Genomic DNA, 555,527 nt, shown 5'->3' with positions numbered 1-555,527 from the left:
CTCACTGGTGAAGGGACATTGTGATTTCCGAGGAATGTGATAGAAGTTAGCATTTGAAAATGTGGCCGAGAGTTATAGAAATAAAGTGTTGCATATTGACATTTTTCTGTTTTCCAATTGTTGCGAAAAAACATGAATATGATCAGTGTCTTCACAGAAATAATGATCATCATTAATAATAACATATAATAATAACATTATTAAAAGTAATTTCTGCAAATTATTTCAGAAGTGTGTATGAAACTGGGAGGCCCTCACATTAGGTGGATTACATCTTGTGCAGACGATGTCATCTGAAGGAGGTTACCGACTGTAAGGTTGTGGTAGGGGAGAGTGTGGCTAGACAGCATAGGATGCTGGTGTGTAAAATGACTCTGGTGATGGGGAGGAAGATTAGGAAGACAAAGGCAGAGAAGAGAACCATGTGGCGGAAGCTGAGACAGGACGAGTGTTGTGCGGCTTTTCGGGAAGAGGTGAGACAGGCTCTCGGTGGACAGGAGGAGCTTCCAGAAGACTGGACCGCTGCAGCCAAGGTGATCGGAGAGGCAGGCAGGAGAGTCGTTGGTCTATCTTCTGGCAGGAAAGGAGAGAAGGAGACTTGGTGGTGGAACCTCACAGTACAGGAAATCATACAAGGAAAACGGTTAGCTAAGAAGAAGTGGGACACTGAGAGGACCGAGGAGAGGCGAAAGGAATACATTGAGATGCGACACAGGGCAAAGGTAGAGGTGGCAAAGGCCAAACAAGAGGCATATGAGGACGTGTATGGCAGGTTGGACACTAAAGAAGGAGAAAAGGAACTATACAGGCTGGCCACACAGAGGGATAGAAATGGGAAGGATGTGCAGCAGCTTAGGGTGATTAAGGATAGAGATGGAAATATGTTGACTGGTGCCAGCAGTGTTCTAGCTAGATGGAAAGAATACTTCGAGGAGTTGATGAATGAGGAAAATGAGAGAGAAGGGAGAGTCGAAGAGGCAAGTGTGGTGGACCAAGAAGTGGCAATGATTAGTAAGGGGGAAGTTAGAAAGGCATTAAAGAGGATGAAAAATGGAAAGGCAGTTGGTCCTGATGACATTCCCGTGGAGGTATGGAAGCATCGAGGAGAGGTGGCTGTGAGGTTTTTGACCAGCTTGTTCAACAGAATTCTTGTGCGTGAAAAGATGCCTGAGGAATGGAGGAAAAGTGTGCTGGTACCCATTTTTAAGAACAAGGGTGATGTGCAGAGCTGTGGGAACTGTAGAGGAATAAAGTGGATGAGCCACACAACGACGTTATGGCAAAGAGTAGTGGAGGCTAGACTCAGGACAGAAGTGAGTATTTGCGAGCAACAGTATGGTTTCATGCCGAGAAAGAGGACCACAGATGCATTATTTGCCTTGAGGATGTTGATGGAAAAGTACAGAGAAGGAGCTACATTGTGTCTTTGTAGATCTAGAGAAAGTACCCAGAGAGGAACTGTGGTACTGCATGCGGAAGTCTGGAGTGGCAGAGAAGTATGTTCGAATAATACAGGACATGTACGAGGGCAGCAGAACAGCAGAGAGGTGTGCTGTAGGTGTGACGGACGAATTTAAGGTGGAGGTGGGACTGCATCAGGGATCAGCCCTGAGCCCCTTCCTGTTTGCAGTGGTGATGGATAGGCTGACAGATGAGGTTAGACTGGAATCCCCGTGGACCATGATGTTCGCAGATGACATTGTGACAGAATATATGTGCATGAATGAGAGGGGTGGTGGGGGGAGAGTGAGGCTACAGGGAGAAGAGATAGCAAGGGTGGAGGACTTGAAATACTTGGGGTCAACCGTCCAGAGCAATGGGGAGTGTGGTCAGGAGGTGAAGAAACGGGTCCAAGCAGGTTGGAACGGGTGGAGGAAGGTGTCGGGTGTGTTATGTGACAGAAGAGTCTCTGCTAGGATGAAGGGCAACGTTTAGAAGACAGTAGTGGTGAGGCCGGCCACGATGGACGCATTAGAGACAACAGGAAGCAGAGCTGGAGGTGGCAGAAATGAAGATGTTGAGGTTCGCTCTCGGAGTGACCGGGTTGGATCAAATTAGAAATGAGCTCATCAGAGGGACGGCCGAGGTTCGATGTTTTGGAGACAAAGTTAGAGAGAGCGGACTTGGATGGTTCGGACACGTCCAGAGGAGAAATAGTGAGTATATTGGTCGGAGGATGATGAGGATGGAGCTGCCTGGCAAGAGAGCGAGAGGAAGACCAAAGAGAAGGTTGATGGATGTCGTGAGGGAAGACATGAGGGCCGTCGGTGTTGGAGAGGAGGATGCAGGAGATGGGCTGACGTGGGAAAGGATGACGCGCTGTGGCGACAAGCCCAAAGGAAAAGAAAGAAGATTTCACAATATGTTGAGGAGTACATTTACATTTACATTTATTTTACATTTAGTTACATTTGCTGTCTTCTAACTGGCACTTTGACGGCATCGATAATGCCAATATGGCCCTTGGTGAAAATGAGATTGACACCCCTGCTCTTACGTGAACATAAAAAAGTGTCAATGTCATTTGAAAAAAAATGACATTGGTTTTGTCATAGACGTTTCCAGAAAAGGCCCTTCTGACAGCTACTTCTGTTTGAGGCAGTTTTGGAACCGCTTTGTCCAAATTTGGCTAAGACCACCCCCTTTCCTCTGATTGGTTGCCTCCGTTTGTTATGTTGACAGCGCTGGCTCAGGAGCAGAGAGGTAGGCGGCGATCTTCGCTAGTGACGTACTGTAGATAAGCTCGAGAAATTCCAATGAGCTGATTTCAGGCCTCTCGGCACAAAACGTCTGGAACTCCGAAATGCGAGGACCATGTTTACTGAGGCACCATCGAGACAATATTACATCCCAAATACTAGAAAAAGTTGGTTTGGTAAAATATGGCGCCTTTAATCAGTACCCAAGAGCTAGCTTTCAGTTTCAAAAAGGTAGCTTACCCCTGTTATAGTGTATTTTTCCTTAACCATGTACTGACAAAAAAAAAAAAAAAGGCCAATATAACTTAATTTGGGGGCTGGAACGGATTATTTGCATTTCCATTCATTTCAATGGAAAACATGACCTCGGTTTACAAATGTTTCGGGTTACAAATGGGGGTACGGAACAGTTTAGTTCATAACTCGAGGTCCCAATGTACACACTATGGACACACATGCATACGCGCACATACACACAGATTCTGGTGAGCGTTGACAGAATTTGCTGTATGTGTTTGACTTTTTAGGATGTTGAAAATGGAGATGACCTCAGGAAGAAAACTCAGAGTTTGTACGTATACACACGCACGCACGCACGCACACACGCACGCACACACGCAAGTAAGTTGTGTTCTTCTTGTTGCCGTTGTAGCGCTTCAGACTTGCGCAATCGTCTTCCGTTCCTGTGCCGTCGCAAGCGTTCGGTCCAAAGTGACAGTTTGGAGAGAGCCCTGAGGAACGCCAGGTTTGTTCTTCAATGACACTTTGAGTACGCAAACTTCCAGGAATTTCAGATGCTTCCAGAAGCCCTGCACGGGTTTCGGCTCTCTGGCCTCTCGTCCTGCTTCTTAGTAGTTCAGGTGTGCGTTGAGGAAGTTGCTGGTGCTTCTTGGTGTGGTTTGAGAAGCTTCTAGTTTGAGGAGGTCCTTTGTGGTTCGTGGATGGTTGGGAGAAGCTTTTGGTAATTGAGATGTGGTTTGAGAAGGCTCTTGGTGGTTCTTATCTTCTGAAATGTGTCTTCTTCCAGGCCGTCTGCAAGGGAGGTGCTGATGTGGGCCGAGAGTCTTGAGGCTCTCTTGGCCAATCAGTGTAAGTCTTCATTTACGGTCATCAATTCAAAGGAAGATGTTCCATCTTTCTTCTCATTGGTCAGACGGTCTTGCGGTATTCCGCCACTTCCTGAGGTCGGAGTACAGCGAGGAGAATCTGGACTTCTGGTTGGCTGTGGAGAAATTCAAGGAGACACGCCCCCTCAGCAAGATGGCAGACAGAGCTGCCAAAATCTACGAGGAGTTCATCTCGTGCAGCGCGTCCAGACAGGTAGCTGACATTTGAGGATGCCTCCTGCTCACATGTCCCTGACGCTGTGACGCCGATCTCCAGGTCAACGTGAACTCCAGTGTCCGGGAGTCGACCAATCGTAGTCTGCGTCTGGGTTTTGACCCCGCCTCCTTCCAGCTGGCGCAGGATCAGATCTTCAGCCTGATGGAGGCCAACAGCTACCCGCGATTCCTCAGGTCCCACCTCTACGCCCAGCTCGCCAATCAGAATGTTGGCCCTGCCTATCAGAGCCTAGCAGTTTCCGCCGCATCTGCCGGGCAGAACCGGACGAGAGACATTCTGATCATGTGAGGAACTGACCGGTGTTGTCGCAATCTTGTTGTTGTATGTTGTTGGCTCCACTTGATCGTATTTTATGATTTTATATCCATGAACCTCTGACACAAAGAAATTCTGATTGGGTGACAAATTCCTTGTTTTTTTAACATCCTCGGTCAATAAAAAGGATTCTAATTCTAACTGGTCAAAAATCTTCTGACTCCTCAAAAAGGTTCTTATTAATCAAATGTCTTCTGACCAATCAAAGATCCTCTGACTGATCCAAGAGGTTCTGATTGGTGGAATAGGTTCTGAATGATTTGAGATTTTCTGAGGACAGCGTCACATGGTGAGCTGCTGCAGGTGGTGCGCTTTGTGTGTGAGAAGACCACAGAGCATACCAACTAAGACAAATAAAAGATACAGACCAAGAACAATGTTGTCTTTATTTGAGGGTTGATGTTTCATTCTTACAAGACGACTTTCATCCGTAGATGTAATGCAAAATAGATGACCTGCACGTCGATATGTAGATGTACTGCATACAGTATACCATAGACGTGTAGCCCTAGAAGTTGATGGGCATCTTCATCCAGCCATGATGTGTTTGACAAAGTCGGTGTAGTTGACATGCCCGTTGGCGTCCTCCTGTCCGGCCATGAGCCGGTCCACCTCGTCCTCTGTCATCTTCTCCCCCAGGGTGGACAGGACGTGGCGCAGCTCGGCCCCCATGACGGTGCCGTTGCCCTCCTTGTCGAACACCCTGAGCCCCTCCACAAAGTCCTCGAAGTGTCCGTGGCCCTTGGTGCGAGCCACGTGCTGCAGCATGGGCAGGAAGGCATCAAAGTCCAGCAGTTTGGCGTGCATCTCCTCGGCTTTGGGCCGCCCCAGCAGCTTCAGGACGTCGTCGTTGGTCGGGTTGTGGCCCAGCGCTCGCATCACGTCGCCGCACTGCGCGTACGTGATCTTCATCTCGCCTGCCGGCGTCTCGTCAAACAGCGTGAAGGCGTCGCGGAACTCGTCCATCTGCTCTGCGCTGAACTCCACCACCACGCTCTTCAGGTCCACCTCGCACGCTTTCGCTTCGGCTTCTGGAGCTTTGGGTGGCAGCGCGGCACTCTCGTCTTTCTTGGCCTCCGCTGGCTTCTTGGCCTCCGCCGGCTTCTTGGCTTCCACTTTCTTGGGGGCCATGTTGCCGATTGGCGGGCGAGGGACGGGGACGCTCTTATAGGCGGCGCCAGGCGAACTGGGATGTCCAAACACGGACAACGACGGGAATAGAAACACTCCACCGAGATAACGTGTAACTCTGATCACCTTCAGCCTGATAAACGCACACACATCAACCTTTAAATAAACATGAACACAATCACATTCTATACTTGACTGTTTTTCTCAATCACTTCACTGGTGGTGATGTGTGCTCGTGTGTTCATGTCTGTGTGTGTGACTTTCATAACGTTCATCATGCTTAAATATCAGGTCACATGTTTGTTATGACACTTACCATGTTAGCAAAGAGCCAACCTAATAAACACTACACTAGTTGTCACTCACATGCGCGCACACACTTCATCCGTCAAATCGACATTATTAAGACATATTTTACACTTTTTTTTTCTTTTTTCACTTCAGTAGAAGTACAGAAACTGCGCGCACCTGCGTGTACAGCCTAGGTGTGTGTTTTCACCATTTTTATAACTCTTTTAATCACAAATCAGTGTCAACCCGCATCTACGTTTGTTACAACGCTTACGTTAGCAAATAACCCAATTTAATAAACGCACATTAGTTGTCACATGCACACACAGACACACGTACCTACAACGTAACACTGACACACAGATTCTACACCTCGTTGTTTTTCTAAATCACTTGAGTAGTAGAATGGAAACTGTGTGTGTGCGTGTGTCTGTGTGTGTGTGCGCGTGTCAGTCCAGAGGAGATCATGTGAGTGGATGAGTCATTGCACTCCACTTCCACTCCATTCCACTATCACACCTTGGATACACGAACTCGGAGCCACTCCAAAATAAACCACTCATCTACTCCCTCCACCTCAGTCTGCTTTTGGGTCCAGTCCAATTACATACGATCACGTATCGTGACAGAATACTCTGGCCAACATGGACCCAGCAACACCGGAAGCGTTGAGGGAAGCGCTCGCCCACCAGGGCGCTCACATAGGCAGACAAGACAAAGCTCTCCGCGAGATCCTGGACTCATTAAATACCCTCACACAACAAGTATCTCTCCTGTCCTCCCAGATGCCCTCCGGCAACCCCCACCTCAGCAACCCTCCCGTGAGTATTCCTCCCGAGCCCGCAGCCTCCGACCAACCCCTCCTCCCGTACAAAGAGCCTCACGTTCCTCCTCCCGAACCTTACTCTGGGGACCTAGGTCCATGTGGTCAATTTCTATTAAACTATTTACTTGCATTCTATCTGCAACTGCTGAGTTATCCCACGGACAAATCCAAAATTGCTTTCATCCTTAACCTCCTGGGTGGGAGAGCTGTCAAATGGGCTGCCGCGTTTTGGCATAACTCCTCTCCGGTACTTGCATCATTCGACTCATTTTCTGCCAAGCTTAAGAAATTCTTTGACCACCCCGTTAAGGGTAGGGAAGCCAGTCGGCACCTCCTAGCCCTCACTCAGGGTTCGAGTTCCGTGGCTTCATACGCAATAGATTTCAGTATACTAGCGGGTGAATGTGGTTGGGATGACGTCGCGTTAAAGGCATTTTTTTCAACAAACCCACCTCACTTGAGGATTTAATTTCCCTAGCTATCAAACTGGACAATCGTCTTTGAGAAAAAGCTAGGGTGCGTGGGATTAGAACGCGCAGTATAGCACCATCTGCTGACACAGCGCCTCCAGCCACTCTGCTGCACACTGAACCCCCTGGAACCTCCTCTTCACCCCCCCACTGGACTGGAGAAGCCCATGCAACTAGGCAAGACCCGTTTAGACCCCCTGGAACGTCAGCACTGCTTCAATCAACGGTTATGTATTTATTGTGGACAGCCAGCTCACGTCATAGCCACTTGCTCAATAAAACCAAAAGACCAGGTTCACCACGGCCCAAGAGCGCCGTGGTGAGCCAAACCAACAACTCTCCGAGCTCTCCCTCCCGTATGACCGTTCCTCCATGTGTCTTTGGTCCCGATCGCCATATCACTGGGACAGCCCTCATCGACTCCGTCACAGATGACAACTTTATTCATGAGGGGTTGGCGTGTCAGCTCCAGCTTTCCCTGAAACCCCTCCCGTTCCCTGTAAAGGTTACGGCCCTGGATGGGTGACTCATTTCCCCTGTCACCTACCAAACTGCACCGTTCACCCTGCTCATTTCAGGAACTCGTGACACCCTCCAGATGTTTGCTATTCCCTCCCCGGAGACTCCACTTGTCCTTGGTATCCCCTGGCTCAAGAAACACAACCCCGTCAATTGGACTCACCTGTCTATCACTGGTTCGAGTCCTTTCTGCCACTCTCACTGTCTTCTCTCAGCCGTCCCGACCTGCAGCAAACCTCAGCTACCAGTAACTCCTATCGATCTCTCCCGGGTCCCTGAAGAATATCATGACCTCTCCCCGGTGTTCAATAAAGATCTTGCCATCGCTCTTCCCCCCCACTGCCCCTATGATTGCGCCATTGACCTCCTGCCTGGTGCCCCTCTCCCCTCCAGCCGCCTATTAAACCTTTCCCGTCCAGAAAAGGAAGCTATTGAGAATTATATCCGCGACTCCCTTGCCTCTGGACTCATCCGGCCCTCTTCTTACCCCCTGGGGGCTGGATTGTTTTTTGTCAAAAAGAAAGATACCACTCTCCGCCCTTGCATTGACTTCCGTGGTCTCAACGACATTATAGTTAAGAATAAAGCCCCGCTGCCCCTCATTGACCCCTCATTTGAACCCCTCTGCGACACTCAAATATTCACCAAGTTGCACCTGTGTGACGCTTATCATCTCATCCGCATTAGAGAGGGGAGCGAATGGAAAACTCCCTTCAATACCCCCCTCGGACACTTTGAATACCTGGGGCCTCAGTCTTTCAAACCTTCATCAACGACATCCTCCGTGATATGCTTAACCAGTTCATCTTTGTCTATTTACACGACATCCTCATCTTCTCCCGCTCCCCGAAGAACATCGCCAACATGTCCGCCGAGTCCTTCAGCGCCTTTTGGGAACCGCCTCTTTGTGAAACCTGAAAAATTAGAACTCCACCTCTCCTCTGTACACTTCCTTGGATACATCATTGCCAAAGGACAACTACAACCGGCCCCGGCTAAAATCCAAGCAGTCGTTAACTGGCCCATTCCCTCCACCAGCAAAGAACGTTTCCTGGGCTTTGCCAATTTCTACCACAGATTCATCGGGGATGACAGTAAAGTGGCCGTTCCCCTCACCAGTCTCAACTCCACCAGATTTCCTTTTCAGTGTACCCCGGCAGCATTTCGAGCTTTTGAACGCCTGAAGGAGCTTTTCACCAGTGCCCCCATCCTGAGACACCCCGACTCCTCCCTCCAGTTCATTGTGGAGGTTGCCACTGGAGCTGGGGCCGTCCTCTCCCAGCAGGACCCCGAATCCCAAAAATGACATCCCTGTGCCTTCTTTTCCCGTCGCCTTTCCCCATCCGAACGGAATTACGACGTTGGAAATCATGAGCTGCTTGGCATCATCTGGGCCGCGGAAGAATGGAGGCATTAGCTGGAGGGGACCGTTTCTCTGTTTATTATAGGGACCGACCACAAGAATCTCGGCTATCTCCGTTCTGCCATGTGGCTTAACCCCCGGTAAGCTCGTTGGGCCCTATTCCTCAGTTGATACAACTTTAGCCTCTCCTTCCGCCATGGTTCTCGTAACGACAAGCCGGACGCAGTTTATCGCATTTATTCACCCCCCTCCAAATCGGTGGAAGCGGACCCCATCCTTCCCTCCTCCTGCTTTGTTGGGGCTTCCGCGTGGAAGATCGAACAAGTTGTTAAGAAGGCTCAGAGAACCCAACCCGATCCCAAGACCGGACCACCAGACTCTCTCTTCATGCCCAATTCTGCCCGCTCAGAAGTACTTCAGTGGGCCCATAACTCCAAACTAACCCGTCATCCCGGAATCACCCGAACCATTCAATTCATTCAGCAACACTTCTGGTGGCCCAGTCTGGCTAAAGACACCTGAGAGTTCGACCTAGCCTCCTCCGTCTGTGACCGGGGTAAGGCTTCGCATCAGCCCCCAGCCGGTCTGCTGCGCCCCTTACCCATTCCGAGCCGCCCTGGGTCCCACATTTCCCTGGACTTGGTTACCAGCCTACCCGACTCTGAAGGTAACACCGTCATCCTTACCATCATAGATAATTTCTCCAAGTGTGTCCATTATGTACCCCTTCCCAAGTTGCCCTCTGCTTTTGAGACCACTAACCTTCTAGTCCTTCACGTATTCAGATTTCACGGCATCCCTATTGACATTGTCTCAGACCGAGGTCCTCAGTTCTCCTCCCAGGTTTGGAAGGAGTTCTGCAAGACGGTGGGCGCAGCAGCCAGTCTGGCTTCTGGGTACCATCCCCAATCCAACGGCCAGACGGAGCGGGCGAATCAAAACCTGCAGTCTGCTCTTCGCTGCATTGCTGCACGCAATCCCGCCGCCTGGATGCCCAATTCTGCCCGCTCAGTGTGTATATATATATATATATATATATATATATATATATATATATATATATGTATATATAATTTATTTTAAAAAACACTTAAAGAGGAAGAAAGTTGTGGAATTGGGTTGTAACAGCAATTATGGCGGCTGTGTTGACCGAAGACATTGGACCTATAACGCATGCGCCTTCTGCAACCCGGAAGCAGTCGACAGTCGACAGACCCGGAAATAGAAAGTAGTCTATCTAAAACGAAACGCGTCTCAGAGCCCTCCTCGTGTCCACGCGCGCACAACAAACATGAAAAGTCTTTTTAAAAACATTTTCAACGTTTATGTAACTTAGATGAGGAGTGTTCGCGTCTGCTGCACCAAGAGCCAAATCGACATTGTCGTCATTTCTTTCGAAGGTAGACTTCTGCATTTATGTTTGTTTGTGATATATGTTCAATTTTCGTCTTGCGTTTGTACCAAAACATAAATATTCAAGTCAGAGTTTTAAGAAAAATAATGAGTGAGTGCATCAAACCTGAGCAATCAATTAATTATCAGATGTGCTCAGCGGTTCATTTTGCTCTTTAAGTGTGGCCTCGGTCTTTTTCGTTGTGGAGTGTGTGTGCAATGATACAATGCAGGTATGTTACTAAATGTAGATAACCGGCCGCCGTGTTCTTTCCATTTCGCTGTGCCTTCCCACCAGTGGACTGCGGTCAAGCCAGCCGCCCCTCATTTTGTTCATACTCGGCATTACGGTAATAAGTCGCCAACTCGCGGCGAAAGCCGCCTTCAAAATAAAAGCCTCCCCGATAATAGGGACGTCAATGCTGGCAGTAGCTTTGGCAGCCTGATGCCCTCATCTGGCTCCTGAATCCTTATCCAATTATTCCAAACTAGGGCTCAACCGTGTTTCAAATCTCTATCCAATGAATGTTTTTGTAACATATTGTACCTCCATCCATCCATTTTCCACACCGCTTATCCTGGTTAGGGGCGCTGAAGCCTATCCCGGCTGACTTTGGGCGAAAGGCGGACTACACCCTGAACTGGTCGCCAGTCAGTCGCAGGGCGCATATCGACATGGACAACCATTCGCACTCACATTCACACCGCCACTGAGTGGGAACTGGACCCACGCTGCCCGCACCGAAGTCAGGCAAGTGGACCACTACACCATCAGTGACACATACTGTCCCTATGAACGTTAGTAGGATTGCCACACAGTTTACAGTTCTCTCTTAGAATCCTTCGTCCATAATCTGTATGTTCAGCCCATAAAGCAACACAACACTACCGTTTATTTATGAAAGCGTTAAAAACCCGATAACGTGTGGTTAGCTATTGACTTCCATCGGCTTTCTGCCAACCGAGACGCCACGTGACCATTTGGTGACCGCACGGGAAACGCTTCCAGCCAGTGTGTCACAGTGGCATTTCCATGCATATGTGCAGCCCTTTTACACAACCAAGCAGAATCCTCTTTATTTGCCAAGTATGTCCAAAAACACACAAGGAATGTGTCTCCGGTAGGTGGAGCCGCTCTAGTACGACATCAGAACACTTTGGAGACATCAAGACATTGACCAAAAAAACCAGTCACTGAGCAATAAAGGGTTGCTAGTTATCTGCTAATGCTGGTACAATTGTGCAAAAAGATGCAGAGTCCTCGAGCACTTGGAGCAGTTCGAAAGACTAATATTGCAATAGTCCGGTGCGATGACCTTTGTGCGAAGGGCGCCGAGACTTCAAGGAGTTTAAAGTGACGAGTAGTGCGATAGTCTGGGCCAATGTTGATTGTGCAAATGTTGCAGATGCTACTCTGGCACGAGTGGCCAGTATATGCAAATAGTGCAGCATGGCCAGACAACTACAGCGAGTGCACGAGAAATGTATGATCGGCCCACAGAAATGTGACAACGCTGAGTTCACTTCATTGCCCACAAAGGAAGACGACGACAACAGAATTCTCGCCCTTGTTTTGCAGATCAACTACTGCAGCGTTGGCCTTATCTGGCCCGCCTCATTTCCACTCAAAATGAGATGCTCACAAGTTCCCGCCCCCGTTGGCATCCCGACACCAAACAAGAAGAAGAAGAAGAAGAAGAAGAAGAAAATTGCTCAAGATAACAGCCTTCCTCCCGTTGATGTGCTTGCTCACAAACAGAAGAAAAGAAAACCACAAGAAAACATCTTCCTTCCTGCTGATGTGCACACAAAGAGGAAGAAGAGAGCACCAGAAGAAGAAAACATGGCTCTTGCTGATGTACACACCACCAAGGAAGAACAGAAGAAGAAAAGCGCAGACGACAACAACATACTTCTTTTGGCTGAGGGCCACACAAACAAGGAGAAGAAGAAGAAGAAGAAGAAGAAGAAGAAGAAAAAAATAATAGAAGACGACGACAGTGTCCTTCCTGCTGACAAGCACACTCACAAGAGGAAAAGAGAAGAAAAAGACAACAACGGCCTTCCTGCAGATGTGCCCGCCAAGAAACGCAAGAAGAAAAGAAAACAAGAAGCAGAAGATGACCGATTTCTTCCCGCTGAAGACGACGACGACGGCGACGACGACGTGGTTCCTGCTGACGTGCCCGCTAGCAAACAGCAGAAGGAGGAAACAGAAAAAGAAATGGAACAAACCGTCCTTCTTCCTGCCAATGGCTGCACCAACAAGAAGAAGAAAATAAAAGAAGCCAGCAGTGTCTTTTCTGCTGACGAGCACACTCGGAACAAGACGAAAAGAGAAGAAAAAGACAACAGCGGCCTTCCTGCGGGTGTGACCGCTAAGAAACGCAAGAAGAAAAGAAAACAAGAAGCAGAAGATGACCGATTTCTTCCTGCTGATGTGCAGAAGAAAAAGAAAGAAGCTCAAGAAAACATCATTCTTCCTGCTGACGTGCACCCTCACAAACGGAAGAAAAGAGCAGAAGAAGAAAACTGCTCCCCTGCCGATCTGCACGCAAAGAAGAAGAAAAAGAAAAAAACGCCAGAGGAAGAAGGCGGCGGCGGCGGCGGCCTTCCTCCTGGCGTGCACACGAAGAAGACTGTGATGTCGGAGGTGGAGGAGGTCTCCATGGCAACCGTGGAGACGGAAACAAAGACGCCGGTGAGTGCGGCGGTCGCCTACGCGGCGCAGGCGGTTCCCGTGGAGACGAGCGAGGCGGAGGAAGAGAGCGTCATTGCGACTGCCGATGACATCGCTGTCCCCATGGAAACCAGCACGACCAAACAAGATGACCAGTGAGTCCTCGCCTGTTAGTGAATGACCGAGTTAGCCATTTGTTGATTTCGGGAAGGAGGAACGATTGCGAACGCACTCGCTGTATCCGCAATCGTTCCCGACTTCCTAATCACGGCGAAGGGATTGTTCCTGGACATTTTGGGAAATATCTCGGTAGTCATAGCAGCCATTGTAATAATGTGCTAACGCTATTCTCCGCTAACATTTTTCCATGCTAACGGTGTTCCGTGTATGTTTAAGGTTGGACCCTGTTTTGGTGGCGCAGTTGGAAGAGTTTATTGGCAGCGTGAAGTATCGACCCTCGGGTGACATCAAGTTTCTTCTGCGTCACGACCTGCATCGCTTCCGGCTCTTCAAGGAGCAAGGTAGCGCTCCCACTTGAAAATAGGACCACCTATTATTGTTAGGGCGGTCCCCGTCACGGTTTTTTGATTTGTCTTTTTTGCACCCGAGTCCGAGTCACTTCATCACAAGTGTCTGCCGTTAGCGAGTCCCGATCCGATACCTCGGCGATGCATTAAGAAAAACGAGTTCAAATCCAGCGTCGCCGGTGTGTGGAGTTTGCATGTTCTCCTCGTGCCGGTTACTCCTGTCTCCTCCCACATCGGAAAAACGCGTGAGGTTAATTGACGACTCTAAATCCCCTGTAGGTGTGAAGGGTTGTTTGTTTGTTTGTGTGCCCTGCGATTGGCTGGCGACCGGTCTAGTGCGCACCCCGCCTGTCGCCCGAAGACAGCCGGGATAGCGAACATGCCAACTCCGCACAGGCGAGGCCGGATTTGAACCCGGGTCCTCAGAACTGTGAGACAGGTGTGCTCACCGGTCAAAGTCACAGATGGCAAAGTGTTCAACACGAGGACGGCGAACCCAAGTGGACAAAAATAATAAGCGCACTTCGCATGCATATTGTGTATTGGCTTTAAACTAGATATTAATCAAGAAATACACTTGGCAGATGTTTTCTACCGCGGCGGTTTCTGGAACCGAATCCCCGTGACAAGCCGCATTTACTGACATGAATACACGGTGAAATAGTTTGGATTGTTTGAAGTGAAGGCGACATGGCAGCATTGCGGTTCTTCTTCTTATTGTTATTATTATTGGTATTCTTTGATCGCTGGTGATTCTGCTTTACACGTTCAGGATCAGCGAGTTTAAAAAACCGATAACCGATCTGATCGCAAGATGGAGGAATTGATTTACAATAAATAATGTATGGTTGTTCCTCGATTGATGCCAGCAGTGAGGCATAGTGACAGACAGAACGCATGAATGGTCTTCTATTAGATAGCAGGAAGTACATACCGTCATTCATGGATCCACTTTTTGTGACATTTTTGTTTTGTTGCTGTGCCGTGAGATTTTTCAATTGTTCCTTGGATCCGTGAAGGTTGGAAATCACTGCTCTCGTCAGATTGTGAACACCAACACGTTTTGTTCTTATAATACAGTCGGCTCGCTCCACTCTTGTTGTCGTCACCACGGTAACGAGTGTATCCGGTCCCATTTAGGGTTGACAAGATAAAGCCCAATGATCGTAAAAAACGGGAGGCGGTGGTATCGGAGTACAAGATTTTGGAGTCTTGTAGTCTGATCAAGCCCTTCCGGGTCTCACTGTCATTGCCCACGTGAGCATTGAAGTCCCCCTCCGAGGACTCCAAAAAGGCTGGTGCATAGGCACAAACGGCAGTCAGTCAGGACCCGAAGGCGGGCACCAAATCAAACCGTACTGTCGACAATACAAACAGGGTGTTCGGACTCTTAAGCTCCGCCTCTTCCCGCGGGTGCAGGCCTGTCCATCCGTTGGGGGCGCTTCACTCCGGAGGAGAATCGGCGAATCCGAGACAACATGACCCACTTCCTGGCTGTGACGGGCGTGAGCTCCAGCGACCAGATTCTCTTCCCTTGGCGCTACGAGCACCTAGAGAAGAACATTAAGAAGCTCAAAAGAGACCATGGCTTTCTGGAGGCCATCGGTGGGACTGCAACACACACACACACACACACACACACACTGAATGTATGCGGAGGATGTGCACACCTCGTGTTTGATGTGGCGTTTGTGTTGGAGCAGCCGAGGGAATCCCGAGGCCGTGCAAGCAGGTTCTGACCAGAGCTTTAAAGATCGACTACAGCAACCACAAGGGACAGTGAGCAAAACTCTTCGCCCTTCTAATCATTTTTTCAGAAGCCATCATCCGATTTTCAAAATTCCTGCTACATCGAATGAAGTGCACTCCGCTTTTTGACAGACTTTCATTTTGGGGAAATGTTGTCGCGTTGCTAATTGTAGTGATTCGGGAGTCGGGAATGATGAATCGTTCACTCATTCCCGACTCCCTCATCACTACAAAGGAATTTTCAGCGGACATTTTCGGGAGCTATCTCGGACAGACCTCGGCCATTGACGTCCATGGGGCGCATCCGGCCCTTTTGGCGTCCCCTTACGTCTTATGTCCCTCAAAACAAATGTCAACATTGCAATTGAAAGTATTTATAAGTGTGTTGTTTTTATTTTGAAAGGCCGCACGTGTCCGCACGTGCTCGCTGCAGGCGGCGACGAGCGATGCGCCCAAAAAAAGGAAAGTTGATACCAAATGCCACATTTTCAACAAGACTTAATTATTTACTGAAGTCCGAGGTAAAGCCGTGTGCGTAGTTTGCGGCACACGTAGCTGTGTTCCAGGACTATACTCTTCATCGCTAAACACAAGGAAAGATACAAGAATTGGACGGAGGAAGAGCAGGCAAACCCTAACCCTTTTTTGAATTCCTTATTTTATGGGAACCCCAAATTATGTCAAAATAAACAAATACTTGAAGTTCTTTAAATTGCGGGCCCTGAATCTTTTTGGGAAAGGGTCCGGAATGATGCCGCTTTCTTCTCGAGTTCGCCGTCGCCATACAGAGCTCCTATCGAGCGAAGTGACCATGTACCAAGTGTGATGTCGGTTGTGTGCGGTCAGTGTGCGTTGTTGTACTTGACCCACGCCTCCTCCGTGTGCTATCGGAGGTTCTCCACGGAGGAGCTCCGTCAGCTGGTCAAGTTGCAGAAGGTCCACGGCAACGATTGGCGACGTATTTCTGCGATGATGGGCCGCAGCATCTACGCTGTACAGAAACGCTTTGCCAACATTGGTTAGATTTTGGTTACTTTTGGTTGACTTTTTGTCACGTTGAATTCGACATCTAACATTTGCGGTCCCGTTTGCGGTCAGCATCCGGCCGAGGCAGATGGACATCGGAGGAGGAGGACCGGCTGAAGGAAGCCGTCAAGACTTACCTGGAGGTCGTGGTCCGACGAAGCTCGGCCGGTTCCGAGGACGACGGCCTTTTGAGACTGCGGCAACTCTGTGCTGATTTGCCGTGGACGGAGATCAGCCAGCACGTGCGGACCCGACACTGGTGTCAGTGTCGACTCAAGTGGTCAGTGTGACGCCTTCCGCCATATTTCCTTCTAATACAAGCTTGGATTCCCATTGGGCCATATTCTCCTGTGGGCGCGTGAGTCAGCATTTTCAAGATCCGCCGATTCTCCCGTAACGACTTCTGACACAGCCGCCACATGTACCCGGCTAGTTTGCGCGTAAAGGCTTGAGAAGCGTGCCTCATTGAAGTGTGCAGGTGGGTAGAATTTCCGGAATGCGGAGTTTTCCTGAGACGTGAATGGCATTGAAATCCATTTGGGAAATATGTCACACTTAAATGGGGAAATGATGCCCTGTGCGGATATGCGGAAGTCGGCGTCCATTTAGTCGCGGGCGCCGCTCGTCGAACAGGCTACTTCAAAGGAGTATGCGTTTTTGTATTCTCTCTATTAAAGAAAAACGGTACTGTACTCTATGTGTAATGTAATCTGCTTTTGGATTCCGCTGTCGATGTGTGATGTGCCAGGGACACGTTACGGCGGTCGGGCAGTCGGAGAGCCTATATGCGCCAGGTGTCCGTCAGCGTGCCGAGCCGCCGGATGCTCAGAGCACGGGATGGAATCAAAACGTGCAACGTGCAACGTGCTCCGAGGCCAGATATGCGATATGGCCACACGTCCGGGGTGACTCCACCCAAAGTGTGCACGTGGTCAGAAGATGCGCAAATGAGAGAATGAGGTGGACAGCAGAATGGGCGCAGACAGAAAAGTCTAGAGCTGTGCGTCATTCCTGACTGAAGCATACAGGAGAATGTGGCACCATTGTGCATAGCAGCAAATGATTTTCTTGTCTACAAATCTTTCAACAAATAAACATTTTAGTTTCAACTTAGCATTTCTTGTAAGAATAAAAGAAGATGAAGCATTAATTAAAAAAACATTTCTTGTAAGAATAAAAAAAGATGAAGCATTAATTAAAAAAGGCATTAACAGCCTTGAAGTAGCTTGACTCAGAAGTGACAGAAGTGAGTATTTGTGAGCAACAGTATGGTTTCATGCCGACAGAGAGTACCACAGATGCTTGAGGGTGTTGATGGAGAAGTACAGAGAAGGTCAGAAGGAGCTACACTGTGTCTTTGTAGATCTAGACAAAGCCTTTCACAGAGTACCCAGACAGGAACTGTGGTACTGCATGCGGAAGTCTGGAGTGGCAGAGAAGTATGTTTGACTAGTATAGGACAAGTATGAGGGCAGCAGAACAGTGCTGTGGGTGTGACGGAGTTTATGGGAATGCATCAGGGATCCGCCCTGAGTCCCTTCCCGTTTGCATTGGTGATGGATAGGTTGACAGATGAGGTTAACACTCCCTGTGGACCGTGATGTTTGCAGATGACATTGTGATCTGCTGTGAAAGCAGGGAGCAGGTGGAGGAAGAATTAGAAAGGTGGAGGCATGCACTGGAAAGGAGAGAAATGAAGATTAGCCCAAGTAAAACAGAATATATGGAGTGAGCAGGTTTGAGAGGATTAGAAATGAGCTCATCAGAGGGACAGCCAAGGTTAGAGAGAGCAGACTTGGATGGTTTGGACACGTCTCGACCAAAGAGAAGGTTGATAGATGTCGTGATGAGGGAAGACATGAGGGCAGTTGGTGTTGGAGAGGAGGATGCAGGAGATGGAAAAGGAGGACACGCTGTGGCGACCCCTGACGGGACAAGCCCAAAGATTAACGCCCGTGCGTTTCCCGCCGATGCTTGAGAAAATTCCTCAAGCATTTTTTTTTACTGGAAATAACGTAGTGCTCGTTGCAGCCCAAATTAGAATACACAAGAAGTGACTCCCGTCTGCTCAATAACAATTGCGAAAGGCGGAGTTGTGAAGCCGGTTGCATGCTTTCCTACCAGACGGTTAAGTTGCATGTTGTGTTTCAGGTTCAGCATCCTAAAGCATCGGCTGTCTCAGAAAAACCATAGGAAAAAACCCGAAAGACTGAAGACTAAAATCCACCTGATTGAAACGTAAGCTCAACCAATCAATGTGTTGATTCCTCACTGAGTGAAGGCAGGTGCTGTGTGTGCGTTTCGCTTGTACGAAATCAGTGTGTGGCCGAGAGAATGCGTGTTGATGAACCAGCGAAGGTCGCATGCTACGAACGTATGAAACGTGTCAACCGCTGTCGTGTGGATATTCCGGGTTGGACGCAACGAACGTGTGAAATGTGTTTAACGCTGTCGTGTGGATATTCTACATTGGACGCAATGAACGTGTGACCGCTGTCGTTTGGATTCCGGGTTGGACGCTACAAACGTGTGAACGTGTTCGTGTGGATTCCAGGTTGCACGCTTTGGACGTGGAGGATGCGAGGGACATCGATTGGGAGAAGGTCGCTGCTTTCGTGGGGTGAGTCGAAAGTTGTCGCCCGAGCAGCCTCCGAACGTTCTGATGCGGCCGTGTCGTTCTTTCAGCGGCGTGACTCCAGTTTGCGTCCAGAAGCTTTTCCGAAACCTTAAAGTCTCCAACGTTCCCGACTGGTCTCGCCGTTCCTACGGAGGTCAGTATCGTAGCGACCTGTGGCGTGGAGTCTTTTCCCGGCGCCGCTTGTGACCCCGATCCTCTCGCCGCCCCGCAGAGATCATCGACTTCCTGCAGGAGCACGTTACGCCGTGCCTCGTCGAGACGCTGCGGCGCTGCAACCGAGAGGAGGCGGAGTGGGAAGCGCCCCTGAACGACGCGTACGCTCTGTTCAAAATCTTCGCATCGGGAGAAGACGGCGAATTTGTGGAGGTGGACAACACTCAGCCGAGCAGACGGCGTTCGGAACGCTTGCTTGAACGCGCACCTTTGAGCGCTAACCCTCGTAGGAAGTCTCCTCAACTACAGACGATCAGCCTAACAGCCCATCAGACGCCCCGACTACAGCCTAACAGCCAATCAGAGGCCCTAACTGCAGACGATCAGCCTAACAGCCAGTCAACGACAGACGCGAGCGCTCCGTAAAGCAAACGCCAAAGTTTGAATGCGCACCTCTAAGCCCCGCCCCTTCCTCAGAAACTCGTTGTTTTTTTGTCTTCGTTCCATAAAAAGGGTTCTTAAGGCTTGACGTTGTGACAGCTTCCTTCATTGCCCTCCTAAAAACAAGAAGTACATCTGACGGTCGTTCGTACGCGGTGTTGGTAAGATTCTAATTCCACGTAAGAAGATTTAGGTAATTGAATTACAAAATGAAGTCATTGTAATCGTAATCCATTACCTTATTGGGAGAAAGTTTGTCATTGAATGCGTTGCTTTTGGAAATTTCAATGATTACAATGTGGTGATACGATCCAACGTAGCATAGCATATAACAGGTCTGGCTGGAACTGCGTTTTCACCGAGAGGAGCCAACCTTTGAACAACAAAATAATTCATGTGTTTAGAGATATAACTATATAATAATTCACGTCCACACAGGTCGCCGCGTCTGAACCGGAAATGAATTAATTTAAAACTATATGATGATGATAATAATAAAAACTTGTAATATAAGAGAACATATTAGTACCACTGTCAGGTTCAAACCACCTCGAACATTTAAGAAACAATAAACAAGGAAGGAAGACAAGAGATTTTGTTTTGTTTTACCCGCGAGGAGAAAACGGAATTGGCAAAGGTGAACTCATCCATAGACGGATATTTTCGACGATGTCATGTGGGTTGCGATGTCTTTGACACATTTTTCAAACTGGAAATTCAGACACACTTTGACATTTTGTTCTGGAACGGAATTTTTAAAGTTCAGAAGCTCCGGCGATCTCTGGTCATGTGCCGTTCTGCCGCTCTGCGATTGGCTTTCTTTGGTCACGTGCCACTCAATCGGCTTCTTAATACGGTGTTACGGCAGTCAGCTGCAAGTTTGCAACGACGACGAGACGGTCGTGGGTTTGTCGAGACAAAAGATAAGGGCTTAGGGCATAGTGCGGTGCGAAGCCGAGGCTACATTTACAGGTACGTAAGCCCACGTAAGTTACAGGCTTATATTTCTGATGCAAGAACAATGTGGCATGCGGCATGACGTCAGTTTCCATGAAACGTGAATGACCCTGAAGCGCCAACTTGTGGACATCCATCAATTTTCTCAAGTGCTTTTCAAATTCAGCAGGGTCGCGGGCGCGTCGGCGCCTATCCCAGCTGACTTCGAGTGAGAGGCGGGGTACATCCCGAACTGGTCGCCATAGACAGTAGACAACCGTTCCCACTCCCACTCACATTCACAGCAGGTTTAAACTCACAATGTATCAACTTTTGAACCCATAAAAAGAACATTGACTTTTGAACAGTTTCATCTTTATAATTTTGGACTTGCTCATTGAAGAAAATTCTTTTTTTCCTTTGGGCTTGGCCCATTAGGGGGCGGCCACAGCGCCTCATCCTTTTCCACGTCAGCCTACCCCCTGCATCCTCCTCTCCAACACCAACTGCCCTCATGTCTTCCCTCTCGACATCCATCAACCCTTTCTTTGGTCTTCCTCTTGCCTGGCAGCACCATCCTCCTCATCACCCTTCTACCAATATACCCACTATCTCACCTTTGCACGTGTCCAATCATCCAAGTCTGCTCTCTCAAACTTTGTCTCCAAAACATCGAACCTCGGCTGTCCCTCCGATGAGCTCATTTCTAATCCACTCCAAGAGAGAACCTCAACATCTTCTTGTCTCTTCAGTGCCACTGTCTCTGATCCGCACATCATGGCCGGCCTCACCACAGTCTTCTAAACTTCTAAACATTCACATAACACACGTGACACTTTCCTTCACCCGTTTCTTCACTTCCTTACCACACGCACCATTGCTCTGGACTGTTTAGCCCAGGTATGACAATTCCTCCACCCTCTCTATCTCTTCTCCATGTAGCCTCAGTCTTCCCCCTCCACCCCTCTCGTTCATGCATTTATATTCTGTTGGGCAAATCTTCATTCCTCTCCTTTCCAGCGCATGCCTCCACCTTTCTCACTGTTCCTCCAGCTGCTCCCTGCTTTAACTGCCAATCACAATGTCATCTGCGAACATCATGGTCCACGGGGATTCCAGTCTAACTTCATCTGGCACCCTATCCATTCCATCGTTCATCCTCTTTTGTGCCTTTCCAACTTCCCCCTTACTAATCATTGCCACTTCCTGGTCCACCACACTTGCCTCTTCTACTCTTCCTTCTCTCTCATTTTCCTCATTCATCAACTCCTCAAAGTATTCTTTCCATCTCTGTCCTTAATCACCCTAACCCGCTGCACATCCTTCCGATCATTGAAAATTACTGCCATTGTTACATGTACAAGAATGGGGCATAGCTCATCCAAATGCAACACACGTATTTTGTTTTACACTTAAGAAACAGCATCAACGATACACTTTGGAACACACTGTATCATACATAACATCCATTTACAGTAGTGTATGCCTTTATTGTGACGTTCGAACCCCAAACCGGAAGTGACGTACATCCGCGAGTTAGCATTTAGCGCCAATCCATATTGTTCCTCAAACTTGGACTTCACATCAATATAGCCGTATTAACACATTACCATTAGTGTCACGATGCATTCTATGAACTTAGCACATCTTAACAACCACCACGCGTCTTGAAGTTCCCATATGCTATGAGCTATGTTGCTAACAGTTGCAGCTGGTGTAGCTAACGCGGCGAACGCAGCTCCCGCCGATAGCTATCTGTACTTCCCATACCATTTCTGAAGACATCTCAAATTATTGCCTGATACAATTCTGTAGTTTATCAACATGTATTCATACACCTTATACACGCGTCAGCACGACTGTTGCATCTCGTCTCATTCACCGTACTGTGACCACTCCTCTACGGTGGCTCCGGTAGCTATTTCTGCCAGCCCCGTGACACAGTCCCAGTGTACCCCCTGCTGACCATAGACTGAACAGGTAAATACCTGAATCTGCGGTACTTTCCACCATGCTGAATACTGGCAAACGATCATCTGTCATATTCAAAAATTAATTGGGGGATGACTATTTTATAACATGCCACACTCTGCCCTTCAAAATTGAATGTCTCCTGACATTACAGTTAAACAAGTTCAACACCCTTCCATAGACCAAGGTCTCCAGAATGTCTTTATTGCCTGAGTTTTGGTCACCCTACAGTCTCTTGCCAGTAAGGATGGCTGTCCTAGTCTATCGTAGCTTAGTATTACCGGTAACGGTCTCTTCCAATGTGACTGTCTCCTCTCTTGGTGCAATTGCTCTGTCTCCGCCTCACACCAGTCACTATCCAGATCTCCGTCAGGCATACTCTCAAATTTTGGCCTCTGTTGGAGCATACCATTGTTGGTCAGGTCACCTGGCACCACCAACATTGTCCTGGAATGGCACATCTGCTGCTTCTTGTAGTGGCACATCCATGGCATCCTGCTGGTCCCCTGGACTCCTTTCTTGCTCAGGGCTTTGGCGGGGCTGGAATGGTTCTGTCAGAGGATTGAGCGCATATGATGTCTTCTGCGTCCCACTGGTTGGTGCCACCATTGTCATCCTTGTCCTCATCATCATCTCTGTCAGACTCAGGTCGTTGCTGGACTTGCCTCTTCTGTACTTTCCTTCCGTTTTTGTGATCTCCGGCTTCTCTCAGCTGTGACGTGCCCTCCTTGTCCAGTCTTTCTGAGGGGAGAAAGTCAAAAGGCAGCAAGAGGTTCCTGTGAATCATTCTGTTGTTCCGTTTTCTGGACTGACTTGGTAGACTGGGCTGTTGTCACCTTTCCTTTCCTTCACCGTATATACCTGCCCTTCCCAGTAGGACCGAATTTTTACAGGGCCACCTCTAAGAGTCAGATTGCGGACAAGGACTCTGTCGCCAGGCTCAAGGTCTCTGTCATGCACTCTCCTGTCATAGTGCGCCTTGCCACGGGCTGCCGTCTTGGCAGCAATCTGGTAGGCCTTTTGCATCCTCCCTTTCCACTGGTCCACATAATCTGCATAAGCACAATGAGTCTCATCTCTTCTGAGGTCAAACAGCAGATCATGTGGCAGTCAAGGAGGCCTCCCGAAGACCAGAAAGTAAGGGGCATAGCTTGTTGCCTCGTTCCTTGTGCAATTGTACACATGGACCACTGCTTCCAGTCTTCTTTCTCCTTGTCCTCAGGGGTATGCAACATGGACACTAGTGTGCGGTTGAATATTTCCCTTATGGATGTTGTGTGGGAGCCTTGAATGGCAGAGAGGTTCTTCAGTTGGTTCTCAATCTCTTTACCCATGTCGTGGTGTCATGGAGTTTTTAAAATGTATTTATTTCTTCTTCGCCTCCTGGCTGGCTCGCCAAAATACGTTCCATGTACAAGAATGGCGCAGAGCTCATCCAAGTGCAACACATTTATTTTTGTTTTTTACCGGGGGGAAGGAGAATTCTGTTAACAGAAAACAAAAACACAATGCGTCAGCACGACTGTTGCATCTCGTCTCATTCACCGTACTGTGACTGCTCCGGTGCCTATTTTTAATACACAACACCTGGCTATCTTAACAGTGTCTTATGTCTTCACTTAAGAAACAGTATCAACTATACACTTTGTAACACATTGTATCATACATAGCATCCATTTACAGTAATACAGTTCGTTTCCTTAACTATTATCATTGTCACACGAGTGTATACCTTTATCGTGACGTTCGAACCCAAAACCGGAAGTGACGTACAATCGCGAGTTAGCATTTAGGGTCAATACATATTGTTCTTTAAACTTGGACTTCACATCAATATAGCCGTATTAACCGGCAAAAAACACATTACTTCTAACAGCTAACAGCATGCTAAGTTGACAGTTGTGGAGCCCAGATTGGAACGAGCTCGAGCTGCGTCCTGGTCAGCTGCCATCTGTTTGCGTCAGCCACACTGTTTTCATTTCGGTTAGATTGTTTGCTTAGCTTTTATTTCATGAGTCAAATAGTTGATGACGTCATCCCGAACGAGGACTGGCAAAGTCCACACTTGTCCCGTCAGTTTTGTTCACCGGCGCCCCCGGAAGCCAACACGGGCCAGAACCCATTGAGCGGGAAGTTGACTCCTCGCGAGCGTCCGCCGCATCAAGCGCATTCGGTGACGGCGATGGCGTCCGACTTCTATTTGTTGGCGGCGGCGGTGACGGCGCCGCCGCTGGTCCTGAGGATGTTTGGTAGGAACAGGAGGCCCGACGCCCTCTCGATGGTTTCTATAGGAACCAGGAAACGCTCCAGAGGGATCTTCTCGTCCACGGGCTCGTTGGGAAGAACGTACGAACGTAGCTCCACGCCGCCCTGCGTGCCGTCACGCTCCAAGACCAACACCTGTGCCCGCAAAAAACAACAGCGGCGCGCCGATGACGGCAACACCATAGACATCAAAATTAAACAGCTGCAGGCCCAAGATTAATTTGCGTCATCTTTGAATTGCTACAAAAGGACAGTTTAAGGAACTATCTAGGTCCACTGACTAAAAATCTTTTTGTAGTGATTCAGGATTTGGGAATGATCGCAATCATTCACTCATTCCTCACATTAAGATTTTCTGTCTACCCCGAGGACACGAGCTGACCTTGAAGAAGTGCGTCGGCACGGCGATGTGGTTCGGACCCAGGACTTGATAGTGGACGTAAAGCTTGCCATCTGCTTCCTGCCTGCAAAACACGTTAGAGCGCCACCTTGAGTTTGGTTTACCAACCTGTCATTATCTTGTCTTAGTTACACTATCGGGGCTTTTCCACCAAGCAGCCCAGGAACTTTGAGTTCCTGGTCGCAAAAGGTTCCTGTAGCCCATGTGGTTTGTGTTTCTATCGCACTAATTTGTTCAGGGTGGCTTAAGCAAATAAGAAGAATCACCTTTTATTGTCATGAACATGCATGCACACGAAATTTGTTCTCTGCATTTAACCCATCACAGTGACCACATACACATGTTAGTGGAACACACTGGAGCAGTCCGTAAGTGCAACTTGAAACTCTACTATGCAAAGCAAAAACCATTTATCAACAACACCCAGAAACGGCGCCGGCTTCTCTGGCCAGACCTCATCTAAGATGGACCGACGCAAAGTGGAAAAGTGTTCCGTGGTCCGACGAGTCCGCATTTCAAATTGTTTTTGGAAATTGTGGACGTCGTGTCCTCCGGGCCAAAGAGGAAAAGAACCATCCGGACTGTCACGGACACAAAGTTCAAAAGCCAGCATCTGTGATGGTATGGGGCTGTGTTAGTGCCAATGGCATGGGTAACTTACACATCTGTGAAGGCACCATTAATGCTGAAAGGTACATACAGGTTTTGGAGAAACATATGCTGCCATCCAAGCGACATCTTTTTCACGGACGCCCCTGCTTATTTCAGCAAGACAATGCCGAACCACATTCTGCACGTGTTACAACAGCGTGGCTTTGTAGTAAAAGAGTGTGGGTACTAGACTGGCCTCCCTGCAGTCCAGACCTGTCTCCCATTGAAAATGTGCACCGCATTATGAAGCGTCAAATACGACAACGGAGACCCCGGACTGTGGAACAGCTGAAGCTGTACATCGAGCAAGAATGGGAAAGAATTCCACCTACAAAGCTTCAACATTTAGTGTCCTCAGTTCCCAAACGTCGATTGAATGTTGTTCAAAGAAAAGGTGATGCAACACCGTGCGAAACATGACCTTGTCCCAGCTTGTTTGGGACGTGTTGCAGCCATAGAATTCTAAGTTTATGATTATTTGCTAAAAACAATCTAGTGGATCAGTTTGAACATGAAATATCTCGTCTTTGTAGTGTCTTCAATTCAATATAGGTTGAACACGATTTGCAAATCATTGTATTCCGTTTTGATTTCTGTTTAACACGACGTCCCAACTTCATTGGAATTGGGCTTGTACATTTGAACACACCAAATCACTGAAAATCATCTCCCTTCTCAACCGGCACTAGAATCCTTTTTTTTATAACCGTTCTTTCTTTCCTTTAGCTTTGTTAACCGTTTTCTCTGTGTTTTAGCCCGTCGCGCCTTCACCATTACCCAAGAAAACAACTTCCTGTTCCGTCATCAAAATAAAAACACATCCGGCCATACGACCTTCAAAATAAAAGCACCTAAACACTTGGGAAAACAAGTCATTACTTTGTTCCATAAACTCCCACCAAATTATTTATAGTTATTTTGTACACAACTTGATATTGTTCTGTAAATCGACCGTCAGTTGTCGTACTCGAGCGGCTCCGACGACCGGAGACAAATTCCTTGTGTGTTTTTGGACATACTTGGCAAATAAAGATGATTCTGATATAAAAGAACTAATTTTCAGAAGTAAACTTTCAAAGTACAACAAGAAACCTTTGGTTTTATCTTAAGCAGCCTCTAGAAGCAGAAGTTATGAGGGGATTTGGAGTGAGAGGCGCCAAACCGTTTGGATCGTTAAGATCGGCGTGACGCGCTGTAGCCTTTCATACGTGTCATTCCTATGACCAGCGTAAATTAACAGCAAATAATTACTTTGTTGCTTACAGGAACTCCGAATGCTTCAGCATATCAAAAGATTTTGGACACTCAAACAGTTCAAGGATTACCCCTTCCAACATGTCTGTGCACCAGTGCACAAAGCAAGGTCTATAAAGAATTTGGTGTGGATGAACTTGACTGGCCTGCACAGTCCTGACCTCACCCTGATCAGAATCAGAATCATCTTTATTTGCCAAGTATGTCAAAAACACACAAGGAATTTGTCTCCGGTGGTCACAGCCGCTCTAGTACAACAACAGACAGCCATTTGACAGAAAATACTTTTGAGACAGAAAAACACAGTACGGAGAGTCACTGAGCAATGAAAGGTTACCGGTATTGCCGATTCCAATTTTTTTTTTTGGGACAATTGTGCAAATGATGCAGAGTCCTCTAGCAATTGATACAACACCTTTGGGTTGATTTCGAGTGGACTCAGTGTCACGACTTCTCAACCAACATCAGTTTGTGACCTCACAAATACGCTTTTGGAAAAATGGTCATAAATTCCCATAAACTCACTGCTAAACCTTGTTGAAAGTCTCCCCACGAGTGTTGAAGTTGTTACACTTGCAAAGGGAAAATGGACATCATATGAAGCTATGTGGCTATCAGGTGAGCCAATACTTGTGGCGCTCTAGCGTATGTGAAGATGGAGTCATCATTTCGCTAGCCGTCCTTATCTTATTTCATTTCAATGTGTTGTGGCTTTGCGTTCACCTGGGCAGGTAGAGCGGGCCGGTGCACACGTAGACATTGGCGTAAAGTTTGGTGAGCGAGCGACACAACTTCTCCAGATTGTTCCACGCGTTCTGGTTCATGTGAGGGTTCTGCGTGCGCACACACACACATTAACCTTTGTGTGTGGGGACACCTTGTGGTTGAAGTGTATCTTTCGTGTGGTCACCTGAGGGGCTACGTTGGTCAGGTAGAAGGTGTCGTCCATGGCTTTCTGGCTCCACTTGTGATTGGCCGCCGCCGCCATGTGACCTCTGTCGAGGCCGCTCCCCCTGTAGTCGCCGTTGGTGGCGCGGTGGAAAACGTGCACGCTGCAGGGACGCACACACGCTGACACTCGTGTGCATGTTGCACGCACGCACACGCTGACACCTGCGCACTCTCGCACGCGTCTGACCTGTCGTCCTCCTTGAAGTCGCAGCGCTTCCTGTCGGCGTTCCCGCCGAGCGTGTCGCCGCCGAGCCTCTCGATGACCCACGCGGGCGTCCTGGTTCGGGGGTCGTACGAGCTCACGTAGGATTCTCTCGTGCGAACGTTGGACAGCGACGGGAAGCCGTATTTCATCACAGCGCCCCCGGAAGGCCGGCTCAACTACAACAATTACGAAACTTTTTTTCCCCAATCGTAATAAAGAGGCTTTTTGTCCGCCGAATGAGTACGTTTTCAATGGGTCGACGTGGAAGAGGGTCACGCCCTGCTGGCCTGTGAAATTCACGTTTGTGGACCCCCGTGATGACTAACTGATCCCTGTAGATGGCGCCGTTGCATCGTTTCGAACAGGGGTGTCAAACTCAAATTCACGGTGGGCCAAACTCAACATTTTATGAAAAATCACTGCAATGTGCATGTTTCCCTTCTCTCCAGAAATGTAGCATTAAAGTTTATCATATGACAACAAACTTCTATTTTGCTTGAACACTGAATCTGGAATAAACCAACTTTAATATTATAAACACGAGAAATCTAATTTGCGATAAAAGACATCAGTGGTATTTGTATTGAAATGGATAACATGAATTCTTCTGCGTCTCCATCTTCTATTTATCGATCTCCAACTATCTTGACCGATGGGCCGACACACGAGCAAAGCATTCTGGGATTTGCACGATGAGTGGCGCATGCGCTATATACTGGCGGGCCAGCGTTATACACATTTGATATGGTCTTGCGGGCCAAATATAACGACAGCGTGGGCCTGAGTTTGACACACGTGGTTTCGAAGATTTCGTTTCGATTAGGCGGTGAATCTCAGCTTGTCACTTCGATTATGAGGGAGGGAAAAGAAAGGCAAGACGTGGCAAGCCGGGCTTGCGCGGTCCCTCGTGCTCCAACATTGTACGCGTGTTCGCTAGAAACGGGGTGTGAGGCCGTAGGTCGTAGAAAGTTTCTTGTGACGGTGAGAAAAGATAATGGAGAGAATGGTGGGGGGGGGAAAAGACACGGACGTTCAACTGGAGCCATGCGGTGCGTGAGCATCACGATGCGTTTGTTTGTTGTATATCTACAATTAAGTAATGATTGACCATCAAAAGCGCTTTGCCTTGTTTTTGTTGTTTTATAGTTTGAGGCGTCACAAATGCAAAAAAAAATATGCGCGTCAGTCACTGTTCTGCTTGACAGATTTCTGTCACACAAAGCTCCTTTTCTCCGCTTTTTTGTTGTTTTGCGAAACTCACTCATGTTCTACTGTTGATTACTAGAGAGCGGAAAAAGCTAGATCATTTTGATCCCCCCTATTCTTGACTTTGATAGGTTTGGTGTTTCTACTGTCACAGAACACCATCTTGTTGTTGGTCTTGTAAGATCAGTCAAATTGCTCAAAACGTTCACCTCATCTTATTGTTCTGAGCGTCCCGAAAAACACTGGCTATCCCAGATGCTCTACTTACACGTGTCGGCAGGAGGCTTTTAAGAAGGTAGAAGGTAAAAGGTAAAAGAAAGAAAGAAAGTCCTGGGTTAGCCCAATAAATCCATGTAAGCTGTTTGAAGGTGACACGTAAATCTTCATGCGAGCAACTCTTGAGCCTATTTTGCACAATTCACCATTTCATTTGATTTGACTTGAACTGGATGGTTGCCAAAACCTCCAAGTGACGTCACCACGGGCACGCACCGTCAGTTCGTACGCGGCGTGGACGTTCGGAACCGGCACCGCCGGAAGCCGGCCGAGAAGACCGACTGCCGGCTGCTCCTCCTGGCCGCCCGAAGCCTCCCACAGGCGGCTCGCCGAGGCGCCGAGGGCAGCTCCGAACGACAAGGTCGCCAACGTCGTCCGCCACTTGCCGGTCATGGTCGCGTTCAGATGACGTCACTCACGGCTTGGCGGAAGTGGAGCGTCTACCGGTGATGGCGCAATGGCTTGAAACAAGGTGATTTGATGGCTTTGGGCACTTTGTATTATTGATAATATTGATGGTGACGTCACACTACTGTTCAAATGTTTTGTTTGATTCTTTCATCAATAATGACAGCATCAAAACTAAGCAAGTCTTTGTTATAAATTTCATAATTATTCTCGAGTAATTTTATGTGCACAAATCCAAAGTTAATCATTGAAACTTTTTACCTTTTTTTTTTATTTATTTTTTTGAGAATGCGGAAGCGTATTGCATTCACTTATATTAAAAAAAAAACCTGTTTTTTTGAGGGCTTTGTTTTTTTTGGAATAATTTATTTTCTATTTTCCTGAGTATTTCTTTCAGTTTTTCTGACGATTTCTTTTTTCACCTGTTTTTCTGACTATTTTTTTCTGTTTTTCGGACAAATTTTTTTCGACCTGTTTTTCTGACTATTTTTTTCTGAGTTATCGGGACACATCGAACTCACGCGAGAACCTGCGAACTGAAAGTGACTCTTTGCGGACTCCGTAGTAAGCAACATGACCGGCTTATTTAGTTTGATCAAGTTTTATTTTGATATTGGTTTAAGACACTGGGAGATACTCTGTCTTTGAGTCACATAGATGGTATTGTTATTAGTTTGTCGACATTACGCAGGCACCTGCGGACTTTGCGTTTGTTCAGGAGGAAAGCCCATTCGGATCTGCTCGATACAGCAATGTTTGTCCAGAATCAGTTGGACAGATATGGTATGCTCCATGGATCCAAGATGATGCATTTAAAATGCATTCAGGCTGGCTACGCAGTGACTCAAGAGACGATCAGGAGACTGATGAAAATACTGGACCCGCACGGTGTGCAACTGAGGCGCCGGAATCGGCTTCGCCCGGCGTATGTACCGCAATCCCGGCCCAGCAGTAATCCGCCATTAGTGAGTTCTCGCGTGAGTTCGATGTGTCCCGATAACTCGGAAAAAAAATTGTCAGAAAAACTGAAAAAAAAAAGTCAGAAAAGCAGGTGGAAATTTTTTTGTCAGAAAAACAGAAAAAAATATTCAAAAAAAACAAAGCCCTCAAAAAAAATACTCAGAAAAACACGATTTTTTTTATTTTTTTTTTTTTATCCAAGTGAATGCAATACGCTTCCTTACCTCCGACCAACAGTGGAGTTTTTAAGCTTCCGCTGTGGTTTCTTAGCATTAGAATTGATGTTTATTGCGAATCAGAATCGATCAGTCAAACAGAACAAAGTTTCTAGAGGGGAGAGAAAGAAACGAAGACAAAAGACAAAGCACTCATTGTCAACAGGATGAGAAACAAGACCCCGAGATACTTGGAACTCCTCCACTCGGGGCAGGATCTCATCCCCGACCGACCTTTTCCGACTGAGGACCAATGAGTGGCTCATTTAAGAATCGGGGATCAAAGGGAATGAGTGAATGATTGTCAACGTCATTCATCATTCCAGAGTCCCGAATCACGACATACTGGACATACAACGTGGACAGGAATCATCTTGAATTGCTGGCCTGTCAGTCACAGACGTGACAACACGAGATTTGATGTTTGCTTGGTTTTATCGATACTTTCCTACATTTGGTGATACATGTTGATCGTACGTTTGTAAGTTCAAACAGTGACGTGAAATTGAAACCAGTGCAACTGCTGTTAATCAGTTACAGCTGCTATAAAACGCGACAAAATGTGTAACTTGTTTGTTAGGAAGGAAAATGTGTGTGTCGTGTACATAGTTTAAAAAAAGAAAACAATTAAATGTTAAGAAATAAACAGTTCGTGCGTCATGATTCATGAGTTGTGCAGCTCCTCGTATGTGCACCTCGGCCACCAGGGGGCAGTATAATATAGACAGGGATATACAGGAAGAGGACGGTCACAACTGCTCAATAAGCTGCAGTAGTTTTTGCCATTTTTTGCAGAGGATAAATAATATATGCCTATGAGTATCATTATCTGTGATTATGTGTCAACACAATGTGTTCTTTAACGTTATAACACCAGAGATGCTGTTTGTTAGCCCGTCTACGGTGTTGACCATTGTGTTAGCATTAAGCTGAGGCAAATTTATGCGGTTGTTGAAATACACAAGTTATAATTCTCTGAGTTTTGTTTAGTTTGACTGTAAACTTCAACTGTGAATGACAATAAACAGCTTAAAGTCAACAGTCCCATAAAAAGTCAACAACAGTCAACAAAAAAGTCCACAGCTAATAGAAAATGTCAACAACAGTCAGGCCGCCCGCAGGCTCGGTTACGCCGCGTCACGGAATTATGACATCACCGAGCGTCGCCCTGAAATCATAAGGCGGCGGCGGCGGCGATCAGGCTGAGGGTCAGCGGGAGGCGGAGCCGTGAGGTCACCGGTGGCGAGGCGGCGCTTGTGTTGTCGTCAAGGCAACCGCTGTTCTTCAGACACACGCGTTGCTCGCAGTACACACCTGAATGCACACACACCACAGCAATATGTCACAAAGCGCATCACCTGACGTGACATCATCACGCCGCGCTTACCCGCAAAGTTGTCGGCACACTCGCAGCGCAGGAAGTCCACACACGTGCCGCCATTCTGACACGACTGAGCCTCATCGCACACGTTGGCTGATTGGCAGTTACGACTTGTTAGTTAGTCATCCATCCGTCAATCGACCATCAGATCCCTCCCCCTGGTTCCACGTACCTGTGCAGCCGACCACACCTCCTCTCCGGGTGTATCCCGGCAGACATTGTTCACAGCGCCTCCCGGTGGCGCCCTGCCTGCACGGACACGCCCCCAAGGCGGCGCAGTGCCTGGACCGGCTGCCGACGGCGTCGCACTCGCACTCTGACACGCGCGCACACACCACACGACAAAACAACAACAGCGCAACACCGTCGTGAGCCACTCGGAATCCTGTTTTGGGTTTTTGTTCGCTGTGTTTCTTTCTTGTCTTCCTGTAGGGGGCGCGGCGAGCAGGGAGGAGTGCAGCAACGGCACGCACCTGGACGCTAGTGGCAATCCGTCCCAGTCAGGCCGAGTACGCACATGAGGATTTTTCAAATCTTAAAAGATTGTTGAAACAGCTGCCGACCCCCCCACATGAAGAAAAAAAAAATCAGTCACTTAACAGTTTTAGTCATACCGTGTGCTCCGAAAATCTCCACACACGACACCGCCGCCGATCTCGAAATCTCACGTGAGCTCACAAAACCGAAGAAGTAGAAACATTTCCAGATATGCGCCGAGATTTGCCGAGTGTTTCCGGACGTTGCCGGAGCTGGGAGTCTGGGAAAATAATCGGCATTTTACCCTCATTGGGCAGCCGTGGCCCAATGGTTAAGATCATCGCCTGCCACCGCGGGGGACCTAGGTTCAAGACCCCGACTGGACCATCCTCCAACATCCCCCGGGCTCACGGTTGTGGTGTCCTTGTGCAAGACACCGATACCCCGAAATGCCCCCCGGGCGCTTCAGCCGCCCCCTGCTCCGGTGTGTTCCACTAACATGTGTATGTGTTCACTGTGATGGGTAAAATGCAGAGAACAAATTACGTGTGCATGCATGCATGTTCATGACAATCAAAGGTGATTCTTCTTCCATCCATCCATCCATCCATCCGGGGGCAGTAGCTTTAGCAGGGACGCCCAGACTTCCCTCTCCCCAGCCACTTCATCTATCTCTTCCGGGGGGATCCCGAGGCGTTCCCGGGCCAGCCGAAGGATGTAGTCTCTCCGGCGTGTCCTGGGTCGTCCCCGTGGCCCGGAACACCTCACCAGGGAGGCGTCCGGGAGGCATCCGAATCAGATGCCCCAGCCACCTCATCTGGCTCCTCTCGATGTCAAGGAGCAGCGGCTCTACTCTGAGATCCTCCCGGATGACCGAGCTTCTCACCCTCTCTCTAAGGGAGAGCCCGGACACCCTGCGGAGGAAACTCCTTTCGGCCGCTTGTATCCTGGATCTCGTTCTTTCAGTCACGACCCAAAGCTCTTGACCATAGGTGAGGGTAGGAACGTAGATAGACCGGTAAATCGAGAGCTTCGCCTTTCGGCTTAGCTCCTTCTTTTCCACAACGGATCGATACAAAGTCCGCATCACTGCGGACGCCGCAACGATCCGCCTGTCGATCTCCCATTCCGTTCTTCCCTCACTCGTGAACAAGACCCCAAGATACTTGAACTCCTCCACTTGGGGCAAGTTCTCATCCCTTACCCGGAGAGGGCATGCCACCGTTTTCCGACTGAGGACCACGGTCTCAGATTTGGAGGTGCTGATTCTCATCCCAGCCGCTTCACACTCGGCTGCGAACTGCTCCAGTGAGAGTTGGAGGTCACGGCTTGATGAAGCCAGCAGAACCACATCATCTGAAAAAAGCAGAGATGCAATACTGAGGCCACCAAACCGGACCCCCTCTACGCCTCGGCTGTGCCTAGAAATTCTGTCCATAAAAGTTATGAACATAATCGGTGACAAAGGGCAGCCTTGGCGGAGTCTAACCCTCACCGGAAACGAGTCCGACTTACTGCCGGATATGCTGACCAAACTCTGACTCCGATCATACAGGGAACGAACAGCTCGTATCAGGGGGTTCGGTACCCCATACTCCCGAAGCACTCCCCACAGAACCCCCCGAGGGACACGGTCAAATGCCTTCTCCAAGTCCACAAAACACATGTAGACTGGTTGGGCAAACTCCCATGCACCCTCGAGGACCCTGCCAAGGGTGTAGAGCTGGTTCACTGTTCCACGGCCAGGACGAAAACCAGACTGCTCCTCCTGAATCTGAGATTCAACTTCCCGACGGACCCTCCTCTCCAGCACCCCTGAATAGACCTTACCAGGGAGGCTGAGGAGTGTGATCCCCCTGTAGTTGGAACACACCCTCCGGTCCCCTTTCTTAAAAAGGGGGACCACCACCCCAGTCTGCCAATCCAGAGGCACTGTCCCCGATGTCCACGCGATGTTGCAGAGGGGAGGACAGTCCTACAACATCCAGAGCCTTGAGGAACTCCGGGCGAATCTCATCCTTGCCACCGAGGAGCTTTTTAACCACCTCGGTGACCTCAACCCCAGAGATAGGAGAGCCCGCCTCAGAGAACCCAGACTCTGCTCCCTCATGGGAAGGCGTGTCGGTGGAATTGAGGAGGTCTTCGAAGTATTCTCCCCACCGGCTCACAACGTCCCGAGTCGAGGTCAGCAGAGCCCCATCCCCACTATACACAGTGTTGATGGTGCACTGCTTTCCCCCTCCTGAGACGCAGGATGGTGGACCAGAATTTCCTCGAAGCCGTCCGGAAGTCTTTCTCCGTGGCCTCACCAAACTCCTCCCATACCCGAGTTTTTGCTTCAGTGACCACCAAAGCTGCATTCCGCTTGGCCAGCCGGTACCCATCGGCTGCCTCAGGAGTCCCACCGGCCAAAAAGGCCCGATAGGACTCCTCCTTCAGCTTGACGGCATCCCTCACTGTTGGTGTCCACCAAAATGGACACCAACTTTGAAAATGTTTGAAAAGTTTATCCAAACTTAGCTCCTGCAGTGGGGATTTGTACCCCGGCCTGCCGATTTCAAGAGCTTCTTCATGGCTCATTAACATCCGATTTGCATGCGTCCTGGCACATGTAAATGAGCTCACGCGGGCTCACGCCGCCAGTCCATAACTTCCGATATGCGTTACGTCGGACCCCGTATGGCGCCTTCTTGTGGCATCTTGGTATCAAACAACTGTGTTCATGTGAGTTGCCGAGTTTCATGTCGTGCTTGTGTGGCATCATAGGCAATTATAAACCTTTGGGGGGAGCAATTCTTCTGGATTTCCACTATTCAGTCGCACTTTTTGTTCAGATTGCCTTTTTAAAAAAAAATCGGATCAGTTTTCTTGTTTGTTGGTTACTTTACCAACAACAAAGACTGTTGGTATTTCACAATGTAAGCAAGCGTGTGTGTGCGTGTGTGTGTGTGTGTGTGTGTGTGTGCGTGACTGACCCACACAAACATCCTGGTGATCTAGCGGCAGCTGGTCGTTCCTATAGTAACCGAGACGACAGTGTTGGCAGCGGTGCCCCCTGGTGTTGTGTTTGCAGCTCACGCACGTCACCACGTTGAGGAAGTCCATGAAGCTGCAGCGGTTCGAGTGGCCGTTGCACTCGCACTCTGACACACACACACGCACACACACACACACACACACAAATGTTGCTGAGACATCTGGTAAGAATTTGCTAACATACGTGTGGTGTACAATCATGCTAACACAGCTCATGAATGTTGGTCAAGCGTGACAACTATGCCAATCACTACATGATCACTAAACTCATGATCATGACCAGGGAGGTTTTGGGGAAATGTGGGAGGAGTCAGAGCCACTGGGGAGGGGACAAATGGTGAAAGGGGAGGGGCTGGAGTTGCCGGGGCGGGGTTACCCTGGAAGGTGACGTAGGCGATTTTGGAAAGTTTGCTGCTCGTCGCGCTGCCGGGTATCAAAATCTTCTGAGTCGCTTCACAGGCAAAAAAAAAAAAAGAAAAGAAAGAAAAGACGTGTAACTGTGGCAACGCATCAGGAATACTCTCGTCGCTAACGCTAAAGCTAATACTGGCGCCATGCTCCTTGGTTACCTTTTTTCTCATAGCCTTTTTCCTCTTTCTGGTCTCTCTTCGCTTTCTCTTCACTATCTTTTTCGTCTTCCTTCTCTTTTACTTTCTTCTCCTCTAACTCTTTCTTTCCCTTCTCTTCTTTCTTCTTTTTCTCCTCTCCTTCCTTCAAACCTTCTTTGTCTTCCGACTCCACAGCTGTCAATCAAACACATTGTTCAGCTACTTCTTTCACATTTAAACAAATTCACTAACAAGCATCTGTCTATCTATCTATCTCTCTCTCTATCTATCTATCTATCTATCTATCTATCTATCTCTCTATCTCTCTATCCATCCGTCCATCCATCCATCCGTCCATCACCTTTTTCGCTGGTTTTCTCCTCTTTTCTCCATTTGTTTGACTCTTGCTCTCCTTGCTGAGTTGCCAAAGAAGAATCCTCTCTTGGTTCGTCAAATCTTTCAGGAGAATCAGGTCTTGATTTCTGCTCAGGAATTTTAGGGCTAGAGTCCGAAGACTGTGATTCAGGTTCCTGACGGCTTTCAGCTCTTGTTTGGCCTGTTTTGGAATCCAAACGACGCTCAACTGAATCTGATCCAGAATCCGGATTGGGACTTTCTATTTCAAGAGGTGTCGATGGTGCAGTTGAATCCCGATCGAATGAATTCAAACCAGAATCTGGATTAGAGTCTTCTGTTCCAGGACGTGTTCCAGGGCCATTGGAATCCTGATCTACTGTCTCAAATCCCCAATCTGGACTTGAATCTTCTGTTTTAGGAGGTGTTCCGGGTCTAGTGGAATCCGGGTCAACTGAATCTGATCCAGAATACTGATTTGAACGTTCTGTTTCAGGTGGTGTTTCAGGGCCAGTGAAATCTGAATCAACAGAATCTAATCCAGCATCTAGACTGGAGTCTTCTGTTCCTAGTCCAGTGGAATCCCGATCTTCTGAAAAAGGGAAGGTGAAGTCTACTGGGGCCAAGTCTGCAGTAGGCTCTGACCAATCTGCTGCAATTGGCTGTTTGTCCTGTACAATTTCTCCAACTTGCGAAGGAGGTATGTTCAGAGCAGCATCAGGAGCTGGGGAGCGCACCTCGGGAGGAAGTACTTCAGAAGAAGGTTCAACCAACGAAGGAGTTACATCAGAAGAGGGCCTGTCAGGAGGAGCTCTATCAGAAGAAGTTGCATCAGGAGGTGAATTTGGCGGAAATCTTTTCAGCTGTGTTCTATCACTTGGCGTTCCATCCACAGGAGCTGCTTCAGGGAAAGTTGTGTCTGGAGGAGATCTGTCAGACGGTACAATTTGATCCAAACTGTCTCGTTCAGGGGGCGTTGCATCTTCACGAGGAGGTTGCTTGCCAAGCGGACTATCAGGTGGAGCTACATCGGCAGGTGGAACATTTATCTTGGTGGACTTGGTTTCTGGAGGGACATCAAGAGAGGCACCATCAGGGGTCGGTATCTCAAGTACGGTTTTGTCGAGAGGAGGTACATTAGTGGAGAGTAGATCAGAAGGTCTGTCAGGAAGAAGTCCATTGGGAGTGGGAGTTACATTATCGGGAGAAGTATCAGGAAGAAGTCCTTCAGAAGCTTCAATGGGGAGCAGGTCATCAGTAGGAGATCCTTCGGGAGGAGGTCCATTAGAAGTTCCCGGTGTCAATTCAGGATCTCCAGCAGTAGAAGTCTGAGGAGTTGGAGTATCTCTGGAAGGGACCGTGCCATCGGATGGAATTACTTCTGACATCCAGAAACTTGAGCTTGAAGGTGAGAAGCTGCTGGTGGACGTCCACAAGGGGACAAAGTCGGTCTTGTCAGGGGGCAGAGTCACTGGGTCAGAAATAGACACCTGAGAGTCAGCGTTGATGTTTGAGGTCACCCTAGTGCCACTTGGTACCATTGGACCGCTAATGTCTAAACGCAGACGGACACCTGAGGTGCCAACAGCAGGAACCGCCGGAGGAACGCTAGCACCGCCTGCTGATGCTGAGTCACCGCTTCCCCACTTTAGACCTACGGAGTCCGGAATAGTAGAAGACCTCATATTTTTGTACTCTGTCAAAACTGTGACAGAGTTAGGTGTAAAACTGTCTGTCGCAGAACTGTAAATCATAAAACTGTCAGTCATAAAGCTGTCAGTTCCTGAGCTGTAAGAGCTAGCCATTTGAACAGCAGAACCACCTGCAGTCCAAGTAGAACTAGAAGACAAGTCAATAGTCGTTGAAATAGAGAAAGTATCAGTTGTTTCCATTGACGTAATAGTTTCAAAAGTGGAAGTAGTCCACGAACCACTAAGGTCAGCAGACGTACCAAAATTCCTAGTAGTAAAACTAGAAGTAGAAGAGTCCATAGGAGAGGTAGAGAAAGTATCAGACGTGTCCAAAGAAGCGATCGTTGCAATTGTTGAAGCAGTCCAAGTACCACTAACGTCAGTTTTAGTATCAAAAGTCAAAGTCATAAGACTAGAAGAAGTAGAAGTGTCAATAGTGGAAGTCGAATAAGTGTCAGTGATTCCACGTGTTGAAGCAGAACTTCTGTCAGAGTCATCAGCCACTGTCAGAGAAGAACATTTACGGCTTTTTAGTCCTTTTCACTTTTCTACAACAACGCACTAACACACATACACACACACACTCGCATGCTAACACAATTGAACATAAATCCAATAACACCAAATTAAGCACAGTCAAAGGCAATGAAAGTAGACCGAGTAAAGTTGTCAAATCAAGATCAGACTCATCCCCAAATTAAACTCCTTGTGAATCTCCTACATGACCTGGAATCTCCTTTAGAGCCTCACACACGATCTGAAACCTCTTTGAGATCCTCACATACTGTCTGAGCTGAAACGATCTTTTCAACCCCATACATGACCTGAAACCTTCTTTAGATCCTCACATATTATCTGGAGCCACCTTCAGAACCCTAGGCTGACCTGGAATTTCTTTCAAAACCTGAAAGAAAAGGATCCTGAAATCGCTTTCAGAACCTCAAATATGAGCTCAGGGATTTGGTATATGTATGTGTGTGTGTGTGTGTGTGTGTGTGTGTGTGTGAGATAGAGATTGACATTTTAATGCACTAAAAAAGATTCAACAAATGGACGCACACACTCACACACACACAAACCACTTGTCGCTGTTTTACGAAGACGACAGATTAACGTTTCGCCATAATGCTTCTGCCTATCTTTCTGGATGGATGGATAGATAGATACTTACTGGTTGTTGTTTCTGCTGCTTCACCTAAAAAACAAAATACAAAAACAAAACAAATACTATGGAAGACTGGAAGAATACAACAAACACTGTAGATATCAAAACATTAGTAATCAAAAGATCTGATTGTGTGTGTGTGTGTGTGTGCCATACAAGCGTTGGCGGTGCCTCTGGATAGAGGCAGGAAGCTTCCGGGCATCCAGTTGCGGGACTCAAACCCGGCGTTGCAACGTTGGCAGTCTTGTCCGCTTGTGTTGTGTTCACAGTCACACATCAGCGTGGCATCACGTAGCGCACAACGAGATGCGTGCAGGTTACATTTACACCTGTAACACACACGCAACAATTGTAGGAACATATTGTGAAAATGGAGTTTGGATTTTTGTGTAAAATAGTTGTGCGCAGTGGTGGTTTTTCGTGTGTAGTTAACCAAGTGAACCTTCAGTTAGCGACGAAAATGCGCAATTTTGTGATGTCACAATTTGGTTGAATTGCATAATCCCATCCCCACACGGAGTTTCTCCACCCATGATTGGGCAGCCAGGCCTCCATTTTCAAGCAACGTTGAGGCAAAGTTGTCGATATGGGAGCAGCTACACTCATTGACAAAGTGGAATTGGGTGACGAAGTGCTGCCTCCGCCAGGGAAAATCCATAGTGGGACTCGAAGAGTCTCCTCAAAAAGTGTCTCAACCTTTTGATCGTCGCTTTTTTCAAAAACAACTGCTCGAGGTGTCATAAAAGTGGTTAAATATAATTCTATAATATATTTGCATGAGACGGAAACCAACCCCCCCCCCCCCCCCCCCCCAAAAAACAAACAAGTGATTTCAAGCAAGTGACAATGTGGTTTTGGATGTACCTGGCAGGTACGTCGATGTTGGAGATGGCATAGAAGTATTTGAGCAGGTTATCTCTCTGGACATAAGTCCCGCCGAGAGCCGGTCGCAGGAGTCTAAGGCGAAGGTTGGTGAAGGTGAAGAAGTCTCGCAGAGCTTTGCTGCTCTGCAGCCGCGTGTACAACGCGTCCGTGTTCAGGAGTTTGGGGCCCGCAAACACTCGTAAGCGAGCTCCCACCTCAAATACCACCGTCTTCTCCTCCTAGGGGTTAGCATTAGCATGTTAGCATCACTGCTGCAAACTCAAAGACCACCTAGAGGTTAGCATTAGCATGCTAGCGTGTTAGCCTGTTAGTGTCTCTGCTCTCAACTCAAACACTCCTGTGTTTCCTCTTCCTAATGGTTCGTGTTACCATGTTTGCATCTCTTCTCCAACCTCAAATGCCACCTTCTTCTTCGTCTGAACTTTGGCATTAGTGCATTAGCATTTCTGCTCCACCCCGGACCAGAATACTGTTGATTTGATCATCCAATGAGGGCTTTTGTCATCCGTATGTTGCTTAACAATGCTACACAAACTAAGCCACGAGATTATTCTTGAAAGGTTGCTGTCCAAACGTCACCTTGGCGCCCACCCATCTGGAGTACTGCTCTGTGCAGATGACCCTGGTCACGTTGCTGGGCGCCAAGTCAGACACTCGCTTGGGCGGCATGCCAAACGTCTCCATGCAGTCGTCGGCATAGAACTGGTACGGCTGCCACGTCAGCCCTGACGCAGGAAGTACGACAAACAGCGTGACCGGGGGACTACGCCGACCGTGTGACAAGGGACGTACGCCGTCTCACCTTTGTCCGTGGACTTCTCGAACACCATGCTGGTGGGGCGTCCGTATTCAAAGCTGACCACCAGGTCGTCCACCACCTCCAGACTTTTGTTCCAGGACAGCGTGATGTTGGCCAGTAGCGGCTCGGGATACTTGGACCACGGGACCGTCTGCCAGTACGTGATGAGCCCGCCCCTTTCCCGGTCCCCCATCAGCTGAGGCGGGTGAGACAAATCCGGACTGGACGCGTCGCACTCATCGCTGCACAAGTACGGGTTCTCCTAATCAAGGCAACACGGTGACGCAGACGTGCGGACAGGAAAATATCAAGACGTGACGACACGAGCACAGGAAGATGGAAGGACATGAAGGACATTCCATCATAAAGACATTAACTCGTTGACTGCCGTGGATGTTTCTATTCATTAACTGGAATCCGACTGTTTACTGCCCCCGACAAACATATACACTACGTCAACTACGTTTTCAATGGAAGGCTTGGAAGAGGGTCTCGCCTAGCATGTCTGTGAAATTCAGGTTTGTATACCATGCTAATGACTAGCAAATCCCTGTAGATGGCGATGTTGTATCGCTTTGAGATCGGCACAGCTTTTGAGTAGAAAATGAAAGACAAGATTAGGCAGTGAATTTCATCTTTTCCCATTGATTGTGAGCGAGAGAGAGAAATGCCAATTCATTGGAAATTGGACAAGTTTAGGCACCTGACACTCCAGCAACGTATGTATATATACATATACCTGCATATATGCTATAAACGGAGTATGTGTTGTGGTAGGTACTACAAAGCGTGTGTTGCCATGGTAACGCGGTTGATGTAATGAATGGCCAACGGCATGTAAACAAGGCGCTGACAATTAACGCGAGCCATGCGCTGAGTCTGCGTTGACGCCATGTTTCTTACTTGTTAATAAATGATTATTTTGCCATCAAAATCCCTTTCTAGGATTTGGTTTTGTTGGTTTATAGTTTCAGGCAGAGGTGGGACCAAGTCATTGCTTTGCAAGTCACAAGTAAGTCTCAGGTTTTTGCCCTCAAGTCCCGAGTCAAGTCCCAAGTCGAGACTAGCAAGTCCTGAGTCAATTCTCAATTCGACACAAGCAAGTCCCGAGTCAAGTCCCAAGTCGAGACCAGCAAGTCCCGAGTCAAGTCCCAAGTCGAGACTAGCAAGTCCTGAGTCAATTCTCAATTCGACACAAGCAAGTCCCGAGTCAAGTCCCAATTCGACACAAGCAAGTCCCGACTCAAGTCCCAAGTCGAGACCAGCAAGTCCCGAGTCAAGTCCCAAGTCGAGACCAGCAAGTCCCGAGTCAAGTCCCAAGTCGAGACCAGCAAGTCCCGAGTCAAGTCTCAAGTCGAGACATGCAAGTCCCGAGTCAAGTCGCAGTTCCTACACAATGAGTTTTGAGTCTTTTTGAGTCTTTTTACCAACAAAATAAAAATATATTTTCATATATATAATTTATATTTATTGAATATGTATATTATATAGTGCATTTATATATTTATAATATTTAGAAATCCATATTTATTTATCAAAACAAATTTGACAAACAAGTGCATTGAACCTTCATAAGAAAACTAGGAGGCTGATGAACATTTTTGCACCTTTAAAACCAATCGTCACACCGATTGATTGGACGTTTTCAGTGATTCTATGAAAATGCTATGCTATGACATACTTTTTCTCATTTTATTTCTGAAGTGACATTAAAGTAACCCTAACCCTGAAACTGCCCCTCCTTGAGCCGTCACCTTATCGTGGTGGAGGGGTTTGTGTGTCCCAATGATCCTAGGAGATAAGTTGTCTGGGGCTTTTTGCCCCTGGCAGGGTCACCCATTACAAACAGGTCCTAGGTGAGGGACCAGACAAAGCACGGCTCAAAGACACTTTATGATGACGACAAACGATGGACTCAGTTTTCCCTTGCCCGGACGCGGGTCACCGGGGCCCCCCTCTGGAGGCAGGCCTGGAGGTGGAGAGCCCCTGGTGGCCGGGCCTGCACCCAAGGGGCCCGGCTGGGCACAGCCCGAAAGGGTAACGTGGGTCTCCCTTCCAATGGGCTCACCACCTGTGGGAGGGGCCATATGGGTCGGGTGCAGTGCCACCTGGGCGGTGGCCGTAGGCAGGGACCTTGGCGATCCGATCCCCGGCTACAGAAACTGGCTCTAGAGACATGGAATGTCACCTCTCTGGCAGGGAAGGAGCCTGAGCTGGTGTGTGCGGTCGAGAGGTTCCGACTAGATATAGTCGGACTCTCCTCCACACACAGCTTGGGCTCTGGTATCAGTCCTCTTGAGAGAGGTTGGACTCTCTTCCACTCTGGAGTTGCCCACGGTGAGAGGCGTATACTTATTGCCCCCCAGCTCGACGCCTGTACGTTGGGGTTCACCCCGGTGGACGAGAGAGTCGCCTCCCTCTGCCTTCGGGTCAGGGGACGGGTCCTGACTGTGCCTATGCACCAAACAGCAGTTCAGAGTACCCACCCTTTTTGGAGGGGGTGCTGGAGAGCGCTCCCGCTGGGGACTCCATTGTTCTGCTGGGGGACTTCAATGCTCACGTGGGCATTGACAGTGAGACCTGGAAGGGTGTGATTGGGAGGAACGGCCCCCACAATCAGAACCCGAGCGGTGTTCTGTTATTGGAGCTCTGTGCTCATCACGGCTTGTCCATAACGAACACCATGTTCAAGCATGAGGGTGTCCACACGTGCACTGGCACCAGGACACCCTCGGTCGCAGTTCGATGATCGACTTTGTGGTCGTGTCATTGGACTTGCGGCCGCATGTCTTTGACACTCGGGTGAAGAGAGGGGCGGAGCTGTCAACTGATCACCACCTGGTGGTGAGTTGGCTCCGACGGTGGGGGAAGATGCCGGTCCGACGTGGCAGGCCCAAACGTATCGTGAGGGTCTGCTGGGAACGTCTGGCAGAATCCCCTGTCAGAAGGAGTTTCAACTCCCACCTCCGACAGAACTTGGTTCATGTTCCAGGGGAGGCGGGGGGACATCGAGTCCGAGTGGACCATGTTCCGCGCCTCCATTGCCCAGGCGGCCGACCGGAGTTGTAGCCGTAAGGTGGTCGGTGCCTGTCATAGCGGCAATCCCCGCACCCCCCCCGGAAGAGCTGGATGAAGTGGCTGGGGAGAGGGAAGTCTGGGCGTCCCCGCTAAAGCTACTGCTGCCGCGACCCGACCTCGGATAAGCGCTAGAAAATGGATGGATGAATGGACATTAAACTGACCAGTCACAAATGACAATTTGCATCCAGTAGTGCTGCAATTAGTAATCGAATATTCTACTGACAATTCTATCGGAATAATTAAGTATGAGGATAAAATATATTTTTGTTCGGTTAAAGGGCAATTATGAATATGAGACATTTTACTTAATAATGAACGACCAATTGGTTTCCTCTTTTCGATAATCAACAGTATTTTTCTTAAATTCAGATTGTGCCTAGAGCAGGAAACTGCATTTTCAATTTCAAACACAAATATAAATAGATTTCAGTTTAAACTTGGCATTTCTTGTGAGTATCAAAAACATACGGTATTAATTTAAAAAAAGAGGAACACAATTTTGTCATCTTGTTATAAAGGCATAATTGTATCCAACTGTGGTACATCAGTCAGAACACTAGGGGGCATTACATAAAAATAGTATGTCAAAAAGAGCCGAAGAAAAGGACACGAAGAAGAATGTAGTTTCATCTCGAATAGATGCTAGCTGTGTGCTGATCGATTGGTAAATAAAGTGAATCAAAAACGAAATACGATACGAGACCGATTCTTGAGAACACTACACTGACTAAAGGAATGTATACCTTATTTAGCTGTTACATTTATTGTAGATTTATGTTCTACTGTTTTTTTTTTTTTTTTTATGAAACTAACTACACATTAGCAATAATGGCGTAGGACACGTTGACCTCATAAATGATCATTAAAACCGTAAGCATTATGGTGTCACTTATCATATTTTCCTGTAGTAAAACAGCAAGAGAAAGCTAAAAAGTGTTGCTTTGTCAACGTAGCGAGTCTTTTCACGTCAATCAGTTCAAGTCCAAGTGAAGTCACAAGTCATTGCTGTTCAAGTCCAAGTCGAGTTGCAAGTCTTTCAGCATATTGTCAAGTCGAGTCTAAAGTCATCAAATTCTAGACTCGAGTCCGACTCGAGTCCAAGTCATGTGACTCGAGTCCATACCTCTGGTTAGAGGTGTCACAAAAGAACAAAATATGAGATCAAAGTCACAGTTCTGCTTTGTTGAAGGTGAAATGTTAAAGCCAATCCATGTTCTACCGCTGATTTCTAAAGAACGGAAAAAACGAGAAACAAGTCTTTTTTTCTGTTGAAAGAAGAATGTCGATGCCTTCTTTTGGTAGGTTTGGTGCTTATTTTGTCGCAGAGCACAATATTCAGTGAAACTGGGACCCCTGCTTTGAAAAGGGCTGGCAGTCAGAAGAGAGGAGGACACAAAGATGTGACAACATGAAGACGCACCGAGGACACTGACCAGAGTGCAGAATCGTTCCGGGGGGTTCCCGCAGGTGACCCCCGGTGGATCAACTCGTATCTGCATGGCTTCTTTCATGTTAGCGGGCGGCGGCTGGCAGGCGGAATCCTCCCATACGGGCCCCGCTTCCCAGCCCGGATCCACCTTGGAGCGACAGGCGTCAAATTGACATCGACAGAACGTCACCAATAGGAGCAGGAGTGGGAGGGGCTTGAGGCGGTCCATGGGCGGGTCCTCGGGGGGGGACGCGGAGTCCTCGTGAGGCAGCGAGGTCCTCAGGGATGTGAGGCATCGCTTGCCCGCACGGCCTTCATTTCTTGGTGTGTCGGAAACTGCAAGTATGGTTAGCTGCTCGTTACCTGCTGCTTACCGTGGCAGCTGAGTGATTGTCACGGTGACGATGCCGCGTGCGTCAGTCGGGCTGGAACGTCTGTCAGTCCACACACACCCTAATTAACAATGTAGACGAGGACAACATTGTCTGAGGACATGACCGGAAAGTGCCCCAATATTACACAATGTAACGTCATGTGACAACAACAATACTGTGTTACACTATGTTATACAATTCAACAGGACGTAACAAAGTAACATGATGCACCACAGTGCAACATAATGTCACAACAACAAAACGTTACACTATGTTACACAATGTAACAAAGCGTAACAAAACGTAATGTCATTCATCGCAATGCAACACGATGTGACAACGACAAAATGTTCCACTATGTTACACAATCTAACAAAATGTAACGCGATGCATCGCAATGTAACATGATGTGACACTAACGAAATGCTACACCGTGTTTCACAACTGAACAAGATGTAACAAAACGGAACGTGATGCATTGCAATGTAACATGATGTGATAACAACAAAATGTGAAGCCGTAACACGTTGGCAGGCTTGTCTGCTTGTGTTGTGTTCACATGCTCTATGTCGTATGTAAAGTCGTGCATTTACACTTTTCCCCAAGTAGTATACATGAACATATACTTCTATGTAGTATTGTACATGTGGACTTTTACTTTAATAATGTACTAAACTACATGTACACTTGTACAACCCCAATTCCAATGAAGTTGGGACGTGCCCATGAACAAGACGTTGCTTGGATGGCAGCATATGTTTCTCCAAAACCTGTATGTACCTTTCAGCATTAATGGTGCCTTCACAGACGTGTAAGTTACCCACGCCATTGGCACTAACACAGCCCCTTACCATCACAGATGCTGGCTTTTGATCTTTGCGTCCATAACAGTCCGGATGGTTCTTTTCCTCTTTGGCCCGGAGGACACGACGTCCACAATTTCCCAAAACAATTTGAAATGCGGACTCGTCGGACCACGGAACACTTTTCCGCTTTGCATCGGTCCATCTTCGATGAGCTCGGGCCCAGAGAAGCCGGCGGCGTTTCTGGGTGTTGTTGATGAACGGCTTTTGCTTTGCACGGTAGAGTTTCAAGTTGCACTTCCGGACTGAGCAATTCAGGGAAGCAATCATGGCACCCGCCTGTTCCCAATGAGCCTGTTCCCCTGCGCGATGTTCCGAACACGTGTTTGATGAGCATTCCTCAACTTTGTTGCCACGTGTCCCAGCTTTTTTTGGAACGTGTTGCGAGTTCATGATTTATTTGCTCAAAACAATCAAGTTGATCAGTTTGAACATGAAATATCTTGTCTTTGTAGTGTATTCAATTCAATATGATTTGCAAATCATTGTATTGTGTTTTTATTGATGTTTTCATTGGAATTGCGGTTGGAGTTAAAGGCTAGCTGGGGTCGCACATTTGCACTCACTAAGGAGAACAATCAAGCTCGTGGTCAACAATTTAGTCTTTGATGTAGTTGTTCGTCTAGCCTGTAAGAGGAAATGGCCTCAAGGTGGCGCTACACTCATCCACTCACAACAACGTCTCACCTTTTTTCAATTGCTCTTCAGAGTCGATCAAGCTCGAAGTCAGAGAGGCGTCTTCCTTCTTTTTGCGGTTTCTCTCTTTCTCTTTTGATTCTCTCTTTCTTCCTTTGGCTTCTTTTTCTTCTTTCTTACAGCTCTCTTTTTCTTTCAGTCCTCCGCCTCCTCTTCTTCCTCTCCTAATCTCCTTCTGTCTCATCCTCTTTACGCTTCTTCTTCTTCTGACGCCTCACTCCCCGGCCCCGCCTCCTTTGACTTCATCATCACATATCATCATTATAATCATCATCATAATCACCATCATCATCATTACCATTAAGCAGATGACTGTCACTTTATTAGGAACACATGACTTCATTCGTTTCTTGGTTTTATGTTCAAATGGTCTGTCTCACGCGCGCGCGCGCACGCGCACACACGGGTGTTAAATCTCTTTATGTTAATCTTCCTTCTTAGCCCTCCTTCTTTAAGTTTTCCAGCCACTTTTTGACTTGGCCAACCGCAGATAGCGAAGACAACAAGAAAGTCATCCAATGACAATATCAGGAATTGTTATTGTAGTACACTTTATTCATGTCAAATAATAGTGAATTATCATTTAGATTACTGTTTAAGAATGAAACACTCAAAAATAAATAAAATACATCAAATAAAACAATAAAATGGACAGATTTGAGGAACAATTCTTGATACTGTAAATTTTTCGGTGGATCTGAGACCCGCACTTTGCACAGCCCCCGATTGAGCTTTGACGTCACTTCGATTGTCACATTTCTGAGGTGACGTGACGCCACGCAGCATTCTCAGTTTGGTTTATTGTACATATCCTTTTTCAAAGTTAAGATCATCGCCCGTCAGCGTGGGCGGACCTAGGTTCAAGACCCCGACCGGACCGTCCGACAACATCCCCCGGACTCACGGCGGTGGTGTCACCGATACCCCGGGCGCTTCAGCTGCCCCCTGCTCCGGTGTGTTCCACGAACAAGTGTGTGTGTGTTCACAGTGACGGGTAAAATGCACAGAACAAATTTCAATTTCAATGACAATAAAGGTGATTCTTAGACTCATCGTTACACAGAACACTGACTTTTGAACAGGTACATCTTTATAATTTTATATATATATATATATACACACACACACACATACAATCATCTTTTTTAGGGTTTTAGGGAACATTCAAGTATCTGGGTTGTCATCTAAAGCGATATTGTCTGAATTGTGCACATTTGTCATTACGTCAACATGGTATCATGTTTTTCTTCATGCTGTACACACAATGTAGCAAACACTTTTTATTATGCATTTACATTTCAGCATGCTGTGTTATCAGTTTATTATTTGCGTAAAGAACAATTATGTGGTTCATTTTTTTACAGGAAACGTCCAAGGGTCCTGCTGGTGCATTCATTCAAAATGAAGAAAGGTTTTCCAAATGTAAACAAATGTGAACAGTTCCACGACTTCCATCCATTATCTGAGCCGCTTCTCCTCACGCTGGAGCCAATCCCAGCGATCATCGGGCAGGAGGCGGGGTCCACCCTGAACCGGTTGCCAGCCAATCGCAGGGCTCATACGAACAAACAACCATTCGCACTCACACTCACACCTACGGGAAGTTTTCCTTCAATTAACCTCGCACGCATGTTTTTGGGATGTGGGAGGAGAAAAGGAGAACATGCGTGGCTAAACACAGGCGGGGCCGGGAATCGAACCCGGGTCCTCAGAACTGTGAGGCTGACGCTCTAACCAGTCGGCCACCGTGCCGCCAGTTCTGACTGACTTTCAGAAAGTCATCTTCCCAACGCTGTGCATTGTATGCTGTGTTGTGCAGTACGTTGGCTGGTGGTAGTTTTCCTGTCGGATAAATACGTCAACCCGGTGACGTCATCTGCAAGCGACAGCGGCTTAAGACGACAAGATGGCGGACGTGGTGAGCGTCGGCGTCAACCTGGACGCCTTTTCTCACGCCATTAGCGGCATCCAGGCGCTGCGTTCCAGCGTCAGTCGCGTCTTCGAGTGCCTGAAGGACGGCATGAAGAACCGAGAGACGCTCGAAGGCCGCGAGAAGCAGTTTATCGCCACATTCCAGGACAACCTGCAGGCGGTCAACAGAGACCTCAAGTCAGTCCAGCCGCCGCCGAACTCGCGTCACATTTCTGCGACTTTCATGAGCAACCGCGTCCAACGTTTTGCTTCAATCAACTTTTTTGTCTCAATGTGGAAGAGGAAACATTTCTTCCATGCAAACACAAAAGGGCTCGTCCGGTAACATGGAATTCCCAGGCGACGGGTCGTCTTGAGTCTAAAATACTCATTTGATTGAACGATACAGGTTTGGGTGTCAAATTTCCAAGATGAATTACTTTCGATGAGGTCAGCGTTGCCAGATAGATCCGAGCAAACCTCAACTTATGTCAGTGGCCAATCCTTGCATGCCCCCTAGAGGCCATTGGTGTTTTCACTTTTGTCTAAAATGCTCGAGAATAATTGGAGCTGGGACGGACGGCTCCAGCACGCCCTTGTGAGGACACAAAACGGATGGATGCAGTATACGGTACACGTATATACAATAAATGAACAAGTCGTGGAAATAGACACATTGCTCCATCTTGTGATCGGGTCGGTTATCGTTTTTTTTTTTTTTAAACTTGCCGATCGGCCCCAAAAATCCCGATCGTGTAAAGCCTATATTTAGAAACAAAACAGATAGCTGCTTAGAGTCCTATAATGTTTCTCCTGTTTTCAAAAGGAAAACACACCATCATAATGATTGATGATGGTCATTATTTGAATCAATTCTTTCCAAAAGTAAATTCAACAAATTGCATAGAAAAAGACAAATTGAGCCAAATGAACAAACGCAGCGTCTGCGTTCGGCGTCGTTCGCGCTTTCCCGACTCCCCGATCGCTACGAACGGATTCTTGCTGGAACTGTGCAGGTCCACGATATCAAAATGTCCTTTTGTTTTTTTTGGGGTGCGTGTCAGCGAGTTGGAGCGCCTGAGCGGTCTGGTGGGTCGCCCGTCCGAGTCGCATCCTCTGCACAACAGCGGCCTCCTCAGTCTGGATCCTGTTCAGGACAAAACGCCGCTCTACTCGCAGCTGCTGCAGGCCTACAAGTGGTCCAACAAGGTGGGCCCGCCCGAGCCGACGCGCTAACCGACGCCGGTGCGAACTCGAACGTCTCGTATTTGCGTGTCGGCAGCTGCAGTACCACGCCGGCCTGGCCTCCAGTTTGCTGAACCAGCAGTCGCTCAAGCGCTCGGCCAATCAGATGGGCGCCTCGGCCAAGCGACGCCCCAAAGTCCAGCCCAGCACCCTCGTCCTCCCCCCGCAGTCAGTCGCCCGTCTCACACTAACCTCTGCACGCGACCTCAATTGGACTTCAACGGAGTCCAATTTGACGAAATGATACTAAATTGTCGTCAATTGTCCGAGATTGTCAAATGCCATCTTTCCAGCATGTGCGTGCGTGTTTTAGGTACGTAGATGATGTGATTTCTCGTATCGGAAGGATGTTTCCCGACATGAGCATCGAACTTTTTCGACCGAACGGAACGTCTGCGGTCCTGCTGGTAGGCGCGCGCACGCACGCACGCACGCTTCCCGTTTATTGCCCGGCTGACGTGCGCTTTCCTGCCAGGTGACGCTGGGCAAAGTGCTGAAGGCCATCGTGGTGATGCGTTCGCTGTTCATCGACAGAACTTTGGTGCGAGGCTTTAACGAGAACGTTTATGACGACGACGGGAAGGTGAGAGCGCCTGCCGCGTTGGCCCGTTTCCACGGTCCTTCGTGACTGTTACCATGGTAACTCTGCGTGTCCCCCCCCCCCCCCCAGCTGGACATCTGGACCAAGTCGCAGCATCAGGTCTTCCAGAAGGTGAGTCTGGAACCGGCGGCGGCCTGCCGGTTTCCTGAGCGCGGCAGCTCATTGGTTGTGCGGTCGCTAGGTAACGGACCACGCCACCACCGCCCTGCTGCACTACCAACTGCCGCAGATGCCCGACGTGGTCGTGCGCTCCTTCATGGTCGGAAAACACCCAACTGCGGCACGCGCCGGCTCACGGTTGCTGACGTGCGTGTGTGTTCATCGGAGTGTGTTTGTGTGTGGTTTTGGGTTTGCGTTCGGGTGTGTCTTTGCGTGCGTGTGCAGACTTGGCTGAGGAGCTACATCAAACTGTTCCAGTCTCCGTGCCAGCGATGCGGCCGCTTCCTGCAGGACGGACTTCCTCCAACCTGGAGGGACTTTAGGACCTTGGAGGCCTTCCACGACACCTGCCGCATGTGACCCCTGACCCGAACCCCGCGCGCACTCGGTGGTGCTGTTATTGCAACATTTTGTTAGAGCGGCGCGGGCGCTTCGCCATCTTCGGGTGGTCTGCAATCTTCCTCCTCCTCGTCCTCACGATGGCAAAGGTTAAACGTTCCCTGATGGATTTGAACCAGCGCTAATGAGGAAAATGTCGTCGTCGTCGTCATCCTCACGGTGACCTTCCTGACTTATTGATGAAGATCAATTAGCGAGCGTCGTGCTGCTTCGGGCGCCGCGCCTGGTCGCGAACCTCCGGGCCTTGACTCCAGACCGGATCAGACCGCAGAAGAAAAGAAAAAGCTCAAATTTCAGAAAAAAAACAAAGAAACGAGGATGAAAAGATGAACTTTGCATGACAAAGTTGTCGCTGTAAATAAAGTTTTGTTCAACGAAACTTGTCATGGAATACATGTGGCTTTTTAAAAAAGGTTCTTGTTTTTGTCTCTACCTGTCGGTCGCTGAACGCACTGCAAGCGTCGCTGTCAGTAGATCCACACTCGCCATTTAAATTGAGAAACGGATCGCACAAATACAAATCGATACGTCGATATAGTCAATGAATCGTTGCAGCCTTAATATATATGCACAAACGCACACCAGTGCGGTATCTTTTTTTTTTTTTTTTGATTGCAGCCGATGATCGATCGCTGGCGACTTGAGCTCCTTCCTGATTGGTTGCGCGGGTCTGCAGCGCAATGAGGTGGCCACTGCGCATGCTCGTCCGCACGCGCGCACGCACCCCCTCGCCGATAACAAAGGCCGGGCGCGTGACCGCGCGCGCTGCTCCTTCGGCTCACGGCACTGCGCACGCGCGCGTACGGACAGACGCAAGGCGGGCGAAGGGCCGTGAACGCGCTCGGCAGCGGCGGTGCGAAGAAGAGGAGGAGGCGACATGAACGTCAACTGGGGCTCCGAACTGTGGGTACGTACCCCGGAACGGACCTGCACGCCGCCGTCGATGTCGAAGGAACACGGTCACGTGACGGAGGTCGGCCGCAGGCCCGTTGGCCCCGTGCACTCGCATTCTCGAGTTATGGACGCGTGAACGTATGACGTCACTCATTCACGCCTGCAAACACAAAAACAGGTTGACATACTCGTCCAGCTCTACATAATAGTCAAGGTCTATGACTTGTCCAAGTCTATGCACTGGTCCAGGTCTAGGTCTACGTAATAGTCCAAGACTACATAGTAGCCCAGGTCTGCATACTAGTCCAAGTCTCAGATCAGGTCTAGTCTTAGGTTCAGGTGTAGAAGCTTAGTCTTTGAAGCCTAAGCGTCACCGTAACGAAATACCTCGTCTCAGATGCAGGTCCGTCCGTGTCTGGTCTTTGGTCCAGCCGAAGTCTTTGAGTGCTCGTCTAGTGCGCGAGAGTTCTAGGTCTAGACTCGGGTCCGTGTCTTGTCTCAAGTCCGTGTCAGGGCTCGGCTCCAGGTCCAGCGTCAGGTGCGGGCCCTGTATCGGGTACGGTTCCAGTCTGAGGCCGCCTCTGGTCCATGTCTTGTTTCAGTTTAACGAATGAAGTTTATTAGTCCAAATGTAGTCGTCCACATAGTCAGGGGTGCCCACGAGTGGGGTTTGGTTTGTTTTGGGTTTTTTTGCGGCCTCGAGTTTGGCTGCGTGGCAGCAGCTGGCCAAGGAGGGGAGCGCCGCAGACTTCCCGCTAATTGCGACGACGACGTTCAGCTGAACTTCGAGTCGGTCGCCACGCCGGTCCGCCAAAATATGTCTTTACGTGAAAGCGCACCGTTGTGCAAAAAAGGGAAAAATGCCACCAGCTGACGGGCGCCTTTCAGAAGCGTACCCAAATTGTTACGACTTTGTGCACCTGCATTGATGTGGAAGTTGTTTTTTTTTACACACCTGACTTGCGGACCTTGAAGGTACCCGCATTCTCCTCGCCACACTTCTGGCCCAGCCACCGTACGTAAGCGGCAGATTTGTGGCGGGACTCGTCTAAGTCCGAGGTCGGCTGCAAATCACAGAGCGTGGAGTTTTCCGGAGACCTGCGATTGCCACAGAAATCCATTTGGAAAATAGAAATGAACTTTGTGCGTCGTCGCCAGTGAGACGTGCGCACTGCTCATCGAGCACGCTACTTGGAAAGAGCATGTTTTCAATCCGATAACAGAATACTCTGCTCATGACTTAATGCGTGTTTGAGGTCCATCGTGAAAATGCAGGCGAGCCAGCCGTTGTTTATCGGCGGTGCCGTGAGACCAGCTTGCGCCGCAGACTGCGGGCGAGTCACTTTAACGTACTGTATTTCACGGCCGGCATAGATCCACGAAAAAAAAAACTCAAAAAGATTGAACATCGAGCTCATCATAGCGACCGTGACTCGTTTTATGATCGGGACCGCTCCAAAAGAACTCCCAAGTCCTAGCGGCATGTTTCAAGTGGAAGAGTTCCTAACAGGTGAAAAAATGTGTCTTCAACTAATAGGAATGAATATTTCCTAATGTGGTCGGAATACGTTACAGCTGTGGGGCCGTCAGCGAGCGCAGGCGAGCGTATATCCGGCGGCGGCGGCGGCGGGCAGCTCTGACCTTGAACTTTGGGCGTGAGACTTACCAAAGCCTCTTGAGCGCGCAGCGGGAAAAACGCATACGTCCGCGGGAGAATGCGCGCATGTTGCTCGGCCAGCCGCGTTTGACGGGGAACGCTCGCGTTTCAGGGTTGCTCCGCCCACATTGGGGGGGGGGGGGGGGGGTCGCTCCACACACAGCGCGTCGCTGGCACGCCGCACGAGGGAGCGTCAATGCCACGTTTGACTTGACCGAAGAATGCGCGCACGCCGGAGAATACGGCCCGAAACGAAGAAGAGTTCCGGTAGTCGCCAGAGTTGAAGTTTGTTCACGTTCACACTAAACTAGTGGCGCCATCTTGAGGTGTCGTTGAGTAAGATGGCCGCCTTTGTCTTGCTTGGTTTTTTTTTGTGTGATTTTTGTTGGTGTTTGTTTTGTTTGTCTATTGTTTTGTTTCCTTTTTTTTCCACAAGTGTACTTCAAATCCGTTTGTTCTTTTATTTGATACATGTTTATAAATATCTATTTGGAAATGAGTCAATGAATAATAATGAAGGAAAAGCACTGAGCGGGCGTGTTTGTCGCAGGATCAGTTTGACAACCTGGAGAAACACACGAGCTGGGGCATCGACTTCCTGGAGAAATACACCAAATTTGTCAAAGAGCGAGCGGACATCGAACTCAACTACGCGAAACAGATCAGGTGACGACGCGCCACCGGCACGGGACCGCCCCGCCGCCAGTTGTCACGTCACGGAACACGCTGGCCAATCGAGACACGCGTGATAGCGCTCTTAACGTGTGTGCAGAAACCTGTCGAAGAAGTACCTTCCCAAGAGGAGCAGAGAAGATGACAACAGGTGAGCGACTCATCCGTCGACTGCTCATCCTCTTCAACCACGCCACTCGGCATTTTTTCTAGCCGGAATTGTTTTGTTGGATAATTATGTTTAAAATGATTACAAGTACTCTGGTTTCCTCCCATATTCCAAAAACATGCAAGGGAGATTCATTGAAGACTCCAAATTGCCCGTAGGTGTGTGTGTGTGAATGGTTGTTTGTTTTTGACACTACGTATACGGTATGTGCCCTGCGATTGGCCGGCGACCAGTTCAGCGCGCGCCCTGCCTCGGTGCCAGCACGCCCGAAAGCGACCGGTCAGGAGGAGAAGCGGAACAGAGAACGGACGGACGGATGGACGGATGATTTAAGTTGGATGAAATAACTCGTCCTGTTTACGAGCTCTTGAAAAGTTTCCTTTTTAGCCACTGGGTATTTGTAAACGCTGAAACAAACAAAAGTTTCTCTTTTTTTTGTTTTTTTTTCAGAATCCAAAGCGTATTTGACTTAATAAAAGGAACTATAGATTTTAACAGTGGAGCTGCTTTCAAAATAGACATAATTCTAACCACTACTAAATTCATTAGTTGGAATCGTTTTTTCCATCCATGCATCCATTTTCTACCGCTTATCCGAGGTGAGGTCGCGGGGGCCGTAGCTTTAGCAGGGACGCCCAGACTTCCCTCTCCCCAGCCACTTCGTCCAGCTCGGTCGAAAGGCGTAGTCTCTCCGGCGTGTCCCGGGTCGTCCCCGGGGCCTCCTCGCGGCGGGACGTGCCCGGAACACCTCGCCGGGGAGGCTTCCGGGAGGCGTCCGAATCAGATGCCCCGGCCGCCTCATCTGGCTCCTCTCGATGCGGAGGAGCAGCGGCTCTACTCTGAGATCCTCCCGGATGACCGAGCTTCTCACCCGTTCTCTACGGGAGAGCCCGGACACCCCGCGGAGGAAACTCATTTCGGCCGCTTGCATCCGGGATCTCGTTCTTTCGGTCACGACCCGCAGCTCGTGAAACACAGGTGGGGGTAGGAACGTAGATCGACCGGTAAATTGAAAGCTTCGCCTTTCGGCTTAGCTCCTTCTTTACCACAACGGACCGATACAAAGTCCGCATCACTGCAGACGCCGCACCGATCCGCCTGTCGATCTCCCGTTCCGTTCTTCCCTCACTTGTGAACAAGACCCCGAGATACTTGAACTCCTCCACTTGGGCAGGATCTCATCCCCAACCTGGAGAGGGCACGCCACCCTTTTCCGACTAAGGACCACGGTCTCAGATTTGGAGGTGCTGATTCTCATCCCAGGCGCTTCACACTCGGCTGCGAACCGCTCCCGTGAGAGTTGGAGATCACGGCTCGATGAAGCCAACAGAACCACATCATCTGCAAAAAGCAGAGATGCAATACTGAGGCCACCAAACCGGACCCCCTCTGCGCCTCGGCTGCACCTTGAAATTCTGTCCGTAAAAGTTATGAACAGAATCGGTGACAAAGGGCAGCCTTGACGAAATCCAACCCTCACCGGAAACGAGTCCGACTTACTGCCGGATATGAGGACCAAACTCTGACTGCGGTCGTACAAGGACCGAAGAGCCCGTATCAGGGTTCGGTACCCCATACTCCCGAAGTATCCACCACAGGACTCCCCGAGGGACACGGTCGAACAACTTCACCAAGTTCACAAAACACATGTAGACTGGTTGGGCAAACTCCCATGCACCCTCGAGGACCCTGCCGAGGGTGTAGAGCTGGTCCACTGTTCCACGGCCAGGACGAAAACCACACTGCTCCTCCTGAATCTGAGATTCGACTTCCCGACGGACCCTCCTCTCCAGCACCCCTGAATAGACCTTACCAGGGAGGCTGAGGAGTGGGATCCCCCTGTAGTTGGAACACACCCTTCTTAAAAAGGGGCACCACCACCCCAGTCTGCCAATCCAGAGGCACTGTCCCCGATGTCCACGCAATGTTGCAGAGGCGTGTCAACCAGGACAGCCCCACAACATCCAGAGCCTTGAGGAACTCCGGGCGAATCTCATCCACCCCCGGGGCCTTGCCACCGAGGAGCTTTTTAACCACCTCGGTGACCTCAACCCCAGAGATAGGAGAGCCCGCCCCAGTTACCCCAGACTCTGCTTCCTCATGGGAAGGCGTGTCGGTGGAATTGAGGAGGTCTTCGAAGTATTCTCCCCACCGGCTCACAGGGATGGGATGCTTGACAGCATCCCTCACCGTTGGTGTCCACCAACGGGTTCGGGGATTGCCGCCACGACAGGCACCGACTACCTTACGGCCACAGCTCCGGTCGGCCGCCTTGGCAATGGAGGAGCGGAACATGGTCCACTCGGACTTGATGTCCCCCGCCACCCCCAGGACGTGGGTGAAGTTGTGCCGGAGGTGGGATTTGAAACTCCTTCTGACAGGGGATTCTGCCAGACGTTCCCAGCAGACCCTCACAATACGTTTGGGCCTGCCACGTCGGACCGGCATCTTCCCCCACCATCGGAGCCAAATCACCACCAGGTGGTGATGAGTTGACAGCTCCGCCCCTCTCTTCAAGACTTGCGGCCGCAAGTCCGATGACACGACCACAAAGTCGATCATCGAACTGCGACCTAGGGTGTCCTGGTGCCAAGTGCACGTGTGGACACCCTTATGCTTGAACATGGTCTTTGTTATGGACAATACGTGATGAGCACAGAAGTCCAATAACAGAACACCGCTCGGGTTCTGATCGGGGGGGGGGGGTGGGCGTTCCTCCCAATCACGCCCTTCCAGGTCTCACTGTCATTGTCCACGTGAGCATTGAAGTCCCTCAGCAGAACGATGGAGTCCCTAGCGAGAGCGCTCTCCAGCACCCCCTCTAAGGACTCCAGAAAGGGTGGGTACTCTGATCTGCTGTTTGGTGCATAAGCACAAACAACAGTCAGGACCCGTCCCCCCCTCCCGAAGGCGGAGGGAGGCGACTCTCTCGTCCACCGGGGTGAACCCCAACGTACAGGCGCCGAGCCGGGGGGCACTAAGTATACCCACACCTGCTCGGCGCCTCTCACCGTGGGCAAACTCCAGAGTGGAAGAGAGTCCAACCCCTCTCAAGAGGACTGGTACCAGAGCCCAAGCCATGTGTGGAGGAGAGTCCGACTATATCTAGTCGGAACTTCTCGACCTCACACACCAGCTCAGGCTTCTTCCCTGCCAGAGAGGTGACATTCCACGTACCTAGGGCCAACTTCTGTAGCCGGGGATCGAATCGCCAAGGCCGTGCTTTCGGCCACCGCCCAGCTCACACTGCACCCGACCCATGTGGCCCCTCCCACAGGTGGTGAACCCATCGGAAGGGGGACCCACGTTACCCTTTCAGGCTGTGCCCACCAGGCGCTCGCTTTCGAGCCCCACCTCCAGGCCTGGCTCCAGAGGGGACCCCGGTGACCCGTGTCCGGGCAAGGGAAACCTCGATCCACTTATATTTTTCATCATAGGAGTCTTTGAGCCGTGCTTTGTCTGGTCCCTCACCTAGGACCTGTTTGCCATGTGTGACCCCAGACAACTTAGCTCCTAGGATCATTGGGACACACAAACCCCTCCACCACGAGAAGGTGACGGCTTCCGGGAGGAGTTTTTTTGAACGCATTAACTTTATGAGCCCCATCAAATCCTGCATGGCATTAAAGTGGGATGCTGTGTATATGAAGTGGCTATGTGAGAGACATAATTGTTCAGGAATCATTGTGGTTGTACTGTTCATAAAATGAGTTGTTACTAAATTACTATTTCTTCACAGGCACCTCACAAACTTTAGACCGAGGAATTTAAGATGGAGGTGGGAGTGCATCAGGCATCACCCCTGAGCCCCTTCCTGTTTGCAGTGGTGATGGATAGGCTGACAGATGAAGTTAGACTGGAATCCCCGTGGACCGGGATGTTCGCAGATGACATTGTGATCTGCAGGTGGAGTAGCAGTTCGAAAGGTGGAGGCATGCACTAGAAAGGAGAATAATGAAGATTAGCCCAAGTAAGACAAAATATACAGTATGTGCATAAATGAGAAGGGTGGAGGGGGAAGAGACAGCGAGGGTGGTGGACTTGAAATACTTCCAGAGCAATGGGGAGTGTGCTAAGGAAGCGAAGAAACGGGTCCAAGCAGGTTGGAACGCGCGGAGGAAGGGGTCAGGTGTGTTATGTGACAGAAGAGTCTCTGCTCGGATGAAGGGCAAAGTTTAGAAGACGGTGGTGAGGCCGGCCATGATGGTCGGATTGGAGACAACAGGAAGCAGAGCTGGAGGTGGCAGAAATGAAGATGTTGAGGTTCTCTCGAGGAGTGAGCAGGCTGAAGAGGATTAGAAATGAGCTCTTCGGAGGGACGGCCGAGGTTAGATGTTTTGGAGACAAAGTTTGAGAGAGCAGACTTAGATGGTTCGGACACGTCCAGAGGAGAGAGAGTGAGTATATTGGTAGAAGGATGATGAGGAGGATGGAGCTGCCAGGCAAGAGAGCGAGAGGAAGAGCAAAGAGAAGGTTGATGGATGTCGTGAGGGAAGACATGAGGGCAGTCGGTGTTCGAGAGGAGGATGCAGGAGGGAGGCTGACATGGGAAAGGATGACGCGCTGTGGCGACAAGCCCAAAGGAAAAGAAGAAGAAGAAGAAGAAGTTGCTAATACGTAGAGAGCTAAATAAATGAACAAACCTGCTCTTCGGAACGCAAACGTGAGCCTGAGACAGCGTCCAGTAGTTGGCATTGTCTCCGATTGTCCTCTTGTTCAGCCAAGTTTGCCCTCCTTGTACTCTGTTGTTTTGTTCGGGGCTAGCGAGATTAGCTAAGCTAACCGGCTTGAAAGACTTCGGAGTGTGTGGCGATTAACAAAGTCACGCACCTCACTGAGAATTTCTCGCTAGCCTCCTTCTCATCGGCCATCCACCAGACAGACGAACGTCTTAAACTTCAAAATAGTGCTTAAAAAAAACCAACAACATACAAAAACATATTCTGTGGTGTCTCGTCCAACCACTAGGGGCACTATGGATAGGAGTGACTAGATGTGGGGTGTAGAAAAGGAAACGAAGAAGAAAGTAGCATTGACACTGCTCACTGAAAAATCAAGCAAAGTAAAAGGAATTATCCAAGGATTTTTCTTGGAAATACAACGCGTACACGCCTGCACATAAATCCAGTCCATCATTTCCTTGTATCCGTATCATCGGTTACCTTTTAAAAGGATTTCAATCGATATATTTACATCCAGAAGGCGAACTTGCCAGGCACTCAAGTTGAATCGGAGAAATATAAATCAATACATCGATATAATGGATGAGTATATATACATACACACACACACACACACACACACATTGAGTCTTTGAAAAATAAATGATGTCTTGTACGGTTAGGTTAAAAGTATGTTCACAGCATGACTATAAATTTCACTGGAGAACCCAATTTTGGTTGCGTTAGCTCTGACAGCTGTTTTTGAGTGCGCGTCCAAAACTGATCTCAGTTTTTCTCTGTCACGTCACGTTTTTGAACAAAGGAAATATCGTCACGTATGGGGAGTGGCTGGATCCGGGAGCAGGCGGAGGCAGATGTAAAATGAGGAACAGTTTCTTGAGGAAAGGGAATGGCGGTGGTCCTAGGTGGGTGGCAGGCTTGGCGCCAGGAATGACGTAGATCAGGAACACGGGGGTCAAAAAAGGGAACGATGAATCGAGTGACTTGTGTGAGGTAAATGGACCGTGGTACCGCTGGAAGGAACTGCGATACTTTGGCGAGGGTTTCCTGGAACAGGCAGGCTTGTATACCGGTGGTGATGAGGCTGATTGGAGACAGGTGCTGAAGACAGAGCGCGAGAGAGAGGACGCAAATAATGGAACTGCAGGGCAGTATATGACAAATATATCCATCCATTTTCTTCACCGCTTCTCCGGTCCGGAGCCCATCCCAGCCGTCATCGGGCAGGAGGCGGGGTACACCCTCAACTGGTTGCCAGCCAATCGCAGGGCACACATACAAACAGACAACCATTGGCACTCACATTAACACCTACGGGCAATTTAGAGTCGTCAATGAACCTAGCACGCATGTTTTTGGCATGTGGGAGGAAAAGCGGAGTGCCCGGAGAAAAGCCACGCAGGCACGGGGAGAACATGCAAACTCCACACAGGCGGGGCCGGGGATCGAACCCCGCTCCTCAGAACTGTGAGGCAGATGCTCTAAATGACAAATATATACCCATGTAAATAAAACACTAAGATGGAATAGTTACAAGCTTTGAAAAGTTAAAAAAACAGCACCAAACGAAATCAAACTTACAACGGTATGGCCATGGTTACAAGGTCCTCTTAATTGCTACTATGCTAGCTTTCTGTTTGCAGATCTTGATGGCAGCGACCTATCGGGAGCTGCACACGCTTCTCAATTGCGACTGCGCAAACAAGTCGCCACGCAGCTGTCGATGAGTCCGGTCGTAACCGGCCGGCAAGTCTCACTACAGCTCATCAGTGGAATCGTGCTTATGTGGAGGGCAAATGATGATGATTGCAATTTTGGAATCATCATGCCAATTTTAGTTTGAATCGGGAGAAAAATCGAACTCAACACAATGTTGTTTTCAAATCGTTATTATGGTCGTTGTTATTGTATTATCATTATTTCAATGATTTGTATTCATCAGAAATATATATTTGTTTTTCTATTTTTGCCGGCATCGTGTTTCAATGAATGAAAGTTCATATTTTGTGCGAACATGAACTGAAGTTCGTTTCATCATTTTTTCTGCGCGATGAACGGAATTGAGAAGGGCCTTATTCCGCTCATTTTCTTTCAAGAGTGCCAGGTTTTGTTCGGGGCTTTCGGGACAAAACACACGATGTGCGAGACGATAAACGCTTCATTTGGTGACCGATTCCGTCGCAGCTGCATGAGAACGCGAGGTGCATTCAGGGACACTCCGTAAATGGGAGTGACTATTCTTGCGGGGCGTGTCTTTTGTAATACAGTACAGAATTGTACTTGGAAAATGATGATTTGTATCAGTATGCTTTCGTTAAAACACTGTACAATCACACTGTGATAATATGGAATTGAGTTCTTTTTGTCATATAAGAATTGATCAATCATTTTGTTCATAGAGCCAGCCAGAGCTGCGAGAAATTCAGTTGTCCTTTCACCCTCATTCCTGCCATACTTTGTCGCGTGTTTCTCTTTGCACATTGAGGACAAAAGTTCTGTTTTTGTTTTAATTCCTCATGAGAACATTTTTCTTCAATAAAATAAAAGGTATTGGCCCCTTTCTTTTTGAGGGGCTGGAACGGACGAATGGCTTGTCAATTCACTTCGAGGGCACACGTGAGGTTAATTGCGTTCGAAACTTGAAAACCGAGTTCGAACCGATTCAAGTGCTGCGGTGGTGCCTTCAGGTACACGTGGTGCGTGGCCTTCGGCACCACGCTTCAGCAGCTCGGCGAGTTGGCGGCGCAAAGAGAGGAAGTGGCCGAGAACCTCAACTCGCACGTCGCCGCCGACCTCGGCAGGTTCACGCACGAGCTCAAGGCCGAGAGGAAGGCGGTCAGATTACACACACGCGCAGGCGCACACTCGCACGCGCGCAAGAATCACAAGCTTGTGCTTTTTTTCAGCATTTCCAAGATGGCCGCCGTGCCCAGCAGCACATTGAAAATTCCTGGAAACAACTTGAGTCTGTGAGTTGAGTTGACTCCGCCCACATCCGGGGACACACCCACACGCGCACCTTTCACATCAAAAACATGAAGGTCACATGTTTCCAATCACCATTTACCTCCCATAGAGCACGAGTATGTTTTTAATTGGATTCATATCATGTTATCAATTCTCAACATCTCATTTTGAATAATGCCCACATCACGTTTCGACATTGTTTTGAACAATGTCAACATTACATGTTTTTAATGTCATCAATGGCGTTTTTCAAAATGCCAACATTGCGTTTCAACATCACGTGTTAACATTGTCAATGTGTGTTTTTAATGTCAACACTACGTTTGAAATCATTTCGACATCTTTGTATCACTCTCACGTTAAAAAAGAAATCAAACGTCATATGGGTTTACCATCACATTTTCAATAACTCCATCCATTTTCTACCGCTTATCCGGGGGCAGGAGCTTCAGCAGGGACGCCCAGACGTCCCTCTCCCCAGCCACTTCATCCAGCTCTTCCGGGGGGTTGCCGAGGCGTTCCCGGGCCGGCCGAAGCATGCGGTCTTTCCGGCGTGTCCCGGGTCGTCCCCGGGTCTCCTCCCGGCGGGACGTGCCCGGAACACCTCACCGGGGAGGCGTCCGGGAGGCATCCGAATCAGATGCCCCGGTCACCTCATCTGGCTCCTCTCGATGCGGAGGAGCAGCGGCTCTACTCCGAGATCCTCCCGGATGACCGAGCTTCTCGCCCGTTCTCTAAGGGAGAGCCCGGACACCCTGCGGAGGAAACTCATCTCGGCCGCTCGTATCCGGGATCTCGTTCTTTTGGGTCACGACCCGCAGCTCGTGACCATAGGTGAGGGTAGGGACGTAGATCGACCGGTAAATCGAGAGCTTGGCCTTTCGGCTCTGCTCCTTCTCCGCCACGACGGATCGATACGAAGTCCGCATCACTGCGGACGCCGCGCCGATCTGCCTGTCGATCTCCCGTTCCGTTCTCCCCTCGCTCGTGAACGAGACCCCGAGATACTTGAACTCCTCCACTCGGGGCGGGATCTCAGTTACTTTTCAATAACTGTAAACATTTGAACATGGTCACGTTTTTTAATCATGTCAGCGTTCCATGTTTTGCATGTCTCAATTTGCGTGGCGATCTTTTGAGCGCCGAATTGTGTGCGCTTGCAGACAAAGCGACGTTTCGAGCGCGACAGCAAGGAGGCGGAACGAGCGCAGCACTTGTGCAACAGGATGGACAACGTAGACAACAACATGGACGCTGAGAAGGTCGCCCAAAACCGGCTTGAGCCATCACCAGCATCGGTTACCATTGGTTAACATTCTTTAGCGTTAGGTCATATAGCGTTACATGCAAACATCAACAGGCAGTTGTGCAACTCGAGCCCCCCGCCCAGCTTGCTTTGTCTCCTAACAAAATGATATCAGATATCAGAAAGAGCCATCCTCCCACTGGAGCCGAATTTCAATGAAATGAAGATGAACAGAATAGATTACACACAAAGTGCAAATAAATGTTTGTGCCAACACTTACCCTTCGCTATCATTGGTTAGCGTACTTTCAAAGTGTTTACTAGCTTTACCGTGTTCTCTGTTGACGACATTCAAGTCATGTGAACTTTGTTCTGTGTGTCTGTGTTTGCACACCTCAGCGCTGCTCCTTTAAGGTAAGATGTTCATCGTTTCAATTCTGACTCTTATTTTTGTAGTGTCAGTCTTCGCTGAACTGAATTGTAGCGTAGTGTACGCAGCGTCGCTTTGTTTTTCTTTCAGGCTCGTCAGGCGGAGCAACAAAAACAACAGACGGCCCAAGAGTCCAAGAAGGAATATTTGACCGTTTTAAACCAGTTTAACCGGGACCAGCACCAGCACTACCACACCATGGTGCCCGTTATATACCAGGTAAAAGCACCACTTTTTCATCCAGACCCGCACCGCGCCACGTCAACCGGTTGAAACCACTCAAGGTCCGTGAGGGAATGACTGCCGTGTGTGCGCGTGTGTCAGCGCATCCAGGAAATGGAGGAGCGTCGTATCGAGCGCGTGAGTTCGGCCATGCGCTTGTCGGCCGAGGCGGAGAAGAAATCGCTTCCCGTCGTCGGCCGATGCTTGGACGCTATGATGGATGCCGCGGAGAGCATCCAGGCCCGGATGGTGAGAGCACCAATTCGTTTGCGCAAATCAGTGATTTCAGAACTCTCGATGTCGACGAGGTTCTCACAATTTTTGGGGGTTTCAGGACACGCGCTCGGTAGTGCGCGTGTACAAGTCCGGCTTCGAGCCGCCAGGCGATGTGGACCCGGAGGACTTTGGTGCCTCCATGAGGCGGAGCATTTCAGAGTCCAGCTACCTGGACGAGCGCGTGGAGGAGCGGCGGCACAGCAGGAAGCTGTGGCCTTTCCTCCGTAAAAACAAAGTATGCGCGCGCGACCTCTGATCTCGGCGCACGTGACCTTGCGATGCGGCTCGGTGACCTCTGACCTCTCCGCCCGCTCAGCTGCTGAATCTCCTGTCGTCGCCTCGCCAGCCGCCGCCGCCGCCGCCCGCCTCGCCCTCTCCGGGGGGCACGGCTCCCGGCCCCCCGTCCCCGCCCTCGACCACCAGGGAACCGATCGCGCAGCGGCTTAACGACCTCATGACGTCCGGCTCCCGAACCAGGAAGCAGTGCCTGCGCAGCCTCAAGAGAGGAGTACCCATTCCAAAATTACGCATTCATCATACTTAGATACATACTCGTACATGTGCATCTCATTTGCGTGTCATTTCAATGACTTTAGAAAAAAAGATTTTTCGGCGGGGGTGTATATTTTTGTGAAAAGCCATATTTGTTCGAGATTTGTCATATTTCACTGCGATTGAGCGGTTCAGGGTGTACCCCGCCGCCTCTTGCCCAGAGTCAGCTGGGATCGTCTCCAGCTCGCCCGCAACCCTACTGAGGATAAGCGCTACGGAAAACGGATGGAGGTTTATTTCAGAGAATTCCGAATTGTTTCCAAGAAAAAGTTTTCTTGTTTTAAATTTGCACTTCTATGAGAAAATACGGATCTTCCAGTGAAGTTTAAAAGGAAAAAGTCTTTTGGGGGGGTTGCTTTGAAAAGGTCAAGGTCAATTGTTTTCTAGAAGTCATTATTTTGGGGGGAGAAAAGTTGCATTTTTCCAACAAGGAAAAATGCATTTTTAGTTACTTTTTCAGGAAAAATCCTATTTTTGAGAAAGTTCGTAATTTTAAAAAGTCTTGTTTATCGAGAAAAAAAGAAAAGCTTTTTTTCTGGGGAAACAGAACAGAACTTAGAAAAAGCCCCACTTTTCCATTAACGTGGTATTTTTCGAAAATCATTTTCATTTTGAAAGGAACATTTTTTTCCCCAATGACATTTTTGCTCCATCTAACAGAAAGAATGAGACTCGGGTTTACTCATTTACATACCATTGACTGTACATCCCATTTGCATACAAATGTATAAATAGTGCATTTAGATACAGTATGTAACATGTCGAATATATCTACACATACATGAACTTTGATGTTTTGATGCCATTCGTGAGCTTCAAATGTCTTTCTTTCAATGCTTCTGTCTGACGGATAGCTGTCACTCAAACTGGTGAGTAGGACAGGTGCGGGAGGTGCCGGGCTTCGATGTCATCGACGTGTGCCGTCGTTGCCGTGCTTACAGGGCTCCGCCCCTCCGGACTGCAGCCATCTTCCTGCCGAGCAACGGCGGGAAAAACTGCAAAACAGAATTCACCACATCGGACAAGAGATCCTGCAAGAGCGAGAGCAAAGGTGACGCATGTTCGCTTAGCATTAGCATTAGCCACGATGGCCAACAAGAATGAGAGATGATGGTAATCCCCGCGCTGCTTGTTAGCTTAGCATTAGCCAGAAGATCAAAAAAGAGCCCAAGCACAAAGGACGTCTGTGCTGCTTGTTAGCTAAGCATTAGCCAGGAGTTGAAAAAAGTGAGAATAGATGTGGCCCAAGTCTCTTGGCCACTTGTTAGCACTAGCTTAGCATGAACCAGGAGATCCAACGAGAGTGGAAGCAAAGGTGATGCAAGTCCCTGTTTTAGGACCAACTCTTAGAACCTTCCGTCCCAAGTACATCCACCTCTCTGTGTGGCTTGTTAGCTTAGCATGAGTAGAAGTGAGCAGATCTGATGAGAGCGCGAACACAGGTGATGTCATCGTGTCATCAATTCCTGTGCAGCGCGCGGCATGTTGTGCTAATGCTTGTTAGCTTAGCATTAGCCTGTTGTGTTTCCAGAGAGGCTCTGGTGAAGATGAAGGCGGTGTACCATCAGAACCCGACCTTGGGAGACGGCGCCACCCTGGAGCCGCGATTGGACGAAGTCAGACGGAGCCTGCATAGACTGGAGGAGGAGCTTAGGAACAACCAGGTGGACGCACTAACGTCACTGCTGCCCGTGTTGCGTATGTACGTGTGCGTGTACACGTAGGTTGTGTGTACATGCTTCCGCTTGTGTGTTTGTGTATACCTGTGTGTGCGTGTGTTGTCTGTGTATGTGTGTTGTGGAGAGTGACGGGGGGGGGGGGGTCGTTCACAGCCGATTGGTCCTAGTGAGAGGAGGGGCCAGCTGCCGAAGCTGATGCGTGACGTCGTTAAGCTCCGCCTTGACCTTGGCGATCTCCAGGCGCTGCTCGTTGATGATCTTGATGAGATCGCCGCGGCAGCGGTCCAGTTTCTGGAGCCTCTTTTGGGTCTCGGCATCTTTCTGCTCAAGCTGGCGCCGCAGACTCTGGATGGTCTTCTCAAAGTGGTCTGACTGCAGCTTGTTGGACTCTAGGAACTTTGCGATCTTTTCCTCGATGGCGTCCACGCAGACATCCTGATCCCCCGTGATGTACTTCCTCTTGAGGCTGGTGATGGCCTTGGTGAAGGTCTTGGGTCTGTTGATGAGCGAGATGGAGGTCTCCAGGTCCTCTCGGAACCTGCGTATGTACGTGTCCTTAGTGAGCAGCACGCACTCCAGACTCTTGACGCTGGCCTGGTGGGCCTTGACGCGACCCTCATGGAACTTGATCTTCTCGGCCAGGTCGTTGGCCTGCATCTTGGCCAGGGCCAGGTCCTTCTTAGTGACCTTGTGGGCAGCCTGCTCCCCGGTGTACTCGGCCCTCAGAGCCTCCATGTCGGTGTCCATGTGTCTGAGAGATTCCCTCAGGGTGGCGGCTCCGCGCTCCTCGCGCTGAAGTTGCGCGTTGATGATCTCTTTGTGCGTCTGCAGTTCACTGATGTCGGCGTTCTTGGCCTTGAGTTCTTTGCTCTTTTGCTCGTCAGACTTCTTGAGCGCTTCCTTCTTCTCCATCAGGTCGTCGGTGGTGTTGGTGAGAGCGGTCACCTTGTTGGAGAGTGCGTTCTTCTGCATCTGGATCAGTCTCATCTCCACGCCGTGGTCGTACTGCAGTTTGTCGCGAATGCTCTTCTGGGCCTCCAGCTCCTCTTGCCGCTCGCTCAGCGCCGCCTGCAGTTTGCGTTTGTCCTCGGCCTGCTCCTCGGCCTGTTTGCTCATTTTGTCCATTTGAGCTTGAAGACCGGCTGCCTGCTTGGCGAAGGCCTCGTCCTTCTCGCGCATCTTCACCTTCCAGTCGTCTTCCACCTTCTGCAGTTGCTCGCTGTGCCTCTGGGCCTGGGCTTCCAGCTTCTTCTCCCAGGTGACAAGCGCCGCCTCCAGCTCGCTGATCTTCTCCTGGAGCTGAGCCTGGACGACTTTCAGGTCTTTGGCCTCCGATTCCGTCAGGCACTTCCTCTGCTCCAAGGAGAAGATCTGGGCTTTGTGGACCCTCACCTGGGTCATCAGCTCCTCCTCATCCTTGCTGGCCGCGTCCAGTTTCTCCTGCAGAGCCCGGTTCTGAGACTCAAGAGCCTCCACCCTAACGTCATGGCTCAGTCGGTCGCTCTGCCATAGCTTTTTGAACTCGTCCTGCTTCTGGACCAGCCTCCTGATCTTCCAGTTCACCTCCTTTCTTGAGTCTGAGCTTTGGTTCGGGTTAGACATGACTGCGTTGTGCTGAAGATCTGTCGAGTCTGGGTTCACCGGTCGTCAAACTTTGTGAGAATTGGCTGAGTCAGCGGTCAAACGTTTTGCAGGTTTGCTGAGTTGGCGAAGTCGAAAACCGATATCGTTTTGTAGAGTCGCCATTCACCAATGGGCAAATGTTGTGAAGATTTGCCGCGCTGTCAAATGTTGCTGAGTCGGCGAAATTTTGTGGAGATTTGCTGAGTGGGTGTTCAGCAGTAGATAAGATTTGCTGAGTCGGCGCTCGCCACCGCTCAAACCTTCTGACAATCCCCCCGAGAGTTGCCGAGATTTGTCGGTCGTCGGCCTCGCTCCGCATCTTTGATGATGCGGCGGTCTGTGATGACGTCACTGATCTGATGACTGTGATGATGTCATCACGCGGCGAAGCACAAAAGCTCGCGCGTCTGTGATGTCGCTCGAGCGATGACGTCAATGCTTCTTCTCACGTGTGCGCGTGTTTCAGGTGTGGCTGGCGGAGGCCGAGCAGGGCAGTAAGTCATCGACACCGGGAACTTTGAAGCAGATCGATGCCGCGAGTCCGGACAGCAGAGAAAGGTTAGCGGCACGTTTGCCAAGCACCTCGCCCTCCTCATTCTTTTCTTCATGTCTCCTTCTCATTCTTCTTCTTTCCGTTGTGGGGGGAAAAAAAAAAAAAAAAGGACTTTTTGTTCTGCTCGAGAATACCTGAAACAAATCGAATGGAGGCCAAGTGAACCATTTTGGTTGTCTTGGATGCAGAGGTGGGCAGTCACTAGGCTCGACACGATCAGGATTTTTGGGGCCGATCGCCGAAGTTTAAATCCGCCGATCGCCGATCCGATCACAAGATGGAGCAATGTGTCTATTGAAACGACTTGTCCATTTACTTGATATACATCTTCTATATCTTGCATACACACAGTGGCTACGGAAAGTATTCATTTGACACTCTTTGTTATATTTGCTCAAATCATTTAAGTTCATTTTTTTTCGCACAGCACCCCATATTGAAAGATACAACCGGAATTGTTGAACGTTTTGCACATTTATTAAAAAAGGAAAACTGAAAGATCCCACAGCCAGAAGTATTCAGACCCTTTGCTGAGTATTTAGTCGAAGCCCCCTTTTGAGCCGATACGGACGGCCACGCGTCTTTCTGGGAAGGTTTCCCACCTGGATTTGGGGATCCTCTGCCATTCCTCCTTGCTTGCAGTTCCCTCTCCAGTTCTGTCAGGTTGGATGGTGAACGTTGGTGGGCACCAGTTTTCAGGTCTCTCCAGAGATGCTCGATTGGGTTTAAGTCAGGGCTCTGGATGGACCATTCAAGAACAGTCACGGAGTTGTTCTGAAGCCCCTCCTTCGTCATTTTAGCTGTGTGCTTCGGGTCACTGTCTTGTTGGAAGGTGAACCTTCGGCCCAGTCGGAGGTTCTGAGCACTCTGGAGAAGGTCTTCGTCCAGGATAGCCCCGTACTTGGCCGCATCCGTCTTTTCACTCGATTGCAACCGGTGGTCCTGTCCGTGCAGCTGCAAAACCCCCCCACAGCGTGATGCTGCCGCTGTTGGGACTCTATTGGACACTGCTTTTCTCCACACATACCGCTTAGAATTAAGGCCAACAAGTTCTATCTCGGTCTCATCAGACCAGAGAATCTTCTTTCTCACCATCTTGGAGTCCTTCAGGTGTTTTTGTTTTCTTTGTTTTTAGCAAACTCCATGCGGGCTTTCACAGTTCTTGCACCGAGAAGAGGCTTCCCGACTGGTGGAGGGCTGCAGCGATGCTTGACTTTCTCGAACTTTCTCCCATCTCCCGACCGCATCGCTGGATCGTTGCGTTCTTCTTGACCTCTCTCACCAAGACTCTTCTCCCCCGATTTCACAGCTGGACTCCAGCGAACGCGTAGAACCGTCTCAAGGATGATCAGAAGAAATGGACAGCGCCCGATGTGAGTGTCACAGCAAAGGCTCTGAATACTTCTGGCTGTGGGATCTTTCACTTTTGTCAACAATTCAGTTTCATTAATGAGGGGGAAAATGAACTTCAATGATTTTAGCAAATGGCGGATTTACTGCATATCACGGATTATTCGCTGTATCGCGGGATATCTCGTGATTATTTTCCCCCACGGACTGTTACTTCTGACTCACGTCGCGCTCAGCGCGAGCCAGCAGGAAAGAGCGCGTCAAAGAGGATCGTAGCGACAATGAATCGAAAGGTGCTTTGGATAGAGGGGCGACGGAAAAGGCCGCTGGTGTTCTTCCGGTCGCTTGATTGAACAAACGCCAACAAAATCCAAGAAACACAAGCGCGTTCTTGCCGACATGCTAAAGCCGGCCGACCGTATGTCCCGGTTGGCTGAGTTCCGCGTCACACGTCCGCCGTGGCAGTTGCCGGAGTGCAGGATGAGCGCTATGCAAACATCTTTGAATCTCAAACAGGAAATCTTCCCTTACATTCTCCACCTATCTTCTCCGGCTTCTTTTTCTTGGACTTCTTCTCTTCATTCGTCCTCTCTTTCTTCTTTTCCACCTCTCCTGCTCCTGCTTCTCTTTCTTATTCTTCTACTTCTTCTTCTCCCCTGCATATCTCCTTCTCCGTGCTTGTTCTCCTCCTCCTCCTCCTCATCGTTGTGACATTTTGCCTGTCGTCGATCGTCGTTCCTCGTCGCAGTCCCGACGGCAGCTACACGGAAGATCGGAGCGCCGAAGTTCGCTTCTCCAAGTCTCGGAGCTCCGACTTCGACGACGACTTCGATGACGACGAGCCGCCGGCCAGCATCGGAACTTGCAAGTCGCTCTACCCGTTCCAAGGTACCGCCTTCGCTTTGATGAAGTCGAAGACTTGAGTCAAGTCAAGTTTATTTGTGTAGCCCTTCATCCCCCCCAATCGGGCAAGGAAGAAGTCAAAACCCCATTTAGGGAAAAAGAAAGCTTGAGGAAGGAGTGCAGAGGGACGAAGGTGAAGATGATGAAGGTGATGTTGCAGGTCAGAACGAGGGCACGCTGTCCATGTGCGAAGGAGAACTTCTGAGCGTGGTGGAGGAGGACAAAGGCGACGGCTGGACGAGAGTACGAAGGAACGCAGAAGAAGAAGGATACGTGCCCACCTCCTACATCAAGGTCTTCATGGAGGCCAAAGGTCAACACCGACGACGACGACAACAACTTCATAACATCTTTGGCATGTTGATCATGTGCGTGCGTGCGTGCGTGTGTGCAGGCTTTGTGCAGACAAGCCGTCTGGTGTGAAGCGGTCGTGCGCGCGAACGGGAAGCGAGGCCGTCGAAGGCGGCAGACGGCGACGGCCGCTCATCTCGCGCCTTTGTGCTGGGTTGCCGTGACAACTGTCGCCATGCCAACGTGGTTGCCACGGTGACCGCGCAAAGCCGACCATCTGACTTATCCGGAGGCCCGCGCCGCCCGAACGTTGGGCTCTCGCCAAGACCGCAGCCGTCGCCGGGCGCGCGCGCACACGCACACATTTGCTGGTGTAGGGTCAGTAAAGAAAGGAAAACCAACCAATCGTGGCGTCTGCGTTATTTGCTCTTTTGCCACACGAGGCGCTGCTTCTGTGCAAAAACTTACATTGAACTTTGATTTGGAAACAGCATGTAGGATGATGGAACGTGGAAGTCTTCAAAAGAAAAAGCAACATTTTGAGGTTATTATATCAGTAACAGTTGAGCCATGTGACTTATGTTTCAATATTATCCCCCGCGTGTCGTCGTGTTAGATGTCAACGTCTTTGATTTTTACGCTCTCATCAGCAGCTTCCTGTATGTTCCCCGTTTCAAAGTAAAACAAGTCTGGACTTTCATGCGTCCTTTTATTGCGAAGCCCGGGCTCTCGGAGGTCACGTGACACCGACAGCTAACCCTACACTCGAGTAAAGTGGGAAATCCAATTTAGCCCCGTCATGTGCTGTGTCTTGGTTCCTCTCGCTGCCCTTCGGTGTTGCCTCGGAGATGTGGGCGGGGCCACCGATTTGCCCGTGGGTGTATTTAAGGGTGGCTCATGGCGGAGGAAGGTACGACTTTTGTTGCTGTTTTGCTTGTCTGCAATTCTTGAGTCTCCTCGCTTTGTTCCTGTCGTGTCTGTGATTTTCTGTTTCTGTTTGGTAAAAGACGTGAGTGGTGGGCAAGTTTGGTCAAAGTATTTTCAATTTTCCAGACGTGAGCGGTGGGCAAGTGAAGCCTCGCGAAGCACTGAGGCTTTCCTCGCAATTGTGCCCAAAAAGATTCCAAGCTTTCAAGGCGTCAGTAATGGTGACATCTGCTGGACGACCGAAGCCATAGCACCCTCTGAAGAGCACACGACGGAAGCACTGGCGCCGTTTCTCAGAAAAGTGTTTTGTTCGTTCATACCGAATCATGATTATGTCGTCATGACAATAAAATGTGCAAATGCTCTCGCGATACTCCGACACACATTCCAGATTAACCCAAGAATCAGTGCAAATTATATTAAATGTTGGCGGCACGGTGGACGACTGGTTAGAGCGTCCGGCTCCCAGTTGTGAGGACCGGGGTTCGATCCCCCGGCCCCGCCTGTGTGGAGTTCGCATGTTCTCCCCGCGCCTGCGTGGCTTTTCTCCGGGCACATCCCAAAAACATGCATGCTAGGTTCATTGACAACTCTAGATTGCCCGTAGGCGTGACTGTGAGTGCGAATGGTCGTTTGTTTGTATGTGCCCTGCGATTGGCTGGCGACCGGTTGAGGGTGGACCCCGCCTCCTGCCCGATGATCGCTGGGATAGGCTCCGGCACGCCCGCGACCCGCGTGAGGCGAAGCGGCTCACGAAGTGGATGGATGGATATGAAATCTTGGTTAAGGGTTGATTTCAAACTTTGAGCTTTATTTAAAAAGTGTACTAAAAGTCCCTAACAGGATTCGAGATCCTTCCTACTTTGCAAATGATGATGGTGTGTGAATTCAGAAACATTGTTTTGTGTGCGTGTGTGGCGTTTTGAAGGAAAACCTTTCCAGATAATACACTTTGGGACCACCGCCTCCCTCTCCTGAGAAGGGCACAGCGGCGGCTGATAACCGTACGAGTGGCAGAGCAAACGAGGGTGAGGCAGGTGAGAAGACCGCGAGGGGGGTGCCGATGGCAAACACGGCGAAGAGCAGCCTGGCCGTTGGTCTGTGGGTGAAAACCAGACGAACGACAAACAACCGTTCGCACTCACGGTCACGCCTACGGGCGATCGAGAGTCTCCAATTCACGCATGTTTTGGGGATGTGGGAGGAAAGCGGAGCGCCCGGGGAAAAGCCACGCAGGCACGGCGGGGAGAACATGCAAATTGAACCCGGGTCCTCAGAACTGTGAGGCGGAGGCTCTGACCGGCCGTCCGCGGTGCCGCCCCCATGCCAAGTCATTGCTGTTCAAGTCCAAGTCGAGTTGAGTCTTTGAACATGTTGTCAAGTCTAAAGTCCTGTGACTCTGAAAACCAGCGCAACAGTTTCCAACTCCAACTTCTGCGTGGCGGTCCGTTCACTGGCCTTTGGCCGTTCTTGACCGAATACTGCCAAATGGACGCCGCGGAGGCTGAGCGGCTGAGCGGCCGCGTCCGGCTTTCCCGAGCCGTGGGACACCGGTGGGTCAGCGTGATCGCGCTACTCACGGGATTATGGAAGCCGTCTTCTCGCGTTGAGAATCGCCGGTCGCGTCTTGACCTCTCGCACAAATGGCGCTATTACTGGAAAATACTGGATGGGTGACACGGAAAATAGCGAACCTTCATCTGCCGCTCCGTCTGCGTTGCGTGAGCCCAATATTCCTCATGCCGCTGGTTATTCCGCTCAAACCGGGAAATGTGCACAATTGCTGTACCGGCCAGCTCTCACTCGTCTTTGACCGGCAACCTCTGAGCGAGGTGCACAAGGTTGTGATTATGCACCAGCTTAATGACAAAGCGGCGGCACGGGCAATCCGGCTGCACCTACGTCTTTATCCCCCTTTCTCACAGAGATGACTAAAGTTCCGGAACATCCTATTCAAAGCCAGGAAGCAGGTAGCCGTCTAACGTGTTACTTTTCGCATCCCGGCTGCAGAGAGCGGATTTGATGACGTTGCGTTACAGAGTATTTTTGGTCGGGGACTCGATGAACTGGCAGCGTGTGACGGGGCACTCGATCTGGAAGAACTAAGTGGACTTCCCATCCGATTGGACAACCGTCTGCGGGAGCAGCAGCAAGTACTGTCATGTGCTGTGTTTGGTAATGCCGCCCTCTCTCTGCCCTTCAGTCTCGGGGGTGCGGGCGGAGCCACTTAGGCGCACCCGCCAGCGTTTTGCTCCTGGGTGTATTTAAGGGCGGCTCGTTCTGGAGGAATTACTTTGGCTTATCCGCAATTCTCGAGTCTCCCAGCTTTGTTCCTGTCGTATCCTGTCTCGCCGTTTCCAGTGGCACTTAAGGTTTTTTGTAAGCGCTACTGTGATTTTGTGTTTGTGTGATTTTTCCGGCAGTCCCCGTTGTCCGTTGCAGTTGGAGTTTGTCCTGTTTTGTGGCAGCGCCAAAGCAGACTGTGATGGGTGAACACGGGATCCGGTCGACGACCGCTATGTAGAATTGCCTCAACAGCTTTTGGTGGCGCTTCCTCAGAAGCCGCAGGAATGGCATCCTCTGCCGGGCCTTTTCGAGGATGGACTTGATGTTGATCTCCCACTTGCGGTCCCGAGAGACTGTAATTCCCAGCAACTTGAAGGTCTCGGTGGTTGACGTGGGGCAGTTGTGGCGAAGGTCATGTATTGGTCATATTGACCTTCCTTCAGCTGTGGCTCCGTCCACCTCTTTGTTAGTTTTTTTTTTTTTTGCTGCTATTCTTGGTTTCTGTACTCTCATGTCAGCACTTTTGCCTTTGTTATGGCCTTTGGTCCTTCTTGACAATCCCCCTCGGATCGTACCAGTTCCGACCTAAAAGCGTTCCGGGCGACAACGAAGACTGGCTGAGCGTGACAAACTAAGCCATATGCGCCGAATATGATTTGTGATTTGCTTTGTGAAAATAAAGTCCCATCTTAAGCATTTCACCGAATAACTTAATAAGCAGAAGGGCCTATCCTCATGTCGTCAGTGCGCGTTAAGGAATAACAACATCGAGCTGCTGTCGGCCACAACTCTCCACTCCGTCCTAAATCGACTCCCAAGCTACTCACTGCCCCGCACACTCATCATTACAGATCACAGATATGACAGTATTTGTTTCTCCGACTGTCCAACTTGGACCTCCGAGTTTGGGCGGCGTTCCGGTGAACTTTTCCCGATCGGAGGTCGGATGACTCCGACTTCCCACTTTTCTGGAGTGCGGCGTAACATGACTCAATTGCTCCAGCTAACAATGCTAATGCCAATGTTTTACGGCACAACGCATTGTGATTGGATGAGAACGGTTTCCATGGTAAGCTGCAACTTTAACAGGATGTGAATGCATCACTTCCGTCCTGTCTGTGTGCGTGTGCGTGTGCGTGTGCCACCACAATTATCCTCCATCCGCTTGAACGTGTGCATCCTTCTGGAAGTGTCACACAGCGGTTGCCATGGAGACAGTCTCCTCCTTCCTGTGCGCGTGTTCGTGCGAAGCGTTTCCTCGCGTGCACGTTTGAGGAGACGCGTCACTGCTGCAGGCGACACTAACACACACAGACACACACACACACACAGCACCGTGAAGAGTGACTCCTCCCCGCCTGCCACACAAGCATGACATCATCGCACGCACGCACGCACGCGCACACACGCACCGTGTGTAGGATGTGTTGATCGTGGGCTGGTCGCGGTGAAGAAGAGGAGAATAAATCAAGGACAAGAAGGATGGAGTCGGAAGAGAATGTGCTCCAGTCGTTTCTTCTCATCCTTCTGCTCGCCGCCTCCTGCACGATGGTACGCTCCATCCTGCCCTTGGCTCTCACTTTTCGAGCGGAGCCTTACTCCTTCACTTGGCTGCGTTCGACTTGACTATTCTTTTATTCTGGCTGGTGTGTGTGTAAAAGTAGATTTTGTACACATTTGTGCCTCGCGATACGAGTACCGCTCGCTACTTGTGAGTTTTTCCAGATATGAGTGCCACTTGACCAATTTGTTTTGTCTTGAGATAAGCAAAATGTGAGATTCAGGTACACTTGAGACATCCACCGCTAGATGGCAGAAGCACACTTAACATCTGGCCACCATCAGTTCACATTGGTTTCATTGCACAGGAAGGACAATAGATTAGGTACACTCGTGGTTCAGGTTGCGTGCTGAGCAGATGGAAAAATTGTCTTTTCATACAGTTGAGTGCAATTTGACTGAAATGTTTAAAAAAAAAAAAAAAAGGTTTTTTTTTGTCTTTTGGGGAGCTGAAACACATTGAATTTCAAGATAGGAGCATGGTCACGGAAAGAATGAAACTCATATCACAAGGTACCACGGTACTGCTTGTCTACATAGATACGAGTAGATGGATTGCACACGGCTCTTTTGAGCTGTGTGCCTACAGCAATGCTAAGCTAGGAGGTGCAACGTTGTCAGCAATGCTAAGCTTTCACTTTTTCATTTTCATGAATTGCTTTATTGTGACGGGGAACGCCATATAAAAAAACGTAAATATGCCGGAGTTTTCTTCGCACTAGTTATTTTCTCACGCGGGTCGCGGGCATGCCGGAGCCTATCCCAGCTATCTTCGGGGCGAGAGGCGGGGTACACCCTGAACCGGTGGCCAGCCAATCGCCACTAACATGGCCGCCACGTCGCTTAGCCGGGCCGCTGCAGCGCGCTGGCGTAACGCGTCTTCATGTCCGTGGGAGTCTGTCCCCGCTGACTTTTGGGCCAGACGTGGGCAAAATTGATAAACAATTGAACATAGACGGCAACAACAACAACAAGCAGGAAGGCCGGAGCCCGCATTTCAAGCAAAATTCATCAAAAGACTTTGAAGCTCACATACACACAGAACAACATTTTTCAGCTCACATCCTTGGCATGGTCACACACACACAAACGTTACAACCAAGACCAGAGCTGCCAAATTTGACGGAACGTCCGTATTTTGTTACGAAATCACTGAACGTTGACTCGTTACGGCCTTAGCACTGATCGTTCCGGCCATCCGATAAAAAAATCCAGCGTCTGACGTTACCGGTACGTCCACGTTGAACAGCTGCTTGGTGCGCGCTATTTTATTACGCCCCCGGCTGCCAAAAAGTTCTTTTTACGTGCGGTGCCAAGGCATTGTAAGTCACTGACAATCGGCAAATAAGCTGCACTTCTTACACGCCTCTTCCAAAAGGGTCACGAAGGGAGGACGAAGACGACGTCAAAGCCGTGCTCGTTGCTAAGCTAGCGTTACAAGCAGTCGGAAAACAACATCCAAATAAGTGACGTGGTGATACTTAAAATATTAAAATATTTGTAACGTAAGATAACCTTTATTAGTCCCACAATGGGGAAATTTGCATCGTTTCAGTAGCAATTGTGGATATATGAAATACGTCAAAGAAAGACGTCCAAGACACACAAACGTGTTCATCTGACATCGCTAGTGCACTTAACGTTGTGTATGTCGAAGAGCGTGAACCTTCTTTCTCTCGCACACACACACACACACACACACACACAGGTGGGTCCGGCGGCCCCGCAGAGGCAGGCGGGTCAGGCTCAGGAGCGCGGCGGCTGGCAGGTATTCAGCTCGGCCCAGTACTCAGGGGGCGGCTGCGTGTGTACGGTGGTGACCCCCCACGACGCCGTCTGCTCCCGAGACGCTCGCAGCAAGCAAGTGCGACGCCTGCTGGACAAGGTGGGAAATACGCACACGCGCACACGCGCACACGCGCACGGGTTAGCCCGGTTAGCATGCTGCTAACGTGGCAGGTGCAGAACATGAGCCGCTCCATCGAGGATTTGGACCAGCGCACCCGGCAGGACATCGGCATGGTGGAGAAGATGGAGGCGGAGCTAAGAGGTCTGGAGAGGAAGTTCAAAGCGGTGGAGGCGGGGCATGAGAGCAACAGGGCCAGGCACTACCAGGTAAGCACACCTGCATGTCACTCAAACACACACACTCTCCCTTACGCTACGTAACTCAAGATTATTGGACGTTACACCGTAACGGTACGCTACGTTATGTTACTCACTGTTATGCTAGGTTCTAATATGTAACTCATATTATGTTAGCTAACGGTTACAATGGGTTACGTTAGGTTACATAACGTTATGTCAACTTGACATTACGTTACGTAACTGAATGCTGTTAACCAATGTTATATTACGTTACACTACATTGTGTAACACTATTATGTTTCCTAACTGAATACAGTATTATGTTAGGTTAAACTTCATTACGAAGAGGCAGTCCTGGGGGGGACAGCGCTGCCCCCTGGTCATATCGCCCGTATCAGACAACATTAAGTTAACATTACATAACTTAATGTTATGTTAGGTTACATTATATTACGTTATACTAGTATAAGTTTAGTTACGTTACGCTGCGCTACATTGCATAACTCGCTGGTACGTTACTTTACACTCCGTTACAGAAGTGAATGTTGTGTTAGTGTGCCGGTTCAGGGTTAAGTACGTTACGTTCCACCACCTTACATAACTCTATTTTTATGCTAAGTTCGACTGCATTATGTTATATTCGGCTACATGACGTTCGACTCCGTGTGCACTGCATAAGTCGCTGCTACGTTACACTACGTTATGTCACTGAATGTTGTGTTAGTGTCACTCTACGTGACATTGTTTGGCTTTACTGAAAACAATCGGTGTGCTGGTTCAGGCCGTGAAGGCCAAGATGGAGGAGCTGCGTCCGCTCATCCCGCTGTTGGAGGCGTACAAGGCCGACGCCCTTCTGGTCCGGCGCTTCAGGGAGGAGGCGGCCAACGTGACGGCGACGCTGGCCGAGCTGCACGACCGCATGGCCCTGGTGGACTATCAGGACCTGCACGCGCGCGTGGCCGGCCTGGAGGAGCGGCTGCACGCCTGCATGCAGCGGCTTGGTGAGCTAGCGGCTAGGTCGGCTAGCGTAGCTGAGGCCCGGTCGCCTCTGACCCAATTCCTGTTGCGGTTTGCCTTTCAGCTTGCGGGAAGCTAACGAGAATCGCCGAGCCCGTCATCGTCAAGACCTCCGGGTCCAGGTTTGGGTCCTGGATGACGGACCCGCTCGCACCCGCCGGAGACAACAGAGTAAGTCAGGGAAACGGGCCGCTAGCACATCACTAACACATGTAGCTTATTAACACACGGTATGTTAGCGGACATACTAGTTTAATGTGATAGCAGATGATATGCACATGTGTTTGCACATGATGTGTTAGCATGTATTAGCAAATGGTTTTGTGTGACAGCACACTATGTTAGCACATCATATGTTAACGTGTTAGCACTTGGTATGTTAGCATGTTAGCACTTGTTATTTTGGCATGTGTTAGCAAATGGCAGTTACATGTGATAGCACACTATGTTAGGATATTGTAGGTTACCATGTTAGCAAATCAGTATGTCACATCACATTATACTTATTGCCACGTTAGCATGTTGACAGATGGGAGTTTAGCAAGTTAGTATTTCAACACGATAGTAGTTTAATGTGATTGCACCCGGTATGTTAGCATATTAGCACATAGTAGCTTCATGTGATAACACATGGACATGTGAGCATATTAGCACATTTCATGTGATAACACATTTTCGCATTTAGCACACATTTTAGCATGTTAGCACATGACTACAGTATGGTGGCATGTTAGTACAGGGTTGCCTAGCGTAACGCGATGAAACACGGCTCGGTTAGCGGGTTAGCACTCAGTCCGCTGTGTGTGTGCGTGTGTATGTGTTTTTCAGGTGTGGTACATGGACGGCTACCATAACAACCGCTTCGTGCGCGAGTACGAGTCGCTGTCGGACTTCATGACGTCGGACAACTTCACGTCGCACCGCCTGCCTCACCCGTGGTCCGGGACAGGTCAGGTGGTTCTGAACGGCTCGCTATACTTCAACAAGTTCCAGAGTCACACGCTGATCAAGTTCGACCTGAAGTCTTCGCTCATCAGCCGCTCGCGCCAGCTCGACTTCGCCGGCTACAACAACATGTACCACTACTCGTGGGGGGGGCACTCCGACATCGACCTGATGGTAGACGAGGGCGGGCTGTGGGCCGTCTACGCTACCAACCAGAACGCCGGCAACATCGTGCTGAGTCGGCTGGACCCCGACAGTCTTCAGGTGCTGCGCAGCTGGACCACCAACCATCCCAAGCGCAGCGCCGGCGAGGCCTTCATGGTCTGCGGGACGCTATACGTCACCAACGGTTACTCGGGTGCCACCAAGGTTTACTACGCCTTCGCCACCAATTCGTCCACATACGAGTACATCGACGTGCCCCTCGCCAACACCTACGGGCACATCTCCATGCTGGACTACAACCCGCGCGACAGGGCGCTCTACGCTTGGAACAACGGGCGACAGCTCCTCTACAACGTCACGCTCTACCACGTCATACAGTAATCACGTTGCGCGTCGTGATGCCGTGACATTACATCATCGCAATGTCATGACATCACCAACGAACATCATTACATTGCCCATTGTGACATCATAACATGACATCACCAATGATATAATAGTTTGGATTTTTTTCATACTGTGAGTTTTAGTTCTTATTTTATATGAATGATTTAATTTTAACCAGTTTTAGAGCGTATTTGCTAGTTTTCTGGAGTTTTTATTCATTGAGATTTTCCAATTAAATTCGTTGTTTTGTTGGTTTTCATTGCTTTAATAACCTTGGCTTGTAATGCCATCACGCGATTATGACATCAAGTCATGACGTGACACAAACCGTCACGTCATGACATGTTATGACCCGTCATGACGTGTGACAGTGAGTTGATGTGAGTGACAATGTTGACAGGTGTCGTTCATCCTTTTGTAATCTTTGGAAACAATAAACACGTGAGGTCACATGACATGGTCACGTCACGTTAGAATGCCAGCTCGCAGCAATACAAATGTTTTCTATTCTCTTTGCGCATAGATACATTTACACACGTACACATTGTGGATCTACTGCAACACGCAGGAATTTCATAATAAATAATAATAATAATGTATGGAGGACTCTTTCTATTCCTCTTGTCAATCACAGATGTGTCAAAATGTCAAATAAAGAGCAATAACCGACTTGTGTGCGTGTGTATGTTTGCTTTCATACAAAGACAACATGAGAAACAGGCCGATGACGTCATTATATTAAATGGCGCTTGGTTCTACGTGATATTGAGTATATCAAAATGTAACAAGTGAATAAATGCGTTTGCTGATTGCGATTATTGATTGGTTGTGATTATTGGTTGTGTTGGAAGCGCAGAGGAGCTGCTGTTTTCAACGCAACGACCAGACGAGCTAGCTCTGCGCAGCGTGGAGCCTCCCTGTGGTTACGTTGCTCCTCTTGGGTACGCCCCCACGTGCCTACGGTCAGGCATAACCAATCGTCACGGAAACGTCGCTCGCTCGCTCGCTCTCTCGCACGCTAGCTGCTGGACGCCTGACGGAGGAGACGCGGACGGACCGGACCGGACCCAACCGAACCGAACCGAACCCAGTCGGCCGGCGGCTTGTTTGCCGCTCTTGGTCAGAATGAGCCGCTCGTCGCGTTTGACTTGAATTGACGCCACCGCTGAGAGCACACTGTGAGCATTAGCTTGAGCTTGAGTTTGAGCTTTAGCTTGAGCTTTAGCTTTAGCTTTAGCTTTAGCTTTAGCTTTAGCTTTAGCTTTATCATTAGCATGGACAGCCAGCGTCAGCCTCAAGCGAGCTAGTGAGGCTAATGCTGGTTGTAAAGTGGGTTCCTGTTAGATTCGTTATGAATGATCAATGTATTCATGGTCAATACATCCTCCAGTAAGCAGAAGTGGCCAAAGTACTTTGGTAAAACCTAAAGTAGTGATTCAACTACGTTACTTGAGTCCAAGTAAAATAGTGCAGACTTTGAAATTACTGGAGTACAAAAGGAAAATGTGAAATAATATTTTTGTTGGTGTTGATTTTGTACAATAACTGTTTGGAAAGACTTGGCACACAAAAAAACATTTCTGTACACAAAATATTTTTCCTCTTTTATTAAATGTAGTAGTAGCTAATTGGCTTGACTTTGATGTCATTGAAGCGTCTTGTTTCCAAAGTTACGGTAATGTCCAAAAACGACTTTCAAAAAAATAATAATTTAGCTAATAACAACAACTGGAAAATACACCTGAACTCTATACAATAAAGTGAGAAGCTGAAAGTACATATATCTCTTTTCAAATGTCGAGAATAAAAGTAAAAAGTCATCAGAAAAAGATGCTCGTGTAAAGTAGCTGAAAACTCAACTTGAGTACAAGACCAAAGTGAAGCATTTGTACTTTCTTTCTTCCCGCTGTTGTCAGGAATGTATTGATGGTGAATACATGCTCCAGTAAAACAGCATCATAATAGGAATAAATAATAATCTGTTTTTTTTTTTTTTAAATAAGGAAAATAACACTATAACAGTCATTCTCAAACGACTAAAACCTAACATATATTAACACTGTGCCTGAATACAGAACATTTGTACTAAAAAGTACCACTAGACTGAGCCGGAGTAACGCTAGTGGTACGAGTACCACACTTTCAGAATGACTGCTCTATGATATTGTACTACTCCTTTTGGTGTGCCTGACTTGGCCACCGGGGGCAGTGTAATAAAGCCATACAAACACAAACAAAGATTCTCAGTGGGCTCATCTCATTCGTATATTTGCGACTTCCTCCCTTGACTGTTTCCACCGTAGCTCCTCCCATCCGAAATTTGCTCGAGGAGTTGATGGAGGAGCGAGGCAGGTGGAGGTCGGAATGTTTGGGGGAAACGCAACGATCGTTCCTCGATGTCATTTCATGGAGACGTCTACTAAAGATAACGCCACGTCATTGGATCGTGTCACAAAATACACCGTCTGTGTGGCTGAATTATTAACATCACTACAAATGTCCACTCTTTGTTTCAATTGGGATTCAATTTAAGTAAAATGTAATCAACTGTTAACAACGTTGCAGAAGCAAAGACGATCGTGATTGGCCTATCCTTAGCCCACGCCCTAATTGAGGTGCTTCTTAACTCATTCCCTGCCAATGCCGTCCAAAGACGTCATTTAGAATCCATCTATTCCCTGCCAATGCCGACTAAAGACGTCAATGGCGTTTTTGAACGGGGATGGGCGGGGGAGGGTCTTGTGCAGTTGATGTGTGATCGTCGAGCCTCTGGATAACTGCAATGAGGAATGGCGCTCTGTAGAGGGCGACAATACCTTGAGGTGAAAGTCCCTCCCTCGGAGGAAGAAGAAGGACGGGGCGGGCCGGCGGGGTGCAAGACACTATGAGAAGAGACAAATATCATGGCGGGAAAGAGAGAGGACAAAATCTAAAATAAGAAAAAAGCTTTCAGTACTAGAAACGTATTGCGCCAAGGCAAGAAAAATATTCCCGCGACCGACAGGAATGACGCCTTAGGTCACGCGGGGGAATCAAGGATGACGCTCCGAGCCGACGGCTTTGTTGCAAAACTACCGGCCAAAACGCCGGCCCGTACGTGCGGCGAGACGCTCCGGGCCGCTCGCCGAATGATCGTCCGTCGACGAGGATTTGAATGAACGGGATCCGGGGATCCGTCGTCGTCGGATGAGCGAACTCCCTCCGGATAGCCCGGAAGCGGCCGAGCCTCCGACGAAGGTAACTCGCTCGCGGCTAGCGTTCGCTACATTTAGCTTCGATCCTTGTTACATCAAAACATAATTAGTCCCACTAGTTGACGTTACAATGTAACATCTGTTGCCAGTACTGATTTGAAGTTTCCATTTCCAGCTCGCCCATCTTGCAGGAATTCAAGACTCGCGAGTCGAACGTCTTTTAGAATTGCGACGAAGAAAAGTAGGTGGTGGTTTTTTTGGTTTTTGTTTTTCACCCTTGCAAAACACGTCATCAATACAAAAAATCTTCTCTCGTAATGCTATGTATTTTTTCAAACTTACAGGTTCTGCATCCAGCAGACGTTCGACTCCCATTCCAGTACGCAGTGCAGACAAAAATGCTAATTGAAAGCTTTTTTCACGCCAGCAATTTCAACAATGTATTTTTAGAGTCATAGTTTTATTTCTAAACGGCACAGGTTGTGCTTCGAGCAGAAGTAGGAACTGCTTTCGAGGAGAATGACGACCACGCGAGATCCCGTTCACCGCCACAGAAGAATAAAATCCAGATGCGGATCAAACTTAATAAAAGGTAATAAATGCCTGGACTGTTGTGCAAACGGGAGACGAGGAGAATTTGGAATGTGGGTGCGCCATTTGTTCATGCATTTTGTCGCATGTAAATTCTGGACATAGTTATACTTGTAAATAAAAACAAAATAAAATAATTCTGTCAAAAGTACTTGTCAGTGTTGTTTTCTGTTCAGATGTTTGAGATTTTCCCATTGGTGTCAAAGTCATTGTTCCGCTTGATCGACATGTCTGCTTTCACCAAAAGGCTGTTTTCTCATCTTTCACGTGGTGGTTTTGGTGTTTCCATCGTCATTGTACACGATATTGTGTGGGGCTTGAAAAATCAGTGAAATTGGTCGGAAATGCATGGCAGTCGAGGGGTCAGCTGCTCAAGAAACGGCTGGCAGTGAATGAGTTAATATGGCGGCGTGAGAACAATTTCTGGCTGGTTTTCAGTGGTTTGAGGAGTGAGCAACATCGACGAGAGATGAGCCCCGCGACTCAATGAGGTGCAAGTTTCTTTATTTTTTTGCAGAGGATCATGAATATTTGGCCGTAATTATTCTTGATTTCAACTGTCTTCCGTGTTGCTCCACTGTTTGTGTTCAATAACCAGTCTGGCATTTTCCATGATGCGTTCGCATTCCGAATGCAAGAATTGTTCTCAATTGAATCGAGCTCAAGGATCTCAAGGTCGTGCTTGCAAGTCAAAGCAAAAAAACGAACGACGTCACTCGCATCTCGACTCTCAAGGCAACATGGAGGTCAATGAGTGCAGTGGAAAATGGTGTTTTTCAATTTGTCAAGCAGTTGGTGGACCGTTGAGGATGGCGCTGCAGCTCCCCCTGGTGGTGACGGCACGCGTGGATCTACTGCTGGTCCTGGTGGCGCTGCTTGCCTTCTGGACCAGGATGCGCCACCTCGCGCACCCCAACGCTGTCGTGTAACCGGCACACATTTTGAGCCACGCGCAACATACAAACGTGCGTACGGGTCTTACAACGGGATTGTGTGTGCGCACACAGGTTTGACGAGGTCTACTACGGACAGTTTGTGTCTCTCTACATGAAGAGGCTTTTCTTCATCGATGACAGCGGACCTCCACTTGGTCACATGATCCTGGCCTTGGGGGGTGGGTTACCATGACAACCACACTACTCACTCGTCTGTGCGTGTGTCACTGATGTGTGTGTGTGTACTTTGCAGCCTACTTGGGAGGATTTGATGGAAACTTCACGTGGAACCGAATAGGAGCAGGTAAGACATCACGCAAGCGTGCGTGTGTTGCATCTTTAATGACGTGCGTGTGTTTTTCGCGACAGAGTATCCGTGCGGCGTGAGCGTATGGAGTCTGCGTGCTGTCCCGGCTGCGTGCGGCGCGTTGTGTGTTCCTCTTGGGTATTGCGTGACTCTAGAGCTGGGTTTTGGTCACGTGTCGGCGTTGGGCGCGGCGCTGCTGCTGTTGCTCGGTAACCACACGTGTCACACTTGTACGCGCGCACACGTACTAAATTGTGCTGCTGCTGTTTGCAGACAATTCTCTGATCGTCCAATCGCGGCTGATGTTGCTGGAATGCGTCCTGATTTTCTTCATCCTGTCATCCTTCCTGGCATACCTTCGTTTCCACCGTGCCGCCGGCAGGTGAGCCCAGACTCTCGCCGCCGCCGCTGACCTGTGACCACGCAGGGAGGGCATGTCGTGACCTCTGACCTGTGACCTCACAGCTGGCCCATCAGATACAGTTGGCTCCTCCTCTCCGGAACGTCCTGCGCTGCCACCATCGGGTCAGGAACACGCACGCACGCACGCACGCAGGCAAACGCAGAAAGACACACACTCACACAAACAAAGTGACGCATGTGTGTGTGTGTGTTCAGGGTGAAGTACATGGGCGTGTTCTCCTACCTGCTGCTTTTGGTGGTGGCCTTTGTGCACTGCTGGAAGTTGATTGGCAACACGCAAGTGAGCGGCGTGAGTGCACACGCAATGCAGGATGCAACACTCGGGGATGCACTCACGGTCTGCGCATAACACACTATGACACGTCTGACCTTTCACCTTGCCTCTGTGTGTGTTTTAGGTGAGTGTGTTTGTTGAGTGTGTGTGTCGCGGCGTGTGTCTGCTGGTGCTTCCAGTGCTGCTCTATGTCCTTTGCTTCTACGTGCACCTCACTCTTCTACACCGCAGTGGACCACACGACCAGCTGATGACCCCCGCCTTCCAAGCCAGCCTCGAGGTACGCGCAGACACACGCACACACACATACCCCTGTGCACACATGTACATAGAAACACACACACACACGTACATCAATACGCACGCTCACACACAGACACACGCAGTACGCACATACGGTACAGATGCACGCACGCTCACAGATACAAGCACAAACACAGACATATACCGTCATTTCTCATGTATAATGCACACCCATGTATAAAACGGACCCCCAAAGTTGACCTCAAAATTCTGGAAAACCCTTCCACCTATGTATAATGCATTTTTACAATGCATGATTTTGCTTCTACCCATATGATCCAAATGAAGTATTATCTGTATTTTGTTAGTTGTTTTCAAGGAATTATTCTGAAGTGAAGCACTTTATTTGAACACGTAATCATTGAATTTACTTGCTCTTATTTTGAAATTCACAGCCCTACTTTTAGTGAGTAAATTAGAAAACACATAGTTGTGCTCATAATTAGTAATTTGTACAATTCATGAAAGGAATCAGGAAGGACCAGGCGAAACACATTGAATTTTATTTGAAAGGGATTCAAATTAAACGGTCAAGCATTTCAGAAAAGTATTATCATTCAACAAAACATAACCAGAAAGAAATTAATGATGGTTGTTGTTCAGTCATCAGTCATATTTAAAAAAAAAAAAAAAAAAAAAATACAACAAGAATATTTCACAAATTCTGCCAGGGTATGTAACTTTATGAGCACAACTGTACATATATGCAGTTGGAATGAAAGTGTAGGCTACACCTTTTTTTATAACCACTAGGTGGCGGTGGCATTTTGGAATGAACGTGTACAGCTTTTTCATAACCACTAGATGGCGGCATATATTTATAAAATGTGAATGTTTTTTCCATTTGCTTCTTTAGCTATGTATAATGCGCACTATTGACTTTTGACCATTTTCTTTATACACGAGAAATTACGCTAGTCAAAAACACTCACACAACTGCTGCTCATCGTTTGATGACTTGATTGCATTGTTCAGGGCGGTCTGTCCCGGATCACGGAAGGTCAACCTCTGGAGGTTGCGTATGGCAGTCAGGTGACTTTGAGAAGCTCCACCTCACAACCAATCCCATGCTGGCTGCATTCTCACAAAGCCAACTATCCAATCAGGTGCTACCACCAGCTCACAGGGACCAGCAGCCAATCAGGTAGTAGCTCACTAACTGCGTATGCATGCACGTGTGTGTGTGTGTGTGAGCAGGTATGATAGTGGTCGCGGCAGCTCTCACCAGCAGCAGGTAACGTGTTACGCCTTCAAGGACGTCAACAATTGGTGGATCGTTAAAAGCGCTGCCAGGTAGGTGACCTCCGAGCGGGCGGCGGGTGAGGTCAACGTGTGCGTCACGTGCGCCTCACATGCGCATGCGCGTCAGGGCCGACCTGGCGGTGGGCCGTCCTCCTCGCGCGGTACGTCACGGCGACGTGGTCCAGCTGCTCCACGGAATGACGTCGCGGTTGCTCAACAGGTGATCGGTCTTGATGCGACGATGCGTTCGGGGACGCCTGCGATCGTGGGACTTAATCGGGTGTTTTGGTTTGTTTCGGCAGCCACGACGTCGCGGCCCCCGTGAGCCCCCACGCTCAGGAAGTGTCGTGCTACATCGATTTCAACGTGTCCATGCCCACGCAGAACCTTTGGAAAGTGGTGGGTCGCCTCGCAGGAAGTTCTCCAGATGAAACATTTTGCCTTGAAATTCTGCTGGCACAAAAATTCCGATTACGATTTGAATGGATTCCCAACCCTTTGCACTAAAACATGCCAAAATCCAGCTGTCAGGAAGTTCGGCAGGATAAGAGGCAATTTGCACACTGGATGTGGTCTACCTAAATGAGAGAGAGTATAAATAAGTCTTATAGGTGCCATATTTTGCCAAACCCAACTTTTTAGTGTTTTGGATGTTATATTGTCTCTATGGGGCCTCAGTAAACGTGAAATATGAATTAGAATGGTCCACACATTCCTGAGTCCCAGACGTTTTTTGCCGAGAGGCCCGAAAGCAGCTCATTGGGACTTCTCGACGAAGATCTGCGCCCTCCTCTTCGCTCCCGAGCTAGCGCTGTCAACATGACAAACGCGTGTGCTCTCACAAGTGGGTCTTCTACAATCAGAGGAAAGGGGGCGGTCTTAGCCAAATATGGCCAAAGTGGATACAAAACAGAAGTAGCTGTCAGAGGGGTAGGACAAAACCAAGGTGTTTTTGGAAATGAAATGTTTTAGAGAGTCACTCCGTGGAGGTCGAAACAGACAAAATACGGGACCTTTAATTGGCAATGTAACCCTTTCTGCAGGGGTACTTTCCATGGGTGGGCACTCCAGAGTTCTGGAGAGAATGCTCCAACAGGGACAAGGTTTCTCAGACGTTGTACACCTGGAAAAATACTTTGCTCTGCAAAAACCACCATAATCCAGCCATCCGTCCATTTTCTTCCGTTTATCCAAGGTCGGGTCGAGGGGGCAGCAGCTTGAGCTGGGAAGCCCAGACATCCCTTTTCCCAGCCACGTCGTCCGGCTCTTCTGGAGGAATCGGGAGCTGTTCCCAGGCCAGCCTAGAGACAAAGTCTCTCCAGCGTGTCCTGGGTCATCCCTGGGGCCTCCTTCCGGTGGGACGTGCCCGGAGGACCTCACTAGTGAGGCGTCCAGGAAGCATCCTAACCAGATGCCCGAGCCACCTCATCTGGCTCCTCTTGATGTGAAAGAGCACAGACTAGACTAGGAGCCCCTCCCGCATGACCGAGCTGCTCCAGCCCAGGCACCCTGCGGAGAAAACTCAGTTCGGCCGCTTGTAGCCGTGACCTTGTTCTTTCGGTCACGACCCACAACTTGTGACCCTAAGTAAGTGGAGGACCGTGGATCGATTGGTAAATTGAGAGCTTTCCCTTTCGGCACAGCTCCTTCTTTACCACGACACAACCGGTACAGAGTCCGCATCACTGCAGACGCTGCACTGATCCGCCTGTCGATATCCCGCTCCATTCTTCCCTCACTCGTGGGCAAGACACAGAGATACTTGAATTCCTCCACATAGGGGAGGATCTCCTCCTCAAGCCGGAGAGGGCACGCCACCACTCTTTTCCCACTGAAGACCATGGAGGTGCTGATTTTCATCCCAGCCGCATCACACTCTGCTGCGAACCGCTCCAGCGAGAGTTGAAGATCACGGTTTGATGAAGCCATTAGAACTACATCATCTGCAAAAAGCAGAGACATAATATTGATGTCACCAAACCGGAACTCCCTCAACACCTCTGCTCCGCCTAGAAGTTTTATCCATAAAGGTTATGAACTGAATCGGTCACAAAGAGCAGCCTTGGTGGAGTCTCCCTTATCAGGGGGTCTGGTACCCCATACTACCAGAGCACCCTCCACAGGACTTCCCGAGGGACACGGTCAAACGCCTTCCCCAAGTCCACAAAACACGTAGACTGGTTCTTAAAAAGGGGGACCACCACCCGAGTCTGCCAATCCACAGGCACTGTCCCCGATGTCCATGCGATGTTGCAGAGACGTGTCAACCAGCCACATCACAACATCCAGAGCCTTCAGGAACTCCGGGCGAATCTCATCCACGCCCGGGGCCTTGCCACCGAGGAGCTTTTTAACCACCTCGGAGACCTCACACCCAGCGATAGGAGAGCCCGCCTCAGAGGCGTGTCGGAAGAATTGAGTAGGTTTTCGAAGTCTCCGGCCCACCGACTCACAACTACCCGAGCCGAGGTCAGGAGCGCCCCATCTCCAGTATACACAGTGTTCATGGTGCATTGCTTCTCCCACCTGAGACGCCGGATGGTGGACCAGGATTTCCCCCAAGCCATCCGGATGCCGTTCTCTATGGCCTCACCGAACGAAGGAACTCCCACGCCAGAGTTTTTGCCTCAGCGACCACCAAGGCTGCATTCCGCTTGGCTAGCCAGTACCCTCCAGCACCCAATCCAAGGTCTCCAAGAAGGGTGGGTACTGTGAAGTCCTCTTTGGTGCATAAACACAAACAACACTGAGGACCCGCCACCTCACCTGAAGGCGCAAGGAGTCTAACCTCTCGTCCACTGGGGTGAATCCCAACGTACAGGCACAGAGACGGGAGGCAATCGGTATTCCCACACCTGCTCGGTGCCTCTCAACGTGGGCAACTCCAGAGTGGGAGAGAGTCCATCCCCTCTCAAGAGGACTGGTACCAGAGCCTAAGCTGTGTGTGGAGCGGGAACCGACTATATCTAGTCAGAACTTCTCAACCTTGCTCACCAGCTCAGGCTCTTTACCTGCCGGAGAGGTTTCATATAGATAGAGCTAGCTTCTGTAGTTCACTACACACCTGTCCCCCTTGGCCACTCCCACAGGTGGGGGGCCCACGGGTAGGGGGACCCACGTTTACCGTTCGGGCCCCATGGGTGCAGGCCCGGCCGCCAGGCTTTTCCAGTTGAGCCCCCCACTGCCAGATCTGGCTCCAGAGGGTGGCCCCAGTGACCTGCGTCCGGGCAAGGGAAAACTTGCCTCCATTTATAGTGTTCATCATAAGGGGTTCTTTGAGCCATGCTTTGTCTGGTCCCTCAACTAGGACATGTTTATGATGGGTGACCCAACCAGGGGCTTATGTACAACTTAGCTCCAAGGATCACTGGAACACACAAATCCTTCCACCATGATAAGGTGACTGCTCCAGGAGGGGTTCCACCATAATGACCAACATTACAATAGGTATATTTTAGGGGTGTAGCGATTCTTTTTAGCAATTCAATTCCATTCGTATCACGATTCATGGTTGCCGATTTCATTCAAGGATAATATCGGCGCCCTTCGAACGATACGATCCGAAATGGTTCCGTGACGGGAAATCAATTCAGTAACTTTTCAGACAAAAATTCATCCAGTGTAACTGCGAAATAAATACTGCATACTGGATGAAGGAATCGTGACACCACGAGAAGAATGAATACTTGCGCGAGCCTCCGTAACATGATGCAAAGTTTGAACATTAGCACTGTGCTTGAATATAGGAAAATAAAAGCCAACTAATTATTCAATTAAAATGTATATGACATAAAAGTTGAAAATCCTAAATAAATGTTGAAAAACAAACAGGTCCTAAAGGTTCAATTCAAATGTATGAAACTTAAAGGTTCAATCCATCTAAACTACTGTACTGAGACAGTGATTCTTGTGCATGCCACTAGAGGGCACTCGTGTCCCACTTGTAGTATGAACGATGACGACGCTGCGCGTGTTTCAGGACATCGTGAACCGCGAGGACGATTCCGAGGTGTGGAAGACGATCGTGTCGGAGGTTCGCTTGGTTCATGTCAACACATCGGCCGTCCTCAAGGTGGGAACAGGAAGCCGCCGCGAGCACGCCGGTTCCTCCTCAGTCACGCAAACGTGTCGGTGTGTGTGCGTGTGTTAGCTCAGCGGCTTGTCTCTTCCTGATTGGGCGGCGGGTCAGATGGAGGTGGTGGCCGAGAAGGTGAAAGGTCACGGCAGCGGCGCGACGTGGACGGTGGAGGAGCACCGATACGGAACCAGTACGACCGCTCGACTCTCGCACCGGCACCTCTCTCGCGGCTCAATTTGGAGACGTGGCGGCGGTAGTTCACCACATAAAAATGAAAACTACATTTGAAAAAACATTTTCCTTAACAAAATCAAATTTGAATGATAGGGTTTTGTCCAAAAAAAAGGATAACTAACTTCAAGTACATTTCAGGTTTACAAAACTATCCATCCATTTTCTTTACTGCTTCTCCTCACTCGGGTCGCTGGCGTGCCGGAGCCTATTCCAGCCATCTTCGGGCGGAAGGCGGGGTACACCCTGAACCGGTCGCCGGCCAATCGGAGGGCACATAGAAACAAACTCACATTCGCACCTACGGGCAATTTAGAGTCCTCGATCAGCAAATCATCAACTTCAAAACGCATGTTTTGGGGATGTAGGAGGACACCAGAGCGCTCGGAGAAAACCCAGCCAGGCGTGGGGAGAACATGCAAACTCCACACAGGCGGGGCCGGGATTTGAACGCCGGTCCCCAGAACTGGGGGGCGGATGTGCTACAAAACTAACCAACTTGAATTATTGCGAAAATGTGGGCAAATGTCTTGCGTGAGCTTTTGGGGTTACATTTCAACATTCGGCCGGCTATTTTTTAGGGGGCTGGTTTTACAGCCGCTCGTACGGCCGTCCGGAAGGAGAACGGTCCAATGGCGGTTTGGGAATTGGAGCTGACTTACTGTGTGTCCCCTGGAAGTGATGTCATCAGGCAGTGCCTGCTGCCAGCGGGCTCCTCTTCTTCTTTTGTCACTCAATAATTCAGCCCGCAATGCAACGCCCGCTAACAAATGCGCCCTAGTTACAAAGTGCAAAAAACAAAACCTTACCTGCTGAATTGCTTTGATTTACTGTGAAAACTTGAAGACGGTGAAGATTTTAACAATCTCATCAAGTTCATTCATACTAGTTCCTTTGGCCGATTTTTTTCACTTATTTTAGGGACAAAATGTCTTTTTTTAAGGATGCACCAAAGAGGCCCAAAAATATCTTCTAATAATACCAGCACAGAGAAGAGTGTTTTTAAAAAGCATGCCAAATTGAAATGAATACAAAAAACACCATGTCTGTAAAATATCGCACAGTTTTGCGTCAAAAGGCCGTTGCTGCTGTCCCAGGCGCTTATGTTGCCCAATTATCTGAATGCGTGAAGCTGCAACAGCCATAATACACAAACATACAGTGTGTGTGCAGGTGAGGAGCAGAAGGACAGGGAGGCGGAGCTTCAGTCCCCCACATACATGGACGTGAGCCGCAAGATTTCGTTGTGGTCCAAGTTTCTGGAGGTTCAGGTGCGTCGACGGCATCGCCCGTCACTTCGCGGTCGTCCGAGCCGATGACGACGTGCTGCGCTGATGTCATCACCAGTGGCGGATGTTGACGGTGAAGCAGGAAGACTCCGAGCACAAATACAGCTCCGCCCCTTCGGAGTGGATCACCATGGAAACCAACATCGCCTACTGGCTCCACCCCTCCACCAATGTGAGACACTGATGTACACACACACACACACAGAAATGTATGATCCCGTGTGTGTGTGTGTGTGTGTGTGTGTGTACGTGCGTGCGTGTACTTGCGGCCGCATGTGTGTCAGGCTCAGATCCATCTGATTGGTAACCCGGTATCATGGGGCGTGGCCAACCTCAGCCTACTGGCCTATCACATCATGGCAGCCATCTACCTGCTGAGGAGGAGGCGGGGCATCAAAGACTTGCCTGACGGTACGCACACGCACTAACAAAACAACTCGTGCATCTCATCTAAATGTGTGTGTGTGTGTGTGTGCGTGTGTAGTGGCGTGGGAGCGTTTTGTGTCAGTGGGCGTGATGTGTGTGGGCGGCTGGTTGTTGAATTTCGTTCCGTTCGTGTTGATGGACAAGCGTCTGTTCCTGTACCACTACCTGCCCGCTCTCGTCTTCCTGCACCTGCTCAGCGCCGCCCTGCTGGAGCACGTGCACACGCACGTGCTCAGGTACGCATGCGCGCGCGCATACACACGATGTTGGCACACAAACATAGATTAGCATTAGCAATATCCGTGCAATAGAATAATCTCAAAGTCAACATGCAGAAGAAGAAGAGGTCAATTGCGTGCGTGTGTGTGTGTTTTCAGCAAGGACACGCACCGTCGCGTGCTGCTGGCGTGCGCGTTTGTCACGTGGGTGTGCGTCTTCCTGTCCTATCGCGCCTTCAGCCCTTTGACTTTTGGCAGCCCGGAGTTGTCGGCCAATCAGCTGCGAGCGCTCAAGTGGAGGAGCTCCTGGGACATCCTATACCGCCGCCGCTAGGCTCCTCCCCCTCCGTGACATCACGCCTTGTGAGTGGACAGCACTTGGGATCATTTTAAGCCACAATAAAAGCTCAAAGTCCATTTTGAACGACTTGTTGTTTGAGTCTTCCGTCGATCGGTCTTCAACCGTTTGTGGGACCCGAGGCCTCGTGTACAAAAACGTGGCGTCGGTTCTTTTTCACGGCGAAGTTCAGATGTATCGAGAGTGAAATGAGCGTGGAAACGTGCGGCTCCTCACGCCAACGGCGCGGCTGGCGTACGCACGTTTCTTCGAGGTGATGCCGGGAAAATCTGCACATCAGAGACACGAACAATTAGCACTGACGAACAATTCATACCCGCCGACATTTGAGTTCAACAATGTAAAAGAGGCGAGGACTCAGAATTTGTTAGCTAGTGTATTTAACGAATCGCTGATATTTGTGAGGACGCCTATGAATTCATGAATTGATGGCGCCGGCCGCTTGCCCTCACAATCGCTTCTTGTGACATGTACTGGAAAAAACAAAGTCCTTTGAATTGACTTCATGTGAACATGGACATCGGTTGCACATGTCAGCCCCGTGAGATCAAGGTTCATGCGTAAATGTTCCATGTGTGGGATTTGTCAGAAATCTTTGAATTCATATAGAAGCATATCAAAGAGCATATCAAAAACTTTGACTCCTTTTTGATGACTCCATTTATTATTTTAATACACAGGAGAGAACACGCACACTGACAAAAAAAAATCACGTTTTATTTTTAGGAGAAGAGGGGTAAATTATGTCAATTTAAACGCATTTTAGTCATGTGCAACCCATGCACGTGTTCAATGAAGTCAATTGAAAGGACTTTTTTGTTTTTGTTTTTTTTTTCAGTGCATGTGCTGGAGTCACGAAGCGATGGTGAGGGCAGTAGGCGGCATCAATGACCGCCTCGATCGATTAATAGGTGTCCTCGCGAATATCAGCGGTTCATTAAATACGCCGGTTAACAAAAGAATTCGGAGTCGCATTGTTGAAATCAAATGTTGCCGGGCATGAATTGTTCATCAGTGCGAATTATTCCTGCGTCTCTGATGTGCAGATTTCCCAGCATCACCTCGAAGTGTCGCCAAAGAAAACGTGCGTACGCCAGCCACGCAGTTGGCGTGAGGCACCGCACACTTCCACGCTCACGTCACTCTTGATGCAGCTGAACTTTGCCGTGAAAAAGAACGGACGCACCTTTTTGTGCGTACGCACCTTTTGTACATGAGACCCCTGGTGTCTATCCCGGCCCGCTTCGGGCACGGTGACGCTCGACTGGTCGCCAACCAATCGTAGGGCAAATATAAACAACCATTCACACTCACATTCACACCTACGGGCAATTTAGAGTCTTCAAGTAACCTAGCATGCATGTTTTTTTTTTTTGGGATGTGGGAAGAAACCGGAGTGCGCGGAGAAAAGCCACGCAGGCACGGGGAGAACATGCAAACTCCACACAGGCGGGGCCGGGGATCGAACCCGGGTCCTCAGAACTGTGAGGCAGACGCTCTAACCAGTTGCACACCGTGCCGCCGGGAGAAGAGAAAATATTAAAGAAAATATTTTTTTAACATCAGACAGGTAAAATTGTGGTGAGTTAGTTGTAAGTGACTATTAGGATGACTATGAAAAAAAAATTGCGGTAAAAAATATTTGTTGCTTTTGGTCCTCTATGCCATCGTGCTATTTTTTTCTTTGTAATAACTTTTTTAATGTTGTACAATCCTCAAACTGAAACATTTACTTAAAAGCACCCTACTAAAAAATACAATTAAAAAATAAGTCATTTGTTCGCGCGGTCGGAAGATGAAAAACAAACCCGTCAGCGAACGGCGGCCAGGCCGGATGTGACGAATACGGAAGTTATTCGCTGCCTGACTGGCAGATATCACAGTTGTTTTTGTCCGTATAACTTTTTTGTTGTCTTCTTTGACATGTATGACATTGTTGGACATTGTTAAACTTTCTCGGAGCACGCAGATCGTGACGCTCTGCCGTGCCGTCATGTTATGGCATCGTTTGTGCTGTTTTGACGCAAAGCCTGCTGGGTAATATGCTAAGGCGCTAACCACAACGTGCGTTGGTCGAACGAACTCGAAATGATGACAAAGTGCACCTGAAGGTACGTCAGACTTCCCGCCAACCGACCAAGCGCGCACTAATACTTTTTACTCCTCACCGAGCAAATGGAAAGATAATGGCGTGGGAAATGAAGTGGACTTGTCGTGGTTTATGATGCCCACTTAGTTTTTCCACATATGAATCCTGATTTCGGGACCACGTCGCTCTGAGTCCGCGCGTGCGTGTTCGTACTTGTCACTTGTCGCTTGTCGCTTGTCGCTGGTCGCTGTGCTCCAGCGCACGTCCATCCGCACGCCCCGCATTGGCAAGCTGCTGGCTGTTCACGTTGCGATATCGTCATCGGGAAACACCAAGACGAAGGAGGTTATCGGCTGAATTGTCACCTGAAACATTTCAGTCCAAGACTGATGAGGATGGAGAGAGAGAGAGAGAGAGCCAAGACAGAACTCCAGACCAAATGAACCTGTCCTAGATCTTTTAAAGACTACTTTGATGTCACTTTATTATTTCATTTAAAAGCAATTGCGTCCTCTTTTTCTCCAACCGTTTGAATCCAATATGTGCCCGAAATATAATCTCTTGATTTGGAAAGGATTTGGCTCCAAAAAGTTCTTGTGTTGTGAGCCAAATTCACGTCACTAGCGTCGATATCGATCAGTAATGAATTAAATGCGTTTGAATGAATTGAGTCTCGTCTAATGTCGATCGCAAAAGACACCGTTCAGCATCCGAGTCACAACGGCGTGATCGACCACCCTTCTTTGTCTTTTTTGGTGGTTAATGCTGCCAACGTACTTCCTGTGTTTGTGGACTGTAATGACGCTACAAATCGAGCGCTGACTTTGAACTTTTCCCCAGTTTTATATCGTTTGAAAGTCTGTCCAAAAACGTTAAAAAGCAGTTCCTCAGCCTTTGTAAAGGAACACGGACACCCCTCGCTCCTAACTGACTGGCCTTAAATGTCACTGCGCAACCGCTCGCAATGCCGCTCTCTCTCTTTTTTCCTCGCTCAACCGCTGGCGCACACACGAGCCACAAAGGACCCAAACTGAGCTGGCTGAACATCGCCTGCCTGAAGCAGACAAATGCTTGAGTCTTTTGTACAACTAGGCCTGTCATGATCATTACTACCGTATTTTCAAGACCAGAAGGCGCACTTAAAAGTCTGACATTTTCTCCAAAATGGACGGGGCGCCTTATAATGCAAGGGGGAAGGGGGCGCGGGACAGAGGACGCTGAAGGGACGCCCCCAGTAGCTATAGAGCGTGTTATGGAACTGTGCCATCTATCCATCCGGCCAAGGACTACCGTGGCGGATTACAAGGAAAAGCTGGCCATCTTCCGCTCCGACGGCAGTAAAAAGATTGCCGACAAACGCATCCGGCCCGACCACGTCACCGACACGGACGAGGCCGCGGTAGCGATACGCACAACGGGGCGCGAGAAGTCGGCTTTCGCTGTTGTGCTTGGTTGCCGTGGTCATGGACAGAAACTGCCACCTATGGTGATTTTTAAGAGGAAGACGCTGCCTAAAGAAAAGTTTCCAGCCGAAGCCATCGTCAAGGCCAATGGAAAGGTCTGGATGGACGAGGAGAAAATCAGAGTGGCTGAGGGAAGTGTACGCAAAGGGACCCGGATGTTTTTTTCCCACGCGTCACCGTCCCTGTTGATCAGTGACTCCATGCGCGGACTGCAACTAAGACTGGGAGGCGACGCCGGGCGAGTTCCGCCACCATTTGTGAATGGCGTCCGCTTTGACCGTCGTCCGAGGTTGCCGAACGGCCCCCCGGCAACGAGACCGACTCTCAATGACGAGAGGGAACCCGGCGTGTTTGTCGGAGAACTTGCCCGGCTGTTCGTTTCGGATACAGAAGATGACGACTTTGATGGATTTGCGGAAGAGGATTGATGAGCACATTGTTAAATACGTCAATAAAGTACCACCGAACTCAGTTTTGCTCCCGCTGCCTTTTTAAAAACGTTGTTTTAGCGTGCACGCATGCTACCGTATGTTTTAAGCTAGCGTATGTTTGACCATCCCTGCGCCCAATAATACGGTGCGCCTTATGTATGCGTTCAATACAGAAATCGACCCCGTAACAGAGACTGCGCCTTTTGATACGGTGCGCCTTACGGTCGTGAAAATACGGTACATCGACTTCTCGTTCGATAAATAGACGGACACGATCAATTGTCATTGTTGCGGTGGGCCGACAGAGTCGGACGGCTGTGGCGTCAGCCGCTCGCGGACTTCGGGCAAAATATTTAAGTCCTTCCGGGGCCCACCGTCGCCATGGCGTCAGGGTTAGATCTTTGTCGACGCCATCTGCCGGTCAATGCGACGGCGTGCTCCCGAAGTCAAATAAAACGGTTCAAGTTTCAGCGAACAAAAAGCACCTCCCGGGTGTGCCTTTGGACTTTTTTTGTTTTTGTTTTTTTAACGTGTGACTTTGTTTGAGGCTCACGTAGCACGCGGCGCCGCCGAGCGAAGCGTCGGCCGGGCAAAATCAAGCGCGACAAGGAGAACTTTTCCGATCGTGTAAACATTACGCTAAGGAAAACTACCGCGACACGTTGCCGCTTGTATTTCGGAGCTTGCGGATGATCAAAGGCCGACTCGGAGCCAGTCGGTCACAAGAGCGGCGCCGCGCTATGAAGTTACGTAACACGGAACTCCTTTCAACTCCGCATCTTTGCGATTTTCCCGGTGTACGTACTGTCCCAAGTCGGAGCGCAGTCTTATGCGGGACGGGCACGTGCGATTGCTACTGCTGTAAACTCGAGTTCATTTAAAACCAAAAAAAAAACAATCACTCTTGTGCGGTCGCTGGCTTCCCCCAAATGATCAGTTTTAGTTTACGTGCCTCACAATTATATTTGTTAGTCTTGCACTGCCAAAGTGCAAAACCCCCTTTTAGGGTGCGAGTTCAGAATGTCGAGCGTCCAAGAGCACGGCGCCGACAAGCTCGGTCGGCTGTCCCTAATCGAGTGGCCGGCCTCACAGATTAAAAAAAAAAAAACGGCTTGCTGCTTGAAATCAACACGAAACGAAGACCAAAGGTGAGCGAAGCCGTCAAGCTGAAGGAGGAGTCCTACCGGGCCGTTTTGGCCCGTGGGACTCCCGAGGCAGCCGGTGGGTACCGGCTGGCCAAGCGGAATGCGGCTTTGGCGGTCGCTGAAGCAAAAACTCGGGTATGGGAGGAGTTCGGTGAGGCCACGGAGAAAGACTTCCGGACGGCTTCGAGGAAATTCTGGTCCACCATCCGGCGTCTCGGGAGGGGGAAGCGGTGCACCGTCAACACTGTGTATAGTGGGGATGGGGCGCCGCTGAGCTGGACTCGGGACGTTGCGAGCCGGTGGGGAGAGAATACTTCGAAGACCTCCTCGATTCCACCGACACGCCTTCCCATGAGGAAGCGGAGTCTGGGTTCTCTGAGGCGGCCTTCCTATCTCTGGGGTTGAGGTCACCGAGGTGGTTCAAAAGCTCCTCGGCGGCAAGGCCCCGGCCGGGGGTGGATGAGATTCGCTCGGAGTTCCTGAAGGCTCTGGACGTTGTGGGGCTGTCCGGTTGACACGCCTCTGCAACATCGCGTGGACATCGGGGACAGTGCCTCTGGATTGGCAGACTGGGATGGTGGAGGGGGGCTGGAGGGTGTGTTCCAACTACAGGGGGATCCCACTCCTCAGCCTCCCTGGTAGGGTGCTGGAGAGGAGGGTCCGTCGGGAAGTCGAATCTCACATTCAGGAGGAGCGGTGTGCTTTTCTTCCTGGCCGTGGAAAGGCGGACCAGCTCTTCACCCTCGGCAGGGTCCTCGAGGGTGCGCGGGAGTTCGCCCAATCGGTCTACATGTGTTTTGTGTCCTGTGGGGGGTGCTTCGGGATTATGGGGTACCGAACCCCCTGATACGGGCTGTTCGGTCCCTATACGACCAGTGTCAGAGTTTGGTCCGCATTGCCGAAGATTGGAAGATTGTGTTGATGTAGTTTGCTTTGCTTAAAGGCGTTGGTAAAATGTCAACAATGCCCCCCCCCCCCAAAACAGAAAAAAATGGATGTGAATCTGAACGGCGAGCATGCAGGGGTCCGCTCTCTTGTGCTTTTGTGTAGTACGTACGTTTTGTGTGCCCTTAGTCTATTTTTTTGTGTGCGCAGCGGTCATGTCGTTGTGCGAGCAGAGGGACAGGATCCAGCAGCAGGTGGAACTTCTGCAACGCCGTTTGTGTGCCAGCAACAGCGAACTGCAGCAACTCAGCAGCGACTCAGGTCGCCTTTGTACTTTCAACGACACTTCCGTCCGCTTTGTCTTTTTCCGCCAAAGCGAGACGAACGGGAAGCGCACGCTTGTGACGCGGACTTCTTGTCTCTCCATTAGATGACGAGTCCGGCGAAGACACGGACCTGGAGGCGGCGCCGGTAATACGCACGCGCACACATGGGGCCCCGTGATTTTTGCGCACGGTTTTCATGTCGGTTACTGACCAATCTTGGCCCGAGACCAAGACCGCTCGCCCCCCACCCCCCCAGACTGGACTGTCCGATCCTGAACTTTGAACGATGACAAACTCGACAAGAAGGACAAGTGGGCCGGACCAGAATACTCGTGCCTCAATGAGCTTTACATTTTCTTTAAATATTCACATTTATTGATTACAGTCTCGCTGCAATCGGAAATTTCGGAACCAAAACGATGGCAATTCCACCAATATTAAGAATCCTTTTTTTCAACTTCCGGTTCGCAGTGGATCTCAATGCTGTCTGCACCTTTATAAAACAATAATTTCAAATTGACCTCAACTCCTGACGAGCTCAATCGGAATCACCATCTTCTTTATTTGCCGAGTACGTCCCAAAAAAAGCACACAAGGAATTTGTCTCGGGTAGTCGGAGCCGCTCGAGGACGACAACGGACGGAGAACGCTTTGGAGACACAATACTTGACTTGACTTTCCACTCGGTAGCCGAGAGACTTGGCTCGACTTTGACTTGAACTACACGACTTGACAAGTCATCTCGCTTAGAGTTGTAAATCTGCATTTTAATTGAGATAGTTTGCCCCTTTCTGTGGGGGCGATTCACGCCAACCTGGCAACCCGGTCCGCGTTGTTGCGCACTTGCCAATGTGACGTGACCACCTGCGTCGACAACGATGGAAGGGGCGCAAAAGATACGTAGTGTATATGGCTGAAATAAAAATGTCATTCATTTGGGAGAAAAGAATAAGCCGGAAGCGACGCCTGCGTTACTTCTGCTTGAATTGTTAAAATCAAACAAATTGTATCTATTAAAGGGGAAACCAAAATTTCGGAAAAATGACGAGAAACCTTTTAATCAGTCTCATAATCTGAAGGTTGTTCCACGTTATGAAATTATTATTCCGAGTGGAATTTTATAGTCTATTTAATGACATCTACAAGGGATCTAGAGGGAAACGCACAAAGGCTCGAAACTAAAGAAAGACAATAACACTAGTAATGGTATAAAGAAGGAAAATCGAAATAAAACATCGTGTGTTGGACTAAAGTTGGAAAGTGCGTCAAGTAGGGACGGGAGAGAACGAGAGAGGACAAAATTGAGATTTTGTCTGAAGCTCGTCATTTCCCCGAAATACTACTGCTAATGTTGTAGTCTCCTCACGAGCGTAGGCTCAAGACGGTGGGTGGTAGTCTCTCTCCGGGGGTGGCGACAGATTTGGTTGCAGGAGAAAAATATGGCGAAAAAGAAAGCAAAATAAAAGAGGCGGGAGAAGAACAATGGTTGGTCGTCACGCCTTCTCGGGAGAACAGCGTGCCTTTTTTGGGGCGACTTCAGAGCGTACTCGGGGCCGTCGGAGCAGCTGCTCTGACCGCCTAGCGACGGCGCACATCGAGGCTGGGAAGCCGAGGCTGGCGGTTACCGAGCCGTGCGCCCGCGCAAAAGAAAAGCCCGCACAGGGGTGCGTTTTGGCGGCGGATTGAGGATTGGCGCCGAGGTCGGCCCACGAATAAATGGATGCGACCTCAGCTGTCATTCCAAACTCGATAGAACAACGGTCGCACCTAACGTGTCCGGTGGCGCATGTGCGTGACACGCGCACACGCAGTCCGTTGCAGGTCTGCTGGCTAGCAGGCAAAAGATCGAGACAGAGATCCAGAACCTGGAGAACATTCTGGGACCGCACAGCCCCGTCAGTGTGTCAGGTAGCACCTTCCGCTTCCGCTTCCTGTCATGTGACCGCGCGTCCGCTCACTCTAACCGTGTGTGCTTGCAAGATGGTGACGACGACGACGACGACGACGACGGCGGCAACAGCAGCGGTGAAAGTGAGGTCAGTGGAGCGTCGAATATCTTCGAACATGTGACTTCTCTATAACATGCTGAGCGGCTTCGTGCCGGTGTGTTTGAACGTCAGCTGGGTCTGTCCACCACCGTGGACTCGTGTCTTCAGATGAACCTGGTGTACCAGCAGATCCTTCAAGAAAAGCTCAAGCAGCTGGAGACTCTTCTGGCGCACAACCAGCGACAACAGGCACGCACACGCACACAAATGCACATGCACACGGCAGCCATGATGCAAGACGGCGTGCGTGTGTGCGTGTGTGCGTGCGTAGAAGGAGGCAGTGGCTCAGCTGTCCGGGCCAATCAGAGAAGCTTCCAAAGAAGAGCCCGCCTCCTCGTCGGCGTACCCGAAGCACGGCGCCTTGTTCCTGGGCCACTTCTTGAAGCCGTACTTCAAGAGCAAAGTCACAGGCCTGGTAATAATAATAATAATAATAATACGTTTTATTAGTAAGCAGCTTTCGTGACTCTCAAGGACACCAAAAACGGAATTATACAGAGAGAATAAAACAATTACAAAGAAAACAGGGCAGCGGAGTTACAGTGAGTAAGCCATCTTGAACGGGGTTAGGGTTTTTAGTTTGTTTTGAAAGGAAGTGATAGAAAGTGAGTTGCGGAGGTCTGGTGGCAAAGAGTTCCAGAGATGGGGAGCAGTTCTGCCCCACGTGGTGCTGAGACGGGCAGGTGGGACACTCGAGCGGATGGAGGGCGAGGAGGATCCGAGGATGCGGACTGGAGTGCCGGTGTGGGCGAGGTTGTGGATGGCCTTGAAGATGTAGAGGGGGAGCTTGAACTGGATTCTAAATTTGAGCGGGAGCCAGTGAAGTTGCTGGAGGATGGGGCTAATGTGGCGAAAAGAGGGGGGGTCTCCATAGGATCAGTTGTAGCCGATGGAGGGAGTTGTCGTCGTTCAGACGGACGGGTGGGACAAGTCTGCCGACCAGGATGGAGGTAGCGTGCGGGGTGAGGGAGGGGCAGAGTCGGTCGACGTTGCGTAGGTGGAAGCGAGTTGTCTTCTTGATGTGAGAATGGAAAGACGGGTGTGCCGGCGAGGACGACGCCCAGACTCTCAGCCCGAGGGCAAGGGGGGGGCGAGGGAGCGGTCGACGGGGATGGATGGACTTCGCTTTGGATCGTGCAGATTTCGCGCCAACAAGTAAAGCGTCCCGTGACCTTTGACCTGTCCACCGATCGCAACGCCGCTCTGTCCGCCCGCAGGGTCCTCCGGCCAATCAGGATGCGAAGGAGAAGATGATGAAGATGAAGGGTTGCCTGGACAACAGCAAGATGAAAGTCAAGCGATGTGAGGAAGCCGATTGTACCGTCACCGTGACGACCGTCAACGCGCACTTTTTGACTCCTCGACATTGTCGTCCTCGCGTGTGTGTGTGTGTGCGTGTGCGCGCCTTCAGGGGAGAGCTGGCAGAAAACCTTGCTGATCAACTCCGTTTCCAAAGACGGTCTGAGGAGACTCCTCCAACCCAAGCTGTCCAGGTTGGAGTCGTTTTCTTGTCTTCGAGGTTTTCCTTCTTCTCTTCCTTTCTTCTTCTTCACCATCACCATCATCATCATCTTCAGGTTGGACTACTTGACTCAGAAGTTGTCTTCATCGGACAAGTCCGAAGACGAGAAGCGGCAGCTCAAAGCTCACGTTGAAAATCTGGAGAAAGACATTGAATCCATCAAGTATGACGTCACACTTTGTTTTCGGTCATGAATCCGTTCCATAAAGTCCGACTAAAACCGAATCGTACAAAAACCAAAGCCATATTTCACACGGTAATGTCAATCCAATTAATCCCTTCCAGACACCCAAAAATATGGAAAAAAATACATTTTTATAAAGAATAACTGCAGCTTTGCAGTGTAAAATACATACGATATACAATTTCAAACTTTTTGTCATGAGGGTCCAACAGGCGGCAAGTGCAAGGCAACGACAACTCTCTCGGTCTGCTCGGCAACAGTCCGACAAGGCGGGGCATCGTCGGCGCAACGCATCCAAAAGTCAAAAGTCAGACCTTCAACTGCACTATTTGCACATTTGTCGTTGACCGATACTGGCCACTCGCGCCAGAGTAGCATCTGCTCCATTTGCACACTGATTGAGGAGTATCTGCAACATTTGCACAATCGACATTGGCCCAGACTATCGTGCCACTCGCTTGAAGTCTCGACGCCCTTTGCACAATGCTCATTGCGCCGGACTATGGCAATATTAGTCTTTCGAACTGCTCTAAGTGCTAGAGGACAATTGTCAAAAAAAAAAAAAAAAATGTACCAGCATTACCAGATAACTAGCAACCCTTTATCGCTCAGTGACTGTTTTTTTGTCTCCAAAGTGTTCTCTGTCAATTGACAAATTCCTTGTGTGTTTTTTGGACATACTTGGTAAATAAAGATTCTGATTCGGATTCTGATTCAAAATGAAAGCATTGTGGAATACGCCTTGCCGTCGGTTGAAGCCTTTTTGCACAATTTGATGCTCGCTCAACGAGATGAAAAAGTCAGATTGTAGTCACAAGGCCGTGGCAACGGTGCGCCGATTCCGGGAAATGAATGGCTGACAAGCGGCTGGGACAAAGGAGTTTTTGGGTGAAAAACCAAATCCTAATCAAAACTGAGGCACGCGAAAAGCGAAGTTCTGTATCTGCTAATATTTTTCACGTTGGTAGCATCCTGTCCGTATGTGCTCGTGTGGCTAGCTGCTGACGCTGGTGCATTGTGATTGGCCAGATTGAAGAAGGAGGAGGAGCTTGTCGGGGACCAGAACGAGTACCACGACTGGCACAAGATCGCCAACATTGACGTACGTGAACGCTTGTCGAAGATTGTCTACGAGGGCTAAGATCACCTTCTGGGCCTATTAGCGTGTGGCTAACAGCGTCTGTGTCAGTTTGAAGGCTTGCGCCAGGCGGACGACCTTCGCCTCTTCTGGCAGAACTTTCTGCATCCCTCCATCAACAAGAACCGCTGGAGCGCTGAAGAGGTTCAGAAGCTTAAGGAGGTCAGCGCCAGAAACCAAGAGAGCAACTGGGACCTCATCGCTAAGGAGTTACAGGTGAGCGGGGTGGATCATGGCGGGGAGATGACGGCGAGGTTGTGCATTGACGCGCTTCCGCTGTTCCGTCAGACGGGCCGCACCGCTTTCATGTGCCTGCAGACGTTCCAGAGGTTCATCTCGTCCTCTCTCAAGCGCGGGGCCTGGACCCCCGCCGAGGACCAAAAGCTCACGCAGATGGTTGAGAAGATGCGGATCGGGAACTTCATACCGTACACGCAGAGTAAGAACACCGGCGGCGTCACACAGCACGGACACGGACCACGACTCTTCCTCTTCTTCCTCTTCCTCTTCCTCAGTCTGCTACTTCATGGAGGGTCGAGACACGCCGCAGCTCATCTACCGATGGAGTTCAGTTCTAGACCCCCAGCTGAAGAAAGGAACCTGGTCCACAGAGGAGGACCAGGTCTGTGGCACGGGGACATCGTCAGGGTCTGAAGTCTCTGTCCGGTCTACTCCTCTAAATCTTGTGTCCACCCGCTCGCTCGCTCGCTCTCTTCACAGCTGCTGCTGAGAGCGGTCGCACGTCACGGGGAGAAGAGGTGGTGGAAGATCCGCTCGGAGGTCCCCGGCCGCACCGACGGAGCCTGCAGGGACCGGTGAGGAGGACCAGGTTCGGATAAACGAGACTGACCTGACTGACGTCGCGTTTGTCGTCTGTCCCGCAGATACTTGGACTGCCTGAAGGAAGGAACCAGGAGAGGAGCCTTTGACTTGGATGAGCAGCAACTCCTCCTCCGGCTGCTGGACAAACATGGCGCCGGTCCGTGTCCATCGCGCCCACCTTGATTAGCATGTTAGCCGCTGCCGCTAACACTTCATTTGTCTTCATTAGCAAGTTAGCCAGTAATGCTTTATTAGCAAGTTAGGTGGTGCCGCTAACACTTCAAGTATGTTTCGGAGTGTGTTAGTTAGTTAGTTAGTAAGTAACAGCTAATGCACAATGTGTTATTAGCATGCTATCCATAGCAGCTAAATCTTTGAGTTTATGAGCATGCTATCAGAGACAGTATATTAAACGTACAGTATATTGAGGACTGACAAATAAATGCTACCATACCATGTTAGCCAGTGCGGGTAACGTGTCATATTAATAAAAAGGCGGGACATTTTGTGTGCACTGATGAGTGTTGGTCGCCAGGTCGCTGGGCGAAGATCGCGGCAGAAATTCCACACCGCAACGATGCTCAATGTCTCAGAGAATGGAAAAAAATGATGAGACGCGCAAAAGAGCCTTTGAAGGTACACGACGGACGTGAGAGCGTTCAGTGTTTGCACAACACACAAGCATTCATCTTCATTGGCGTGTGTGTGTGTGTTGTGTGTTTTCTCTAACAGACAAGACGACGAATACCAAAGACCTCCCAGGAAACCAAGACCATGAAGAATGAGAAAACCAAGTTGAGGGCAAGCATTAGGAGCCGTCTGCAGAGAATCAAAGAGCAGGAGGACAGCAGCCAGGAAGACGAGGATGAGGTCAAGTACATGGACACTGGGGGCGAAGACGAGGAAACGGAAGAGAGTTCAATGGACAGCAAGTGTGAGGAAGACGAGGCGGATGATGCAGAGGAGGACAACGATTACTACCTGGTCCCACCCATGCACCAGTGGATTCCGCAGGAGGAAAGTCCAGAGTCCAGTTTCCACCGTGCAACGCTGGTGACGCTGGAGCCGGCATCCGCCGACCCCCCGTCGGGCCCGGCGGCCGTCCGCTCCACGGTGGTGGCCGAGTTCGGCCGCTCGGTGGTGGTGGGCCCGCCGCCCCGGCGGCTGAGCTGGGAGGAGCGCCACGCGGGCGGCGCCATGCTGATGATGTCCCAGGAGCAGCTGCACTCGCACCTGTCTCACCAGGCCAACAAGTACAACAAGCTCCGCCCCCGCCGCCACCCCCCCAAGAAGGGCCACGTGACGGTCACAGAGATGGACTACATGCTGCAAGCCGCCGTGTTACCTTGGGTGGGGAATGTGCTCGTGCCCAGCCCAGCCACCCCCACGCTGGCCGACGCCCTCGGGGACAAGACGACGCTGAGCTCCACCCCTGTCTTCAGGCTCCTCCTCCGCGCCATGACGGTGGATGTCTCTGGCTGCAAAGACGTCATCGTCAGGCGGGGCTGCGACAAGCTGACCCCACCCCCGTGGAGACCCCTCCTACCGCGCCCGCCACCGCCAAAGCCCGAATTGACACCCGCCTTACCACCCCCACGCCACAAGAACCCCAAGACGGTGGCGGCCATGTTGTACACCAACCGGGCCCGCCCCCCGGGGGTGATGCAACGAGCTCCCCCCGCTGGCTTCCTCCCACACGGCCCTCCTTCAATCTGCCTCGTGGCCACGCCCCCTTTGTTGCCCAAGGCACCTCTACCTCTGCGTCCTTTTCAAGTCCAACCACAGGTCAGCTTTTTCTCTCTCCAGTATTGATTGGTTGACCTAATTTGATTGACATGATGATTGACACGCTTTCCGTCCCCGCAGACGTGGTGCCGCCTCCCGTTTATCCTCCCCTGCGCTCCTCCCAGGCCCCCTCCACCCTCCGTCTGGCTGCTAACCACGCCCCCTCTTTCTGGAGGCCTCTCTGGCCCCGCCCACCCGTCCTTGCCCACGTCCCCTCTTTCTGTGCACCTCGTGTCCCCACCCCTCCTCGCTGGCCCTGTACGCCCATCCTTGACCACAACCGCTCTAGCTCCGCCCCCTCTCGACTGCTCTTCTGCGGCGCCCGCCTCGGCCCCGTCCGGCTCCGTCACTCGTGACCACGACTACAGCGGTCCTGCCCCCAAGCCGCCGCCCGCGAGGAGGAAGCGGGGGTGCGAGGAAGATTCTGGGGGCAGAACTCACACCAATGTGGGGAAGCGAATCAGGAAGTCGAGTCAGAAGGCCCAGGTAAAATGTTTCTCTTATGCCCTGCCCACTTTCTCACTTTCCATCGGTTCACATGTCAGGACGCGCGCGCACACACGCACGCATGTGCACATATACAAAGGTTCATCCAATGCTGGAGCGACAGATTCTGTTGCATCGAACGTTTTGGCTCTGGGGCCACATGGACTTTTAAAATTTGACAGAAGCAGATGCTTGCATATAAAAAAAAAAAAAAAAGAAAAGTCCTTGTAGTGTTAATACTTCGATTTACTTTGAATGTTTTGTTGATCGCCTTCTTTTGCCAGCGCATGAAAGTCTGGTGTTAGTTTCGTTGTGGCAATTCTCCGAACACATCTGAGGTGTTCCTCACTCCGCTGGGATCTGGAGGATGTTTTGTTGGTGTTCATCACACATGCGGAACCAAACACCGCCGGCATCCTCTGTGTCGTCTTCTGGAATTTTGGAAATTTGTCTGCGCTTAATGACGCATAAAACTCCTCCAGTTTGAGAGTTCCACTTCTCTTTTAAGACAGTATCACATTGGAGATCAATCAGTTCCATCTGCGGCTTCAGTTTCAGGGTCTCGTGTGACTGAATCTTGGATGGCAGATTGTCAGGTAAAGGTGTTCGCTGAGCCGCCGAGCCTGCGGCCATCTGTCCCTGCGTCGATTGGCTGTTCGCATAATCGGAAAAGTGACTGCTGATGTTATATTCCTCTAAAACCGCAATGGGTTCTTAACAAATTCGACATACAGCCTTTGACCGGACTTCGGCGAAAAAGTATTCAGTAGTCCATTCTATATTAAACACTCGGAACTCACTGTCGACTTGTCTTTTCTTTGGCCCGCTCGTGGTTGAAGAAGGGTTCAGAGCAGTAGCGGAGTAAAAACACATCAGCCAAAGTCGAGCCAATGTATCACTGTGCCTACGGCGCTACCTGCTGGAACCGCTGGGCGTTATTCATGAATGAATGATGAAATAATTCGGCTTCTGCCTTCGCCACAGCTTGCACGATGCCCGCCTTCGCTGTGGATGGCGAGATGGCACGGTCGGTCAGAGCATTTCCTTTCTTTCGGCGTTTCGTTTTTCAGCCTATCACTAATTAAAATTGTAGTTGCATTTGGAAAAAGAGCCGCCAAGTCTCTGAGTCTCTGTTTTCATATAACTTCCTCCATTGGTTCAAGACCCCGACCGGACCATCCTCCGACATCACAGTTGACACCGATACCCCGGCCTTGCTGACGGAGAGGCTTCGTACTGACAAGGAGAAGCTGACGCACTCTGCTCGCCCTTTCGCTAGCCAGCCGTAGTAGTACGAAGCTACCGCACGAAACGAATCACGACGACCTTTAACACGCGCGCACGCACCCACGGACACGTGCACCCACAAAGCCCGCAACAACCAAATGAACCTTTTTGTTGCAGGCTTTGACCCGTGAGAGGAGGAGACAGGGTTGTCGTAAATCCCAGCCCAAAAAGGGTGGCGCCGCACAAGTGACTTCCCCCCCCCGGGCGCACGTGCCGTCTTCATTGGCCGCTTCCGGTGGGCTCGTTCAACTGCTGCAAGCTCTGCCTCCGGTGCCCCGCGGGCTCAGGCCCCTCCCCCCCGCAGGCGGGGCGGGCCTGAACATTGACCCCTCCCTGGTGTTCTCGGGGTCGCCTGTGACGGTCGCAGATTGGCTGGTCGGCCGTGGAGGCGTGGCCGTGCCGGAATCGGGCGTGTCCCTGCCGTACCTGCCGCCGTGCAGCAGCAGCCTGAACGCGCTCGCTGCCGTCCTTGCTGACAAAACGAAGAACGCTAGTGCCGCCAGGCAACTTGTACAGCGCGCCACACAGGCCACGCCCTCTTGCCTGCCTGAAGACAGCGCTGACGAAACAAGTAAAGGCGCGCGCGCGCACACACACACACACACGCGCATGCATTGAGTCTCGGAACAATAAATGCTCTTGTACGCTTGTGTCTTTTGTACGCGTGTGATTGTTGTTGTTGTTGTTGTTGTTGCCGTAGTGTGTTTGTTGCGAAGTTTGGTGAGGGAGCGTTTGGGATCCAATCCGGCGTTCCGGCTGCTGAAGGCTCGCTTCCTGTCAGTGTTCGCCCTCCCCGCCCTCCTCGCCACCCTGAGGCCCGTCGCCACGTTGACGTCGTCACGCGCACCTGAAGTCGAGAAGAAAGTGAAGAACGCCAAACAAAGGACACAAAAGCACAACGGATGGGTGAGTCGAGCGAAACGTTTTCACGTGCGCGCGAGCGGTGCCCGTCGCGTGGCGGTGTCAGAGATTGTAACGTGCGTATAATTGGAACCCGTGTCACACAGAGAACGTTTTCATGCGATGGCTCGGGATCTCCAGCCAATCACTTCTCAGGAATCAGCGCCACTGGCCCTGCCCTCCCTGCCCAGCCCCGCCCCAGTGAGGCTGTCAGCAACCAATGAGAAGCTTTGATTTGTTTTTATTTGACTGTTCCTTGTTCATGTCGTATACCTGAACGCATCGCAACGGTGAGTTCAGGAACCTTCGTCTGAGATGTTTTGCAATAAAGTTTTTTTTTTTTTTTTTTAAATAAAGTTCAACATCAGCTGAAAGGTTTTTAAAAGCTTGTTTTTTGTTTGTCGTGTGATGCGTGGGTGGAGTTTGGTAGGCGGCGGCGGCGGCGGTGTGCCGCAAACCAACACAAACCTAACATTTGCGCTATTTGCGGACACACCGGGAATCCCAAAGAGGTTTTCGCCAGCAGCCCGCGCCGCCATCGTTTGGGAAGTTTCATCATTGGAAGGAAGATGAAGAAGAAAGCGGAACAGGCGTCCCGGCATTTGTTGAGGATTCCTGGAATGGTCCCGGAATGCCCGCTTGCCTTCAGAATTTGTATATTTTTTCCCAGGTGGTGTGCAGACTTGACAGAGGAGCAGCTGCCGTGTGGTCACGTGGCGGGCTAAAACAAAGACAATGCGCTACCAAAACATGGGGGGGAAAAAGGGTTCTTTTTGCTGCTTTGGATTGTTCCTCGTGCTTTATTTCTTAAAAAACAACACTGTCCAAATAAGAGAGAGTCAAAAATACACTTCCGGTGGGAATGTTCGTGTGAAGGAACGAAGCGGAAGTGCTGGCGTTATTGCGGTCGGGAAGCAGCACGAGCGGCTCAGCTGTTTTCAACGAGGAATAAAAACAAACTTTGGAGTGTTTTTCCTGATTCGTTTTTTTTTTCCTTTTCCTTTGAAGGACATTTTGCGCCCGACGGACCAATTTGTACGCGGCGGCGGACGGTCATGTCTCTGCCGATTCTGGTTGCGCTCCTGGTTCTGTGTCCGAACCCGCGTCCGTGCCGGCCTCTGGACGACCAGGCGGCGGACTGCGGGCCGTGCCGAGCCGACTCGTGCCCGGCGCCGCTCGGCTGCCGGGCCGGCGCGGTGCCGGACCGCTGCGGCTGCTGCTCGGAGTGCGCCAACCTGGAGGGGCAAGCCTGCGACCCGGGACGCAAAAACGTCCTCTTCGGACTCTGCGGGGACGGCCTGCGGTGCCAGGCGGACCCGCGACCCGCCGGACGGCGTGTGGGCGACCAAGACGAGGAAGACGAGGAAGATGAGGAAGAGGAGCAGGTGTGCGTTTGCGAGGAGCGCGAGGCGGTGTGCGGGAGTGACGGGGTGACGTATGCAAACGTGTGCCACTTCAAAGAGGCCGCCTTCTCGGACCCCGAGCTGCACGCCAGGGGGCGGGGCCCCTGCAAGACTGGTACGGGGCTGAGCGCGCACACACACACACACACAACGTTTCAGTACAACATACAATTCTACTTCCATCCAAAAAAAACCCGACCATATACTTGAGTAGATTTCATTTGTATGATATCAAACCTTCCCTCACGGTTTAGTTTCACTTCTGGTGCTGAACATCTTCAACCCTAAGGTGGCTTTGATTTCTGATGCGCCAGAATTGACTGGACGTTTACAGAAGGAGATTTCGCCATTTTTGCTTTGAGGAGCTTCTTCTGTTTTGTCCCAGTGCGCACGCGTTCAGTTGGTTATACGCTTGAAAATGGATTTTAGCTAACGTAAATAACGACCGCTTTCGAGGCTTGGTAAGTTATATTATTTGACGACGTGGCAGTGGTGGTGCCCGAATGTTTTTTGGATGTATTTTTAAAGCTCGCTTATACAGGGGACAAACGAGTTTGGCGGCAGAGGGAAGCCGCCCGAGCACAAACTGACATGTTTAGGTTGCGGGCACGGCTGCGCATGGAAAGCGCTTCGTTTGGAGCAGCGTCCGCCGGCCACCAGGGGGCGAGCGTACGGTTAAGGCTTCGTCAAGGGCGGGCACCGCGCTGCACGGCCGCCACCGAAATAGAAGCTTCAAATGCCCTTGATGCCCAACGTGGTCATATCTGAAGCATCGGTTTGGAAGGTGGTCCTCTCAGCACATTGGCCGAGAGGCGCCGTGTCGCGCTAAGACGCGGTTAACGATCGTTGTGGCGGCGGCCTCCACTTCCGCTTTTCACCGCAGTCAAAGAAAAATACAAAAATAAATAACCGGCAGAAGTGAATGGCGAGGGAAACGACAACTGTGCACGACGGGGGCGTACCGGTCCGCCCTCAACAATTCCCGATATTCCCGAGCGGGATTTTCCAATGAAAATCTTCTTGACTTTGATGAATGAAACGTATTTGCCTCCATTAAAAATCAATCATATTGATTCAGTTACCCCTCGATAAAGTCGAGTTTATTTGGATGATTAGCTATCATTTATTCTTACTCAAAGATGAATTTTGCATTGGAAACTGTGAAAAGTAGTGCCATAAGAATAAAAGGTTTTTCCCTTGGTTGGATGAGAAGGATTTTAGGTGGATGACCTAGTGCGGTCTCGGGCGGCGTGGGTGATGCCAACGGGGGAGAGTCTGTTTTGCTCATTTTTAATAGCGCCGGTTCAGTACTGCGGAGAGGCCGAAAACCAGACGGGTCCGTGTCTGAAACAGGTTTTCTGATACTAGGGGTGACGGTTGCAGTTTGAGTGGATGATGGCGGAGACGAGGGGGCGCAGTGAGGACGGGCCAGCTTTGCCCGAGATTGGGGGGAGGGGATCGAGCTGGCCGCTGGAGGGCTTGGATTTCTGGAGAAGATCGGAAATTCCTTAAGGAGCGACGGGCGGGGCATTCGGGTTTGCAGCTGCACAAAGCTGTTGGTGGATTTTCAGGGAAATGAGTTGCAGGTGTGAGAAGGCAGAGAGTCAGCGGGTCGAGGGGCGGCAATTGTGTCGCTGATTTGGTTTGGTGTAATGGGCGGGGCTACGGGCATTTGGTCAGCTTTTCTCGGAGAGACGATGGAGTTGTCCACCTTATGATTTCAACAGTTCCAGTTATCAAAGTGGGCCCTAAAAGCCAAGTGAACGGGAGCGGCAGCCATCTTGTTTTCCTGTGCGAGGTGTTCGCCTTCCCGATGGCGGCGGTGGAATGGCGCAAGGACGACGACGACGACGTCGTCCTGCCCGGAGACGACCCACACATCTCCGTGCAGGTGACGCCAACACACGACACACACGACGCGCTCGACACACACTGGAAACTTTGGCTCCGCCTCCCCTTCAGAGCCGTGGCGGGCCTCTGCGGTTCGAGCTGTCCAGTTGGCTGCAGATTGAAGGGGCGGAGCCTGGAGACTCGGGAACCTATCGCTGCGTGGCCCGCAACAGCTTAGGCTCCGCCTCCGCCGCGGCCGCGCTGGGTGTCCTGCGCGCTGGTGAGCGGTCGCCGAACATTCTCTCTTCCGATTGGACGCCCGAGTTGCCGCTCGTTTCAAATTGGTCGCATGACCTAACGCCATCTTCTGATTGGTCGTAGCATTAACCACTCTCGTCCGATCGGCTCGCTTTCTTCTGATCGGTCGCATGAAGAAATGCTTTCTTCTGATTGGTCACCTAGAGAAGTGTTTTCCGAACGGTCACTTTTTTGATTCGTTCTCCCTTGATTGGTCGCGTGTTTGTCCCTCAGAGGAGCTGTCGTCCTACTTGGCCAATCATGCGAGCGACGACCAACGCCGCCTCTATTGACGACGATGATGTCACTTCCTTCCGGCCCGCCGCCATTTTTGGGTGAAACATTACGATAGTTGACATTATGTCGAGTTTAAAAAGTCGCCGTCAATCTTAATAATTTTTGGGGAACAAGGGTGCGATTGGTCGTCTTCTGCGGCCAATCCCAGCGACTCAAAACCAAATAAAACAATTCAGTCAAACAAAGTGCGTTCTGGTGTCTGGTAACACAACAAGAAGAAGCTCAGCTTGTGTCCATTGTTGCGTATTGTGTCGTTGTCTATTGAGTTGTTGTTGCCTACGATGGTGTCGCTGTTGTGTTTTGTGTTGCGTACGGTGTTGTTGTGTATTGTGTCTTCGGGTGTGTGTGTGTGCTAAAAGCGTAAGACGGGAAGTCGCCGCGATGACGTGTGTGCACGAGAGAAGTGACAGCGAGGACACGAGAACAGGAAGTTGAAGCCACAAGCGTCAGCGTCAAAAGACACTGAAGACGCACAAGAGGCGGAAGACGACGAGAACGGCGACGACAAGGAGCACGATTGCGCCGCACGCATGGACGAGGACGTGAAGAAAGAAGGACATGTTTTCCTTCAGCACCACAGGTTTGGAAAGGTAACATATGCTAACTCACAGCTAATGCTAACCAAAACAAAAGAAAAAGCAACATTTGTTTCAACGACGCCATCTTTCTCGATGACGGTTTCCGGCGAAACGTCGGCGCTGCGGTTAGGGTGTCTCCTTCACAGTTGTGAGGTTGCAAGTTCCGTTCCCAACTGTGGACTTCCCGAGCGGAGCTTTCATCCCATGTTAGCACGCTGGCCTCATTGAAGAGCAACAATTCCCGATTGCATCTGAGTGAGAATGCCCGTTTGGCGACGGGCGACCGGCGACCCGTTGGGCCAATGCCGAGGCTCGGCTCCAGAAGCTTTTTCGAGGTTGACGGTGTAACACGTTCCGTTTCCACATTCCACATTCCTTTTTTTGTCTCCTCCCCCCCCCGTCATCAGTCGGTCTCAAGGTTGAAAGTGAAAGTGGGTTTTTATTGGCAGATCGAATCCAAACAGAGACTGCTACTCTTATCGGTGATTGAATTTCGGCGAGGCTCAGGCCTAGCTAGTCTAGATCCGATCTGAGATTTCTTGTGGGATTTCTACAGGGTTCTCTCTGGGTTCCATCTTCAGAAAGCCCGGCCGGGTCTTCCTTTCTTTCCCGCGCTGATGACGGTCGGGTGGGCGAATGTGCCGCCTATGATGAAGGATGCCTTCTCCTCACAACCGCTTCTAGCACAGCTCGTGTTGGTATTGCGGTTGCCCTCGTAACTGCCGCCGCTGTCGACTCGGGCCCCTTGGCACCTTTTGTGAAGGCAACAGTCTCCAACTTGACTTTTAAGCCGGACAGTGCTTTGAAAGCGGGTCGGCAAATCGGTGCGCTCGCTCGGTTCACCTTCTTTTGTCAACCGAAATAAGCATTTAGGATAACCCGTTTCCAAAGGTGCATTTCACCAGATGTTGGGAAGAACCCGAGCAATCCATACATACAAAGAAAGTAGAAGAAATAAACTGTGGCAAGACGCAGGGAAAAAGGATTGAACTTGCCAACTGGTATTTCTTTCGTACTTTGTACAAAAGGCTTTGTTTGTTTCCAATGGCAGCTTCAAAACGCCTCCTGTATGGAGAAACTAGTCGCACGCATTGCTCTGATGTGATTTTGGCCCCTTCCTGCGCACAAGCAGTCTTCCAATCTTGAAGGTTTCGTGCACTTCTTTTATGGACCTTGAGTTTCAGTTCTTTCCACAGATTTTGGATTGTGTTCAAGTCAGGTGATTGGCTGGACCATTCGAGCAGCTTTATTTATTTTTTCTCCGGCAGTATGTTTTGGATCATTATCCTGCCGTTTCATTTCCATCCCCCTCGTAGATGGCAGCAGATGTTTGTCAAGAATGTCTCAGTACATTTGCCCAGTCATCCGTCCTTCAATAATGCGAAGTTTACCAGTACCACGTGCTGAAAAGCAGCCCCACGCCATCACGTTCCCACCGCCGAACTTGACTGCTGGTATGGAGTTTTACCTGCTAACTCCACAGGTGCGCCTCGGCTCTCGGACAACTCTTCTGATTATTCTTTGCCCTCCTCTGTCGCAAATGTACGGCGGTACGATTGGCTTTCCGCTTGCGTATTACGGCCCCAACCGTGCTCGCTGGAACGTTCAGAAGCTTCGATATGCGCCGCTAACCAATGGCATCGTTAGCTCGCGATGGTCTTGACGCAGCTCTCTGCTCTTCCCCATCTTGGCAATGAGACCTTTTCGTAGGCCCGAACCGGCTGATATTGGGCTGGATTGCTGTTGGATTATTGATCGATTTGAGGTGTTGTCTTGGCTTTCCGTGCCTTTCTTCATGTGTTCAATACTTTTTCCCTGTGTCATTTCACATTATTACACACAATTTAATTTCTGGGTTTATTTGTTGTACTTTCTTTGTATGTATGGATTACTTGGGTCGTTCCCAACATCTGGTGAAACGTTCAGGTCAGGTCGTGGACTGTACCGTTTTGAACTGTGCCGCTGCCAGTCTTGGCCAGGACACCTTTCCAAAAGATTTTCTCCATCTTCACGAAACAATCATCTTTGCTGCTTCGATCAAGTTCAAATAACACGAACGAATATGTGCTCCGACGTTGACTGTCAACCGCTGTCATTGCGTGTGTGTGTGTGTGTGCGTGTGCGTGCGTAGAAGTGGAAGAGCATGTGGTGCGCGCTGTTCCGGGAAAGTTCTTTTTCCATCTCCCGTCTGGAATTGTGGGAAATCAAAGATGGCGGCAGCGGTGAGAAGAAGCAAAGGAGCGGCGGCAAACACACCAAGGTCCTCCGTCCGTCCGTCCGTCAGTCCGTCTCTCAGTTGTCGCGTACCTCGTTATGACATCATCACGACGTCTGTCCGTCCCTCAGGTGATCCGTCTGTCCGACTTGGTCCGCGTGAGCGCCGACGTCTACGCGGAGGCGTGTCCCGCCGACTGCGCCCCCTTCCTGCTGGAGACCGTGGACAAGGTTCTGGTGCTGGCGGCCCGCGCCGACCACGTCAGCCACTGGACCACCGCGCTGTGCCAGTTGGCCTTTCCCGTATGCGCACGCACGCACGCACGCCACGATGGCCCGGTTGCCACGATAAACATCCGTTGAAACTCGGGCTGCAACGATTATTCCGATAACTTGAAAAGACCCATTTTCAGCCCCACAGTCAACTATTTAGTCCACTTGATGAAAATCCACAAGGCAATAGGGAATGCGTCAATGATTCCCAATATTTAGTTCCATTGGCTCCGTTAGCCCTTTTTCGATGAATCGTTTTCTGGCCTCGGGTCGACTGTATAGTCCGCTATATAAAAGCGATTTCGACAGTATTGGTTAAAAAGACACGGAGAGCCGATGCGGCGCCCTCAAAAGCGGCGTAATGTGCTCTGGCACTCTGATCTTCGGAGGTCCGCCGCACTCGTGGAGTGCTGACGTTCTCGCTGGGAAGACCAGAGAGCCAGCAGGGCACTGCAGTCGTCCAAATGACGGGACATAAAAGCCTGAGACAGAAAAAAACTAAACAAATATATCTATCTTAGTTACATTCTTGATGTGTGGAAAAAAAGTAAGATCAGAGTAAAAAATGACGCACATTGTGAGGGTCCATAATCTTGCAGTTCTGGTCCACAAGTTTAAAACCTCAGCTGGAGCTGTTGATAATTCATGACTTAATATCTACAAGGCAGTTAAGAAGGGTATCAATTGGCGGAGACACGGCCATGTACAGCTGGCCGTCATCTGTGGAACTGTGGAAGATGATGCCGTGGCAAGGGGGGAGCTTGTATAGATTCAAAAGAAGTGGACCTAAAAGGGATACTTGGGGCACACCGCACTCAATTTCATGAGTTATGGGCGAACATGTATCCCTACCTTCAAAGGATCTTCGATCCGTGAGATAAGAGCGCAACCGGTTCATTAAAAAGAGTACCAGAGAAGCTGAGCAGGTGTTGAAGAAAATGTTATGATGAACAACGCTGAGATCCAGCAGAACCAAAACAGCCAACAGATTTCCTGACTCTGCATTAAACCTGGTGCCATTGGAAAATCTTTCAAAGGGCTGCCTCAGTCCTGTGGTTCATCTTAAGCCAATATTGCTTTTTCTCTGAAATGTTGTTTTAGGAATTTAGGAAATTAAATTGGTGAAGAACCCGAGTTTTCTAGTATTTTATTTCAAATCGGTCGGTTGGCTACGGTTGGGTAATTACTTGTTTAAAATAAATGAAGGGGCTTCACGAGTGCAGGTAATACCTCCATCTCACAGACGGGTTGTATTGAATCATTCAAAATCCATTTGAATCCAATTCCTCAAATAATCGATGGGATAATCATTCGAATGATCGATTCTGAAAATAGTCAAGAACAAATGGAGGTCGGACGTCCTTCCGTATTTGTCTACTTCTTCACTTGTTCTTCAAAGCGTTCCAACCTCAAATGCTTCAACCTATTCGGAAATCCTTTTCCACTTTCCCCAAATTCCCAAAACAAAATTCCCCCCAAAATGAGTGAGGGGCCATTTTGTGCGCCGCACCCAAGTCACGTTCTCAGGACGCTTGCATTCTGCTCTCGGGTCAGAATCGGGTTTTGCTATCCGTCACCATACCTACCGTTAGCATAGGAGTACATTTTTGGATTATTGGTGCTACAATTCAGTATTTTTAAATTGCTCGTCGTCACATTTTAGTCATCTTCAGCTCTTCGCCGTTCACACGCAATTTCGACACAAATTGCATTCTGTAGTTCATCAAACGCTTGCTCTGATTATTATTATTATTATTATTATTATTATGCTTCTGATGTTGATGTAGTCCTATTGGCTGCGTGCAGGTGAGCTGGGAGGAGCCTAGCAAAAGCCGAAAACAACAGCTCAAACAAGAACAAGAAGAAGAAGAAGAAGAAGGAGGCATACAGGACAACGCTTTGTACAGCGGCGCCGCCGCCGCCGCCACAGGTACGAAATGCGAGAGAGCGCTGAAGTTCGCCTCAAAGCACGCCGCGGGAAATCGCTCAAGTGACAGGACAAATGCAACATACAGATCAATATAAGAAGCAAAAACAGAAACAAAGCAAACCTAGAATAACAAAACGCAAGCGAGCAACATATACGGCGATCCCTTGCTAGGGTCGGCCATCGAGCATGGAGAACCCGTTGGAAGTGGACTGGCGTTCCGGTTCTCCCGGAATCGTTCACATTTACAAATTTCGCTTCCCGCCCGTAAGAAGTGGCGAAAAACCAACGAAGAAGAGCGCGCACGAAGACGAAACAAAAGTATGCCTTAACTTGGATAAAATGAGTGAGCGGCCACCTCGGTGCAACGCTCGGAAGAAGATGATATCGCGGTGCGGAGCCAAGTCAAGTCGCCTCGCAGTCCATCGGAGGAGTCGGACGCTCAAATATGTCCACGCCGACATTCGGGCAGCTGACGAGGTCAACGCTTGCTTGCACTTTTGCACTGGTGCGTTTGAGCCTTTTTATTTTAGTCTTCAACCCGACATTTATAGCATTTGCTTCCATCCATTTAGAAAAAAAAAAAAAAGAAGAATCCAAAAACGTCACTTTTCGTGCCAAAATGCTGAGTTCCCGTGCGTAGCCTTCCAAATAAAAGGCTACAACCTTACAACAGGAAGTCAAGCTCAAACTCGGCGTGATGAAACGCTCCCAAATAACGATTTTAACAATGCTATAACTTTCAGCTGACACATGAATTCATGAATATTAAGTACATTAAGTAAGTCACCAAATTGAGTTTGGCCCTCCAAACGGTTTGCCTCGCGCCGTTCCCGACGCGGGCGTGGCCGCCCCCTGATGTTGATGATTGAGGAAACGCGGCGTCTTTAAAACTTTATACAATTGTATCATAAATAATCTGTCGCTTCATTTGTCGAGTCCGTGCGGGTTTTGTGGATGTGGTCGGAAAGCGCAGTGCAAAACATGCCGACTCCCGACAGAAAGATTCCGAGGCGGAGCCGTGCGGCTGAGAGGCGCGCGCGGCCCGGCGCGCTGCCCGCCTGCTCTTTGACCTTTTACTCTCTCCAAAGATCCCACAGGAAATGAGCTTCCCTGACAGCAACTCATCGTCTGTGGAACGCAAACTCAGCAAGTCATTCACATAATAACACAATAATAATAACGCGCGTGCCTGTGTGTGTGTGTGTGTGTGTGTGTGTGCGTGCGTGCGCGCGCGCGCGGGTGTAGGCCGTGACTTCCAGGTGTGTGTGCGAGGTACTACGTCGTCTGAGCGTTGCAGGTTGAAGGGCGACGGTGTTCTGAGAGCCGGCGAGGATGCGCTTTGCCTGCTGGACAGTCAAGGCGTTACACTCATGTCCTGGCCATACAGATTCCTTCGCCGCTTCGGGCGGGACAAGGTTACACACAGGCACGCCCGCACACGCGTACACGCACGCACACAATTCGTAGTGATGTGTCTCGTGTGTGTTTCAGAGTTGTTTCTCGGTGGAGGCGGGTCGTCGTTGTGCGTCCGGCGAAGGCAATTTTGAGTTTTGCACCAAAGAAGGTCACTTCCTGTTCCAGGCGGTGGAGGCGGCCATTAGCCTGCAGCGTGCGCGTCAAACGTCTGAAGGCGCGCCCGTCGGGCACCACCCCTCCCGGAAGGTCAACCCGCCGCCCTTGCCGCCCGCGCCGCTCGCCCCACACGTGAGTGCGCGTCATAACATTACGACATCATCACGTGATGATGAGATTTGCTGCTGATTGGTTCGTCAGATGGGCGTGGCCTTGGCGCAGACACTGGCGGGGGTCGGCAGGTTGAAGTTGGACGCCGGCGGGGGCCCCTGCGCCCCCGAGCTCCTGGACTCCACCTACTCGCAGGTGTCCTTTCCCGCACTGCGCACGCCGCCGTGCACGCCGCCCCCCCTGTGCGACCCCGGCGAGTACTCGGAGGTGGCGTCGAGCCCGTCGAGCCCGCGTCCCACCCGCCTCTACGACGACGCCCCCGCGTCGCTCTACGGGAAATCGGATCACATTTACGACGAGCCCCGAGTTCAAGAACCGGCTCCCCTTTGGGTCCCGTGTGGCCCGCCCTCCGAATACGCCGCCCCCGAAGAGCTGAAAGGAGACGCGTGGAGGGTCATGGCCACCCCCGCCGACCTTCGCCACCAACTCTACTCCGCCCCTAAACGGGGCCGCGGGCCGCTTCCTGTCGCAGAGCAGGAAGCGCGCGAGTTGTACGACGACGTGACGCCGTGTCAGGACGAAGACATCTTCTGACGGCGCTGACTTACGAGTCGACTCGCTCGTAACTCAAATCATTCCCCGTCGAAATGACTGGAATGGCCAAAATCCGTTTTGAAATAAGAAAAATATTACTCATAAAAGCGTCCAGCAGTAATATAATTTGATGGTGCTATTGCATCTTGATTGGCCACCGTGGTATGGATGGTAGTTTCGAACCATTGAAGAACTCGTAAGTCACGGTCCCACTAATCATAACAATCACAACCAGCCGTAAAAATCCCAATCACAATTATAACATCGCAACTAATCATAACAACCAAAAACAATCACGGCAATTACAAGCAGAATTGACAGTTCCACCAATCACAGCGAGTCGTCCAGGTCCTGAAGGGTCAAAGCAGCCCCGGACCATCACACCACCACCACCACCGTGTTGTTCTTTTTATGAAGTGCTGTGTTATATTTATGCCAGGAGTAACGAGACACACGCCTTCCAGAAATGTCAACTTCCATACGTCAGTCCATACATTCTAGATGAAATGGAAGAAGAGCCTTCATGTTCTTTTTTGTAGGTCGGCCACTCCTGCTCCATGTTTTCTGCATTTGTGGATAATGGCTCTCCCTATGGAATACTAGAGCTCCAGAAATGGCTTTTGTCACCCTTTCCAGACTGGTAGATTAATGAATGAGTTAATGAATTCATCAATTACTTTATTTCTCATGTGTTCTTGTATTTCTGGGGATGGTGGCATTTTGTTGCCATTTTTTTGTCAGATCTTTTGGCCGACTTGATTTTGTCCACCAGGTTCTGCTGAGGTTATTTCTTGATTGAACTGGTGCGGAGGTCATCAGGCTTGTGTGTGCGGTGAAAATCAACCAAAGAATTTGATTAGCCGCACTTATTTCCTCACTTAACGCGAGGTGCCATGACTTTTTGTTGCCTTAATAAATAAAATCACCATTTAAAAACTTTTCTTGGGTGGGTTGCCTTTGTCTGATATTTATTTATTTTTGTTTGATCATCTTAAACTTTAAGGAAGTGAAACCAGACAAAGAATAGACGAATCACTGCACTTGCACTACTTGTACGTAGTTCCTGTACTTGTTGGGCCACACGTCAGTCAAGGTACTTTTCTAATGAAATACGGGTTAGTTATGTACTTTATGTACCATCTAGTGGAAGAGCCTTCTTGGTTCTGCCTGTCACGCTACTTTTGCTGGCACATACAGCAGTGAAGTATTTTTTCGAGTTAAGTATTCACTATACTGCACTGTCGTATAGTATTGTCGTACTGTATCGGAGTACGTGTATAGTGGAATATAGTGTGCGGTGTACATCCATGAAAAATGATCAGAAGAGCGGTCAGTTGAAAAGATTTACATTTTTGGACAGAATAAAAGTTGGATTGCAGAACATGGCGCGTTAGCTCCTAATCTTGTTAGATGCTTAGCTGCCGCCATGCTAGGTGAGGCGGAATCGCAAGCGTGTCGTCGTCGCTGTTATTTGCGTCACTTGCGTGCCGACGGCAGGCTGCTGTACTTTTCCATCCAGTAGGCGACGTAGGACTGTCTCAGGTCGTGGCTACGGAGACAGTTAGCGTGTTAGCGACCGCTAATGGGAAGTTGACGGGAAATAAACAGGAAGTGAGAAAACACCTGACTGACGACTTGCTCATCTTGTGGTTGATGGTCAGGAAGGGACGATGCGTTTTGGTGAAGGCGGGCCATGGCACCGGAACCTTACTGTCGCCTTGACTGGGAACCCTGGAAGCCAGGGAGACGCACGGACAAAAGGATGGCAAAACACAGGGACAGGAAGACACCAGAACACAAGGACGAGTCCTATCAGTTTTTCCACTCGGTCAACATCGCCGAGGGCTACCACCGGTACTGTACCCAGTCTTGGCGAAATTCGTCCAGTATGCGATCATGTTTCGGGACAGGTCGCGGTGTCGTGGGAAGTAGACGAGTGGTGTAGCGAAAGGTTTGCCGAAAACGTACTGGAGATCCTCGCTATGCTCCGCCTCCACCCAGCTTGGGAAGCCTGGGATACGGGTCTTCATGTTGAACAGGTAGGAGAAGGTCCGGCCGCCACTGAAGGACAAAACGGGTCCGGAGATAAGCTAACTATCCTCCACTGATGGGCGATACAGTGTAGCGCACATTAGCATGCTAAGGATACATGCTAATTGTATTGTCTCTGTGCTCTATGGTAGCATGCTAAGCTAACTAGCCTCCATTCTGGCTCATCCGGGATGAGATCAAGCAACAAAAATTCAAAGCTACATGACACCTCCTCAGATCTCACCTGCTGTGGTTGGCGTGGAGCTGTAGCGCGATCTGGGTCGGCACCAGGAACAGGAAGTCGGTCTCGATGTCAGCCGCCGTCTTCTTCACCACCGCCGGATCCGGGGCAGAGCCCCAGTGGGTGGAGTACACGCTCAATGCCGAACCGACGGCCGCCATACCTTTTTCTTTGGTCAGGCCCATCAGGAGACCCCGCACGTCCTCCCTGGAGGGGACAAAGAAGGTTTCGCTTCAGGTCTGACACCTGGACTCACATCTGGTGTGACTTCAGAGGTGTCAACTTGACTGACATCAGGTGCGGCATTTCGTGTCACATCTCATGTTGCATTTGGTGTGTCACCAGATGCGGCATCAGGTGTGAATGGGGAGGAACCTCAGATTTGACATCAGGTGTGAGGTGAGGTGAGGTTACTTTGGATGTGACATTCCTTGTGTGCCTTGTAACATACTTCTAATTCTTCATAATTCGGATTCTGATGTGACATATCAGATTTGTCATCAGACGTGATATCAAATGTTATTGAGGTGTCACATCACGTGACATCTGGGGTGCCATTAGAAGGGAAATCAGGTCTGAAACATCACACCAGATGTGACATTTGATGACACATCTGGTGTCATCAGATGGGACTTGAGGTGTTGCGACACGGGATGTGTTCCTCACACGGTGGTGTTGGCGTTCTTCTTGTTGATGGAGGGCACGTCAACGCCCGCAAATATGTGCCCGTCCATGGAGTTGACGCCGCCCATGTAGTCGATGTCGGCGGCGTTGTGAAAAAGACGACTTGGCTCGTCGGGGAGGAAGTCGCCATCCACCACGGGGGCATGTTCCAGAAGGTCCATGACCACACCTACAAAGACCAAAGAAGGGTAGCGCTTCAATGCTCGGTTGCACTCTGGACACGCCCTCTCGCCACAGGCCACGCCCAACCGTCCCCAGTCTCACCGTTGCCCAATATCTGCAGGATGTCGATTTTTCCCGCCATGGTGAGGCCCACCGGGTCCGTCATCTTCAGACATGTCAACATCAGGTCCTCGTCGCTACGGTAACAGCCGACCTTACGCGCGATCTACACCCAACAGGAAGTAAGACAAACAAGTGGTGAGACGTGATCTCAAACAGGAAGTGAGATGGGATCACAAACAGGAAGTGATGGGTGCGGTACCTTCTTGGTAAGTGCCATGGGTTCCCTCTGCATGGCCCAAGGACTCAAGGCCACGCCGCACTGACTGATGGCCCGGCGAAATAATCCTTTATTATATGGGGACAACATCTACACGCACAAACACGCATCGCCACGGTCACTAAGCATGGTGGCTAATGTTAGCATCTCCGCTTTTTATAATGTCAAAGGTGTGCCTTGGCTGAACGGAGGCGGTCGGGGATGCCACCTGGAAGCTGACCCCGGCGGCCCCGGCCGACTGTCCAAATATGGTCACATTATCCGGGTTTCCTCCGAAGGCGGCGATGTTCCTGCTGACCCACGAGATGGCGGCGTGCTGGTCCCACAGGCCGTAGTTTCCTGAAGCGCACGCACACGCATACACGTGGTTAATGCAGAATCACTCTGCCAACCTATTTCTTTTTACCGGACAGTTTTTGTTGAACAGTATTTTACTTTGCTTACAAATTTGAATAAGGTACAGTTGTTGCGGGATTACGTTCCAGAACCTCCCACAACAGAAGGAAATCAGCCAGGTAGCGACCATATATTTATTTTTTGTTCTTTGTATATATTTATGCATGATACCAATACAATATATGCATGGGAGGTGCCAGGATTACTCACGTTCTACACTGTAGTATCTGTGACTTTGAATGTGTGTGGCTTTAAAAGGTGGGACAGCCAATGAGAGTGTAGCGTGCGGCTGTTAACTGGCCGCTAGCCAGTTGTGGCCATGAAGTTAGTGTACGAATGTGCTTGTTCCGTGTTTCTTGTTTTAGCATTTGGTCAGGAAAGCGATTGGAAGTGCGCAGCCGGCCGTGTCTATCCTTGACCACCTGTGGAGGCGTTACAATTGGTTCTAACTCCTGCTGGTAGGCTATATTCAGTTCGTTGACCATGTTTACTTTAGCGTAGACGTGCAGTTATAGAAGCCAGTTCTGTTATCTTCTACTTTGAAATGTGAAATGATCCCAAACTTTGGACATTCTCTTTCTTCTACGCACGTTTTCCGCCTGGTTTGTGCTTTTTGCTACGTGGGTCTGCAGTAACATTAGTCCCAAAAAAATCCAGCAATAGAGCGAAAAATCCCAATACGAAATGAAAGATGTGTCATGGACTGCCCTGCAGTACTGTTTTGGAGCCGTCCTCTCTGTTGTAGCTTCTCCTCAAGCCACGCACCGGTCTCCAATCAACCCTCATCACCTCCTCCATTTCAGGTTACTTTAAAAATGTATTCCGATACAGTTACTAGTTACCTGTTAAAAAATGTAGTCAGTAATACCACAATATATGAGTCATGTAACTTGATTTGAATTACTTTTGGATTACTCCAACACCAATTATGAATATCCATCCATCCATCCATCCATCCATTGTCTTCCGCTTATCTGAGGTCAGGTCGCGGGAGCAGCAGCCTCAGCAGGGAAGCCCATACTTCCCTCTCCCCAGCCACTTCCTCTAGCTCTTCCGAGGGGATCCCGAGGCGTTCCCAGGCAAGCCGAGAGACCAAGTCACCAGGGTATGCTGGGTCGTACCCGGGATCTCCTCCCGGTGGGACGTGCCCAGAACACCTCTCCGGGGAGGCATCCTAAACAGATGCCCCAGCCACCTCAGCTGGCTCCTCTCAATGCGGAGGAGCCCCTCCCGTATGACCGAGCTTCTCACCCTATCTCTAAGGAAGAGCTCGGACACCCTGCGGAGGAAACTCATTTCGGCCGCTCGTATCCGGGATGCCGTTCTTCGTTCCTCCCCTCAGCTCGTGACCGTAGGTGAGGGGAGGAACGTAGATCGGTAAATCGAGAGCTTTGCCTTTCAGCTTAGCTCCTTCTTCACCACAACGGACCGATACAAAGTTTGCATCACTGCAGACGCCGCACGATCCGCCTCTCGAGCTCCCGTTCCATTCTTCCCTCACTCGTGAACAAGACTCCAAGACCCGGAGAGGGGCACTCCACCCTTTTCCGACTAAAGACCACGGTCTCAGATTTAGAGGTGCTGATTCTCATCCCAGCCGCTTCACACTCGGCTGCGAACCGCTCCAGTGAGAGTTGGAGATCACGGCTGGATGAAGCCAACAGAACCACATCATCTGCAAAAGGCAGAGAGGCAATACTGAGGCCAACAAACCGGACCCCCTCTACGCTTCGGCTCCGCCTTGAAATTCTGTCCATAAAAGTTATGAACAGAATCGGTGACAAAGGGCAGCCTTGGCCAAGTCCAAACGAGTCCGACTGACTCCCGGCAATGCGGACCAAACTCTGACACCGGTCGTACAGGGAACGAACAGCCCATATCAGGGGGTTTGGTACCCCATACTCCCGAAGCACCCCCCCACAGGACTCCACGAGGGACACGGTCGAACGCCTTCTCCAACCACACAAAACACATGTAGACTCCAGCTGCCTCAGGAGTCCCACCGGCCAAAAAGGCTTGATAGGACTCCTTCTTCAACTTGACTGCATCCCTCACCGCTGGTGTCCACCAAAGGGTTCGGGGATTGCCGCCACGACAGGCACCGACCACCTTACGGCCACAGCTCTGGTCGGCCGCCTTGGCAATGATAGGAGCGGAACATGGTCCCCTCGCCTCCCCCAGGACGTGGGTGAAGTTCTGCCGTAGGTGGGAGTTGAAACTCCTTCTGACAGGGGATTCTGCCAGACGTTCCCAGCAGACCCTCACAATACGTTTGGGCCTGCCACGTCGGACCGGCATCTTCCCCCACCATCGGAGCCAAATCACCACCAGGTGGTGATGAGTTGACAGCTCCGCCCCTCTCTTCAAGACATGCGGCCGCAAGTCCGATGACACGACCACAAAGTCGATCATCGAACTGCGACCTAGTGCCTCCTGGTGCCAAGTGCACGTGTGGACACCCTTATGCTTGAACATGGTGTTCGTTATGGACAAGCCGTGATGAGCACAGAACTTCAATAACAGAACACCGCTCGGGTCCTGATTGGGGGGGCCGTTCCTCCCAAACACGCCCTTCCAGGTCTCACTGTCGTTGCCCACGTGAGCATTGAAGTCCCCCAGCAGAACGATGGAGTCCCCAGCGGGAGCGCTCTCCGGCACCTCCTCTAAGGACTCCAAAAAGGGTGGGTACTCTGAACTGCTGTTTGGCGCATAGGCACAGATAACACTCAGGACCCGTCCCCCCACCCGAAGGCGGAGGGAGGCTACCCTCTCGTCCGCCGGGGCGAACCCCGACGTACAGGCGTCGAGCCGGGGGGGCAATAAGTATACCCGCACCTGCTCGGCCACCAAGCGCTCACCTTCGAGTCCCACCTCCAGGCAAATATGAATATATGTAATGAAAATAGATATTGATATATATATTTTCTGTCTTGTTGTGTAAATGTTTAATGCGCATGTTTGTGGAATGTGGGAGGAACACATTCAAATTGAAAACGTCAGAACTGTGAGACAAATGGGCTAACCTCTTGTACAACATACTGCCTAGCGTCATAAAGTTTTGAAACCCTATCCACATGACTCAGTGTGGGTGATATATCGAGTGAAATGGAAAAAAAGGACCCATTTATACGAGGTACAGTATCTTAACCCCTCCCCTCACTGACACACACTTCCTCCCTTATGACACAATGATGCGCTGCTAAAATGGGGCTCAAAATTGACAAGCGACCCCTCCCCACTTTACATTGTAATCCTGCTAAATAATCCCAATTTTAATAAATGTACCTGAAATCTGATTACATGTGTTTTGTCTGTAACTGTACTGTAATACAGTTAGGGTTTTTATTTTGTTGTATTGTGATGACGTAATCCCATTACATGTATTCCATTGCTCCCCATCTTGTATACAACACACGTATTTGTTGTCGCTTGTGTTGCACCTGGCACGCGAGCGTCTCCGCTGCTGAGGAAGCCCAAAGTTCCCACGCGGTAGTTGGCCGACACCACGATGACGTTCCCCCGCTCGGCCATTTCCTTGCCGTCATACAGCGAATCTCCCAGGATGGCCAAGTCGTCGGACGCTCCCAGCAGGAAGGCCCCGCCGAACAGATACACCATGACGGGCAGGTTGGACGACACTGGCGCACAATGACGTGTGTGTGGTGAGACGGTTACCGTCTGAAGGATGTTTTAGTTGTATGAGTGTGTGTGTGTGTGTGTGTGTGTTTCCCTGAGGCTGATCATAAGGATGGGAAATCAGTGTGGCATCTGGTGTGACATCTGAAGTGCGACCTGGTGTGAGATCCAGTCCGACACCCTATGGGACATCAGACGTGCAATCTGGTGTGACACCATATGGGACATCAGAAATGCGATCTGGTGTGAGATGCAGTCTGACACCCTATGGGACATCAGAAGTGCAATCTGATGTGACACCAGATGAAACATCAGAAGTGCAATCTGGTGTGACCTCCGGTGTGTCACCAGATGGGACATCAGAAGTGTAATCTGGTGTGACATCCGGTGTGACACCAGGTGGGACATCAGATGTGCAATCTGGTGTGACACCAGATGGGAGAACAGAAGTGTGATCTGGTGTGACATCATATGGGACATCAGAAGTATAATCTGGTATGACATCCGGTGTGACACCAGATGGGACATGAGAAGTGTAATCTGATGTGACACCAGATGGGACATCAGAAGTGTGATCTGGTGTGACACCAGATGGGACATCAGAGGTGGGATCTGGTGTGACAGCCGGTGTGACATCAGATGTGACATCAGAAGTGCGATCCGGTGGGTGTGACATCCAGTGTGACACCAAATGGGACATGAGAAGTGTAATCTGATGTGACACCAGATGGGACATCTGAGGTGGGATCTGGTGTGACACCAGATTTGACATCAGAAGTGCGATCTGGTGTGACATCAGATGGGACATCAGACGTGCAATCTGGTGTGACACCAGATGGGAAATCAGAAGTGCGATCTGGTGTGACATCCGGTGTGACACCCTATGGGACATCAGAAGTGCAATCTGGTGTGACATCCGGTGTGACACCAGATGGGACATCAGAAGTGCAATCTGGTGTGACATCAGATGGAACATAAATGCGATCTGGTGTGAGATCCAGTCAGACACCCTATGGGACATCAGCAGTGCAATCTGGTGTGACATCAGATGGGACATCATAAATGCGATCTGGTGTGACACTAGATGGGACATCAGAAGTGCGATCTGGTGTGACATCTGGTGCACGTTAGTACGTACGTTTGTGTCCCTGAGGCACAAATATGTTGAGGTAGAGACAATCGAGACTTCCTCTGGTTTGTGTCTGCAGCAGTGTCACCTGCAGGCAGCGCTCGCCGTACTTGGTGGCCTTCAGAACCCCTGCGCACACAAACGGCACAACATCAAAATTTCACCGACCGGGCGCCACTCCATGCGGACAAGGCACAAATGGACAAACACGCATTTGCACTCCCATTCACGCCTCTGGACAATTTCTTCGTCTTTAACTCATCTACTGCCTCCGACGGATGTTCACGTCAAGTACGTTTTTCAACGGGGCTTCTTAGAGGGTCTCACCCAGCTGGTCTGAAATTCAGGCTTCTCCAGAACTGTCATGACCAGGCGATTCCTGCAGATGGCGCCGTTGCATCGCTTTGGATTGGAGAGCAGCACCTCTTTTGAGTCCAAGATAAAGATGAGGCGGTGAATCTCGGCTTGTCACGTCGGTTGTGAGGGAGAGAATTGCCCGCGTTTTGCAAGTCGGAGACGTTTCGGTGCCTGACCTTCCAACAGCGGACATATATGCGCGCTAGAAACCGAGTCTGTGTCGGGGTAGCTAGTAGAAAGTTTGTGTCGCGATGGTGAGAAGAGATGACACCGCTTACAGCGTGAATGGCGAATGGCGTTAAAAGACGTTCAACTGGAACCTTGTGCCGAGTCAGCGTCACTCACGACGCGTTTCTTTGTTGTATAGCTGTAAAGAAAGAAGTCTTTCGCCAACAAAAGCCCGCTCTTGCCCCCGTCTGCTCATGATTACTAAAGAACAGAAAAAGCGGCGCCTCGCCTCTTTCTTTTGGTACTTTGGGTGCGTTTACTTCTCCCAGAACAGGAAAACAATATTCTGTGGATCTGGAAAGCGCCGTCCAAATGCTCTGAAGCGGCTGGCGCTCAATGAGTATCGTGCTAGCATGTTTTCTGGAATGCGAGAGGAAAAAGCCAAAACGGGGACCGGAACGGCGAACCCGACAAGTCTGAGCCAGACGCGCGAACCGCCGGCTGCTCCGTAGCCGCACATCGTGCGTCATTGGACGTCACGTGACACCTGACCTCACGGATCGTAGATTGCCGTCACCTACCGTCCCATCCGGGATGAGGTTTTGGTTTCTCCCACAGTCCTGGGGTGTCAGCGAAGGGGATCCCTTTGAACACGTCCACAGACCTGAACAGGCCCGCGCCATGATTGGTGCCCTCGACCCGGCCGCCCTCCGTCTGCACCACACCCAGCTACGCGCACACACACACACACAGATGAAGCACAAAAAATGAAACCTGAAGTGATGTCACAATTTCCAAGTGTTTCCTGACCCTTGCAGCTGACACCGATGTGATCGAGACGCTCATCAGCACCGCCGCCACCGGCATCATCATCGTCATCGTCATCTTCATCCCCTTCATCCTCGTCTTCCTCACACGTGGAATCGGCGGCTGCCTTTTATATAGTCGCTCCGCTCGTGCGTCATACAAGCGACGTGGGCCTGTCGCTCGGACCGCAACAGCACGACAACACAAACGTACCGCCTTCATGTCCTCGGGGATCAAATGAATACTTAGAATAGAATCAATCTTTGTGCACCAAAGTGGAAAACTGTCTTTTAGTCTTCTCGCCAACATGAAAGACATTGAACACACACAGATCGAGTATAGTGAGAACCAGAATCAAAGTAAAGCTACAATAAGATCTTATGAATCAAGTCGAACGTCAGCGTGACGCAGCTCAGGTCATGAGGGTGGATCGTTCACGTTGTTGAGTTCAGGACGGCCATGTGGTTTGGAAACGATTTTGCGTTCTTTGACTTGACTCGCAAGGATGTGAGAACAAGCGCAGATGCCGGCCGACTTTATCTCCATGTGCTAACAGTCGGCGGTCAATCATTACTCACTCACGCACGCACTGTGACTTTTTATCCTTGTCGATGATGTCATCTCTGTCAACAAGAACAAAATGTTTCAACCGTTTGCCGTGCTCCTTCGTGAATTCCAGGACAATCTTCTGGGACATTGTCACGATGTTGTCACGATCCCTTTCCAGTTGAGCGCCTTGCGATTTCCGATTTTCCAGTTGCTGAAACGTCCATCCATCCATCCATCCATCCATTTTCTACCGCTCATCCGAGGTCGGGTCACGGGGGCAGTGGCTTTAGCAGGGACGCCCAGACTTCCCTCTCCCCAGCCACTTCATCCAGCTCTTCCGGGGGGATCCCGAGACGTTCCCGGGCCGGCCGAAGGATGTAGTCTCTCCAGCGTGTCCTGGGTCGTCCCGGTGGGACGTGCCCGGAACACCTTACCACTGTTCCACGGCCAGGACGAAAACCACACTGCTCCTCCTGAATCTGAGATTCCTCTCCAGCACCCCTGAATAGACCTTACCAGGGAGGCTGAGGAGTGGGATCCCCCTGTAGTTGGAACACATCTGGCCTGTCAACCAGGACAGCCTTACAACATCCAGAACCTTGAGGAACTCCGGGCGAATCTCATCCACCCCCGGCCGGGGCCTTGCCACCGAGGAGCTTTTGAACCACCTCGGTGACCTCATCCCCAGAGATCCCAGACTCTGCTCCCTCATGGGAAGGCGTGTCGGTGGAATGGAGGAGGTCTTCGAAGTATTCTCCCCACCGGCTCGCAACGTCCCGAGTCGAGGTCAGCGGCGCCCCATCCCCACTATACACAGTGTTGATGGTGCACTGCTTCCCCCTTCTGAGACGCCGGATGGTGGACCAGGAAAGCCACGCAGGCACGGGGAGAACATGCAAACTCCACACAGGCGGGGCCGGGGATTGAACCCGGGTCCTCAGATCTGTGAGGCTGACGCTCTAACCAGTCGGCCACCGTGCCGCCTACCAGTTGTTTTTTTTATTTCTTTTTTTAAACATACCTAGTACCCGGCGGCACTGTGGATGACCGGTGAGCACATCTGCCTCACCGATCTGATCCGACTGGGATTGAAACCCCGGCCCCGCCTGTGACGAGTTTGCATGTTCTCCCCGTGCCTGCGTGGCTTTTCTCCTCTAATTGAAGACTCTTCCGTAGGTGTGAATGTGAGAGAGAATGGTCGTTTATCTATATGTGCCCTGCGATTGGCTTGCGACCAGTTCAGGGTGTACCCCGCCTCTTGCCCGAACATACCTGGGATTACTCCAGCACGCCCGCGACCCTAGTGAGGAAAAGCGGTACAGAAAATGGATGGATGGATGGATGGACACAGAATACCCTTCAGTGTGATATGCATTTGGTCATCGTTATTCTCGGGGACTTTAACAAAGCTAAACTCAACCACGAACTCCCTGAAAACAAGCAGCACATCCACTGTCCTACCAGGGAAAAGAACATTTTGGACCCCTGCTATACTACGCTAAAAAACGCATACCGTGCTATACCTCGCGCAGCACTGGGCTCGTCTGATCACTGCTTAATTCACTTAATACCGACGTACAGGCAAGAACTTAAATGCGCGAAGCCTACAGTGAAAAAGTGGACCAATGAAGCCAAGATGGAACTTGAAAGCTGTTTAGACTGCACAGACTGGAGTGTCTTTGAAAATTCCGCTGGCAGCCTGGGGGAATATACGGACACTGTCACATCCTATTTCAGTTTCTGTGAAGAGGTTTGTGTACCAACAAAGTAATTTCGCACATTCAACAACAACAAGCCGTGGTTCACTGCCAAACTTGAGCAGCTTCGCCAAGCCAAGAAGGACGCCTATCAGAGCGGGGACAGGGCCCGGTATAATCGCGCTAGAAACCAGCTGACTAAAGAAATTCACATTGCAAAGAGGAACTGTGCAGCAAAGTTGGAAAAACAGTTTAGCGCTAACGACTCTAAATCAGTCTGGCATGCATTCCAATCGCTGACCAATTACAAGCGACGATCCCCCCAAGCTGAGAACAATAGCACACTAGCCAACGACTCGAACACCTTCTACTGCAGATTTGAAAAGGACAATCATTGGACATCACGCATCAGCAAACTGGAAAACGGACTCCAAATATTACAGTGTGAAATTCAGCACGTTTTTAAACTTGAAAGAAATAAGTGTGAACTTTTTTTCGAACAAATGCCAGCAGAGACGTTCAGGGGATGATTTAAAATTGTTTTGTTTCAAGTTTTTTTTTTAATGTGAGCGTTGAGTGTCATGCGTCACCAACGCAAAAATAGTCATCTTTAAATATATGTAATGTTCAATTTTGAAGAGATACCAACATTGGTGTCCAGCTCAACAGCAAAAAAATATGTTTCATTTTCACTGAATTATTGTCACGTTTTCTTTTATAAGGAGTGAGAACTTTTCCCATCTTTTCTCCGTGTCCTGAAGGCCTCTTCTGGCCTTGATTGACAGACACAGGTGTCGGCTTTCCCGCTTCGGGCGGGACTTCCTGTGCTCAACATGGCGACGTCCTGCTTGGCTCAACGCGTCTGAAGGTAAAAAAAAAACAACCAAAAAAAAAACATTTTAAAACTTTCAACTTAACGTCAACATGCTCTCGTTAACGTCATCGCAAGTCGCTTGCCGGAAGTTGAGCTTGGTGGCTCTTCGGTAGGGTCGCTTTGGCGAAGTGATAGCTGTTACCATGTTAGCTCCACTCGAGGCTAACTAACACTGGCTACAGGGGATTGCGCACGTGACTGCTTGTGACGTCAGGAAGTCGCTAACGTGACAAACAAACAAACTGAACTCGGAGACGCAACACAAAGTTTGAAAGACTTAAAAGTTGAGTGGTTGCTATGGTGACACGAGACCACCTAAACCTATCTTTTTATTTATTTTTATTATTGTTTTTTAAATTGGTTGTTGCTTCCGTTGCGTCAATCTGAACGCTTGTCTTCAAGTTCATAAACACACACACACAGTTTACAGCTCTGTGCGTGTCGCGCAGGATGTCCATGCAACAGGTGAGTGTAGGTGAGCTCCTGCTCTCATTGGACAGTACGGACCTGCAGGAGGCGGAGCAAGGCCGGGAGGCAATCAGCCAACAGTTGAATTCAGGTGCGCTCGTTCATCTCAGTGTCCTTGCCAGTAGTCCCGCCCACTTGTATATGCGTGTGAGAGAGAGCGAGAGAGACCCGATTGTGTGTGAAGTTGGCGTGGCAGTGAGCGTTGACCTGCAGTGTGTCCTGGTAGACAGAGGAGGCGCTGTGCTCTGCAGCCTGGTGGACTGCTGCTTGAACTCTTCTTCGTCTTGTGAGCTGATTCTGACGCTGCTCTCGTCCATCCGAGAACCTCTACACAAGGTAGCCAATGGATGTGTGTGCATCTTTTCGTGTGTGTGTGTGCGCGCTTGCGTGTGTGTGTGTGTTCGCGCTTTTAACGTGTGCGTATGTGCTCTCCTCAGGCCCTGCTGGACAAACTGAATGAGGCGGTTTCCAGGCCAGTGAGCCGATTGGCCGCCGTCACCCTGCTGGGTCACATGATCAGCCAGCAGCCGCCGTGGATTCATCGCGTCAGCCGATCGCCTCTGCTCGCCACGCTGCTGCGCTGCCTCAAGGTCAAACACGTGTGCCCGCGCACAGCCAGAAATAACACACTCACGCAATAAACACACACGCAGATGAAACACGTATGTCAGTGTGATGATAGTCTGTGTGTGTGTGTGTGTGTGTGTGTGTGTGTGTATGCACGCTCGCACGTGTGTGTGTGTGTGTGTGTGTGTGTGTGTTTAGAGCGACAGTGACGTGAAGCTGCTGGTCCCTGGAGTACTGGTGATAGTGATGCTATTACCCATGATCCCTCAGGCTGCCAAGCAGCACATCTACGACTTCTTTGACGTCTTTGGACGCCTCGCGTCATGGAGCCTCAAAAACCCTGGTGACACCCGCACATAGACACACGTACATAATATACGGACGTATATAATATATATATATATCCGCAGGCCACACCCCCACGGTCCACGTGGTCCACCTGCATGCCGGAGTGTACTCCTTGTTCCACCGCCTGTACGGAATGTTCCCGTGCAACTTCCTGTCATACCTGCGCCTGCACTACAGCATGAAGGAAAACCTGGACACCTTCCAGCACGTGGTCAAGGTACGAGACACCGCCGGGGACTGCCTGAGAGAAGTGGAGACAACTGTAGACGTCTGTGTACCTTTTTTTTTCTTTTTTTTTACTGACTTTAATGTAAAGGCTGGGAATACAGGGACCGACATTAGCGATGGCCCGGGGCCGCTATGCCACGGTGTCGGGGAGGTTTGGCAACGGTAAACCGATGCGAGCGGATATCCCGTTCGAAAAGGTGAGCGATACGACCGTATCAGGAGCGGACTCCTTCATACGTACAAAATCCACCAGGAATCCTTAGATGTCAGAAGGAGTTTCAACTCCCACCTCCGACAGAACTTTGCTCACGTTCCGGGGGAGGCGGGCAACATTGAGTCCGAGTGGACCTCGCCATGCCTCCCTTGCTGAGGCGGCCGACCGGAGCTGTGGCCGTGAAGTGGTCGGTGCCACGACCCCGAAATCGATGGTGCGCACCAACGGTGAGGGATGCCGTAAAGCTAAAGAAGGAGTCCTTTCAGGCCTTTTTGTATCGGTCCGTTGTGGAAAAGAAGGAGCTAAGCCGAAAGGCCAATCTCTCGATTTACCGGTCGATCTTGGTTCCTACCCTCACCTACGGTCACGAGCTGCGGGTCGTGACCGAAAGAACGGGATCCCGGATACGAGCGGCCGAAATGAGTTTCCTCCGCAGGGTGTCCGGGCTCTCCCTTAGAGAGAGGGCGAGAAGCTCGGTCATCCGGGAGGATCTCAGAGTTGAGCCGCTGCTCCTCCGCATCGAGAAGAGCCAGATGAGGTGGCTGGGTCATCTGAATCGGATGCCTCCCGAACGCCTCCCCGGTGAGGTGTTCCGGGCACGTCCCGCCGGGAGGAGACCCCGGGGACGACCCGGGACACGCCGGAGAGACTACGTCTTTCGGCCGGCCCGGGAACGCCTCGGGATCCCCCCGGAGGAGCTGGATGAAGTGGCTGGGGAAAGGGAAGTCTGGGCGCCCCTGCTAAAACTGCTGCCCCCGCGACCCGACCTCTGATAAGCGGTAGAAAATGGATGGACCAAAGTAACAATGGCTACCATCAGTAACACGTGTGTGTGTGTTCAATGTGAGTTGAATGTGTGTGTGTGATGGCATCTCATGTTGTTGTCGTCGTTTGTCGTGGTTGTGCTTCAGCCCATGTTGGACCAGGTTCGTGTTCATCCCGAGCTGGTGAGTGGAACTCAGGACTCTGAGTTGGATCCTTCCAGGTCAGTCGATCCCCCACAGTCCTCCGGCGGTCTGAGACTTTTATTTTAAAATTGCGTCCTGCCGTGGTTTTTGTCAGGTGGCGTCACTACGAGGTCCATGACATTATCATGGAGTGCTCCCGGGTCTCCCTGGACCCCTTGGAGTCCTGCTGTGACGACCACATGCCGGCCCACCTGGACCACACCTGTCCCCGCGGCGGTGAGTCGCCTGACTGTCGCTTCCTGTCACCAACTTCCGGTCTCTGAGCAGCGAGCCGCAGCAAGGAAGGCGAGCGGACGCACACTTCCTGTCTCTCAGGAAGTGCGCTCGACATTGACCACCTGGATGTACAAGTACGTGTGTGTGTGTGTGTGTGTGTGTGAATAGACCCCTACTTTGGTGCAGAATCATATGTCAACGTTGCCACCATACTGAATGTGTAAAATGTAGTGAAAAAAAGTTTGCTAGTTGGGGTTAGGTTCAGTCCATTGACTTGTTTGTTTGTATGGGCAGATCAGACACACCCAATTTGGCGGATGTGCTGAGGTATCGCAGCACTCGAAGCGGTGGGCCATTTTTAGCCTTTTTTCAAAATCATCATCGACTGGAGTTTTGCAGATGAAAGGCCGATTTTCTTAATTTCTCATGAAACCGTAAATGCAATCGTGTTGTGAATGATGTCATTGTACTGTTTGTCCACTGGAGGGAGCTCTGACACGTTCAATCTAACGGAGCTGTGTGATACGATGTAATAAATATGTCGTAGATATGATGTGACTTCTCTCTGGATAAATGGCAGTCATACTTGAATGCTACTTGAAGCTCAGTGTTGTATTTATTTGCATTTTTTTGCACATTACTGCTTCCCTTGAAAGGTGGTTGCATTAGCAGATATTTTGAATGCTATCGGGTTAGGACTCTAAAATATCGTCGCTATCGCACAGCTGTACAAGCCAATCGGCATCTTTCCTTTGACGACGATGTGCGCGTCCCAGTTGCCGTTCACGTGTTGACGGTCACGCCGCCAACTTTTGCGCTCGTGTTGCCCAACTTCCACCGTTGGCGTACTGGAGCCTATCCCGGCTCTCTTCAGGCGAGAGGCGGGGTACACCCTGAACTGGTCGCCAGCCAATCACGGGGCACATATAAACAAACAACCATTCACGCCTAAGGGCAATCTAGAGAGTTCAATCAACCTACCACGCATGTTTTTTTGGGATGTGGGAGGAAACCGGAGTGCCCGGAGAAAACCCACGCAGGCACGGGGCCAACATGCAAACTCCAAACAGGCGAGACCGGGATTTGAACCCCACTCCTCAGAACTGTGAGGCAGATGTGCTAGCTAGCCAGTGGCCCAGCGTGCCGCCGGTTTTTATCATTTGAAGAATCTGCCCTATTCTCTCTAGACGCTAACGCGTGCTTTTATTTCCAGTCGGCTCGACTATTGCAATGCCCTGCTTTCTGGTCTTCAATTCAACAATTTCAGCCGTAGCATTACTACAGAACGCGTCCTGACGAAGAACTGAAGGCGGCGGCAGCACGTTACACCAATTTTCAAACGGCTGCATTGGCTTCCCGTGTGTTTGAGGATTGATTTTTAAGGTTCTTTTGCTGGACGTTAAGTGTCTTAATGTTCTTGGGGCTTCTTCTGTCTCAGAGCTGCTTTTACCCTATGAACCCTCGCGGTCCCCGAGGTCCTCCGACACTGGCCTTTTAGTTATTCCAAATGTCAGGACACACCCTCAAGGTGAGCCATCGTTGCAGTTTTACGGCCCCCGTCAGTGGAAAAGCCTACAGAGAACGTTCTTTTTCAGAACATGCTCAAGACCCGCCTGTTGAACTTAGCTTTTAACTAATATTGAATTTGCCCTTTAACATAAATTATAATTGTCAGAAAAGGAAAATACGATACTATAAAGTGGCACAATTTATTGGAATTCCGGTCGCCCACTGGAAATTAGCCAGCAATCGAATATGCAGTTGTGTCCGCCCGTCTCCGGACGATGATTGATTGCCCGTTCTTATATTATGATTTAAAAAAAAAAAAAAAAAGATTTGTATTATTCAAGTTTGCAAAGAAAAAAGGTTTGCGTTACTACTATAGTATTGATTGTGCAATAACAAAGTAGATTGCTCATCTCAGTCTCATTGTACTCTACTTGTTTATAGTGACAATAGACAGACATTCTTATTATATGACATTGAAGACATCAATTAGGTTCCTTTCATTCTCTTTCATTTATGTATGAATAGAAAGGCATTCTACGACACTGGGCAACCAGATCTTGATGGCACCGACCTATTGTCTCCATTGCGACCGCACAAACAAGTCGCCGCGTAGCTGCGTGGGGGTGCAATTTTGGAATCGGCATAAAAAATGTATTTGTTTTCAAATTGAATCTAACGCATAAAACGCAATTATATACTGTACAATATACATCAGTAGGGGCTCCACGCTCCCCGGCCCGGAACTTGTTGAAGACCCTTGATAGAAAACATAAAAAAAGAAAAAATCTGATGATTATCGGTGGCAAAAAAAAAAAACCGTTACCGCGCAACCCTAGAAATGAGTGTCAGGCTGGGTTGAAATGTGTTTGTGTGTGTGTGTGTGTGTGTGTGTGTCTTAGAGCTGAGCTGTCTGCGTGTGAGGCCCGATGCACGGCGCTCCGGAAGACGGTCCGGACTCTGCAGCGCGAGATGCTTCACCTCGGCAGGTCGCGACGCCGTGTCCTCGCAGCAACGCGCGATGCTCAAAATAGCTGGATCGGCAAATGTGCCTTTTGCGCTGAGAAAAAGCTAAACCGCCAATCACTCATTTGCACGAGAGAGCAAAAAAAGCGGAAGGCGCGGCAGCGTTTGATCGCGAACGGCACTGCGAGCACCGTGATGCGAACCCTCTTGCTCTCCGCACGAGATGGCCGCTATGAAGAAACAACCCTAACCCAAGCGAAAGAAGTATATTTTTCTTCTTCAGGTGTCTTCGTTTCCGTTTGAAAACTTCCAAAACTTCTGGTACGATCAAGAATATTTGTCTTTCCGAGTCAACCGGTCCACGCTGATAAATGCGCGGCCGTGCGGCGACTGTCGTCTGATGTCGCGTGCTCCAATGCTCGCTGCTTCAAGGAGACCTTTTTGATTCTTACAAGAAATGCTCAATTGAAACTGAAAATTATATTTGTTTAAAATCGCCACACCGAAAATGTTTCTAGATGAGAAAATAAGGAGGCGTTGATGCCCAACATGCTCCTTTGTAATGAAGTTTTGTACTTATTTTTTTTTTGACGAGCGCGTAAGCTAAAATCCAATGTCACCGTCCTCGAAGAACATTCCGTTATTATTTGTGGAGAAAGTTGTAAGCGTTTGAAAAGTGAGCGCGCACGAGAGAGGGGCTCGGCTGCGGCGAGCGAGTGAGATTCACGTTTAGCGGACAGAAAAAATACAAGAATAGGTTGCGGACCGGCACTTTTGCCGTTTGATTCAAAACGTGTCCGAAAATAGGCAAACCTGACGATCACGTTTCCAAAAGCCGAATGTCTGTTTTTGCAAAAACACAAAAGTGCAACGCAAATCACGTCGTCGTCCGATTTCAGTTGCCTGAAAATCGGAGGATTTGAACTCCACTCATTTCCCCTTCCTTGCCATCTCGTGTCACCAAGGCCTTTCTTGTTACATGTGCCCCCCCCCCCTATTTTAACTTGGTCTGGTGCACGCAGACACATGTGTACACGACACACACACGAACGCTCACATATGTAAACTACTGACACATGACCGCACACACATGCACAACATTTAACGACATGTTCTGACATCATCACGTTTTCCGCCCCGCAGGCCCGCCGCCGACGAGCCCGATCTCCGGCCGTCCTCGTCCTCCGCGGAGGACATTGTGACCGCCCGTCCACTTCGCCCGTCCTCCTCGCCGCCGCCGTCGGCTCCTTCCTGGAGCGGAGGGCGTGGCGGCTTTTCAGACCGCCCGATCGCAATCCGGAGGATGATGAGGCCCGGACAGGAAGTCCCCGCGAGGATGCCGCCCTCCTGGCAGGAAGCGCGCAGATGCGGCGGGCCCCCGACCCGTCGCTCGCCGTCCGCCAGAGACGCCGCGAGCTGAGCATTATGGACTACGACGACACGACGGCGCGCGCGTGATACGCGCCCGCTCAATTCCTGGCGACGGCCCTTTTGATTCTTGAGAATGTGAACGCCAGATAATAACGTTATTGTACCAACACGCCGCCTTTGCTTTTTCTGACCATCTATTACGCGCGGCTTCTCGTCTGCCTTGTTTGTTTTGGACACGTTCCCATTTTTATTTAGTCTGCGTTGGGAAACGGCGTGTGACGTCCGCCCTCGTTTCCGAGAGGCCTCGCTCGCGTCCGTGACGGCGCCGAACGAGGTCCCAGGTCCGAGCGCGCTTGGACTGCTTTTGCGGTTCAGCGTAGCCCCCTCTAGTGGTTCACGAATGAATCGCTGCCCAAGAATACTTCAGCTGTATTTTACTTGGAATTGACCTTTTATGTGCAATACAGTTGAATTGAAACATGACTCGCGTACTGTTTATTTCCTACAATGAATACAGTTATGCTTATAATATTTGGACTTGTAAAATGACGCATTGCGTATGTTGTGGCTGTATTCTAAAAATGCCAAATATTTTGTACTCTGTTTCTTGTATTTGGTCTTCCTTTTTTCCTCCGAATAGGACTTGTAATTCAAAGTATTTCAGGTCGAGGTTGGCCTTTTCTTTTGTGGGAAAATCTTCCCATTTGAGGAAGACGTTGTTCGCTCATTGTTTGGCTTGGGGTCACAGGTTGAAGAACCACTTTATTACACACGCTGCATGTATGACACCGTTTAATATGTTACACACTGCGACATATTTATTTTAGTAGGCGTTTATATTTTGCACTGGTAATGGTTTTGATTATAGTCCATACTGACCCTGCCTTTACTGTTGCGTATTGTGACGTCACCCACGTGAGGAGCACGTCCGCTTGTGACGTCACGGCGTCACGCACACGCTGTTTCCAGGACGACCGCGTCCGTCCCACAGGAGCGGAAAGAGCGAGGAGGACTCGTCCTCGTTCGAGGTAAACATGACAAAGTTCGTTTGTTGCGATTCCTTAGCAAAGTTTGCGTGGATTTGTCAACATTTGGAGCCATGAAGGCTTGTTCGGGTTCTGGGTCGACGACCAGCGAATGCCTCATTTTGTTGCAAAGGATCTTTTAGCTCCGATTCTACGACGTACGGAAAGAAAGAAAAAAAAAGTGGTGGAAGATTGTTGGTAACAGACCAAAAGCCAGCTCGCAGCTCATTTCGCATCCAATAATCTCTGACTTTCCTTTTTGTCAGCCCGAGTTGATTTAACGAGGGAAGGGAAGTTATTCATTGAGCCCTTTCCACGCTGATCTGCTTCCATCATTCCAAAGTTCTTTTCTGTTTTGTGTCTGTTAAAACGGACAAAAAATGGTACTGTTGCTATGACAACATCCGAATCGGACTCTTGTCTCCGGTAGTTGGAGCCGCTCTAGTACGACAACAGAAGACTTTCGAGACATAAAGACCAAACGACGGGCTGCGAGTTAGCATCCGGTCCAACATCCGCGCAAGGCGAAGAAGCCTGAGCAGCGGCCATTCAAAGCAAGCCAACGCCGACTGAGCGGCACACTAGCTTAGCAATTAGCTTCAAGTTTGTCAATCAACAATCAACAATTGGCTCGTCGTGTCAGAAAAGGTCCACCGCCATCCTCTTCCTCTTCCTCTCCCTCTTCCTGATGAAGGTGCCGACGATGGAGGAAAGCGGTCTGCCCCTGAGGGTCCCCCCCCAGATGTCCATCTACGCCGACCAGCACAACGTCATACACCTCGTCCAGGTCAGCGCGGCTCACTCAGAGGTCATTGAGAGGTCATTTGTCAGTCACGCCGATGAGACGTTTTGGGTAAAAGAAGGCCCGCGTTCGCCTCCGATTTGGTTCGACGTTGCAATCAGACTATCTTTGTCTCGTCGTGTAGGGCGCCGCGTCTCTTTTTATATTTGAAACATTTCGGACAAGTCAGGAAAAACCTCGCTCGATCTCGGAGGCCATCGCCGCCGCCCGAAAAACGCTCACAGCCAAGCGCCCGTCATGGGTTAGGGCTGGGCGGGCTGGGCGCCCCGGAAGCGAGCGAACCAGGTCAAGTTGTCATGCGCGCGTTTCAGAGCATGGTGTCCAGCCTGGCTGTGGACCAGCCTGAAGATCCCATCGCGTACCTTCTGCTTCTGCTGCAGGAGAGCAGCGTGCACGGTGAGTCAATGTTTGAACGCCAGATGGCGCTGCCGCACACCACATTCGCGCTCATTCGATTCTCATTCAGTTCCCAGGGTGGTCCTGCTGGGTCCTCCCGCGGTGGGCAAAACCTCCCTGGTGAGTTGAGGTCACGTGACTGGCCAACACGCTCGCCCGGCCGTCGTCCCGCGGGTCACGTGACGCCCCGTGCTGTCCGCCAGGCCAGGAAGCTGCGCGCCGAGCTCGGAGCTGTTCACGTCACCATGGAGACGCTACTGGACGACCCATCGCAGCTCAGCGAGCGAGCGCGCCGGTACGCGCTCGGACAGCAGGTACGCGCGCACGTAGTCGCGCACGCGCGCGCGCGCGACACGTCATCACGGGCGTGTGCGTGTGCGTGTGCGTGTTCAGGAGGTTCCCGATGATCTTCTGGTCGACTTGATTCGGGAGCGACTCAAACGGGCCGACTGCTTCAACACGGTACACGCGCGCACCGCTTCAGCCTTTGCTGTCCCTTCATTCTTGTCTCATTCAAACTCTAGTCTCAAAAAGGAAATCTGACTTTTGATTGAGAATATACATCTTTTTATCGAAATCAGGTACGGCTTCATTCTTGAAAAAAAATCATATGTCATATTGTCAAACATGCGCACATTTCCTGTCGTAATCAATCAATTACAGCTTTTCATCTCAAAACCAAAGGACTTTGTCAGAGATACTTCCTGTCCGGTTCAACTTTGACCTCTGCTGTGTCACATGAAGAGGAAGAACGTTAAAGGTGTTCGATTGGATTTCTGACTCCAAATGTTCCCACGTCTCCCGAGAATCGTGACGTGAAAGGGAACGCGGCCGATCAAAGACGCGACCGACACGGAAACCGCCGCAAATAACAACAAACTTGTCTGACCTGGACCTGCTTTCTTTTGTTTCTTTTTCTTTGTTCTTTTTTGGGGGGTATAAACGAGTTCCCCAGGGAAGAAGTCGTTTTTGAGGGCGAGGCTCAGCGCTCCTCGAGTAACATCGGCGAATATCGGGAAGTGTTTTTCTTCTTCGGTTTTTGTGAGATCACGTGCGATCTTGCGAGATTTCGAGATTGGCGCGGGCGCGCCAATCTTGACGTGCGCGGTGTCGCGTGGCGTGCTGAGATTTCCGGAGCGCGGCGCACGCAGTACGAGCAAAAGTGATTTTGTCGTCCCAGATGACAAAATCTTATCCGGGCCCCCGGTGACATTTCCGAGGGGCGGTGTTACGCGGACGTGGCGGTCGGTGGCGTTCCCAGGTTCGAGGCGTCACGTGAGGCGTTTGCGGGTGTGTTTTAGGGCTGGGTTCTCGACGGACTTCCTCAGACGCGGATGCAGGCTCGGGGTCTCCAGCAGGGCGGCGTCATTCCCAAACACGTGGGTAGGTTTTTGCGTGCGTGAGGTGCGCGCGTGTGTTTGGCGACATGTTTGCGTGTCAGAGGAAGTGACGTCACACCGGCGTCACGCGTCAGTGCTGCTGGACGCCGGCGAAGACGTTCTTCTGGAGCGGCACCGCGGCCGGCTGCTGGACCCGCTCACCGGAGGTACGCCGCTCGCGCCTCCGTACGCGAGGTGACATCGCTCGCTGCGTCACCGCAACTGCTTCCCGCGCTTCTCAGACGTGTACCACGAGACGTTCGTGCGGCCGTGCGACGACGCGGCGGCGCGCCGTGCGCGGAAGAGGCCCGACGCCTGCGACGGCGGTCCGATGGCTGACCTGCAGCGACATCGCTGCGAGGTCACCGGGATAAGCTCCGCCTACCGACACATCCTCAAGACGGTGGACGCCGACCAGCCGCCGACGGACGTCTACCGACAAGGTCTGTCTTGCGGCCGGTCGATATCGGGACGTGACGCGATCCGGTACGTGCGCGCCCTACTTCCGCGTTGAGCAAAACGGGTCCAAGGACTCGGGCGAAGGGGGTCGCGACCAAGCACCGGTCGGGACTCGAAACGTCGGCAGTGGTTTGTTTTTTTTTTTACGTGAGCTGCCGTCACAGAGCCACCGAGGATGACGATAATGCGCGTTTCGTCTTCGTGCGCCTTTTGACATCGGCAGGCCTTCCGGATAAATCGACGTGAGATAGGAATTTGGCTTTTGTCTGAAGACACCAGGCGTGAAGAAAAGAAACCCCGGAGTCCCCCGGAGAAAAGGCACGCCACGCAGGCACGGCGAGAAGATGCCAACTCCGCACAGGCGAGGCCGGATTTGAACCCGCGACCTCACAGCTGTGAGGCAGATGTGCGAACCGCCCGGCCGCGTTTGTGTTTCCGTCGCACTGATTAGCAAATGAGGCGGATGTTGCTCATTTCTGACTCCTAGCGGATCTAAAAATGCTGATTTCAAGCCTTCGATGTCTTCATCGGAATTTCCAATATTTGCGATTTATCAGCTGCAAAAATGCGACCGGGGCCCGAGCCTGAAGCCCGCCACAAATTGGAGAACAATCAATCCAATCTCTGGCCATGTGCAGGCTTCTCCATTGATGTATTGATTTGTTCAAAAAGACCTTTTTCTCAAGTTGAGAGAACATCCGTAAATGCCCGCCCGCCGAAGTCCGTCGGCGCAGCCCGGTAGCTCTCGGAAGACCCTCGCCGGGATGCAGTTCCGCCACGTTTCATTTCAAATCCATCGCGAAAATGGGACGGTCGCGTCCATGTCCCAATATTTCTGGACCTGAATGTGCGCACGCTCCAAACGTGTCACAAACAACAACGCGTCTGTGTGTGTGTTGTAGTGGTGGCGTTCTTGCGGACTCGACGCTGTTCCAGAACTCCCCGAGTTCTCCTGTTAGGTCCTCCGGGCTCGGGCAAGAAACATCAAGCCAAGATGCTGGCTGACAAATACAAGATGGTGGATTGTAAGCGCACGCGCGCACGCACGCACGCACGCGCGCGCACGCACGCGCGGTGACGTCATGTTGATGTTTCAGTGTGTTGCGGTGACCTTCTCCGTTGGGCTGAAGCGGACCCGTCTTTGATAGGGGAGGAGGTCCGGACGTACCTGCAGCACAATCGCACAGGTGGGCGTGGCTCGGTCACATCTTTACAATTTTGACGCTAAGATCTAGTTCACCACCGTGTGGTCAAGGAAGTGCCGTAATTGGCTGTCAGGGTTATTTGTGGGTTGCGGGTTGGATTGGAGCGATTCCGGTTCCTTGTTTCAATTGCGCTTCTTTTCGGGCCAGGGGGCCAGGGGGCCGGCTCAAAAAGGTTTGCGTGCTTTCAATAAAAGCTGTCCAAATGATGAACATCCATTTTCTTAGCAGCCCGCAGCAAAGACGAAAACGAACTTTTGACTCGGAGTTCTTTATATCCGATATCACCGCGACAGAAATAATGGCTGCTAACTTACTGTCATTAAGTGACTTGATTTTGAATGAAATGACTTCACCCGCACCGAAACTTTAGAGCACGATTCGACGGAACGGCGGCATGTTTACGTCCAACCGTTCGTGCTACCGCGAGCTTGCTAGGCTACATAACGTTTTGTTGCCTGCTCGCGAGCCGTTTCGTATTCAAAGTACGTGAACGTACCTGAAGCGAGCCTTAAACCGACGTCCTCTCCTGTCCTGAGCGTTTTCCCCCATTTTGTTTTTATAATACAAAGTCTCCGCGCTCCACTCTCGTTGTCGTCGCCACGGTAGCGAGTGATTCCGGTCGCATTGGAGTTGACAAGATAAAGCCCGATGATCGTAAAAAAACACATGCGCTGGTACCGGAATACGAGATTTTATCGCAGTCGTCTGACATGGTGCAATCGTGAAAGAGCAAATTTGCCTTGTAGTCTGCATTACGCGTCGTCCGTTCCGCACCGCCCACGGTTTTTTTTTTGGATAACTTTATTGCCCGTCAGATATTTCCAATACGACGTCAAGAGACACGCGACAAGGTTAAAAGTAAACTAGCTCTTGAATTCAAATACACCGTACACGATGGCGACGCGGATTTTGCCGATCGGCATAAAATGCGAATTATCGGCCGATACCGATAAGGCCGATAAAATCGGCGTCAAGTCTACTTGTTGGCTGTCTCGGTGTTGGCATAGACGAATTTTATTGTTCCACTCCCCCGATTGACCGAGAGGCGACTCGATTGTTTGCTCCGCGCGGTGTCGGCTGAGGCTCGGAGCGCGTCAGACGCTACGCATCGTGAAAGCCTCCTTAGCACATTGGAAACTTATTCCAAGTGGGCCACTGGGGCGACCGGTCATTCATTTGAACAAAGTTTTGTTCGCCGCCGCCGCCGCCGTCTTCGTGCGCGTTCTTCGTTGGTTTTCGCCACTAGCGATCAAAACCGGGAAGCGCAATTTTTAAAGTTTGAACGATTCCGGGAGAACGGCAACGTTAGTCCTGGTTCCAATCCGTTCTCGATTCTCAATGCCCAGCCCGAGTTACGGGAGAGTTCGTGGCGTGGTGGCAGCGTTCCGGGTGACATGGACGCGTTGTTGCATGAATTGATGAAGCCTGCTCAGATGAGAGGTGAAATGTCTTCTAAGACAAACCGAACAGTTGCCGTCGATTCAACGGCCCGGGAAGGAAATGACGCGGACGCCCTTCCCGACGCGAGCCGGGCATCGCTCGGGACCGGGCTACGGTCGGCGCCGGCTCGTGCCCCCCGTCGGGCTGCGTCGCAACACGCGCAATAGGCAACAAAATGTTTCATCTCCAGAATGTTCCGCTCATCCATATCATTCGAAAGGCCCGCTAGCTCCATGCAAACACATAATGCGAAGGACCACAGACGGGCTGACGGAAATGACGGCGGCCGATGATGAACCTCGAAACAAGTTCGACTTTGGTGCGCGCTTGTTCCAGTTCCAAACAGCGTGACCTTGAAAGTCCTCCAAGAGCGTCTGAACCGCGCAGACTGCAGCCAGCGGGGTTGGATCCTGCACCACCTGCCGTGCGACCTCCAGCACGCCAAACACCTCATGCGCTCTCTCAACGCGCCCAACAGGTAACGCAAGCGCGTACGAACACCGACGCCCACGGACACGCAGACACGCGCGCGCTCTCTCCCTTTGTTCCCTCTGTGCGTGTGTGTCAGGGTTTTCTTTCTGGAGTTGACCGACGACGTTTGTTTCCAAAGAACTGCGATGAAGCACACGCCGGCCGATGCCAGGTCAGTGAGCACGCCGGCATCACTGGCACGCCGCGCGCGCACTTGTCGGCGCTGTTGGCGGGAAATGGCTCCAAACGTGCACATTGGCCGCTTTGCTCATCTGGACGACTGATGTCATTTCCTGTCCAGCGTTCACACGGCGGCCAGCGACGTCCATGAGTGCGATGACAACACACGCACTGTCACACACGCACTCGGCGTGTACAGGACGCACACTGCAGGCCTGCAGGTATACACGCACACACACACACACACATTGATGATCGATAGCATGTTCAACATGTTTGTGTGTGTGTGTGTGTAGGGTGTGTTTCCAGATGGCGTCCACGTGGATGCGGATCAGGATCCTCGGTGCGTGTTTGAGGCTCTTGATCGACAACTCACTATACGAACACACACACACTGACGCACGCGCACGTGTCGGGTCATTTTGCGCGAGCGTCTGGGCGTGAACTGTGGCTGACGGCAGCTCCCGTGTGAGTGTGCTTATTGTGTCTTGCTGTTGACATAGCATTCAATAAACACGCGGAAAGCGACTGTGGCTCTTTTTGCCGACCTGCGAAGGCGCACAGGGGCCCAAACTACGGGCCGGGATTCATTTGCGGCCCGTCTTCCCCGTTTTAACGGCCCGCGGCAGGTACTAAAAAGAACATTTGAAACGGCCTGCAACACTACCTAAAACAAATCGGGGGTCGGGGGGGCAACGTGAAAAGTGTAAAAATGAAGGGTTCGTGACCCTCACATGCATACCATTACGAGAGAATACGTTTTATTGATGACGTGTTCTGCAAGGGTAAAAAACAACAACATAACTTTTCTTCGCAATCGTCAAGGACGTTGGACTCGCGGGTGTTGAATTCCTGCAAGATGGACGAAATGGAAAATGGAAAATGTCAGTAGTGGCAACAGATGTCGCATTGTGACGTGAACTCGTGCGACCAAATTGTGTTTTGATGTAAAAAGGGTTGAAGGAGCGCGAAATGTAGCGAACGCGAGCTGCAAACGAGTTAGCTTCGCCTCCATGTCATCCGGAGGAAGCTCCGAATGAAACTCGGCTGCTTCCGGGCGATTTTTTTTCAATTTGTCTTTTCTCTTTTCTGCCATTATGTTTGCCTTCTCTCATTGTCTCTTGGACCCCCCCTCCATCTGCTTCCTCTGCGTTTACCTCGAGGCATTGTCGCCATCTCCAGGGTGCCAATCCTCTTTGCAGCTATCCAGAGGCTCGACGATCACACATAAACTGCACAAGACCCCGCCCCACCCATGCCCGTTGAAAAACGTCTCGGATAGACTCTGAATGACGTCTTTGGACAGCATTGGCGGGGAAATTAGTCCATTGGATTGTTCCTTCTTGACATAGACGGCATATAATACACGGGGCTTTTCGAGTCACAAGGGTCCGTGTTGCAGTGTTTTCAGTCACCACTGGGGGTGCCGGTGTTCCATCGATGAAAAGTGACCGTTGTCCTGAGGGTCCGATCGTCTGTCCGTCCATCCATCCATTTTGTGAGCCGCTTCTCCTCACGCGGGTCGCGGGCGCCCCGGAGCCTATCCCGGCGGTCATCGGGCAGGAGGCGGGGTAGCACCCTGAACCGGTCGCCAGCCAGTCGCAGGGCACATAGAGACAAACAACCATTCACACCTACGGGCAATTCAGAGACTTCAATCAACCTAGCATGCATGTTTTTTGGGGGGGGGGGGGGGGGGGGGGGGGCGTAGGAGGAAAGCGGAGCGCCCGGAGAAAAGCCACGCAGGCACGGGGAGAACATGCAAACTCCACACGGGCGGGGCCGGGATTTGAACCCGCAACCTCCCAACTGTGAGGCAGATGCGCACAGTTTTTTATTCTTATGATGTGCTTCCTACACGTGACGTCAGGGGTCTTCCCCCTTGAATTGACTTTGTCTTGTGGCGTCCCAGAAACGTTCACGTTGTCAGTTTGTTGGCATGGAAACGAGCATTTGCGTGGCTCTACTGCGCATGTCAGAACCGAAGGGGGCGTGGCCTGGTGGCGTAGCAGGAAGTATTCACACGTGTGTCTTCGTGGTGGACGCCGGTGAGTTTTTATCTTCCGCTTCGTCTTTTTACCGTCATTTTCATTGACGTGTGCTTAGCTCAGAAGCGTTTTTGAGCGCAAGTGACTGCTCACGAGCGCGAGGATGTTGTTAGCGTTAGCTGCTTCGTGTTGTTTGAAGGTAACGATTTGTGTCCTCAGCAGACGGTTTGGCGTGACTTTAAAATGCTTGCAGTCCAACTTTCACATGAAGATGGGGCGGACTGGCAGAGAAATGTGTCTTTTAAAGTTTGCACGCGTGTCTCAAGCAAATTAGGGTCAAAAGTGTCCGAAAGGCTCCTGAACGCATCACCAGCCGACGCGCTTTCTTTCGGCTGGGATTCTGGAAATGCACACAAAATGGCGAGTCGACACAACAATTATTGCTTGTGACTTTTTCTCTTAGGACGGAGCGAAGATGGCGTCATCCGACGATCAGCTGTATATCAACGTCACTTCCGGTTCATCTTGGTCGGTGAGGAAGTACTTTGAGTTCACTTCCGGGCTCTGTTCATCACGTGCTCGCAGATCGCAATCGTCGTCCTTCTTCTTGAAAACTCCACCAATTTGCTCCGAACCTTCAGCACAAACGACCAAAGCCAAAACCGAACGATGACCTCGAAACTGATCCGAGTCAATTGAAATGAAAAACACCACGCATGGAAAAAGGGGAAAACGAATGATCGGGTCATCAAGCTGTAGAAATAATCTTTATTGTTTGCAATAGAATTGAAAAGTTGAAGAAAACTGTAGCGTGGTGCTTGTGGTTCTATTGTTGGATGAGGCACTTTGAAAGCTCCTTTGGCTCTTTCATATTTTCTTGAAATCCCACTTCACCTTAAATCAGTTGAGTGGTTTTGTTTTGAAATCAATCCAGTGTTTTTAAGCACAGAAATAACTTCAGCTATTCAGCCACTAGGTGGTGCACCAATACAAGAATTCAAGATCGGGGGTCCTCATGTACAAAGACACTGACAAAGGTTTTCTTTTTTTCTTTTTGGGGGAAGAGGGGTAAATTGTCAATGTCAACACATTTGAGTCGTGTGCAAATGAAGTCAATTCAAAGGACTCACGCAGTTGGATGTCATTTTTTCCCCCTCCCGGCCCTAAAATGCCAATCGCTAGTCGTATTGACGAGCTAGTAGACTAGTTGAGTAGAAAGCTCTTTCTTTTATTTATTATTATTATTATTATTTGTTAACCAAACTTTATGGAGATCTGGGTGAACTTCCAATGTGTATATGCGCAGAAGCCATGTGCACCAAGTCAAAACGGCGGCGGGCGCCCGTGTGCAGCATCGCAGTGCTCGTCAGATTTTATTCTTTGACTCGTTTTGGTTCGAATGCGACAATTCTGATCCGAGATTCGTTTTTCGTGAGGATTAACGAGTGAATCCGAATCACCGCTGACTCGACAGTTGGCAGTATGTCGCCACGGTAACGTGTCGTCCGGTACGATGGTCCGTCATCGGCCGTGTCCGGTCACAATGCCGGAATGTGAGCGTAACCGCGGCGACCGTTGTGTCTGTCCTTCAGAATGCGAAGGCGCCCGAGAGGAAGCGGCCCCACCCCCAAGAGCGGCGGCGCGCCGAGCGGGCCCGGCCGCGGGAGGCGGAGCTCGAGGCCGGAGACCCGCAGGTATGGCGGGCAGCTGAGGTTTCGTCGTACCGCGCGCCCCCGCCGTGAGGTCATCGCGTGAACTCCGAGCCTTGATTCAACTCGTGTGCTCGTTGTCATGGTGACGGGTTGTCAGCGTGTATGTCGTGTGACGCCGTGTTTGATGTCTGAAAGGCGAAGCGGCGCAGGACGGACGGCGGCGCGGACATCAAGACGTCGTCTCTGTTCAAACACAACCCGGACATCCCCGAAGTTCAAAGGTGATCCTCGACGCCTCGCTGTTTGATCCGTCATCGGGCGTCCTGTCATTGGTCCTCCCGACTGGCCGGCTTCTTACCGGTCTTCTCCTGATTGGTCGTTGGTGTTTTGACTGTGTTTCTTGTCGTGAAGATCGGAAGTTTGTCCGCTAACGGAGAAGATTTTTACCTCAGAATCCTTCTCAGACTTGAACCTTCACCCTCACCTGGTAACACACACACACACGCACACACGATTGGTGTTCCTTGTCCTGATTGGTTGTTTTCCTCCACCAGGTGGCAACGCTCAACAAAGTACTTAATGTGTCCACGCTGACCAGGTCACTTTTTAGACGCACACGCACACGTTCCAATTTGACACACGCGCAACTGAGGTGTCGTTGTCGTTGTTGTCGTTGTTGTTGTTCAGCGTTCAGAAGGAGAGCATCCCGGCGCTTCTGTCCGGACGAGATGCCGTCGTCCGATCCCAGACGGGCTCAGGTCACTTTGTGTGTGGGTGTGTGTGTGTGTGTGTGCGCGCACGCGCGCTGACGTGCGTTGTCGTGGTTTCAGGCAAGACTTTGTCTTTCGCCATCCCAGTGGTTCAGAGCCTGCAGGCTCTCCAGACCAAAGTCCAGCGCTCGGACGGTCCTCTGGCGCTGGTCATCGTGCCCACCAGGGAGGTTAGGCAGACTTTATTATTATTATTATTGGTGTTGTTGTTATGATCTCGATTATGAGGCCGCACTGCAGCCAATAGGAAGCACACGTTGTTGTCGAATATTCCTGGCTCGTAACGTGCTGTCGTTGTCCAGCTGGCCCAGCAGACCTTCGGCACCTTCCAGAAACTTCTCAAGGTAAACGCCGCGCGCTCTTATCGTGAAAAGACAGGAAGCGCTCAGCGTCCTTCCCTTCCTGTCCCGCCGGCAGCCGTTCACGTGGATCGTTCCCGGAGTTCTGACGGGCGGAGAGAAGAGGAAGTCCGAGAAGGCCAGGTGGACACGCCGACCTTTTTAGGAATCAAACGAAACTAGGAAGTTACAGCGACTAAGTTTGGTGGCGCGTTTGTGGGTGTGCCTTGCCAGGCTGCGCAAGGGCATCAACATCCTGGTGTCCACGCCGGGACGTCTGGTGGACCACATCAAACACACCCTCAGCATCGCCTTCAGCGCCGTACGCTGGCTCGTTCTGGACGAGGCCGACCGGTACCGCGCGCACGTGAATGTACACGCTAGTGCATGCAAACAATAGCAAACAATCCAACAGACACACTAACAGTTGTATACACCCTAAACACACAAACAATAAAATACAAACAAGCACAATTGCACGCACATACGCACACGTTAAAACATTCAAACACACACAATGACACAAACGCAACACACGTAACGCATGGACGCACAATTACAGGCTAACACAGTAATACACACACAATAAAAGACAGAAACAATAATGCACACACACACACTCGCAATACATTCTCACACGATAACCCAAAACGTGCACGTGACTTGAAAGACGTGCGTGTGTGTGCGTGTGCGTGCGCAGGATTTTGGACTTGGGTTTCGAGAAGGACCTGTCAATCATCTTAAACTCTTTGAACGCAACAGGACCACCGAGACAAAATGTCCTCCTGTCAGCGACACTCACACAAGGTAAACACACACTGGGACCACACGGCGTGCGTGCGTGCACGCGCGCGCGCTGGTACTTACTTCCTGTACGCGTTTCAGGCGTGACGCGTCTGGCGGACATTTGTTTGAAGGATCCCGTCGCCGTGCGGGTCCGTGACCCCGCCGCGCCCTCCGACCCCGCCGCGCCGGGCCCATCGGAAAGCTTCGCGCTGCCGACGGGCCTGGAGCAGTTCGTGGTGGTCGTGCCGAGTAAAGTCCGACTGGTTTGTCTGGCGACCTTCGTCCTGCACACTTGTCAGGTACGCGTGTTAAATGGAGGACATTCGAGATGGAAGCTGGTTTGGCGCCTCCGCGTCTTCTCGCACGTCCGCGTCATTTGATTCCGATGAGCCGAGTCCTGAGATTCAAACGGCTCTCGTGTGCGTGCGTGCGTGTCAGGACAAGAAGGCGTTGGTGTTTGTGTCGACTTGCGAGGAGGTGGACTTCCTGCACTCTCTCTTCTGCGGTGTGCTGTCGGCCGATCGCTTCCTGCGTCTCCACGGGAACATGCGTCAGGAGGTGAGGTCGCAGGTCGAGGGTCGGGGCGAGGTCACGCTCGCCTCGGCCGTCACGTGCTCTGTGTTTGTTTTTGTCCGCCAGGAGCGCTCTGAGGTTTTCCGGAACTTCTCGAGTCGCGGCTGCGGCGTTCTGCTGTGTACGGTCGGTCTGGCTTATGTAGTTCACGTCGCGACCGTTGGGGGCGCACTCGGCGCCTAAAACACATTTTTGTTTCAGGATGTGGCCGCTCGCGGGTTACACCTACCTCAGGTCACATGGATAATACAGGTGACGCACGCACACACACACGTGTTAATATATACATGTCGCAACCACACGCATTCTTACACACACAACACACGTATCCATTACTAACACACACATTCCTACACAAACACACGCACCCACAAACACATACATTATAACCCTACGCGCATGTCACAACCGCACATTCTTTCACACACGTAGATGAAAAGATAAAACTACACGTTACTAACACGCACATTTTCACGCGTATGTTGCACACAAATGCACGTCACAAGGCCACGCGCAACAGAAACCCACACTGACGTAGGAGGTGTGGCCTGATGTTGCGCGTGCGTGTGTCCAGTACACGCCTCCGTGCAGCGCGGCGGAGTACGTGCACCGCGTGGGGCGCACTGCGCGCATGGGCCTGGGGGGCAGCGGCCTCCTCTTCCTCACGCCCGGCGAGTCCGCCTTCGTCGGCGAGCTGGCCGATCGCAACATCAGGTGAGCCGCGGCCGCGCGTCCCGAGTCCCGAGCGTCCGCTTCCTGCGCTGACCGCGCTCGCCGCCGCCTTTCAGCCTATCGGAGATGAAGCTGACGGACATCCTGGCCGAGCTCGTGAAGGACGACGCCTCCGAGGGGCGGCGCGTGTACCGCGGCCAGGTAGCGCCCGCTCCGTCGGCTCGAGCCGTCGCCTCGTGACGACTCCGGAAATGTAGTTGGTTACGATTTGAAGTTACCCGGTTGAAAATGTCATCGGAGCGCAAGGGTTCGCCAAATCCTCGCTTTGCTTCGTATCTCGCTTTTTCATCATTTCAGAATTCGGACGATACTACATTTGTGTTGCTTCGTGAGGATGTAAAATGGCCGCCGTGGCTCAACGGAGGTCGACTGGTGATGATTGCGAACTTGGTCTTCGTCACTAGCGGCAGGGACATCGTCGTCGGGTCCGGAAACGATCTGGGGGCACGGGCGCAATTGTCGTGTTTTTGCCTGGAAACCTCGCCGCAATGGATTTGAAATGAAACAAACCAACGGGATGAGTTGGTTTCGTTTGTGGCGCTTTACATCCAAATCGGGCAAACGCTGTTTGGGTTTTGAAGGTCAAAAATGAGAAATGGGATCGTTTCCAAGTCGATTTTCTTTCACGGGTTCAAAATCGCAGACAAACTAAAAGATTGCACCACCAGGTGGCGCTCGGAGGCCATATTTGGAAAAGTAGGTCGTGTTTGAGACGGCGGCAGAATGGCGCGTGACCGGAGGCGGCCAATCGCAAGCGTGGGCTTTAAAGTTTCCAAAGTAACTCAAATTGTCATCATGTACATTTCACGACACACTTTCTCCCAGTAATTGAAGGCTTTACAATGCTTGCGCTTGTCGCCCGCCAGGCCTCTCGCGGCGCCCTGGAGCAGGAAAGTCGCGAGCGTGCGACGGCGCTGCAGGCGCACTTCGAGAGCTTCGTCCACGCCGACGCGGCGTCGCTGCGCGACGCCAAAAAAGGTACGAGCCCCGCCCTCGGCCGCTATTGCGAAGTCGTGCGATTGACGTGCTGTCGTCGGGGTCAGCGCTGGGGTCGTACCTGAGGTCGTACGCCAGCTACCCGGCCCCCCTCAAGCGCTTCTTCCACATCCGCGCGCTCCACCTGGGACACGCCGCCAAGAGCTTCGGCCTGAGAGATGCGCCGCGACGCCTCGCCGCCGCCGCCCAACCCCGACGGCGCAAACCCGGCAGCGGCAAAAACACACCAAACAAGTGAGGGCGCGGCACACCCGCAAACACAAGTGTCAATCAAAAAAGCAACACTAGCACATAACTACGCACAATGCGCACATGAACACTCACACTACACACACACACACAACACTTTAAAAACCACACCCGCGCACCACAATTTAGACAAACACAATAAACCCCTTCAAACAGACACAACAACAAGGACACACTGACATACACACAACACGCATGCAGACCCGACACACTGAACACAAACACAGCCGGACACACTCAGTTGTAAGCTTTATACACGCACGCACACACGTTGGGTCCGAGTAGCCCGCGATGCTAACCTCGCTGTGATTTGTCGTCGTCAGGCTGCGTCCGAAGATTAAGACGACGAACGACGCTGACGAGTTCTCCAGCGGCCTCCGAAACAACAAGAAAAACAAGAAGCGGCAGGAAGAGGCGGAGCTACAGTGACCACATGACACGAAGACCAACAAATCTCTCACTCGAATTTGACAGCAACCTTTTTTTTGGGGGGGGGGGGGGGGGGGGGGGCAGGGGTAACGTTTAAATGTGAATATCAACAAATTAAACACGCAGCCTCATTTTGATGTCCTAACGCTCTTGTGAGGTCATCGCGGTGACGTCAGAACATTACGTGACGAGCACGCGGCCGTTTGCGGCGTCCTCGGCTGACCGGCTCGGTCCGCAATGGGCGGAGCCGGCACGTACGGGCATCAAGTGGGCCGTCCCTCGACGGGTGCGAGGCGAGCGCCCGCAGACGTTTCCGCTTTCTTTGATGAGTTTGATGATGTCGCGAGTTGTACGGCGGCAAAAGCGGCTACCAGTACGTGGACCTCACCCAGGAGGGTTCGTGTCCTCGGAGGCCAAAAGTCATCCATGCCGTCAACGTGTGCGCTGAGCCGATTGACAGCTGACTGAGCGGCGGGCTCTCGAGAACGCGCGAGTGATTTGGAGGACCGGTGCGCACCGCGAGAAGCATCGTTGTTATGATTATGATTATGATTACGAAGCCAGTCGACGGTCAGCAAACGTCACCGATATGCGTGTGCGCGGTCGTACCTCGCTATTGATGACGAGGAGAATGAACGAATGAGAGCTCTAAATGAGTTTTGTCGTCCGCACGTGATGATTGACAGAGGAGCGGACAGCGGGAGGCTTTTCACAAACTTTTCTTTCTTTCTTTTCACAAACTTTCCTTCACACATCACATCACATCACGACATCATTTTCCACTTTCACTAAATCGACTTGACTCGTCGACGGCTTTTCTCGCCGACTTGTTCACTTGACGTGATGACTTGTGCGACGTGTCCTGAAGGTGTCCAGAGCGGGGCCCACCTGAACACAGGCCAAGTTACTACACGCTTATTACATACACGTTATGTGTGTACGTCTTACCTGTGCGTAGCGTGCGCGCGTGTGCGTGTTTATGTGAGGAAGCACCGTGTTGGTGCGCAGCAAAGAGGTGCGCGTGTGTGCAAAGGACACACACTTCACCTGCAAACACACAAACAGTACACAAAATCAGACGTCGCACGAGTCATCCGTTTGTGTGTACGCGCGTGTGTGCACTGACTGCGTGGCGTCGCTCGTGCTCGCTGCGACCTTTCATGTTTTCCTGCATCCAGCGGCGAGCGTACTCGTGGGACAAAATGTCGAAGAGCGGAGACGGTGCCCTGAGGAGCACCATCATCAACATCACTCAATCGGGCTTTCGATATCAGGGACTTCTAACATCAGTTGTAAAAATCCCGACGTGGTGATTCGGGAGTCAGAAGCGAGTGAACGATTTTACGTTGGGACTCGTTCCCGAATCCCGAATCACTATGTAGTCCTTAAAACCAGCGACCTGTTTTTAACTCCAAAGGTTATGTCCGGAACTTGCGGACGTTGTGAAGCTCCGCCTCTGTGCGCTTTGTGGGCGGGGCAGTGCTGGACCACGCCCATCTGTTCTCTGTACTCCCTCAGTTGTTTGGCAGTCACGTGACCCGACTTCACCGCTTCCTGGTTCAGGGTCACAAAGTTGGGGACGGGGGGGCGACGGGGGGGCGGGACTTCCTGTCGGGATTGGACCCTCCACCGGGACAACGCTACAAACGCGCACACAGATCCGCACACACACACACAAACAGAGGAATCAGAACAAATCTATCAATGGAATCGACGGGTCAAAAGTTCCGTTCTATTCTACACGATCGGCGCGCTGACAAACATTTCGCGGATTATTTTAGTTTTTGGACGACAAACAAACCTTCGGCCGACGCTTGCATCAAGGCCGTTTCCGACGTCATACGAACCAAAAGTCGGATTTTATTTTCTCCATTTTTTGACCTTTGCGAAACGTCAAACAGTTTATGAGGATTTTTATGTATTCAGTTTATACCACAATCACTTGTTGCTCAGTCATGACCGACTTGTATTGTAGGGGGGCTTCAGCCCTACTAAAAAAATGAAACCCAAATGATTTGATAGTATGCGTTCATGGCAAAGTTTTCTTGTCCCGGCCCCCGGTCGCCATTTTCTGGGAGGGGGGCTAAGCCAGCCCAAACCTTCCTATCTAACGTGCCTTGCTCATGACTTCGAATACATTTTTATAGCCTTACCATCTACTCCATATTTGTCATAAACTGCGAGATTCAATCACAGGTCTGCATTGAACATAAAAACCGCAGCACCTTTGAGTTTTCAGTTAGCGTTAGCATTAGCGGCGACACGTTTAACAAGCTAGCATGATTAGCCTAGCCCAGGCCGCGTGCGTGTCTGTGCGTGTGCGCGTGCGCGTTACCTGCAGCCACACCCCCGTCTCCGCGCAACCTGCTTCTGGCTCCGGAAGTCAAAGGTGGACCCTCGGAATGTATCTGACACACACGCGCGCACACATTAGAACCACACACACACACACACACACACACACACGATACGGGCGCAAACCTTCTTAACATTTCAAATCCAAGTTTGACTGTCCAGAATTGACATTGGAGACGTCATCGTCAATTTGAATAGTCGACATTTTCTTCCAAGATATCTGCAACCGAATTTTGACTGGAAACGGCACATAGAGATATGAAAAATTCCATTTCGCCGAGTCGGAAGCAATTTCGCCACGGACACATGACGTCACTTTTGCCGTTCGTTGTGTACGGCGTTGGCCGTTACGGATATCTCCAGTTCAATTCCGCATATTCGCTGGTGCGTTACAGATATGCACAATTAGATGATGACGAGCCCGAAATCCAGTTTGAGATCTCGACTTGATTTCAACGACATCAGTGATCAATTCCAGTGAGCGATATCTCCATTTTGCTTTGGCCTCGCCCGAGTCCAAACCCGATTTTGGATCTCCGAAGAAGGCTTGCCACACACACACACACACACACACACAGTGTTATGACCACCGATGCACGCACACACACCCGTTAAGGACAGACAACGCGCACATGACGATTTGAATCAGACGTCATCATCATCGTTCCGACGTCACACCGTTTGACCCAATCAGGTTGAGGGTGGGTTTACCTTGATCGGCTTGTCCAGCGTGGACTCTCTGGCCACGCCCACTGCCGGTGACGTCATGTCGCGAGGCTGCTGATGAAAAAAGCTTCAAAATCACAAAACTCGATCTTTTGTTTCGTGTGTTAATCTTAATATGATCATCAAATAATAGTAAAGTTGCTGACGTCTGACGTGTAAACAAGGCAAAGGAATACAGTTTGACGGGATGCATCATATGAATCCCACTAATGCTTTATGATTCGTCAGCCTAAAACTCACTTTGATGTTGGACGCCGAGTCGCCGACGTGCTCGTGCTGGGCTGCCGTTTGGTCGCTATGGCAACCGGACGCCAAACACGGAAGTGAAGACTTTTGTTTTTCTTGATTCGAACTGTCGTCGAACAAGAAGAAACACCAAACGCACGTCAACTTCCTGTCATGTTTCATACGTTTTTAACTTCTTTGATCAAACTTTTTAACAAGAACTTTCATCTTTGATTTTGATACTCAATACACACATTTAAAACAACACAGTGCATTGCAATTAGCCCTTATTTCCAATGTTATAATCCAGGTAAATATGTATGTGTAGTAATAATTAGATCATTAAAACAGGAATATGTAAAAAAAAAAAAAAACATGGAACGTAAGTTGCAGGTGAGTGATAATAATAATACACCGTATAATCAATACAAAGTCATCACCAAAAAGAAGAAGAAGATACAACAGCACCATCGTGTGGACAAAAGCTGCAGTGTAAGCAAGAGCAGTTTTATTTGGTACTGTGCTGTAATTATTGGTCTTTTATTAAAATCTAATAAAAGTCACTACAAATAAGCATGAAATCAAGATGATTACGGAAAGAACAAATACATACAACAAAAGGCTTTTCACGTTATGTATGACGACATCTGTACATTAAGAGCCGTGAGCTTTACAGTACATGCATCCATCCATCCATGCATCCATCCATCCATCCATCCACCCATCCATTCATCCACCCATCCAGCCATCCAACTCGAGTTTGAGAAGGTGGCGCTTTGAAGGTGAACTTGCTCAAATGTTCTTTTCTTTCGCGCCGCCATTTTCAGACTCCAGTGAAATGCGCGCACATCATTTGTCAACCCAAACGAGGTCGAAAAGTGAAATCTTGTCATCTGCGGTGACAAACAAAATCGAGACGTTCCGAGTTGCCACGGGGGCTTTGTCGCCGTTCGCCCGATCCGTTTTGCCCAATGTGCGATCGGAGGTGGCGCGTGCCACGTCTGGGTCGCTGCCCGTCGCGGTCGTAATGCAAGCGGTTCACTTGAAGAAAACGCAGCAGGAGGGAATGCTTCGCGATCGTGTATTGTCGCAAACCTCGAGTTACATTTGGTGGCTTTTTTTCCGGACTGTCTTAATGGGGACGGGGGGTCGGGCGGGTCAGGGTTAGGACGGCCGGGCTGCTCGGCGATCGGTTAGCGATTGAGCGCTGCCCATCTTTTAAGCAGACGTCCGTCTGTCTTTGCTGTTCTCGGAACGCGTTTGGTGAATTCTTTGACAGCTGCCCGTCAGCTAGCGTTAGCCTGCTACTTCCCAGCATGCTTTGCGGCACTCTCTGTAAATAGTTCCCGTAAATCAAGCTAGACGCTGTCGCATTTTGTCCCGATCCGTATTGTTACGACGGTGCCGGCTGTACGTCGGGCTCGGTTGCTCCGTGTTTCTGCGTTTCGGGTTTGCCTGTGAGTCACGTGGAACACGATTAGCTTGCGCTCACGTTCGCTGTACAGACGAGCGAGCTGGCCACTAGCACCGAACGTTTGGAGAGCCCCGCCCCCAGCGTTCCTCAGACGAGCCTTCGACGCTACGACCGGAATTGCGCCTGAAGTGACTTCGGCATAGTTCCTGAGCACCGAGATGTCGGAAGATGACGCCAAAGCGCCCATTTTGTCTCCTTGTAATCTTTGTTTGTCGCTTAGGCCCACGCGGCTCCGGTGCGCTCGCCGCGCTGGCGGTGATGCGCGGGTGCACGCGCGACTCCTTTGGGTGTCGACAATGCGGCTTTGACTCCGCCTCCTCGACCTCCGTGGGCAGACGGCGTGGCCGCGGGACGGGCACGACGACGTCAACCGGAGACTGGCGGCTAACGTGCACGCACATTCCGTTGTTCCTCCTCTCAACTCCCATCCTTCCTTCCTTCGCCTTTCTCCCTCCTCCTCTTCCTTTTTCCTTTGCTTTTCTTTCTCTTCCTCTCCCTCTTGCTCTCCATCCTTCTCCTCTTCCTTCTCTCTCTTTTCTGCAGATTTGAAAAGGACACTTTCACACCCCACACCCACCCGGCCGCACCGCCGACCACAATCACTCCACCGACTTCTGCGAACAGGATGTGAGACGCATCTTCAAACAACAAAAGATTACCAAAGCGGCAGGTCCAGACCACGTGTCCCCATCCTGCCTCAAAGTCTGCGCGGACCAGCTCGCTCCAGTCCTCACTCAGATCTTCAATAGATCTCTGGAACGCTGCGAAGTACCATCCTGTTTAAACGCTCCACCATCATTCCAGTCCCCAAGAAACCTACAATCTCGGGTCTAAATGACTACAGGCCTGTCGCCAGGACATCTGTGGTCATGAAGTCCTTTGAACGTCTCGTCCTGGATCACCTCAAGAGCGTCACAGGTCCCCTGCTGGACCCCCCGCAGTTTGCCTACCGAGCGAACAGGTCTGCGGATGATGCGGTCAACATGGGACCGCACTTCATCCTAGAACACCTCGACGGCGCGAGGATCCTGTTTGTGGACTTCAGAGCTGCGTTCATTCAACACCATCATCCCTGAACTCCTTTCCTCCAAGCTTCTCCAGCTCAGCGTCTCACCTGCCATCTGCCAGTGGATTTACAGCTTCCTGACGGGCAGGACACAGCGGGTGAGGCTGGGGGAGGCCACCTCATCCACACGCAGCCTCAGCACTGGGGCGCCCCAAGGCTGTGTCCTCTCTCCGCTGCTCTTCTCTCTCTACACGAACGACTGCACCTCAACGCACCCGGCTGTCAAACTCCTGAAGTTTGCAGATGACACCGCTGTCATCGGCCTCATTGAGGACGGTGACGAGTCTGCATATCGACAGGAAGCGGAGCGGCCGGAGCTGCGGTGCGGCCGACACAACCTGGAGCCGAACACGCTCGAGACTGTAGAGATGATCGTGGACTTCAGGAGGCATCCTTCGCCACAGCTGCCCCTCACGTTGTCCAGCTGCCTTGCGTCAACCGTCGAGACCTTCGAGTTCCTGGGAATTACAGTCTCTCGGGACCCGAAGTGGGCGACCGACATCAACTCCGTCCTCAAAAAGGCCCAGCGGAGGACGTACTTCCTGCGGCTTCTGAGAAAGCACGGCCTGCCACCGGAGCTGCTGAGGCAGTTCTACGCAGCGCTCATCGAATCGGTCCTGTGTTCTTCCATCACGGTCTGGTTTGGTGCTGCTAGAAAAAAGGACAAACTCCGACTGCGACGGACTCATCCGGGACTCTTGCGGTTTGATGACGACCCCCCCGGGCCACGCCGCAGAAAACAAAGTGCGGACGGTGCCCGCCGGAAGGAAGTGACGTTGGTTGCGCGCATCGTAAAACGTAGCGATGTGTAAGGGATGTTTTCCGCAGAAAGCCCACAATACCTAAACGCGCGGACGACATCGTCGGGACGGACCCCCGCTAGTACGTAGGCCGCAGAAATAATCCCAGGCAGATTAACCGTTGGGAATCAGAATTCTTTGAAAAAACAAGCCGATGACAAAACGGGCCTGGACAAAAACCACGGGACGGAATATCATCGCAAGCGAGTCGGTCGAGAGCCAAACTTTTTCCTTCTTTTCGTGCCAGCCGAGTTTTGAAAATCAAAATAAGAAAATCAACCGGACCGCAAACAAAAATGGCAAAAGAGTCTAACTGTTCGCTCGGAGTTTGAATTTCGAACAGATTATTTTTTGGACTGATTTTATTTGATTATTTACAAATCAAAATGAGTGGAAGAAATGTTTTTTTCTTTGGATCCTGAAGAACTTTCGGAAATTCCTAAACGGAAAGTGGGACGGCGCGAACCCGTCAACAAATCAACCGAAGCCACTTTGAGGACGTCTCCAGCAGCATGGCGCCACCTGCTGGCTAAAGACTGAATGGGAAACTTTATTTTGACGCTCAATTGATGAATATGACGTCATCTTTAGCGTTTGCTGCTACTTTGAAATGTTTTTATTCGTGGTGATTAACATTTTCAAAAGGCGAACGTGCAAAACATGACTCGGCGGTTTTTGCGCCTCTTTTCTATGACGTCATCAAATAGTTCCCCTCAGTCGACCAAACAAAATGGTGGCTCGATGAACAATGAAGCATCGCAGCACATCATAGCAGCCACGCTGACACGCACGTGATGTCCACACAAATGAGAACACGGGATCAAACCTGCGCCTTCCAGTTACGAGCCACCGCCCACACGCGGCTTTTGTGTGCGCGCGAGTCACTGCAATGCGGTGCCGCGGTTCCGCCGAGTCATGCCGCGCGCATATGCGCGCGCGCCCTGCAGGGCAGTTAGCCGCATTAGCAGCAGGTAGCTGTCCTCCTGTCTTGCCTGTCTTGTCTTGTCTTGTCTGCCCCCCCCCCCCCCAGACGCTGCGTTAAAAGTGTGCGCGCGCGCGTGGCTTGCGCTCGTGCTGCCGCTGCAGGACGAGGAGCAGCGACGAGGTGAGCCACTAAACACAACTAAACAAGCGCAAGCAAGAGCGAAACTGGACTTCCTACCGGCCTCCTCCTTTGCGAACGAGTCCTATTGGACCGGACCTCAGTGACACAGCTGGACTCCGAACTCTTCGCGACTCTATCGAAGTGTGATGGACTCTGATGACCTTGAGACGGCACAAAGCGGCCAGTAAGCGATCGCCGTTCCGAGGCGCGGAAGAGACGCAACCGATTTGTTCTTGTGCCTCGCCAGCGATGGCGGGAAGTCAATCGTGCGACTCGGGCGAATCTCTCGGCCCGTTTTCGTATTTGCCGCGGGCCGCGGTTCGGTTAAGCCCCGGGGAGCGAGAGCCGAGAGGAGGAGGGATGCGGACCCGCTGTGAGTGCGAGCGCGAGCGCGAGCGGGGCAGACGGGGGGCGGGGGGGGGGGGTTGAAAGTGTGGGCCCGGACCGGACCGGACCGGACGGCTTTCGGTGACACCGCGAATTGGCCGACTTCCGGCAAACTTGCAAAGCGCCGTCCCGTCGTCTCCGTCGGACACAAAGAAAAGGGAAAGAGGGAAGCACTCGAATGTTTTGGGCTTTTGCTTTTGGAATGAACAAAGAATTTCAGAATTTGAAAGCATTGAAGCGTTTTCTGGAGCGCTTCCCCTCGCTCGGGTCGCGGGCGTGCCGGAGCCCAACCCCGCGGTCTTCGGGCTACGCATTTCGAAAAGGTTTGTCCAAAGTCCACACGACAGCAACGGCATGTGGCACCGACGCTTTGACGTACGATGCGTCTGCTCGAATTTGAAACCCCCTCTTTCATTTTTGTAATGCTTTTTAAAAAAAAAAAAACAATTATTTTGAACCGTGACACCAATAAAGAAAAAACTTAAAAAAAAAAAAAAAAGTTATATTTTTGCAAAAGTTCTTTTTTTTTTTTATATACAGACAAAAATATAAACTGTATCTAAAAAATCAAATAACTCAATTTGAAAAAAGTCAAAATGAAATAAAAATGAACTCAATATAACTTGAACTGTTTGAACCCTGGGAAGTCGACGTTCTGTTTTCTTCGGAACGTTCTTTTGCATTTATACACGGTTTGCCGACGAAACCTTCGATGGCGCAAAAAAATGTCAACATTTGATTTGACTGTTTTAAGAGCGGCGTAATCTTCATCTTTCCGATGACATTACGAACAAACTGAATTCAATACCGGTTTGTTTTCCAAAGTCACAGCAAAAGAGCCGCTCGCGGCTCCTCCCCCGGAGCCCCGCAAGCACCGCGAGCTGAGCCCAAGTTGGGGTTGGAAACGTTGTGGGGGGGGCAGAGCAGTCATCATCGTCATCATCATCATCATTTGCACCGCGCTCGACCTCCTCCAGGCTTTTGCATTTCTAAAGTTGCCGGGCGGAGTCTCCCTATGTCCCCCTACCCCTAAGAAGCCTTTTGGATTCAAGATAAAACCTCTGAAACCAACAAGAAGAGTCCAGTTGCCTTCATTCAACCTTTGCGGAATCTTTGAAATGTGTTAATAATGAACAATAACAGCCCTTATCAGAGGGGTCCGGCGTCCCGTACTCCCGAGGGACACGGTCGAAGGCCACAAAACACACGTAGACCGGTTCGGCGAACTCCCACGCGGTCTCCGGAACCCTGCCGAGGGTGTCGAGCCGGTCCGCGGAACGAAAACCGCACCGGTCCTCCCGAATCTGAGATTCAACCTCCCGTCGGACCCTCCTCCCCAGAACCCCTGAATCGACCTTAGGAGCGTGATCCCCAGCAATTTCGCTGATTTTCCAAGCCCCGCACAATATCGTGTACAATGACGATGTAGACGCCAGAAGCACCACGTGAAAGATCAGACTCTCTTCGTTCATCAGGAAAAACAAGTTTATCTCCGGCTGAAAGCGTTCTGGAGTCATCAGCAGTCAAATATAGGCGACTTTCAGCCACGTCCGTTTGTGAAGGGAGAAAAAAGCCTTTTTGCGAAAGCACACACGTCGATCGAGCGCAACAATGACTTTTGACACCGATGGGAAAATCTCAAACATCTGAACAGAAAATCGCACCGACAAAGTACTTTTGACAGGAAAAAGCGACAAAAATGCAGGAACAAACGGGGATGCAGTTTGTTGCCTCAATAGTCCAGGCATTTATTACCTTGCGCATAAAACCGAGCAAAGTTTTAGCCACATCTTATTTTATTCTTCTATAACTATTAGGATCAAAACACGTTGTTGAAATTGCTGCCGTGGGACGTGGACAAAAAAACGTTCGATTCGCTTTTTTGTCTGCACTGCGTACTGGAATGGGAGTGGAACGTCTGCTGGATGCAGAACTTGTAACTTGAAACAAATACCATGACTCGAGAATACGTTTTATTGATGACATGTTTGGCAAGGGTTCAAAAAAGATTTTTCTTCTTGGCAATCCTAAAAGACGCTCGACTCTGCGGGTGTTGAATTCCTGCAAGAGGCTGGCAACCGATGTCAACTAGCGGGACAAAATTGAAGGATTGAAGGAGCGCGTTTGCTCGCTAAATGTAGCGAACGCGAGCTGCCAACGAGTTAGCTTCGTCGATCTCCACCGGAGGAAGCTCGTCTGGCTGCCCCAATGGGAGTTGGCTATCCGACGGTTCCGGATCCCGTTTATTGAAATCCCGGTCGGCAGACGATCAGGCAGCAAGCGGCCGAGAGCATCTCGCTATACGTGCGGGCCGGCGTTTTGCACGATCGCTTCTCGGAGCGTCATCCTTTATTCCCCGCATGATCTTTGGCCTCGCAGGAATATTTTTCTTGCCTTGGAGCAATAAGTTTCTAGTACCGAAGGTTTTTTCAACTTCATCCCTGTCTTCACCAGAGTGTCCAAGACATGCGGCCGCATGTGTCCTAGGGTGTCCTGGTGCCAAGTGCAGGCGTGGACACCCTTATGTCTGAACACAGTGTTCGTTATGGACAGTCCACGGCGAGCACAGAAGTCCAATATCAGAACACCGTTCGGGTTTTGGTCAGGGGGGCCGTTTTTCCCGATCACGCCCTTCCAGGTCTCACTGTCATGGCCCACGTGAACGTTGAAATCCCCCAGAACAACGAGGGAGTCCACAGCAGGGCCGCCCTCCAGCGCCCCCTCCAAGGACTCCAAGAAGGGTGGGTACTGTGAACTGCGGTTTGGTGCATAAACACAAACAACACTGAGGACCGGTGCCTCCATCTGAAGGCGGAGTGAGGCTACCCTCTTGTCCAATGGGGTGAACCCCAACGTACAGGCACAGAGACTTGAGGCACTCAGTATGCCCGCACTTGCTTGGTGCCTCTTCTTCTTTTCCTTTGGGCTTGTCCCGTGCGGGGTGGCCTCAGCGCGTCATCCTTTTCCACGTCAGCCAATCTCCTGCATCCTCCTCTCCAACACCAACGGCCCTCACGTCTTCCCTCACGACATCCATCAACCTTCTCTTTGCTCTTCCTCTTGCTCTCTTGCCTTGCAGCTCCATCCTCATCATCCTCACTCTCTCTCCTCCGGACGTGTCCAAACCATCCGAGTCCGCTCTCTCTCTAACTTTGTCTCCAAAACATCGAACCTCGGCTGTCCCTCTAACGAGCTCATTTCTAATTTGATCCAACCCGGAACCTCAACATCTTCATGTGCTCTGCTTCCTGTCGTCTCTTCAGTCTCTCTCTCTCATGCGTCCATCGTGGCCGGCCTCACCACTGTCTTACAAACTTTGCCCTTCAATTCTAGCTGAGACTCTTCTGTCACGCGACACACCTGACACCTTCCGCCATCTGTTCCAACCTGCTACACGCCACTCAATGTGGGCAACTCCAGAGTGGAAGAGAGTCCAACCCCTCTGAGGAGGACTGGTACCAGAGCCCAAGCTGTGTGTGGAGGTGGGCCTGACGAACTCTCGTCGGAACTTCTCAACCCTGCGCACCAGGTCAGGCTCTTTCCCTGCCGTTGAGGTGACATTTCACATCCCTACAGCTAGCTTCTGTAGCCGGGGATCGGATTGCCAAGGTCCCTGCCTTATGCCGCCGCCCAGCTCGCCTCCCACAAGTATTGAGCACATGGGAAGGGAGACCCATGTTGCCATTTTATGCTGTGCCTGGCCGGACCGCATGGGTGCAGGCCCGGCCACTAGGAGCTCACCATTGAGCCCCGCCTCCAGGCCTGGCTCCAAAGGGTGACCCCGGTGACCTGTGCCTGAGGGAGGGAAACAAGTTCCAAATGTTATTTTCATCATTACGGGTTCTTTGAGCTGTGCTTTGGCTTGTTCCTCACCTAGGACGTTTTTGTCATGTGTGACTCTACCAGGGGCATAAAGCCCCAGACAACTTAGCTCCTAGGATCACTGGAACACACAAACTCCTCCACCACGTTAGGTGACAGCTCCAGGAGGGTAGAAATCAAGCAGTACCAGGGCTCGAATTTAACCGATGCCTATAGTCACAATTAGCTTTCTGGATTTCGTCTTTTTAGGTCAGCTCTGACAGTACTCTACAGTTTTGTGTTCACAATTTACTGTTGCTGTACAGTTCCGTGTTCCCAGACCTCAGGAATGACCTGACCTGGCTGTTCATCCGTGGTTTTTGCTTTGCAAATATGCAGATGCGTTTATCCACCGTTCCAGTCCCCAAGCAGAACTGCATGTAGGCTTAGGAAAGTCTCTGTGTTGAGCCCATTACCTGGTGTTCAAAGACGCTCCACTCACTCTCGGAGAAACATTCTTGTAAAGACAGCATCGGGTTGCTCAGACCACCTTTGGTTTAGGGTTAGGTTAGTTTTAGATGGTGTTCTCCTTCTCAGGGTGGCGTGTGGGCGGGTGGGGGGGCTGAGGACCAGTGAGAGAGAGGTGGTCTGACTGGCCCAAATGTAGGAGTTGTCTCTGTATGCATGTCTAATGATTGTGTAAACAGGATCTAATTTGTTTTCCCTTCTGGTTGTTCACGTCACATGCAGGACAGCCTTTTAAGTATGCCTCGTTTGCCATTCTGCACGAGATATAGTGCAGTCTATCTGACTCTGCTGGACCATGCTGGCCTCGGCCTGACCCTGTTCGCTTCTACCAGGCTCCTAGTATGCGCTAGTAGACTGTGCTACACTTGAGTGGACTCTGCCTGACTCATATGGACTCCACTGAACCATGCGGGACTCTAGTTTTCTTCATTTTGCATTAATTTCCTTGGACCCCCGCCAGCACGACATGGATGCCAGACCTTCAGGTGGCGAAACCAGCACCAAGACCAGCATTACGAACAGGACCGGGACCAGCCGTCCCTAAGCCCGCCTCCATCATGGCGGAGTCTGGTCTTCAGTTTTCGATCGGTGACTTCGGCAGTAGCATTCTCAGCAGCCTGAATCAGCAAAGACTTCTAGGACTCCATTGCGACGTCTCAATCCTGGTCCAGGGTCAGGTCTTCAAGGCCCACCGCGCCGTCCTGGCCGCGTCCTCTCTTTACTTCCGAGACCTGTTCAGCGCCGAGTCGTCCGACTCCTCGGAGTGGTCCCGGTCTACGTACGAGCTTCCGTCATCGGTGACGCCATCTTGTTTCCGTCAGATCCTGACATTCTGCTACACGGGCTGCCTCAACATGGTCGCCAGCGAGCAGCTAGTCCTCATGTACACGGCCGGCTACCTGCAGGTCCAGAATATTGTAGAGAGGAGCCTAGAGCTCATGAAGACCAATACCACGTCCTCATCGCCGCACTGCTGCGACTCACAGGTGAGTTCAGATCAGGGTCCATCATGGCCCACTTAGTCAAACAAGATTAGGAACCATGATCTTAGTCCAGTTATTCCAAATACCATGGCCCACTTAGTCAGTACAGACCAGGAACCATGAACCACCTTGTCCGGCTAGAACAGGAAACATGACTCAGTAAATTTGACTAGTCCCCCCAAAAAACATGATCCAATTAGTCAATTCAGAGCAGGATCCATGACGCACTTAGTCGAGCAAGACACGGAACCAACATCTACTTAGTCCAAGATCAGGAACCTTGGTCTCGTAGGTAATTCAGCTTTTCCAAAAAACATGATCCAGTTAGTCCGTGTAGGCAGGAGAGATGTCCTTTGGATGTTGCGTTATCTTTGTGTTGGTGGTTCACAGACAACTTCAGCAGACGAGCTCGGACCTTTAGATCGCTCTGTGGTCGAGCTGCAGGGTTCCAGTCCAGACCCATCCATGAGTCCAGAGGACCTAATGATGGCCGTGAGCCGGATCAAACAGGAACGCCAGGACACGCCTCCTGAGAACCACACAGGAACAACTCCAGAAGAACTGGATGCCAGGTCAGAATGTCAAACATGACCTGGTCTAACTAGTCCTGGTCTGGCTATTCCCGGTCTGACTAGACCTGGCCTGATTCCTCCTACCTCGATCTAGTAGTTAGTCCAATTGTCCCAAAAAATTTCCATTTAGTCAGGTGAGTTCAGATCAGGGTCCATCATGGCCCACTTTGTCAAACGAGATCAGGAACCATGATCTCATTAGGCCAGTTATTCCAAATACCATGGCCCACTTAGTCAGTGTATACCAGGAACCATGAACCACCTCGTCCGGCCAGACCAGGAACCATGATCTCGTACTTAGTCCAATTTTTTTCCAAAAAACCCCAAACATTATCTGATTAGTGATGATGTGGTCAGCTTAGTCCTTGCCTGACTAGCGACCAGTCCTCTTGTGTCCTCAGAGGTGACTTTGCAGGGGCGCTCCAGACCACCAGAGGGGGTGCCGTTTGTTACTTGGGTGCAGCCGGGAGTCTGGTCCTGGGACTGCAGTCCTACCTCCTGGCAGGCGGGGGGCGCTCTAGTTCAGAAGCGTCCAGCCTGCCCACAGACTCGTCCCCCTCGCAAACCCCAACGGAGGAGGAGCCGGAGGACGGGGACTACGGCAACGCCACACACCTTGGAATATACCAATACACGATTGGACACCAGGGTAAGTCTGCTCACACTAAAAGACAAGTATGTTATGTTGTCTTTTTGTTATGATCCAAAAAATGATGGTTTGATTCTCTCTTAATAGTATAGTTTGATGATGTATCCTGTATGATATTGTCTTGTAGATGTATTTGACTGCTTTTTGACTACAGATGAAAACGAGCCTTCTGGCTAATTCGGGCTTTTTTAACCATGTGTACTTCATGTGTTTCATGAAATTGCATTGTCCCCTTTCAAAAAGAAACTGAACTGAACACGGCATGGCCACTCACATAACTCATACATGCAAGTCACTCTCCTGTCGGCGAAATTCGCTGTTTTGATCTCAAAATAGGCCATTTACGTGAATCGCATAGATCCAATGAGTTTTTTTCCTTGGGGGGGTCGCTGACGTCATAGGCTGTTTCGTACTCCGTGAACGCTGGCAGCTAGATCCAGTCCACACATGTCATTTCTGAATATTACTCCGCGGTGGATGAATATGTGAGCGTATCGGCTCTGTGCTTGGATAAGTCACAGGAGTTGACAAGACCAGAAAAAAACACTTCCACCGCTTCTGCTGTTGAGAAGTTAGGGTACATTTACAAGCCCAATTCCAATGAAGTTGGGACGTTTTGTTCAACGGAAATAAAAACAGAATACAATGATTTGCAAATCATATTTAATTGAGTACACTACAAAGACAAGATATTTCATGTTCAAACTGATCAACTTTGTTTTTTAACAAAGAATCATGAATTTCGAATGTTCAAACACGTGTTTGGAGCATCCCGCAGGTGAACCGGCTCATTGGGAACAGGGGGGGGGGGCATGATTGGCTAGAAAAGGAGCTGCCCTGAATGGCTCAGCCGTTCACGAGCAAAGATGGGGCGCACTTGTTCACCTCTTTGTGAGCAAGTGCGTGAGAAAATAGTCGAGCAGTTTAAGGAGAATGTTGCTCAACGTACCATTGCAAGAATTGAGGGATTTCATCATCTACGGTCCATAATGCCACCCTACGGAGGGCACAAGCCAGTGCAAACTGTCGGCCGGTCCCAAGCCCGGATAAATGCAGAGGGTTGCGTCAGGAAGGGCGTCCCGCTTAAAACTTTGCCAAACAAATCTAAGCGTTCATCCAAAGAATTCCATACCGGATCGGACGCCCCGACAATTTTCTTTGATTGTCACCTTTTTCATGCCTTTGGTGTTTGTATGTCTGATGACTGCTCCCCGTGTCTTATGATGCCACGCCTCCTCGTGTCCTCTCATTGGTCCAGGCCAGGAGAAGCCGGAGATGCTGCGCCTGCGGCGTGCGTGCGTGGTGGTGGGCGGAGACAACATGGCGCTGCCCGCCAGTCTGGTCAGTCAGATCGGTTATCGGTCCCACCCCGCGCTCTACGTCGAGGGAGAACCTGGACACAAGCTGGAGCTGGTGGCAGGTACCGGGAGCTTCTTCTGGCGAACCGGCAAAACCGATGTGTGACGGCGACAGGTGCGGCGATCGATCGATCGATCGATCAACAGCCATTTTGATCATCGATTAATCCTTTAGAGCCCTAGTTTAACTTCAAATTGTCGGAATTTCAGCCTTTCAACAGTAAATATTCTACGATTTCTGTCGTCCTCCATTTGCGTTGACTGCTTTTTGACTACAGATGAAAACTAGCCTTCTGGCTAATTCGGGCTTTTTTAACCATGTGTACTTCATGTGGTTTGCGGTCCTTCTCCGCCAGGAAGCGTTCGATGCTCAGGGCGTTCCAGAATCAGAATCCTCTTTATTTGCCAAGTATGTCCAAAAAACACACGAGGAATTTGTCTCCGGTCGTCGGAGGACAACAGACGGTCGATTGCCGGAGAACGCTTTGGAGACACAAAGACATTGACAAAAACAAAAAACGGTCACTGAGCAATAAAGGGTTGCTCGTTATCTGGTCATGCCGGTACAATATATATATTTTTTGGACAATTGTGCCAAAAGATGCAGAGTCCTCGAGCACTTAGAGCAGCTGGACTGACGAATCTCGCAATAGTCCGGCCGGTGCAATGAGACTTCAAGGAATGGATGCGGTTTAAAGTGACGAGTAGCGCGATCATCTAGGACAATGTCGATTGTGCAAATGTTGCAGAGACTCCTCAGTCAGTGTGCAAGTGCAAGTGGAGCAGATGCTAGTCTGGCACGAGTGGCCGGTATTGGTCAACGACAGATGTGCAAATAGTGCAGCGTGGCGAGACGGCGAGAGTGAGTGCACGAGTAAATGGTTCTGCAACTTTTCTGGAATGGATGCTTCTCCAAAGGAACCACGGAGAACACGATGGTGTCATTTCCTGTTATAAACAAGTTGACATGTTTGATACAACGGACATAATGAAGTAACATTCCAGACACAAGGTCACTGACTGCTGATGTGTGTGTGCGCTTGCAGGTTCGGGCGTGTTCATGACACGAGGTCAACTGATGAACTGCCACCTTTGTGCGGGGGTGAAACACAAAGTTCTGCTCAGGAGGCTGCTGGCGACCTTCTTTGACAGGTTAGCGTAGCTAGCGTGCTAGTATCCTCTTCTCCAAGGTTCTAATCGACCCCGCGTGTGACGCGTCTTCACGACTCGTCTAATACGACTACGAAGACACCAGACATGATGTTATCAAATTGTGTATGACCTCCTCAGACGTGACGTGACATCATTCAGACTTTTGCACCTTTTGTATTCTAGAAGTTTCCTTCTCTGCAAAGAGCCTCGGCCACAATGCAGTGTGCGCACGCGCGTGTGTTTCGGTGTATGTATAGGCACTGATTGGCTTGTTACGGTATCCATAGAAACACTCTGGCCAATAGCTGCGGGACCGGGATCCGCTCCTCCACCAACGATCCGAGCCGGAAGCCGCTGGACAACAGAGTGTTAAACGCCGTCAAACGTAAGACGCACGATTCGCTGCGGCTGTGTTGCCAATCATTCCAACTTCAGGACATCCATTTTGATGCGCCGGCCCATATAGTTGACTTTTGGGCCGAGACGATGAACGGAATACTCCATCTTCGCCACACCGCTACATTTTCATAAAGGCGTGTTTTTATTTGGATATTTCAAGTAATGTAGAAGCAGAAGTGTCGGGACTCTGCTAATCCAAGTACGCAGTCAGACATTTTCATATATTGTCTTTTCGTGTGCAAATGTGCAGATAGAAAAAACTGTGAAGTTACTTGGGAGATGTTTCTTCAAATGTGTCTGTGACTGGGCGTGTAGTCGTACATGCTGCTGCCTTTCGCACAGGCGGTGCGGGTTCGATTCCCAGCCACTGCTGCTCCCAAGCAAGCCCGGATAAAAATGGTGGTCTTGCGTCAGGAAAAGCACCCGGCAAGAAAACGGTGCCAAACAAACCATCTGTGGCGACCCCTGCTGGGGAAAAGCTGAAAGTCTGCGAACGATTTGTGCAGACGACTTGGCGCCTATCAATTCTCTGTTTGGGTTTTAGCTCAAATAAGCCATCTTTTTATGGCAAGCTACTGGGCTAAGTTTCTTGACAATATAGAAATACAGGAATTTAGATAGATAGACATACAAAAGTCAAAAGTAGATATATACAGAGCCAGTGTTCTCTGTAAGTTGCACATTTGGACATGAAAAGTCGTTTTGGGAAAGACATTTCATATGATAATTGAACTCCAAATGTACTCCTCATGATTTGCACCCAAAAAAATAGAATACTTATTCGTAGTTTTTTAGGCCACAAATATATTCCTCCGACCTCCTTGAGATCAAGTTGGGGTGAACGTGGCCCCCGAACGCCAATGAGTTTGACACCCCTAGACAATATCGAGTGATTCCCAACACAGCCGATGACTGATGATAAAAATCCTAATCATCAATTTTGCTAACGATACTGGTTCCGATCAGTCTACTGCCAGAACTTTGCTCCGAGCTTCAAGGAGAGCGAGATGAACGTGATCGCAGCGGACATGTGCACCAACGCTCGCAGAGTTCGCAAGCGATGGCTGCCCAAGATACAATCGCTGCTGCCCCACGGCAACAAGAACACCGACAGCAAAGTCCGCAGGGGGGCCGCGGGGCGAGGAGGGGGGGACGCTTCGGAAGCCGCCCCCTACCTATGCCTGGAGGTGGGTGGGGAGGGCACGCAACATCAGGACCAGCGCCACCGCCTCCTTCTGTGCACCACCTCCTCTTCGCCACACCCCGTGGACACTGACCTCAAGGGGGCGGAGCCTAACGACAGCCAATAAGCTTCGGACTGCACCTGTCCAACTTCCTGTCTCTCCCCGAGCTCATTACCCGTCTACCTGTTATCCTACCTCAAGATGTGCCCTACCTCGCTTCCCGTCCGTCCCCTGAATCGTTTCTTGTCTGTCGCCTGCCTTGCTTCCTTTCTGTCCGCGACCGACTTCACTGTCCTTCTGCTCAGCCGCTCTGCTGCATGTTACCAGCTTCCAGGCTGCTAGCGACAGGACTGCTGCTGCTGCTGATGATGTCAATAAAGCTGATTGAAAATCTGACATTTGCTTCCCCCTCCCCCACTTACATCTTTATTGGCAATTTTGTCAACATTCAAAACCACACGTGGACAAAGACATTTGAATACAAAGAACATTTTCATGTAGTTAAAGTAACAATTCTTAAACTTCGATATATTAGAGTGTAAAAGACAAGAAGAAACAAAGTGAATCAAGGGCCTCAACAGATGTATGTATGTATATATGTATGTACATATATACATATGTAAATGTACAAAAAACATATGTATGTATGTGTGTATGTATATATGTGTGTGTGTGTATATATATATATATATATATATATATATATGTATGTGTATATATGTATATGTGTGTGTGTATATATATGTGTGTATATATGTATGTATATATGTATATATATATATATATATATATACACATATATATATAAATATATATATATATACATATATGTACACATATATATATATACATATAAACATATATATATATATATATATACACATATATACATACACATATATATATATACACACACATATATACATATATATGTAATTTGCTCTTTTGGCTTTCATTTGAGGCCAAATTCCATTCCCATTCTATTTTCAGTGTCATGTAATGTTTAATAAGTATCATGTGTCAATTTTGATTTTGATTTATACGAAACACGTTTGCCGCAATCAACAGTCGGAGTCGACATCAGAGCTCAGTTGATGACATGCTGGGAAATAAAGTTCGCGTTCCCTGTGCCAAACTGAACCCTCGGCTTATCACAAGAGCCCGGCGGTCCCTTCAACCAATGGCCGAACTCTTTTCGAGCGTTCACGGAGCGCCTCGTCCTCCAATCACAAATCCCGATACCGCGGATAGCGCTCGGGCCAATCGCGGCGCCTCGGCTACACGGACAGCCAATCGGGACACAACAACAGCGATGACGCGACTAGTCACTACGGCTGCGCGTAAAGCGGACAGCTGATAACTCATCTATTATGCTACTTGGCTAAATTGAAATCATCTCGCAAAGTGAGCGGAGGCCGCCGTTGGACTCTCCGGAGGACCGAAGCCCAAAGTAAACACGTCCGCGCGCACCGTGGCGGTGGGGTCGGCGGCCGGTCGGGCTCGGCCCGGCCGCAAAGTGTCGCTGCGTGTCGGGGAGGCTGTCCTGCCTTGGCCGCTCGCTCGGCGCCTTCAGACAAAGCTCAGCTAACATGCTAACGTGCTAATTAGCACAGCCAGCGGCGAACACAAGATGAGATGTTCGATTTCACGGCCAGCTGGATCCGCGTGTGTTCGTCTGTTAACAAGCAGTCGCATGCGCTTCTAAAAGCGAATTCCACGTCCGAGCGACGTGCTTAAAATCGAAGCTTTTTGCCCGTGCTAGCTGCTACTTGGCTCGTCGGCTTGCCCGCCATCTTTTTGCTTTTTGCGTTTTGCTTTTGCAGCGTCGCTTCGCTGGCTTGCGAGCAAATGTGGAGCCCCGCGAGCCGCTTTCATCGTGGGGCCACGTTTGCGCTGACGTCGGCGGCCCGAAAGGGCTTCGTGTGCGAGGCGAGGCGGCCGGCGGGCTCGTTGCGGGGATTTGCGGAGTTTGTCGGCCGTTAGCTTGTGCGTTAGCCGCCGCCGCCGCCGCCGTCGCCGTCGTCGTCAGCATGCAACAACTGCAAATGGGCAGCCAGCGTCAAGCCTTGACCACAGGCTAGTTGACTTTTGCTTTGGCTTTTCCGCACGCTTTCATTTTGGACACCTTGTTTCGCTTCCGGGGGTGACAAACACAAACTGTTGATGCTGCCATCAAAGGCAACATTTTCTTTTCTCTTAACTGCACTATTTGTTTTACCATCTTGAAAAATACTTTTTTTTTTTTTTTTTCTTTTTTTTTCTTTTTTATAATAAAAACAGTGCAGTCGTTACATGTACACTTAAAAGTCACCCAGGGCTTTTTGTGCAATTAAAATGAGATGTTGTTTAGCATGACGCCAAGTCAAGATTGTACTTCCAGCTTGCAATTGAACACAACCGGCAGAAAAGCATAGCAAGCTTTTGTGTGTGGTATTTAATGTCAGCTCGCACGATGGGAGTTTTGTCTCTTGAGTAGACACGGGGGTCGCTACCACATTCGGACGGGATGATAACAGTGAGCTGAAATATTGTACTTTCACGGTATCACAGTGCCGCAATTACAGCTTTCAAATGTATTATTCGGAAATGTTTGGGTCAAGAACTCCCCCACCGAACGTGCTCCAGAAGTACACTAGTAAATGTAAACAGAAAATGTCGTCCAACAGTAAGTTGGTATTTCTGAGCAAATGAGGAGCTGCTCCTGTCACTTGAGAGCGGAAACGAGCCGACTGATGTTAGCCGGTGTTAGCCCTGCTCTTTCTTTGATGACTCCAAAAAAATCGGCTCGTACAGGTGATAAAAAGTTTCCGCGGTTTTGAATTTGGGACTTCGCGAAAGCTGGCCCGCGCCGCCTCCTGAGTACCAGAATGTACTCAATTGTGTGTACTATTTTACTTGAGTATTAGTCAACTACTTGTGCTAGAGTATAGTGGAGTATTAGTGTTAGAAGACTTTTTGTGTGCAAAATGAAAAGTTTTAAGCGTTGTCTGGCGACTTTTAGCTCGTGGTCAAGTACGACGGGAAGAAAAGCACGCTTGTGTGCTTCTGACTTGATCGCTGTGTTGCACTTGCATCGGCTTGGATTATGCGAGTCTGTCTGCTGAGTGCTAGCGTGCACTTATTTCTCGTGATTGGGGAGTCGCGAATGACTGCGATCGCGCTCATTCCTTCCTCCCTAATCACTACAAAAGGATTTTTAGTGGACATTTGAAGAACTATCAAAGTCAGCATTTTGACACGCTGTCATTTTTGAGAAACTTCTCATGTTGCTATTAAGAGTGGACAAGAATTTCCTTGGGTACTCGCGTACAAGAATGTAATGTTACCTCTCAGTGACGAGACTACATTGTTTCACAGCCTCTGTTGCATCAAGGTTCACATTTTAATTGTCACAGCGTGCCACCAGGCAGCAATGTCCCAAAAGTATAAAACCCAGAAATAATGATGATCTCTGCTCAATTTACTCACAAATGTGAAAGGTGGGCCTTTTTAATTGAACATTTTGCCACAATTCTGTAGGATGAATACGCGGCTGCCATCTAGTGGAAGAACACTGAATTGTTCTGCCTGCCACTATACGTCGGTGGCATAGATTTGCCCTAAATCATCCCGTACTCAAGGCCTAGTGTGTTAGATGTAGGATTGCAACTACAGGTGCAATAATGAATCGATGAATCAGCAACTAGCCGATGATGAAATTCACTATGTTGATACTCAATTCATTGGTTTGACATGTTTTTCAACTTCACATTTATCCAAATGCTGAGATTTCAGCCTCTCAACAGGAAATCGGCTCCCATTTCGGTCGTCGTCCTCCGTGACAGCAGACAGATTACGTTCGTGTATACTTTTTGCCGATTTTCTGACGGATGTTACGGCCCAAATCGGTAATCTGAATCATCATCAAATAATGTTTGTGCATTGTCTGCACTGTCAATTTGAAATAGTCTCCTGTTTTTGAATAAAGGGATAGAAGTTAAAATGTTTTTCATCGTTTGTCGATTAATTGAAAAAAATAATCAACAGACTAATCCATAATTAAAATGATTTCGTTGCACCTCGGGCGGCACGATTATGACCAAAATGACAATCGTGATTATTTTGATGATAAGGTCATCAGGATCATGAATCAGTTCTTCATTATGTTAGGGAAAGCATCTTTTTTTTATTTTTTTTAATTGCACTGCTTTCAAACAAACGGTATTTAAACAGGGCTGCACGGTGCCTCACTTGTGAGGTTGCAGGTTCAAATTGGGCCTCACATCCAAGTGTGAAGGCGCCGTTGTTTCGGTGTGCCCCGCGATTGGCTGGCGACCAGTGCAGGGTGTGCCCCGCCTCTCGCCCGCAGTCGGATGGGATTGGCGACGGCGCGCCCGCCGTCCGAGTGAGGAGAACGCTACGGAAAATGGGTGGATGGAGGGATTATGGAAACAGTTTGGATGGCAAAAAGAATAAATGACAAAAAAGTGAGCCCATAATTGAAACTTTACAAAGAGCTAATTGAATAAATATGTGCTTCCAGAATGTAATAAGGAAGTCCAAACAACGGACGTTATTCCCTTTCCCTCCTCTCTAATTTTGGCTCTCATCAGCCCACAGAGTGACTTTTGCCAGCGAGCGCTCGCTTATTTAGGCATTGATATGCGACATGTAAATAAGCTTTGCTCTAATTGGTTCGCTCATGACGAGCTATTGACGATACGTTGTCGGCCGGGCCTCGCGTTCTTTCCCTTGGCCGGGGGGCGCGGGGCGCTCTTATCATCGTCGTGAAGCGGAATTCGTTTAGCGTCGGATTGTCGGCCCGCAACTCTCAGGGGAGGCGCGATGTGTCACGTGGGGGAAGTCAAAGAGAGGACGTTGTGAAAGTGTTCCGTCACGACGACGTCACCAGCTTCAGCATTAGAAGTCGACTTTAGTGTTCTCGAAAAACACAACACGTGTGCTTTTATATACAGTGTTCCCTCACTCGATCGCGGTTCACCTATCGTGGATTCAGTGTTTTGCTGAATTGATTTTTTTTATTTTTTAAATATTCATATTGCACATAATTTGCCATTTTGTGGTATTTTGGATGTTTGCTGTGTTTTTTGGGGTGGTAAAATAATGTGCTTCCTAGCCTAAAACATCAAAACTGCAAAAACAAAAAAAACCAAAAAAAGATTCAACCACACGACTACAATATACATGGTGTACAATACTACTGTCAATTACTGTATGTTTTTGTTTAAGAGTATAGAAAGTGACGAGTATGGTAGAGGTTAATCGGCGTGTGGAAGATTAATAAGAGTCTGGGGAAGTTCATCCATCTTTAAAATGTGTATAAATAATCCCCCCAAATATTTGATGAGTACTAAGTGTACTTCACTTATTGCACGAGTGGTCCAGAACGTAACCCCTGCGATAAACCAAGGATTCATGTAGTGTAGTTTAGTGTACTGTAAGGGAAATTTCATCGGGATTTCGATTTTGGCTTCTCACGAACATAAAAACGTTAGAATTGAACAAAAACAATGACTGTGCAGCAAGCGCGGGTTGTTCCAAGTTCCTGCGTTGTAAACGCACCCTGCCAGGTGGAGTTTACTGTCTAACTAAACGCATAAGAAAATGAATTGCGCACATTGTATATTTAAATACAAGACACAGATGGTTTTAGACATCGCCAGTTTATGCTAACAGTCAATGGAAACAAGCTAGCTAACAGCTCATTGGAGGGATTAAAAAAAATAAACAATACAAATAGACAGACAATATAACAATACTCACAGGCATATATTCGTCCTAATCTGTAAAAAAAAAAACGAGTTTTAATTTACTACTTTTTTTTTTCTTGCTTGCTGCATGCATCGCACCACACTGCCCCCTAGAGGCCAAAGCACACACAGCAGGAACAGCAGATACAGTCCTGGCTATGTATAAAAAATGTTTCCCCCTGACTGTCTGAAATCAGACAAAAGTGTTCCTGTTTTAGGTCAATTAGGATTACCAACATTATTTTTTATTTGCTAATACTGTACATAGTAGACTTTACACCGATCCGATCGGTATCGGCCGATAATTAGCATTTTACGCTGATCGGCGTTGTCGTCATTCGCCGATTGATCGGCTCCACAAAAGACATTGACTCCGCGTCGCCGTCGTGTACACTATATTTGAATTCGACTTGAATTCAAGGCTCGCTTGAGGTACGTTCACGCACTTTTAATACGATACGGCTCGCGAGCGGGCAACAAAGCGTAATGTAGCCTAGCAAGCTAGTGCTAGCATGAACGGTTGGACCTAAACATGCCGCTTCGATGTGGGTGAATTAATTTAATTACAATAAAGTAATTTAATGACAGCAAGTTAGCACCCATTATTTCTGCCATGTTGGTTTGACCTGACTGATTAGCATAGATGACTTGACAATATATTTTGTATATACAATAAATGAACGAGTCATTTGAATAGACGCATTGCTCCACCTTGTGATCGATTCTCGTTTTGTTTTTTAACTCTGTGATCGGCCCCAAAATCCTGATCGTGTAAAGCCTCGTTAGTATATAGTCGACAATACAGGCACCCCAGGTGAGCCAAGTGTTTTTTTAGCCTCGGCTGTAGTTATTGTTTTTTATTTCTATTTTTAAGTATATTATTTGACTTGTTACGAAATTAGTTTCTGGTCATATTATTATTATTATTATTATTATTATATTGTTAAGTTATATTTAAAGTTGAGTTTTGTCAGTCAAATACGAATTCAATGAATAATTATTCGTTGTGATTTCAATATAAATCCAAAGTCATTGTGATTATTAAAATGTAATTAGAATTGGAATTGGCCAGCCCTATGCAGTGTATTTGCATGACTTGTGGCAGGTGCACAGGGAGCTGGCTGGCTCCAAACCCAGAAAGGCACTCCCAGCAGTGTGTGAAAGTTTATTTTACGAAACCATCCTCTGTGAAATGGAAGCCGTTTGTTTCTCAACTGGTTTGTGAGTTTGGCAGGTGATGCAAAGTTTCAGCTTTGAGCAAGACGCAACCAAGTTGTCACTCAGATGATTTTGGAACCGCTAAGTGGGGGCAGCTACTTGAATAATTACAAACTTTCTCCAAATCTGATCGGGTCGTTTTGCAAGCCTTCTGCGTTTATCGTCTTTTGCATTTAATTGACGAAGCGCGTAGATGTTAAACTTCGACCGGGTCGAAGCAGAGCAAATGTATTTATATTGTGCATTTCATACACGATGTGCTTTACACGATTCAAAGCCTTTCGAGAAAAATAAAATAAAAAGAGGGTACAGTGCAAGAACGATCATTTAAAAGCGGAAATGCTCTGAAAAGCATGTGAGGAAAAAACCTGGACTTAAAGACATTGACACCTGGGCTGACCTGACTTTGGTCGGCTACTTATTCCATTTGCGTGCAGCATAGCAGCTAAAAACTGCTTCCCCCCCCCGACTCCCTTTTCTCCGTTATCTGATCTGAGTCTGCAGATCTCGGAGCCCTGCTGGGTTTATAATCCACTAGCATGCCCTTCAGGTATTAAGGGCCTAAACCATTAGTGATTTGTAGAGGAGCAGCACAACTTTGAAGTCTATTCTAAAGCTAAATGCGAGCCAGTGTAGACACATTAGAACTGGAGTAATGTGTTCTGGTCTGAACCCGAGCTGCAGCTCTTTTGCGGGATTCCAGTCAGAAGACTGTTACAATAGTCAAGTCTACTTGCGATAAAAGCATGGATGAGCTTCTCCTGGTTTGCTTGGCACATGCAAGCCTTCACTCTGGAATTGTTCTTCAGCTGCTAGAAGGCTGTTTTCGTGATTGATTTGATATGACTGCGCCGAGATTTCGGACTTGGTCTTTGGTTTTTAGCGAGAGTGACTCCAGGTAGTTACTAACAGCAATCCTCTTTTCTTTATATGATCTCAGTTTTGTCGTGGTTGAAGAAAGTTTTGGCTCACCCAGTTATTTACACCTCATTTAGCTGCGATCATCTGGAGACATATAACTGTGTCATCTGCACCGCTATGATAGTCAACATTGCGGTTATGAAGAATTTGACCCAAGGGTAGCATATACAGACTCAACTGGAGTCCGAGGACACACGAGCTCACGCTCATTTGGACCTCTATCCATCCATCCATTTTCTGCTGCGCTTCTCCTCACGCGGGTCGCGGGCGTGCCGGAGCCTATCCCAGCTATCATCGGCCAGGAGGCGGGGTACGCCCTCAACCGGTCGCCAGCCAATCGCAGGGCACATACAAACAAAGAACCGTTTGCACTCACAGTCACACCTAGGGGCAATTTAGAGTCTTCAATGAACCTCGCACGCATGTTTTTGGGAATGCGGGAGGAAAGCGGCGTGCCCGGAGAAAAGCCACGCAGGCAAGGGGACAACATGCAAACTCCACACGGGCGGGGCCGGGGATCGAACCCGGGTCCTCGGAACTGAGAGGCGGACGCCCATTTGGACCTCTATTATGTATAAAACAGTTGGGGGCTGGGGGGGGGGGGAATGGATTGTGTGGCCATGCGACCTTTTTAATGAAGACTTAAGCATGTGTTCGCCCCTTGGCGGTTGGCTGACTACTGGACGAGAAAATGCTTGATCAGATATGTAGCGGCGCCGGCATTTGAAGTGTAAATGTTGCAGACGATCGGGTTCATTGAGTCATGATATTCAAATTGGATGAATTGTGCAGCTAGGACGACAGAAAACTGGGAGTAGTTACTGGCGAGGCTGACGTTTGGACGATTTGGCTCATTTACACACGCTCTCGAAACGAACGATCGATTAGCATCCAATAAGCCATTCTCAACACCGCTCATCCCGTTCAGGGTCGCGGGGGGGCCGGAGCCCGGCCCGGCCCGGCCCGGCCCGGCCGACTACCCCTGAACGGGTCGCGGGGAGGCACATAGAGACGGACGAGCGCCTGGACCCGCATTTACAGCGTCACTGAGTGGGAACTGAACCCACGCCGCCCGCATCAAAGTCAGGCGAATGTACCGCGACGCCATCGGCGACTAGCCGTGCATTCGTTCGGTCGTAACCAAGTCGTGTTCTGTTGAGTGAACCCGAGAGTCGGATGTCACTTTTTCCCCAAATAACGGCAAAAGTGTTATGACGTGATCGCTAACGTGCATCGTTTTATGTGCGTTTGCCAGGTCGTACGATGGGAGTTTGTCTCCTGGAGGGAAACGTCCAGCTGAAGAAGCGACGCAACTGACGCGCACACGCACGCACCCTCGTAACACAGAGGGCCTTTTTCCAATTTCCACCTCGCGGTCAGACGCTGCCTTCCCACGCCGCATTAGCGCGTCGCCGCCGCCGTCGGCCACCATGTCGGACGCCCCCGAGGCTGCCCCGCCCAGCCCCCCCGCCCTCAGCAACCCGCTGCCGCCCGAGGTCACCAACCCGACCAAGCCCGGCAGGTAAGCGAGCGCCGATGGGCCCGCGTCTCGTCTCGTGTAGACGCCCCTGCGACCACAGGAAGTGACCGCGTGGTCACAATGGCTTCCTGTGAGCGACCGCGTGGCCACAGCAAGTGGGGATGTCGCCGTCCAACTTTTCCACTTCCGATCCAATGCCGATATTGCAGCCTTGAATTTTGGCCGATATCAGCAATCATCGTACATAATTGACTCATTTTGTCGTATTGAATGTGAGAAAACGCGTCAGGAAGTTCTTTTACTCGGAGAATAATACTCAGTAACAGTAAGTGACCCGTTTATTCTTAAACAATAGGTTACATAAAGTAACTTTAATAATAGTAAAATAAATGCATTCGGAAAACCTGAAAAATAACCAATGACACAATGTATATTTAGATTGCAACATAACCACTGGTTAACTTAAACATAAGCATAGTCTACATTTGATTAGATTTCAATAAAAAGACATTTGAAAAATAATCTCAAATATTCAATGCAAATGATACCTTTAAAGCATGACATAAAGTTGCTTGCTACTATGTTAGCATCTTAGCAAGCTGCTGTTGTGATCACGCGGTGCCGGAGCCCCGCACGGAACGGACCTCTTGTATAAGAGCGGCCAGACCCAGTCCCATCCGATACTACTTTTTTTTTTTGCTGACATCGGACCGATTTCCGATCTCAAAAGATCACCAGGAAGACGTTTGTGTGTGTGTGTGCGTGCGTGTCGCGTCTCCAGGGTGAACAATCGTCTCCCGTGGGTGTGTCAGCTGACATTTTGTATTCGCTGGGGGTGTAAGGATTTGTTTGAGCAACGATTCGATTCTTAGCACGATCGGTGGGTGCCGATTCAAGCACGATATTGGTTCGTTTCGAAGATCCGAAATGATTCAGCGGCTGCAAATCGGTTTGCCACAAATTCATCCCAAAAACACAACTGCATACCGGACTGTCGGTGACATTTCTCAATTTCTCTTCTTTCTTCTTAGGGAATCGAGTCAAAACTAATTCTGCTCATTAAATAGAGAGATTTTCCCGATGTATTTGTATTGCTTTGCTATAAAACAAAGTGGAACAGCAAGTTGGTTATTGATATGATTTTAGTCGTTGGGCCATTTCATTGGCGTTAGAATGATTTGGCTTGGAGGAATGTCTCCACTGTAAGGAGTCCCGAGGTGGACCCAAAAGCTTTGAGGATTCCTCTTCAAAACCACCAAATACTAATGAGTGTCGTTTTACAAATCTTTTGGGAAGAATGCTAATAATACACCAGCGAGGGGCTAAATGATGAGCAAAGCTGCTCTTTGCCTGAAACGGCGTCCAGTGGTCGGCGTTGTTGCTCGTCCACACAAAGTTCCCCGCTCCTCGCGCCGTCCTCTCGCTCTTTCGAAAGCTACAAATGTGTCTTCGGCGGCATTTTCACACGACGACCACGTTCGCAACACTTCACGCTCATCTGGTGAGCGATGTGCTGATCACGAACACGTCTCTTCTCGACGTTAGCGGCTAGGGAGGTAAGCTAAGCTCGCGAGCCCGAAAGGCCTCAAAATGCACGACGTGCGCTGCGAGACGCACACGCGCATCGTCATTGATAAGTTCTCGCTCGCCGCCTTCTCATCTGCCGTCCGCCAGACAGACGGACATCACCAAAAGTGCTTTAAAAACAACACGCACGCACGCGTCCGGCGGTGTCATTATGGGGTGGCGTGACGAGACGTGCGGTGTAGAACGGGACACGAGGAAGAAAAGAGACCAAGAAGTGGCGTTGTAAAGGGAAGTCAAAGGAATTGCCGGCGTGTATTTCTTGGAAATACACACACGCACGCACACGCGCGCGCCTACCTAAAAAAAATCTGCCCTGCGTTCATTCCTAGTATTGATACAATCGATTAATTACCTTTTCAACGATTTAAATCGATATATTTTCTTCCGCAAGGCTAACTTATATACATATAAATCGATACTTGGATATAACAAATGAATCGTTACACCGCTAGTATTTGTTATTAGCTGACTTGTTGGCATGATTGGTGATTGAGTGTGTCTGGAGGAAGACCGATCACCTGAGCCGTTGCTGCGTTCGTAGGAAGACGAACCAGCTGCAGTACATGCAGAACGTGGTGGTGAAGACGTTGTGGAAGCACCAGTTCGCGTGGCCGTTCTACCAGCCCGTGGACGCCATCAAGCTGTGCCTGGCGGTGAGTCGCGCTCGGGCGCCGCGGCGACCGGGAGCGCGAGGGGCTAGGCTAAGTGTGTTCTCGTGTGCGTGCCTGCGTGCAGGACTACCATAAGGTGATCAAGAACCCCATGGACATGGGCACCATCAAAAAGCGTCTGGAGAACAACTACTACTGGAGCGCCAGTGAGGCCATGCAGGACTTCAACACCATGTTCACCAACTGCTATATCTACAACAAGGTGCGCGCTACCACACCAAACGCGCACGTTGGCCACTCCACCACTGGGGCCGGGCGTTGTTCAGAACTTTAGGCTGCCATTCGATTCTTCTTTGAAATGTTCTGATACCGATTCGGGAAGAAGTACAAATACACAAATAACTGGGTCCGTACTTTTGATGCCATGTAGAAATATGTAATGTCATAACACGTTTGAAGCAATAAAACATCTGACAAATGTGCACATAACCTAATATATGGAGTACAAAAGTAAAACATATTGTCAGTTGCTTATAAACACTGAAAAGGTCAATTGCATGTCAACTTAAATTGTACTTCCTCTTCAAAATTGTAATAACTTATTTGTTCATATGGCATACAAAAGTCGAAAGCTGTAAGTGTACATCAACAATCTTTCTTTACTTCTTAGCGTTACTATTATTATTTGTGAAGTTGCACGTTTGCGGCGTTGTGAGACAAGCCGATAGCGAAACCCGGCGGTTCATTTATTGCGTCTGTCAAGACGTTGGCCACATTGCTCAACATCCATTTTCCAGCGCTTCTCCGAGGTGGGGTCGCGGGGGCAGGGACGCCCAGACTTCCCTTCATCCAGCCGGCCGAAAGACGTAGTTACCTCTTCGGCGTGACCTGGGTCGTCCCCGGAACACCTCACCCGGGAGGCGCGGTGTTCGTTATGGACGATCCGTGATGAGCGCAGAAGTCCAATAACGGAACAGCGCTCGGGTTCTGATCGGGGGGGCCGTTCCTCCCAATCGCGCCCTTCCAGGTCTCACTGTCGTTGCCCACGTGAGCATTGAGGTCCCCCGGCGGAACGATGGAGTCCCCAGCGGGAGCGCTCTCCGGCGACCCCCTCCGAGGACTCCAAAAAGGGTGGGTACTCTGAACTGCTGTTTGGCGCATAGGTACAAACAACAGTCAGGACCCGCCCCCCCGCCCGAAGGCGGAGGGAGGCTACCCTCTCGTCCGCCGGGGCGAACCCCGACGTACAGGCGTCGAGCAATAAGTATACCCGCACCCGCTCGGCGCCTCTCACCGTGGAAGAGAGTCCGACCCCTCTCGAGAGGACTTGTACCAGAGCCCAAGCTAAATATTAGACCTAAAAGTCCAAATAAATGTCGCTCCCTCCCAGTGTAGCGTCCGTGGAAGGCCGGAGTCTGCGCAACATCTGACAGCAACCCCCCACTCGTGGCAGTTACGTACGTCGAGGTCACTCGCTCTTTCTGTCGACTTCAATGACTCCGAAAGGGCCGCGTACACCTCCGGGACGGCCGCTTTTCCTGTTGGAATTGCGTATCGTGCTTGGAGTGTCTTTTGGATTTCCAGGGGAATCCAAAATGAGATTTCAAGGTAGAAGGCGCCGGCTGCACGCTGCTGCTGAGGCAGCCGCCGTTCGACGGGAACCGTGCGCACAGTGCCTCACAGTGGCCAGGAGGTGATACTGAATTGCGAAAAACAAATTGCAGCGCATGCATTGCGGAATCGAAAGCCTCCCTCGCCCAGCCTCCGCGCGTACGTGACGCCGGCGCATTGTGCCACATTAATGCCCGTGCGTCACAATCAAATAAACGGTTCCCCGAGGCAGAGAAAATTCCTCAGGCGTTTTTATACCGGAAGTACTCCAAATACCCGAGCGCTCGTTGCAGGTCTGGAGTGCGAGCCCTGCAAATAAGCAAGGCACCTTTTGCCTTCAGTGGAGCCTTTAAAAAAGGAAAAATAGCACTGAAAATTCTCCGTCGAAACCAAAAATGAGCAAACCGTGGCTGCAAGCCAAAAAAACAAGGGAAATGTATGGCATATATCACAATATGAAACAAAAGACCCGTTTTGTCTGTCTTGTATGTGGGACTCTTACTCTCACAGTTGAACATGCTATGGCTGCGAAGGACAAATAAAGCGTGTAGCCCGCGTGCTCAGCGTGCACGCTTTTTTTTTCACCAATTCTTTTGTCGTGTATTTCGTTGATTTTCTTGTCCTTTTTCCCCCCAAACACCGATATCTGCTCTCGACTGAAGTACTGAGTGTGTAAACCTTTGCCACCTGTCAACACCACACGTGAGTCGTCAGAGATCATAGTTGACCCGTTGTTGTTGCTATGTGCGCGTGCAGCCGACGGACGACATCGTGCTGATGGCGCAGGCGCTGGAGAAGATCTTCCTTCAGAAGGTGGCGCAGATGCCTCAGGAGGAAGTGGCGCTGCTCCCGCCCGCCCCCAAAGGCAAGAACAAGAGCAAACAGCTTCCTGCTGCGCCCACCACAGGTACGTGCCCCCCGACCCCCCGCCACCGACCTCTGCTCTTGGCACAGCAATTAAAAATTAAATACTGAAATGACTTCGTTTTTACTCAAGGACGAATTGTTATTGTTGTTGTTTGCGTGTCAGTGAGTCAGCAGGCGGAGTCTTCGGTGTCGCCCCCCGCCTCCTACCCCTCCCCCTCCCAGACGGCCGTTATTTCCGCCACGCCCACAAATGTCCAGGCCACGCCCCCCGCGCAGCAGCCGCCGGCCGCCATGATGCCGTCCGCGCAGCCCGTGGTCAAGGTAAGCGCGTCTGAGCCAACTCCGAATGTTCCTTGCCCTCAAAAATGCTAAATCAAGTCTGTTTGGGGATGAACTTAAAGGTGTCGGGTTTTCTATGTAAGATCACGACAGCGGCACAAACGGGCATCGTGACGACGTTACCCAGAATTCAACACCGGTCGGGCAAACGGACGAGGGCAGAACAATAGTGAGACAAGTCTCGATATTTGTCAAATTGTGCAGGGACACCCGGCGAGGGAACGCAAAAAGGGCGCACGACAGGATGCGGGAAATGAGCGAGGCAGCGGCGCGGTGGGTGTCTCGGCACCTGTGAGAACCTGCGAGTCCGTCCGTGTCCGTGTGACCGCGACTTGTCCCAGTGCAAGCAATTCAAGCCGACGGCGTGTCCATGGAACCTATTAGTGAAGAAACACCCAAGCGATGTACGGAGGGGCGGGCGGGGGCGGCCCCCTGCCCGACCGTTCCCAAAGGGACGGACGGGTGTTCCTGCCTTTCTGTCGGTCGACGCAGAAGGACCCCCGCTGCGCAGTTGTCGAGTGGCGACACTTAACCCCGCGTTGCCCACGAGCGACCGCGGTCGGACGTTCGGGGCCGTAGGCGCAGAATGGCAGCCGCCCTTCCGTCAGACTGCAGCGACGCTAGGAGCTTAGCACCACCAGTTGTGAATGAATAATGCATGAAATTGTAAAATGTCTCGAAAAGCGCTATATACAGTGGCGTGAAAAAGGGTTTGCGCTCGTCTCATGCATTCTTCCCGCATGCAAAGCAGAGGAAATTGGTCAAAAGAGGCCCTTTCCGTGAATCGTGGAGCTCCGGCTTTTTTCCTACTCCTTGAACGCTGGCGGTACTTGATGAGACCAGAAAAAAACCTCCGCCGCTTCTGCTGTTTATACGCAACTGTACGTTTACTCCGTTACGGTGATTTAAATGTCGCTCGCTACTTTGATTGATCAATTATTGCTTATCAACTATATTTCGCGCGGGCGACGACGACTTCGACTTCCGCATCGGGCGCTGTTTGCGCCAATCCAATTGAAGCGCTCGTGACTTTTAAGTCTCGTTCACCAGTCGAACGACACAAGAAAGTCACGTGACACGACATCGTGTATTGGGCCCCGCTGATCGGCAACGGCGCGCTACTCTCGTTTACATTTCGCCGAACAAAAGCAACAACTTTCATGTATTGTCGTATGTATTTCAGCTCGCTTGTGTTGTTGTAGTTTTGACTGTGCGTACACACACACACAGCAACGTCAGAATTTGCATATTCATATTGACTTTTTTTTATTGATGTGGTTAAAGAAAATCAGAAGTTACTCCGTACTTGAGTAATAATTTCACTGTATACTTTTTACCGTTACTACTTTTGACTTTTGACTTGAGTCACATTACAGCATCCTCACTGGAGCCCAATGTTCGGCTTGTCGGCCCACCTCTGGAGCGGGCGCCCCCTTACTTTGTTGCTCATCAGATCAGCCGGCGTCGTATGCGTTGCGCCGAGGTGCCGCCGAGCGCACGTAACATCGGCGACGAGAGCTGATCCGCTCGTACGGCTTTTGTTAATTAGGAAACGCGGCTCCAACGATCTCATTAGTTGAAATGTATTAAGCGACGGAGCGATGTTAGAGATTTTGTCACAACGCAGAATGAACTCACTTCAAATTCAGAAATGGCCAATCGAAGCAGAAAAATATTGTACTCGATATTTGGGATTAGCCTTAGAAGTTGGAAATGATTGGAGTCAATTGTTTTCCAGAATGAGAGCGCGTAAAGAGGAGGAAGCTACTATTCATGTGGCACAGCTTGAAGCTGGCATCGGGCGCAGGCGGAGATGGGCCTGCCGCAAGTTGGAGGCCCAAACTAAAAAAGCAAAGAAATCAGGCAAACTTCATTTGAATCTTAAATTTGGACTTGAGTTTTTCTGCATGAAGATTTTGTGTTCCTTATTGCCGTCCGTCTTCAGAGTCTTCCAGATGGCTTCATTTATGTTCAAGTCAAGAAAGGTTTCTGAGGGGGCCCGGAGGATGCCCCCAGGCCCCGCCTACAATCTTCTTCTTGTTGTTGTTGTTTTTCACGCCTTTGGTGTTTGCATGTATGACTACAAGTGAAATGCGTTATTCTGATGATTATTATTCATATTATTAAGGGTGCAAAAGATTTCAACTCATTTCGATACGGTGGTTTAGTTGTACTTGAGTGGGGGCGCGCTGACCATTGGCATGTGCTCCACTGCCAATGGTCAGAACGTGCCCGAATTTCAGCCAGGAAAACTCCCGCGTGAGATGCTAAAAGCCTGTTCGGTGTGCCAACAGAAAAAGGGCGTCAAGCGGAAAGCCGACACCACCACGCCCACCACGTCGGCCATCTCGGCGGGCCGCGCCGACTCGCCCACGGCGCAGGACATCAAACCGGCAAAGCTGGCCTCGGCCCGCCGCGAAGCCGCCGCCCGGCCCGCCAAAGCGCGGCGGGAGACGGGCGAAGATGCGGCGGCCGGCGATGCGGGGGGCGGAGGGGGCGCGGCGCCGGCCATCGGCGGCGGGGCGGGCGGCGGCAGGAAGGCGGGCAAGCCGGGCGAACAGATGAAGCACTGCGACGCCATCCTGAAGGAGATGCTGTCCAAAAAGCACGCCGCCTACGCTTGGCCCTTCTACAAGCCCGTCGACGCCGAGGCCCTGGAGCTGCACGACTACCACGACATCATCAAACACCCCATGGACCTCAGCACCGTCAGGGTAAACGGCGTTCGGACTTTCAAAGCCAAAGAAATTCCACTTTCGCGCTCAGTTGATCGATTTGTGTGACAGCATCTCATACAAGGAAGTGCGCCACTCCCGTGTTTATAGACAAATTCCTGGACAACCACTGTATTATGTTTGAGGATCCCGGTCCGATATCGCCACACGCTCGAGGCGGCGCCCGCTGAAACACGTGAGAGACGATTCGTCGGCCGCAAAAGACCAGCGTCGTTGCGCGGCGGCCGAGTCGATCGATCGACAAATAGGTTCGAGCCCTCGTACGTGCCGCGTCGTCGTGCTTGATAGAAATGCGTTCACTTAGCTTGCTGACACTTTATATATTGCGAAAGTTTTGGAATCCTTCAAAGGCCAGTTTGGTGAGGAAACAACCATTTCCTTCATTTGACTTCACCAAAGCTGCCACCTTTGCCACGTTTCTCCCCTACGTGATCCGAAATGTTGCCGCTTAGGGACCCGGTGGGCGCACGCTGACGTAACGTTTATTTATGCTTTTGTTATTGTGTCACCATCGTAATAAAGGAGCCACAAATTTGACGGCAGTTCGAATTAGCACGGAGTAGCGTCGGCTACCGTCAATCTCTCGGGTTTTGCGTTTTTGGCGGGGAGACGACGACACGTCTCGGGTGCTCGCTCGGGCACGACGTCGTTATGCGACGTTTGCCGTTTTCTGCCTCAAACGTTCATTTGTACCCGCGCCACTCGGCCGCCGCCGACCCGGGGCGCCTTGGCAAATGCACACCACGGCGCGTCGTCGGAGGTCGGTCGGAGCGCAGCGCTCGGGCCGTACGTAAATTCAAAGAAAGGGAGCACGCGCTCGCTCTCGGAGTAAGAGTTCGGACGTCGGCTTGAATATATCCGAACGTACCCCGAGCTTCCGTTTTGCCGCCGCCCGGGCCTCCTTTTGTCGACATTGAAGAGTGCAATTACGCGATCCCGTAGAAGTAGTGACGCGTGAGATGGAATGATGAAGATCAGGCTTTTTTGTTTCAATGATTCCTGATTTCAATTTGGATTTGGCTTCTGCGCCGTCCACCTCGAAAGCTGCAAAGTGCCGCATGAGTTTTGTTTCGTTTCAGAAAAAGATGGACAAAGGCGAGTACTGCGACCCTCAGAGCTTCGCCACTGACGTCAGGTTAATGTTCTCCAACTGCTACAAGTACAACCCCCCCGACCACGAGGTGGTGGCCATGGCGCGCAAGCTGCAGGTACGAACGCCGCCGCACGACACTCTTTAAACGCTCAACCGTTTACCTTCGAGGAAAAGAAAGACTACAATAGAGACGAGGCCCTGTTCTTTGTTTGTCGCTCGCAGTGGACGTTTACTGTAAAACCGACACAAAACAAAAGACAAGTCAACATTGTATTTTTAAACACCCAAATGAATGCGAAATGCTTCAGACTGGCTAAAGGAAATGAGCGAAGATGTTAAGGTCATTGTAAACCATCAAACAACTGCTGCGTTAAAGCACACAGAGCGCCAATCAAAACAAACACGGTGCACAACGGTATACCCGCGAGCAAATATTCAATTATTGCGGCGTCGTAGTAAACATCGTTAGCTCGTTCAATGGAACCTACCACTGCTAGTTGGAACCAGTTGTAATCCATAACAGGTGGTTTGGATAGAGGAAAGCCGGAAACAGCCAAACAAACAGCAAAAAACCAAAAACGCGGTAAATTCTTAGCCGACTCGCCCGGCGGCCTCAAGCGACGTCGTCGCTCAGCGGCTAAAGCTAAAGCTGGTTAACGGCCGGCCGAACGTCCTCGTTCACCGACTTCCGCGTCGCTTCGTAGGCCGGGCCCGTCTTTCAAGACAAGTACACGTTCGTACATGACGCCGTACATCAAGTCGTGTTCAATATGTGGATGGCGATCTCAAGTGGGCACCTCACGTGCGTATCTCGGTATTCGTTAAGCTTTCAAATGTATAGCGACGATAAAATGAAGATTTGGTGGCGCGGAAGCCCCGACCGGAATGAGGGATTAGCGCATGGCGAACGATGAGCTGCGATGCGGCAGCGCAACATTGTATGTAATAATAACCAAAATATGCTAGTTGGCGTTATTATCCTTGTGAAAGTCCCCATCGAAGCGGGCTCGTAGCCGCCGTTGGGCTGACGGCCGCCGTCTGCCGCCAGGACGTGTTCGAGATGCGCTTCGCCAAGATCCCGGACGAAGGCGTGGAGGCGTCGGTTCCGTCCACGACGCCATTGGTTAGTAAAAGCACGGCCTCGTCCGACAGCAGCAACAACTCCTCCTCAGACGAGTCGTCTGACTCGGAGGAGGAGCGCGCCACGCGATTGGCTGAGCTACAGGAGCAGGTTGGTGCTGCCGGCCAATCCCAGGTCAAGAACATTCTACTTTTCTCCTCCTCGAGCTAGCGCACGTTTGGGTCCGCTTCCCGTTTGGGACGCTAACGAGCTTTTCCCTCCAGCTGAAGGCGGTGCACGAACAGCTGGCCGTCCTGTCGCAGGCGCCCGTCAGCAAGCCCAAGAAGAAGAAGGAGAAGAAGGACAAGGACAAGAAGAAGGACAAAGCCGACAAGGCCGCCGCCAAGGCCAAGCCCGACGACGACAAGAAGCCCAAGGCCGCCGCCCAGCAGCCCAAGACAGCCAATCAGAAGAAGGCGCCGGCGCGCAAGGCCAACAGCACCGTCACCGCCGCCAGGTGAGCTCTTTGGCTAGAATGTCTGGAATAATGAGGCATGAGGAACGCAGTTAGTCGGTCAGTCATCGTTCCCTACGCAATCACTACGCAAGGTTTTTCCTAACGGACATTTTAGGAACTATCGAGGTCCAATCCAAACAGACAGCGTTTGGACAGACGGTCACTTTTGGCAAATCTTTGTCACGTTGCTATTAGTGCTGTCCTTTTATACAGTAAGGGAGGGAGGAGACAGGAAGGCTGCCCTTTGTCACCGATTCTGTTCCTAACTTTCATGGACAGAATTTCGAGGCGTAGCGGGGGTCCGGTTTGGTGGCCTCAGTATTGCATCTCTGCTTTTCGCAGACGATGTGGTTCCGTTGGCTTCATCGAGCCGTGATCTCCGACTCTCACCGGAGCCGTTCGCAGCAGAGTGTGAAGCGGCCGCGATGAAAATCAGCCCCTCCGAATCCGAGACCGTGGTCCTCGGTCGGAAAAGGGTGGAGAGCCCTCTCCGGGACGTGTATGAGATCCTGCCCCGAGCGGAGGAGTTCAAGTATCTCGGGGAAGAATGAGATCGGCGCGGCGTCCGCAGTGATGCGGACTTCGTATCGGTCCGTTGCGGTGAAGAAGGAGCAAAGCCGAAAGGCGAAGCTCTCGATTTACCGGTCGATCTACGTTCCTACCCTCACCTAAGAACGAGATCCCGGATACGAGCGGCCGAACTGAGTTTCCTGCGCAGGGTGTCCGGGCTCTCCCTTAGAGAGAGAGGGCGAGAAGCTCGGTCATCCGGGAGGATCTCAGAGTAGAGCCGCTGCTCCTCCGCATCGAGAGGAGCCGGATGAGGTGGCTCGGGCATCTGATTAGGATCACCCCGGCGAGGTGTTCCGGGCACGTCCCACTGGGAGGAGACCCCGGGGAAGACCCAGGACACGCGGGAGAGACTAAGTCTCCCGGCTGGCCTCGGAACGCCTTGGGATTCCCCTGCAAGAGCTGGAGGAAGTGGCTGGGGAGAGGGAAGTCTGGGCGTCCCTGCTCAAGCGACTGCCCCCGCGACCCGACCTCGGATAAGCGGAAGAAAATGAATGGCTGGTTTGGTGGCATAACTCTTCCACGCAATAACTGCATCAAGCCTGCGACCGATCGACTTGACCAGACTGTTGCATTCTTCATTTGAAATGCTTTTCCAAGGCCTTTCTTGACTGCAGCCTCTTCTCTTTGGGTTCTTCTTTGTTTCTGGGGGTTTCTCCCTTCAGTCTTGTCTTCAGGATGTAAAATGCATGCTCTATTGAGTTGAGGTCCGGTGATTGACTTGCTCAGTCTAAGACCTTCCACCTTTCCCCCCCCCGCCCCCGATGAAGTCCTTTGTTGTGTTTTGGGTCATAGTCTTGTTGCACGATGAAGCTTCTCCCGATGAGTTTGGATGCATTTTTCTGTCAATTGCCAGACAAAAGGGTTTTGTAGACTTCCGAATTCATTCCGCTGCCCCGAACATCATGAGTTCATCATCAGTCAAGACGAGCGAGCCCGAGCCGTGACATGACCGCCACCGTGCTTCACAGATGAGCTTGTGTGTTTTCTTCCGCCATACTTTGGCCTTTCCATCACTAGAGGTTGCTCGTGGTTGATCTTGGTCTCATCAGTCTATAAAACTTTGGCGCAAACCTTTTGCGACTCATCTCTGTACTTCTTTGCAAAATCCAATCTGGCCTTCCGATTCGTTTTGCCGATGAGCGCTTTGCGTCTTGTGCTACGGCCTGTCTAGTTCTTCTCTCCGAGTCGTCTTTGAAGCGTGGATTGTGGTACCTTCACCCCTGCCCTGTGGAGGTCGGCAAACCATTTTGTCTGGCAATGTACAGAAAAAAATGCATCGAAGCTTTTCATCATGCAACGAGACAATGATACAACAAGTCTTGATGCGAAGAAGCTGGTCGCCGGTATCCAATTGGAAATAAAACCTTCCTCATGTTAGCTATCGAATACTTAGCATCGCTGTATCCGTTTCTCTCGGAGGTCGTTACTTCTTCCTACTTCTTCTTATTCGCCCTTCAAGTTGTTCTAAAGTCTTTTTGCTTTGCCTCAGTAGACTTGCAACCACAGAGAGAAAAGTCACATTGTCTGAAACTAGTGAAAAAGGCCCAAGTAGTAGTGACCCACTCCGTCCCCCAGACAAGCCAAGAAGGGCGCCAAAGCGGCGGGGGGCGCCTCGGCCAACGGCGACGACGGCGGCGGCGGCGGCGGGGGTGAGGAGTCGTCCTCTCTCCCCATGTCGTACGACGAGAAACGCCAGCTGAGTCTGGACATCAACCGGCTGCCCGGAGAGAAGCTGGGCCGCGTGGTACACATCATCCAGTCCCGGGAACCTTCCCTGAGGGACTCCAACCCCGACGAGATTGAGATCGACTTCGAGACCCTCAAGCCGTCCACGCTCCGAGAACTCGAGCGCTACGTCAAGTCCTGCCTGCAGAAGAAGCAGAGGAAACTCATGCGTGAGTCGCACGTGCACAAACACGCACACGACACGACACGGCAGTCCGCCTCCGCCCCTTCCTGCAACGAGCTACTTAGACGAGGCGGCTGAGGGAACTTGACTTGATGACTTGGGCTAACCTGACCCGGACTGGCTACCTTGTAACTACATGACTAGCTGTCGTAGACTAGGTGACTTGTAACTGGGTGTCAAGCACTAGGTGACCTTGTGACCAGGTCTCTTAGGCTCCGTTCACACCGCAGGGCGTGATGTCCAATTCCGATTTTTCGTCAGATCCGATCTTTTGATGTATTCGTTCCCATTCAAAAGCGTCCTGCTCCGTGACACGCGTGCGCACGGAGCAGGACGTGGCGCAAACGAGTTGACGGCCCCTCGCGTCGGTCTGGTCAAGACGCGTTTGTGGCGATTTCAAGGATTTTGTGCAAGCGCCGCCCACATTTTCTTCCATTTATCATTTGCGAGGCATCTTCTTTTGGCCGCCGACTCTTCTGTGCTCCTCCGTCCGTCGCCGTCGCTTTTGCGGCCTGTCTGTTTTGTCCAACAATTGTGACGTTTGTCGCCTTCGGATGACGTCGAAGTCGGATGAGCGTCCGTACTGCGCTCGTATCGGATGCGGTGACAAAATCGTTTTTTGGCGTTCCAAATGGGCCCAGCGAGGGGACGGAAATCGTTGTCGTCCGATCCGGGCGCGAGGGTCACGCAGCGCTTTGTGCGCTCAAATCCAGTCGCGACACAACATGTTCAAGCCGAAATTACAGACGACAAATGAATAGCGCTATACAGACTCCAGTATAAAAAATGAGTAACTTCACGACTGGCTGAACACTTAGCTGCTCAATAATACAGTGCATTTCGATAGAGGTAGACTTGGCACAATAGCTTCTTTATTTCGACGGAACTGAACTATTAAAACTGTCAAAGAAAAATGGTTGTCATTGTTCACATCACAAGGTTACAGTCAATCACAATATCCAATATTGTGGGGAGGGGGCTGCTGGGACTGGGTTACTCGGTGATGTCACTTAATGGTTTTGGGTTTTTTTCTTTCCAGAGAAGCAAGCCGGAGGCGGGGCCTCAGGCGGCGGGGCGAGTCGTTTGAGCGGCAGCTCGTCTTCCTCGTCCGACGACAGCTCCTCGACGGGAACGTCCTCGTCCTCGGACACAGACTGAACACACACACACACACACACACACACGTATATAAATATATAAATATATACACAAGTACACACACACACTGATGTATGTAAATAAGCTGACCTGTTTTTTTAGCATCTAGTCTTTGTTTTTTTTTTTGTTTTTTTTAATTTTGTTTTTTGTTTGTGGAGGAAATCAAAAACTGGGACGGATGACGCGTTTGACTTTTGCATCACGGCGGCCCGTCAGAAGATCAAAAAAAGAATCGGAAATATTTCACACGTCTTATCGACATGCCTGACGGAAGGTGCGTTCAGGGATAGCGGGACATCAGAGTGTTTCATTGAGAAACGGACTCTCGAACGCTTTCGGCCAATAAAAACCCTTTCTGACGTCGCCGGCCGGCCGAGCCCCGCCCCTTCCTTCAACCAACACTACTTCGCTCACTTCCTTCATGGACTCTGTACCACTTCCTGTCGGGAGCCCCGCCCCCTCCAAACGCTCTGGATCGAGGGGAGGGGAGGGAATGTTTTTAGCCTTTTAAATTTTTGCATTCTTAATCCATCGTTGTTTGGTCAGAACAACCCCAACCCTCACCCACCGCGGTGACATCGAGGACGACGTTTTCCGGTCGGTCGGGCCCGTACGGAATTATATCTGTGCTGTCACAATTACTGACACTGATGATGATGATTATTATTATTATTTTTTTTTTTATTACCATCAAATTATTCACTGCACTTTGCAGCTTCAGAAATTGAACATTCAGCTGCCAGTCGGGCGTCAAAGCGCCACTCGGGTCGCCCAGGACCAAAGCCGCCGTCTGACCGCAAAACGTGATCGGCTTGAGGTCGGGGGACGGCTTCGGCCTGGCGAGTCACCGGGACGAGACGATTTGATGCTGAATTTGTGAAGCTGAAAAGTACATTATTTTAATAGTAATCAAATTTGAGTCTTACTCAGATTCCGAATCCGACGGCACGGATGGACTTCCGTACGTGCCGGGCGGCTAGTGTGTGATGGGCGGCCGGGCGGGGGCGAGTTTGTTTTTAGTTGCTCTACTAGTTGATTTTGTATTTTACTAAGAAAAAGGAAAAGAGTGATTTGATGTGTATGCATGCACTCCGTCGGGCTGTACGTTGAGCACTGTATAGTAGCTTCCTGTATAGTAGCTTCTTGTCAAGTAGCTTCCTGTGTAGTCTCCGTGCTACACGCGTGTGCTACGCGCCAACACACGAGAAGAAGCCAGAAGAAGAAAAGTCATTTGGTGTAATTACTGATATGGGATCCTTATTTTCTGACTTCCTTTCTTTTCATAAATAAACACATGAAGTGACCTTTGCCTGGCTGTCTCCACCCTCATTCGCCTGCTCATAAATAACATAGCTAGGTCTGCGCATGAAATCAATATCGGTATCTTTCACGATAGAAAATCCTCGACAGAAAAGGGAGGCCTCGGGGCTCCATTTATCTCTCTTTTTGTCGGGCGAAGCTGGGACGAGACTTGAGCGCTACCCTCGGCCTCTCAACCTATCACGGCCCAACTAAGCAAATTTGGTTACATCATCTTTTGCAACCTAGAAATAACCTGTTGTGTAACGTGCACAGTAAAAAAAACAAGAAGGGAAGGTCACGTCACGAGTTAAAATACATAGCCAGATTCAGCCTTGCGTACGGCTCGTGATCCATTTTTCAGCCATACTGCACCACCCTAATAACAGCTTCGATTTCTGGAGTGCCTTTCGAGGAACCGAAGGACACCTAACATGTTCCGTATTTAGTACTTAAATGTTGACCTTATGACCTACGGGTGCCCCAACTCATTTTGTTTTGTGTGATTTTTTTTTTTTGCCTTGTGTTGAGAGCCACATTTTGGAAGTCTAGGTGCCACACTGCCACGTCTTTGAAATGTCAATTAAAACGTAGCAAAGGATGCATCGGAATGCCCGGCATGTGCGCAAGGAGACACGCAGTCGTAGATGCGCTCTGTCATTTATTGACTGAAACAGTCAAAACATGCAAATATAAACTGACAACACTCCCAAGGAACCGCTGTAGGCTGCAACTCAACGCCCAGATGATCACGCACACTGGGAATGTGTAGCGAGTACTATATACATTATCTACCCTATTATAGTACCCTTGAGTATGTTTTGGGGGGGGGACCCTAATTTTGGAAAAGACCCAAAATAGGGCTAGCCTCGCCACAAATAAAAGCAGGTTTTTATTATGAATAACTAATTCATACCTCTGTCCATTCTCCTAACTTGGGATGTGCGAGGAAAGCCACGCCGGTACGGGGAGAACACGCAAACGCCACACAGGTGAGGCCGGATTTGTGGAGTTTGCATGTTGTCCCCGTGCCTGCGTGGCCGCTTTCCTCCCGCATCCCCAAAACATGCGTGCGAGGTTCATTGAAGACACCGAGGTGTCCTGTTGTAAACTAGCATTTAGCTCGATTTAGCACATGTAGTTATGGCAATAAAAGCGCCCTCTTACTGCCAATGTTTTTTTTTAAACTGAAAATAACACCCACACCGCAAAAACACAAAATCCTCAAAACACATCACTTCAATTTTTAATTGTAAGCTCATTTCGACTTGAAATTTCAAGTGGACAAAAGATTTGTCAGAAAGTAAGTGTATTTTCTTTTTTACACTCCACTGGCTTTTTTTTTTTTTTTTTTTTTTTTTTTTTTAAGTAATGCGTCTAATTGTAATTAGTTTTGACTAGAAATACAATTTTCTTGGTAAGATTTTGAGTTTTTGCAGGGCATGTCAACTTTTTCTGCCCCATACTGTTAAGCAAAACATGTATGAACACGCCCTTGGCATATCTCGGCATAAAATCATTTCCTGTCGTATCAGATTCACTGGGCAAAAAGTCTTTGCTATTCAATTAGCTTGCTAGCTACTAGCTAGGCCGTCTGCAGCATTCCGAGCCCCGGCCAGTCAGTTACCCCCTCATTGGCGTCAACACACCTGGCAACGATGTGTGTGTAGCCCTTCTGACCCGAGATTGGAAGACTTGACGTGGCGGCCATGTTGGGATAGTCGATGTTCCTTCAAAAGCAATGCACGGACATCGAAATGAATGGCTGCACGCGTACACGACACTGCATACACTTTTCTTTGCCCCATCCCATTCCAGATACACATCCAGCTATCCTAATAAACATGCAATTGCATTACACTTACTCGCACCGACTCAACGAACGCACACCAGATCAACATAGGGTGCGTTGGGAAGTTCACTCCGGGCGCGCTCACCGCAACCCGGAACCTTCGGCAACTCAGAGCGTTGGTAGTGTGTGCGCGCCACTCGATAGAAGTAAAACTGACACATTCAATTCAATATGGCGGGCGTACTGACGCATCTCTAGCAATGGCCAACACGTTCCGTAGTAAAGTTGAAGAAAGCGGAGCACGCTCTGTCTCTGGGTGCCGGGGTGGGAACGTCGGACCCCAAACACTAGGCTGGAGCTAGGATTGGTCGACGGCTGCGTGACGTCACGACGGGCCAGAAAACAAGCGGACGAGAACTTCTGCGGTCTCTTCACCGCGGACGCTGAACCTTCACCGAGCTTATTGTTTGACTTTGTATTTTCGAATAAATCGTGAAGCTTTTCATCCGGCCTAATCATTGAAGTTCTACCTCGACCAGAATAAAAGAACCGGGAAAGAGAGGTTTGCACGACCGGCAGTTGTAACTTGTAACTCCTTTCTCAACGTCGACGTTTTTCGTCAATGGCAACGCGTGTGCGATCACATCCTAACATACGAAAAAGAAAACTCAGGCCAGGCAAGTTTTCAGGCCGGCTCAAGCAAACCTCTCTAGTGATTCGGGAGCAGGGAAGGGTGGATATTTGTTCCGTTCGGAATCAATTCTCCCTAGTCAGTACAAAGAGAGGTTTCGGAAGTAGCTCGGTCTAGTGGGCGCGTTGCGCCGCTACATGAGCGCGCACACCCGGGAGCGTCCCTGGTGCTCCTCCAGGCACCTCTTGTCGCGGACCACGACGGCGCTGTTCCCGTAGCTGCTGTACCAGGCCGACTGGCTGCGGCTGAGGTAGGAGGACGGACGCGGCGGAGCGGTGGCCGCCCGCTGCTGCTGCTGCTGCTGCCACACCAACAACGACGTGTCCAGGTAGCGCAGACGGGCGAACGACTCGGACAGCGCCTTGGAAGCCAGCGGGGCGGGGGCGGGGGCGGGGGCGGGGGCGGCCTCTCGCGCGGCACCACTTGGGGACGACATGGCAAAAAGTAGACGCTTCCGGAATGTTCAGCATCCGCTCACCTCCGCGAGGGGCCTCTGCAGCGTCACTTACCATGGCGACACGGCCAACTGGAGTGCGTTTGTTCAAAGAAAAAGCGCATTTTTAAAAACATCACAAAGTCCATTAATGGAGTCCCAAACAAACAAAAAAATAGTCCACTGGAGTCCAAATCCACATACGGGCTCGCTGTTAGCCGCCCAACTCACGGCTTGTGCTAACGGCTAACCAGCGACGACAGTCCAATCTTTTCAAGCACATGCTAGTTAGCTGCATCGGTGGTGGAATTCAACACCCACGGCCTGTAGCACATGCGCGCGCGGTTCAAAGTGGGCGAATTATGCGATCAATGCCACGCTTTAGCATCTTTGCTTGTCGTATTAGCGTTAACCGGCTAGTGCGCGTCCGCTTTGTGCTCCGGGTAGGAACAAACGAAGGTGAGCTCAAGGGTTCCGCCACCTCACGACAACCACGTTTCTCGTCTTTATAGTCTTAATTCATCCTTTCAATGGCTTTAACATATGAAATTATGAGTCAGTTATTCAAGGTAACGCAAACGTATTCATCAATGGATTTTCAACTTTTTTTTGGTACTGTTACAGCTCGTAAATTGCCTAAAAGAAAATCAGCATTCACACCAATGTTCTTCTTATTTTGTATCATTCTTCTTCTGGTTTGTTTTCTGACATTCTGACTTGGACGTATTCCCATGCATTTTCCTCTTTCCAAAACGACCCCAATTCCAATTGAACAGCCCCAAATTGCCCGTTCATTCCCAACGAGACGTTCTTCAAGACACATTCCACATTTTCCCACATTGTTCCCTCCCGCTTCCACATTTCTTGAGCGATTCCAATCAATATTTTCCCTCGTCACCCAACATTTTTCACCCTTTTCCACATGAAAATAGCCACATAATGATCTCACAACTGTGAGGTTGCGGGTTCAAATCCGGCCCGGCCTGCGTGCTTGGCTTTTCACCTCGCACGTTCCAAAAACACGCGCGCTCGGTTCATTGAATTGCCCGTAGGTGCCAATGATTGTTTGCCTACCTGCGACCCGTGATTGGCTGGCGACCGGTTCAGGGCGTAGGCCGCCTCTCGCCCGAAGTCGGCTGAGATGGGCGCCGGTATTTTTACATTTATATTTTCTCATTCATATTTTTAAATGTACTTATTTTTCCCTTCTTACTAGTTTTTAAATATATTGTTTCACGTAGTTGATTCTTTTGAATGATCAATCTCCTTCGTTTTTAAAAAAATCCTTTTTTTGTATATATTTTTGAGATGTATTGATTTGTATTTGATGTAGTCGCCGGGGGCGGGGCCAGACGTGACAGGCGACCGCAGCAATCGGGAAAAAGTGAAAAGCTTCCCAATCATCCCGTCAGCTGTCAGCACTTGGATCACGTGATAAATATACAGTTGCCATGACAACAACTCAGACGAGAACAGGAAGTGACATCACGCAGCGGCAAATGTAAAAAAACTTTATTGGAATAGTTTTGTCATTTTGTCAGCCGGTGGGCGGAGCTCGTTCGGCAGGCCGCCGCTAGTCATCCTGGTCTTCTCGCCGCCGTTTCCTCGACGACGGTGTAGGCTCCGCCTCCTGCCATCGCAAACATTCTCATTGGTTACACCGACTGACAAGCTAACATGCTAAGGAAGTTAGCATGTTAGTACGTCTGTGTGTGCATGTACGCGTTTGTGTGTGCGTCTGTGTGTAGTACACAGACGCAAACTGATGAAGTACCCTGTGTGCGTGGGTTACCGTGGCAACGTGCTCGGCATCTCCAGGTGGATACATCAGCGTGTGAGCCTTCTCCAACATCACGGGGTCCTAAACATGCACAATCACGTTTGATTCTTCGTCACGATGACGATGACCACAGTGGTGGTCGTCATGGCGACGAGGAGGACCTGCATCCAGGCGTGCCGCAGCGCGTCGTCGATGCTCATCCTCTTGGCGGGCTCCACCACCAGAAGCTTCCTCACCATGTCCTTGGCTGTCACACGCACGCACGCACGCACATACATACACGAGTAAGCGCGCGACGACGACGAAGAAGAAGACGAAGACGGCGATGACGTCACCCCGGTCGGAGACGTGGCGCCACTTGGACGGCACCATGGTGAACTGGCCTCGGACGATCTGCTCGCTGACCGACAGCGGCGCGAAGTTCTCGTGGAACGGCGGGTACCCACACAGGCTGCGCGCACACGCACACGTGCAAATAAACACAAAGACTTTCACACAGAGACACACATGCAGAAACACACACACACACACGTGTCCACACAGTCATACACACCCAAACACGTCAGTTTGAAGTGTGTTTGAATGTGTGCGTGAGGAGGCTCCGGCACGCGCACGCCGAGCCAGCAGGTGTCGCTCAAGCACTTGCCCGGTCTCTTTTTGAAGAGAAGCGAAACCTCGAGTTACGAACCGCCCGCTTATTCGGGCACATTCCGAGTTGCCACCGATTTTGGATTTGGACGAACGGGAGGGTCGCCGTCGGGCTTCCTTGCCGCCGCCGCCGCCGCCGCCGTCGGCTTCACGCGTTGCTCGAAAAACTCACTTCCAGAACAATTTGTCTCAATTTCCATATTTTCACCGTTTACTGTGGGACAGTCATTGCAGTATATTATGTACTAGGATAAAAATAATTCGGCACACTGTTCGATTGCACACCATTCTCATGACGCTATAATTGTCGATCAATGACGCCTTGAATATTTGTTCTACATTTTGATTGCATCAAGCTCGTCGCGGCCGACGCGGTTGCACTAACGAGACTTGGACGCGTCGTAGTCAAAACTGAATCGGATCAACGGGACGGTTAATGTCGGCGTAATCACGTCCGACTAGCTCGTATGTCGCCGCCGGGCGGATGTCCCCCTGCCGCAACTCAGCCAATCGGAGACGCGACAAGCCGCCGCCGCCGCGCTATGGGTGGAAACGGAAGGAGGTGGCGCGTCATCCCGCGCGACTTTTTCGAAAGTCAGAAACGGGGGGCAAACGGTCAGAACGGCTCCTGAGAAAAGAGAAAGTGGTCAAGATCGCCTTTTCGCAAATTTGTCATAAACGAGTGTTGCGCAACCATCACGCAAACGGCAATGCGAGAGGTCGCCAACTGTATCTCGGTCGTCGCTGCTTTTGGGGTTTGGCGTTGGTGGTCTTAACGGAAATCATTCCAGAAGTTAAACGCGTGCTGCGGTCGTCTTTTTCCCTTCATCTTGGTGACGTTTGCCCCTTTTTTTTGGCTTGAGCACCTGCGTCCGAATGCGCGCGCACGCCCGCCCGCCCGCCGAGGCCCCACGTTCAAGCGCGCCGGCGTACCAGACGAAGAGGAGCACCCCGAGGCTCCAGGCGTCGACGGGCAGGCCGTAGCCGCCGGCGGTGGCGTGCGTCAACACTTCGGGCGCCAGGTAGGCCGGCGTCCCGCACAGCGTCCTCATCAGGGCCGCCTCCTCCAGGATCCGCGACTGGTTGAAGTCCGTCACCTGACGCGCGCGAAGGGGTCACGTGACTGCCTTCGAGCGTTGCCGTGACGATGCCCACCGACCTTGACGAGACAGTCGTCGTCCTGCGAGGACAGAAGGATGTTCTCCGGTTTCAGGTCGCGGTGGATGATGCCCCGGCCGTGCAGGTACTACGCGCACACAAACACGCGCACGCCGTTAGGTGAGTGTGTTGCAGCGGCAACCGTGGCGACCGTGCAGTCTCACCTGCACCGCTTTCAACATTTGGTAAAAGTACAGTTTGGCCGTGTCCTCGCCGAGTCGCTGTTGAGATTTGAGGCGCTGGAAGAGCTCGCCGCCCTCCATCCTGTCACATGACGGCGCCGCCGGCTCAAAAGTTAGCAAACACGCCTGCGCGCGCACGCGTGCACACTCACAACTCCAACACGATGTAGAAGGTGTCGTCCGTCTGGTAGAAGTCCTGCGTCTTGATGAGGCACGGCTGAAGCCAAAACAAAAGCGGCCCGCCCATCGGCGTTAGGACTCCGTCGGTCGTTTCGGCCCCAAAGTCGAGCGCATTGGTCGTCCGCGACGGAAATGATGAGCGATTCCCAACGCATTGATTTATTCCCCACTTTCCAAAGTCATTTTGGTCACGGGCCACATCGTAGTTATCGTTTCTAACCCGTATAAATGTATGATCGCTGCATCTACAGAACTAGTTTTGAAATCAGTCAAAAACAGTTTGACTACTATTTTTATAGAGGGGGGTGGGATTGGCAAAAAAAGTGAAGCCAATTAGCAATTTTGGCTTTTTTGGATTTGCTTTTGCGGGCCACATAAAATGATGTGGCGGGCCGGATCTGGCCCCCAGGCCTTGAGTTTGCCCCCGCCCCCACGGCACCGTACCGTATCGTCGACCGTAGGGCTGAAACCAAGAAACGCGAGATCGGGATTGTTCTCTTTTTTGGGTTGGCGAAAAACGAAAAAAGCTCACGTGATCGATCCGTTGAAGAATTTCTATCTCCGTTTGGGCGTTTCTCGTGGCCGTCTGCGATGGGATGAGCGCAAAAGCCGCGTGAGCGCCGTCGGGGGGCCGACGAGACGAGAGAATACTACGCATACTCGCCCCTTCGGACTTGAAGTTGTTCTTGTTGATGATTTTCACCGCAAACTTTCGACACGTGGACCGCTCGAACGCCAGCTTCACCTCCCCGCACACGCCTCTGCGACACACCCGCACAGGAAGCGGCGTCACACGCCGCGGGGAGCGACATCGCTCGCGATCACACTCACGTCCCGATCCGCCGAGTCAGCAGATATTTGTCGCGAAGCTCGCCGGGCAACACGGACTCTTCTTCGGACAGGTCGATGAAGACGAACACTGAACAAAGACGACGTCATCGTCGAGGTCGTCCGGGCGACGTCGGCCGCGACGGCGCCGTTTACCTTTGTTGCGTTGCTCCGAGAGCGCCAGCACGGCGTTGTTGACCAGAGGAAGTTTCTTGTTGCGTCCGATTTTGTTCCCGTCTACAAAGGTCCCGTTGTTACTGAGGTCCTGAACGAACGCCTCGTTGCCCTCCTGAGGAAGAGGAGGAGGCAAGGCCAGGTTAGAGGAGGAAGAGGAGGAGGCGGCGGCGGAGGCGGCTACCCTGTAGATCCTGAAGTGTTTCTTGCTGTAAATTCGGAACCGCAAGGATCCTTTGTGATCGGGATCGTCCAGGACGTAATTGCATTTGGAGTCTCGGCCAAACAAGTACTCGTCCTCCACGCAATCTGAAAAGAAAAAAACGGCGTCAACGCGTCCAACATGGCAAACGGTAAACGGCGGGAGAGCCGGAGCGTGAGCGTGGCCGAGCGCCCTTGAGCAAGACGCTCAAGCCCCGGAGGAGGGGACAGGACAAAAAGTGCTCGGAGTCGCTCCGAGGAAGGAAAGCACGCCAAGCACGCCAAGGCCAGGGGCCCTTCCCAAAAAGACCAGAACGGAGGAAACGAACGAGACTCGGATCCGAGTCCAAAGGACTCGTCTCATTTCTACGGCTACTAAAGATGACATCACGTCGCCCGCGTGGCTGAATTGTTAACATAATGGGCGGGCGTGGCTCAGTGGCGAGAGCGGGCGGTCCGGTGACCGAAGGGCGGCCGGTTCCGATCCCGGCTCTGACTGTCCGCATGTCCGAGTGTCCTCGGGCAAGACGCTGAAGCCGACCTTGCTCCCAGCGTCGGCGGGCACACACCTCGGGACCCTTTCGCCGGGTGGGGGCCCGCGCACTTATGGCGACAAATAACTCTTGAATACGCGAATCGCTTGTGTATCCCCTCACTCGCACGCTCGCCCTATAGACTTTTAAAATTGACATCGCACTTCAGTTGTACAGCCGGCTTCACGACGCTTGTCCCGCATGCTCCTTGTCCTGTCCTTGTCCTGCCCTTGTCCTGTCCTTGTCCTGTCCTTGTCCTGCCCTTGTCCTGTCCTGCCCTTGTCCTGTCCTTGTCCTGTCCTGTCCTTCCCTTCCCTCACAGGCTGCAGCACTCCAGCCCCATGCAACACTCATATCTAATGTTTCATGATTGCAGATATACAAGGATTTACTTTTCACATCCTGTTTCCAATTCGTGCTTTGTCTTTTGTCTTCGTTTCTCCCGTCCCTCTCGAAACTTTGCTCCGTTCGACTGATCGACTCCCGATTCTCAATAAATATCCATTCTAATGCTACGAAACCGCAGCGGCACCTTAAAAGCTCCACTGTGACACAGTAAAACTGTTCGGGCATAAAAGGTTATACAGATCCTCCATTTTGCTTGCCCTAACAGGCGAACAGGACTAAAACCCCCCAAAAGTATGACGTTGAATGCCAAAACGGTGTCGAACCAACAGAAGGTTTGTATTTTCTAGATGTGCCCAAATGCTTTGTGACAAAACGACAGGCGAACGATTCCAAACCCAAGGAGTTGAGCGCACGTAGCAACCCTGAGTCGGAGGAATGAAGTCGTTTTCCTATTCAAAGCAAAACAGGAACATTCAAACTAAAATGACAAAAACAGAAGATCCATCCATCCATCCATCCATCCATTTTCTCCCCACGCGTGCCGGAGCCTACGCCCTGAACCGGTCGCCAGCCAATCGCAGGGCACATAGAAACAAACGAGCATTCGCACCTACGGGCGATTTCGAGTGTTCCGTCAGCTTAGCACGCATTTTTTTGGGGGGGGGATGCGGCAGGAAAGCCGAGCGCCCGGAGAAAAGCCAAGCGGGCACGGGGAGGACACGCAAACCGAATTTGAACCCGGGTCCTCAGAACTGTGATGCGAACAAGCTAAGCAGTCAAAGATGATGCCAAATTGAACGGCATGGCACGTCCTCCGGGTCTTCAAAGTAGTGGCGATCTCCCACATTTGTGTCGGGCGCCTGCCACGAGCGCATTCGTCACTTCTAATACAACAAACAGTGTGTTTGAATGCGCTGGCTTTTTGTTTTTGTGTGTTTGTCTTTGCTTCCGATTTATGTGGGATTGTTCGAATGGGCTCTCGCGAAGCAACTTGGGCCCCCGCAGGGTCCCACAAATTTGACGTCTGACAAAAGAATTCTCGCCTATGCTCATTTTCCCTCCACTTTATCAATGCTGTGTTCAGCGCGCAACTCTGTCACGATCTCTTGGCGCCATCACCCCGCCACCGACTTCCCTATTGGACGTGGCGTCAGAGGGCGGGCCCGCGGCGGCGAAGAAGAAGAAGAAGAAGAAAAAGCCGGCAACTTGCCGTGAGCGCGGAAGCCGTTCTGCATGGGCAGCAGGCGGCCCCAAGGTCGGCATTCGGGCTCCTCGGGGACGGACGGCAAGGTGACGGGAAGCGTGTCCACGCTGCTCAGCGTCCCGGAGCCGCTGGACGACTGACTGCCGGACGGGGGCCCGCCGGAAGAGCCGGAGCCGCTCTGGGACTTGGACCGGACCTGCGAGGGGGACAGCGTGGAGCGGGCCTGGGACGGGGACTGGGGCCGGTCCCCCTCATTTGGAATCTCTTGGGACATCGGAGCTGCAAATTGGACACATTCGGCAAAACATCATCATCAAACAACCGCAAAAACTCCACAGTTTGGCCACCTTGGACAAAACGCGGCTGGGCCACCGAAAGAGTTTTTACAGTTACGGGCCAAAGTTCGAGTCGGGACCAGCTTCCGATACGCCGCCGCTCGAGCCGAGTGTTTAAAATAAATAAACGGAGCGAGTGAGGTCGCACGATGCCCCGGCATGTGGGCAAGGAGAGCCGCAGTCGCCTCTTTATTGAATGGGACCGACGCAAAATGAGAACACTCGCGACGGGCGAGAAACGGCCAACGCGACCCGACCGCAGCTTCTGACCTTCCTCGTTAGGCCACGCCCCTTAAAGACACACTGATACTACAGCACGTTCGGCAATTACACTTTAGAAGACCGTTTGCTTTCTTGACATTCTCTCATCGCGGAGATCATTTTACACCGGAGACCATGTGAGTCCCGGGATGCACATGTCGTGGAAACAATGAGTCCCAGCAACTTATCATCACGGAATGCAGATGCAGTAATCCTCCGCTCCATCGCGGTTCTTGCTTCACGGTCCCGCTTTATCGCAGATTTTGATTACAGTTGTCACACTTTAATCTTTTACAATGCAGCCGTATGGGGGCCACAAGCCGGTGCAAACCGTGGGCCGGTCCCGAGCCCGGATAAATGCGTCGGGAAGGGCGTCCGGCTTCAAACTTTGCCCAACAAATATGAGCGTTCCTCCAAAGAATTCCATACCGGATCGCTCGCGGCCCGGGTGAACGACGTCCGAAATTCAGCTACTGTGGCTCGAAGTCGAAGAGGAAGAAGAGGACGTGAAAAGCACGTTCTTCGGCAGAAAGAGAAGAGGAAAGCACAGAGCCCAGAACTGAATGGGGGGACTATGACAGGAAAATCTCGGGAGTTGCTTGACACGATGATTAAGAGACAGGTCGATATTTTGTGTGTCCAGGAGACCGGGTGGAAAGGCAGTAAGGCGAGAAGTTTAGGGGCAGGGTTGAAATGATTTGATCATGGTGTCGATGGGAAGAGAAATGGAGTCGAGGTTATTTTAAAGAAGAGTTGGCTAAGAAGGTCTTGGAGGTGAAAAGAGTATCAGATCGAGTGATGAGGCTGAAAGTTGAAATTGAGGGTGTTCCGTGTCATGTGATTAGCGGCTACGCCCCACAGGAGAGGTGAAAGAGAAATTGTGGAAGGAGCTAGACCAAGTCGTTCTGAGCATCCCAGACAGAAAGAGAGAGTCGGGATTGGTGCAGATTGGAAAGGAAACAGGGGTGATGAAGAAGTGATGGGTAAGTACGGCATCCAGGAAAGGAACCTGGAGGCGGTAGACTTTGCAAATGGCTGTAGTGAACCCTTTTTTCCAGAAGAGGCAGCAACGTCTTGTGCAGACGACGTCATCTGAAGGAGGTCACCGACTCGCACTCGCCTTGCCGCACTTTCGCCATTTGTCTTTTTCGCTCGCTCTCCTCAATTTGGCGTCGCATTCTGGAAGCGCCGTCTTCCCGCTAATCCACCGAACGGTGACGTAAGCGCGTCGTGTCACGTGCGCCACTGCCGACTTCCGTCTTGGCGGTAAACCTGATTTATAGTTGAGCTTTTGGATGTGTTTTTTGATTCGCAAAATGCAAACTGCGATGCGACACCGCTGAATTCGAGCGTCGGCAAGCAATGTTCACAGCGCTATTCGCGTCCCTCGTCATTTTTGGGCATCGAGAATCTAACGAGATCTTTGTAATCACTTTGGCCATTGCCATATTTTCCCCAAATGGATACAACGGGTCCACCCCCACGTGGGTGTGTTCTTTTTGCAACTGATTGACCAATCGAAAGTGGTCGCTCGCTTTACGATGAATGAATTTGGAGATAACGAAGATTCCGCCCGACGTCACCGTTCCGTTTGATGAAGTTTTACACGATACGTTTCGTTGATTATTATTATGACGACTATGTTTTATACAAAACGTCGATTGCTATTATGACGATTGTTTTACACGATACATTACATCGATTTTGATTACGATTGTTTTACACGATACATTACGTCGATTATTATTACGATTATTTTATGCGATACATGATGTCGATTATTATTACAACGATTGTTTTATACGATACATTACGTCGATTGTGATTACGACGATTGTTTCCCACGATTATGTTTCATAGAATACAGTGCTATTTTTCTTGATTAAAAACCCCGAATACCAAAATGGTGCCCGTTTTTGGGGGGCTGCAACAGGTTTAACTGATTTTGAATTTGTTTCAATGAGGGGGAAAAAACTGATTTCATATATGCGTAAACTGACTCAAGAGCTTGGTCACAGGATTATTATTTTTTTGGGTGGGGGGGGGTTCCGGCCGACACTTCAGCCTTCGTCAGAGCTGTCCAGAAGACACGATGGACGTTAAAGATCCCAAGAAGCACTGTAATAAGAGTTCCTCTTCAATTCGGCCTAAAGTTCAACATGAAACAGTGAGCAAATGTGACAAAACAAATCACGAATTGGCTCCGAAATGTTCCAATGGACTTCCGAGCGGGCCGTGCGGCGCAAGTAAAACCTGATCTGAGAACAGCTAATGCGAGTTTTCGAAAGGCCTTGTAAACGGGCCAAATCTGACCTGAGAGCCGTTGGCAGCCGGCGCCGCTGTCTCCGCCCCCTCGGTGGGTTAGCGGCGCAAAAAAGCCGCAAAATCGGTCCCGTCCGACCAGCCAAGTGCCAAAAGAAGCCAATCCGAACCGAGCGGAGACGAGCAAAGTCCAAGCTTGTTTTTACCTTATTTGGCGCTCGTACGCGTGCCGTCCTCTTACTGTTTTTCCCTTCGAGTTTAAGCGCGAGCCTCACAGGAAGTACAAGACTTGTTTTCCTAACGTCACCGGCCTAGTCGACCAATGGCACATTAGAAGCTCGGTCACGTGAGGCTGCGGCCGCTCGCGACTGACTTCCGGGTTCGCCGGACGGGCGACGATCGCTCATCGATGATCGGTGCGGCGTCATCATGGCCGCACGCGGGAGCCGCGCCGACGTTTGGTTTTGTGTTTTTGCACTCAAATGTTTGGTTGCTTGGAAACTTGCTGGAGGCTCCGTTTCGTGGACCAAACTTCTTGCTGGACTCCCCAGATGGTGAGGAGCTCAACCCTTTCTCCTTCCGGGAGTTCCTGCGCACCAAGGACCGGGACCGGGACGAGGACGAGGACGAGGACGAGGACGCGTCAGTGTGGGGGGTGTGTGAGGATCGAGACTAGGCTCAGGTCATTCTTTGGAACATAACGCAATTGTCTTCGTCAGCGGGTCAACTTGCAAAATCGCTCAGGGATCAAAGCATTATTTCCTCCACTGTCCATACTGTAAACATGATTCCAATTGTTTTTTCCGGCTGGCCAATCAGGAGAGCCTCCGGTCTGTCGCGGATAGCTCCGCCTCCTTCGGCGCCGGGTACTCAGTCATCCTTTGATCCAGATCTTCATTCGCCATCCGCTCATTTCTTCCTTTGTTCTTTTATGGTCCAACTTTGTCCAATAAGAGCAAGTACGCGTGTTTGTGTGCGCAGCTCCACGAGGAGAACGTCTCTCTCTGACGGGAGCCATCTCGGAGCTTCGGAGAACATCGGAAGCAAACGGCCGAAGGTCAGCCCGTCGGGCGACAGCTCAGCGGAGCGATCGAAACGTCAGCGTGCCTTGCGTGCAGGGCGGAGGCGCCGGAGGAGGAGCTTCGTCATTATCCCGTAATGACGTTGCGTTCATGGACAAAAACCAAGGGGGTTCTTTTCAAATGACATCGACACTTTCATACTTCGTCCAGTGAGAGAGTCACTCTGCTCAGGTGGGAAGAAATCCAATATGCAAAAAAAAAAAAAAAGCTCTTGTTTTTTGGGATAGAAACGAGCGCTGAGGGCCGAGAGCAGCGTGTGCAGGATGAAGGCGGAGCTTCGGCAGCTGCAAGTGAGACACACACTAACAGGCACACCAAACCACACCACACGACACATACGCACACACACGACACATCCACTAACAGGCACAAACCACACACGCAAAAGGAAGGTTTTGATTATGAAGGGAGAAAGAAATCCAAACCTACATGGACCCGTGTGAAAAAGTGTCTGCCCCTCCCCCCGAAACATAACTGTGGTTTATCATACCCGAGTTCAACTTCTCTCGCCGCACCCAGGCCCGATACCGCCACACCTGTCCGCAATCAAGAAAGCGCCGCAATAGGACCTGCCTGACAATGTCAAGTAGACCAGAAGATCCTCAAAAGCTAGACATCATGCCGAGAGCTCGGGAAATTCAGGAACAAATGAGTATTTGAGCTCTATCAGTGTGGAGAAGGTTATCAAGCTATTTCGAAAGCTTTGGGACTCCAGCGAACCACAGTGAGAGCCATCATCCACAAATGACAAAAACACAGAACAGCGGTGAACCTTCCCGAGAGTGGCCGGCCGACCAAAATGACCTCGAGAGCCCATCCGAGAGGTCACAAAAGACCCCGCGACGACGTCCAAAGAACTGCAGGCCTCGCTTGCCTCAGTTAAGGTCAGTGTCCATGACTCCACCAGAGCAAAAACAACATCTTGATGATCCCTAAGACTTTGGGGAAATACTCTGTGGTCTGTCAAGACAAAAGTTGTGCGTGTCCCCTTACGTCTGGCATGAAAGTAACATCGCATTTCAGAAAACGAACAGTAAAATACGGTGGCGGTAGTGTGACGGTCTGGAGCTGTTTTGCTGCTTCAGGACCTGGAAGACTTGGAACCAGGAATTGTGCTGTCTACCGAGGCACCCTGAAGGAGAATGTCCGGCCTTCTCTTCGTGACCTCAAGCTGAAACCAACTCGGGTTCTGCAGCAGGACAATGATCCAATACGCACTAGCAAGTCCACCTCTGAATGGCTGAAGAAAAACAAAATGAAGACTTTGGATTCCTGACCAGAATCTTATTGAGATGCCGTGGCCCTGAATCTATAATCTATTAAAGTTGAACTTTTTCAATGGACTTATGGAAATAAATAAACCTTTCCATGGAATTTTTTTGGGTTAGGGTCTGTGTATACATACACGCACACACGAGATATACTTAAACCGTGTGCGTGCGTGCGTGCGTTGCGAAAACGCAAAGCTGAGATCATCACGGCGATGAAGCAAAACGCCAACATGGCGTCAGAATACCCGGACAAGACGGCCACACGCGCGCACTCGTCCATAAGGTCAGTACGCGTGCACTTCGGCCGTTCGCTAGTGCCCACAGAGGGTTCTAGCTTCGAAAGAAGGTTCTAGTCCCTCGACAGGCTTCTCGTCCTAAGGTCGTCGGAGCTTTTTGTTTTGAACGTGCTCAACGTGTCGTCTACATGTGTATGGCTTAGTCGAGCGTTAGCGCACCCAGCTAGCCACATTAGCGCCTTGAAGAGTGGGGCTACTTTGTTGTGTTGATGATGTCGCGGGGGGCGTGGCCCACCTGTGCTCCGTCTGCACAGTCAGCTGCTGGAGGGGGCGGAGTCTCTGCGTCTGGTCTCGCAGCCGCTGCGCTCCGTCCACAAAATGAAGCGCTTGTCGACGTCGCCGTGGAAACGTGATGACGCGCGGCGCCGATCGGTCGGCTTGTCGCTGACTGGCCGAACGCTTTCTCACACAATAAAAGTTGGACTCATTCTGTTCATCATTTGATTTATTGGCAACTGATGACCTCACACAGCCAACAGCCAATCAGTGTGCGAGCGTGCATGTGTTTGCATTTTTCTTAAATGTTTTCTCTTGCACTGTACGATGTTTCTTAGCTGTCTGTTGTTTTGAAATGCTCTAAAGACATCCGTTTGCCTTGCGTGTGTGTCAGTGTGTGAGACTGTGTATCTGCAGCCTCCAGTGCGTCTTCCAGCTTTGCAGTTCGTTAAGTCGTCTCCGTTTGTCGGCATGGGAATGCGACAACTGTGACGAGAACACCTGTTCGAAACGCTGTCACGCACGCACGCACGCACACACACACACAAACACATGAATGACCATGACTTCGTGTGTGTTTTTCACTTTAGAGTGGGTACGGAAAGTATTCAAGACCCCCCTAAATTTGTCACTCTTTGTTATATTGCAACCATTTGCTAAAATCATTGAAGTTTATTTTTTTCCTTTTGTGTGTGCGTGTGTGTCGTCACGCGTAAAAGAATGTGTGCGCGTGAGTGTCATTTTCTTGTGCGTGTACCTTGGCGGCAGCGTCTCTGTGTTCGATGACAGCCAGATGTCCCAGAGTGCACTTGGTGGTGGTGATGGTGGCGGTGGTTGCCGTGGTAACAGAAGAGGACGTGTTGGCAGGAAGCGACATGTGAGGGATTCCTGACCACGTCCTGACACACACACACAACAACAACAGGCTTTTACTGCGAAGGTCTTGACAGGATGTGACAGCCGTGGGTTCAAGGGTCACACGCTACCTGCATGGCTGCTGTGTGGTTTCCATGGTGACGTCTCTGTCCTCTGACGTCGGCTGCGATGTCACTTCTGATCAAATGACACAAACACTGTCACCATGGCAACGACACAATAACGACGACAAATCACACACTGAAACAAACTACACTTGCGACACCCAACAAACACACACAAACTATATGCATACAAAAACACCATCACAAAGTACACAAATCTGACACACACACATGCACTTAACACAAACAACACACAGACAACTACACACGTATCCATGCTGGTCATGTGACCCACCTGGGAGAGGAAGTTGGTCCATCTGAAGAAGGAGGTGTTCCGTGAGGGACGCCAGTGATGTCACAAACTCCTCCCCTCTACGTCGCATACATTCCTGCACGCACGCACGCACGCAGTGAGCGGTCGCGCAACTGAGCACCCCGGCATCTGAGCGCGTACCTGCAGTTCTCGATGCGACCCCAAGATGGCGTCGTGGAGCCTCTGTTGCCGGGCCTCCTCGTTGCGCCGCAGCGCCTCCATCTCGTTGGTCGAGAGCGACACGCGCAGACCCGTCACGCTTGCCATCTGACGCGACACACACACAAGTCCGTCGTCAATAAACCGCATGCTAATGCTAATTAAGGGTCACGTGACACAATCCATCAATCGACATAATTCTGGTGCTGATGCTAATTCATCAATCAACATCATGCTAACAGTCATGAAATGCGGCGAGGGCATCCCATCCTAACACGGTCACCACGGCAATACCTTCTCCCCCTCGCTGGCGGCCATGTTTTCCTCGAAGGAGCGGCGGACTCGGCCCGCCTCCTCCTTTAGCTCCGCCCCTAGCCGCTTCTCGTGGGTGCGGATCAACGTGGCGGGCAGCGAGCGCATCATGTCGCCCAACACGCACTGCTGCTGCTCGAGCGCTGCACGCACACGCACGCGCAGCGTAAAGGATGATGTCATCAAATGACGCAAGTCGGGAGGCGCGTACGACCTTCTCTGCTGGCGCTGAGCAGCGTCCGTGCGTGTTCGTGATGTCCCAGAAGCCTTTGCTGCGTGTTCTCCACCCATTGGTCGAGACCGGCAGGAAGTCGATGGAAGCCGCCGCAACGTTGACTTTGGTAGAAGTCCTGACAAAATGGACGCCGTAAGGGCACGCACGCGACTGCCACAAACCAGTGTGTGTGCGTGTGTGCGTATGTTACCTTGGCCACGAGCAGGAGGGTCTGATGAGTCCTCCTCAGTATTGCGTTGACGACGGAGATGTAACAACTACACGCACACAGGAAGTGAGGCAGATGATGACATCATCACATGCGATGTGGTCCAGTGTCAATGTGAACTCACTCTGGATTGGGATCTGCTTCTGATTTGGCACCAAAGATCTGGAACCTTTTGTCAGTCCTGAACGACCTAAACAACACACGCGCACACTCAACATGGGTGTGTGTGTGTGTGTGTGTGTGTGTGTGTGTGTGTGTACCTTGCTACACCAGCAGATTCACTACGTCTTGGCGATTGCTGGCGCTGGGCAGAGCTTCGACCTGCACATGGACACACACACGCATTTTCAACCTTTAACCTGCACACACAAACTTCGACCTGTTTTTCAAGATGGCGGCCCACCTGCCACGGTGGAGGGGGCGGAGTCAGTACCTTCACAGAACCTGACGGACATGTTGGAGAGGTCAGAGCAGAACCCGCTTAGACACACGCGCGCAAACTCACGCACGCACCTGTTGAGCGACTTGACCACGCCCACTATGGGGTCTTCCATGATGTTGCCCCCCGAGCGACAGGGCTGCAGCAGGGCAGGGGGCGGAGCCGACCACACCTGCTTCCTGGATTTGGACACGGTGGGCGGCGCCACACTCTCCTCGTCCAAGTAGTGTCTCCGCCTCCTCAGGTCCTCGCTGATGGCGGCCAACGAGGCGAAAACCTGATCTGAGCACACCTGCGCGAGCACACATGTGCACGGACACACGTACAGACACAAACACGTGGCCACAGACACGCACACAAATGAATGCATGTGAGCGCACACACACACCCATGCACTCATAGACGGGCGCTTTCTGATATGTGCGGTATGGACAGCCGCCCGTGGCGACATTCTCTCTACACAGTTAACACAACATGGTGGAACCTCCATAGAACGGACTAAGTTCATTGTCCCATTTCTGTGGGGCCAATTCTATTTTACTCGGGCACTCACTGTCGTCGTCTCGCCACGCTGCACTATTTGCATATCTGTTGTTGACCAGCATCTGCTCCATTTGCACACTGACTGAGGAGTCTCTGCAACATTTGCACAATCGACATTGTCCCAGATGATCGCGCTACTCGTCACTTGAAACCGCATCCACTCCTTGAAGTCTCGGCGCCTTTGCACGATGCTCATTGCACCGGACTATTGCAATATTAGCCGTTCAAACTGCTCGAAGTGCTAGAGGACTAGAGCGCAATTGTCACATTTTTTATTTTTTTACCAGCATTACCAGACGACTGTTTTCTGTCAATGTCTTTGTGTCTCCAAAGCGTTCTCCGTCAATCGACCGTCTGTTGTCGTACTCGAGCGGCTCCTCCAACGACCGCAGACAAATTCCTTGTGTGTTTTTTTGATTCTGATTCCGATTGTCAACGGCAATTCAAGTGCCAAACGGAAACTATCTTTGGACACATTGTTCAGTCCCGACGGTCCGTTTTATAGAGGTTCCACTTTGTGTGTGTGTGTATATATACACAGGTATACACACACACGCACACACAGAGCGAGCCGAGGACGAAGCTTGCGATTGTGCAAATGGCCTCGCTGCGGGTCGACCTGTTCTTCTTCCAGAGTTTTCCTGAGTTGCTCCAAGCGAGCGCTGATGACTGCCTCCTGCTGGTTGCTGCTCGCCGCCTAAACGCACACGAGCACGTGACGTCACTCAAAGTCGGCCGAGGTAAAGAAAAACGCAGTTGCGCTCGGCACCTCTGCTTTGACTTCCACTTGCGTGCTGCTGAGGATCCTTTCGATCTTCTCGATGAACTTGACCTCGGCCTGCAGCACGCACAGCTTCTCCTCCAGACGCCCCGACGCCGCCTTCACCTGGGAAAAACACACACGAGCACTCGAGAGTGCTTCACACACTTATAAAACGCGGGTCTCCGAAAGGACACCAAGATAATGCGGATTTCCTCCGCTCTGAGCCCTTCGAGTCCACCGAAGCCCGGATGCGTGTGTGAGACCTGCTGTAAGGTCTTGGTCTGCAGGTTGTGCAGGTCCGTGTAGACGCTCTCCTCGGTGATGCTGATGCGTTTACTTTCCTCCTTCAGACGCCGCTGGAAGATTTTCACCTCCTGACGTGTGTAGTCGCCTCCTTCGCTGAACAGCCTGCCGGACGCACGCGCGAACGAGGTGATCGACGTGGCAGACGGCTGACACAAAAGGCGCAAGTCACGTGACAGTCACGCCTCGCACGTGACACGCGGCAGTCACGTGACGTGCGAGTGGCACACAGCTGACAGAAATAAGGACGGAATCGAAAACCGAGAATCGGTGCGAACCGGTCCTGAACGTACCGTTTCCGTGGAATTTTCAAGCGATTCCCTTATCGGTACTAGTCGGGGTCAATGACGTCCGAGGGCACGCTTACGCGGCAAACGACTAAGAACCACACCAATTTCACTCTAAATGACTAAGAAGCACACTAATTTAACTATTAAAACCCTCTTCTGTACAAAATAACACATAAAACATCCATTGTAATGCAGTCAAAACATCATACGGTCATTTTAACTTTAGCAATTCATCCTGGAAAACAGTGGATGCCAATTTGTGCTCGAACTGCGAGCGGACGTTTGCCTTGGCCACTCGGGGGCAGTGTCGTGCGATGCATGAATACAGCCACGCGTTTCTGTAAGATGGAAAAAGAGCAGAAGGAGAAAGTGGCCCTAGAACTTTAATCAACTGGTTTTGCACAGATAGGAAGCATATATGCTCGTGAGTATTGTTATATTACCTGTGGAGATATATTACTACAGCGTTTGTGTGGGAATATTTGTTATTTGAAGCGAAATCCCTCCCACGATCAAATGCTAATGTTCGCTCGCTTGTCAATGGGGTTTTCCATTGAGTGTTAGCATGAAGATGCTTCCATTCCATTAGTTTGACAGTCAATTATTTGATTGGATTATTGTTTTTTAAAAATTTGAGACTTGATAAAGAAGCAAAGGAGAATTTGAGAAGGGGGCCAATACTTTTTTCCCAGAACTGTACATGCATGTGGCACGACGTGACGTGCGCCAATCACGTCAAACGCGTGACACTGGTGAGACGGACGAAAGTCACACGACAACAACGCGCGTGTGCGGTGGCGGGCACCTGAACGATCTGAGGAGACGGGCCGTCCGATTTCTCAGCTCGTCCATCTGCAGCTGGAGCGACATCCGGAAGGACGAGTGCAAGCGCTGGGTGTGTTTGATGTGCTCGTCCAGACAGTCCTGCAGGGTGGCGCTGAGGGCTTCCAGACTGAAACCCACATGCACACAGGATGTGGCGCACGCACACACGCACAGGAAATCCTCAAGTGTTTCTTTTTACCGTCTGCTGCCGTCCGTTTTGAGGACGCTGTCCTCCATCTTGCCGAGCGTGGCGGTCAGCTGTCGGTTCTTCTCGTTGGTGGACTCCTGCAGCTGCTGCAACGCCGCCGTGCAGCAAGTCAGCACGTCGGACACTTCCTGGCAGTGAGCGTCCACGCGCCGCTTGTGCAGCTGCAGCTCGGCTGCACGCGCGCACGCACATCAGGTAGAATGCACTGGTCAACATGCTACTGCTACAAATGCTAATCAACATGCTAATGTTATTCATGCTAGTAAAATAGCTAATCATGCTAATGCTTGTCAACATGCCAATAATGCTAGTCAACCTGCTAATGCTACCAGTGCTATTTAATGCTCTAATTATTCTAGTCAACATGCTAATCAACATGTTGGTCAACCTACTAATGGTAGTAGACATGCTAATCAATCTGCTAATGCAACTGATGCGAGTCAACTAGCAAATCCCGCTAATGCTTCTCAACATACTAATCATGCTAGTCAACCTGCTAATGCTACCAATGCTATTTAACATTGTAGTTATGCTAGTTCAACTAGCAAATCCCGCTAATGCTTGTCAACATACTAATCATGCTAGTCAACCTGCTAATGCTACCAATGCTATTTAACATTGTAGTTATGCTAGTTAACATGTTGGTCATCCTGCTAATGCTAGTCAACTCGCTAATGCTACTAATGATAATCCAAATGCTAATCACGCATGCTTGTCCAACATGCTAATCATTCTACTCATGGTGCTAATCAAAATGCTATTCATATTATTCATCATGCTAATCTTGCTAATCAACATGGTAATCAACCTGCTAATGCTACACATCCTAGTGAACTTGCTAATCATGCTCGACAATGTGTGCGTGTGCACGTGTGTACCCATGCGTGGGATGTAGATGCAAGTCTTGACATGTTGCGGGTCAAGCGGCTGCATTTGCAGCTCGTGGTACGCACGCACCGCCTCCTTCCTGTCTGTCACCGTGGCGACTGCCGACGTCAGGACATCCTGGAAACGCTGCTCCACGTAATCCAGGAACCACATGCGCATCCTGCACGTGTGCGCGTGCACACACACGCACTCACAATGTTAATCTTGCTGATTAGCACACCATGCTAAATGCTAACCTGTTAAGCGCGTGCATGAGAAGCTCGACAGGAAACGTGCTGAGGTGCGTTTCCTGTTGCTTGCTCATGTTGCCGGGGAGGTCGGAGGCGGGGCATCTGAAGGCGGGGCCGGTGTAGGACACGCCCCTCGATGACGTCAAATTGACCTTGCTGCTGAGGTCGTACAGATCCAGAAGAGACGACTCAGCCTGAACACGCACGCGCACGTTAGCACGCCACTCTACACTACACTCTTTCCAGCCAGCCAATTACAAGCTGATCTCACCTCCGCCAGTGACTCAGAAGAGTCTTCAGGCGCCACATCATCCTGACAGCTGATTGGCTGTTCCTCTATTGTCCCGCCCTCTTGACTACTCTCTACGCACGCACATGCACGCAGGCGCACGGCAGTTCAGAGTGCATAAGAGCAGATGATGTAATGACATCATCATCATGCGACACTGACAGACCTTGACCGTTGCTGGTGATGATGTCATCGACTGGCGGCAGCTTCTTCAGGTCTTCTGCACTCTGCGGGAGAAAACAGAACAAGCGACATCATCATCATCATCATCATCATCATCATGGAACACAAATGCACTCGTGTCATGTGTGTGTGTGTGTGTGTATGTGTGTGTGTGTGTGCGTGTGCGTGTGCGCGGCACGGTTACGGGGGTGTAGGAGTTTCCGAGGTGGAAGAAGTCGCTGAGGAGTCGGCTGAACTCCAGCAGCTCGTCCACGAAGGTGCGAGGGAGGCGGTCCAACACGGCGCACTGGTCCGTCACGCACTCGCCGCAGCTGCACACGCACACAGGAAGCGGCAGCCCAGGTGACACGCACGACAGAGTGCCTCGCGTATGACACGTGACAATCACAACAACACGACAGCTGCAGCAACAACAGGAACGCTCCCATTTCGAGAGCTGTTTACATTCTCCAACGATCGCATCCCAAAGAAATTGGCTGCTAATTTGCGATCGGGCCCACGGGCTACTCCTACGGCCCCGCGATCCACGCCGAATCGTGACGCAGTTGATACGTGACAGACGAGCGACACAGCTCACGTCTCACGTGACCCGTGCACTGTCACACGTCACATCTATTTGTCATGTGACCGGCACACGACCAGAGCGACCGTTAGCATTAGCATTAGCTGAGCTGACCTGTTCCTGACGTCGTGCAGGTAGACGACGGTTTGCTCCAGAGACGACTTCAACGCCGCCTCGCTGCTCTCCTGGCGAAGTGCGGCCAGGAGCTCGTCCAGGAACACTTTCTTCCTCTGCGTCGTCGTCATCATCATCATCATCATCATCGTCGTCATCGTCATCGTCATCGTCATCGTCATCGTCATCGCGGTCACCTGTACGTGTTGCTCCTGCGCCAGTCGCAGCTCATCTAGGCGCCGCTGGACTTCCTCCTCCCGGCCCACCAGGATGCCGCCGTGCTTCTCCCACAGCGACGCCAGCGCACGCATGACCACAAACACGCGCCTGCTGAGACGCGCCGACGCACGGTACAGGCTGTCGGAACACGTCTGCGCGCACGAAAAACGCGCGTGACGAGAAAGACGTGTCAATGTGTGTGTCAGACGGGTCAATCACGTAACATGTCAAACACGAGGTACACATCAAGCGACGCGCGTTACAGATATGTGGCAGATGACACCGCCAATAGGAGGACACATATCGGTGTCAGAGAGGTGACGTACGTGACAGCACGTATGAGACGGGTGACGGGAATTTGTCGCGTGTCGCACAGGCGACATACAGTATGCGACAGCACGTGACAGATACGTGACACAAGCGGCGGGCAGGCGCCAGCGACGTGACAGAGGCGCGAAGACTGACGTCGATGGCGGCCAGCTGCATTTCATCTTGTCTCTGGTGTTGTCCGATCAGAGAGATGAGCTGGCACTTGACGATGTCGCCCACTTCCTCCTCCGGCAGCTCCAGAGCGGACAGCGCCTCCTGCGGGACAAAGGCGCGCGTCATCGACGGAGCCTCGGTTACCGCCGTAAACAAGGAGCTGACCTGGTAACGCTGCACTTGCGACACGCGATCCTGCCACATCAGCTCGTAACGACACCGCAGCTGATGAAGGAAGTCGGCGTGACACATGTCTGACGGACACACGCGTGCACGTGTTACGGGCACGTAACGCACACAAACACGCATGCACGTATACGCAGGGTTGGCGCTGGCTCGTGAAACCTCTTAGCCGATGTGGCTAAACGATAAAAATCTCCTAGCCACACTTGTGTGTAGTTAGCCACAACATCGGCTTTAGCCACACTCGCTGGGAGGGAAGCCGATGAGCCGTAACGATGTGGGCCCGATAAAACTAGCTCGTCATCCATCAGGAGGAGGGCTGAACGATTTGGGGAAAAAAAATCATAATGGCGAGGGGTTCCCGCCCCCAAATTTTGTCGATTTCGACCTCCGCAGAGTGACTCTCTAACATGGACGTAGAATAAAAGTGTCAATTTCATTTCAAAAAACAACGAAACTCGTTTCTAGAAAAGGCCCCTCTGACAGCTACTTCTGCTTGAGCCAATTTCGTACGCGCTCTGTCCATATTACTAGTGCCGTCGATAAGCTCGAGAAATTCCAAAGAGCTGATTTCAGGCAGAAAACCGTCTACAACTCAGGAATGCGTGGACCATTTGAATTCATATTTCACATGTTTACTGAGGCACCGTAGAGACAATCTCACATCCCAAATAGTCGAAAAAGTTGGTTTGCTAAAATACGGGACCTTTAAGGACTTATCCAGAATTTTCTCAAAATTCAAACTTTTCAGTTGAAGATAATATTCTAACTCTTTGGTCGTAAACATTAGTCGGCTAACTTTAGCTGTCAGAGTTCAAAAGCGGGACAAAGCGGTCTAAGTGACAAAGTGTGCCTAGCTACGTATGGCCCTGCGCTCAGTGTGACAAGCGGCCTGTGCGCTGTGCTCCAATTCGGCGCCGGGCGATATCGGCTCTCGTTTTCCCCGATGCGCCGTTCCGAAAGCCCGTGAGCCCGACTGCTTAGCCGACGCATTGAAGCGTTTTACGGAGCGGCGGAAGAACAACCGTTCACACGCGCGCTCACTTGAACTTTTATCAGGAAGGCTTTGTGAGTTTCGACATTTTGATGCGCCAGCGCTGCAAACGTGGGCAATATTCGCTTTGCCACATCCTGTTTCAGTTAGCCATTGGCGAGGTGGCAGACGGGCGGCGCGAACCCTGAAAACACGTGCAAGTAACACACAAAAACGTGCGTGCACAGTGAGTGGACTTACCGATTTGTTGATTGACGGCTGTCAACTGCGTGAACCAATCAGAGACCAGAGTTGAGGAGAGGGAGGGCGGGACCAAGGAGCTGAAAGAGACACGCGATCGGACGGCGAGCTCGGACGCGGCGGGTCGGCCGTTTTGTTACCTGAGGCCGGTGACGATGTCGCAGCGTCGTTGGGACAAACGCCGCACGCTCTGGTCCACTTCCTGGAACGTCAGCTGATCGGAGAGCTGACGCCACACGTCCACGCTCGCCACCGACAACCTGCCGCCAGGACACATCGAAGGCCTCGCGTTTCGCGTGATGTGGCTGACTCGAGATGTCACGTGACCTAACTGGCGCGATGTGTGACCGGACGCGTCACGTGACCTGCTTGACCTATGAGCGGCAATGTCGCATGAAGCGCTCCACGTGACGTGACTTGTAACCATGTCACACGATTCCCCCAACGTGTGACCTGCCCCACTCGACATGTGAGCTGGCACGTCACATGACCCGCTCGACATGTGACTCGAAACATCACATGACACGCAACACGTCAACGGACGTGACGCGATCCACTCGCCACGTGACCTGACACGTCACGCGATTTACTCGACGTGACCTTACAGGTGACACACTCAACGTGACACTCAACAATGTCAGCATGTGACGTGGCACATCGCTTTACCGGACGACACGTGACCTGACCGACTAAACACGTGACTCGCTCGACGTGTGCCAAAATGTCACGAGCCGCTCCACACGCGACGTGACATTTCACGTGACACTTGCCGTGTGACCCACACATGACCTACGACCTTTCGGCATCACACGCCCCCCCCCGGCCCTCGCACGGGCCTAGGCTCCCCCACCTGAACTCCTGGACCACGTGGCTGGCCTGGCTCCGCCTCCACAGGCTGACAGACTCCTCCCACTGCAGGCGCAGGAGCGCCTCCTGTTGGAGCGCCTCCTCGTGCAGCAGCAGCAGGAGACGCGCCGCGCTGCGACGGTTGGCCAGCAGGCACTGATTCAGCATCTGACACACACGCATCAGTGACAGGCTGGGCTCAAGGTTCAGAGGCGAGAGGTCATTGAGTGTGTTACCGTGGCCTGGCTGTGTATGTGCACGTGTGTGTTTGCGCAAGGCAGGAAGTTGATCTTCTCCAGCAGGTGGCAGTACCTCCTCAGCACCGGTCTGATCTACACACACACACACACACACGTAAGCACTCACACGGATAAGTATACACAGTACGCACTCGCATAGACACGCAGTACGTAGTACGCACGTACACACAAATGCGGACACAATCGCACACACACATAGACAAGTGAGAGCGACAGATGAAGGCGGTCGCCATGGAAACCTTGCGAGCGTCTGGTCAAGAGGAAGCGACATCATCACCTGGTTGACTCTCAGCCGCTCGCACTCGTTGACTTGAAGTTCAAAGGTCAACACGCTGAACTTCTTCTCCTTCATGTGAGCCTCCACCGAGCTCCAAACGCACAACACCTCCTGCGCGCACACAAGTACGTGCGCGTACGTTTCACATGCTAGTGTAAACGTGCAGGCTGTGTAGTTGCCGCTGAGATTGTGTAGCGGTGCTGTGTGTTTATCGTGTAGAGTTTGTGTAAGTGTTGTGACGCTCCACATTCAGGGTTGTTGCGTAGATGCCGTGTAGAGGTTGTGCAAATCTCGCGTAGCTGTCGTGTACCTGTAGGCTTCGTTGTTGCACGTGTGTCATGTCGCGTGCGAGTCCGTGCAACGACGCGTCGATTTGTTGCAGTTTCGTCCTCAGATGCTGACTGTGTGTCCTCACTTGGGCCTCACACACCTACACACACACACACACACGCGCGCGTGGTGTTCAGGTGTGTCCGTGCGCACGTGGACACGTGCGCACGTTACCTGCGCCAGGTGCGTGAGTTGCGCGTGCACGTGCTGCACGGCTCGGCGGTGTTGGATCTTCTTGTTGTGGTGGACGCGCTGCAGGATGTCGCACGACTCGTGACGGGCCTCTGGACGCACACACCGAGACACGCCGTCGGTCGGCCGCCGCCGTCACGTGCCGACCGCGACGATGTCATACTGACCCACGGTGTCGGGAAGCCTGATCACCTCCTCGGCATCTTCGTCGCCTTCGCCGTCAGCGTCTTCACCATCGTCTTCCTCGATTCCGGAACACCCCCTGCCACACGAACGTGCTGCTGCTGCCTGCGTGTGCGTGTAGTTGGACGTGCATGTACTGTGTGTGTGCGCGTACCCGCTGGTGACGTTGCACGGTGTGTCACAGTCGGCAACACACACACTCGTCGTTGCTGTGTGCTTGCGTGCAGCCAGCAAACTTCTGGACAAACGAACCTTCAAACACACACACGCGTTTTTGTTGTCGTTATTGGCAACATTAGCATTCTATCCTGCTATTATCAATATGCGTTTGAGAGCCTTCCTCGTCTTCCTAGCGACAGTATATGATAACTTGATAACTACATCAGCAGGAGCATGTATCTAATATTATCATTAGCATGTTTATCATATTCAAACAACAAATGATTTATTATCATATTAGCGGCATTGGCGTGCATGTATTATAATTGTTAGCAACATTAGCATTTATGATTACTATTGGCACGATTATAAATCATCCTCACACACTTCGAAATGCGATTATTAGCATCATTAGCATTAGCATGTACTTTATTCAACTACTTCATCTCCAAAACTGCTCACAAATGAATCATGGTTGTATTATTATGATAATTATCAGCATTAGCATTAGCATAGGTTGGACCCACCTGATCGTCAAAAAGCTGCTGGTAAACTTTCCCGCTCGGAACCACGCGGCTCTCCGCCATGCTAACGCTAGCCTGTTGCTAAAGCTGCTAAAGAGTGAGGTCAACCACGTGAGACAAAAATCAACAAAATGACTCGTTTTGCTCGGCGGACGCCACACAAGCCCTCAACCCGGCTGCTGTTGTTGTCGTCGTCTCCATGGAAACAAAACCGCACGAGTTGGTCCAGCAGAGGGCGCACTCAGCCAGTCGGGCTGGAGTGTGCGCGCGCCCTGGTCACGCGCACGTCACGACCGTCGCGCACGCTGGACACGTCACGTCACGGAGGACGGAGTACACTCATTCCATTCAAATCACGTTCCGTAGCGCCAAACCCGAACCCGAGCCGTCCCGGGTTTTCCATCCAGGTTTTTATTTGTGTAACTCCAACTCAAACTTAGTAGTTCTGTGGAATGGGATATAATTGATCAGCCAAAGGCATTTTCCTCAAATAAGTCCACTAAGTGGCCTGAATCGATTCACATCAGTCCAGCTCAAGTTCACAACGATCCTGCGGAGAAACTCAGAGCTGGGCTTCGGTTTTCTGGAAAGACGAGACGAAGTGCCCCGATGAGCCCAAACGGCGCCGTCGACACCGTGACGACACCGCCGGCGTTGTCCAGGACTCCAATGCCCTCGATCGCAATTCCCGCATGCTCCGGCTCCTCGTGTCCCGTCTTTTCGGATCGTGTCGATCTTTAGGACTGCGGCGGCCGTGTTCCTTTCCGCGTCCTTAGCTGCCGCGGGCTCAACGACGACACAAACGCGGAAAACGAATTCATTCAAACGCAACACACGGGGGACGACAAACTGAAATCCATAAGCAACATTACAATTTCTTTGATTTTTTTGGGGCAATTGAGTCCTCTAGCACTTAGAGCAGTCGGAATGACCCATCTCGCAATAGTCCGGCGCAATGACCATCGTGCAAAGGCGGCGAGACTTCAAGGAGTGGATGCGGTTTAAAGTGACGAGTGGCCCGATCATCTGGGACAATGTCCATTGTGCAAATGTTGCAGATACTCCTCAGTCAGTGTGCAAACGGGGCAGATGCTACTCAGGCACACGGGTGGCCGGTATCGGCCAACGACAGACATGCGAATAGTGCAGGACTAGAAATGCATTCATACGGCGATTTTTCATGAGTTCGTAAAGCACAACCGTCACTGAACTTTCAAGTCATGCATACAGTCAACAGAATGCGCGCAGGTGGCGTCCGCCAAAAAAACAAATTATTAGATAATAATTCACGTTCGTAGCTTCCGTACGTACGTGTACACTTTTTCCAGAACACGTTCTGCGGTTAAAACACGACTTAGTCACCGCAGACACGAGTCGTCCTGCTCCAACTCCATTCTAGTGTAGGCCGCCTTAGCGGTTAAACCTAGCATAGCTCGCTAGCTAGCCCACAATGCCTGCCCAACTACGCTGACGGTCTTTCGGGAAAGCTTATTTGAACAAAAATCAAAACTCACCAGGCAGCGAAATCACGGCTGTCTTTCGCCGCAAATTGGCGAAATGTCGAAAGAAAGCAAGCTGAGCGCGTTGCAATGCGCGGTCACAATTCAAATTTCAAATTTCAGCTTCACAAAAAGTACACGTATACGTTGTTCATTTGATTTGTTTCAGAACATTCAACAAAAAATAAATATGTTGCATGAAAGAAGGCTTGAATCATTTTTGTGAGTGCACTTTCCGCATGGAGTAAGTACAGGTCCAGGTCCAGGTCCAGGTCCATGTCCGAGACCGAGATCACACTCGTCCGAAGGCCGGGGAGGCCAGGAAAAGCTCTCGGGAAGAAACCTCGAGCAGACCCGAGACTCGGCCGTCCGGCTGCGGCGCTCGGCTTGGCGAAGACGAGCGAGTCGGACAAATCGTCGGTTCGTTCGTTCGTTCGTTCTCCGTGGCGCTTCTCCTCGCTCGGGTCGCGGGCGTCCCGGCGCCCATCTCAGCTGACTGCAAGCGAGAGGCGGGGCGCACCCGCAACTGGTCGCAGGGCACACAGAGACAAACAGCGCACAACTGAGCCGTCAACGAAGCTCGCGCGCACGTTTTGCGGAGCACCCGGAGAACACGCAAACTCCGCACAGGCCGGGCCGGATTTGAGCCCGCCACCTCGCCGTTGTGAGGCGAACGTGCTAACACAGAGAAATTCATCATAATAAATAAATCCAAGAGAAATGAGCAAGGAAGGAAAGCGACGTCAAAAGTAGTGGATTTGGAGTCAGTACTCCCTCACCTAAGTACAAAAGTACACACTTAGAAATGGACTCCGCTCTCCCCAGTTGGGGCGGGCGGTTTCCAAAGAGCGGCCGATGGGTCTATTCTAATTCTAATCTCCGTTGCACGCCGTCTTCACGTCGCAGTTTACATTCAATCACAACGCACACAAGTGAAAATACATTTCCGGGTTTTCGAGCCGTCCAAATAGTGCGTAAAGCAACAAATGCTGTTTTACATCAATGCCAAACTATATTCGCAACGTATAACGTGCCCGTCGACGAAAAGCGTAGCTTGTGAGCCGACCGTACGCGGGGCAGATCCCTCGCTCGCTTCCTTGCCAATATCCACACTTCCCCTGGAATTCTCGCCAGCGTCCTCGCTTTCACAACCCGCTTCTTCCTTAACGCCTCATCTATCTTTCGATGGTTGAAGAAACGCGATCGAGTCCAATATATTGTAGATACGGCATCAAGCGCTGAGACGGCCTCGCTGTTCGGGGCGTCCGTATAGCCAATCGTGTTTTCTGAAATGGAAATGTGTCCGTGTTATATTGTTTTGCACTTCCGGGCCTAAGGGAGGGCCCGGACACCCTGCGGAGGAAACTCATTTCGGCCATCTTGTCCTTCGGGTCACGACCCACAGCTGGGGACCGTAGGTGAGGCTAGCGACGTAGCTCGAGCGTCGCCTTCCGCCTGAGCTCCTTCTTCACCGCGACGCCTCGCTGCAGACGCTGCAGACTTCCGCCTGGCCATCTCGCGCTCTTTTCTTCTCTCACTCGTGAAGCACTCGTCTCCTCCCGACCCGGACAGGGCGTTCCGCCCTTTTCCGACCGAGAACCACGGCCTCAGATTTGGAGGTGCTGATTTTCATCGCGCACACACACACACACACACACGCACACTCTAACCCTCAGCGAGGACCTGTTCGCCACGGGTGACCCTGCCAGTGGCGTAAAGCCCCAGACATCCTAAAACTTTTATTTTGACACAAACATGATTGTTTATAGTCATAAACTTTTATTTTGACATGAACATGAGTCACTTTGCACACTTTTCAAGACAGGAAGTAGAAAAAAAATTGCGGGTTTGTACATTAGCTCCGCCTCCTTCGCAGCATAGGACATCACGCAAAGACAACACTTCGCACTGGCGTGTTAGCATGAACATTTGCTGTGCGTCAATCGTGATGACATCACTGAGCTGAAGGTTAATGCGTTGCTACATTAGCGTTCACAAAATAAACTAAAAATGTTCGCTAGCAAAGGTTAGCAAGCTGGGAAATGTCACTAGCATAACTTCTGATGCAATGAAATTACATAAATCAAACACTATTATTACATTTTCACAAGGGTTAACTGTTTCATGTGGAAAACACTAACATGTGGAGATAAGGTAATACACACAATCATCATCATCATCATATTCATACCTATTTTTCAAAAGGGATCAAATATATGATCAATTCTTTCATGCTTTTATTTTTAAAATATGAAATATGTCTCAGAGAGACACACCTAATTTATTGTCTCATCTTCGACTGTTAGAAGGTCTAAAGTTGGTCCTGGTCTAAAGTTAGATCAGCTCTAAAGTTAGTTCCGGTCTAACTTTGGACCAGGTCTAAAGTCGATCCAGGTCTAAGGGCTAGGGATGTAAGTATGAGTACAAGTACTTACATTTGAGAAGCGTAGTACGTAATTGTGGAGATTTGGCATTGAACAGTTTTTCACCAATTCAGTTTTCCGGATTTTTGGGGAGGGTGGCTAAAACAGGCCCTAGTGACGCAATTGCGCTCAGGCATGGTTTTTTTTTTATGTTGGCCCTTTCTGACGTGCAGCTCGTTGTGAAGCCGCGGTTGTTTGTTTGTTTGTAGTGGCCTACAAAAAAAGTTGGGTCGTGTTCTGCTGTCCTGCGTTGCATGTGTTGTGTACGCCTCGGCCTCCAGGGGCCAGTGTGGTCGCACATGCAGATAACGCAAAGAAAATCCCAGCAAAGCAGCCTTTTTTTGTTTTTGCAGTGTAGAAAGAAATATTCTTGTCAGCATCATCTTTCTGTATCTGCGCTTTTAAAGTGACATTGACGTTATTTGTCAGCCCATCAATGGCATTTTGCATTGTTAGCATTAAGCTAGCTAAATTGAGGTTGTGTATTTATAGGATTATGTGCTGAGTTAAATACACATGTGTAATTGTCTTTATTGTGTGTTACGTTTTACAGTAAACTGGAGTCAAGAAACAGCTAGTACACATTATTATTATTTTTTTTTTAAAAGAACTGTTTGCTTTCTGCTAAACTGCAGACGGCACGCTCTGACAGGACTGACTAGTACAGTACGCACACTGAAAAAGCACTCCTTGGAATTGACTTCATTTCAACATTAAAATGTGGTCAACTTACTTTTTTTTTCATGTGCAACTGTTCAAATTAAGTACATTTTTTTCCATTGTATATGACAGGCTGGTATGGGATGTTGTACTATCTGAGCGTTTTTACAAGTACAAGTGGAGGCGTGTGTAAGTAGAGTGGCTTTCACAATAAAAGTCTGATTAATCGGCATAGCATAAGCTAGCATAAGGAGAAAGTTTCGGGTTAGCTTAGTCGGAAAATGAAAAACATTTAAAAAAAAGGTTTCATTTGACCACGCGTAAAATCGATGTAAACAGCTTGTAAACAATAAAAAGCATCGTCTTTGACAAAAACAAAAATAACCCTATGACATCACTAGAAGTTAGCACAATTAGCGTCAGAGAAAAGTCCATCTTTTAACCGAACAACAGATTAAAAGTTCACAAAAGTGCATTGGCTGAATTAGCATCAAACACACACTAATAAATGCTCACTTAGCATTAGCAAGTGTTTGGCTAACAAGCGGTGAAGTTCACATGAGACGTCGCAGGTCTCCGTCGATGTATGCGCACCCGACGAGCTACACGTGCTAACAAGAGCGGCTAACTGGAAATGCTACACGTGGCAGAGAAAAGAGCGAAAAACATCGTCGTCATCTTTGAGTAAACGGCTACAAACCGGTGTTAAACGTACGGCCCGCGGGCCACAACTGGCGCGTCGGGGGGTCCAATCCGACCGCGGGGTTCGAGAACACATTCACTGCTATTGCTCAATAAAAGCAACATTGCTAATTTTGTCTCTGGAGGTCGCACTGACGACCTCTTAAATGAGCACTTCCCACTTCAATGACATTCTGAAATTGGCTTTTGCAACATGACAACAAAGGTACTTGTTATTATTTGCACCGAAACAATGGGAAACAAAATGGAATTTTTCTTATTTATAGCTTTTTAGGCCACGAACATAGCGGCTCGACCCACTTAAGCTCAAATAACGGGGAATGTGGCATCTGAACTCAAATGGCTGACACCCATTTTAAAACATTTGATGACATCACTGATTCAAGTTGAAAAGCTAAATTAGCACAATTAGCGTAAATCAATATTTCATTCACACATTACTGATAAAAAGTCAACAACAAAAGTGCACTGGCTGAATTAGCGTCTATTAGCAATAGCCACATACGCACATGTAGAGTTGGCTATAAAATGCTGAGTTAGCATGAGCAAGTGGTCAGTGAACAAGTGGTGAAGTTTGCATGAGATGTCGCAGGTCTCTGTCACATAAAACCAGCTAAACATGCTAACATTAGCTGCTAACTGAAAATGCTACAAGTGGCTAACTTCCTCAATGCTAACAACAAATGTGTGAAGCGTTTGACTAGTTAGCTAGCGTGCTGCGCGGACTTCGCTGCGTGTCGATTGGCCGGTGGAGGTAGACAGAGTGACATCATAATATAGGTCTGATGACATCATCGATCCCAGCGTGCCGTGGGAGCGTCAGGGGGCGGAACCTGTGGAGCTTTGTGGGCGGGACATTAAGATCTATAGCTGCGACACTGAGGCTAACTTGCTAAAGCTAACCAGTGGTGTTGACCGTTTGCTATATTGCGCAATAGAAAATATGAACGAATATCCTGCTGAGGTCACTTCCTGTTTCATACCCTTCCCACTGTAACCGACAAACAGATACGCTTTTATCATTGCAGTTGTTATGAATGTTTATATTGAAGTGAGTGAACAGAAGCCACTTCCTGTTCCACTGGCTCCGCCCACCTGATAAATGATCAGGAAACACGAAAACACTTTTGAAAATAAAATCAACACTCGGTGTGTTGTGTACGCACGCGTGTGTTCACATGTCGGAGTTTCGTGCGCGGGCAGCCGGCGGGCGTGGCCCGAGCGTTCAGACCACGGTGCTGACGGAGGGATCCGATAGGTTGATCTGTCCGGTGATGTCGGTCGGGTACGGCTGCACGGGAAGGAGGAACACGCACGCACCGACGTCAACGTGTCTTCATCATCATCATCATCATCATCATCATCATCATACGAATGGCCATCAAGGCGGCGGTCGTCATCACCTGTAGGTTCTTCCTCCAGACGTTGACGGCGGCGAACGCCAGCTGCATCTGCTTCCTGCGGGCGTCCTTGTGGCGCTTGTAGGCAATCTCGATGAAGATGAGGAAGATGCCCGCCACGATGCCGCCCGCCACCAGCATGAACACGCCTGAACCGCAACGACGAGAAGAAGACGCAGCAGCAGAAAGAGAAGACGAATGAGAAGGAGCAGAAGAAAGAAAATTGTTTGGGCATCAGCACATTACAGTTGACATCCTTGGCAAATAGAAGACGCAGGAGCAGCTCACCTGCCATGTTTTCGAAGGTCAGCGTCGCGGGCGCGTTGCTCCTGGAGTCGCACTCCTGGTAGCGAACCCAAGTCTTGTCCAGGTCCTCCATGAAGCCGTTCTCGTGAGAACTGAGGAGCAGGAGGAACGACGCCTCTGTCGGTTTGTCGGCTCCGTTCGTTCGTCGGCCTGTCGCTAAGGCCCGCTACACACGTCTGTTTCGGGCGCGATTCCGCTCCACACTATCCGACGGCTAAAATCCTCCTTAAGCTCGTCCTCAGGTCTGAGATCGGTCCCGATTTTAGGGTCCAAAACAGGTCGGAGCCGACAATCTTAAATAATGAACGCCTTCGATATTTACGATGGAGAATTTTGGTGCGTGAGGAAAGCCGACGTCTCCCGAGTCGCGACGCCGAGAGAGAACGCAATGTAGCCCAGCCAGAAGCGAGCTGACCGAGGAACGACCGTGCGGTTTTTGGTCCTCTAGGACCCAAAAGCGGCTCGCCGACACATTTTGGCTTCTTTGCACGTTTCGCCTTCCGTTGACTCCGTGAACAAGTACGGGCCGGCGAAGCCTCTGGCGAGCGAGACGCCAAATTCATCTGAAACGACGAAATCATGTTGTCAGAGGATCATTTTGTTCAAAAAGTTCTTTACGGTTCTCCAGCTCTTAAACGATTGCAACGAACGGAAAATGGCAAAAAAGGTCTAAAATGGTGTCTTTTTGAGACGTCCCCGCCATTTTACGAGGGTCCCGCTTCCGGCGACCCTCGCAAACACTCGGCAACGGTGGGCGCGTACCCGCGAGCGTCCGCCCGTCTTCGGTTTCGTGGGATCGCGCGAGATTTCAAGATGGGAATCCTTACGGGTGAGGTGTTGCGTGTGGAGATTATCGGCGCAGGATACGCCCGATTGATCTCAAATCTCTTAAGATGTGCAAGACGGCGGCGTGCGTAGCAGGTGTCGGTCACCCACCTGAGGATGGCGAGCGACACGTTCTGCTTCCAGGGGCTGTCCTTCCGCATGCCGATGCCGAATCCCGAGCGGAAGAAAAGTTCCCCGGTGGTCACCAGGTCGCATTTCTGCGACGCCTCGAACTCCAGCACGGCGCTGTCCCAGATGAAGGCGTGCAGTTTGCTACCGGGGACGGGGAGGGGAGGAGCAGAGCGCACATATTTATTTCCTGTTCTCGACGAAGCTGGATTTTGCAGTCGTTCGGGGCTGAACACGGAGAAGACGATGGAGCAAAAGTAGTGCGGCCTTTGGGAAGGAGGAGCTTCCTCAGAGTGCCGGAAGCGAGAGCGCGGGCGGCGGTATGCGCGGCAGGCCGGGCTCTCGACAATCGCCGCGGCTCGGTCCTAACACGCGGCCGCCGGTATCCGTGGAGGCTACGTCGAGTGACCTCTAACCCCGTTCCGGACCGCCCGCGACAGCTGACAAACTGCCCTACGAAGAGACCGTGTCGAAAAAAAAACGTTTGCCCGTCCCGCACGCGGCCAGCAACTTGAGATACGCGTCGAATTTGTTCCATGACCACACTCGGAACTCAAAATACTCTCAAATCGTCTTTACCCACTGAAATGAACCAAAATGCCGTTAATCCGAAACCAGTCTACCAAAAATAAACATTTCACAACAAAATCCTAAATCAGAAGAGGCAAGAGGAGGGGGCCATCCCCAAGCGCCTTCTTCGAAAACCGCGACCGGCGACTTTTTCACATTTAAAATGGATGGGAACGAGAGGAGCCGCTCGGATGGGACGGGATCGAAGACCGGCGTTTCGTGCGGGAGCGGAAAGCGGTTGGTTCTTTCTCGTCTCTTCGGGGTTGAGCTTTCGTGACTTTCAGGGCAGCGCTCGGATGTAGAAAGGGTTTGTTTCTCACTTGTCTCGGACGGCCTGGATGGCCTCGGCGGCGCTCTCGTAGTTGTGCTTCTCCATGTGCCGATACATCGTGCTCAGCTCCACTTGACGCCGGAAGTAAATGTCCACTGAACTCTGCTTCACCGTCGCGTAGATGAACTTGTCCGACGGGTTACGCAGCTGACGCGCGCAAAAACAAAAAGAGAAACAAACACACGTCAGCGCGTTAAAAACATGCATGCATTTCAAACACGCTAAAGCACAAAAAAAGAACAACACGGAAAACACACGCAAACACATGCGAAGACTCAAACAATACGTAAGACACAAAAAAAACATGCAAAACAGGAAAAAAAAAAAACACAAAATCATGCATCCATCCATCCATTTTCTGTCGCGCTTCTCCTCACGCGGGTCGCCGGAGCGCCGGAGCGCCGGAGCGCCGGAGCCTATCCCAGCCATCCTCGGGCAGGAGGCGGGGTACACCCTGAACCGGTCGCCAGCCAATCGCAGGGCACAGACAAACAAACAACCAGTCACACCTACGGGCAATTTAGAGTCATCAATTAACCTAGCATGCATGGTTTTTTTTTTTGGGATGTGGGAGGAAAGCGGAGTGCCCGGAGAAAAGCCACGCGGGCACGGGGAGAACATGCAAACTGCACACAGGCGGGGCCGGCCGGGGATCGAACCCCGGACCTCAGAACTGTGAGGCAGACGCTCTAACCCGTCGGCCACCGTGCCGCCCAAAATCATGTAAAAAGATGGAAAAAAACCTGACACAGAAGCACGCAAAAAAAAAAAAAACGTAAAAACACACGCCGTTGGAAGATCCAAATCTTACCGTGGCATGATGATGATGATGAGGAGGAGGACAGGGTGACGATGATGACGACGAAATGTGATGAAGATGACGCAGAGGAGGGCGTGACGACGGAGGCTCGCCGGCGGGACGACGTCACGATGTCGCCGGCGAACTGATCGCATCGACAACGAGAAACAAACGCACACGCAAAACAACACTCACACGGAACACACAAGCAAAATATTCAAACGGACATTGAACACGCAAACACGAGCAAAACACGAAGAATACTCACAAAGGACGTAAAACATGCGACACGTGTAAAATAGAACAAAAACACACATAAAAGACACACACGCACAACACAAAAGCCCGAAAAGCCATCAATGCAAAACGCACACACGGGAGACACGCGGGGAACACACGCAAAGACACTTTGCCAAAGGAGAGGTCAAAGGTCATGCAAAGGTCTTCCGTCTCCTTGACATCCCGCCGGCCGCGGAAGCGGACTGAGCTCCCGAGTTGTTCTGCTCGTGTCCTGCTTTGTCTTACTAGCGAGGCCAAAGAGACAAAACGTCAGTGCATTAAACCGATGTCGTGGAAATGGGTCAATGTGGTACTCGTAGGCCGGATGGCAAGTAAATGTCAACGATCGGTCTCGGGCTCGGACGTGCGGCTTTCTAGTCCTGCAGCACATTTTCAAATGTGGCGCTCGAATATGAAGGCAAACTGGAGTCACCGTAAAGTGGACCCGATTCCCTTCCGAGAAGGAATTCCACCTGCGCTGTCCGGTACGCAGGGATAACATTTCTGTCACTCTGGTGGACGTTTTGGCTACAAAGTTACTGAATAGGTTTCGAGCCAGCGGATCGTTTGGAACGGGCTCATTCGGGAGATCGTCCTCGACTCACGATACGAGTCGAATCGTTACAACGAATCCTCAGACCCCTCCTTTAGACGCTAACGGAGCTTTCCATCGAGGGGGGGGAAGTGAAGAAGCGGAGGACACGATGACGATCTGGCGCGTTGGCGCTGACCCTGGGGTCGTTGATGCCAGTGATGCGCTCCTCAGGCCGGTCCAGCACCAGGAAGGCGGCCAGGTTGGCCGTGTACGACGCCACGATGATCATGGCGAAGCCCGCCCACACCATTCCCAGAATCCTCGCCGAGAAACTCCTCGGGGCTCCTGGCGGGGGCGAAAGCACACGTTTCAGACGCGCTCGCGACACGCCGGGACCGCGCGCCGGGCGGGCTCACCTTCTCCGATCCCGGAATTGAGCAGAACTCCCCAGGAGAACCACATGGCCGAGGACAAGGTGAGGGCGTCTTCTTCTTCTTCTTCGCTGTTCACTTTGAACCTTCCGAAGGGGCTGCACGCGCGCAGGCGTTAGCGCACGCTCGCTAACACGCGGCAGAGCGTCACGTCGCGTCGCGTCCGACGTGCAGCGTGCGTTCCTACCTGAATCGGTCTAATAGGTAGAGCATCACTGCCACCACGTGCACCGACAGGCCGACGAGGAGCCACAAGGTGCTCTGGAAAGGTTGCATGAAGGAGTCCAGCGTACTGCGAGGGATTTCCTGCACTCACACAAGCGCCGCCCGCCGAACCGGTCAACGCCGTCGTCGTCATTCCGAAGCCAACGCGCGGACGGACGAGTCACCTTTTTGACGAGGATGGTGAGGCCCTGGTACTTGAAAGGCTTGGAGAACTCGATGTACTGAGCGCGCTCGTTGTTGATGGTGAGGGGCGCCACGATCATGTCGGCCAGCCCGCCCAGCAGCTCGCCCATCATGCCGTTCCACTCCTTCTTGTTGCTGTTGTTCACCTGCCGGCGCACGTGGTCACAACGCGTTTCGGAACCGCGCCGACATTTCGCCCGCCCGCCACGCCACGCCCCGCCCCGCCCCGCCTCCAATTGGGACGTCGCGCGCCGCGACCCCTCGACTGCCGCGAGGTCGGCGTCCGGAACGGCCTTCGTTACCGCGGTGGCCGAGCCACATTTCCTCTGCGCTTGGAGGACACGGGCGAGGAGAAGAAGGTGAAGGGGAAGGACAAAAAGGAGGAGGAGGAAAAGGAGGACAAGGAGACGGAGAAGAAGGAGAAAAGAAGAATAAATAGGAGGAGGAGGAGAAGGAAGGAAGGAAAAGGAGAAAAAGAAGACTGACAAAAAGGAGAAAAGAACAAGGATGAATAGGAGGAGGAGGAGAAAAAGGAGAAGCACGGGAAGGAAAAGAAGGAGAAAAGAAGACAGAGAGGGAAAAGGAGGAGAAAGAGGAGAAAGTGGAGGTGGTGTGCACTTTTCTGCCAGACGATGTGGTTGTCACGACAACAAGGACGATGATGTGACAAGGCGTTGCCAGGGCAACGGGGACAAACAGACGTGGTCCCGGCGAGAAGGAAATGTGACGAGGCGTTGCCACTGACGCGGTCCTTCAATCGGCGGGCGGAGACGCGCACGTGGAACGGAATCACGCATTCCGAATACACGTTAGCGCCTTCTTCAAACACGGCGGACGCGCGGATCTCAACCACACGTACGAGATCAAGTCCTTCGTGAAATTTGGACAGGCGAGCGAGCGGGCGGTCCGGCGGCGTGCGCGCGTCTTACTCTCTCTTGCGTTCCGAACTTGCCGTCGGCCACCAGGTGAACCTCGTAGGTGAAGTTCATGCTCATGGCCAACTTGATCAGGAGGTCGATGCAGAAGCCGTAACAACACTGAGGAACCGTCGGCTGACCTGCGAGACGCACACGCGTGCGCACCGCTGTTAATCGTCTTGACCAAAACGTTCGGCCGCGCTCACAGTCGACCGACTACATTTGTTTTTCTTCTGGACTAAAACGTGACGATGACTACGTACAAATGTTTTTTCCGGGAACTAAGACGACGACGACGGAGCGTATTGACAACGAATACAAATGAGACAATCGGAACCAAATGAGTTTGACGAGTCGACGACGCACACGTGTATGCGTGTTAAGGTCTTCAAAATACGATTTGTATTGATTAGTTAGCGTGACTTTCCTGCCGTTTTGCATCGGCGCGCGGGAGACGGGAACAATTGTGTTCATTAAACGGGTTTGTCCCGCGCGCGGCCGGGATGAGAATCCGTGGTCCTCGGTCGGAAAAGGGCGGCGTGCCCTCTCCGGGTCGGGGATGAGATCCCGCCCCGAGTGTCTCGGGGTCTCGTTCACGAGCGAGGGAAGAACGGAACGGGAGATCCACAGGCGGATCGGCGCGGCGTCCGCAGTGATGCGGACTTCGTATCGGTCCGTCGTGGCGCGAAGCCCAAAGGCGAAGCTCTCGAGCAACCGGATGCTGTGAACATCATCGCCTTGTGCTCGAACATGGAGAACACAAACTGCACTTAAAAGGATCATACACAAAAGTTCAATTCAATTCAATTGTTGCTAAATACATATTTGAAAACTGTTCTCAAATATGAATCCTAAATATATTGAAGTTCAATTCCATTTGACGGAAGTGCTCCAAAAACGATTTGTTTCGTGTATCTTTGTTCATCTATTTCGGCCAGTGAGGCGCAGTGACAGACAGAACAAATGAATGGTCTCCCCTTCGATGGCACGCGGTACATAAAGTCCGAGACTTGGTTTGTCCGTCGGGGTTGGAGCGCACCGCACGAGAGGGAGGCCGCCGATCTCCGGCGCACTTTGACAACCGCGGATCCAGATGAAGGTAATTACTTTCAGAAATGGAAGGGGACGTTTACCGTACCCTTTACACACTTTTCATTTCCGTCAACTCAATTTACTGGCGTTTTCGTCAACTCTAACCTTAAGGTATTTTGTCAAGGAAAAGTAGACTGAAACTAAAACCATTTCGATGATTGCAAAACTCAATGCCATTTGAGTCCAAAGTCCAAATCCAAATTTTCTGTCAAAACGAATCGCGATGCGCACGTGTTCCGACCTGGGATGGTTCCGTTGGGACCGGTGCAGATGACCTTCTTGATGAGGACTCCGTTGACGGTGTACTCCTCCTTACACGTTCCGTCCGTCTTGGTGGGCTTCACGTACACGAACGGCTCCTGGTGGATGGTCACGATCTACACGAGCGCGTGAGTATATTACCGCATTAGCATATTAGCACAGGGGTACATGAAGACGTTAGAACTTCAGCACATTAGCATGCGGGCGCGTTAGCATACCTTAAGTTTGGTCGACATCTGATAGCCGACCGGCTTTTCCGTCTCCCCGCCGGGCCAGATGATCTTCCTCTGGGGGTTCATCAGCACCTGACACGCACACGCACCAAATGCGACGGTGCGTTAGCGTGTGTCATTTTGTGCGCGCGTGCGCCAGCGTCGCCCACCTGCGATCCGTTGAAGATTCCGACCTGTACGAGTCTTCCGGGCTTCTGCTGATAGTTGAGGATGTTGTAAGTGGCGAAGCGCCGGTCGCCGTCGTCGTTGAACTCGATGCGACCCGTCAGGCCCTCGGCGTACTTCGATGACATCAGCACCCTGACGGCCAATGGTAGTCCGACGTCACCGTCGCGACCGACCGTCGAAACCGGACCGCACGTGACCGGCTTTTTTTCATGTGACGACACGTGCCGAATTGTTGACGCCCGACTAACTTTTGAGACACGACGACGGCTGACGGACGCTCGTCACAGCAAAATAACACGTGACGACGTGTACAGAATAACCAAGCGACACGAGACCAAGCGTCGGCACGTGACAAACTGTTTGCACTTGGCGACGTGAAAAATTGTCTTCAAACGACAACGCGTCGTGACAAATGTTGGACACGCGACAACACGTGACGAACTGTCGACTCTCGAGCAACAGTCGGCGACACGTGGCGAAATGAAGACACGCGACGACACGTGCCAAACGCGTGGAGCGGGCGGCGGACGGCGCACCTTTTGAAGAGGGGTCCCGTCCTCCAGATGTTGGTGTTGCCCACGCACCCGCGCGGCGGTTCCGTGATGTTCTCCTTGTCCAGAAGCTCCTGCAGGGACTGCGCCACCACTCCCACGGCGTCCATGATGTGCGCCGACTCGTTCTTACCGTTAATCAGTTGCAGACCCAGCAGGCCTAACCGGCACGCGCACATACACACACACACACACACGCACGCACGCGTTACAAACACGCACAGCGCTAAGCGCGGCCTTGTAACACACGCACGCACATGCTAATTACACCAATGTCCTTAATTACAGCTTGAGACGCTCCAGGCACCAAAGTGCATGCTGGGAGTTGGCAGCCGCGCATGAATTAAACTCCTCGACAGATTTTTTCTCCACCAATCACATGACCCACTGCTAATTGCATTTGTACTGCTAGCATTCCCCAATGAACAAAACACCGGTTAAAAGCGGCTGGCACCTGCGGCATTGCCAAATGAAATAAAGTTCTGTTCAAAGTTTAAACGCACGTAGCACTCCCTACCGACTGAGCGTGAGCATTAACCGTAGAAAACATGTCATAGAATTGCCCGACGCGCTTGGCATTCCCCATAGGAAACCTGCAGTATGTAGCTTTTTTTTAAAGCCCTTTTCAGCCGCGCCACTGACTAATTCTGCTAGCTAGCTCACACGAAACACTGGCTAAAGGTGGCTAACAGTGTTAGCACTGTCCACTTAACACTTGGACCATGAACTTTTCAAAGTTTTTTATTTGGATTGGAATGCTAACAATGTTATCAGGCAGCTGCCTAGCTAGCCTCAGCGTGGTCCGTGTTCTTCATCATGTGTCTGGTGAAGAAGGTCACGTGAAGGACACCGAAGGTCTCTGGACAGGGAATCACTTGGACTACACGCTTTCTTTTTGTGCATTTCATTGTGCGTGTTGTGTGGTAAGCGGCGTGTTGTGCGCTGCGTCACTGACATGTTAACGTGTTGTGATTGACACGTCAATGCGTTGCCTGATCATGTGACGACAACAGTCAACAGTCAGGAGACCTTTCAAAATAAAAGCGGCTTTTAATGTGAAAGGATGAGAAGCTAGGCCTTCCTTGTCCAGACGCCTTCAGCACACGCAAACGGCTGACACGCCTTCATACGTCCCGTCTCGGCGACACGCGTCGCGTGTGTCACGTGACGACGTGTCGACGAGACCGCGCCGGACGACTCGCTCACACGTGACGACTCATCACGCGACATTTGACAACTAACTGCCATGTGATAACACGTGACGACTTGTCACGAGTCTACGACTCGCTGACACGTGACAACAGGTGACGACTTCGTTTGACACGTTTGTACACTTGACAAGTGGTCACGTGTGTCAACGAGTCCTCCCATTATCGTCAGCAAGTTGTCACGTGTCAACAAGTTGTCACACCGCGAGTCGTCACGTCAGTGAGTCATCAACTTGTTGACACATGACGACACGTGACGACTCGTCAAGTGTACAAACTTGTTGTGACAAGTTTGTACACTCATTGACACGTGAATGTGTATGTGTGCAGTGCATCCGTGTGAGACCGACGTGGCCCACGTCGCATCGGGCGTGGTCCGGGCTGACCAATGGCAGAGTGTGAAGCGTCGGCGGCGTCTTACCAGCGTTTGTTTGTTCAGACAATGACATCACCACCATCATGGTTACCGTGGCAACACAAGAAGTCTGCTCCCACCTCCCACCAGCAAATATTATTTTCACAGTGAACCCCCGCAACATCTATGCTAGTTTCCATCAGCCCGTCTACGGTGTTTTACATTTGATGTTAGCATTAAGCTAACGGATTTATGAGGTTTGGGTGACCATTTCGATTTTCCAATATACAAAGTTGAATGCGCGTTTGTTTAACGTGTCAGCTTTACCTTTTGCAAACTTCCACTGGGAGTGACACATGAACAGCAAGAAGCAAGTACGCCTCGTCTTCTTTTCCTTTCCTCAGAGTGATGTTATACAAAAAGCTCCCATTTCGTCACGTGAGAACAAAAGCAAAGGACATTTTTGTTTTCCCTCCCTGGCTAAATAAATGTTAAATTGAATAAATAAATACATAAATAACTTGTAATTGTAATAGGTTGAAATGTTTAATAAGTTTTAAAATGTGCTCAATGTGTAATGTGTGTGGGAGGTGTCAAAATATTCGAAAACATTTCTCTGTATATATATATTTTCTTGTTATCGCAGATTTTCCCATATCACGGGGATGGTGGGTCGTGAACATATCCCATGCGATAAACGGGGGGTTCACTGCAATAGAGCCCCTGCGCCCCCACAAGTGCCCCCCGCCCTCGCCGACGTAACACGACAAAAGGCAGACAGGCGGGCGGCGTGAGGAGAAAGAAGCTAAAGAAGATGACACAAACAAAAGATGTTAGAACATTGAAAGGCACACGCACGCAACATGATTGACACGTTCAAACACGGTTGGCATGTTTGAACCTTCAATCGGCAAAAAACATCAAAGCAGAGAGGCCACGCAACACCAAAAAGAAGGCAATTAGCCATTAGCTTCCCGCATCACAGCTGCCATGTTTCCATCCAAGTGGTTGTGACCGGGAACCATAGCAACCGGCAGCTACACTCATTAGCATATTTTTCTGTCGTCAGGTGAGCCAGGAGCCGTTGGCTAATGTAGCGAGATGCTAGCGTAACTGCTCTTTAGCATCCACATGTCCAGAAAGTGACCGTTTAATACGCAAGCCACAGTCAGAGTTTTATGAAATAAATTCACCCGACGCATAGCTAATGCACACACTCGTAACAATATCGACAGGATGTGCCCCGCCTATCGCCCAGAGTCAGCTGGGATAGGCGCCAGCACGCCCACGACCGGAGTGACAATAAGCGCTACGGAAAATGGACGGATGGATATATTAAATGATTTGTTTGTCTGCGGGGTTTCTCGATGACGAACGAGGCTTTACTTGTATCCTTCCAGGAACGGGAGTACGGGAACTGTGTCCCGGGTGCTTACACATACTCCGTGTTCAGGACAAATCAAGTCTTTGTCTGTGCCTTTTTTTCAGTCATCGACGGGAGCGTTCGCCGTGAGGTCACCAGACGGTCACGTGGCGTCTCGCTTGGCGGAAAGTCAGCAGCTAACCGCAAATTTTCCGGTTGCTCACGCTTATTTCCGTTCATTCATAAATGTCTTGCGTTTTGTGCCGAACGTACAGATTGTCAAGGAAGGAATCTTCGAGCTTTTTCGGCATCCCGAAGACACACGAAGCTTACGCGTGGAACCAAACTGACCGACCATATTGTTTTGCAATATAATGTTCCGATATTAGATATCGTATTGTTCACTTGAATGATATTTGGCACAAACAAAAGAGACATCTCACATTAGGTAATAACTTCATCTATAACCTCTCACTCTTAAATACTTGATGCCTCTGTTACTTTTGGTGCTATTTAACCTCTTTGTCGTATACAAATTACAAATAATATGCAAATACACGTCACATATGGAGATGTTTGGCTGTCTGAACACTTTCCAAACGACAAATGAAAACGACACTTGCTTCTATGCATCAAGAGACTTGGAGACTTTCATTAAATCTTTTGTGTAGTGCGAAATGAAAAGCCGTCCATCAAATATATCCCTTGAGTCGGGGGACGCGTTTGTGCGTAACTTGGTGTTGAAGGCAAATTGTGGTTGCCGCTGTTGTACAGAAGCTTTGCTGCGTCGCTCGGCTCGGCATCAGCTAGCCCAAACTTGCGTACTGCCATAAAAAGACACAAAAATGTGCTTTCTTAGCCAAAATGATATGGAAGTCAACGGGACTTCTACCAAGCAATGTTAACGCGCATGAGCCACAATTACGTCACGGTGACGTTTCGCGAACGCTCCCACTGAGCCACGGCACGACCAAATTGCTAATGTAGCTAGATGCTAACGTAGCAGCTCTTTACCATCCACCTGCTAATGCAGTAGATGCTAATGTAGCAGCTAGATGCAAACGTAGAAGCTATTCACGAAGCACTTGCTAATGTAGCTAGATGTTAGCCTGGCTCTATCTAAGCATGGACACAGTAGAAGAGAACAAGTTGGATGGAAGCAGAACGGAGACAGGAAGAGGAGGAGGAGGAGGAGGAGGAGGAGCAAGAGTGCAATGTGTTGCGTACCGTCCGGCGCTTCGCTCAAAGCTTTTCCGGTCATTTCTCGCTCTCCGACGATCCAGACGTAACCAGAACCGGTCATGTTGAGATGACGGGCCGCTTTGTAGACGCCCGTCGCCTCGTCCTCGCTGCCGCCGGGTATTGAGGCACAACAAACCGCACACAGACACACATCACAAACACACAACAAATGGGACACTTGTGAGCTTCGTAAGTTGCTATCCATATTAGCGAGCAGCTAATCAGCAGTTAGCGAGTAGCTACATCCCTGTTAGCAACTGTTCAACATCCTGTAAGCAACAAGTTAAAAACCACTCAGCAAGCAGCTAGTAGCCCATTAGCCTGTGGCTATGTAGCAGTTAGCGGTCAGCGCACTGACCTGGCGGAGAGGATGATGACGCGGGCCTCCAGGTCTTTGGCATCCATGAGCAAGGCGGTCAGGTTGGTGTCGGAACCGAACAGCAGAACCTTCTCGGCCTGAAGACCGCAACACAGCATAGCGCACGCTTCGTTAGCACGCGAGCGGCCACACCCTCCCCGACCGTGCTCCCTCCCGCTCGCCCCGTACTAATAATAATAACAATAATTGGCGTGGGGGGGGGGCATCCAATGGGGAGCAGGGAGTGGAAGCTGGTGGACATGCAAGACTCCAACCAACCAATCAGGGACGTGCATGTTTGTATGTTAGCGAGCGCAAATCAAACCAAAGACTCGAGGGGGGGGGTGGGGGGGGGGGGGCGGTGTCCATCAGACCCCGCATGCATCCCTCACAAAAGGGGGGGAGGAGGAGGGGGCGTGTCTTTCCTGCATTCCCAACATTCCCAAAGGTCATGACAAACCAAAAGAAAGATGGCTGCCTCCAGGATAAGGGCTATCTCTGGATTGGGTGGGCGGGGCTTCAGTTGACGGACGAGATTGGTTGGGCGGGCGGGCGGCGTGCAGCGTTTGGACCATGCAAGCGTTCTACCTTCGACAATCTTCTACCTTAGGCGTTCTCCGGAAGTCAAAGCCGTGTTGGTCCACGCTTTCATAGTTCCTGATTTTAGTCTGATGGTCGTGTGACAACAGAGAGAACATCACACACAAACCGCACACTCCCACAAAACACACACAAACACGCACAAAACATGACTGGAACACACACACACCACCTGACGCGTGAAATCTGACCACTAGAATAATACGCACACATGGCAAATGTCTACACACACAAAAACTGACTTATGCACACACACACAAGCACACACACACAAGCGCACACACGCACACACACTCAAACACAACCACACTCACACACACGTTGACACACCCACATTCACTCACACAAAGACACGCGTGTACACTAACAGCCAGACACACACACACACACAGAAAGACTCGTGCACAGCCAGTCAGAAACACGCGCAGACACGCACACAAACCGACACACACGCACACTGACGCACACACCAAGCATATGAAAGCCGCCGCACAGGCTGGCCCACGTGTGATGTCATCAGCATGAATCGTGTGCTTTTTCTTTTTCTTTCTTTGGATGAATTTAGATTCGATTGTGTTGTGGTTTCATTTCTTTTTCGTAAGTCATCAACCGAAGACAAATTTGTGTGCTCTTTGTGTGTTTTTATTTGTTTGATATGCAAATGAGCTGATGATAGGATACAAATTTAAACCTCGAGCTATTTTAAGAGGCGAAGAAACAATCTGAGGCACTTTGACACAAAAACAACAAACTGTTGTTTTCAACTTTTTCAGTTCAAGAGGGGACACAACCCAACTGTTAGCCTAGCATAGCACAAACCTCAGCTCAGTCTCTTAGTGTAACATAGCGTAGCTAACCCCCCCCCCCCACACACACACACACTCGCAGGAAAGCAAAATATGCAACATCCTCAGTAGCGATGATGCTAAGCTAGCGCAGCGGCAGCGTGTCCCATTAGCGTTAGCTTAATTGAGTCTGCCGTGAATCTGTTGAAATCGAAAAAATGAGGACAACACTTGAAACATTTATTTGATGCTAGCCTGTTAGCATTTGCTCTACCCACGTGTTAGCACGCTAATTGACGCGCGTATGCACACGCACACGCACACACACGCACACACATTCAGTTGACTTGACGAGCTGCCTGTTGGAGTCCAGGATGTTGTTTACGAGGGAGATGAAGTCACATTTAAGGTTCTCTAAATGCTGAAGTTTACGGCGGCACGTTTCAACGCGGACAACCACGGCGGCGACAGACACGACATCTGTTTATTTCCACACGTCGGACCGCGGAGGTCCCGACGATAAGCGCAGGGGAGTCGTCGCCGGGGGGGGGGGAGGCGTCCACGGCGGCGGCCTCTTTGCGCCTCCTCGATGCCGCCGCGACCCGATGGGGATGCCGCGGGGCGTAGCGGGGGTTCACGCCACGGCGCGTCGGTGCGGTTGCGTACGTGACGCCGGAGGAGGCGGAGAAGCCAGTGGAGCTGGAGGTCGCTGGACCGGAGGAAGGCAATTCTCTTGTTCCACAAGGGAAAGGTTTTGGCTCCTTTGGCGGTGCTCGTCAGTAGCGGTGTCCGAGCGGTATCGGCGGCCTGCGAGTGGCGTATTTTGTCTATTTCGACCTCCATGGAGTGACTGTCTAACGTGGACGTAGTATCAAAGTTTCAATTTCATTTCCCAAAACACCTGGCTTTTGTCATCCGGCTACTTCTGTTTGAGACAGTTTGGGATCCGCTTTGTCCACATTTGGCTAAGACCGCCCCCTTCCCTCTGATCGGTTGCCTCCATTTGTTACGTCGGCAGCGCCGGCCCGGGAGCGGAGAGGTCGGCGGAGATCTTCGCTAGTGACGTCGATAAGACGGAGAAGTTCCGACGCGCTGATTTCAGGCCTCTCGGCAGAAAAAAACGGCTGCGACTCAGGAATGCGTGGAGCGTTCGATTTCACAACTTTACTGAGGCACCGTACGGACAATATTACATCCCAAACACTAGAAAAAGTTGAGTCGAGTGCCGTTATCCCGCCTGGGGGATGGAAGCATAAGATAGGCAGCAAAGGTCGCCACTGACTACAAATACATTTTTCTACTAACGTAGCGCTAGTTTGACCGCTAATCCAGGTAACGTGGACGCAGTCCTGCGAAGTAAAAGCCTCCAACCACACAAAGGGGACACCTAGTATGCATCTATACGCGAAGCCCTTTACCTGGCCACAATATTATCCATGTGGTCTTATTTATTATTGATGACGCCATGAATAGTAACGTGCGCCCAACTCGCTTGGGGGCGCCACCGCTGTGTTCGAAGATTCAAGGAGCTCGTTTGTGTCCCGTGAAAATTCCCATTTGAGAGCTCGTGAAGAATTCAAAGTGCTCCGGATTAAAAGGTCAACGGTGAAAGGGAGGCCGTCAAGTAGCACGCTAACACGTTTCAGGCGGAAAGCGCCAACGCTAACATGAGCGTAACAAATTTCTAACCTTTTTCCACCATTCATGTGAACGACTACCTGTATCGACTGTATGTGTCTGCGTGCGTGCGTGCGTGTGTGTCACGTGTCTCTATTTGTGTATCAACTGTGTGCGCATGTGTGTTTGTGTTTTTCTGAATTGAGTTATAGGTCAAATGTTCCCCCTCTCCTGTTCTGACATAAAAAAAAAAATCTTGCATTTGAACAGGGGTGTGTAGACTTTTATAGCCACCGTATGGCTGAAGACACCATGAGTGAGCACGCCATTGGCTCCTTGCTAAGAGATGCTAACGTGCTAACACGTGCCCCCCAAAAATGTCACCGTCTTTTCGCATAGCGTTGAATTAGAATTGAATTATTCCTGTTAGCATGTGGCTAGCGGCGGCGTGTTTGTCGGTTGGGGGTGAGCGCGTGTGCTAATTGGGTCGCATAAGTCACATGACCTGACGAGGAGGAAGACGACGACCGTAATCGAGCAGAGGAAGATGACGAAACAGGAAGTTACTGCTGGCACACGTTTGTGAGGACGCCCGCCGCGCGTGTGCTGCTTTCGAGAATATTCGGGAAATGGGAAAACTGACTGTTGCCATGACAACGGAGTCAGAGTGACGTTTTCACATTGAACGGCGGGACGTGTGGTCTGTTGTCGCCATGGTAAGAGAAAGAAGGCGTGTTTGTGTGTGTGTCTTAGAGTGTTCACTTGTGGTCTGTGTGTGTATTCACCGTGTGTGAATGTGTGTGTGTGTGTGTGTATCCACTGTTTGTTTGGGTGTACATTGAGTGTGTCAATATGTCGCGCGTGTATCAAATGCGTGTCTTTTTTGCGTGTTGTGTGCACGTGTGTCTGTCTGTGTGTGTGTCCGTTGCGTGTATGCGTGCGAGTGTATCCACCGGTGTGCGCGTGTGTCCATGCGTCCGTCACCTTGGTCTCCTTCTCCTCGAGTAGCGTTTCGAGTCTTTTCTGCGCGGCTCGCCCTTCGTGGTCGTCGCTGACGATGAGGATGATGTGGTTCCAGCGGAACTCTCGCATCAGGTCGAACCAAACGCTCGCCTGGTGCGAGTACGGCGGAACCGTGCGCAGGAACGACAGGTGGATGCTCTGCACGCACGCACGCACGCACACATGAAGACACACACACACACACATTGATTTTTCCAGTGAAATCAATTAAAATGCCAAAAACCGCCAGCATATTTTTGTGTTTTGAATAAAACTAAAACCGTACTTAGTTACTGTTATTTCCTGTTGGTTTACTGTCAGTGACTTAGTTACTTGTACTTGTACTTGTCAGGGCACTCGTAAGCCAGGCTACCACCGTGCGCGTGCGCGTGCGCGTGCGCTCACCTTGTCGGAGTAGATGGACATGCGCGTGGTGAGGCCCACGACGGGGATGCGGTAGAATCCGGCCGTGTAGGACACGGGCGTTGGCGTCAGGTGGTCGTTGGACTGAGGCGGGTGGCTCACCAAGATGGCGTACACCTGAATCATCATCACCATCAGCAGCGGCATCGGCATTGTCGGGACTTCATCATGTGCCGCGTGTACATGAGTCTGTCGCTCGTGCGTGTCTGTGTGTGTGTGTGTGCGTGTGTGAGAGAGAGAATGACAGAATGTGTGCACGTGTTGATCTGTGTGTGTCTTTGTGAGTGTGCGTGTAATCCGCGCATGTCGACGAACGTTTAATGCCGTTAATCTGACCGCCATCACCGCGGACGCCGCGTTGGCCTCGTTTGAGCCGCAGACCACCTCGCCACGCGTGTGTGTCCACGCGCGCGGGCGAGCTCGCTGCGATTGGCTGAGCTGCTGCCGATGATCGACGGGTGATTGCGCAGCCGCGACGATGTCGTTCGTTGAGCGTGAAGAACGATGAAGCCGGACGTCAATCATCAGGACATTGAGGCTACATGAAGCGCCATGTTAGCACTTGAGCTACGTGAAGCAAAACGCGGAGCAGCCCGCGTACACTTGTACACGTATCGCTATTGATGTTGCGAGATGCGGCGCGTCTTCGAAGCGTGTGTCGGGCAATGCAGGGGGCGTGTCCGCAAAGCGCTTATCGAGGTTCGCTTCGTTTAGGGGAGGAGACATCCGAAGCCTCGCTGCACGCGGGACCGTTTCGGAAAGCGCTTCCCCCTGTCGCTGGAACGCACCCTCCGGTCCTTCTTAAAAAGGGGGACCACCACCCGAGTCCGCCGATCCAGAGGCACTGTCCCCGATGTCCACGCGATGTTGCAGAGGCGTGTCAACCAGGACAGCCCCACAACGTCCAGAGCCTTCAGGAACTCCGAGCGAATCTCATCCACCCCCGGCCGGGGCCTTGCCACCGAGGAGCTTTTGAACCACCTCGGTGACCTCAACCCCAGAGATAGGAGAACCCGCCTCAGAGAACCCAGACTCTGCTTCCTCATGGGAAGGCGTGTCGGTGGAATGGAGGAGGTTTCGAAGTATTCTCCTCACCGATTCACCACATCCGAGTCGAGGTCAGCGGCGCCCCACCCCCACTTGACGCAGTGTTGGTGGTGCGCCGCTTCCCTCTCCTGAGACGCCGGACGGTGGACCAGAATTTCCTCGGAGCCGTCCGGAAGTCTTTCTCCTTGGCCTCACCGAACTCCTCCCATACTGAGTTTTTGCTTCAGCGACCGCCAAAGCCGCATTCCGCTTGGCCAGCCGGTACCCATCGGCTGCCTCGGGAGTCCCAGCGGCCAAAAAGCCCCGATAGGACGGCATCCCTCACCGTCGGTGTCCACCAACGGGTTCGGGGATCGCCGCCACGACAGGCGCCGACCACCTTACGGCCACAGCTCCGGTCGGCCGCCTCGGCGCACGGTCCGCTCGGACTCGATGTCCCCCGCCTCCCCCGGAACATGAGCAAAGTTCCGTCCGCAGCAGACCCTCGCAACAGGTTTGGACCGGCATCTTCCCCCACCGTCGGTGGCGATCGGTCGACGGCTCCGCCCCTCTCTTCACCCGAGTGTCCGAGACATGCGGCCGCAAGTCCGATGACACCTCGATGTCATTATTAAGGTGGTATTATATATGACAGAACACGTTATTGATTTGACATCGTATACATTGAAGAGGGCCCGACCCATCTGGATTTTTTTGAGGCCGATGCCAATTCCGATATTTGACAGAATAGAATTTCGATGAGCGATTATTCGGCAGATTAATTTAACAAATATATAATAATAATAATAACTTCTTTTTTTGGTCCTTTAATGCTGACAACAATAAAGGTATGAATTACATGCTGAACATTTGACTGTTTTACAATGATTTGTCCTTTGGTATAACCCCATTTCCAATGAAGTTGGGACGTTGTGTTAAACATCAATCAAAACAGAATACAATGATTTGCAAATCATGTTCAACCTATATTTCCTTGAATACACTACAAAGACGAGATATTTCATGTTCAAACTGATCAACTTGATTGTTTTGAGCAAATAATCATGAACTTGCAACATGTTCCAAAAAAGCTGGGACAGGTGGCAAAAAAGTGACTGGGAAAGTTGACTGGGAATGCTCATCCAACACGTGTTTGGAACATCGCATGGGTGAACAGGCCAATTGGGAACAGGGGGGGGGCCACGATTGGGTAGAAAAGGAGCTGCCCTCAATTGCTCAGCCATTCACAAGCAAAGATGGGGCGAGGTTCACCTCTTTGTCAACAAGTGCGGGAGAAAATAGTCCAACAGTTCCTCAACGTACAATTGCAAGGAATGGAGGGATTTCATCATCTACGATCCATCATAGAGAATCTGGAGAAATCACTGCATGGAAGCGGCAAGGCCCAAAACCCGCATTGAATGCCCGTGACCTTCGATCCCTCAGGCGGCACTGCATCAAAAACCGACATCAATGTGTAAAGGATATCACCGCGCGGGCTCAGGAAATACAGTTCGACGCTTCATCCGGAAGTGCAACTTGAAACTCTACTATGCAAAGCAAAAGCCAGAAACGCCGCCCGCTTCTCCGGGCCCGAGCTCATCTAAGATGGACCGACGCAAAGCGGAAAAGTGTTCCGTGGTCCGACGAGTCCGCATTTCAAATTCTTTTTGGAAATTGTGGACGTCGTGTCCTCCGGGCCAAAAAGGAAAAGAACCATCCGGGCTGTTACGGACGCAAAGTTCAAAAGCCAGCATCTGTGATGGTACGGGGCTGTGTTAGTGCCAATGGCATGGGTAACTTGCACATCTGTGAAGGCGCCTTTAATGCTGAAAGGTACGTACAGTTTTTGGAGAAACATATGCTGCCATCCAAGCGACGTCTTTTTCACGGACGCCCCTGCTTATTTCAGCAAGACAATGGCAAACGCGTTACAACAGCGTGGCTTCGTACTAAAAGAGTGCGGGTACTCGACTGGCCTGCCTGCAGTCCAGACCCGTCTCCCATTTGAAAATGCGTGGCGCATTACGAAGCCTCAAATACGACAACGGAGACCCCGGACTGTGGAACGGCTGAAGCTGTACATCGAGCGAGAACGGGAAAGAATTCCACCTCCAAAGCTTCAGCAATGAGCGTCCTCAGTTCCCAAACGTTTCTTGAACGTTGTTCAAAGAAAAGGTGACGCAACACCGTGCGAAACAAGACCTTGTCCCAGCTTGTTTGGAACGTGTTGCAGCCATCAAATTCTAACTTAATGATTATTGGCTAAAAACAATCAAGTTGATCCGTTTGAACATTGAATACCTTGTCTTTGTAGCGTATTCAATTCAATATGATTTGCAAATCATTGTATTCTGCTTTGGCGGCACGGTGGCCGACTGGTTAGAGCGTCAGCCTCACAGTTCTGAGGTGCGGGGTTCAATCCCCGTCCCCGCCTGTGTGGAGTTTGCATGTTCTCCCCGTGCCTGCGTGGGTTTTCTCCGGGCACTCCGGTTTCCTCCCACATCCCAAAAACATGCATTAATTGGAGACTCTAAATTGCCCGTAGGCATGACTGTGAGTGCGAATGGTTGTTAGTTTCTATGTGCCCTGCGATTGGCTGGCAACCAGTTCAGGGTGTACCCCGCCTCCTGCCCGATGACAGCTGGGATAGGCTCCAGCATGCCCGCGACCCTAGTGAGGAGAAGCGGCTCAGAAAATGGATGGATGGATGGATGGATGTATTCTGCTTTTATTGATGTTTCACACAACGTCCCAACTTCATTGGAATTGCGGTTGTATTTGTTGAACTGCACAACGGAGAGAAAAAATGGGCTCATTATTTGCTGATTTTGTTTTACACACATTACAAAATGACACAAAGATAATGACATTTCAACAAACAAACAAAAAATAAAAAGTCATTTCCGTCATTCTAAATCTGTGGTTTTTTTCATTCATAGAAATGTCCCCCCCCCCCATTTTTTTCCCTCTCTTTTGTAAGTGAAAGAAATATTTTGAAAAGAGTCAAATGTTCGGCCTGTCACTCACAACTTTTTGTTGTCAGCGTTACGGGAGAAAGACGAAGTTATTTTCTCCACGATAAATATTTGTTGAATGTGGCAAAAACCGGGCCGATTTTCGGGGTCGTGGCGGCCGCGGCCTGACCTGGTTGGAGATGAGGTCCTCGCAGACGGACAGCGCCATCTGGATGGCGTTGGGCTTGTGCGTGACGGCGATGGCGTTCATCTTGAAGCGGTCGCGCCCGTAGACGGCGTTGGCGTGCGCCACGGCGTCGCGGAACACCTGCTCGTAGCGCTTCTGGCTCAACACGGCGCCCACGTTGAGCACGCGCGGCTCGCAGCCGCACAGCGCCACCGCGCCGCAGTGCAGCGCCAGCAGCAGCAGGGACGCGCGCACCTCCACTGGGGGGGGGCACAGGGGGCAGAGCACCACCGCTAAGTTGCGCCAGCAAAGGTTTACGCTCCGGCGACGACAAGGCGCAAAACAAACATCACAACGCACTTTAAACACAAAACAACACACTTAAAACAAACACACCCACTGCACGCTTTACACGCAACAAAAACATACACAACACCAACTGTACTTGCGTGAACAACAACAAAACACACACAACACTAACACTTACATACGACAAAGCACACACACAACAACACGACTTACGCAAAAAACAAACACGATTTTGACACAGAAACACAAAGCAATTGACACACAAGACACTTTGAATACAAATCATGACACACACAACAACAACACACACACACACACAGCACAAGGTAAAGCACAGCGTTAGCCGCTACATCGTCGTGGGAATGATGACGTCACAGCAGCTGTTTACGCTCCTACTGACGTCAGCAAGCACTTACTGTGCGAAACGTTTGTTTTTCACAATAAAAGCAGCCGCCGATTGATGAGCACAGTTGCTTCCGGTCTCCTTGGCGCGTCCGTCGGCCGCGGGTTGGGTGTCTGCCTCGGTCCGGTCCGGTCCGGTCCGGTCCGGTGTGGTCCGCTTCTCACGGAGGGACGCTCCGTTGTTGACACGTTGACTGTGTTGTTTTTTGTTTGTTTGTTTGTTTGTTTTTCTTCTCCCTTTCTGTCGTCCTGTTGATTCCGACAAGGCACCTCGATCGCGCACGCGCAGCTTTTTCCCTTTGCAGCTTCTTGTTGCTGTCCGGATGACCTCACGACGACGACGACGATGATGATGATGATAATGAAGAGGACGCTCGCGACTACTGTCCGTGATGCACGCGCGCGCGCTCCCGAGACATCGACGACAAGCAGGATGCGCGCGGCCGCGGCAGCAGCGAGCATTAGCGCGCGCGAGCGAGCATCCCCGCGCGCACCACACGGACGCGCATGCGCACACACGCGCTGGCCACTTGAGAGGGACGTGCGCTATCGACTACTGTTCCTAATATTTTGACCCTCCGGCGGGGCTAAAACGGAGGTCAGAATATGAAGTACGCATCCCAAAAAAGGAAGAAAAAAAATCGAGATCTTGGATGATCTTAAAGCAGCACAAAGCAGATTGTTTCCAAAAACAACAAGGAAAGAAATGAATGGACGCACGTCGTAAGAAATGGTGCCTGTCAATGCAATAACTTTGTTCGAGGATAGCGTGAATATTTTGTGTGCCGAAAGACCAAAAGTAGGGTGGGCCGAGATGGTTTTTATTGAATCTGTTTCGCTCACAACATCGGTGAAAACGAGCGTGTGACCCGCTCGGCGTTTGACATTTATGCGCAAGAATCAATAAACGGCATAAGGCTCGACGTTTGTCGGCGAGTATTCGACTCGGCCGACCGGCAACACGGCATCGGCCGCACGCATACGGTCTAGAAAGTACACCCTTGTTGTGTTTTCCAACCGTACTTAACGATATTCACAATTGATGACGTAACGATGGATGAAATAGCAAATTCCTTGTCGTCAGGCTAACCCCCAAATGTCCTTTTCCTCCTCGCCCCCTTCCAACCAACGCTTGGCCAATTGCGCCTCGCCACGACGGCAACGGGGGACGGGCGGTCTCGATACTCCGTATCGGCGAGTCCTCAAGAGTGAGCGCTCGTACTGGTATCGGTCTGAAAAAAAGGACGACTGCACATCTGGAGCTAATTCTCCGTACAGGAAGTCCTCGAGTTGCGACGCGCTCGACCTACGACGTTTGGACTTGACGACGGCCGTGCCTCGTCCGCCATTTTGTCCCAGCACCGTAGTGGTTTCTGCTTAGCTAGCGCATAGCGCTCGTCTGTGTTTGTGCGCCGGGCATATCTTTGCCTTTATCTTTTTCACACTCTCAGCAGTAATGGGAAGTACAGCATCTTATTTTTGTATATGAATTTCTTGACCTTTCCCGCTCCGGTCACCTGACCGTGGTCGGGAGACGCAGGGGTTAACTCCCTTCTCTCGTCGCGCGGCAACAATAAAGGCACGAAGCGCCGATTTGCCGCTTGAACGGCTTTATTAGCTCCTCTGCACATTGGACGACAACGGGTCCTCCGCTAATCGCTACTCTTCCCCGGTCGCCGTCGCTTGCCACTGTACACGCTCGCGCCGACGCGCACTCCTTCCTGCTTCGCACTGAGCTTACAATACAGAAGTCGGTGCAATCCGACTCAGCGTCGCCATTGCGGGAACGGAACTCGTTCGTAAATCGAGGACTTCCTGTACATGTTTTTGATTTATTTGTATAACCTTCCTTTATCCAGTAGCGTTAGCCGTGCCGCTCGACACACTAATTAGCAACATCCGATATGTTCTTCGTATAAACTTATTCAGTTAGCCACAAATCTTGAACGTGCTAAACAACATGTGCTGTTAGCTTTGCTATCAAAACCATAACCCCATATTATAATATACAGTGAAATCTCTGTTTACGAACGGCCCGGTTTACGAACGATTCGGTTTATGCGCCTTTCTTTTCAAAGAAAAATGAGCTCGGACTGTTTTCGGTTTACGAACATTGCGGTGTTGCATGGCCGCGGAAGGCTCCGAACTTTGTGCTTGTTCTCGTGCCGCAAAAACATGATTAACTCCGCGCTTCGGGTATCTTTTTGGCCTAAAATGGCCACCGCATCCCACAATGCAACAGAAACGCTGCGCTGCATTGTGGGAGACGGCAGCCATTTAGGGCTAGCAGTTACCACAGTGAATGTAAACATTACAGAACCCGAAAAGGCTAGGACACTACACAGCGAGTGCAAGCGAACACCTATTTCGCTCATCGTAGCTCATGTTTTCACCTCTTTCCACATTGCATCGTATTTATTTTTAACCTCACAACTATCAAAAGCAGCTAACTTGAACGCCGTTCTGCAGCTGGAACGGATGAATTGCATTTTCATTCATTTCAATGGGAAACGTGACCTCGATTTACAAATGTTAGTTAGAGAACAGGGTCACGGAACAAATTAAATCCGGAACCTGAAGTTCCACTCTTATCGTACACTGTTAGCCTTGTTGCTACACATGCTAAGCAACCCATATTACCACCTTTGTTTAATGAAAAGACTGCTAACAACATTAGCATTCCTTTTAAAACACTAATAAGCGTTTACTGTTAGCCCCAAATGTAGAACATGCTAAACAACATATTATTAATTTACTAGCAATAAATGTTAAAGGACATCAACTGTTAGCCTTGCTGCTATAAACAACACTAGCATTGTTTAATAAATAGGACAGCATACTCTTAGCTGTGCTGCTACACATGCTAAACAACATGTATCAGCATTCCTTTGAAAATGCTAATAAGCATATATATTAGGTTAGCCACAAATGTTGAACACATATGCTTTTAGCTATAAGCTGTTGTTAGCCTTGCTGCTACTACACACGCTAAAGCTAAATAACCCATATTGCAAGTTGTGTTTAATAAACAGCCCGCTAACAACATTAGCATTCCTTTTCAAACACTAATAAGCGTCTACTGTTAGCCACATGTCGAACCTGCTAATAAACATCGAACATACCGTTAGCCTTGCTGCTGTATGTGCTAAATCTAGTATTATAAGCATAGCGTATAGCTATTAGCTGTGATGTGTGATGTTGAACATGCTAATGAATTTGAAAATGTGAGGTGCTTGCAGGTACACAACTGCATGTAGTGAGCGCTCGTATGTCATAGATCGCATGCATCCATGTTTCTCGCGTACACGTATGTTCGTGCGTCTGCGTCTGACGTACATTTTGAATGACTCCTAAATGAGTCGATATCGTGCGTCGACATGCGCCGGGCGCGTTGCCGCAGCGATCTCGGGACGGATGCGGCCGCTCCGGTCGCTCTGTGCGCGCCTTCATCGGCGAGCACGCGTGCGATCGCAGTGACACGCGCTTCGGATTCCAGGTCAGCGGCTCCACGCTGACGAGCGCGTGTGCGTGTGCACGTTGATGGCATGGGGGAGGTCAGAGGAGTCAACTCAACAAATCCTGTGTTTGACGTCAATGTGGAACTATATTCATAATGAATAATGTACATGTGGATGAAAAAGAAAAGCTTGCGAGCAGAATGGAGGCGAAATGAATGAATGGCGTAACGACACCCTGTCTTTGAGTCTCGCCGACGCCTCCTCCGCAGCCTGTTTCTTCCTTAACTATTCATCTCGCCGGGCATCCGCAAACAAATGTTCCAGGGAAAAAGAGAACAAAGAAAGGTCGCGACCCGGGTTGAGTCTCTCTGACCCGGTTCTTTTATTCTGATGGATGATTAGGTCGGACGAAAAGTTTCCCAATTTATTTGAACATACAGAGTCAAACAATAAGCTTCAGCACACACGCGGCTCCATCAGCTCCGCGCGGACGTTTTTCGTCATAATCCCTTCTCGTCGAAAGACCGTCGCGACGTCGCGCTGTCGAGGACCGATCCGAGCTCGGCCTCGGCGTACGACGCTTTCCGTTTTCTATCCACCTAGTCACGAAGGCGTCGGCTATCGGCAGGGATACGTTCGCCGTATCGAACGCGTCAGTTCCGCTCGTACCGAAAGACACGCCCCGACAACGCCCCGAGGGGCGCGGAGAGCGCGCTTCCCGACGCGGCCTCTGTTGAGGTTTCGTGCGGGTGTTGCGTCTGTGCGACCGAGTGTAACGCAACGATGTGTTGACGAAAAAAGAGCCGCGCGTGTGTCCGTGATGGGATGTACCAAACAAAAGCGTACGCAGTGTTGCGTAAGCGTGCGGCCGGTCATTTCGATCACGTCCATTCACGGGCCCGAGAATTCATCGACCCGGATGAAGGAGAAGCTCCCCGGGCACGATGCCGCGCTGCGTCTCCCACGAGTCTCTCCGCTCCTCTTGCCGACGTGACGGCCGTGTTGGGGAGGCCGCGGTTCCCATAGAAGGATCACGCAGTCGCTGCCCTCTTTCGTACGTTACGCCTCCTCGCGAACAGAAGCCCTCTGGCTCGAGGCGCTTTAGGATGGTGAGTGGGAAACATGAAAGGCGCCATTGCGTCACGTGACCGACGGCGCGGCCTCTCTGCGTCACTTAACGCGCACAATGGTAGAATGCCGGGGAGATCATCTCTCGTGATTGGTCCGTTTCGGTCACATGCTGCGATGACGTACTCAGCGTGCCCGTCGGTTGCACAGACCGCCGCCGATTTTGCAGCATAATTCAACGTATCATCTGCTCAAAGGTGACCCAAAGGTCAAGTTGTCATCTCAGCTGCCGAAATTGAACAGAAGCAAGTGCGGAAAAACAACGAGCGCGCAAACCTTCATATCAGGGGGTTTGTGCCGTCCACTTTAGACACAAAACAATCGTTCCCATCAACATGCACCATTTGGACCACAAGTTGACTGCTGTTGTTTTCGATGACTTCACCGCCCCCTGGTGTACAGTGTGACAACTGCAATAACTTGTTTGCCAACAAGCCAAGGAAATATTACAACACAAGATCGCCTTTATTTTGAAATGTCATTTTATGAACGTTTCGCCTTTGCTTGTAGAAACATTATTTGAACAACTTTTTTGTTTTCTATGTGGTGACTGTGAGCAGAGCACATCAGCAAAGATGACACACACATGCACGGTGTGTTTGAGTGTCTCACCGGAGGTTGAGTGTGTCCATCTTGGAGCTCATGTTGTTGTTGTTGTCGTGCAGGAAGCTTCTCTGCCAGCTGACACGAGACACGCGCACGCACACGCACACGCACACGAGGGCCAATGAGTTGGCCTTGTTTTTCCTATTTTACTTTTGAATGTTTTGAATAAAGTTTTCTGTGGCTTTGCTCTCCAGATTTCAGTCGAGGTTTGAATGAAATTGAAATTCATGTTGTCGGCACGGTGGCCGACCGGTTAGAGCGTCTGCGTCACAGTTCTGCGGACCGGGGTTCAATCCCCGGCCCCGCCTGTGTGGAGTTTGCATGTTCTCCCCGTGCCTGCGTGGCTTTTCTCCGGGCACTCCGCTTTCCTCCCACATCCCAAAAACATGCACGCGAGGTTAATTGACAACTCTAAGTTGCCCGTAGGTGTGAATGTGAGTGCGAATGGTTGTTTGTTTGTCTGTGCCCTGCGATTGGCTGGCAACCGGTTCAGGGTGTAACCCCGCCTCCTGCCCGATGATGGCTGGGATGGGCTCCAGCACGCCCGCGACCCGCGTGAGGAGAAGCTGCTCAGAAAATGGATGGATGGATGGATGGATGTTGTCGCCTCCTAGTGGTCCACGTGAAGAAGACACGTGTAACCACGTGAGTGGGCGTAACCACAGAGAGGCTGCACACTGCAGACAGACACACTTGGACAGCTTCAGCATCACAGGAAGTGACGCATCAGGACCTTGTGAGCATTAACAGCGCAATAAACTGTGTATAACTCAAATATCTTTTACATGAAAGTTCAATATAAAAATATAACTAAATAAAAGTACAAAAAAACCCCAACAACAACAAAAACTGTTCTTTCACGTGTACTAAACCAGAACTGTCCTTAGGTAATGCTTCTTTCACGTACCACTAGAGAGAGCCCGTGCACCACACTTTGAGTAGCGCTCTTGCGCGACAAACCCAACATTCCCTTAAGCCCCGCCCTGCTCCAGGTACACTCTACTCTGATTGGTCAGCCTGAGAAACATCACACCCTATTGTTGAAAGGGATTCCGAGCAGACGAGCTTCGACGAATCACGTTCACCTTGGTTGCCACGGAGACCAGCACGAGGACACGCTAGCTAGCCTTTACCCGCACACACGAAGAAGTCTGAAGAAGATTCCATAAAGTCTTAAATCTCTGTCTCCATGGTAACCACTTAAGTAGCCATCGTGATCTTCTGCTCACTGAACGACACGCGTGCCATTTGTTCATGGCTTTTCTGTTTATTTGAAGCGTGACATCATCCAATTATGATCATACATCACGTGTTGCAAAAAATGCTAACCAAGTCTTTTCCTGTTAGTAAATGTTTTTGTGACGTCACATCCTGTTGTCATGATATTTTGATCCCATGGTGATTTCACATTGCCGTGTGTCGTCATGAGGAGGTCACATTACGATGTCGTGGTGATTTCACGTTGTCACGGTAAATGCCGTGATGTCACTTTTCATGTTGTCATGACATCATGGTCAACTAGTGATGTCATGATCTGATCATATGTCAGGGTGATTTCGTGACGGCCAGGGTATTGTAGATGTCATGATGATCTCATGTTGATTCCCGATGGTGTTGTCATGACATCGCTCGCATCGATGATGTCATGTTTATGTCACGACACGATGATGTCAGATGATGCAATCAGGCCTTCGGACAGCTGAAGAGTTGTAGGTCCAGCGCGTACTCGTCCATGCTGGCGGTCTGTGCCGAGCAGGCCGGGTCATCGCATTTGGCGGGCCAGGGCTCCAGGGTGGCGTCCGCGTCCAGCGGAAGGCGGAACCTGAGGACCGCAACGGCACCGTGAGAGTCCACCCGGGACCCGTCACGGAAGACGGGGACCGCGCTCACCTGGGGGCGCGGCCCGCTCGGACCTCGGACCCGCTGGATCCCGTCAGCAGGTACTGCTGGTCGAGCTCCACGTGGACCGGGCTGCACGTCACCTTCTTGATGAGATCCAACTCCGAGCCCGAACTCAACGACTCGAAGGCTAACAAATAGACGCACGCCACATTTCACGATTGAGTCGTGAGGCTCTCATGCTGCGATTGCGTCTCTTGGCTTTACCTGGATCGGTGTTCTTGAGGACTTCGCGTACGGTGGCTGTGAAGGTCACAAAGTCTCCTTCTGTTTTCGAAGACTTGACTCTCAGTTTATAAGCTGCCAAACATTGAGTGACGTCACGCCGGTGCTGCGTTCAGGTGTCAGTGCATTCCCGCGTTCTCACCGTATTTTATGTGCGGCTGACACGTTTCCTGGAGACGTTTGGCGGGGGTCAAGGTCAAGTCGGGCTCGGCTCTGTAGTTCGCACACGCAGCTATAACACGTGTTACACGGCACATGTTAATGAAACGTGTGCTGGACAGGCAGCCAATCGGATGCAGGGGCGGAGTCACCTGTCATGCATTGGCACTGTTCAGCCACGCAGAGGCGCTGCAGCTTCTGCTCTTTGTAGGAGAAGGGTTTGCTACAGAAACTTCCTGCACAAGCACAACAACAATCGTCTCCCTCAATAAGAAAGGCAACAATCACATCACATTTACCCAATCAAATGTTTTGTTCAACAAATACGTCTTCCCTCTGGGATAGCCCGTTGGAGTGGCCACTTTAGAGCGCCCCGTTGTAGCACGCACGTCACGCAGAGACTGGCGGAAAAGCAATGAGGGGGTAAAAGAGTATACAAAAATATTTGTCCAACTTGACAGCCAGCGTCTGGACCCGGGCTTGAGGCTTGCATGGTTGCTTTTGAGCGCCTCGTCGTCGGCCGCGAGTGCACGCACATCACAGAGAGAAGATAAAAAAAGAAGAAGAAGTGGAGTGAAGCTGAAAGACTGAGGGGGAAAAAAGCCTGACATGACAGCCAGCATCTGGACAGGGCTTCAGTCGCCCACCATGGACGCTTAAGAGCGCCTCGTTGTCAGGAGAGAAGTTGAAAGAAGTAGAAGAAGAAGAATAGGGAAGGTGAATAGACCAAGCGGAAAAAAGACAAAAAAGTCATCGTGTGGAACGAGGCTTCGGGCTGGCGTGGCCGCTTTAGAGCGCCTCGTTGTCGAAAGCCGCGCGATGACCTGGCGGGATACCCAGCACGTTGAACGACAGACAGCCTCAACTAGCACCACGATACGCAGCATGTCCTCTGTCAGAACCGCGGTGTTCCAGCGCATGGAATACAACAGCCAGCATATCCTCCTGCCGTTATGGCAAATATTGTCGATATACTCTTGAATTTTATTATCTCGTAGTTTACTTCAATAGTCCTTTGTTCTTGTGTGGCCTTTTTCAAATGTACTTAGTAGCTTAATAGTTTGATGCAACATGTGGTAGCTAGGACAGCAACGACGTAAATAACCTGAGTTGGGTTAGAAAAGGATTTTTCCTTTTCACTGATGAGTCTTCAACTTCCCGTTTCTCTCAAGGCCAAGGTAAGATGACTGTGTGAATAGGTCTTTCTTCTTTCCTCATTTCCCTCCCATTAACAAGGCATTGTTTTTGTCAGAGAGACGGACGGGCAGAGACGCGAAGCAACTTGGAACCTCTCTTGACTGTCTCTCTCTTTGCAAAGACATTATTAAAACTACAAAAGACAAGATTTTTTCCTGAACACTCCTTAACTGCACGGAGGCTCCAATAGGACTACAATAGTCGGAGTCCCCTCTTTTTCAACTTCAAACCTCCTCCACAAGGACTACAATTGCCAGAATCCTCTTTCAAGAACTTGAAACCTCCTCTACGAGAATGCTGTCGTTCAGAACTATAAGCTTACTCCTAGTGGACTACAATAGCCAGACTATCCTCATTTAGAACTTCAAGGCGCCTCCACGTGGACTACCATACCCACAATATTCTCACCTTTGTCCTGAGGCTCAGAAACAGTCAACAGGGACTCGCTGGCTCCGCCCACCTTGAAGCCCGTGCGGATTCGAAAGCCGACGCACAAAAACATGTCGGACGGAACCTGGAAGCCCGACAGGATGTCATCAGAGGTGGCGCTGGGGTAATGGGGCAGAGGGTGTCTGGCTTTTCCAGTACTTACTGAGTCCATCTGGATGACGACTGTGTTGCCCTGAAGTTCGTAGTGCGAGATGACAGGCTCCAGGGCGTCTCGAAACTGGAACATGTTATTTTGAACACGTTGCTCGAGAGACACTTGCTGACGACATCATCGCATCGGGGCGGGGCTCACCTGTCTCAGGTCCTCCAGGTGCGCCTCCACGCCGCTCGGCAGCCGGATCTTCATCACCGTCATCGTGGACTCTGTGACCAGCTCGTTGGGAGGTGGCTTGTACCTGCCCGTCACAGGTGGAACATGTACTCAAACTGTGTACTAAAGTACAATTACAGTTACTTGTGTAAAAAACGACTCCGGTAAAAGTAGAAGTACAGATGCAACATCTCTACGTAGAAGTAAAGAAATACAGAGGTCCGTTCAGGCATCTGTAAAATCTTCGTAAGTTTATTAACCAAGTATTTGTACGTGGTCACTTCCCACCGCGACTGCCAGGACTCTCGTTAGCGCATTGGCATTCGGGCATGTTAGCAAGGAAGCAAATGTTTTTTGGTTTTTTTGTCTTACTTGGCACATGCGGCCAGGTGCGGTTCACGCATGCTGAGGCCTGAGCAGAAGATGAAGAAGAGGCAACGTTAGGGGTTAACATACAGGTGACGCGGTGGCCATTTTGTATGTCTTACTGTCTGCCGCGTCCGCGCCGACAATCTCAATACTAAGGTCAAAGTTACAGTTGCGAGAGGGCGCCGTGGTCTGGTAGTAGGCTGTCTTCATCTGACACAAAAACTTCAAGGTTGGTTGGCTCTAAGTGTATTGTGGGAAAATATGTTGATTAGGCTAAGCCACACCCACCTTGACACTTGACACGCCTCTCCCGAATCCCGTGGAAACGGTGATGTCATCGTTCTGCAACACCTGACAGCAAAGGCAAAAACTTACAAAGAACTAGTGTTGCTACTGAGTCTCTGGCCTCTCATGGTGAGGTGGATTCTCTAGGTTCTCATGTTGTGACTGAGTCTTTAGGCTCTTATGGTGCGATTGAGTTGCTAGCCTCTCAGCATACGATTGAGTTCGTAGGCTCTCATGTTGAGATTGACACTGGGTTCTTGTGTTCTCATGTTGCGATTGAGTCTCTTGGTTGTTGTGCTCTCATGGTATGACTGAGTATTTAGGCTCTCGAGATATGATCGATTCTCTAGGCTCTCATGCCGTGACTGAATGTCTAGGTTCTTGTTTTGATATTGAGTCTCCAGGCTCGCATGTTGACCTTAAGTCACTAGGCTTGTAAATGATATTGTTTTAAACATGTTAGCTTCAGTTTTCCTGAAGGATACAATTTTTAAAAACAGAAAATTCATTGCGAGTCAAAACTGAGTCTTCGGCAACCAAAATCCCTCCCCTCACCTGGATGGGCGTGGCCACTGGGCGTCCAAGGCTGAGGTGGACCCGAGCTAACGTTCCTTTGTGTCCGTAGCGGACGTTGATGTCCTGGTCAAGGTCAGCACGGCGGACCACCTGGCTGTACTCGGTCAAAGCCTCCAGAGTCAGAACCGTGTCCTGATTGACAGGAAGTTGAAGGGTCCAACAGGAAGTGAACTGAATGTGATGTTGTGGTGACAAGGTCTGTTGTTGTCAGCTACAGATCGTGAGCACAATGAGGTACCTGCACAGAGTAGAATCCTTGTCCGTAGTGCTGATCTTGTGTCAGCCAGGACACGATTGGGTTGGCGTACGGGATCCGGCCCTTCAAACAGGAAGTGGTGTGTCCGTTTGTGTGTGTGTCTCACTCAACATTGTCTCAGCAGAAACAGAAACAGCCAATCAGAGAGCAACACCTTAAGCAGCATGCTAAGCAGCACGTACGCCGTTGTCTCCACTGTCAGGCCGCTCGATTGGTCGGGTCTGAGCCAATCCGATGGCGCGCCGGACTCCTGCCAGTACCTGAGCACTGCCGGGTGTCCTGCACGAGCGCACACACACAGATACACACTTACACACACACACACATGCACATACACACAACCACGGACACACAAACAAGCACATACTTACACGCAGGCACGCACACACACACACACACACACAAAACACCTTTCTGCTTCGCCAGCGTCTCCAGGCTGTTGATGAGTGCGACGCTGGTGGCGTCATTTGGATTGTGAAGCGTCAGTGCGTACGTGGCCAGCGCCCGCACGTACACGCTCTTCACCGTCAGGGCATTCTGGGAAATGTAGTTGGCGGCGGACCTCATGCTGTCGTCGTGGAACTGAAGGAGGACGCCAGAGAGAGGCCTGTGATTGGCTGTCAGGAGCAGCAATCGGACGAGGAAAGGAAGAGTCACCTTGAGTTGCAGGATACGTTCTCTGATGCTGGTCGCCCGACGCAGAGCGATGAGGACCAATGACGTCAGGTACAGCGAGCGCTCCACTGGCTCCGCCCCATCGGCCTGCAGAAATGACAGAGGTTGCGGGTGTCGTAAATGACTATAAAAATCCCTTTGTAATGATTAGGGAGTCGAAAATGAGCCAATGTTTCCGAACGCGGCGACTGCATTCAGAATCATTCCCTCATTCCCGACTCCCAAATCACGAGACAGCGAAGGCCCGCATATGCGATTTGGCAGCAGAGACTAGCCATGAATTTGTTGGCCCTGTAGGTGGACGTGTCTGAGAAGGAGCCGTCTTGATTCTGAGCGTTCCGGATCAGCCAGGACACAGATTCTGACAGAGCTTGGCGGTGCACCTGGACCACAGGGTCTACAGATGCCAAGGTCCGAACCGCCGCTGCCGTCAGCCTGACGGAAAGGAGACGGCAATGTGGTTACGTGACTTGCGTGTGTATGTGTGTGTTTTGTGTGTGTGTGTGTGTTCTGACCAGGTGCTGGCTTCCCTCTTGGTCCACATGCTGTAACTGGAGTCTCCACGTCGGAAAGAAGAGATGCTGACCAAGCCTGAACACCCAAAACTGTCTTTTTAATCTCTCTACCTCACTACTTCCTGTCCACGTCACTACTTCGTGTCTGCCTCGCCACAAAGAGACACCATGTAAACAAACATGAAACAATATGATGAAGAAAGAGAACCTTCTTTGATTTTCTGTGTCAGGTGGGCCGAGTTCTTCTGGATGTCTCCGCCAAGGGCATACCAGCTCCGAGTGGTCTCCAGGTACTGGTACACCTGGGCCAGAGGGAGGACCCTGCCCAGCTCGGCCTCCAGCGAACCACCGGGGAGGTTGACTAGCTGTCGGAGGCCTTCGGCGTCTAAGACCACTGCCAGGACGTCTCCCAGAACTTCACCTGGGACCCACACACAATGGTGATTGGCATCAAACCTGACATACTGTTCGGGTCAAATTTGACACGTTTTGACATCTGACAGCAATAAAAACTGACAACCACTGAGGCTGATCCGGGGAAAATTTGACTCTTGTCTACCGAAGTGGATTTTGAATTCACCATCCATCCATTTTCTTACACATTATTACAAAGTTGGGTCGCAGAGGCAGCGTCCTAAGCAAGGAGGTCCAGACTTCCCTTTCCCCAGCCACTTCATCCTGCTCAAAGGTGATTCCGAAGTTTGCCCATGCCACCCAAGAGACATAGTCTTTCCGGTGTGTCGTGAGTCTTCCCTGCATGGGGCCTTCTCCCGTCGTCAAGGAGGAATCCTGACCAGATGCCCGAGCCACCTCATCTGGCTCCTCTTAATACAAAGGAGCACCCTCCCCCCGGCCGGATGAGCGAGCTTCTCAGCCTACCTCTAATCCTCTAATCGGACACCCAGTGGAGGAAACTCATTTTGGCTGGTTGTATCAGTGATCTTGTTATTTTGCTCATGACCCACAGCTCTTGACCATAGATGAGGGTTGGGAAAGTAGATTGAGTGTTCAATTGAGAGCTTCGTCTTTCGGCTTAGCTTCTTCTTTACCACGATGGCCGATGCAGAGTCTGTATTATTGCACTGCTATCTGTTGATGATGTGATCCTGGTGTCCTGGTGACTTCCGGCAAGAGAGTCAGCACCTCCAAATCTGGGACCATGGTCCTCAGTTTGAAAATGGGGGAGTTGAGGTATCTCGAGGTACGGGGTACAGAGGTACAATACTGAGGAAAGGGTGGATCAGATGATGATGGAGTGAAACTTTTATTATCCCGCAGGACCTCCAAGCTATGAGCTCATCAGATTGACAGACAGATAGGCGTATGGGTCTGTGGCGCTGATGAGAACTCTCAGTCTCCTACTCTCAAGCCTTGACTGATGACTGAAAAGACATCCATCCATCCATTTTCAACACCGCTTATCCTGGTCAGGGTCGCGGGGTGCTGGAGCCTATCCCAGCAGACTTCGGGCGAAAGGCGGACTACACCCTGAACTGGTCGCCAGTCAGTCGCAGGGCACATATAGACACGGACAACCATTCACATTCACATTTCCACCGTCACTGAGTGGGAAGCGATCCCACGCTGCCCGCACCAAAGTCAGACGAGTGCACCACTACACCATCAGCGACTCTACTGAAAAGACAAGATTGCGAATACAAGCATCTGAAAAACGTTTCCTTGGCAGGGTTGGTCATCTCGGGGGGACTCAACCAACAACCATTGCTTCCCAATGTAACTGGATCACTGTGGTACCCGGGTGATTCCACTTGTTCAGATGGCTTTCGGGTTTATTTAATGGCTCAGTAGCGCCCCCTCTCTGATAAGTTGGAGCGCAAATTAGCCACAATGCTAATGTAACCTGTTGTTCTTTACAGCGCGCTAATAAGAATTGTTGAGGTGACACAAGTATCTATTTGGATTTCCCTGGGCTTCTCCCTGGTGAGGTGTTCTGGGCATGTCCACCTGGGAGAAAACCGATGGATCAACATACTGTAGGACATGCTGGTCCTATTAATGAATGTCTCACAGCTGATCCAGGAATTCCTCAGTGCATCTATCCCCCAGTGGAAGTAGGAGGTGGCCACAGACTGGAAAGCCAAGTGTGGATTTCCCAATTAAGACTGCTGGACCTGCAAGCTGGACTCCATTCAACAGAAGAAAACTGGAACACATCTCACCATTGATGGTCACCATTCTCTCCACGGCTGTGTTGGGGACCATGTTGGCTGGCGGAAGGTTCTTCAGCACTACTGTCATCTTCTCAGAACCTTCGACAATGACACACATCGACCGATACTGACATTTGGCTCACTCAACGCAATAGTCTTCATAATGCTTGTAAACAATAGGCGGCAGGATACTTCCGGGTTGCAGAAAAGGGAGTGACTACCAGCGAAAGGATGTGTTTGGGGTTGCGCCGCCAAATGTACCCAAAAAGGTTTAATTTTTGTTCCCATTTCCTTAAAAAAAAATCTTAATAAATCCACCGGTGGGATGTTGTAGAAGATGCCAAGACGTAGTAGCCACAGATTGGGAACCACACGTTTTTGTCACCTGGAAGTACCTGTGATGTCATAGTGAAAGGTTCTATTGGCTGGTACCGTAGAGTCCCTGCGGGTCCAATATGCCTCCCGAATAATCTTCCATCTTCACTCCTTCGGGCTGCCAACAACCAATCACCTGTCACTCACAGAGTCACCGTTTACCTTTGACGTTGGGTTCTGGCGAGTGCCTACCACCACTCGCAGTTTCTTCTCCACGATGTCCTGCGTTCCCTGTGTCTGAGTCTTCAGGGTGAAGGTCAACGTGTGTTCGCCGGCCTCCAGCCCCAAGAGGGTGAATACCACCGTGGCCACGCCCCTCGCCGGCAGCAGGTCCCATTGGCAGACGGTGGAACGACGCCCCGCCCCCGCAGGGGCCGGCTGGGATCGGAGCAGACACATCTCAGGTCCGACCGTCAGTGTCACGCAGTACTAAGGAATGCACGAGAATGAGTCCAGGCGACAGGAGCGGAGACGAGAGGCTTACGGGGAATCTATTGGCGGTGGTGGTACCGTGATGTCATCCGCCTGCTGGTTGTACACGGAACCGCTCAGCTCCAGCTGCTCGCCACGGACCACCTGGTAGGGAAGCGGCACGTCCACGCTGAGCGGCAGCTGCACCGACACCTGCACGGCACCTGACACGCAAATACCTGCGGGAGAGCGTCGCAAAGCTGGAGGGAGGTTAGGAGGGAGGTGGGGAAGCAGGAAGGAAGGATTCTCACCGTTCCTGAACATTCCAATGGCCTTCAACTCCCACGTGGTCAGAGAGTCAGGCAGCGTCCTGGTGACGGACATCTGAGCTCCTCTGAAAACACAGCACCATTTCCTATTGCAAAGCACTTTGTTTGCATTTTGAACGGATGGAAAGTGCTAAATAAATACATGTGATTGGATTTTTTTCGGGTCACCTGGTAGGCTGGACCTCCCACAGCCAGCTCTCAGGGAAGAAACTCCTGACCAGAGAGGGTGCCGCATCGAAGTCAGCCCCCATGTCTAAATACACGCACACACACACGTCTGGTGCGTTGGCTTTGAGGGTCTCACCAAAACAATCCTTCCTGTCTGCTTTATTATTACCAGTTGAACTCACTACTTCCTGTCTGAACTTCTGCTTCGTGGCCAACTCGTGTTAACTTCGGGGGGGTGACATGCGGCGGGATCGCACTGACCAGGGTGAGCTTCTTTCTATGTACCTCACTGATAACTGTCTTTCCTCGCGACTTACTTCCTGTCTACCTCACTACTTTCAGTGTGATTTTCTACTTCTTGTCACGGCACAGCAACAAAGACAAATGGCAATTATTCACTTTCTGCCATCGAGCAGAAGAGCATTTATGTGTTCTGTCTGCCTTTATATGCCGCTTGCATAGATACGAAGAACGAAGACACATCATTTGTTGTAAATAAATAATATTCTGACCAATGAAGTGAAATTTGATGCAAACCAGAAGAGCTCTCACGGCACACTGGTCGGGAATCGCCGATCTACGGTACCTCAGTCTTTCCCGTGTACCTCACCGCTTCATGTCTTCCGCTCTACTTCCTTCTTCCTGTCGACCGCACTACTTCGCATCTAACGCAATGCTTCCTGCCCGCCTCACTACTTCCCGTCTGCTTTTCTAATTCTAATTTTCTTATCTTACTCAGTAGATGCTGTCTGGTATGTGGACTTTGGGGGTGTCAGATGCAGCAGATGTCTCACTGACCGTGGCGGCCCAGGATGAGGTTCTGGTCCTGGTCCAGGTGCAGCTGGATGAACTCGCAGCACTTTGTGAAGACAAGGCGACATTGGACGTGCTGCGCCATCTGGCGGATGGTCTGCTGGGCAAAATGGTGGCAGGTCACGCTCTTGGGGATGTACTTCATGCCGTGCTCGCAGCACGGCTTCAGGGGTCCGAACGAGGCAGCTGCGCACACAGACGGCACTCGAAAATGACGGTGCCAACAACGTGGGCCCGGTCTAGGCGCCTGTGGTGATTGACAGGTGACGTCGTACCCTTCTCTTTCTTCATCTCTTCCGTCAGCTCCCGCTTGCTTCGCACGGCCGCCGTGCACGCTGCACCTGTGTCGGACGTGGAAACTAATGACTCCTCACTACTTCCTGCCTACTTTATTACTTCCTGTGTAACTAACTCAATACTTCCTGTCTTCCTCAGTACTGCATATCTTCATCAGTACTTCCTGGCTACCTCACTACTACCAGTCTGCCTCACTTCGTCCTGTCTTCCTCAACACTTCGTGTGTTTCTCAGTACTTCCTGTCTGTTTCAGAACATTCTGTCGTCCTCGGCGCTTCTTGCCTACCTCATCACTTTCTCTCCCCCTATTACTGATTCTTGTCTGACTACTTCCTGCCTCCTCAGCACTTCCTGACTACTTCACTGCTTCCTGTCTACTTTAGCCTTCCATGCCTGAAACACTACTGACTTCTTGTCTACCTCACTACTTCCTGCCGCCATTGACTCACCGCTGGGTGCCGGCTGTGCGTTGGCGTTGGTGATGAAGGTGAGGCCTGCCAATCTGAAGACGTCTGCCGCGTCTTTGCCCCCGCCTCCTCCGCAGCCTAGGTCGCTTTCCTCGATGTGACGTAACACCTGAGGGCCCACCCAACTCCTATTAGTGAAATCCAAATGCCCCCGTCCCCCCCGTGCAGTGTGGTCCACTTACCATGGTAACAGGGTCTCTATAGTTAGGGTAGAGGTGGAGGAGGGCAGAGTCCACAGCAGAGAATGCCACCAACCCCTCCTGATTGGTCCTGACATCTAGCTGGAGGTCATCCTTGGGCCTGTAGTCCTGCCTCCTATATGACAGGTCAGTCTGTTTGCGCACAAACGCTCACATGAACACGCACGCACGCACGCACACACATACACAGACACACAGACACACACACACAGACACACACACACACTATAAATCACTTCAGTCCTGTCCACCTCAATGCTCTGACTCACCACGAGGGATGGGCACGGCAGTCCTTTTGAGTGTACTGAATCATGCGAGTCAGTTCATTAAAAGGTTTCGTTCAAAAGATTCATTCACCGATGATTTTCACAAAATCATTCAAGTACTTCCTCATTCAGTTATTCAGTCCATCCCTGAGGTTCACGGTCACTCAACACCTTCACCAAAGGACTATGCGTTGTTCTTGTCATGTATTGTAAACTAGGAAAGGCGGGGAGATTCTTAAAAAAAGAATAATAAAAAACATTCGCCAAAGATTCAAAAGTGAGTGACAGAACGCTTCAACAGTTCCGTTTCCGCTCCCAGCCGACTCGCTCGACTCACGGCTGCGGGCGGGGGCCGAGCTAAAACAACGAATCATTTAATGAACGGATTCGGTTCAGTTCATTCACTATAAAGATGAATGAATCTGAACAAAACGTCGGGTCGGGTGCAGTGTGAGCTCGGCGGTGGCCGAAGGCGGGGACCTTGGCGATCCGATCCCCGGCTACAGAAGCTGGCTCTCGGGACGTGGAATGTCACCTCTATGTGCAGGTAGGAGCCCGAGCTGGTGTGTGAGGTCGAGAAGTTCCAACGACATATAGTCGGACTCGTCTCCACACACAGCTTGGGCTCTGGTACCAGTCCTCTCGAGATGGGTCGGACTCTCTTCCACTCTGGAGTTGCCCACGGTGAGAGGCGCCGAGCAGGTGTGGGTATACTTATTGCCCCCCGGCTCGGCGCCTGCACGTTGGGGTTCACCCCGGTGGACGCGAGGGTAGCCTCCCTCCGCCTTCGGGTCCTGACTGTTGTTTGTGCCTATGCACCAAACAGCAGTTCAGAGTACCCACCCTTTTTGGAGTCCTTGGAGGGGGTGCTGGAGAGTGCTTCCGCTGGGGACTCCATCGTTCTGCTGGGGGACTGTCAACTGATGACAACTGATCACCACCTGGCTTCGAGGAAATTCTGGTCTACCATCCGGCGTCTCAGATAGGGTGAGAAGCTCGGTCATCCGAGAGGGGCTCAGAGTAGAGCCGCTGCTCCTCCGCATTGAGAGGAGCCAGATGAGGTGGCTCGGGCATCTGTTTAGGATGCCTCCTGGACGCCTCCCTGGTGAGGTGTTCCAGGCACATCCCACCGGGAGGAGACCCCGGGGACGACCCAGGATACGCTGGAGAGACTACGTCTCTCGGCTCGCCTGGGAACGCCCCGGGATCCCCTCGGAAGAGCTGGGGAGAGGGAAGTCTGGGCTTCCCTGCTGACGCTGCTGCCCCCGCGACCCGACCTCGGATAAGCGGAAGACAATGGATGGATGGATGAACGAAACGTTCGCGAACGTAACAACACTAGTCACTACTTCCTGTCTATGTCAACACTTCCTGTCTAGGTGTGGCAGGGTTCCTACCGCTAGTCCGTTGACACATGTGTCCGTGACTTTTAGCCACACGGAGTCGGCCACCAGCTCAGATGCGCCCTCGCCGTACAGGATGTAGTAAACCAGCAGGCGTACAGACGGAATCATGGCGTTCGTCACCAGGAACCTGAGCGTTTGCTTGTGGTCACCGCTGGCAACAAACTTGTGGCTGCCAAAATGGACCACCTTGCCTTTGGACAGGACCTGGGACACACGCAATGTCAGTGCAGGAAAGAGAGGCACAAACGGAGGCTGTTGATAGGCCGGCACGGCTGTTCTCACCAGAAAACTGAGCGCGTTGATGGGCACGTAGGCGGGCGTGGCCGAGTACACCTTAATGTTAGCGAAACGGTCCACCTGGAGGGCTTGGTCCGACAGCGGCAGGTCGATGTACAGGTAGCGTTGGTTTGGAGAGTTGTATGCCACTGCCGTAAGAATGAGACGAGCCTGACTGGCGGCCGGGAGGGACGAGTCCGACGTCTCCAACTGGAACGACGCATTCATAACAACAACAGGTTAGGATCACATTAAGAACAGGGTAATAACAGTATAATGACAGTGTAATAACAGTTCCATAGTCATTAAAACATGTTTAAAACAGGTGTGTAACAGGTTCATACAATTTAATACAGTAAAAAGTAAATCACAGATTCATAACAGGTTCATAACCTAATAACAATTTAATAGCAGTGTAATAATATGTCCATAAGAAGTTTATGACAGGCTGATAACAGTTAACTAGCAATGAGATAACATGTTCATCACAACAGTGTCATAGGTTAATAAGTAAATAACATCAAAACCAGGTTCATAAACTAATAGCAGTGTGATAACATGTTCATGACAGGTTAATAACATGTTAATAACGGATCTATAACACATTACTCATGCGTTTTTATATACACATTTATATGTTAACTTAATTGCAATTTGATAACAGGTAGATAACAGACTACTAACATGTTAGTAACATGTTGCTTGCACTAGGAAGTTCATGACAGATTAATAGCAGGGCAATAAATGACAAATGAATAACATGATAATAACAGGTTAAAAATGTGTTAACAACAGTTTAGGATTATGTTAGTAACACCTTCACCAAACGGTCATTAATACTGTAAAAAAGGTTAAAAATAGGTTAATTGCGGGTCAATAGCAGGGCAATAAATAAATACCATGATAATAGCAGGGTAAAAATTGGTTTAATAACAAGCTACGAGGAAGTTAATAACAGATTAATAGCAGGTTAATGGCAAGGTAAAATTCAATAACATGTTAATATAGGTTGATAACATGCTTACTAACAAGTTGATAATATGATTATGAGATGTTAATAACATGTTTACTTATAGTATTATCTTTATAACGTGTTATTAACAGGTTAATAACTTACAAGTAAATATGTTAAAACAGGTTAATCAAAATTCTATAAAAGGTGAATAATATTATGTCACAGTTACACATTAAAGTTTACAGTTTACAGATTAATATCAGGGTAACAAATCAATAACAGGCTAAGAACGTATTCATAACAGGTGAATAACATAGTAACAGCTGCATAACAGTTTATTAGCATGATAATAATGAGTTCAACGATGTTGATAACAGGCAAATAAATAATCAGTGTTGTCAACAAGTTGTTACCGTGAGCGAGGCCTTGGCGGCCGTGCCGGGCGTGTTGCACACAAAGATGACGAGGCCATCCGATTGGCTGCGGGCGTGGTCAGGACAAGCTTTGATGTTGAGCTCGCCGTTTGAACTCCACACACGCTGCTCGGACATGTGCACCAGAACCTGGCTCACCGGCTTGTCCAGGTGGTCCTTCACCAGAACCTGCACGCACACCGCAGGCCAGAGGGACGGAATGAATGCGTGAATGAATCGGACGATTCCAGATGTGATAGCAGGCCCGCCACTTTCTTGGTTTCGATTTGATCTCTCAGTTGGGACGCACCATGTAATCCGTGGTAATGTGGAATGTCACTTGCAGGGATCGCTACTTGGCCCTCTTTTGTTCAGGATGTACAGCATATGCTGCCGCTTGGCGATATCATAGGTAAATATAAAATGAACTTTCACTGTTATGGCGACGTTCCTCAGCGATACGTGCCATTAAAACGAATTGGCCGACGCGATTGCGCTCATCTGGACTCGTGTCTCGCTGAGATTAAACAGTGGCTAAACAACGTCATTTATTGCTCCTTAACCGGGAGAAAAACTGAGCTGTTGATTCTTCGCCCTGCTAAACATAGCCACTTGGTTAAGGACAGCACTCTGACTTTTGATGAGCGCACCATTAGCCAAAGTGAGTCAGCTAAAAATCTCAGCGCTATATTTGATTAAACTCTCTGGTTTCAATAGCACATTAAGAATATTACCAAAACTGCCTCTTTCCATCTTCGCGATATGGCTAAAATATGACCCATCCTATCCACTGGTGATGCAGAGATCACAGTCCACCCATTTGTGAGGTCTCACCTTTGACTTTTGTAACGTGCTGCTTTCTGGTCTTCCCGTGTCTTGTACTAAAAGCCCGCTCTTAGTACAGACTTTTGACGAAGACGAGAAAGTTCGATCATATCACTCCGATACTGGCCAACTTCCACCGGCTCCCGGTCTACTTGAGATCTGACCTTTTTTGGTTTTGTTACCTACTCTCAAACCATTACACAGGTTAGCAGCCTTTTATCTCATTGACTTAATTGTAGCGTATATTCCACCCCAAAACCTACGCTCGCAAAACAGCGACTCTGAGAGCCAGAAAGAAGTCCAGAGAGTCTCGAACATTTTCTATTCGGGCTCCAGTAATCTGGAATCCCCTACCTGCGGATATTAGAGCTGCTACCTCAGCAGAAATGTTCCAATCCCGATTTCAGAATTACTCCTACTCTTTAGCATTGAGTTAAAGTACATGTAGGCCTGTTTTACTGCCCCTTGTCCTATCTCCTCCCCCCTCGTCTCCTGCTTGGAGAGAGGCCTGGGTGACGTTGACCGAATCTGAGGCTGTTGCTGTTTGGGTTCTACGCTGACCAACTGGGAAAAGATCTAAAGCTGGACCACTTCCCCAGAGTCGTTGCCATGGAGGATTCCGCTCCGCTCCGACCGACCGGGCCCGGTCTTGAGGCAGAACCCCCGACGGCGTCTAGCGTGCAGCGCCTTTTCTCTTGAAATGGACTCTCGTGCCATCTTCATGAACATTGTACAGCATCTTGCCATCGTAACGAACCATCATTACAGCACCATACTATGTGATCAATGTTGCCCACTTGACATCCAATGCAGCCTGGTCATCCTGGAAGGGTGGTTTGGAGTTTTTCCTTGCTCGTTTAGGGGATTTATAGATTAGGGGATGTCGTCAATCATTGGCAACTGTGGGCCTGTGAAGCCCTTTGAGACTCCTTTGGGGCTAAGGGCTACACAAATGAACTTTACTTGACTAGATGAGGTCATGAAGTGAACACGGGAATGGACATTTGGGGAATAGACGTGTGTGAATGAGTTAGATCTCGACTGGATGTTGCGTTGAATAAGTGTATGAGTGGGTAAATGAGTGAATGAGTGAGGCGTCACCTGGACGTTGTAAGGAAGTCCAGGTTTGATGAAAGGGGGCGTGGACACCAGAGTCAAACTGTAAGGTGATTTGACAAACTTCACAGCAGAAAACTCCGCCTCCTGGCTGATACCACCTGAGTTACATCGGGAGAGGGGTGAGCAGGAAGTGTGTGTGCGCGTCTTGTGTCTCTGTCCTGCGTACCATATTCCTCCTGGAGCAGCACAGCAATATACAAGAACTTCCCAATGAGAGCGTGAAGGTCTTTAGGTCCATCATGTTTGGATAAAACCTCGTCCATGTTCACACACACATCCACCTCACCGGTCGGTGACAGCTGAACACACACACACACACACAATTACATGGCAAAAACTAAACAAGAAGACAAACTAGAAAAAGAAGAAGAAGATCTCACTCGCTCTCTGATAACAGAGTTTGGGATGATAACAGGAAGTTCCTTCTGGCTCACATAGCTAAAGCGCAGGAAGAGTTCCCCAAAGGATACTGGAGCACCGTGAAGATACCTGCAAGCAAGACCAAAACCGGTGGATTAGGGTGGACTACACCATCGAGAAGATAACAGTGGACTAGAGAATGAAGGTGAGCTGGTTCCTCACCTGGCCTCCACTTTGAAGCAGAAGCGCTGGAAGTTCCCAAAACTGATGTAGTTGACTTGAGGCTGGACAATGATGGAGAAACTAGGAAGAACTGACAACACAAACATCTTCAAAGACATGGACCGGGACCACACCATAGACTATGGACCAGGACTATAGACCTGGACCTTACCGCGACCATAGACAGGACTTTAACCTGCACCAGGACCTGGGCCATTGACCTGGACCAAAACCAGACTATGGACCAGGACCATAGACCTGAAACTTAACCTAGACCAAGACCAGAGACCTGGACCAGAACCAGAACCAGAGACCATAGACTAGGACCTGGACGAGGACCAAAGACCATAGACTATGGACCAAGACCATAGACCATAGACCTGGACCTGACCTCAACCATAGACCAGACCTTAACCTGGACCAGGACCAGGACCTGGACCAAAACTACAGACAATGGACTAGGACCATAGACCTGGACCTTAACCCAGGCCAAGACCTGAACCAAGACCATAGATCTAACCTGGAACCTAACCCAGACCAGGACTTGGACCCGGGCCTAGACTTAGTCTCACCATATTCTCTAATCTCAAAGTGGGTTGTGGCTTTGGTGCTGAAGTGGTCCGAATACGAGGCTTCAATGGACCAGATTCCCAACCTGGAATGACATGAGAAAATCAGGCTTGTGAAGCCCTGGAAAGGTTCCGGTTCCTGGGTCACTACTTAGGTCTGATGGGGATCTTGAAGGGGTTCTGCATGGACGGGATCCCATTGTTGAGATCCAACATCTCCTGCACGTCCACAGTCTGACGGTCTGGATCCTGGTGGGTGGACCGCAACAAGAGTGAGCGCGTGAGTTCATGAGCGAGTGATTGTTTGAGTGAGTGAGCAAATGAGCAGCTGAATAGCGGTCTCTCAGGAGGCCACGCCCACCTTGAAGGTGAGGAAGACGCTGCGATTGGCCGGATGAAGCTCCTGGTTGAGCGAAAAGGCGCGCACCTTCACTACAAACACACAAACAGGAAGGGACGTCACCCCAGGAAGTGAGCAGCTACTTACCGTCCCGTGGGCGAACACAGCGGCGTGGGCGAGCGGCTCCTCACCGCTCTGCGTGGGCGTGTACAGCGGTTTGTCAGTCTGGATGAACAGGAAGCCATTATGCCGGCTGACCGGAAGTGACGTGTGCTGGTTGATCTGCGCCGATTGGATGTGAAGGACCACATGATCCACGTTCTTGTCCAGCTGGCCTGATAAGATCTGAACGCAAAAAGAACAACAGAATGCTCATTGGGATTTTTGGTGACACTGTTAGTCCACTATCCAGGTCCACCGTATCAAAATCATTCCCACAGTCCTGACTCCCGAATCACTACATCAGGATTTTTTTGTGACCCTATTAGACAACTATATAGGTCCACTGTATGAAAATGAATGATTCCGTCGCGACGTTCCATAATCACTACATTGGGATTATTTGTGAGACAACTAATAAATAGTACACGACATAAAAATCCCTCTGCGGTTGAAAAAAAAACCTTGAACAAGAAATGCGCTCGCATTGCCGACGTCGGCGCTCACCCGCACGGACGCGACGGCCTGGTGCAGGTTCTGAGTGTTGAGGGTTACCACCTGACGGGAGAGAACCTGCAAGGAGGAGCGACTGAGTGATTGCATGAGTGCGTGAGTGAATGGGTGACTCAATGACAGAGTGATTGAATGACTGAGTGAATGAGCATGTTCATTGCAAATTAACATGTGTGCATGTGTGAGTGAATGGGTGAGTGACTGAGTGAACCTGGTGGTCCGGTGCCATGGAGGTCTTGATGAAGACGTAGACCCTGACCTCCTGGCTGACTCCAAACATCTGCACCAGGACCGTATCCAGCGCATCCAAGTGCAAAACCATGGGGGCGCTCACCAGGTACCTGAGAAACACACTCAGCTTTCATCGGCTCACGGCCGGATGATGTCATTACCAGGAACTCCAGGAGAGCATTGTGGGAAAATAAGCCCGCTTCCTCCATGATTATAACCAACATTTGTCTGCAACGATGTTTCGTATTCTCTTAACGCACATTATTTGTCATAACTGTCTTTATGTGCCCTCTAATTGGATGCCAAGCAGGCCAGGGCGGGCCACGCCCCCCGGCCAAAGGCAGCGGAGATCGGATACCAAGGTGGAAGAATGGAAGATTTCTATTCTTATTATTTAATAACAGAACAAGGCAAGCGTTGATATGTGGTGGCGGCGAGTGACCACGTAGGGGCGCTATTGTCGAGCACGTCAACGTTTGAGTATTTGTTCCATATCGTCGCTATCCAGCTTCAAATGCATGTACTAGTATGAGCTTGAAGTCACTGATGGTGTAGTGGTCCACTCGCCTGACTGTGGTGCGGGCAGCGTGGCTTCACTTCCCACTCAGTGACGCTGCGAATGCTTGTTCGTGTCTCTATGTGCCCTGTGACTGACTGGCGACCAGTTCAGGGTGTCGTCCGACCTTTCGCCCGAAGTCAGCTGGAATAGGCTCCGGCGCCTCGCGACCCTGAGCAAGATGAGTGTTGTTGAGAGAACGGATGGATAGTATGCTCTTTGTCCTCTATATTAACACAATTCAGCACACTAGTAGAACAACTATGTCTTACTAATGACGTTTTCCCCATTAGCTACTAGTGCCACTTTTGGCCTACGAGCACACAATTACCGTTACTGGTAAAGTATTGTGCTGCACAACTAGACCCGACTAGTAGGCGCGCGTGCACGAATTTATGTTTAGTCTGTGGCACGGTGGATGACTGGTTAGAGCGTCTGCCTCACAGTTCTGAGGGCCGGGGTTCAATCCAATATATATGTATGTATATATATATATATATCCATCCATCCATTTTCTGTCACGCTTCTCCTCACGCGGGTCGCGGGAGTGCTGGAGCCTATCCCAGCTACCATCGGGCAGGAGGCGGGGTCAACCCTGAACCGGTTGCCAGCCAATCGCAGGGCACATAGAAACAAACAACCATCCGCACTCACACAGGCGGGGCTCTATACTCAATACTATATATATATATATATATATATATATATATATATATATATCTCTGCGGACGACTGGGGACCAGGGTTCGATCCCCGGCCCCGCCTGTGTGGACTTTGCATGTTGTCCCCGTGCCTGCGTGGCTTTTCTCCGGGCACTCCGCTTTCCTCCCACATCCCCAAAACATGCATGCGAGGTTCATTGAGAACTCTAAATTGCCCGTAGGTGTGAATGTGAGCGCGGATGTTTGTTTGTTTCTATGCGCCCTGCGATTGGCTGGCAACCGGTTCAGGGTTGACCCCGCCTCCTGCCCGATAGTAGCTGGGATAGGCTCCAGCGCTCCTGTGACCCTTGGATAGATGGATGATATAATACTCGGGTGCTGAATTGTCGTACTAGTGAGCGCACTAGTACGTGGATTCTAGGCTGCATATCAACGATGTGGAATAAATACTCAAAAGGCTTTTCATACACTTCAAACAAAAGTGATTCTGGGCTCTAATTGGACCAATCACGACATTTTTATTCATGACCTAGCTCTCATTCTTCTAATCATTAAAAAATAACATTCCTGGCGGCGTCACCCTATCCCAATGATCCTAGGAGCTAAGTTGTCAGGGGCTTTATGCCCCTGTTAGGGTCACCCATGGCAAAGAGGTCCGAGGTGAGGGACACGGCTCAAAGGACCATGTTCCGCGCCTCCGTTGTTCAGGCGGCTGTGAGGAGCTGTGACCGTAAGGTGGTCGGTGCCTGTCGTGGCAGCATTCTTCGAACCCGTCGGTGGACACCAGCGGCGAGGGATGCCGTCAAGCTGAAGAAGGAGTCCTATCGGGGCTTTTTGGCCTGTGGGACTCCGGAGGCGGTCGAGTATCTCGGGGTCTTGTTCACGAGTGAGGGAACCATGGAGTGGGAGATCGACAGGCGGATTGGTGCGGCGTCTGCAGTGATTTGGACTCTGTATTTGTTTGTCGTGGTAAAGAAGGAGCTGAGCCAAAAGGCAAAGGTCTCGCGCGACACGTCGACCTCCGTTCCTACCGTCACCTATGGCGGCTACAATTGGCCGAAATGAGTTCCCTTCACTTGGTGTCCGGGCTCTCCCTTAGAGATAGGATGAAAATCTCGGACATCCGGGAGGAACTCAGAGTCGAGCCGCTGCTCCTCTGCATTGAGAGGAGCCAGACGACATGGCTCGGACATCCGCTTAGGATGCCCCCCGGACGCCTCCCCGGTCGTGTGTACCGGGCACATCCCACCGGGAGGACGACCCAGGACACGCTGGAGAGACTGTCTCTAGGCTGGCCCGGGAACGCCTTGGGAAGCCACCGGAAGAGCTGGAGGAAGTGGCTGTGGAGAGGGAAGTCTGGGCTTCCCTGTTAAAGCTACTGCCCCCTACTGCCCCCGAAGAAAATGGACGGATGCATGGTATTTGCCATCAATTCACAAATGGAGGTGTTACATATCGAAAACATTTCAATCGTTTTTTGAAACAAAAAAAACCCTCTCTTTCAACTCACAAAATAGAACAATCATTTTAAAAAGAAAACTAAACTTTAAAAAATAAAAAATACAAAACAAAAAAAACAAGTCCATTTTAGTTCAATAAATGAAATAAGAAGAACATCAACTCACGTTGTGGCCTGTTGAGCGCTCACAGTCCAACACATGCAACACGTGCACAAAAACAGCACACACACTTTCATCCTGGACACGCACACACACACACACACACACACACACACGCACACAATAAGATGATCCTCCAACGTCTTTCGAGTCACTGTCGAGTCTGAAGACAAAAGTGAGTCGCTTGATTGACACGCTTGACTTTTAACACAGCTGCTAAACACACACAAACACACTATGGAACTTCCAGTGTGTATGCAGTCAGTACATGGGTGTGTTTGTTTGTGAGTGTGTGCGTCCAAAGGTGACTTTTTGTCCACTTGGTGTTTTCTGACACTGCGCAACATATTGATTCTGGCCAGCGGGCTTGCTAACAGTAGCGTGCTAGCTCGTCATCATCCAAAGAGCAGCCGAGGCTCAAGGCGAAGTCGCTTGATTAGCGTATCTGTAGACTTACCATGTGAGCATGTTATGAAAACAAGTGAGTGGGCTTGCTAACACTAGCGTGCTAGCTTGTTGTCAAACAAAGCGCAGCAGAGCCGCAAGGTGAACTCACTTTATTATCATAGATATATAGATTTAGCATGTTAGCATACATGGCACAATTGTAATAATATTCTTACATTATATCCATCGAGATTTGATCATATTTTATTGTTACGAGCATGCAGAAAAGTGAGAACATTAGCATGCTAGGCTAACACACACAGCATGCAACATAAAGTAGCACGATGCTGCAATGCTAGCATGTTAGCTCCAAACGGCAGCATCGCTCTAAATGCATCATTTTCCTTGTGTTGGTGACAGATGCTAATGGTGCTAACTAACACACCAGCAGTGGAAACAAGCTACATTGCTTTGTGATGTGATGTGATGGAGGGGAGGGGAGTGGTCAAATGGTAGTATCATGCTAACTTCCTGTGTTGACTTTTTCCAACACAGACTCGCAGACGCTTACTATTGTTGTTTCGTTCGTAAACGTTTCGTTCAAAAGAACAAATCTTTTTAGTGAATTGAATACTGAATTGAATCAGTTGATGAAATGATTCGCTCTTGAGCTTGGCTGTCGCCGCGAGCAAGTCGGCTGGGAACGGAAACAGAACTGGCGCGGCGTTCTGTCGCTCGCTTCCGAATCTTTGACCAATGACCAATGAGCAGCCAGCATGTAGGCGGGGGGGCGGCACTTCACAAAACATACTGCCACGTGAGTTGTGATTCGCCAGCGTTGTCGCTCACTTCGGCGAATGACCAATGAGCAGGCAGCACTGCGCAGGCGGGGGACGGACTAAAGTGAATCGAACGTACTGATGAACCGACAGTGAACCGAGTGTACCGTAAGCCACGAGCGATTCGTTCGCGATCCGCCAAGGAGAGACGTACTCGTACGTAGTGAACTGTTCTGCCATGAGTGACTCATGCGGAGGTTCACTGTGCACTAGTACGATGAGTGAATCGTTCGCGCGAGGAACGACATACAACACAGTGAACGTACTCATGTGCGATGTAAACCGTTTGTCCTCAATTTCACTAGCATCCGTTTCTCCAAGCTAACGGCTAATGTTGAGTCAGTCAAGCACATGAAAACAAGCACACGTACTATGGAATAAATGTAAGTGTATATATGTACGCACACATATCATCCCCTCTGTGTCCGTAATGCGGTTGTTAAAGCTTTTTGTTTCGTAATAATAAGACATTAAACGTATATAGCGCTTGTCAAGACACTCAAAGAGGCTTTACACCAATCAGATGACAATAACAGGAGCCGTAAGGTGGGTGAGAAGGAAGCGCGGGTGCTGGTGTCAACGACGGACGCTGTCCACCGTGGTGGAATGCAGACAAGTTTGGCCGCGTCGCCGGCCGGCGGGAGCCCGTGTGGATGTAGAAGGGGACGCGGAAGGATATGGGCGCCGCTCGCCACGCGGTTGTTCATGACTCACGACCGAAGCCGGGTGTTCGAGAGCTTGCTGAGAGAGAGAGATAGGTGTTCTTTGTTTCTTTTTTTTTTTACTTTACAATATGTGACAACAACAACAACGTGAACCTGAATCGTTTACCGAATGAGGAAAGCGCTTTCATGATTCTGTGAAAAAGAACTGAACGATTCGGCAACGACTCTTTTGAACAAACTGATTCCTGTGATTCAGTACACTCAAAAGAACTGCTGTGCTCATCACTAAAACGAATCTGGCTAGCATTTAGCTATACTGTATGTGGTGAGCATATAGGAGCATAACACTAACTTCTTGTTTTAACTTTATCAGCAAATTAAGTTCATTAATTAGCATGCTAGTTTAACACACATTACAAGCAACCCTAGATGCTGCTACGTTAACGCTATGGCTGTAACATCTAACCTCCTGTGTTTATTTTAACATTACTTTCAGTTGTGGATGCTACTGATGCTAACTAGCATGCTGGTGTCTAACTTCCTGTCTAGAGCACCATGGCGGGAATGTGGTGGACCAGGGAAGTGGGATGCGGTGGATGGGAGTTGTCGCAAAGTAGCATTATGCTAACTTCCTGTGCTTACTTTTTCAAGGCTCCCTTACAACTACTCAGTGCGCCAGAATGCTAGTGGAGGAAACAAGCTAACTTCCTATCTCAACCACTGTGGTGGGACTGCGGTGGAAACATTAACATGCTAATGCTAATGTTCCTATATATAATATAGCTGCAAGGCTTTTGCTAACGTGGCTCACTAGCATGCTAGCGGCTAGCTTTCTGGCAGGAATGTGGTGGAGGCAGGGAAGCGGGATGTGGCAGACGGGAGTCGTCAAAAGGTAGCATCTCGACAATTTCCAGTGTTTACTGTTACGATGTTTTGCTCGCGGGTATTAGCTAGCATACTAGCGGCTAACTTCCTGTCTAGAGCACCATGGCGGGAATGTGGCGGACCAGCGAGGCAGGATGCGCAGGAGGCGAGTGGTCGTCATGCACCAGAAGCAGCGCCCTTCCGGGCCCGGCGACTCCGGTTGCAACTCCGGCAGCCGGGCGATGCCTGGCGCTCTTCTGGTGGGCGCGCAGACCGGCCAGCTGGGAGTAGGCCGACTGGCACACGTGGCACTTGTATGGCCGCTCGCCCGTGTGCAGGCGCACGTGGTTGCGCAGCGTGGACGACTGGCTGAAGCGGCGGTTGCAGAAGCGACACACGAACGGCTTGTCCAGCGTGTGGATGCGCATGTGCGAGCGCAGGTTGCTGCGAGAGTTAAAGCCGCGGTGGCAGATGACGCAGCGCATGCGGCCCAGGCTGCCTGACCCCGACCCCGACGAGAACCCCGACGTCGAGGACGACGAGCCTTCGCAGCCGTGGAAGTCATCTAAAAAACAAACGCGTGTAAGGAAATGATACTTTTACAACAAATGAACATTCGACATTGGTTAAGAAGTTAAATAATAAGTTACAATATGTCAAAATGAATCACATCCTAGAAGATTAACGTGGCGTTCCACAAGGTTCGCCATTTTTTTTCTTACACGCTAATGCTAGGACATTCTGCTGCCCTTGAGGAACGGACAAACGACTTATTTAGGATGGCCGTTACATGACTGAACGCTAATAAAAGGTGCTCTGTTTCAAACACGTCCTCACCGCTCTTGCTCTTCTTTGCGTGCTCGTCGTCGCCCCCTGGAATTCCAGGAATTCCCAGGAAGGTGTTGTGGGAATTTCCGTACCAGACCAGCAGCTCCTGGTCAGGGGGGATGGTCTAGGGACCGCATGGGAACATCACGTTAGAGCACGCTAGACTTACGATCGCGATCAGAATTGTTATTACTAAGGGAGCCTGTGTTCTAATTCGAGTTGTAGTTAGGGTTAGTTATGCCGTGTAACTAACCTGAAAACACGGTTGGCGTTTGCTGATCTGTAGGCACAACTGCGCAGAACATTCACAACCGACCCAAAATAAAATAGCGGACCAATCGTAACAATCGTAACAATCGCAATCAATCAATCAATCAATCGCAGTTCGAGGATCCATTTATCCCCTTCGAAACAAAAAGCATCATGCCTGAAATATGGGTGATGCATGCTACGGACAACATTTTGGGGGGGAAGGCTTGCTCATTGCTTTCTTCTTTACTTGTCGATTGGAATTAGAAACTAATATTCAGTGAATACATATTTCATATTTTCTGCTTTTTTGGTTTGGGGGATTGTGTCTCCTCTTTGATCGTATGTACAGTACTGTCCTCTGTTACAGATGTGGTGGTTTTTTTAAATGTTAAATGTTAATTTGGATAAATATTTGGAAAATTCATTATAATTAAGTTCATTATAAATTGTAACATTTTTCAAATGAGATTCACTTATGAGTTTATTGTCCAAATGAACTATTTTACATATATTTATCATTTTTTTAAACTGATTGTGTATTGATTTGGTTGATGGTTTTATTGTGAATAAGAAACTAAACATGAGTAAAACAACCATTTTAAAAGGTTATTGTTTCTTTTGGTCAATTGTGTGTTTTTTGGAAGCATACTTGGCAAATAGAGATGATTCTGATTCCGATTCTGATTCTGATTCTGATGACTTCTAATGACGCTTCAAATCGCGGCCTGCAGGACCTTGATGATGACTGCTACCGAGGGCGTGGCTAGGTCGTGACGTTCTGGGGCGGCTTAGTCAACAGAGGGAGGAATTTGGAGAGCAAAGTATTTGTTTAAGGGGGCTGAAGATCAGTTTTAGGAGGGCGAGGGCAATCAAACTTAAAGCTTTTTGGGGGGTTTGAGCTCCGCTAAAATAGGCCTAGCGACGCCACTGACTACGACTACTACTACTAAGAATAATACTAATAGTAGTAGCGATGATGTAAAAATGTCAAATACGGTGCCTGGAAGGCCTTGTAAAAGTGGAAACTTGCTAGGAATAATAAAAATGGCTTCGCTGAATAGCGGCGGCGGCGGCGGCGGCGGGCACCTGCAGCGCCTTGTAGAAGATGGCGGTTCCGAGCTGCACCACTTCCAGGTTCTGCTCGTGCTCGTTGCGGGCGCACTTGATGTACGTCATCCAGCTGCGTTGCTCCTCCTGGCTGGCGTCCACGAAGAAACGCACGCCGCCGTCCACGTTGAACACCTCGCCCAAGCATGCGCGCACACACACGCACACTTGATATTTGGGCCCGATTCCGAAATTTCGAAAACCCATGAATCATTTCAAACAATATACTGTATAATGAGTATAATAACAACTTCTTTTTGGCTCCCCGAACGCTGACGACAATCAAGATCTGAATTGCAGGCAAAACATTGATTGTTTTAAAAGACTTTGTCTTATCCTATTTGTTTAATTTTACTAAAGAGAGAAAAGTTGGCATAAAATAGGCCGATTTTTTTTTTTTTTTTTAAATGTTATGATGTTATGTTGTAATGTGTGAATGTGTGTAAAAATCAAAATAAATATTGAACAAAATGTTAGAATTTGAAAAGGGCTAATATGGGCCGGTCAATTAATCGGTCAGGCCCTACTTGATACACATTAAATGTACGCTATTATGATATTGTGCACCTCAATAATTTGGAATATCATAGAACAGCTGATTTAGTGAAAAACGTGAAAGTTCAATAAGCCACAGATTCATACAAGTAGTTTTTATCATTTCTATATTACAAATGATTTTAATTCCTGCAGATGCTGAATTTGCGCTTTTTGTTAGCACAAACTTTAATCATCGTGATATGATTAAAAAACAATTTTTTTTTTAAAAATCAATCCATGAAATATTTCACTTGGTGGGTAGTGAATTTGGAGCTTGTTGTTTTGGTAGATGTATCGCATGTAATTTAGATGTACACTTGATATAAAAAGTCTACACACCCCTGTTCAAAGACTTTGGGGTTTTGTATTTCTATCATCGTCCAATCGACGACCAGCGTATCCACTTTGTTCAATTCAACGTCGAGTGTGTCTGGAAGCTCGTATGAAATGAAAAAGAAATCGGTATCACCGGCAAATATAACTCGATGCAGTCATTTAGAGGACTTCACCGAGTCATTAATGAATGGAAGGATGAAGAGCAAAGGCCCCAAACTCTTTTTCGATTGGTGGTCACAGTGTTGTCTAGAAAGCCCAAAAACCATTTGAGAGCCAATCGTCTGGTACCGACCGGAATGCTGCAGTTTTCCCCAGGAAGACACAACTGAATGATTTCAGAGAAAGATTCAATGAGTCGTGCAGGTTCCAGGCCGCATCGAAAAGGGCCAATCTTTTCAAACGATTGAGCTTAGTCTCCGCAAACTTTGCTTTTTGCGTGTGTATCCAATATATCTCATTTATGTATCGTGTGTCGTGTGTGTTTGTACCTCCCACATGAGGTTGTTGTTCTTGTAGAAGTCAACGTGTTGCGGAGAAACCAGACGCCCGGTAAACGGGCCCATCTCGGTTCCCGCCTTGATCCAAGTCTTCGAGAAGATCCCGAGACCTTCTCCTGCGGGAACACGCATGCATGCACACACACGTCTCATTATTTTAATCACAAAAAGCAATTATAACTTGAATAATGTCATATAAAAACTGTTTGGCCCCCCAAAAAACGACCCACCACTTGACTCAATTTGACCCCAAAATTGGGTTTTGCATTTGGGTTCAATGAATAACCCAAATTGGGTTCATTAAAAACAACACATGACATTGGAGTAGTTTTTTCACTTATATATATATATATATGTGTATGTGTATGTGTATGTATATATGTATATATATATGTATATATATATATATCAGTGGACGACTGATCGTGTGGAGTTTGCATGTTCTCCCCGTCGTGCCTTGCGTGGCTTTTCTCCGGGCGCTGCGCTTTCCTCCCACATCCCAAAAACAGGCGTTCATTGGAGACTCGAAATGTGAGTGCGAATGTTTGTTTGTTTGTTTGTATGTGGCCTGCGATTGGCTGGCGACCAATTCAGGGTGTAGCCCGCCTCTCGCCCGGAGTCGGCTGGGATAGGCTCCGGCACGCCCGTGTGAAGATAAGCGGCACACAAAATGGATGGAGGGATAGATCATATATATCTCCATACGTAATAGTAAAAGTTGAATTATTTTGACAGTAATGTTTTAGGTTACTGCAAAAAAAAAAAAAAGAAAAGATAATTAACAAGAAATCGTTCAAGAAAAGTTCCAACATAAAAATTACTGTGATTGAATAGATTTGAATGACTTCAACTTTGATTAAAAACTATTGATGAGCTACATTTCAACTAAACTATGAACTCGAAAGTTTTGGGATGTACTTATAGAGAAAGGTGACGAAATCCAAATCAATTAGGAATAAATCCCGAATGTAGAGTGCTTTTCAAAATAGCAAAAATAGATTCAATATTTTGTAATGACTTGGCCGCCCCCCCCCCCCCCCACACACACAAATCCAATTACCAATGATTATTATTGATTATTTCATGACACACAATCACCTCAGTTCCTTTGCAGATTTTGATGACAAACAAATTCTTCATGACCATTTCAAACGTGTCATTCTTAATCATATTATGATTCATATTTGCATTTACAGTGCACTTAAATATGACAATTTTCACCTGGACTTCGTGTGCTTTACCTGGAACAGAACTTTGCGCAATGATCACCTCGCTGGGAAGAACCAAACTCGACAACTTCTGCACCTCTGCGCACACGCACGCACGCACGCACGCACACACACACGCGCACACTCCCATTTGAATTTGAACAAACATATTGGCAACATGAAATTGTGCGGATGCGCTGAAAAATTATTCTTCCAATGGACCGAACAACGACGAACACGGGATAATATTATTTGGAGGAGACGAGAAGCCGTGCAAGTCGAACGTGAAATGAAATATGAATATGAAACCGTAAAGGAGCTTTTTTCAATCCAATCGCGGACTTTTTCATTTCAAGTCAACGAAATAAAGGATGAAATGAGCCATGAAATTCAAAAGGAATTCATCAAAACATTTTTATTATTTGAGTCGAACCAACACGTTTGAAAAAAAAAAAAAAAACCGTCGGAAAAGTGTCTTTTTTCACGTTTGTCGGCGCTCACATCAAAAAGAAGAAGACAAAATACAACGAATTCCACACAAAAATGAGCCCAAAAAAAAGAAAAGAAAAGAAAAGAAGAAGAAGAAGAAGAAGAATTGTGCGAACGCGACGGCAATCAAGGCGCCAAAAGGCCGCAAGACTTTGGAGCCTAAAAATGGGATTTTCTTTGAAAAGTGCTCATAATGACCTCAACGCTTTTGACTTGTTCTTCATCTCCCAACGAAATTTAACATGAATCCCCTCATTTGCACAATTGGGCTTATTTGACACGCTTCTATGAAATTATTATGATTATTATTTCAATAGAGAAAAGAATCCGTTCTTTGTGTTTGTTTTTTTACGAAGACCAAGGTTAGCTACGTTTGAAATATGATCATTATTATTATGATAACAATATTTACGGAATCCTAAATGACTTTTGCTTTCATCGCGTTCATTTTTAACGATTAGTGGCCTCAATGGCAACACTAATTCATCTTCAAAATGTTCATTTGATAACATTTTGAAGATGATCGCACGACTTTTTAAAAGAAAAAAAATAACGATTAAAAAAAACAAAAAACGCCAACGGTGATTTGAGAAATTCTATTGGAGGAAACTTTCTTTGTGGATTCCATCGAAACATTACAAATGTGAATGATGGAACATTTCACAACATTTCAATCGAGAGGATTTCTTAGCTGCAAGCCTAATTTACGTGACGCGGCGGAAACCCCATTTTCCGATTGCGTCATCATCCTAATGCTCATGATAATCATAAAAATGAAAGTGAACCTCCGGAGAAGGACTGCGCGAGCACCTCTGCCGTGAAGGCGGTTTTGGGGCTCGCGCTCGTGCCCGCGGCGTCGTGCGTGAGCTGCTGCTGCTGCTGCTGCTCGCCGTGCACGCGCCTCCAGCGTCCGTACAGGAAGCTGTGCACCACGTCCGACGTGATCACTTCCGACAGGACCGGACCGGCGGGGCCGCGACCGGGATGCTGAGCGGGCCTGCGCGACTTCCGCTCCGACGGGCAGGACGAGGAAGAGGCCGGCAGCACCGAGCCCATGGCGGGAGGAGACGTCAAGAAGAAGCGACGGCGACGGCGACGGCGACAAGTTCCAAAAAGTCCAGAAGCTTCTGAATCGGAAAAAACTTCCCACAAAGATTTCGTGCGCGTCAACAAGTTGAAGGCGGAGAAGGAAGAGGCGCACGCACGAGCCTCGCGCCTTCATTTATACACGCGCACTCGGGGGGAGGGCTGTGCGCGCGCGCGCATCTCGGAAAAATGCTGCACGTGTGTGCGCGCGCAATGTTCTCATACCGCTGGAATTGCATCTGACAAGCGAATATTGGCAAAGGGTGAGGAGGGGGAAGGTGGCTGCCATGACAACGACCCCGCTTTTGCGAACCAAAACACCACAAAGTGACGACACACGGAGAACGGAACGATTTGCAACAAATACTTCTGCAACAAGCAAGTCATCGCGCCGCCGTGCCGACTCGTTCCAGAATCGCGGCAGCATCATCTTGCAAGATGAATCAAGTTGTGCAAACAAAATCTTGGGATGCCGTTAGAATAATTATGGGCTAACATGGGACTGATGTTGGACCAATTCTGGAATGACATCGGAATACTGCTGCAATCATGTAGGAATAATCCTCCCCTCCTTGAGGCGTCACCTTGTCGTGGTGGAAGGGTTTGGGTGTCCCCGTCTGGGGCTTCACGCCCCTGGCAGGGTCACCCGTGGCGCAGCCCAAAAGGGTAACGTGGGTCCCCCTTCCCGTGGGCTCACCACCTGTTGGGGGGGGGGGGGGGGGGGGGGGGGGGCCCATTGGGGTCGGGTGCAGTGTGAGCAGTGTTCTGTTATCGGCGTTAGCAGCACTAGCCTGCGTGTGCGCGCGTTTGCGTCTTTACCGCTCAGCCTGCTGGAAGTCAGGGCAGGGCGCGGGTGTGCGTGGGCACGTGACTGGCACTCGCTCCCGTGTGGGCGTTTATGGGGACTTTGCATGTTCTGCACTCCGCTTTCAAGTGACTAAAGCGCAACGGAATTCAATTCATGCGTGTGAATTCAAATGAATTTTTGGTGTCGTTTGTGTACATTCAACGTCGCGTGTATGGCAAGCAGCGTCAACTGGGTTTCTGTCTTGCAAATAGGACTTGCGGGGCCCGGGGTTCGATCTTCGTAGACGCCACGAGCCAGTCGATGCAACGGCGCGCTCCTGAAGTCAAATAAAAGCGCGCAAAAAGCCCTGCAGATGTCCCTAGTCACGTGGCCGGCCTCACAGATCGAACCAACCCAAAAACGGCTTGCTACTTGAAATCACCACACAACAAGACAAAGATTGTCTTGATGGAGTTTGCTTTGCTTAAAATGTCAACGACTCGACCAAAGGATGAGTGGGCGCTCGTATGTCTTGGGCATATGCGACGTGTGCCCATTTTGAGCTCGCGCAGACGGCGACGCTCAGTCGGGAGGTCGAAGTCGTCAACCGAAAGAGCGACGCCGCCGCCTCGTGCTGCATACGGGAGTCTCTTTCGCATGACAAACATATTTGAATCCATTCTCTTGTCTAAAAATGTTGTTTGTCGATAGCATACGCTTTGGCGTTGACAAAACAGTAACCCTCATGAAAATAAATGGAGGAATAAGCAAGTTCCGATTCAATTTCAGTGCTCACGCGTTGCCTCCTCTGGGACCGCCGACCTTCCCAACATGGCCGCCACGTAGGTTAGCCGGCCGGAAGATCTACGCATTCGTATGTGCGGCTGCGGTCAGCGAACACGAACAGCTATGCTAGCTACGCATTAGACGATCGGTCCGTATTGAATTCAAGTATCGACTTGGGTGAATTTGCAAATAAGGTCGGCGAAATTGTCGGTGAGCCTCCAACGATTTGGAAATAAGGCCAGCCGTTTGGCGTACGGCTCGACGGACCGGAAGTGCGCATTTTAAGAATGACTATTAAAAGTGTATGTGAATTAACATGATTAAGGCGCGAATTAAAATGAGCTGTGATATAGTGTGCGTGTGAACTGAAACGAGCTGAGTGACTGAATTCAAATTCAGACCTTTGTGTGTTTGGAAATCAAAATGTATATACTTTGTGCAGATATAGCGGAGGCAAATTCAAATTCAAAGAAGAAGAAGAAGAATCATCTTTTATTGTCATGAACATGCATGCATGCACACGAAATTGGTTCTCTGCATTGAACCCATCACAGTGAACCCATACACATGTTAGTGGAACACACTGGAGCAGGGGGCGGCTGAAGCGCCCGGGGAGCATTTCGGGGTATCGGTGTCTTGCTCAAGGACACCACAGCCGTGAGTCCGGGGGATGTTGGCGGATGGTCCAGTCGGGGTTTTGAACCTAGGTCCCCCACGGTGGCAGGCGATGATCTTAACCATTGGGCCACGGCTGCCATGTGAATAAGCATTAATATAGCACGTAAATTACCTTGACTAGAGAAGAAACATAGAAATTGGATGAGTGGCGTGTATGTGCATGAACGTGGATAAGGCGTGTCGGCAGATTCAAAGGAAAATAATTGAAGCGAACACGTTTGCGTTGTCGTCTTCATCACCACCACTCACCACCATCATCATCACCATCATAGGGGTGACATCACAGGTCATGTGACTTCCTGCGGAGGAGACAGACGGACTTTTAATGGTGGACACGCCCATACCTCATTCAATATTCATCACACACGCGGAGTTCAACTGTACTTACAGAGCACTTTACTGTACTTAATGAGCACGCGCACGCGCACAGCATTAAAAGCTGGCCAGGGTAGCCGAGAGACTCAAACCGCAGAAACTGACTTCATCGCCAAACGCACACAAACTCAAATTGGAGAGTTTGCACGCGACACTCGTCAATCATCACACGCACTTAAAGCCCCCCCCCGCCCCCCCCACACACACACACACACCACACACCAGGCACTCAGACACACCACGTTACAGCCACACACACACACACACACGTAACAATCACACAACCGTCTCTCACTACAGCCACGTCAAGTTACAGACAACACGCACACACAAAGCAAAACAACACACACATTACAACACAAACACTCACAGGCAGACATGGCACATTAAAAACACACGGGCACTGTCACTCACACAATTACACACACAGACACGTCACGTTAAAAATCGTTACAAATGCAAGTTACAACCTAACACACAGGACACAGACACTTGTCACAACGACACAGTTTTTTCTCACACACACGTTACAACAACCAAAACACAACAGATGAACAAACACACACAAACGTGCGCATTCTCACATACTTAACAGGGATGACATCAATGATGCCATCTGGAACGCAAATAAATACATCAAAAAGCCATGAATTATGAATGGTCGCCACGGGAGGTTGGTGAGTGAAGCGGACAAGATGGCCGCCGCGGGAAGTGGTCATAAAGACACAGGAAGTCAGAAAGAAGGAGCCTGTTTATTAGCCCTCATGGTTACATCATCATCATCATCATCTTCACCTTCGTCTTCCTCGCCCGTCAGTCCATAGAATCTACTAGAAAAGTCCAAAGGTTACATTTGGACAAACGTCCGTTAGAAAAACCACAGAAAAAAACAAAACAAAACAAAAACAAAAAAAAGTGGCGTAGCTGGGAAGAACTAAAACGGGGCGGTTCTGGGCACACCTCCGAAACCCCTGGGGGATACGCCCGCTCCCCGATGGATCCGTCCGTCTCCCGGCCTCGGAGTCGCCGCCCGTGCTAACGAGGCTATCGAGCCGCTCTATAGCCGGCGAGGCCAAGAGACGTTAGCATTAGCATCTAGCATAGCAGTCTTGAGAAGAGCTCCTTGCGGGTGAAAACCTAAAAATAAAATTCATTTTGAAGTGACGACATGTACATTAGCATATTAGCTCATTACCAAACCGAATATTCATAAATGCATTTAAATAGACCCCTGAACCCAACTCGTCATCATCATCATCATCTTGGTCACACACGTACAACAACGATCAACAAGAGCAGCCTGACAAATCGTCTCTGTGGTCCAACACGTGCGCTGTGCTACGCTAGCAGCAACCTAGCACGTTCCTTCCGCTAAGGCTCAGAGACAACCCCCGAAGGATGCGAAACAAAAAGAGTGGGAAAGTGAATTCGTTTTATCAACAACATTTGTGATTCGACAAAAAAATGTGACACTTCAGCTGCTAACCATAAGATTGAGTGTTAACGTGCTAGTTTGTCGCAACGTCGCCTCGTGTTCGGACCGCAGAGAGCACAAATACAGGATCATCTTACGCAGTAAAAACTCCCAAAACAAGATTAAGAACTAGCATCAAACCAAAAATAAACAAATTAGGACATTGTCGCTATCGCTAGCACATCCATAATGGCGAACGGAGAAATAAAATGATTGACAGTTTTGTACAAAAAGACATCCTTCAAGGTCAAACGTCTCTGTGGCCCGAACCGTGCGCAATGCTATGCTAGCACATGCCTTTCACTAACGCTAGGTGGCTAAAGCTAACCTCATAAACAAACTTTACAACAACGTTTGTGATTTGACACAAACAAAGTGACAGATCGCTAGCATTTCAGCCGCCGGGTGCTAACCAAAACTTCAAGTGCTAACGTGCTAGTTTGGTGCCGTCCGCCAGCACTACGACATCGTCTGATGTTTGACCACAGAGAAGACCAAATTTAAGATTCTAGCGCAGAACCGAGAGAAAAACAAGAAATTAGGGCTTTGTTACAAGCACGTTCAAAATGGTGACCGAAGAAATAAAATGACAGTTTCGTACAAAAAGACGCCCGTCAAGGCAAAGTGTCACAATTCTGTCCGACGCCATCAAAACATCTACACTGAAAATAACAAAAGTAAAACAATATGCGGCATGCTTAAAACAAGAATCACCATCATCTTCCTCAAGACTGCTAGGCATCACGTGTTGAAAAAACAAAGAAAAAGACAAAAGGAGGTGAAGTGAACTTTGTTCAAAAGTGTCCCCAGAAAAAAAAAAAAAAAAAAAAATTAAAAAAAAAAGCCAAACAGGAAGTCCGACACTTTGGAGGTTAAAACCAGAAGAGCACTTCCTGTTTCCGTTAATTTGCTCTACAAAAGGAAGGGAGGAGGTGCGGCGTCCAAGGGTGGGAGGGGCCTCTTAGTGATCCTGCAGAGACAGGAAATGACATCATCATAATGACATCAAACGTGTAGGCTGCGTCAATAAAGATGAACAACTAACAACAATATCATCAATGATAAGAGTACGTCGGTCCGTTGTGGTGAAGAAGGAGCTAAGTCGAAAGGCGAAGCTCTCGATTTACCGGTCGATCTTGGTTCCTACCCTCACCTACGGTCACGGGCTGCGGGTCGTGACCCAAAGAACGAGATCCCGGATACGAGCGACCGAAATGAGTTTCCTCCGCGGGGTGTCCGGGCTCTCCCTTAGAGAACGGGCGAGAAGCTCGGTCATCCGGGAGGATCTCAGAGTAGAGCCGCTGCTCCTCCGCATCGAGAAGAGCCAGGTGAGGTGGCCGGGGCATCTGATTCGGATGCCTCCCGGACGCCTCCCCGGTGAGGTGTTCCGGGCACGTCCCGCCGGGAGGAGACCCCGGGGACGACCCGGGACACGCCGGAGAGACTACGTCCTTCGGCTGGCCTGGGAACGCCGCTGGATGAAGTGGCTGGGGAGAGGGAAGTCTGGGCGTCCCTGCTAAAGCTACTGCCCCCGCGACCCGACCCGGATAAGCGGTAGAAAATGGATGGAGCTTCAAACCGCACCTCCGGGCCTGAAATTATCAATTGAAAAAAAAACCGAATATAGCTAACAGAGTCAAGATACACGAAAGAACTGGCTATATGCTGGGAATCACTGACTCATTCCCAACTCACAAATGTTTTTTGTTTTTGTTTTGTTTCTATAGTGGACTATATAGTTGACTGGGGCTGAAACGATGAATTGAAAACAGCTAATATAGGCAACGGAGTCAAACTAAAAATTCAGTTAAAAGCCTGGTCATGAAGGTCCGAAGTAAAGGTAGCAAGTGAATGCGATGTTTAAACTTTGTCAACTTTTTCGCTTGATTCTGACACATTCAATAGGGCGCTCACGTATTCTAGCGGCGAGCCGACCCCCTAAAGGCGGGGGTCGATGCGTATTTGATGACATGACTTCCTGCGAGCTACCTGGATCTGGGCGGGGTTCCACAGGTACGGCTGCTGGCGGTAATACTCGGCCAGCGCCGCTGTGTAGTCGGGCAGCGAACTCTGCTGGGACGACTGACCTGCGCCGAGACACACAAAGGCACATCATCCGAATCAGCGATAAGCAGAAGAATGAAATCTCAAGTCATTTTTACTTGAAGTACAACAAAAATTGCCAGCGGAGAAAGAAAAAAAACGTACATTTAAAAAAACATTTTTTTTTTTTTAAATAACAGCTTCAAATGTGAAAATTGTGGGAAAACAAAGGACTTTTTAGGTGATGTGTATTCAAGTGTAATCACACATTTTGACTAGAAATATGGAAAATATTCTTGGTAAGATTTTGCAGTGCTGTCAGAGTCTAAATTTCAAAAGTACCAGCAATATCAGAACTTGGTATGGGTGGGTGAATACTCGGAGCGGTCTGAAAAAAAGTGCGCTCGAACATCCGTCGTTTCGAGCGTGCGTCCCTTCAGACTTCTCATGCATCCTATTATGACAAAGATGGACAGCGGACCCCCCCGCATATCCGCCCTTGGGCCACCCGCGGATTCACCTACCTGCTGATTTTGTTTACATTTTTTACATTTCTTGGGGAGGGGGTTCCTTTGGTGATTTACTTTTTACGAAAAGCTTGGCTTAGTTATTGTAATCCATCCACTAATACAATTGCTGATTCTTCCTTCTTTCCTTCTGCAGTTCATCGCAAACAAGTTGTACACACCTTGTATTTTGCCATATTTGTTGCTTATTATTTCCACTTATCATTTGTAAAATATTCGCCCTTTACTGTATAGGTGTAAAATTCAACGCCCGGAGGCCAGATCCGGCCGGCCACATCATTTTATTAAAATCTACCACAATTTCATAGTCATAAGTAATAATTAGGTTGAAATATTTTAAACATTTCTTGTTAGCAAAACCCTTTTTACAATAACTTGAACAATAGTTGAACAAAGGCTGATTCTTGACTTCTGATTTGCAAACTAGTTATCGGTCAATTTGCTGTGCTCTGTATATGTGATGATATGAGCAGGCGATTCACCAATCCCTACTTGGCATTCACCCCCCTGGCCTAAAAGGGCTACTTCAAAACAACACGGGCAGATAATCCGCATTTTGACACACATCGGCGTTGTGTTTTTAAATCCCGCTAAAAACTATTTATCCATGCAAATTTTCCGGTAACTTTCTAAGCGATGCTGCGGAGCCGGGGAACTCTGTGCACTTTCTGTTTTTGTTTGAATTGAAGTGAAAGATAAGATTTTCAGTTCTATTGAAAATTTGAAAAACTGTTTACTGTAGAAAACTTTGAGGAGCTATGTATTTATTTGCTGAAGTTATCATTGAACTTTATCTGACATGCTGCTGAGCCTGGGAGCCCGCCGTCTAAAAAACAAACAAAAAAACGCAATTCTGAAAACCTTTTTCATAAACATTAGGGCCAATATGGATTTTTTTGAGGTCGACTCCGATATTTGGCAAAATAAAATTCCGATAACCGATTAATTGGCTGAATAATTTAAATATATAATGGGTAAAATAACTTGCTTTTTGGTCCCTGAACACAACAATAAAGATAGTCCTTCAGTCTTTGTTAAACATGACAACAGAGAGAAAAATGGGCAAAAAAAAAAAAAGATTAATATTGACATTGTTTCTTGTCGTAGTCTTAAAAAAAAAAAGCCAAAGAAGATCAAGTTGTACTTTGTTTTTTGTAGTAGTCCTCCCACGCTTTGCTGTAGTCGCTCATCACACTCGCAGTCTGACTCTGCTGACCTACAACAAGCACAAACACAAATGTATACAGATGACCAATATATCCGATGGACTGTCAATCAGGCGCATCTAAATGACACTGAGCTATGACGTCGCTATGGATACGGCACAGGGTGTAACAGGATGCGTGCATGTGGTTGTAGTATGTGTGTGCGTGCGGTAGAGAAAGAATGTGAATGTGTTTGTGTGTCTGTTGAAACGCGCGTGTGTGTGTGGGCGCACGCTTTACCAGGGTCCTGCTGCGCGGCATTCTGCCAGCTGGTCTGGTAGGTGTTCCCCCACACGCCTGTCAAGAAGGTCTGGGCACCACCACAGCTACAAACAAACACGCATAGGCCACACACAGGTCACATGACTTTCTCGCACCTACACACACACACACAAAGGTTGGCACGGCGACCTACTTCTGGTGGGCGGGGCCTTGAGTGAAGGGACTGAAGCCGAAACCTCCGTTACTCATGATGCCAGAACCCTGAAGACACATCATCATCGTCACTTTGTAACTGCACTTGCGGTACGACGCCACTGCGGTTGTGGCTCAGAACCAGTTGGAAGTTCCTCCTCGAACCGTCAAGATGCAAATGAGGGATTATCTTTCCGACTGCAAAGGCTTTTGGTGGATTTCTTTTCTTTTTTTAAATTAAACCTGTCCTGGTGGATCTGTATGCCTTTAAAAAGAGTACACTGGACGCTTCCATGTTAGCAAACTATGGACCAGGGGTGCTCAATGCGTCGATCAGCTCTTATCAAACTTCTAAATGATATAAGGTTGAACACTGACTCATGAAAGGTGTCAGTTCTGGTCTCGTTGGATCGCAAAGCGGTTTTTGATACGGTCGATCATAACATACTGCTTCATTCTGCTAGGGTGAAGGGCAACGTTTATCAGACAGTGTTTAGGCCAGCCATGATAAGAAGATGTACGGATTGGAGGCATTGTCACTGAAGAGACAATAGGAACCAGAGCTGGAGGTGACAGAAATGAAGATCTTGAGGTTCTCTCTCTTGAGTGACCAGGTTGGATCAAATTAGAAATGAACTCATCAGAGGGACGGCCGAGGTTCGATGTTTTGGAGACAAAGTTAGAGAGAGCGGACTTGGATGGTTTGGACACGTCCACAGGAGAAATAGTGAGTATGATGAGGATGGAGCTGCCAGGCAAGAGAGCGAGAGGAAGAGCAAAGAGAAGGTTGATGGATGTCGTGAGGGAAGAAGACATGATGGCAGTTGGTGTCGGAGAGGAGGATGCAGGAGATGACGCGCTGTGGCCACCCCTAACGGGACAGGCCCAAAGGAAAAGAAGAAGAAGATCATAACATACTGCTGAACAGGTTGGGCACGTGGGTACAACTAAATGGAACTGTCCTGAAATGCTTCAGGTCCTACTTGGAGGAAAGGAGTTCTTTTGTAACCATTGGAAGTTTCCAATCTCATCGAATGGCCATTCCATATGGGGGTCCCTCAAGGATCAGTCCTCGGACTGCTCCTATTCAGCCTGTACAGTCATGCTCACCATGCTTTTGCATAACTTGGATAGCTTCATGTACCAAACATATCATCATCATCATCATCATCATCATCATCTCTCTCTCTCTCGCTCTCTCTCTCTCTCTCTATATATATATATTTACTTTTAAATGTTTTTAAGCTCTTATTTTTAAATGCTTTTAATCATGTAAAGCACACGGAGTTACTTTGTGTAGGAAATGCGCTATATAAATACATTTGCTCTGCTAAAGAATAAATGTGGTTAATTTGAAAATAATGATTTTCTATGATTTTAATAATGTTTTGAATCCACTTCAAGGGTCCTGTTGACGCATTCATTCAAAATTAAGAAAAGCCATCAGAATCGAACGGAATGGAATGAGTTGTACTGCGTTACTGGCACGTGATTGAAATGGTTCCACCATACCGTTCCCTTTTCTACTTGGAGTTGTGAGTTGCAAGTCCATTTCCAAAGTCATTTTGGCAACACTCCGTGTGAATGTTCAGAATAAACAAACGGGAACCACCTCCAGCTGAATTTAAGCCGGGAAAAACGTGCCGTACGTACCCCGATCTTGTCGTCAATGAGCTGGCGCGCGTGCTCCATCTGCTGCGCGGACCCCCTGATGGTGAAGACGCGCGTGTTGGGGTCGGTGGAGGGCGGCGGGTTCCTCTGGAGCTCTACATGGGCGCCCGACTGCTGGTTGATGCTCTTGATGGTTTCGCCGCCTGCGCACACGCACACGCACACGGCAAGCCTTCACTTCCCGTTTGCCCACAGGAAGTGGCGGGGGCGGCTACCTTTGCCGATGACCAGGCCGCACTTGTCTGCGGGGATGGTGTAGGTGACCTCCTGCAGGGGGCCGGGGGAACCCATGGTCCAATCGCCCCCGCGGCCTCTGACCCGGCTGCCCCTCAGCGCCGAGCCGAAGCCGTCCCGCTCCTGGACGCCGGGCGGGAATCGAGATGCTCACTTTGTTCACGCTACTTGTGCCACTTTTGGACTACTAGTACGTGGACCTTCGGCTGGATCTCAAGGTATCAAGAATGTGGAAGAAATCCTTGAGATCCATCTTAAAGTCTATGTCCTAGTATGCTCCATGTCCTCATGAGGAAGACAATTCAGTGCACTAGTGCCACTTTTGGCCTGCTCGTACACAATTCAACCTTAGAAGTAAACTGATGTGCTGCACTAGTAACGCTAGTGGGCCCAACTAGTATGCATGTGTCACACACTAGTAGCCAATACTCTTGATATGCATTGTAAAGTCCATGTACTAGTACACTTTTTGTCGTCACTAGTAGCCTAACTGAGGAATACTAGTAGGACAACTACATGACAGTAGTGAGGAAAAACTGTGAACTGGTTGACAATCGCATACTACTAGTACTACCAGAGACAAAATGACACTGCTTAGTATTTAGCACTTTTTAAAATTTTTAAACCAGTAGTTTGAGTCACCTGCTGACGTCAACCAGCGCAGTTCTGCCTCACCAGTAACTACTACTATGCTAAAGTTGTCCTACTAGTGTGCAGAAATGTCAAACATAGTGGAAGGCACTTGTGGAAACCCCCCCCCCCCCCCATTCTACTACAGTAGTGCACTAAGATGGCTAACTGGTGAGGACAAAGCGCATACTAGTACACTGACCTTAGGATGGATATTAAGGATAGGCAATACATGCTCAATGAATCATGCTCATTTTAGTTAGCGAAAACCAGTCAAATAAAAATTTCATCAAAAACATTTCGTGAACTGAAATAAAATACAAACGAGTTTAAAAAAATGAACTGAATACTGCCCGTTTACAAAACGAATACATACAAAAATTCAAAACTATAATGAGTGAAAATGTCCCAATGACCATTTTCAAATTGCTATGACTACAGCACAGTGTGCACACGGGTGTGTGTGCGTGTGTGTGAGATTGTAACTTGTAAAAGACACAACTAATAAGAGCTCATGTGAAACAAAGCATTTCCCCAAAATGTTAACTCGTAAAAACGAGCAAACCTGCTTGATAAACGAATTAAAGTGGAACCTTGGTTTTCGCTAGATTTTTGGGGTCTAAATGTTTTCCTGTTTGTGTGGATAAACTCAAATGGAAACCACCTTCACTTGCCGCAATCGATGCGCATTTCGCAAGGCGCGTGCAAAGGTTGAACAGACGGCGTATTCCGCAATGCGAGCTTTCATTCACGACTGCGAGAGCCAAACTCTGACACTGTTCGTACAGGGACCGAACAGTCCGTATATGGGGGTCCGGTACCCCATACTCCCGTAACACCCTTCACGGGACTCTCCGAGGGACACATTACAACGCCTTTTCCAAGTCCACAAAACACGTGTAGACTGGTTGCGCGAACTCCCATGCATACATGAGGGGGAACCCGGCGTGTTTGATGGCCAAATTGCCCAGCGGTTCAATTCAGATACAGAAGATGAGGACTTCGATAGATTTGTGACAAAAGATGGATCAAAAAATAATGTGTGTATTTTTAAATACATAGTAGAATAAAGTTCAACCAAACTCACCGTTTTGCTTCCATTACCTTGTTTTAGCATGCGCCGAATAATACGGTGCCTTACGTACGGCTTAAGTCCAGGAATAGATACGGTGCGCCTAAAATACGGTAATATTAATTAATTCATGTTTCAGCTAAAAGTTAAATATAGCATTGTTAAAATAGTTATTTGCGACTGTTTTAGCAAGTTTTAACTTGACTTCCTGTTTTAAGCATGTAGCCTTTTAGTTTGAAGGGTACGCACCGGAACTCAACGTTTTGGCACGAAAAGTAACTTCACACGACACCGGTGAATTTTGAAAACGAAAGTAAACCTAGAAGGCAAGAAAAAGAGTCATGAATGGAAACAAATGCTCTGTAAAACGTTGTGCCACCGATGAGGCACAAGGTCAGTGTTTGTGATACGCGAGACAACCTTTAGGTGAATTCATTGTGATGCCAAATTGTGAAGTTTTAGCACAAAGTTAAGAGCTGTCATCGGCTCTTACGTTGGTTTGAAGACTAAAATAAATGCTAAAAAGCATCAGTGCAAGAGGGCAACCGCCGTTTACCTTGTTGGCTGCCTCAATGTTGGCATAGACGTATTTTACTGTTTCACACTCACTCAACTGACTCGGCTAAAGTTCCGCGCGGTGTAGGCTGAGGATCGGAGCGGCTCAGACATCTTCTCATCGCAAAAGCCTTCTTTGCGCAATATAATCTTGCTCCAAATGTTGCACTGAGGCGAATGGTCATTTATTTGAACAAAGTTAAGACACACTTTTGTTCACTGCCTTAGTTATTAGGGTTAGGATTCTTTTTGTTCATATTTTTGGGTGTCTGCAACGGATTGATTGAATTCACTATTTCTTTTGGATCTACTGCTTTGGATTTCGTACGATTCGGTTTTTCTTCAGCTTTTCTGGAACGGCATAATGACAAAAAACGAAGATCCGCCATAAAAGGAAATGCATTAGAAAAAAACTAAAGTTAAAGTAAAAAAAAAAAAAAAAAAATTTTGCTGTGTGTGTGTGTGTGCATGCACGCATGTGTGTTTTACCTGTGCGGTCTGGATGAGTTCGTTGATGAGGTGCAAAGCGTGCTGACAGCGTTCCAGCTGGCCCATCACCATGGCGACGCGCTCCGGACTGATGCCGTCATCTGCGGGAAAACAGCGAGACTTAGGTTCTCCAATCCATCAAGCGGGAATCCCCGAACGGCGCGTGAAATACCCGTTTTGAACTGGATCCGCACTCCAGCGTCATTCTGGATCTTCTTGATCATTTCTCCGTTGCGGCCGATGACGATGCCGACCGCAAATCTGGGAACGGGAACCTGCGAGGGAGCAAACGAGCGTCGCCGTCAGAGGGGCCGGCTGCAACCTAGAACCGCGCGTTCGTTTTGGCCGAGCGTACGTCCAGGCTGGTTCCTCCCAGCCGGGCGGAGAAGTCGCTGCGTCCCGACCGGAAGTCGGCGTCCTTTTCCCGGATCACCTCCAGAACTAGCTCCTTCGCCGCCTGCCACGCATCATCGCAACAAGAGACGATAACATTCGAGAAGCACAGTACACATTTCTGGTACATCAAAGACCTGTTACGACAATCAAGAATGTGTCAGAAGACATGACAACATCTTACAACATGCTACAGCAAAGAGCACAAATTGAGAACAGAAATGAAAGCTACGGGCAGGCACAGGTAAACAGAAAGGCGATCGCCGGTTGGTCAAAAGTCAGTCGGAGTTCACGGAAGCCGACGGATGACAAAATGCGACGCGCCAAGCCACAGGCTGTTGAAGACTGGGCGAAAAGCCACGCGTGGCTTCGTTTTACGGGCAAAGAGGGTGCCGTAGATGAGAGGCATCGTTCCTTTTGTCGCCGGCACGCCAATCAAATTCAATAGTGCCTAAACTAGTCGCAGCGGTTTGCGGAAGGTGTTGCGGGCTAAAGCAAGCTGATGTTGGAAGCACAACCGCGCAGTTAAGATTCGGAAATAAATCCGGCAACGTGATCCGAAATCTTGAGCCGTGCCAATTTAGAGACAGTAGATTGGATCGAAGTTAGTCGATAGTTACGCCCCGTTTTCGAGGATTAAACTCAGCTTCGTCGGGTCTGTTTGTCTTCAAAATATCATCAAGACATAGCGACTATTTCGCTGAACGAGATGAGTCGTAGTATTCAAATTCCATGAGTTCAAAGTGGACCGACAGTATCACGCGTAACTATTAGCGAACGTTAGTTCACTACTACTCGTGCTTTGCTCAAAACGACAAGACGGCACAATCGCTGAGCAAGCACCAGCAAACAACTACTCAGGAGAAAATTCTCGCTTTTTCTTTTTTCCCCCCCTTCATTGGTGGTTGGCCACTTCATTAGGGACAGCGAGGAGGAGGGTTGAATGCAAAGTCACCTGTTATTTTCTCTTTTGAAAGGAGGATTTCATGTTTTGTCAACGGAAGAGGCAAACAAACATATTCCGAAGGTACAGAAAACAAATCACTTCAACAATTTCAGGGAATCCCAGTTTTTTTTTTTGGGGGGTGTTGTGTATTTACCTCAACCCGAGCACGTATGAGCAAAGTGAAAGTAATTATACAAGTATATGCTGCACTTACATCTGCTTGCAAAATCACTCCTTTCTACTTCCAATTACGGCCTGGAAATGTAATTATGCTTGACCTTTTGCATATTACCAGTTGCTTCGCGTTTTAAGGGAATATCCCAAACCTCACCCAGATAGGCCACATTTTGGCGTCATCGGACGGATTTCCACAGCGAATATTCATCTTTTCGTTAAGTCAGTTTCAGTCAAAAATTCACCATTCACTATTAAGCTCGGACGGGCCGAAATTCCAAACTGCTCTCGAGGCTGACCGCACAAAAATGACGGTGACGTTTCGTTGTCACTATTTGCCCGTTACATAGCGCAAATTGAACATTATTGGTCAAATGAGCAGTGTGGGCAGTAGGATAGGCATGTACTTTAGTCATCAATTATTCTTTCAGGAATTGATTTGTGATGGAGCATTTTGGAGGCGGTGGAAGTTCTCATTCCATATTTTTGAGAAAATTCCACCAAGATGGCGGCCACTTGTCATGTTGCTACTCGTACTATGCTGCTGTATTTTCATGCATTTTCAAACAGGTTCTGGAATTCCTTATGCCCGGATCAGACTGCGAGACAAATTTGGTCTTTCGCGATTGCACTGCCGTCAAATCCTGCCGTATCTCGGGCAGACAGCGGCAATACTACACCACGTGTATTCCGATGCCACCGCATCCCGTCTTTTATGATCGCTGGGCTTTATCTTGTCAAATCAAATACTGTCGGAAAGGCGGAACCGGAAAACGTGTCATCGGTCAACGCGACCGGACACACTCGTTACCATGCCGGCGACGACAACAACAGAATGGGGAAAAAACGTGTCGTGGTCATCACCGGTGCTCGGGAGAGGATGTTCAATCTCGGACTGCTTCAGGTATGTTCATGTACGTTTAGTACGATACGGCTCACAAGCGGGCAACTAAATGTTAAGCAAGCTAGTGCTAGCACTAACAGCTCTACATAAACATGTCGGCGCACTGTCGAATCATGCTCGAAAGCTTCGATAAACATTGGTTTGTGCGTGTGAATAAATGCAAGCATGGGGGGGGGGGGGGGGGCTAACGCGCCGGTCACAATACGCAATCCGATCGGTCGATGTCTAGGTGCGTTGTCGGAATTGTCGTTGATATGTCACACTGCACGGACGATATCCCCCCCCAAAAAATCAAAAAAAATCAAACACAGGGTGATCGCAGGGCCAAATCGTTGGTCGTGGAGTATGTCACACCACGAGGTTTTGTTATTCCCAGGCCGGATCCAAGTTGAATATCGGGGCTAAAATCCTGTAGTCTGATCTAGGCATTAGTCTTTCTTGTCAAATGCCATTGCCTGAAATAAACGAAGTCATAATAATAATACTAATAAATAGTTTGTCATCATGGTGTTACGTGGACAACCAAGTATTTTATGCGGTGGTAGGTGCTAAAACATCAAAAAGCACTTCGGAACCTGAAAGAGGACCTAAGGAAGAAGGCGGACGGTCGGGTTTCCGGACCTGAACTTTGTACGGATCTCCAGAGATGCGCAGAGGCTTGTCTGCTCCTGTGGGCATGGGACCGTCCTGAATCATCATCATCTTCACGCCCGCACGCTCCTGACACGCCAACGACACGTCAACAATCAATCAGAATTGAATATGCAATCAGAATGTACGACGACAATCAATACCTGCAGCTGTTTGATAGTCTCTCCTCCTCGGCCAATCACGAGCCCCACCTTGCTGGCCGGGATCAACATCTCCTGCACCAGGGCTCCGCCCTCCCCGTCGCCATGGAAACCGGGACCGTTCCTACAGCGGTCCACGATCTGGACCAGGAGACGCTTGGCCTGCCTACACACACACACACGTTTACATAAGTGTATATTCATACATGAATACACACACACACAAACACACACATACATATAGACAGACAGACAGACACACACACACACACACACAAGCAGGTGGGTGTGTGAAAGTGACATCATGACATGAAGTGGACTCTGTGTTTCAGACTCACTCGATGCACTCTGGAGTTCCAGTCAGGGAACAGGGACGCTCCATCAGACCGCCGCTGTCTACGCACGGACACGCGCAAGCAGGCACACACACACACACACGCACGCAAACAATCAGCGATGACGGCACAAAAGTGAGCAAACGTTCAGCGGGTGCGGTGGGACCGACCGGCGGCGATCTGGATCTTGCATCCCGACTCCAACTGGATCCTGGTGATCTGCTCGCCGCCTCGGCCGATGACTGCAACAGACGCACGCGCACCAGCGTGAAAACATGACAACACGCTTCAGGTGTGACGCACAAACCGGAAGTTGACTTACTGAAGCCCACCATCCTGTCGGGAACCTTGTAGTCCTCCGTCAACACCCTGAAACAGACGCGCGCGCACCCACAAACACACAATACTGCGCTTACAAGCATGCTAAACACACCAATAAACGTGTGTGCGTGCGCGTGTCGTACCTTTGGTGTCCCACAGCTGACAGTGGATTACCTACACACACACACACACAAAGTATATAAATACACACACGTGCACATGCTCTCTCTCACACACACACAGTATATATACAAGCACAAGCGCATATGCTCTCTCTCACACACAAACACACATGCACATACAAACGTGCACACGCACAAAGACACACACACATACAGACGTGCGCACACACATACAGATTAGATGTCAGCAAGCAAAACAAGCTAATGGCGACAATTTAAAAAATGTAAAAGTAACTGAAGTAAAATGAATACCTGTACAACTATGAAAAAAGCAATACACAAGAATCATTCAAAATAAGTCATTTTTTCATCATACTTAAAATAATCATAAGAATGAGCAGGAACCATGGTAATAACAAGCTAATAAGTAACTAAAGAGCGTAATAAATGAGGTTATTGATGACAAGAAAGGCAGCTGATGTGGGCACGGTCAGGATGCTCCTATCAGCACACTGCATACTGAACAACCAATTGACCAGCATAATCCAGTTCAACTAAAAGAACTGAAGATGACTACCGATGGACTGACGGGTGATTAGGGGTTGATTGGAAATCAATGAAATCAATGAAAAGACCAATAAATTAATTGATTGATTTCGGTGGCCGAGCGTGTGATAGGACAGGCGCGGGCATGCTCATGCTCTCACCGGTGTCGTCGGGCGCTCGCTTGTAGTAGAGGGACGGCTCCACGCTGGCCACAGAGCTGTTGATGTGCGCCAGGGCCTCGCCACCGCCCATCTTCCCCACCATCTGAGGGGCAAGGGGAGTTATCGCGCTTGGCTAACAGGAAGTTAGCATGTCACAGAAAGTAAATAGATGGATTGAGTCCACTGGGTACACAAAAATGTCCAATTAGGTTCGTGTTGATTGGAGTTCAACCCGGAAGTTAAAGTACAAAAAGGACAGAGATATAAGATCCCAGACGTATACATGGGGGTCCACGATTGAGGCTACCCCAGTTCACGGAATTAGTGTCCATTTGTGACTTCGTGAGCTAAACGTGTTGTTTGTTAGTTCAACAGCGGAAGTTAGCACACTCAGCTAACAGGAAGTTAGCATGTCACAGGAATAGGGTTGGGCATCAAGGAATGACAACCGATTGGAAACGGGACTAACATTCCGGTTCTCCCGGAAACGTTCAAATTAAAAAATGTCGGATCCCAGTTACGATGCCTACAGTCCGCTGATCCCGAAGAAGAAAATGGCGAAAACCAACAAAGAAGAATCCACACAAAGACGTGCTTGTGACCGACGGCGGCGGCGGCGAACAAAAGTGTGTCTTATCTTTGTTCAAATTATTTACCCGTCACCTCAGTGCAACACTCGGATTAAGATTGTATTGTGCAAAGGAGGCTTTCACGATGCAGCCCACAGCATAGACTAAAATGAACATTTGATTCGGGCTTCTTTACAATCAGTATCAATGTCAAACCTATGAACTAAAAACCAATGTGTGTGGAACCAACTCAATTGACTTAATATTAATGTTTCAGCTAAAAGTTAAATATAGCATTGTTAAAAGTTATTTTCAACTTTTTTTTCACGTCAAATGGTTTATATGTGCAAGTTTTTAACTGTTTTAAGCTGGTAGCCTTTTATTTTGAAGGAATGCAGCCCTATGGAGGGCACAAGCCAGTGAAAACCGTAGGCCGGTCCCAAGCCCGGATAAATGCAGAGGGTTGCGTCGGGAAGGGCGTCCGGCTTCAAACTTTGCCAAACAAATATGAGCGTTCACTCGAGAATTCCATACCGGATCGGTCGCGGCCCGGGTTAACGACGTCCGGCGCCGGCGCCGTCAACCTGGGGGGCGCCGGTGGAAATTCAGCTACTGTGGGTCGAAGACGAACGAGAAGTGGAAAGCGGGTTCTTCGACAGATAAAGAAGAGGAAAGCACAGATCCTAGAACTGAATGTGGGGACTATGACAGGAAAATCTCGGGAGTTGCTTGACATGATGATTAAGAGACAGGTTGATATTTTGTGTGTCCAGGAGACCGGGTGGAAAGGCAGTAAGGCGAGAAGTTTAGGGGCAGGGTTGAAATGATTTGATCATGGTGTCGATGGGAAGAGAAATGGAGTCGAGGTTATTTTAAAGAAGAGTTGGCTCAGAATGTCGGAGGTGAAAAGAGTATCAGATCGAGTGATGAGGCTGAAAGTTGAAATTGAGGGTGTTACGTGTCATGTGATTAGCGGCTACGCCCCACAGGTGGGATGCGACCGAGAGGTGAAAGAGAAATTGTGGAAGGAGCTAGACCAAGTCGTTCTGAGCATCCCAGACAGAAAGAGAGTCGTGATTGGTGCAGATTGTAATGGACATGTTGGTGAAGGAAATAGGGGTGATGAAGAAGTGATGGGTAAGTACGGCATCCAGGAAAGGAACTTGGAGGCGGTAGACTTTTGCAAATGGCTGAACACTTTTTTCCAGAAGAGGCAGGAACATAGGGTGACCTACAAGAGCGGCGGTAGAAGCACGCAGGTGGATTACATCTTGTGCAGACGATGTCATCTGAAGGAGGTTACCGACTGTAAGGTAGTGGTAGGGGAGAGTGTGGCTAGACAGCATAGGATGCTGGTGTGTAAGATGACTCTGGGCGTGGGGAGGAAGATTAGGAAGACAAAGGCAGAGCAGAGAACCATGTGGCGGAAGCTGAGACAGGAATACATTGAGATGCGACGTATGTTTGCAGATGACATTGTGATCTGCAGTGAAAGCAGGGAGCAGGTGGAGGAACAGTTAGAAAGGTGGAGGCATGCACTGGAAAGGAGAGGAATGAAGACCAGCTGAAGTATAGAACACATGCGCATTAATGAGGGGGCAGAGTGAGGCTACAGGGAGAAGAGATAGCAAGGGTGGAGGACTTGAAATACTTGGGATCATCTGTCCAGAGCAATGGCGAGTGTGGTCAGGAAATGAGGAAACGGGTCCAAGCAGGTTGGAACGGGTGGAGGAAGGCGTCAGGTGTGTCACGTGACACAAGAGTCTCTGCTAGGATGAAGGGCAACGTTTAGAAGACAGTGGTGAGGCCGGCCACGATGGACGCATTAGAGAGAGACGGGGGCACTGAAGAGACGACAGGAAGCAGAGATGGAGGTGGCGGAAATGAAGATGTTGAGGTTCGCTCTTGGAGTGACCGGGTTACACTGCCTTTTAGTTCAGAGCTTTGATATTGATAGTGGTTTAAAGAACCCCGAGTCAAATGTTCATTTTAGTTTATGCTTGCTGTTAAGAAAAAGGATGTTCATAATTTGGACACCCTTTATTTAAACCATGCAAACATTTTTGACCCGGCCGCTAAAAGAATCAGAATCGAGAATCGTTTGGAACCTGAATCAAAATGTGGAACCGGAATTTGGAACGGAATCGCTCAAACTCAAACGATGTTCCCTACACAGGAAGTAAATAGATGGACTGAGTTTTAAGTCTAGAATGTGTTACTGCCTGTCACGATAATTTTTTTAAGACAATATATATTCCCAAAAACTACAAACATTTTTTGAATGCCTCTGAAATCATAAAAAATAAGGCCCGCCCTTATTTTATTTTTTTGCGTTTATATCATTATTCTTGCTATTATATTGTAATAATTATAATTTAAAAAAATTATTGTAATTAAGTCATAATTTTTTTTTTTCCCTTTCTTGTTTCTCTATTAAATAGTTTTTCTTGATTCTGTGATATGGATCCCTGGGTCTGAAATAAAGAATAAATAGCCTTCTATTCCGATTATAATCGCTTTAGAAGCCCAAACCGAATGTAAATGCTCCATGTAAACAGGCCCAATCCGAATGGAAGTTCATTCGGTTTCACAGGGGTGGAATATTCCTTTTGCCGAGTCTGCACATGCTTCGTCTCGACGCTCTAATTGCTAGAGGACTCTGTATCTTTTTGCACAATTGTCCGAAAAAAATATTAATAATAATTGTACCGGCATTACCAGATAACTAGCAACCCTTTACTGCTCAGTGACTGTTTTTTGTTTTTTGTCAATGTCTTTGTGTCTCCAAAGCGTTCTCCGTCAATCGACCGTCTGTTGTCGTACTCGAGCGGCTCCGACTACCGGAGACAAATTCCTCGTGTGTTTTTTGGACATACTTGGCAAATAAAGAGGATTCTGATTCTGAATGCACGGTGACGTCGTAGTTTACGTGCGGCGTAAATACGGCGGCTCCCGACAAAGCTCGTACGCGAGGGAGATCTTTTGTTTTTCACTACTGACAAGTTGTTTTCATCAAGCGGCCTTTTAAGTAAACAAAAACAATCCAAATTACTGTGCTGAACAGAAGACGGAGCTCCATCTTGATGAATGACGTGACGTTCGCGACGACACGCTCATGTCACACGGCTGTTCCGATTACATGTAGCGGACATGTATACACCCGATCGGAATAGATCAATTCACGGGTAAACAGTTGATCAGAGACCAGAATTATTATTCAACCAGAATTATTTCAATCAGAATAACTCAAAAGTCTCCACGTAAACCCGGCTACCGTGTGCTTGGTCCGCTGATGACGAGCCCTTCGCCTGCCAATCAAATGTACAGTGTGGCAGTTTAAGGTCTCCCACTTAAAAAGAGGAGCGAGGCCTGTCATTTTCATCATAGGTATACCTCACCTAGGAAAGACAAAATGAGACCAAAAAAAAAAAACACTAGAAAATCACATTGTGTGATTTTGAAAGAATGTATTTATTCGCAAATTATGGTGGAAAATAAATATTTGGTCAAAAACAAATGTTCATCTCAGTACTTTGTTCTATACCTTTTTTTTTGGCAATGACAGAGGAAAAAATGTTTTCTACAAGTCTTCCCAAAGTTTTCCCAAACTGTTGCTGGTATTTTGTCCCATTCCTCCGTGCAGATCTCCTCGAGAGCAGTGATGTTTTGGGGCTGTCGCTGGGCAACGCAGACTTTCAACTCCCTCCAAAGATTTTCTATGGGGTTGAGATCTGGAGACTGGCTAGGCCACTTCAGGACCTTGCAATTCTTCTTACGAAGCCACTCCTTTGTTGGCCGGGCGGTTTGGGATCATTGTCATGCTGAAAGACCCAACCATGTTTCATCTTCAACGCCGTTGCTGATGGAAGGAGGTTCATTCATTCATTCATCTTCCTTATCCTCACTAGGTTTTCCCTCAAAATCTCACAATACATGGCCGCATTTATTCTTTCCTTTACACGGATCAGTCGTCCTGGTTCCTTTGCAGAAAAACAGCCCCAAAGCATGATGTTTCCACCCCCATGCTTCACAGTAGATATGGTGTTCTTTAGAGGCAACTCAGCATTCTTTCTCCTCCAAACACAATAATTTGAGTTTTTAACCAAAAAGTTCTATTTTGGTTTCATCTGACCATATGACATTCTCCCAATCCTCTTCTGGATCAGCCAAATGCTCTCTAGCAAACTTCAGACGGGCCTGGACATGTACTGCCTTAAGCAGGGTGACACGTCTGGCACTGCAGGATTTGCGTCCCTGGCGGCGTAGTGTGTTACTGATGGTAGCCTTACTTTTACTTTGGTCCCAGCTCTCAGCAGGTCATTCACTAGGTCCTCCCGTGTGGTTCTGGAATTTTTGCTCACAGTTCTTGTGATCATTTTGACCCCACGGGGTGAGATCTCTCGTCTCCCCAGATCGAGGGAGATGATCAGTGGTCTTGTATGTCTTCCATTTTCTAATAATTGCTCCCACAGTGGATTTCTTCACACCAAGCTGCTTACCTATTGCAGATTCAGTCTTCCCAGCCTGGTGCAGGTCTACAATTTTGTTTCTGGTGTCCTTTGACAGCTCTTTGGTCTTGGCCATAGTGGAGTTTGGAGTGTGACTGTGAGGTTGTGGACAGGTGTCTTTTAGATTGATGACGAGTTCAAACAGGTGCCATTAGTACAGGTAACGAGTGGAGGACAGAGGAGCCTCTAAAGAAGAAGTTACAGGTCAGTGAGAGACAGAAATCTTCCTTCTTTGGAGGTGACCATATATTTATTTTCCACCATAATTTGCTAGGTGAGGTGATGAAAATTACAGGCCTTTCCCATCTTTTTAAATGTGAGAACTTGCACCACTGGTGGCGGACTAAATACTTGTTTTGCCCCACTGTACGTTGACGTTCGCTGTCGTCAACTATTGGCTGAATATCGTGTGCCACTGAGGTTATACTTAATAAACAGTAGGGTCGGGCATAGTTTGAATTTGAGCGATTCCGTTCCACATTCCGGTTCCACATTTTGATTCATTTGACTCGAGGTTCTTTATAACCAGTATCAATATCAAACCTATGAACTGAAAGGGCAATGTATGTGGAACTAACCCAATAGACTTAATATTCATTCATTAATGTTCCAGCTAAAAGTTAAATATAGCATTCTTGAAAGTTATTTTAACTGTTTTAACTATTTTATTTTATTGTTTCACTCACCCAGTTGACTGAGAGTTGACTTCACTGACAGCATTGTTAAAATAGTTATTTTAACAACGCTATATCGCTGCCCCTGTATTCTGTTTCAGCACGTTAAATGGTTTATATGTGCAAGTTTTAACTTGACTTCTTGTTTTAAGCTGGTAGCCTTTTATTTTGAAGGGTACGAACTGGAACTCAGCATTTTGACACGAAAAGTAACTTCACACGGCACCGGTGATTTTAATTTTTTAATGGATGTACCAAATGCTCTAAAACGCCGATTCCTTTCCCTACCCACCGATGAGGCACAAGGTTAGTGTTTGTGATATGTGAGACAACGTTGATATAAATTTGGTCCCAATTCATTGTGATGAAAGTTGCTACGGTGAAGTTTTAAGGTTTTTTTTTTTTTTTTGTCATTAGCGCTTACGTTGGTTTGAAGACGAAAATAAACGCTAAAAACCATCAGTGCAAAAGTGCAACCCACCGTTTACCTTGTTAGCTGTCTCAATGTTGGCATAAATGTATTTTATTGTTTCACTCAAGTGACTGAGAGTTGACTTCACTGAAGCTCCGAGGCGCACTGTAGGCTGAGGCTCGGAGCGCGTCAGATGCTACACATCGGGAAAAACTTCTTTGCACAATATAATCTTATTCCAAGTGTTGCACTGAGGCGACTACTCATTCATTTTAACAAAGTTAAGACACACTTTTGTTTGCCGCCGTTGGGCACAAGCACGTCATTGTGCACGTTCTTCCTCATTGGTTTACTCCGCTTCTTCATTGCTTTTCGCCAATACTCCGTCGCGGCTGGAGGACTGGGCATCGAAACTGGGAACCGAAATGTTTTAATTTGAACGGTTCCGGGAGAACCGGAACGTTAGTCCCGGTTCCAATCGGCTAGCGAACACAACAAACAGTTAACTTTCCCCAAAGTGTCCGTGTTGTGTGAATCTACGCGCTGCACCTGGAGCAAGGCTTTGGATTATTGGACGCAGCCAACACTGGCAAGAGTGTACCGGTCCGCTGGCGTTCAACGAGCCCGCAAGCGGCTAATGACACAGTCGTCCAACTCTGTCGGCTCACCACAACAATGACCATTTATTGAGTCTGGAAAAACTATCGTTGTCCATTTTATTTGTCGAAAAATAAGTTGATATACTAATTAAAATTATCGGGACAGGCCTCGTTACTGTACACAAAAAATATCAACATATGTGTTAGTTAGTGTGCTAAGTGTGTTGTTTATTTGTGAGTTCAACACAGGAAGTTAACACACTTGGCTAACAGGAAGTTAGCATGTCACAAAGAGTAAACAGTATTGAGTCCACTGATTTAATTTACACACAAATTGTCAACTTGTGTTTTACTTAGTGTTTGCGAGTTTGAAACAGGAAGTTTAAATGCTTTGCTAACAGGAAGTTAGCATGTCACAGAAAGTAAATGTATTTAGTTCAATGTCTTAGTGTACACAAAATTGTCCACTTGTGTATTAGTTACTGTACTGTGTTGTTTGTTTGTGAGTTCAATGCAGGACATTAGCACGCTCGGCGAACAGGAAGTTAGCATGTGCGAGAAACTAAATCAACATAATCATAGCAGTTTACGCAGGGATCCACAGTGAGTTAGTGTACACAAAAAGTCCCTGCCTGTGTGTTACTTTATGAACTAAACACATTGTTGATTGTGAGTTTGACACAAGAAGTTAGCATGCTCTGCTAACAGGAAATTTTCACGTCACAGTTAGTTAAATAGCGTAAACAAACGATAGATGGGGTCCCCACACCTCTGCTTGCATAACCACGCGGTGTGTGTGTGAGTGTTTACATTTAAAGTCCCCTTGAGTTAGTGTACACAAAGTGTCCACTTGTGTGTTCGTTCGTATACAAAACACGTTGCTGTTTGTTTGTTTGTTTGCGAGTTCAACAGGTTGACGGTGTGAGTGACACGTGTGGACAAACTTGTGCGCCCCCCCCTCCCCCCGCAACTCGTCGTCGTAGTCGTCTTTGCCCCCCACTTCGGCGTGACAGCTCGTTAAAGTGCCCCCAAAGTGAGTCTCTCCCGAGTGGGGGGAGGCGAGTCCCTCCCGGGGGCTCTCGTCAGTCGTGTTAAAGTCCGCAAAAGTGCCCCAGCTAGCCTAGCATGCTAGCTAGCGTGCGAGTGCATGTGTGTCTATGTGCGTGTGAGTTGATTGTGTAGTCCAAGTTGCGAGTGTTCGACGCTACGAAAAACAAGGTCCAAAAGTGTCGCGACTCGACGGGAAAGGAACCTTGGCGCAGGTCTTACCTGGCGGGCCCGCTGCAAGGCGTCGGCCAGGCCGTCCGACTTGAGGCCCGGCTGGCCACCGACCGAGGCCTGTCCTCCTCCTCCGCCGCCTCCCTGCTGCACCAGCTCCGCCATCATAGCGACACTCGCTAGCCGCTAGCCTGCTAGCTGCTAGCCGTCGAGCCGCTAGCTCAGCTCTCGTCTGGCAGGAGAGATGCTCTCCGTCAGCAAGAGGGCTCACTCAGATTGGAATCGCTTCACATCAAGTCAAACGGCCCCCAGAAGACTTGAGTGGAAGCCAAACGTTTCAGAGAATACGATATGTGGGAATCCGGGATGGATATATTTCAATGTCATTGAGTGTTTTGTTAGCTGTGGTTGAACGGCGGCTCTCGGGGCGTGGGTCATGACAGACTTAGAGGATCTCTGGCGCGGCTCAGCTGGCTGTTGGCGAGCCGAGCGCTTCCGGTTCCGCGTTGAGTCACGTGGTCCCGCGCCACAGGTGGCTAAAGTTAAAAACAACAGTTTTTCACGGACAAACGTAAATAATTATTTCACCGTTACTCGAAACACACTTCTTTAAACACTCCAAGGGTATTGTTGTAACTACTTTTATTTGGCTTATTTGTATTATTGGAGCGTTGGCCGTGTCGTCACGTGGTGTCTTGGTTAGCGGAAAGCCTGTTCAACTGAGAGTTATCGAGTTATTCACGCGTATTATTCGTTCATTAATAAACGGTAGTGTTTTGCGGCATCTCAAAGAAACGTGAAGCCACACAAGTGGAAGCAATACTCACGGGTCATAGTTGCTTTCGGCCCTTTATGTAGCAATGGTAAGACACTTAATGTTAACTTGTTTTGCGATGTAATATTACGACAGGTATCGCATTGTTCATATTTAAGCAATGACGATCCCACAATAGCCAACTTGCAGCTCCCTATTAAATACTTATGCCTGTGTTACTTTGGTGATATTTTACTTTTGATAGTAGGCCAACTATCGTGTAAAAATCCTCATAATATGCTTATACACTTCATGTATGGAGAAGTGTACGCGTCACGAAACTTAGACGTTCATTAAATATAATTCAGCTGTTTGTGTAGGCCGAAATTAAAAGTCAGCCCCTCAGTCAGGCCAGGTGGACATATTTGTTCATATAACTTCCATCCATTCATTTTCTGTCGCGCTTCTCCTCACGTGCCAGAGCCTATCCCAGCTATCATCGGGCAGGAGGAGGGGTACACCCTGAACCGGTTGCCAGCCAATCGCAGGGCACAGAGAAACAAACAAGCATTCGCACTCACATTCACACCTGTGGGCAATTTAGAGTGTGCAATTAACGTGCATGTTTTTGGGATGTGAGAGGAAAGCGGAGTGCCCGGAGAAAAGCCACGCGGGCACGGGGAGAACATGCAAACTCCACGCAGGCGGGGCCGGGGATTTGAACCCCGGTCCTCAGAACTGTGAGGCAGACGCTCTAACCGGTCGTGCACTGTGCCGCCTGTTCATATAACTTCCTATTTAAAACACATTCATTGCCATTGACGGCTTTAGAAGTGTTGTTGTGTTGTTAACTGGGAAGGCTGGCAGTGAATGAGTCAAGGAGATTCCTGGGTGCCGCTGTCGTACGGCTTTGCTTGGCGTCAGCTGGCGCAAACTTGCCGACTGCCATAAAAAGCCACCCGGACCGAGTAAGGAGGTGGAAACGGACGGCGCGCGCCGCGAGATGCGATGCGCAGGCGCTGAAAATGACGTCACGATGGCGTTTCGTACTCCTCGACACAAATCTAAATTCACACACGCACGAGCACGACGTGTCTGACAGAAGAAGCTTCTTACTTGACCTTGACCTTGACGTGCACGACCTTCATCCCGAAGAGTTCAAAGTGCTCTTGTCCCTTGAAATGACGCCCGACAAACTTTAGTGCTGAACTGATTTGGGAAAAAGGGCAAACGGCTCATGATCAGCTGAACCAAAATAGTTCAATCAATAGTTCTCCTTGTTTATTTTGACAGTAACATTGGAACAATAAATGAAATCAAATGGAATGATTTATTAAAATAAATACCCTTGAAATGTAGATGTCCATTTGTTGATTTGAATCATAAAATAATGATTCATTCTATGACATCTACACGGGCCGGCTAGCCAATCGCAGGGCACATACAAACAACCACAATTTGCTTGCTTGTTTGTCAATGAATGTTTTTGGAAGATGGGAGGAAGGCGCAGGACCCGCAGAAAATGCACGCAGGCGCGGCGACAACACGCTAACACCACACGGGCGCGGCCGGATTCGAACGGCAGATGTGCTAACCGTTTGCGCACGAGTACAACACATCAATTCAAGAATTTTGGGGGGAATGAGATGATAGGGTTTGCAAAAATGAATAAACATTAGAATTTTGGGAAGACAGGCGGAAATATCACAGGAGTGTCGCTAATGGAAATGCTCGGTGGGCCCCACGAGTCCCCCCCCGGCCTCCCCCACTTTAAGTTTGTCAGCGCCGTGGGACTCAAGAAGGAAATGATCGCTGACACGCGCGCACACAAGGTAGACTGACCTTCTACTTTACGGCTCATTTAACCCCAACACTCGCGGTTTGATGGGCCCCGTTTCCCCCCCGTCTCACGCTCAGCGGGTGCCCCCGTCAAATCAGCCCTCCCTTACACACACACGCACGCACGCACGTACGTACACGCATCACTAAGCAAGGCAATGCACGAGCGAGAGGGGCTCTCTCACTCGCAACTGGAATTCTTGCTTACCGAAAAGTGCTCTGATAACATATTGAATCGAATTCCGAGAGCATTTCAGTATTGCGCATGAGAGTGGGTTAGTAGTACACGTGAGAGAGGGATTGAGTCGGACATATGTAAGTGGAAATATGGAATTGCAGCGTTTCTGTAGGGCGGCGGAGTCATTTGCGTCATTTCTGACTTGTGTGTCATTTGTATCTTTGATGTCGTTTGTGTCTTTTGAGTTACTTGTGTCATTTGTCATTTGTGTCTTTTGCATCATTTGCTTCATTTGTGCCTTTTGTGTCATTTGTGTCTTTCGTATCATTTGCGTCTTTTGTGTCGTTTGTGTTATTTGATTTTTAGTCATTTGCGTCATTTGTCATTGGTATCATTTGTGTCTTTTGTGTCTGTCGTTTGCGTCATTCGTCGTTTGCGTAATGTCTTTTGTGTCATTTGTGTGGTCCTTTGTATCATAAGTGTAATTTGTGTGGATTGCATCATTTTTGTCATTTGCGTCATTTGTCTTTTGAGTCATTTGTGTCATTTGCGTCATTCATGTATTTTGCATAATTTGTGTCAGTTGTGTGCTCCACGTGTTGAAGTTGGTGTGTCTTTGTGGATCGAGAGAAAGCCTACGACAGAGTACCCAGAGAGGAACTGTGGGACTGCATGCCGAAGTCTGGAGTGGCAGAGAAGTATGTTCGAAGAATACAGGACATGTACGAGGGCAGCAGAACAGCGCTGAGGTGTGCTGTCGGTGTGACAGACGAATTTGAGGTGGAGGCGGGAGTGCATCAGGGATCAGCCCTGAGCCCCTTCCTGTTTGCAGTGGTGATGGATAGGCTGACAGATGAGGTTCGACTGGAATCCCCGTGGACCGTGATGTTTGCGGATGACATTGTGATCTGCAGTGAAAGCAGGGAGCAGCTGGAGGAACAGTTAGAAAGGTGGAGGCATGCACTGGAAAGGAGAGGAATGAAGATTAGCCGAAGTAAGACAGAATATACGTGCATGAATGAGAGGGGTGGAGGGGGGAGAGTGAGGCGACAGGGAGAGGAGATAGCGAGGGTGGAGGACTTGAAATACTTGGGATCATCTGTCCAGAGCAATGCCGAGTGTGCTCAGGAAGTGAAGAAACGGGTCCAAGCAGGTTGGAACGGGTGGAGGAAGGCGTCAGGTGTGTCACGTGACACAAGAGTCTCTGCTAGGATGAAGGGCAACGTTTACAAGACAGTGGTGAGGCCGGCCACGATGGACGCATGAGAGAGAGAGACGGGGGCACTGAAGAGACGACAGGAAGCAGAGCACATGAAGATGTTGAGGTTCCGGGTTGGATCAAATTAGAAATGAGCTCATCAGAGGGACGGCCGAGGTTCGATGTTTTGGAGACAAAGTTCGAGAGAGCGGACTCGGATGGTTCGGACACGTCCAGAGGAGAAATAGTGAGGATGATGAGGATGGAGCTGCCAGGCAAGAGAGCGAGAGGAAGAGCAAAGAGAAGGTTGATGGATGTCGTGAGGGAAGACGTGAGGGCCGTCGGTGTTGGAGAGGAGACTTCCATGCAGGAGGTAGGCTTCCATGGAAAAGGATGACGCGCTGTGGCGACAAGCCCAAAGGAAAAGAAGAAGATCATCTAAGGTCCATAATATCATCAAAAAGGTTCAGAGAATCTGGAGAAATCACTGCAAGGCCCAAAACCAATATTGACAACATTGAGGTGGTTTCGGTCCCCGGCTGTCCGTTTACTTCCGTATACGCTACGAGCTGGTGGGTTTTTGTCTCCGGTACTGTGAGGAGGTCCCGAGAGTCTTCAGAGGAAAAGGGAGGCGTCTTGTTTGCTGGCCGCGCTTGCGTGATGGTGAGGGCGTACATAAAAAGGTGGAAATACGGCCGCCACGACTTACTGCATCGACAAAAAGTAGTCCCACAGATTTCAAAACGCTTCTGTTTCGTTCGGAGACTAAAGAAGCTCGTCGCCAAGACAAATGTAAGCGAAGGTGAGTGCGGGAAGCAGGAAGCAATAGCCCAAAAAGTGTGTGAGAGAATCTGTATGTGACCAAGAAAAAAAATCAGGGAGAGCATTTCAATGTTGCACATGAGAGTTTTCAGGATGTAAGAGAGTATTTCAGAAGAGTGAATGAAATTGTGTGTGGGAGTTTCCGCAGGGTGTATAAGAACGTTTCCATTCAGAGTGTGAGAGCATTTCGGTAAAATGGACGAGAGAGTTGCCGTCGGATTATACGTATGAGAGCATTTTAGTAGTGCATGCGAGTGAAAAAAATCCGTGGTGTGTGAGAGCGCGTTTTAATGGCGTACATGAGCAAAAAAAAAACAAAAAAACAAAAGCGTATGAGTGTGTTCCAGTGGCGCGTGTGGAAGCAATCCCGAATGATGGCCTCTCATACGTCATCCCGGAAGGAAGACGGGTCACGTGATGACTTGACTCTTTAGAGTGCGTTTCCATGACAACAAGGTCACGCCACCCAAGAAAAGTTCGGCCATGCGCCGGCGTTAGCAAAGGTCGCGTGATGTCACTTTTGCCATCGTTTGCCGCGATCCGATGACAAATTGGTCGTCACGGAAACCAAACCAACCGAAAAAAGAAACCCGCAATGTGGTCCGTTTTGTTTTTTCTTGTTGCTGAAAAGCCGTCAAGGTCATGTGACTTGACACTTGTCAGGAAGACAAGTGTGATACACACACACACACACACTGTAATGACTGTTCGGTTTAGATTTGATGTCGGGGGGCTTACGTCTTTATTGAGAAGGGGGAGGGGCCGAATACAAGTGGCGGGCGGCAGATGGGAAGCAGATTGTTCCCGCCGCTCGCTTATTCTTCCCGAATTCTTTTTTTCTTCTGTTCAGCGTCCTTTCCGATGTACAATGCTCCGTCGCGGCGTTCGTCTCGTTCCGGTCTCGTTTCGGGCCTTGCGGAGACGCCATCGATTCGCGAAATTGTGCGCGTGTGTGCGACAAACGCGTACATTCGTATACGTGGTCGTCATCGCCGTGACGAATCGAGATGGTGTATTTGATCTCGAATCCGCCGCCGTTGCTGTTTTGTTCGTTTTATTGCTTTCTGTTGTTGTTTGTTTGCGTCCGTGGTTTGAGGCCTCGGGCTCGGCTTCAGTCGTGTGTTCTGCGCAATCACGTTCGCAAAACGGACAAGCTAGCTCTGTTTGTATGTGTGTGTCAAACCTACGGCCCGCGGGCCAGAACTCGGACCGCCGGAGGCGACGATCCGAGTTCGAACGGGAAGAAAATGACGAAGGATACGTTTGGGAATGATTCGGCTCACGTGGGAAATGGAATGGCATGCGGTCATTCCCGAGTTGATTGAATTTGAAAGTACAACAGTCAATATTTGGTTTCAGTTCCAAATGCTCAAATACAATCGCTGTGATCATTATTCTCATGATTATGAAAAATGATTCCCAAAATATCCTCATGTTGCATTCAAACAAAAGGAAAAACTTATTGTCATTGAGGATTCCAGTTCAAAAGGTTTGGCTCACTATTTGTTGATAGTGAATATGTTGTTTGTTTTTAAAAAAAAAACGTTTTCCATTTGCTTTCTTGTGTAAGTCTCAAGCAGGGGTTAGAGGTCAAGTATTTCAAGTCCTCATGAGATGATGAAAAGGTCAAAAGGGGAAAACAACAAGATTTGCCTTTGACACACTCGCACGTCAAGCTGTGCCCCGGCAAAGGCGAGCGCGTGTGCGCTCTTTTCAGCGCCCGCCACCAGCGGCACAAGGTCACACGCACACCCGCACACGCACACTCTTCTAATTGAATTGAATTCAATGACATGTCTTTTGTCACCACTTTGAATGTGCGTGTGCGTGTGTGCGTACTGTCAGTATAGGAGCGAGTGTGTGTGTGTGTGTCTACATGTTTGTTGTGTGCACATGAGAGTATTTGTGTGTCTGCTCTGAGTGTCGTGGTAATGTGTGTATGTTTTGTTTTTGTGAGAGAGTACGTGTTTGTGTGTTATTCTGAGAGTGTGTGCGTTTGTGTGAACAAATGATTTCTAATTTGTGTGTGCTAGCCAAAGAGGATGCGTTCGAGAACAAGTGTGTGTGTGTGTGTGTGTGCGTACGCTGAGAAAAAAAATGAACGAAGCTGTCCCACGTTTCAGTTCAAATGATTGAAAAATGAGTTTGTGTCTATGAAATGTTTTCAACATTTTTTTTTGGGGGGGGGGGGGGACTTTCCTGTAACTGAAATTGGCAGCTTTGCGCCGAACTGACGATGACAGTGACAAGACGCCCTGCGACCAGTTCAGGGCGTCGTCCGCCTTGCGCCCCGAGTCGGCCCCGCGACCCTGAACGGGAGAAGCGCCGTCGAGAGCGGATGGATATCCCAGAAAGACGCCATAAACCGTTGTTGAATAACAAAGGTAAAAGCTTTTGCATTGTGTGAACGTGAAAGCGCGCTGGAACAAAGCTAAGTTAGCAAGCGCTAACACTGCTAATTGTTTGTGACAACATTCAAACACGCTGGATGTGAAATCCAAACTATTTTCCATCCATTTTCTAAGCCTTATGCGAGGTGGCTTCAGCGGGGACGCCCGGCCACCTCACCTGGCTCCTCTCGATGCGGAGGAGCGGCGGCTCGACTCCGAGCCCCTCCCGGACGACCGAGCTTCTCGCCCGTTCTCTAAGGGAGAGCCCGGACAAGCCGTCCGGGATCTCCTTCTTCGGGTCACGACCCGCGGCTCGTGACCACAGGTGAGGGCAGGAACGTACGTCGACCGGTAAACGGAGAGCTCGGCCTTTCGGCTCAGCTCCTTCTTCGCCACGACGGACCGAGACGAAGTCCGCATCGCTGCGGACGCCGGGCCGATCCGTGTGTCTGCGTGAGTTTGTATGTGTGCGCGCGCGTCGGTCTGAGTGTGCGCCCATGTTCTCGCGTGACTTTGCGTGTGTTCTAAGCTGTGCCTTCTGCCCCCTAGTGGAGAAGCATTTAGTTGTTGCGCCTGTCGCTCAAGGTGACCGAAAGATGTCGACCGTCGTTTCGTCAAGCTGCTGTTTTGCGCCTTTTCACGGCCGCCGTCGTTCCGTCTGCATTTCTGTCGTCTTCGTCAAATGCTTCTTGAACTGCATCACTGTCAATAGACACACGCACACACGCGTGGGCGTGCGCGCGTGTGTCTGAATGCTTGTCGCGGGTACCGACCACCACCAGCTGCTCTTTGGGGGGGCGCGGCGCACGTTAAAAGGCGTCCATCTGTTTGTAACGAGCCTCCCAGCTGTGTCCTGGGGGGGGGGGGCGCGGGGGGCGTGCGTTATTGTGTAGTTGTCCGTGACAACTCGCGTGTCAACTCATTAGCGTTTAATGAAGTCAATTTGCAGGCTTTGATTGAAATTGTTTGATTGCCAGCCCAAGAACATTTCGAATAAATAAAGGAATCCTAATTACGGGAGTGAAAAGATGATTTTTTTGTGACTTCAAAAGTTCCGTTTCTAACGAGGATGGAATTCATAAAAAAAATCATTCTTCAAACTTGTAAATGAAATCATTGAAAAAGCAAACCTGTCATTCACGTGTATTAATATGAATAATCTTTTCATGGCTCACATTCTAAAACACATTGGCATTCAATGTTTACGTTCTTGTTAAAATGACATCATTCGTTATGACGTCAACATGAAACGTTTGAATAAAAGGAGAAATGTTTTGAATGTAAAGATTGTTTCCTAAATGTGAAGCTCATTTTATCAAATACAATTCATTAGTGCAAGCAGTCAATATCGAAATCAGAATTTGGAATTGAAAATGTTTTCTTCATGTGATACTGAACGGAATAGTCAACATCTTGTAAATAAAGGAAAAGATAAGAAAAATCCATATTTGTGACTGAGGGACATATATGTATACTGACACAATAAGTATGTGATATTATGAAAAAAACAACACTACGAGAATGAAACTATTATACATGAACATCAAATCTTCTATCAACAAAAGTACGTGAAGTGCAACACACTTCATGCATATTAAAACAAAGAAAACTTACTTTCATTGAATTCAATTGTGACAAGCATTTCATGTTGTGGTAAATGTAATATATTATTATTATCAAAACAGCGTGATCAACATTTCATCATACAATAAACAGAAAACTCCAATTTCATGCCTCAATAAAGAATAAAGCGTTGCAATAAACATCGTGTTGTAACCATCTGGTACATTTATTCCGAGTAAGATCTAAGCGAACAGGAACAGGAACAGGAACAGGAAGTGGGCCTCAACTTGGACGTGCGCGGATCAGATCAGATCAGATCAGGTCGAAATGTTGGTCTCGCGCGATTTTGCACCTGCACAAGCATCGCGTCGCGATATCCGAAAAAACAGCGCAATCATAAGGAAGGTCAATTATTCGTGGACTTCGGCCCACGAGCGGCGGTTTTCCGGGCCGTCACCGACTCGAGTGCCAAACGTGAAGTTGGGTTGAAAGGGGTGTGCAAACTGGGAGTGCGGTGGCACTTTTGTCCAGGCTGGAAGCAACTGAAGGGGCCCGGCCGCCAATCGTGAAAATGTGCCAATAATGGATGGCCCTTATCATCGCATTGAAAATCATGTTTCTGAATAACCCCCAAACTGAAAGAAAATCTGCGAATAGGTGAATCTTCGGGTGCCGGAGCGTGAAAAGGCGGGATCCGCTGCATTCATGTTTACCTTTTGGTTCTGTTGGGAAAATGCGTTTCAATTTACAACCGCCTTCAAGAGCCAATGACGTTCGTAAATCGGGGTTCCGCTTGCGTTTAATAAGGCCGCCCGCCGACAAAAGCCGTGACGAGGCAAGCTCCGCCCACGCGGGAGCGGCATTGCGCAACGTTTAGAGGGAACCAGAGGAGACAGAAGTCGGCCGAAGGAGGAATTCATCCTCATCATCATCAGACACTGTGAAGCCTCGTGCTAGCTAACCCGCTAACATGCAGTCCACGTCCTGTCCTATTACTTTGCCACTTGGGCTGGCGGGCGGCTAATGAGCGCGTTCTAAAAATAAAGCGGAAAAAAGTGACGGGCGAGCGAGCGAGCGAGCGGCAATCAGTTGAGCTCGGCGGGGCTCCGCCTCCTCGGCGTGATTGACACGCTCATCGATTCGCGACGGATTACCCGCGCCCCCGCGCGTTATTACCCGCCCCATTAGCCCGCGCGCAGGCGTCAATTAGCGGCAGACCGGCGGCCAAAAGTATTTGGACACATTCATTCTGTCTTCATACACCAACACCATTGATTGATGATCTAATATTCAATACAAATCCACCAGGACTTTGAAGTCATTCGATGCCAGTCGTGTCCTGGGAAAGGAAAAGCCCGACAGCAGCGATTCGCAACCAACATATTTTACAATTGGAAAATCTCCCGGCAAAAATGTCACCACAAGTGGATCCGTTCATGACTGCGCGTACTTCCTGCCATCGAATAGAAAAGAGCATTTATCGTTTGTTCTGTCTGTCACCGTGAACAACAAGATACATTCAGTCAAATGTGTTCATTTCCCACGGCACACCGCTTGGGAATCGGCGCGCCATTTTCCAGCAACGTCACTGATTTACGATGACGACGGAAACACCAAAAGCACCAAGTGAAAGATCAGACTCTCTTCTTTCATCAGGGAAAAACACGGAGAAAACAGCCTTTTGGTGAAAGCGGAACAATGACACCAATGGGAAAATCTCAAACATCTGAACAGAAAACAACACAGAATTTTTTTGTTTTTGTTTTTTTATTTACAAGTATAACTATGTCCAGAATTTACATGCGACAAAATGCATGAACAAATGGCGCACCCACATTCCAAATTCTCCTCGTCTCCCGTTTGCACAACAGTCCAGGCATTTATTACCTTTTATTAACTTTGATCCACATCTGGATTTTATTCTTCTGTGGCGGTGAACGGGATCTCGCGTGGTCGTCATTCTCCTCGAAAGCAGTTCCTACTTCTGCTCGAAGCACAACCTGTGCCGTTTAGAAATAAAACTATGACTCTGAATATACATTGTTGAAATTGCTGGCGTGAAAAAAGCTTTCAATTAGCATTTTTGTCTGCACTGCGTACTGGAATGGGAGTCGAACGTCTGCTGGATGCAGAACCTGTAAGTTTGAAAAAATACATAGCATTACGAGAGAAGATTTTTTGTATTGATGACGTGTTTTGCAAGGGTGAAAAACAAAAACCAAAAAAACCACCACCTACTTTTCTTCGTCGCAATTCTAAAAGACGTTCGACTCGCGAGTCTTGAATTCCTGCAAGATGGGCGAGCTGGAAATGGAAACTTCAAATCAGTACTGGCAACAGATGTTACATTGTAACGTCAACTAGTGGGACTAATTATGTTTTGATGTAACAAGGATCGAAGCTAAATGTAGCGAACGCCAGCCGCGAGCGAGTTACCTTCGTCGGAGGCTCGGCCGCTTCCGGGCTATCCGGAGGGAGTTCGCTCATCCGACGACGACGGATCCCCGGATCCCGTTCATTCAAATCCTCGTTCGGCGAGCGGCCCGGAGCGTCTCGCCGCACGTACGGGCCGGCGTTTTGGCCGGTAGTTTTGCAACAAAGCCGTCGGCTCGGAGCGTCATCCTTCATTCCCGTCGGTCGCGGGAATATTTTTCTTGCCTTGGCGCAATACGTTTCTAGTACTGAAAGCTTTTTTCTTATTTTAGATTTTGTCCTCTCTCTTTCCCGCCATGATATTTGTCTCTTCTCATAGTGTCTTGCACCCCGCCGGCCCGCCCCGTCCTTCTTCTTCCTCCGAGGGAGGGACTTTCACCTCAAGGTATTGTCGCCCTCTACAGAGCGCCATTCCTCATTGCAGTTATCCAGAGGCTCGACGATCACACATCAACTGCACAAGACCCTCCCCCGCCCGTCCCCGTTCAAAAACGCCATTGACGTCTTTCGACGGGCGACGTCGTGATAAACTGGCTGCCGTTCGGGGGGAAACCGGTTCAACACACGCACGCACGCCCGCTCACTTCTTCTTCTTCTTCTTCTCTTTGTTTTGCTTTTCGTGATACGATGAGCTTGTTTTAGATGAACACAATCGGAGACAAAGAAATACAACCGGAACAATTTCCCAACATATAAGTCAGGCATGACGCGGTATGCGTCGCATCGTGGCGATGCGATATTGAAAAGACAAAATGATGTCGCACGCCTTGTCACGCACACACGCACTCGGCGACAAACGCGCACATCCTTCCATTCACGCACACAAACACACCAAATATGACACGCAACATTGTTCTCAATAGAAATGCCGCACGACGTGGTCCGCTTGTGTTTCTCACACACGGGAAGTGATGCCATCAAACAGGAAGTGTTCCGCTTCCTCTCGGCGACTGTCGTCACGGTAACACGGCACGCTAATTGCGGCTAATTGCGGCTAATTACGGGTTAGGCCCGATCGGCCGCGCGGGGCGTCCGGGACGGGAGGGGCCCGCTTGTCGCTCGGGCGCCGGCGGGGGGGCGCCTTTTCCAGGTGGGCCGCACACCCCCGCACCTTGACAAACGCGCACTGTCACACACGCGCGCACAGTTTCCGCTGTTCGTCGTCGTTTGGGTTGAGCGGCACGAGGAGGTCGAAATATTAGGAACAGGAAGAACTCACTTATTCCAGGTGGAGGCAATGTGTGTGTGTTCAAGTCAACATCAAAAGTGACTTTGTTGCTAGTTTGTGTGGAAAGAACGTGCGTGCGTGCGTGCGTGCGTACTCCATTAGCATCCGCACACGTTTGCATCATGTGTGTGCGTTCGTGCCCAAGGACGACGAGGGCGGCGTCCTTGGGCATAATGGATCGGCAATGACAAAACGCACACGCGCGCATTCAAATGGAGAGAAAGCGAATCCAAAAGCCCGTTAAGAGCTCATTTGAGGCACGCTTTGACCTCGCCGCAGCTGAGCTTTTAACGGGGGGGAAAAAAAAACAACAAAAAAACACCAAACACCAAAGAAACAGCTCGGAAAAACTATTTGATGACATCCGGCCGATTACGACCGAGCACATGTAACAATGAGTCGCGGCTAATCCTCACATTCGTCAAAACTTTCTTGTTTTTGCAAAGCGCAAAACCACACGAGGCGTCCCAGTGCAGTCGGCAAGATTCAAAACCAGCACACGCGGCTAAAGCAACAAGCGCGCGGTTTACAAATACAACGCGGCAGCGTCACAAGACGGAAAAAGTTTCGGGATGAAACTTAAAGCCGCCATCAGGAGGCGGGCCCAGTCACCGAGTCCAAATGTTTTGCCACGAGAAAAACGACGTCACGCTCATCGGTCCCATACAAAATCAAAAACGGACCGATGACGTCCGCTCCTTGCAGTTGTGGGGATGAAGACTACGACGCCCAAAATATCTGCGTTAAATTAGCATCTGAGCGCCAGCGACTTTGAGTCGGTAACTACGACGCCGGAGGAGCGAGCGAGCGAGCGAGCGGGCGGGCGGGCGGGGGCGGCACGGCCGCCGGCAGACGTACGCTTGTCGCAATAGGCTAAAAGCTAAGCTAACCGCCGCGAACGCCGCTCCTACATTCCAATCGTCGCTCACTGGAGAAGAAATGAGAGAGAAATATGAGCGTTCATCTCAAGAATTCCATACCGGATCGGCCGCGGCCCGGCTGAACGACGTCCGAAATTCAGCTGCTGCGGGTCGAAGTCGAAGAAGAAGAAGAGGTGGAAAGCGGGTCCTTCGGCAGAAAGAGAAGAGGAAAGCACAGAGCCTAGAACTGAATGGGGGGGACTTTGAATGTTGGGACTGCGACAGGAAAATCTCGGGAGTTGCTTGACACGATGATTAGGAGAAAGCTCGATATTTTGTGTGTCCAGGAGACCGGGTGGAAAGGCAGTAAGGCGAGAAGTTTAGGGGCAGGGTTCAAATGATTTGACCATGGTGGAGATGGGAAGACAAATGGAGTCTGAGGCTGAAAGTTGAAATTGAGGGTGTTGCGTATAATGTGATTAGCGGCTACGCCTCACGGGTAGGATGCGACCGAGAGGTGAAAGAGAAATTGTGGAAGTCGTTCGGAGCATCCCAGACAGACAGAGAGAGAGTCGTGATTGGTGCAGATTGGAATGGACATGTTTGCTGGAGGAAACGGGGGTGATGAAGAAGTGATGGAAAAAGAAGTGATGTACGGCATCCAGGAAAGGAACTCGGAGGGACAGATGAAGAAGATTAGGAAGACAAAGGCAGAGAAGAGAACCACGTGGCGGAAGCTGAGACAGGACGAGCGTCGTGCGGCTTTTCGGGAAGAGGTGAGACAGGCTCTCGGCGGACGGGAGGAGCTTCCAGAAGACTGGACCGCTGCGGCCGAGGTGATCAGAGAGGCAGGCAGGAGGGTACTTGGTGTATCTTCTGGTAGGAAAGGAGAGGAGGAGACTTGGTGGTGGAACCTCACAGTGCAGGAAATCATACAAGGAAAAAGGTTAGCTAAGAAGAAGGGGGACATTGAGAGGCGACGTAGGGCGAAGATAGAGGTGACAAAGGCCAAACGAGGCATATGACGACATGTATGCCAGGTTGGACACTCAAGAAGGAGAAAAGGATCTCTACAGGCTGGCCAGACAGAGGGATAGAGATGGGAAGGATGTGCAGCGGGTTAGGGTGATTAAGGATAGAGATGGAAATATGTTGACTGGTGCCAGCAGTGTGCTAGGTAGATGGAAAGAATACTTCGAGGAGTTGATGAATGAAGAAAATGAGAGAGAAGGAAGAGTTGACGAGGCAGGACCAGGTATGGAAGCATCTAGGAGAGGGGGCTGTGGAGTTTTTGACCAGCTTGTTCAATAGAATTCTAGTGCGTGAGAAGATGCCTGAGGAATGGAGGAAAGGTGTGCTGGTGTCCATTTTTAAGAACAAGGGATGTGCAGAGCTGTGGCAACTATAGAGGAATAAAGTGGATGAGCCACACAATGAAGTTATGGGAAAGACGAGTGGAGGCTGGACTCAGGACAGAAGTGAGTATTTGCGAGCAACAGTCTGGTTTCATGCCTAGAAAGAGGACCACAGATGCATTTTGTGCCTTGAGGATGTCGATGGAAAAGTACAGAGAAGGTCAGAAGGAGCTACATTGTGTCTTTGTAGATCTAGAGAAAGCCTATGACAGAGTACCCAGAGAGGAACTGTGCTACTGCATGCCGAAGTCTGGAGTGGCAGAGAAGTATGTTAGAAGAATACAGGACATGTATGAGGGTGGCAGAACAGCGCTGAGGTGTGCTGTCGGTGTGACAGAAGAATTTAAGGTGGAGGTGGGACTGCATCAGGGATCAGCCCTGAGCCCCTTCCTTTTTGCAGTGGTGATGGATAGGCTGACAGATGAGGTTAGACTGGAATCCCCGTGGACCATGATGTTCGCAGATGACATTGTGATCTGCAGTGAAAGCAGGGAGCAGCTGGAGGGACAGTTAGAAAGATGGAGGCATGCACTGGAAAGCAGAGGAATGAAGATTAGCCGGAGTAAAACAGGAGCGCATTTTTCTATTGCGAGCTCATTTCGCAGCGGCGAAAAAAGAACTTCGTAACGGCAGATTACGAAAGCTAAGCGACGACTGGCGCCTTGCAGAACACAAACGGAGGAGCGACAGCACTCCATGTACAAAATTGCGTATTTTGCGACTCGTCTCTTCTCGGGAAAGCGCAACATCGGTATTTGCCCGTTGTCGGAAATAACGGCTGCGGACGAAAGCAACTTCAACCCTTTCAACAGTCTGAAAGAGGCGAGCAGTTTTTGACCGATGCGGTCGACGACCACTGATCTCAAATAACCGCCGCCGTCATAAACGCTAACAAGTTCGACGCTGCATTTGCGTCACGGCAACTCGGAGGCGGAGGGCATCTCAAACGCACCCCAAACGGCCACTTGCCAAATACTTCCAGAAAAAAAAAAACACACAACTGTCCACATCGCCAAGGTTACACACACACACACACACACACACACACACACGCGGCGTGTCTGCTTTTTGAACAAATCAATAACCCATCATCACACGGTTACACAGTGTGCGTTTTGCGTTGTCCTTGGTGCGTACGTTTGATTAAAGTCACACAAACACTTTCATTTCCGTGGCTTTGCACCGAAGAGAAAAGACGCCAGTTGATTTGTAGGCTCCTGACAACATTTGATGTCATCAAAATAACAACAAAGCGCACACGCGCACCCACGCACACGCACACACGCCTTCTGCTGCTTGGTGAAGGTTTTGAAAATAGCAGACATCACATGAGGGGAAAAATCCACAAGTGAGTCCTAATACTTTTACTTGTTATCTGTATATTTTCTGTTGACATTTCCAAACGTTTGTTTCGGCGGGCATTTAGGAAGACTCACTTTATGATTATTCACTTTTTTTAAATGATCAATTGTTTTCATTTGTTGAAAGTCGAGACAGCTTTTGTTTTTGTCAAAAAAACGCGACCCGCGTGAGGAGAAAGCACAACACAAAACGGATGGATGGATGGATGGATGGCAGAGAACATGAATGGGAAAAGGGTTTCTAGCAAATCGAGTGGACTGGATTGCTGGTCAGACAGCACCCCCTGCTGGACTCTCCTCGTCAAACCGCCTGGCGATCACGCAGGAAAATCCAAACTCCACAACTTGATTCTTGAAAATATACGATTTGATTTCCATCACCCCCCAAAACGATGTTTGATTTTGATTGGGGTCGGAAAAATAAAAAATAAAGCGCTTTACGTTGGGGCAAGCTGAAGGTCACAACCGGAGTGATGGATGTGTGCCTTTAAGGGGCGTGGCCGAGTCCGTGACGCCGCAGACCGTTGCGCTTAGTCTTCGTGTGAGCGCGAGTGGTGACCTACAGCAGCTACTTGCGAGTGTTGTCGTTTCCTATTTGACCGTTTCAATAAACTCTCTCCTCGCCCGCCTGCCGGGGCATCGGCGTCCTTCCTTTTGTCGCACCCCTCCGTCCGTACGCGCCAATTTCGCAAAAAAAAACTTCCGCTGTTTATGAAGGTAGCGGCACTGTTGCTAACCTTCAAAAAAATCAAAAATAAACAAATACAGTACAATCGATCACAAGCATTTGCTGCTGCTGCAAGAGTTGAAACGAAATGGCGGCTTTCGCTGATTTTCCGGGTGACTGTCAGAATCAAGTCGTATGATCTTCACTCTGATCGGAGTTCAAAAGATCGCTTTTCCACGCTCTTTTGAATCCCAATTCGAGTCACCACCCGTGCCTGCACAGCCCTAATATATATACATATATATATATATACAGACACTATGATGTGAAAGTAGACCAGCACACCACAATATTTTGTTCAGTCAATTTTATGTAAATTCATAAAAGAGGAAAATTGTGTGTGGATCAGATTTTTTTTCCAGTTATCAAGACTTTTCAATTGGACTTTTCTACTTCAGAACTTTTCAAGAGTCTTTCCTATTTTTCTTTTCCTTAAGTACAGGAGCTGAAAGACTATTTCGACTCCAAGAGTTTTTTGTTTTCCCCCCCCTGTACTGGAGTACTTTGGCCACCTGTGTTGAAGTTCGGAGAGCAGGTTCCGGAAGTTCGGCCGCGGCACGCGCGAGGTCGCTTCGGCCACAGACCACGCCCCCTCCGCCCGGGTCGGGCTTCCCGAACATCGCGGGCTCGCCTCGGCGGAAAGGAGACGGGGAGCGCCGACGGGCGAGCCGCTCGTGAGGTCAAGAGGTCGCCTGAGTGCAAAATGCGCGAGAAACGTTTCAACACAAACGTTCAAGCAAGTCTCAAATTAGTGTGCCAAAAATCAAGTGTTATTTAGTCATTTAGGTAAAACTGCTGCTTTTCATGGAAAACGGTGAAAGAAAATTGCAATGAAAATTTTCAACAATTTTTCAGAAAAATTGATTTTAAAAATATATAATATATAAAAATAAATAATATTTCTCTGAATAAAGTGGCCACCTTTTTTTCCACAAAAAAAAAAAAAATCTTTAATTGAAAATATTCTTTTTTTTTCCAAGCAAAAAAAGCGTTTTATTCTGAGGGAAAATGTTTTTCCTCTGAAATAAAATTTTGATGGTATTGTTCAGAGGAAAAGCATTTATTTATTTAGTTTTTTTTCCATTTGACTCCACTTTCAGCTTGTTCGGGGCAATTTTCCACGACCGTAAATAGGATTCTTTATTTTTGTACTTAGTGGGGGGGAGGGGGAAATCGGCCCAGCGCAGCGCTTAGCCGTTTTGTTGGCCACTCAACAAAACAGTGAAATGTCCTCCAATTAAAACAAACATTTTGGTTTTCTTTGTCTTTTTGTGACACTTTATGAACGAGTAAAAAGCTTTCAAGTCAAAGCGCATCAGAAAGCAGCAACGATGCCGGCTGGCGTCGTGCGCACGGCGGCCTCGTCAGCCTGACCGAACGAATCCTCGCGAGCCGCGGACGGCAGCGGAACGATCCATCGCACCGGAGGACTCTGCAACGCTGGCGAAGGCAGATTACGGGCACCGTGTCCGTGTCTCAAAGTCCCTGCGACGCGAAACCTAATCTGCCTTGTCAAAGAGGAGCGTCGTTAACAAGCCTGAGAAATTTGGTCGAACGCCACGTCCAAGTCCACAAAACCCACGTAGACCGGTCGGGCCAACTCCCGTGCACCCTGGAGGACTCTCCGAGGTCCGCCGTTCCACAAAACCGCACTGCTCCTCCTGCATCTGAGATTGGACTTCCCGACGGAGCCTCCTCTGCGGCACCCCTGAACAGACCTTGCCGGGGAGGCTGAGGAGTGGGATCCCCTGTAGTTGGAACACACCCTCCAGTCCCCCTCCACCATCCCAGTCTGCCAATCCAGAGGCACTGTCCCCGATGACTTTGCAGAGGCGCGTCAACCGGGACAGCCTCACAACATCCAGAGCCTTTAGGAACTCCGGGCGAATCTCATCACCCCCGGGGCCTTGCCACCGAGGAGCTTTTTCAGAATCAGAATCCTCTTTAAAAACACACGAGGAATTTGTCTCCGGTCGTCGGAGCCGCTCGACTACGACAGCAGATGGTCCATCGCCAGAGAACGCTTTGGAGACACAAAGACACTGACAAAAAAAACAAAAAACACTCACTGAGCAGTAAAGGGTTGCTAGTTGTCGGGTAATGCCGGTCCACCTCGGTCACCTCAACCCCAGAGATAGGAGAGCCCGCCTCAGAGAACCCAGACTCCGCTCCCTCATGGGAAGGCGTGTCGGTGGAACGGAGGAGGTCTTCGAAGTATTCTCCCCACCGACTCGCAACGTCCCGAGTCGAGGTCAGCGGCGCCCCACACCCCCACCTGACGCAGTGTTGGTGGTGCGCCGCTTCCCCCTCCTGAGACGCCGGACGGTGGACCAGAATTTCCTCGAAGCCGTCCGGAAGTCTCTCCCCGTGGCCTCACCGAGCTCCTCCCATATCAGTTTTTCTCCTTCAGCGACCACCAAAGCTGCATTACGCTTGGCCAGCCGCTGTGCCCGTAGGTGCGACTGGTTGTTTGTTTCTATGTGCCCTGCGATTGGCCGAAGCGCGACAGAAAATGGATGCATGGATGGAAAACTAACAGAAAACTTCAAGTGTGGAGTCTAGAAAGAAAAACATTTTGCACAAAATGTACGATTCCGTAAAAACAAGGATAGAAAATAGTCGTTTTCATGGCTTTCAATTGGCCAAAAGAAACAATTTGATGTAATCAATTATTAATTATTGATATTTTTAAAGCACTCAAGGTGCAAAGGGCAAAAATCAGACAAAAAAACAGCTTAAAGAGAAAAAGAAATAAACTAAACACACCAAGAAGTTCATAACCATCATCATCGTTTAAAAAAAAATAATTAATAATTAAAAAAAAAAAAAAGCCACCTGTGAAGTTGCTCCGTCCTTTTCCTGGTGCCCTAATTCTACTTCCTGCTTTGGCTCCGCCTCCTCCTCAAAACAGCCAATGGCGTCCACAGTGATAAGCTCCTCCTCCTGAGCTGCCTTCACACGCAACTGCGGGGACACGCGCGCACTCATCGGTCACGTGACCCCCTGGACGCGGGTCACGCGACCCCGCGGCCGACCCCTGACCTGTCGCTTGTGCTTGTCGGACTTCATGTGCTCCACGAACTTCCGCGGCGTCTTCAAGTGGCGGCCGCACGCCGCGCAGAACGGCCGTGACGCGCGCTTGCACGCCTGCGCGCATGCACACACATACATGTAATGCGCGCGCACGCACACGTGCGCACGACGGCCACGTTCTGTGAGGAGCTCACTTTGTGCCGTTTGCTTTGTCGATGGCTGATGACATCGTCGCTGAAGTCAGTCTGGCACGTGTCGCACCAGCGGCGCCTTCTGCCGGACACACACACACACACACACACTGTCAGCGCACAGTGTGAGTTTGTGTATTTGTGTGTGTGCGTGGTCCTACCTGTTTGTGAGCGTGTGTGTGATGACATTGATGGAGTGCGTGATGGCCTCGCACTTGGTCACGTGAGCCGAGCCGGTCATGTGCTCCTCAAACACCTGAGCACGCACGCACACACCATGATGTCATAGGCGTACAATGATGACATCGTCGTCTTCTTTCAAAGGTTTGGGATTTCTTTTGTTTTTTTCCCCACTTAAGAGGAATCTCTGAGCCCGCCGACAGCTTTCGTCAGGGCTACGACGCGTCAGCCCACGAGGTCGCGAAACCTTCCAACCGAGTCGGCGCTTCAACCCGACGTTACGATCTTTTGTACGAAAGCCACGCACGCCGACTTTGGACACCAGAAAATCCTACGGCAAATAAACGCTCCGTAGTCAGAACGGTCCGCGACCGCTCTCGGCCGGTTTGCAAAATAGGCCCCGAACAAAAAAGGGAAGCAGCAAGCCAGAAACAAAGAAAGAAAAGTCAAACTCGCACCAAAAACAACACGCGCAAACATCACAACCATCAGGAGAAAACATCCAAGAAAGAAATACAGCAGTCAAACAACACGCACACCCAAAAAAACAAGAAATGCAAAGTCAGTTGTGGAATATCTGGCAAATCTCACGATACAAAAGACATTGGAGAAAGCCCACAAAAAGAACAGCAGAAATCATGTGAGAAGAAGAAAACCAACATCGGCGACTGGAAAACGGGACCGTCGGCACCTCGCAAAGCAACAAATACAAACCACCGAGAAAAGAGTCAACAGAAACACACGGTCATCGGCGGGCGCGCAGACTCGCTCGGCTCGGGGAACGCCATTTGAAAGGTTGCCCCGCCGCCACGCACCTGACCCAGGCCGCGGAAGCGGGCTCGCAGATTCCTCTTAGAAATCCCAGGACTGATGTGACAAAAGCTACATGGAAATCCCAACCCCAAATTTCCCCGTGGACGCCATCCCCCCGCAGTCCTGACGCCTTCGCCGACGCCACAAAGCATCCGATGCTCAGAACGTTGCGAGCGGGCGCCTAAGCATTCGAGGAAAAAAGGATTTTGGCCACGCCGGTCTCGGAACTTTGCAGACAGGCCTCCCGCGTGGCCTCACCTCCGCGGAGCGACACGTGACTCCGCACATGTGACAGCGAAGCCCCGCCCCCGCCGCCCGCTCAGCATCCGTCTCGTCCGTCTGCGTGAACGCTCGACTGGCGCCGCCCTGCTGGATGGTCACCTTCAGTGAACACGCGCTCTGGAGCGCACACACACATCAATTGACACAAACACAGTTGAAATATCCACAAATGCATACACAAACACACACACATATATATATATATATATATATATATATATATGAATGTTTAGTCCACACAACTCCTAACCAAGAAAGCACAAGTCACCTTGGAAGTTTTGTTGGCGTCGTGAAGCTCCGCTGCCACCTGCTGCCCGGGAGGACAAATGCCATCTGACAGGCACGCGCACGCACGCACGTCAACGTCGGTGAAAACACGCGACATGTTGGCAGTGACGCACACACCACCTGCAGCAGTGCTCTCACTTCCTGGTTGATCACATGACCCTGTGCACTCGTCTCTATTGGCCAGCGCGGCAGCAGCCTCCTCAACCCTGTTTCAACATATTCGAATACAATTTCATACTTTTCAACCATATTCTGAACACACTATCGGATTGTGCAAGATTATGGCACGACTACTTGACGACCGCATCATTTAAACAATTGTCTTTGTGTGAGCATGACCACATTACGGGCACATTCGTCATACTTGTGTTTGAATGTCCTAAACGTATATTTTGTCATGGTGGCTGTTTGTTGTCAACTAACCTCCTGTGATTTAACATACTTGGCTAATAAAGGCGATTCAAATGCATTCACATCTTTCTTGTTTTCAAACGACAGAATCCAAGACTCGCTGCAGTTCGAATAACGTTATCAAGTCGTTCTGTCTTCCCACCTCTTCGTCGTTTTCTTCATGCTGAGAAGCTTCGACCCGAACGATGTCCTCTAAAAAAAAAACATTAGAAGTCATGCAATTGCCCTGCGTTGGTCGCGAAAGCAACTGGAGTGAGTGAAAAGATGAATTTGTCGCCACATTCGTACAGCTCGCTGCACTCTCGTAGGTTCCGAAGAATTCTCCGGCGAAGTGGAGTTCACGTTTTGACACTTTTCATTGGCCTGGTTTTCGGCGCGGATCTGGCTCGCGTTACCGAGGCCGAGGAACCCACCCAAACACTTTCTCGATCATTTGTGACGATCGGCATCAACGTACTTTTCTTAAACAATAACGTGACACTGTAAAAGACATGCGTACCCGTTTTAGGTCCAGCTCAAGCTAAGCGCTTGCGTGTCCACTTACTCGCGCCTGCTAGGCTCGTCTCTCCTTCTTATGCGCCACTGTCGCCTCCTGCAGGCGGGGAGGAGCCACAGCCGCACAACACAACAAACGAGCCAATCATGTTGCGGCGGGGCGTGTCCTGCCTAGAAACGAGGTGGGAATCCGCGTCCCCGTTAGCAGCTCAAATAACTAGCGTGCCGGGCAAAAACAAGATTATTTTGACGATGAAAATATTCTTGAAGGATTAAAGGGGCGCTGAAATTGCCGACCACGGGAGAGGGGAAGCAGAGGTAGTGTGAAATATGAACGTTAATCACAGCAGCGTGCTTTAAATGTGACTTTTTCCGGTTAGTTTTGTCAAACTATCAAATGGATACAGTCTTTTATATTACTCTTATTCTTAATCCCTCCCCCAACGTTTACAGCAGTGCAGCACAGGATAACATGTACTGGACTAAACTAACATAGTTAGAAAGCGTAATTAGCAATACATTTAGTCATACAAGGACACTAAAATCCATGCATCTATCTTCCATATAATAATATAACGCTTCCTGTCTTTACAATAACCACAGGCAACACTTGGTGGCGCTGTTTCAAACTAGTGCAGTGGTGCCTCGAGATACGAGTTTAATCCTATTCCGTGACCATGCTCTTATCTCGTACACTCATATTGCTCAGAGTGTTTTTTTCAAGTGTTCTCTGTCAATTGCCCGTCCGTTGTCGTACGAGAGCGGCTCCGACTACAGGAGACAAATTCCCGGTGTGTTTTTTTGGTTTCGTATCTCAAAAAAACTCGTAAGTCGGCTCACTACTCTCAGGGGGCACCGCTGGAATTCCGAATCGCACGTCTGCAGAACACTGAAGGTACCCCGTACTGATACCTCGACTTACAAGTTGAATTTGTTCCATGACCAAGCTCGTAAGTTAACTTATCCGTACAACAAATTAGCTTTCCCCAAACGCATTCATCTGTTTCACTGATGATGATGATGATTGGTGATGAAGAGGAAGTCCATTTTGTGCACGAGGAGATGAGCTTGAAGTCGAGAGATGTGGACGGTCGCCTTGACGACGTCCTGTCCCGCATCGCCATGGAGACACAAGAGATCCAAGAGCTGGAGCAGCAGCTGACAGACGGTGAGGACAGACGCCGGCCAATCGCAGAGCTTGTCGTCGTCGTGATGTCATTGACGTGATGTCGTGGTTGTGACGTCGTCGTCGTGACATTGTCGTGATGTCATTTTGAAGTCGTCGGCGTGACATTGTTGTGATGTCATTTTGACATTGTTGCCGTGACGCTGTGATGTCGTCGTCGTGATGTCGCTTTGACTTCGTTGTCGTGACATTGTGACGTCGTCGTCGTCGTCGTAATGATGTCGTTTTGATGTCGTCAGCGTGACGTTGTGATGTTGTTTCGAAGTCGTCGTCGAGATGTTGTCGGGACGTCGTTTTGAAGTTGTCGTGGTAATGTCGTTGTCACGACGTCATCGTGATGTTGTTTTGAAGTCGTCGTCGTGATGTTGTCGGGACGTCGTTTTGACGTCGTCGGCGTGACATTGTGATGCCGTTTCGACATCGTAGTCATGACGCCGCGATGTCGTGGTCGTGCATTTGTGTGACGTCGTTTCGTGACGTCGTCGTGGTGATGTCGCTTTGAGTTCGTTGTCGTGACATTGTGACGTCGTCGTCGTGACGTCGTGATGTTTTTTTTGTTAGTACGTGAACATACCTCAAGCGAGGCTTAAACGAACGTCCTCTCCCGACCACCGGTGACCACCGACACACGTTTTCCCCCATTTTGTTCTTATAAACACACGGTGGCATTATTGTTGTAACGGTAACGAGTGTATCCGTTGACAAGATAAAACCCAATGATCGTAAAAAACGTATCGGTAAAACGGTATCGGAATACAAGATTTTATTGCAGCAGTCTGACAATCGTGACAGAGCGAATTTGTCTTGTAGTCTGATCCGGGCATTACGTGTTCTCTGTCTCAAACGTGTCCACCGCCAACGTGTTTTTTTTTTTTTTTTATAACTTTATTGGCCGTCAGATATTTACAGTACTACGTCAAAAGACACGCGACAAGGCTACAAATAAACTAGCTTTGGGATTCAAATATACTGTACATAATGGCGACGCGGAGTCGATGTCATTAAAGCCAATCAGCATAAAATCCTAATTATCGGCCGATCAGATCGGTGTAAAGTCCAGTAGTTCTGACATCATTGTCGTGACATTGTTGTGATGTCATCGTGACGTCGTTTTGAAGTTGTCGTCGTCGTGACATTATTGTGACATCGTCGTGATGTCGCTTTGACGCCAACGTAGCGATGTCGTCCTCTTGACATCACTCCGGTGACATCGTTGTCGTGACGTAGTGATGTCGTCTTCGTCGTGATGTCGTTTTGACTTTGTTGTCGTGATGTTGTTATAACGTCGTCGTCATGATGTTGTTATGACATCGTTGTCGTCATGACATCGTTATTGTTGTGACGTCGTTGTGACGCCGTTTTGACGTTGTTGTCATGACCTCGTTGTCGTGACGTTGTGACGTCGTCGTCGTGATGTTATGACATCGTCGTCGTGACGTCGTCGTCGTGATGTAGTCGCGATGTTGCGACGTTGACGTCGTCGCCGTGACGTGGTTGTGACGCGGTTGTCGCGTCGTCATCGTGACGTCGTCGTCGTCGTCGTGACGAGTGTTTCTCTTCGGCGTTTTTGTCTTCAGGGCAGATTTTGGCCAACGAGCTTCTGCAGAAGGACCTGGAGGGAATCCTCGATGGACTTCCGGAATATCTCCGAGGACTTCGACTCAAGGTTCCGTTTCCACAATTCTCCAAAGAAATACACGTACAGAACTCATTTCCTTAACAATTGCTAAAAAGGTCATCGATCAAAACCGGAACTCGAGAAAATCTTGCCACATCGTTACTGGCAGAATATATACAGTCGAAGCCAGAAGTTGACCTTAACTATATAAAAAGATGTCCACTTTTGTCTCACTGTCTGACATGAAATCCGAATGAACTTTTCCAGTTTTTGGTCAATTAGGATGAACAAAATGTGTCAATTTTGTATTTTTCACGTGACCATCGTGCAACACGGAATAGCTGACTTCTTGTGTGTGCGTTGTGTTGTGATGCATAAATGAACTTGCTAAACTTTTGTTTTTCTTGTCTACGGACAAAAGTTAAGTACATGTATATCATTTATTTATACAAACGTGATACGATTACCTGGGCGACACGGTGGCCGACTGGATTGCCTCACAGTTGTGAGGTTGCGGGTTCAAATCCCCGGCCCCGCCCGCGTGGCTTTTCTCCGGGCACTCCGCTTTCCTCCCACATCCCCCCCCCAAAAAAAAAAAACATGCGTGGTAGGTTGATTGAAAACTCTAAATTGCCCGTAGGTGTGAATGTGATTGGGAATGATTGTTTGTCGATTCGCGCCCTGCGATTGGCTGGCGACCGGTTCAGGGTGTCGGCCGGGATAGGCGCCGGCACGCCCGCGACCCGCGTGAGGAGAAGCGGTACGGAAAAAGATGGCTAGATGATATGGTCTACGTAAACCCCAACGGCGCCTAAACACCGTCGTCTGTCGTCGTCTTTGGCGACATCTTGTGTTCAAAAAAGATATTGTCACGAAGACGTTCAGCCATGCGAGGAGGAAGTGCTTTCACCCGGTTTGACCAAGAGATGAATAGACAACTCATCGATTATCAAAGGAATCAACAACTATTTGAAGAATTCATTCATCGTGTAGAGAGCTCGCTTCATGTCAAATTGTCCAAATCGTCGGAATTTCAGCCTCACAACGGCAAATATTCTCCGATTTCTGTCGTCCTCCATGAAAGCGGACTCATTTGATTTGTTTCTTTCAAAATAAGATCTTTGCAAATATTCGCTCTCATCCATTTTTCCTCCCCAATTTTCGGACAGATGTCACAGGAACTGCGTCATCATTCTGTTTGCGCATTTTCTCTTTTTGAATCACGAAATGGAAATGAAAACTTTTTTTATCCAATTATTTGAAAAATAATCAACAGATGAATTGATTATTCAAATAAGTAACTGTTAGTTTCAGCCCTAATTTAAACACCAAAATGTTCCCGCAAGCTTAATGCTAACATATGATGCGAAGCGCCATAGACGTGCTAACGGAAATGCACATCGATGTTACCGTGTGTCTCGGCGTACGGCGCAGTAGTTGTTCTTCTTGTTTCAGGCCAGTGACCTGCAGGCTGAGAATGAAGGGCATCAGCGCCACCCGGAGGACGCTCAGAGTCGCCGCAGGCAGCTCGACGACTCGGCCCGCGCTCGCGCGCAGGTAACCGCTGACCTTTGAACCCGCGTACGGCGGAAGCTCAGTTCTCAAATTGAAGTTGCTCCAAGAGTCCGTTCGCGAACGGTTTCCCGTTGAAATGAAGGAAAACGGAGGGAACGTCGCTTTTGCAACAAAACGTCAAAAGCGACGTTCCTCGTGTTTCGCGAGCGCGTCTGACGTTTGGCGACGTGCGGCCGCAGAAGATGGCCGTCCGGCAGGAGGCGCCGGCGGGGCCGAAGACAGAGGCTCGGGCTCTGAAAAGGCAGAAGGCGGGGCTGGAGGCGGAGCTGAGGAAGTTGAGGGAGGAGCTAAACCAACAGTTCAGACCGGGACAGGTGAGACGCACGCAGAACCGCGAGACCCCGTAAGCGGAAACCCGGCCCTGCCGCTTCCTGTTGTTATCGCGTGATGTCGATAACGCAGCGGAGCAGCCCCACGACCGGCACAGACCAAACCCAGGAGAAAAGGCTCGGACCGCGGGACCGGCCGGAAGACCGGAGACCGGGAAGCGTCGCGACTGGGAGGACGTCCAGAGGAAAAGACGCTGCTTGTCCATCGGGGGGCGCCGCACGCGCTCACGTGGACTCGTTGCTACACGACAAAAACAACACGAAGCAGAAACCGCGACAGGGAAACCAACCGCTACACCGCACAAACAGGTAGCGCACACATGCGCACGTTCGCATGGCAACAGTGTTCAGTGTGTCGGCGATGCACACACACACATACACTCAGGCGTGTACACGCATACACGTGCACACATACGACCTGTTGAGTCATGTGATTGTGAATGCGTGCGTCTTGTGCGTATGAATGTATGAATTTTTGTGAATGACACGCAGGAACATCCACACGACTAATGTTCACTGTGTGTGTGTGTGTTTGTGGATGTGCATTTGTGCGTGCGTGTCTAGGTTTGTGCGTGAGAGACGTGATGACTCGACAACAGTGTGCGCGCGTGTGCTGCGCGTATGCGGCGAGGTGCGTTGCGTGGAGCGAACGCTGGACAAGAGACGAGCCGAACTTCGCGAGGCCGACAGACGACTGACGGACGCGCGGGCGTGTTTCCGCACCAATCAGGTGCGCGCGCGCACACACGCGGGCCGCGGCACAGGGCGGGAAGCAAAAGTGCGTTTGTGTTCCAGGCGGCGTGCCAGCGCAGCGCCACCTGCCTGAAGCAGATCGCGCTGCGCCTCAGGTGAAGCCCCCAACTGGCTTTCTTTTCACACTTTTCAACACTATTGTACACGAGGAATACATTTTCAAAACATTTGTTACTAGTTTTATTATTACTGTACAATACTATTTAACAATGTTGAAACTTTTTTTACACAAATACTGTGTCGAACACATCACAAATGTTCATAATCATAATATTTAACACTAATTCACACTTAAACGGGTTATTTTTGTCTTTTGTTTCTAATCGATACGGTATGTGCTGAAAAGGTGCAAAGACGGACAATTTTGTACGGAATGATTGCAAAGAGCACTTTTTCACGATGTCTGTCGGATGTGATTTTGGGCGGGCCCAAAACGGGCCAGACGGCGCGAGCGGGTCGTGGCGCGTGTCGCCGCATGGCATCCAGCGCCGCAATCCGATCCGAAGACGCCGGCCGCAAAGCGCAAACGTGTCAGCGAGTTTGGCTCGAAAACGATCGTGTCGTCAAACTTCCCGTCACGCTCGTTAGCGGGTAGCGGTTACCGATACTCAACGGTACCGACGTTGACGGAAGAATATTCAATCCAAATGTTTTCAATTCAACATTTCTTTGGCACGGAAAGTTGCTCGGGAGAGGACGTTCCATTTTGTTTTAGATGGCAGCCATTTGCTGAGTTCATTGTTTCCCCTCATGAATGTACACATAGCAGCCCATATGGAAAGATAAAACCGGAATTGTTGACATTTTGGCAGATTTATTCAAATAAATTGTAATATCCCACAGCCAGAAGTATTCGGACCCTTTCCTCGGTATTTAGCAGAAGTCTTTTTGGGAATGAGGCAACGAGTTTTTCCCACCTGGATTTGGGGATCCTCTGCCATTCCTCCTTGCAGTTCCTCTCCACTTCTGTCAGGTCGGATGGTGAATGTTGGTGGGCGGCCATTTTCAGGTCTCTTCGGAGATGCTCAATTGGGTTGAAGTCAGGGCCATTCAAGAACAGTCACGGAGTTGTTCTGAAGCCACTCCTTCGTTATTTTAGCTGTGTGCTTCGGGTCATTGTCTTGTTGGAAGGTGAACGTTCGGCCCAGTCGGAGGTCCTGAGCACTCTGGGGAAGGTTTTTGTCCAGGATATCCCCGTATACATCTTTTCACTCGATTGCAACCGGGGGTCCTGCCCACAGCGTGATGCTGCCACCACCGTGCTTCACTCTTGGGACCGTATTGGGCAGGTGATGAGCAGTGCCTGCCTGGCTCTCTCCACACATACCGTTTAGAATTAAGGCCAACAAGTTCTTCTTTTCCTTTGGGCTTGTCGCCACAGCGCGTCATCCTTTTGCATGGAAGCCTACCTCCTGCATGGAAGTCTCCTCTCCAACACCGACGGCCCTCACGTCTTCCCTCACGACATCCATCAACCTTCTCTTTGCTCTTCCTCTCGCTCTCTTGCCTTGCAGCTCCATCCTCATCATCCTCACTCTCTCTCCTCCGGACGTGTCCAAACCATCCGAGTCCGCTCTCTCTCTAACTTTGTCTCCAAAACATCGAACCTCGGCCGTCCCTCTGATGAGCTCATTTCTAATTTGATCCAACCCGGAACCTCAACATCTTCATGTGCTCTGCTTCCTGTCGTCTCTTCAGTCTCTCTCTCATGCGTCCATCGTGGCCGGCCTCACCGCTGTCTTCTAAACGTTGCCCTTCATCCTAGCAGAGACTCTTGTGTCACGTGACACACCTGACGCCTTCCTCCACCCGTTCCAACCTGCTTCTTCACTTCCTGAGCACACTCGCCATTGCTCTGGACGGTTGACCCCAAGTATTTCAAGTCCTCCACCCTCGCTATCTCTTCTCCCTGTCGCCTCACTCTGCCCCCTCATTAATGCGCATGTGTTCTATACTTCAGCTGGTCTTCATTCCTCTTCTTCTTCTTCAGTGCATGCCTCCACCTTTCTAACTGTTCCTCCAGCTGCTCCCTGCTTTCACTGCAGATCACAATGTGATCCGCAAACATCACGGCCCACGGGGATTCCAGTCGAACCTCATCTGTCAGCCTATCCATCACCACTGCAAACGGGAAGGGGCTGTATGACCTCTTTGGACAATAAAAGCTGTATTGTGTTATGACCATAACTCTAAATATGCCATATTTTCAAATCAAATGTATTTCAAATTGGAATATTTGATATGAGGTAATTCGAGCCTTGAATAAGTCAATAAATCCTGACACAGATTTGGATGCAATAAGAATAAATATGTAAAAGAAATGGCGGCCTCATTCCGAGGTGTTGGGCTGTGAAAAGCCCAGGTCTCGACCAATGAGAGAGCCGGTGCACTCTCCTCTTGACCAATGGGAGAGGAGCAATCCAAACGTTCCAAAGCTACACGCAAAATAGACTTACATTTGCAAGTCATGCGTTGAAATCAAACTTTTGTTTGTAGTTGTCTCATATAAAACCAGCTTTTGTCACCTGACGAGTGAGGTCACGAGGACTCCGCTCTCGGCCAATGAAATACGAACAGCTTTGAAAATAAATGTACAAAATATACTTATCTGCATACTAAGACTTTGTACGTATCGTGGTGAAATAAAACTTTGCAGCTGTAACACAAAAAACGTCATAATGGTGCCAAACATACATATGCGATTGCATTTGGATGTTTTGTTTGTAAATACAATTTTGAAAAGAAGGCTGAAGATGAATAGACAACTGAAGGCATATACTTCTTCCACATCCTTTCATCATGATTTTAATTATTGCTTTTTAACAGGAGTTAACATTTCTATTACTTTTTTTTAACCCTATTAAACAGAGTTCTTCGCGATGAGGAGGCGGAGCTTAGCAGGAGGATGAGGGCGGAGCATCAGCGTCTGAGAGAAGTGAAGGCGGAGCTAAAGGATCGAGAGGCGGAGTCCCAAGCGCTTTGCACGACAATACACATGGCCACGCACAAGTACACACACACACACACACACTGATTTAGCGTCCCTTTCTGTCGTGTGTGTGTGTGTGTGTGTGTATGTGTGTGTTCATGCAGTAAGAAAGAGTGAGTGTATACACACATTTATGATGTGTGTGTGTATAAAGTCAAGTTAATTTGTTTCCCAAAAGAGTCTCAAAGGGCTTCACAGGCCCACAGTTGGCAAAGATTGACGACATCCCATAATCAAAACCCCCCAATCACACACACACACACTGGCACGTTCTGATGTGTGTGTGTGTGTGTGCATTTGCAGACTATCTGAGCTCATGTCCGCGTGTCAGGAGGCTCGTGCATGTTTGGACTGGACCCTCACTCAGGTAACACACGCGCACAATTGTCAATGAGTGTTGGGTCAGTTGCGTTCTTGTGTAGACCAGGATGCAAAGGTTGAAGGTCACATTTTCCTTATCAGTTTGTGTGTGTGTAGGTGGCGCTAAAAACCACATCCAAAGATTCATCATCAACTCGCAAATCAACAAAAACACACAAGGTCAATGGCAACGCAACAACACACACACACAGATTCTACAAAAGCATGAAATCTTTTTTGAAAGGTTTTGAAAGCTTTAAACGGGATGACAACACATTCCGACAAACAATAGGACGGTCCTCACAGGCATATCTTCTTTATCCTCTTTGACGAACAAGTGCAGCTTCCCGAGGTGTTTTGAATGAATGACGCTGCCCCCGGTGGCCGAGATGCGCACAGCATAAGGAGCAGCACAAAGTCCACTCAATTGACGCAACAACAAAAATGTGGCAAAAACTATTTGAAGATGTCATTGATGCTTGTTTTTATACGGGACAATATTTGAGTACATTGAGTTAGCTTGTGTAGGAAATGCATTTGCTTTTGCGATTTTCCTTTCCAAAAAAACATGACTAACATTTTTGTTGTGGTTTTCTTTTCTTGGTTTTGGGTGTGGTCAAGTCACAAATTCAACTCATGTCAAGGCACCACACTGATTTTACGAACATTTTTTAAAACTAATTTCCATAACTTATTGGTAGCTTTGAACACAATTTTATGTTTAAAGCTTTCCGATATTTTATTTATTTCTTTTTTTGTAAACAATTTCCATCACTTTTAAACATTTTCTTGAGTACTTTTTATGTGATTTGTCATACTATTTTACTCTTTTTTTCATGAGGACTTTGAAACATTTGTAACAGTTTTCATGACGACTACATTGACCTTTTAAAGTGGCTCAGAACAGGCCCCCAATGTGTCACGTAAACTCGACACAGCACACAGACAAATTTGAATGAATCATACCAAATAAAATAAGTGGGCAATTTGATAAACCCAGGCTTGAAAAGACCAAGACAAAGGGCCGCCTCCTCTGCGGCGCTGCGGGCGTGTCAAATGGATGCGCCACAAGGGATCAAACATACTGACGGAAAATCACGTTAGGAGGTTGCTCAACTTCAAAACGGAATGATTAGCGTGAACTATAATCCAAACAACAAGCACACAAGTCAACTGAGGCTCGTTGTCGGTGACGCCGCGGGAGGAGGAAGCCCGGGTAGCCAGACAGTCGGCGCCGCCGCGTTCACTAGTATCAAGTTGCCCACCGAGCCGTGTTGTCTCTCGTGGAAGTTTACGAAACTAGCCGTCGTAAAATGCGCACTGCGGAGTCGGCCGCTAATGTTGATGTTCAGCTCGTCATCTGCGTGTCTTGAAAAAGTCAATCCATCGCTTTTTTTATTTCCTCTTTTTTGGGGGGGGGGGGGTCAAAACCGGTCCGGTGAAGACGCATTTTCGGGCTGCAGCCATCGTTAGCAAAACAGATAAGTGCTTGGTGCCACTTTAGCAATTTTCATTTTAACGCTTTCAGCACTTCCTTACTCGAAACAGCGCATCAATTATTTTCTGGCTTTAACACAATGTGAACATTCCAATCCTTTTCAACTATCCACTCGTACAGCCATTGGTCCATTTTCCTTACTGCTTCTCGGAACCTATGCCAGTTATCTTCGGGCAAGAGGCGGGGTACACCCTGAACTGGTCGCCAGCCAATCGCGGGGCACACATAAACAAACAACTCACATTCACACCTACGGGCAATTTAGTCTTCCATTAATGTCGCATTGGTGTTTTGGGGACGTGGGAGGAAAGCCCCGCAGGCACGGACGGGGGCAACATGCAAACGCCACACAGGCGGGGCCGGGGGTCGAACCCCGCTCCTCGGACACTCGTTAACACTTTTATATAAAAAAATAATAAGAATAAGAAGAATTGAAATGACCCAACTTTATTCAAACAAACAACATTCCAAGTTTCTGGTCAGTTGAATTGTTTTCATATCTTTTTTTAATGACTCTGCTGATTAATTGCTTATCAGAATTTTTTTGGAGCCTCAGAAAAAAAAACTAAATCCATATTGGTTGGGCCCTATTTTTTTTTGGGGGGGGGGGAGTTTCATTCATACTTTTGAACACTTTACAACACAAACATCATCATTAACTTTTAAACAATTTTCGTTTGTATATATATATTTTTGAAATCACTATCTTCGTTCCTACTTTTTAACATCAAGCCTTTTTGAACACTGGTCATTTTGTAACAGTGTTTTCCTTGCTTTTAGCTTCAAACTTTTGAAACTTCCTTTTATGATTCGTGTACTTTGAAAGCCTTTTGAAGAGCACTTTCGTCAACTTTTTGTGCGCATCTAGATGTGAGCGCCGCACGCTGGACTATGGCGGCATCGCACAGACGACAACAAACGTCAACACGGAGACGACGAAGATGAGGATGAGGAGCGACAGTACCTGCACCGCAGCGGGCCGCCGGCAGCTAATGACTCACTTCCTGTTTGGGTGGGAACGAAACAGCTTTTATTTTGAAAGTGTGGCGGGAGGAAACAGGAAGTCAAAGAGATGCAAGTGTCGTCATGACAACCAAACAGCAGCGCAGCACGTGTCCAATGGGATCAGCTCTCTGTTTCCGTGGTTACCGTTGCTGAGGAACTTGCAACCTCAGATGTAAAACAGCTCACGTCCGCCTGCTCCAGTGTGTGCACGCACACACACACACACACACACACAAACACACACACACACGTGTTGTTAGCAACTAAGAAAAGTTCAACACATACATATGACTGTTATGTTAAACACAAATATACACGTGTGGAGATAAACGTGCGCACAGTCAATTCAAAACACACTCAGTGTTGTCAACATTTGCGCATGCACGCACGCACGCTCCTCGTGTATTCAGACACACACACACATACACATTACTGTTGTGTTATGTACTAATAAACTCAGTTTCGTGTAGTTAAACACAGTGCTATGAACAGTCACACACGCACTCTCCTGTTGTGTATTCAGACACACACATACATATTACTGTTGTGTTGTTAAGACACGCACACACACTCACACACTATTGTAGACGTATACACCCACTTATATGCACTTACACACAAACACAGTGTTGTGAACAGTTAAGCACTCTCCTGTTGTGTAACATTTAACACGCGTACATATCGCTGTTGTGCTGTTAAACACAAGACACACACAGCATAGCGTTTTGTGTACAGTTACACGCACACACACAACCCGACATTGGCGCACGTGTAGTTTGACAGGCGTTCTCCGTGCCACGCGCGCACTCACCCGCAGGCGCCCGCCTGCGGCGGCGGCCAGCAGGGCGGCGCATCGAGCAGCTCCACCGCTCAGCCGACGTGCGACGTCGCGGCGGGTGTCGAGCTCGGAGGGCGCGTCCGCCAGCAGGCGCAGCAAACACGGCAGCCACACGCTAACGCTATGGGCTAACCTGAAACCAAAGCACTTCCTGTCAGTGGCCAGAAGGGGGCGCACTTGACACGCACATCAGTACGACCTTTGTTGACTTTTTGACATTACTGGTGGCTGACTTCTTTTTGCACTTGTGTGAAACATTGCCTGTACTGTAAATACAATAAAGGTTTGAGCCTGGAACAGATTAGTCTAAAAAACAGAAAAAACTAAACTTCATAAGAATAGATAAATTAACTTTTTCAACATTTCATGTTTTTTCTAATTGTATTAACTCTTTTTTGACACTTAATAAAAATAGATGTATAAAGTATTAAAAAAATAGTTTCATATTTATAATTACATTTCAGTTTTAGAAAAACTTTGAACACGTTATAAAACAATTTTCAATCGTGCCATAAAAAAATAATTTATTGATAGTTTAGAGAACTATTTCTCTTCATATTTTTTAACACTTGATCAAATTATTTCATGAACATTTTAACTAGGGCCGCAACTAACAATTATTGGAATAATTGCTTCATCCAATCCTTTATTTGGAATTGACAGAGCAAACGGATTCCGACTAAATCGGAAAAAGGTTGACGATTGTTTTCCGAAGTCAAAGCAAATGTTTGCAAATGTCTTACTTGTTAAAAAAGACAAACATAGTCAGTCTGCGTTGTTATGATAACAAATATAATGAATTAATATTTACTGTTAAGAGGCATTTGGACAATTTGAAGTTCAACAATGTCTCAACGATGAATCAATTATCAAAAATCCGTATTGATTAATTTGACAATCTATTAGTTCTTGATTAATCATTGATTTTCCTTAACATGTTATTAACCGGTTAGCACGTCTGCCTCACAGTTGCGAGCTTGCGGGTTCGACCCCCGGCCCCGCCTGTGCGCAGTTTGCATGTTGTCCCCGTGCCTGCGTGGCTTTTCTCCAGGTACTCCGGTTTCCTCCCACATTCCAAAAACATGCATGCGAGGTTCATTGAGGACTCTAAATTCCCCGTAGGTGTGAATGTGAGTCTATGTGCCCTGCGATTGGCTGGCGACCAGTTCAGGGCGTACCCCGCCTCCTCCTGCCCAAGGATCGCCGGGATAGGCTCCGGCACGCCCGCGACCCGCGTGAGGAGAAGCGCGACAGAAAATGGATGGATGGAAGTTATTCACATTTTATATTCTAATTATTTTTTGATAGTGTTTTATTAACATTTTAAAGTTATACTTTTTTTTTTTTATTAAAGTATTTTATTAACATGAACAGTTTTTTTTTTACAGTTTATGAAAGTGTTTTATAAAGATTTTAACATTAAAAAATTGTTAAAAAACTTTATCAAACTATTTTGTTTTTAAAACTATGAATTTATTTTATGAACATTTTAACAATTCTTTTTGTAGAGTTTTCTTTTTAACACGTGAAAATATTTTCTGAACATTTTATTTCCTTTGTTTTTTTAGAAAAACACGTTGACAGTGCCAATGTGCGCGTGTGCGTGCGCACTGACCGTGGCCACGCCGCCGTCAAGATGCATTCGAGGGCCTGAAGCGCGAAGATTCTGGTGACCTCTTCCGGGGCGTCGCTGACCTCCAGGTAGGCCGGCACCACGCGACCGAGACGACGTAAGTGACGACACGCGGACACGCCCATCCTAAACACGCACACACGCACGATGATGTCTGAGGGGACTCGCGCGCGTGCACGCACGCACGCACGCAAGCACACGCTTACCTTTCCAAGTAGGCCGGCAGCGCCCGCGCGTAGACTCTCCTCAGCGCCACCTCGTGTTCGGCCTCCATGTGCGTGAGGATCAGACGCAGCACGTCGTCATGGCGACGGGCCCTCCTGGGGGCGGGCGAGGGACCGGCGGGGACCGACGAGGGGGGGCTCTCCAAAACCGGCAGCAGGTCCAACAGACAACGCAACGCAAGCTGCGCACGCACGTGCGCGCACACACACGCACGCAACAACTAGTGTTAGTCAGGTGTGGTCGCCAAGGCAACGTGCGCATGCGTGCGCAATACCTGGAGGACGTCGGCGTTTTTTGTCCCGTACAGAAGTTTGACCAACGCCTCGTACATCACGTCCGCCCGCTTCAACGCACGCAACTCGCTCGAAGCCTAAAGACACATGCGCGCGCGCGCGCACACACGAGGGACATGATTCAGATTATCTCTCACTCACACACACACACACAATACTAAAAAAAAAGTAAAACACGCACACGCAGTGAAATGTGTCTCAGTATAAAACAGGAGAAACATTTGGAGAATGAGGTGTGAATGTGTGAGTTTCAGGTATGAATGTGAGCGAGCCTTTTTTCAGCTGTGTGTTGTTGTAGCGTGTGTCCGAGAGTGTGTTTTCCTTTCAAGAAGTCTGTGTGAGAATATTTCTGTAGTGTGTGTCCGAGAGCTTTTCACGAGTCCATAGAAGTGGGAGAAAAAACATCTGTGTGTGTGTGTGTGTGCGCGCACGCACGCACGCGCTCACCGTGTTGACGACAATGTGGTGCAGGCAGCGAACTCCCAGCATGCACTTTTTGGGCTCGTGGTGGTCGCTGATGAGGAGGGCGGGGCCCAGGAGGCGGGGCAGGTGAGGGGCCAGGGAAGGGCGTTTCACCTGCGCCCACAATGACATCACTCAAGCTCAGCTAATGGGGCGCGAGAACCGACTTTCGCGCCATAAATATGAACATAGAAAGATTGGACACGCCCCTTTTGAGACACTAAGCTAGAAGGTGAAAGTTGTTCACGTTCTCCCCGTGCCTGTGTGGCTTTTCTCCGGGCACTCCGCTTTCCTCCCACATCCCCAAAAAAAAAAACATGCACGCTAGGTTCATTGAAGACTCTAAATTGCCCGTAGGTGTGAATGTGAGTGCCAATGGTTGTTTTTGTGTGCCCTGCGATTGGCTGGCAACCAGGTCAGGGTTGACCCCGCCTCCTGCCCGAAGATAGCTGGGATAGGCTCTAGCACTCCCGCGACCCGCGTGAGGAGAGGCGGTCAAAGAAAATGGATGGATGGATTGATTTTTAGATAGCTAGATGTCAATGAGAGCAAGACTCGTGTCAATGAGAGCATTTGAGTAGTGTTAATGAGAGCAAGACTCATGAGAGAGTATGAGAGTGTTTGCGTACTCCTCAGGAGAGCCCTTTAGTAGTTTGTGTGTGTGTGAGAGCTAACCCTGAAGGATGTCCCTCACGGCAAAAAGATGCCGCACATTGCGCCGCGAACGCTCACGTACGACCGCGACAAGGCTAGTGGGAGTACGCTTTCAACGGTCAAATTCTGTATTTCTTTTTCCAGTTGCGATGTGAACAAGTTACAAACAAGGCCCGTGGCCCACGTGGACACAATCGGCCGGTTTTTGGGTGGCGATTTTTGCTTTACGCCAGACGATCTCCCGTCTTCCACGATGAATTTTAAGACTTCGCCTCAATCCCGATAATCGGGTCCCAAAACGGATCGGGGCCGACAAGCTTAAATATCCAACACGACCGACAATCTTCGCGCGTGAGAAAAGCCAACATCTCCGGAGTCACGCCGGCGAGAAATGTAGCCGATGGAGAAGGGCCCTGATTCGGCAACAAGGAAGCGACCGCAAACCAAAACGAACCCATCTTAGCCGATGTTGTTGTTTTAGTATCAAAGCGGCTCCCCCGCACGGCGCCGAGTCCTTTTATTTCTCGACACCACTTCCGCCTCCGTTCCCTTCGGCGACAGGCGGCAAACGTCGGCGCGTGGCCGTGTCAGGCCGTCTTCGCTTTTGCGAGATCATGTCTGATCGGAACAGAATCTTTGTGTGTGCGGTGTAGTGGGGGGGATGATCTGTGAAACGCCTGATTTTGGATCTTCGCGTGTGTGATCCAAATCAATCTTTACTTCGTTTCGATGTCCACGCATTTTGCCTTTGACGGGAACGTCGCCCCCCGGGGGTTAGCCGGGCCGCTAAAGGGCGCCGGCGGATCGAGTCTTCAGATCTGTAATTGCCGTCTTTTGACGCGTGATGATTACGGTGGCCGAGACAGGTGACAACAAATGCAAACGCACAACAAAACACGCTTCCTCCGACGGTCTAACCGGTCCGGGTTAGCGGGAACGACGGACCGAGTGACGAAATGGGAGACTCGTGCGAGTTTGAACGAACCGAGTTCTTAAAGAAGTGCTTACTTTCCAAAATAGCTCGCAAGTAACTTGAACTGGAATTTTGGGGGAGGAAATGGCGGCGTTGAAGCGGATCACGTCTGCGTGACGATTTGGCAGAGTGCGTCTTGTGAAGTGTGTGTGTGTCCCGAATGTGACACGTTGGCCGTGTACGAATTCTTATTTTGCTATCGAACGCCATTGTTAAATGTGAACTGCTTTGTGCGACGAAAGTCACCGCGTGCCGGGGCCGCACACAGAATCGAACGTTCATCGTCACGGCGATCCCGGCTGCCACCATCAACCACGCTAGCTTTTTCGAAGGCAGTAAGTTGCGTCACCTTTGAGCATCAGCAGAACATTTCCGATCCATTGATTTGCCCGCTCCCAAAACAAAACACTGAAAAAAAAAAAACCCCACCTGAAACTTGCCATAATTTGCTCATTTTCATTTCAGTCCCCTCACGTAATGTTTGGCACTGGGCAAATAAATCTGGCTTTTTTTAGTTGAAACTATTCCTGTTGTATATAACTTGATTTCTATAGTGCAGGTCTGTTGATTGAAGCCGACCTGTTTTTGTGCGTGTTCGTTTGGCCCCCAGAGAACGCGTGAGCGATATCATCGGGAGAGATACAAAGACATCACGACATGGATTTGATTTTGCGGTTGAAAAATGTCAATGTACTTTTTTACTTAAGTATATTCATGTGTGTACTTTTGTACTTTTACATAAGCAAGGAAGCGGCTTGAGTATTTTTTTCCCCCCAGTCCTGCATACGAATACTTTTGCCATCTCACCGAGCGACACGGCTGAAGCTTTTCGAACGTGTGGTGATGCGGCGAGAGTGAGCCATCTACCTCCCACCCCAACTTTCATTTCATTACGATCATCTTCGAGGCCCGTTGCGCCTCAACCTTCGTCGCGTGCGCGATGCCGTTCGCCTTTCCGTCGCGAGCCGTCTCGGCCACCGTAATGACGTCGCGGCGCCGTCCGGCTGCATTGCGGTTAACGCGGTTCATTTGTTTCGTTACCTGGAAGAGGGTCCACGCGAACGCCGACTCGACCTCGTCGCCCCGCTGCCACGCTTCCCTTCAACACGCGCACACGCGCTTTCGTAAGACGTTATAAAACTCTTTGATGAATAATTGACGGTCGGCGTCGTCACTTGGTGAGTCGAGGCCGCAGGACGTCCAGGACGGCTTCCAGAATCCCACCGGCGCCGACCTTTGCCCCGTCGGCGCCGGCCCGTTCCCCCGTCAGCATGTGGGCGCAGTCTCGCCAGCTTCCCGCTCCGAGCAACGACGCTCGAAGACGACGGGCCGCTTCTCGGGACGCGCGGCTCGTCCACGGCTGCTCCTGCGCGCAGAAAGAAACGCACATACAGGAGCTCGGACACAAACGCACACAAGATACAAATTGTGACAACTTGAAAAATGGCGTGCACGTGAGCGCTTGAGTGTGTGTGCATTCTTACCTGGGTGTGCGTGATGGCGTACACACACACATGCGGCGCCACGGCCACGAGGACCCCTCGGGCGCGTCTGTCCGGGCCCGCCGCCTCCACTTTTCCCAGCAGGCCTTGCAGGGCGGCGCACACGCGGGCGGCCACGTCGGGCACGCGCGCGTAGCGATCGGGCGTCGGGGGGCCGTCGCGGGCGCGCTCGTACGCCGGCAGAGCGGCGCGGCCGATCAGAGCGCAGACCGCGGAGACGTACGCCGCCTCCAGAGCCGCTTCCCCGTCGGCCGAGTCGAACAGCCGATGAGGATCGGCCGTTCGGAAGAAGCCGGCGACCGTATCCACGAGAAGGCTCGGGTCCGGCGGTCCGCCGATCAGACGCTGCTGCAGTTTGGACAACAACGCGGTGATCGGCGGGAGGGTCTCGTCGCCGTTGCCTTCCAGATGAAGCTCGTCAAGTAACCGTGAAAATTCAGTCATGGCCGTCTGAAACAACTGCATTATTTACTTTACATATCAATTTGGTCTTTTTATTTTCCAATTGAAATATTTGATTTGCTTACTTTTTATATTTCTACATATAAAAATGACTGTTTGTATGTATGTTACAAACCTTTTTTTCCACATACTAATTTGGCATTTTATTTTTTATAAATTTACCTTGTTTTTTATTTTCATAACGTTTTATTCACCTATTTTTTGGTTTGATTTTTTCATTTACATATTTTTTTGCGGGGGTTGTTTTTTTTCTTTACATAGTAATGTGGTTTTAGATTTTGAAACGTTCCAATATTTTCTATATAAAGACAACTCATTTATATAGCGTTTTTCTTATGCACATATTTTGATTTTATTTCTCTATTTTCAAATAGTTTTATTTCCTGTGCAGTAGTTATTAATCCACCATTAATGAGAACATCAGCACCTAATATTGTAGATATAATTACACATTTTTCAAAACGATCATTACGAATGTAAGGGGAAAAAAATAAGACTTCACATCGACCCTTTCAACTTGGCACGTTTAAGCTCAACAACTAATAAACAACCACGACGAATACACTCTGATGAAGAATATTTGTATCGTGTTTACCTTTTAAAAGAAGAATACTTCGGAAATCATTTTGATGTGAGAATGATGAGAAAATGTTCACGAAAGAGATGCGACGGACACTTCCGCCTTGAGTGCGCTCGTCTGTGAAATGTTTCCTCCCGGAAACCAAAACCAACTACACAAAAGTTCCGAAAAAAAAGGTTCCTAGCACCGACCTTTTGAGGCCTTTAAAATTCTAAAACTGTCAGCAGTAAGAACATACACACTTGAAAGTTCAAGTTTAAGTGGTTTGAACAAGCAAGAGGAAAGATTCGTTTACTTTTCCTGAACAACGTTTGGTTAGCGAGCTAGACTGTTCGATGTAAAAATGTGTGTGAAGAGTTGACAGCATAGAGAAAATTTGGACACGGTCACAAAGACGTGACAATCGACAACCCCCCATAAATACCAAAAGGCCGATAGATTCCACAAGACGACCACACAGCACTGTTTTCTGAGACTGACTAAATGAATCTCTCCCTTCACTTCAACATATTTGCTTTGCACCGAAGCAATTTTAAATCATAATAGTAATAAATACCACATAATAGTGCTTTTCAAGGTACTCAAAGAGCCTTTACACTTGCACACATTCTTCACTGCCTCCACAGTTGCGCTTTGGTGGTGGTAATCGAAGTGTAGCCACAGCTGCCCTGCGGGGGGCAGTCCGACAGAAGCCCGGCTGCCGTTCTGCACCTACGGCCACTCCGACCACCACCGTTATGCACGGCTTTGTATTTTATGGTCTTAATTCAAAGCTGAAAAGTACTCATGTGATCAGGATAAGTACGATGGCAAACGTTTAATTAGACCTGAAAACACCAAATGTGTTCCAACGTAATCAGGGACCACCACAATTCTTCTCATGTCGGCCCCCTGGGCCAGAGACTACTTTGATGATTTCTTGCTTACAAGTCTGGAGCACCACCTGGATCCTCTTGCGGACCCCTTCTGGACCACCGGGACCAAACGTCAGGTCGCCAAACTCAATTTTGGATTGGGTTGTTTGTAACTGCAGTCAGTGAATAAATTAATGAATTTACCAACTCCAAGTCACAAGTACTCTTGGGTCTCTCACACACACACACACACACATTCATCAAAGGGAGGTTTGTGGTGTTCATTACCTTCAAAGCGACCCTTTAACCCAATTAAGGGCCATTAAAACATCACCGAAACATTCATTTCTATACGTCGTCAACATGAATTTGTCTTGTTGGATCCTGAGCAGGAAGGATCTGTTGAACCTTCTCAATGGTCGTCATGGCAACGCTCATGCGTGACGGTCAGATGTCATCGACCAGACGCGCACCACTCACATCCTTTACTTCCCGTTTGCTTTTCCTTCTGCTACACGAAGTCACAGGAAATTAACACACGCACAATGTTCACCATCTGAAATGAACGAACAACTTTCATTCATTCATCCTGGAAGTCATTCTTTTTCCGCCCCCCATTTCATATAATAATAACATCCCCATGGGGAAATGTGTTATGGACTCTGCGAGTCCTGCAGTACACACTGCCTTAGACGGTACACAGCCAAATACACCGCTTTGAAAAATCAACACCTCAAAAAATGGTTGCAGCCGAGAGCAGGCACTCTCCGCGAGTGCATTATTGATATGTACTTTCCAGATATTTCTTTTCAAGTGCGGACCGGGGTGATGGATCATCGCGAATAATCTCTGGCCTCAAATCGTCTCCTGCTTTGAGGAGAAAGAAACACAATTTCCTCGGTTTTCTTCACATTCGACAAATTCCTCCATTTCAGCGTGAAATCGAGGAATGTAGCGAGGCCGCGAAAGGTGAACCGCGACATAGCGAGGGACTTTGTGAAATCAAACCTTAACAATTAAGAGTTCAATTTCATTTGAAGACTATTTTTAGCATTATTTGAATTACAATAAAGCAAAGTGTACATGCTAGCAGCATTAGCTGCTAACTAGCCAAGAACAAAGTATATGAATATTAAAAATGTTTGATGTCAATGTCTTTCAGTTACATTTGTATGAGGCACAAGGGAAGAAAAAAACAAACAAAAAAAAAAATCCTCAAAACACAAGCAAGGACTTACTTTAGGTCGACTGATGATGTCATCCTTTCTGCTGAGTCATGTGGCTCACTTTTCTCGCTCGTCCTCTCAATGGCTAAAAGGTTGCGTGGAAGTTGCGACACAACCGCAAGTTACACGACATGAGCTGCTTTCATTTGGCACTTTGGGGGGAATACATCAGAATTATTTCACTTAATTTTTTTATGAATAAAATACATCAATTTGAAAATGTTGGAAGTTTGCTTTCTGTGACCACAAGAACCTTTTAAGGATTTGGATCATTTTCACTGCTGCAACTAAATAAGACGGGCATAGAGTTGCGCGACATTTCACTTCTCATTTCAGCATTTTCTTGGGTGCACATTTTACAGTCGCCAACCAATCAGCGCTGACAGGAATTCGTTTGCCCTAGCTGCTTTTATTGGTCAACCAATCAGTCACAATTAATTGAGTCTTGCCTCACAACATGGATCTTAACTCCGCCTCCTCTCATTTTTCATCATCACTTCTTCAAAATGGGATTCAAGTCAATCTTATGAGAAAATAAAACGTTTCATTTATAGATTTTAAAAAAAGAAGAAAAAAATGAATATTTCTGAGATTAACAGTTGTAATATTACAAAAAGGCCCATTTAAGTATTTGATAAATTAAATATTTGAGATTAAAGTGGAATGAAGTTTGATAGGTTCATCCATCCATTTTCTGAGCCGTGGGTCGCGGGCGTGCTGGAGCCTATCCCAGCTAACATCGGGCAGGAGGCGGGGTACACCCTCAACTGGTTGCCACATACAAACAAACAACCATTCGCACTCACATTCACACCTGTGGGCAATTTAGAGTGTGCAATTAACCTGCATGTTTTGGGGATGTGGGAGGAAAGCGGAGTGCCCGGAGAAAAGCCACGCGGGCACGGGGAGAACATGCAAACTCCACACAGGCGGGGCCGGGGATTGAACCCCGCTCCTCAGAACTGCGAGGCAGACGCTCTAACCAGTCGTCCACCGTCGCTGGATAGTTTCAAGATAGTCATAATTATCAAAGTTGATTACGAGAAATAATGAAAATGCTCAAGAGAAAAATATATGAGGAATGGTTTTTTTTTTCCCCTTCAAAACAACCTTCAGGAATACATTTGTGAGTTTGTTTTATAGTGAAATAATTTTAGGAAAATTCAGTATTCGATTTTATTGAAGCTGAGCTATTACAATGATAGTCATTGCAAAATAAGTTGTACATGACTGAAATAAAAGTACATCTCAGATTGAAGTTGTAATTTTAAAAACGTAGATTTGACAAAACTGTAGAGTTCAGATTAAAGTGACAATTGGACAGAATCAAGTTAAGAATTAATTTGAAGTGGTCGGTCAAATTAAAACGTATTAGTCTTAAAACAAATAAGACTTTATGGTAAAAGTACGTTGACTGTATACGGACGATCAATTCATATCTTGTTTTTTTTCCAGTGATGATCCACTTCAATTTGAACCAAACTAGTATTGACATGCTTTGCGTTTGCAGTGCCGTGTCATTAAGTACATTGACCAGCAGAGGGAGGTGTTCCGAAAAGAGCAAGGCAAAAGATTCGTCATCAAGGCCATTTTTTATTTCGTTGTCGATGAAAGAAAACCGTTTTGGAGCACAGCGTTAAATCCAAACCAAACTTTCAGAGGCAAAGTCACAAATGCAGCAACAAGTTTGGAATAGTTACAAAACCCCCCAAAAAAATTAAAAAAAGAGGAAATGAGTTGTTCCATTAATCAGCTGGAATGTGGAAGGCTGGATTGTGTGTGTGTGTGTGCGTGCGTGTGTGTATGTTTGGGGGGGGGGGGGGGGGGGGGGCGGAGGGTTGGGGGGCGTTGTTCACTCAGAGCTGGCCACAGTTGGCGATGATGAGCTTGGCGGAAGTCTTCCCGGTACCGGAGCCTTTGGCCTCCATGGCTTTGACCACGTCGTAACCTTCCACCACGCTGCCGAACACCACGTGCTTGCCGTCCAGCCTGGGCCAATGCGCAATTAGAAAGCCGATCAGAAATGCAAAAGGGACCCCCCCACCCCCACGTCGGTTCGACCGCTCGAAATTTTGCAGGTCAACTCCAGTTTGACCTTTCCGTGACATCAGGATTTGCTCCCAAACGTTTTGGTTCAGAGGCCGGCGGGTGCCGCCTTCCCTTGGCTCCGCCCAAATAGCCATTCGTTTCGTAATCGATTAAAATGACGATGATGGAGTTCCTGGTTTGGTCCCCCAACATTCGACAGAAAATCAGCAAATGTTGATCATTGTTTTCCAAAGTACGAGCGGATCTTTACAAACGTCTTATTTTGAAAAACAGAATCAGTCTGCTTCCGTGGAGGACGACAGAAATCGCAGATTTACTCTTGACAGGCTGAAATTCCGAAGATTTGGACAACTTCAAGTCCGAGGTCGTAAAACAACCGATTACCAAAATAGTTGTCAATTAAGTTGATAAGTGATTACTTGTCAAAAGGGTCCAAAACGCGCAACATTTTTAGAGCAATTTTTGCTAAACAATTATTTTTGAATAGCAATTGCTGAGATTTTTCGACATGCTGTTTTAGGCAGCAATTTAATATAAATGTCCTACTTTTCTGCTTTTCTCCCAAAATGTATATATCGAGGCATCTAAATTGCATAAATCTACAAGTCTGTTTGTTTGCTGACCATGTTTTCTCTGCTTCCTACTCCATATATATATATTTACCATTTCTCATGCATTCACTAAAATGTCAGTAAATGAAAAGTGTCTTGGGACTTCTACTTAACTAGGATGACATCTTTTGAAATGAACTTGAACAGCAGCAATCTAGGCTCTTGTGCTGTCGGAAAGGATGTTTTGGTTTCTTCACATATACAGATTGATAGTTTTGCTTTGCTTCCAGGGGCCACTACTCGACTTTTGTGGTTCTCTCCTCCAAGTCAGAAAACAAAGACAAAATCAACCGGCGATGGCGCCTTGTGCCGTACACAAAATCTAGTAGCATACAGAACACACTGCCCATCCATTAAATGGACTTCTCCGATCCTTCTGGCCGTTTGGCACGACTCAACGCCCGATTCTAGGTTTGGAATCACGTTGCCGGATTTATTTCCGAATCTAACGTCGCGGTCGCGCTTCCAACATTAGCTTTATTTAGCCCGAAACACCCTCCGCAAAATTGAATTTGATTGGCGTGCCGGCGACAAAGGGAACAATGCATCTCATCTTCGGCAACCTCTTTGACCGTAAAACCAAGCCACGAGCGGCTTTTCGGCCAGTTGTCAACTGCCCGTGAGCTCCGACTGACTTTTGACCAATCAGCGATCGCCTTTCTGTTGACCTCTGCCTGCCCGTAGCTTTCCTTTCTGTTATCAATCCACACTCTTTTTGTGCCGTTACGAGAAATGAACGGTTCAAAACATGCGTCGCTTATCGTAGAGACGGAAATTGAAGGGGATGCATTCGCTCCTTGCATTTGGTGAAGCAATACCGGCCAGATATTCATTTTTGCACTTCCAATTGAATGGGAACATCAAGAAAGGAGTTTTTTTTTTTTTTTGGTTCCTGGCCCTAGAAAACAAGTTGTATATTTCTGAGAAACGCAGTAGAGATGTTTGATACCATTTTTTTTTTTTTTTTTTTTTAAGACTGATCCAAGTATTCACCAGTACAGCGATACCACTCGTACTTTTGATACATGAAATTTCAAATCAACAGAATGCCATAATTGTGAGAAAGACGATGATGTGCCAACGTGTCAAACAATCGCAGTGTAGCAATTACTAACGCGTCAAGATTTATTTGGGGTGTAAATTCAGTGACTAGTATGGGGAGCCTTTATGAGGACCCGATATCTTGAAATGACCCCGGTCCGGCATCGGTGCTCGCCCGCCACGGGTTTTTAAGTCTCCGTACTACCGGGCGTAAACATTAGCGAGTGTGGCGAGCGCGTCTCACCAGGTGGTTTTGGCGGTGCAGATGAAGAACTGAGAGCCGTTGGTGTTGGGTCCGGCGTTGGCCATGGACAAGATGCCGGGCCCCGTGTGCGTCAGACTGAAGTTCTCGTCGGCAAATTTGTTCCCGTAGATGGACTTTCCTCCGGTTCCGTTGTGATTGGTGAAGTCTCCGCCCTGTCGACATTCACGCAAAATATTAGTTGTCCGTCACAGTCCGACTCGCTCCCATTTCGGGTTCCCGTCTTGGGAAACGGCGCTCGCTCACCTGGCACATGAACTGCGGGATGACGCGGTGGAAGGTGCTGCCCTTGTAGCCGAAACCCTTCTCGCCGGTGCACAGGGAGCGGAAGTTCTCCGCCGTCTTGGGAACCACGTCATCGCGCAGCTAAAACCAAAACAAAAAACCAAAAACCTGCAGTTAGTTGGACACTCATTGAAGCCATCAATGAGTGATGATTACTCCAAAACCACCGCTGTAAAGTCAACCTGAATCGGCACACAAAATTCTATTTTTTATTTTACAGTTTTTTTGCAGAACCACTTGTGTTCAGGTTAAAAAGAAATAAGAAAAAGATTCAAGTCACTCTTGCATAATAATATTACGGGGCGAGTCATGCATTTGTACACGTTTTGTTTTCCGGATTATTGTTAATATTACAAGAACAAATCTGAGAAAAAGGTATTGCGACAAAGTATGAGATTTAAGTTCTAACCTTACAAGAAATGCTATTCTGCATAATGCATGATGTAGGAAAAACTCCGTATTTATTGCTTCACTGTAAATACAACCTGCATTTGGATGCAAAAGTTAATTTTTTTGATGAAGGGGGAAAGTAACAACTTTTAGCCAAGTTATTTTTCGATGATTGAAAATATTTAAATGTCCTGTTTTTGTTTAGTTGGTCTTGTTTTTTTGTTTATTATCAAAAAGTGTTGAACTTAAAAAAAAAAAACAGTACAAGATTAAAGTCAATATTAAAAAAAAAAGGGTTTATTTTTAGATTATATTTAATTGAAAGACTAGTCATAGATTTGAAATATTTTTAGACGAGTCTGACTACAAGACTATAATAAAGCTGGGGGAAAGTACACCAGATTTTAGTTGCAACAACAAGTTTCATATGCATTAATGTGACCATTTTTATTGGCTCATTGGAAATTATATTTGAACAATGGGTACAAATTGAAAAGTATATACATTTGTAAAATAACATGCGCTATATAAATAATGTATACTATAGATTAAATGTTAATATCCATAGCACGCTTATTGGACGCAAACCCAATTGAATGAAACCATATCCAGACTTTTTGGGACACTACACAATTCTTCTATCCGTCACATTGTCCACTTTTTACCCACCTAAAACTCACAAAAAGAACGTTTCCTGCAAAAAGGATTTTGCGTGGGCGCGTACGAGCCGGACCGGCACGCGCAAATAAGGAGACAAAATGGCGGCCGCGGAGTTTGGAAAACGAGCCGCGAAAATGAGCGCAAATCAAAAGGAGAGCATGTCATAATGTCACAAGCGCCGCGTAGGGCTCATGTAAGGCGCGACAAAAGGGAAGCCGCGCCCCGCCTCCACACTGACCACCAGAGCCGCCCCCCCGCCGCAGCGTGGAAGTTTCCAGAAGAGGAAAAAGTGTCGCAGTCCCGCCTAACGGTGCCCTGAAGGTAGCCATCTTTGTTCTAAACCGTGACTCTCAAAAGACAATTAAAAGGCGACGAATTAGTAGTCCGGAGGCCCGTTTTCACTGGCGCGTCTCCAAAGCGAATTAAAGGCGACCAGTTAGTAGCACGGAGGCACGTTTTTTCCCCCAGGGCGTCTCGAATAAAGGCGCGCGGCTAACAAGAGACGGCCGGCTGCATGCTAGCGTCGTGAGAGCATTAGCCGAGTTGCTCCTGCGCAAAGCCACCCTCTAACTGCCAAAGCGCGAACTCGATACAAATGGGGGACGAGAAGGTTGGAATGAAAACAAGCAACAACAAAAAGAGCATAGAACAGTTAACTGCTTTTTGTTTTAATAAGTGTATGTGTGTATCATTTAAACAAAGTTTAGAGTAACCAATTTTGGGGTTGTCCCCTGACTTGACTTCGAAGTGCAAGTCAACGTCGCTGCCATGTTGGATGTGGAAAAGCGTCATGTACTCGTTGCTTGGCGATGTAGCACACGTTTGATAAACAGATGGGATTCAAATGAACGATTTGCTTGCTTTGGCCATTTATCATATTGCTAATAAAATGGGTCGACATTGAGGTCAATTTATAAATTGGATTACACCAATTCTACCTATATGCTGATGTTGCACGTTGAAATATGTTAACTAGTCTAAAGTACAAACATTACTGTAACATTTGTTACTCCACAATTGAAATCCTAGATTTAAATTTATTTCAGTTCCTCCTCAATGATAGTCTGATTATGTGATTTGCACAACAACATTAATAAGCGCGAGTACATTTCCCCCGAACAGGATGAATAAAGAAATGTGATCTTATGACATACCATATAAGCATAATACTGCCTTCAAAGTATTCCCTTGTTCAATGTTGCCAACAGCTAGTAAAAAAAACAACATATGTATTCATACTCAAATTTGTTTGCGGTGCAGTAAATTCCCCACACGGAACATATTAGGTAACCAGAAGGAATTGTTACCTTCTTGCCTTCTGGTACTCTGTAAACAAACACAGGGTAGCTCAGCCTCTGGCTAGTGGACATGTTGGCTAGCAATATGCTATTGGCGGGGCATCATACTCCTTTGAAACTGTGTTAAAAATATAATGTAATGAACTTGTATTCAGAGGCCATTTTAAAACAAACAAAAAAAATCTTTGTTCTTATCTTAAAATTGGGCCCCAACTTTGCAACAACGGGAAATACGGGTGACAGCAGTTAATAACCACTGCCCTAGTGAACTTAATTTCCCTTAATTACTGTAGTTAATTTGATACAAAGATCAGCTTTAGGTGCTTATCCATTTCCCAACTATAATGGAACGTAACCACAGTAGATCGTTTGGAGCAATTTACTCGTGTCCCAATTAGATTAGTGTGCGCGTTGAATGAGAGGCAACTTTATTCATATTTTCGATTGTCCCTTCAGATAATTTTTTAAAAATATAAAATATTTTGCTTTTATTCGCCCATGTTTCACTCTACGGGTCAGCACTGCAAAACATTCTCAATTTCCTTAGCTGGATGAGTAACGGTTAAATCAAAGTTCATTCCATTGACTTACATTAGTTTACCGGGACAGCGCTGACACCTCCAATATGGCGGAATCGCTGACGTGTGGCAGCATACTGGGAAACGCGATCAACAAGGCGGGGTTCCCAGTCTATGGCACAGCCGCAAGGCGCCGCATTGGCCAGTTAGCTTTGAGCATGACTCATCCAGTTTAGCGCTAAAGCTAGGCTAATGTTGCTAACGCTAAAACAAGCGAGCGAAGTGAAGCGCCGAGCTGCTGCCCGAAGGCCGCACACCTTGTCCGGGACCCCGTGTTCGGCTTTCGGCGCTCGCACAAAGAACGAAGCGCATGTTAACCCTTTTCCGGATCCCGAGTCTCCAAAGCGGGCTACCTTACCTCCATCACCACGCGGCCAATAGGCTTGCCGTCGGCGGTGATGTCGAAGAAGACTTTTGGTTTGGCCATGTCTGCTGCTTTACTTCGGACAAAAAGGAACGAAGGTTTTCCAGCGAACCGCAGCGTGTGGACGACAACGAACCGAGAAAGATGGCCGACCGTCCAATAACTTTATATCAAGCGCCAGTGGGCGGTGATTGTTCAAACATGGCCAATAGCGAGCGGCGATCAACGTCACTGGCCCACACTTTGGCCAATCAGCAGGCAGACGGCCAACGGTCGCCTAGTGACTCGAGTGTGCGTTGTGAATGGCCAGCCCACCTTTGCAGTGCGTTTGGTTTGGTGTCAGAGCGGGCCGCTCGAGCGGTGCTTTTCAAAGGTCTCTCGACGTGTCGTTCCGCCCCCACCAGCAGACGCCAAATCAAAGTGCGCCCTGCGTGATTGACAGCCCGAGTGACCAATCGTGAGCAGCGCTGATGGCCGAGCTCGCTCTCGAACTGTGCGGTCACGCGCACAGGGTGCGGTCATCTGCACGAAAAAAAAAAAAAAAGTTCAATGATTGTACGGGAAAAAAAAAAACGTATCATGATTGTACTGAAAAAAAATAATAATGTATCCGTGTCGGAATAACTTATTAGTGTCACATAGTTTGTGATCATAGCTAACATTTCTTTAGCTGCTTTTAAAGACTTTCTTTTAGCCACAGTCATCAGAGTGATCTCAAAATGTAAAAAGGTTTAAAAATACAAATGCGGACCGGTGAGCGCTTTGAACCACAAACCAACATCATGGCAAATACCTATTGATTGGATTTTGCAGGTATTATACAAGAAATAAGGAAAATAATAAAAGTTAGGAATGAATCAGGCCCAACCGATATGGATTTTTTGAGGCAGATGCACATTCCGATATAAGCAGAGTAAAATCTGGATCACTGAATAGTTGCCCAATTAATTAAGGAAAATTAAATATAATGAATAAAATATTTTTTTTGTGTTAACACTTAAGACAAATTACAAACAGAACATTTGACTGTTTTACAATACTGTAAACTTTTGTATTTCTTTACAACAGAAAAAAATGGTAAAAATTGGCAGATTTTTTGTTTTTGTTTTTTTAAATGTTATTTTGATATATATGTTATATAGTAATGTGTTAATATGGGGGGAGGGAGGGGGGGATCGGCTGATTTTTGCCAATTAGTAAAGGGTGAATATCGGCCGGCCGGCTGATTATTTGGTTGGGCCCAACAAATGCAACAAGAATAAAGAAACATATTTGTTTAATTTTGCACTAGGAATCATGTCGACTTTATTGAGCCACGGCACAACATCCGTGTCACGGACAGGAAATGAGGTTGACCATGCCAGGAAGCAAGGTCAGCAGCCATGTTTACGAGCAGAGCGGCACACAAACGAGCGTCCGAGTCCGGGCGACGACCCGATCCGACGGCTCCCGACCGGCGTCCGACCGAAACCGGGGAAGCGGGAAGTCGCCCGTACCACTTTTGTGCACTTCCTGTCCGTCGTGCGGGAGCCGGAGGAGCTCCCGGAGGAGGCGGGGGCTAGCTGTGTGCCAACAGAACAAAAAGAAAGAAAATAAAAAGGGGAAAAAAAGCTGGATGGATATTTTTGTGATTTGTTTGCCCGGATTGGTGGCATTTTGCTTCAAGCGCCAACTTTGGCGCAGCGACGCGAAAATCCGAGCAAATCCGTCCGTGACGCGTTCACGGACGCGTGGACGTCAGGATGTTTGGGGTGGGGACTTGAACAGGAAATTTGAAAAAACAAAAACAAATCAAAGTCTTGATTGTGGTTAGACGAGCGAGGAACGGTCGCAGGTGGACGCGCCCGCTCAGTTGTTCTCGAAGAGTGACAGCAGGTCGTCGTTGCCGCCGCCGCCGCCGCCATTGGGGAGGTCCGGCGGGCCCAAGTAGGACAGCAGCTCATCCGGGTTGCTCAACTCGGGAAGCAGCTGCACGCGCGCACAGCGCACCACACACACACACAAACATGTTACCATGACAACACACACCGCACGCACGCACGACGTGAGCGTACGAGACTCACGTCGAGAGAAGCTTCCGGAACGTCCGCGCCGGGCCCGAGTCCAAAGGCGTTGCCATGGAGACGAGTGTCATGGTCGCTCCGCTGCTGCAGCGTGTGGGTGACGCCCCCGCCCGCCTGGGGGTTGCCGTGGAGACTGACAGACGGTTGCTGAGGGAGGGGCACGCGGTGGCAAGTCATCTGAAGGAAGCCAGATCGGAAGGAATGACGGGAGAAGGACAGAAAGGAAAGAATGGACGGAATGAGAGGAAGTCATGAAGAGAGGAAAGCGACAAAACAAGGAAAGGAAGGGAGCAAAGGAAATGGAATGAAAGGAGGAACGTAAAGGATGGCAAGAAAGAAGATAAGGAAGGGAAAAAGCAAAGGAAATAGGGGAGAAACAAGAAAATAAAAAGGAAAGAAAGCAGGAAGGGAAAGGAGTAAAAGTCAAAAGAAAGACAGGAACAGAAGAAGATACAATCAGCAAAGAGGAAAAAAGGCAAATCAAAAAAGGAAGGTAGGAAAGGATAGGAAAAAAGGAGGAGAAGCTTGTCAACAATTCGTGGCGACGACAACGATGTTGATGACGACGTGCCCCACCTGTCCCGCCGGCGCCGGCAAGCCGCCGCCGGCGGCGAGGAGGCCGGCGGGCAGCTCCGACTGGTAGGAGAGGGGCGGGGGGCCGGGCGACGAGAAGTCCCGCCCGACCGCACCCGGGGTCGAGGGGCCCGCGCTCAAGTCCGAGAACGGCGGCGGACCGGCATACGCTGACGCACAAGCACACACGCAATTCAGATTTTTGAGTTGCTGGACGACATCGCGACTTCAGCGGTGCCTTGAGCTCTCTTTCAAACCATCTTTCCCATCGCAAAAAGATGGGAACACAATTCCTCTGTTCCAGTTCCCCAAAAAACACAGTTACTTCTTTTTTCCATTTTTGTTAATCAGAAAAACTCAACCTAAAAGTATCGTTGTGTTTAAAAACACAGTTTTGACATTTGTTCTCCGCATAAACTGCAAACACCAGTGTACCTAAAGTATTGTCCTTCCACTGCAAGGAAGCCAATGTGAGCTGACGGAAGCCGCATGTTGCGGAGCGCATATCTCAAATCTTTACTCATCGAAAAATTATTGGTTACACACACACTCCCTCCTAAGTCAAGGTGCTCGTATCTCAAGGCACCGCTGTAAATGATTGTAAATGTGATATTCCAATTCCTTATTTTTTTATTTCTAAATCAACGCAGACATTTTCCCACTTGGCACAACCCTTCTGACATTTCTCTTTGGCATTCGCACACAATTTGGCACCTGTCGCCGCGTAGTCGGGGGTGTCGCCGCGTCCGCCCGCCGAGGAAGGGGCGGGGCCCAGGGAGGCGATCATCTCCATGACGCTGGGCAGCACCACGTGACTCGGGCTGAGGGTCCGACAGCGCTTCGGGACCGGGCCGTCCGACTCCTCCTTGACGTGGACGTCCGGCTTGACCGGGACCGGCTTCCAGCGGCACGCCGGGTCGATGGTGATCTCCTCGTACTCGGAGCTGAAAACACAAGACCGTCGCCGCCGTGCGCGTCAGTGCCGCGTGACCGTGGTGGTTGTCACATGACGCTCTATACGCCGATCACATGCGTGTCATCTGACTGTCACGTGACAGTGCCGCGACTGCGACGTGTGCGTCACGTGACAGTCCCGCGTGAGGTGAAGTGACCTGACGAGCGTCACAGGGCTGACTAACTTCTGAACGTAGATGAGGATTCCCAGCATGTACTGATCCACTTCCAGACCCTCCAGCAGCGCCGTTTTACTGCTGACACACACATGCGCGCGTGCACACACACACACACGTTAAAGCACAATGTTACCATAGCGACAAGCAGCATATGCATGTGTGTGTGTTTCCTGTGTGTGCATACTTGCACACGGGACATCTCCATGTTCCTCTCTCACAGTTGAGCTGCAGGTACGACTCCAGGTCGAAACACTGTACAGAGGAAGTGGCATGAGCAAATGAAAGCGAACCACACACACACACGCACGAATGACACGCGCACACACCTGTATGTGTCTGCAGTCGTGGCCTCTGGCCGGCAGCTGTATGCGTCTGAAGGTGATGGGACATTTGAGCGACACCCTGATGGCCGTCTGCTCCACGCCATCCTCGCCGTTGAGCCCGGGGGTCCCGGGAATGGTGCCGCTGCTGAAGTTCCTTTTGACTGCACGCACGCGCACCACAACGGCGTCAAGGGAGTTGTACTCGAACGTTGTTGCGAAACGCTTCCGCGACTCACTCTTGGCGACGCAGTGCTCGGCGGGAAGCCTCTTCTTCATCAGACCCTGAAGGACCGAACGCACCGACGGACGGTGGACCAGCTGCAGCACGAACAGGTGTGACTGCGCCACACGGGGGGGGGGGGACACACACACAGTGAGACGGAGGCGAGACAGAGCGACGACGAGCACAGAGGCGTGTGACTGACACAGCAGCAGGCGGTGACGGTGATCTGGATGGTGTTCCTGCCCGGCTGGCACACGCGCTTCAGGTACAGAGCCTTGTGCGACGTCTTGTTGTCGCCGCGCTCGATGGTCAGCGGTGTGGCGTTCACGCTCACCTGGGGAACGGCGACAGGGAGGGGCTTTGAGGCCGCGTCCGCTCGATGAGACGGCGAGGGTGGCCCGCGTGAGCAGGAGCGTCACCTGAGCGTCCCGTATGACTCACACGAGCGTCATGTATGACTCACACGTGTCGCTCATGACTCACGAGCAACACGTATGATTCACACGAGCGTCACAAGTGCCGCACGACTGCCACAGAAGCGTCACTATGCGTCACATGACATAAGCATCACGTGAGCGCTGTCAGATGTGCCGATAGCTGCATTACGCGGGACACGTGAGCAACACACAACGGTCCCGAGTGTCACATGACTGTCACAAGTGACGTCACGTGACTGTCCTACCTGGACAGAGGCTGGCCAGTTGGTGTTCATCTGCCGATCCTCATGGTGGTAGCACTTGAACTGAAGCTCCAGGTCTGGCCTGTGTCCGCACACACGCAGAGTTCAGAACTTCCGTTCAAATCAAACTGTTAAGAGTCAAAGGAGACAGGAAGTGACCTCATGACTAGCGTCTTGTACACGGAGTCTCTGAGCTGGAAGACGTGGTTGCTGACTGCCAGGTTGTGCTCCAACCTGAAGGGCTCCAGGACCACGCCGTCTCGCACCGGGAAGGTCAGACGCAGGTCGTCGCTCGGGTTACCTGCAGAACAGGAAGTCAGGTCGCCCGCTTCCCGCGATATCGACGCTTTCCCTCCGACGAGGCGGCCCGTTGGACGGACACGCACCTGTGGGCGGGGCCGGTTTGACGTCGGGCAGAAAGGAGGGTTTGTTGACGTCACTGTTGCCGGGCGACATGTAGGGCGGCGCCACGGAGCTGCCCGGCGTGATGGGCGGAGTCGGGTTCCCGGGAACCGGAGAGTTCGGGTAGGTTGATAACCCTCGGCCAGGCTGTGTCACATCGCACGCGGCACGTGGTTAACGGCCACCGCAACAAGCGCGCGCGCGCACGCACGCAGACATACGCACTCGTGCTGGGTGATATGACCTCAAATTAAACCCTTCACGCCAACGGTATATATCGTTGCGAAACCGTATGAAATTCCGTTCAGATTGGGCTTGTTCATTTCTATTGAGGAGTTTATATGGAGCGTTTTCATTGGGTTTGGGCAATTCAACCGATTCTAATCAGAAGGGCTCCATGTAAATCCCCCTCATTACAAAACATGCACACACACACACGACACGACACAAACATCCTCACACGCACAACAACCAACACGCATTTACCCCAGAAGGTTGGTTAAAGGAGGTGTAGACTCCTGCAGTGCCCCCTGCTGACATCACACTTAAAGCTCCGCCCTGACTGTTGAACGGCTCCTGCTATCACAACACATACAGTTACACACACACACACACACACACAGAGTTACACGCACACACACACCTTGTAGTATTGGGAGTTGGGGGGACACTGGGGGAGGGACATCTTCTGGTAGGAGGGGGCCGGGACTGGACCACCAGCACCTGCAGATTCCAAAAGACCTCGTCACACGGGGCTAAGCTAACAGCTAGCCTCGATGCGATGTTTTAAACGAGTGAATTTAAAACAGTTAGTTACATTCCTCAAGTGGCCGACAGAAGTCAAGTACAAGTACAGCAAGTTAGCAGCCATTATTTCTGTCACGTCGGTTTGACCTGACCGATTAGAATAGACGATCTGACGAGAGCAGAGATTTGCAACCTTTATGGAGCCAAGGAAGATATTTTACAAAATTTGAAAAATCTCACGCAACACCAACAAACAACAACGTCACAAAAAGTGGATCCATTAATGACTGCATTGACTTCCTGCCATCTAATAGAAGATGCCAGTGTCACTATGCCTCACTGGCATAAAAAGAGGAACAAAGATACCTTATTGATTGTAAATATCATTTTTGGAGCAATTATGGACACAGGAATATACAGTAAATGAACAGGTCATTCAGATAGACACATTCCTCCATCTTGTGATCGACTCGGTGATCGGTTATCGTTTTTTTAAACTCGCTGATCAGTCCCTTCGGTGTTTTTAAAGTTGCTAAGCTGTCTTATTTTCTTTGCCTTTAAATGCTTTTAATCATGCGAAGCATATTGAGTTACCTTGTATAGGAAATGCACTATATACCTGCAAATCAATTTTCTTTGCGCTGTGTTGCTGGCTCACCTGGGTGGTACTGAGAGTACGAGCCGGGTCCAGGTGGTCCGCCCCCGCCCGAACCCAGCACGGAACCGGCGGCTCCGCCAGGACCGAAACCAACAGGAACGCTGTACTGCTGAGACACCCCCGGGAAAGACTGAGGAGGAACGCGATCGGTCAGATTCCGGCCTCGCCGGTCGGTCGATAAATCGGATTGTCCGCTCACCTCTGAGTTGTAGGCGCGCTTCAGACCCTGCGGGGGCCGCAGATGAGCCTGATGCGGCACGGGTGCGTAGTTCTGGTGTTGCGTGACCCTCTGGGGGCCTCCGGGCCCGTACGTGGGGCCCCTGGTGGGTCCGGGCCCCGGCCCCATGCCTCCGGGTGACATTCCGGGAGGGGCGCGCGGCACCGAGTGGGCCATGAACTGGTTGTTGTACGAGGGGCCGACCATCTGAGACACGACGGGGCAGGGGGGGGGTCAAGTCATTCGGTGTTCATCCTGTGTACCGGGTCACGGTGGGGTCCTCAAAGTGTCCCTGCTAAAGTTGCGTAGACAGGAAGTAGCGCTCACCTGTCCATAGTTCATTTCTTGGTTCTGCTTCTCCTGGATGGCGGCCACGGTGGCAGTGGCCGTGGCGGTGGCCGTGGCGGCGGCGGCGGCCACGGCGGCGGCCGCCGCCTGCGTGAAGTCCGGCGCCCCTCTGGACCCGCTGGGATTGGGGGGGTAGCTGGAAGGAGAGAGGGTGAATAGTCACGATGCGGGTACACGTGGGCGGTTGTAGCGCACTTGCGTGCATGTGTGTGTGCGCGTGCGACACCCACCTTCCCGGGTATCCGCCCACATATCCCCCGCTGGGCCGGCCGTACACGCCTTGGTTGAGGTAGGCCTTGTTGTTGGGTTCCCCATAGCTCTGCTCGCCCACGTAGCCCCCCGCCACGGATGGACCGCCGGGGCCCTGCATCACGGGCGCACCGGCCGGGTTGCCCCCGGGCCCCATCACACCGCTGCCCAGGCCCTGACGCAAAGAGAGCACATCGCTTGACACACATACGTACGTGCGAGCGAGCGAGCGCGTGCGTGCGTGTGACGTGATACCTGAGTGGCCGAGGGGTTGGTGACCCCCCACACGGTGGTGACCACCGACAGGGACCCCGGGGGCTGGTTGGTGGGCTGCTGCCATCCGGGGGGCTCGTACCCGTACGGACCCTCGCTGAGGACGCGCGGGGTATGGAGGGGTGAGTGGACGCTTTACACATTACTCTTGACTCCACAGTCACAGCAGGTGGTGTTAAGCTACTTGTGTAGCCACAGCCGCCCTGCAGGGGGCAGTCTGACGTATGTACATACATTCTGCGCCTACGGCCCTTCTGACCGCCTCCCAACGTCCGACAGCACTCATTCGCACGACGACAACACGAACCGGCAACCCTCTGGTTGCACGACGTACACTTACCGTCTGGGCCACGCCGCCCCCGTGTACGTGTGTGTGTGTGGGTGTGAGTTTAATACGTGTGCATGCGCACCTGTGTGGGTTGCTGGCCAGTCCGCCCTTCATCTGATTGAGAGGATTCATGGGGGGGGGGGGGTCTCTGTGGACAGACAACAACATTCAATCAGATAACAATATTGCCCAGGACACCCACACACACACACCCAATTCCCAATCAATCAATCAATTCTCCAAACGGGTGTGTTGTTGTGTGATGGAGAAGAGACGAACATGATTGGACCACTCTTGTGATTACATCACAATCACGTCGCAACCTCTCTCTCACACACAAAAACTCGTCACAATCTCACACACACAACAGGAAAAAAAACATGTCACAATAATACACACGATACAACCATTCACACACAACAGAAAAAAACATCACACACATATTAGAAAAAAACTTCTCACACACACACATGGAAAAACAAGTCACAATAACGCTCACGTTACAACCAGGCAATCACACGACTGAAAAAACATCCTACAATTACACGCACACACGTTACAACTACGCACACAACAGGAAAAAAAAACGTCACAATCTCACACGCCTTACAAGAACACATGCACAACAGACAGAAAACACACTAACAAGCATTTGTTGGTTTGTGAGCTAAAATTGAGGCAAAACTTGAGGACAACCCGTGACGAGCTAATGCTAATGCTAAACCAGAAGCAGCTGCCTCCGCCGCTAGCATTAGCATTAGCCCAACAAGGAGCGCACACAGCAGCCCGCCGCGAAAGAGCCGCTTCACTCCGAACTCGAACACGCTCGCTGGAGGTTCGAAAACGTATCACGATATGTGACGATAAAGCGTGAACATCGGCTTGGTGTAAAGTAGTCGTCCTTTCACCAGCCGCTGACCGGCTAGCACGGCTAGCTCAGCCCGGCTGCTGACAATGGAATGTTACGAGGCGGCTAACACTTAGCCGCCAGCTATAACGCCTCGCTCCAAAACACTTCAATTGTTCCTGATCTTCGTACCCACACAGCTCGGGGTTCAGTGGAATCGAATGGCGTGTTGAGGCAGAGACAAGCGCGGCCGGCGACGGCGACGGCGACGACGCCGCTTTACCTCCGCTACGTGGCCGCCGAACAAGCCCCGCTGCGGGGCCGTGCGATCAGTGCTCCTCCGCTGGGCCTCCGGGGCATCAAGAAGCTCGAGCCCGTAATTGGCAACTGCCGGCGGAGCGACCTATTCCCACCCGTCTCTTAAGAACCTCCGTCGGCGGGGCCCAGATTGGCCCACGGAGATCCGCCGGCTACCGCGTCTACTATCCGGCCTCGGCGAGTGCCAGCATCCCCCGCAGACCGCCACCACGACAACACGCAGCTCGGCCGGGCACTGAGGGCTGCTGGTCCGCGGCCTCGCTCCGCATCGCCGCCGTCACACCGGAGAGAAGACGAGACGACGGCCGACTGGAGCAGGAGCAGCAGCAGCAGCAGCAGCAAGCGGTGGGCGGATCGAGCCGAAATATCGATACCGAGTCAGCGTTGGATCGGATCGATACTGGCCTGAAAATAGCGATACTTCACTTTCGGTCTCACCCTTGCATGCATCAGACATTTCATTTCCCCACTATAAATGCTTTCTGGTGGGGACCAAACAGGAGGATTGCCCTCCTCCTTATTTCATTCAGTTGGTAATCCTGAAGCATCCTAATGTTTCTCTCTCTCTATTATGTGTCTTTCTGGTCTCAATGTCATTGTTATGTCATTTCCTGTCTTACGATGGGGACAGGGCAATAGACTTGCATTTCGAAATAGTAGTTTTAACAGCTGAGCATCGCTAGCTTGACGCCACGACAAACCGAACTAACTTCCTCTGCATTCGATTTGGTTCGGGGCTCGAGTGGACAGTACCATTTACAAGGAGGTTCTGCTCGTTGTCTATTTTGTGGGAAGAAACAGAGCATCGTTCCGAAGCACGGCGCTCACACAAGCAAGCGAGTCGCCGTCCGTCCGTCCGTCCGCCCGCTAGCACACGGTACGGACCGGAAGAAGCGGCAAGCTGCGCTCTTTGCAAAAAGCCTGTAAGGTACGCTGGCAACACCACAAATCCATATCGACCCACGCGAAAGAAAACGGCGACCTCCAGAAACGGAGAGAGGAGAAAAGTCCCCCCCCCCCCGGCCTCGCTGCCAGAACCCCAATGCGCAGGCAGAGGTCATCGGCAGAGGTCATCGGCGGAAGCTTTTCAGCATCCCACAGATTATCCGGGTGTTGGAAGTCATATTTTACCATCCATTTATTTTCTGAGCCGCTTATCCTCACAAGGGTCGCAGGAGTCATCGGGCAGGAGGCGGGGTACACCCTGAACTGGTCGCCAGCCAATCGCAGGGCACATGGAAACAAACAACAAGTCGCACTCACATTCACATTCACACCTACGGCCAATTGAGAGTCTTCAATGAACCTAGCACGCATGTTTTGGGATGTGGGAGGAAACCGCAGTGCCCGGAGAAAAGCCACGCGGGCACGCGGAGAACATGCATGCAAAGTCCACACAGGCCGGGCCGGGGATTGAATCCCGGTCCTCAGAACTGTGGGGCAGATGCGCTAACCGGTCGCCCGACGTGCCGCCTCATATTTTACCATCAGTTAATATTCCTTTTCAAATTTCAACGGCCCACTTTCGCGAACTCAGAAAGGAACAATCGTGCAATTTGCTGTACATTCAAATGAATACAAACAAATACTGTATACTGAATTTAACATGGCTCATCAGCCATTGAATATTACCAACCTAACACAAGGGATATGTTTTTTAAGTTTTGGACAGGAGTATTTTCAGTCATCACTTTGTGTACTTTGTTGATTTAAGATGGTTACAAATGTGTTTCATTTGTTCCTGTTCTATTGATTCTGGGAAAGAGTTCTGATAAAAATGTTCTATTTACCAATAAACTTGGGACTAATTCTTTTCTGGGTTTTAAATATTTACTAAGAAAAAATGAAACATCACCAAAATACTTCAAGGTCATGAACAATTGATATTTGGCAGCGGAGTTTAGTTTTTGAAAAGTATCGGAAGCGGCGATACTGGCTCCTTATTCGATACCAAAATATGCAGTATCACGCACCACTAGTGGCTAACGACGGGCACGGCCGTTCTTTTGCGTGGACGGAATCCTTCCGCTCATCCGTCCATCCATCTTCTGTAGCGCTTCTCCTCACGCGGGTCGCGGGCGTGCCGGAGCCTATCGCAGCTATCTTCGGGCGACAGGCCTGAACTGGTCGCAGTTCTTTAAAAAGATCGGTTCACCGCATCGTTCAGTTCTTTTTCCCAAAATCATTCAAGTGCTTCCTCATTCTGATACGCTGACACGCTAACATGTTTTGGGAACGCGTGAAGTCCGCACACAGATCGGAACCCGGAACCCGAGAACCGGCACGGCGACCGGCTCCTCCTCACGGACCGGCCGGCCTAAACGAAGGCCGTAGGTCGCTTTGGGGGTCATGTGCGAAATGCTTGAACTCTGACCCCCGGGGTCACGCAGACGGCATCCTGAGGAACCGCCCGTCGCCCCCCGCTGGCCGCTCAGCGCGATGACGAAGCGTTTTCTGCCGCTACGTGGACAGCAAATGGATGTGGAAATGATGCGTCACGCCCAGCTGGCCCCACGATACTTCTTACATACTTTTAGATAGTACTTGAATACTTTTGAAACATTGAAATGAATGCAAATACAATTCACATTGCTTGTGTTGAATACCCTCCCAACATGGCCACTGTTCACACATTCGCACTACACTTGGCATGTCAATCATCTCATTGTGCGTGTGCGCCTTGAGTCGATAGCAATCAAGAATGTGTGTGTACGAGACTATGAGATGACGTCATCGTGCGTGGTACGTGTGTGTGCACGTCTTAGTGTGTTTTTGTGCATAGTAGTGTTCGTTTGTGTACGTGTGCACATGTGAGTGTGTCTGTGTGCGTGTGGAGCTCCTTCTGACCTTCTCTGTACTTCTCCATCGACATCCTCAAGGCACAAAATGCATCTGTGGTCCTCTTTCTAGGCATGAAACCAGACTGTTGCTCGCAAATACTCACTTCTGTCCCGAGTCCAGCCTCCACTCGTCTTTCCCATAACTTCATTGTGTGGCTCATCCACTTTATTCCTCTATAGTTGCCACAGCTCTGCACATCACCCTTGTTCTTAAAAATGGACACCAGCACACCTTTCCTCCATTCCTCAGGCATCCTTTCACGCACAAGAATTCTGTTGAACAAGCTGGTCAAAACCTCCACAGCCCCCTCTCCTCGATGCTCGCGTACCTCCACAGGAATGTCATCGGGACCAACTGCCTTTCCATGTTTCATCCTCTTTAATGCCTTTCTAACTTCCCCCTTACTAATCATTGCCACTTTCTGGTCCAGCACACGCTCCTCTACTCTTCCTTCTCTCTCATTTCCCTCATTCATCAACTCCTCAAAGTATTCTTTCCATCTGTCCAGCACACTACTGGCACCAGTCAAAACGTTTCCATCTCTATCCTTAATCACCCTAACCCGCTGCACATCCTTCCCATCTCTATCCCTCTGTCTGGCCAGCCTGTAGAGATCCTTTTCTCCTTCTTGAGTGTCCAACCTGGCATACATGTCGTCATATGCCTCGTTTGGCCTTTGTCACCTCTATCTTCGCCCTACGTCGCATCTCAATGTCCCCCTTCTTCTTAGCTAACCTTTTTCCTTGTATGATTTCCTGCACTGTGAGGTTCCACCACCAAGTCTCCTCCTCTCCTTTCCTACCAGAAGATACACCAAGTACCCTCCTGCCTGCCTCTCTGATCACCTCGGCCGCAGCGGTCCAGTCTTCTGGAAGCTCCTCCCGTCCGCCGAGAGCCTGTCTCACCTCTTCCCGAAAAGCCGCACGACGCTCGTCCTGTCTCAGCTTCCGCCACGTGGTTCTCTTCTCTGCCTTTGTCTTCCTAATCTTCTTCATCTGTCCCTCCGAGTTCCTTTCCTGGATGCCGTACATCACTTCTTTTTCCATCACTTCTTCATCACCCCCGTTTCCTCCAGCAAACATGTCCATTCCAATCTGCACCAATCACGACTCTCTCTCTGTCTGTCTGGGATGCTCCGAACGACTTCGTCTTCCTCCTTCCACAATTTCTCTTTCACCTCTCGGTCGCATCCTACCCGTGAGGCGTAGCCGCTAATCACATTATACGCAACACCCTCAATTTCAACTTTCAGCCTCAGACTCCACCATGGTCAAATCATTTGAACCCTGCCCCTAAACTTCTCGCCTTACTGCCTTTCCACCCGGTCTCCTGGACACACAAAATATCGAGCTTTCTCCTAATCATCGTGTCAAGCAACTCCCGAGATTTTCCTGTCGCAGTCCCAACATTCAAAGTCCCCCCCATTCAGTTCTAGGCTCTGTGCTTTCCTCTTCTCTTTCTGCCGAAGGACCCGCTTTCCACCTCTTCTTCTTCTTCGACTTCGACCCACAGCAGCTGAATTTCTGACGTCGTTCAGCCGGGCCGCGGCCGATCCAGTATGGAATTCTTTGGATGAACGCTCATATTTGTTTGGCAAAGTTTGAAGCCGGACGCCCTTCCCGACGCGACCCTCGGCATTTATCCGGGCTTGGGGCGCCCTCAGGGCCGCATTGTTCCTCAATTTGAAACGTCGTCTTGTTTTTCAACAAAGGCATGGAAATCTATATTTATTTCCAATATATCAATTCATGGAAAAAAAATAATGGACAGATTATTTGATGAGTAAAATGATTCTTAGCTGCAGCCCAAATTTGAAATGGAATCTAGAAGATTGAAATAGAAAATCAGGACTAATGTGCCAAAGAAATGTTTGAATGGACCTCAATTGAAACGGACCTGCGGAAAAGGAAAAGGAAAACATTGTTGACAGCGACTTCTCTCGAGCTCCCAAGTTCAACAAATCACCATGCAAAGTTTGAACACAGGGTTTTTGGCTGCTGTTGAGGGGTTAATTCTGAGGGGCTTTGAACGCACCGTTCCGCACATTGCGGGGCAAACGGGGAAGAGAGAGCGAGCCTCGAGCTGAGCTGATTTCAAAGTCCTGAACGTAGTTCAGCGTGCGCCACTTTGATTTGATTGCTTAGAAGAAGCAATCAAATCATTCTTATTTCAATAGAATTCTACTGAAGATGAATTTCCCAAATCCTTCGAACATTTGTGTGTTTTTTCGCACAGCAGCTTCCTTTTGCACGACGATGCTGAACTGTTTTCACGAGCGCCCCATCTCGTCGACCGCTGGCTGCGGCGCGATAAAGAATTTGAACGGCCGGTGCGTTTCTACCACGGTCGGGGTAGCGAGCCCGACATCTGGGATTCCCAAAAGCGTAGTTACATCCTTAGCCTTCGTTTAGTTACCGCCGCGAAGGTTGCGGTCGTTACGGGGTTACTATCGGGCGAGGCGAAGATATTTGTTTTAGCGAGAAGTCTTTGTCCTGATCACACTTACAAAGGCGAAGAAAAGCAGATCAGCGCCGGTCTCGACGGACCAGTTCGAGATGCGGTCTGGAGACCGGTCTCGGCTGCGAGGACACTATTGTCGGAAGGACGTCGTCTTTAAAGAAAGCGTCGAGATGTGTGGCGTACGTCAAGAAATCTTTATTGAATGAAGCAAAACCAGAAGGAGAACTTGGCGGCTCCCCTCTCGGAAAATAAATACAAGATCTTTTTCTTCTCGGGTTCCTGTCAAAGCTCAAGTCTCCTTTGGCACTCACGCTGGCCACAAAACCATCTCCGGCCGCGCAGCGCTGCTAACAATGCTAACGAATAAGAAGAAGTCTCCGGCCGGCTTCTTGGCTTTCATCTTTGATCAAAGCAAACTTTTTGGGGTTTCCTCTTTTTGGTTTTGTGCGCCCGACGCTCGTTCTTAAAAGTGTGAACCGATAAAATGAACGTGTGACGGAGACTTTTGCAAAGGGCAAAAGAAAGTCGAATCTGCCCAGAAATCAGTGTTGTCACTGGCGGCCTGTCGGAGGCGTTGCGGGGCAGGAAGATCCTGTCAAACAATCAAAGTCACTTCCAATTAGCAAACTCAGAAAAGAAAAATCAACGTTTGGAGTCTTGCACTTTTGGTGTGTGTGTGTGTGTGTGTGTGTGTGTGTGTGTGCGCGCGCGCGGGTCAAAAGGTTAGGGTTCGTTCCATCTGCTGCAGGGTCAGCTCATGAGGGATCTACTGCTGGTCCTGGAAGGCGTCCAGACCGAAAGCTTGGTCCAGGAAACGCCGAAGCTCCAGAAGGTGAGTGTTCTTGTTGCCCGTGGCCGGCGCCGCGGCGGGGCCGCGACCGGCGTACCTGACAGAGACGAAATGGGGAGAGAGAAGGTTAGATTTATATATCCACAGGGAGAGATGGAAAATGGGAAGAAAGGGGGCGGGGCAAAATGAGAGCGAACAGTGAAGAGACAGGAAATAAGAGAGAGAACGAGAGCGCGCCCACCAGACGGGTTTGGCCCTCTGGATGGTGGTCCTGATGCGAGGCTTGACGTAGTCGTAGTAACCCTGGTTCTTGTGCTCCTCCTGGCACCACACCACGTCGGCGTTGGCGAATCGCTCAGACTCCGCCTTCACTCGGTCGAACGGGAACGGCGACAACTGCGCGCACGCCGACAGGACACGCACACGCACACGGACTCATTCCACGCTCCCCAATTGTTTCCCAACACTTTGGATTTGATACGGCGGACCTGGATAGTTCCGCTAAAAGTCTCTCGGGCGTGAAAGACGAAGGATCGCAAACGCAACCATTCATCATTCCCGACTCCCCAATGGATATCGACTGTACGGTGGACTCTTGGGCAGAAAGGATTCATGGGAAATGTTGAAAGCGCTTGTAAAAAGAAAAAGACTGTCTGACATGAAATCAGACCAAAAAAAACGGTTTCCTGTTTGACGTCGATTAGATGACCAAAATGATTTGGAGTCACGAGAGGAGGATTGAGACCATTTTCATGACTTTCTCCCAAGTCCGAAGTTTACAGTCACTCATATTACTACGCCATGACAATCCAATTTGGGAAAACTCCGGACGATGACGTCACGTCATCGGGAGCGTCTGATGGGTTCGCTGACAACATTTGACTTCATTAGAGACACGCGGCTTCTTTCTGAAAAGACCTTGCCAAGACGCCGGCCGAAGCGAGTACCGAACCTACAGCGGCTCGAAGGCCGAGCTGCCCTTTCTCCAAAGGAATCCATCCGATGGAAAATGTACGGGCAGAGCTAAAAAGGCACGTGCGAGCAAGGCGGCCCACAAACTTGGCTCAGTTGCACCAGTTCTGTCAGTTCCTGCCAACACCCGAGTCAGACGGTTTCAAGGCAAATGGGTACCGACTACTCAGGAAATGTAAGTCAACTTCTGACTTGGAATCAAGTCAAAAAAGAAAATCCTTCCGTCATTATCAATGCATTTGGCAAATAGAAATCATCGCGGTAATCCGAATTGTTTCGTCTGATTTCCTGTCGCAAAAAGCGCACGTCCCTTTCTGGTTTCAAGTGCGCCGGACTATAGAATTGAGTCGGGTCCATTGAATACTCACGAATCGCTCCAACGGGATTTCTACGCGGTGGACTCAAAAGTCGCTTTCCAAACCCAAATGCCACAGTTTCTCCCCCTCAACGAGGGATCGAGGCGGTGGGGTCGCACCTGCTCGATGCGGGCGATGGCCACCGTTTGGTCCATCCCGCGGTTCTTCCTCTCCTTGGTGAGCTCGTAGTAAACTTTGCCCGTGCAGAAGATGACCCTCTTGACCTCGTCGGGACGCCGGGACGCCACGCCGTCCTCGGGGATCAGCCTCTGGAACTCGCTTTCTGTACAAAAGAAAAGAAAAGATGTCAACGGATATACACGGAACAACGCGATGGATAACGGGAAAGACACGGCTCACTGAATTTCCTTTTGAAAATCGATTCATTGAGTATTGGAATTCTAATCAAAAGGTCATCATTGTTTCGGACAGAAGTCACATTTTTCAAACTTTGAAGGTCAAAATGTCTTTCCCATTTCATTTCCGTACGCATCTTCGTGTCCAAAGAGTTTTTTGCAAACGGTTTACGCCTCATGATGTCAGAGGGACATGTGATCAGGCAGCCATTTTGCATTCTCACAATGAAGACCGCAAAAGAAATGCTTTCATTTCGGCGTTATGAATACGTACGAATTACGTAAACGTCTTGACGGACAAAAGAGCGTCATGGATTTAATGAGTAGCCGGGATCGCTTCCGCGCTGGTGTCCGCAGAGTTTGAAGGGGCAACTCGCAGCATTTCTATCGAGCCGATTGTCTTTACTGTTATGCACTTTTGCTAAGAGAACCGTATTTCAATAGGCCGCCGCAATAAGGATTGCCTCCAATTTGAAAGGATCTCCAACGTTTTGAAATCAGACTTTAAGCGTGGAGACATTTCCCCAGAGAAAACCAAAGCCACATCCAAAAGGGTCTTTGTTTTTGATCAAATTCGATGAAAATGAGCCACATATGAATATACAGTATATACAGTGGGGCCAAAAAGTATTTAGTCAGCCAGCGATTGTGCAAGTTCTCGCCCCACAAAAAGAGGAGAGAGGCTTGTCATCTTCATCATAGCATATTATGCTGGAAAACAAGAACCAAAGTTCATCTCATTTCTTTGTCCGACACTTTTTGTTGGCAATGACAGAGGTCAAACATTTTCTGGAAGTCTGTTGCTGGTATTTTGTCCCATTCCTCCGTGCGGTGATGTTTTGGGGCTGTCGCTAGGCAACGCAGACTTTCAACTCCCTCCAAAGATTTTCCGTGGGGTTTGAGATCTGGAGACTGGCTAGGCCACTCCAGGACCTCGAAATGCTTCCTGCGAAGCCACTCCTTCGTTGCCCGGGCGGTGCGTTTGGGATCATTGGCACGTTTCATCTTCAATGCTCTCGCTGATGGAAGGAGGTTTTCCCTGAAAATCTCACCATACGTGGCCGCATTCATTCTTTCCTTTACACGGATCAGTCGTCCTGGTGCCTTTGCAGAAAAACAGCCCCAAAGCATGATGTTTCCACCCCCGTGCTTCACAGTAGGAACGGTGTTCTTTGGATGCAACTCGGCATTCTTTCTCCTCCAAACACGACAAGTTGAGTTTTTAACCAAAAAGTTCTATTTTGGTTTCATCTGACCATGTGACATTCTCCCAATCCAATTCTGTCTCTCATATTTGAAGGGTACCCATGCTGAAAAGGACAGGCCTCTTTCCTCTTTGGAAGTGGGAGAACTTGCACACTTGGTGGCTGACTCAATACTTTTTTGCATATTCAGCCCTCATAAAAAGTCGACACACTATGTTCAAATGCCAGGTTATTGTAATGTGTAAAAAAAAAAAAAAGACCAAGATCATTATTTCAAAAGCTTGTTGCATAAATGTATTTGCACGCGATCAAACAGGCTATGTTCACACCGCAGGGCATGATGCCCAATCCAGACTTCTTTGCCCAATCCGTTCTTTTGATGCAGTCGCTCACATTCCGAAACAAATGCGACTTCTACCGTGGACGGAAGGCGTCCGTGACGTCACGCGCGTACACGCAAAACCGGACTTCACGTTGCGCATGCGCACAAAAGCGAGGCGGCCCGCCGGCGGACGTCAACACGGCCCCTCGCGTAGGGCACGTCAAGACGTGTTTGCGGCAAATTCCAGGATTTTGGCCCAGCGGAGGCAACATTTCCTTCGATTTATCAGTTCCAAAGCATCTTCTGACTCTTTTGCGCTCCTTCGTGGAGTGGATGCTTTGTCCAACAATTGTGACATTTGTCGCCTTTGGATGATGTCTAAGACTGATGAGCGCACCGTGAGCGTCCGTACTGCACTCGCACCGGATACATATCCGATTCATAGCCACAAATGAAAGAGGCCTGCGACAGACTTGGGGGGGAAAAAACAAAACAACACCCAAAAAAAAAAAAACATTAAAAAAAAAAAAAAAAAAAAAAAAGCAGAATTATACTGCTCACACTGACATAAAAAAACAAAACAGATACAAGTCACATAGCGGGAAAATGTGAATTGAGCTGCAGTGTGAACATCGCCTAATATTGCCTTGCAGCACTTTGTGCTTTCATTACAGCATCGTGTGTTTTGGCGACAAGTCGACAGAGAGAGAGAGAGAGACAAAGACAGAGCAAACCTGGCAGCATCTCATCAAAACTGGACCTGGCCTCTGGGTGGCGCAGCAGCGACTTGGGAGTGAACACGATCAGCTGAGGACGCAAACAGGATATGACATCACTTCCCGCTCGGAGGCAGGCGTGCGCGCCTTACCGGCTTCCTGAACGGCAGCAGGATCTGTCGTCGAATCACGTGGAAATAATTGCCAGGACTGGAGCAGTTGACGACAATCCAGTTGCAGTCATACAACTGACGCACGGCAAAGTCGTCCGTCAACGTCTGAGGAGACAACGCCATTGGTCAGTGGACAGGAAGTACACGGAGGGCGGTCGCCAGGATGGACACACACACACACGCATGCGGCGGTTCCGTCTTACCGGCATGACGTCCGGGTCGTCGTTGCACATCTGGAGGAACCTCTCCGGGCGAGCGGAAGAATGTTCGGGCCCCTGCGGACGTGACGAGAGAGGCGCGAGGCGTCACCAGGCGAACGGCGTTCCCCCGCTATATCGCCATTTACCTTTCGCACGCCCGCTATTTCACAGAATTTTCCGCAGCAGTATTTTATGGGTTTTACAAGTCCCGATGTACTGCTGGATTCGGGCGTTTCGCACTACAGAAAAGCCTCATTTTTGCGGGGCTTACCACTGCAATATAGGAAATCTCGCAAAGGGGCAACCAATTATTTATCCATCCAGCCATCAATCCATCCATTTTCTACCGCTTATCCGAGGTCGGGTCACGGGGGCAGTAGCTTCAGCAGGGACGCGCAGACTTCCCTCTCCCCAGCCACTTCCTCAAGCTCTTCCGAGGGGATCCCGAGGCATTCCCGGGCCAGCCCAAGGACGTAGTCTCTCCGGCGTGTCCCGGGTCGTCCCCGGGGTCTCCTCCCGGTGAGACCTCACCGGGGAGGCGTCCGGGAGGCATCCGAATCAGATACCCCGGCCACCTCATCTGGCTCTTCTCGATGCGGAGGAGCAGCGGCCCTACTCCGAGATCCTCCCGGATGACCGAGCTTCTCACCCTCTCTCATAGGTGAGAGTAGGAACGTAGACCGACCGGTAAATCGAGAGCTTCGCCTTTCGGCTTAGCTCCTTCTTTACCACAACGGACCGATACAAAGTCCGCATCACTGCAGACGCCGCACCGATCCGCCCGTCGATCTCCCGTTCCGTTCTTCCCTCGCTCGTGAACGAGACCCCGAGATACTTGAACTCCTCCACTCGGGGCGGGATCTCATCGCCGACCCGGAGAGGGCACGCCGCCCTTTTCCGAGCGAGGACCACGGTCTCGGATTCGGAGGTGCCGATTCTCATTCCGGCCGCGAACCGCTCCGGTGAGAGTCGGAGATCACGGCCCGATGAAGCCAACAGAACCGCATCATCTGCAAAAAGCAGAGATGCAACACTGAGGCCACCAAACCGGACCCCCTCTACGCCGAGAAATTCTGTCCATAAATGTTATGAACCGAATCGGTGACAACGGGCAGCCTGGGCGGAGTCCAACCCTCACCGGGAACGAGTCCGACTTATTGCCGGATATGCGGACCAAACTCGGACTCCGGTCGTACAGGGACCCAACAGCCCGTATCAGGGGGTTCGGTACCCCGTACTCCCGAAGCACCCCCAACATGACACGCCTTCTCCAAGTCCACAAAACACATGTAGACTGGTTGGCCGAACTCCCACGCACCCTCGAGGACCCTGCCGAGGGTGTAGAGCTGGTCCGCTGTTCCACGGCCAGGATGAAAACCACACTGCTCCTCCTGGATCTGAGATTCCCCCAATTCTGATAATCAATCATTTATTACATCACAAATCTAAAGTTTCATATATACAATTCAAGGCCAATATGTGTTACGTTAGAGAGATTGAGGTATTTACTTGTCCAATCGCAGTCACCGTGGATACACTCGACACAAGGCACACGCCTATTAAAGGCGGGTGGGCTTCGCTTAAACGACATGAGCGACAGCCCACGCGGACATGGTGCGAACAGGCGATTTCCTGCAGCGTTCCTCACACTGACGGTCCTCGCAATGGAGTCAGCTCAAAACATTATGCATACCCAGAATCCATTGAGGTGATGTTTTTAACTACAGACCTATAGTGGTAGAAAAATCAAGCTCAACGTTGCTCTTTACTTGCGTCTATTTTTATGAGTGTGCGCATTAGCAATTATTTGGGCTAAAGTTGGTACTTTTACCACTGACTGTGGCTTGTGTTTGAAACGGTGGCTTTCAAGGCATGTTCTCAGCATCCTGAAGCAATTTGTTGACTTCCCAAATGTATGAGTTCAGATTCCACAGTAAGACCTTCTGTGAGTCATCGCTGCCATACTTAAACTCGTGTAGCCAATAAAACGAACTGTATCAGAGATATGCAGCTGAGGGCTGCACGACACCGATCTAGGAAAAAGAAAACTGCAATGAACGGCGATATAGCGAGGGATTCCTGCGTATGCTCGAGGACTCGAGGAAGGCATCCCCGGCCGGGGGGGGACTGTACTGGGCAGGCGGGCAGGCGTCCTCACCATGCCTTCCATGCCGTGCGGCAGCAGGAGCACGATGCCGTTCTGCCGGACCCACTTGGCCTGGCCGGGGCAAATGAACTGGTCGATGATGCACTGCGCGGTGTTGTGGAAGTCGCCGAACTGCGCCTCCCACAGGATCAGCGCGTTGGGACTCGCCATGGCGAAACCGAGCTCAAAACCTGAACGCAAACGCACAAAAGTTACAAGGACAGGAAGCGGGCCACAGCGGACGGGAAGTAGGGCCGGCCGATACCGCCCCCGACAGGAAGTATAAGAGGGACTGACCGAGGACGCCGTACTCCGACAGGGAGCTGTTGCAGACGGTGTACGGTGCCTGGTCCGGGGCCATGTGGTTCATGGGGATGCAGATCCTCTTGTCCACATTCTGATCGTGGAGGACGTGGTGGCGGTGGCTGGAAAAGCACACGGACACTCGCGCTCACAAGTCTACGCACCCCGGCAGAATTGAACAGATGTGGCGCGCTCTTTCAAGAAAATGAATGATCAGCAAAAAACAGACTTGACTTAAGAGTTGAATTTGTTCCGTGACCACGCTCGAAAACCACATCACTCGTATCTCAGATCAACTTTCCAATATTGAAATGAATGGAAGTGCCATTCATCCTTTCCGGGCCCCCCAACCTTTGTAAGGCGGTTAAAAAGAAAAATAGCACTTAAGAATATGTGAGTTTATAAAAACATACGCTAATAACATGGTGAAATAGAACGCAGTGTAAACGTGGTGTGTGTGTGTAAGAGTGCATGAAAAAACTTTTGCTGGCAAGAAACATTTTCTGAGCAATTGCTCGTAACTCAAAACTCAAGTTACGGCACTCCTAAATACCGGGGGGGGGGATTGAATAACTCGGTTTCAAAAATGGGTTGACGCAAAATTTCAGCTTTGAGCCACTGATAAACGACAGAGGAGCGTTTGGTAGTGATTTTTAAGACACTGCTACATGTGTCATGTACATATAACACGATTTATGAGTGAGCTGAATGGTAGTTAGCTTTTCTTGTTTGTTTTTTTTGACCTAAAATCGGAATCAGAACCATCTTTATTTCACCAAGTATGTCAAAAACAAACACGGAATTTGTCTCCGGTCGTCGGAGCCGTTCGAGTACGACAACAGACACTCAATTGACAGAACGCTTTGGAGACACAAAGACATTGACAAAAAAAAACAGTCACCGAGCAATAAAGGGTTGCTAGTTATCTGCTTATGCCGGTACAATTATTTATTTTTTTATTTTTTTACAATTATGCAAAAAGATGCAGTGTCCTCTAGCACTTCGACCAGTTGGATTGACTAATCTCGCAATGGTCCGGTTGGTGCAATGAGCATTGTGCAAAGGGCGCCGAGACTTCAAGGAGTGGATGCACTTTAAAGTGACTAGTAGCGTGATAATCTGGGACAATGTCGATTGTGCAAATGGTGCAGATGCTACTCTGGCACGAGTGGCTGGTATTGGTCAACAACAGATAGTTACAAATAGCGCAGCGTGGCGAGACGACGACAGTGAGTGCACGAGTAATACATAATTGGCCCCACAGAAATGGGACAACCGACTCAAGTCAAAAAATTGCCAGCATGTTGCAATGGAATTGTAGGTTAGGTGTTGAAGAAGTTGATGGCAAGAGGGAAGAAGCTGTCGGAATGTCTGCTAGTTCTAGTTTGCATTGTTCACCGGAAGAGCCGGTGACCGGGACGCGAGAGGATTTGGCACGCTCTTGTCTTAGTTCTGGCAGCGTGCAAGTCCTCAAGGGTGGGTAGGGGGGTACCGACAATCTTTTCAGGAGTTTTGTTTGTCCGTTGCAGTACACATCAACGGTGTACGCATTGCGCAAGTTGCTCGCAAGTATGGACGAAACAAGTCCACAATTGGTACTATTGTGGGGGAAAAAAAGATGTTTATGTTGCTGCTGACACGGCCAAAGGAGCGAAGTGTCTTGGAGAGGACCGACAGACACTTCTGTAACAAGTGGAGAAGCTGTTGCTTGTTTGGATGAATGAAAACAGGCAGCAGCCGAAAGCATTTCCGAGACTATCACTTGTGAGAAGGCGAGGCGCTTCCATGCCGGCTTGTTGTCAAGAGAAGAAGCTGCAAGCCAACAAGCCAAGCTAAGGTCAACTTGAATAATTGTGGCAAATTGGTTGTTCAAGTTAAGGGGTTTTGAGATTTGCGACGGGCTATGAAGGGCTCGCGATCTGACACTGTTTGGGTGCATGTCGGTGTAACGTGGTGTAGAAAGGACAGCTTGTCGCTACACATTTGATCGGAAAGGTTTTCCCTGTAAGTGTCATTTCCCTATAAAAGACACAAAGAGAAGATTTTGTGACGGCGCGAGATCGGTGAAGGCGCGGTTTCCGCTTTGCGTCTGCTCTTGTCGGCTTCAAAACGCGACTCTCCCCTGTGGCCATACGCACCCGGCAGCAAACAGCGCCCTCTGCTGGCACGTTTTACAAAACCTTTTGTCAAGGCTGGAACCAAGTCATACTTCAATTATTTCTTATGGGGAAAATATGTTCAAAAACCAATGAAGTTTGTAAATTCTGTATTGTAGTATTTCGGAAATGCATAATTATGAAAGCAAATGTAGCAATACACAAACTAATAAGCTAGTCCCTGTTCCTTCTTCAGTGACACTTTCCAAAATTGGTAAGATTTCACAAAATCTGCCAAGGTGTGTCAACTTATGAGCCCAGCTGCATACACAGATGAGGTAGGTACATGTGGAAAAGCTCCAGCGAGTCCCGCAAACCCACCTGAAGGTCCCTCGCTCCACGTCCTGCCCCGACAGACGCACGTGGATGCCTTCCTTGAGCAGAGACCCGAAGGCCATGTACTCGGCCAGGGCCCAGTCCACCGTCCTCTTACGGACCATCTCGGCGCGACTCTTCAGGACGCGGCTCAGACCTGAACAACACATGTCACGCACACAGGTTAGATTACATTATTTATGTTTCTCCAAAAGCTGTATGTACCTTTCAGCATGAATGGTGCCTTCACAGACGTGTAAGTTACCCGTGCCATTGGCACTAACACAGCCCCATACCATCACAGATGCTGGCTTTTGAACTTTGCGTCCATAACAGTCCGGATGGTTCTTTTCCTCTTTGGCCCGGAGGACACGACGTCCACAATTTCCCAAAAACAATTTGAAATGCGGACTCGTCGGACCACAGAAGACTTTTCCACTTTGCATCGGTCCATCTTCGATGAGCTCGGGCCCAGAGAAGCCGGCGACGTTTCTGGGTGTTGTTGCTAAATGGCTTTTGCTTTGCATAGTAGAGTTTCAAGTTGCACTCACGGATGGAGCGCCGAACTGTATTGACTGACATTGGTTTTCTGAAGTGTTCCTGAGCCCATGTGGTGATATCCTTCGCACATCGATGTCAGTTTTTGATGCATGCAGTGCGGCCCGAGGGATCGAAGGTCACGGGCATTCAATGTTGCTTTTCGGCCTTGCCGCTTACATGGAGTGATTTCTCCAGATTCTCTGAACCTTTTGATGATATCATGGACTGTAGATGAACGACACTGTCGGACTATTTTCTCACGCACGTGTTCCCAAAGAGGTGAACCTCGCCCCATCTTTGCTTGTGAATAACTGCGCAATTCAGGGCAGCTCCTTTTCTACCCAATCACGGCACCCGCCTGTTCCCAATGAGCCTGTTCACCTGTGGGATGTTGCAAACAGGTGTTTCATGAGCATTCCTCAACTTTCTCACTCTTTTTTGCCACCTTTGTTCTTGTGTGACTTTTTAGCTTAATTATTTCTTCCCTTCTGTCATCCTGTCTCAGTGGTTGTACCAACCTCCCTTTTCTCTCGAGGACAACACAACTCTTTCTTCTACCCTCATTTCCCTCCCATTTTTTCAGTGCAATTAGGCAGAGATGCGAAGCAATTGTAACGTCTCTTGACTCTCTCGCTCTTTGCAAAGATATTATTAAAACTAGAAAAGACAAGATTGTTTCGTGATTTAATTTCCAAAACACCAGTCCAGTTCATACACATCAAACGCTCATCCGTGTCTTCATGAACCTTGATTTGTGCACTGGTGCACAGTCATGTTGGAACAGGAAGGCGCCATCTCCAAACTGTTCCCACAAAGTTGGAAATGTTGAATGGTCATAAAGTCCCATCAACTCACTCCTAAACCTTGTGGAAAGGCTTTCCAGAAGACCAAAGGGTAGACCAGCGTCATTTGAAACCACACGGATTTCGAATGGGATATCACTTCAATTCATATGAGCCAAGGCAGGTGAGCCGATGCTTTGGCAATATAGTGCACGATATCTAAAGTGATACAGAGCGATAGAGAGAAAGAGAAACGTCTATAGATCGAGTTTATTGATGGTGTGAGGTAAGTGAAATGAGGCAATGGGTTGCGTCCTGACCTCCGTGGATGGTGAAGTCCTCCACGGGGACGGAGGAGGCCACTCGTCCAATGTGGTCCAGGTTTTCCTCCGTCAGTCCGGTCGAGGGGCAGCTCATGGACTTGGGCTGTCCGTCCAGCGTGAAGAAACCTGCGCACACAAACACGCAACGAGCTCTTGATCCAGAGCGGTCCTGCCTACTAACCCCCCCTCCCCATGGGGATCCCGTACCGGGCCACGGAGAGTCCAGCCAGTGCTTGATGTGCAGAATCTTCTCATCCTTGGAGCGAGCGTGGGCCTCCTCGCAGATCTTGTCGTATTTGGCGATCTCCTCCTGCACACACGTCAGGGTGACCGTCTGGGCCGGGAGACTTTTGCGCTGAGGTTTTCCTGTGACTCTCCTTGCACACATGCCACGACCTGAATTGCTGAATTTTCTATTTGTATTTTTGGGGGGGGGGGGCGAGGGGTCACTTCACTTCGGTGGTAGCCTATCCGAGGCTCACTCGTAACTGAAATTCTGGCTGGCAACACAAAGCAAAACAACAAAAACATTCGACCGAGCGGCAGCTCGTAACTTGAAAAACGTTTGAGTTGGGGAGCTCCTAAATCAAGGTCCTACTGGATTTTGGTTTTTGTATTTTGGTACAACATTGATTTCAAGCATTTTGGCTGACCTTTCAAGACCCGCAGAAATGCCACAGTAAAAACACCCAACCTACCAAAAAGTAGACTTTGCTATTCCCCCCCTTCGCGAGTGATCACCAGTAAAACGGAGCAGTTTCTCCCAAAACACTGGTTTCTGACCAAAAAGCGGACAAGAGCAGCTTTTCTTTCTTTTTTTTTTTTTTTGAAAAAGAAACAAGCAAAACAGTGACTTTGACGCTAATCAAACCATGAAACAAAAATGAGACCGAGTAAGGACTTTTGATGGCAAAATATTAACTACCGACTCAGCGCACGGCTCGAGTGGAACCTTTGTAGGTTTTGCACGGCGTTCTATCGTGACACGTTCTCGGTTTATGCCATACAAATACAGCACATACGCTGCCGGAGTGTCACCTGGCTGCACTAATTGGCCTCTCTCTCCCTCGCGATTGATGGGACAAGCCGAGACGCGCCCCCTCATGTCAGATTCAAAATGGTGGAACGCCGCCATCTACCGGTGTCCGTTTGCTCGAACCTCACAGACAAGCTCGGCGATATCCTCTTCCCGCTTACCGTCGACCAACGTACTCGATGAATATAATCATCGGAAGCAGCGAAGGCGTTAAAGAGGAATCAAATACTTGAACGTGTTTGTTTGAGCCAGCGCGCGTGCTACCATTTGAGCGGCGGCGCCACGGCGGTACCTCGTACTCCTGCCGGCTGACGCTTCCGTCGGCGATGAGCTTCTCGGCGTACTTGAGCAGGACGGGCTTCTGCTTCTTGATCTGCTTGTACATCAGCGGTTGCGTGAACATGGGCTCGTCCATCTCGTTGTGGCCCATGCGCCGGTAGCACACCAGGTCCACCACCACGTCCTTGTGGAAGGCGGCCCGCCACTCGGCCGCCACCTTGCACACGTAGATGACGGCCTCCGGGTCGTCGGCGTTGACGTGGAAGATGGGAGCGTTGACCACGCGCGCCACGTCCGTCGGGTACGGCGACGAGCGAGCCATCCGCGGGTCCGTGGTGAAGCCGATCTACTCGACGGGAAGGCGAGGCAAGCAAAGTTTAGTTTTTCACAATGCTGTGAAAAACTAACTTGTCCCCATGCTGATTTGATTGCATTTTTTTTTTGTTGCATACTGTGAAACGGGATAAATACCAGACCCGCCAGAAATGGATTTACAGAGACTAGGGCTGCAACTGACCATCATTTTATTCATCGATTAATCTGTTGATTATTTGTTCAATTCATAGATGCCTCGGATTAAAAACGTTTTACTTTCCTTTTTTTTTTTTTTTTTTTTCAAAAACAGGACGTTGTATGGAATTGACAGAGCAGAAAATGCACAAACAAATGATTTTTTGATTATGATTCAATAACTGGTTTGGTCCATAACATCCGTTAGAAAAATTGGCAAAAACGTTAATGATTGTTTTCCAAATTAAACGCAGATGTTTGCAAAACGTCTTATTTTGATAAAACACAAAGACAATCCGTCCGCGTTCATGGATGACGACAGAAATTGGGGAATATTTACTGTCGAGAGGGCGCAATTGCAAGATTTGGACAATTTGAAGTTCAACAAGGTTATTCATTGTCAAAATAATTGTCAATTAATTAAATAACTGCTGAGTGGTTGATTATTCAATTAATTGTTGCACCTCTAACAGAGACCATTATGTATTTGAAGGGGAAAAAAAAATATATATATATTTTTTTTTTAAATCTACACATACAGTGGAAGACTGGTTAGCACGTCTGCCTCCCAGTTCTGAGGAGCGGGGTTCAAATCCTCGGCCCCGCCTGTGTGAGTTTTCTCCGGTTTCCTCCCACATCCCCAAAACATGCATGCTAGGTTGATCGAAGACTCTAAATTGCCCGTAGGTGTGACTGTGAGTGCCAATGGTTGTTTGTTTCTGTGTGCCCTGCGATTGGCCGGCGACTAGTTGGGGGTGTACCCCGCCTCCTGCCCGACGACAGCTGGGATAGGCTCCAGCACGCCCGCGACCCTAGGATGGGCTCCGTTGTGAGGATAAGCGCTAAAGAAAACGGATGGATGGACATAGAGTGGATCGCCGCAGTTCGCATGGAGGGAGGCACCGAGCCCGAACAGTGAAAATCTGTCAAATCAAATAAGAACAGGACCGGGTTCAAAAAAACAAAAGCAATTTGCGAGGGATCGGGGAAAAGAAACAAGACAGGTGTTCAAGGGGGATAGGTTCCAACAATCAACCCGCAAAGAGGTGAATTTGCGGATTTACAACAAATCCAAAATGATTTCAAGTCAAGTATTCCTTGACGCCTGATCTCACCCTCCAGCTGTCCAGAAATGGACGTCAAATTGCGGAAACGGCCGCTCTCCGAACGAGGCAAAGGGAGCTCGCTTCGAGCTCTTTGCAAGCTCGGTCACTCTTAGTTGAAGTTAACTGTGAAACCCACGCATAAAATACTGCATACTTAAACATTTAAATGTGCAACCAAATCCTCAAATATCATCTAATCAAAATCTGCTAGCCAAATGCTAACATATATTGCAAAACGCCACGGACAAGCTAACAGAAATGAGCATCGACATTAGGGTAAGGCCAACCTTTCCAAGTCCAGTTTCCTGGTAAAAGCAAGACGTGAGCAGGTCCGGGGCGGGGGTCTTACCTGGTTATTGACCACCACGTGCACGGTGCCGTGCGTGGTGTACGACGGCAGGTCGGACAGATGGAAGGTCTCGTAGACGATTCCCTGACCGGCGAACGCGGCGTCCCCGTGGATGAGGATTGACATCACCTGAAGGCAGATCACCGGGCGTCAGGGTTCGGGTGGAGTCCGGGGTCCGGTCCGGCACAACTCACCCGGTTCCCGTCGTTATCCCCGCAGTAGAACTGCTCGGCCTTGGTCTTCCCCTGCACCACGGGGTCGGCCGCCTCCAGGTGCGACGGGTTGGCCACCAGGGACAAGGTGATGTTGCGGTCAGTCACGCGGTTAATCCTGCGGTGGTACATGCCCAGGTGGTACTTGACGTCCCCGGAACCCTGAGGACGGAAACCGGGCGGCGCGCGGTGAGTGCGTCGTGACCACGGAACCCGGCGCCAAGACAGAACACCTCGGTACCTCGTCTGCCGCCTCCAGTTTGGAGTCAAACTGACAAAAGATCTGCTCCAGTTCTTTGCGGATCACGTTGGCCAAAACATTAAGACGACCTCTGAGGAACGCAATAACGGCCTTCGGTCAAAAAGGGCGTGTGTGCAATTAGGACACAAGATACATAAGTGTGTGCGTGTGTTACCTGTGAGGCATGCCCATGATGACGTACTCCACCCCGCTTCCGGACGACATGTCGATGATGGTCTTCAGAGCCGGGATGAGAGACTCGCATCCCTCCAGGCCAAATCGCTTCTCAGCCGACCACTTCTTCTGCAGGAACTCCTCGAATCTGCGCCACGCGCGCAGACCAGTCAACGCGCATTCTCCCTCACGACGGTTATCATCGAAAGCCGCGTCGGTGTAGCTACCTGGTGGATCGGACCATGCGGGCCAGCAGAGTTCTCTTCTCCTCCAGGGTGAACTGCATCACGCCCGGCGTCTCGAACTTTTGCCGGATCCACTGGCACTGCTCCAGGTCGTTGATGAACATGAACTCGACGCCGATGTGCTGACAGTACGCCATCTGCGCCGTGTAAGAGAGACTTTTAAAAGAGGACCTGCCCACCTACCGAGTTCCAAATTAAACCCTCAAGTCAATCGTCAACTTATTCTGAGCGGCAGCCTTCATTTTGACGCACTGTGACACGGCAATTCAACCAGTGTAAAAGGGCATGAGAGTGTAACCGCCAAGTCAACCTTTTGTCCGCTGACGATTTCTGAAAATGGGTCGGAAAGCGACAAGATAGAGATCAATTCAACAACCGCTCAATCTTTTAACAGCTATTTCTGATAACGTGTCTGAGACTATTTGTAAAAATGTGCGAGCGCGAGCCATTCTCAATTTTGCCCCACCGTGACGTCCCGATTTGGCTCACTCCCATAGTCCCGCCCCCTCTTTTGGAGCATGACGCGAGTTGGATTGAGAGTGCGAGTAAAAATTAAGAAGGCTTAAATAATCATGTGTAAAAATGTCTTGATCCATAAGCATCATTAAGACCTGTTCCAACTATTTAACTCATGAAAAGAATGCGTTATACAGTACGTCGTAGGTCTCCTTTAACTTCCGCCTTCGACTTTGCTAACGCTAACGCGGGCGTACCTCCAGTCGTCGTATGATCTCCTTCAAGGGCAGAGCACTCTCGGAACCTCCGATGAAGGTGGTGGTGGGGAGCCTGAAGACCTTCTCCAGGTCCGACTCGTCCAGCCCGTAGAAGCCTACATGAGACACAGCGGCAGGTGAGAACTGCGTCAAGGAGGCCGGCGCAAGCGGCACCCGGCGGTGACGAGTGAAGGAGCGGACCGCGAGAACGCAACGACCAGCTTCCAATTCATCTCAAGTCTTCCTTGAATGCCGCCGCTTCCTTCAATCATCAGCGCCGCGTGACCGACCGATCGGCGAAGACGACATCAGCATCATCGACGCGTCTCGTCATCGAGCCCGGAGGACACGCCGCCCCCGGGTCAACGCCACTCGCACGCCATCAGCACATGCGAACGCCCACTTCACCATTTTCATAGGCGGAGCAGACCGATGAAACGAGGCGCTCTGGTCTCCGAGGCGACAAATGAGGACAGAAGAGACGAGCACAAACGTGACAGTGAGACTTGGGTGACAGTTAGGTGACAGGAAAGACGCTGGTTAGCTGGAGCGTGGGTGGGTGACCGTTAAGAGCCAGGCGTCGGTAGCGGTTCAATCCGTTCGAGACACTCGGGTGGAGTTATGGCAGCGAGGTGAGGCGGCAGTTGATGGGAGGACACGTGACATTTAGATGTCTGGTGCCAGTTAGGTGGAGTTTAGAGGACAGTTGAGCTTTAGGTAGCAGTTACGAGACAGGAACGAAGGTAGTCAGGTGGAGTTTAGGAAGCGGTTAAGAAACAGTTACGTGTCAGATAGACGTTAAATGCCATTTTAATGATAGGCGGCGTTTAGGTGTCCGGCTGGCAAGTGATGTTTACTCAGAGGACAGTTGAGGTAGCAGGCGGCAGTTTGGCAAATGAAAGTTAGGAGGAATTTAGGGCGTCAGGTAGAAGGGGCGCATTTGCAGACAGCAAATAAATGGCATTGGGGAAACAGCGATTTGGGCGGCAATGTAGCCATTGCGCGGCAGTCGGGCGACAGGACGAAGGGAAGACTTTTGGATTTCTCCCACTCACAACCTGGGGCCTGTTAACCAATCGGGAAGCCGGAATGAAAACAAAACAAAACCGGCTTCCGCAGCGTCAGCAGTGCGGCGCGGGCGCGGCCTCCGTCCGGCTCACCTCACCGTGATTGCGGGTTCCCGCCGACTCCTGCCGGGATCGGACGTGTTCTGAACGGGACACGCATCTTCTGCTCACTCCCGACCCATCACGCGAGCCAACGTCTCACCTTCAATCATCTCGGGTCAACGTCCGGACGGTCACGTGACACACACGCTCGGCGCTAGCGGCTAGAAGCTAACCGGGCTAACTACACACGGCAGAACACACGACACAACAAGAAGGAACCCACTTCAACGCTGCTGGATCCGATTAGGGGTCATTTTCATATTTTCTCATCAATAACAGTCAAAATATACTCCACTAAATTTCACTTTGAAAATCAATTGTTATTGATACAACTATTTGAATTATCGGCAGCCGATATCCTCCAAAAGGTTATAATTGTTTCTGATTTTAAAAAAAATAAATACAAATAAAAAACGTTCTAAAGTAATATTTCTCACACTTTCAATGGCGAATTGAAATTTCGTGACTGAAGACGCAAATGACATTTTTTTGGATCTATCGGTTTTCTCTCCTGTTGTTGAATTTTCCTTTTCCATGAAAACTAACAAAAATGCATGTTAGCCTTAAAAGTTCCTTTTAGAAATGTCAATCAAGTCGTCTTTACTGTTAATGCCACTGGGCGGAGCCTCAAGCTGTTGCCATACACCAGAGGGACCTGGGATCTGAAGCGCTAGGATCTGGCAGCCATTTTGCATTCACATAATAGCTGACAGCAAAACAGATGCTGTTATTTCTGAGATACGTATGAATCTGAGAAAGTGTAGCAAGTTTGAAGTTTGAGTTTGAAGCGCAAAGCCTGCAAATTGTGCAACTCATAAAGCTTTTATGAAGCAGTTTGTGCAAAAGTGTATTTCAGTGGGCCACCGCTGTTTGCTCTGCAGTGGATCCAAACAGAAATATAAGCCGTCATCATCGTTTATGATTTTCCCTTACAACTCGAAGAAATGTTGTTCGGATTACATTGGCATTAGAATGCCATGAATCGAGTGTATTTTACTCTCCTGTCGTTACTAGTATGGCATACAATTCTCAATCTAAAAAAAAAAAAAGTACATTAGAATTTCTTTTAAACAAATGTCTTTACCGTTATGAATCAAATCATATGAGAATGACCGATGGATAAGAATGACTTTCAGCTGCCACGGCGAAGAAAGGCAAACGTTTGTCCGCTGCGCACACACACAAAAGCTAGCAACGCCACTCTACACTAGCGCTGCTATTCGTACCTCCGACCGTGAGGAGTTTCAGCCGATCCTTGACTGCGTCTGGACGGGGGGGCGAGGGGGGAGGGCGGCAGCACAGGGAGGAAACATCCGGAAAAATTAGTGACCTACCACCTGCTTCTACACCACAACCAACAGCCACTAGCGTAGCAGCTAGCACAGCACCTAGCTTACAAAGAGTGCGAGAAACCACTGTTGTTGCCTCCCGGACTGGACGGACGGCATGCTCAAGTCAGAGCTGCCAACCTGGGAAAATTTACTTGGAGAACAATTGGACCATATTTGTCTGAATTTCCATATTTTCACAATTTAGTAAAGAACATTTCCAAAAATAAAACAAAAATTTTTTTTAATTAAAAAATAAATAAAATCAATCAGATCTCAAACACCCAAATTAAAACTCAGCACTATTTTTGCAAACAAACAAATAACATGCCGATAGACTGAATTGGATAGTTTAGGTATGGACAATAGTTTTGGTTCCTAATTTGTGTGCAATGTACTTCCTGTACGCGTACAAGTACATGAAAGATGACGAAACGTAATGGGAGCGTTCACGAAACGTCATCGTGACGTAATTCTGGTGCATGTGGATTAACATTGCTTGGTGGCCGTCCCATTGACTTCCGTATAATATTGGCTAAGAAAGCTCGTATTGGTGGCTTTTTTTTGTTTTTGTTTTTAATAAATGCAAGTTTGGGCGAGCTGATGCCAAGCAAAGCTATGCAGCAAAGCTTCTGTACAACAGCAGTAACCATATTTTGTTGTTCAAGGTCGGTTACTCTCCGCGAAAACACGGTTCCAGCCAGACTTATGTGACAAGTGTATTGTTTCACCAGCTCACTTATTTCGATATTTTGCGACTGTATAATGATAGCTTAGCAATTAGCATCACGTTTTTCCGTCTTTTCCTACCTACTCCTCGCCCACCCTTCGTGATAACGTAAACCATTTCGTATAGAAGCGTGTAAGAAGTGTAGCTTATTCGTTAGCGTGGAGGCGATGATCAGTGACTTACAATGCGTTAACACCGGACGTAAAAAGAACTTTGGAACAATCAGTGTTAGGGCTGTAACGAGTCAATGTTCAGTGATTTCCGGAACAAACTATGAATGTTCCGTAACATTTGGCAGCTCTGCAAAGTCAGCCGGAGGGGGAAGGAAGGGGCGGGGGGTGTAGGGGTTCATTCTTGGCCGCAGTCAGCGGGAGAGCTAAGCGAGGCTAAAACGAAGAATTAGTGGTTAGTAGCGCGAGGCAACACACCGAAGGAAGATGATGTGAAAGGACAAGACTTCAAACAGTGGTTCTCAAACTGGGGTCCCCGGAACCTTTCAAGCCATGACCTGGGGTCCGAAAAATAGTTTGCACTAAATTATGTTGTATCATTTAAAAACCTACAATAGCTTTGGGCTAATTAAAAGCTCTGCTAAAATGAAGCCAAGTCACTTTTAAAAAAAATATATTCGCTAGATGGGTCGGAAAAGTCACTAGAGTGTCAACACTGAGGCCCTGTTCACACGTGGACATGTTTCAGTCCATCTGTAATGTGCGTTACCGTTTCAACATTTCGTCCACACCGAGCTGACGTTTTGGCAGCCCGAAAACGATCATTTTTTAAACTGGATTCCAAAGCAGATGGATTACACAATGTTGCCCACGCATTTCCGTGTGGACGACAAACCAATGGCGTGGCTGTCCCAGTTCGTAACGTAACGTAACCTCGCGCGACCACCGCTACCATAAATTGTGGATCACCGTGTCGGATGTTCTTTACCTCTGTGGCGATCTGGGCTTTCATTCCCAAGCAGAAGTCCTAGCTAACCTTGTCGACCGTCCACACAATTGTCTCCTTTCTTGCTCGCTACGCATTCCCCGCCATTGTTGATTGAAACAGAATGGAAAGGTTTTTTCTAGTGCAGAAACAGAGTCTAATCTCTCCTATTGCTTATATTGTCACAGAACAAAGTACTCTGTGGCTCTGGAATTCTTAGTTAAATGCTCCAAAACGGCTGCTATTCAATGAGTTCAACAGGTCATGAATATTTAGGCTTTTGATCAAGAGAGAAATATTTCCTAGGGCATTTTGGGGTGCCCGTGGTAGTTAACCATGTGGCGGTCCTAGGAAACATGTCTGGACCCCAAAATTTGAGAACCCCTGACTGAGAAGACGCTACTCGTTTATCAAGCACGTTAAACGCCCCCCCCCCCCCCCCCCAAAAAAAAGATGATTAGCAACAAGACAAAGGATTCCAAAGCCGGCAACTCTGCTGAGGGTTTGCATTCCCGCCTCACAACAGGAAGCCAAAGGTGACATTCCTGAGAGTTAGCTCCTAAAACCTTTCCTTGGAAGCACCAGCGAGACTTTTCTCTCCTCTAAAACCACATCCTGGACCTATAGACTTTAACAAGACACCTGTCTGGGTCCAAAATACTTGATCCCAACATTCCGGATGTTTCTCCACGTTCCTTAAAAGTGTACGATTGACGTGAGCTGAACCTTCTCTACGAGAGGAGAGGAGAAGTCCTCCTGATGGTCAAGAAAGTGGTGAAGCAATGGAGCAGAGAAAGCTTTTGATTTGCGGGGCTAGGGGTTGAAGGGGGGCCGCCAAGCGAGGCAGAGCAGCATCTGGAGAGCCGTTCGGGTTCCTCACCCAGCTTGTCGGACGACGTGATAATGTCAGTGGGCACGCACGAGTCCAGATCGGCGTCCATGATGCCAAGCGGGTCCAACTGGGCCACCTGGTGACCACGAATCTACAGGGGGATGAGGACAGAGCCCACCCGGGACAGGAAGAGGAGGACGAGCAGGAGGATGGAGGACAGTGAAGCCAAGTGAGGAAACACGTGGACAAGCGTGAGGACAAGGGCAACCAAACAGGACGTTTTGTGGCGGGAACACACCAGCAGAAGAAGCAAACATGAAGAGGAAGAGGAGAAGGAAGAGGAGGGCGGGTGGGACGGAGAGGCAACGTTAACACAACGAGCATGAAGCACTTTTCCGTCTTTTGCTCACCAACGTCCTGGAAGCCGCTATTGACCGGCGCGTCATCAAAATTCACACAGCTGATGCCCAGCGGGTCCAAGTGGGCATTGTGATGACCCATTACCTACGCACACACACAAACACACATGTGCACGCGCACACACAACAGTTACACTGGAACCTCCAAAGTCCAGCACCCCCATCGATTCCATTTTTTTTGTGCAAAAATATAACGGATGTGCCCCCACTAGTCGAAAGACGCAATTGTTTTTTAATAATAATATATTTATTGATGTTTGTGTCCCGTATATTGGCGTTTGGATAAACGGAATTTATCCATCCATCCATTTTCTACCGCTTATCCGAGGTCGGGTCGCGGGGGCAGTAGCTTTAGCAGGGACACCCAGACTTCCCTCTCCCCAGCCACTTCATTCCCGGGCCAGGCGAAGGACGTAGTCTCTCCGGCGTGTGCTGTGTCGTCCCCAGGGAGGCATCCGAATCAGATGCCCCAGCCACCTCATCTGGCTCCTCTCGATGTGGAGGAGCAGCGGCTCGACTCCGAGCCCCTCCCGGATGACCGAGCTTCTCGCCCGTTCTCTAAGGGAGAGCCCGGACACCCTGCGGAGGTAACTCATTTCGGGATCTCGTTCTTTCGGTCACGGCCCGCAGCTCGTGACCATCGGTGAGGGGAGGAACGTAGATCGACCGGTAAATCGAGAGCTTTGCCTTTCGGCTTAGCTCCTTCTTTACCACAACGGACCGATACAAAGTCCGCATCACTGCAGACGCTGCACCGATCCGCCTGTGGATCTCCCGTTCTGTTCTTCCCTCACTCGTGAATAAGACCCCAAGATACTTGAACTCCTCCACTTGGGGTAGGATCTCATCGCCGACCCGGAGAGGGCACGCCACCCTTCTCCGACTGATGACCATGGTCTCAGATTTGGAGGTGCTTATTCTCATGCCGCTTCACACTCGGCTGCGAACCGCTCCAGTGAGAGTTGGAGATCACGGCTTGATGAAGCGAAGAGAACCACATAATCTGCAAAAACCAGAGATGCAATACTGAGGCCACCAAACCGGACCCCCTCTACGCCTCGGCTGCGCCTAGAAATTCTGTCCATAAACGTTCCCAGCAGACCCTCACAATACACTTGGGCCCGCCACGTCGGACCGGCATCTTCCCCCACCGTCGGAGCCAACTCACCACCAGGTGGTGATCAGTTGACAGCTCCGTCCCTCTCTTCACCCGAGTGTCCAAGACATGCGGCCGCAATTCCGATGACACGACCGCAAAGTCGATCATCGAACTGCGACCTAGGGTGTCCTGGTGCCAATTCCGTTTGTGGACACCCTTATGCTTGAACATGGTGTTCGTTATGGATGAGCACAGAAGTCCAATAACAGAACACCGCTTGGGTTCTGATCGGGGTGGGTACTCTGAACTGTTGCTTGGTGCATAGGCACAAACAACAGTCAGGAACCGTCCCCCCACCCGAAGGCGGAGGGAGACTACCCTCTCGTCCACCGGGGTGAACCCCAACGTACAGGCGCCGAGCCGGGGGGCAATAAATATACCCACACCCGCTCGGCGCCTCTCACCGTGGGCAACTCCAGAGTGGAAGAGAGTCCAACCCCTCTCGAGATGACTGGTACCCAAGCCCAAGCTGTGTGTGGAGGGCTGTCCGACTATATCTCGTTGGAACTTCTCGACCGTGTTTAGTTTAGTGGGGGCGCATACAATGCATTCTTGCCAAAAAAATTCTGTGTTTTTGACATACTTGGAAAATATAGAAGATTCTGATTAGCCGGCCTTCCAATCCTCGCAGACGTGTAGTTCACATTTGATGAATAAATTGTTTTACAAAACCGCTGTTTTGATTCTATCCTATCTCAGATTAGAAATGTTAACAAAAATCAACTGAAAATGTCACAAAAACGGAAAACATTTTGGAAGAAAATCTGATTTTTGAAGAATCAACTTAGCATAAAAACCCAACTGGAACAAGAGAAACGGATGTCATTACCAGATACAGCAAAAAAAAAAAAAAAATGTAAAATCTAAAATGGTACTTAATCAGTCGGAATATTTTTTTTCTTTTTTTAAATCCAGTATAATGGTTGCTAAATATAGCAGCAAAGTGGCTAAGTTGGAAAAAGTGAGCAGCCCTGGTTTTGTCGCATACATCCAATTTGCACCCACGGTCGTCATAATAACCAGAACCCTACTCGGCATTTGCGCGAGACAGATCCGCCCCCGAAAACTGAGTGATTTCAATTGTCTCCTAAGAGGGAAGTGAAGGTTAAGCGGGAGTTTGGCTTGGGAGGTTCCGCTGTGCCAGCAGGTCTTCATGTGTGTGCGTTTGTCATTAATTGTGTGCCGCAATGCATCATGGGAAATAGTACAGCCAGGGAAGGTTGTGTGGCTGGCGCCGGTCCAATCAGGAGCCTGTTATACAACATGAGTCATGTTTGGTGTGAAGACCTGCGTGACGTTATCACAGCTGATGAAGTAGGGCCCACGTTGTTTACCTGTCGAAAACGTCTCCATTTTCATTCATTTTGGATTCATTCGCCTCATTAATAACGATTTATGGTCAATAATACAATGACTTTTTTTTTTTTTTTTACTTATGAATAATACAAATCTTATTTCAATAAATGTGAATTTATTTTAACAAATTATTTAGTAACAATTTAATTACATAAGTGAATTATCAATTGTTTTAAAAATAAATTTGATGTATTTTCTTATGTGGTTAGTGGATTAACTGTAAAATAAATTATTTGACATATTTAAAAGTTTGTATTTACTTGAATAAATGTTTAGTTCTAATTTAATGAATTGCATGAAAGATGAGTTTTTAAATAAACTATTTGACATGTATTCATGACTTTTTTTATTTGGTTAGTGGATTAACTGTAAAAAAAAAAAAAAAATAAATGATACGAACAAAATTAAAATATCTACCATGAAACATTTTATATACAGTCCCCTCCAAAAGTATGAGAAGGGCAAGGTCAATTCCTTTCTTTTTGTCGTATGCTGAAGACATTTGGGTTTCAGCTCAAAAGATGAATATGAGACATACGTTCAGAATTGCAGCTTTTATTTCATGGTATTTACATCGATATGTAATAAACAAGTCAGGACAGAGCACCTTTTCTTTGAAGCCACCCACTTTTAAAGTGAGCACAAGTATCACAACATGACTGAAGGCTGTTTCTAGTTGTTCAGGTGTTGCCTTTTAGATTGAGTGCTTAAACATTAGATAGTGATTGCTTTTGGCTTTGGGTTTCACCTGTGAAAACAGCATTTCCTGTTAAGCAAACATGAAGACCAGCGAGCTGTCTATTGCAGAAAAGCAAAACCATTTTGAAGCTGAGAGAAGAGGGAAAAGTCTATCAGAGCTATTGCACAAAAATTGGGCAAAGCCAATAAAACAATTTGGAATGTCCTGAAAAAGAAAGAAACTCATAGTCAGCAGTCACATCAGAAATAAATCGGAGAATATTGAACGTGAATATGAAATGTTATTCACTTCACTTCAATGTTATTCACAAATTCATTGAATCGTGTCTGTTCCAGTACTTTTGCTTCAAACAAAGTTGTTTCACACATCACGATGGAAATACCGTGAAAGGAAAGCTGGAATTCTGAACTTTTGGCTCATATTCATCCAAATGTCTTCAGTATGCAACCAAAACAAAGGAATTGACCTTGCCCTTCCGATACCTTTGGAGGGGACTGTTTACTAAACATTTTTGTATGTATCTGACAGAGTGATTGGTTCAATTATTTTACTTGAATTACAAGAGGGAATTATTTTCATTTTTTATTTGTTTAGTGGAGTAATTGTGACAATTTTACATATACATTTAAAGAGGCACTAAGCCGATATCCATGTTTTGTTTCGTAATACGTTCAATACGTTTGAAAAAGTGCTTCAAACATTTGCAAAGACTTAACAATATAGTGCTGACTGGTGGAGATAGAGCTTAAGCATCTTTTTCACTTTCCTGATTTTGGGGGCGGGGCAAAAACACATCACGGGGCTGGGGTGTATACTTTCTATCGCGAGTTCCCTCCCCCACTATATAAGGACAAAGTGACGTCGTTTGGTTTGGTTTTGAGTTCGCTTTCACCACTCCAGTGTGCAGTCAGCAAGCTAACAATGGCTACTACACCCTGAAAAAAAGGGTCTTCGCTGGATGCGTCAATTTACAGAACAGCTTGGGGACTTTTTTTCAAGCTCCCACAAAAATCAGGAAATAAAAATGCGATGGATTGACTTTTGAAACGACCCAAGCGGATGGCGAGCTGAACATCGACGCGACTCTGCAGTGCACATTTTACAACGGCTAGTTTTGTAAACTTTCACTAGAGACAACACGGCTCGGTGGGTAACTTGATACTAGTGAACGGGGCAGTGCCGACTGTCTAACTGCCCGGTCTTACTCCTACCGCGCCGCTCTCATCAGGTGCCGTTATTATGTCACCAACAACGAGCGTATGTTGACTTGTGGGCTTATTTTTTGGATTGTAGTACACAATAATGATTCCATTTTGAAGTTGAGCCTCCTAATGTGATTTTACGTCATAAGATATCACCCCCTCAGTATGTTTGATCCCTTTAGCCGCATCCATTCGACACGTCCGCAACGTCTGAGAGCTGAAAAACATTTCGAGTTTTCAAGCCTGACTTTATATACGTTTTTTTTTTTCCCTTCCCCGTTCAAATTTTGCAGGCTTAACATTCCTCTCCTCTGTGGTGTGTGGAATTTACATGCCATTTGTTGGGCCTGTTTAGTGCCTCTAACATTTTCAAATGTATTTTAATAAATCATTTGTTAATGAATTATAAGTAACAAGAAAATGACGACGAACACACATTTCATTATTAACTGAATTAATTCCACATGTATTGATTCATAATATAGGTTAGTGGATTAATTATGAATAAATATTTAAAAAATAATATCATAAAATATCAGTTAAATCAACAATTTTATTTCATTTGTGATTAAATAATTGGCTAATTAATCCCAATTAAGTAAATTATAAATAACGTAAAAATGAGAATGTATTTTTTGTATTAAAATTAACTATTTTACATATCTAACTAGTCTTCCTCTACAAATGATATGACCATTATGTACGCTTTAAAAATAAAATGTGGTCCCTTGAGCAAAAAACTTTGCCCCCCACCACCCGAGTTATTCACAATTTCACAACAACAAATATACATCTTAAACTGGTGTCGAGAGCTGCTGAAGGTAAAACAAAAACAAAAACAAATGTTGAAAAACACATGAATAATATTATTACATTGTTCTATAGAAGACTAGTTTATGACAGAAAAGAGAAGGACTGAGGACAGAGCCTTGCTGCTTAACATGTCAGCAAAGCGTGCGTTTGAGTGTACCTGATAGGCACGTATGAGGGACTGCACGGCCAGGTGGTCCTCCACCAGCTTCTCTACGTTGGGCTGCGCTCCCACCAGGGACGAGATCTGAGGGGCTTCGGACAGGCCCAGGGGGGACTGATAGGCGGCACCGGGCGGGGCGCCGGCGTTAGCGTTGCGGAAAAACACATCCCATGACTGGTCGGGAACAACAAGAGGAGCAGAGAGAGGGTGACAAAACATTTTCTTCTCATCCTTCACAGACAAACATTTGCTCAGTAGATGCTACGCTAAGTGTGTCAATTAGCTGCTCGTAATAAGTAGCTCCAAACTCTCAGCCTGAGTTACAGGGTGTCAGAAAGGAAAATGAGGGTGTCAAAAAATACTTTGTTCCAGTCCTTTAGAGGTAAAGTATAAGTTCCTAAGTGTGAGTGTTAGCTGATAGTACTTAGCATTTAGCAGCCAGGTGAGTCTGGGAAGAGTCAGCTCCAAAAATATTGGGGCACGGACATAATTGTCATCTTTTTTGGCTTTGAACACCACCACAATGGAGTGGAAATGAAATGACCAAGATGTGCTTTAACTGCAGACTTTCAGCTTTCATTTGAGGGTATTCCAACCAGGTAAACGGTGTCTGAATGACAACCGTTTGTCTCTGTGCCTCCTACTTTTCAAGGGACTACATCAAAGTTTGACTTTTGAACACTCGCTTGCAAAGGGTGTGCGTTCGCATACTTGCTGAAGTGTACAACGCCTCAACGACACCAGCAGACGCTGCATTTCATCCCTGCACATGCTTTGCTATAACTGTCTCCACTTCACGCTTGTTGTTACTGCTTATCGAGGTCGGGTCGCGGGGGCAGCAGCCTCAGCAGGGAAGCCCAGACTTCCCTCTTCCTCAAGCTCTTCCGAGGGGATCCCGAGGAGTTCCCGGGCCAGCCGAGAGACATAATCTCTCCATCTCCGGCGTGTCCCGGGTCGTCCCCGGGGTCTCCTCCCGGCGAGACGTGCCCGGAAAACCTCACCGGGGAGGCGTCCGGGAGGCATCCGAATCAGATGCCCGCGCCACCTCATATGGCTCCTCTCGATGCGGAGGGCCCACTGTTCCACGGCCAGGACGAAAACCGGGCATTAAGGGGCATTTCACTTTTGTCTTCAGCAAGTGAAATGCACACTCAATCGGATTCAGCTCAGGTTCAAAATATAGTTTTCAAATAATCAAATAGGATTTTTCATCCGTTGGACAATGATGTCGTTATTTCGGAATAGTACAAGAAGTAACGATGTAATTCTGATTCGGAAGTCATTCGTTACAGTCAACACGATTAACGAATTGGGATTTAGAGGGTGAGTCCGAGCCCTGGTCAGCAGTCACATCAGAAATAAATCGGAGAATATTCAACGTTGAGAAGCTTAAATCAGAGGATTTGGACCATTTTCAGTTCAACACTTGTTCTATGCCAGACACATCAAGCTCCTGGCCCGCGGGCCAGCAAATTCGTCCGGCCCGCAGGATCGATTTGAAGTCAGTGTGACATTGGCCCGTACAACGGCATCAACCAAACGTGGGCACGTAATTCAATGGGCAGTGTATGAATTATTATACAGTAATCGGTGTTGGCGGTGCGGGGAAACGACCTTCGGCCAATCAGCTGCCAGTTTCAAAAGGCGCCACATTGCTACTTCTGCATCCTGTCGTGCATTTTAAGTACTGTTAACTGTTACTGCTAGTTTTGGAAGCTCTGTTCATTCATTGTCGACTGAATAAAGACGCACTGCCAAAGAACTCGCGGTTGTGTCAGTAATCTGACTGCAAAAAGGCAAAGTGAACGTGACTGGTAAAAAAAAAAAAACGACGAAAAGAATGCCGACAGACCTCTTATTTGATCGGCGGCAATGACGTCGACAGGAATACTTTTCAGATTCATATGGGGTGAGTTTTCATTCACGTTATATACATTACGTTCGTGTTTATTCGTAGTTTTCACAAAGATGAACATTCTCCTCATGGTTGTTCGTGTAAATCTGACTGCAAAAAGTGTTTTGGGCGTCGAAAATCACACGTTGCTAGGATTCTGATGCAATAGATAACTATATGGACGTGATTCACTCTTATTATTCTTATTTTCTGTGAAGTTTGAAGTCCATCTGACGATGCGCTTGCTCTCAGTGTGACCCGGAAAATGGGATGGCTCGAGCGCACGTCGCCATTGTTTGTTGTTTAAAGCTCGCTAGCTTAGTTAGCTCGGCGACAACCGTCGTAGTTACGAACTCCAAATCACTGGATGATCACAATTTCGACAAGTGCTGGTCATCATATGCTAAATTACGTTGGATGTTGACTATTTTTTATGTTGTAGGCAAAGTATTTTGGTGAAAATATCAACGACTGTCTCAAACAGCAGCCGTTGTTGATGTTCCCTTGAGCTTGTGTAGCACTTTGCTAATCTTCCTGGGCCCCACGTATAATCAACAGTACAAATCAATTAGTACGGCACAGAGTACATCAATACAGTCGTTCCACATGATTCATTGACACAGTAGTTACACCAAATAAATGCTACAGAGCCAAACAAGTAAACAACATTTGATGTGGCCGGCAAAAGTAAATCATTTGCGGCAACTTCCATGATTCTTGCTAAAATCTGTACCAAAATTTCACATTGTAAACATGCAATAAATAACAACATTTTTTGTGACCGAACCCCTTTTTACAGTAGTTGAACAAACTATTATCCTTGACTTCTGATTTGAAAACTGCTTATCGATCATTTTGTTGTGTATATATGCTACCAAGATCAGGCGATGGAACATTGATATGGTATCACGCTCATAACGGCCCTCTGAGGGAAACTGTACCAACAATGTGGCCCGAGACAAAAATGGGTTTGACACCCCTGCTCTATGATTTGATTCTCAAAATAGTTGCTGAATTTGATCATTGATCATTTGTCAATGAATCGATGAACTGTGACAGCCCTAAAGCACATCTTGCTTGTTTCATTTCAAATCCACTAATGCGCTGTTCAGAGCCAAAAAGATGAGACTTGTGCCCGTGCCCCAATATTTATGGGTCTGACTGTGCTGCCATCAGTGAAGCATGGTGGTGGTCTTGCCATGGCGTGGGCATGGAGGAGGGTGTCAGAAAATAAATGTTCGGCGCTACATGCTACACTAGTTCCAAAGTTTGTGTGTTAGCTGATAGGAGGTAGCATTTAGCAGGCCCAAACTCTCGGCCTGAGTCACAGGGCGTTAGAAGGCAAGAGGAGGGTGAAAGAAGAAAGGGGGGGGGGGGGGGAAACACAAACAAAACCACTGTTCTCCTCTTTCAATGGCAGACATTAGCGGCTATATGCTATGCTAGTTCCCCCGTGTGTGTTAGAAGCATAGCTAAAAAACACATCCCACGACTTGACAGGGACAAGATGCCAGAAAACACTTTGTGCTAGTTGTTCAGAGGCAAACATTAGCTGCTCCATGCTACACTTGGGTGCTCCTAGCAGTTCGCTTTGAGTGGTCATAAGAATCAAGAATGAGTCAGAATCCCAAACTCTGGGCCTGCGTCACACTTTCCCAAACATTTACACAGGGCGGAGTGTCCTTTAGCATGGCGCTAACTTCCTGCTTCTACTGTGGCCTGCTGAGGGATGGAGTGTGAGTCATCTGTGGAGCGTCGCCACATGAGCGAGCGGAGCCAACACGACCCCAGTTGCTTTGTGCTTCACTTGTCGCCAACATTCCCAAACATGCCCCCAGATTCATCGACCTACTCTTGACGTGCAGACAAACAAAAACACACTAGCTGCTCTTTGTCCTCATTTAAATGAATCCAGATGGCACAAAAACCAAAATGTAAGTTGTAGCAGTCCACACTTATTTGTTTCAATGGAAACAAAAAGTTGTCAACAGAACTTATTAAACTTAAAATGTGTGCCAGAAACGTAGCAACACTTCAACAACAGTCAACAAAATGAGGATGAACTTTATATGATGATTTGTTTTGAGCAGGTCAACCGTGATGTAAACGGCAGACGTACGCCTAACTGTATCACGGCTAATCAGTGTTTTCAACAGAGGCCAAAAGCAATGCGCTGCAAAACCTGCAAGACAGAACTCCTCTTCTACGGCGGCACCACAGTGATGCACGAGCATCAAAAAGGAAGGAATCGTTGCGGCCGATTCCATTTCTAACCAAGACGCACGGTCTTCTCGCTAAGCTATTTGCCTAGTTAGCGGCTCTAATATTAACATCAACGTTAGTGTAGCTACTTGCGACTCCTTGGAAGATGACATTGTGCCGGGGACGGGGCGGGTGGTGTCCCCGCTGCCGACGCCCCCGCCGCTCACCTTGTGAACACTCTTCGGGTTCTCCAGCCAGGCGAAGTACATCTCCTCCACATAGTTGGAACTGGTCCCGTTCAGGAAGGGCTCCGAGGCCACGGGCGCCGTGTAGCGCCTGATGGGCCCCAACGTCCTTGTGCCCGAAAGGCCGGCGGCGGCCGGCGGCCGCGGCGCAACCACAGTCTGAGCCGCCTGCGAGGCAGCGAGCGGACGCAAGCGCGCCGCGCAAGTCCTTAATCGATGCATTAGTAGCGTCGTAGTCCTTCTTAAGCTGGCACGCGCGTGGCGGCAACAGCGCTACCGCTGAGGATGATGATGGTGATGGTGACGTGGCTCCTCAAGATCACAATAATGATGGTGGACAACAAGTGGTGCCTTCCTCCAATCAGATCCTGGGATGAGGAGACAGCGTGTAAGGAAGGAAATTTTCAAAATTGGATTTCCCATTTGAGAAGTTATGCCAAGAGTCACGTTTTTCTAAAGTGAGATTTGCTTTATTTCTTCTGAATGAAGTCAAGTTTGTCCCCAGCATTAACTTGTACAGAAATCATAGCAATTAGGAATATGAGCAAATCAGTTTGATTCGAATTCACCCGCGAGCACCAAAAATAACAAACGCCAAGTCAGAATTTTCCGATTGGAATGAAAACGAATGCAAGAATAACAAACTATAACAACAAGAGCTGTGACTTTTCGTCATACTTACTGTTACTGGTTATAGTTCTCTGTTTGTGTAATAGCATTTCATCAAGCCTTTTCCAACATTCCGTACTACAAAAAAAAAAGTATGTATGATTATTGCCGATATAGGATCGCGCCGATATCGGTAGTCCAAATCTTTCTGCTCGGGTTGACTTCTGGAACTTGAAAGTGAACTGTCAATCAAGACAAAAAAATAATAATTTCGACACCAGTCTACCAACTTTTGTTTTATGACATATAAGGCACGTATTTGACATTAGAAAAATACTCAACACACACCACGAAACAGAAATCCTGAAACAATGCCTTTGTACCTTCTGGTGAAAGAGCATTCAATTGTTTATGAAATTGTCATGATAGCTCCCTGGAATAAATAGATAAACAAAGGCGTGATTTCGAGACCATAAATATCAATTTCCTGATTAATGTACCAACAAACAGTGCTTGGTAATCCCTGTTGTACAGCTGTACAAAATAAGCTGTTTTCAAGTATAAACGTTGTCCTGTTTTCGACAGGATGATTACAGTAACTTAGCATTTACTAAGTTTTTCCCCATCCGCATTGTATTCACCGTACGTCTTGATAATGTAGTGTTACAAGTATGGGAAAAGACGAATTAAAGCGTGAACAGGTTTGTTGACACGCATGCAGGCATGGCCTTAAATATGCGTGGAATTAAAAAGGAGGTGTGCCAGAGAAGGCAAATGTAGTGGCGCGCCACAAACTCTGAAGAAAGCGATTCGCCAGTTGGGTATGCGTGAATGATTCCGAGCGCAGTGATTGAGTCATCATCAACGCTGTGAGCATCTGACACTTCCTGGCGAGAAGAACATCACCGTGCTTGAGCAGTGTGAATCTTGTCGACCCAAAATTTTCATCACAATTACAGTCAATGGCCTTTTTTTCCCCTGACTAAAACCAGACAATAACTACATAAAATTGAGCGTACGAGGACTAAGTCGATGGCGAAATGTATTGACATCATTTCTGCCAGACACGGGATCCAATCAGAACTAATTTAGTTTGAAAAGGCGAGAGGAGTTGGCGAGAGAACCAATTGGAACAACGAGTTAAGGAAGTTACGCAGCCAGTTGGAGATTGAATGCATAATACGTGTTCAGAAACACCACCAATTTGAGGAGATATTTACAGTCCAGTAATCCTGAAATCCACACACATTTGAGCATGTCAAGTAATCGCGACTTTCCCACTTTGAGAACCGCCGATTGACGATTCAGTTCCTGCTTTGGTCCTTAACCATCTGTCAGAAAAAAAGGCAAAATCGTTGATCATTGTTGTTCGAAATAAAAGCAACGTGCAATAATTGCTTCATAGAGGACGATAGAAATGGGAAATATATACAGTTGAGAGGCTGAAATTTGAAGCGTGTGGACAATTTGAATAATGAATTGATTATGAAATGTGATAATTGATCATTTGCTGATTCATGGTTGCTCCTCAACATTTACAATGCAATCAAAATTGAGCGTGAAAACGAACACCGTCTTTCGTGATAGCAGTGTCACGCGCCTCCGAAAACGGACAAGCAGCGTCCAAGCACTTTGAAAGGGAAACTCAAAGTGTTGAGAAGCCCAACAACTTTTTGACCTTGTTCGTCTTAGCCCCGGCCTGAGCCCCGCCCACCGGCAATCTCTCCCGTCCCGATTGGTTGCCGCATCGGAAGCCCGCCTAAAAATAGACTGGCGTCATTTTCTAGTGGGCGGGGCACCTGACAATCATCGCGTCGTCGTCGTCTTCTTGCTGAACGAAAACAACGTTCAACCACACGCAGCGAAAGCAAAACAAACGAAGAATTAGACGTTTGACAGCGTCGCCAAGAAACATTTAGCATGGGAGCTAACTGCTTCCATAATTAGCCCGCTAGCTGCTACTTTTGCCTTTCTTTTCCGGCACGTTTGGTTTGCAGCCGACAGCGGACGCCCCAAAATGTTGGCTCGGTTCCCCCATGACTCGCGCCAAGAGTCACGTGTATGTGTGTGTGTGTGTGCGTGCGTGCCCTGCTAGCATGCGCTGCTAGCAAGCTAGCGGGGTTTGTCTCGGTCCCGTTCCCAAGAAAGGACGTCGCAATTTCTTCGTCTTGGAAAAGGACGCCGCCGCACGTCGCAAGTCAACCGGCAGCGAGCGTCGGTCGAGTGTTCTCGGCGGCTTTACTGACCTCCAGAAACGCTGCGGAACGGAGCGGCTCGCCTGTATGCCGGCAGCCCGGACGCCCTTCGACTCTCCCGGCGTACGAGTGACAGCTCGAGCCTGGAAGTCGGCCAGGGCGGAAGTGACGTAGGGAAGTGGAAGTGACGCCGTCGGGACGCTCCAAAAATTTGCTACCTTTGACTTATTATTATTATTTTAGCCACTAATTAAACGATCGGTTGATGCTATACAATAGTATATTTAATATAACAATATAAATAGTGTGCTGTAGTTTTTGGAAACGAAGTTAAGAAGCACAGTGCGTACTCCGCAAGCCTCCCCCCAAATGTTGTCTGAAATGTTTTGAAATATTAATGAAAAAATGTAGCGTGACGTAGGCCGCAGACGTCCGGTGATGACGTCACGTAGCACAATGCGCGCCCACCTAGCGACAGAAGTTGTTGGTTTTTTTTTGGACAAGATGGCGACCACGATGGATGCTTTCTTTTGAGCTCGGGTATTATTGCAGCAAGACTACAAGATAGTGGGTTGGGTACGGTTTGTGGGGCTTTTTTCCAGGCAATACTTTTTTTCTCACTTTGTCTTCGAGGCCGTTAGCTAAGCAAGAAAAAAGGTCTGACTGGTTACGGATATGGAGGCGGATGTTTCTTTCCCGAGTTCATGCACACCTCTTCCTCACTGAAGCTACAGAGATGAAAGAAGCTGTTGTTTCCAATGCCGACATGTTCAGAACTATTCGTGGTTTGAATGACCGCGTCGCCGAGTTTGAAGAAATGGTGATTAAGATCATTGAAGTGAAGTGAAGGACAATGTGAAGAGCCTTGAGATTCAATAGAAGGCAACAGAGGACACGGTCAGGAAACTTCAAACTTCAGGAGAAGCAAGAAGAGGCCGAGAGATACAATCTCCGTTTACCGAACGCCAGCGAAGATGTGAGAAAGGAGGTGACGGAGGTAATCGCTCACATCATCCCAGAGGAAACGAGCACACGATCTTTATTGAAAAAAGATCATTCATCAGAGGATGAAGAGATAAGATTGAAAAGAATTAAAGAGGAAATAGACAATGCGTATATCAGTATGGCTAAAGGAGCCTTTATAAGATCGAGAGCTAAAGGGCTGGAATTCGGTGAAAAAAAACTCCAGTTACTTTTTTGCTCCGGAGAAACGCAATCAAAAAAAGAAACAATGTTCCAGCTCCTAAGATCAACGATAATACAATCACTAATCATTTGGACATTTACAAATATGTTGCTTCATTTTACACTCAAATGCACAAATCAAGTTATCAGGTTAGCGACTGTGACAAACGTATTGAATCAGTCAAGAAATGTGCACCCACAATTTCAGAATGAACAACCGATTACCAAAATTGAAGTCGACCAAGCAATCCACTCAATGAAAAAGGCTAAATGCCCAGGATGTGATGGGATTTCAGTGGAATTTTATTCGAGATCATTTATTCAAAGAAGGTTTGTTCAGAAATGTCTACGAGGATGAGACAACTCTCATCAACAAACCGGACAAAGATCGGCGGCTAATTGAAAATTGGAGACCTAGCACACTTTTAAATGTAGATTAGAAGATTCTCTCATTGGAGAGTTTAGAAGTGAAACACAGACCGGTTTTATGACCGACCGTCGCATAAGCTCAAATATAAGACTTGTTCTTGACTTGTTTGACTTGACTTGATGACTCTGACAATATTGATAGTGATCTGATCAAATTGTTTTTATAAATAAAGCAGTATCAAATGCTGGAGCACAAGTTTTTATTTAAAGCTCTCCAGACTTTTGGTTTTGGTAAGAATTTTGTGTCACCCATTGAAATGTTTTATAAAGATATTAGCAGTTGTGTTATATTATTTCCAAACACGACTCATAGATTTCCGGTTTTGACATCGGTAAGACAAGGCCGACCGATAGCGCCCTTCTTATTTCTTGATTCTTGTGGAATTACTGTCATTGCACATATTGAATAATCTGATGATTCAAGGTTTTCGGCAAGGAAATCAGATTGACCCAACTCGCTTTATTTCAAAAAGATAAAGAGCAAATGAACTGTGCAATCTCACTAATAGATGATTTCTCAGCTGCTTCTGGTTTAAAACTAAATACATCAAAATGTGAAATTGTATGTTCACGCCAAACGGAAGCGAAAGATCCGATTCACAGCCGACAGCTTGATTAAAAGTCAAAGTCCCCCAAAGGGCTGCAATGGCAGCAGATGCGTGGCTAACAATGCGAGGAGCCCGCGGCGGGCAACGGATGACGGTCACGCTCTGGTGCTTTCTTTTCCTCAGCGAGGGTCGGGACCGCACGTCCCGAATATATCGCCGTTGTCGATCTCTCCGATCGGGACGGCCGGGTTGCGGTCGAAACGTCGTCGTGCTTGTGTGGGAAGAGGACTTTGGAAATGGAGGTGAGCGTGGAACTATTCCAAGAACTCGCATCCATTTTCCGCACCGCTTGCGCTCACGCGGGCTCAGCTCAACGTACACCCAGGACTGGTCGCCAGCCAATCGCAGGGCACATACAGACAAAAAAAGCGTTCCCGCTCCTTCACACGTAACAGACGCTTCGATTCTTAGGATGCGAATGGGACCAAAGCGCAGTACCCGGAGAAAAGTCACGCAAGCACGGGGAGAACATGCAAACTCCGCACAGGCCGGGCCGGATTTGAACCCGCGACCTCACAACTGCGCTAACATTTCTCAAAGTAAGAGAACCAATTGCATTCCATCCGGATTCGTTTTCTCAGTTTGGAATGGAATTCACAACAAATCCTGAGCGTTTTTTCCAAATTGAACTAAGATTGCGATCGTGTCAGCTTCCCGAGGCAACCGTCATTTCACGCCATATGTTCTCCCAGGAAACGAACGGATTACAATTCCATCCATTTCGGAGCCGCCGCACAGCGGGGGCGTCGGCACCGTCGGACATTTGACCATCCGGACACCCCGCAGACGCGCGCCGCCGGTCGGACCTTGACTTACGAGTATTATTCCTTCCGCCACCGAGCTTGTCATTTTAGCAATTGAGCGCGTTCCCCATTGAAGTGAATTCAAACGCCGTTAATCCGTGTTTTTAACCAAGAACAATTCAACATTGTTTAAAAACCTAACCAAAGACGACATAAAGAAATAGGGTGGACCCCCGCAATTTGCGAAATAGCGAAAAGCTGTAAATAATTGACACACATTATAAAAGTGCCTTGTGAAAAAAGTTGTATTCCCCAATAGCGCTTCTGGCGCCAAGCCCAGCTAGCTGACTTTGGGCGGGAGGTGGGCCACACACTCCGAAAATGATACAAGAAGCCAATAATAACGGCTTTCTACATGTTCTTTTTCAAATTGGGGGGAAAGAATCATCGGATAGCTGAATCTGCAGGTGCTCAACTGCCAATATGAGAGTTCCACTATACACTGCTTTGATCAAGTGTCATTACTGGACATCCTGCAGTATTTGTGTTGGAAGTGTGCCTTTAAGGGGCGTGGTCTCATCTCCGTCTCCTTGCGCGATTGTATACAGACGCTTACAGCGGACCCGCGCGTATTTGCAGTTCGGCACCTGCCGATTCACTGCTATCTCTTTTTTTTTTTTTTGGGGTGGAGGGTGGCAACCCCCGCTTTCCTATGAAAAACCCTTTTTTTGCCGCCATATCCCTGCTCATTAGAAATACAATTCGAGGACTCCAGTGCAATTAGAACGGGTGTCGCTTATCTGTATTGTTTTGGGTTTTTATTGTTTGAGATCTGCGGATTTCCTGCCTTGATTTGAATCCCCGAAACTGAAGGCCAGCTTTCTTTTGTTTCTCCGAAGTCGTTTTTTGTTTTTTTTCCCCCATTTTTGCTCGGCCGTGAGCTTTTTTCACCGGCGTATTTTGTGACCGAGACGAGCGCTTCGGCGCGTTAGGCGCAGGCAGATGCATCTGAATTTCAAACCATTGTTTTCTCCGGTTTCTCCTCGCGGCCCGGTGCCAAACGGCCCAGGGAGCGGTACCGACGGTCCGTAGCGGGTCGGGGAGCGCGGCCGTAAAACAAATAAAAACAAAAAATCGCGCAGGAGGCGCTTCCTGCGGTAGTGGTCTCGCTGTCTTCAAAGCAGCCTATCTGAGAGTAGCAGCGCTCAGGCACGCCTCGCTATTGGCCGTTAACCAGCAAACTCTAATTAGCCAGCATGCTCAACGGCGCCGACGCTTACAATAATAATCACAGGCGCTACCGATCAATGCAAACTAGAACTAGTAGACATTCCAACAGCTTCTTCCCTCTTGCAATCAACTTCTTCAACAGCTAACCTACAATTCCATTACAACAAGCTGGCAATTTTTTGACTTGAGTTGGTTGTCCCATTTCTGCGGGGCCAATTATGTATTACTCGTTCGTGCACTCCCTGTCGTCGTCTCGCCACGCTGCACTATTTGCATATCTGTTGTTGACCAATACTGGCCACTCATGCCAGAGTAGCATCTGCTCCATTTGCACACTGATTGAGGAGTATCTGTAACATTTGCACAACCAACATTGTCCCAGATGATCGCACAACTCGTCACTTTAAACTGCATCCACCCCTTGAAGTCTCAGCGCCCCTTTGCACAACGGTCATTGCACCGGACTATTGCAATATTAGTCTTTCGAACTGCTCTAAGTGCTAGAGGACTCTGCATCTTTTTGCACAATTGTTTTTTGTCAATGTCTTTATGTCTCCAAAGTGTTCTGTAAATTGACCGTCTGTTGTCGTACTCGAGCGGCTCCGACTACCGGAGACAAATTCCTTGTGTGTTTTGGACATACTTGGCAAATAAAGAGGATTCTGATCTGATTCTGATCTGATTGGACGGTTTGTGACAAGTTCTTTCTGGGTGCGGATCCACCCGAGTCCGGTTTCCTGCTTCCTGGCCGTCGCTAGGCAACGGGCGTGAGTGGGCGGGACGTAGCCTGGAGGAGGAAGTGCGGAATCCTGGTACGGAAGGCGGTTACACGGGCGGCGGAGGGGCGGGTCTTTGGGGCATCAGAGGCTTCGCCGTGCCACACGGTTTCGGTTTTCTGACAAAACAAAATGAAACACAGAAAAGCTAACTGCTATGCTGTGGTGGAACTTTGCAAATGTAGTCGGTTACAATTACAAGTTACTCTGGTGAAGATGTAATAGTAGTGGGAGCATTTCAATGTAACTCATTACATTTGATTACATTTGGATGACTTTTCATCATGACCCTTGGACGTTTCCTTGAAAAAAGTGGATTCTGTCAGAAACGGTTTGGGCTTTCTGACAAAAATACAAAGCAGAAAGGCTAGCTACTACAATGCTACGCCCACGCTACACGTGTGGCTTTCTAACCCAAAAATACAAAGCAGAAATGCTAACTGCGACACTAACTACTTTCTGAAGCCAAAATTCAAGCAGCGAGAGGCTAGTCGCTTTGCTAACTAGCGTACACATGCTATGGTTGTGTCTTTTTGACACATTAAAAGCAAAAAGGCTAGCTGAGTGGTTAACTAACTGCTATGCTATAATTGAGCTTTTCTGACACAAAAACAAGGCACTGTGAGGCTAGCTGCTATGCTAAATGCTGCTAAAGACACACATGCTACGATTGTGACTTTCTGTCAAAAAGAAAACTACAAAAAACAAAGCACAGAAATGCTACCTGTGATCCTAAGTGCTATGCTAACTGCTGCTAAATGCAAAAATGTTTTCTGACAAGGAAAAACAAAGCATAGAGAGGGAAGCTGAGATGATAACTGACATGCTAACCGCTATGCTAAAGAGTACAGCACGCGACGGGCGTGTTTGTGTTGACGCTTACAGAGGCGGCGGCGGTGGCCTCACAGCGAACGAGGTAGCGCTCCTGCTCGTCTCCTCCGCCTAAACGCGCAGGCGCACACGCACGCACGAACACACACACACACACACGCGGGTACACAACGTCATGATGGGAGCTGTGGCGGGGTTGTCGATTTCGTCTTTTACCTCACGAGGCGGCAGAAGCTGACTGTGATTCTGGACGAAAAAAAGCAGGTGAAATTAACACAAACGCACCATTAGTAACACATTTGTTGTAACCACACAAGCACTCACACATACACACATCTTTTTCAAATTCACAAATAGTAAAATATCTTGCTAACAACACAACTACTAACAAGTGACACCACATCGAACGGACACATTTTTGAAACTAAATTACGACACGCATTTTTGTAACAACTCAATTAGTAACATCTTTGTAACGCTACAACAACACAGACACACATTAGTAACAACACAACTAGTAATGCATACATAACATCTTTGTAAACGACACTACTAGTAACACAAACATTTTTGGAACAACAAATCTTTTTAACAACTAACACACACACACACGTGTACACACTTGTTTGTGTGCACTTACCGGGTCTCTGAGGATGTTGTTGGCGTCGCCACGGGCAACGAGAGGCGGCTGAGCCCCGGGAGGCGGTCCTCCGCCGGGATCGGCCGACGCCGCTCCGTCGGGCCTGACGAAGTGCACGGGCAGTTAGCATGTAGCATGTTAGCGCGTCTGTCAGCGGGAGTCGGCGCTCAACTTGTCATGTTACCAGAGAAATATCGATTGAGAACGACATACACGGTGGCACAGTCGTATTTACCGTTTGGAGCCCGGTCTGAACGCTTAATCGGCCGACATTAATTAGCCCTTTTTTTTTTTTTTTTTTATAAACATCACAACATAAGAGAAGGATAATGACATTCAAACCGATTTGTCTCTCTGCTGTGAAGTTAAATAAATATTAAGGAGAAAATATTGTAAAAGAATTACATTTTCTGCCAGTAATTCATTTCTTTATTGTAAGCGGTAAGGGACCAAAAAAAGAAGTGATTTTATTCATGATATATTTTTTAAGCTCATCGGCTATTGGAATTTTACTCTGCCAAAATCGTAACGTGCATCAGCCTTTCAACAATCCGTACGGGTCGGGCCCTAGTTTGTATACAGCGGACGCCGCATATTCACGGTTCGCCACCTGCGGATCAGGATACGTGTATTTGCAGATTCCGCCCAAAAAATGTGCAGCATAGCGGGGTCCCCTGTAGACAGGTCCTACTTTGAATTACGTTGACGTGACAGCAGACTCACCGGTAGGCCCGAGAGCGCCCCCTGCGTGTCAGGCCCAGGCGCCGCAGCAGCCGCTTCCTGCGCAGGACGGCCAAGGCGGCCAACGCGGCCGCAGGGTCCAGCAGGAAGAAGAACACCAGCAGACCGTCCCTCAGCGAATGGTCTTGGTCTGCGGACGACAAACGCGCACACCTGAGGAATTATTGCAGAGATTACGAGTGCTTCGTTACACAAACATCAAATTTAGCTCGTCGGCAGGAAAAAAAAAAAAAGTCAACGTGAACTTTGCTTCATTTTACGCTCGCACAACAGTTCACAAGCACGCGGTTACACTAGCGCCCTCTTCTGGCCGGGCAGGGAATTGCGAGCTCTATTCTGCATGTCCAGACCTCTAATGTTGCATATACATAATAATGACATCATATTTCACATCTAAAGTAACATATCTACATCATAATTAATTTCTTACGTAGCATATTCATTTGATGTTTATGTCTAAGGTAGCATATCGTTAGCCTATTAGCATAATTGCCTAAGTCACTTTTGAGCATTTTTGGGAAAGAAGAAAAAAGCAACAAACGTCCAGTTGCCGCAATTTGACCTTTGAGGATGACCCTGACCTGGATGACTGACAATCTACCCGCATAAAGAAAAACCTAAGCGCATTTACGGCTTATTTTTATATTTCATGCCTCATGTGGCATATTGACATCATATTTGATTGATGTAAACTTCTTGTAAAACGTGCTATCAAACGTATACTAGAAGTTCTGACGGAGCCTCAAGCAGAAGCAATGAAAAAACCTCTCACTAAATGTCTGGCGGAACCTCGAAAAGAACCTCTGACGGTCCCGACAGTGGAAAGTGAAAAATATGATGGTACCGTTCCAGGTGGGCCCGCTGTCCACGCTCCCCCCGTAACCCGCCTGTTCGCAGAAGGGCGGAGCCCAGCCGGCCTCGCAGTGACAGTTATGGTTGTTGTTGCACACCTGACCCACACAAAGACGCAAAATCACAAAAATGCAGAGGATAAAGAACAGTTGCTAGTTGCGTGGGACAGGGACAGGGACCGGGACCGGGACCGGGACCGGGCCCGACCACCAATAGTGAAAAAGGAAGAAACATTGTAGCCCATTAGATTTGCCGTGAAAATAAAAAAATGGAGGTTTTTTCCCCTTGCAAATGGGCTCAGGTTAAAAAAAAAAAAAAAAAAAAAGAAACGCATAAATAAGCAGGGTATCGGAAAAAAAACAGGTTTCTGCAAATAATGGCCATAAGTTACCCCCAAAATCCACCAATAGGTGAAACCGTAAATGCCAAATGGCAAATATGCAGGGTGCACTGATAATATTGTTCTATTGTCTGTCTACATGTGTCGCTGCAACGTTTGCGTGCTAATGCCGCCGCTGCTATTGTTTAGCCCGTCTATGGCGTTTCCCATAATGTGTTAGCAATAAGCTAGCTATCTGCCAAACTTGAGAAGTGAGTTGAGTTCACTGCCACCAAAGAGCGCTAGTATCTCAAATTGCAAAAAAACGTCTGTGGCGCCTGCCCGCCCGCCGAGTCTGGCGTCGGTTCTCACTCCGTGGCCGTGGCACTTGTTGTGGGCGTCGTCGCAGTCAAAGTTGAGGACGTCCACGTTGCGACACTCAAAGTTCAGACACACCTGAAGGCCACACGGCGACAGAAAGGCGCAAAGTCAGCGTGATGTCACTTGTTGCCCGGCGCCGCCGCGGCTTCCGGCGTGGCTCACCTTGTCGGGACCGCAGCGGGTGCCCTCGTTGACCATGCCGGGGTCGGGCACGTCCGAGCCCAGCATGAAGTCCACCCCGGAGCACACGTCGCCCCCTATGGGCGTGCTGATGATGGACGGCTGCACGCCGAACGCTTTGACGCCCTGCACGTTGGCGCACTGCAGCTTGCCGCACAAAGCGTTTCTATGGAAACGAACAGACGGACGAAAGAACATCTGCTGTTTTCCTGATGCTGCCACCTCTCTCCCTGCTTCCCTTTTTCTTTCCCTCTCAATACTTCTTCTTTCTCTACATCTACTTTCTTTTTATCTTTAACTCTGTAGCTCCTTTCACTATTTCTCTCTTTATCCATCTACAGCGCCAATTCCAATGAAGTTGGGAGGTTGTGTTAAACAAATAAAAACAGAATACAATGATTTGCAAATCATGTTCAACCTATATTTAACTTAATATTTAATATAAAGAGGTTCACCTCTTTGTGAACAAGCGCGTGAGAAAATAGTCCAACAGTTTAAGGACAATGTTCGTCAACGTACAATTGCAAGGATCATCAAAAGGTTCAGAGAATCTGGAGAAATCACTGCATGGAAGCGGCAAGGCCCAAAACCAACATTGAATGCCCGTCGTGACCTTCGATCCCTCAGGCGGCACTGCATCAAAAGCAGACATCAATCTGCAAAGGATATCACCGCGTGGGCTCAGGAACACTTCAGAAAACCAATGTCAGTAAATACAGTTCGGCGCTACATCCGTGAGTGCAACTTGAAACTCTACTATGCAAAGCAAAAGCCATTTATCAACAAGATAAGATGGACCGATGCAAAGTGGAAAAGTCTTCTGTGGTCCGACGAGTCCGCATTTCAAATTGTTTTTGGAAATTGTGGACGTCGTGTCCTCCGGGCCAAAGAGGAAAAGAACCATCCGGACTGTTATGGACGTAAAGTTCAAAAGCCAGCATCTGTGATGGTACGGGGCTGTGTTCGTGCCAATGGCATGGGTAACTTGCACATCTGTGAAGGCACCATTCATGCTGAAAGGAACATACAGGTTTTGGAGAAACATGCTGCCATCCAAGCGACGTCTTGTTCATGGGCACGCCACTGCTTATTTAAGCAAGACAATGCCAAACCACATTCTGCACGTGTTACAACAGCGTGGCTTCGTAGTAAAAGAGTGCGGGTACTAGACTGGCCTGCCTGCAGTCCAGACCTGTCTCCCATTGAAAATGCGTGGCGCATTATGAAGCGTAAAATACGACAACGGAGATCGCGGACTGTTGAACAGCTGAAGCTGAATGGGAAAGAATTCCACCTACAAAGCTTCAGCAATGAGTGTCGTCAGTTCCCAAACGTTTATTGAATGTTGTCAAAAGAAAAGGTGACGCAACACAGTGGGAAACTTGAGCCTGTCCCAGCTTTTTGGGAACGTGTTGCAGCCATCAAATTCTAAGTTCAGGATTATTGGCTAAAAACAATCAAGTTTATCAGTTTGAACATTAAATATCTTTTCTTTGTAGCGTATTCAATTCAATACAGGAAGTCCTCGATTTCCGAACGAGTTCAGTTTCTACGCTGGCGACGTAACACGCGTTTCCGCAGAAGTCGGATTTCACCGTTAAAGTCGAAATGTACGGCCAAATACTTCTGTTACGGGTATCGTCCCACGTGATTGTGACAACAAGCTCAGTTTGTGTGGGCGTGTGCGTCGATGTGCGGGTGAGACGGGATTGCGGAGGAGGAAGGAGTGCGCGCCGGCGCGAGCGTGTACAGCGGCAAGCGGAGCGACGGCGACCGGGGAAGATTAGCGATTAGCGGAGGACCCGTTGTCGTCCCATGTGCAGAGGAGCTAATAAAGCCGTTCAGGCGGCAAATCGGCGCGTCGTGCCTTTATTGTTGCCGCGCGACGAGAGAAGGGAGTTAACCCCTGCGTCTCCCGACCACGGTCAGGTGACCGGAGCGGGAAAGGTTAACACTTCGTATCAAGAAATTCATATACAAAATGAAGATGCTGTACTTCCCATTACTGCTGAGAGTGTGAAAAAAGGCAAAGATATGCCCGGCGCACAAACACAGACGAGCGCTATGCGCTAGCTAAGCAGAAACACGATGGTGCTGGGACAAAACGGCGGACGAGGCACGGGCGTCGTCAAGTCCAAACGTCGAAGGTCGAGGACTTCCTGTAGAGGTTGCACATGATTTGCAAATCATTGCATTCTGTTTTTATTTATGTTTAACACAAAGTCCCAACTTCATTGGAATTGGGGTCGGATCTTTTCTTCTCTTTCTTTCTCTACCCGTTTCTTACCTTACCTGTCACTTAACCTCTCTTTCTATTCCTTTCTCTATCGCTCTCTTGTGATTCTCTTTCTTCACCTCTGTTTTTCATTCTCTCTCTGATGTTGCGTGCGTGCACGCGAAGGTGACGTTTACCTGCTCTCACACTTTTTGTACCCGTAGTTTTGGTATCCGCAGTTCCCGAAGCGATCGCCTTTGCTGTTGACGTCTTTGAAGCAGATCTCCGGCGCCATCTTGGCTTCTGCGGAGGAGGAGCGACACACGCGCAGGTCTGTCCTTCTGTGTCTGCGTGTGCGCGTTTCTTTTGCGGCCCAACTTACTTGCTCCAAAGATGCTCCTGCACTGGTCTCCGGCATGCTGACAGCGGCCGTTGTAACAGTACGCCTGCCCATTCCGACACGGATGACCGTTCTGAAACACACACACACACACATCGATAACACAGACATGCAAACACCAAAGGCATGAAAAAGGTGACAAAAAAAAAAAAAACATTGTAGGGGTGTCAGGGGGGGATAACATAAATGAAGCAATCTGGAAGACTCTGTGAAGAGTACAAAAAGGAAAAATCAACACATTTTCTTCACGCAGAAAAACATTCATTTACAGCACTCAAGTACATGTTGATGTCCAAATTTAAGATTCAAATGAAATTTGCCTGATTTCTTTGCTTTTTTAGTTTGGGCCTCCAACTTGAGCCAGGCCCCTCTCCGCCTGCACCCGATGCCAGCTTCAAGCTGTGCCACACGAATAGCATCCTCCTCTCATAGCGCTCTCATTCTGGAAAACAATTGACTCCAATCGTTGTCTGTTTCACTTCCTTTTTCACTATGACCAACTTCTAAGGCTAACCCTAAATGCATCCTCCAGGAAAAGATGAAGCGCAATATTTTTCTGTTTTTTCATTGGCCCTTTCTGAGTTTGAAGTGAGTTCATTCTGTGTTGTGACATAATCCCTAACATCGCCCCGTCGCTTCATCCATTTCACATTAACATCCGTAAACTAATTAGATAATTGTAGGCTCGTTTTTCAAACTGATACAAGATGTACTAGCGGATCAGCTCTCGTCGCCGACGTTACGTGTGCTTGGCGGTGCCGCTGGGACCGCAACGACGGCCCCTCAACGCGAAAATACTAACAAACAGAGTGCGACAAGTACGAAACTGGCCGATCCGATGAGCAAAAATGTGGCTTCGACGTAAAAGCGGAAGAGGAAAATCCGCTCACACTTAGGCATAGTCATGAGCGAGAGCAGGTGTTTCGTGTAGTTTAGTCGCGTTAGTTTGGGATGCATTAACATGAATCAATCATTTGGATGCAGTGGAGATAACCTTGGCAAAATTCTGAGCATTTCATCGGAGGGTGAAATCATTGGCAAACACGAATGGGACTTACCCGATGAGCGTCTGCGCTGCACTTCTTTTTTCCCGGTCATAGCAGAAGCGGCGGAACTTTTCTTTCTGGTCTCGTCAACTCCTGTGACTTATCACAGGCGGGTCCCGAGCGCGGGCGCACAGGTGGAACCTCAGGGTGATGCGCTCGCATATTCACCCGTCGCGGCGTAATATTCAGAAATGACGTGTGTGGATGGCGGATACGTGTGGAATAAGGAATAAGATACAGCCTATGATGAGAAAAACTCATCGGATCTATACGATTGACGTAAATGGCCTATTTTGAGTTCAAAACAGCGAATTTCGCGACTGATTTGCATGTATGATGATAGCGACGCACCGGTGCAACGACGCACGCCAACGAATGCATCGTTGTAACGGAACAACGAGTGAGCCGCACGCAGACGCACACCGACCTGCACGAAGACGTCGCTCCGACAGAGGGACGAGGAGCCGTTGCAGAACTCGGGCAGGTCGCACTCGTCCGTGCTGGCGCGACACACCGTGCCGCCGGGCCGGAACTACACACCCACAAGAGCGCACGCATTAACACGGGCGCCGCCCGTGTCTTCCCGCGGCGAGCGTACCCGACAGTTGTAGCAGCACTCGCCGTCGCCGCACTCGGCTCCCGCCTTCAGTCGGCACGTGGAGAACTCGCAGCAGGGGTCGCTCTCGCACTCCTGCCGCAACGCGCACGGGACACAATGTGGGATTGTTGTGTCACTCAGCGACTTCACAAACAGTGTGGGAAGACGCACACACAAAACACTCTCATACATACGCAGATATTCTCCCAATCGTAACAGCCACAAGCGCACACACTCACTCTCTTATACATACACACATCACAACCTCGAGGACGTCGGCGTGTCCCGCACCTTCGCCGATCCGCAGTCGCAGTCCTCGCCCGAGTCGAGCAGGCCGTTCCCGCAGTAGGGGGCGCTGTAGGCCTCGTCGGGCCGCGGCACGTTGAGCAGACACGAGCCTCCCGTGTGCAGCAGCATCTTCTCGAAGTCGTCGGCGCTGCAGCGGCTGAAGTTGCGCGACCCTCTAACCGCATGACACCGCACCAGCTGTCAGCAGTGTGTTTGCGTGTGCGTGTGTCATGTATGTTCTTTGTGCGTGATGTCCGGCGTGCGTCTTACGTGGCTCCGGAGTTCATGATACACGCTTGCTCGGGGCAGGCGCAAGCGCGGCTGTCGTCGTGGTTCATGCCGAGGTTGTGACCGAGCTCGTGAGCCACGATGGAGGCGAAGGCAAACACGTTGTTGTTGGTGAACTGCACACGCACGCAAAGTGTTACCTGTATGTGTGCGTTACCTGTGTTGCTTCCTCAGTGTGTGCTCCTTGTATGTGTGCGCTTGTTACCTTTATGTGTTTTACTCGTACATGTGTGTTAGTTTACCTGGATGTCTGTCTCTTTTTTGCACGTGTTAGCTATTTTCCCGTACGTACCGCATTAATCCCGCCACCGTGACTTCTTGAACACACGGTGGAGACGAACGCCATCCCTGCTGTCACCCCAAAACTCTTCGTCCTGCAACATCACCACCACCATCATCCTCCACCTCCGTGTGCGTGCGTGCGTGCGTGCGCGTGTGTACTCAACAGTATGAGCTGCGCCGAGTCGTGTCTTCGCCGAGGCAGCAGTTCCTTCTCCCTCCACTGGGTGAAGCGACCGAGCACCTCGCCGGCGCCCCCTTCGGTGCTGATCAGGTTCTGCCGGGTCCAGATCTCCAGGCCCACCAGGACCACCCTCACGTTCAGCTGCATGTAGATCTACGCACGCACAATTAAACTCCAAAATCATCACTTCAGCCTTTCGCTTTGAGGTGTTGTTGATTTTTTTTTTTTTTTTAACAAATCTAATTAACAACTTATAAATGTACTTTTTGTGAAGTTTGACTTTTGACACTCAAATGTGTTTGATTTGAATCGGTTCAGCCCATCGCGAGGCTCGGACCCTTTCTCCCGCTCGCTGCGCTCTTCTTTTGACGGCACGGCGTCTGACCGGGCTCGGCAAGCCCCGCCTCGCAGCTCAGAGGTCGCGGGTTCAAATCCGGCCTCCGACCTTCCTGTGTGGAGTTCACGTGTTCTCCCCGTGTCTGCGCGAGTTTTCTCGAGAGCCGTCGGTTTCCCCCACATGACAAAAACAGCCATGCTAGGTGATTTTGGGTGTACTTGATGAAGATGAGTTTTGGCAAATTACACGGAAGTAGAGTACGTTTGAGTTTGTGTTCATGCCAATGAATTGTGCGTGCTCACAGCGTCTAGGAAGTTGGCCAGATGAACCATCTCCTCCCTCACTGCACTCTCGTTCCGGTTCACGCTGTTGTACTGAGGGAAGGAACAATCACACATTTACTCATGAGCAATTTTGAACAGAATGTGTGTGTGTGTCTCACTCGGTCATTGTCCACCACCAGCAGCAGCTCAACGTAGTGTGTGCGATGGAGAATATCTCGCTTCGCCTGGAAAACACACACACACACACACACACACACATTAATACACTTCATTCACATTAAGGGCGTGTGTGCATGTGCGTGTATGTGCGGGAATGTGTTACTTTGCAAGAGTTCATCTGTGCGAGTGTGCACATGTGTGTGTGTGTTAGGGTGCAAGAGTTTGTGTCTGTGTGTGTCTCTCTCCGAGTGTGTGTGTGTGTGGTGTGAATGTGTGTGACTGTTGCTGTTCCGTGTACTGAGGTATCTCAATGTACGAGTAATCCGACTTGCAAGTTTTTGGAGACATCAAAGGTCGCCCAGCTTAATGCTAACGCACAATGCTAAACGCCAAAGACGGTCTAACGAAACTGGCATCGATGTTGCGGTAGCTATGGCACCTGAATGAATTCCCCTTGTAAATCAAGGAACCGCCGTATTTGTCAATGTGCGTGCGCGCGCATGTACGTGTGCGTGCGTGTGACGTCACCCTGGCGCGCCGGTGGATTTCCTGCACCGATGATGCCGCGCGTGCGCCGTGGCGATGCGGCGTCCCGCATCCTCGAGGCTGTGATTTCACATCCTGTAGGCGGTACAGCAGGTGCTGCTCGGGGGCGGAGTCTAGAGGCTCAATGGCGTAGCTGTCATCGTCAAGGTGCATCACGCCTCTGACACACACACACACACAAAATTACACAACACAGAAGATGAGCCACAACACAAATACTACAAAATTAAAATACAAGTTGATGTAAAATATACAAAATTAACACACAAAATCTTGCCATATAGTTTGAGTACCCCACCCTTAAATTCTTCACTCTTTGTTATATTGCAGCCATTTGCTAAAATCATTTATATTCATTTGTTTTCCTCATTAATGTACACACAGCGACCCATATTGACAGAAAAAACTGAATTGTTGACATTTTGGCAGATTGATTGAAAAAGAAAAAGTGAAATATGACACAGCCAGAAGGATTCCGACCCTTTGCTGTGACATGTGACACTCGCTCGTATATGGAAGTCGGCTGCTGTCCATTTCTTCTTGATTGTCCTTGAGAGGGTTCGACACCTTCATTGGAGCCCAGCTGTGTTTGATGAAACTGATCGAACTTGATTAGGAAAGCCACACCCCTGTCTAGAGAAGACCTTACAGCTCACAGCTCAGAGACAGAATTGTGGAAAGGCACAGATCTGGTCATGGTTACAAAAAAACTTTCTGCTGCACTTAAGGTTCCTAAGAGCAAAGTGGCCTCCATAATCCTGAAATGGAAGACGTTTGGGACGACCGGAACCCTTCCGAGTGGTGGAAGTCCGGCCGAACTGAGCAATCGGGGGAGAAGAACCTTGGTGAGAGAGGTCAAGAAGAACCCAAAGATCACTGTGGCTGAGCTCCAGAGATGCGGTCGGGAGATGGAAGAAAGCTCTAGAAAGTCAAGCATCACTGCAGCCCTCCACCAGTCGTCGCTTTAAGGCAGAGTGGCCCGACGGAAGGAAGCCTCTCCTCAGTGCAAGACACATGGAAGCCCGCATGGAGTTTGCTAAAAAAACAACACCTGAAGGGCTCCAAGATGGAGAGAAATAAGATTCTCTGGTCTGGTGAGACCAAGATAGAACTTTTTGGCCTTAATTCTAAGCGGTATGTGTGGAGAAAAGCAGGCAGGCGCTGCTCATCACCTGCCCAATACGGTCCCAAGAGTGAAGCACGGTGGTGGCAGCATCACGCTGTGGCGGGGGGGGTTCAGCTGCACGGACAGGACCCCCGGTTGCAATCGAGTGAAAAGATGTATGCGGCCAAGTACGGGGATATCCGGGACCAAAACCTTCTCCAGAGTGCTCAGGACCTCCGACTGGGCCGAAGGTTCACCTTCCAACAAGACAATGACCCGAAGCACACAGCTAAAATAACAAAGGAGTGGCTTCAGAACAACTCCGTGACTGTTCTTGAATGGTCCAGCCAGAGCCCTGACTTCAACCCAACTGAGCATCTCTGGAGAGACCTGAAAATGGCCGCCCACCAACGTTCACCATCCGACCTGACGGAACCGGAGAGGATCTGCAAGGAGGAATGGCAGGGGATCCCCAAATCCAGGTGGGAAAAACTCGTTGCCTCATTCCCAAAAAGACTCGTGGCTGCTGTATTCGGTCAAAAGGGGGCTTCTGCTAAATACTCCGCAAAGGGTCTGAATACTTCTGGCTGTGTCATATTTCACTTTTTCTTTTTGAATCAATCTGCAAAAATTTCCACAAGTCTGTTTTTTTCTGTCAATATGGGGCGCTGCTGTGTGTACATTCATGAGGGGGAAAAAATATGAACTTCAGCGATTTTTGCAAATGGCTGCAATATAACAAAGAGTGAAACATTGAAGGGGGTCTGAATACTTTCCGTACCGACCGTATGTGTGTCTGTGTTACCTGAACACAACTTTGCAAATGTTGTTGTTTACAGTTAAAAGTTACCCTGTTCAAAATGTAATCGTAGAGGACCTACTTAAATCACGTTCTCAAAATAATCAGTTATTAGATTTGAATGGCATATTTCTTCATTTTGAATGGATGCATCAATAGGGGGGGAAAAAAAAAACGTGGATTCAAACCATAGATTATTATTTTGGAATTAACCACATTTTTTTTTACACAAATAATAAACTGTTCACAAAATATGATGAAATGTAAATTCTTAATCATAAAAAATGTTTGTTGTATTATATGTGTACAGCATGCGGAAAACATGATAGCATGCTGACCTCATGCACATCTTCGACAACATGGCTTCATATCAGAATCAGAATCCTCTTTATTTGCCAAGTATGTCAAAAACACACAAGGAATTTGTCTCCGGTAGTCGGAGCCGCTCGAGTACGACAACAGACGGTCACTTGACGGAGAATACTTTGTTGTTCCATAAAAAGTCCCAAAAGTCATTTTTCTTTTGTGTTCAACAGTGTGACTCCGAGTCAAACCTTTTCAAAATCTCAGACAAACTAATAGATTGCACTACAAGATGGCGCTTCAAGGTCATATTTGGAAAAATACATCACGTTTGACACTATTGCAGAATGGCACATGACCAGCGAGAGCCAATCACAAGCGTCGAAGGAGATACTGATGGGGGGAAAAAAAGAATCCTGTATTTTTTTTTTCAAATGTAACTAAAATTGTAATCATTGACATTTCCAAAAGCAACTGTAATTAAATGACACATATTCTGACAGTAACGTAATGGATGACAATTACATCAAAATGTGTGTGTTACCTGAGGCCGTTACAAATGCTCATGGCAACGGACGATCCCTCCATGCCCTCAACAAAGCCCTGATAATGACAGTGGTTCTACACACACACACACACACACACACACACGCGCGCACATTGAAATGTCCACCAGCAGGGGGCAGAAGTCTTATGTCACATAAAGATCGGATGCGAAGCGAACTTTTGCCTCGGCGTCCCTTGCAGGAGTTTGATCGCGGGAGTTATTTATACGCATCAAACGCGCATTCGCTTCATTTGCCCCACGCGACGACGGTGCGCTGTGAGCGGCCACGGCGGCCGGCGGGGACGCCGGGCCCCCCGACTCACCGTTCTCCAAGACGATTGGCTGTCGTGACGCATTTTGTGGCTTGAAGTTTAAATTTGCCAACCCGAGCTAATGGACAAGCTGAAGAAGGAGTCCGATCGGGCCTTTTTGGCCTGTGGGACTCCTGAGACGGCCGATGGGTACCGGCTGGCCAAGCGGAACGGTCGCTGAAGCAAAAACTCGGTGCATGGGAGGAGTTCGGTGAGGCCACGGAGAAAGACTTCCGGACGGCTTCGAGGAAATTCTGGTCCACCATCCGGCGTCTCAGGAGGGGGAAGCGGTGCACCATCAACACTGTGTATAGTGTTGGGGTCTTGTTCACGATTGAGGGAAGAACGGAACGGGAGATCGACGGGCAGATCGGTGCGGCGTCTGCAGCGATGCGGACTTTGTATCAGTCCGTCGTGGTGAAGAAGGAGCTGAGCCGAAAGGCGAAGCTCTCGATTTACCGGTGGATCTACGTTCCTACCCTCACCTATGGTCACGAGCTGCGGGTCGTGACCGAAAGACAGAAAGAACGAGATCCCGGATACAAGTGGCCCGAAATGAGTTTCCTCCGCAGGGTGTCCGGCCTCTCCCTTAGAGAACGGGCGAGAAGCTCGGTCATCCGGGAGGATCTCGGAGTAGAGCCGGTGCTCCTTCACATCGAGAGGAGCCAGATGAGGTGGCCAGAGAGACTACGTCCTTCGGCTGGCCCGGGAACGCCTCGGGATCCCCCCGGAAGAGCTGGATGAAGTGGCTGGGGAAAGAGAAGTCTGGGCGTCCCTGCTAAAGCTACTGCCCCCGCAAGCCGACCTCGGAGAAGCGCTAGAAGATGGATGGATGGATGGATGGATGGATGGAGCTAATGGACGAAAAAGCGACTTTTCGGGTGCTCGCCCCACTCGCATCGCACGGCACAGATTTGGCCGTTTATATTGACTTTATATGAGTCGCGTGACTGGTTCGATTTGCATCCGTTGTGAACGCAGCATCACAGGCTACAACAGAAGTAGAGGCAGAGGCAGACGCAAACGCGCGCACGCACAAATGCAATAAGCTGATTCGACATTGCGTAAGTCTTATGATGTTATGGGAATCCAATGAAATGTTTCCCACATATCAATTCTATTGTGGATTTTTGAAAGACTCCCAAAATAATAAATGGTAGCTGCAAACAAATGTTATTGACAACAATGTGTTGCTATTGAAATCGCATTTGACACAATCAAGTGTGGAAGTTTTCGCGGAAGGAGGAAGGCAGAAAGTATTCATAAAAATATCGACGACGACTCGACCATCGCCATATTTGTCGACTACAAAAAATGCGCGTGTGCGTGTACCTTGACAGCCGGCGTGGCGGTGATGATTTTTCCGTCGTGAGCGTATGTAAACACTTTGAAGTCCGCAGGAAGCAACAACCTGAAGACAACAACAATATTTAGGAACGTATTTATTCAGCTACCGAGGTCACGTGACACACGGCGCCATCTTGTGGACATAGTTGACGCCGCGCCGCTCAATATTAGATTCCAGATGCTCACTTGCTCGAACGGAGAGCGACAAAAATAAAAACAAGTTGGAGGTCAGCGTGACGGAATTTATTTTGCCACGCGTTTATCGGCGCATGGCGGGAACACGCTGATAAGCACGAGCGGCGGGCGCGCGGCGAGCGCTCGTATCGGAGACGAGATTAGCGCTGCAAAACGGGAAATTTACACGCAGAATGATTGTGACATCTTTTTCATAGAAAACTCAAAATTATTCTTGTAACCGTGTGCCTTTTTTCTTCAACAAAATATGCGTCCTGTAAAAGAGCCAAAAATAAAAATGAAAATGAGACATCATGCGGTGACACTTTGCGATGAGACAGACGCCTTTTTGTCAGAAACAACTTCAATCTTTTTTCCAGCAAAATGTTTTGTGCGAAAACAATGAAAATGCAAACACGTGACGGCAACTTACCGGTTCCTTTGCAGACGGACGACGTGCCGGCGTCCCGACACGCTGACGGCGTACGACACCTGCCGCAGGAAGCCAGACGCACACGCGGGATTATCAGACAGGGAACACAACACGCTCACAGCGCACGAGCACGGACGCCATTTTGTGTCAGACTTTGTGTTTATCTTTGACTTCCTGTCTGCGCCACGTTGACATCATTACAACTTCCTGTGTGAGTGAACACGTCCCCCGTAACATGTGACTCGCACACGCACGCAGTGACAGACGCACATTCCTTTATGCTGCATCGCTAAGTGCGGGAACGCTGACACCTCATCATGTAAGCGAGCGCGTGTGTGTCCCCGTCTCTTAGCGTGTTGTTGTGTGTCTCTGCCGCGTATGAGTGTGCGCATGTGCACGTCTCCGTAGGTGTGTGAGTGAGAGTGTTTGGGTACGTTCGTGAATTCAGTCTGACGTTCTGCGAGCGCGGCGTTCAGAGAGGCAGAGCGCGACGGATTTACGAAGGAGCGTGTCGGCCATCGGCGGGGATACGTCGGCGCTGCCCGTAAACGTCTCAGTCCGAGCGGCAGAGCGCGGCGCTCGGGACGACCCGACGGCACACTACCTGGAGTCACTGTCTTTCAAAACAAAAACCAAGTCCGAAACCTCGGTGTGCCGATGGATTCCGACCTGACTTTCGGCAGTCATATCAAATCAGTCAGTAAAACAGCCTTCTGCCATCTGAAGAACATACTGCATCCAGAGTGAAGGCTTGCATGTGCCAAGCAGACCAGGAGAAGCTCATCCATCCTTTTATCTCACATAGACTTGACTATTGTAACGGTCTTCTGACTGGACTCCCCCAAAAGAGCATTAAACAGCTGCTGCTCATTCAGAATGCTGCAGCTCGGGTTTTGAGCAAAACAAAGAGATCAGAACACACATTACTCCAGTTCTAAAGTCTCTACACTGGCTCCCAGTCAGCTTTAGAATAGACTTCAAAGTTGTGCTAGCGGTCTACAAATCACTAATGCTTTAGGTCCTGAATACAGGAAAGACATGCTAGTGGATTATCAACCCAGCAGGACTCTGAGATCTGCAGATAACGGAGAAGGGGAGGACGAAGCAAGCGTGGGGCTGCAAGTTTTTAGCTGCGATTCCGCACGCAAATGGAATAAGTCAAATGTCAACGTTCTGAACTCCAGGTTAAAAACGATTCTTTTTTCCCCTCATGCTTATGATTGAGCATTTTAGAAGATTTCCATTTTCTTCCATCTTTCTTGCGCTGTACATTTGTTTTAGTAATTTTAGTCAGCTGTCTTTAAATGTTCTGTACTTTGTTTTGAAATGCTTTTCATCACGTAACGCCCACTGGGTGACCTTGTGGATGAAAGCCCGCACAGAAATAAAGTCGCCTTGCCTTTTCACAGCGCACTTGGCAACAACAGCGCATCGACTTTCCCGTTGCTGGTGGATGTGCTGAGGCGGCGTGACCACGAAATGTCGCGTTGCGGCAAGTGCAGACGGCAGCTGACGTGATGCGAGCTCGAAAAGAAAAATGTTCTACCGTGGAGCGGTGTCGCGGTGACGTCACAAAGGGCCCCCAACAGGAGAGGGGCTGGCAGAGTGATTTCTGAGAGCTGTTTTGGCGAAACTGTACCGCAAACGGCAAAGGGGAAATGCAGGAAAGTCATCAGAAACGCTATCCCGAGCTTTGGGACAATAGAAAAATGAGATACCGAGTGAGACGTCGCAGCAGGAGGCTTCCGAACTGCTCAGCCTGAAATTGACCTCCAAGCGTTCTTTCCGGAACTGCAGATCACCGACGAGCTTAAACACCGAGATCCTGCCGTGAAATTAGAACGGCGTGCACGCGTTCCCTTTTTTGCTGCTGCGTCACCTCCTCCTCCTTACAATAAGCAAAGCCAGGGCTTTCTTTTGCAACGACGACAAATCCCGACTTCCAGGTAAGCTCTACGTCAGCGCTTCCAAATGGGGGCACGGTCGGCATAGACCCCACCGGGCTGCCGTCGAACTTTCACGCTGTCAAATGTTCATCATCATGTGGCTGACAGGAAGTCATCCTTGGAAAGACAGGACGTGGCTGCGTCAGCTGCCAGAGCGCTGCGATTGTACTCCAGAGTTCAGAGGTCTCACACACACACACACACACACACAGCAGAACGAACGAAATCTCAGCACCTGATCGGGCGGCGAGCCGTCGGCATCCCTCCTTGGCCGGCCTCCTATTGGCCGAGGCACCGTCAGCTGATAGGAGGACAGGTGCTGCGTCTGCTGGGAGTCTGGACACACAAAACACAATTAGCATCTTAGCTTAGCAGTAGCATGGCGAGCACACGCACACATTGGAACAAGCACGCGCGCGCGCACGCACACAGACTGTTGCCTTCCTGCGGCTGCGAGGCCGTGCTAAGCTAAGCTAAGATAAGCTGCTTAAAGATCAACCTGTCTGAGCGCGGGTGTTCCAGTCAGGTGACCGGGGTCCGAGAACCAGAACCGGACTGAACTTCCAGGACTGGAAAGTGAAACCCGGAAGGTTCTGTTGGACTTGCAATGTAAAATGGCGCGTGAGGCACTTATGAGCGCACTAATTAAAGGGCACGTCATAGGGTCTCACTTCATCCAACTGGCCTTTGCCCCTTTGAAATCCTTTTTTGTTTTTACACATGAACACAGTACATAAGACAAAGACAATGACATTCAAACAAACAAACTAAAAAACACTAAAGGGGCCGCCACAGTGGTGACTGGTTAGCACATCTGCCTCACAGTTCTGAGGACCGGGGTTCAATCCCCGGCCCCGCCTGTGTGGAGTTTGCATGTTCTCCCCGTGCCTGCGTGGCTTTTCTCCGGGCACTCCGCTTTCCTCCCCCCCCCAAAACATGCACGGTAGCTTCTATGAAGACTCTAAATTGTCCGTAGGTGTGAATGTGAGTGCCAATGGTTGTTTGTTTGTATGTGCCCTGTGATTGGCTGGCGACCGGTATTTAGTCAGCCAGCAATTGTGCAAATTCTCCCACTTAAAAAGATGAGAGAGGCCTGTCATTTTCATCATAGGTACAACTCACCGTTGAGAGACAAAATGAGGGGGGGGAAAATCCAGAAAATCACATTGTCTGATTTTTAAAGAATTTATTAACAAATTAAGGTGGAAAATAAGTATTTGGTCACCTTCAAACAAGCAAGATTTCTGGCTCTCACAGACCTGTAACTTCTTCTTTAAGAGGCTCCTCCGTCCTCCACTCGTTACCTGTAATCATGGCACCTGTTTGAACTCGTTATCAGTCTAAAAGACACCTGTCCACAACCTCAAACAGTCCCACTCCAAACTCCACTATGGCCAAGACCAACGAGCGGTCAAAGGACACCAGAAACAAAATTGTAGACCTGCACCAGGCTGGGAAGACTGAATATCTGCAATGGGTAAGCAGCTTGGTGTGAAGAAACCAACTGTGGGAGCAATTATTAGAAAATGGAAGACATACAAGACCACTGATAATCTCCCTCGATCTGGGGCTCCACACAAGATCTCACCCCAAAAATTCCAGAACCACATGGGGGGACCTAGTGAATGACCTGCAGAGAGCTGGGACGAAAGTAAAAGTAAGGCTACCATCAGTAACACACTACGCCGCCAGGGACTCAAATCCTGCAGTGCCAGACGTCTCACCCTGCTTAAGCCAGTACATGTTCAGGCCCGTCTGAAGTTTGCTGGAGAGCATTTGGATGATCCACAAGAGGATTGGGAGAATGTCACATGGTCAGATGAAACCAAAATAGAACTTTTGGGTAAAAACTCAACTTGTCGTGTTTGGAGGAGAAAGAATGGGACAAAATACCAGCAACAGTGTGTGAAAACCTTGTGAAGACTTACAGAAAACGTTTGACCTCTATCATTGCCAACAAAAGGTGTAGAACAAAGTTTTGAGATGAACTTTTTGTAATTGACCAAATACTTATTTTCCACCATAATTTGCTAATACATTCTTTCAAAATCAGACTGATTTTCTGGATGATTTTTTTTTTCTCATTTTGTCTCTCATAGGTGAGTTTTGCCTATAATGAAAATGAGAGGCCTCTCTCATCTTTTTCAGTGGGAGAACTTGCACAATTGCTGGCTGACTAAATACTTTTTTACCCCACTGTATATGTATAATTTTTCTCATTACAGTTTATGCCAAACAAAAAGCCAAAGTTTACCATCTCTAAAAACTAAAATATTACCTAACAATCAAGAAACAATGAACGTAGAAATCGAGTACAAATTTGAGTACAGAAGTAAACAGACTTTTCAACCATATTCTAATGAATTGAGATGGACTATGCTGAAGAATTTGTGACGGTGCCGCACGTCACACCCCAAACCAACAGGGGGCAGCGTGTTAGCGTGAAGTTGTCCGCAAATAAGTTCTTGGTGGCCCGAACAAATCCAACATTCACGTAGTTAAGTACCACAAGCTGTGTCAGCCATGACGTCACGGGAAAGCTTGTGTATCTACTTTATTCCGTGTTTGAAGGCCTCGGGGGATCTGTGTCATGACGGTCGGCAGTCCACTTGAACTTCCCTCCTCCTCACCTCCACTCTGGCCACTTCCGGTCATCAGAAGCAGCAAACAGCACATTTGCAGCAGCTTTGCTCTTCTTCCCGTCGTCGCCATCATGATTTTCTCCTTTGGGACCCGACCCTCTCCTTCTCGTTGTTCGTGAAATCTCGGCGGCCGTTGGGAGCTCGCGCGCAACCTCAGAGCCCGCCGCCGCCCCCAGCCGTGTCGTCCCTCGGCGGGGCCATTCGAGCCCGAGCAGGGCGGTTCCGTCCCGGTGCTATTTTTCTTGTTTTGTTTTTTTTACGCCTGTTCGAACCCCAACCAAACCGGCCGTTCGACCCACGGATACACTTCTACGACGTTCCCCCCGACGTGACGTCACATTCGGCTTCTACGGAAAGAGCCGAAGTTTGTCTCCGAGCGAAGACGACCCTCCGTCCCGAAACGCGAGATTTTCTACCGGACCGGAACTCGCAGGGGCGTTTTCTGGGGCTTTTTATGTTCGTCTCGGTGGCCTTTAGCGTCTGTTCCAAACCCAACCTCAACGTCCCCCCTCAGCGACCGTTCGTCCCGCAAACCTACACACGGCGACGACCTGCCCTGGCATGACGTCATGTCCTGATCCGGAAAGAGCCGAAATTTGCGCCCGAGCACTCCCGAACGCGTCTTCAAAATAAGACTTCCTGTCCCCACTCGGAACAGATTTGTTTACATTATTTTTATTTTAAGTGTACTTATAGTAACATGGTCATTTTGAACAGCGGTTCATTTTACACCAGGTACCACCTCCAAAAAAAATTATATCAAACAAGACCACCATGAGGACCAACATTAAAATACAGTAAAGTAGTAGGCCTAAGTGTTCATCACACACGAGGTTTTATTCCTCTGAAGCAGTGATTCCCAACCAGTGTGCCGTGGGAAATTATAAAATTTTACTTAATTGCTAAAAAAAAAAAAACATTTACAAGAAATAATGCATCTTTGTTCATCTATTTATGCCAGTGAGGCATAGTGACAGACAAAACAAATAAATCCTCTTCTATTAGATGGCAGGAAGTACATTCATCTATCCACTATTTGTGACATTTTTGTTTGTTGGTGTGCTGTGAGATTTTTCAATTGTAAAACATGTGCCTTCGCTCCATAAAGGTTGGAAATCACAGCGCTCAAGTACTATCATCATCATCATCATTGTGAGCCACTGTCACATTATGCCATTTGAAAATTACACCACGCTTAAGTGCAGCAAAAAAAACTTTGAGTCCATTCGAAGTATATTGCACATACAAGTTGAAAATTATAGTTAAACATTAAATGCAAATGTATCGTACTTAAAAGTGAAATAAAGCTTAACTGCACTTAAAAAATGTTCTGTCATTGAAAAGTAAAAAAATGTACCATACAAAAAAGAAGTTTCAACAGGCTGTATTCACAGCTTCAAGCTTCATTCAAATGTTTTTCAGGTTTTAAATGTACTGTAGATTTTATTTCTCAAATTCAATGAGTCATTTGCATATCACTAGTGGTACATGTACCACACTTTAAGAATCGCTGATTTACAATGTCGCCAATTGTCATTTAAGTAACACAGTGTCAAAAACTTAAACACACGACACACTAACTAATTTATTTTATCAAATGTAGGAACATGCTAGTAGTTGTAGCATGATCAGTATGTTTGTCCACCATGTTGGCGGTTGAGATTGAGAGAATTGTCGATCCAAACACTCAATAAGAAGAACCGCAACAAAACAATTTGTCGACCTCCAACATGGCGATGCGTGACATCGCGGGAAAACCATCTCCAGCAACCTCGGAAGAGAAAGCGCTAGTCGATTGATAAGTTCGACATCTTACCCTGTATTCAGGTATTGTTTCTACAACCTGAGTAACAGCAAAAAAATAGGAATATTTGGAATCGTAATAACAGTTATCACATCTTTGACGACGTTCAAGAACAAAAAGGCTACAGTTGCAACCAAACAAAAGGCTTTTATTTTGAAAAGAACACGTGAAACGAGAAGTCAGAGGTTGTTTCCCGTCAGACAACACAGCATAGTTCCAATGAGAGGAGTTATTATTTGCCACTGAGCTGTCGATACAGCTGGATGGTCAAGAACTGGACCTCGGGGTCTCCGGGCTTGATGTCAAGGGCCTTGAGGAAAAAATCCAGAGCCTCACCGAGTCGGCCTCGGTTGAACGACTCGCGGCCTTGCGTCACCAAGGACTCGTAGGAGTCGACGCTCGCCACCGCAGACTCGGCCGCCGAGTTGGAGGCGCACTGCTCGAACCTCTCGGAGGACACCAGCTCGGGCTCGCTGACAGACTCTTCCAGGTTGCTGCTCCGGGGGTCCACCACCTCTTCTTCAACTTCTTCGACTACTTCTTCTTCTTCGACTTCTTCATCATCTGAGTTTAGAGTCTCTCCACTATTGTCCTCTGTCTGAGCGATCACGTCTTCCTCCTCACCCTCATCAGAAGACCTCGTTGAAATGTCCTCGTTTTCGTGGTCAAGGTCTTGTAGGATGGAGGGGACGAGGGAGCGGCGTGACGCCACAGACGTGTTTCCCGCTACGCTCCTTCCCGGGCCGATGAGCGGTGAGCATTTTGGCGTGGAGGATCCGTGCGGCGGGAAGTTGCTGAACGCAGCCTTCGTCGACTGTGGCCTAAGCTGCGCCTCATCCTCCACCTCCTCCTCTTCTACTTCTTCACTGCTGTCGTAAATGATGCGCGCTGTCTTTTTCTTCTTCTTGGTAGCGGCGACGATAGACTCGTCCATCTCGGAGACATGGGACTTGATGCTGAGTCCGAGCTGCCTCTCCGTCAGGGACTTGCGCACGTCGAAGGTTCCTGATATTTGAAGATGTGACAGCAGCTTCTCCTCCTCCTCCTCATCATCATCATCCTGGTACAAGACGTCACTCTCCTCGTCCAGCGGAATCGGTGACAGGAGCTTCCTATCCTCATCCTGGTACAGGATGTCTTTCTCCTCCAGCTGGAGTTGTGACTGCAGCTTCTTCTCTCCATCCTGGTAGGAGATCTCGCTCTCCTCCAGCTGTAGGTTGAAGTTTCCTTCCATCAGCTCCGAGCCGCTGCCGCTAACTCTGCACAAGGACTCAACTTTCAAGCTGGACATGGACGACTGCAGGACAGACAATCTTTTGTTCTGGAGGGGTTTCATCGGACTCCCATCCAAGTTGGAGTCGTCATACTTAAGATCCAGGTCTTCATCATCACTGATGTATGTGGAGGAATCTGGGAGAACTTTCTTTACTTCCTCAAAAGAGTCATCAACTTCTCCATTATCAGCACCACTTCTTGCTTGAACACTTTCCTTACCCCCTCCTTCCTGAAACTGACTCTTCTCCTGTTTCAAGGAAGTTTGGCTGTGTTCTAGGAAGATCTCTTGGTTTTCTAGGGGCAGACTTTCATCCCCAGTGAGAACAATGAGGCTGTTCTGACCCTTAAGGCCGCCCTCCTTGCTGTCACTAGACCGGTCTAGGTCCACCTGGGCCGGCGACGTATTGCTGTGGCGTGGTGATGCAAGACTAGATCTGGGTTTGCTTAATTTCTTCTCTTGTGACTGTTCTACGCGCTCACTTGCTGACTTTCGCCTCCATGCTGGCTCGGTGCTGGACTCCAAGCTGATTGCAAACTGCATCTGCAGATCCGACTCAGCCTTCACCAGCTCCTGGGCCTTCTGGACGCGCCCTTCGATGTACTGTTGCTCGTCTCGGTCCTGCGGAGCCTCATCGTGTTCCACGTTGAGGGAAAACATGAGGTCGTGATGGGAGATTCCGAACATGTCCATGGTGTGGAGGTGGGCGAGGTGCATGTCCAGGTCAGTGTCGGTTCTTCGGTGTTTGGAGTGCAGAGACTGAAGCAGCAATTGTGTGGCGGAGGATCTGGTGTCCTCCAGGCTGAAGAGCTCCCGCAGCTCCTGCTTGCTGAAGTAGCGGAAAGGATTCTTCTTGTCTCCAGTGGTTTGGCGGATCAGCGAGTCCTTGAAGACTTGTCGTCTGTAGATTTTCTCCTCCACCGTGCCGCACGTGATCAGCCGGTAGATGACCACGTTTCTCGTCTGGCCGATGCGGTACGCCCTGTCCACCGCCTGGGCATCGGTCGCCGGGTTCCAGCTGGGATCATAGATGACCACCCGGTCTGCTGCCGTCAGGGTGATGCCGACGCCCCCCACCTGGGTGGTGAGGAGGAAGACGGAGTAGCTGTGGTCCGTCTGGAAAAGGGTGATGAGTCGCTCCCGCTCCGCCACTTGTGAGATGGTCCCGTCTAGTCGCAGGACTTTAAATCCTTGGTTCCTCAGGACACGCTGGAGGATGTCCAGCACCATCCTGTAGTGGGCGAAGACCAGCGTGCGATGCCCTTCATCTCGGAGACGCTTGAGGAGAGTAACCAGGAAAGCCAGTTTTCCGGACTCGGCTATCAAAGTTTCATCAGGAACGTCGGCGATGCTCTGGCTGTCGCTCTCGTCATCGTCGTTGCTCTGCCGAGCCTCCTTGAGACCCAAGGTGGCGGTGGCACGGGCGGAGAGAAGCCTCGGGTGGTCGCACAGCTTCTTTAGAATGGTTAACTCCGCTAGAGGCGACCTGGATGTCATGAGCAGCTCCTTGATGTGTTCCAGGGAAATAAACTTCCAGTAGATGTCCTCCTGGATGCCGCTGAGGTACGTCCACACAATCAGGTCGTTCTTCCTGGTCAGTGTAGGCATGGTGGCACCGGAGTGCCTCTGGACCTCAGCCTCCTCCTCTGCATTCTCAGCCTGGCCAGCATATCTCATGTCATCTTTGTTCTTCTGCACTTCAGCCTTTGTCCTGCGCAGGAAGTAGGGTTGGATGATGGCCATGAGGTTCTCGGACATCCTGGACCCAAGGGCCTTCTCCCCCGGAGTGGCGTCCTTCTCCCGCGCCCGAGTGATAGGGTTCTCGTACTGCATTTTGAAGGTTTTGGCCGTGCCCAGCAGAGTTCCTTGACAGGCGAAGTTGAAGAGAGCCCACATCTCTCGGAGATTGTTCTGGACAGGGGTGCCAGTGAGAAGCACTCGGTTTTTGGACGGGATGGCGGAGGCGCTCTTGGCCGTTTTGGTGGTGCTGGTCTTGATCTTGTGGGCCTCGTCCAGGATCATGTAGTCCCACTTGAACTCCCGGCCCTTGTAGGATGACAGCTGTTGCCAGTTGTTCATGAGCATGGTGTACGTTGTGATGATCACGCCGCTCCGACTCTGGACCTTCTCCAGGTTCTTGGTCCGCTCAGCCTTGCTGGTGCCGTGAAACTCTTTGACTCGCATGCCGGGAGTCCATTTGGCGAACTCCTTGGTCCAGTTTGTGATGAGCGAGGTGGGCATGACCAGCATGGTGTGCTCGACTAGCTCGCTGTCGTACATTCCCGACAGGAAGGAAATGACCTGGATGGTTTTGCCCAGGCCCATGTCGTCCGCCAGAATCCCACCTTTGCGCCCGTCTCTGTAGAGGCTGTACAAGAAGGCCACTCCATTCCTCTGATAGTCATACAGTTTGTCGTAAAGCTCTTTGTACAGCTTCAGACCGCTCTTGTTGATGTCCACAAACTCGTCATTGTTGTCGTCCTCTAAATTCTGCGCCAAAAACTCCTCGATTTTGCCGATTCGCTTCTGCAGCTTGTCACTGCGGTGAATGTTGTAGGCCATCTTAAAGAGATCCAGAGCTTTGCTCATGTCTCCCTGTCGGACCGCATCTTTTCCGTCTTGGATGTGTCTGCAAGGAAACAAAAGTCAGCACAGCCACTCTGAAGCGCTCACCCGCACGTGACATCGCTAACTTGTGACATCACTAACATGTGACATCATTAGCATCAAAGAGAAGAAGGATCAATCACAGCAAAGCTTCAGCTCAGCCTCTAGTCAAAACATTGACAGGCCCAACAGTCCTGACCTGGATTCGTGCCTTCATCCATGTGTGTTGTCATAAAGACTCGTGCAACTCTTGCATAATGATTCCTAACAATGTTGACTTAGCGGGAATGCTGTCCAGCAAATTCATGACAAAACACCTCGCTGGAGGTAGTCAATGATCCGTTTTGGTACTCTACTGCCTGACACAGTTCTTTAATTGGACACCTCGAAAAATCAAAAGGAAGACCAAATCAACGGCAGGGTTTCCCACATTGATTTGTCTGCTCGTCCTCTCTGTGTCATTGCACGCTGGTCAGTAGGTCAGCTGCTCAGCATTACGCATTGCCGCCGCCGAGACGCGCAGGGGGACGGACACTTTCAAAATAAAAGCCGGAAATTCTGAAAGGAAATAATCTCTCATTTATCGTCTAACCACTCTGCTTCTGCAAGAAAGTAGGAAGGTTAATTCTCGTGATGCACCGAAATATTTTCGGGTCATTCCGGTTTCGGACATTCATCACCGACGGCTGGCGCGCGCGAGTGTGCGCACAGCAAAGCAAAGAATCTTTTACGATTAGCACGCAACGGCTGCTAGCGCTTTGCTGAATATCCAGTTGAATTGACTGGGAGGTCACTTTATGACTCACGGTTTGATAATGACACCGTGCCATCGATCAACCATCAATGTGAAATAACACATACATAGGCGAACTACTAGTCACGTAAACACACTTTAAGAACAAAGATGACTGTAATAATTTTAATTTGCATGCGGCGATGAATTATGGGAACCAAGTGGCTTTTCCGTCATCATGCTAGCGGCTACTAGCCCAAACGGAGCGTCCCTATTGTCCCCCGACCTTGCTGCTTTCCGCTGTTTGGAATGCTCGATTTTCAGGCAGCCGCACTCGGCTACCTACGAGCTACGGCTAACGCGGCTAAATACGATGCCGAACCGCGGAAGCGAACGTGCGCCTCCGTTGTCCGTTGTCAGCTAATCATCACCTCCATGACAACAAAGGGCGGAGGAGGACGAGACAGACATGCCTGCCTGCCTGCCTGCCTGCATACATGCTTGTTGTTTTCTTGTAAGGGAATCGGATAAGAGATAATTATGGTCATGAAAGATAATGATTTTCCTTTTTTTGTGTCTTATTGTGTACAGTACTGTATGTGTGTCCGCTTCATAAAAGTTGATTGATTGTATTGCTTTGCAATGAAACAAATGGGAAAACAGCAACTTATTATTTATATGACTTCAGCTATGATTTTACTTGTTGGGGCACTTTTTTTTTTTCTTAGAAAAGGGATGTTTTATTGGGTCCTTGGAAAAATGTCCCCACTGTAAGGAGTCCCTAGCTGAACCGAGTATGAGAATTCCTGTTCTAAACATTCATTCATTCATTCATTCATTTTCCACACCGCTTCTCCTCACGCGGGTCGCCGGCGTGCTGGCACCTTTTGTAATCGTGTTAATAGTACATATAGAGCTAAATGAATGAACAAACCCGCTCTTTGTAGCACAAACGTGAGCCTAAAACATTTTCGCGAGCCGCCTCCTCATCTGCCGACCACCAGAGAGAAACGCAAAATACACACAACAGTGATATCTCGTCCAACCACAAGGGGCACTACAAAAGAGAATGACTAGATTCGGGGCATAGAAAAGGAAACAAAGATGAAAAGAGACGACGACGACAGAGAATAAAGTAGTCAGTGCTAACTAAAAAAAAATCAAGCCAAGTAAAAGGAATTACAAGTGTTTTTCTTCTCCAACATATACACCGCCATATAAAGCCTGCATTGCTAAAATCCACTGCGCTATTTCCTACTATTGATACACTCGATTGAGGGCCTTTTAAAACAATTTAGATCAATATATTTACGTCTGGAAGGCACAGATCGATCCAGTTGGATAATAATAATATCAATCAATACATCAATATAATGAATGAATCGTTACACTGCAAAGTATTCACACGCACGTTTTCCACATTTTGGTATGTTACAGGCTTTAGGCTTTACACGATCAGGATTTTTGGGGCCGATCACCGATCAGCGAGTTGAAAAAAACGATAACCGATCGAGGAATGTGTCTTTTTAAATGACCTGTTCATTTACTGTATATTCTTGTGTACTTAATTGATCAAAAAATGATATTTACAATCAATAATGTATCTTTGTTCCTCTATTTATGCCAGTGAGGCATAGTGACAAACAGAACAAATGAATGGTCTTCTATTTGACGGCAGGAAGTCAATGCAGTCATTAATGGATCCACTTTTTGTGACGTTGTTGTTTGTTGGTGTGCCGTGAGATTTTTCAATTGTCAAATATCTTCCTTGGCTCCATAAAGGTTGGAAATCTCTGCTCTCGTCAGATCGTCTATTCTAATGGGTCAGGTCAAACCGACATTACAACGTGACAGAAATAATGGGGGCTAACTTGCTGTCATTAAATTACTTTATTTTGAATGAAATGACTTCACCCACACCGAAACTTTAGAGCTTGATTCGACAGAACGGCGGCATGTTTTCGTCCAACCGTTCGTGCTACCGCTAGCTTGCTAGGGTACATAACGTTTTGTTGCCTGCTCGGGAGCCGTATCGTATTCAAAGTACGTGAACGTACCTCAAGCTAGCCTTAAACCAACGTCCTCTCCTGTCCTGAGCGCCGGTGACCACCAACACACGTTTTTTTCCCATTTTGTTCTTACAAACACACGGCGCGATCCATTATTGTTGTCGTCGGCATGGTGACGAGTGTATCCGGTCGCGTTTGCGTGGACACGATGAAGCCCAGCGATCGTAAAACACAGGATGCGGTGGTATCGGAATACGAGATTTTATTGCAGTCGTCTGGCATGGTGCAATCCTGAAAGAGCAAATTTGCCTTGTAGTCTGATCCGAGCATTACGTGTGGTCTGTCTCAGACGTTGTTGTCTGTTCCACACCGCCGGCATGGTTTTTTTTTTTTATAACTTTATTGGCTGTCAGAAGACATGTGACAAGGCTAAAAATAAACTTTAAAACTATACTGTGCACACGGGGACGCGGAGTAAATGTCTTTTACGGAGCCGATCAATTACATCATTGATCGGATCGGCGAATTATGACATTAAAGCCGATCGGCATAAAATGATAATTATCGGCCGATACCGATAAGGCCGATAAAATCCGTGTAAAGTCGAGTCATTATGGGATATTTTATGTTGATTATTTTTATTTTTTTTAAATAAAACTACACTCAAATCAGCTTTAGAATACTGTAAGTCTATAACATACCAAAATGTGGAAAACGTGAAGGGGTTTGAATACTTTCTGGTGGCACTGTATATATATGTTGGACTGTATATATACTGTATATGTGTGTAATTACTGTTGGTACTGTAATAATAATCCAGCCATCCATCCATTTTCTTTACCGCTTCTCCTCACTGAGGTCGCGGGCTGCTGGAGCCTATCCCAGCTATCTTCGGGCGGGAGACGGGGTGCACCCTGAACCGGTCGCCAGCCAATCGCAGGGCACGTAGAAACAAACAACCGACCACTGGCACTCACATTCACGCCTATGTGCAATTTAGAGTCTCCAGTCAACCTAGCACGCATGCTTTTGGGATGTGGGAGGAAACTGGAGTGCCAGGCACGGGGAGAACATGCCAACTCCACACAGGCGGGGCCGGGATTTGAACTGTGAGCCAGTTGTGCTAACCGATCGGCTGTAATAATAATACTGCTGTAGGGATGTGGCCTATTCAGGTTAGCTGGCGTGGACGCCACTTTTTGCCCTCAGCGGCTCCTTTGCCAGTTTTCATCCAATGTAACTGTGACCGTGACTGTGGCTCTCCTTGCCCGAGTGCCAAGGCATTTAAGGACCGTCATTGCTGACGTTTGCTCGTAACTCCAATTTTGGTTCACAACACAAACAAGGACAGCTCGGATGATTACTTTTTTTTAACGCGTCCTGTTCAGCCACATAGCCTTGCGGGATGGTGGAGCTGCATGCCTTTTGCGCTGGAACGGTTTTGCTGTGCAACAGGGGAGTTGACTGAAATACTCCCTCTGCTTATTTTTGAATGTTTTCATTATTCTGACCTTTATTGACAATTCAGCCGGACAAAAGGGGACAGACAAAAGGCCAGAGGGGACAGGGGAATAAATACGAACGCCCGTATTTTAAGAAATAATAATAATAATAATAATAAGTTAAAGCACTGCTAATTGAGGGTACCGCTGCTTTAAGCGATATTGTGTTAGGACTATAATTCTATTGTTTCTCTTCTTGTAATATTATTCACCTTTGTTGTCCATACTTTGGACATGTTTTGATTTGCCATTTTGGGCTGCTTTGAATCACATTGTACACGTGCAATGGCAACGGAAGGCATTTGATTCGTTACCTGTGGTACACTTCCACGTTGGCATCGTCGCCCACGGACAAACACCTGCGAGGACAACAACCGAGTCAGACATCGACCAAAGACCGCCGCTGTCCTGCAATTGTGCGACGGAGGATGCTAAGCGACAAGCTGCAAGGTGCTAGCGAACGAGACTAACTTTTCCAGCTTGTCCCCGAGCTCTCTGACGTCGCCGTTGGGATGATGTCCATTCATGTCTGAAGCTTGGCGTCGGATCAGGGACGCTGGAGCCACATCGAAGTCAGGAAAAAACTGAGGAACTTGTTGTTGTTTTGGGCTTTTCCGCCCGCCAATTTCCTCAAACTCACCCACGCAGGCGGCGTGCCGACGTCACTAACGTACGTTGCCCAATCCGAGGCGAGAAGGGTTTGGAGTAGGCGGGGCATAGGGGGCGGGCGCAGCCAATGAAGTGAGGCCTTGACGAGCGCGGACGTTTCCTAACTCCTCCTCTCGGAGTCGCAGTTTGCTGTCCATCAGTTTTTCCACTGCGGTCAAGACGGCCTCCGCTCGTAAAGTAGCAGGCAAGCCAGCCGCCCCTAATTTTGTTCATAGGTCGCAACTCGAGGCGAAAGCCACCTTCAAAATAAAAGCCTCCCAATAATACGGACGTCAGTGCTCTTCGGTTGAGGAATGCAACCAGCAAAGTTCATTTGAATCTTTAATTTAAAATTTTAAGTTCTTTAAATCAATTTAAAACATTACTTGATTTGATATCTTAGGAAAAATAAATGGTAATGGACTGCACTTATATAGCGCTTTATCTACGTCATCACAGTGCCCAAAGCGCTTTACGAAGCCTCACATTCACGCACACATTCATAAATCAACGGGCGACTGCTGCCATGCGAGGCGCCGCCAGGCCCACTGGGAGCAAGCTAGGGGTCAGCGTCTTGCCCGAGGACACAAACAACAGTCAGGACCCGTCCCCCCACCCGAAGGCGGAGGGAGGCTACCCTCTCGTCCACCGGGGTGAACCCCAACGTACAGGCGTCGAGTCGGGGAGAAATAAGTATACCCACACCTACTCGCCGCCTCTCACCGTTGGCGAGAGTGGAAGAGAGTCCAACCCCTCTCGAGAGGACTGGTACCAGAGCTCAAGCCACCTGTGGAGACGAGCCCGACTATATCTAGTCGGAACTTCTCGACCTCGCACACCAGCTTGCCAGAGAGGTGACATTCCACATCCCTAGAGCCAGTTTCTGTAGCCGGGGATCGGATCGCCAAGGTCCTTGCCTTCGGCCACTGCCCAGCTCACACTGCACCCGACCCCTATGGCCCCTCCCACAGGTGGTGAGGGACACGCAATGGGACCTATATATATATATACACACACACACACACACACACACACACATACACTGATTATGCGATTCCGCAAATACCGAACCGGGAATATGCGGGGTTAACGTACATTCCCGAGTCCCCTCCTGAATGTAGTGGCAGTTCCAAACATAACCGACAGATGGCAGCATTGCGTTTGAGGGGACTCGTGTATCATCCATAAAGCTGCCCACTTGTCAAATTGCACGCACGGACACACACACACTATGATAAGTCTTTAATCATTTACACACAGCGGAGTTTGCGCTTGGAATAGCAGGTAAGAAGACATCCATAAATAATGTCCTTTTAATCGTCGTTTAAATCCGCAAATCCAACTTGAGGTCGTCGCGCGTGTGCGTGTATGTCAAAAGTGAGGGTTCGTCCAATGAGGAAGTCCAAGCAACCGCTGAGACATTTTGTCTCTCAAAAGTGGAACTGAAAGATCTTTCGTCTGTTTTCTTACTTTTTCCCTTGAAAATCTCACGCAACGACGACTTTCTTCCCCCAAAAGGTGAGCTGCCATGTATTGAACCAAAGTATGCGGAGGGGGGTTAGCCAGCAGCTAATGCTAACGCTCCAGCCAGCCGGCAAGCGCAAAAGTGGACGCGGACGCGGACGCGGACGCGGAGTGACTTGGAGTCTTTAAATCGACGTCACTCGACTCGGAGGCGGCCGCTGACTGTTTTGAGGATTAGGCGATCACATTTGGATGACGAGCAAGTGCGTAGCTCGTGTTTCACTCGGCTGAGTGGGGTGGGGGTGGGGGGCACCTGCTCCGCTCCGCGTCCGCGTCCACGGCCGCCGGGGGACGAAGGACCGGGACGCGTCGCTCGGTGGTGAGTGCGAACGTGACAGCGGGTGCTACTGATTGCTTCGGCCGTGCGTGAAACGTGCGTGGAGCGCCGCGGTCCGTTGCGAGGCTTTTACTATCAGCGCCATGGCTGGCCCCCCCAACGCCGATCACATAGAATCCTTGCTTTTCCTCTGTGTACCGGTTACTCATTCATTCATTCATTCATTCATTCCAATGAATTCATTTCTGTTATTTCTGTCATTTCTAGGATGTTCTCCGCCGACGCGCCGTGAGCGCGGCACGCTTGACGTTCGAAGTAAACGCGGTCATAGTAAAAAAAAAAAAAAAAAAAAAAAAGCGTCGAAAATGATGTCATCGTTCCCTCGGAGCGCCCCCCAATCCCCCCCCCCCCCCCCCCCCTTGTGAAGAGGGGCTCTCTTCTCTTCTCTTGACATCATCGAAGCCAGGTTGGCTTTCTAAGTTGCATTTGTGTTTTGTAAGTCGGGCTCAAAGCCAGGATTCGCGTTTCAAGGCTGGCTTGAAAGTCGGGTATCGTTTCAGGGTTAATTAAGGCTTCAAGATTGGGTTAGGGTTTCAAAGTCGGGTTTGCGACCAGGCTAGCTTTTCAATGTATGCTTTCAACCATGAGCTTGTCCTAAACTTGGCATCCCTCTTTATCTTATTTTGTTTGTGAATGTTTTATTTTCATCATATTGTTCAAAAACACAAACTTATATTGAACATGGCATAGGTTTTACAAATATATAAGACTGAAATTTAATGTTGGATCCTGATGACGTACTGCACTTTTTTTTAAGAACTCTATAAATAAAGTTGAGTTGTCGTTTCCTGCATGCTATCAGTTAGCCTGTCTCTGGCGTTTTGCAGTATATGTTCCCATTAAGCTAGTGGAGACAAAAGTATGTGTAAGACCAAATATGTGCTTGATGAAAAATAGGTCACATGACAGCCGGTTATCGAGTGCGTTAGTATCGGAGAGACGGAAGGTATGTCGGGCGCATCCCTCCGAGTACACGACGTAGTCGCATCCTCATTATGCACCAGGAAGTAGGCCAGGTCAGCCGTCGCTACGGCGTCCTTTTCGCACACATTTTTGCCACGTCGATGATCGACTGGCTCGGGCGTCGGCGGGCAGATTGCGATGACTGATTAGCGCCTTACATGCGTGACCGTGCATTTTGGCCAGATACAAGCAAAACAAAAACGCTCCCTCGCCACTCGATAGTGAGGTAGCCATTTTATAGTGCTGTTACAGTACATTGTGTCAGCAGTATACAGTGCTGTGAAAAAGTATTTGCCACCTTCTCAAATTCTTGCATTTTTGCAGAGTTTCCCAAGTTAAATGTTTACAATCATCAAACAAATGTAAATATGAGACAAATATAACTCAAGTAAACCTAAAACGCAGTGACTTTATTTATTACAGAAAAAAATGATTGAAATTTTATTTTATTTAAAAAAAAAAAATTCAAATTCACTAAGTAATCCCAAACCTAATGTCCTTCAGACCCGGTCAATCAGGAAATCACTTAAAGGGGGAATGGGGTCTTAATGGTCCATTTTTCGCCAATAAGTTGATTGGACGTACGACCCCAATTCCCATGAAGTTGGGACGTTGTGTTAAACATAAATAAAAACAGAATACAATGATTTGCAAATCATGTTCAACCTATATTTAATTGAATACACTACAAAGACAAGATATGATATAATGTTCAAACTGATGAAATTGATTGTTTTTAGCAAATAATCATGAACTTCGAATTTTCTGGCTGCAACACGTTCCAAAAATGCTGGGACAGGTGGCAAAAAAGTTGAGGAATGCTCATCAAACACGTGCTTGGAACATCCCGCAGGTGAACAGGCTCATTGGGAACAGGTGGGGGCCACGATTGGCTAGAAAAGGAGCTTCCCTCAATTGCTCAGTCATTCACAAGCAAATATGGGCGAGGTTCACCTCTTTGTCAACAAGTGCGGGAGAAAATAGTCGAAGAGTTTAAGGACAATGTTTTGTCAACGTACAATTGCAAGGAATTTCGGGATTTCATCATCTACGGTCCATAATATCATCAAAAGGTTCAGAGAATCTGGAGACATCACTGCATGGAAGCGGCAAGGCCCAAAGCCAACATTGAATGCCCGTCATGACCTTCGATCCCTCAGGCGGCATTGCATCAAAAACCGACATCAATGTGAAAAGGATATCAACAGATAGGCTCAGGAACAGTTCAAAAAACCAATGTCAGTAAATACAGTTCGGCGCTACCTCCGTGAGTGCAACTTAAAACTCTACTATGCAAAGCAAAAGCCATTCATCAACAACACCCAGAAACGCCGCCGGCTTCTCTGGCCCGAGCTCATCTAAGATGGACCGATGCAAAGTGGAAAAGTCTTCTGTGGTCCGACGAGTCCGCATTTCAAATTGTTTTTGGAAATTGTGGACGTCGTGTCCTCCGGGCCAAAGAGGAAAAGAACCATCCGGACTGTTATGGACGCAAAGTTCAAAAGCCAGCATCTGTGATGGTATGGGGCTGTGTTAGTGCTAATGGCATGGGTAACTTACACATCTGTGAACGCACCATTAATGCTGAACGGTACATACAGGTTTTGGAGAAACATATGCTGCCATCCAAGCGACGTCTTTTTCACGGAGAAGATGCCTGAGGAATGGAGGAAAAGTGTACTGGTGCCCATTTTTAAGAACAAAGGTGATGTGCAGAGCTGTGGCAACTATAGAGGAATAAAGTGGATGAGCCGCACAATGAAGTTATGGGAAAGAGTAGTGGAGGCTAGACTCGGGACAGAAGTGAGTATTTGCGAGCAACAGTATGGTTTCATGCCTAGAAAGAGTACCACAGATGCATTATTTGCCTTGAGGATGTTGATGGAAAAGTACAGGGAAGGTCAGAAGGAGCTACATTGTGTCTTTGTGGACCTAGAGAAAGCCTATGACAGAGTACCCAGAGAGGAACTGTGCTACTGCATGCCGAAGTCTGGAGTGGCAGAGAAGTATGTTAGAAGAATACAGGACATGTATGAGGGTGGCAGAACAGTGGGGAGGTGTGCCAGATGAGTTTAAGGTGGAGGTGGGACTGCATCAGGGATCAGCCCTGAGCCCCTTCCTGTTTGCAGTGGTGATGGATAGGCTGACAGATGAGGTTCGACTGGAATCCCCGTGGACCGTGATGTTTGCAGATGACATTGTGATCTGCAGTGAAAGCAGGGAGCAGCTGGAGGAACAGTTAGAAAGATGGAGGCATGCACTGAAGAAGAAGAAGAGGAATGAAGATTAGCTGAAGTAAGACAGAATATACGTGCATGAATGAGAGGGGTGGTGGGGGGAGAATGAGGCTACAGGGAGAAGAGATAGCAAGGGTGGAGGACTTGAAATACTTGGGGTCAACCGTCCAGAGCAATGGGGAGTGTGGTCAGGAAGTGAAGAAACGGGTCCAAGCAGGTTGGAACGGGTGGAGGAAGGCGTCAGGTGTGTCACGTGACACAAGAGTCTCTGCTAGGATGAAGGGCAACGTTTAGAAGACAGTGGTGAGGCCGGCCACGATGGACGGATTAGAGAGAGACAGGGGCACTGAAGAGACGACAGGAAGCAGAGATGGAGGTGGCGGAAATGAAGATGTTGAGGTTCGCTCTCGGAGTGACCGGGTTGGATCAAATTAGAAATGAGCTCATCAGAGGTGACAGCCAAGGTTCGATGTTTTGGAGACAAAGTTAGAGAGAGCAGACTTCAATGGTTTGGACACGTCCAGAGGAGAAATAGTGAGTATATTGGTAGAAGGATGATGAGGATGGAGCTGCCAGGCAAGAGAGCGAGAGGAAGAGCAAAGAGAAGGTTGATGGATGTCGTGAGGGAAGACGTGATGGCAGTTGGTGTTGGAGAGGAGGATGCAGGAGATAGGCTCTCATGGAAAAAGGATGTGGCGCTATGTTGGTCCAATAAAACCATGCCGTGGGCCGCAAATGGCCCCCGAGCCGGACTATCGACACCCCTGCCTGACTGTATCCCACAATGCATCATGGTCACTAGAAAAGCAAAGCTATCCCATGATCCATTTCGCCCATGCAGACAATGCAACGTGTAACACGGTTGGGCGGAAAGTGCTTAGTTTGGATTCATTTTGTAAAATACGCTCATCTTAAAACAATATCATGTTGTTATGATTGATTGATTTGGGTCAATATTTCTTATGGAAGGTCCACCAGCTGACATTGATCCCGTAAATTGCAATTATGCGACAGCGTTGCTGTCATTAATAGCAGCACTGTTCCAAAACGATTTTTCATTTGACTGACTGAACTTTCTAGGCTAATATATAAAAATCTTTTGATCGTGAAGTAGGGTTTCAAGTCAGTGTAAACCCTAACCCTGGGCCAGACGCTTATCCAGGCTTTGACTTGGAAAACGTACTTGCCGAATATTTTCGTTGGTGGCAGATTCCAATTGACCAGTGGAAATGTCTATCATGTTCAGTTTTGCTAACGAGTGGACAGGAAGTAACAGAAGGGAACAGGAAGTAGATGCACGTGTTTAACTTCCTTTGTGTTCTAGGCAGGACATGCCCTACTGTGATATGATTGGCTCCTACATTGTTAAGATGGGTGCAGATGTAACAAGACGAGCCTTCTAAATATGTATTACATTTGTACCAAATAAAAACAATTGAGCTTGTTCTGGTCAGGGTTAGGGTTGGCGTTAATGCCTATAACACGAGTGGTCTTCCCAATGATGCTTCAGTGGGCCAGTAATGATGAACTTGTGGGCCAGACGTGGCCCGCGGGCCTTGAGTTTGACACCTGCGCATTCGCCCAGTCCAACCCCCATGTGACACGCTCATCCGGTCCGTCTCCGTCTTAGCATCGTGACGTCCTCGCCACACAGCGGGGCACGGCTATTTTTAGCAAGTGTTTAAAATAAATAAATAAATACATCATTGGGGTTTTTTTCTTTCTTTTTTTTATAGTCAAGTGGAGCATGTCAGCCACACTTAAGATGGCCGACCGTGACGGCCATGTTTGCTCCGTGTGACGCGGGGGCCGCTGAGCAATGCTCTATTTTTAGGAGCGGCCCGAAGCGCTACTGTGAGCTGTCTTCGGTCATTCTGTTGTCCGCGGCTAGCGGCGCAAGCTAACCTAGCGTTCCACCGTGACAACCCCCGTTCATGGTGGGCGTACATCCCAAAGCAAGCTGCTCCTTCGTCTGGGCGGAAATGCATCCGCCCGGCTTCACACATCCACTTTCCGCGGACTGCGGTCGCTTCTTGCGGCGTCTCATGGACGCAGCTGTTTCCGTTTCATATTCAAGAAACCAGTTGTACAATATCAATATGAAATTTTCTACTACATAAACAAATCAAATCTTGCAGTATCTCACTGCGATTGGCTGGCAACCAGTTCAGGGCGTACCTCGCCTCCTCCTGCCCGATGATCGCTGGGATAGGCCCGCGACCCGCGTGAGGAGAAGCGCGACAGAAAATGGATGGTTGGATGCAGCATCTCCACATTATTCAATGCAAGGACCACTTGCAATTTTGGTACAGATTTGAGCAGGAAATATGAAGTGCATGCACATGATTTGCTTTATAAAATGATTGACATTTACACATACCATTTAAAAATAAATAAATAAATAAATAAATCATTTCTTTTGCTACTTTTGCCCCTCCGACATGCTGTAACACATTAAAGGTGCAAGAGTTAACCGATAAATCGCTGACTAATGATCAGATTAATCCACAGCTATTTTGGTCCTTGAATAATCATTGAAAGCTCTCAGTGAACTTCAAATTGTCCAAATGCTCGCAATTTCAGCCTCTCAACAGTAAATCTCAGATTTTTGCCATCCTCCATGAAAGCAGACTTGATTGTTTTACAGTCGTCAACATCTTCGCTGATTTTATGACGGATGTTTTGGACCAAACCAGGAACGGAGTTTTCTGCACTGACAATTTGAAATAATGTCCTGTTTCTGCCTAAAGGGATGGATATTAAAACCTTTTTTTTTTTTTTTTTAAATCTGGTTCATTCATTCATCGAAAAATAATCGACAGATTCATTATTCAAATAATTGTTAGCGGTAGCCCTAAAACACATTTATACTTATTCAAACTGACTTTAATTGTGTCTCATGCTCCCGCTGTCAAGAAATGGGAACCTTTCGGATAACATCACTTTGAAGCAAGGAAAGAAAACGACGCTCTGGATCACACAAGAGCGGAAAAAAACCCAAATAATGTTTGTCACTCCCAGCTGAAGTTGACTGTAAAACAAAATGGAAAAGAGAATTCAACATTGTATATTCAAACGGCAAAATGTTCAAGCGAACCGTACAATTTCATCTGGCCAAAGCCCGCTAGCTTAATGCTAACATATAATGCACAACAACATAGCTGCACTGAAAGTAATTGGCATGAAGTAATTGTAACCCTTCAAACAACTGCTACTTAACACACACGGAGTAGCAACGCATACAAAGAAAGCATAGAATAACGCTCACAGGCATATATTCCCTCTGCCAAGTATGTGAAGCTCAGTTGCGGACTAATTACACTGCATGTCTTCCAGAAGCCGCTTTTGATTTTGACATTCAAATCGGCGATATTTCTGCCGCCTGCGGCCGAGTGTTGTCACGAGGCAAAAACGGGAAGTGGAAAGTGACCGAAATATGTAAAAGCAGTAGCGGTGCGAAAGACGGCTTCGTAGAAGCAACACTTCCTCAGGCAGCTTCAGCTTTCAAGCCTGGCTTAGTTAGGCTAGCGCTTCAAACTCGAGCTGCAAGTGTGACTTTGGGTTTTCAGGATATTGCAGGGATTTGAAAGGATGCGTTCAGTCCTTCGGGAGGCTTGAAAGACAGACTTGAAGGTTTCAAGTTAGCTTCTCCAGCCGGGGTTAGGCTTAGAGTTTCAAAGTAAGGTTTCAAGACAGGATTATGGTTTCAAGCAACGGTTGTGCTTTCAAGTGAGGGCTCAAAGACAAGGTTAGGGTTTCAAACAAGGGTTAGGGTTTCCAGAAGAGATTAGGGTTTCAAAACAAGGTCAGGGTCTAAAATTAGAGTTTCAAACAGAGTTAGGGGTTAGCTATATGATAATTTCAATAGTTCACTGTACGGATATTTGTGTATTTGTCTTTTGTATATATCAAAGGCCGGCACGGTGTGCTACTGGTTAGAGCGTCAGCCTCACAGCTCTGAGGACCCGGGTTCGATCCCCGGCCCCGCCTGTGTGGAGTTTGCATGTTCTCCCCGGGTTTCCTCCCACATCCCAAAAACATGCATTCACTGGAGACTCTAAATTGCCCGTAGGTGTGACTGTAAGTGCGAATGGTTGTTTGTTTGTATGTGCCCTGCGATCGGCTGGCAACCGGTTCAGGGTGTACCCCGCCTCCTGCCCGATGATAGCTGGGATAGGCTCCAGCACGCCCTCGACCCGCGTGAGGAGAAGCGGCTCAGAAAATGGATGGATGGATATATCAAAGGCAGCCTGAAGTTTCTTGGTTGAGTTAGCGTGTAGCTTAGCATCTTCTTCTTCTTCTTCTTCTTCTTCTTCTTCTTCTTCTTCAAATGCTTGCTGATGCGTCATCTGTTGGCTTAGCGGTGCTGTGGAGGCTAACCCCCCCCACAAACACACACTAACGCCCCCACCCCCCTTCGCCCTAATGCCGCCACTGGACGGCCTCCATGGGGTCAAGTGGAGATTTGTCTGCACCGCGTGGAGGCGCACATTTCAGATCGTGGCGCCGCGCGGACGACCTCACGTTGACCTTTAGTTTAGTCGTCGTCTGTACACCCTCGGCAGCGTTAACTACAGACACGTTTGTAGTGACCCGCGTAGACTATACTAGTGGATGGACAGCTATTTCGGAAATATTTTCTGACTGTACTCCACATACGCTTGTGCGAATGAAGCCATCTTTTTGATAGCTGTCTACTGTAGTGACTGATACACAATCTTGCTGGCAAAACTCACGCATAGTGCGGACGAGAGCGTACGCACTGCGAATGACGGGCCCCAAGAGATGTTTCAGTAAATTAGTTGTTGACACCAAATTTGTATTATCTAACCTTTCCCGGGCCCCCCTGCGCTGACGCCGACTCTATAGAGTCGGGCCAAGGCAGCGCAGGTTCGTTGGACTCTGCCGGGGCAGCTGGCCCGCGTTCATGATTTATCTTTACAAACCGTGGTGGAGCATGAGACACAAAATGTGTCCACTGTAGTGACTGATGCGCACCATCGACATCGAGACTCATGCGTATCGAAGAAAACTGCTTTTCAATAGCTGTTACTGTCGTGACTGAAAACACATAACTTCCTGAAACAACACATAACTTGTTTAAGACGAGAAAAATGTGTCTGCTCATTGCATCATATGTCTTCACAAGCGTAGGCTGACCTTTGTTTTTGTTTCCTTTTTAAGAATATCATGTTATTTTCCTGAATGTGCCCGATTTGGAGGGCCAGCTGTGTGCCACCGCAAGCGTTTCATAAAGAAAAAGCTCAAGAAGAAACAACCAAAGCTTTCCCAATTCAAGGATGTCGCCTTTTCTCTTGCATTTCTTCTTCTGTCTTTTTTCTACAAATAGGAAAATGCCATTCATAATTCATGAACAATCTTGCTTTTTTGAAACAACAAATATTTCCAATATAAAGATTCAACCACTCAATTATTGATCCAGGAGCACAACATGAAGGAAGAAATGTAAGACACAATAATAAATAATAAGCAATGTTGAAAATATTATTTCAAATGCTCAGTGTCGGTGGAAATGCTACAGGTTTTGATTGTGTGCCATACTTATCATTTCAGACAGATTATATTCAATATAAAAAAAGCCTCCTCGATTTTGCCAAAATGAGGCCAAACGAAGCCAAAAGCTGAGCAGAGCTGCAGTGTTGTTGGATGTGCGGCACGCAAAACACACAATATAATGTTAGGTGGTATCCGCTAGAAACCTCGATTGAACCTCAATGGATTTCTATTTCTATTTCCTTTATTTCCGATGGGATTTTTATGAATAATGAAGTTTCTGAACAAATCGGATGTTGGCTAGCGTAAGAGACCTATTTTTATTTTTTTCATTGTACATGGCTATTTATAGTAATTTTCAGTCATAACTATATGAAGTATAACTAAGCAAAAAGATAAGCAGAGCTACACTGTTGTTGGATGCGCAGCACATAAAAGACTATATAATGGCCATATTATTATTCCTATGATTATTTTCCTATTTCCTATTATTTCGGAAGAAATTAGAGGTTGACCAATTTTCATAACAGACAAACTGAATTTAATATAGAGTTGCAACAATTAATTGCAAAATCAGCAACTCATCAATTATCGAATGAATCAACAACTATTTTGACAATTGATTGAACTGTTCAGAGCCCTTGTTTAACGTAAAATTGTGTAAAATCCTTTTAGCTGTCTCTGTCGCTTATGTTGCTAATGTTGCCAATGTGGCTGCATGATGCTAAGTGGCTAATGACGCAACATGTCATAATACAAGATAATGTTGCTACATATTGCTCATGTTGCTACTGTCGCTTATGTCACTACTGGTGCTAAAGTCACTAATGTTGCTACATGTTGTTAATGTCACTCTATGTTGCTGCTGTGGATAATGTTGCTACATATCGCTAGTGTTGCCAATGTAGTCAAAGTTGCGACTGGCGCTAAAAATGCTAATGTTGCTCGTATCACTAAAGTTGCTGAAGTCTCTACTGTCGCTTATTATTTCAGAGACTCCATTTTGGTAGATCTTAGCTTGTGTTAAAACGTTCGTTGCCTGTATAGTAAATGACAGTTTTCTAATGGCGATATTTTCCATTATTTCCAGTGGGAATGTTTATTTTTTTGATTATTATTTTTTTTTTAATCCAATTTCCAAACAAATGTGTCGTTTGAAGCATAAGTGAGTATACGAAGACAGCTTAGCTGCTTGGAGGCGTTGACTGGGGTAAAAACCTTGTATTGTCATTGCAGTGGGCCAGCAAGATGGATTTTATTTTTTGAATTATTATTATTTTTTAATCCTTTACTCCCACTCTCAGAAGATCTTAAAAAAGAAATTCTGAGCTCCTGAATTAATTCAGAACGCTAATGACTACTTTACGAGGGATTCATGGGGCCGGAGGAAGAAGAAGAAGAAAAAAAGACAAAACCCTCGCGGGCCCTTTCTCGGCGTGTGTGTGCGTCGGCGTGTATTTGAAGATGACGACGATGAAGCGAAACACAAGAAAGATGACTGAGTGGCCTACATGCACGTTTCCTCTTTTTTCCGCTTGACGAGCGTTAGCCGCTTAACGTGGCGCTACATCACATTTTAGCTTATTTTCGCGCTGATTTAAATTTGCTGCCTTGCAGCTGTAACAGATGACTCGGCATTTTGGCTCCTGTGCTTTTCATGCAGAATGCAGAAAAAATGCCCATCAAGAAAAAAAATGCGTTGCTAAAAGCGTGTCTGGAACACATTTTCACACAGAAATTCTGCAAAATTGCTGCCTCAAAGTTGCAATAGAACATTTATGTACGTGTAGCTTTTTTTGAATTTTATTTTTTTAACACAGAACCCAGCAAAGGCGGGATTATTGCCTTGATGGAAGACTTGGAATTGATCCATCTGCGCTCCTTACGCAGAACTTGGTAGCTTGTTCGTATGTCACCTTTTCACTCTTGTCACTCGGTCTGCTGGAACTGAATGTATGAAGACGTGCTATTGGTCAGCTATTTCCTGGTGATAGCATTAGCTGCTGTGATGTTCAGTGATCGAGTCAGTTGAGGCTACTGGCAGGTTTGGTAAGAATGTGCTTCTGTTTACTGTAATTTGTTACCGTTTATTTAATAAAGCTATTGAAAGTTCAGCAGTGGCTGTTTCCAGCCTTCTTCTATCCAAACAACCTGTTATGGATTACAGTAGGTTCTAGCTAGAGGTGGTAGGCTATGTTCAATTAGCTAACAATGTTTACCTTAGGCGGCACGGTTGACGACTGGGTAGCACATCTGCCTCACAGTTCTGAGGTTGCGGGTTCAAATCCCGCCCCACCTGTGTGGAATTTGCATGTGCTCCCCCGTGCCTGCGTGGGTTTTCTATGGGTACTCCAGTTTCCTCCCACATTCCAAAAACATGCGTGGGAGGTTGGTTGAAGACTCTAAATTGCCAATAGCTGTGAATGTGAGTGCGAATGGTTGTTTGTTTCTATGTTCCCTGTGATTGGCTGGCGACCAGTTCAGGGTGTGGACCGCTTCTCGCCCGAAGATAGCTGGGATAGGCGCCAGCACGCCCGAAACCCGCATGAGGATAATGGATGTGTTCTTGAGTAACTGTACTTTACTGTACAGTAAAAAAAAAATCTCCATGGCGATATAGCGAGGGCCGACTGCATAGCGATATTTTTGGTAACCGCCCTCATTCCGCCGTATTAGCAAGCGGCGATAAGTCGGACTCGCTAGGCACTGTTCACTCGGGGCTCCGTTAATCTTTCTGCTACTCTTGATTGGAAAATCCTTTCGGGCTTTAGCGTAGCGCTTCACTGTGTACACACACACACACACGCGCACGCACGCACACACACACACAAAACGACACACACTTGTTGATGAAATCACTTTCGTCCGTGATGATTACATGTGATGTCCATGCATGTCTGTGTGTGTGTTTTATTTTTTTTGTACACGTGTAAAAGCTTAGTAGGTATTTGCACACTCGACCCCCACCCGTGCCCCCCGGCGCTGTCATGGCCTGGTGGCGAAAAGCCGATTGGCCTAGTGTGACTCACCAGCCAGCGCGTGGAAGATCCTCTGTACGACGCGTGTCTTCCGCCGTCTGAAGCCAAAAGTGCCCATGCAAACTCGCTCGTTTTTACACATAGCGGCGTCTTCCTTGGTCGCTACTCACGGATCTTTTTTTCTTTTCTTTTTCTTTTTCTTTTTTTTCTTTTTTTGTGGTGCGCATTGTCCGTTATTTGCTGAAAATAATCACCAACTGGATGCTGTTTTGTGCTTATTTTTCCTCTTATTTAAAAGTAGTGCTTTGGCATCAATTTCTGGCATCATGGTGCCAAGGAACTATGTTGACGTAAGCTGAGGAGCTTCATGTGACTGAAAGAAAGGCATGATATAAATAAATAAATAAATAAATAAATCTGGATGTTTTTCAAACCAACCTTTCTTTTTTGTTTGGATAGTTAATCGACTTTTAGGTCGCAAAATGTGCCTGTATGCGTTCCCTACAACACCTTGACCCCAGTTTGACCCCTCAGCCCCAAATCGTGCAAACACACGATGTAAGAAATCGGGCAAACACGTCAATCGTAACGCCACACAAGAATGCGATGCAGATTTTTTCAGGCAGACTGATGTTTGGCAGAATAAAATATTCATCGCCCTCCCTTTCACCATCATGCTTCCTTTTTTCCTTCCCTCCATTCGGAAACGTCGATGCGCCCTCCGACCCAAACTTGAGATCGTGTGCTCGTCTCCTTCCACTTTACGCGCTCAAAATAGTCTGCGAGGGTTCCATGAATAATTGAATGCCAGCGTGACGCTACACTGCCGGCTGCGTGGCCACGTGCGTGTTGAAGACAGCTTTCCCAAAGTGCTGTGTGTCCACCAGGGCTGGGAAAAAAAGAAATCATTGAATAACTCCGCTAAGTCGACTTCAAACTTCACTTGCCTCGAAGCTCGAAGCTCCGCCGAAAAAAAGAAGTCCCTAACAAAACCTGGCACTCTTTAACGAAAATGAACTTTGCTTCGAAAGGCGTTCACAGACAACAGAATGAGTGCATTCTCAATTACGTTCATCAGGCAGAAATGAGCTAAGTTCAGTACATGTTTGCGCAAAAAAAACAACTTTTGTTCATGTACAACACTGGATTTTGTCGTCTCAAATTCTGTACAGAGTTCATACCATACACTCGGCACCGACATACGCCGGTTAAGCATAGAAGTCCAGCCCTTATAAATAAGAATAAAATGCACGTTAGTCGTAAAAAAATCTGTTTTGGGAGGGGAGAGGTGGCGATGACTTGAGTAGTTGATGAAATATCTACAGGATAATCGATTCTAAAGAGATTAGATGGTGAGAGCCTGAGTGTTTTGACAGTTGTCTGTGGTGCCCGTGGGCTAGAGGAGCTGCGCCAACTCTTGACGGCATGTGGAGGGCTGCATGATTTCGAACATTTGCCAAAGGTTCGTGTCGGAAAAGATTCCTAGTGGGGGTCTGATGTAATTAGTCTTTTCTAGCCAGGATTCCCAAACTGTTGCGCGTGATTGGCATTGTCTTGTTTTGTTTTGGGGCGCTGCGTGGTTTCCACATTTTGGGAAAGGCTGTTCTAGAAAGAAATTCCCAAGCTGTGGTGCTTGCATCCCCAGATTGTTTTCCCAAGTGTTTAGCCACATTTCTAGGGTAAATGCGACGGAGATGGGGTGCGTGATACTCTGATAGGAGGGTGAAGGGGAGCATGGCTTCTTCAAAAGTTTGGGAAAGGTTCTTCTAGAAAAGGATTCCCAGTGGCTGTCGAAAAATGGTATTCCCAAAGTGGTGCACAAGATTGTTTCCACAGGTTTCTGGTTGATTTCGTGTTGTCCGTTTGCACGTGAAGAGCGAGCCCATCATGAAGCGGCCGAAGAGAGGTGCGCGGCCGGTGGTGCGCTTCGGTTGCCAGAGTGGATGAAATGCTTGAAAAGAGAAAAGTCCGGGCACTCGCACACAGTCGGGCAGTTGTGGATTGACCACGTTGCTCTGAAAAGCTTTCACGGCAAGCAATGGAACAAAAAGTTGAACGGCAAAAAACAAAAACAAAAACGGCCGGTTCAATTACAATTGCTTTTAAAAGTCCTCCTCGTTTTCACATTTTGACCAAACCTAACAATTGATCAACACCGATACGAGATACGAGTACGAATACAAGTACTTACCTTTGAGTACTCGCCGATACTACGTGCCGCTACTGGATATGCCATTTTATGTCTGGCAGTCGTGATGAAAATATCTTTGAATTACAGGTGCAACACGGAATCAATTATTCAAAAACGAATCGATTATCAAATTAATCGATAAATTGTTTCGAGATGTTGTCGAACTTCAAATTGTCCAAATCTTTAGAATTTCAGTCTGTCAACAGTAAATATTCCCCAATTTCTGTCATTCTCCATGAACGCAGACAGATTGTCGTTTGTGTGGAGTCGAAATATTTGCAAACTTCTGCTTTTATGATGGAAAACAATCAACATTTTCGCCGATTTTCTGACGGATGTTACGGACGAAACCAGGAACTGAATCCTCGTCAGTTCAGGTTTTTGCATTTCTTGCATTTGAATTGATGACCTCTTTTTGATCAAAGGGATGGAAATAAAAAACAATGTTTTCATCTGATTCATCGATTAATCGGAAAAAAATCATTGACAGATGAATTAATTATTCAAATAATCGTTAGTTGCGGCCCTAGTACTTACCTTTGAGTACCCACGATACCAAGTACCGGAACTCGATAATGAGATTACATCTTGCAGTTGTGATGAAAACCTTTATTGAACATGGCAAACGTGTCACTCTAATATCACCCTTTTCAAAATGTTTACCTTTCCAGATATTGTATGTGCTGCTGCTTTTGTGTGCAGCTTGGCCTCCAAGGGGCAATGTAGCGCACGCATGCAGATAATATGCATGATTGTCGCACTTTAACTGCAGTAACACAATTGTGTTCCCCTAATAAGTTTTTTTTTCGGGTTTATACTGCCAAATCGATGCTAATTTTGTTAGCCCGTCTATGGCATTTAACATGATGTGTTAGCTTTAAGATAGTGGACTTTTGTAAGATGAAGCTACTGTATGTGTTTTGGCAAATATGTAATGTGTAATTGTCAGTATTTAGTTTTAGTTTCTCTGCAAAGTTCAAGTGGGAGAGTCAATAAACGGCTGAAAGAAGCATGGCGACCTCGTGGCTACCCGCCAAAGCGCACGCTCAGGAAGGGCAGAATAGTCGGCCTGGTAAAGTGGTGTCTGCGTCGTAGTTAGTATGAGTCGAGATGTACCCGATCAGCGCTGGTGCCCGATATCCCGAACGTTTTGGGAATAGTGCAATTGAACTAGGACTACAGCAATTGAAGGATATTGGATATTATCTGCTGACCAGTGTTCAGTAGCAGCAGTTTTTTTCTTTCTTTTTTCCTGAAAGCGGAGCCGCGTCTGCTCGTTCCCAGTTGACCTCATTTTTCTTAACGCGCCGTCAGCATCTGGTCCAAAAGATAATCTCCAATGTTCTATTTTACTAGTCCAGTCTGCTTGACGGGTTAGCACTAATTAACATACTTAACCGCTGGTGACCGGTGTGGTCATCATTTCTGCGCTGGTTTTAGTCTACCAAGATGGCGCTAGGCATGTTTAGAGGGTTGCTGTATTTGCTACTAGAATGAATAGCTCCAGGCAAGTTGGCTAGCTACAAAACGAAGGCACTAACTAATGGATTAACTGGCTAGCTAATGGCCAGACAAATGGAATGACAGACTGACTAACTCGTGAAAAAAGTAATAAACAAATGAACTCACTAACGATTGTCTAACATACTAACAAACAGTCTCGATAGCTAACGAGCGGACTGAATTATTCACTAACTTGTGGATGGACTGACGGGCTGTTGAATTTAATAACTGACTGACTAGCTAAAGGACAAAGTGGACGGAGATATGTACTACTAATACACCAACTAAAGAACAAAATAACCAACTAGTAGACGGACTGCTGGAAAAAGTAACCAAATAACTAAACGAAGGAACTAACTACTGTAACTGGCTGGTTAGTTAGTGGACAGATGGAAACTAAGTAGCACACAGACTCATGAACAGATGGACTGACTCTTGAACAAACTAATAGACGAAATACTCACTAACAGATGGACTGACCTACTGTATGGCTATCTAACTAAATAAGTTACTAAAGTAATTTGACAGCTGGTGAAAGGACAGATGGCTGGAATGACCAATAAATGAATTTGCGGCTAGACCGACCATCTTTAGCTAGCTAGCTAACAGATAGACAGACCAACTGTAATAATAACAAAGTAACTGGCTAGCTAGTGGACAGACAGACGAACAAATGGATGAGGGCGACCGACTCTCTAATTGATAGCTAGCTAACATACTACCTGACTGGTGGATGGGCTGGCTGACCTACTAACTAACAAAATGACTAACTCATTCATCCATTCATCTTCCGTAGCGCTTATCCTCATGAGGGTCGCGGGCGTGCTAGAGCCTATCCCAGCTAACTGCGGGCAGGTGGCGAGGTACACCTTAAATTGGTCGCCAGCCAATCGCAGGGCACATGTAAACAAACAACCATTCACATTCACACCTACGGGCAATTTAGAGTCTTCAATGAACCTCGCATGCATGTTTTTGGGATGTGAGAGGAAAGCGCAGTACCCGGAGAAAAGCCACACAGGCACGGGGAGAACATGCAAATGCCACGCAGGCCAGGCCGGAGTTAAACCCGCAACCTCACAACTGTGAGGCAGACGTGCTAACCAGTCACCCACCGTGCCGCCAAAATGACTCACTGACTCACTAATTAACTAGCAGATAGACTGACCAACTAAGTAACTCGATAGCTAGCTAACTACTGTAAATAGCTGGCTAGCGGATGGATTGATTGACTGACTGGCTAACTAACTAAAAAAAAAAAGTAACTGGCAAGCTTGTGGGCGGACGGACTGACCAATTAACTAGAGGGGTCGCTCGGCGGGGGCACGCTCTTTTTTAAATGTTTATACATCCGGAGGGTGTATGTAGCACGCTGCGTGCGGGTACATGTTTTGATCCCGCTCGGTCCTCTCCGCTTGTTTCATTATTCAGCGTGCACTAACCCGCAAAACCCACAAAGGCCGCTTTAAAGGGGCTTCAACCAAGCGAGCGACCGCCAAATTTGAGACCAGATCCAAACGAAGGCGCCAGATTTTCGCCGTTACACTCCACTTGCATCGGGATCCAATACATCACCGTGTACTTAGCAAGGGCCCCAAATGAAACATTTGTATGGAAATTGGACAGAAAAATAACATTCCCCTAGGAAATAACGGAAAATGTCGTCATGGTCAAACCTTATTTTACTGTACAGGAAGTGTTTTTAACACAAGCTACTAACTTCGCACAGAGTGCAGAATTGGCTTGGCTTGAATTGAGCGTCATTTAAATATGAAGACCTTTGTCATAAGCAGGCACGCATGCAAAATAAAATGATTTATTTATTTGTGCGTAGAACTTTATTCACGCAATTAGGGGCTGCAACCCACAATTACCCTTTGGAATTTCTTAAATTTCCAAATCAATTGGTCATCAGATGTATTCTGATCATCTAAATCACAAGAAGAAACAAAGCGAAAACACTTCCATTTAATAAGCGGTTGACTCTTGACCCTTTGGCAGCAAAAACCTCAAGCAAGCGTTTCCTGTAGCTGCAGATCCGAATTTTGGACCGTTCCGGCAGATTCCTGCAGGGGGTGTCCGCTGTGAATCGTGGCTCGCGTGACGTAGCATCGCGACCAGTTTTAGTTGAAGCAGCCTCCGTTTGCTTTGTCTTGTGATTTCCATGCCGATCGGACCACATTTGATGACCAATTCATGCGGAAATGGAAGAAATTGCAAAGGGTTCATGTATTTTTTTGATGCCACTGTATGTCTTTTCACAATATTTACACGCATACAAAAACTTTCCTTGGACTTCAAAGACGAAGCTGGTAAATTTGAGTACAAATGTACAAATTGATAGATTTCGCTGTTAATCAACTTTCACCAGGGGCCCGAGTCAGGGCAGTGACCCACCAGAGCCGCTAGAAAACTCATAAATGTCCAGGGGATCCCCAAAAACATGAGTGGCAGAAAGACGGGCAAAATGGTGCTCAATTTTCCACAAGGTCCCAAATCCAGAAATACAGTCCGCTTGCACGGGGGCCCAAGTTGGCCAGCGACCCACCAGACCCGCTAGAAAAAAGCTTGTTGTGTGTGACAGTCGCTACCCACTTTGTACCTCCAAATGTCCATTTGAGTTACTCAACCGCAAAGAGCGCTGGGTGTCATTTCCCACCTCTTGATTCCTTCTGGTTTCAGGAAGAAGCAAGATGTCGTCGGCGGGGAGCACCTGCGTGAAAGCTGTTTTGGATTTCAAGTGAGGACAAAAAGGACGACAGGCTGCCGGGACAAAACCATCCCGCAAACACTACATTCACGCAGGTAGACGAGACACCATTTGCAGCACTTGTATGACAATTAGAAATGTTCACATTTTATTTCAGCATTTTTCTTTCATATTCTTTTATTTATTCATCTGAATACAACATTACAATGAAATGAATACTATAAAGACAAAACAAATCTTAAAATGAATCCATAAATTACATTTTGAAAAAGTAATTTAAAATGATGTGTTAAGATGACAATGGATTGAAGTTATTTGAAATAAAAAAGAATAATAATTAAAATGAATTTAGGGCGGCACGGTGGACGACTGGTTAGCACGCCTGCCTCACAGTTGTAAGGTTGCGGGTTCAAATCCGGCCCCGCCTGTTCGGAGTTTGCATGTTCCCCCCGTGCCTGCGTGGGTTTTCTCCAAAAACATGCGCGGTAGGTTCATTGAAGACTCTGAATTGCCCGTAGGTGTGAATATCTTGTCTATATGTGCCCCGTGATTGGCTGGCGACCAGTTCAGGGTGTAGCCGCCTCTCGCCCGGTGTCCAATGGGATAGGCGCCAGCATGCCCTTATGGAGGAAGGCGCTTCAGAGAATGAATGGATGGGAAATTCAGTTGTTGTTTTTTTTAAATGTTTTTTTTTATTTAATTAAAGTTATTGAAGTGATACCTAAAAAAAATCCCAAACGTAACTTGCCTACTTGTTTTAGAAAATCAAGGTAAATAAATTAATAAAACCCAAAAATCTAATTCATTAAATTATACTTATACTTAAAAATAAAAATGGATTCATGCTACGTTAATTACTTATATTACATGTTTCATAAAATCAGTTGAAATTGTAACTTAATCAAAAAAAGACATCTAAATGTATTGAAAAAATATTTCAAAATAAACATTCAAACCAAACTAAACTACCTAAAAATGTTTAAAAAGATGAAGTATCCTAGCGAGAGGGTATAAAACATTTCTTTTGACTCAGAAATCATAATAAGCACGAAGATACTCATTACCGTTGTAGTGCGCGTGTGTTAGTGCGTGGATGTTGCATGCCACTAAATGGGTCAGCCTCACTGCGTCGAGCAGATGCCCGTTCGCGAATGTACAAAGCAACGCTGATGTGTGCCAACTCGGAGTGACACAAGATGTGAGCTCGTATCCGTGTTCTCTGCAAAGCGAAATTTCACTCGCGAGCCAAGCGCTCGTCTCGCCCAAGGCAGCGAACAAAACACTTGGACAATGATGATTGACGGCGGGAGGGGTCACATGACTAATAGTCACACACACACATACGCGTACACACATTGTTCCATGAAATTGTATTCATTCATTCTGTTTATTTGGTAGCGTTTCTGCTGTCTGCACTACTTCCAGTACGAGAATGCGGATTAGGGATTAAGCGACCCTTTTCAAATGGTCATAAATTGGCCAATTTTTACACATTTTGATTTTTTTACTTTACACATTAACACATTGCAACATAAGACAAAGATGATGACATTCAAACGAAAAAAATTTGCCAATTTTTCATCTCTTGTCAGTGGCATGCAAATGGAGGGGGGGGGCACCTATACCTTTCCCCCGGCAAGCGTGTTTAGAGGCCGCCGGAAAACTTTAATAAATATTCTGATCTGTTTTAGAGCTAGGAAAACCTCCGTCCGTACCCGCCGCCGTCCAGGAGCGGTTTTCGAGATTGGAAAACTTTCATCCGCGATCCCCCCAAATGTTAACCGAGCGCTCCAACGGGCATGTTGACGAATGACGTCGTCGTCGTGGGCTCAGATGGGCGTCCGCCGGGCACGGCCCGCGGCCGTTGCTCCACTTAGCTCGGCTGCACAATGCGACAAACACTGACACACGCATGCACGTTGACACACACATTGCATTGCACATTGCTACACAGGCGTACTACTGCTCTCTCATCACGCTTCTCATCCTCTCTCTCTCTCGCTTGCTGTTTTTCTGTCTGGTGTGGAATCAGCGAGCACGTCAGCCAGATGCAGCCGGCTAAGCAGACACACACGCACACGCACGCACACACAGAGTGTTTGCACTGACATGCAATCAAAGGACACACACGCACACACAGTCCCAGACAACAAGCATCAGCGTCAACCCAATGCCAAGCTCGTATGAGCTGCATTTACACTCGCATCATATTTGATGTCCACACACTTCTAATGTCGCATGCAGCTACATCGTGATATAATATTAATTAGCACTTGTTCATTCCACATTCCTTTCTATATACATTATATAGCATATTTACATCATCTTATTACATCTTGCGTATTTAAAACAGCCGCATAGCTTTGACTTTCAGTCCGCTAGCTTAATGCTAACAATATTTAGCATCTGTGTGGTATTACTGTAACCCTTATAGCAATGAATTGAACTGACTGACAATAGCACAGCAACTCACCGTCACAAATTCGTTATCCTCCATAAAGAACGACTAATATTAGTGCCGCACTGATGAGCAGAGGAAAGTCGAGATGTCGGAATGAACAGTATAGCCATATGTCGTCGATGTTACTTACACCGTATGTCACTTCAACATAGTTCAAGATGTCATATTGTTAGACAGGGCTTTGGTGCCATCATTTCAGAAAGCGCCAAATCAGCAAGCACTTTATGCTTTGACTGGATCATATTTACAGGATGTTTTTATGTCTATACAGGTCTAGCATACGATATCGTTGTTGCTCTCCACAGTCTTTCCCGGTGTGGCCGGCCAATGCCGGGCCCGTCGCGGGCGTCTGCCGGCGGTCGCAGCAGTCGCGCTGGCGTTCCCGTGAGCGCCCCCTAGACCGCCGCCCAGCCCCGCCCCGCCCGCACCCGGCCCACGATGCCGTCGTCCACGCGGAAAGGGGCGCCCAAGGACCCCGAGCTGGCCGAGCTCTTCTTCAAAGACGACCCAGAGGATGTCTTCTGCGACCTGCACGAGATCGGACATGGTAGCTTCGGGGCCGTCTACTTTGTAAGTAGACCCTTTTGAGGGCGGGTCTTAGCCAAAATGGGCGTTGCTCGGTTTAGGAGCTCTCTCCTAGCTTGCGTACGGACTGTTAAGGTTGGTAATGTTGTCGCTGACCTAATCACCCTAGAAAAAGGGCATCCCACACGGTTCAATTTTAGGACCGTTCTTTCTTTCATATGTAAATAACAAAGCTGTATGCTGATGATACAGAATTATACTCCTGCGCTCCGTCTCTTAAGGCTGCGCTTTCAAATTTACAGTCTGATTTTGTTTTCTTGCAGCATTCACCCATCGATTCCAAATTGCTGATGGATGCTCCGTCTAGGTCAACTGCCTTTAGCCTCTCTATTTCCACTCTTGATGGTACTCTTATTGAGGTTGTTGAGATGCAAAAATACCTCAACATCTGGCCCGACAACAATCTAGATTTAAAATATCAAATATGTCACATGACACTACAAAACAAGATGTTGACAGAGCCTTGGATGATTGGCCGTGCAAGGTCACGGAGAACTTCAAATGGAAAAGAAAAATTAGCCCCACCAGTTTCAGCGATCAGCGCAAAACTGTGGACAAGGTGTTCTGTCGTGACACAAAGCACGAAAAGGTTTCGAGGACCCGTGTCGGCCGTATTGGGTTGAAGCAGACATTTTGGGAGAATTCCAGGGTTGATGTGTTCACGAACTGCTACAACGGAATTATTCCAAATCGTTGGGCTTGGTAGCACATTTCCCGAAATCATTATTCTTTTTTTTCTTCTGTCATTTGCAATAAACAAGAAAAAAAAAAATTCAACAAAAGTCTAGCTGCCTCAATTCAACCTTTGCTTTTACAAGGACCTGAATGACTCTTAAAAAAAAAAAAAAAAAACCACGCAATTTTAGCAAGTCCATAGCTATCTTTTTTTTGTAAATTGAAAAATGACTTATGCTAACGAAATGAGCCCCAATTAGAAGCTAGTATCGCAGTCCGATGGCTGACAATCAATTGCAAATCTTTTTAGTTTGTGCCCTTGTATGTTGGTGGAGCCGCTGATAATTTGCGTGTAAAATGGACTCTAAATTCTCGTTCAGGCCCGCAACTCCTATTCCAACGAGGTGGTGGCCATCAAGAAGATGTCCTACAATGGCAAGCAGACTACTGAAGTAAGACACGCGCGCACAAGTGAACACTGACCAAAGTTCAAGCTAGTGTACAACTAGTACAACCCACAATGCTGGTGTCACTTAGCAACAAGAAATTTGGTAGACATTTGTATCATGAGTAGACCCACAAAAAAGTCCCAAGAAGCCACAGGAAGTCAACCATTTTAGGCAGAAATTGGCTTGGTAGCACCTGTTGGATTTTGGGAATTAATACTTGGCAGCCTGAAAGTTGGTAGACATGTCTGTCATGAGTAGACCCACAAGAAAGTCTCAAGAAGCAATGACTGAAAAGTCACAGTTAGTCTGTCATTTTGATTTGAGTCAGCCATTTTTGGCTTGATACCGCCCTTGACCAGAACATTGAGAAAATTCAGCCCCGGTGTGCTGGTTTCATTTAGCAACATGAAATTTGATAGACGTGTCTGTCGTGAGTAGCAGCCATGCCTGAAAACACACACAAAGTCTGCCATTTTGGTTTGAAGGCCCAGTTGTAGGCTCATTTTGGCCATTTGCAGGGCTCCTTGAGAAAGCAATTCCAACTAGAGATTTAGTCCAATTGCAATGAAAATTGAAGCACGTATGCTGCACAGGTGGACGAGTCGAAATTGCCAAGAATTGGAATTTTGCTTGTTGCATGTGGACTGAGCATGACGGCAAAGTTTGGTGACTCACCAAGAAACTCGAGGCCAGAGTTGTCCTTAAGAGCGCCCCCTGGTGTCAGAAGTGCACTAAGTGCTGTTGTTGTTGTTTTGTTGTGCAGAAGTGGCAGGACATCATCAAGGAGGTGAAGTTTTTGGGGCAGCTGCGGCACCCCAACACCATCGAATACAAAGGCTGCTACCTGAAAGACAACACTGCTTGGGTGAATCCCTTTTGGTCTCTCGTTGCTCTGATTGGGCCTTTGCCAGGAAGCGAATTGTGATTGGCTAAAATATCTCCACAGGTAGCGCATGTCAAATGTATCTCATCTCATTTGTGTTTTCTTGTGCGTTTCAAAAGCTAGTGATGGAGTACTGCCTGGGCTCCGCGTCGGATTTACTCGAGGGTAAGTTTGGGTTTCGGGTGTCTTGTCATACAAGGTGGGACGTTCATCTTCTTTTATTGATAAATCCCGATGATCCATATTTTCTTGGGGTTCGTTTGCACATCATGCTAACGGAGGACGAGAGGGTAGCCTCCCTCCGCCTTCGGATGGGGGGACGGGTCCTGACTGTTGTTTGTGCCTATGCACCAAACAGCAGTTCAGAGTACCCACCCTTTTTGGAGTCCTTGGAGGGGGTGCTGGAGAGCGCTCCCACTTGGGACTCCATCGTTCTGCTGGGGGACTTCGATGCTCACGTGGGCAATGACAGTGAGACCTGGAAGGGCGTGATTGGGAGGAACCCGAGCGGTGTTCTGTTATTGGCACACGTGCACTTGGCACCAGGACACCCGAGGTCGCAGTTCGATGATCGACTTTGTGGTCGTGTCATCGGACTTGCGGCCGCATGTCTTGGACACTCGGGTGAAGAGAGGGGCGGAGCCGTCAACCGATCACCACCTGGTGGAGAGTTGGCTCCGATGGTGGGGGAAGATGCCGGTCTGACCTGGCAGGCCCAAACGTATTGTGAGGGTCTGCTGGGAACATCTGGCAGAATCCCCTGTCAGAAGGAGATTCAACTCCCACCTCCGACAGAACTTTGCTCACGTTCCGTGGGAGGCGGGGGGCATTGAGTCAGAGTGGACCGCGGGGACCGACCGGAGCTGTGGCCGTAAGGTGGTCGGTGCCTGTCGTGGCAACAATCCCCGAACCCGTTGGTGGACACCAACGGTGAGGGATGCCATCAAGCTGAAGAAGGAGTCCTATCAGGCTTTTTTGGCCGGTGGGACTCCTGAGGCAGCTGATGGGTACCGGCTGGCCAAGCGGAATGCGGCTTTGGTGGTCGCAGAAGCAAAGACTCGGGCATGGGAGGAGTTTGGTGAGGCCTTGGAAAAAGACTTCCGGACGGCTTCGAGGAAATTCTGGTCCACCATCCGGCGTCTCAGGATGGTGGACCCCCTTCTTAAAAAGGAGGGTGTGTTCCAGCGACAGGGGGATCACACTCCTCAGCCTCCCTGGTAAGGTCTATTCAGGGGTGCTGGAAGGTCCGTCGGGAAGTCGAATCTCAGATTCAGGAGGAGCAGTGTGGTTTTCGTCTTGGCCTTGGAACAGTGGACCAGCTCTCCACCCTTGGCAGGGTCCTCGAGGCTACATGGGAGTTCGCACAACCAGTCTACATGTGTTTTGTGGACTTGGGGAAGGCTTTCGACCGTGTCACTAGGGGAGTCCTGTTCGGTCCCTGTACGATCGGTGTCAGAGTTTGGTCCCCATTGATGGCAGTCAGTCGGACTTGTTCCCGGTGAGGGTTGGACTCCGCCAAGGCTGCCCTGTGTCACCGATTCTGTTCATAATTTTTATGGACAGAATTTCTAGGCGCAGCCGAGGCATAGAGGGGGTCCGGTTTGATGGCCTCAGTATTGCCTCTCTGCCTTTTGCAGATGATGTGGTTCTGATGGCTTTATCAAGCCGTGATCTCCAACTCTCACTGGAGCGGTTCGCAGCCGAGTGTGAAGCGGCTGGGATGAGAATCAGCACCTCAAAATCTGACACCATGGTCCTCAGTCGGAAAAGGGTGGCGTGCCCTCTCCAGATCGGGGATGAGATCCTGCCCCAAGTGAAGGAGTTCAAGTATCTTGGGGTCTTCTTCATGAGTGAGGGAAGAATGGAACGAGAGGTCGACAGGCGGATCGGTGCAGCCTCTGCAGTGATGCAGACTTTATATCGGTCCGTTGTGGTGAAGGAGGCGCTAAGCTGAAAGGCGAAGCTCTGAATTTACGATCTACGTTCCTACCCTCACCTATGGTCACGAGCTGCGGGTCGTGACCGAAAGAACGAGATCCCGCATACGAGCGGCCGAGATGACTTTCCTCCGCAGGGTGTCCGGGCTCTCCCTTAGAGAACGGGCGAGAAGCTCGGTCATCCGGCAGATCTCAGAGCCGCTGCTCCTCCACTTCGAGATGAGCCAGATGAGGTGGCCGGGGCATCTGATTCGGATGCCTCCCGGACGCCTCCCCGGTGAGGTGTTCCGGGCTCGTCCCACTGGGAGGAGACCCCGGGGACGACCCAGGACAGGCCGGAGAGACTACGCTTTCGGCTGGCCCGGGAGCGCCTCGGGATCCCCCCGGAAGAGCTGGATGAAGTGGCTGGGGAGAGGGAATTCTGAGCGTCCCTGCTAAAGCTACTGCCCCCGCGACCCGACCTCGGATAAGCGGTAGAAAATGGATGGATGGATGGATGGATGGATGGATGATTTTTTTAAATTTCTTTAGTATTTACAATTCCTGATCCATTATAGATATTTATGCATTGACCCTTTAAAAAAAAAATATATATCATGCAAAAGTTTATTTATTTCCATAATTCCATTCAAAAATGTAAATTTTCATAGATTATAGATTCAGGGCCCACAATTGAAATCATTTCAAGTATTTAGTGATTTATGTTTACACAATTTGGGCTTCCAGTTCATAAAACCCACAAAATCAGGAATTCAAAAAAATGAGAATACTGTGAAGAAATCATCGCAACTTTTGCAGGCCATAAATGTTTTGAAGTGAATGTCGCACACTAATCATCAAGTCAACTCAAAGCAGCTGCCCAGTCATTAAATGGCTTGAGTTGGGTTCAAATTGGGGAAGACTGCAGACTTGACAAGTGGCCAGAAGACCATCATTGATACACAAAGGTTCATAGCGAAGGAGGCTGGCTGTGCACAGAGTGCTGCGTCCGAGCATACCAATGGAAGGACAAAATGTGGAAGCTTCAAAAACCACCACATCCGGGAGATGGGCTACAACTGTCGGGTTTCTCGGGTCGAACCCGAGCCGACGTAGGAAGCGTCTCAACCGGGCCGAGGAGAAGAAGGACCCGACTGTCGGCCAGTGGTCCGAGGTCCTCTTTTCCCATGAAAGTCAAGTGGGAATCCAGGTCCAAGGGTTTGGAAGAAGACGGGTGAAGAACAGAAGCCAAGAGGTCCAGTGTGAAATATCCACAGTCAGTCATGATTTGGCGTGCAATGTCCAGTGCAGGTGTTGGTAAACTCTGCTTTCTTAGATCCAAGGTCAGCGCAACAGTCTAGCAGAATGTTTTTGAGGACTTTGAGGATGATTCCTGCTGCTGAGGATCTTTATGGAGATGCAGATTTCATCTTCCAGCAGGACCGGCCCCTCCCCATACCGCCAGAAGCACCAAAACCCGCTTTGACGCCCACGCCATCACAGCGCTCGACTGGCCAGCTCGCCGGATCTAAACCCCATGGAGAATGGAGAATCGATGGGGTATTACCAAGAGGAAAATGAGGTGCACCAGACCCAAAAGCAAAGAAGAACTGACTGCAAGCATCAAGGAAATCTGGGCTTCCGTAACTCATAGCTCATTCGTAACTCCCAGGCAATGCCACGACGCATCCAGGCAGTGATTGAAGCAAAGGGATTCCCAAGCGAGTATTGAAGATGAACATATCCTTTTGAAAGTACCATATTTGGAATTTCTTTCTTATTTTCCCACAAAAACGGAGAAGGCAATGGTGATTTCTTCACAGTATTCTAATTTTTGGAATTCCTGATTTCGTGGCTTTTATGAGCTGGAAGCCCAAATTATGTCAAAATAAACAAATCAAAACTTGAAATTGTTTAAATTGTGGGCCCTGAATCAATCATCTATTCAAGTTGAACTTTTTGAATGGAATTATGGAAATAAACATTTACACGATATGCAAAATTTGTGGAAATCCATTTGTATTGCTTGTTTTTTTTTTTTTTACTCATTTTATTTATACATTTTTAATTGTATCTATTATATACTTAATTTATTTTAAATATATTGTTAAGACAAATCGATATTGGCCCTATTCAACTGGTCGGGCCCTAATTTCTACTGTTTGATTTAGTGCCGATATAAAAAACAAACGTAGATTTTGTTGTCCTTGTAAGTTCACAAGAAGCCGCTGCAAGAGGTGGAAATCGCTGCCATTTCCCACGGTGCCTTGCTCGGACTGGCTTACCTGCATTGCCACAACATGATTCACAGGTAAGGAAAAGAACTTCAGCCCACTGGGCCGTCGCTTATCATTTGTGTTACACGGCCAAGCAGCCTTTGGACTTTTCAACTCCAGCCTCAGGATTTACTTCACTGAAAATGCAATAAAAACATAAAGAGCACACCCATTTCCTTACATTTGGAGATTTGTTGGACAGCAAAGGTGTTCAAATAAAACACACGTGCAAAAAGCCATCATTTGAAAAATGTTTCCTTTATTTTTGTCACCATCTGATATTTTGAAACATGACTGTCCTAAAAAAGCACGTATTTCCATATTTATTTCCTTTTATTTTTTTCTCCTTTTTCTTTTTTAAAAAACATTGAAATCCCGCAACAACAATTTTTAGGTTACAAGTTTTGAAAAATAAAAAAAATAATGAATAAACACTGTCCAATGAAAAGCATGTATCTCCAAAATTGTTCTTAAAAAAAAACAGAAAAAACAAATGTTGTGACTAAAGTACTAATTTGCAGTTAAGTTTGGGGATTTGTTTTCCAAGTTTCAAAAATGTAAAAATGGTAATAAAATACAAAGACTTTCCCATTAAAAAGCATGTACCCTAATTTCTCGTGTATAATGCGCACCCATGTGTAATATGCACCCCAAAGTTGACCTCAAAATTCTGGAAAACCCTATAATGCATTTTTTCAATGCAGGATTTTGCTTTTACCCATATGATCAAAACATGAAGTATTATCTGTATTTTGTTAGTGTTTCCAAAGAATTATTCTGAAGTTAAGCACTTTATTTGAACACGTAATACTTTCTTTTTATTTACTTGCTGTTATTTTGAAATTCACAGCCCTACTTTTATTTACTACATGATAAAACACCCAGTTGTGCTCATATGTTTGATTACCTTAAAAGAAAATGTGAAGGACCAGGCGAAACACATAATTTATTTTAATGAGATTCAGATTAAACTATCAAGCATTTCAGAAAAGCATTATCATTAAACAAATCCTAACCATAAGAAATTAATGATAGTTGTTGTTCAGTCATCAGTTGTATTTAAAAAAAAAACACATTCTGCCAGGGTATGTCAATTTATGAGCACTACTGTACGTATATGCAGTCATACGTACCCGTGTCCTATTGAAATGAAAGTGTATGCTCCACCTTTTTCATAACCTCTAGGGGGCGGTGGCATACTAGAATGAAAGAGTAGACCTTTTTTATAACCTCTAGGGTGCGGTGGCATCTTGAAATGTAAGTGTACAGCTTTTTCATAACCTCTAGATGGCGGCATACTTTTACAAAATGTGAAAGTGAAAGTTTTCCCCCCCTATACTTATGTATAATGCGCACCATTGACTTTTGACAATTTTTTTTGGGGGGGGAATGCACATTATACACAAGAAATTGCGGTATCTCCACATTTTTTGGTTTATTTTTATTAAACCGCAAAAAAAAAATTCTTTCACTGAAGTATTCATTTGCTGAACTTTGAGATTTTTTTCTTAGTCCTGATTTTTTTTCCATGTTTCAAATAATACAAAACATTGATTCAATACAAATAAACGGTGAAATGAAAAGCTTATATCTCCCAAATTTTGTACGTTAGAGGATAAAAGGCAAAAGGATATTTTTATTCAGCTAAAAATCCTCAAAATATCAAGATTTTTGGAATCACGTTGAATCATTTTTTCCCCTACGTTTAAATTTTTTAAAAACAAAAGAGTTTTTATGGAAACAAAACCAGCAAAAATATTTTTGCTAGAATAAAAAAACTACATAAAAGTTTAAGAATTTTGTATTTTTTTTTTTAATCGAGAAACATTTAAAAGATGTTTTGAATAAATAAAAAATGAAAATAAACACTTTTTATTGAAAAGCATTTATCTTCAAATTTGGGGAATATTTTCATTTTATTCTAAAATAAAAAGCAAAGGTGGCACGGTGATCGACTGTTTGCATGTCCTCCCCGTGCCTGTGTGGCTTTTTTCCTCTCACATCCCAAAAACATGCGTGCTAGGTTGATTGAATCAGAATCCTCTTTATTTGCCAAGTATGTCCAAAAAACACAAGGAATTTGTCTCTGGTAGTTGGAGCCGCTCGAGTACGGCAACAGAGTGTCAATCGACAGAAAGACATTGACAAAAACAATCACTGAGCAACAAAGGGTTGCTAGTTATCTGCTAAAGCCGGTAAAAATAAATAAAAAAAAAAATGTTTTGTCCTCTAGCACTAAGAGCAGTTGGAATGACTGATCTCGCAATAGTCCGGTTGGTGCAATGAGCATTGTGCAAAGGACGCCGAGACTTCAAGGAGTGGATGCAAGTTTAAAGTGACGAGTGGTGCGATCATCTGGGACAATGTTGATTGTGCAAATGTTGCAGAAAAATGAAACTCAAAAGCTTTTTTTTTTTTTTCTTTTCAATGTTTTGAATAAATACTGCCCAGTCAAAATTGGGTAACTTATTTCAGTCTCAATTTCCAATTCATTTCAATTTCAAAGAAAAAAAAAAAAGTATGATTTGGAGGTACATGCCTTTTAATGGGTTACGACGATGATTGTTTCATGAGCATTTCTGTGTGTGTTGATTGATGGAAATGGAAGCGTTTCTTCGACCGGCGTGTTGTAACTTGCCTTGCTGTCGTCTGCGCGCGTGCGTGTTTTTCAGAGACGTGAAGGCGGGCAACATCCTGCTGACGGAGGCGGGCCACGTCAAACTGGCCGACTTTGGCTCCGCCTCCATCGCCTCGCCCGCCAACTCCTTCGTGGGGACGCCGTACTGGTGAGACTTTCAGGGTTTTGGAAACTGGGTGTCAGGGTTTCAAGGCTTTGAATTTTGGGGTCGAAAGCAAGGCTCGAGTTTGAAATGAGCGATTCCGGTTCCCCGGTGCCGAGAACCAGAAAGAGCCGATCAGCTTCTTGCCGACCTCGCCGCCGGGGATGTCAATGGGAAAAGAGATTTGAAATACAGCGGACCCCCCCGTACGCTGAGTTTTTTTCTTTTTTTTGGGGGGGAGGAACCAACCCCAAAAATATTTACTGGCGCTTTATCTCCCTTGTATTGAAGAACTTTTTGGGGTTAAAAAAAAAAGATATAGTATTTTTTTAAATTTCTCGACGCGATTGTAATGGGCGTTTCGGGGATTTTCACCATCTGCGGTCGGGACCGGTCCCGGTTGCATCCACTGCACAAGTAAATTGAGTTCCTAGCTGGCTCATGGAACAAATGAAACTAGTAATTACTCGAGTAGCGAGTGTGAGTACTTTTGCCACTTGTTTTTTTGTGTGCGCGCTCAGGATGGCGCCCGAAGTGATCCTGGCCATGGACGAGGGCCAGTACGAAGGCAAAGTGGACGTGTGGTCGCTGGGCATCACCTGCATCGAGTTGGGTCGGTGCCGCTTTCGGAGGCGTCCGGATGACGTCGGTGCCGAAACGTCACTTTTGTCTTTTTCTCGCAGCCGAACGCAAGCCGCCGCTGTTCAACATGAACGCCATGAGTGCCTTATATCACATCGCGCAGAACGACTCGCCCGCCCTGCAGGCCAGCGACTGGTAAGGCGCCGCCCACGTGCCGTTTCGCGCGGAATAGCGTACAGAGCAGACAATGTGACACCATGCATGAGAATACGCTCCAAAGTGCTGTATGACATCTACGATGTGAAACGCTGCAATGCAGCACAGTACGAAAGGATGTGAAGCAACATGATGCGCGAATATGCGTCCCGATACGTCAGAATACGATAAGATGCGAGCGCCGTGGTTCTAGCGGCATTTCCCTTTTGTTGCACAGTTGCGACCCACTTTTATACAAGTTAAGAACAATAAAGCGCTGTTTTTGTTCCGATTGTTTTAACGATCGTCCTGCGCATTGTTTTAGTTGTCAATCTATCAGCTCTCTGTAGCTCTCGTTTGATGCATCATATTATCTATCATTCATGTTCACACTATTTTTAACCATTGTTTTCTTTCTCTGTTGTTGTGTTGTTTTATCATTTGAACTACTGTTCTAGCTTTTTGAGCCGTTGTCTTATCTGTCATTACATCCATTGTTCTGTCACATACTGCTGTTTTTCTCCAACGATCAAGCTATTGTTTTAGCGATCATTCCATCTATTGTCGTTGTAACTATAGTTTTGGCAATTGCTTTAAATATCCTTCTTATCAGTTGAACTGCAATTTTAGCTATTATGTTGTTTTATCTGTCATATCAATTTTTGAATCGGTAGCTAATGTTCTAGCAATGGTTTGCGTTAGCATTTCTATTCTATCATTCGCACTCTGTCTCATGTTTAGAAGAAATGTGAGGATGATTGATGAGTGATTGTTGTTGACACCGCATAGGTCGAAAGAAAAATGTTCCGCTTGTGCAGGTCTGACCCTTTCCGGAGCTTTGTGGACTACTGCCTACTGAAAATTCCTCAGGACCGGCCCTCGTCGGGGGAGCTGCTACGAGTGAGTGCCGGCCTCTCTTCCCGTCACATGGGCTCGCATGTGGAGACGTATGAATTTCCCAAAAAACTAAACAAAACAGGATTAAACACCAAATGTTCAACCAAACCGTTTGTTTTCATCTAACGAGGTCCGTTAGCTTCATGCTAACATAGAATCTGAAACACAATTTAGGGCTAATGGGAATTAGCATAGATGTTAAAAACTAACTTTCACTTTCAACGTCCGCCCAACAAAACGGCACGGGGGGGGCGGGGGAACAACAACAAAAAAACACGATAACGAAACCTCAAAACAGCATTTTTGAAGTCATCGTCTTTTGCGTAAAAAATGTTATATCCTCAAAGACAGTCGCAATTGTTTCAAAATTTTAAAAAGTTGAACTGTCTGAAGATTTAACATTATTTCCTCAACTACACAGTTTAAATATGAATTAAATACAAAATGTAAATGATTGGACTGTGTCTGAAAAAAAATATGGCAAAATCCTCAAAACAGTCAAAACAATTTTTTTACATTACATTACTACTAATAATTATTTTTAACAGATTGTCTCTTTTAGGAAAATAAATATTTAAAGACACAAATTTATTTTTATTTAAAAGCTCTCTTTGATGATTTGGCATTAGTTTTCCCAATTGTAATCACAAACAAAAACAAAAGTAATTGGGTTAAATTATATTATTAAATAACATAATTTGTTATTAAATATAAATGTGCTTTTTATATTTTGTTGCAATTTATTTTTGAATTGTTTTTAAATGACAGATTAACGTAAGAATTTAAATAATTCAATCACTAAATAACTATAAAATAAATGAAAATGATTGAAAAAACAAATAATTAAAGGTGAAAATAATGTCGTTTTTTGCGGCGATTGCGAGCGGGCAGGCACACGTGCGCACCACGCTCGCCGCCTCCAACGAGCGTGACAAATGGGCGCCGTGGGGTTTATTTTCGGAGCGTGACGTCATCACGGGGTCCTGACGAAGGCTGCCGCCGCCCGCAGAGGAAGGTGGAATCCAGACAGCCCCAAATAGACTTCAAAAGACACTCCCCCAGCCCCCCCCCCCAACCTCCACTCCTTGCTTGGGGGTTACATATATGCTGGTGTGGAAAAAGCGCCCCCCCCCCCCCAAAAAAAAAGACTTTCTGTGAACTAGCGCAGACCGGTTCATGCGCCAAATCAATTATTAACTATTAAAGTGATTTGATTACATGATTAATTTTCCCTTCATTGCTTTCCTCTTCATCTTTGGAAATTTCTCTTTGATGTGCATCCAATTCCAGAGCGTTCCAAAATGAAATGGCATTCTTTTTTTTTTCTTCCCCCCCCCCCCCCCCCCTTTAAAAAAATTTAATGGCATTCTCGAGTCCAGACATCCAAAATAAGAAAGGCGCCCCCGCAATATTGGATCTCATTTTATGACTCTGCTCAATGCAGCCGTATGGGGGGCACAAGCCAGTGCAAACCGTAGGCCGGTCCCAAGCCCGGATAAATGCGTCAGGAAGGGCATCCGGCCAAACAAATATGAGCGTTCATCTCAAGAATTCCATACCGGATCGGTCGTGGCCCGGGTGAACGACGTCCGAAATTCAGCTACTGTGGGTCGAAGTCGAAGAAGAAGAAGAGGTGGAAAGCGGGTTCTTTGGCAGAAAGAGAAGAGAAAAGCACAGAGCCTAGAACTGAATGTGGGGACTTTGAATGTTGGGACTGTGACAGGAAAATCTCGGGAGTTGCTTGACATGATGATTAGGAGAAAGGTTGATATTTTGTGTGTCCAGGAGACCGGGTGGAAAGGCAGTAAGGCGAGAAGTTTAGGGGTAGGGTTCAAATGATTTGACCATGGTGGAGATGGGAAGAGAAATGGAGTCGGGGTTATTTTAAAAGAAGAGTTGGGTAAGAATGTCTTGGAGGTGAAAAGAGTATCAGATCGAGTGATGAGGCTGAAAACTTGAAATTGAGGGTGTTATGTGTAATGTGATTAGCGGCTACGCCCCACAGGTAGGATGCGACCGAGAGGTGAAAGAGAAATTGTGGAAGGAGCTAGACCAAGTCGTTCTGAGCATCCCAGACAGAAAGAGAGTCGTGATTGGTGCAGATTGTAATGGACATGTTGGTGAAGGAAATGATGAAGAAGTGATGGGTAAGTACGGCATCCAGGAAAGGAACTTGGAGGCGGTAGACTTTGCAAATGGCTGTAGTGAACACTTTTTTCCAGAAGAGGCAGGAACATAGGGTGACCTACAAGAGCGGCGGTAGAAGCACGCAGGTGGATTACATCTTGTGCAGACGATGTCATCTGAAGGAGGTTACCGACTGTAAGGTAGTGGTAGGGGAGAGTGTGGCTAGACAGCATAGGATGCTGGTGTGTAAAATGACTCTGGTGGTGGGGAGGAAGATTAGGAAGACAAAGGCAGAGAAGAGAACCATGTGGCGGAAGCTGAGACAGGACGACTGCAGCTTTTCGGGAAGAGGTGAGACAGGGTCTCGGTGGACAGGAGGAGCTTCCAGAAGACTGGACCACTGCAGCCAAGGTGATCAGAGAGGCAGGCAGGAGAGTACTTGGTGTATCTTCTGGCAGGAAAGGAGAGGAGGAGACTTGGTGCTGGAACCTCACAGTACAGGAAATCATACAAGGAAAAAGGTTAGCTAAGAAGAAGTGGGACACTGAGAGGCGAAAGGAATACATTGAGATGCGACGTAGGGCAAAGGTAGAGGTGGCAAAGTTCAAACAAGAGGCATATGATGGCATGCATGCCAGGTTGGACACTAAAGAAGGAGAAAAGGATCTCTACAGGCTGGCCAGACAGAGCGATAGAGATGGGAAGGATGTGCAGCAGGTTAGGGTGAGTTGATGATTGAGGAAAATGAGAGAGAATGAAGAGTAGAAGAGGCAAGTGTGGTGGACCAGGAAGTGGCAATGATCAGTAAGGGGGAAGTTAGAAAGACATTAAAGAGGATGAAAAATGGAAAGGCAGTTGGTCCTGATGACATTCCTGTGGAGGTACGCGAGCATCTAGGAGAGGTGGCTGTGGAGGTTTTGACCCGCTTGTTCAACAGAATTCTAGCGGGTGAGAGGATGCCTGAGGAATGGAGGAAAGGTGTGCTGGTGTCCATTTTTAAGAACAAGGGTGATGTGCAGAGCTGTGGCAACTATAGAGGAATAAAGTGGATGAGCCACACAATGAAGTTATGGGAAAGACGAGTGGAGGCTGGACTCGGGACAGAAGTGAGTATTTGCGAGCAACAGTCTGGTTTCATGCCTAGAAAGAGGACCACAGATGCATTTTGTGCCTTGAGGATGTCGATGGAGAAGTACAGAGAAGGTCAGAAGGGAGCTACATTGTGTCTTTGTGGATCTAGAGAAAGCCTACGACAGAGTACCCAGAGAGGAACTGTGCTACTGCATGCGGAGGTCTGGAGTGGCAGAGAAGTATGTTCGAAGAATACAGGACATGTACGAGGGCAGCAGAACAGCGCTGAGGTGTGCTGTCGGTGTGACGGAAGAATTTAAGGTGGAGGCGGGAGTGCATCAGGGATCAGCCCTGAGCCCCTTCCTGTTTGCAGTGGTGATGGATAGGCTGACAGATGAGGTTAGACTGGAATCCCCGTGGACCGTGATGTTCGCAGATGACATTGTGATCTGCAGTGAAAGCAGGGAGCAGCTGGAGGAACAGTTAGAAAGATGGAGGCATGCACTGAAGAAGAAGAAGAGGAATGAAGATTAGCCGAAGTAAGACAGAATATACGTGCATGAATGAGAGGGGTGGTGGGGGGAGAGTGAGGCGACAGGGAGAGGAGATAGCGAGGGTGGAGGACTTGAAATACTTGGGGTCAACCGTCCAGAGCAATGGCGAGTGTGCTCAGGAAGTGAAGAAAAGACATGAGGGCCGTTGGTGTCGGAGAGGAGACTTCCATGCAGGAGGTTGGCTTCCATGGAAAAGGATGAGGCGCTGTGGCGACAAGCCCAAGTGTCAAGTGTGAAGCCCTTTGCAACTCTTCTCTTCTTAACGGCGAAACAAATCAACTTGACTACTTCATCTTACGCTACTCTGTTCTAAATATTAAATAAATACGACTTTAAGAATCCATGAGTGGTTTCCTTTTTTGTTTTTTGTGCCCTATCGACCCAAATCAATTGGATCTATATATCCAAAATACTAAATAGATGTTTTTTTTAAGAAATCATCAATGGGTCTTTATTTGATTACTTCTAATATTTACTGTATTGATTTTCCCAAAAAAGAAAATCCCCAAATGGTTCCTTAAATATGATTTTGATTTAGTTTTGTTTTATGATACCCCAAAATAATCCCTCAATGTTTTTCCATTTTCTTTAAGTATATCTTTTTTTTTTTGATTTGCACCCAAGGTAGACATAAGACTGTACATTGTACTTTCGAGCAAAAATAGAGACTCAAAACCTCCCCCAAAAAACCCTGCCTATGTATTTCCATATATGCAAATAAATGCTTCAAATGACAATATTTGAACATTTTCAGTAGTTTATGCAATAAAAGACAAATGTTTGATCATTTTGCAGTGTGTAAGACACAAACGAGGACGAGGCCATTTTGAGCGCAACCTACAGGCGCCCTCTAGTGACTCTTCCCGTATGAGCGAGCGCGACTAAACACTGCTTGGTTTTTGTTTTGGTTCCCCAGCACGACTTTGTGCGACGGGAGCGGTCGCCCAGGATCCTCCTGGACCTGATCCAGAGGACCAAGGACGCCGTGCGCGAACTGGACAACCTGCAGTACCGCAAGATGAAGAAGATCCTCTACCAGGAGAAGCACAACGGACCAATGGGGGAGAGCCAGGAGGAGGAGGAGGTGGGACCGGAGCCGCCGAGACGTGACCCGCTCAAAACCCGTTTAGCGCGGGGCCTGTGTGCCGGACGCGCCCGCCAAATCTGAGTTTTCCAAATGGGAGGCAAAGCGGGCTTCCTTCATTATGTCGCTCCCACTTGAAGTTTTCTTTCAAACTGACACATAAGACAAAAGTGAATTCAACATTGTATATTTAAACCCCGCCAATGTTCAACCAGACTGCAAGTCGGCTAGCTTAAAGCGAACACATAATGTGAAATGCCATAGGCGGGCTAATGGAAAGTAGCGTTGACGTTATGGTAGAGTGAGCCAGCAGTTGCTTTGCTGCCTAAACCGCTATGAGCTGGGCATCGGGACCCCAACTCTCCCGCGAATAATTGACGAATTGTACTTGCGGATAGATGTCCTAAGATTCAAATCAGAAAGCGTCAACACCACGCATCTAGCATGTACACAGTCATGAACCCGGGGCACATAAACCACCGCATTCGGTAGTTAAACGATTCAACACGAACGATTCAACGGCCTTCCCAACACAATTGCTACCACGTCATTCAACTCGACTTCTGGTTTTCACACGAGAGATACATATTCGGGGAAACGGGCAAAGTAGACGACGCCGACTATTAGAGGCTTCATCAGGAGGGAAGCAAAAACTAACTTTCACTTTCAAGGGCCGCCCAACAAAACGGCACGGGGGGAAACAACAACAAAAAAACACGATAACGAAACCTAAAAACAGCATTTTTGAAGTCATCGGACCCGGCCTCCCCGTCCCCCTCCGCTTTTTGGGGCGGAGCTTGACGACTTTTTTCTTCGTCGTCTCTTTTGGCAGTTTTGGGGGTCTGCCAGCTCTGATGTCACTTCCCGAAGTGCAGAAGAGCAGACAAGTACAGACAATTAAGAACTTTGACTCTTGTTATTCTTTATGATTTTATTCAGAAAAATGCAACTTTTCACATTAACAAATGTACGAAATCTTCCATATGTCGTTTACAAATAAAATAGATTGCGTTCCATGGAAAGCCTCCAAATTTGAAAAGAAAATGCATTTCAGAAACATTTTTGCAGAAGGTCCTCCTAGCGTGCCAATGGGATACCGGCGCATGCGTGAAGTGAAAATGTGCGTCTAACGTACCGGCTTCCCATCAGGGCTCATCTGACTACATTTCCCGGTAGGAGTTTGTCAAAGTCTGAGCTCGGGAATTCACCGGAAATGGCTGCCCCAAACCAAAATGGCCGACTTCCCGTTCATTTCCGGGCACGCGTCCTTGAGACTTTTCCGTGCGTCCTGTCCTGAGAGACACGTCCGAGAGACAAATTTCCTACCCATTGGTACAACAGGTGTCGGGGGCTGATATTTTTTTTTGTCTTCAGGAATGAAGACACTCAGGCAATCTTGAGATAATAACGTAGCGTCGCACGGACGGGCATGAGCATATCTGACTTTGCGCACGTGGACTCGCTGGCAGGACAGCGAGGCGGCCAGCTGCAAGATGAACAGCCTGGGCAGCGACCGCTCCGTGCCCAGCGCCTCGCTCAGCACGGGCAGCCGCGGCAGCAGCGTCAACAGCCTGCAGGAGGTTCCGGACGACGCGACCGCCGCGCAGCCGCGGGACTACGGCGGCACCCCGGACTCGTCCGCGCACACCCACAAGGTAGCGCCGCTCAAAGTTTGACGCCGAAACGGGCTGCGTCACGAAGTTAGCGTGTTAGCTGAATCCCCACATGGCGCTACGTTCGAGATTTGTCTTGAAGAAACAGAGTCGTAAAAGATGTCATCTGCCTAAACGGGCCGCGTAAGGTGCTTGTCCCAAAGTGAGCTCGTTAGCTGTATTTTCCACGGTACGTTACAGACTGCAGCCGGCTTAGATTTGTCTTGAACAAAAGTAGGCCTAAAAGATGGAGCATCAGCCGCCTAAATGGGATGCGTGGGGTGGTTAGTGGACGGCACAAAGTCAGCATGTTGACTTTTTTCAACACATTTTTCTGGAGTCTTACCAGGTCAAATTTATCGTGAAACAATGCTGGCTTTTGCGCCCAAAAAAAGATGTGGCAGCAGGTAGTTTGCTGCCTAAACGCAGTTTCCAACAGGTGCGATTTGCCGCCCCGACGGGCTGCTTGCGGTGTTCGTAACCATTGTGGCAGCGGGTCGAGTTTGCCGCCTAAACGGGCTGCGTGGAGCGCTCGTCGGAAGTCACAAAGTGAGCTCGTTAGCCGTATCCCCGCGTGTCGTCGCTTGACCCATCGCTACCAGGTTCGATTTGTCACGCAGCGATGTAGGGCGTGTAGCGAGTCGTCCGGCTAAACGGGCCGCGTATGTCGCTCGGCCGCATCCCCGCGCGTTGTTGACTTCGCCGACTGTCATCCGTGTAGATTTATCGGCAAGAAACGAAGGCGTCAAATGCGCGTGTTTGTCGTGCGTCAGGAGCGGCAGTACAACTGGGACGACGCCGGCATTCAACGCAAGAGCAGCCAGGCCCGGAACTACAAGAACCAGACCTGCTTTGCCACCATCAAGTCTGCGTCCTTGGTGAGTTGTTTCTCCGTTTACTCGCATCACCTCATCCAGAAGCAGCAGAGTAATGCACGACGAATCGTCACGCAACTTTGTCAAAGACTTGAAACTGTGGCAGCTTGCGTTTGCTGCCTAAACGGGCTGCGCCAGATGCTGCGTGTGCCTCAACGTGATCATACTCACTCTCTTTCCCCGCATTTGGCTACTTTCTTTCTTTCTTTTCCGATTTTTCTTGAATGTCGGCGGCAGCAGCAGGTGGATTTTTCTGCCTAAGCGAGCCGTTCGGCGGATGTCGCAACGTTAGCGCGTTAGCCGTATCCCCGCGTGTTGCTGCTTTCCCGACAGCTACCGGGCTAATATTTCCTTGAAATGCTGGAAGTGTCAAATACGTGGCAGCGGGCAGGTCGACTTTTCCACCTCAACGGGCTGCGTGAGATGTCGGTCGGACGTGTCGACATTAGCCGTATCGCCACATTGTGCTAGCGGACTTAATTGACTAAAATATGTGGCGGCAGCAGGTGGAGTTTGCCGCCGAAACGGGCTGCGTGGCGTTCGGCGTTTCCCTTTCACGTCTTGTGTCTTTCTCTCGCTCGCTCTGTCTGTTCTCTTTGTGAGTGTCTCTCGCTCGTCTGTTGTCATAGAAACAGGCCGTAGTAGTAAGTCGTCGCGCTTTCACGTGGGTTTTTTTCAACCCTCGTCAACCGCTGCTTTGTGGGCGGGAGGGAGGGAGAATGTGTGCGTTTGTCTGTGCTCGCGAGTGAGAGCTTTTGTGTGTGCGTGTTCACAGTGTCCTTGACAAATGTGTAAAACAGACACACACACACACACAGACGTTGGTTCATATGAGACACGCTGTCGTGTGTGTGTGTGTGTGCGCGCGCGCGCCCACTGGAGTGGCGCCGGATGACATCATCCTCCTTTTCCCGCGCCCGCAGGCAGGTCGTCAAAGAGACGGTGTAAGCTCTGCTTACATGTGGCCGGGCGGCTACACAGGGAAAAGGATGCACAAACGATAATCATCATTGGCCATTAGACCGATGAAGGGAACTATCGAGGTCTAGTATAAATAAAAATCCTTTTCTCGTGATTCAGGAGTCGGGAATGAAGACCGAGTCCTCGCGTTGGGAATCGCTCCCTCATTCCCGACTCCCGAAGCGCCACAAAGGGACATTTTAGGGACCGACCGGAGCTGCGATCATAAACGTCCCTTTGTAGCCATTCGGAAGCCGGCAATGACCATCGATTCCGAGCAGTCATCGCGTCGAGAGTCGATCATCGTTGCCGACTCCAGAATGACCGCGTGGCGATTTTTCGGGTGGGTTTTAGTCAACTGCGTCGTCCGCTACATCAAAGCGGCGCCGATGCGCCCATCGGGGAGACGGGCATGAGTGAATGTTGCCGTTTGTTGCGGCGCCGCTCGGACAAGCTGCTGTTGTGAGGACCAGAAGGACGAAGGAGGCGGGAGGTTATTAGAGGTCAAGCCAAAGCTCCACTCATGGAGGAAAACAACTTTATTGAGTTGAGATGCTCCAGAATGAGGAGGGAATCCACTGATTGATTGACTTTGGTTGTCATTGTTTTTTCCAATGAATATTCATTTTATATTCCCAAAAAAGAAGTTGGTTATGTTTGCCTCACTTCTTTGAGCAGTTTATTTTTTTTTTTACCATCCAAAAAATTCAGTGTCTTCAATTCAAATTCAAACGGCAAACACCACAAGCTATACGGTCGGTACGGAAAGTTTTCAGACGCCCTTCAATGTTTCACTCTTTGTTATATCGCAGCCATTTGCGAAAATCGTTGAAGTTCATATTTTTTCCCCCTCATGCATGTACACACAGCAGCGCCCCATATTGACGCAATTGAGGACATTTTGGCAGATTGATTGAAAAAGACAAAGTGAAATATGACACAGCCAGAAGTATTCCGACCCTTTGCTGTGACACTCATATGGAAGTCGGCTGCTGTCCATTTCTTCTTGATCGTCCTTGAGAGGGTTCGACACCTTCATCGGAGCCCAGCTGTGTTTGATGATACTGATTGGACTGGATTAGGAAAGCCACACCCCTGTCTTGAGAAGACCTCGCAGCTCACAGTGCATGTCAGAGCAAATGAGAATCAGGAGGTCAAAGGAAGTGCCTGAAGAGCTCAGAGACCGAATTGTGGCAAGGCACAGATCTGGTCAAGGTTACAAAAACATTTCCGCTGCACTTCAGCTTCCGAAGAGCACAGTGGCCTCCATAATCCTGAAATGGAAGACGTTTGGGGCGACCGGAACCCTTCCTAGAGCAAACTGAGCAATCGGGGGAGAAGAGCCTCGGTGAGAGAGGTCTTTAATGTCAATCGATCAATGGCAAAAGCAAGAAAATAATTGACTTCCGAAACAGACAAAGTCGCGCATGTTGCGTAACGTCAACCCGTCAGGCCGCGTTCCATTTGGCTCCCCCGTTCATCTTGCTGGCGACCTTTTGTGTCATGTTTGGCATTTGTCTACTTGTACTGCATCACGTGTTTAACTAACATCTGTTCTCACCATGAGGAATCAAATATACAATCGCTTTTGTTTTTGTTCATCTGCCAACTTCCGGTTTGTTTCCAAACGGCGCAATGGACAACCTCCAAAATGCAACTGATGTATTTTGCCAGTCGCACTTTTTTTCTTCCTCCAGCTTGTTCTTGTTGATTGAAAACATGGAGCCGCTCTGCCGAGCCTTTGTCCACTTGGGCACATCCAAGTTGCTTCATTGAAGAGCTCTTAAACGCAAAAGATAAAAGTTGTTGTTTTGTTTTTCCAAGTGACACATTCGTGGATTATTAAAAATCAGGATTATTTGCACCGAGAGCTAAAAAGGCTGAAAATGGAAGCGAGCTAAAGGAGAGGGTTAACGCGGCTGGTTGCTATTTCTCTCACTAGCGCGCGCCAAGGTCCCGTCAATGAGGTATTCATGTGACCCACCTGCTGCCCGCCGCTTAGCGTTGGCGCCGCTCAAAGGGCCGCTCTGTGCTCCCCCGGCGCGTGCCCTGGGCGCGAACCGCAGGGGGGCGGTCTTTGTCGGGGGTCGGTCTCGGGTTCGTCGGACCCCCGAGGCGGGCGCGCACGGGGCCAGACGACGACGACGACGCCGCCGCCGCCGCCGCCGCGCTCGGCCGGGCTGGGCTCGCCGCCATGTTGAGCCTGAGGCGTTCGGGCGGGACTTACGAGAAGCTGCGCGGCGAGCGGCGCCCGGATGCCGGCCGCCCGTCGTGTCTTCAGGTCAGCGCGCCGTTCGGCCTGATGAAGGACTGAAATGCTGCGGAATCAAGCGAATTGAAACGTACAAAGTTTGAAGTCGGGAGCGGGAGGTCGGGTTGGTGAATAGAGTTTTGTTGTGAAAAGGCCAGAAAGCGTTACGGCCATTGAGGTTTGAAGTCGGAATGCTCGCTGCAGCGAGAAATGTGCGAGGGGGAAGTCAATTTGGTAAACTGAGGAGGAAAATGTGGAAAATAGTTTGAATCAGTCAAGAAACACGGAAGGAAAGGAAGAGGTAAATATGTCAACTCTCCATTTGAGAATTGGACTGTGAACATTTGGAAATTTGGGGAATGTGATAAAGCGTTTGGATCGGTGGGGAAAGGTGGAAGGCAAATGTTTCTCCATTGGGGAATTTTCGAGTGCAAATGCGGGCGTTTGCGGAATGCCATCAACATTTGCAGGTGGGAGTGATTTGTGTTGGTCGAAAAATGCCACAAATGTGTGCACTTGGAACATTTTGCAATGTAAAAAATTCTTTTGCCAAGAATTTTGGCATCGGAATGATTTGTGGAAGGATGAGGTCACGGCGGAAAATGTTCGTATTCCTTTGCAACGGAAATGCGGCGTCATCCACAAGAAAAAAAAAAGGGCGAATTGAATATTTCGCAAGATGTTCTGAACGAGCGGAGCAGTTTGACGCGGGAATGGGAACCACGTGAAAGAAGATCTTGTTCTCTGGATAACGACGCCGTTTGCCTGTTGTAACGGGACTGGAGCTCAAATCTCTGGAGCGTCTCGGGATTGTTCCGCACCCCCGTTGCCCTTGTCGATCTACGCAGACATTAAGAGAAAAGACCCACTTTCACTGATATTGTGACAGTCAGTTCAAAGTAGTACAAAGATTTTTGGGGGGTGCAGAATAACGTGCGGATGCTGCAACACTTTCACACAATTCAGCGACGGCTCAAAATTGTCTGGGATGTTCCCAAAATGGGTTCTTTGTGAAGATCAATTCATTTGGGATCTTTGAACATCTTTGGCTTTCACTGAAGACTAAGTTAGGTTTGTTTTTGAATCAACATTGTCTTTGGATGTTTACAAAAGCTGTTTTGAACCTTTTTTTTTGTTTGTCGGCATCCCAAATAACGTTCGTGTTTTGGACTGCGTGCGTGCGCGCGCGGCTCTCCCTCAGGTGACCAAGCAGATCCACGAGCACGAGCAGGATAGCGAGCTCCGCGAGCAGATGTCGGGCTACAAGCGCATGCGGAGGCAACACCAGAAGCAGCTGATCGCCCTGGAGAACAAACTCAAGGCCGAGATGGACGAGCATCGCCTCAAACTGCACAAGGAGGTCGAGACCCAGGCCAACAACGCCTTCATCGAGCTGGAGAAGCTGGCCAAGAGGCACGCCGCGCACGCCGACAAGGAGGTATACGCAGGGAAATGCACGCCGACGAGGGGTCGTACTCGGAAAAACACATGCAGAAGAGGAGGAATACTCGGGAAAAGACATGCAGCGCACACCGACATGGAGGTATACTCGGGAAAATAAACGGGGCTAGAGTTAGGACAAACAAATGCACTCAAAGAAGTACAGTGAGGAAAAAACGGCATGCACAGAGACGGAGGTATAGTGAGGGAAAAACAAATGTCGCACATTCAAAGAGGTATAGTCAGGAAAAATAAACGCCAGCCATGCAGACAAGGAGGTAGAGTGGGGGGAAAACAAATCCAGCGCACCCAAAGAGGTATAGTTAGGAAAAAGAAACACCACACACACACACACACACAGACGAGGAGGTATAGTCAGGAAAAACAACCCGCCGCACATGTGGACAAGGAGGTAGCGTTAGGAAAAATAACCAAAGCGTCTGGGAATAACCTCGCGCCATAAGCTGCTTCACCGAGACATTCTGACAAGTAACTAGGAAAAGGATTGTTGGCGGCACGGTCGGACGAGCGGTTAGCACGTCTGCCTCACAGTTGCGAGGTTGCGGGTTCAAATCCGGCCCGGCCGGTGTGGAGTTTGCGCGTTCTCCCCGTGCCTGCGTGGCTTTTCTCCGGGCACGCCGCTTTCCTCCCACATCCCAAAAACATGCGCGCTAGCTTGATTGAAGACTCTAAATTGTCCGTAGGTGCGAATGTGAGTGCCAATGGTTGTTTGTTTCTATGTGCCCTGCGATTGGCTGGCGACCGGTCCAGGGCGTACCCCGCCTCTCGCCCGAAGTCGGCCGAGCACGCCCGCGACCCGCGTGAGGAGAAGCGCTAGGGAAAATGGATGGATGGATGGATGGATGGATAAAGTCACGTCTGCCCCGAACGCAACATCAGCAGCTCGGTCATCAGACACGTCGGATTGTCTGCTTATGTGCTAATGTGCTAACGTGCTAACGCGCGGGCGTGTGCGCGCAGGCGAAGGCGACACTGGCGGACGAGAAGAAGTTCCAGCAGCAGATGTTGGCGCAGCAGAAAAAGGAGCTCGGCACATTCCTGGACACGCAGAAGAAGCAGTACAAACTCTGCAAGGAGAAGATCAAAGAGGTGAGCTCGCGCGAGCGGTCGGCTAGCGAACGCTGCTTTCGTCAAGACTTTCAACTTGTCTTGGAGGTTTCCAAACGCGCACGTTTTGAATTCTTTCGAAAACTTAATGCGTTGGATTTGCAGATGACTAAATTGTCGTTCCGCGAAGACTGTCGGCCGTCTCCGATGTCGACAAAAGCGCGGGCGTTCATTTCGTTGAAGAGATGCTGCTGCTGTTTGATGACGTTTAGCTGAAGACCGAATGGTTTTTGATGTTCATTGGCGACTGTAGAAAAAAAAGGCGTCGCAGACCTTTGAAAGTACTCATTGCGTTTCCTCTCAATGGTCTTTGATGTTTTCCGTGATGTTTGTCGAGCGCTGGGTGAGCTTCGTGACCGTCCGGGCATAAAATGGACGACAACAGGAACCCGAACGAGAAAGCTTGACGCTCGTTCCTCAGCGTCCGGCAGCCGTACGTCCCGACGAGATGGGCCTTTGGTTTGACGACGTCGGTTGAAATTTCCAAAAACGGAAGCAAACCAGGCGCTGGATTGCTCTTTGTGTATTTTCTGAGCTGTCCGTCGTTTAGAAAGAAGATCCTGTTTTTGAATAAAGGGAAGGAAATGTTTTTTGGGGGGGGGGATCCGATTCATCCATCATCTGGAAGAAGAACTGGCAGATGAATCCGTTGTCCAAATAATACTTAGTTGCAGCCCGAAAGTTGAAATGGAAAGAAGGAAATGGAAAGCTGTTGCTTTCGGTGAGCGTTGTTTTCGCGAGAGGGTGAGCCGTCGTTGTCGCCGCCAGGAGATGAGCGAGGACCGCAGCACGCCCAAGAAGGAGAAGCAGGAGCGCCTGTCCAAGCACAAGGAGAACATGCAGCACTCGCAGGCCGAGGAGGAGGCCGACCTGCTGGCCCGCCAGCGCCTTCGCCTGGAGCGCCACGCCCGCGCCTTCAAGCGCGGCGCCCTGGTCGCCAGGCACCGCCTGGAGCAGGAGCACGCGCGAGAGGTACGCCGGCCAAAATGAAAACCGAAAATGGCAGCGCGCACATTTAGCGGCAGAAAAGACAACACAACTAGCGTTTGGTTTGCGCAACTTGAACGGAACAACGGGAAGAAAACTAAGCGCTAATAATCAAAATAGTCTTTTCGAATGAAACAGTGATCAAAATTGCTCGTCATGACATTTCTGTCATTTCCGTTTTCTTTTATTTGTTGTGTAATTACAGGTTTTCTATTTCAAAAAGACCATTTTATTTTGATCCTATATATATATATATATATATATATACACACATGATGCATTTTGTTTTGTAATTTGAAATGTAATTTCCTATATTTCATTTATTATTTGGAAAATAACTTGGCTAACATTTTTATTTCCTAGCAATATTATTCGTTTCAGGGTATTTTTGTCAGTCATAAAAAATGAGCCATTTTATGTTCTTAATTTTTTTTAAACAAATTTGAATTTCTATTTTTACTATTTTCAAGTAAAAATGCTATTTCTGGTACATTTTTCTTGTTTTTTTTCTCAGAAAACTAACTTTTTCATAAATTACTATATTTTATTTTGTTCATTAATTCAAAACGATTTTAATATTTCATAGTATGGTTATTTGTCTCAGGATCTAATATTTTAGTTTTGTTCCCTATGACCCTTTTCATAAATTTTGAAATCAAACTGAAGTGGCTTTTCACCTTTTCCAGATTGTTTTGATTTTTTATTTTTGGTCATAAAATGACTTGTTGTATTTTCAGAGCTTTGCAAACATTTTCGTCATAAACAATGTGATTGTGCATGAAATGACCAATTAATTTTTGTCCATATTTCTGGTACAAATCTCATTTATTTCTCATAAAAATGGGATTTAATACTGTAAATAAATGTACTGATAATATTACTTAAAAGAAAATCTCAACTCTTTAAAAAAAAAATGTTCTAAAATTTCCCAGTTAAAATATTTTTTCCCGAAACGACAGTGATATTCTTGCAATCGTTATGCCTTTTTTCACGCTGTCGTGAAAATGAAGACGTGTGCGACGGGGTTGACGCGTTTCAGGAGCTGAACAAGAAGAAGAGCCACAAGGAGGCGGAGCACGCCGCGCTGATCCGCCACGACGAGTCCACGCGGGAGCTGGAGGGCCGGCAGCTGCGCAGCCTCCAGAAGCTGCGCGTGGACCTGATCCGCCTGCAGCACCAGACGGAACTGGACAACCAGATGGAGTACAACGCCCGGCGCCAGAGGGAGCTGCGCCGCAAGCACGTGCTGCAGCTCCGCCAGCAGCCCAAGAACATCAAGGTGCGCGCTTCATTGGCTAGTTTAATGCCAACGTATAACGTGAAACGGGCTCGAGGAAATCGGCATCGTACGGTCATTCTGAAGCGGCTCAACTGAGTCGGCCGGGGGGCTTCGACGCTCACGTGGGCGGCGACGACGGCGAGGCCTCGGGAGGAACGGCGAACCCGAGCGCCGTTCTGTTCTGGACTTCTGCGGGGCGAGGCCACGGAGAACGGGGAAATTCTCGGGCGGGGCGGCGGTGCGCCGCTGAGCCGTTGGGTTCTCCTCGATTCCGCCGACACGGCTTCCCGTGAGGAAGCAGAGTCTGGGGTTCTTCTATCTCTGGGGTCGAGGTCACCCAGGTGCTTATGAAGCTTCCGGGTGGATGAGATGAGATGCACCCTGAATTCCTAAAGGCTCTGGACGTCGTGGGGCTGTCCCCGCTGACACGCCTCTGCAACATCGGATTGGCGGTCCCCGAGGGTGTGTTCCGACTACAGGGGGATCCCACTCCTCAGCCTCCCTGGCAAGGTCTGTTCAGGGGTGCCGGAGAGGAGGAGGAGGAGCAGTGCGGTTCCGGTCCCGGCCGTGGAGCGGTGGACCAGCTCTGGGGCGTTGGCCCGACCGGTCTTACGTGTGTTTTGCGGACTTCCCGTGCAGCTGTTGTAGTGACGCCGCACTGTTTGGTTGTCGCGCAGGCGCTGGAGCTGCAGATCAAGAAGCAGTTCCAGGACACGTGCAAGGTGCAGAGCAAGCAGCACAAGGCGCTGCGCCACCACCAGCTGGAGGTGACGCCCAAGGGCGAGCACAAGGGCGCGCTCAAGGCGCTGAAGGACGAGCACACGCGCAAGCTGGCCGTCCTGGCCGAGCGCTACGAGCAGAGCATCAACCGCATGATGGCCGAGCAGGCGGTCAGTACGCCCGCGCGCCGCCTTCTCGTCGAATTGCAATCTTCCCATTTACAGCGTGACCGCACGTCGCCCGGCCGCTATAAAAAGCCCGCCCGCTTTTGCCCCCTCGCGATTATTAGCACCTATGACCTGTTTGGATTATTTCGACATTATTCTTCATATCTGTTCCACAATAACCACTTTAAAAATAGGACTTCTTATGCCCATAAAATATATCGAGCCATTTCTTATTTTTGTAATGAGATTTCCTCCGTAAAACGTTTATTTTCAGGATATCAATATTTTTGTTGCAAAGTAAAAAAAAAAAAAAAAATTCCTCATGATATTACAATTTGATTTTGATTTTGCATTCAAATGCCACCCCCATTAAATGTTCTAGTTTCCAATATTTTGAGTACAAATGTCCCAATTTCTATCTTAAAAATAGTTTAGTTGTCCCCGTACAATTTGTATTTTCGTCACGTAACTATTTTTTTTTTCTCCATGAAATGACATTTTAGTTTCATGACACACAAAATGACTTGTTTTACCAGTTAAATTACTAGTTTATTTTCACACATTTACATTTTTTTTATAACATTAATATAGTTGCATGAGTGACAAATAGAATTTTCTCACAAGAACAAACTTCTTTAATGAGAAAATGATTTGTCTCCATAATTCCAATGTCGCGTTCAAAAGACTTTTTCTGGCCATTTGTCACAGTTGTTCAAAAAGCTCCTTCCAATGGATGCCTTCCGCCTGGAGAAAAAGAATAAATCCCGGCTTTCTTACTTTCCAAATATTTCACTTGTACATGTTTTGTTTATTTGGTTTTCATGACAAAAAAACACAAATACATTTTAAACTTTGAAATTAGCATTATACATTTATTAACTTGAATACAATTTCATAAGAATGAATACTTAAAATTTTCTCAAAGAATACCTTCGATCATAACTTTTCCCCGTAATTGCAATTTTGTTTTTATAATCTTGACCATTTCCCCTATAAAATTATTATTTTATTTTATTGATTTATTTTTTTTTAAATCAAGTCTAGAAAAAAAAAAGTTTCCTTTTTGCCTGTAGAAAAGGATATTATAATATTTTTGGAGCGAAACAAAATCCCAGCTTTTTATCTTTACAAATATTTTACCTGTTAAAATACGGAAAGTTTTCAGACGCCCTTCAATGTTTCACTCTTTGTTATATCGCAGCCATTTGCGAAAATCGTTGAAGTTCATATTTTTTTCCCCTCATTCATGTACACACAGCAGCGCCCCATATTGACGCAATTGAGGACATTTTGGCAGATTGATTGAAAAAGACAAAGTGAAATATGACACAGCGCCAGAAGTATTCCGACCCTTTGCTGTGACACTCATATGGAAGTCGGCTGCTGTCCCTTTCTTCTTGATCGTCCTTGAGAGGGTTCGACACCTTCATCGGAGCCCAGCTGTGTTTGATGATACTGATTGGACTGGATTAGGAAAGCCACACCCCTGTCTTGAGAAGACCTCGCAGCTCACAGTGCATGTCAGAGCAAATGAGAATCAGGAGGTCAAAGGAAGTGCCTGAAGAGCTCAGAGACCGAATTGTGGCAAGGCACAGATCTGGTCAGGGTTACAAAAAAACTTTCCGCTGCACTTCAGGTTCCGAAGAGCACAGTGGCCTCCATAATCCTGAAATGGAAGACGTTTGGGGCGACCGGAACCCTTTCCCAATTCTGGCCGGCCGGCCGGCCGGCCAAACTGAGCAATCGGGGGAGAAGAGCCTTGGTGAGGGAGGTCAAGAAGAACCCAAAGATCACTGTTGCTGAGCTTCAGAGATGCGGTCGGGAGATGGGAGAAAGTTCTAGAAAGTCAACCATCACTTCGCCTCTCCTCAGTGCAAGACACATGGAAGCCCGCATGGAGTTTGCTAAAAAAACAACACCTGAAGGGCTCCAAGATGGAGAGAAATAAGATTCTCTGGTCTGGTGAGACCAAGATAGAACTTTTTGGCCTTAATTCTAAGCGGTATGTGAGGAGAAAAGCAGGCAGGCGCTGCTCATCACCTGTCCAATACGGTCCCAAGAGTGAAGCACGCTGTGGGGGGGGGGGTTCAGTTGCACGGACAGGACCCCCGGTTGCAATCGAGTGAAAAGATGTATGCGGCCAAGTACGGGGATATCCGGGACCAAAACCTTCTCCAGAGTGCTCAGGACCTCCGACTGGGCCGAAGGTTCACCTTCCAACAAGACAATGACCCGAAGCACACAGCTAAAATAACAAAGGAGTGGCTTCAGAACAACTCCGTGACTGTTCTTGAATGGTCCAGCCAGAGCCCTGACTTCAACCCAACTGAGCATCTCTGGAGAGACCTGAAAATGGCCGCCCACCAACGTTCACCATCCGACCTGACGGAACCGGAGAGGATCTGCAAGGAGGAATGGCAGAGGATCCCCAAATCCAGGTGGGAAAAACTTCATTCCCTCATTCCCAAAAAGACTCACGGCTGGATTAGCTCAAAAGGGGGCTATGACTAAATACTGAGGAAAGGGTCTGAATACTTCTGGCTGTGTCATATTTCACTTTTTCTTTTTGAATCAATCTGCAAAAAGTCTGTTTTTTTCTGTCAATATGGGGCGCTGCTGTGTGTACATTCATGAGGGGGAAAAAATATGAACTTCAGCGATTTTCGCAAATGGCTGCAATATAACAAAGAGTGAAACATTGAAGGGGGTCTGAATACTTTCCGTACCCACCGTAGGACAAAAATCACAAACATGACTTTCCCGTGTTAAAAGACCGTTTTATTTTCATAACTTTCCAATTGTTCTTGGCTTTACAAATGTTTTCCATGACATGAAGACGACATTTTGCCGCCGTTTTCACTTTGGCGACTTTGAAAGTTTCTTCCGGTTTCCCCTCACGCGATGGATTGTGTTGCCGTAACCCGAGTGAGCGCCACCAACGACATGCCGACTTTTGTCGTTGTTGTTGTTTTATTTGCCCAGCTGCGTCTGGACTCGTCGCAGGAGTCGGCGTGCCAGGCGCTGCTGGAGCAGCTGCGGCAGGAGCTGGAGCTGCTCAACGCCTACCAGAGCAAAATCAAGATGCAGACGGACGCGCAGCACCAGCGCGAGCTGCAAAAGCTCCGGCAGAAGGTCGCGCTCAGACGCGCGCACCTCCAGCGCAAGGTGCGCCACCAAAACCATTTCTTTCAAATGAAAATCTTCCGAACACACGCTCCAGTGGATAGAAGAAGTCAACACACCCCTATTTGACCAAAAAAAAAAGTCACACTCCTGTTTGAAAACAAAAAGTTACAAAAACACCCAAAAAAAGTCGTCAATTGAGCTATTTGAAACAACGGATTCATAGGTATGACTCATCGATGGTTTCGATCCAAAATGTTTCCACTTGTTCATTTGCACCGCGCCTTCCTTTCCTTGTCTGTCTGTCGAACTGCTTTGTGCTTTTTGCTGCCGCCTGCCTTGGCCAGGTCTCTCTTGAAAAAGTCTTTTTTTAAGCTCAATGAGACCAACCCGCTCCAATAAAGGATCAATAAAATAACAACCCCAAAAAGTCGACACACCCCTGTTCAATGGAGAGGTTTTTGGGCAGAGGCGGCGGCGGCGGCGAGCAAATGTGCAATTCTCCCAAACACTTTGTGTAAAATTCATGGCAGAGGCAAATGATTTGTTTGGAAATATTGATGCATGAGGGGGGGGGGGAAGGGGGCTGCAGCAAGGGCAGGTGCTGGAGCGCCACCTAGCGGCTAGGTGCGCACGCGCCCACGCGTCGAAGGAGCCCGACATGGCCGACTTCCCGTGTGTTTTCCACCACGCTTCTTGAGACTTTGTGGATTTGTCTCCAAATCATTTCCATCAATATAGCAACCATTGACACCTGTTTTGCAATGTTGTGTGTGCGTTCATGATGACTTATCATTTGTAAATATTCAATTCTGCGTGCGAATTGTCGACGGTCGTTGTTTTTGAGGCTTGAAGTTGTGATTGACAGGCGCGGGAAGGCCGTCTCCGGCCATCACTCGACTGCGAGTCATTTGGAGGGAAGCGACGGTCGGAAAAATCAGGTCGAGCCCGCCGGATCGATACGATTTACGTAAATGAGTTCGAAAGGGCAAAGTTGCCCGAAAGGTGAGCGATTTCAAAAATCGCAATTCTTTTCCAATATTTTGGGGAAATCGCGCTTAACCGTTGATTCCCATCGACGGCGACGGCCATCAACACTGCCGCCTAGCGGGCCAATCGTCGCCCTCGACTGGAAACCTGCGTGACTTCTTCTTCTTACGTTAGTCTCCAAAACAAATGCGCGTGCCCGCTGATCCACAAACGCATCTTCAACAATTCAATTGAATGTGTGGTGATAAACGCACACACATTCAAAAATATGCCTAAATCGCCGCTATTACTTGTGGAAATAATTTGGAGACGGGCGCGGTCAGCACGTCTGGCTCACAGTTGTGGGGACCGGGGTTCAAATCCCGGCCCCGCCTTTGCGCGCATGTTCTCCCCGTGCCTGCGTGGCTTTCTTCCCGCGTGCTCGGTTGATGTGAATGTGTTTGTTTGCACGTACCCTGCGATTAGTTCCAGAAGCGCTCGAGAAAAGGAATGCTCAGGATGAATTTTGCGCGCGTCTGCCTGCCAAATTTCACCTCGCTTCAACCAACCAACCAAACAAGAGCTTGTTTTTCCCACGGCTTGAAATGCATCCCACTGTTGCTCCAGCACGTGTGTGTTTGTTTATTTCGGCTTTACGTGCGATTTGTATTTGTGCACGAATGGCTTGATTTGGTTGTTTTTTGAACGAGAGTATGTGTGAAGCGCTGGTCTCCGGTGACGTCATCAGGTAGGCAACCCAGCTGCGGTGCGTGTCGCCCTCCGCTGGACTCGCGCCGCCTTGCAGGTCCTACGCCATGACGTCATACTTGGAGCGATCCCCTTTTCTTGTCCTCGACTTCCTCCGCAATACTGGATGCCTTTCTTTGTTGTCGTTGGTGTGTGTGGTTTTGCGTCAAGGTGTGATTGGTCACACACACACCTGTGTCACATGATAGTTGTGTTTTGTCTCCCACATTCGCGCGCGCGCGTGTGTGTGTGTGTGAATGTAACGTGACAGGCCCTTTGGTACGACGTCGATGATGATGATGATGATGTTGTTGTTGTTGTTGTTGTTGTTGTTGTTGAGATGGAAGAGGAGCTGCTGTCGCTGCAGAAGGATCGCACGGAGCGCATCAAACATCTGCTGGAGCGTCACGAACGCGAGCTGGACGCCTTCGACGCGGAGAGCGCGCGCCTGGGCTCGGGGGACTCGGCCGCCGCCGCCGCCGCCGCCAAGGACGACGACTACAGATGAGGTCGGGCACCTTTTCGCTTTCTTCTTCTTCTTCTTCTCGGGACCAACACGTGAGAAGGCGTGTCCGGAAAACGAGACGAGCGTTTCGCAGCCATCGTGACTAATACGAATTGTTATTCGTTCTGAATCGTGCTAATAATGATCACGCTAACAGGAAGGTGTGCTGCGGGTTGAAGCACAAAGGGCTCGTTGCCGGCGACTTTGTAGCGAAGGATTTCTGGAGAGCTTTTCCCTATTTTCGTATTCAATTTTCACTCGGAGCAGATTTCTTCTCCGATCCGTGTTGCGATTCCGGCGTTTTCTCGCGACGATTGCGTGCACTTTAATCACGGCGTCCGCCATCAAACGAGCGCTGCCGGCGTTGACGAGCTTTTAATTGTATTTGGAAATAAAGTGCTGCTGCTGACACAACACGCACGCACGTCTTCTTGTGCGTTCATTGCACACACACACACACACACACACACGTTTTGTCTTTTTGTAAAAATATTTTTGAAGAAATAAATAAAACACTTTTGGGTTTTTTGTTAACATTTTCTTGTTAAATATTTAACCAAATGTGACTTAAATGTTTTTGTGTATCAGATACTAAATAGCCGCCAACCTTTTGTGATTGTTTTTCTTTTGACTTTTTGGTGACATTAAAATGCCTTTTTGTCAACTTTTCACTATTTTTCATTCTAAATTGTCGCCAACTTGGTGTTTACTTTTAATGAAGTACTAATAAGTTACTTTACTTTTTTAAATGCAAACTTGTCTAGAAAATATCAGCAACCTTTTAAATGGATCTTCATTTTCAACAATTTGTCAGCTACATTCCACATTTTAATGGATTAAAAACATTTTCTTGCCAGCTTCACGGGATTGTTTGAATTGAAAAATGTCTACTATTTTTTTTTAATGCAAATTTGTCATTTCTCACTGGAAATCAAAATGTTCACCATCTTTCCAGTGTCATATTTTTATTTTTTTATTTATTTTTTTTAAACGTGACATCACTTTTTTTTTTTTTTTTTTTAAACACTTTTCCAATTTATTAACTTCTCATTTGTTTTGTCTCCTGCTACTCAATTCTTTTTGTTGTTGTTGCCAACATTGTTTTTTTGTTTCAAGTACCAAAAGTAGCTTTTTTCCACTTTTGTAACAGCCTTTTTTTTTTTTAATTGCAATTCACAAGTACGTCAACAAATCTCGATCACCCTGCCAATGATGAATTGACTCCATTTTTCATCAATTGAAAACGCTTTCATTTTTTTCAGTTTTCCCTTTTTTTAAATGCAATAATTCCGTTTGTCGACATTTACAATCGAGACGGATTGGAAAACTAACTTTCAAAATTGTAATTTGTCAGCAACTTTTCCCCAAATCCCGCTGCTCAAACAGAAATGGACTGTTCGCTGAGGTTGGAGCAAATGGTCTCCTCCTTTTCCCAAATTGGAAGCGAAACGAGGTGATCGTTAAGCAGCTCGGTTGTTTCATCGGGTTTTGCTTTCCCTACTTTCCGGCCAGCTGGCGGTAGAGTTTGGGCACGTAGTCGTCCCACTGCGCCTGGTAGCAGGTGGCGGCCACGGGCGCGTCCAGCCCGTACTTGCGGCGGAAGGCGCGCACGCTGAAGTCGGCGCGGCCGTCGCCCGAGCGGTCGCCCAGGACGCGCTCGCTGCACGCCAGCGCCCCCGCCTGGCTGTACACCAGCCACACGTAGCGGTGGAGACCTACGCGCGGGCCACAAACAACACAACACAACGCAACGCACATTACGCGCGCGCATTTCGGGCTCTTTTGTATTCATCTTCCTCCCAGACTTTTTCAAAACTCCATTTTCCCCATACCTTCCATTTTCTTACTTTTCCCACCACATTCGAACCTTATACCCACTTTCACCCCCGCCCCCCCCCGCCCACTCGCTGTCCATTTTCGGACTTCTTTTTTTTACCCCAGTTTCATACCCCCTTTCACCCGTTTCCCCGCACTTTCGGTCCATTTTCTGACATCATACCAGTTTTGCGACACTTTTCATCCATTTCCCCGTTGTTGTTGTTGTTTTTTTTTTTAACCCATTCCCCTCATCTCCCACACTTTCTATCCATTTTTCCAGCACTTTCTACACTCACATTAGCGGCAAGCTTTTGTTGCTCAGTGTGGTTTTTTTCTTCCTTTTTATGTCTCAAAAGTATTGTATTTTTTGGGTCAAAATGGCTGCCTGTTGTCATACTAGAGCAGTTCCAACTACTCCTGTGACATACGTGGCAAATAAAGAGGATTCTGATCATCCCGCACTTTGTACCTCTCGATCCCACTTTTGCTCCATTTTCTGACATCGCATCCCCACTTTGTCTGTTTTGTGCGTTTTGCGTCACCTGTGCCTCGAGGAGGGCCGGAGCCCACGTAGTCGGACAAGACCTCGCCGGAAGACACGTCGTTTCCTTTCATGTTGACCACCAGGAAGTGATGCCACTCTCTGATACAAAAAACACAAAAACATTTCCAAGTTCAGAAAAATTTCAAAGGTTCTTTTTTTCCAAATACCAAACGGGGAAAAGCTCCCTTGAATCAATAAATGTGAACATTTGTTGATTTTTTTTTTTGCAAGGAACTTAGCCTTAGAATTAGGCAACAGAATGGAATAAAAAAAAAAAAATGTCCAAGAAAGTTTTACAGCAAATTGGAACTTGTTGAAATGTTAACGTCAAAGAAATGGCTCCATATTTGAATTTTGAAAAGGAGGTGTGAAAAATGGAGCCGCCATTGAATCATTTTTGTAAAAGCTTGGCAAAAAATGTTTAATGCAAGCAAAATTGGCCACAAAGTTGAGTTAAAAAATAGCTATAAATATATATTTCGGAAGAAGCCGGTGACACATTGGAAGATGTATTTCTAAGAATTTGAATCTGTGCCGTGACCTGAATTTGGGGTCTCCCCTGCTGGGGGCGTCGGGGTCCGTCAGGGCCAAAGTGTAAAGTTTGTTGGGGTCACAGCCCTCCCACTCGATGCGCGTGGGCCGCTTCTGGACCTGGGGGAGGGGGAGGGGCCTGTCAATCAACGTCACGGCTATTCGCCGCCACTCATGAAGAACAAGAAACCACTTGGAACGTTAGAACTAAAAACAAAACATGCAATGTTGGAGAAAAATTGACGGTTCATTTTTTTTTTATTCATCTCATCAATTTGAAAAATTTGGAAGCAACTTTGAATTTTTAAAAAATAAGTTACAAAATATAATAAAATGAATTTTAAAAAATCAATCAATCAAGTTGGGGACACATTTCTGAAAGGTTTTGTTTTATAAATCCTTATTTTTGACAAATTGTTAAAAAATGAAAATCTGCGAACAAATTTAAACTTTAAAAAAATATATATAAATAAAAAAAATAAACCTTAACTTTTCAACACCAATTGAAAAACAACGGAATGTGTAAAGTTGTGGAAAACACGACTTTTGTTTTATGATTGCTATTTTTTTTTCTTATTAATCATGAACAATTTGATCAGAATCAGAATCCTCTTTATTTGCCAAGTATGTCCAAAAAACCCACAAGGAATTTGTCTCTCGAGTACGACGACAGACAGTCAATTGCCAGAGAACACCTTTGTGACATAAAGACATTGACAAAAAAAAAAAAGTCACTCAGCAATAAGGGGTTGCTAGTTTACAATTATTATTCTTTTTTCCGGACAATTGTGCAAAAAGATGCAGAGTCCTCTAGCACTTAAGAGCAGTTGGAATGACGAATCTCGCAATGGTCCGGTTGGTGCAAAGGGCGCCGAGACTTGAAGGAGTGGATGCAAGTTTAAAGTGACGACTGTCGCGATCATCTGGGACAACATTTAATTTAAAAAAACAAAACGGTGAAAATTAAAACAAGCGCACTCATTTGGCGAGACATTTGAAGTGTCCCCAAAATAGGCCGCTTGTGGATCTACGTCACGGTTGTTCGTTTCGTCTCGTCTCCTTGCAACTTGGATGTGACTTGTGACTTGAAAGCCGCATTTCCACGTGACGCCGAACACTAACGCTAATGCTAATGCTAATCGTTGCCTTGGGAGGAAAAGCATTTCGTCAATCGGACTTTTCGAGCCCGTCGCGGCGGCTAGGCTAAAGCGGCTAACCTGCGTGGGCGTGAGCACTTTGCCCAGCTCGTCGATCTCCACGGAGCCGTACTTGACGCTCAGAGGCCGGCCGGGCTTGTCCTCCACCTCGTGGAGCTCCAGAGGGCCGCTCCACCGCTCCACGTCCACGGGCATGTTGTCGTCGAGCGTCGAACGTCGCTCGGAAAGAGCTGCTAACTGCTAACTAGCCGCTAGCCGCTAGCACACGACGGCGCTCGCTTGTTTGGGTTCGGATTCGATCGCGGTGCGTTCAGGGACAGGCAGAAAAGCTGAAACTATATATTAGCGCGTCACAACACGTTTCCCTGGATGTAGAGTCTATTTTTGGCATTATTGTGACGTGTTAGACATTTTAATCGTTACTATCCAATGAATCCACGCATTTTGATTCGGCGTTTTTAAAGGCACTTAACTCCACTAGAGGTCACTGGAGTTCCAGTAGCAAGCTGCTGGCAGTGGTTTCCAAATTGCAAATTATATCATTTTTTTCACTCCCAAAAAAAGGCCTCATTGGATGAACACAAATAGATTTTGCCCAGCTTTTCCGTCCACCTCATTTGTTTCACTCTGTTGGATCGCTCTTACCCAACATGAATAAAAAATAGACACAAAAGGAATGAAGACGCTGGTTTCTTTTGCTCGTGAGGAGGAGATTGTTCAGATGAAAGCCTCTCGTCACGCCGTCAACAATCTCTCCCGTCGCTCCTGTATTGATTTGAAATAGGGAGGTTTTACAAGACACAACACGCTAAGGGGAGGGTTCCAAGGTGAAGACATGAGACCAACCCCCCGGCCACGTCCTTGGTCAAGGCGCCCTTCTATGGGTTAGGGTCATCTTCTTGAAGGCGAGACATCTTCCTTTCTCAAAATCCTGCATAACACTAATGCAAGCTAAGCAAAAGAAATGATCACTTCTACAATACATTGAACATTTCCCTCCTGTTTGTCATGTATTTGCACAAATTCTCACATCATCTTGCGGTCACTTCATTTCCATTTGTAACGGTAGAATCATTTTGATCAAACAAATGCGTTTAAACATCGTCATCTCCTCTGGCTCAGGAAACAAATCAGGTAAAGCCAAATCGTCATCGTCATCGTCATCGTCATTATCTGTCCCAGAAGGAGAGTGGTTCTTCATCTTGTGGTTGAGGGTCCGTAGACCATCGACGGCTCTGGTCAAGCTGCCACCTGAAGCAGTATTGCTTGTTCTCCAAACATAGCGCAAAGGCCTCCCTCTCTCTCGCGAGGAGCGTGTCGACGGCTACGCGGTTCTGGAACGTCCTTGAGCTGCTCGTGCGCAGCTTCCAACCCACTCATACAAGTCCAATTTCCTAATCTCTGTACATTTCAGTGGCTATAGTTTATCCCTATCGACATTTTTATTCACCGTGCACCGCCAGCATATGAAGGACTCAAATCCTCCCGCAATTTGTATTGATGAGGAACCCCACGAGGAACACCCGTGGCGTCGATGTACGTTGGATAATTTTGCCCCTGCCGGGACAAATCTCTTTTTTTTTTTTGTCTTATGTTCTAGATTGGACAACAACATTGGTGCCCTTTCCATGAAATCTTGAACAGGGTTAGGGTATACTGACACATGCAATATCAAAGTGATAATAGCGCACAATCCAGATAGATCTTTAGCTAATCTAGCCGACAGTCCATCATCTCCGCACCGCCACCAGATGTCGCTCCGTGACATAAACTGGCATAAACTTTGGTCCGACTTTTAAGGTTACTTTACACGGCGTGTCGTTCAGCGGTCCGAATTTTTTGCCTTCACTAATCGTGTTTATACAAGTCAAATTATTCGGAGCTACTAAAGTAGAAAACATCGGTTTGCGTTGATCTGCTTTTTGTTCCGGGATATACAGGATCCCGTGATTTACTATTTCCTGCGACAACGAGCAACCGATCATCAGTAGTTATGTTGTTGACCATTCAAATGTGTCCACCTTTCCATGAAGTTCTCAACGGCATTTCCGGTTGAACGCGGTTCCCATAACACAATGCTACTCGGAAGTGGGGATCTCGCCAATGAGGCGTTCCCATCCAAAAGCCTAGCGTCGCATAGCGGTCATATCCAAATCCCCAATTCTGCCAGCGTCATTGGTGAGAGCCGCAGACGGAATTAGGATTGAAGCAGTTGGATTTTGGGGGGGGGGGCACCAAATATTCAACCGGTTTGCCGCGTTTGGAGGCCGTGCCCACGGTTCTGATCATCAGCTGTAACTCCTGCTGGTGGGCGATTTTCTATCTAAAAAATGGTTTGTATCATTCAGGGTGGGACATATAAACAAAAGCGACGCCATAGTGGCCCAAGTTGCTACGTAGCAACCTATCGAATCTCGTAAAAGCGTTCTGCTGAGTTCTGACTAAACGGGTTGGTGTCTTTTCCCTTCCCTGACCAGCAAGCGTTTCCTGCTGGGCAAACATGTTTACTTTCAGCAGATACTTGGAAATCAGTTTGTTTCTCGAACAACTTTCTCATGTGGTCAGCTCAGTTTGTTCCCATTTTGGGGTTTCAACAACGGAAGTCTATAAGGTCTTGCAAACAATGTTTCGTAAGGTGTTCAACCTGTGGTGCTTGTAATGTTGATGTACATTGTACTTCCTGTCCCTTCCGTCCATGTTTTCAGTCTTATTTTTGGATTGTTCCAATCACTCTTTCCACGAGAGCTGCACACTCTTGAGGGTGGCGAGCACAACGCTTTTCCAAATCGATGTGGAACACGGTTCCTATTGGAGTGATTATTTGATTTACAAAATGAGTCCCATGATCGCTGTAAACGGTTTCCGGTACGCCCTCTCTCGGGATGATGTCTCTCGGAATCGCCGTCAGAGCATCGGGTGATTTTGCCTTTGACACCATCGCAGTTTATTTTTGGTTCTTCTGCTGGATGATGCAGTAAGGCCAATGAATCTTCGCTGCATCTGGAGATGCCAGGAGAACATCATCCACATCCTGGGGGAGGGAATTTAGACATGCGTGTTGTCATTCCTTGTGAATAAATGCTTGGACCTCCACAGTAACCTTGCGGTAATCTAGTAAATGTATATTATTTTTTGCCCTCAAATGTGAATGCAAACCAAAATGGACTGTTCTTTTCTACTGGTACAGAAAAGAAGGCATGACTCGTGTCCACCGCTGTAAACACACTAGCGTCTGGCCTCAATGAATTGAACAATGCGCGTGGATCCGCTACGCACGCTGCCCTCTGTACTACCGCAGAATTGACTGCCTGGAAGTCTTGTACCGTTCTCCAACCCACTTTTTTTTTTACGGGGACAATGGATGTGTTCCATGGGGATTCTGGACAAGCCCTGCCTTAATCGGTGCTTCAATTGCCGGTCGGATTCCTTCACGTGCATCTGGTTTGAATGCATATTGACGAATCCCTGGTCTGTATTCGGTTTTGGTCAGGCCCCTTTAATAAGGCCCACATCCGAATTCATTTGTGCCCCTCCTGATCGTATAACTCGTTGAGGTTCTTCTGACTCATGAGTTGGAGGAAGCTCACGAGGTGGCAAAAACGGGTACAAGGGTGCCGATGCCTTTGTTCCCTCCTTCTTTGCCGCAGTTTAGCAACAATTTAGCCGCTAATGACCCTTAGCTGTATTGCTAATGTTAGCTAGCGTACTGTAGACTTTCTGGATGGCCCTCGGCCGCATTTCTCGGTCATCTTAATACGACCTGAGAATTACCTTAGCGAATAAAACGAAGCGCTCGGGACCGGGGCGGCTTCGATACAGAATTAGCATAACAGGGAAGCACAAATCCTGGACAACTTGTCGGTTTTCCTGCAAGAGCTTGATTATGTACAAATGCTCCTTTTAAAGCTAGCCGGTCTTTCGTACGATGTGTTGTCAAACAGAAAATAATTACAGACCAAGACAATTTTCCTCTCTATAATCTTGACGGGTTTATTTCAATATGAAGTTTGTATTCATAGCCGACGCTTCCCCCGCTCAAAAAGTCAGGCAGCGCACACGCAAATATCGACTTCCTCTGCAAGTAATAACGTTCCTTTTTGGATATCTCCGAAAGTCGTCTTTTTGCTTGGATTTGCTCGTCTTGTCTTTTGTTGGCCATTTCCCATTTTTGGGCGCGCCTCCCCCCCGCCCGCCTGCCTGCCTTTGGAGTTGACCAAAGGGCGGGCGGGCACGCGCGCGCGCGCGCGCGCAGGTGGTGTCATGACGACGAGAGGGCGGAAGCCAGCTCGAGCCTCGCCGACTGACGACCACTTCACGGACCCTCGGTAAGTTGTCCGCCGACTTTTGCGAAGTGGGGGCCGCGCAATTATCGGGACTCAAAAAGAGGATTTGGGGATTTCACTCTTCATTTCTTTGCCTCTGTGAAGAAGTTTAGTCAAGAGCGAAACCGGTCCAAAGGTCTCGCACATGGCAACAAGTGCTTCGGGTGCGATTCGTCTCGAGTGACAAAAAAACCCAACAAAAGAAAAAAGCGCTCGAGGGGTCTCCGAGAACGAGTCGGGCGAGTGCGCCTGATCGGCATCGAAGATGGCGACGTGCGACCTGGTCGCTGATTTCAAAGAAAGGATGATTGCGCAAACGCACAAGCTGACTTTCAAGGTTTGCCCCCAAAAAAACGTTTTTTTTTTTTAAACTTATAACATCTCAAAATATCAACTTCCAGGACAAAGGGCCACCGCGTCTTTTTTTCCATTCTTACTCGAACGTCAAGGTGCAACAAATAACCAATGAATCCACATGTAATAGATGATCAAACTATTTTAGAATCAATTTTATTTCGGCTTTTTCGCACATTTTTACGCACCCAACCAGGAACTGAATCGTCACCAATTCAGTTTATGCATTTCCGCTGCTGTTTTTGAAGAAAGGGATGGAAATGGAAAACATTCCAATTCATTGATTCATTGGGAAAAAGAATTCAGGAATCATATCTTGTGATTTTCCACCGCCGTGCACGCCACAGGGTCACTCGCACGTGCGTGAATCTGCGACGTGGGCCTCTGGGGCTGCTTTTGGCGGGCTGTGACCTTTTTCAGGCGGCGGCCGGCTCCTGCGTTGGGCCCTCTCGGTGGCTGGGGCCCCCATGCTCTCGGAGGGTGGCGGTAGCGGTGGGGCGCGTTGGGTGGGGTCGGATTGGGCGTGGCGGTCCGGCGCCCGTGCCCCTCCCTTTGGGACCGGCGGGGTGCTTCGCCCTGGGTCCTAGCGGAGGAGGGGGCCGCCGGGCCACCCTCCCTCGATGTGCCGACTCAGCGACTCCGTACACCGGTTGACTAACGTGCATGTGATATTGTTTTCATTCAATATATCTTAATATTTTGGTCTATTTGACGTTCAGGCTTTGATTCAAAAAAAATTCTAGATCAGCCCCAGAAACTTTTTTTCCCACTGAATACTTACTCAAGTCATTATTGGGAGCACGACTTGCGACTTTTACTGGAGTCCTCTTCCTCGGAAGTCGCAGCACTCTTGCCTGAGTCGAACCTTTGGCCGCAATTTCTGCAAATCGCGCTCGGTCGCTAAACTGCAACTGAACCGCAGCGCCTTGTTTTTCGTACACGAGGAGCTGATATGTGGCGAAAGCAAATCAATGAAACGATCAAGCGAAGGGTCAGATCTGGAGCGAACCTCCGTCCGGTGCGTGACGATCGGCCGAACGGCTCTAACGCTTTCCTATCGGTCGGTGCCTCGCCTTAGGATGTGCCCGTCACCCAACTGGATGAAAAATGGCAACGCCAATCAACAGGAAACGATGCCTGTTCTTCATGGCCTCCTTGGTCATCGTCTTCGTCTTCTGGGCGAGGGCGAAGGAGAGAGGCGGCGCGCTCTCGGGGCCGACGGCCGCGTGTCTCCCGCGAGTAAGCCAGGAGACCATCACCCGTCTGAACGGCAGCGAGCACCTGCTGGTGTCGGCCTTCGCGGACCGGAGGGTGTTCGGGAAGGACGTCCGCATCATCGGCATCTTCAAGCGGGACTCGCCGCAGCGGCTGCTTTGCGTCTTCTGCTGCCAAAGCTCCCGGTACGGGAGGAGCCCGGCGACGGTCCTTCAGCATACCGACAACTTCGGCTTCCCCTACGTCACCACCGACGTCCTGTGTCGGACGCCGCCGGGCTGCCGAGGGTCGCACGTGGCCCTGGTGCCGTCCGAAAGTCGCGCCGAGGCGGAGAACCTGACGTGGCTCCCCGTAAGGAACCGGGAGGAGGCGGGACGGAAAGAGAGCCGGCTGCCGTTCAACTTGACGGTTTGCATCTCCAACCTGTTCGGAAAGCTCAACAATGTCCTCCAGGCGGCGCAGACTCTGGAGATGTACAGGTCAGCGCTTCTCTTTTGGGCGGTACAAAATCATTCCCTCCATCAGGGTACGAGTCACTACAATTACAATTCACTAAAACTACAGTAAGAATTACAATAAGATTTGGCCAATTCAATACGATTCGCTCGTTACAATAGGATTCGCTACAATTCCGATGAGATACGATTCACCACAATCACTCTTCCATCTCTGTCTGAAATCGGCCTCAACCGCTCCAAGTCTCGGTCTCTCGTCGATCTTCTCGAATCCTCCGCGAGCCCTTAAAGTCTCGGTCTCCACCGCTCCAAGTTTCGGTTTCCGCTCGGGCTAAACCTTTCCTTCTTGGTCTCGACACGGTCTCTCTCGCCTCACAACAGCTCGGTCTCGACTCGGCCTTATGTATATACGTCACCTTTATTTATCCGGGTAAGGCAATTGAGAACAGTTTCTCATTTCCAATGCCGACCTGGCCGCAGACAGCAGAGTAAAACAAAACAAAAAGCAAACACTGTACGATTACGTACAATCGAAAAAGAAATACATCAACAGCAACGCGTACGACCGGAGACCGAGCCTTCAAAGTCCCGGTCTCCGATTGTCCGCAGCCCCTCAGTCTCGGTCCGAACTCGGTCTCAATGCTTCGATCTCAGTCTCGACCAGGTTGCTACCGCTCAAAGTTCTACAGTTGTCTCTTCGTGAGCTCGAAGTCTCGATCTGATCGCCGTAGCCGATTTCCCTCCTCGCTCAGGTTGCTGGGCGTGGACAAGGTGGTGATCTACAACACCAGCAGCGGCCCGGAGCTCGAGCGCCTGTTGCGCGGTTACGCCCGGGAAGGCTTCCTGGAGATCGTCCCTTGGCCCATCCACAGGCATCTGACGCCCTCCGCCGGCTGGCGCTTCTCCGAGAGCGGCGGCGACCTGCACTACTTTGGTCAGCTGACCACGCTGAACGAGTGCATCTACAGGTCCATGGAGCGCTCGCGCTACGTCCTGCTCAACGACCTGGACGAGATCGTCGTGCCCTACCGCCACGACGATCTGCCGTCTCTGATGAGCGAGCTCCGACGACGCCATCCCGACGTAAAGTCTTTGGATACTCGCTCCGCGGTTCGCCGTCGACGCGCTAACTCGTACTCGATCTCGTGCGTCCTCCAGACCGGCGAGTTCCGCGTCGAAAACCACATCTTCCCCAAGACGTGGGCGGAGCCCAGCGAGAGGTTCCGTCTGCCCCAGTGGGAAGGCGTGCCCGGATTGAATATCCTGCAGCACATCTACAGGGAGGAGCCGAACCCCGCCGTTTATCACCCGTACAAGATGATCGTTCGCCCGAGGTAAGCACCCGTGGCGCTTACTTCCTGTCTGAGTTCCTTTGCTTCAAGACGCCGACGCGGCCGAAGCCGACCAAATTGCGACATTTTGTCCCACTTCTTCCCACGTGTGCTTCTGCCTTCGTCAGGTTGGTGGAGCAGACGTCTGTGCACGAAGTGCTGCGGCAATTCGGGAAGAGCTACAAAGTTCCGCGGGAAGTGTGCCGGATCGTTCACGTGCGCACGCCCCTGCAGGGCTCGCTGACGCTGGAGCAGCTCCACGTGGACACCAGACTCTGGGACTTCCATCAAAAACTCATCCCCAACGTCGACCGAGTTTTAAAGCGAGCGGGACTGCTTCCCACGTAACGTGGGAGTAAATATCGTTTGTCATCTCCCGAAGTGTGATACACAAAAAAAAAACCAAAAAAAACAAGTGAAATACCGAGAGCGCCCAAAAAATGAAAGCGCAACGTAGCGTGGGTTGACGCGGCGCACGTGAACGGCAGAAATCTCCAGCCAGAGACCGCGGAACTTGAAATGTCTTTTTTCGACACAAGATGTCACCACAGAGCCACCAAAGATGACAATATTCCACGAAATGAGCCTTACTTGCAAATGATATACATGCGCTGAGCGTTGCCCAAAGACACCAGGCAGAAAGACAAAACACATTTGAGCACGCTTGGCTTCCGCCCATGACGTCATCGGCCAATAGGAACGCTCGTTATTGCGGCGGTCCGCCGATTGTTTCATCAAGTGGCACAGTTGAGAAATGGAGAAAAGTCCTTTTCTTCATTTTGAACGAATGCAGCAACTGCGGAAGTGATTTGAAAAGCAAATATTGTTGGAATGGAAATTTGCGCACGCAAACTGTGCACTGAAACAGTTGTGACGGACACACAACGCAACGCAACGACCGCACGTCAGGCGCCAAATCAGAATTCGACGCATTCGCGATGAGATCGGTCCAGATTCCGCTCGCCGTTTCGTTTCATCGCGCCGAAAGGTCTTTTTTGTAATCGGGTATCTTACACACACACACACACGCGTGCTAAAATCTCACCAAAAGAATACTTCAATAGCATAACAATAATCAATTGACAAATGAATCGACAACTAGTTTGATAACGGATGAATCGTTCGGAGAGCTCGTGCAGCTGGAAATTGTTCGTCCCCATTTTCGGATTTCTGTCGTCCTCCGCCTTTGCGGTTGGATTCTCGTTGATTTGGGTCAAAATAAAACATTTGCAAACTTCCCCTTTGACTTTGGAAAACAATTTGTGTCAATTTGAAATGTTGTCCTGTTTTTTTTAATCAAGGCATTGAAGTTGAATTTTCAAATGTATTTTTTTTTTTTTTTAAATCAGATTCATCAATTAATCATAAGACTAATCGCAAGATTAGTTGATGATTCAAATAATGGTTAGTTGCAGCCGCACGCCGAAGGTTACTGCTTTGAATTGTTTGCAAATTCTTTCAATGTCAATGAAAAATCAAAGAGGTGCTTAACTTAGCAATCACGCAGAAATATTGCTCATTTCGCACCACTTCGAAATTCCCTTGTTACGATTGTTATGATTTTTTTTTACAATTTTTGATTTTATTTTAGCGGTCTTAGTTGTTGGCAAACAATCGATGGGCTTTTTTAAAAACTTGATTTTCTCAAGGTGGTTATTCTAACATAGTTACTTACAGCAAAGCTCCTGAAGCCTAGCATGACAGGTCAGCGCGAGGCTGCGGGTGTGCGCTTTGGCTCCCTGATTGGTTGTTCTTCCTTGGGTGTGGTGGTTTCTTAAACATCAAATGAATCCAGAAAGGGATGATGATGATGATGATGATGATGATGATGATGACGATGACGACAAAGTCCATCCATCCCTGTTGACTTCGGGCGAAAGGCGGCCTACGTCCCGAACTGGTCGCGGGGGACACATCGACGCACTTGGACAAGCGTCGGCGCTCACATTGGCACCGTCACCGAGTGGGAACTGAACCCACGCTGCCCGCACCGGAAAGTGACAAAGTGGGGTTTTTTTTTCTTTTTGTTTTACTTTGATTGTGCGGTGGACAACCAGTTAGCGCATCTGCCTCACAGTTGTGAGGACCCGGGTTCAATCCCCGGCCCCGCCCGTGTGGAGTTTGCATGTCGTCCCCGTGCCTGCGTGGCTTTTCTCGGGCACTGCGCTTTCCTCCCACGTCCCAAAAACATGCACGCTCGGTTCATTGAAGACTCTAAATTGGAATGGTTGTTTGTTTGTACGTGCCCTGCGATTGGCTGGCAACCGGTTCAGGGTGTATTCCGCCTCCCGCCCGAAGACGGCCGGCGTAGGCTCCGGCAGCCCGCGACCCGCGTGAGGAGAAGCGGCTCGGAAAATGGATGGATGCGCTTTGTGCCATCTAGTGGAAGGCATTTGAATGTTCTTGCTGTCACTATACGATACGTCGCTGGGATGGGGAGAGAGAAACAAAAATACATTCTCTGTAGTCACAAAACAAATCCAATTTCCCAGCGGCCGGGAATGGCTGCGCTGTTTTGAGTCGACGAGAGGAACGAGGAACATTTTCCACAGCAAAGTGTTTGCCGAAGGGAAAATGATCGACTTTTGCGACCTTTGTTATTTTTATGGCTCGCGTATTAGCAGGGCTCGGCATTAACCCCCGACAACCCGCCCAGCGCGGTTGACTTTCATCAGTGGCCGCTTTGAATTCCACGTTCCATATTTCATTGCGGTTTTCTCAAACGCCATCTGTCATAATAAAAACCGATAGCGAGCTGAGACGACGACGGCGCCACTCCCGTCAGCCCTGCCGCACAAAACGCAGCGTAGACCTTGAACTCATTCGCCGCACGTCCTCCGCGCGGACGTGGATATTTCAATTCGACAGCCGTCGATGGCGGTGAACGACTTGTAATATTCCTACACTCGCTTCGTCTCCTGAACCGCAAGGAAGCGCTTCGACCTGTTTTGCCGACTGCGCAATTTGTCTGCGCGTGACCGCTGCTATCAAATGTGGCAAGTGAAAATGCTGAGTGGCCAGCAGCTCTGGGAAACCGCTAGTTCACGTCAAGCCCTGTTTATTACGTTATCAAGATAAACCCCGACACCTTTGTCAACACAACGTGCTCTTTTTTCTTTTACATTTTGGAACTATCACACATATGTAAAAAAAAAAAAAAAAAAAAAATGAGACACTAGTGTCAAACATAATGAGACATCGTGTTGTCAAAGTAGAATCAAGTCAAACAAACTACTAACCCCTTTGGAGACATCTTGGGTGTTTGCTGAGCAATGGCGCCACCTGGTGGTGTTTCAAGTGCGGACGCCCGTCAAGAAAAACGAGAATGACGTCATGCATGATGTTTTGGAGTTGTGTTCAGGGGCCTCGTGGACAAAGCCTCGCATGGATCGTCCGCTCGAATCCAGAAAACGTCGTCAACACAGAATTTGATCATGACTGCAAATTTGAATCCAAACTTTAAAAACGGTTTGGTTTACTGGGCATCCGGAAGATGTTTGTCCGATTATTTCAGAATGAAAGACATTCATCCCCAACACACACACACACACACACAAAAGTCCTCTTTTTTTGGTTCCTTTGCGAATTTATTACGCTTATCAACACGGTGGTTTCATTTCACACTGGACACACAAATATTTGGATCTGCAACCCAGCAACACAATTGCGAGCCGCCGGCCATGCAAGTGTCCAAATAAGTTGAGCACTGTTCCTCAAAAAGAAAAAGAAAAAGAAAAACAAGTACTCACCCGTCGTCTGTGACCAAACGTGACAGAACGACTTCATGTTGGCTTTTTCTTCACAGGACCATTAGCGTCATAATCGGCCTCCAAAAATCCAGAAGGGTCGTTCGGTCGGTCGGGCCGACACTCATTTGAGACAGAAGCGGCCAAACGTCCTTTTGCGAGGGAAGAAATACGACAATCGATGACGCTTGATGAAACTTTCATCAAGAAGTTTGGAACGAGCAGGCCGCGTCGCTTGACGACCGTGACCTCGAGTGAACCCCAAGTTTTTGGGGCCGTTGCGCAAGAGTTATGGAAACGTTGTACATTTGCGTGATAACCTCAAGACCCGCCTCTTCTCATATGATAGCCCAAAAAAAAAATATCATACAAACGATCGGAAAATTTACTGTTCTTACACGAGGGAGTAGATGGGGCTAGCGAACATTTTTAGAGGCGATTATTCTTCTCATCGTCCCAACAATTATTCAAGAAATGCCATAAAAAATGTATTTAAGGTAAGATGACCTTTATTAATCCCACAATGGGGACATTTGCAAAGATTTTGTGATACTAAACAACAATAGCAAGGCGAAATATGCATGTGAGGTGCAAATACTGCTTTTGTTACACTTGGGCTCACCATGCTCACGTTCTACACTGTAGTATCTGTGACTTTGAGTGCGTGCGGCATGAAAAGGCTGGAGCTCTAAATTCCAATTCAAGCCGTCGACCTCGCGGAACATCACTTCCCACATTCAAGCTACTAAAACGAAAACAATCTTGAGCATTCATCAGGTTTTCTTTTCATGATACATTTCTGATTTCTGGTACTCAAAGAAATACTTTTTTTATATTTTATTTTTGTATTTTTTTTGTTGGGGAGGGGCTAAAGAGAAGTTGTCTTTCGTGACAGTTTCAGCTGACACTACAGTCAAAAACAAGTTAAAAATGTTTTTTTTCTTCGCACAAGAACTGTTACATTTGACTAAAGCTAAAACTTCGTTCGTTGACAGCATGAGGCCAGTTTTGATATTGTCTGACATGCTCGGTCGAGTTTGACTGGCAGAAATTGCCAGCCGGAAGTCTGCGTGCGTGCGTGACGTGACGTGACGTGACGTGACGGCGCCAAGGCGCTTCATTGCCTCAAAGCCTCATCGGAGCAGGCGAAAGGTTTCTCTCCCGTGTGCGTCCTCATGTGCGAAACCATCGACGACTTCCGGGAGAAGCTGTTCCCGCACACGGCGCAGCGAAAGGGTTTCTCCCCCGTGTGTATCCTGGTGTGCGACACCATGGTGGACTTGAGCGAGAAGCGCTTGCCGCACACGGAGCAGAAGAAGGGTTTCTCCCCCGTGTGCGTGCGCATGTGCACGGTCAAGCTCAGCTTGTACGGGTAGCTGACGCCGCACAGCGAGCACGTGAACGGCTTCTCTCCCGTGTGCGTGCGCATGTGCGACAGCATGTGCACCTTCTGCGAGAAGCGCTTGCCGCACACGGAGCAGACGAAGGGTTTCTCTGCGTTGTGCGTGCGCATGTGCGTGTTCAGGTTGCACTTGTACGTGAAGCTCTTGGCGCACACGCCGCACGTGAACGAGCCGGGCCGGCTCGGGGCGCCGCGCGTTCCCGTCCGCCGCGCGTTCCCGTCGGCGCCTCGGTCGGCGTCGCCGTTGGGCGCCGTTTGTCCGTCGTCGCTGTCGGACAGCGGCGCTAAGAGGGCGTCCGGCGGTGGGGCGGGGCCTCCGCGGGGACGACGGAGCCGGGACGACCGGGGCGCCGCGTCTTCGTCGGCGGTCGGCGGCAACTTGCCGGCGTCCTCGTCCTCCTCTCGTTTGACGCGGGCGGGCGGCCCCCGCGGCCGGGGCGGGGCTTCTTCTGCGGGACACGAGCACACAGACGGAAGATTATTCAATCAATCGATTCATCTGTCGGATTATTTTTCAATTCATCGATGAATCGGATTTGCAAAACAAGACAAACGACAAAGTGAAAATGCAAACATAAACGTAACATCGTCAGAAAAGCGGCGAACACTTCGCAACGTCAAAGCGGACGTTTGCAAATGGCGCATTTGGAAACAAACAAACATTGTTCTGCCGCCACGGAGTGTTACAGAAATGCGAGAATATTGACCCTCGAGAGGCTGAGATTCTGAGAATTTGGAGCTAAACGAGGTCACTAAACAGTACAGTCCCCTCCCAAAGTATCGGAAGGGCAAGGTCGATTCCTTTGTTTTTGTCGTATACTGAAGACCTTTGGGTTTCAGGTCAAAAGATGAATATGCGACAAAAGTTCAGAATTCCAGCTTTCCTTTCACGCTATTTCCACCGTGATGTGTGAAACAACTCGGGACAGAGCACCTTTTCTTTGAAGCCACCCACTTTTCCAAAAAATGAGAAAAATGCATCCTAACTCATCGAGAGAAGCTTCATCGTGCAACAAGACGATGACCTAAAACACACTGCCAACACAACAAAGGACTTCATCGGGGGGGAAAGGTGGAAGGTCTTAGACTGAGCAAGTCAATCACCGGACCTTAACCCAATAGAGCATGCATTGGACCTCTTGAAGAGGAGACTGAAGGGAGAAACAGTCTGGTCAAGTCGATCGGTCGCAGGCTTGATACAGTTATTGCGTGGAAGGGTTATGCCACCAAATATGAAATGTTATTCACAAATTCATTGAATCGTGTCTGTTCCAGTACTTTTGCTTCAAACAAAGTTGTTTCACACATCACGGTGGAAATACCGTGAAAGGAAAGCTGGAATTCTGAACTTTTGGCTCATATTCATCCAAATGTCTTCAGTACGCAACCAAAACAAAGGAATGGACCTTGCCCTTCCGATACCTTTGGAGGGGACTGTAGTTGTCCATGAATTTGATCACCCCTTAGTTGTTGATTTTTTAAAAACGATTTAACCAAGAATAGTCCCATTAAGATGAAGAATTTCTCTTACAAGCGACAGCAGCACAATAGTTATAAAATACACAATGAACAACAACCAGCACTATTTACAAATGGACAATATGCAAATTCCTGAAAGTCATAATTCCCCCATCCATTTTCTGAGCCGCTGGAGCGCTGGAGCCAATCCCAGCTACCGTCGGGCAGGAGGCGGGGTCAACCCTGAACCGGTTGCCAGCCAATCGCAGGGCACATACAAACCAACAACCATTGGCACTCACATTCACACCTACGGGCAATTTAGAGTCTGCAATGAACCTAGCATGCATGTTTGTTTTTTTTTTTGGGGGGGGGGGGGGGGGGGGGGGGGATGTGTGAGGAAAGCGGAGTGCCGGGAGAAAAGCCACGCGGGCACGGGGACAACATGCAAACTCCACACGGGCGGGGCCGGGGATCGAACCCGGGTCCTCAGAACTGGGAGGCTGACGCTCTAACCGGTCGTCGTTCGTAACCTTCAAACGTCGTATGTCGGGATCGAGAACCCGCCGTACAGTCCAGTGAAAAAGGAATATGACTCGGTTTGTGTTTCTTGCGATCAAATCGACGGGACTCGGTTGCGTTCCAGTTGGAAGATACATTTTCTTTTCTTGGACAAAGAAACGCGTGACATGTCAAAGTGGACGTGAATGAAAGCGCCCTCGGTGGCGTGTCGCTCACTTGGAGTGTTGATGGAAAAAGCTTCCAGTCGTCGTCGGTGTCGCTCGTTCTCCTCTCGCGCGCGACAAAGTTGCTCCTCGTACGACGCGATCGTTCGCTCGAAAAGTTCAAAGATTTCGTCGGCGACCGCAATTAGGCGCTCCCTCACCAAATCTTTCAACATTTTCACGTTTTTCGCTCGATTTCACTTGGCTGCGAGCTCGCTTTCTCACTCGCAGTCAAACTGGAAGCTAACTTCCGGCTTTTGCGCCACGAACGGCGGCTTGACGGCAGCTGAGGCACCTCGCGCCGCACGGCCGCCATCTTGCGGCGGTACCGCCATCTACTGAAGGTGCGCAACACGTCAGAAAACGCCAAAACAACAAGTTCTTGTTTTTTGTGGACCTTATCATCTCAGCACAGCTGTTCGTTACGCGCAAAAGCGGTCCTTCTTTCGCACTTTGTTATTTTTGAAGCGTTCATAACATAAACATAAAGTTGGATTGGACTGAAATTGTGCATCATTTTCCATTTAAAATATATATATACACACACACGCCTGATCCAAATTTTAAGACCAGTTGGAAATGGCAAGTATTTGCATTTCTCATTGTTGGAGCTTTAAAAGGCTTTAAGTAGATACACGTGTGTCAATGCCAAGAAAGAAATACCAAAGAGTATAAATGACACAGCGTGCCAAGGAAGGAAGGACAGCGCCAAAAAGATCAGAATTGTCTTTAATGTATAGAATGTGTTCAGCACAAACATAAAAAACTATATATACATATATACATACATACACACACACTGTACTGTATGCACTGCACAAGTCTTCTTAGGTCACCGTAAGTTTTGTTTTTCGAACAAACCATTTTCACATTGCAAATAGTTAGCCAATAACCAATATAGAAACATATTTCATGTATTGTTTTACCATTGGCGTTACAATGGTACAAATGGCGCCCCCAAAGTCACTTAAGCACATCCCATCTGCTCGTCATCCTTCATGAACCAGGAAGTGGCCAATTAACTGACAACCAATCACAGACTTCTGGGGGAAAATATCACATTTTACTTAAGTGCTCCAAAAAGGATCCATTGACAAGAAATAATGTATCCTTTTTCTCTATTTATGCCGCTAGCTTGCTAGGCTACATAACGTTTCGTTGCCTGCTTGAAGAAGAAGAATCACCTTTATTGTCATGAACATGGACGCACGCACGCACACAAAATGTGTTCTGTGCATTTTACCCATCACAGTGAACACACCGGAGCAGGGGGGCAGCTGAAGCGCCCGGGGAGCATTTCGGGGTATCGGCGTCTCGCTCAAGGACACCACAGCCGTGAGTCCAGGAGGATGTCGGCGGACGGTCCGGTCGGGGTCTTGAACCCAGGTCCCCCACGGTGGGAGGCGATGATCCTTGTTACCGTCGCCACGGTAACAAGTGTATCCGCTCGATAAGATGAAGCCCAGCGATCGTAAAAAACGGGATGCGGTGGTATCGGAATACAAGATTCGATTGCAGTCGTCTGACACGGTGCAGTCGTGAAAGAGCAAATTTGTCTTGTCGTCTGATCTGGCCGGGCATCACGTGTGGTCTGTCCCACAAAAAAATCATAATAATAACTTCATTGGCCGTCACATATTGACAGTACTACGTCAAAAGGTTCCAAATAAACTAGCTTTTGGATTCAAATATACTGCGCTCGATGGCGACGCGGAGTCAATATCTTTTGCCGAGCCGATCGATGATGTCATTGATCGGATCGGCGAATGATGAATTAGCATAAAATGCTAATTATCGGCCGATATCGATCAGATCGGTGTAAAGACTTCAAAAAACTGTGACCGGGACTTAAGCAGCGACCTATAGATCATTTTCAAATAATCTAATGATATTTTTCATTTGTTGGACAATGACGTGTCTTATGTCAGAAGAATACAAGCGGTAACCACCCGATTGTGAGTCGCTGGTAATTCGTTAGTGCTAATGCCAAGAGTGAATCGGGATTTAGTCGGCGAGTCCGAGACCTAGCATAAACAGTGCGTGTGTGGCGCTCGGTAGTAGAGCATGCGCGTCACAACGCTGAGAAAAGTTCATGCGGTAAATGGCGAGCGGCAGCCATGTATATTAAAACAATTCTAATAAAAATGCCGCTGACGTTCAACTCCAGCCATGCGCTGGCTCAGTTTCTTAGTTGTATACCGAAATGATTATTTTGCCATGCAAAACCTTTTCCGGTCCTGTTGTTGTTGTTGTTTGATAGTTTGAGTTGTCACAAAAGCAACAAATATCCCTCTTGTGTTTGCTGTTTCTTTTCACAAAGAGCTCGCTTGCTCCAGTTTTGGGTCAGTATCTGCGATTTGGGCTGAAACGAGGCCATGTTCTGCTGCTCGTTACTAAAGAATGGGAAAAGCTAGACACAGACGTTTGCGGTCTACTCTTCGGGTAGATGCTGCGCTGATCTCGTCACAGGACACCGTATTTTGTGGGCCTCGAAGGATCAGTCCAAATGCTTTGAAAACGGCCGGCAGTCAAGGGGTGAGCTTCAAGTCGGCAGGCGAAGGTTCACTCTCCGCCGTGCGACCGCATGTGCGCCGTCAAAGTTCTCTTTTGAGCGAATGTCATGCCGCAAACGGCGCAGGCCAAAATCTCCTCCCCGCTGTGTGAATTCATGTGCGCATTTAAACTGTTTCTGTACGGAAAACTTTTACCGCAAAGTGAGCAGTTGAAGGGCTTCTCTCCCGTGTGCGTGCGCATGTGCACGTTCAAACTGCCCTTACAGGTGAAGCGTTTACTGCAGAGTGAGCAAGTGAAGGGTTTCTCTCCCGTGTGCGTTCTCATGTGCGACTCCATGTGCACCCTTTGAGGAAATTTCTTACCGCACACGGAGCAAGCGAAGGATTTCCCTTCGGCGTGTATTCGCATGTGCGACACCATGATCGACTTGAGAGAGAAGCTATCGCCGCAAACGGAGCAAGCGAACGGTTTTTCTCCCGTGTGCGTCTTCATGTGCGATTCCATGTGCACCTTCTGCGAGAATCGTTTACCGCAAACTGAGCAGCGGAAGGGTTTCTCTCCCGTGTGCGTCCTGCCGTGCGAGATCATGTGCGACTTTTGAGAGAAGCTCTTACCGCAAACTGAGCAGCAAAAACTTTTCTCTCCGGTGTGCGTTTTCATGTGCGTGGGCAAATTGCACTTGTGAGAAAAGCTTTTGCCGCAAACTGAGCAGCCGTAGCGTTCTTTGCCCGCTTCCGCGTCGTCGCCGTCCGACAGCGGCGCTAAGAGCCCGTCCGCCGGCGGGCGTCCTCCGGGCGCGTCGTCTCGGTCGTCTTCGCTCTTCAGGACGACGACGGTCAGCGGCAACGAGCTGACGTCGGGCTCCTGCTCTTCCTCTTTGACGGGGGTCGCCTGGCCCCTCTCTTCTTCTGCGGGCCACAAGCCAGAAACACACTTGAGTTGACACTTTCTATTGACTTTGAACACCACGACGTCACTTTGAGCAAAACAATCGATGTGAATTGAGCCATTGTGAAGACAGGCTCAATGGCTTCCATCAGGAGTGCGAAAGGAACGCGCCGCGTGCGGGGCTAGAGAAGACGCGCGCTGCCATTTTTCGACAACACTTATTGTTGCTCATTTTGTCCACTGGAGGTCGCCGCTTCAATGCCCGACGAACCAATTCAGACGAGATTTTCTGTGGTTCTGACGAAGCTGAAAATTATGGGGACGCGATGCATTATTATGAATCTCGCTGAAAAATGTGAAAACGTCGCTCGAGCAACATACGGGCATTTCACCTAACGTCCACACACGTCACCTTAGCAGATTCTTCCACATCGGGCTCAATGTATTCGCGTTTCTGTCCTCTTTGCAATGTGCTGGCCTATTTTATATGTGCGCTCGTTGCTTGTCTGTGAACAAGTCCTGCAGAAACCCAACGGCCACCTTTAGCTTAGCATCGTCTGTTGACGCCGCCCCCGAAAGTGGGAGACTTCTTCGGCGTCTTGTGTTCACTTCGGTGCACCAACCTCGGACGCGGACGACATTTGGATTGCTGCAAACATCTCGCAGTCGTCGTCGGTGTCGCTCGCTCTCGTCTCTCGCGCGACAAAGTTGCTCCTCGTACGACGCGATCGTTCGCTCAAACATTTCGAAGATTTCGTCGGCGGCCGCGATTAGGCGCTCCCTCACCAAATCTTTCAACATTTTCACGTTTTGGTTTCCGACGACTCGCGACGGTTTCACTTCGTCGCCTTTTTTTTTTTTTTTTTTGTTCTCGTGCCGTCTGGAAGCGAGGCTGACTTCCGCCTTTTCTTCTTCTGCGATTCTTGTACGGCAGCTACCGGACACGCCCCGCGGCCGCCATCTCGCGGCTCGCGGCGGCACTGCAGCAAAGACGGTCGACGCTGAACGCCCTCAAAATCAGCAGTCAGTTACGTCATCCAAAGAGCAAAACCCGGACGGAGGCTTGACGCTTGTTCCTCTGGTCTCCTGTCCAGCGTTCATGGCCATCATCCTGCGTGACTGCTGATTCGTGTCGTTTCCACGGCAAGCGGAGATGACGATTTAGGATCGGAAGTGTTCCAAATTGGAAGCTTTTCATGGGATTCCACTGGGAATTGAATGGAAAGCTGAAAAAAAAAACCCCCACTGATTTTCACCAGTGAATTTCATTTCCAATGTAGTTTGTCACAAGCTAGCACAAATGCATGTCAGCGTGTTAACACTTCGATTGGTTTTACAAATGGCCCCTCGTATGTCAATACCCCGGAGGGACATTGGCACGTGACCGCCGTGACATCCAAGGCTCGATCGTCTTGACTATGATGGCCTACAATCTGAAATCATCAAGAAAATAGCGCGTCTTGTTGCAGCCCGGAAGACGTTTCCCACGGACTGCATCAAACCAAGGTGGCGCGCAACATTGTGTCGTCTTTCCTGCTCCGAAGGGAAATGAACGTCTTGTTTTGTCCTAAGCAGCCACTTCCATGCAAAAAGAGAGTTCACACAACGTGTCAACGTCTTTGTAAGGAAGTGCCAATTCGTTCCCTGCCTGGATGGACGAGCTGCCTTCATTTTGTTTTGTTTATGTTAGTTTTCCCAAATAATCCCTGCAAATGACAGTCAGCATCAACTGTTGTGCGTATACTCCAAATGTTTTGGAACAAAATGACCAATTACAACTTCATGTAACAACGCTTCAAATTAGGGACAGACCGATTATCGGCCGGAACCGTTGCCGTCCGGCCCGGTATTCAGCATTTCGACGCAAATTGGCATCGGCCTTTTTTTTTTTTTTTTTTTTTTCTTACGTCAACAGCCCTCAAGAGACCAATTTACTCTTAAAAAGTGCTCTCCTTGCACTTTTTGTTCTCGTTTGAAGTGAAAGATGAACATTTCAGTTATATGGACATTTTTGTCGAAAACTTTAGGGAGCAATTGATTTCTTTGTTGAAGTTTCGAAAGACACGCTGCCGACCCTGGGAGCTCCCTGCACTTTTTGGGAAACAGAGATGTGTGAGATTAAAATTCGAAGTTCAATGACCAGATGCTTAAAGGCATTTCAACGAAGTGTCAGACTTTGTATTATTCAAAATGTTGTCACCCAAAATATTTCCCCTTTGACCCCAAATATCGATTAACGGCCTCACTGACGACTCGGGATCGCTATCGGCGCTGGAAAAAACCCAAAACATAACATGTGGGTTTACCTTTATTTCAAGTTATTATGCACAGCAGGTTTTTTTGGATTTTTGTAAAGGATTGAAACGAGTCATTTGTGGAATTTACAGCACAAAGAAGTCATATTTACTGAAATGAAAAACGATTTCAAGCAAAACATCTGAACAGGTCGACTTCGATTTTCACATGCAGTAGCCCCGCCCCCCTGTCGTCACGACGCCCAACATCACGTGACTAAACCAGGAAAAAGGCCGGCAGACTTCCTGTGTGCGCAGCGAGAACTCTGAGAACTGCAGGCACGCCAAGAACGCCGACAACTCCAGGAACTCCGAGAACTGCGGTCTGATGACGTGACGATTTGAAGCCGAACTTGCTGGAATATCGTTTTCGCCATCTCTGGCATCTTCGGAAAAAAAGTTAACTTCGTGTACAATTGTGCCTTGAGGTATGATTTCAATTTGTTCCGTGACGACACATGCAAATCATCTTTCCCCATTCAAATGAATGGAAATGCCATTAATCCGTTCCAGCCTTTCAAAACAACCAAATGTTTTTTGTTTTTGTTTTTGAATAAGAGCACTCTATGACGGTATAGTTTATAAAACATGCAGTAATAATTCAGCAGAATGAATAATAAAGATTTTTGCTCACACTTTCTCCTCCCGTTGTCTGCACCTTGGCCACCTGGGGGCAGTATAAGACAGACTCAGCTCCTCCCACTAACATTAGTCGTTCTTTGCAGAAAAAGAATGGCTGCCAGTTTTGTTATATTATTTCAATTTTCAGTTGTGTTCAGATAGTTGCGTACAAGGTAACAACAGCGCCACAACTACCGCAGACAAATTCCTTGTGTGTTTTGGACAAATAAAGAGGATTCTGATTCGGGTATTGTTCACTAGTTGCTGCTGCTTGTGATGTGAGCTGAGTCACGGCCGCAACACTACGCAGTGCTCGCTTAACAAAGCAAAATAAAGAAATCATTACAATTGGAAAAACTCAATTGTCAAGCTCGTACAAGTGCTGTGAAAAAAGGTGTTTGCCCACTTCGCTAATTCTTATTTTCCCCCACAGTTGCTCCACTTCAAGCTCATCAAACAAATGTAAATATCAGACAAATATAACCCAAGTGAACTTCAAATGCGGTTTTAAAATTATGATTTCATTTATTAAGGGGAAAAAAACAACCTGGCCCCCTAAACCTAAGAACCGGTGGGGTCTTCCTCAGCAGCAACAACCGAAATCAAGCGTTTTCTCCTTTTCTCCAACTGCCAATGAGTGTTTGAATTGAGCAAAAACGGAGGGTTTTCCAGCACGAACGGCCTTTTAAGGTCATGCCACTGCATTTGAATCGGGTTCAAGGTTCAAGTCTGGCCTTTGACTAGACCACTCCAAAACCTTCGTTATTCTTATCAGTTGACCTGCTGGTGTGTTGTGGATCGTTATCCTGCTGCAGAACCCGAGTGCGCCTCAACTTGAGGTCACAAACTGAAACATTTTATGTTTGCTTGTGATCTTAAAATGTGAATTTGAGAAGGGCAAATGGTTTTTCACGCCACTGTACCTCACAACACTCGGAGGTCAAGGCACCGCTGAAAGGCGGCACGGTGGGCGACTGGTCAGAGCGTCTGCCTCGCCGTTCTGAGGACCCGGGTTCAATCATCCTTTGCTGCTTGCGGATCTCCATGGGGTTGAGGTCAGGGGAGCGGGGACACCTGGCGAGTTTGTTGTGTTTTCGAGGAGCCAATGATGCAGATGATAAAAAAAAAAACAAAAAAAAAAAACCCGAGTCAGACTTCTTGCAGACATTTGTTTCAACCTCCTTTTGTGACACGCAGGAATCACAACAGGAGGGGCGAATCTCGCGCTTTGGCCCCGAGGGGAGCAAGTAGGCAAGCGTCCTCGCCAGGTGGACGGAAGGACAGACCAAACTGGTTAAGGAAGATCCTCCGATAGAGCCATTCCTTCTCCGGTTCTCTCCCGTTTTGTCTGCACTGCTCTCGGTAAAGACGATGCATTTGCGCGACGGTCAGGTACTTCCCGTCGCGTTGCGCGCGGCGGCTCTCGTGCTCGGGAAAGGAGGCGATGTGCTCTTTGATCAGCCGCAGGGACTCGTCGCTGACTCTTCTGCGATTGTCGTGCTTGCCCCTGCCGTCGGGCGAGGGCGAACCCGGGCCTTTCTCCGCCTGTTTTTGGAGCGCTCGATCGACTCTTCCGTTGGATACGCAGAGCGTCGCCAGGAAGAACGTCTTGCACACCTCCACGTGACCGCCCTGGCCGGCGGTCAAGCTGTATTTGCGAGAGTACGAACGGTTTTTGGCTTCCCCCGCGTCTCGCCGTCGCCGTTGCGGTCTGCGTCTCTGGACGCCGACCAGTTTGACGGAACCGCAGATGAAAGCGTTCTGCAGGTCGAAATGACCCAGGTCCCAGAAGTTCCGGAATATCATTCGCCGTTCTTCTTCCGTGACGCGTTCGGCGCATCTGTGTCGACACAGATGGCGAGGAAGGGCGACGAGGTTTTTCCCCGGCACGGCGATGCCTCTGGTGTTCACGTAGGCCTTTCCCTTGTTGCGGGCCTCTTTCATTTTGCTTCTCAGCCATTCGTGTGGGCGCCGTTTCCTCTTGTTGCCCTTCTGCGCCGAAGCTGAAACGGAAAGAGAAGACGCTGGTCAGTCGGTGACAACGTTCGCTCGCGGGTCCGTGTTTGTCTGGAAAGCCCGGGTGGCGAGACCCCGGCCTCCCTCGTCTCTCCGCTCGCCGTGCACACCGCCACCCGCGCTCTCCGTTCCGGCACTTTTATGAACCTCTTCTGCACTATTTTTGGTCCACGGTCTTTTCAATTGGCGCCCAAACGACCGGAACCCCCTGCGACAAATGACGACGGGTCATTCTCATACCATTGGCGCAATAAAAAACACTGAAGACGTGCCCCACTGGACTTCCTTTTGAAAATCTATTCATTGGACACATGTGAGTTGTTTGAATGATTGGCAGCAGTTATTTATCAAAAAGAAAGTAAAAGTAAGACTTTTAGAACCAAAATGCCTTCACTGTTATGTTACTTTTCGTGCCAAGATGCCGAACCCTTCAAAATAAAAGGCTACATGCTTAAAACAGGAAGTCAAGGTAAAACTTGCACATATAAATCATTTGACGTGATGAAACAGTCCCAAATAACGATATTAACAATGCTATGTATAACTTTGAGCTGAAACATTCATTCATGAATATTAAGTCCATTGGGTGAGTTCCACACACATCATAGGTTTGATATCGGATATAAAGAACTCAGAGCGGCGGGCTGCATAGAAAATGGATGTTCACAACATGCAAACTTTTTTTTTTGACCCAGCCCCCGAAAAGAATCGGAATCGAGAATCGTTTGGAAGCGGAATCGAAATAAGGAACCGGAATCGCTCAAATTCAAACGATGCCCGACCCTATTCGGCATGGCAGACATTCACCCAGAGAAAACCAAGGTCAAAAACTGTCTTTACGGTTATGGATCAAATTCGATGAAAATGACCAATTCTCCATCTATCGATATCTTCTTTTCCTTCGGGCTCGTTTGTCCCTTTAGGAGTCGCCACAGCGCGTCATCCTTTTCCATGGAAGCCAACCTCCTGCACACCATCTATCCATCTATCTATATACAAGCCCAATTCCAATGAAGTTGGGACGTTGTGTTAAACATCAATACAAACAGAATACAATGCTTTGCAAATCATGTTCAACCTATATTTATTTGAATACACTACAAAGACAAGATGGTTAATGTCCAAACTGATAAACTTGGTTTTTAATCAAATAATAATTAAGTTAGAATTTGATGGCTGCAACAGGTTCCAAAAAAGCTGGAACAGGCTCATGTTTCCCACTGTGTTGCATCACCTTTTCTTTGAACAACGTTCAATCAACGTTTGGGAACTGAGGACACTCATTGTTGAAGCTTTGGAGGTGGAATTCTTTCCCATTCTCGCTCGATGTACGGCTTCATCTGTTCAACAGTCCGGGGTCTCCGTTGTCGTATTTGACGCTTCATTTTCAACGGGACTGCAGGCAGGCCAGTCGAGTACCCGCACTCTTTTACTACGAAGCCACGCTGTTGTAACGCGTGCAGAACGTGGTTTGGCATTGTCCTGCTGAAATAAGCAGGGGTGTGCCCATGAACGAGACGTCGCTTGGATGGCAGCATATGTTTCTCCAAAACCTGTATGTACCTTTCAGCATGAATGGTGCCTTCACAGACGTGTAAGTTACCCATGCCATTGGCACTCACACAGCCCCATACCACCACAGATGCTGGCTTTTGAACTTTGCGTCCATTACAGTCCGGATGGTTCTTTTCCTTCTTTGGCCCGCAGGACACGACGTCCACAATTTCCAAAAACAATTTGAAATGCGGACTCGTCGGACCACAGAAGACTTTTCCACTTTGCATCGGTCCATCTTAGATGAGCTCGGGGCCAGAGAAGCCGGCGGCACTTCTGGGTGTTGTTGATAAATGGCTTTTGCTTTGCATAGTAGAGTTTCAAGTTGCACTCACGGATGAAGCGTCGAACTGTATTTACTGACATTGGTTTTCTGAAGTGTTCCTGAGCCCACCCTGATGTCGGTTTTTGATGCAGTGCCGCCTGAGGGATCGAAGGTCACGACGGGCATTCAATGTCGGTTTTGGGCCTTGCCGCTTCCATGCGGTGATTTCTCCAGATTCTCTGAACCTTTTGATGATATGATGGACCGTAGATGATGAAATCCCGAAATTCCTTGCAATTGTATGTTGAGGAACTGTTGGACTATTTTCTCCCGCACGTGTTCCCAAAGAGGTGAACCTCGCCCCATCTTTGCTTGTGAATGGCTGAGCAATTCAGGCAAGCTCCTTTTCCACCCAATCGTGGCACCCGCCTGTTCCCGCCTTTTTTGCCACCTGTCCCAGCTTTTTGGGAACATGTTGCAGCCATTAATGATTATTTCCTAAAAACAATCAAGTTTATCAGTTTAAACATGAAATATCTTGTCTTTGTTGTGTAGTCAATTAAATATAGGTTGAACATGATTTGCAAATCATTGTATTCTGGTTAGCGCGTCCGCCTCACAGTTCCGAGGACCGGGGTTCGATCCCCGGCCCCGCCTGTGTGGAGTTAGCTTGTTCTCCCCGTCCCTGCGTGAGTTTTCTCCAGGTACTCTGGTTTCCTCCCACATCCCAAAAGCATGCGTGCTAGCTTGATTGAGGACTCCAAATTGCCCGTAGGTGTGAATGTGAGTGCGAATCGTAGTTTGTTTATATTTGCATACCAAGTCAATTACAAAATATCACTGTGCTTGCTAAAAAGGATTTGTTTTTCTTGTTATCCGACAAAATTCAAATACTACTTAGGCAATTATAGTATTAGGCTAACAATATTTTTTAACAGAAGTCATGTATCGTAGCAAGAACCAAATTTTTAATTCTAAATCTATTGTTCGATTGAAGGGAAAATGGGATTTGCAAAAAAAAAAAAAAAAGTTTGGAAGAGCTGAAAGAAGAGGAGAAGCCAAATTACAATTGAAGGACAGATTTCTGCCAATAAACAGCTTGAAGTACCTTTTTTGAAGAATTCAGCAAAAAAAATAAAATAAAAATAAAAGTCCGAACGACAGCTCACTATCTCGAAAAACTTGTCAGCGGGGTCCCTCGCTCGTATCTCAAGGCCAAAGTGCACGTCGTCAAGTTGTCTGAATGCACATGGTTGGACACGCATTGAACCTTTTAAAAAGGACCAAAAAAAAAATAAAATAATCAATCATTTGTAAGAAAATGCGAACGCTCACCTTCACGTTCTTCACGTTCCGCATCGCCGGGACGGCTCGCGCTCGGATCCGCGACTGAGGCGCTGTCGTCGTCTTCCGTTGGGGAGGCGGGATCCCAGTCGGTGTCGCCTGAGAGCAAACAAACGCATTGGGATTTGAGTTCAGCGCAATAGCGGTGTACGTCCCAACATCCTCAATATCTCTTGGGAGCTGAGAAGTAACCGTCACTTCTCCTAACTTGCAGATGCACTGGCAGCACCCAAGCAATCGCGGCGCTTCCTTTTTTTTGCCCACTTTTGCCGCAAGCGAACAGCAAGCCAAGACGCAATCTGCACGTTGGTCCTCACCTTCAGCGTGGGCGCGGCTCCTCCAAAGTTCTTCGGCGTCGTACCCGTCGCACAGCTGGTCGGGCGACGCCCCCCCGCGCTGGAGCCGTTGGTGCTTGTTTTGGGCAGTCGGGTGAAAGCTGTCCACGTCGGTCTCCTCCTCTTCCTCTTTCAAGACCAGGGGGGGCTCTGGATCCTCTTTTTTCTCTTTCATGCTGGGGGGCTCTGCCACACAAACACAAACACAAACTCGACGTGCAACCATTAATCAACAACGATTCTGATCATCCATTCATGGTTAAGAGACCTTCAAATTGTCCAATCCCCCATTTGTGTCGCCCTTCATGTTTGCACACTGATTATCTTTTGTGTTTTTTTCAAAACAAGACATTTGCCCGCTTCTCCTCACGCGGGTCGCGGGCGTGCCGGAGCCTATCCCAGCCATCTTCGGGCGAGAGGCGGGGTCGCCAGCCAATCGCAGGGCACGTACAAACAAACAACCATTTGCGCTCACGTTCAATGAACCTAGCATGCATGTTTTTGGGATGTGGGAGGAAAGCGGAGTGCCCGGAGAAAAGCCACGCAGGCACGGACGGGGGAGAACATGCAAACTCCACTAGCTTAACGTTAGACGCACAAGGTAAAATGCCATAGATGGGCTAACGACACTAGCATCCATGTTGCGGTTATAACCCTTGGAGCAACGGCTATTTGAACGCAAACGGCGCATCGACACATGTAGGCAGACAGTCTAACAAGAGGAACGGCAAAAAATGTGGCCGATTTGAAAAGAGCCAATACTGGCCGATGAACTCCTTCATCAATGAAATGTGCCCCCTTTGTATACGGTCCCGCTCGGCAGGTTTTTTTCCTTTCACCGGGTAAGACGTTTGGCTCGAAAATCTCTCGATCATTTTCTGATTTCGGGATACCTGCGATCCGGGCAAGGCCTCCAGTACCAGATGCGGGAAAGCAGCCCCCCAGCATTATGGACCCGCCGCCACGCTTGACTGTTGGCTGGTTGTTGTTCTTTCCCTCCAGGGCTTCATTGCGCTGTCTGTAAACGTACTGTTGGCGCGCATTGCTAAAACGCTCTATTTTTGTTTCATCTGCCCATAAAATATTGTTTATCATTTGCTCTTTTCTATCATGTTTCACTTGGAGAGATTCCGCATTTAGTACACAATTCAACGTGATGGGCGCCAGTAATGTTGAGCACGACTGTAGTTGCGCAAACTATTTCCCCCCAGAAGTCTCTCATCAATCAGACAATACACACATTTATCAATCTTTGTAAAACAAATGTTTTGTTTTTCTTTTTCTTATTAAAAACGTGATGTGTGCGTGCGTGAAAAGAATGTTCTAATTTTGGCCAGGACGGGAAGCTTCGAGAACTGAAGCCATTGTGGAAACAATTCTTCCGAGCATCATTTTGGATGGCAGTCACGGGACGAATTTCACCAGTCACCGCTGGGCTGGTCTAGCGCCCCCTTTCGGGAGCTGCACGCATTTCTGCCGACTGCCATTTGAAGCGAGCGAGCGAGCGAGCGTTGAGTTTAATAACGAAGTCGCATGCAAATGCGCACAAACCTCGGACGCGGTCGACATTTGGAGTGTTGCAAACGTCTCCCAGTCGTCGTCGGTGTCGCTCGTTCTCCTCTCGCGCGCGACAAAGTTGCTCCTCGTACGACGCGATCGTTCGCTCAAACATTTCGAAGATTTCGTCGGCGGCCGCGATTAGGCGCTCCCTCACCAAATCTTTCAACATTTTCCAGCTTTGTGACAGCTCGCCTCGTCGTCGGACGGACGCTAGTTTCGGAGAGACGCTAACTTCCGCCTTTATTCTTCTTCGGCGGTTTTTTTCTTTTTTTTTGTAACGGTACGTCACAAGTCGGCCATCTTGCGACGGTATTGACGACGACGGGTCGCCTCGATGGCCACAAAACCCAAATGAGAGTAGAAAACGTGAAACAAACAGACAGTAAAGAACTGACAACGAGTTCAAATGAAAGCCATGAATCGAATGTTAGGTTCACACGAATTCAGAAGGCGTTCAATTCAGTTTCGTCCAGGATCATGTGACGTCACATGTGCACTGCAGAGACCGACCAACAGGGGTCAGGGGAGCGCCAACACAGATCGATGTCACCCTTTTAACTTGTGCCACATTTGCAAGCAAAGCACATTTATTTGTGTATCGCGCATTTCATACACGAGGTAACGCAATGAGCTTTACGTGATTAAAAGCATTTAAAAACAACGAAAAATACAAGTACAATTCAAACAGTGTACAGTGCGAGAAATATCATTTACAAGTGGAAAAAAACCCAACATGGATTTGTGGGCTGATCAGCCCAGCTGAGTATGTGGGTTGCGCCGCCAATCGTTGATTTTTTTCTCTCTCTCTGCCAATGCTAAGTGTCTTATTTTGCTGTTACCATCGACGTTACGAAACCTGAAGATGTGGAGGAAAGTTGGGTAGGGTCAAAGGTCAAACGCTTTGCCGATCGCCGCGGCGACACCTTTCGGCGGAGGCGGCGTGACGACAGCAATTTTCCAAAACAGCCGCCTCGCTCGTTCGAACGTCAATCGTCCGGTCCGCCGAACGGGTCAAAAGCAAACGCAAATGAATCCGCGGCTACTGAACAGCGAGTACGCGGGGGCCCGCTGTACACTGCGTAGAGTGCGAGGTGCCCAAACATGCGCCGGCATTTCCCGCCCTCGTAATCGACGGGTCGGGCCGAGATTCACCGTCTAATCTTTAGCTTCTCGTCGAACCCGCGGCGATGCAACGCCGCCATCTACTGGCGTCACTTCATCATTACAGTTCCGCAGAAGCTTACATTTTGCAGCGAAAAACGTAATTGACGAAAATATCCGGCTGTGGCAGTAAACGAGTTCAAAAGCTCATAAAGGCTTGCAAGACTTCCTGGCGAGCGGCATCGTCGCAAAGAAGTGAGTCGACAAACTCATTTCCTTCCTTTTTGTCTTATGTTCGATAAATGCTTGAAAGTGTCGAGGGCGAAGGCGTGTCGCCGCTCATTCTCGGCTTCCTTTTTCTGCCGAATGAATCTCGTGACCGTGCGAGCCAAAGCGAGCGTCCCCTTCCCGTGTCGTCGTCGTCGTCGTCGTCGTCGGCTTCTTCTTCGTCATCACCAATAACAAGAAAGAATCCGCTTTTGCACAGTCGCGGCGTCGCGAATTGTCGCGAGGGCCAGACCGACGCGGCCGCCGGACGCTTCGGAAAAACCAGCGGCAACCGTCCTCTTCTTCAACAAAGCAATTTCACACTCCGATTCCGACTGATTGGCTTTTTTCCTTTTCGGCGGCTTTCTGGCTTTCGACCGCTCACGCGGCCGACGAAAGATTTCGCTGTCTGCGCTTTGTTTCGTTTCAAGGACACGTGGAACGTAGTTTCGGTCAGCGTGAAAAACCCCTCCCACGTGTCTTAACGTTTGTAATACCCCAAGTAAAAAAAAAAAGTAACAAGCTTATTTTGACCAAGTAAAGCTGAACTAAACGTTCACGTTGTGTATTTTGTATTTCGCTGTTGTAGTCACGTGCAGTTCAGCTGTATGGAACATTTTGGAATGTAACTTTTTGGGAGTTAACGTTTCAGTCCAATCGGGTAAGGCGAGACACGCCCCCTCCCCTTAGCAACAATGAATAGTCTTTTTTCTTTGGAAAATATAAATCATTTGAATAGCAACATAATATTTCAAGAAGTTTTGCAAAGTAAACATATTTAGCGGGTCATGAAATCATCTTTGATTTTCTCAAACAAAGTGTCAAATCCCGTTACGTGGATCTTAGCGGGACGCGAGAAAAAGTCGCTCGGCGCCAATTGAGCGGGAAAGCGGCCATTTTGGGTGAATTTCCAGCTGGCGTTTTGACCAAATTTATCTTGAATCATCGCTGTAAATGCACAAATGTTGCGCCAGCTCTCATTGGCCGGCGCAGGCGTACTTGGTGTTTCTCAGCCTCGGGCGTGCGGACGCTGGATTTCCCGCTCCCTCCCGGCGAGTTGTCCGCACGAGAGCAGCAGCCCAAAGGGGCTCCCCGCGCGCCGACGCGACATTAGCGCGAGCACGTAGTCGCGCTAATGTCGCCGCAGGCTGGCAAATTCGGGAAGGAAAGGGGAATAGCGCTCGCGTCGTTGCCGTCGAGGACGCCGACGTAAAAAGAGGAGAGAACGAAAGGACGCGAAGAGACGGCGCCGCCAAAACAAAGTATTCGGATGCGCGTGAATTCCGGGCCCGTCCTCGGCGGCTCGTCCTCCCTTCCCTCCGTGCAGCCGTCCGTCTTGCTTTCGTCTTTCGGCTCTTCTCTGGAATTCGAGGCAAAACTCGGCTCCATCCGAACAGACGCTTTCCTCCGTCTGGGAAACGCTCCTAAAGCGGCAGACGGCCCGCGTCTTCGAGGGCATCGCTTCTTGGCGTCCGTTTGCGGGTCTACTTGTCGCACGGACACGCTACCGAATGTCATCTGGCAAGTTCTCCGGCCGCTAGCCACATTCACCAAATTCTCGCTCGCCTCCGAGAGTTCCGAGCCAAAATGTCACGCTGTTTTTGTTTAGGTCCTTCTCGTGGGCGTACACGTGACGCACACGTCTACCAAAGTTGACGTCGCGAATATAACCGCAATCTTTCCCCCGAAATCGCCGAGATTCACCAGAGCGCTTCAAGCCAAAACGTCCGACTTTTCTTTTCAGGCACGCCTTCTCCAGACCTTTTTGCCGGCTCTCGTCTACCGAATGACTTGCCGCGGACTCAAACTCAAAAAGTTGAGTTTTTCAAGTTCGGGCAGATTTAGGCCCAACTCGGTGCCTCTGCCGGACATGAAAGCCAAGGATATTTCAATGTCGTACGGAACAAATCCTTCTCAAAAACCTCCTCAATGTCGCATGAACCAACGCGCTGGTGGATTAGTGGCGGATTAGAAGAGGCAGCGAGACTGGCAGGTACCGTCGAGCCGCATGGCTACCGGATTCAAAGTCTTGAAAAAGTCAGCCAGGAAACTTTCAAGGTCAGTGAGAGAGAAGCGCATTTCCATTTTGAAACGGCATCGGGGGCCCAAATTCGCAACGCATTCCCGATTGCGCCTTTGAAAAGTCTCCTGCAAAAATGATCGCGTGGAAAAAGCGCAGGCGGCTGAAGTCAAAGCCGGAAAGCCATCTGCGTCTTCGAAGGGCCCCTCCCAAATCTGCGATTCCCTTCCCGTGTCTTATCCCGGGCCGATTTTAATTGTATTTTTGGAATTGCGGGGGTGACGGTGGAGCCTATTTTGGGGGCCGTTGAAAATTCCACATAGCAACGCGAAATCCGGTCGACGTGGCTACCGGGAGCGGTCCCGCAAAAAGTCGGGAAAAGACATTTGAGTTGTTGGAAGTCACCATTTGACGGGCACTCACGTTCACACCTACGGTCAATTTAGAGTCCTCAATCAACCTAGCGCGCATGTTCTTTTGTTTTAAATATAGCGCAGGGCCCGGAGAAAAGTCACGCGAGGCACGGGGAGCACACGCAAGCGCCGCATTTGAACGCGGGTCCTCAGAACTGCGAGCAACGTGAAATTGGCCGTCAAGGCGCAGGAAGTGCGAAGCGGCCATTTTGGGGTTATTTGGGCCATTGCCAGGGGTTCTTCATGAGCGAACTGCAGTGAAACACATTTTTCAGCGATGCTTTTTTTTTATGGCTTTTTACACGATACTTGCAGAGTCCACATTTCGGGTTGCCCGCCTCCCATGTAGTACCGCGTCGTGCCACATACCGCCGGGCAGCACCGAGCTCTACGGGAAGAGCCGCGACATAAGACGATGCGGCAAAGGTAACGCTTGGCATGACGCAAAGAGAACGTAGAACTGTGAGTGATGTCGTGTGTGCCAAGTGGTTACCGTATGGCGCGTCACGTTATTTGTTAGCGCGAAGCTAAGTGTCTTAAGCAATTGGAATGTGATTGAAGCTTGTGCGAGGCGTAAAACCGAAAGGCTTTTCTTCTGTTCTGGCCACGCGCAGCGCAGCGCAGCGCAGCGCAGCGCAGCGCCGATTTTCACCTTTCGGGGGCCCGGAACGCATCCCCCGCATTTTCGGTCGGACGGCGCTTCGCCGTAAATGCGCAGAGCGGAGATCGCAAGGCTTTGTTCGTGTCAGTCGCCCACCGGAGTCCACGTCGCGAACGAGCCAGCGAGCGAGCTCACCGTCGGCTCGTTTACTTAATAGCGGCCTTTTGTCGCACGGGGCCGGCGCTCGCCACTTCCCGCTTTTGTCTCCTCCGCGTCGGGACCCGAAACAGCCGCCCACTGACGTTACGTAACGGCCAATGAGATCATGGGCACTCCACACCTGCGCACGCACGCACGCACACGCACACGCCGGCTTTTATAACGCCGCTCGTTTCTTCGGAGGCGGACGTCCGCGATGTCCTTTTACCTGCCGCTTAGCTGTTTTTGAATAAACGCACGAAAAGGAAAAAAGGTTCATCAGATTCAGCAATTAATCCCCAAAATAATCAACAGATGGATCAATTGCAAATTTGAAGAGTGACGCCAAAAGGCAGATCCGAATGATTTCCTGTCCAAAGGAGCAGACGAGAAGAGTTTTTCTTCATTGCAATTTGGTTTTTTTCTTCTCTGTCACGAAATGAACAAATGCGAAGCACGTGTGTAAAGAAAAAAAAGCGCGTCTAACCACTTGATTAAAACGCAGCGGACGAGAGGGAGACGTGACCTTTTAGCCGGCGAGGCTAACGCGGTCGCTACGCTAGCGCGCCGGTAGCGTAGCGAGGTCGGCGTTCCCCGTCGTCGCCCGGGCGGGCGACTCAAGCGTGGGCGACGGTTCAGACGTCGGACAAAGGTAGCGGGAAGACGTCGGACTGGATCGGCGGTGTGGTTTTCCGAAACGTCAAATACAATTTCGAGGCTTCAACGAGCCTCGCGCATCTTTTGTGAACAACTTCCAGTCGTCTACAAACTGGAGGAAAAACCAGAAGAAAAATCAAGATTTGATGATATCGTTGTGAAAAGACAAGTGGGACATTTCACAAAGCCCAATTCCATTGAAGTTGTTGTCAAATGTCAATAAAAACCGAATAGAAGGATTTTCAAATCCTTTTGAACCTAAATTCACTTGAATACACTACAATCCATCCATCCATTTTCCGAGCCGCTTCTCCTCACGCGGGTCGCGGGCGTGCCGGAGCCCATCCCGGCTGTCATCGGGCAGGAGGCGGGGTTACACCCCGAACGGGTTGCCAGCCAATCGCAGGGCACAGAGAAACAAACAACCATTCGCACTCACGGTCACGCCTACGGGCAATTTAGAGTCTCCAATGAATGCATGTTTTGTTTTTGGGATGTGGGAGGAAAGCGGAGTGCCCGGAGAAAAGCCACGCAGGCACGACGGGGAGAATATGCAAACTCCACACAGGCGGGGCCGGGGATTGAACCCGGGTCCTCAGAACCGGGAGGCCGACGCTCTAACCGGTCGGCCACCGTGCCGCCAATACACTACAAATCCAAGATGTTGAACTTTCAGACGGTTAAACCTTTCTGCCTGCATCACGTTGTTGTTGAATGTGGGCCAGGCGCATGTTTACCACCGTGTTACGGCACCTTTTTAAAAAAAAAAATAATACATTTTCATTTGAGAAGTGAGGACACGAATTGTTGACGTTTTGTAGGTAGAATTCTTTCCCGTTCTTGCTTGGTGCTCAACAGTCCGGGTTTTTCTCCGTTGTGGTATTTTGCGCTTCATGTCGCGCTTGCGCACATTTTCAATGGGAAACGGGCAGGCCAGTCTGGTACTCGCGCTCTTTTACCCGCAAGCCGCACTGTCGCAACACGTGCGCAGTGTGGCTCGGCGTCGTCGTCTTGCCGAAATAAGCAGGAAAAAGCCATCGCTTGGATGGCAGCGTACGTTGCTCCAAAACCTGCGTGTACCTTCGCAGATGTGCAAGTTACTGTAGCCACGCGATGGGCGCTAACGCACCCGTACCATCACAGACGCTGGCTTCTTTTCGACTTTGCGCTGGTAACAATCCGGATGGTCCTTTTCCTCTTTGGCCCCGAAGACACCGCATCCACCAGTTCCCCAAAAACATTTGAAATGTGGACTCGTACGACCACAGCGCACTTTTCCACTTTGCGTCCGCAGTCCGTCTCAGATGAGCTCGTGACCACAGAAGCCGGCGGCGGCGTTTCCGGCCGTTGTCGATGTTCGTTATTGGCTTTGCACGCTAGAGTTTGAACTCGCGGGGTCCTCGGCCTCACCAACGCGGTGCCCGCGAGCGCTAATTGTTCCAATACTTTTGTCCACAGAGCGTGTGCGTGCGCGGAGGGGCTGACCTGCAATATGAGCGTTGGACTTTAGCGCGCCGGCGACGGCGGCCCCGCCCGGACCGTCCGCGCCATTATCTCGCAGGTCGAGGCTGATGATGGAAGTGCCGGTTGCCACGGCGACCGCCAGCGCTTCGCTGCCCTGCAAACACGCACACAGACATGAGCGGAGGCTTCTTTCTTTGTTCGGAGAGGAGATGAAGTTGAACATTGGCTGAGGCGCAAACTTGACATTTTAGTTTGGGATGAGGTTTCAAAGTGTGCAGCTGAGAAGAAGGAAGAGGCGCAGCGTTGGCCACGCTGCAGCTCGCGCGAACTAGAGCTATAACGGCAAATGGTTCTTTGCTTCTTTTTACACTTGTACGACCGCCAAGGCTGTTCTACTTGACGTGAGAGATCTGAGACATGAAATAACTGGAACCCACGAGGCCTGAGAAATATGAAAAAAAACCCACTTGAGGGCACGACGCAGCAGGAGAAAAAAGTTGCAGATCGAGCGCGCGTCCAAGCACGGAGCGCGTCCGTGCTTAGATGCGCTGCGTGTTTTGCTTGCGCAGCTGGCGTGCCGGAGTTTGCTCGTCGCCCAAGTTATGGACGCACACGATCGGCCGTCGCGGAAAGCCGCTGGCCGGCGCGCGCGTGCGGAGGAGGACGTGACTCGGAATGAATGAGTGTTGCACTCGAGTCAAATAACGTGGACGCTGATGGGAATGAGCGGCGGCGCGCTCACACAACACCGCATACGCTTTTGTTCCGTACACAGCCAGAGATCCTCGTAAACATATGCAATCGCGTGACAAACGTGACAAACGCACAACGTATCCGCATAGAAGAGTTCACTCCGGGCGCCCCGGAAGCGTCCGGCGTGTGCGCGCCACTCCATCTGCATTCAATATGGCGGACGTACTGACGTCAACGCGTTCAGTAGTGATGCCGCAGAAAGCGCAGCACGTTCCGTCTCCGGGCGCGACTGAATTTGGGGCGAACGGACCCCAAACACTGAGGCGAAGCTCGGATTGGTCCCGGACTGCGTGACGTCACGACGGGAAGCGCTTTGGCCCACAAAACAAGCGGACGAGACGTTCCTGTTCTGAGCGGGAACGTGCGGGAACCTTCGGCGAGCTCGTTGTTTGACTTGGGATTTTCAAATCAATCGTTCAACGAATCATCGAAGGGCCTAAAAAGCGGCCGCGGTCGGCAGGTCGAACCCCGGCGCCGACTTTTCTCGGTTCTTTTTTCTCTAACGGCGCCCTCCTCCCGATCCAGTCGGGCTCGCTTTTGGAGACCTTCGCCAACGCGACACGCGTCCCGTCTCCACGGGCCGGCCGCAGACGCGATCCTCGATTTGGCAGCGCGCCCCGAAAACCCGAGGTCCGAGAGTTCGGAACCGGACCGCGCGCCTCCTCCGAGGCAGATGACGGAGTCAAGATTCGAGCATGAGAAGTGAGACGTGCACGCACGCACGCACGCACGCACGCACGACATCAGACTTGAGTTGAGTCCGAGACGTCAGAGCGGACAGTCGCCAACGTCGGTCGAAGAGCAAAGCAGCTTGCAAAGGAATCGGCGTCTGGAGGGACGCACCGCGCTAGCGCCTCCCCGGCAGCCGCATACCTGAGAAAAGGGGCCCGTCGCTTCAAAGCACATGAATATCATCGATATTTGCAACGCAAGATCCTTTGTTTGGCAATTGGCACGGCTCCAGCAGCAATTGCGGATGGAGGAAACGAGAAGAAGACTTTGGGCTTCAAACGCCATCGATGCGATGCTCGGGCTCGCCCGCCGAGTTGACGACATTCAACTTCGCTAAGTGAATTACAAGCCAGGAGCATCAAAGTGAGACACAGACATCTGGTTTTGCACGCCGACGCCGAGTGACACCGGGAGCATCAAAGCGGAGACAAAAGACACCTGGTCTTGCACCACAACGCTAAACGAATTCACTTCCACCACCAGCCAGCCCGGACGGGATACTGGCGACACCCACAGGTGGCGGAACGCCGCTGCAAACTAAGGGGATCTACTATTTTAAGAACTTTACATGAACGCCACGAGTGACTATTTCTGCAAACCCGAATGTCCGATGTCGAATCTGTTGTCAACTGAACCGGATGAAATGTTTCCCCCCACAACACGAATGCCACATTGCAAATATTACCGTGTTCTCGACAATCGCATAACATTCCAAACCTTCGTTCCAGGGATGAAAGAGGATGGGCGTGTGACAATGCAAAGCGGAACAACGGTCTCGTTATCTTACATTCAATAATTCAGATTTGACTCCACTGGTTTGAAACCACAAAATATACTAAATTGAAATGCAATTCTAGATGCGCGGTCTGCCTTCCAATTGGTCAAAAGGGGCCGGCCTCGGTCTCTGAAGCGGATAAAAGGCCCGAGCTCCATTGGCTCGCGCTCTCTCCCGCTCCCGTCGATCCCCCTGCCGAAGGCCTGGCCCGGCCCGGCCCGGCGGGAGACGCCGAACCCCCCGAAGTTACCCTTTTGGGTGCGGGGCAGTTTACGGACGCGGCTCCGTTGGGTAGGAATTGCGGTGCGGTTTTCCCCGAGCGCGTGGCAAGCATTGCCGCTGCCGGCGCGCCCGCCCACCTGCACTTGAAGTGCCTCTTTTTCTCTTTGCTTCCTTTTCCTGCAAACCATCCCTCGTGACCCCCGGAAGGTCGACCCGCCTGCCTGAATTGGTCGACGAGTGCGAGTCAAATTTGCGGCCTACTAAAAGTACAGATTAGTGCATATTTGGGTTGTAAATTAGCAAGAACAGGAATTGCAGCGAAACTCATTGACACCCCACGCTCACTACCAATCTCACATCACAAGCTTTTACATTTTGAGTTCAACCATATACGCTACACAGGGCACATAGCAACAAACAACCATTCGCACTCACATTCACCTACGGGCAATTTACAGTCTTCAATTAACCTAAACCGGAGTACTCGGAGAAAAGCCACGCAGGCACGGGGAGAACATGCGTACTCCACGCAGGCG

At 49.0% G+C, this 555,527-nt stretch overlaps 41 protein-coding genes and 1 long non-coding RNA gene across 113 annotated transcripts in view; 19 read left to right on the top strand and 23 right to left on the bottom strand.

Moving 5' to 3' along the window:
- The window catches only part of LOC133475708 (regulator of G-protein signaling 3-like), a 13,145-nt gene extending 8,646 nt beyond the window's left edge, over positions 1-4,499 (top strand). For all 3 annotated transcript variants that reach the window (XM_061768960.1, XM_061768961.1, XM_061768962.1), the window contains 5 exons: positions 3,227-3,270; positions 3,352-3,444; positions 3,727-3,788; positions 3,853-4,019; positions 4,083-4,499. In XM_061768960.1, the coding sequence (XP_061624944.1) occupies positions 3,227-3,270; positions 3,352-3,444; positions 3,727-3,788; positions 3,853-4,019; positions 4,083-4,331 (615 nt within the window). In that variant the 3' untranslated portion in view covers positions 4,332-4,499. The remainder of the gene's footprint in view (positions 1-3,226; positions 3,271-3,351; positions 3,445-3,726; positions 3,789-3,852; positions 4,020-4,082) is intronic.
- Positions 4,500-4,725: 226 nt separating this feature from the next.
- On the bottom strand, positions 4,726-5,813 carry LOC133475714 (myosin light polypeptide 6-like). Its single transcript, XM_061768982.1, has one exon. The coding sequence runs from the start codon at positions 5,487-5,489 to the stop codon at positions 4,887-4,889; it is 603 nt and encodes a 200-aa protein (XP_061624966.1). The 5' UTR covers positions 5,490-5,813; the 3' UTR covers positions 4,726-4,886.
- Positions 5,814-9,485: 3,672 nt separating this feature from the next.
- Positions 9,486-19,652, top strand: LOC133475709 (transcription termination factor 1-like). Of its 3 annotated transcripts, none has more exons than XM_061768964.1 (12): positions 9,486-9,625; positions 10,937-11,101; positions 11,930-13,185; positions 13,427-13,551; positions 14,977-15,162; positions 15,261-15,336; positions 16,200-16,324; positions 16,405-16,612; positions 18,484-18,570; positions 18,887-18,952; positions 19,018-19,103; positions 19,182-19,652. In XM_061768964.1, the coding sequence occupies exons 3-12, from the start codon at positions 11,981-11,983 to the stop codon at positions 19,547-19,549; spliced, it is 2,532 nt and encodes an 843-aa protein (XP_061624948.1). In that variant the 5' UTR covers positions 9,486-9,625; positions 10,937-11,101; positions 11,930-11,980; the 3' UTR covers positions 19,550-19,652. The 3 variants fall into 3 exon arrangements, with proteins under 3 accessions (XP_061624948.1, XP_061624949.1, XP_061624947.1); XM_061768963.1 differs by lacking the exon at positions 9,486-9,625 and adding an exon at positions 10,142-10,358; XM_061768965.1 differs by lacking the exons at positions 9,486-9,625; positions 10,937-11,101 and adding an exon at positions 10,141-10,358.
- Positions 19,653-23,905: 4,253 nt separating this feature from the next.
- On the bottom strand, positions 23,906-30,147 carry endog (endonuclease G). Of its 4 annotated transcripts, XM_061768979.1 has the most exons (7): positions 29,826-30,038; positions 29,672-29,687; positions 28,180-28,373; positions 27,952-28,093; positions 27,765-27,874; positions 25,119-25,200; positions 23,906-24,871 (listed from the first exon to the last, which is right to left on the bottom strand). In XM_061768979.1, exons 1-7 carry the CDS (start codon positions 29,831-29,833, stop codon positions 24,668-24,670), a joined length of 756 nt encoding a protein of 251 aa, XP_061624963.1. In that variant the 5' UTR covers positions 29,834-30,038; the 3' UTR covers positions 23,906-24,667. The 4 variants fall into 4 exon arrangements, with proteins under 4 accessions (XP_061624963.1, XP_061624961.1, XP_061624962.1 ...); XM_061768977.1 differs by lacking the exon at positions 29,672-29,687 and having other exon boundaries at positions 29,896-30,147; XM_061768978.1 differs by having other exon boundaries at positions 27,952-28,373.
- Positions 30,148-30,298: 151 nt separating this feature from the next.
- On the bottom strand, positions 30,299-48,480 carry ntng2a (netrin g2a). Of its 7 annotated transcripts, XM_061768956.1 has the most exons (14): positions 48,033-48,439; positions 46,113-46,561; positions 41,602-41,860; positions 41,379-41,524; positions 40,779-41,017; positions 40,071-40,243; positions 39,921-39,944; positions 37,066-39,252; positions 36,726-36,899; positions 36,533-36,607; positions 36,096-36,263; positions 32,816-32,959; positions 32,650-32,736; positions 30,299-32,576 (listed from the first exon to the last, which is right to left on the bottom strand). In XM_061768956.1, the coding sequence occupies exons 2-14, from the start codon at positions 46,335-46,337 to the stop codon at positions 32,437-32,439; spliced, it is 4,041 nt and encodes a 1,346-aa protein (XP_061624940.1). In that variant the 5' UTR covers positions 46,338-46,561; positions 48,033-48,439; the 3' UTR covers positions 30,299-32,436. The 7 variants fall into 7 exon arrangements, with proteins under 7 accessions (XP_061624940.1, XP_061624943.1, XP_061624938.1 ...); XM_061768954.1 differs by lacking the exons at positions 30,299-32,576; positions 32,650-32,736 and having other exon boundaries at positions 32,822-34,476; positions 37,066-38,529; positions 38,632-39,252; positions 48,033-48,475; XM_061768955.1 differs by lacking the exons at positions 30,299-32,576; positions 32,650-32,736 and having other exon boundaries at positions 32,822-34,476; positions 46,113-46,256; positions 46,483-46,561; positions 48,033-48,474.
- A 1,212-nt stretch (positions 48,481-49,692) lies between these two features.
- Positions 49,693-52,735, top strand: med27 (mediator complex subunit 27). 3 transcript variants are annotated; one of them, XM_061768952.1, is made up of 8 exons: positions 49,701-50,150; positions 51,017-51,161; positions 51,235-51,365; positions 51,511-51,604; positions 51,673-51,780; positions 51,868-51,909; positions 51,980-52,057; positions 52,183-52,735. In XM_061768952.1, the coding sequence occupies exons 1-8, from the start codon at positions 49,948-49,950 to the stop codon at positions 52,315-52,317; spliced, it is 936 nt and encodes a 311-aa protein (XP_061624936.1). In that variant the 5' UTR covers positions 49,701-49,947; the 3' UTR covers positions 52,318-52,735. The 3 variants fall into 3 exon arrangements, with proteins under 3 accessions (XP_061624934.1, XP_061624935.1, XP_061624936.1); XM_061768951.1 differs by having other exon boundaries at positions 49,694-50,150; positions 51,868-52,057; XM_061768950.1 differs by having other exon boundaries at positions 49,693-50,150; positions 51,868-52,735.
- Positions 52,736-53,076: 341 nt separating this feature from the next.
- On the top strand, positions 53,077-73,220 carry LOC133475703 (formin-binding protein 1-like). Of its 5 annotated transcripts, none has more exons than XM_061768945.1 (18): positions 53,077-53,263; positions 55,458-55,573; positions 55,680-55,730; positions 63,118-63,265; positions 63,337-63,399; positions 64,561-64,695; positions 65,043-65,057; positions 65,164-65,292; positions 65,398-65,544; positions 65,630-65,806; positions 65,888-66,079; positions 66,978-66,992; positions 67,065-67,174; positions 67,655-67,787; positions 69,892-69,983; positions 72,077-72,216; positions 72,392-72,544; positions 72,626-73,220. In XM_061768945.1, the coding sequence occupies exons 1-18, from the start codon at positions 53,234-53,236 to the stop codon at positions 72,652-72,654; spliced, it is 1,875 nt and encodes a 624-aa protein (XP_061624929.1). In that variant the 5' UTR covers positions 53,077-53,233; the 3' UTR covers positions 72,655-73,220. The 5 variants fall into 5 exon arrangements, with proteins under 5 accessions (XP_061624929.1, XP_061624926.1, XP_061624930.1 ...); XM_061768946.1 differs by having other exon boundaries at positions 53,078-53,263; positions 64,561-64,659; XM_061768942.1 differs by having other exon boundaries at positions 66,978-67,174.
- A 153-nt stretch (positions 73,221-73,373) lies between these two features.
- Positions 73,374-82,566, top strand: LOC133475704 (noelin-like). 2 transcript variants are annotated; one of them, XM_061768949.1, is made up of 6 exons: positions 73,374-77,286; positions 79,004-79,180; positions 79,261-79,410; positions 80,165-80,384; positions 80,465-80,571; positions 81,229-82,566. In XM_061768949.1, exons 1-6 carry the CDS (start codon positions 77,218-77,220, stop codon positions 81,889-81,891), a joined length of 1,386 nt encoding a protein of 461 aa, XP_061624933.1. In that variant the 5' UTR covers positions 73,374-77,217; the 3' UTR covers positions 81,892-82,566. The 2 variants fall into 2 exon arrangements, with proteins under 2 accessions (XP_061624933.1, XP_061624932.1); XM_061768948.1 differs by having other exon boundaries at positions 74,171-77,286; positions 79,255-79,410.
- Positions 82,567-82,868: 302 nt separating this feature from the next.
- pomt1 (protein-O-mannosyltransferase 1) lies at positions 82,869-95,832 on the top strand. Of its 3 annotated transcripts, none has more exons than XM_061768940.1 (20): positions 82,869-83,016; positions 86,475-86,607; positions 86,690-86,796; positions 86,871-86,921; positions 86,987-87,133; positions 87,198-87,306; positions 87,390-87,449; positions 87,543-87,636; positions 87,746-87,901; positions 88,900-89,030; positions 89,122-89,217; positions 89,294-89,386; positions 89,469-89,565; positions 93,146-93,238; positions 93,317-93,434; positions 94,649-94,746; positions 94,823-94,936; positions 95,049-95,175; positions 95,249-95,426; positions 95,568-95,832. In XM_061768940.1, the coding sequence occupies exons 2-20, from the start codon at positions 86,492-86,494 to the stop codon at positions 95,740-95,742; spliced, it is 2,160 nt and encodes a 719-aa protein (XP_061624924.1). In that variant the 5' UTR covers positions 82,869-83,016; positions 86,475-86,491; the 3' UTR covers positions 95,743-95,832. The 3 variants fall into 3 exon arrangements, with proteins under 3 accessions (XP_061624924.1, XP_061624925.1, XP_061624923.1); XM_061768941.1 differs by having other exon boundaries at positions 82,874-83,075; positions 93,356-93,434; XM_061768939.1 differs by having other exon boundaries at positions 82,874-83,075.
- A 1,764-nt stretch (positions 95,833-97,596) lies between these two features.
- snapc4 (small nuclear RNA activating complex, polypeptide 4) lies at positions 97,597-113,248 on the top strand. The gene is made up of 22 exons (XM_061768935.1): positions 97,597-97,877; positions 101,990-102,100; positions 102,210-102,250; positions 103,917-104,013; positions 104,086-104,141; positions 104,226-104,342; positions 104,425-104,568; positions 105,371-105,455; positions 105,565-105,646; positions 105,731-105,838; positions 106,889-106,961; positions 107,049-107,213; positions 107,286-107,436; positions 107,513-107,619; positions 107,718-107,812; positions 107,882-107,976; positions 108,355-108,455; positions 108,552-109,604; positions 109,686-110,090; positions 111,495-111,948; positions 112,078-112,283; positions 112,385-113,248. The coding sequence occupies exons 2-22, from the start codon at positions 101,995-101,997 to the stop codon at positions 112,499-112,501; spliced, it is 3,858 nt and encodes a 1,285-aa protein (XP_061624919.1). The 5' UTR covers positions 97,597-97,877; positions 101,990-101,994; the 3' UTR covers positions 112,502-113,248.
- Positions 113,249-113,311: 63 nt separating this feature from the next.
- LOC133475700 (kazal-type serine protease inhibitor domain-containing protein 1-like) lies at positions 113,312-116,182 on the top strand. The gene is made up of 4 exons (XM_061768938.1): positions 113,312-113,795; positions 115,408-115,571; positions 115,643-115,790; positions 116,042-116,182. The coding sequence occupies exons 1-4, from the start codon at positions 113,333-113,335 to the stop codon at positions 116,098-116,100; spliced, it is 834 nt and encodes a 277-aa protein (XP_061624922.1). The 5' UTR covers positions 113,312-113,332; the 3' UTR covers positions 116,101-116,182.
- A 377-nt stretch (positions 116,183-116,559) lies between these two features.
- Positions 116,560-124,315, top strand: LOC133475699 (docking protein 2-like). The gene is made up of 7 exons (XM_061768937.1): positions 116,560-116,694; positions 118,814-118,942; positions 119,029-119,199; positions 120,976-121,099; positions 122,345-122,514; positions 122,591-122,803; positions 122,873-124,315. Exons 1-7 carry the CDS (start codon positions 116,635-116,637, stop codon positions 123,374-123,376), a joined length of 1,371 nt encoding a protein of 456 aa, XP_061624921.1. The 5' UTR covers positions 116,560-116,634; the 3' UTR covers positions 123,377-124,315.
- Positions 124,316-124,706: 391 nt separating this feature from the next.
- LOC133475698 (bile salt-activated lipase-like) lies at positions 124,707-133,801 on the bottom strand. Its single transcript, XM_061768936.1, has 12 exons — positions 133,331-133,801; positions 133,102-133,249; positions 132,005-132,124; positions 130,671-130,868; positions 127,043-127,173; positions 126,817-126,924; positions 126,597-126,720; positions 126,315-126,501; positions 125,652-125,855; positions 125,240-125,437; positions 125,000-125,107; positions 124,707-124,925 (listed from the first exon to the last, which is right to left on the bottom strand). The coding sequence occupies exons 1-12, from the start codon at positions 133,643-133,645 to the stop codon at positions 124,853-124,855; spliced, it is 1,914 nt and encodes a 637-aa protein (XP_061624920.1). The 5' UTR covers positions 133,646-133,801; the 3' UTR covers positions 124,707-124,852.
- A 2,507-nt stretch (positions 133,802-136,308) lies between these two features.
- tsc1a (TSC complex subunit 1a) lies at positions 136,309-143,782 on the top strand. Its single transcript, XM_061767211.1, has 12 exons — positions 136,309-136,441; positions 136,897-137,006; positions 137,142-137,251; positions 137,353-137,505; positions 137,681-137,825; positions 137,893-138,047; positions 139,184-139,257; positions 139,335-139,456; positions 139,508-139,590; positions 140,932-140,984; positions 141,865-141,951; positions 143,020-143,782. The coding sequence occupies exons 2-12, from the start codon at positions 136,898-136,900 to the stop codon at positions 143,384-143,386; spliced, it is 1,458 nt and encodes a 485-aa protein (XP_061623195.1). The 5' UTR covers positions 136,309-136,441; position 136,897; the 3' UTR covers positions 143,387-143,782.
- Positions 143,783-144,340: 558 nt separating this feature from the next.
- Positions 144,341-151,184, top strand: ak8 (adenylate kinase 8). Of its 3 annotated transcripts, none has more exons than XM_061768933.1 (14): positions 144,341-145,111; positions 145,438-145,522; positions 145,593-145,642; positions 145,726-145,836; positions 145,916-145,984; positions 146,824-146,905; positions 146,997-147,068; positions 147,144-147,344; positions 148,263-148,385; positions 148,458-148,547; positions 150,342-150,483; positions 150,616-150,648; positions 150,778-150,877; positions 150,953-151,184. In XM_061768933.1, exons 1-14 carry the CDS (start codon positions 145,013-145,015, stop codon positions 151,052-151,054), a joined length of 1,359 nt encoding a protein of 452 aa, XP_061624917.1. In that variant the 5' UTR covers positions 144,341-145,012; the 3' UTR covers positions 151,055-151,184. The 3 variants fall into 3 exon arrangements, with proteins under 3 accessions (XP_061624917.1, XP_061624916.1, XP_061624918.1); XM_061768932.1 differs by having other exon boundaries at positions 144,345-145,111; positions 150,574-150,648; XM_061768934.1 differs by lacking the exon at positions 145,916-145,984 and having other exon boundaries at positions 144,345-145,111; positions 150,574-150,648.
- Positions 151,185-152,577: 1,393 nt separating this feature from the next.
- Positions 152,578-159,300, top strand: ddx31 (DEAD (Asp-Glu-Ala-Asp) box polypeptide 31). 2 transcript variants are annotated; one of them, XM_061768864.1, is made up of 21 exons: positions 152,578-152,704; positions 153,108-153,176; positions 154,237-154,338; positions 154,492-154,577; positions 154,708-154,783; positions 154,851-154,894; positions 154,984-155,054; positions 155,127-155,236; positions 155,369-155,410; positions 155,484-155,548; positions 155,639-155,758; positions 156,105-156,211; positions 156,290-156,489; positions 156,629-156,748; positions 156,830-156,889; positions 156,965-157,015; positions 157,338-157,477; positions 157,552-157,636; positions 158,362-158,473; positions 158,539-158,725; positions 159,064-159,300. In XM_061768864.1, exons 2-21 carry the CDS (start codon positions 153,120-153,122, stop codon positions 159,167-159,169), a joined length of 1,941 nt encoding a protein of 646 aa, XP_061624848.1. In that variant the 5' UTR covers positions 152,578-152,704; positions 153,108-153,119; the 3' UTR covers positions 159,170-159,300. The 2 variants fall into 2 exon arrangements, with proteins under 2 accessions (XP_061624848.1, XP_061624847.1); XM_061768863.1 differs by lacking the exon at positions 152,578-152,704 and adding an exon at positions 152,711-152,843.
- A 572-nt stretch (positions 159,301-159,872) lies between these two features.
- Positions 159,873-166,792, bottom strand: cfap77 (cilia and flagella associated protein 77). Its single transcript, XM_061768920.1, has 8 exons — positions 166,642-166,792; positions 162,491-162,602; positions 162,236-162,301; positions 161,505-161,577; positions 160,569-160,809; positions 160,296-160,395; positions 160,118-160,216; positions 159,873-160,057 (listed from the first exon to the last, which is right to left on the bottom strand). The coding sequence occupies exons 3-8, from the start codon at positions 162,290-162,292 to the stop codon at positions 160,001-160,003; spliced, it is 627 nt and encodes a 208-aa protein (XP_061624904.1). The 5' UTR covers positions 162,293-162,301; positions 162,491-162,602; positions 166,642-166,792; the 3' UTR covers positions 159,873-160,000.
- Positions 166,793-166,839: 47 nt separating this feature from the next.
- On the top strand, positions 166,840-178,329 carry LOC133475663 (nucleus accumbens-associated protein 2-like). Of its 3 annotated transcripts, none has more exons than XM_061768866.1 (8): positions 166,840-167,104; positions 171,859-172,622; positions 173,010-173,191; positions 173,554-173,840; positions 175,099-175,260; positions 176,245-176,350; positions 176,638-176,735; positions 177,716-178,329. In XM_061768866.1, exons 2-8 carry the CDS (start codon positions 172,107-172,109, stop codon positions 178,057-178,059), a joined length of 1,695 nt encoding a protein of 564 aa, XP_061624850.1. In that variant the 5' UTR covers positions 166,840-167,104; positions 171,859-172,106; the 3' UTR covers positions 178,060-178,329. The 3 variants fall into 3 exon arrangements, with proteins under 3 accessions (XP_061624850.1, XP_061624849.1, XP_061624851.1); XM_061768865.1 differs by lacking the exon at positions 166,840-167,104 and adding an exon at positions 167,683-170,836; XM_061768867.1 differs by lacking the exon at positions 166,840-167,104 and having other exon boundaries at positions 171,718-172,622; positions 173,593-173,840.
- An 898-nt stretch (positions 178,330-179,227) lies between these two features.
- On the top strand, positions 179,228-202,663 carry LOC133475661 (bromodomain-containing protein 3-like). Of its 5 annotated transcripts, none has more exons than XM_061768859.1 (13): positions 179,228-179,383; positions 187,078-187,344; positions 189,431-189,542; positions 189,625-189,762; positions 191,868-192,018; positions 192,142-192,299; positions 192,522-192,590; positions 194,612-195,031; positions 196,132-196,260; positions 197,194-197,376; positions 197,490-197,722; positions 199,868-200,187; positions 201,241-202,663. In XM_061768859.1, exons 2-13 carry the CDS (start codon positions 187,253-187,255, stop codon positions 201,357-201,359), a joined length of 2,124 nt encoding a protein of 707 aa, XP_061624843.1. In that variant the 5' UTR covers positions 179,228-179,383; positions 187,078-187,252; the 3' UTR covers positions 201,360-202,663. The 5 variants fall into 5 exon arrangements, with proteins under 5 accessions (XP_061624843.1, XP_061624842.1, XP_061624845.1 ...); XM_061768858.1 differs by having other exon boundaries at positions 197,194-197,400; XM_061768861.1 differs by lacking the exon at positions 192,522-192,590.
- On the bottom strand, positions 201,295-206,843 carry LOC133475691 (putative uncharacterized protein BRD3OS). Its single transcript, XM_061768927.1, has 3 exons — positions 204,524-206,843; positions 204,308-204,388; positions 201,295-201,355 (listed from the first exon to the last, which is right to left on the bottom strand). Exon 1 carries the CDS (start codon positions 205,575-205,577, stop codon positions 205,275-205,277), a length of 303 nt encoding a protein of 100 aa, XP_061624911.1. The 5' UTR covers positions 205,578-206,843; the 3' UTR covers positions 201,295-201,355; positions 204,308-204,388; positions 204,524-205,274.
- Positions 206,844-207,071: 228 nt separating this feature from the next.
- Positions 207,072-216,030, bottom strand: chek2 (checkpoint kinase 2). Of its 2 annotated transcripts, none has more exons than XM_061768868.1 (13): positions 215,875-216,030; positions 212,817-213,089; positions 210,709-210,833; positions 210,507-210,639; positions 210,354-210,441; positions 210,055-210,283; positions 209,495-209,559; positions 209,325-209,424; positions 209,162-209,248; positions 208,936-209,099; positions 207,516-207,805; positions 207,367-207,435; positions 207,072-207,204 (listed from the first exon to the last, which is right to left on the bottom strand). In XM_061768868.1, the coding sequence occupies exons 2-13, from the start codon at positions 213,082-213,084 to the stop codon at positions 207,152-207,154; spliced, it is 1,671 nt and encodes a 556-aa protein (XP_061624852.1). In that variant the 5' UTR covers positions 213,085-213,089; positions 215,875-216,030; the 3' UTR covers positions 207,072-207,151. The 2 variants fall into 2 exon arrangements, with proteins under 2 accessions (XP_061624852.1, XP_061624853.1); XM_061768869.1 differs by lacking the exon at positions 215,875-216,030 and adding an exon at positions 215,720-215,868.
- A 47-nt stretch (positions 216,031-216,077) lies between these two features.
- LOC133474974 (uncharacterized) lies at positions 216,078-218,806 on the top strand. Its single transcript, XM_061767201.1, has 5 exons — positions 216,078-216,339; positions 216,623-216,894; positions 216,978-217,190; positions 218,117-218,304; positions 218,572-218,806. The coding sequence occupies exons 1-5, from the start codon at positions 216,078-216,080 to the stop codon at positions 218,759-218,761; spliced, it is 1,125 nt and encodes a 374-aa protein (XP_061623185.1). The 3' UTR covers positions 218,762-218,806.
- On the bottom strand, positions 218,745-231,589 carry ccdc180 (coiled-coil domain containing 180). The gene is made up of 36 exons (XM_061768826.1): positions 231,271-231,589; positions 230,739-230,836; positions 230,569-230,663; positions 230,384-230,493; positions 230,190-230,309; positions 229,880-229,990; positions 229,579-229,674; positions 229,347-229,510; positions 228,637-228,756; positions 228,497-228,576; positions 227,245-227,333; positions 227,062-227,181; positions 226,575-226,748; positions 226,378-226,493; positions 225,886-226,012; positions 225,685-225,745; positions 225,501-225,592; positions 225,236-225,423; positions 224,990-225,159; positions 224,103-224,283; positions 223,884-224,030; positions 222,749-222,893; positions 222,492-222,608; positions 222,342-222,419; positions 221,254-221,471; positions 221,144-221,184; positions 221,001-221,061; positions 220,865-220,930; positions 220,723-220,789; positions 220,512-220,647; positions 220,280-220,440; positions 219,968-220,093; positions 219,809-219,902; positions 219,520-219,586; positions 219,291-219,432; positions 218,745-219,046 (listed from the first exon to the last, which is right to left on the bottom strand). The coding sequence occupies exons 1-36, from the start codon at positions 231,328-231,330 to the stop codon at positions 218,924-218,926; spliced, it is 4,161 nt and encodes a 1,386-aa protein (XP_061624810.1). The 5' UTR covers positions 231,331-231,589; the 3' UTR covers positions 218,745-218,923.
- Positions 231,590-234,522: 2,933 nt separating this feature from the next.
- Positions 234,523-261,972, bottom strand: grin1b (glutamate receptor, ionotropic, N-methyl D-aspartate 1b). Of its 3 annotated transcripts, XM_061768839.1 has the most exons (21): positions 259,635-261,433; positions 258,913-259,169; positions 254,722-254,856; positions 254,299-254,475; positions 250,918-250,980; positions 250,313-250,410; positions 249,940-250,061; positions 245,772-245,946; positions 245,217-245,367; positions 245,053-245,139; positions 244,815-244,950; positions 243,494-243,621; positions 242,546-242,710; positions 242,344-242,462; positions 242,142-242,254; positions 241,922-242,070; positions 240,102-240,259; positions 239,194-239,355; positions 238,240-238,349; positions 237,955-238,100; positions 234,523-237,842 (listed from the first exon to the last, which is right to left on the bottom strand). In XM_061768839.1, coding segments are annotated over exons 1-21 (2,718 nt in total). In that variant the 5' UTR covers positions 259,636-261,433; the 3' UTR covers positions 234,523-237,776. The 3 variants fall into 3 exon arrangements, with proteins under 3 accessions (XP_061624823.1, XP_061624824.1, XP_061624825.1); XM_061768840.1 differs by lacking the exon at positions 250,918-250,980 and having other exon boundaries at positions 259,635-261,425; XM_061768841.1 differs by lacking the exons at positions 234,523-237,842; positions 237,955-238,100 and having other exon boundaries at positions 238,343-238,820; positions 259,635-261,972.
- A 4,087-nt stretch (positions 261,973-266,059) lies between these two features.
- c5 (complement component 5) lies at positions 266,060-287,681 on the bottom strand. Of its 2 annotated transcripts, none has more exons than XM_061768814.1 (43): positions 287,456-287,681; positions 284,593-284,722; positions 284,376-284,441; positions 283,901-284,054; positions 283,731-283,801; positions 283,521-283,618; positions 283,373-283,455; positions 282,801-282,891; positions 282,599-282,707; positions 282,385-282,517; positions 282,201-282,316; positions 280,275-280,463; positions 278,913-279,116; positions 278,622-278,834; positions 276,941-277,090; positions 276,741-276,867; positions 276,271-276,336; positions 275,981-276,181; positions 275,183-275,267; positions 274,997-275,079; positions 274,785-274,924; positions 274,467-274,703; positions 274,332-274,392; positions 273,909-273,998; positions 271,937-272,149; positions 271,729-271,804; positions 271,489-271,648; positions 271,196-271,300; positions 270,949-271,120; positions 270,693-270,817; positions 270,521-270,601; positions 270,262-270,414; positions 269,710-269,772; positions 269,541-269,631; positions 269,425-269,464; positions 269,035-269,137; positions 268,885-268,959; positions 268,701-268,806; positions 267,248-267,331; positions 267,079-267,168; positions 266,919-267,011; positions 266,703-266,841; positions 266,060-266,634 (listed from the first exon to the last, which is right to left on the bottom strand). In XM_061768814.1, the coding sequence occupies exons 1-43, from the start codon at positions 287,524-287,526 to the stop codon at positions 266,496-266,498; spliced, it is 5,076 nt and encodes a 1,691-aa protein (XP_061624798.1). In that variant the 5' UTR covers positions 287,527-287,681; the 3' UTR covers positions 266,060-266,495. The 2 variants fall into 2 exon arrangements, with proteins under 2 accessions (XP_061624798.1, XP_061624799.1); XM_061768815.1 differs by having other exon boundaries at positions 284,593-285,340; positions 287,456-287,679.
- A 2,544-nt stretch (positions 287,682-290,225) lies between these two features.
- On the bottom strand, positions 290,226-296,629 carry LOC133475694 (PR domain zinc finger protein 12-like). Its single transcript, XM_061768931.1, has 6 exons — positions 296,244-296,629; positions 295,003-295,068; positions 293,753-293,877; positions 292,371-292,526; positions 291,042-291,156; positions 290,226-290,769 (listed from the first exon to the last, which is right to left on the bottom strand). Exons 1-6 carry the CDS (start codon positions 296,512-296,514, stop codon positions 290,318-290,320), a joined length of 1,185 nt encoding a protein of 394 aa, XP_061624915.1. The 5' UTR covers positions 296,515-296,629; the 3' UTR covers positions 290,226-290,317.
- Positions 296,630-299,903: 3,274 nt separating this feature from the next.
- On the bottom strand, positions 299,904-322,607 carry LOC133475668 (far upstream element-binding protein 3-like). The gene is made up of 18 exons (XM_061768875.1): positions 322,209-322,607; positions 314,178-314,280; positions 313,492-313,522; positions 313,350-313,396; positions 313,198-313,269; positions 313,031-313,088; positions 312,696-312,858; positions 312,523-312,621; positions 309,840-309,941; positions 309,657-309,759; positions 309,485-309,585; positions 306,720-306,861; positions 306,487-306,647; positions 304,835-304,902; positions 304,660-304,745; positions 304,359-304,430; positions 302,634-302,731; positions 299,904-301,614 (listed from the first exon to the last, which is right to left on the bottom strand). The coding sequence occupies exons 1-18, from the start codon at positions 322,323-322,325 to the stop codon at positions 301,606-301,608; spliced, it is 1,632 nt and encodes a 543-aa protein (XP_061624859.1). The 5' UTR covers positions 322,326-322,607; the 3' UTR covers positions 299,904-301,605.
- A 16,594-nt stretch (positions 322,608-339,201) lies between these two features.
- Positions 339,202-344,552, bottom strand: LOC133475690 (cip1-interacting zinc finger protein-like). The gene is made up of 9 exons (XM_061768925.1): positions 344,412-344,552; positions 344,266-344,315; positions 343,693-343,918; positions 343,401-343,541; positions 342,311-342,405; positions 342,153-342,231; positions 341,968-342,072; positions 341,761-341,889; positions 339,202-339,617 (listed from the first exon to the last, which is right to left on the bottom strand). The coding sequence occupies exons 2-9, from the start codon at positions 344,283-344,285 to the stop codon at positions 339,606-339,608; spliced, it is 807 nt and encodes a 268-aa protein (XP_061624909.1). The 5' UTR covers positions 344,286-344,315; positions 344,412-344,552; the 3' UTR covers positions 339,202-339,605.
- A 136-nt stretch (positions 344,553-344,688) lies between these two features.
- On the top strand, positions 344,689-355,933 carry LOC133475676 (centriolin-like). 15 transcript variants are annotated; one of them, XM_061768889.1, is made up of 13 exons: positions 344,693-344,936; positions 345,468-345,513; positions 345,599-345,786; positions 347,382-347,470; positions 348,878-348,979; positions 349,177-349,311; positions 349,400-349,635; positions 349,891-350,056; positions 350,122-350,174; positions 352,948-353,088; positions 353,372-353,435; positions 353,546-353,608; positions 355,795-355,930. In XM_061768889.1, exons 3-13 carry the CDS (start codon positions 345,630-345,632, stop codon positions 355,798-355,800), a joined length of 1,212 nt encoding a protein of 403 aa, XP_061624873.1. In that variant the 5' UTR covers positions 344,693-344,936; positions 345,468-345,513; positions 345,599-345,629; the 3' UTR covers positions 355,801-355,930. The 15 variants fall into 15 exon arrangements, 11 of the variants coding, with proteins under 11 accessions (XP_061624875.1, XP_061624873.1, XP_061624876.1 ...); XM_061768892.1 differs by having other exon boundaries at positions 345,468-345,568; positions 345,678-345,786; XM_061768893.1 differs by having other exon boundaries at positions 344,694-344,936; positions 345,468-345,568; positions 345,681-345,786.
- tti2 (TELO2 interacting protein 2) lies at positions 355,934-367,065 on the bottom strand. 4 transcript variants are annotated; one of them, XM_061768873.1, is made up of 10 exons: positions 363,569-364,561; positions 362,494-362,961; positions 362,185-362,375; positions 362,051-362,108; positions 359,368-359,496; positions 358,902-358,997; positions 358,609-358,808; positions 358,385-358,528; positions 356,743-356,902; positions 355,934-356,123 (listed from the first exon to the last, which is right to left on the bottom strand). In XM_061768873.1, exons 2-10 carry the CDS (start codon positions 362,953-362,955, stop codon positions 356,052-356,054), a joined length of 1,512 nt encoding a protein of 503 aa, XP_061624857.1. In that variant the 5' UTR covers positions 362,956-362,961; positions 363,569-364,561; the 3' UTR covers positions 355,934-356,051. The 4 variants fall into 4 exon arrangements, with proteins under 4 accessions (XP_061624857.1, XP_061624856.1, XP_061624855.1 ...); XM_061768872.1 differs by lacking the exon at positions 363,569-364,561 and adding an exon at positions 365,646-367,065 and having other exon boundaries at positions 355,934-356,902; XM_061768871.1 differs by having other exon boundaries at positions 355,934-356,902; positions 363,569-364,566.
- Positions 367,066-367,206: 141 nt separating this feature from the next.
- LOC133475688 (peptidyl-prolyl cis-trans isomerase-like) lies at positions 367,207-373,326 on the bottom strand. The gene is made up of 4 exons (XM_061768922.1): positions 373,166-373,326; positions 369,843-369,962; positions 369,579-369,751; positions 367,207-367,622 (listed from the first exon to the last, which is right to left on the bottom strand). The coding sequence occupies exons 1-4, from the start codon at positions 373,232-373,234 to the stop codon at positions 367,490-367,492; spliced, it is 495 nt and encodes a 164-aa protein (XP_061624906.1). The 5' UTR covers positions 373,235-373,326; the 3' UTR covers positions 367,207-367,489.
- On the top strand, positions 371,045-374,580 carry LOC133475695 (uncharacterized). Its single transcript, XR_009787907.1, has 2 exons — positions 371,045-371,252; positions 374,463-374,580. It is a non-coding gene; the product is annotated as an uncharacterized LOC133475695 (long non-coding RNA).
- LOC133475657 (zinc finger MIZ domain-containing protein 2-like) lies at positions 374,431-382,658 on the bottom strand. 7 transcript variants are annotated; one of them, XM_061768846.1, is made up of 21 exons: positions 382,518-382,658; positions 381,470-381,535; positions 381,042-381,156; positions 380,768-380,961; positions 380,517-380,673; positions 380,172-380,396; positions 379,973-380,102; positions 379,211-379,290; positions 379,054-379,146; positions 378,552-378,714; positions 378,325-378,466; positions 378,169-378,247; positions 377,689-377,820; positions 377,500-377,602; positions 377,267-377,424; positions 377,125-377,192; positions 376,947-377,018; positions 376,522-376,751; positions 375,811-375,977; positions 375,235-375,411; positions 374,431-375,139 (listed from the first exon to the last, which is right to left on the bottom strand). In XM_061768846.1, the coding sequence occupies exons 2-21, from the start codon at positions 381,517-381,519 to the stop codon at positions 375,020-375,022; spliced, it is 2,655 nt and encodes an 884-aa protein (XP_061624830.1). In that variant the 5' UTR covers positions 381,520-381,535; positions 382,518-382,658; the 3' UTR covers positions 374,431-375,019. The 7 variants fall into 7 exon arrangements, 6 of the variants coding, with proteins under 6 accessions (XP_061624830.1, XP_061624826.1, XP_061624827.1 ...); XM_061768842.1 differs by lacking the exon at positions 382,518-382,658 and having other exon boundaries at positions 381,470-382,424; XM_061768843.1 differs by lacking the exon at positions 382,518-382,658 and having other exon boundaries at positions 376,947-377,015; positions 381,470-382,424.
- Positions 382,659-388,026: 5,368 nt separating this feature from the next.
- On the bottom strand, positions 388,027-422,543 carry ogdha (oxoglutarate dehydrogenase a). Of its 5 annotated transcripts, none has more exons than XM_061768830.1 (23): positions 422,374-422,543; positions 419,501-419,886; positions 415,175-415,351; positions 409,779-409,872; positions 406,769-406,807; positions 404,374-404,489; positions 403,643-403,797; positions 403,417-403,563; positions 403,242-403,332; positions 402,983-403,162; positions 402,789-402,917; positions 400,837-401,169; positions 399,716-399,818; positions 399,506-399,634; positions 397,870-398,020; positions 395,387-395,514; positions 395,102-395,280; positions 392,947-393,018; positions 392,723-392,848; positions 392,589-392,661; positions 390,091-390,254; positions 388,885-389,039; positions 388,027-388,740 (listed from the first exon to the last, which is right to left on the bottom strand). In XM_061768830.1, exons 2-23 carry the CDS (start codon positions 419,738-419,740, stop codon positions 388,620-388,622), a joined length of 3,102 nt encoding a protein of 1,033 aa, XP_061624814.1. In that variant the 5' UTR covers positions 419,741-419,886; positions 422,374-422,543; the 3' UTR covers positions 388,027-388,619. The 5 variants fall into 5 exon arrangements, with proteins under 5 accessions (XP_061624814.1, XP_061624813.1, XP_061624816.1 ...); XM_061768829.1 differs by lacking the exon at positions 409,779-409,872 and adding an exon at positions 409,417-409,519 and having other exon boundaries at positions 422,374-422,542; XM_061768832.1 differs by lacking the exon at positions 406,769-406,807 and having other exon boundaries at positions 422,374-422,540.
- Positions 422,544-423,787: 1,244 nt separating this feature from the next.
- LOC133475659 (disintegrin and metalloproteinase domain-containing protein 9-like) lies at positions 423,788-448,049 on the bottom strand. 3 transcript variants are annotated; one of them, XM_061768855.1, is made up of 24 exons: positions 447,457-448,049; positions 445,062-445,162; positions 442,881-442,939; positions 442,259-442,337; positions 440,613-440,689; positions 437,844-438,021; positions 437,315-437,380; positions 437,175-437,246; positions 436,519-436,688; positions 436,365-436,446; positions 436,055-436,188; positions 435,788-435,959; positions 435,497-435,589; positions 435,326-435,430; positions 433,835-433,925; positions 433,650-433,755; positions 431,220-431,403; positions 431,049-431,132; positions 430,350-430,455; positions 429,488-429,635; positions 428,765-428,867; positions 428,341-428,370; positions 428,177-428,235; positions 423,788-427,412 (listed from the first exon to the last, which is right to left on the bottom strand). In XM_061768855.1, the coding sequence occupies exons 1-24, from the start codon at positions 447,539-447,541 to the stop codon at positions 427,343-427,345; spliced, it is 2,454 nt and encodes an 817-aa protein (XP_061624839.1). In that variant the 5' UTR covers positions 447,542-448,049; the 3' UTR covers positions 423,788-427,342. The 3 variants fall into 3 exon arrangements, with proteins under 3 accessions (XP_061624839.1, XP_061624841.1, XP_061624840.1); XM_061768857.1 differs by lacking the exon at positions 440,613-440,689; XM_061768856.1 differs by lacking the exons at positions 445,062-445,162; positions 447,457-448,049 and adding an exon at positions 444,280-445,040.
- Positions 448,050-449,403: 1,354 nt separating this feature from the next.
- ercc6l (excision repair cross-complementation group 6-like) lies at positions 449,404-458,779 on the bottom strand. Its single transcript, XM_061768828.1, has 3 exons — positions 457,868-458,779; positions 457,711-457,755; positions 449,404-453,174 (listed from the first exon to the last, which is right to left on the bottom strand). The coding sequence occupies exons 1-3, from the start codon at positions 457,921-457,923 to the stop codon at positions 449,505-449,507; spliced, it is 3,771 nt and encodes a 1,256-aa protein (XP_061624812.1). The 5' UTR covers positions 457,924-458,779; the 3' UTR covers positions 449,404-449,504.
- Positions 458,780-459,182: 403 nt separating this feature from the next.
- Positions 459,183-514,201, top strand: taok3a (TAO kinase 3a). 6 transcript variants are annotated; one of them, XM_061768850.1, is made up of 21 exons: positions 459,183-459,328; positions 477,974-478,096; positions 480,768-481,032; positions 482,103-482,174; positions 482,935-483,036; positions 483,174-483,219; positions 487,185-487,281; positions 489,919-490,032; positions 490,548-490,639; positions 490,710-490,803; positions 491,622-491,703; positions 496,369-496,536; positions 498,006-498,191; positions 498,962-499,066; positions 503,476-503,712; positions 504,696-504,824; positions 505,611-505,814; positions 506,869-507,108; positions 507,786-507,998; positions 510,978-511,160; positions 513,175-514,201. In XM_061768850.1, the coding sequence occupies exons 3-21, from the start codon at positions 480,901-480,903 to the stop codon at positions 513,340-513,342; spliced, it is 2,664 nt and encodes an 887-aa protein (XP_061624834.1). In that variant the 5' UTR covers positions 459,183-459,328; positions 477,974-478,096; positions 480,768-480,900; the 3' UTR covers positions 513,343-514,201. The 6 variants fall into 6 exon arrangements, with proteins under 6 accessions (XP_061624834.1, XP_061624835.1, XP_061624833.1 ...); XM_061768851.1 differs by lacking the exon at positions 459,183-459,328 and adding an exon at positions 459,399-459,562; XM_061768849.1 differs by lacking the exon at positions 459,183-459,328 and adding an exon at positions 459,734-459,887.
- A 95-nt stretch (positions 514,202-514,296) lies between these two features.
- Positions 514,297-517,741, bottom strand: pebp1 (phosphatidylethanolamine binding protein 1). The gene is made up of 4 exons (XM_061768921.1): positions 517,450-517,741; positions 516,243-516,352; positions 515,700-515,800; positions 514,297-515,054 (listed from the first exon to the last, which is right to left on the bottom strand). Exons 1-4 carry the CDS (start codon positions 517,582-517,584, stop codon positions 514,837-514,839), a joined length of 564 nt encoding a protein of 187 aa, XP_061624905.1. The 5' UTR covers positions 517,585-517,741; the 3' UTR covers positions 514,297-514,836.
- Positions 517,742-517,978: 237 nt separating this feature from the next.
- On the top strand, positions 517,979-526,304 carry LOC133475672 (uncharacterized). Its single transcript, XM_061768882.1, has 5 exons — positions 517,979-521,714; positions 523,144-523,759; positions 524,488-524,818; positions 524,894-525,069; positions 525,195-526,304. The coding sequence occupies exons 2-5, from the start codon at positions 523,173-523,175 to the stop codon at positions 525,412-525,414; spliced, it is 1,314 nt and encodes a 437-aa protein (XP_061624866.1). The 5' UTR covers positions 517,979-521,714; positions 523,144-523,172; the 3' UTR covers positions 525,415-526,304.
- A 2,378-nt stretch (positions 526,305-528,682) lies between these two features.
- Positions 528,683-532,678, bottom strand: LOC133475684 (zinc finger protein 79-like). Its single transcript, XM_061768917.1, has 2 exons — positions 532,411-532,678; positions 528,683-530,663 (listed from the first exon to the last, which is right to left on the bottom strand). Exons 1-2 carry the CDS (start codon positions 532,571-532,573, stop codon positions 529,930-529,932), a joined length of 897 nt encoding a protein of 298 aa, XP_061624901.1. The 5' UTR covers positions 532,574-532,678; the 3' UTR covers positions 528,683-529,929.
- Positions 532,679-533,109: 431 nt separating this feature from the next.
- Positions 533,110-536,977, bottom strand: LOC133475681 (gastrula zinc finger protein XlCGF8.2DB-like). Of its 2 annotated transcripts, XM_061768912.1 has the most exons (3): positions 536,423-536,977; positions 535,526-535,819; positions 533,110-533,988 (listed from the first exon to the last, which is right to left on the bottom strand). In XM_061768912.1, exons 1-3 carry the CDS (start codon positions 536,598-536,600, stop codon positions 533,978-533,980), a joined length of 483 nt encoding a protein of 160 aa, XP_061624896.1. In that variant the 5' UTR covers positions 536,601-536,977; the 3' UTR covers positions 533,110-533,977. The 2 variants fall into 2 exon arrangements, with proteins under 2 accessions (XP_061624896.1, XP_061624895.1); XM_061768911.1 differs by having other exon boundaries at positions 533,110-535,819; positions 536,423-536,974.
- Positions 536,978-539,214: 2,237 nt separating this feature from the next.
- Positions 539,215-546,074, bottom strand: LOC133475673 (uncharacterized). 2 transcript variants are annotated; one of them, XM_061768884.1, is made up of 4 exons: positions 545,943-546,074; positions 544,211-544,414; positions 543,885-543,992; positions 539,215-540,717 (listed from the first exon to the last, which is right to left on the bottom strand). In XM_061768884.1, exons 2-4 carry the CDS (start codon positions 544,401-544,403, stop codon positions 539,915-539,917), a joined length of 1,104 nt encoding a protein of 367 aa, XP_061624868.1. In that variant the 5' UTR covers positions 544,404-544,414; positions 545,943-546,074; the 3' UTR covers positions 539,215-539,914. The 2 variants fall into 2 exon arrangements, with proteins under 2 accessions (XP_061624868.1, XP_061624867.1); XM_061768883.1 differs by having other exon boundaries at positions 545,780-546,037.
- Positions 546,075-555,527: the final 9,453 nt, after the last annotated feature.

Source organism: Phyllopteryx taeniolatus, chromosome 3 (genome assembly GCF_024500385.1).
Source record: "Phyllopteryx taeniolatus isolate TA_2022b chromosome 3, UOR_Ptae_1.2, whole genome shotgun sequence".
NCBI lineage: Eukaryota > Metazoa > Chordata > Actinopteri > Syngnathiformes > Syngnathidae > Phyllopteryx > Phyllopteryx taeniolatus.
Note: the sequence above shows the minus strand (reverse complement) of the source record. Positions and strands in the feature narration are given on the sequence as shown.

Bases quoted from the DNA above. Each gene is read 5' to 3' on its own strand.
- LOC133475714 (XM_061768982.1), bottom strand. From the start codon at position 5,489: ATGGCCCCCAAGAAAGTGGAAGCCAAGAAGCCGGCGGAGGCCAAGAAG.
- LOC133475709 (XM_061768964.1), top strand. From the start codon at position 11,981: ATGAGATGCTCACAAGTTCCCGCCCCCGTTGGCATCCCGACACCAAAC. The intron at 16,613-18,483 runs GTCAGTGTGACG...GTTGTGTTTCAG, and splicing joins TGTCAGTGTCGACTCAAGTG to GTTCAGCATCCTAAAGCATC. The intron at 19,104-19,181 runs GTCAGTATCGTA...GCCGCCCCGCAG, and splicing joins GTCTCGCCGTTCCTACGGAG to AGATCATCGACTTCCTGCAG.
- endog (XM_061768977.1), bottom strand. From the start codon at position 30,072: ATGACCGGCAAGTGGCGGACGACGTTGGCGACCTTGTCGTTCGGAGCT. The intron at 28,374-29,895 runs GTGCGTGCCCGT...TAATTGTTGTAG, and splicing joins ACGCCGCGTACGAACTGACG to TTGAGCCGGCCTTCCGGGGG. The intron at 24,872-25,118 runs GTCAGCTCGTGT...TTGCGGGCACAG, and splicing joins TGCCGACGCACTTCTTCAAG to GTGTTGGTCTTGGAGCGTGA.
- ntng2a (XM_061768953.1), bottom strand. From the start codon at position 46,337: ATGGACCGCCTCAAGCCCCTCCCACTCCTGCTCCTATTGGTGACGTTC. The intron at 40,244-40,778 runs GTACATCCAAAA...TGTGTGTTACAG, and splicing joins AACATCGACGTACCTGCCAG to GTGTAAATGTAACCTGCACG. The intron at 39,253-39,920 runs GTAAGTATCTAT...CTTCTCTGACAG, and splicing joins AGCAGCAGAAACAACAACCA to TGGCTGATGACTCTGACAGA.
- med27 (XM_061768950.1), top strand. From the start codon at position 49,948: ATGGCGGACGTGGTGAGCGTCGGCGTCAACCTGGACGCCTTTTCTCAC. The intron at 51,366-51,510 runs GTCAGTCGCCCG...TGCGTGTTTTAG, and splicing joins ACCCTCGTCCTCCCCCCGCA to GTACGTAGATGATGTGATTT. The intron at 51,605-51,672 runs GTAGGCGCGCGC...CTTTCCTGCCAG, and splicing joins GAACGTCTGCGGTCCTGCTG to GTGACGCTGGGCAAAGTGCT.
- LOC133475703 (XM_061768942.1), top strand. From the start codon at position 53,234: ATGAACGTCAACTGGGGCTCCGAACTGTGG. The intron at 55,574-55,679 runs GTGACGACGCGC...ACGTGTGTGCAG, and splicing joins AACTACGCGAAACAGATCAG to AAACCTGTCGAAGAAGTACC. The intron at 63,266-63,336 runs GTCAGATTACAC...GCTTTTTTTCAG, and splicing joins TCAAGGCCGAGAGGAAGGCG to CATTTCCAAGATGGCCGCCG.
- LOC133475704 (XM_061768948.1), top strand. From the start codon at position 77,218: ATGGAGTCGGAAGAGAATGTGCTCCAGTCGTTTCTTCTCATCCTTCTG. The intron at 79,181-79,254 runs GTGGGAAATACG...CTAACGTGGCAG, and splicing joins TGCGACGCCTGCTGGACAAG to GTGCAGAACATGAGCCGCTC. The intron at 79,411-80,164 runs GTAAGCACACCT...GTGCTGGTTCAG, and splicing joins ACAGGGCCAGGCACTACCAG to GCCGTGAAGGCCAAGATGGA.
- pomt1 (XM_061768940.1), top strand. From the start codon at position 86,492: ATGGCGCTGCAGCTCCCCCTGGTGGTGACGGCACGCGTGGATCTACTG. The intron at 87,307-87,389 runs GTGAGCCCAGAC...GTGACCTCACAG, and splicing joins TTCCACCGTGCCGCCGGCAG to CTGGCCCATCAGATACAGTT. The intron at 89,031-89,121 runs GTGCTACCACCA...GTGTGTGAGCAG, and splicing joins AAAGCCAACTATCCAATCAG to GTATGATAGTGGTCGCGGCA.
- snapc4 (XM_061768935.1), top strand. From the start codon at position 101,995: ATGTCGTTGTGCGAGCAGAGGGACAGGATCCAGCAGCAGGTGGAACTT. The intron at 107,977-108,354 runs GTCCGTGTCCAT...GTTGGTCGCCAG, and splicing joins GCTGGACAAACATGGCGCCG to GTCGCTGGGCGAAGATCGCG. The intron at 112,284-112,384 runs GTGAGTCGAGCG...CGTGTCACACAG, and splicing joins CACAAAAGCACAACGGATGG to AGAACGTTTTCATGCGATGG.
- LOC133475700 (XM_061768938.1), top strand. From the start codon at position 113,333: ATGTCTCTGCCGATTCTGGTTGCGCTCCTGGTTCTGTGTCCGAACCCG. The intron at 113,796-115,407 runs GTACGGGGCTGA...TGATTTCAACAG, and splicing joins GCGGGGCCCCTGCAAGACTG to TTCCAGTTATCAAAGTGGGC. The intron at 115,791-116,041 runs GTGAGCGGTCGC...TTTGTCCCTCAG, and splicing joins GCTGGGTGTCCTGCGCGCTG to AGGAGCTGTCGTCCTACTTG.
- LOC133475699 (XM_061768937.1), top strand. From the start codon at position 116,635: ATGGACGAGGACGTGAAGAAAGAAGGACATGTTTTCCTTCAGCACCAC. The intron at 119,200-120,975 runs GTATGCGCACGC...GGCTGCGTGCAG, and splicing joins TGTGCCAGTTGGCCTTTCCC to GTGAGCTGGGAGGAGCCTAG. The intron at 122,804-122,872 runs GTGAGTGCGCGT...TTGGTTCGTCAG, and splicing joins CCGCGCCGCTCGCCCCACAC to ATGGGCGTGGCCTTGGCGCA.
- LOC133475698 (XM_061768936.1), bottom strand. From the start codon at position 133,645: ATGTCTTTCATGTTGGCGAGAAGACTAAAAGACAGTTTTCCACTTTGG. The intron at 125,856-126,314 runs GTGAGGAACACA...TGTCCCCTCCAG, and splicing joins AAGAACGCCAACACCACCGT to GGAGGACGTGCGGGGTCTCC. The intron at 125,108-125,239 runs GTACAGTACCGG...CCTGGCTTCCAG, and splicing joins ACGAATTTCGCCAAGACTGG to GGTTCCCAGTCAAGGCGACA.
- tsc1a (XM_061767211.1), top strand. From the start codon at position 136,898: ATGTCCATGCAACAGGTGAGTGTAGGTGAGCTCCTGCTCTCATTGGAC. The intron at 137,252-137,352 runs GTAGCCAATGGA...TGCTCTCCTCAG, and splicing joins TCCGAGAACCTCTACACAAG to GCCCTGCTGGACAAACTGAA. The intron at 137,506-137,680 runs GTCAAACACGTG...GTGTGTGTTTAG, and splicing joins CGCTGCTGCGCTGCCTCAAG to AGCGACAGTGACGTGAAGCT.
- ak8 (XM_061768932.1), top strand. From the start codon at position 145,013: ATGAAGGTGCCGACGATGGAGGAAAGCGGTCTGCCCCTGAGGGTCCCC. The intron at 148,386-148,457 runs GTAAGCGCACGC...TTGATGTTTCAG, and splicing joins CAAATACAAGATGGTGGATT to TGTGTTGCGGTGACCTTCTC. The intron at 150,484-150,573 runs GTAACGCAAGCG...CGTGTGTGTCAG, and splicing joins TCTCTCAACGCGCCCAACAG to GGTTTTCTTTCTGGAGTTGA.
- ddx31 (XM_061768863.1), top strand. From the start codon at position 152,808: ATGTTGTTAGCGTTAGCTGCTTCGTGTTGTTTGAAG. The intron at 152,844-153,107 runs GTAACGATTTGT...TTTTTCTCTTAG, and splicing joins CTGCTTCGTGTTGTTTGAAG to GACGGAGCGAAGATGGCGTC. The intron at 154,578-154,707 runs GTGATCCTCGAC...CTTGTCGTGAAG, and splicing joins GACATCCCCGAAGTTCAAAG to ATCGGAAGTTTGTCCGCTAA.
- cfap77 (XM_061768920.1), bottom strand. From the start codon at position 162,292: ATGACGTCACCGGCAGTGGGCGTGGCCAGAGAGTCCACGCTGGACAAG. The intron at 161,578-162,235 runs GTAAACCCACCC...CGTGTGTGTCAG, and splicing joins CGCTGGACAAGCCGATCAAG to ATACATTCCGAGGGTCCACC. The intron at 160,396-160,568 runs GTCGCTGGTTTT...GGTGCTCCTCAG, and splicing joins ACCTTTGGAGTTAAAAACAG to GGCACCGTCTCCGCTCTTCG.
- LOC133475663 (XM_061768866.1), top strand. From the start codon at position 172,107: ATGCCAGACCTTCAGGTGGCGAAACCAGCACCAAGACCAGCATTACGA. The intron at 172,623-173,009 runs GTGAGTTCAGAT...GGTGGTTCACAG, and splicing joins CGCACTGCTGCGACTCACAG to ACAACTTCAGCAGACGAGCT. The intron at 176,351-176,637 runs GTTAGCGTAGCT...CGGTATCCATAG, and splicing joins CTGGCGACCTTCTTTGACAG to AAACACTCTGGCCAATAGCT.
- LOC133475661 (XM_061768858.1), top strand. From the start codon at position 187,253: ATGTCGGACGCCCCCGAGGCTGCCCCGCCCAGCCCCCCCGCCCTCAGC. The intron at 189,763-191,867 runs GTGCGCGCTACC...GTGCGCGTGCAG, and splicing joins ACTGCTATATCTACAACAAG to CCGACGGACGACATCGTGCT. The intron at 192,019-192,141 runs GTACGTGCCCCC...TTTGCGTGTCAG, and splicing joins TCCTGCTGCGCCCACCACAG to TGAGTCAGCAGGCGGAGTCT.
- LOC133475691 (XM_061768927.1), bottom strand. From the start codon at position 205,577: ATGTCGTCCCCAAGTGGTGCCGCGCGAGAGGCCGCCCCCGCCCCCGCC.
- chek2 (XM_061768868.1), bottom strand. From the start codon at position 213,084: ATGTCCCAAGAGATTCCAAATGAGGGGGACCGGCCCCAGTCCCCGTCC. The intron at 207,806-208,935 runs GTACGCCGGCGC...GTGTGCGCGCAG, and splicing joins GGGGTGCTCCTCTTCGTCTG to CCTGTGTGGGTACCCGCCGT. The intron at 207,436-207,515 runs GTCCTCCTCGTC...GTGCATGTTTAG, and splicing joins TGCGGCACGCCTGGATGCAG to GACCCCGTGATGTTGGAGAA.
- LOC133474974 (XM_061767201.1), top strand. From the start codon at position 216,078: ATGATCGGTGCGGCGTCATCATGGCCGCACGCGGGAGCCGCGCCGACG. The intron at 216,340-216,622 runs ACTAGGCTCAGG...TTGTCCAATAAG, and splicing joins GGGGGTGTGTGAGGATCGAG to AGCAAGTACGCGTGTTTGTG. The intron at 218,305-218,571 runs GTCAGTACGCGT...CCGTCTGCACAG, and splicing joins CGCGCGCACTCGTCCATAAG to TCAGCTGCTGGAGGGGGCGG.
- ccdc180 (XM_061768826.1), bottom strand. From the start codon at position 231,330: ATGGCGGAGAGCCGCGTGGTTCCGAGCGGGAAAGTTTACCAGCAGCTT. The intron at 225,746-225,885 runs GTAACCGTGCCG...TTTCTCCCGCAG, and splicing joins TCGGAAACTCCTACACCCCC to AGTGCAGAAGACCTGAAGAA. The intron at 222,894-223,883 runs GTGCCCGCCACC...TGCGTCCGGCAG, and splicing joins CGTCTCCTCAGATCGTTCAG to GCTGTTCAGCGAAGGAGGCG.
- grin1b (XM_061768839.1), bottom strand. The intron at 242,071-242,141 runs GTGAGCCCGCCC...CGCCCCCGCCAG, and splicing joins CAATTCCGGGATCGGAGAAG to GAGCCCCGAGGAGTTTCTCG. The intron at 238,350-239,193 runs GTGGGTGACCGA...CCTGCTCCTCAG, and splicing joins GTGTCGCTCGCCATCCTCAG to TTCTCACGAGAACGGCTTCA.
- c5 (XM_061768814.1), bottom strand. From the start codon at position 287,526: ATGAAAGTGTGTGTGCTGTTTTTGTGCACGTGTTGCATGTGTTGGACT. The intron at 282,317-282,384 runs GTACGCAGGACA...GATGTAACTCAG, and splicing joins GCTGCTCCAGGAGGAATATG to GTGGTATCAGCCAGGAGGCG. The intron at 274,393-274,466 runs GTAGGCACTCGC...GGTTGTTGGCAG, and splicing joins AGAAGAAACTGCGAGTGGTG to CCCGAAGGAGTGAAGATGGA.
- LOC133475694 (XM_061768931.1), bottom strand. From the start codon at position 296,514: ATGGGCTCGGTGCTGCCGGCCTCTTCCTCGTCCTGCCCGTCGGAGCGG. The intron at 295,069-296,243 runs GTTCACTTTCAT...GCGTGTGCGCAG, and splicing joins CGCGCAGTCCTTCTCCGGAG to AGGTGCAGAAGTTGTCGAGT. The intron at 293,878-295,002 runs GTAAAGCACACG...GTGTTCCCGCAG, and splicing joins TGCGCAAAGTTCTGTTCCAG to GAGAAGGTCTCGGGATCTTC.
- LOC133475668 (XM_061768875.1), bottom strand. From the start codon at position 322,325: ATGATGGCGGAGCTGGTGCAGCAGGGAGGCGGCGGAGGAGGAGGACAG. The intron at 313,523-314,177 runs GTGAGAGCATGA...GTGTGTGTGTAG, and splicing joins GCGAGCGCCCGACGACACCG to GTAATCCACTGTCAGCTGTG. The intron at 313,089-313,197 runs GTCGGTCCCACC...GTCCGTGCGTAG, and splicing joins CAAGATCCAGATCGCCGCCG to ACAGCGGCGGTCTGATGGAG.
- LOC133475690 (XM_061768925.1), bottom strand. From the start codon at position 344,285: ATGAAGAAAACGACGAAGAG. The intron at 342,406-343,400 runs GTGAGGCCACGC...GTGCGTGCTCAG, and splicing joins TCACGTGTCGCTCCGCGGAG to GTGTTTGAGGAGCACATGAC. The intron at 342,073-342,152 runs GTGAGCTCCTCA...GCATGCGCGCAG, and splicing joins GACAAAGCAAACGGCACAAA to GCGTGCAAGCGCGCGTCACG.
- LOC133475676 (XM_061768889.1), top strand. From the start codon at position 345,630: ATGATGATGATGATTGGTGATGAAGAGGAAGTCCATTTTGTGCACGAG. The intron at 349,636-349,890 runs GTAGCGCACACA...GTGCGTGTCTAG, and splicing joins CCGCTACACCGCACAAACAG to GTTTGTGCGTGAGAGACGTG. The intron at 353,436-353,545 runs GTAACACACGCG...GTGTGTGTGTAG, and splicing joins TGGACTGGACCCTCACTCAG to GTGGCGCTAAAAACCACATC.
- tti2 (XM_061768872.1), bottom strand. From the start codon at position 362,955: ATGACTGAATTTTCACGGTTACTTGACGAGCTTCATCTGGAAGGCAAC. The intron at 362,109-362,184 runs GTGACGACGCCG...CGCGTGTTGAAG, and splicing joins CTGCGGCCTCGACTCACCAA to GGAAGCGTGGCAGCGGGGCG. The intron at 359,497-362,050 runs GTAACGAAACAA...TTGTGGGCGCAG, and splicing joins TCGCGTGGACCCTCTTCCAG to GTGAAACGCCCTTCCCTGGC.
- LOC133475688 (XM_061768922.1), bottom strand. From the start codon at position 373,234: ATGGCCAAACCAAAAGTCTTCTTCGACATCACCGCCGACGGCAAGCCT. The intron at 369,963-373,165 runs GTAAGGTAGCCC...TTTTGGTTTTAG, and splicing joins TTGGCCGCGTGGTGATGGAG to CTGCGCGATGACGTGGTTCC. The intron at 367,623-369,578 runs GTGAGACGCGCT...GCATTGGCCCAG, and splicing joins TGCACCGCCAAAACCACCTG to GCTGGACGGCAAGCACGTGG.
- LOC133475657 (XM_061768842.1), bottom strand. From the start codon at position 381,555: ATGTTGTTGTCTGTCCACAGAGACCCCCCCCCCCCCATGAATCCTCTC. The intron at 381,157-381,469 runs GTGCGCATGCAC...GCGCGTCCTCAG, and splicing joins CTGGCCAGCAACCCACACAG to CGAGGGTCCGTACGGGTACG. The intron at 380,962-381,041 runs GTATCACGTCAC...TCTTTGCGTCAG, and splicing joins CCAACCCCTCGGCCACTCAG to GGCCTGGGCAGCGGTGTGAT.
- ogdha (XM_061768829.1), bottom strand. From the start codon at position 419,740: ATGCATCGATTAAGGACTTGCGCGGCGCGCTTGCGTCCGCTCGCTGCC. The intron at 403,564-403,642 runs GTAGCTACACCG...CGCGTGGCGCAG, and splicing joins CGCATGGTCCGATCCACCAG to ATTCGAGGAGTTCCTGCAGA. The intron at 392,849-392,946 runs GTAAGACGGAAC...TTGTCTCCTCAG, and splicing joins ACGACCCGGACGTCATGCCG to ACGTTGACGGACGACTTTGC.
- LOC133475659 (XM_061768855.1), bottom strand. From the start codon at position 447,541: ATGATGGCGACGACGGGAAGAAGAGCAAAGCTGCTGCAAATGTGCTGT. The intron at 431,133-431,219 runs GTGAGCCACGCC...TGTGGCCTTCAG, and splicing joins CCCGCTGCGGTCCCGACAAG to GTGTGTCTGAACTTTGAGTG. The intron at 430,456-431,048 runs GTGAGAACCGAC...TGTGTGGGTCAG, and splicing joins ACAAGTGCCACGGCCACGGA to GTGTGCAACAACAACCATAA.
- ercc6l (XM_061768828.1), bottom strand. From the start codon at position 457,923: ATGAATGGACATCATCCCAACGGCGACGTCAGAGAGCTCGGGGACAAG. The intron at 457,756-457,867 runs GTTAGTCTCGTT...TTGTCCTCGCAG, and splicing joins CTCGGGGACAAGCTGGAAAA to GTGTTTGTCCGTGGGCGACG. The intron at 453,175-457,710 runs GTAACGAATCAA...GTTTCCTTGCAG, and splicing joins AACGTGGAAGTGTACCACAG to ACACATCCAAGACGGAAAAG.
- taok3a (XM_061768850.1), top strand. From the start codon at position 480,901: ATGCCGTCGTCCACGCGGAAAGGGGCGCCCAAGGACCCCGAGCTGGCC. The intron at 507,109-507,785 runs GTGCGCGCTTCA...GTTGTCGCGCAG, and splicing joins AGCAGCCCAAGAACATCAAG to GCGCTGGAGCTGCAGATCAA. The intron at 511,161-513,174 runs GTGCGCCACCAA...GTTGTTGTTGAG, and splicing joins GCGCGCACCTCCAGCGCAAG to ATGGAAGAGGAGCTGCTGTC.
- pebp1 (XM_061768921.1), bottom strand. From the start codon at position 517,584: ATGCCCGTGGACGTGGAGCGGTGGAGCGGCCCTCTGGAGCTCCACGAG. The intron at 515,801-516,242 runs GTCACGGCACAG...TTTTTGTATCAG, and splicing joins AGGGGAGACCCCAAATTCAG to AGAGTGGCATCACTTCCTGG. The intron at 515,055-515,699 runs GTGACGCAAAAC...GCCCGCGCGTAG, and splicing joins CGGCCCTCCTCGAGGCACAG to GTCTCCACCGCTACGTGTGG.
- LOC133475672 (XM_061768882.1), top strand. From the start codon at position 523,173: ATGGCAACGCCAATCAACAGGAAACGATGCCTGTTCTTCATGGCCTCC. The intron at 523,760-524,487 runs GTCAGCGCTTCT...CTCCTCGCTCAG, and splicing joins CAGACTCTGGAGATGTACAG to GTTGCTGGGCGTGGACAAGG. The intron at 524,819-524,893 runs GTAAAGTCTTTG...TGCGTCCTCCAG, and splicing joins TCCGACGACGCCATCCCGAC to ACCGGCGAGTTCCGCGTCGA.
- LOC133475684 (XM_061768917.1), bottom strand. From the start codon at position 532,573: ATGTTGAAAGATTTGGTGAGGGAGCGCCTAATTGCGGTCGCCGACGAA. The intron at 530,664-532,410 runs GTGAGCGACACG...CGTGTCCCGCAG, and splicing joins TTTTTCCATCAACACTCCAA to AAGAAGCCCCGCCCCGGCCG.
- LOC133475681 (XM_061768911.1), bottom strand. From the start codon at position 536,600: ATGTTGAAAGATTTGGTGAGGGAGCGCCTAATCGCGGCCGCCGACGAA. The intron at 535,820-536,422 runs GTTGGTGCACCG...TGTGGCCCGCAG, and splicing joins AAATGTCGTCCGCGTCCGAG to AAGAAGAGAGGGGCCAGGCG.
- LOC133475673 (XM_061768883.1), bottom strand. From the start codon at position 545,957: ATGTTGAAAGATTTGGTGAGGGAGCGCCTAATCGCGGCCGCCGACGAA. The intron at 544,415-545,779 runs GTTTGTGCGCAT...TTTGTGTGGCAG, and splicing joins AAATGTCGACCGCGTCCGAG to AGCCCCCCAGCATGAAAGAG. The intron at 543,993-544,210 runs GTGAGGACCAAC...GTTTGCTCTCAG, and splicing joins GAGCCGCGCCCACGCTGAAG to GCGACACCGACTGGGATCCC.